Source organism: Pleurodeles waltl, chromosome 6 (assembly GCF_031143425.1).
Source record: "Pleurodeles waltl isolate 20211129_DDA chromosome 6, aPleWal1.hap1.20221129, whole genome shotgun sequence".
Lineage (NCBI taxonomy): Eukaryota > Metazoa > Chordata > Amphibia > Caudata > Salamandridae > Pleurodeles > Pleurodeles waltl.
The window spans coordinates 104,591,198-105,167,913 of NC_090445.1; the positions used below are offsets into that span (position 1 = coordinate 104,591,198).

Here is a 576,716-nt window from a genome sequence, read left to right on the forward strand (position 1 = left end):
TGCCCCAGACCTGACAAGGCGACTGATACCACAGAGGTGGACCCCACCATTGGTACCTTAAGAAGTTCACCAAATACCCTAAGAAGGGGTTAGACCGGGCATGGAAATCTAAGTTTGTTGCAACATATTCCAACCTGGCCAGGGCCTAGGGCTCTATTAAAAAAGTCCTCCGCCCACTTTTTAACAGGGCTGGACGCTATAGGGGGCAGAAATTCATCCCCTGCTACCAGCAAGGCCGGTAGAGAGACTATTATCAAAGAGGTAGAGGTGGCTACCAGGATCAATCCACCACCTTCTACCTTTCCAGGAACCGCAACACCAGAGGCCGCTTCAGAAAAGGGCAATTTAAGGGCAACCAGAGCTCCGTCTAAGATTCTAGTATGACAGGTATGAATTTTTCCTTTATCTGAAGTTTCTCTGGGGGGGAGAACGCAGATGTATATTCACAACTGGCGCAATATATCACAGGTCCCATGGGTTCTAGAGATAATACAAGGTTTCAAACTAGAATTTTACGAGACACCAGTGAAAACCCAGCTCCCTCACAGAATGTATTTTTCCCGTCTCAAGCAAAGCTTTATAAATTCAGAGATTCAGACGCTAGTAAAAAAAGAGGCCATACAGAGGTCTGTTTAACACCTCCTGGGTTTTACCAGTGCAGTTTTTCTAGTCGAGAAGAAAGGAGGAGGATCATGCTTAGTCCTCAATCTTCGAGATTTCAATGATTGGATACTGTGCCGTCATTTGAAGATCCACCTTTCAAGGGACATTCTCCAAGAAGGAGACCGGATGGTGCAGTTAGACCTGAAGGATGCTTATCTGGCCATTCCTATATTCCCTCCACACCGTTGTTTCCTTCAGTTTATGGAACAACGTGTGTTAGGAGTTCCGGGTCCTTCCCTTCGGTCTTTTTTCCGCTCCCTGGTGCTTCACGAAGATGATGAAACCAGTGGTGGAGTCTCTGAGGTCCTGAGGGGTTTGTCTCATCATTTACCTGAATGACAATATTATCATGTCCCGTGCCCTCAGAGGACTTTAACTCAGGTAGAATGGACAATTGTTCCACTTCAGGAACTAGGATTTATAGTCAATGACCAGAAATCGGTCTTGACACTGACCCAAAATCTAGAATTTCTAGGTTTTCAGATAGACTCCTATAGGAAGTTGGCTCTGTATATACTATGTCAAAGTAAGGAATAGTGTGCACAGAGTCCAAGGGTTCCCCTTAGAGGTAAGATAGTGGCAAAATTAGACAATTCTAATGCCCTGTTTTGTGGTAGTGTGGTCGAGCAATAGGCTTATCAGAGGGTAGTGTTAAGCATTTGTTGTACACACACAGGCAATAAATGAGGAACACGCACTCAAAGACTTACTCCAGGCCAATAGGTTTTTATATAGAAAAGTATATTTTCTTAGTTTATTTTAAGAACCACAAGTTCAAGATTTGAAGTAAATACATAAAATGCAAGGTACTCCACACAGGTAAGTTAGGAACTTTGAATTAGAGCAATATCATATACAGTCTTTGTTAAAATGGCAATAAGCTATTTTAAAAGTGGACACAGTGCAAAAATCAACAGTTCATGGGGGAGGTAAGTAAATGTTAGATTGTGAGGTAAGTAAGACACTTACATGTCTCAGTTCCTGGGCATAGGCAGCCCACCGTTGGGGGTTCAGGGCAACCCCAAAGTTACCACACGAGCAGCTCAGGGCCGGTCAGGTGCAGAGGTCAAAGAGGTGCCCAAAACACACAGGTGCCTATGGAGAACAGGGGTGTTCCAGTTCCAGGCTGCCAGCAGGTAAGTACCCGCGTCCTCGGGGGGTCATGCTAGGGGGGTTTTGTAGAACACTGGGGGGGGGGACACAAGTAGGCACACAAAACACACCCTCAGCGGCACAGGGGCGACCGGGTGCAGTGTGAAAAGCAGGCGTCGGGATTTAGATAGGAAACAATGGAGGGGCCCGGGGGTCACTCGAGCGGTGCAGGCAGGCACAGGGGCGGCTTCTCGGGACAGCCACCACCTGGGCTAGGCAGAGGGTCCCCTGGGGGTCACTCCTGCACTGAGGTTCGGTTCCTTCAGGTCCTGGGGGCTGCGGGTGCAGTGCTTGGTCCAGGCGTCGGGTCCCTTGTTACTGGCAGTCACGAACAGGGGGAGCCTCTGGATTCTCTCTGCAGGCGTCGCTGTGGGAGTCCAGGGGGGTCGTCTCGGGCTACTCACTGGGTCGCATTCGCCGGGGAGTCCTCCTTGTGCTGTTGGTTCTCTGGATCTCGAGCCAGGGACATCGGGTGCAGAGTGCGAAGTCTCACGCTTCTGGCGGGAAGAGTGAGTTGCACTTTGTTGCAAAGATGTTGCTGTTTTTGAGTAGAGCCGCTGCTCACAGGAGTTTCTTGGTCATGGGGGTCAGGGCAGTCCTCTGAGGCTTCAGAGGTCGCTGGTCCCTGTTGGATGCGTCGCTGGTTGCAGGTTTTCGACTCTGGAGACAGGTCGGTAGGGCTGGGGCCAAAGCAGTTGTCGTCATCTGTCGTCTCTGCAGGCTTGTAGGTCAGCAGTCCTTCTTTGTAGTTCAGGTTGCAGGAATCTGATTTCCTGGGTTCTGGGGTGCCCCTAAATACTAGATTTATGGGTGTGTTTAGGTCTGGGAGGGCAGTAGCCAATGGCTACTGTCCTGGAGGGTGGCTACACCCTCCTTGTGCCTCCTCCCTGAGGGGAGGGGGGCACATCCCTAATCCTATTGGGGGAATCCTCCAAAACTAAGATGGAGGATTTCTAAAGGCAGGGGTCACCTCAGCTCAGGACACCTTAGGGGCTGTCCTGACTGGTGGGTGACTCCTCCTTGTTTTCCTTATTATCTCCTACAGCCTTGCCGCCAAAAGTGGGGGCAGTGGCCAGAGGGGCGGGCATCTCCACCAGCTCGGATGCCCTGGGGCGTTGTAACAAAGGGGATGAGCCTTTGAGGCTCACCGCCAGGTGTTACAGTTCCTGCAGGGGGAAGTGTGAAGCACCTCCACCCAGTGCAGGCTTTATTCCTGGCCACAGAGTGACAAAGGCACTCTCCCCATGTGGCCAGCAACTCGTCTGGTTGTGGCAGGCTGGCAGAAACTGGTCATCCCCACACTAGAAGTCGGATTTGTATTCAGGGGGCATCTCTAAGATGCCCTCTGGGTGCATGTTACAATAAATTGCACACTGGCATCACTGTGCATTTATTGTGCTGAGACGTTTGATACCAAACTTCCCAGATTTCAGTGTAGCCATTATGGAACTGTGGAGTTCGTGTTTGACAAACTCCCAGACCATATACTCTTATGGCTACCCTGCACTTACAATGTCTAAGGTTTTGCTTAGACACTGTAGGGGTACAGTGCTCATGCACATATGCCCTCACCTGTGGTATAGAGCACCCTGCCTTAGGGCTGTAAGGCCTGCTAGAGGGGTGACTTGCCTATGTCACAGGCAGTGTGAGGTTGGCATGGCACTCTGAGGGGAGTGCCATTTCGACTTAGTCATTTTCTCCCCACAGCACACACAAGCTGTGAGGCAGTGTGCATGTGTTGAGTGAGGGGTCCCCAGGGTGGCATAAGGCATGATGCAGCCCTTAGAGACCTTCCCTGGCATCAGGGCCCTTGGTACCAGGGGTACCAGTTACAAGGGACTTCTCTGAGTGCCAGGTCTGTGCCAATTGTGGAAGTAAAGGTACAGTTTAGGGAAAGAACACTAGTGCTGGGGCCTGGTTAGCAAGGTCCCAGCACACTTTCAATCAAAACTTAGCATCAGCAATGGCAAAAAGTTATGGGGTAACCATGCCAAGGAGGCATTTCCTTACAACTCCCTCTCAACCCAGTTGATTCTTCCGCTGTGCAAGGTGAAGAACATCAAGGACGAATTGAGATCAGTTTTGTCCAAAGCGACCACATCAGTGAGGTCAATAGCCAGAGTAATAGGTCTCCTAGCATCATCAATGCAGGTGATTTTTACGGGACCTCTGCATTATTGGGTCCTTCAACGCCTGAAATGTCAACATCTGAAGAAGGGTCTTTCTTATTCCCAAAATATCTTTCTTTCGGAGGAGACCAAGACGGAGATCTCCTGGTGGCTGGATCACATGGAGGCCTGTAACAACTGAGACATTTTTGGCTCCTCCGATGAGATCGTTATAGAAGCGGATGCCAGTTGTGGGGGTTAGGGAGCCCGCTGATGTCAAATCTCCACAGGAGGTCGATGGTCCTTGAAGGACCTTGATCTCCACATCAACTACTGGAACTGTTGGCAGGTTTGTTTACAATTTGTTGCATTTTGCTCCGCATCGTCAATATTTGAGTGGTACGTTATGTGAACAAGCTGGGCGGCAACAGGTCCAAGCTTCTCACAGAGACAGCCAAGGATTTTTGCCATTTTTGTCTGCAGAATCGCATTTCAGTGACAGCAGAATACCTCCCAGGTCAACGCAATGTGATAGCAGAATGGCAATCTCGTCATCTCCGGGATTTCAGCAACTGGAGACTACACCCGAGAGCCTTTTGCGCTCTGATTTGCAGATGGGGTCTATGCGAGATAGGCCTTTTTGCATCTCGCCTGAATTGTTAACTTCTGTTTTTTTCAGTTGGCGCCCAGACCCAGAAGCTCGGGCCCCTGACGCATTTCTCCAAGATTGGAGCCCATTTTGAAATTATGTATTTCCTCCATTTATGATGATTCCCAGAGTGTTAGCTCAAATGAGGCTGCAGGGAGCGGAGATGATTCTAGTGACTCCGCTGTGAAGAGTTTAACCTTGGTTTATGAATGTGTTAGAACTAGCGGGTGCCCCCTCAACCCTCGGTTCTTCTACCATGGCGTTGGAATCTTTTGTTAGATCCGGGAGGCCTTCCACATCCATTGATCCAGACAGGTCATCTGTCCTTGGTGGCCTAGCTGGTTTCGGGGAAAGATGGAATATCCCAGGCCTTTTGCAAGAAGCTCAACAGTTCATTAGTCTTGCATGATCACCAGGTACCCACAAGAGATACGCTTCTGCATGGAGACGTTAGTGTCATTGGTGCACTTCACGAGGTGTATATCCCATCAGAGAAGATTGCCATATGATAGTGAATTTTCTTTCGTCACTAGCTGTGGCAGAAATGGCTTACTGGTCTGTGAACAACTCCGAATCAGCCATTTTAGCCAGCCACTTCTTTATAGACGGGAGCCCGGCAAGGCAGTTACCCATTATTTGTAAGTTGCTTAGGGGTATTCGGATGTTCAATCCCCCTCAACCAAAATATTCAGTTTAATGGGATGTTAACATAGTTCTCATATTTTCTATCTCTTGCAAGAGAGTTTCGGATGTGAGGGCCTTAGACTTAGCAGTTAGGCAATTTTCTCCAGAAGGAGTTTCTTTTCTAATATCTAGAAGGACAAAATGCAATTCCAGAGTGGTGTCATATCCAGCTTTTCCAAGCAAGTCTAAACCATGTGTAGTCCAATGTCTGATGGCATATGAGATCAGTACAGCAGAATTTCAAACTGATATGCAGGGTTAATTATTGATTGAGTTACAAAAACCTTTTTGTCCAGTAAAAGCAGCTATGCTAGCTAGATGGGTGAAATAGCTGCTTAATGAGGCAGGTATTGATACTTCAAAATTTGGTGCACATTCTACAAGGGGTGCTATGGCTTCCAAATAATTTTCTTTAGGGTCCCATTTAGAGGATATTTTATGTAAAAGCTGCAGATTGGTCCTCTGAGTCTACTTTTAAGAGTTTTTACTATAAACCAATATTAGATGTGGCTTCAATTCTTATGGATCAGTTTTAAACTAGCATAATCAGAGCCTCTGGTCCTGACATAGAATAAAAAATATTCTAGCATTCGTGACAAAGAATTTTCAATTCTATTGAGGACACGGAGGCGAGGATTTTCCCACCTAGTCAGTCACAAAAAGAGGGTAGCTGTTTTGTTTTCGTTTTCATTAAAATGTATGATGGTTATGCTTTCATATGCTACATTCTGTACCCTCCCTAATATTTGAAGTATGGTTCTTTCTCTCTGGTTCTACACACAGAGGACTGAATGTGAATATTATGGCCTTTTTGCTTCTTGCTTTTCCTTTTAGGACTGGATGACAAATGATCGCTGTTATGCCCCTGATGTCTGGGAGCAGTTGGAGTGCTTGGCACACTGGATACTTGTGAAAGCAGGAACAATCGGAGGCCAGTTTTTTCCTAGTTTTTTCTGCTGACCTCAAGTCCTTGGGAAGTGGTTATTTTCCCAGGTCGAGTTTGAGCCTTTGTTGAAAAGTTTCTTCGAATGTTATTGACTTGGATTGCAAAGAAAGAGGAGGAATTTAAAAAATTCTAGCATTCGTGTTAAGAATTTTTCAATTCTATTAAGGACACAGAGGCAAGGATTATGCTTCTCTTTCTATGCTTTTAATTTTTAGCAGCCAGTCAGAAAACAAAACAAAACATCACTTCCTGTGACACAATATCACAGGACTACTATAGAGCCTAGCCCTATAAAAACGCCTTAGGGATATAACTCCTCCTCTTTCCTAACGAAAGTCCAATAATAGTAAAAAGCCTCAAGAACAATCCCCAACAAGAGAAAGAAACTGCAAACCACACCGGACTACAATGTTCCACCGAAGATCCAACCAGCGAAGGTACCAACGGGTCGGATCCAAGACGGAGATCTCGGATAACCAGGAAGACCTCAACTCAGAAGAATCAAGAGTCACTTGTCTTCATTGTTCAAAAATTGAATAGGAATGAAATCCAACATCTATCTGAATCCTCAGAATAATGCGCTGGAAACACCAAAGAATCATTTGTCCTCAGCACCTGCAAAGAGATGAAAAACCAAGCCATAAAACTGAACCAGGATCAAATAATCCTATAGATAGTAACAGGGAGGGAAAAAGCACTGAAATACAGTAATCATTGCAAGGAAACAGTAATCACAATAATAAACAATAAGTCAAAAACAACTTTAACAGTGCGGGTGGGATAATCCTTGCCCCGGTGTCCTTATTAGAATTGAAAAATTCTTACCGCAAATGCTAGAATTTTTTTTATTCTATGTCAGGACCGGAGGCTCCGATTATGCTTGTTTAAAGCTGATCCACAACCATAGATTCAATATCCACAACAGGTTTATAATAAAACGATTTGAACGTAGATTCAGAAGACCAATCTGCAGCTCTTAAAATATTTTTTAATCGGGAACCCAAGGCAAAAGATTTTGAGGCCATGGCCCCTCTAGTGGAATGAGCACCAAATTTAGAAATATCAATGCCCGCTTTACCCAAGAGCCAGCGAACCCATCTGGCCAGAGCGGCAGACAAAACAGGGTGATAAGGTTTAACTAATGAAATCAATAACTGTCCCCCCATATCAGATCGAAATTCTTCTGTACTTACCTCATAAGCTCTCAGACATTGTGCTACACACAATTCAGGATTGTCTACAAAACTAGGATAGGAAACCGATTTCAAATTACACTTAGTACGACAGGAAATAGAAAAGGTTACTCCTTCAGGAAAAAAATAACCCTACCAGCCAAATCTAACACCCTAACATCAGAAACCCATTTGCAGGAGATTAAACATAATAACATAGTGAGTTTAGCCGAAAGCTGTTTCCTGGAAAGGAATCTATTAGCCGGCCACGACTCTAAAAATCTCAAGACTATATTCACATCCTAAAGGGTAGAATAACGTGGACGAGGGGGGTTAGCTAACCTTATGCCTTTCAAAAGCTTACAAACGATGGGTAATTTCCCCATAGGTTTACCATCTACTGGCAAATGACCCGCCAAAATGTGCGACCGATAATTATTAACCGATCTATAAGATGGATGAAGCTAGAGAGGACAAACAATTTAGGACCAGACTGCAATCCGCTGAAGCCGGATCAGCGTTCCGTGCACTGCACCAAGAACACCATTGTTTCCAAGCGGAAGCATATCTTTTGTGGGTACTAGAAGACCAGAATCCTGAAATGAAAGCGGAAGACTCCTGCAAAAGTCCTGGGAGAATCCATCTTTCCCTGAAAGACGCCACGCCACTAGGGCCAGGTGCCCTGAGAGAATTAGAGGATGAGGAAGGCCCTGGGGATCCAGAAGGAGGTTGGGTCGGAATGGAATCAATGTTAGGAGGTAGCAACTCAACTCCGGAGCTAGCAGAAACCAAGCCTGGGACCTCCAGAGAGAAGTAACTAGAATGAGATCCGCCTGCTGACGACGGATCTGAGCCAAAACCCTGAGAATCATCAAGAAGAGAGGAAACGCATAGCCCAGACCCAGAGACCAGTTCTGGAGAAAAGCATCTGTCGCTAGTGCCTCCGGATCTGGCCTTCAACTGAAAATGTCTTCATTTGCAGATTGAGGCGCGATGCAAACAGATCTACCGAGAAGGGACCCCACAGGGAGGGAAGAACTCAAAAGACCTTGGGCTGAAGTCTCCAGTTGCTGAAATCCAAACGGTAATGTGAGTGCCAATCCGCCACAGAGTTGCTGCTCCCTGGACGGTATTCCGCTACCACTGAAATCCGGTGTTGCAGACAAAAATGCCAAAAGTCCTTGGCAATCTCCGCTAGAATGCAAGACTTGGTCCCGCCCAATTTGTTGACATATCTCAATGCTGAGATATTGTCCATCCGAAGAAGGATACAACAATTCGTCTCGATAGGAGACAGGCTCTTAATTGCAAACAAGGCCGGTAGAAGCTCCAGACAATTGATATGGAGGTCCAGCTCCTCTTTGGACCAACGACCCCCTGTGGAAACTGACCCGCAACGAGCCCCCTAGTCCCAAAGACTGGTGTTGGACTCTATCACAATCACTGGGGAAGAACCAAAGATGGCCCTGCCATTCCAGCCTCCATGTCGTCTAACCACCAACACATCTCTGAGTGAGCCTCCTCCAAAAGGGGAATCTGGTCCACATATTTGAGACCCCTCGAAGATGAAAAACTTTCAATCTCTGCAGAGCCCTGTAGTGTAGAGGACCTGGAAATATCGCTTGAATGGAGGAAGAGAGCAGGCCCACCATGCGGGCAATCGCCCTCAATGATACAGTCTGTCTGGACAACAGTAACCTCAATTCTTTCTTGATCAGATGAATCTTCAGAGGGGGAAGGATCAACTGAGCCAGAGTAGAGTCGACCCGAAAACCCAGAAAATCCAACTTCTGAGACGGAATTAAGACGGACTTCTGAGCATTGATAATAAATCCTAGACTCTGGAGAGGAGAAATGGACCATTCCAGATGGTCGAGGACTAGATGGGGACATTGAGCCATAATGAGAATGTAATCAAGGTAAATTATAAGACGGACTCCTCAAGCACGGAGGAACTCTACCACCGGCTTTATCACCTTTGTGAAGCACAAAGGGGCAGATGAGAGGCCGAAAGGAAGGACCTTGTATTCGTAACAAAGACCATCCCACAGAAACTGGAGGAATCGACAGTGGGGAGGAAAAATAGGAATGGTCAAGGAAGGCATCCTTTAAATCTAAACGAACCATCTTGTCTCATTCCTAAAGATGATCCCTCAATAAGTGGATGCCCTCCATCTTGAAATGCTGATAAACAAAACAGCCGTTGAAATCTTTGAGGTTCAACACGAGGCGGGAGCCACCTCCCTTCTTGTCCACTATGAATACCGAACTGAGAAACCCCAACGGATGAGAGGAAGCCTCGACAATAGCGCCTTTTTTCAAAAGCGATGCAATTTCTGCGGACATGAAATTGTGATCCTGAAGGGACAAATATGCCGGACAGGGAAAAGATGTCTGAGATGAGGACTCGTAAAACTCTAGCATGAAGCCTTGAATATTTTCCAAGACCCAAGCGTCACAACTAATTTTTCTGCCATACTTGCAAAAAACACCCCATCCTGCCCCCTAAAACAACCTCTGAGCTTAAAATTAGGCTCACTTGTAGATCCTGCATCCTGGGAGTAGGATTGGGTGCTTCTAGATCTCCCTCTGTGGAATCTGGAGCGACCTGCCCTCGAGCGGGAAGGGTTGAAGGTGGACCCATCTTACCTACCTGGCTATAGTGGGAGCAGCAACTGCCTTATATGGCGTCCTGATGGTAATCAGTAACTATCTCTCCCCCGGAGGTCTAGATTCCTCCGTCATTTCCTCATACATTTAAGGCATCTTACCACACATAGTTTAGGATGCGAGTCAAAACTGGGATATGATACTGACCTTGTACTCGTTTTAGTTCTCCTGAAAATGGTAAATGTAACCCCTTCAAGGGTGAAGACCCTTGCCGAGAGATCCAAGGCACGTACATCTGAAGCCCTTTTGCAGGATATCAGGCACAACAGCATCGCCAATTTCGCCAAGATTTGTTTTCTGGACAGAAACTGATTATCCTGCCACAAAGAGATGAGGTTGAGTACCTTATTGACTTCCCATAAGCCCGAGGATCTGGGTTCTGGAGGTCTCGACAATCTAACTCCTTTGAGTAATTTACTCACCCAAGGATGTTCACTGACCGGCAAATTATTGATTTGGTTGTGGTGTGCAGAAATGTACGATTGGAAAGAATTGATTGCACAGTATGCCAAGCTGAAATTGTACAGGAAATTGACTACGAGAGTGACGGGAGCCCCCACGGGATTCACCTTCCTTTCCTCCACACATCAACGAGCCCATCGATTCCAGACTGATTTGTATTGCTTGATCGTGCCCGGAGCCTACGACTGTCTGATAAGTGCATTAGCGTCTTTTGAAATTTGCATGTCTTGCCAACATCCCCTGAAATCCTCCAAGCCATCAGGCTGAGATGACCCTCAGTCACTAACGGGTGTGGACGTCCAGCTGGATCCCGAAGGATTCCCATGGAAGTCGGACGTTCAAGGGGTGCCATTGATAATAGTCCCAGAAGTGTGAGGAACCACGATTGAGCTTTCCAAATCGGTGTGATCAAGAACAATGATGCTCTCTGTCATCTGACTTGAGCTACCACCATGGGGATCAACAGAAATGGAGGGAAAGCATATCCTTGAATTCCTGACCAATCCTGCAGAATAGCATCCACTAGCATCCGGTCTCCACCTGAAATACTTGGGAAGCTGAGTGTTCAGTCGTGATGCAAACAGATTCACCCCACAGGGTCCCCAACGATTCATCAGAGATTGAAAAATCACCGGATTCAGTTGCCAGTAACTAGAATCCCTGAGATAGTGGGAATTCCAGTCTGCCACCTTGTTCTGCGTTCCCAAGAGGTACTCCGCCGCCACTGAGATCTGTTTCTGCAGGCAATAATGCCAGAAGTCCTTTGCCAGTTCCACCAGGGCTCTGGAGCGAGTGGCCCCCAGCCTGTTGATGTATTGGACCACCAAAATATTGTCCAGTCTTAACAGGATACAGCAGGATACCTTCTCTAGTGTCAGCGATCAGATCGCAAACGAACCCGCTAGGAGTTCCAGGCAGTTGATGTGTAGGTTCAGCTCCACTGGAGTCCGGAGACCTCCCATGGATATTTGTCCACACCTGGCACCCCAGCCAGATGCTGGCATCTGACTCTATCACTAAGTCAGGAAGGGACCCAAAGGTAGCTCTCCCGTTCCATGCCTCCATGTGATCCAGCCACCACTGCATCTCAGATCTGGCTTCTGATGACAGCTCCACCAGTTCCGAGTACGTATGTCCTTTCCTGATGGGGTGATGCTTTCAATCGCTGGAGGGCCCTGTAATGTAGTGGGCCCAGGAAGATAGCCTGTATTGACGAAGACAGAAGGCTCACTATCCTGGCTATCTGCCGGAGGGAGATCCTGTCCCTCCTGAGCACTTTGGATAATTCTTTCTTGATCTTGGAGATCTTGTTCTCTGGAAGTTTCAGCGTTGTCGATGTAGTGTCCCAGGAAGGTTGTGGATTGTGACAGAAGGAGCATAGACTTCTCCCCGTTGATAACGAATCCGAGATCCTGAAGCAAGGCAATAGTCACATTCACGTATTCCAGCAGCTTAGTACATGATTCGTCCAGCAAAAGTATATTGTCGAGATAGATTATTAGTCTGACACCCTGAGTCCTCAGGTACTCCACCATCGGTTTCAACAACTTCGTGAAGCATCATGCTGCTGACGATAGGCCAAAGGGTAGACACCGGAATTCGTAAATTAGGTCCCGCCACTGAAATTGCAGGAAACGTTGGTGAGGCAGGAAGATCAGGACCATGAGGTAAGCATCCTTGAGGTCCAGACAGACCAGCCAGTCTCCTTGGCATAGAAGGTCCCTGAGAAGATGCATACCCTCCATCTTGAAGTGTTGGTAGACCACCCACTCGTTGAATTCCTTGAGGTTTATCACGGGTCTGAAGCCTTTGTCCTTCTTCTCGACCAAGAAGATATTGCTCAAGATACCCATTGGATGAAGGCTCGTTCGGATGATGGCCTCTTTGCCAAGAAGGTGTTGTATCTCCATGTCTATCATTTGAGATTACTGTAAATTGAATCGGATGGGGCGATGCCTCATGCGTTGCATTGGGGTCCCATAGAACTCTATGTGGGAACCTTTCACCGTTTCCAACACCCAAGGGTCGGATGTAATCTGTGCCCAGTTCTCTAAGTATAGGCTTATTCTCGCTCCCAGATTTTGAGGGGAAAAAAGAGGGGTCCTTACCGCCACATCCTCCTGGAGCATTGGAGCCTCCTCTGGTAAAGCAGGAGAGTCGGTTTCTACCGGAACCTCGGTTTGGGAAGAAGGCAACTTGTCTCCCATTGTTCCAGCCACTGTTGATGAGGGCCTGAGCTCTGGAGGGGCCTGGTGGCAGGGAGCGGCTGGAGGAGCGACCCCTGCCTCTTCCGGCCCCATGGAAAACCTTCTCCGGAAAAATCTTTTGCATGGAAGATTGCGCTTTGTCTAGAGCTGAGAAAGTTGCCACAAACTTCCCCAACTCTTTTACAAAAGGGTCCCCAAACAGATTGCCTTGTTCAATCGCACCTGCCTCAGAGCTGGAAACTCTCCCAACTTAGGATCCATTTTTATTAGGAGGGAGCGGTGTCTCTCCGTAGAGATGTTGCAATTCACATTCCTGAGCAGACAGACTGCCCGTTGTGCCTATCCTGCGACGACGTCAATTTGCATGGGTACTCCTGATTGTCTGGCTGACTCTGCCAGTTCAATTATTTTTGTCAATGGCCCAGGACGTCCAGAAGTTTATCCTGGCAAGCCCGCCAGAAGTGATCGATCCCTTTCGCATGTACTTAGAAAAGAAGGTGCATAATTTGGGGTCAAAAGACGGAGTGGCCATCACTTTGTCCTCCAGCGTGGGTCTGGGGCATTCCGCGCAAAGGCGGGCTCTAACCTCCTTCTCTAAAGGGTGCTGAATCGTCTTGTCCACATAAGCTGCTACTTTGGGGTCAGGGACACATTCTGAGGACCTTGGATGGTATATGTCCTCAGGGTCAAACATATCGGAATTGTCCGGCCCCTCCTCCTCTAGGCTAGAGGTGGTCGCTGATGGGCACCAAGGTCTGCCCAAAACGTGTGCCTCGTCCAATGAGCCCTCATCATCAGTTTCACCACTCCCGCCCCCACCTGGAACAGAGCGATCCCATGAAGGGATCCATCTCTAAAGCAGCTGCGCTGCCATGCTCTCTGGATGATGCATCCTTTTGTATGTTTGTGAGCGTCCACGCACTCTTAGGGAAGGTGTCTCAATTTGTTGAAACCTTCCAGGTGCCCTGTGTCACGCTTAGTTGGCCTAGAGAAGGAGAAGCTACTAGAGGCACTGGCCCTCGTACCTGAGTCCCCGAATATGCCAGGGGCGTTAGACACTTGGTCCATTAATCTGTCAACTCTATCCTGCAGGGGTGCTAAAGCCTTAGCTACCGCCTGCGAAAGGAGTTTGTCCACTCCTGTGGGTAATTGGCGTTGAGGGGGGCCACACTTCCTCAGCCACTAAGAAAGTAGCGTAGGAATGGTCCTCAAAGGACTCCATCGTAATCTGTCTCCGGCCATATGGACAGAAAATATACATATATATATATATATATATATATATATATATATATATATATATATAGTACTGCCTTAAGGGAATGTACATTTTTGTTGGGTTGAGAGCACCAGAATTCGCCCAAATACTAAATTATTTAAAGGCAGCTCCCTCGTTGTGCTCCCCAGTTAATTGGTGGCTGAGAAATTACACTATTGTGTTTCCACCAAGTAAAGATTTTAGCAGACCCAGCCTGCACCTACCGCGAGCGCAGTGCCAGCGAGGGTTGGAGGGGGTACTAATCCGCTCAGAAAACCCCGAGGGCAGGGTTTGAATGGTCCCCACACACGTCGGCAGCTCGCATACGCACTAACGAAGAGCTGAAGCGTGACCTGTCAAGCGTTCGCCAAAATGCGAAAACGGCACTGGCGCGCCCCTAGCAGCTCTGGTAGTCACTGCACTGTGCGCTTGGGCTGTAGCCTACTGCACGTCTCTCTTCCACAGAAGTATGCAAGTAATAGAAAACAGTAAATATACTCAGCACAATGCACGAAATAACACAAGGCAATCCCCGACAAAGTCTTGTAAAAGAATTAGAAGGAAGCGAGGACCTAACTAACAGGAGGCAGTGAAGAAAGAGGCAGGACTGCTCCCGTCTGACATTTATATGGACATTTGGATGGACACGATTGGTCTACTGGTTGTTATGGTTACGATCATGGGCATCATGGGAGTTGGATTTTCAAAAAGTTTTATTATTTAAACTTTGAACTTGCTGTATTAATAAAGTGAGGAAAGGATTGAATAATTCTCGCCTCCAGTCCTGACATAGAACTACATGTGACTGGAGTATTTATATGGGCCATCTCTATGGTTTACCATATGACTATTTTGTTTACTCTAAGGGTATTGGCTACTAAGATTAATACAGCATAAAAAGAGAAGCATAATCCTCGCCTCCGTGCCCTTAATAGAATTGAAAAATCTTTGTCGCCAACGATAGAAATGTTTTTATTTCACATCTCTTATTTCAGCAGCATGGAGTCGACATCCCCCGCGGGTTCATACTGCCAGCTGCATGGAAAGTTGCACTCTAGTTCTTTTTTTGGGGATCTTTGAGTCTCTCTTCTGTGCTTATGGTCTACGAATGTTCTTTAGTCCTACTTTTACGTTTAGGGTGAAACTCTCTAGCCTACTGGGAAAAGAACTGACCAACGTTGGAAGCCATGTCGGGATCAGGCATTGCGGGATCCCTTTTGTTCACTGTCAGAGGCACGTAGACACCCTGGCCCTCTGGAGGGTTAGCCTGATTGTTATGCCTGGCCCAAAGATGTCAGTTGTTAGCGACTTGGCTCCGCCTCGATGTGGGGCTGCACAGGCGCAGTGTACTGTGTATGCTGCCTGAGCCTCCGTCGGCCCCCCGCAGGCGGCTGTCAGCACAGGGGGATACGCTCCGCCAATCAGAAGGCGCCTTGTTGTGTTGCGACTCCGGTACAGGGAGCTCCGGGACCGAGGCCCGGGGTGACGGAAGGAGTCACAGTTCCGTGAAGGGAGGGGGGCAGAGTGAAGGTGGGGGAGAGCTGCGCACCCCGGGGAGGAGGGTGCTGCCGATCGGTGTGGTAGGGGGCATCAGTGGACAGCCCTGTGTCTCAGGAAGCTGAAACAAGGGAAAGCAGCCCTTCCGCCCCCGTACTGTGCAGGGGCCTCTGTCATCGGGGGGGCGTAAATAGCCTGAGGAGGGAGTCGACTACACTGACGGACCGAGGCATAGAGAGGGCCACCCGCTGGGGTTACACAGGACGCTCTGGGGCCCGGGGGGGAGAAAGGGCGCTCCGGAAAGTGGACTCACTGGTGTCCAGACAAGGTGTGTAGGACAGGAGGCCGCGCTGCCGGACCGCGGCACAGCGAGGGTGGACGACGCACCCCGAGCCCCGAGGTGGGCAGAGGTCCGTACCCCCGGACCTTGGTGCAGAGAGGCGGAAGAGCCGGGGGGCCACAGGAGACCGAAGCCGTTGCACACCGAAAGCCGGACCATGAGGAGAGAGATGAACGGGGTCACTAAGAGCAGGTTTGAGGTGAGTGTCGGGGTGCAACAGCGAGGTCGGGGGGTATCTGGTGCACGAACTCGTACACACGAACAGAGGCAGGCAGTGCACGAACCTATTGTTTTGCGCGTTAGGCATCTCTTGGTGGGATTGAGGTACGAACCATAGCCATGAATCTTATCAGGATCTGTTGTAGTGGTTGTGACTCTCATACGTGTTACCGTCTTCCAAATAACTGGTGTGTCACAATCTGCTTCTAAGCTTTGTGGCACGGCGCCTTGCAACTATCACGTTTCTTCGTCAGCGTTACTTGGGCACTCTGTTTATGTCACGGCCCCCTGGTCTACCCTCGTACCTGCCCCATCTGTGTTGCTGGGATTTTAAGGAGTGTCATTTTGGTTATACGCGTCTTGTAGTGTTGATTGTAGTACCCACACCTCTGCGGGTACCGGCTGTGGGTTGTTTAAGACTATATGTATCTCTTTTGGGAGCCAGGTTATCGCTTCCATCTCAATGTGGTGGTTACCATTTTATCCTGTCTCTTAGTTCATACATATTTTGGGTGGATGTGGATCTGTAAAGTTAATGCAGTATGTTTACTTGGAGAAATCCGATCCATTTGACTTTACCCATATGCTCTGCTTGCTCTCAATCACCCCCACCTAGGGTGACCAGCTTTTGAGGATCAAAAACCGGGACAGGTCAGACATAAAAGAAAGACTAAAGACATTACTCTCACTTTTATAACTGGCCTGTACCGTTTTTTTGGTAGCTTTGTGAGGTAGTGTGTGTGTGTTCGTATGTGTGTACACACACACACACACTTTCACACTTACAAGACTACATATATAAAATTAGCTATGGCTTGAACTCCCACCCTGCCCTCACTCACTTCTCTCTGCTCCCAACTCCAGCTCTCTGCTGGGAGCAGACAGGGGACTGTGTTGCCTGACAGTAACTGATAAAATAATTATTTCATACTTGGTAGGCCTTTTTAACTTATGCTTCCGTAGATGATCTGACCCTTGTCCCTAAAACCTGGACATTTATTTAATAAAATGACCTTTGTCCCAAAAACCGGGACATTTATTTAAAATTAAAAGAAGCTTTGGGACACCGGGACAGTTCTCTAAAAACAGGGACTGTCCTGGGATATCCGGGAGATCTGGTCATCCTACCTCCACCGATTCTTTGTGAGCAGGAGCCAACAATGTCACGTGAGCTATATAGACATTAGGCAGGGCTGTCTTTACTGTGCTGGTAGAACAGTGCTAACATTATGTGCTTATTTCTTAGTTTTTACGAAATATGTTTTTAATATACAAAGGGCTTCCTTCACAGACCTCCCTGGCTCAGGTGGTTGATAGGGGCCTGATACTGCCTCTTGTGAACAGATCTGTTTATGTACATAGGGGAAGTGTGGGGCCTGCGCTGTACGTGTAAACAGTACCCGGCGAGCCTGGGACAGGAAGGGATTAGGATTAAAGGCCGCATCAGGGAGGGGTTAGGGTGAATTGCTCACGCAGCTGTGAAGGGGTGAGCAACGAGACCACTGTGCTGCCAGTAGTGCAAGAGGAAGTCTGTATGCTGGGGGGAGGCTGCTTCAGTTCGTACATCATTCTAGAACGCCGAAGCGCTCATTACAGAGTTTCCTTGTGGCCAACGTACTTCTATTTATTTATTTTTGCTTTTTGATACTGCCCAAACCTTTCTAGAAGGACAGCTGAGTTGCTTACATAGAACGTTTCTATTGCGCCAGGAGCAGCAATAGAAGCGAGAGGAGTTTTACACAGAAGAGTAATTGACCAACGACTTTTTTTTTTTTAAGCATTAGACATTTTAAGAGTTGTCCTGTGTGGGTGTAACTGTATCGGATAACCCAATACGTATTGGAGTGTGATGAGAAAATGACTTTTGAACAGTGGTCATTTTTACGTCTCAGGTTACCTATGCTTATTTCCAGATTGAAGCACGCACAGATCATTATTTACGTAGAAGTATACAAGGTGTGTTCCATAGAGATGGATGGGATTATAACCCTGGTCTCTTGGAGGACAGACTTGTAACTAAAGCGGTAGACAAAACCTCCACCATATTTTGAAATAAATCGATTATTTTAAGTCGGCTCTGAGCCCCACAGAACCTAGAAAAATAAATGCATTTAGATCTCATCGCTGGGTGTACTCACTGAATCGGTGAGTTTGACACTGTGGTGCCAGCCATTATTGTGCTAGCTAGCGTAATGCGCCCTTAATGTGCCACGTCGCTGGGCGGTGTCAATATTGTGCCATGCTTGGGGTCATGCCAACATTATGTACTGTGTGATGAAAATGTATTATTTTTCTGCACAGCGAGGCTAGCATGTGCTTGTTGTACAGACAAGCAACTTTAACAGTGTTATATAAAGCTGCGTTCTGTGGCGGTGTTGTACCCAGTCGATATAGCCTGGCGGTGTGCTCCACCTAGAGACCGTGTAATTAATTGAAATCCGGATCCTGTGAAAACTATGGCAGCGTTAAATAACCATCGCTCCCACCAAAGGGGCTTAGAAACCCAACCTCGTGTGATAGTAAGAACTTCATAGCAGGGTTCCTGGTCTCCTGCAGCACCCCCTGGAAAATCAAAGGCAGAAGTGTGAAGTCTTCTGCCAGAAAGACATCTAATTAGAGAACCGAACATTAAACCTTGTGAAATATTACGGCATTGTTGGATCTTTTGGTGATTGTTAGTATGCTTGAGTAAAAATATGCAACTTTTATAGAATGGTGTGCCAGAAGCTAGATCCATGCAATATGTTAGGGTTTATATGGTCATGGTCGGGTAAAGGGAATAACAGTTAATACTTCTCCCAGGTATTAGCACTTTCTCTAGGACTGTGAGCCCCAGACACTCTGAACGTCAACGCATGATCTAGGGAACAGAAGGATGTATATTGTGGGGGCAACAATCGGGTCTCGCACTATCGGGCATATTTTGGTCATTTCTTCTGGGCAGTAATTGTGAGTTGGTTGAATAAATATCTTATCCAGCAGTCCTCTCGTTCAAATGGGAGTCCTCTTACTTCAAACATATTTTATAAGAATTACATTTTATATAATAGTACACCACAAAGTAAGATGACTCGGTATGCCAAATTATACTTATTCTTGCCTAACTAAATGTTGCATTTTTTCATATGTATACATCTTTATTACCATTTTGTTAAGTACATTTTTTTAACCAATGTGACATACCCGTAAGAGCACCTGTTGCTGCTGAGAAACCTCGACCAAATTACACATTTAAAGCTCATATGGGTCGTAACCTCCAGATCTGGAAAAACATAATTTCTTATCTGCTGTATCCGCCACAATTGGTGTCACCCTGCAAGCCACCGCTGTTACAGCTCCACCAGTACGTGGTTACGCAGCTAATTGAGGCCCAGTTATAACCTTTAGAAATGTATTATGAACCCCAACCCACTTTGTGCCTTTTCATATAACCAGCTTCTCTACATTTGCCATTCTTTCGGTAATGCTCTATCTAGCATCCTTCACATCCCAAAAATGTAGTCTGTTGTGTCACATTACTAGTTCCCCCCCACCCAAAAAGGCACATTAATGTTTTTTCACTGGTTCTAGTTCTTGTCCTATTTACGTTGAGTAGCTCACAGTAGGGAATCCTCATGCATAACTGTACTCGTCTTAACCTGACCGAAAATCAAGTCATGAGATCCTTCTTCTCCAAGTCGAGAGGTGATCACAGGTCCCCTTTGTAGTTCTTGTAATGTCTCTGACTTTGATTTGATGTGGTGGCGGTATCCAGTTTCTAGGCAGGAGCCTTCAAAAGCAATATCAGCAGCATTGCTCACTTATTTCAACGATGAAAGCCCTAGCTACCCAACATGGATTCAAAACTGGTGATCATGCCACTGGGCAAGTTCTCGACCCATTGAACTGTCTTAGTGTATTGTGAGCATACTTAAGAGCAGGGGGAATGCCATGTATGTACCAAGGTCCTCCTATCCCACCAAAGCAAAAGTTTGAACATCTTTCTAACCATCTATCTGTCCAGAGCACGAATGCAGCGCTATCCACGTGTATTGCGAGGTCTCCATAGCATGTACTTAATTCTAACCTTGTCTGCTAGTTAGAATTCCAAAGTATGTATGCAATGCTAACAGCAGCTTGCATTTATAGCTAAGCGTTTGTGCCGAGAAGAGCCCTTAAGCATGTATGTTGAACTAACCATGTATGTGCCCATGGAGTCAAGGAAGTATGTACTCCGTTTACCACAGTCTTCTCCCAAAGGATCAGCATGTGATTATCATTAACCAAGTATCTTTCATTAGTGTCACATGGCATGAATGCAGTATTAACCATGTAGGTTCCCCATGGCATATACGTAGTAGTAGGGAAGCATGTGCCTAAGGCGTGAACATACCATGGACGTGTCACTGTGTTTGCTCATGAGGTCTTCATACAGTGTATTGAGCCCTAAAAATATATGTCCCGAGAGGATCAACTTTGAACCAGCTCCATGTCGGTCTTGTGCGTGCTTAGATGGTTGTGTGCACACTGCGCTATTTATGTATGAAGCAGCACAGTTTATTTAATAAGATATGGGACAAAGGCGCAGGCACGTATGATTGATTGGGTTGAAGCTATCTTTTTGCTTTGTCTCCTAATATTACATCCATATAAAGACTACATTATTTAGATTGGAGTTTCTTTTCTTTACGTCTAAGTCCACTTCCTTTCTGGAATCTGATCAAATGTTTAAAGGTGATGTGTTTGACGCTAAGGTAGTTTAAAGAAGTGTGCTCCATAGCATGACCATGCCCCATGACTGGCTGGCTCGTGCGTGCAGCTAGTGGTTATACAAAGGGCCTGCTGGCCGGGCGCAGGCTTTATTGTTGCTGCGGTTAATGAGTCTGTATCCTTTTGTGGTTGCTGCCGTTTCTGGCGTCTCAATTAGCTAAAGAACCGGAGGGAGCAGGAATGAAACCACGAAAAGCTATTCCGACTGAGTGCTGTTGAAGGAGCAGACTTGAGTGCGTGCACAATGACAGACTGCCTTCTCTGTGTGAGCGCTCTCTGGAATGTGCACCATGTCAGACTGGGTTGTCTGCGTGAACAGTCTTGGCCGGGAGTGTGCACAATGGCAGACTGGCCGCTCTAGGAGGAACAGACTAACAAGCCCGCGCAGTGATTCCCCGCAACACCCTATTGGCCGGCTTCCTGCCTACCACCATACCATCTTACACACTTGCGAACTTCTACCTGTGAGCTGTTCCCAGTGACCAGCAGTCTTCTTACCAGTGGACATTAGGAGCCTCCCGTACGCCAGAGTTATTCAAGTGAATCTGAAGGTCTCCTAAAGCATAGATATTGAGTGACTCAAAGCCTGACTTTCCCTCTTCCAATCCCGGATGTCTAGGGTCTTCCTTTAGTTGATGCCCATCAGTACTGAATTTATTCTCATAGTCAACAGTATCATACAGGGCCACACCCAAGAGAGGTTACCCCTAAATTTAAGTGGACTGATTCACCTCCTTTCTCATCACCAATGTAAAAACCTGCCACTTCATCGTTGTCCTCTCATTTAAAAGCCACAATCCCAAGAAACAATCTGCTTGGAGTCAGCCGTCACTCCTGCTTAAACTTTAGAAGGTATGTCTAAGTCCTGTTTGTTTCCCACCTGGACAGCGGCAATGCCTTGTTCGACAGCATTGCTGCCAGCTTCCTGGTTGCATTGAAGCATTATCCAGGCTGCCGCCGGACTCCTAATAATTTTTACGAAGTGCAACACATAACTTTGATCCCAGAAGTACTCATCTGCTGGCCCCCATTGTTTTCTGAATGTGCTGTTTTGCTTGCGAGCCAGTATCTGTTCATACAGCACCGTAACTGATTAAGTATTTCTAAATGGCAGGAGGCCGACGCAACACAAGAAGTAATTATAGCACCCCTTGGAAAGCAGATGGCGCGAAAAGGGACATACTCGAAACACGCCCAAGCTATAGAGCAATGTCCTGCCACACATTAGTGTAGCTCCTCCATTTCAAAAAAAGAAATAAAACTCAATTTCTACTAATGCCATTGAGTAAAATGCCGTTGCTTGTTAGGTCTCTGGGCCAGACGATGAAAGAAAACATGTTAGCTATTGCCAGATTCAGAATGCAAGACTAAAGTAGTGCACACAGTGCAAGACTTGGTCCTGAGGTGAAAAGAGGCTTGAGAGCGAATGTGATATGAATTCTCTTTAAGACGACATCTCAGGCTGGCTGAACTCTGTGATGCCAGGCTTGGTAGTGAAAGCAATATATTTGACTTGGAAGTAGGGTCATTTCTGGCTAAAAGTGTCTGGTTTGGAAGGGACGCAGGTGGGATCATGGTGTCTGACATAAAATGAAGCCTTATGGGCTGACTGTGTCATTCAATAGGATGGATTTGGGCTCACAGTGTGGTACAGATGGGCACATCTGAGCGCTTGCTGTGTATGTAGCTTGGAATACGCAAGCTCTCATGGTGCGTGCAGCTTTGCACTTGCAGTCCCCTGCATTGTATGTATGGGACTTACACTTGCAACTCTTGCAGCATGTGTGTGCGGTTCAGCACCTTCAGAATCTCACTTGCGGCATATGTCTATGCAGACATGGAATGTATGTGCTGTTTAGCACCTTCAGGCTCTCACTTGTGGTTTATATCTGTGTACACATGGACTATCGCAGCATGTGCGTGCGGTTCAGCAACTTCAGGGTTTCTCTTGCGGTGTATGTCTGCATACATGGACTCTCACAATGTGTGTTGCTTGGCACATGCAACCCTTGTGGTGTTAGTGAATAACTCAGCATACACACACTCAATTGGTCTTTGTGGGCTGGGTGAGCTCTTGTGGTGCATGTGGTCTAGCAGAATGAGCACACTCTCAGGCAGTGTATGGTTTCTAGCATCTGCTTTGCAGTCAGGATGTTGTGGTGTATGCAATATTTTTTGTAGGTCAGTGTTGTTGACCTTGAAACAAAGGATCGGTTCGGAAGTGAGTAAATAGTGTCTGCTAATGGTGTGTCGAATCAAGGTTTGCGGTTCAGCAGGGTTTGCTTGCTGTCCTGCTTACAGTATGTGGCTTGAGTGTGCACATGGGCTCACATTGTCCGATTCGGGAGTAAACATCCACACAGTGATTAACCCTAGATGGTGTATGCTTCTTCTCATCAACTGTCAGGTTCCTCAGGACAGTGCACTCAGTGTTGGGCTCACCTAGCTCTCCTTCGTCCTCCACCTTGCTTTACCGAAAGCTTTACAGTTGTCAAAGTTATGCGCTTCAACATAAGAATATACTACTTAGATAAATGTTGTTTTCAGACAACAGTAAACATGTGAGACCTTTCCTTGCACGATTCTCTGCTTACTAGAGTGGCACGGCAGTTCACATCCTGGCAGTCACATTGGGGCCTGGTAGGTGCGTGGCGAAAGTTGCACACAGACACCAGGGACTACTCGTACTTCTCTTATTTACATGAGCTACATGTTTGGCTTGATGCATTCTTGTGTACACCAGATGTGTTCCCACATATGCATAACGCTGAATACTTGGCTTGCACAATCTCAGATCATAACCCAGTATTGTTATCGCTGAAGTGGGTCCTGCCCCTCCCCCGTATCTCCACATGGAAATTGAAACCAGAATCATTAGAGGATGCACAAAATCAGGGGGAAATGAAACCGCATATTACTCACTTTGTTGCGGATAACGAGGCCACAACCAGCAATCCTTTGATAGGATGGGACGCTTTTAAAGTGGTAATGAAGGGAAGGTGTATAGGAGGGAGCGATGGGGGTACGTAGAACACTACCTAGAGACTCCATGGAGGCGGAGGATAAACTGAGAGGCTGAAAAGAATAGGCTGGAGAATCCAAACTTCCAGCACACAATATTGGAGTTTAAATAAACAGCAGCGGAGTGCGTGGAACGTCTTCGCTGCTTCGACTACAGAAATGATATAACCAGACCCCACGGGGAGAGGGACAAGGCAGGCTGTATGCTGGCATGGGTGGTGTTGCCGACTCGGAGAGGCTCAACCATACTGGAAATAAAAACAGACCTGGGGGACTGCATCTATGGACAGGAAGAAATTAATGCACATTTCCTAACCTACTATGAGCGGTTATACAAAAGTACCCTCCAATGTGATAGGGAAACCACTGAGGCCTACTTGGCCCAGATGCAACTCACAGCACTTACACCTGACACAGCACGGCAGTTGGGAGGGGCCATCACCCAGCAGGAAATCAAGGGGGCCATCAAGGAGTTAGCCTGGGGAAAGACACCGGAGACGGATGGTTTCCCAGTTGAGTTTTATGCTGTATACATAGAACTGCTGGCTCCAAGGCTAGAGACCCTATGTAAGGCTGCCAGGTAGCAGGGAATACTGCCGGCCAAGACACGAGAGGCGATAGTGGTTCCTCTGCTAAAACCTGGTAAAAGTCCTACGGTGTGCAGCGCTTACAGACCTTTGTCCATGTTGAATTTGGACTACAAGATCCTCAGTAAGATCTTGGCCACAAGGCTCCTCCCTCACATGACAAAACTGATACACCCAGATCAGGCAGGTTTTGTCCCTGGTCGAAACACAGCAGATAATATATGCCGATTGTTAGCAGTCATGAGGGACCCCGCCCAAGATGACAAGACTGCCGGGGTGCTTGCTTTGGATATCGAGAAGGCCTTTGACAGCCTAGAGTGGGGGTTCCTTTATGCAGTGATGGCCAGGCTGGGCTTGGGACCTGACTATATTGCATGGGTGCAGTTACTGTATACCAAACCTATGGCCAGAGTGCGCACAGGACGGATAATATCAGAAAGCTATGCAGTGGAGTGGGGCACTGGACGGGGCTGCCCCCTGTTTCCGTTGCTGTTTGCGTTGGCAATGGAACCACTGGCAGCTGCAGCTTGAGGTGGGGAGGAAGGTCGGATAGTAAGAGCAGGAGGGGGAAGACACCGAATAGTCTTATATGCCGACGACCTACTGATTTTTTTTTGGGGGGGAGGGGGGGGATATGCATAAAGACCTGCCGTGAGCCCAGCTAATGCTCTCTTAGGGCCACATGTAGCAAAGGGTTTTTCCCATTCTGTGTCAATGGGAAAATGTGTTCGTACATATGGCCCGTAGTTTGGTACTTTTTCGGGACTGGGAGTAAACTGGGACAAAGCCAGGTTGTTCCAGCTGAGTCCTGCGGCAATGCCCCCTTTCCGGCTGGGTACGGTCATGTGGGAACCACGTTGTCTTATTTGGGGGTTAAGGTGTACCATGACCCATAGTACATCCTTGACGGCAATGTAGGAAGAACCCTGCAGTCCGTCAGGACCAGTATGACTTTTTGGCAAACCTTGCCATTGTCTGTAGCCGGTAGGGTAGCACTTCTAAAAATTATAGTTCTGCCTAGGCCACTATATTACTTTACCGTCTTACCGATATGGATACTCAGGGCAACCTTTAGGGAATTGGAGGCACTGGTCATAGCATTTCTGTGGGGCAGCGGACGAAGGAGAGTGGCATTAGCCAAACTCCAAAGGTAGTCCTCGGGTGGAGTTTTGGCGGTCCCCGACTTTGAAGCCTATTACTTGGCGGAACAGCTCCAATGGCGTACACAGTGGATAGCAAGCAGACAAGACCATGAGGCAATAGTGAAACTATTCACTCCTCCGTGGACGAGGTTAATGGAGGTGTTGGGGGTCGAGGCGGCAGGCCGGGGGACTCCCCTGAATTGAAAACCTTGATTCAATGCTGGACAAGCTGTTTACGTAAACTTAAGATAAAGACCCCATACTCCCCGGACCTTCCTCTGTTGTCCATAGTGGCATTACCGCCTAAGAGGACCTGGGAGGGGCTCCAAGCCTGGGTTGCAGTGGGGGTCCAGACTGTGGGAACCCTGTTTAAGGAAGGGACAATGACAACATTCAAAGACCTTAGAGTGGAGTTTGATTTACCGGGGGGGTCATTTTCTACTCCATGGCTCAATTACTGCTACTATTCAGCGGCACTGATAGGGAGGGATTGGGAGAGCCCCCAACACAGACAAATTGAACCTATCTGGAGACCTCCACCGGTAAGCTCAGAGCGGTGACATTTATATGGTAGAATACGGGCAGATAAGACCCTCCCATTGACCTAATTTAGACTAAAATGGGAGAGGGATCTGGGGACCGACATTCCTGACAAAGCATGGGATCAAATACCGGAGGGCTTCCCCAGGACGACTAGAAATGTTAGATTTAAGCCTCTTAACTTTTATGTGCTGCATCAAGCTTATTTAACCCCTGGTCAGATCAGCAAGCACTTTGGAACGGACTGAGCAAAATTTACTAGGTGTGGATTGCTTGGAGCAGAATTCAGGCACATGTTTTGGGATTTTCCAACTCTAGGGACGTTCTTGGGGGAGTTGACCCAATCAGTGGCAAGAGCGATAAACAAGATGATTCCCTGTAAAATGGGCCTTTGTTTATTTGGGTGGTTCCCACATACGTCCAAGACAAATGTCACTAGCAGATTTCAGGACCTGGCTTCCGTGTTGGCCAAGAGGGAAATTGCAATGACATGGAAAAATCTGACGGGCCTAAGGATATCTCAGTGGAAAAGGGAATTGAAAAAAATGGGCTAGATGCAAGGGCGATGTTCTTCTCAGAGAGGGCAAAAGAGTGATGAGACCACCAGAAATAGCACAGGGATGGGATGTTGTAATGGAAGCCATGGAAGAGGAGATCCCGACTGAGTTGGCCCCTTGACTGAATAACGGACTGACGGGGCTTAACCGCATCGCACCTGATAGCGGACATCTTTACTCAAAGGGAACCTGACAATACCGCACACAAGGAGAGGCAGCACGTATGTGACCAACACACAATGTTCATCCCGCACCACGAAATTTGGCTCACTAAGGGGGGAGGGAGAAGTTGCAGGGGGAGAGCCGGGTGAGTTCATAGGGTCCCAGTTTTATAGTGGACCCGGTATGTATGGACTGAGTAAGACCACTGTATTGACAACAAAAAATGGTTGAAAAAAGTTGTATCTCACCACGAGTTCATGATTGTTAGACAACTGAAATTGCAATAAAAATATGTTTACAAAAAAAAAATGTGAGACCTTCCCTTCCCCTCATACACAGAGCACAGCCCCGAAGCCATGTAGTTGTAAAAGCCATACTTCCCAACAGAACAACACATTCCTCGCATATACTCCCAGATACAGAAGAAAGCATGGTTAGAAAGTCCACATGCATCTTTCCGCCCCATACACATTCCTCAAATATACTTCTATATACAGCAGAAAGCATGGTTAGACAGTCCACGTGCACCCTTCTGCCCATACCCCGCATATACTCCCAGATACAAAGGAAAGCATGGTTAGACAGTCAACGTGCATCTTTCCACCGGAAACCCATAGTCCGTTATACTCCCAGATACAACAGAAAACATGAGACAGTCTACGTGCACCTTTCTGCCCCATACCCCGCACATACTCCCGGATACAAAGGAGAACATGGTTAGACAGTCCACGTGCATCTTTCCTCCTGAAACCGCATATACTCCCAGATACAAAGAGAAGCATGGTTAAACAGTCCACCTGCACCTGTCTGCCCGACACCCATACGCTACATGTACTCTCGGATACAAAGGAAACCTTTCTGCCCATACCCCGCATGTACTCCCAGATACAAAGGGAAGCATGGTTAAACAGACCACGTTCACCTTTCTGCCCGGCACCCAATCCCTGCATGTACTCTCGGATACAAAGGAATTCTTTCTGCCCCATACTCCGCATATACTCCCCAGATACAAAGAAAAGCATGGTTAGACTGTCCACGTGCGTACAGTACCAGAGCAACATATTTGGCCGTGGGATGCACTCTTGCAACAGCCCATCCTTATGGCAAATGGCTTCCTTGGGTGGTAAGAGAAACGGCATTCGTTTGCATCCGCAGTAGACAGCATGGTGTCTGCGCACAAACGCAGGCAGCAGTGTGTGAAAAACACACAGACAGCATAGTGTTTGCGAACACAGTTGGGTCACAAAGATCTCCATTAACCAATTAGAAACAGACCTGACCACAAAATAACTGATTACTAGCACGGTTGTCAGTCTGAGAGCTCGTGATCATGCTGAAAGGCTCCCTATGCAGCCAAGAATGGTAAGGGACTGTTTCTACAAATGACAGACGTATTTACAAGGGCGCTTATCACACAGTTGTGTTTGTTGTGGCGCTTGGCTTGGGATGACGCAAGTGTCAGGCTCCTTGCTTGGGAGGGTGCGCGCGTTGTTGGCCTTGAACTGTGCCCATCATGTCAAGCTATGGAGGACTGGAATTAATTCGTGAGCAATATCAGACCCGGGCCCGTGAGTGCGCACAGTGCTTTGTTGCTCGGCTGTCGGGAAGGATATTTCGCGAAGAGATTAAAAACCGTTCATTAATATAGCTGTTTCAAAGGGGTTTAACATAAAACAGTGTATATCGTGGTCACCTTTGTGCATAAGTGGGTGTCAGGTCTCACTCTCCAGTGACCATTTATTGTAGATAGATGCCATGTTGAGCCTAATAAGCTTTCTAGCTCCACATATTAAATTGCCAATCTGTGTATTGTAATTGCATTTATATAGCACTTACTAGCTCCTACAAGGCGTTGAAGCACCTTATGCCGGGTAGCACGATGCGCCGGAAAACCGAGGTTATTTCGGTTTTCGGGGTTAATCTTGTGGTCTCAAGGATACCATACCATACATTTACTTACTATTATTCTTAGTGAGTTATGTCCTAGGGGTTACGTATGATCATTACGGAGGGTATGCAAATTTATGCCGATGGTTGGTGGGATTAGTACATTTCATAGGCCAAATCCAGTGTTATTACTAACAAAGGAGTTTGTTGTGCTTTTTGAAATGGCGTGTGGGCAGTTTTCTGAAATGCAACAGAAGAGATGTAGGCAAACACAGGGGACAGACTAGGCTGTGTTCAGAGAGAACAAGAAAAAAGATGGAAAGAAAAAAGTATAATTCAAAGGAAAAAAGGAGAGGCAATAGAAGTTTTAAGTTAAAGTGTGTTTTATGAAGGGTTTTAGGAATATAGAGAAGGCTTTTTGACATAGCATACAATCCAAAGAAGCAACATTAAGAAAGAAACAACTTTTATTGTGCATGTGATGTATTAGGTGCTTTTGGTGAGCAGTGGATTTGGATGAAGTTTGCCCACAGCTCAACTACCACTAGACCTCCAGTGTCTCCAAGCTCCGCGTCGCACCTGTACCTGAGCTCCAGAGGAACTTTGGAATCGCTGTCTGCAGGGAATTTATACATCTCTTTTCTACTTGTATAGGACACTGTGTCTTTGCGGAAGGGGTAGAAATAGCTTCAGGTATTGATAAACAGTGAGCCCTGTTCTTGTCTGAAGCTGTGAATCTGGTTCAAGTAAACACTGTCCTTTCTTCATTCATATGTTAAAAGCAGCATGCACTCGCTTCACAGTATTGCTTAGTATGCAGCTCGAAACACACCTCCAGCGCACTGTGCACTCACCATCCAACCCCTTTACTTCTCTACAGAACATTCTGATTTCACTCCATGGACTACCTTGCACACATTGAGAGCCCTGCCAGCTTACTTCGTGGACCGTCTGCGCTAACTACACACCCTGTAGTATGTATTTGAGAGCATTATGGGCACACTATGGAATATCATACCCTCAAGAGCATTGCCAGTCCATAGTACTTATTTGAGAGCACTCTCCCTCACTGTGCATACCATAGTACATACGTTGGAAGTTTTGTACATTAACCGCACGTTACAAATGCATAGGTTGGAAGCACCATGCTCTTCTCACACAGTCCCTTGTAATACTTTGGTGTGTGTGTCATTGCTTTGTGCTCACTGTTCAGTAGAGAGTGCATATTTTGTATGTATGCTTACCTCATGGAACATAGCATGCACGTTGAAAGCACAGTGCACTTGTGGCATGCCACAGTACTTACTGTGAAAGAAAGCACTGCATGGTCATCTCACCGGACATTCATTGCATGTATGAACTGTGCACTAAAAATACTTAAAAGCTCTGTACACTTTTCCAATGAACAGTTGCACTTTGCTCACAACACAGGTCATAGCAGCATGCTGAAAGCACTGTGCTCTCAATGCTTAGGCGGGTACATGCTTAAAGCAAAGTGCGCCTACTTCACTGTTATAGAACTCACATTGAAAGTACTTAGCTTACCACATGAACCAGTGTATGTAAGTTGCTTCTTCCCCCTCCCACCCACCCGTCTGTGTTGCTTCTTCTTCCTCCCTCCCACCCGTCTGTTGCTTCTTCTCCCGCCCACTCACCCACCTGTCTGCGTTGCTTCTTCTCCCGCCCACTCACCCACCCGTCTGCGTTGCTTCTTCTCCCGCCCACTCACCCACCCGTCTGTGTTGCTTCCACCCCTCCCTCCCACCCATCTGTGTTGCTTCCACCCCTCCCTCCCACCCATCTGTGTTGCTTCCACCCCTCCCTCCCACCCATCTGCATTGCTTCCACCCCTCCCTCCCACCCATCTGCATTGCTTCCACCCGCCTGCGTTGCTTCTTCACCCACCCACCCGTGTTGCTTCTTCACCCACCCACCCACCCGTGTTGCTTCTTCACCCACCCACCCACCCGTGTTGCTTCTTCTCCCACCCACCCGTGTTGCTTCTTCTCCCACCCGTGTTGCTTCTTCACCCACCCGTGTTGCTTCTTCACCCACCCGTGTTGCTTCTTCCCCCACCCACCCGTGTTGCTTCTTCTTCCCCCACCCACCCACCCGTGTTGCTTCTTCTTCCCCCACCCACCCACCCGTGTTGCTTCTTCTTCCCCCACCCACCCGCGTTGCTTCTTCTACCCCCACCCACCCGCGTTGCTTCTTCCCCCACCCACCCGTCTGCGTTGCATCTTCCCCCACCCGTCTGCGTTGCGTCTTCCCAATCTGCGTTGCTTCTTCCACCCACCCACCTACCCATCTGCGTTGCTTCTTCCACCCACCTACCCATCTGTGTTGCTTCTTCCCCCTCCTTCCCACCTGTCTGCGTCGCGTCTTCCCATTCACCTGTCTGCGTCGCGTCTTCCCATCCACCTGTCTGCGTCGCGTCTTCCCATCCACCTGTCTGCGTCGCGTCTTCCCATCCACCTGTCTGCGTCGCGTCTTCCCATCCACCTGTCTGCGTCGCGTCTTCCCATCCACCTGTCTGCGTCGCGTCTTCCCATCCACCTGCCTGCGTCTTCCCATCCACCCATCTGCGTTGCGTCTTCCCAGTCTGTGTTGCTTCTTCCTCCTTCCCTCACCCGTCTGCGTCGCTTCTTCCCTCACCCGTCTGCGTCGCTTCTTCCCGCCCACCACCCGTCTGCGTCGCTTCTTCCCGCCCACCACCCGTCTGCGTCGCTTCTTCCCGCCCACCACCCGTCTGCGTCACTTCTTCCCGCCCACCACCCGTCTGCGTTGCTTCTTCCCCCACCCACCCGTCTGCGTTGCTTCACCCGTCTGCGTTGCTTCTTCCGTCCTCTCCCCACCCGTCTGCGTTGCTTCTTCCGTCCTCTCCCCACCAGTCTGCGTTGCTTCTTCCGTCCTCTCCCCACCAGTCTGCGTTGCTTCTTCCGTCCTCTCCCCACCAGTCTGCGTTGCTTCTTCCGTCCTCCCCTCCACCCGTCTGCGTTGCTTCTCCCCTCCACCCGTCTGCGTTGCTTCTCCCCTCCACCCGTCTGCGTTGCTTCTCCCCTCCACCCGTCTGCGTTGCTTCTTCCGTCCTCCCCTCCACCCGTCTGCGTTGCTTCTTCCGTCCTCCCCTCCACCCGTCTGCGTTGCTTCTCCCCTCCACCCGTCTGCGTTGCTTCTCCCCTCCACCCGTCTGCGTTGCTTCTCCCCTCCACCCGTCTGCGTTGCTTCTCCCCTCCACCCGTCTGCGTTGCTTCTCCCCTCCACCCGTCTGCGTTGCTTCTCCCCTCCACCCGTCTGCGTTGCTTCTCCCCTCCACCCGTCTGCGTTGCTTCTCCCCTCCACCCGTCTGCGTTGCTTCTCCCCTCCACCCGTCTGCGTTGCTTCTCCCCTTCACCCGTCTGCGTTGCTTCTCCCCTCCACCTGTCTGCGTTGCGTCTTTCCCCCACCCACCGTCTGCGTTGCGTCTTTCCCCCACCCACCGTCTGCGTTGCGTCTTTCCCCCACCCACCGTCTGCGTTGCGTCTTTCCCCCACCCACCGTCTGCGTTGCGTCTTCCCCCCCACCCACCGTCTGCGTTGCGTCTTTCCCCCCCCACCCACCGTCTGCGTTGCGTCTTTCCCCCCCACCCACCCGTCTGCGTTGCTTCTCCCCCCCCCACCCACCCGTCTGCGTTGCTTCTTCCCCCCCCACCCACCCGTCTGCGTTGCTTCTTCCCCCACCCACCCGTCTGCGTTGCTTCTTCCCCCACCCATCCATCTGCGTTGCTTCACCCGTCTGCGTTGCTTCTTCCCCCACCCATCCATCTGCGTTGCTTCTTCCTCCACCCACCCGTCTGCGTTGCTTCTTCTTCCCACCCACCTGTGTGCATTGCTTCTTCCTCCCACCCACCCGTCTTCTGCTTTGCTGCTTCTTCTCCCACCCACCAGTTTTCTGTTTCCTTGTCTTTGTTGCTTCTTTCCCCTCCCCACCCGTCTGCTTTGCTTCTACCCCCTCTCACCCACCCGTGTTGCTTCTGTCCCCCAGACCCACCCACTCATCCGTGTTGCTTCTGTCCCCCAGACCCACCCACCCGTCCGTGTTGCTTCTGTCCCCCAGACCCACCCACCCGTCCGTGTTGCTTCTGTCCCCCAGACCCACCCACCTGTCCGTGTTGCTTCTTTCCCCCAGACCCACCCACCTGTTCGTGTTGTTTCTTTCCCCCAGTCCCACCCACCCCTTCGTGTTGTTTCTTTCCCCCAGACCCACCCACCCGTTCGTGTTGTTTCTTTCCCCCAGACCCACCCACCCGTTCGTGTTGTTTCTTTCCCCCAGACCCACCCACCCGTTCGTGTTGTTTCTTTCCCCCAGACCCACCCACCCGTTCGTGTTGTTTCTTTCCCCCAGACCCACCCACCCGTTCGTGTTGTTTCTTTCCCCCAGACCCACCCACCCGTTCGTGTTGTTTCTTTCCCCCAGACCCACCCACCCGTTCGTGTTGTTTCTTTCCCCCAGACCCACCCACCCGTTCGTGTTGTTTCTTTCCCCCAGACCCACCCACCCGTTCGTGTTGTTTCTTTCCCCAGACCCACCCACCCGTCCGTGTTGCTTCTTTCCCCCAGACCCACCCAACCGTTCGTGTTGCTTCTTTCCCCCAGACCCACCCACCCGTCAGTGTTGCTCCTTTCCGCCAGACCCACCCACCCGTATTGCTCCTTCCCCCAGACCCACCCACCCACCCGTATTGCTCCTTCCCCCAGACCCACCCACCCGTATTGCTCCTTTTCCCCTCCCATCCACCCGTCCATGTAGCTTTGTTCCCCCTCCCACCTGTCAGTGTAGCTTCTTTCCCCCTGCCACCCACCCGTCAGTGTTGCTTCTTTCCCCTCCCACACACCTTTTTGTGTTGCTTCATCTGTCTTTGTTGCTTCTGACCCTCCCTCCCCTGTCTGTGTTGCTTCTGACCCTCCCTCCCCTGTCTGTGTTGCTTCTGACCCTTCCTCCCCTGTCTGTGTTGCTTCTCACTCTCCCACCCCCATCCGTTTTGCATCTTTCCTATCTCCCCCATCCATGTTGCTGCGTCTCCTTCCTCCGCTCCATCCATGTTGCTTCTTCCCTTCCCCCCTCAAACTGCTATAACGGAAAAAAGTGCTGTGACGTGGCCAGCTCTACCTGCTTCATTTCAGTTTTTTTATTTTACCATCCAAGTGACTATACTGTGCACCTCTCTCTGATTGGCAAAGTCAATAGTTTGCCCGTAGGCAAAGCCCATTAGTTTTGCCAATGCTTGTTTATTGTAAGTACTGTGCGTCCACTGCATGACCTATAGTATTTTCGTTGACAGCATTGTGCGAGCACTGGATTGTTATAGCTCAGAATGTACAAAATGCTCCTTGCTCAGGTTGTAGAATGACGTCAAAACGGTGAATGCTGTCTGTAATGGCCCACTGTGTACTTGTCAAAGTCCATTAGGGCAAAGGCATTAACAATCTTGTGTATATTTAAGGCACTCTCAAGCCACTGTACTATTCCTCTTTTCACAAGCTGATGTAAAGAGGGGTGGCTTTATTTGCTAAAAATGAAATCTGCTATTTTGAGATAAGAGAATACTACTTTTCCTTTAAAAAAAATTACACGCATTTGTAATTGAGCTTGTTTACCAAAAATTCTAAAAATGTTTTTTATAGCAAAGTGTGTTGTTTCCCAGACTCTGGCCTGCTGTTGTTTTGCCTTGCGTTTCCAAAATATATTTGAACCTGACGTTTAAATGTTAATTCATGCTGAGTTTATGGGGACATGCTTCTTTGCTTCTTGCCAGAGGCCATTTACTTTTATGGCCGTTATGTCATTATTCATGTGGAGGCATTTCATAATAGTTTTTGTGACATTACTATTTATATTCCTGCCTCCTGAAACGGTTCACTACTGATAATACAGCATGGAGTGGTCATTATTGTATTCTTGTTAGATGTGGTTTCCATTGTAACTGCGATATATATCTACAGCTTGTGGTTTTCATTATTCCGAAGTAGCTCTTGTTGCAGAAAAAGTGATTATCTGGTGACTGGTGGGTCATTCAAAAGAGTTCTTCACTCGGTCCTGATATGTGTCTTCACAATGGTGTGCACAACTTACTCTGACTAAGGCTTGTGTAATCAAACAGTAGTAGCAAGCCCCACAGAACGATTAAGGGTGGTTTTACAGCACATAGTTATCAGGCCGCATTACCCTAGGCCTCGATCTGCTTTGCACCCTGAAGAGTGACTGGCACCCAAAGTCTTCTGTCAGAGCCTGAAATGGGCAAATACCCAAAAAATGGTTCACCCAAACACTAAAGTTCCTGCTTTTGTTCCTCTTTAATCCCCCATGGGTTTGGAATGGCTTCCCCACAACCTTAAAACAGCTGGTTTGTATTTAGTGCTTCTTACTGCACCTTTGCTATTTCAAAGCAATGTCACTATAACCTACTTTAAAAGTAATCAGTTTACTGACGTCCGAAGGTTGGTCTTACTTGCATTGGAGCTGAAGACCTGTACATCATAGTGCATTGACGCAGGAAACATGAAGTCCCTGGCAGGCATTTCTTAAAGACGGCCTGAAGGCAGACGGAACTTAACCAGCACCCTAAAACCTACCCGACTGCCCCCAGGAAATGCACCTTCTCCCCAAAGCCTCCCTCTGCTTCTAAAAGTTACTCCCTAGGCATGTACTATTGGTCCTGCTCTCAATGGCATGTGAAGCGCATCATATCCTGCCTGATACCATACAGCAGATGCCTCTTGGCTTCTCACGTCCCTTTCTGCCCTGCACTAAACAAGGGAGCAGCTGGGAGAACTAGGTACCTGGCAGTCCCCAGAAAGTAGAAATGATAACTTATATCCATGACATCTGCTGTACTCACTTTATGTACCTATGTATGCAGTGCTTAATTTGAGCTGTGGTTTTCGGTGCAAGGCACCGGCTCTTATTTCTGAGGGCCGGCACTTATTTTTCTGCATCAGGCAGTTACGGCGAGCAAAAGACACATACTCGAAACGCGGAGGAAAAGAAAGACGAAAAAGCGCACAAAGGGATAAAGCTCCAAGAGTGAGCTGAAGGGGCAGGGGGTGTCTGCAAATGGATTAAAGAGGCCAGAGATGGCTTCAGTATTCCGCTGCCTCGGTATTCCTTGCTCGCACATTTAAATGTGGCAGCCGCATGTTTCAGAGGAAAGCTCTGAGCACCGGCATGTTTTTACATACAGATTAACCACTATATGTATGTATGTATTTATTTGTACACTGTTTGTACAGCACTAAGCGTTGGGTAAGACAGCAGAATCCTGTGCAAGGTCAAAGGAAAAGCTAAAACCAACAAGTGATTATATTTGTAGCTCTTCCCGGTATGCCTACGCTCCTGGGAAAGATCATGCTAAATTCAGGATTTTGATATCCTCCTAAGCTAGGGCTCTGATCTAGGAAATGTGTCTTGGGCACTCAGTGTGTGGTGTGCAGTGCAGAAAGTTAAAATGGATACGTTTTTGCCTACCAGTCATAGGTTGTTCTTTGCATTCCACAATACGTCTCTTAGTGCTCTACAAATTACTTTTCCCTTCCTGTGTGCAAGCCTCCCTAGCAGATAATTGAACCTTTGTTATAGAGGACCTGGAGTCCAACCTTCAGTTGTTAAGTGTCAGTATGATTTATGTTATGGGCGCATACTCTGCTGGCTTTTGTGGAAATTTCAGGATGCCTATGTGAAAAAGTTTCAGTCTATATACTATACAAACAAGTGCAGTAGCGTTGCTACCTGCGGTGTACCATGCTAGGGAAATATCTTTCCCATTCCTTGTATAACTATCCAGTACTATTCAGGTCACTTTTCTCTTCAGCCATTTTGTGACCGTCTCTCAGCAGTGGTGAACTGTGCCGGTTACATGGCATTGGAACTGCTTCGGACTACAGGCGGTCTACCTCTGCCATTAGGCTCGTCTTATGCCACACCTGGTACATGTTGTATATTGAATCAGTGCAGTTTGTCGTTCTGCACCCTTTAACTTCTAGCGTGGTCTGCAACGTAGAGTCCACCATTTGCCTCATCCCACCTACTGAATGTGGTAAGTGGTAGGGGAGTGGGTACTATTTTGTAGCGAAATGGACCTGCACAGCATAGAAATATGCTTCTTGTTCCTGGATCGCCTTAAGAGTAAAAGTCTCCCATCTTATTCCAGCCTGTTTACCTGTCCATATCAAGCCTATTGTAAGTGAGAGTAAGGGAGTCAAGAATGTTTGCATTAAAAGTATCAATATGGTAGCAGGTATTGACATTTCGATGGTACAGTCATTTTAATTACAGCTATTATGCACTGACGATGATAGCAGGAGTTAGAATCCATCGATCTACGTGGGCAAATAGATTATCTGTTGCAGGCCCATTGTTCTCCCTAATGATCATATCTTAATCTTTATTTAATTCTTCTTCTGAGATACTTAACCGTTTCTCTACACCATTGCAGTGGGTATCACAGATCTGTGGATCAGAGGAGCAGGTGTCAGTGGAAGTATTTTGGATTTCGCCCAGTTTATGTGTATACTGTAATAGCTACCGCAGGGGTGTGGAATTTATCAAAATATTTACTTGTCCATGGGACTGGTTGCTTCTTAAATCTACTTGTCCTGTAAAAAAAATCTACTTGTCCCTTTGGTGCCATGTAGTGTGGCGACAAATTATAGCAGCAAACTCATTATGTTAGAGCTCTGATAATAGCCTCTCTGATTATGCCAGGTCTACTACTATAGTAAGCTTGCACACTTGCAATTTCAATCACTACAATAGCAATTTGCTTATTTTGCCACCATTGCGCTGATCTACATACTGGGGCTGGAGGAAGCAATGAGCAGTAGTTCCAGGGCTGGAATGACTTTGAGTCTGCAAACCTAGTAGCATGTTTTAAGGACTTTCACCAGCTCTCCTCTAATCTTTTCCCATAATGAGAAAGGTTGGAAATTTACTCCTGACAGTGGCAGGAACAGAAGTTCTTCCAGGGTTGGGTAAAAAAGTGGTTTGAGGGAAAGTGAGCTTGTAAACGCTCAATAGATTTACACATGAGCAATTCTACGCATGCATATTTGCTCATGCTAAAATACAGTTCACAAATATTTTCTAGGAGTACGATTTTCTGGTCTACTTCTGTACGTTCTTGTGAATTCATGAAAGCCACTAAATCAAAGACCTATACCATGGGTGCACTTTTGTGACTTTCTTTAAGAATTGGGGCCCTTATCCGGTCTGGTGTTAACAAAGACATTTTGTTTTTATTAAACTTCTATTTCTCTCTCTATCGGCTTGCTTTACTGCAAGTGATCTCATTCTGCTCTTCTACAAGGAGCATATTGGCACACAGAGTAGTTTTGTTCAGTGCCAGGAACTATTATGGCAATCAGTGGCGTAAATTAATTGGAGGGGCCCCCTGCAAAGAACATGGAGGCCCTCCAGACTCACTCAGGGCAGGTGCTGTGCTAATGGGCACGTGGGGCCTTTGTTACACCGCTGGTGGCAATGTGTGCTTTTTGAGACCAAAACTTTTTTTTTCTTTTTGCCTGTGTTTGTTACAGTGGTGAGGGCCTGGCAGCTCCCACAACGGTAAAGTGTTACGAAAGCCATGTCAAAACAAGGCATGCATTGACGAAATAAGAAGAGACAACAAAATGTCAGATCAGTTGGCTTTGTCAGTGCTTGTTTATTTTCATGCTTCTCATAATCGTGTTGAAAATGGTTACAATGATTTACCATTACAAATATTTTTTGGAAATACTAACATGCATCAACACATTTTGCTAAATGACGCTTCAAAGAAATAGCACCTAAAATTTCATGGTAGTGAAACCTTTTTCCCCTACCTGCATTTTTTCCTGAACATTTTATTTTGAAAGCAAAGAATCACCACTCTTGCTTACAAGCTTCTGCAAACATTTGCATCTAATCAGAGAGCATTCTGAGAGAATGATACTTAGCCTCATCATTAAACTTTTCAAACGGTGTGTACACTTTTTGTTTTTTTTGTTTTTTTTGTTTTTTTTGTTTTTTTTGTTTTTTTGTTTTAAACTGGAACCACTGTCCGTAGTGCAGTGTGGCCTTAAAAGGTTTATTTACAGCACCCACACTAATAATGAAGGCCTCTCATTAATGAACCATAAATACAAGTTCTAACAGCATTAACATGTGGGCACACATGACCTAAACTGCAGGTAGTTCCCTTCTCTGTAAACTGGTAGCCAAAGGGTTTGTGCTGCTGGGGGTTTGGCCTACTTGTCTAAACATGAAAACTTGTTGCCCTTGACCCCAAACAAAATGTCCCGGGTGTTGGGCGATAGGAATTCCACATCCCTATACTGCATGTATTTTTGCTTATGATTGGACCAGTTTAGCTGTTGAATTTTTCACAAATAAAAGAATGTCATCAGTGTCCCTCTATACAAGTAGTTGACCACTGGTGAATGAGGCACCTTAATCCGAGATGTTATGGAAGGAAGCCATCACATCAGTGTTTCCATTGCAAAGGCGAAGAGTAGTGGGAGAGGGAGACCAGTGCGTAATTTGTTTAGGCAAAAAAGTGCAAGCCCCCAAATCGTTCTGGGGTGAGCAGTGAACTTTGCCATCTGACATTGCCCCTTTCTTCTATTTCTGGCACCACGTGCAAGCAAGCCTTCCTTGAAGTGCGTAACCCCTGTTTCACCCCTCCCCCCTCAGAAATCTGAGAAATAATGTGGCGGTCAGTGTATTTTATGCCGAATTTTCACTTAAAGTTGATAAAATGCCATGGGCTGTGAAAGGTACCCATGCAAAGAGGCCGGATTGAGTTTGCTCTTTCACACTGCCTGCACTAACTATGGCATAAACTTTTAAGTTGATGTGCTAAAGAGTGAGGTGGTTTTGTACATTAACTTTAGGAAATGTACTCTAAGAAAGGTTTGACTTCTCAATTGAATTTGCCAAACAAGTTTAAAAAGTCCTTCTTACACCTTGTACTGTATGTCTGCTTCTTTTTTTACAGCTGATGTAAGAGTCGTAAACGGGGTTGGAGTGATGCAACAGACTGGTAGCAGGTAGGCAGCACTGCATCAACGCATGGTGGGTGACTGCATGGTCTGCCTGCCAGCGTTTACTCCTAGGGATCCCTCTATCCTGGAGAGGACCTATCTGGGACCGTTCAAGAGCCAGTCCATAGACTGAATGCCTTGAAGAAGTAGCCCACTTGGACAGACAGTCCAAGTTAAGTGCACTTTCGCAGCCTGTGGCTTACCAGGTAATGGTGTTGCACCCGTATCCATGATGTTATGTCACCATTGTCACCTGCCATCTGTGAAAGGAAATGTCTGGGCACACCATGGACATAGCTGCACGCAGCACAGATAGACATTTGACCCTACTGCCCCTGCAGTGTTTTAAGCAGGCTGAGTGGACTTCTTTGTTGGCCATTGGAACTTCTGTCTGTTGGAGGGATAAAATAAGTGCTAGATCCTCCCAAAAAAGCTCTGGCGGGGTAACTGTCACTCTCAGGCACAATTTGGCGTATTGTAGTTTAATCCTATTTGAATCCTAGCGTGTAGCATTGCGATCAGTTAAAGCAATTTTCCCAAAGGTCTGCAGCGTAGTCTTCAAATATGGCCACTCCAGCAAATCAAATGTTTTACAGTGTCTTAAAACACTGAAACTGCCTCAAGGTTGGGCTTGAGTTGGTAAAGTAGTGCGACCATGGTACCTCCATATTGTGAAGTGGCCTTTTCAAGAATAATGCCTGCCTGATCCAGACTCGCCAATCCTTTCATCAGATGAGTTAATCTGTTAACTATCATCTTAGAAAAGATGTTCTTGTCCACGTTTATAAAAGATAGCAGACTGTATGATTAACATAGCATGTTAGCTGTATTGGGCTTTTCATATTCCCTGGTCATAGCTTCTCTTGCTGACCCAAATAGGACCCCCTTTTCTAAGCACTTCAGTGAATACATTTGTTAAGTCCAAGGCCAACAGTTCTTTAAATTTCTTATAGAAATCTGCTGTGAGGCCATCTGCCCCAGGTACTTTTCTGCTAGACAATCCTCTGTGTCCAACTTAATTTCTGCTGCCTAAACTGATGTGGATAGTACCTCCCTATGCTAGTCTTCAAAAATAATGGTTAGTTTGTGCCTTATCTGTTGTTAATTTGGAGTCCTGTATATTAGTGATATCTCAGTTCTAAGAGTGGAAGTGTACTATTAATTTCCAGTGATGTAATGCTCGGTAAAAAGGTGTGCCTTAAGCTCTTTCCTAAACTTGAACGGGGTTGGGGTAGTGCTGATAGAAACAGGAATGTTGCTCCAGGTCCTGGTTTGGAAGACTGTGAAGGCCATTTTTTTTAATTTTTATTATTATTATTTACCTCATCTCCGGTATCAATGGTGTCTTCTCCGCTTGTTTGCTGAGAACCGTGCTGTGGGTTGGCAAGGGGATTAAGTGGCATTCCATCAGTGTGTGGGTCCTATGGTCCTACTTCTTCAGGACCTTGATGAGGCATGCCTTGGTGCAAAGGATACCAGGGACCTGCTACGGCCTGGACCTGGCTGTGGCCTATCTGTGTTTGTGAAATGTTCCAGTTCAAATGCACCATTACTCACATCTGAAATTTGCTGTTCTCTTCTACGCTACTAATGGAGTAGATGTTCTCCTTGTGCCACCCCTGCTTCTGGAACACTTTACCATCAAACCTGTCTGCTAAAGTGTTGTAAGTTGGAACCATGTTTGCCTGCTGAGAAGTGGAGATAATGATTGCTAGATAGGTCCTTCTACAAGGCCAGTCAGGATGGGAGACGACTAACTCTGACATGTTTTTGACTTTGTTGTAGTAGCAGAATTGTTTCTGCTAAAGTCCGCTTTCGTCATGTCTGTATTCTTCCAAGCTGTGCTAACTTCTCCATTAGGCTGGCCCCACTCCCCTATATCCTGAGTAGATGTCTGGGTCAGGAGTGGAACAGATCTGTCGATGGCTTGAACTTCCACGTGAAATCGACTTATTTCGTAATTGAAAACTTCATTATATGAACAAGCCAGGCTGTGGTCTGGTCCCAGTACGGCTGAGCACCCACTGTGATGTCTCCACTAAGCAGATGGCGAGATCCTGCTTTGCCTGCTCATCGGAGCGATGAAGCCGCTCTGGAAGTGTTGGGCGTTTGCCCACAAGGGCAGCAGGCTTGGTGTGGGGACGGAGTGACGCAGAGTTAAAGCCCTTTCATACAGATCTAACCCGGGGATTAGACATGGCAGCTGCTTCTGAGCAGTGGCCAGGCGTTGACACGATTAAAGCATACTCCGCAGAGGGCTGTGGCAGTGCAGGGGTGAGATGGGCTTGTTGGTCTGAGAGCGTGTGTGTGTGTGATTCCGTCTTGGTGTACAACCCCCTCCCTCCTTCCTGAGGCTGTCTTTGCATGCGTGCCCCCAGAGTACCCGAAGGAGGGCGTCTTGTGTGTGCGCCTTCAGGAGTTTACACACTTCCTCGTCGAGCTGGACTGGGAGAGCACACACGCAGCAGCAACGGAGGGTCCTGCTAGGGATACACTTAGCAGGAAGGGTATGTACAGGAGACAGACCTGTGCATGGTTTACAGAGGAGTGATGTCACACGTGTCTTGCCGCCTTCCATGAGGCTCATGCCCCCTCTAACAGGGCGGTATAATCTTCGCCACCCTAGCAGCAGGCTGCGAGGGCTGGGCACCTGGGCGCGTCTAGGCCGCCGTAAGTGAGGGTGGGCCTTACTATCAGTCCTGATAGTATAATGTCCCGACCTGGGCTCCTGCCAGCCTAACGGGGCGGTTGTGGCACGGCATAGGCATGGCTTCCCCTTTGGCCGTACCTGGGAACACCCGTGCAGCCCAGCTCCCTGAGGTGCACGACCCTTCTTCCGCCGGGAGGGCAGCGGGGCGACCCCGGGGCGCGTGCACGGGCAGTTCTGCGGCAAGCAGTCATGCCCCCGCCAACTTGACCATGACAGGTACTATTGTAAAGGCCCCAAGCCACGGTTGATGTACAACTTTTGCTTATTTGTGCCAGAAATGTGCCTGTAAAATTTGGAATCCCTCGTGACTCCTCTTCATCCCCTCACTTATTTAAAATGCATATTTGACCTTTTTAGCAGTACGCGTGATGCTTTCTCAGCCGTTGCGTCTCAGCATAGAGACAATACTTCTGAAAGTAACGAAGAAGGCAAGTGGAGCAAAAAGCCTCAACTGGCTGAAGCTGACGCAGAGGAGTTAGACGAGGCCGTTGGCGGCTCTCCTGTCAAGGCACGCGCGCTTCCCAATGTGCCCTGCCCTCCCGCGGGTAGCCAGCCTTGTTCCTAGTTGTTTATTTATCTGGGCTTAGATGAACCCTGCAGCCCGTGTGGGTGCTTGGGTAACCAGCCTAAAGGGAAACATTTGTCTGGGACTAGGACACTCTGTGTTTACCCTCCTACAGAATTGCTTCACTTGGAACAAAGTCAGCGTTCCAGAAACTTAAGATGTGACATCCTAGTGGTCTGGGTTATCATTAAGTGTCAAGTACACATAGATTCTTCAAAATATTTGGGATGTAAATTGCACAAACAAAATGTAATAAAAAAAAAATGTAATTAGTGTTTCTTTAACATATGGCACTGTTTTCCCCTTTATATAAAATTAGACCTCAGATTGAACTGGGATCCAGTTACCTTTCGATACCTAGTGATTAATATCTACCATTCTCCCACTCATTTGCAGGATGAAAATCTTGGCAGAGTGTCAAGGGCCCTCTGAGCCCAGTTTGCTCTTTGGTCTTCTCTTCTGTAGTGATACATGTGGCACTAGTGAAGATGGTGTGCTACCCTGATTATAGTACTATTTTGCAAACCTTCCCCTGCCTGTCCTTCTTTCCTTCTTCAGACGTGCCACCAGTCGCGGCTCGCCATGGTTACAGGTGATGGAGTGGGGTAGCGTGCGGGGGTTGGGGGTGTAGCGGGGGTAAATAAATTTTAATTAAAAATAACAACAAAAGAAATAAACTTACCTCCACGCTGCTCCTCTCCTCAAGCAGCAGGCAGGCACTGGCTCCCAGCCTGCCCTGCGGCCAATCCTGATGCTGCACAAAGCAGTGTTAGGATTGGCTGGGAGCACCCTGGCTGGGTGCTCCCAGGCAGACTGCAGACTCTCTCTGCCTCTGCAGACTCTCTCCAGCCTGGCAACAGCATTGACAGGCTGGAGAGAGCCTACTGCGCATGTATGTTTGGCCGGCCGGAGACGGCGGAGGCGCCACCTCATGCAACACATCTGATTTGGTCACTGGGGTGCCATCGGGTAGCTCTTTCCACTCTAAAGCTACCCGTGACTGCAGGTGGATTAGGCCTTCTGGGCTTAGAACGCTATTTTTCAGCTGCGCCGGTCCAATGGGTGGCTGGCTGGCTGGCTTTCTGCCCGCTCCCCTGCATGAGATGAGGTTTATCCGTAAATACTTTTAGGGAGGGCTTGCTGCACTGCTCATTGTTTCCTACTGACCATTCTACGGATCCCCATGCGGGTTAACATGCACAGCTTTCTCTTGCCTTGCTAGAACCTGTAAACTCACTGACACAAAGAAACCCTGTGCTCCTGCACTACCTTTGCTAAGCCTTCCCTCTCGCACGGATGGCTGTGCTCAGAGTGACTCCATAAGTGGCATGCTGCAGGTGTATTCGAATTGGGGGATGTGTTTCTGGACAGCGAGCTACTAAATTTCCAAACCCTTGTGGCAGACTACCATCTTCACCCCAGTCAATTCCTTACTTACAACCACCTTAAACAATAATTAAATGGCCTGTTTCATGTCTGCCACCTAGCACTAACCCTACATGAGGTGTGCCAGAAGCTCTACACCATAGGGACTGGTGGCAAACTGATAGAATAGGTGTACAGACATTTCTTGCAGCATCGCGACCACTCCAGGTCTTCTTGTCATACTACCCGGTTGAGTGATGTGGCCAAACCTCTGCAAAATACGGACTGGACTTAAATACTGGACTTTCCCCACAAAGTATCCCACGGCTTCACTTTAAGTACATTCATAGAGCTTCCTTGGTGATGCATTCCGCCCCTTGCTTGCCATTAGCTTTGTGGTTTGTAACTCACATTTTGTTGCTTTCAATTTGCTGGCTTTATTTGTTTTAGGCTATGCAGCTTGAGTTCGTCCGTCCCTTCCCTTGCTCAAACCTTATTTTCAGTATCCTTCCAAATGCTCCCTTTCTGTAAACAGGCCAGTAAATCTTGTTCTTATCTCATCATGTTTGCTGGGCATTCAAAGAACAAGGTCAAACATCAGGCTCTGTCTTCGGTGGGAACTTTGTGTTTACTTTTCTTTCTCGGACTTCAAAGTGAGAGGATTTATGCAACAATCTTGCTGGATACTGGGGTTAGGAAAGAGTTATTTTTTTTTCTATCACATAACATTTAAATAAACTTCAGAATATATCAGAATTAGGAGTACAAATGAAGCACGGTTTTGTTAATTCTGAACTGTGCTGGAAACAAATACCTTTGTATGATTAAAACACATAATTGCATTAGGTGATGCAATTTCCACACATCATCGTCTGTCCACTGTATAGTTTTATTTGAAGATCTGTATGTCTGTGCAACATAATGGTAATTTTAATCAAAAACGTGTTGTCTGTAATGGCACTGTGTTACCACACCATGCATACTCCACTCTGCACCACTCCACGCCACTTTACCCTACTCTGCATCACTCCACTTTAAACCACTCCATGTTACTGCATTGTGGGACACTGCACTCTTCTCCACTGTATGCCACTGCACTCTCTGCTACTTCACACTACATCTCTCTACTCTGTACCACTCTGCCCTGTGCCAATGCACTTTACACTGCTATACACCACTGCTCAGTGCCCCTGCACGCTTTACCACTCCAGTCTAGGCAACACCAATCTAGGTCGCACAACTCCACTGTATGCCACACTGCAACACTGCACTGTACGCCACTGCACTGTATGTTAATACACTCTATGCCAGTGCACTTTACTCTGTAACACTTAACTCTGTGTCCCTGTACTCAACATCAATACACTGTATGTCCTTCTAATCTACTTTATGCCACTGCACTCTACCCTATACCTCTCCACTGTATGCAACTGCACTCTACAACAATATATTCTATGCCACTGCACTTTAAACAACTGCACTATACACCACTGCACTCTGACACTCTACTCTGTAACACTGCACTGGCCACCACTATACTCTACACCATTCTACTTTGTACTACTGCATTCTGCACCAATAGACTGTATTCTACTGCACTCTGTACGACTGTACTCTGCATAACTCCACTCTGTGTCAGTGCACTTTACAGCTCCATACTCTGCTGTGCACTACGCTACACTACTCCACTCTGCACCACTCTATGCGACTGCACTCTTCCACTCAAGTCTACTTTGCACTCCCTGCCACTGTACTCCACTCTATGCCACTCTACCCCATGCCACTTTACGCCAATGCACACTAAACAACTGCACTGTACACCACTGCCCTTTACTCTGCACCACTTTACTCTACGCTACTGCTCTCTGTACCACTCTATGCCACTTTCCACCACTGCACTGACTCTACTCTGCAACATTGCACTCTCCGCCACTGTACTCTACATCACTCTACTTTGTACTACTGCTCTCTATGCCACAGCACTCCACAGCGCTATACACTACTCTCCACTCTGCACTACTCCTTTTTGCACCACTCTACGCCACAGCACTCTATGCACATGTCTACTCTGCACTCTATGCCACTGCACCACTCTGCACTACTGCACTCTCTGCCACTCTATTGTATGCCACTCTACTCTGCCCCATGCCACTCTGTGCCACTGCACTGTACGCCACTGCCCTCTACTCTGTACCACTGTACTTCATGCCACTTTTCAGTGCCACTCTACACCACTGTACTGACATTCTACTCTGCAACATTGCACTCTCAGCCACTGTACTCTACACCACTCTACTCTGCATCACAGCACGCCACTGCACTCTACAGTACTATACTATACTCTGCACTGCACCACTCTACACTACTGCACTCTCTGCCACTCTAGTGTATGCCCCTCCACGCCACTCTACTGTGGCCTACGCCACTCTAAACCACAGCACTCTACTCTGCACCACTGTACTATACACCACTTCTCCTATGCCACTCTACTCCACTCTACACCACTATGCCACTAACTTTTACCCATGCTGAAGAGCAGCCACTCTGGTGTATAACATGGCAAAAACACATTGACAAAGCCAATAACTCTTGCGTAGACGAGGCCTATTGGCTTTGCCAATGTTTGTTAGTACTATGAAGTACTGAGGTCCCCGAAAGAACTGTGAATGTGTAAGTCCTTATTTTAAACTTGCATTACACACATCATAATGTAGGCTGCTACAAAATGCACAATTTCTGTTACATTAAAAAAAGGCCTTCTAAAATAGATTTGAATTATACACAGTTTATACCAAGTACTAAATTTTTTTATAACAGTCCAATAAAACCACACACCTCACAGCTTACCTTGGAACACCCTTACCGGACCTCTCTAAAAGAAAATATCTTCGTCATCAGAAAGCTTCAAGTGACTCCTTAGATTAAAGTCAAAGCAGGTTTCCAACCCCCTTTTTCATTTGCAGGTTTACCAGTTGAGCACATTTGCATTTCTTTAGGGAAGGAGACACACTGGCAAGGGTCGGTCTGCCCCTCCCTCCCTCAGAGCACAGGGGACTCCCTGCCTTTTAATCCAGCTGGGGAAACCGATCTGCCCTAATTACCTTTTTTCCTTTAGGTGAAAGGCTAAAATTACGGACAAATTCTGTCCGTTAAGCCTTTCATCATGTACAACGGACGGCAGGGCGAAATTACGGGCAGTCTGAAAATTATGGACGGGTGGTCACCCTAGGAAGCAGTACAGGGGAGAGAACAAGACAACACATGCGCTCTCATGGAGTGTTGGAAGAACGGGGAAAAAGTAGTTCCCAGAATGTGAGCAGTGGAAAGATACAGCTCATTAAGTCAAACTGATGGTAAAGAATCTGTGCTGCCGCAAATGGTGGAAAATGAATCTGGAGACCTTGTTAACAACACTCAGCATATGCTGAGCTCACCAGTAGATGACGCAGAAAGACCATTTACTTAATGGATTAGTTAAAGAAGCAGATAGTCTTTCTTCATCCCCTGGTGGTAAAGAGCACAATAACAAAAAGAACGGAATCGGCTCCCTATTTTTCCCTAGAATTAGTTGAACCCAAACTAATACTACTTTGAATGGCACTGGTGGAAGAATTATGATGAGATAAATAAGGTATGAAGGGGCATAGATGTAAATTGAAGGTAAAACTGCATGCTGCTGAAATGAGATTTCTGAATCCTCTTGCACTAAGAGGTTTTCAAAATTATGAATTAACTTTAATCGGCAGAAAGAGTTTAACAAATGTTTACATCCCTTGGAAGAAATTTGCAAAAAAAATAAAATAAATCGAACTACTGATGAAAAAGGTTGTCATGCAATTATGAACATTATTGCACTTGTTATCATAGAACCTTGACCATCTTTAATGTGTCACTCACACAAGGCATAGTTCCTAAACCTCCTAAAAATGCCATTGTAATTTAACTACTAAAGAAATATTGCTAGTGTGCTTCTGTTTTTAAAAACTATCGATCTATCTCCTTGCTACTTACGATGCTAAAACATTAGCAGCCCATGTTAGTCATGTTAAATGCACCTGTCTCCAGGTCTCTAACTCCCCTGATCCCCCTAAAACAGTCTTTCTTTCAGCTCATAATACAGACATAGTTAATATCAGTTATAGATGTCTAAGAACTGACATAGATAAGAGATTGGTGTCTGCAATCTCTCTAGCATGTTGGCCACCTTTGACGTGGTCAACCATGATATTTTGATAGGCCGTGTTGAGACGGCAGGCTTTAGTGGTCCCCATCTGAACTGGTTGAATAATTTCTAGAGGACTGGGAAAAAGTAGTACAACTTTTCTTTATTTTGCCAGCAAGTCTGCCTGTAAAATTTGGAATCCCTCGTGACTGATCTTCATCCCTTCACTTATTTAAAATAAATGTTTGACCTTTAATAAATGAACTAACTAGGAGAGGCGGTAGCCTATATAACTACACAGACTATTTGCAGGCCCTATTCTGGTTGGATGGGGAAAAGTCCTCACAATGGGACTTTAAAAACAAACGTAATGTGCATCATTTGATGTTGGATGCTAAATAACCACTTAAAACCAAATGCTGAAAAGACAGAGCTAGTAATCTTGAATAATATATTCTGCCTCTACCCTCATCAGTACTGGCCTTCGAAAATAGATTATCTTCCTATACACAGGGACTGAGTAAAAAGTGTGGCTGTGATAATAAACAGCAGCCTCTGAATGGAAACACAGACTGACTCTGTGGTCTCAAAAAGCATATTCCTTCTGGTAGTGATTAGGAAGTTTTTATCCTTTTATTTGTAGAATCTTAAAAATTTGTACTCATGGTTCTTTTGGGATCTAGCTTAGATTATGCAAACGCTACATACAAAATACAGCTATATGACTAATCTTTAAAGTGCTTAAGAGAGCTTACGTGACACCCTTGCTGAAGCTGCTTCTTCGGCTTCCAGTTAAGCAAAAGATGCAATTTAAAACATGACGCTTAATTTTCAAGGACCTAAACTACATGGAATGGCACCATTATTTGTGACTAAGCATATCATTCTGTATGTACTTACTTGTGCTTTACTGTTATTTTCACCAAACTACTTAATAATACCCAGATATGCCAAATTAAAATCATGCGGTCACAGGTTCTCTGTGTAAGAATTAGCACAATGCAACTCTCTCCCAAATCACCTACATGCTGAAACCAAATTTAAATATTTTAGAAAGAACCTAAAAACAAGCCTATCTGCTGAACCTCACTCTGCTTGGTAACCATCCCTCTGTACTAGCACCAAGAGAACAGTGGTGAATTGCACTCTACCAAGATTTCATAGCATAACATAATATGCTTCAGGCAAGGGACAAATTCAAGAGGAAGGAAAGCCGTAGAATAAGAAGCAAGCAAATCAGTATGATGACAAGAAAGCCCACCAATTATGAGCCATAAGCTTGCTCCAAGTCTACTGTAATTTTTTGAATGGTCCACAAGAAGGTCTTTCAGAGAGCTAAAAGTTGTCTTCTGTAAGCGAGCCAAGATATTAAAAATCATTTGGCAGTGCTTTTTTTTTATTTATTTTTTTACTAATTGGGCTTTTCCCATCCAGTCTTATTTCATACTCTCTTGAAAACTCCACTTCCTGTCTCGCAGGAAGCTGAGTTTGGAATGATTCCTGAAGCCCTTGTCCACCTCTGTACTGGTGCATTGTTTAGTTCATTGTGATTTCTTATAGGTAGCCTGTTTGATTCCATGTCAAATCCTTGTACTGTCACTGAGTTCAACATTTTCTGACTCTTTGGCAGGAAGGTACTGGATTCCATATCTACCCTAGATTTGGTGCAGAATTTTACCTCTTCTGACTCCAGAGTCTGTATACCCCATGTCCGTTGCTGAGCTGATGGTGAACCCAGCTCTCTCTGGTCCCTCTAAGTGATCTACTAGATCCTTTCTCTTCCTCCAGTCATGATGCAGAACCTATCCTTTTGGATTCTTGCAATTGACCTAGATGATTACATGTCTGCTTCCTGAACTACTGCTGAGCCCTCGTTTTCTGGCTCATTGTAAGGGTCCTTCAGGGTCCTTCTCTCCCACATACATTGATACAGAACTCGGTTCTGAACTTTGTGCGTCCCTTGCAAGGGGTCATGTAGGTATCATATTATCCACTTGAATTTCATCCAGTGGCTCCTTGTCAGCGATCCTCTCCAATAGTTCATGACTCAACGTCCACTTGTATTTCATCCCATGACTCGTTGTGAGTGATCCACTGCAATTGGTTCATGACTGAATCTGTATTCCCTTGTTAAGAATGCTCATCTAGCAGAACATTCCGACCTCCAGAGACCTGCCCTCACTGCTTTCAGGATTTTTGAAACCTGCTCAGTGTAAGTATTACCCGGATATGCAAGCTGTTTTGTTAATAATATTTGATATATGTTTTTGTGAACTGGATGTTTAAAAAAAAAATCCCAAATCTTATATCCATTTCAGACAATACGTTTGAGGTGATATTTCGGTATAGCTTGCCTCTTGGCATATAATACGTTAAGCACTGACTTGGTGAGACACAGACGTCCTTCCTCTGGACTGAAGAGCAGTGTTTGCAGACTGCACTCAATCTGAACTGCAGGCTTTTTTGGACAGGTTCATAGCTAGACACTTACTTTTGTTAACACTGTCAGCGTGTAAGCTCGGGTCTGGCAGTCTACAGTGGACGAGGCCCTTTCCTCCTGATATCTGTCCATCGTTCTTTCTTTCATATGCACTAGTCCACTGATTCCGCAGGCTCATTTGTCAAGGCGCCCTCCCTGTACATCCACCGCATGCTGTGTCTCACTGTGAAGTTGAATCCTCCTCCTTCCCCCTCCTTGTTCTCCTCAAAGAGACCCATGTGCAATCCGGGCATTCAGTAGTGTCAGACTGGTAACTGACCATGTTCTTATCCACTTTATAAAGTAGAAAGAGCTCAGCGGAAGGTGTTAGGAAAATAGAACTTCTAGAACTAAAATCTGTAAACAAATTCTATATTTACAATATAATAAATTGGTGGAAAATTGGTATCTTCGTCGACCAGATTAAGTGTTTATGCCTGTAAAAGGTCTACATTATGAAAAACCCTTCTCTTTAGTGGGACCAGACCCAAAACTGATCTTGAGAAGGGTTGAACATTGCACTTATCCACTTACAGTGAATATAGCCTATTCCATTTTTGTCGCTGATGTCAAATAAGTCCGCCCCAACCACCACAGATTGATCACATTTTCTCTAAATCATTAGTGAGGCTTTGGTGGCTTCTTTTCGAAGAACTCCGATTTGCCAATTCTAAGTACCGCAGATGGTGTTTGAGGACTTTCAAAGCTTCAGTATTTGGGTATTACAATGGGTCATTAACTCTGATCACCAAGTAACCAGCGCTCCTTAACGTAGCAATAACAGCAGTGCAACACCAAGTTCCGTTGGTACCCATCCTATACACTTCCTCAAAATGGTGGCTTTGTGGCTTAGGGAAGTGACTCTACTTGGCTAGTTGTATTAACCCCAGTGTCTTTCAGCCTTCCCCCCCTATTCGCCAAAGTGTAGGACACACAGTTCCAAACACCTCATATGCTTCCCGGCTATATGGGGCATTTTAGAAAGGCATGGCTTGGGGTCGCCAGCTCTGGTACAGCTCTTATTGCAGGAAAGCAGTTATGGTACAATTGTTTGTGGTACAGCCTGGCCATTGTCTGGTCCAGGCTGACTGCCTAATTGGTGGAACGTGCAGGGGTTGTAAGGATAAGCTTTTAGCTCAGGTGGCCAGCATGTGTAGTGTTGCTAGCACACAAAATGTCACCGGCTACTTCTTTACCATTCAGCGCAGCTGCCTGTTATTTCCTGAATAACATCGTAACCTCTTGTTGGCTAGGACTTACTCCATTTTGGTGAAAGAAATATTGTGGTGCTCGGGACTTCCAGTAATTCGTCTTTGCACAGGAGAAAATGTTGCAGTTAACAAATGAACAGGAGGAGATCTGGATGTTTGTGGGGCTCCCTGCGTCTCCTTGGTGAAGATTTTCAGAACCTAGACATCATTAAAATGCAACCAACTCGTTAAAAAAATATATTTAAAACGTGTACAATTATTATAATCAAACGTACTCTTAAGCCCACCTGTGTTGCTAAGATGAAACCTTGTGATCAAAGTGCGGCCCCCACTGAGAAGTGGAAGGTGCATTATGGTTACACTTTGTAAGACAGTGCTGTAGCCATGTGATGACCCTGAATTTAAAAAAAAATCACCATGGTTACAATCCCTTGTTCACGGGTAGAATAACCCAAGGGAACTCTAAAAAGTTGGGAACAGACCCACTTTGTACCGTGAAGGCTGCTTCTTGGCACATCTTCTTTGATAACTGCTGACATCATGGCAAAAAATAACCCTGGTTTACATCACCTTCCTCTAGCCATTTTCGTCTCTATACCTCATAGGATAGCAACTATTATGGGGCACCTTCCCAAATTGATAAGAGTACAGTTGGTTAGGGTGCTACCCCTAAAAAGTGTTTGTATCCCACTCTTTGGTTTGTGGCAAAGCGTATACTCGATCCGCTAGGACTGAGTTGGTTATCCTGGCATGCCAATTACCATGGCAATAGGCTTGATATGTTTATTATGAAATGCTGTGATAAAGGCAATAGGCTTGATGTATTTATTGTGAAAAACACGTTTGTGGGGACCCATTTAAGTGTGCCTTTTTTTTACTGTATATGAAAGCCCGTAGAAAAGCAATTTGTTACATGGAATCTCACAGATGATTTGCTCTGAGAGAATCCTTGTGTGACTAGGTCCTTTTAGTAGATATAGGACCTTGCTTAGCCAACTGTAATTTTGTATATGGTTTCAGTTTTATGACCGTGTGCCTGATGGTTATGTTGGGAGAAAGCTTGTGCTCAGAACAGTAGACCAGAGCTGGTTATAGACAAGCTGTAGGTTTGCTTGTTGCACTGGGAAAAGTTGTCTGATGACATAGTTCTGATTTGCTTAATATGGAAAGTTATGACAAAGGCAGTCTTTGTGAAACAAAATGCATTTGTTAAAGCCAGTAGGCCTTTAAAAGTGGTTTTATTCACATTGTGGTATAGACTACTGACAACTATTTATTTTACGTCTAATCGCACAGTTTACTGTAATAGGCAAGGGTTTTGGCATTGGCCTCCCACTCTGACAAACCTTGGGGGATTTCACTGTAAAGATTCTTCTTGGGCCATATTGAGAAGGGTTGTAGATTGTTTTGCAAACTGTACATATTTGTAATTTTATAACTGTGCATGATAATTGCCAGTTAATTTGCACTTGAGTAGGTCTTTGTTGGTTATGTTGTCAAGCCAGTGGTAAAGGCTATGGGCCTTATTGGTTCACTAGGAAATGTTATTCCAGATTCCATAGATTTTTTTTCTGTTTTTTTACAAATTGTTATGACAAAACTGGTAGCCGTAACTTACTTATTGGAAAATAACATATTAAAGGCAATGGGCTTTTAAGGGTGGATTGTTAATACGCTAAATTGGTGCTACTTACCTCCTCTTCCAAACTGCAGATATCAAATGTTTGACTGTGAGAATCCTTGTTAGACCCTTTTAGGAGAGATAGTATTTTGCTCTTCTGACAGTAATTTTGTGGCTCAGTGCCTGGAAGTTGCTTAGTGGGAAAGCTTATTCATTAGGTGCCACTTCGTGATGAATGAATAATAAAGACCTTAGACCTCATTGGTTTGCTAGTAAACTGTATTTCAGATGCCGAAGATATGATGATCTGTTGATAATAAAGTTACAACAAAGGCAGTTGGCCTGATTTATTTGGTATGTTACACATATGTTAACCCAGCAGGCCTTTTAACTGTGTCGGGTATTTTATTATGTGAATTTTCACAGACTACATTTGTAGGGAAGGATTTTGGTGTTGGTCACCCCCTTTGACAAACCCTATGGTTGAACGATTTGCTCTGTATTAATTCTTGTTAAAATCTCTTTGAAAGGCCTGTCAGGATTAGTTGTTTGCCAGGAGCTTGTAATAATATTGTAATTAATACATAAATGTAATCTCCATATAGATAGTGGGCCTTAGGAGTCTGCCTTTTGGTATGTGTGAGTGTCGTTTGCACTCTGATTCCATCCGGTACAGCCTTCTGCATGGGCTACATCAGACACTGGCCCTCTTGTTCAATAAATGGGTGGCATTTTCTGATAACATGTACATCCAACTGATAATGGGTGTACTTCATTGTTAGGACTGCTTGGCCTATTATTCAGTTAACATTTTTCTGCTACTATAGTTAGCCTTTCATTTCTCTGTTTCTTCTCTTTTTATTTTAGTCTTTCTTAAGAGGATACTACAGCTTCCCAGGCTGTGCTAATGAGCTGCTTGCTTGCTGTTCATTTCTTCTGGAGTGTGCTGCATCCCATGTGGCAACTCTGTACCACGCAACTATTATGGAATACTATCAGCCATTGTCAAATCATTGTTTTACCATTCAAAGATGGAGAACACATTGGGTTTAAATGTGGCAGCCCCATCCTTAATCTTTAATATAACGATAGACTATGTGCGATGCCACTTCAAGACCGACACCAGGTTCTATGTTTAGTTTCATTATTGGAAGCACATGCCTCCTGTGTTTAGGCAGCAGTGTATTTTCTTTTGTCTAATTGTCTATTTTGCATATATTGTTGAATTTGTGTGTATTTTATTATGTTGTGTTAGAGGGTGAATGCAAAAATAAGTAGATGGATGAATGGATGGATAAGTGCAAAAATGAGTGCATGTAAGATACAGCTACTGATTAGTTTCCTAACATCAGACAAACAGCTTGGGTCAATGTCTGTGACTCAGCATCTTCTGTAAAACGTGTTTAAGCAAGCTTTTTCTGCAGCGAGAGCCTCATACACCTGTTGTATAACTAAGGTAGCAATGAAAACCTTTAACACTTATATGGGAATTCAGATCCTCCAGATCTTTTCTGGGCATAAATTAGCATAGAGTGCCTCCAGGCCTACCTGGGAGTATCTTGACAGTGTGAGTCTCTTGCCCCCATCTGGAAGATGCGTGACAGTGTGGCATCTTATACATATCTGGCAGTATTGGGACATTGATAACCCTCAGCCCTTATTGGGAAGAACTGGTACAGTGAGAGCCTTTGATATCGATTCTAGAGTACATGGACAGTCCGTGCTGGGACAGTGGGAGTCTCCGATGCCTAATGGAGAGTATCTAGTCAGTGAGACCTCTAATCCCTGTCTGGTGTGCCTGGGTAGTGTGAGCCTCTAATAAGTGCATGTACAGTGAGAGCTACTGATGCCTGAGAGTGCTTAGTCAGTGTGAGTTTCAGATTCCCCGTAGGGAATGCTTGGGCAGTGAGTTCCTCTAATGTTGGTCCAAGAGTACAGGGACGGGAAGAGCCCCTGGGACTTGTCTGAAAGTACATGCAGAGTGAGCACCTCTGATGCTTGTGCAGGAGTGCATGGCCAGTGAGAGCCTCTTGTGCCTATCCAGAAATTCCGGGCAGTGAGAGACCCTCCCCATACCTATCTAAGGGAATCTGCACAGTGAGAGACTCCAGTACTATTTAGGGGTAACCTGGAAATAAGAACCTATGTTTGCCACCATGGAATACCTTAACAGTGAGTGACTTTCACATCTGTCTTGGAATACCAGTAAAGTCAGAGCCCCTGATGCCTATTTGAGAGTACCTAGACAGGATGTCCCAGGAATGGAACAATGGAGACCATAGACCGATCTTAGGAGCAATAGTTCAAGTGTTAGCCCTGTCTCACCTGGATGGAAGGCATTGCTCTTCTCACTGGCCTCTAGACACCTCTTTACCCCTTCTTCACCGCCAAAACCTATTCTGCTCACTGCAGCATGTGTTATCAGATGTCTTAAGACGTTTGATCACATAACTCTAACACAAGAGGAGTTACATTAACTATCCATCCACGCATGCAGTATGGTCTAGATCAGTTTCACCGTATATGACAGTACCAGTAACATGCAAGCATATATGTTTTATAGCGCAAACCTTTCCAAAGGCAGTGGAACGCTTTATAGGACAAAGACGTAGTCAACAAATTATTGAAAAGGTAGCTGGGTTCGGTGAGCAGAAGTAGACTGACACTTCTCTTTAAAGAGATGCATCTTCAGCTCATTCCTAAATTGGATCAGGGTTGGGGAAGCCCTGATTCAGGGATGTTGTTCTAGATCATGAATGAATAGATGGAGAAGGCATATTGCTTGTTTTTTCTTATTTACATTACTTTGCCTTTACCCTGATGGGGTCCTGGCTGTGAGTGTGCTGATAGCTGGTTGTGAAGGCTTTGTAAATGTTGCAGTTGGTTTCGAAGATGGTGTAGGCCAATATAGGGAGCCAGTGAAGTTCCATCAGAATGGACAGTGACATAACAGCAGAAGTCATTCCTTGGTTCTGGAACCCCAGTAACACCAAAACTGCTCTTCCTCCTTCAAATGTAAAAATGAACTAAACAAACTTGTTCAGAGAACAGTGCCTTTCAATAATATGGGGAAAAATGTGTCGCTAACGTTTCGGCTTATTGTACTCAGTCATGAATGTTCTTTTCAGTGCTGTATTGCTTCCAAGCTGTGCTCATTTTCTACATGTGCCATGATCTGCATACCTATATACAACGAACCCCTGGATCATTCTGCATGAGACTAATTTAATTATGTAGCCCTAGTGTCCTGGCTCCACTCTGCTGCTGCCCCGGCTCATCTTGTGCCCTGATTTCTCCTGCTACTGTGCTGCCTCATTCCAAACTTCTATGCCCCCTGTTCCTGCTCCCAAAGCTTCATGTCGCTTCTCACTCCCTGCTGCCATGTTTGTTCACCCTGCTGTTCTGATCCCCTCTTCCTTCGCACCCCGTCTCTGTTCTCCCTGCTGCCCGATTTTCAATTCCATCCAGTGTCTTCCCACTTCTCTCTCTGCTGTCCTTTCTCCTCTCCCTCTATCCTCTCCCTCTACGTCTCAGCTTCTCTCCCTCCTACTGTCCCATAACTTCTCCTTGTCTCTCCTGGTTCTTGTGCCTCCTTCTTCTTTCCTTGCTGTTTTTGATGCTTTCCCCATGTCTTCTGTCCCTGCCTCTTCACTTGATCTTCGTCACATGCATGTTTAGGTTCACGTTTCTTTGTTGGTTGGTTTCTATCATGCTAATTTGTTAGTGTTTTGGCACGTGTTCAGAGATTTCAGATGTGGTGTCTGCAAACGGTATTTTACATCTCACCCTTCTTTGATCGGATACTTACTTATGTCCATGGAAAATAGTTTGACTGCAGAGCCTCTCTGTTGCCTCTTCGAACCCTTTATTGGTAAACAAAACGACATTGTCATAGGTAATATGAAGACTTTGGACAGGCTGCCTCCCTGTTACCTTCAAAGCTCTTCCTGCCTCTTGGACTAGGGACACCAGCACCACTTATCTTTGACGTGGACCCTGAGTCTCAAACCTTGTGTTGAAATAATATCCTGGGTGTACGCGAATGTTCTTATTACAATATTAGGCAATTTGATCATTCTTGCATTGAATAGGTTTCGAACAGGTTCTTTGGGGGTCTCTGTGGTGCACCATCTGCCCGTTGGCTCCTGCAGATACACATCCACTTGTATCACTTCTCCATTAGTAGGCGCATGTGTAAAGGGCATCGAGCTCCAGCATCTCTTCCAACATGCTGTCAACCCAAGGGTCACCAGACCAGCTGCATGTCACAGGTGCAGTATTTATTTCATTAGGTACATTGTACTTTTGATTTGTTTCAATTCATTCAGTTGTTCTAACACTAATGAGGATTCTGATTACTTAAATGAAAGATCAGATCTAGAAAACCAAAGTCCTGGTGAAAAGCAAGTGCAAGGCTCCAACATTTTAATCAGGAGTCTGCCACTTGTGCTGCTCAATATCAACTACTGATTCTCCCTTGTCTTGATCCGCTACATGCCTCTTGCTTCCACCACATACCTTTCCTCTCTTTATCTTTCTCTCGGAGGTTGTTTTTCCCCTCTGATTTCTACTTTTGTCACTGTTTTCCTATATGATTCTACATTAACACTAACCTCAGACAGTGTAGTATCCCTACTCCGACTGTTCGTTCACTCCTTCTGCCATGGGAAAAACTAATGGATTTTAACAGGAGTGACTGTATTTTACTTGAGATTTGTGCTACGGAAAAACCCACTGATTAGTGGAAGAAAGTCAATAGACATTAAACTTAGTGACTGCATTATTTGGGTGGCAATCAGTAATACCTTTACATTTTGTTAACATATTTGTCCTCTTCATAGTTGGCAAAAGTAAGTTCAGTTGGGGAATCTGCCACACCTTGTCTCCAGACTAAGCAGTTCATCAATAGAAAGAAAGAGACACACTAGCATATGTTGTAAATGAAGATACCTCTATTGTAGTCAGGAAATCAGGTAGCCAGTCATGTAGTTAAAGATGTTGTTTTATTAAGTGGAAGTTTCTTAGGTTACACGTAATTAAGTAAATGGGTAAATACCCCACTAGGAGCATCCTATTGCCATACCACCACCACACACCACCATCATCATCAGGTTACAACACCACCACCACCAGGTTACAATAACACCACCACCACCATCATCAGGTTCCAACAACACCACCAGGTAACAACACCACCACAGCATCATCATCAGCCTCATCATCAGGTTACAACACCACCACATCATCATCAGGTTACAACACCACCACATCATCATCAGGTTACAACACCACCACCACAACATCAGGCCACAGTTACAACCACCACCACAACATCCGGTTACTACAACACCACCACCACAAACACATCAGATTACCACATCACCACCACCACAACCACATCCGGTTACACCACCACAACCACATCAGGTTACAACACCACCACCACAACATCAGGTTACAACACCACCACCACCACAACATCAGGTTACAACACCACCACCACCACAACATCAGGTTACAACACCACCCCCACCACAACATCAGGTTACAACACCACCCCCACCACAACATCAGGTTACAACACCACCCCCACAACATCAGGTTACAACACCACCACCACCCCCACAACATCAGGTTACAACACCACCACCACCCCCACAACATCAGGTTACAACACCACCACCACAACAACATCAGGTTACAACAACACAACTTGCCATCCAATATCAGGAATTCAGATGTGTCTTCCCACAGATTCCTCACCCAGTGAAGTTTCTTTCCAGGCTTCAGACCAGCCAGAAAAAACGTTTTTCCAGCTGTATTCCTCCAACGCTGCCGGATAGTGCCATGCAGCTTCATCTGTTCCTCTGCTTACAGACATTTCAACACTACAGTGTATTAGGTGAGAGTTGGTGCACTGATATCAGTTCCAGGTTTTCTGCGCTCCATTGATGTGGGTCTAGATCTCTCCCTTGGCGTGTCAATGATTTAATTCCTTACCATCTAGGTAATAACTAGGTCAAATGTCTCCTCCAGAATTTTCAGGTTTCAAGCCTTTTCTTGACTGCCACAGGATATCTTTTTTGTATCCATCTGCCTTTAGTATACAGGATTGGTGCACAATATCTATACTCCCATGCACCTGAAGTCACTGGAGAATAGAGAAATGCCTAAGCAGTATCTAAGTAATCTCTGCTTTACCCACAGGAATATCACCTGTTCAGGAACAATTTTACAAAAGATCTTACTATAAAAAACATTAAAAGCCCCATAGGAATGATAAGTCAGTTTCTTCCTCGAGGAAACAATCCTGCTTCCGGAACTGATTGGAGTCCCTGTGTTGTTTCCCAAAGCTGGCCTTTTCCTCATTGTATGAATAAAATCCTGACTTTGAAAAAAGCTGGAATTCCAGAATTCTTCAGTCTTTCCCGCACTGGTTGAGACCTTCACGCTTACCTTTCTGGACTTATTGAGAACGTCTCTAGCAGCCTGTGGGCTCTTTGGGGTGGGAGGGAGTAGGTTCCTGCAGGCCCTGTGGCTTTTGGCAGCTCCGATTGCTCGCCTCCATGGACTCTGGCCCATTGCTTAGTAAGAATTCAAAGCCTGCCGAGGTGCAGTGCCCCATTTAATTGGAACCGTCTTCAGCACAGCCTCTGCCCGCAAAGCATAGTGCCTCTTTTGAAAGCTTATTTTGTGACATTTAACGTCCCTTGGCAGAACTAAACCAGTCTTTTTCTGCTAGCTTGGCCATTGGCACTGCTAATGCCACCTGCCTTATGGGCTGATCTGTTCGTACCTTGTGGGAATTGGCAATCATACAGTGACCAGCTTGCCAAAGCACATGAAAAAGTTGATTTACAGATCTGGTAAATGACCTCTTAGATACATGAAAACAGATCTTGAATTGTGGCCAGGACGTTGCAACACTGTTGCTTGGCCTATGGGTATGCTTGGCATGCTGTTCCTACATGCTTGGATACGTTTCATTGGCTTCTTTGCAGATGTCTGAACCACACTAATAGGCATGCCCTTCGATGGTGAGTTGCTGTTCTGGCAGAAAGCAGACTTCTCCTTGGAGTACTTAAAAAACAGTAGAGATACAGCTCATGTGTTTGGTCTTGCCTTTCCAGCTTGATATTTCCACCAAGTACGTAGAACGTTTCATGGTTACTCCACGTCAGTAAAGTCAGTCTTATCAGCCTGTCCAGACACTCTGCTGCTCCTTTTGGGGAAGGTGTGGTTCTAGAGGATGCCATAACTAGAAGCAGAATTTGTCTCTTCCGTCCTCCACTGAGTCTGCTATCTCAAAATCTTGGACTTTCCCAGGGCCCAGCGGGTGAAAGGGAATTTTCCCATTATTTCCACCTACTGGGAGACAGTCAAGACAGAATGGTGTCATCCCACTAATCCACAAGGGCTGCACCCCTCCTGTCAGTCCCTCTGGACCACCCTTCTTACCCGTTGGAAGGTCTCTGACATACACTTCGAGTATTAAGGCAGATGTTCTTTCCCTGCTGAACAAAGTCACCATAGAGGTAGTGCCTTTGGAAAAAGGGGGGCCCAAGATTCTCTTCCATTTACTTTTTGGTCCCCAAAGCGGACAGGGGTCTAAGATCCATTCTGAATCTTCACCTTTGAACTTGTTTATTTGGCAGGAAAAGGTTTCAATGCTGTCCCTGAGCCAAGTCTTACTGGCACTGAATGCAAGAGATTTGTAGGTGTTCCTAGATCTTCAGGGCGTCTGATTCCATGTTCCATTCCTTCCCGCCCACAGGTTTAATTGTGGGATACCAGCACTTTCAGTTCATGGTTCTACCATTCGTACTGACACACTATGCGTCTTTATGAAAGTACTGGTGGTTGTGGCAGCTTCACTGCAACAGTGAGGACTCCATGTATTTACTGATTTGAATGACTGGCTAATAAAAGCGGAGATCTCCTCACCGCACACCCTCAGCTGTGGTCAGGCGATACCTTCAGCGGGTGATGGCTCTCCTTCACTACTTAAGCTTTACTTTCAATGCCCAAAAATATCACCTCTTATGCAGAGGGCTACCTTCACAGGGGCAATACTGGACACAACATGCATGTGAATGTTTTCTCCTCCTCCTAGGTCCCATTTATTTGAGACGATTCAAAGATTTCTGTCTCAGACTGATCACTGTTCTTCATCTACTTGCCTCATGGTCTTGTGCCTCCTGTCGGTGCCACAGATCAGATGACGGATGATGACTCTTCAGTGGTACCTGAGATTACAGTTGCTCTGGCATCGGCAGAGCTTCTTGACTGAGGTGATCTTCTGCACTGTTGGATGGGTCACCAACTTTTTGTTGTTATGTTTTTTTCAGACTTCCTTAGACTCAGACGTCTGTGCCCACCTGTGTGACATGACGGAGTTGGGCCTTTAAGGTTTGAATCTGTTGTATTGTTTCACAAGATAAGTCAGTGCCAGCAAAACCACTACCATCAAAGGCCCTGTCCCTACAGGTGCCAGCCATGCAAAGCCATTCTGAAAATCACAATGGTATCAACATAACTCAGTCCCCCTCCACCCTCATACTTATTCTTCGTTAGTGTGCTCAGGGTAGTTTTCATCCTCCAGTAATATCTAGCCCTGATCTAAGACGCACTCCCTGCTGTGCAAGTATCCTCGCCCATAGCCGTTGTGCACAGCAGTCGCAGATATCTAGGGTATGTAAGTTCATTACACTCCATGGAGAGTAACGCAGTGTATGGGGTCCAGAAATTTCGGTAGGCCTCAAGGTTTTGTTTCGTTGCCAGGGTCAGTTTCCTCTTTCCCAGAGTTCACCATATTCTGTGTAACCAAATCGTGTGAGTGGGGTCTTAATCCATATCCCAGTGGGAAAGTATTGCTTGGGTGCTGCTCCTAGTGCCAAACTAATGTGCCGATCGTGTCTGAACTTCAAGGGAAAGGTCAGGAGATTAGGAAGCCTGAGGACAAGATATGCTGAGAATGGGTATTTTTGTCTGTCAATACTGCATCCCAGAATCTGGTTAATTTTGGACATGTTTGTAAACTGTGCAACATTGTCCCTGTTGCTCCATGTCCTCGCCAGCAGTGCTTGGTACGATTGGGATTTCCCCCTTGTAGTCTAGCGGGATCACTATTTTAGCCGTTTCCACGCTTACTGTGTTGCGCGCTGTGGCGTGCCCTTCCCATTCTTTGTGTGAGGTTACACCCAACTCGTGTTATCATTGTCTCTGCCATGATGTTTTCTCCTCTGTATGAGGTTGTCAGGCGTGCATATAAATTGATGATGATATGCTTATCACTGTCCTTAGTCAGGAGTATATTTTCGTATGGCCTGAGCAGCCTCTGTTCACCACTTTGAATGTCCGGGTGTGTTACCCAGTGCAGAAGTTGGAGGTAATGGAACGTTCTGTTTCAAGAAGGCATAGTCTGTTTTCAGTTGTTCAAATGGAACGGGCCCATCAGCCTCAAAGTAGTGCCCTATTAACATACAGCCGGAGTGCTGCCATGTGGAAAAAGCTATTGGCTTGGAGGCACGGGGTGTAGTCTGGGTTACCCAATATAATTATCAGTGGCAAGGGGAAGGACATCAGTCGTTTCCGGGTGGCAACACTATCCCAAACCACCAGCATGGCCTTAGTGACCAGTGAAAAATATAGTCCCCATTCCCTTTGTTTCTGTTGTAGCCAGGGCACTTTCCAAAGGTAGTGTCCCGCTATTGCGTTATCCATAAAGCACCAATGCTTTTCAGTTTCTGGGTGATTCCATTCAATCTAGAAGTGAAGCTGTGCTACCCGATAGTAATGAGTGAGGCTTGGAACCCCGAACCTGTAGCTGTGGCGTGATGGATCTAATTACGGTGAATAGGTGTGCGTTCCCCCTCCCAGAGAATGAGATTTAGTTCCCTCTGAAGCAATTCGAACATACCCATGGGTCTGGGGGTTAGTGGTAGGGCCTGGAATAGAAGTGGTCATTTTTAAGGTTGCTATTCTCCCAAGCCAGCAGAGGCAGTATTGTCTCTAGGCGAGGTCTGCCTTGACCTGGAGGAGCAAGGCGTTATAGTTAACTGTCAGTGATGTTGATTTATAGAAGCAATCTGTATCCTGAGCTATCAAATGGAGGAGTCGGCCCACGTCAAATTGTGATGAGTGCGGCAAGCTATTCCTGTGTATGGGACATGGCTGACAGGTTAAGGGTCTTTGACTTTTGGAAATTGATTAGAAAGTCTGACGCCTTCCCAAAATCGCTCCAGTTCTTCTAGGAAGGGCAGTTGGCAACACAAGGGGTTGTCAAGCCCTACTAGCACATCATCTCTATATAGACATATGGTGTGCACGTCACCAGCTGAATATCACCCTAGTGACCTGCAGATTGTCATAGACTCTCTGCACCTTGGGCTCCATATATAGGGCAAACAGGTGATACAGTGAACACCTCAGTCGTTTTTCCCCCGTGTAGTGAGAAGTAGGCTGAAAGTTTCAGTTGACTCGCACAGCCGCCTTGGGTTCACTGTAGCTGCTTAGTATCCAGTTGTTTAATCTGTCCCCAAAGCCGAAGTGGCCCAAGGTTGTGTCCAGTTATAGCCAATGCACTGTCGAACACTTAAAAAAAAAAAGATTATGTCCAAGAGCATCATCTCCCATTGTAATCACTTGGCTTGGTCAACAAGAGGTAGACTTAATTTAGTGTTGTCTCCACACTGTCTATGGGGAATAAACTCAGACCGGACGGAGTCCAGCAGTCCTGGTATGAGGGGGCTGAGTTGAGCTGTCAAGATGGCAGTAAAGAGTTTGGCGTCCACGTTTATGAGCAAGATGAAGTGTTAAGAGCCACAGTGGCATGTATTTCCCAGGTTTGAGGATGACCAAGATCGATGCCTCCAGCATTAAGTGGCAATGGGTACCCGTGTCTGCAAATGAGTTATAGTCCGGTTAGAATTGGGGCAAGTGTCTGGCAAAAGGTTTTATAAAATAAGATGGAGAAAACCATAAAGGCCGTGGGACTTAAGCATCTTTAGTCATGGAATTGCTGAGATGACTTCCTCAGTTCAGATGAGTTTATCTAGGGAGTCTGCCTGTTGTGAGGTCAGTCAGGGAGTAAGTGCTCTCCGAAGGTACGTGAGCGAATCTGTAATTTGTAGTTCTTAACCCTCATAGAAAGATTTGTAGAATTTTCTGAAAGTTGTTGCTGTACAAGTGTCATCAGAGACCATAATGCCATCAGGAGTTAGGAGAGCATCAACCCCCTTAGCCTGTCACTTAGCGCCGAGCCTATGGGCCAGGAATGTGCCACATTTATCCCCCCCATTTAGAAGGTGTGTTGCAAGTAGAGCAGAACATATTCTGTCTTGTCCGTGTTTAGGCAAAGCCAGATTCATGGGACTCCAGTTCATTTGTGGACTGTCTCCAGTTTCCACACCTGTACCTCCAGCTTCCCTCTCATGTCTTTATGCAGCTTGTTTTCAGCTGCAGAGATGGTAATGAACTCCTTTCTCACCATTGCTTTTAATGTCTCACAGAGGGTAACAGTGGAGAAATCATCTGTGTTATTGGTAGTCAAGAACTCCTAGGTAGTACGTGTGACTTTATTGAATGTGTCTGGACGGTGCAGCAAGCTGTCTCATAGACTCCATGGGCTGTTCACCCGTTGTGGGAAGGCAACCCTCAGGGTGCGGGCCAGGGGAGTGTGATCAGACAGGGCCCTAGTCTCAATATCAATCTCCTTGATCTTGGTCTACAAGGTTGGTGTGCCTAGAAGCAGTCGATGCGGGCACAGATTATTGGCAATGGAGTAGTAGGTGTAATCCCTGGTGTGTGAGTGGGCTATCCTCCACAAGCCTTCTTGTCCCACCTCCCATAGCCACTCCATCCCTCTCACCTAGATAAAGCCCCAGCCTGTCCATAGCGCTATCCTGATCTATCAAGGTCATTGTACATCACAAGGTTAAAATTCCTTTTTCTCCCCTTTCCCCCAATCAGAATACCTTAGTCTGGGGATTCCAGGTTTTCTCACACTACCTGCTTCAGAAATTGCTCCTAGTTGCCATTAGGAGCGTATATGGAAGCAATGGTGAAGACCCCAACACATGTGGTGGCGGTACGCTACCAATCTCACTCTGTTTTTGGCTACTTTATTCCCAATCATCCCCCTAGAGAAGCGCACAAATGAATGGCTACCACTTAGTCTTAGTTGGGCTGGAGGAAAAGTATTGGTGTGGATAATAGCAGGATGTTAGCCAATGCCAAACTTGGGATTTCAAATAAGTCTCTTGGAGGAGACAAATGTGCCCCTGACTGTGATCCAGGAAGGACAGTACTGCCCTCCGCTTAACAGGCAGGGTTGTTGAGTCCTTGCACATTGAAGCAAAGTATCTTCAGATCAGTGTGGGCGGGTATGGGTGTGAGTGTGTTACTCCATGCCTTCTGGCCTGGGTTCAAGAGTCGTGGTCGGGGCTGAAAGTAGTTGTGTGCTAGCACGTAGGAGGGGCACTGGATGTGAGCCCCGGTGAACTTTCCTATGATAACGTGAATACTGTTCCCTCAGCACCGTATACCAAACAAAAAAATGTAAATAACTGAACTGTCCAGTGAATACTGTCTGTATCTCAGGTACACCCTTAGTTGCAGCACTGATTAGGGGTGGGAAGTTCACATCAAAGCTTGCAGTACAGAGTTACCAGCTCCCCTGCCCTATCCCCCCAACTGCAGTGCAGGAAGAGAGGAACACCAATGTTACAGGTCCACATAAACAGTGTCAGCCCTGGTCCAGGCTTAGCTTCTATCTTGATGAACCGGGTCTCCAGTTAGACTGTTTAACTCTGCTTTCATCTCCATGACAGTGGTTTGAGGGTCAGGGCAGAGGTCTTTAGACACCCTTGGAACTCATTGCCACTGGCTTGGTCTGTCCACATTGGTCGTGCAGGCCCTTTGTGACGATCTCTTGCCAGAGTCCTCTGGGACGTTCAGAAGTTGATATGCCTCTGCCAGAATTTTAACTTAGCGTAGTGTGTCGTCCCAAAGAAAGATTAGGTGGAACGGGTGGCTGCAGTTGTATGAGAACCCTTTATTCCTAAGGAATTCCTTCATGGGACGAAAGGTCTGACCCATCTGGAGTATCAAGGAAGAAAGATCTTGGAACAGGACCAGTGTGTAACCTGAGAATTGAACTAGCTGAGCGTCTCCCGCCTTATGCAAAATGGTTTCCTTGAGTTTGAAGTCGTGGATACATGCGAGGATGTCTCAAGAGTGCCTCTACTACCCAGTCGACCCACCCTGTGGACCCTGGCCAATTGTGTACTGGTCTCCGTCCTTGTGTCTTAGATATGGTGGAAGAACATATTCCGTTATGTCTGAGCCTTCAGCCACATTTGGCACACCACAGATATGGATATTGTTTCTGCTGGAGCGATTCTCTAGGTTTTCGGCATGAGCCTGTAAGTTTACTTGCTGCTCTTGTAGGCATAATACTTCTTGCTGCAGATGCTCGAGCTCTTAGCCCTATGCTATTTTGCTGTCTTCAAGCATGGATACTCTAATGCCTATCTCCGCTAAGTCTTGCTTGACCTCTCTCAGATCTTGTGACAGCTCTTGTTTTACTGATTGGATATCTTCGCTTAAGGAGGTGAATAGCACCCCCATGAATGTCCTTGTCAGTGAGGCATCCTCGTCGCCACCTCTCACCCCAGTCGCCAGGGACTTGTGGGGTTGCAGACTGGCCTCAGTCAGTGTGCTCGATGAATATGTCCTTTAGTGTGCTGTCCTTCTTTTCCTGTGCTGCTGCCATGCCGGATATCTACTTCCTGGACCAGTTAGCCAAAGATGTGTTGGAGGTTTGCTTAGAGAAAGGTCTGGTCAAAGTGATTCTCTCCTGCACGGGCACAGGACCCACTCCTGTTCCTGTCAGCATGCCACTCACCATGTGGAGGTCTGCCCAGGGGTGACCAGAGTAACCTTATGTTACAGGCTGTTGTGAGCACCACTGATGTGAGGTCTGGCCAATTCTGGTGATCTGTAGTGCTGGGGTGCATTGCCTTCCTTCCTCCCAGTCTCAGTGCCAGTCAAGAGGGCTGTAACGCGAAGTACACTCACCCCCCCGGGGGAGCAGCATGCTAGGTCTCGTCATAGGCACCCTTTACTGCTCACTTACTATGCAAGATGGGGCAATCCGTGTTCTCCCCAGTGGGCAACTGTTGCTTACAGGATTGAACCAGGACATTACCTGCAGCAGGACCCCACTATGATGCCTGGGCCACAGTCACTGCTGGGTATTGTTTGCAGTTCCGCATGGGCCTCCTCATGCCTGGGGGCCCCTTTCGCCGTGCTGATGTTGCACCTTGTTGGTGTTTGGGCACCTACTTTGGAGAGGCTGCATCAGCACCATTTTGCTGTTATTAATGGGGCCACCGGCAGCCTCCACCAGCGGACTGCCGTCGCTGCTAATCTTTGTCTCAGGGCACTTCCTGCTACATGGCCTAGATGTGGCTTTTAGGCTTTGTTTCGCTCCAGGCGTTGATCATTGCTCTGCGTTGACTCCCAAAGTGCTGCTTGCTGATGCAGTGGATCGGGTCTAGCGTGGAAAACCACACCAACACCTGTGATGCTACTGGTTATGGGGCAGCCCTTGTCGTCCCCTAGCGGGCTGCTGGTCCTTCAGAACTTAGGTCCGGGGCGTCAGCCGCTGCAGGACTTCCACTCGGCTTATGGGCCCCAGTTGCTGTCAGCTGCAGGTTCTCCTTGGCTTCAATAAATCAAAAAAGATTACACATGGTTCCACCTAGTGCTGTGGGTTTCTTTCAAGTAGATAGCTCGGTCAGCAGATGAGAACCAAAGCTTTTCGAAGCAAGAGCCCTCACTCACCATCCGGTGACATGCTTCATCATAGGGCCAGCTCCTCGTCAGGCCGGCACTGCAATGCCTGACGGGCCCCGCAAGGCGGCTCTTTGCCGGAGATCTTTTGAGAATTGCAAATAGCCGGTCAAAAACAGTGAAGTGAAGGATTGGTATATGGAAAAAACTTTTAAAAATGCCTAGAGGTAACAACTAATTATTTTTAATACTCGTGCTCGTACCTCTGACATGATTAAAAACCAGAAAACGGGGAGTTGGTGGAATAATGTCCACAAACCCCATAGAAATATAGGTAAGTATAGTAGTAATAGTAATGTCTCTAAGAGGAAATTAACATATAAGAGACAGAGCACACAGGGTCCCCTGTGTCACTCTATGTAGTTGGTCAACATGTTTCTCGCTTGTAACAGAAGAATTACCTTATGCGATTCATCAGGACCTAATAACAAACCTAATCCTTTAAATTGTGGAAACTTCCACAAATATGTAAATGAAAAACCTAGGGGAATGTAAAAACCGAGAAGAAACCACAATTAGCATCACATAATTCATATAGAAGACATATTCACAGAGAATTACGTTGTGCAACCCCAAATCGAAGTGCAAAATCACTCAGGTGCCACGTGGTATATGAACGTGTCTAGTGCAAGAAAAAATACAAGGCCAATTAGGCAGATAAACATCTACATTGCTTACCCTCCAAAATATTTGAGGTAGGGCCGCATCGGGGGAGTCCAGGCTAAAAAATCAACTCTGATCTATATATATACACACAAAAGAGGGAACATAAGTAAGACTGTCAATGTAAAGGTTGGTACGTCACTACTCTAGTTATGTAGCATATTATATATAATAGTGATAAAAGAGTAAAAATTCACGAAGAAGCTCTTATATCTCGACGGGACAAGATCCCGAAGTAGCAGAGAGCCAACAGTGAAAAATAGATGTAATCCATCACAGATATTCCAGTACCGTCAAATTCATAAATCAGTGCTACTAACTGTTGGTGCACGATCATGGAGAGAACATACTAGAAAAGGTGTGGAAAAGGAAGGGCCACACGGTAATGCCCACATGTTAACTTAGAGAGACAACAAGGGCGCGAGTTATTATAAGCGCGTGTGTTGATATTAGGAAATGAGTGGAGAGCGCGTGGTTGTACCCGCGTCACTCCCTCATGTGTCCGCGAATGTGAGCGGAAGAAGCGTATCAGTGCAGGGCGCCGCACTGGTGGCGCACGATGTTCGCGGTGAAAAAATAAACATTGTTAAGGGATCATAAAAGGGGGGGGGTGGGGGTGGGGGGGGGCCACCTAGGGAAAAGACGCCAAACATCCGAACTAGTTACAAGGAGGACGGTGTCACAAGGGTGCGAACATGTAGTAACGTATGGCAACGAGGGCACTTACTTCCGTTAATGAGGGTCACTGCCGGTCAACCTGCGCTGGATCAAACACCCCGGTATCCCTGGAGATACTGTTATCGCGGGGTTAAAGAAGGAAAAAGAAGTCAAAAATAGAGGGAGGACTCGTCAAACGAGAGGGCAGCAACGTGTCGGCCATTTTGAATGTTGCACATAGAAATAGGCAGAAATGTGTCGGCCATATTGGAGTGTGCACAAAGTCAAAACGTCAAATGTGAGTCCTGACATGACAGTCTATAAAAAGGGGGGGCCAAGGTTGTCACAGCCAGATATTGGTAAATGTTTAGGAGACATATTCAAAACCAGTATAGGTATGGATCATTGTATGTAAAAAATATATGACAAAATGTGTAATTGGCCATTATAAACAGAACGAAGGGGGTGTTATAGTTAATGGATAAAATTAGTCCATTGAATATCGTCATTCAGACCAACTACATGGGTCTTAAGTCTAAAGACCCACCGTTGTTCTTTTTCAAAGAGCTTCTTGGTACTGTCAATGTTATCTCTCATAGTTTCTAGAACAAGCCATTTGATATCATTAGGTGTATGCTGTTTCTCAATAAAGTGGTTAGTCAATTGCGTGGAGGATCTTTTACACCTGATGGTGCTACGATGTTCGTTAATACGAACTTTCACCATCCTGGTCGTCATACCAATGTACTTCAAATTGCACGGACAGATAATCATGTAAATACAATACAAACCATATATGATGCTACTGGTTATGGGGCAGCCCTTGTCGTCCCCTAGCGGGCTGCTGGTTCTTCAGAACTTAGTTCTGGGGCGTCAGCCGCTGCAGGACTTCCACTCGGCTTATGGGCTCCAGTTGCTGTCAGCTGCAGGTTCTCCTTGGCTTCCCCTGTGCACCTGATGTTCTTTGACTGAATGTCTTCAGGTTGTGCTCCGATCAAGCATGGCCGCCCAGCACATTCTGTGCCATTTTGGCTGCGCAGCTTGGTGCTGCTGGGGCTCTTATTTAGGGGTCTCTCGTCTGGCCCTGCCTCTGCGCTCCTTGCCCGGGGGTGTTCCTGTCTTCAATGACCGCTTCTGTGGTCGCCGTTACTGGCTCTGAAGTTTAATTAAGGTGATAGGTGAATAGAGGAACAGAGCGTTTTACTCGGCTGCCATTTTAACCACTGGAGTGGGGCCTTTAGAGCAGTGCCTGCTCTTAAGTGTGCTCAGGTTGCTGTTGGACAGACACGTAATGAAAGCATTTCTTTCCATCTTGAGGAAAAGTGTTCGCATTTTATCAGACAGTCCCATTACCATCTATTATATCGACAGACTCAGATGTTGGCTCATGAACCCTGTGTTTTGAGGTGATTCAGCTATGACGTATGGCGCAGTGATGGGTAATTTTCCCAGTAGTGGCTCATCCCCCAGGCTTCTTCAGTGTGATGGCAAATGTTTGGTAGCCTTTCCCATGAGGACACTGAGTGGTAGTTGTGTACCTTGGTGTAACTACGTGTCTTAGATCTCGTCGCCCTGGAAAGACCGGAAGGACTGGAAAGATTGTCCGTTTTATGCCATATACTTAACTCTGATTGGTTTCCTAGGGGATGACTTCAGGTTTAGCTGGCCTCAGGCTCTGCTTTACAGCTTTTCTTTCTAGAGTTCTGGGGTAAAATGAAGCACAGCTCTTCTTGGATTAGGCATGGCGGATCTACTATGCAGATCTGCTGATAGCATTTGGCCCTTCTTCATCTCACGTACAGAGCGGAACTGCTCGTTCTGCAGGATGATTAGGTCCTACATCCCAATCCACAAATTCTGTAGGTGCATACATGAAAATTGCATGCTGCCAGCTGAAGTCCTATCTACCATCTAGGACGTCCGCTAACGAATCCTGGGCTGTTAGTGCACTGTTTACTGCTGTTCTCGTTGCTTACTCGCCAGCACTGTTTCACAGATTGTAATAACTACTCTCCTTTTGAGCTGTTCCGCATTTTACTGTCCTTGCCTCCTTATGCATCGGCCTTTTCTTCCTGAGCATACTGCCATGCTCTGTGATTACCGTACTGTGATCGGTCACAGGAGGGTTAGAGGTAAGAGCGAGTTAATTTGTATCATTGGTCTTGCTCTGTATGGAAACTCATGGGGCCAAGTATTATTTGAAATCTGCTGCTTTATTTAGATAAAACAAAATTGCCGGTTCGAGCATTGAACCAGGTTTCATGAAAAGCCAACACGTCTTTCGCGCCTTCCCAATCTGACCCTAACCCTTCAGTGACTCCTATGCTCTAATGGAAAACGGGTTTCTCCCGCTCATTGAGGCCAATCGAGAATATTGGAAATTGGACCTAATAATAAAGGATTTGTGACCCCAGGGACAAAACGCCTCTTTTTCCAGAACACGTACTGTGATCTGTGCCTGCCTCTGGTAAAACAAAACAGTATCCTGTGATTACTCATGTGTCTTGAAGTACAGATGTCCTAGGATAACTCGCTTCCTCCTCAAGCTCATCGTCATTTTGTTAGGGTCCTTGCTGCCTTCATGAAGACTTGGCCGCCCTTCGTCCTGCGAGCATGCTCTGAATCTCTTGTCCCCATTCTGTGTCTTGCAGTCTTGCTTCCTTCTTGAGCACAATGTCTTCTGCTGTAGTCAGTTGATGACTCCTTGATTGTGTGATTCTGTCTGTTTTTGTTTCTCGGGGAATGTTGATTGTGGAGAACACCTTGCAATATCAAAACCAAAAGTGGATATTCCCAAAACTCGGCCAGTACTCTGGAAACCTTTCCTGTTTTTTTTTTTTTGTAAACACATTTTATTGTCCTTTTCATATACAGTACAGTAACTGTGGTAATTAGGAGAGCGTGAACATCAAACAATAAATACAGTACTGATGTTCTTAGGATATATACCCTTACCACAACAGTTGTTCTGTCCCAATGGAGGGCCGTTGATCTAGACTGACAACCAAAAACAACCCTCCCTCTCTCTAACTCCCTAGCCCCCCCACCCCCCCACCCATCCCTCCCACCCCCCCACCCATCCCTCCCAACCCTGGCTGGCAGGGGTGATGACGATTTAAGTGAAAGTGTAAAGGTAAGCTAGAAGGTGGGGCAGAGGACAAGCATGGTGTTCATGCAGGCCCACTGCACTATGGGTTCCAGTTGAGAGCCTGCTGCTTCTTCAGAGGTGAAGCGTGGCCATCTGCAGCATGCTGGAGGACCTCAGTCTGTAGCACTTGAGAGCATCCAGCGTGGTTGTGGTCCAACTATCTCCTCATCTCCCCCTGTGGCTGAGTCATCTTCTCAAGTGTCATCGCCTGTTCAAAGCTCCTTTAAAAGACCCTCCCATGCTCTGACCACGTCCACGGAGCCCTGGCCTCAGGACAGATGGCTGGGGTCCCTCGGGCTGCAATCTGCCTGGCCGGGACAGGCGGGGGAGGGTGGGAGGTGTCAGTTGGTGTGAAGGGGGTGCCCATGAAATTATAGTGGGCCTTGGATGATGGGTCCCGGAGCTAAAATCAGCCGGGTAGCACTTAATAACTAACCAGTAGAAAGTGCTGCAGTTGGATATACATTTTATTGGATAAATGAGCACATGAGCTTCCGTTCTGGCCATGGTGCTCATTTCACAGAAATTAAACATCAACAGGAAGCACTTACAATTATAAGTGTAGCAGGTGCCCTAGTTGAAGCTCCACTTCGGGAAAGGACAAATGATCCTAATTCCTGGCCTTGGCGAAGGCTAAGTGTAAGGAAATGCCTCCTTGGCATGGTTACCCCCTGACTTTTTGCCTTTGCTGATGCTAAGTTGTTATTTGAAAGTGTGCTGGGACCCTGCTAACCAAGCCCCCAGCACCAGTGTTCTTTCCCTAAACTGTACCTTTATCTCCACAATTGGCACAACCATGGCACTCAGGTAAGTCCCTTGTAACTGGTACCCCTGGTACCAAGGGCCCTGATGCCAGGGAAGGTCTCTAAGGGCTGCAGCATGTCTTATGCCACCCTAGGGACCCCTCACTCAGCACATACACACTGCCTCACAGCTTGTGTGTGCTGGTGGGGAGAAAATGACTAAGTCGACTTGGCACTCCCCTCAGAGTGCCATGCCAACCTCACACTGCCTGTGACATAGGTAAGTCACCCCTCTAGCAGGCCTTACAGCCCGAAGGCAGGGTGCACTATACCACAGGTGAGGGCATATGTGCATGAGCACTATGCCCCTACAGTGTCTAAGCAAAACCCTAGACATTGTAAGTGCAGGGTAGCCATAAGAGTATATGGTCTGGGAGTCTGTCAAACACGAACTCCACAGCACCATAATGGCTACACTGAAAACTGGGAAGTTTGGTATCAAACTTCTCAGCACAAATGCACACTGATGCCAGTGTGCACTTTATTGTAAAATACACCCAGAGGGAATCTTAGAGATGCCCCCTGAAAACATACCCGACTTCCAGTGTGGGCTGAATAATTTTTGCCAGCCTGCCACACACCAGACATGTTGCTGGCCACATGGGGAGAGTGCCTTTGTCACTCTGTGGCCAGGAACAAAGCCTGTACTGGGTGGAGGTGCTTCTCACCTCCCCCTGCAGGAACTGTAACACCTGGCGGTGAGCCTCAAAGGCTTACCCCCTTTGTTACAGCGCCACAGGGCATCCCAGCTAGTGGAGACGCCCGCCCCTCCGGCCACTGCCCGCACTTTTGGCAGCAATGCTGGAGGAGATAATGAGAAAACAAGGAGGAGTCACCCCCCAGTCAGGACAGCCCCTAAGGTGTCCTGAGCTGAGGTGACTCTTACTTTTAGAAATCCTCCATCTTGTAGAAGGAATCCCCCAATAGGATTAGGGATGTGCCCCCCTCCCCACAGGGAGGAGGCGCAAAGAGGGTGTAGCCACCCTCAAGGACAGTAGCCATTGGCTACTGCCGTCCCAGACCTAAACACACCCCTAAATTCAGTATTTAGGGGCCCCCAGAACCGAGGAAGATAGATTCCTGCAACCTAAAGAAGAAGAAGAAGAAGAAGAAGAAGGACTGCTGGCCTGAAGCCCTGCCGTGAAGACGGAGACGACAACTGATTTGGCCCCAGCCCCACCGGCCTGTCTCTCTACTTCGACGAAAACTGCAACAGCGACGCATCCAACAAGGTCCAGCGACCTCTGAAGCCTCAGAGGACTACGCTGCATCTAAAGGACCAAGAAGCTCCCGAGAACAGTGGCCCTGTTCAACAAACTGCAACTTTCTGCAACAAAGAAACCACTTTTAAAGACTACACGTTTCCCGCCGGAAGCGTGAGACTTTCCACTCTGCACCTGACGCCCCCGGCTCGACCTGCGGAAAACTAACACTACAGGGAGGACTCCCCGGCGACTGCGAGCCCGTGAGTAGCCAGAGTTGACCCCCCTGACCCCCTACAGTGACACCTGCAGAGGAAATCCAGAGTCTCCCCCTGACCGCGACTGCCTGTAACAAGGAACCAGACGCCTGGAACCAGCACTGCACCCACAGCCCCAGGACCTGAAGGAACCGAACTCCAGTGCAGGAGCGACCCCCAGGCGACCCTCTGCCTAGCCCAGGTGGTGGCTACCCCGAGGAGCCCCCCCTGTGCCTGCCTGCATCGTTGAAGAGATCCCCAGGTCTCCCCATTGATTCCTATCAGAAACCCGACTCCTGTTTGCACTCTGCACCCGGCCGCCTTTGTGCCGCTGAGGGTGTACTTTCTGTGCCCGCTTGTGTTCCCCCCCCTCCCCCGGTCTCCACAGCTCCATGATGGCTTCACTGAAGACTGGGAAGTTTGGTATCAAACATCTCAGCTCAATAAACCCACACTGATGCCGGTGGTGGATTTATTGTAAAATGCACACAGAGGGCATTTTAGAGATGCCCCCTGAAATTCACCCAACTTTCTAGTGTGTGGCTGACCGGTCTGTGTGAGACTACCACTACCAGACGAGTTTCTGACCCCATGGGGTGAGAGCCTTTGTGCTCTCAGGAATCAAGCCTGCTCTGGGTGGAGGTGCCCCCCCCTGCAGGAACAGCAATACTTGGCATTGAGTCTAAAATGCTCCTTCCTTTTGTTCTTCTGCCTCAGGGCACTCCAGCTAGTGGAGATGCCCTCCATCCATCCATCTCCATCTCCATCTATTGACTGGCTTTGCTGTGAGTGATAGCAATCTGCTCTTTCACAAGGAACGTATCAGCACACAAAGTAGTTTTGTTCATTGCCAGAAACTGCTGAGGCAGTGTGTGGTTTTTGAGATCAGAAAATATTTTTGTCAACATTTGTTACAATGGTGAGTGCCTGGCAGCTCTCACAACTATAAAGTTTTACAGAAGCCATGTCAAATTGAGACATGTATTGACAAAACAAAAAAAAAAAACTGGCCACCAGTGTTAGACCTATTGGCTTCTCCAGTGTTTGTTTATTTTTATGTTTCCCATAATCTTGTTGAAACTGGTTTCACTGATTTTTCCATTGTGGACATTTTTGGAAATACTAGCATGCATGAAAACATTTTATTGCATGACGCTTCAAAGAAATGGCACTTAAAATTTCAAAGTAATTTAGCAAAACTTTTTTCCCTTAGTTGCATTTTTTGTGAACATTTTATTTTGAAAGCAAAGAATCAGTGTTGCTTTCAAGCTTCTGCAAATATTTGCATCTAATCAGAGAGCATTCTGGGGCTATTACATGTTGCCACATATTGTTAAACTCTTTGAATGTGTTTACTGGACAACAGTCTTTAGATCGCTCACTCAAATAATAAAGGCTTTGCATTAATGAACCATGAATACAAGTTTGTGCAGCATTAGCATATGGACACAAATGTTCCCTCAACTGCTGACAATTCCCGTCCCTGCTGTGAACTGGCAGCCAAAGGGCGTGTGCTGCAGGGGGTTGGGCCTACTTGTCCTTAGTACAAAATAAACATGAAGACTTGTCCTTGACCCCAAACGGTGTGTCCTGGGCATTGGGCTATAGGAATTCCACACCCCTGGCTTAGCACCGCATGAATGATAGCTACAGAGGCGGGCTAGAGTCTGAATTATGCCAGGGACAGTTCTGTGTGACTTGTCTGATGCCTTTTGTCTGGGCCTGGGTTCTGAGACGGTCAGTGGTCAAAGGTCAGAAACATTTTCTTTTCTCTGTTAAAATTGTCAAAGGATCGCTTTACAGAGAATGTGTTTACAAGGGAGTAAATTTATAGCATACAAAAGATTAGGAGAAAAATATTAAGTGCTGCACTGTGCTTACACAGGGTGTCCCCCCTCCGGCAAGACAAAGCTCATCAAAAGGCCATAATTAGGATAAATAAGAGTCCTGTATGAAGGTATTCACCTTCTTCACATGGGCAGTGTGTTTTGCTGTATTTGTTAGGTTTGTCGCATTCATTTAGCAGTGACCTGTTCCCTTGGCAGCACACAGGGCATGTGTGTATTGCAATATATTCTGTGTTGCACCTAATTTGTCTCTTAAACTTTTAGGCATTTTGTTGTAGGATTTTTTTTTTTATCTATAAGTGAGTGACTAAGATTTAATATCGGAGAACCCATTTTCCCCGATGAAAGCCCTTGAAACTATCTTTAACACACAATAGGCTGAAACATGTCAGCACTAGTATGCATGATTGAGTCATAGTCCTCACATCCATCCACCTTCTCAGTTTTTTAATCATACCTTGGGTAGTCCCCCAATAAAAGATCTCAAACCTCCAATTCGCTCTGTGTAATGTAGCTCTAGACTTGGAGATGATGGACTTTAGCGGAGTTAAAGATACAGCAAGTTAGGAGCCTTAAGATGCGCTCCCAGGTTTCCAAACTTTCCCAAGCAGAGTAAAGAACTTTGGGCCATATGTACGAAAGCTTTTTACCATAAACGCAGAATGGGTAAAATCCTTTGGTACATCAGGCCCTTTGTCCCTCCACATCCCTCAGCTGAAGGGTAGCTCCAGTGATCTGCGTAACCTCAGATAAGTTCCTAGCTTAGGCTTGAGCCATTAAGAACTGCATCATGGGAAGAGGCTGTTGTCTGAGATTCTTGCTTTAGGATGGTGTAACCTGTTGTCAGCTGACGCCAGATATTGTTCACCTGAGGGGTAACTATGCAGTGGATCGCTCTACTCTTCAGAAGGGTCGGGAAAAGTCGCCTTGCAAAAGCATCGAGTGCCTCGGGGCCACGGAGTGGCTACCATTGGTTGTGTCTGGTTTAAGGATTAACTGACCTAATGCAGTTTCTAGGCTCCCATGGGACTACAGGGCTCGCTGGAAATCATTAACACCGTAGAAGTTAATTCGAGCGAATAAAGAGTAGCACAAACATCCATTTTTGTAAACATGTATAGACGCCATCTGTCTCCACAGCCCCAAGACTTTTGGCTTCCTCGATTAAAACATATGTTCAGTTTAATATACTGGATCTGTTGCCAAAAAATACATGTGCAACACAGCTCATAGTAGTGTTTTTGCTTTAATATTTTCTTTCTGAATTTACTCAAAATGTTTGGTGCTTGGGATGAATTTTACTGCGTATATTTATTACAGTGCATTGTAAAGCGCTGTTAATATTCAGTTATTTTTTATTTTTTGGAAGCATTAGCCTTAAGGAATCCCTACTGTATGTTAATTTGTCAGCAATAATTGCTAAATAATGCGAAAAAAAGACTTACTTTGACAGGATGAAAATATTTGTACACTATCAGACCTTGGCAAGGAAATGTTTGAAGGCCACTCACTGGTCAGTCCAAAGAGAAATACATTTCCAGGAAAACCCGAGTCTCGCCCAAGAAAGGCGGCACTGTACGTAAGAGGAAATGCCCGGATGCAGCGTCTTTGCTGCGCGTCATACAAATCGCGCTCACAAATCTGTTCCACAAAAAATTTCTTAATTGTTACATTTTGGCCCTAGGAAGACCGAGCTCGCTTGGTTTGGCTGCTCTTTGTCGGGCCCGACTTTGTGATTATGTAGTACTGATGAAGGCGCCAAAGGTCAGTCTGTTAGCTGCCTTCCCGTTGCATTTCTTTGTTCCTATAATTTGACACGTCATGGTTTGTGGTCTCTGACTCTGCTAGAACAAGAGGAGAACAGCTGTCTTGAATACAGGAGAGTGCAGACAGCAGCATGCGACTGCATATAGAACAATGATTTACTCACAGCTCGGTTGGCACACCTGTTGGAAACTTCGAACACAGCAGTTAGTGGGAGACGTACCTACAGGACGGGTCCCCCCCCTAAGAGCGGGTTGCAGTATAGGATTAGTAGATTTCTAGGACCTGAGAGATCCGTACACTTGACAAACAGTGGGTCAGGGTGTGCCCTTTGTATCTCGGGGCACGCGTTAATGGGCTCCTCTAGTCAGCGGTACTGGTCATTAGCTAGGCACACGCTGAAGGACTTGTGGAGATGGAACTGTTTCAATGCTCCGCGCTGGACACCGGGGCAGTGCTGGTTATTGGGACAGGGACAGGGCTATTTCCTTCATACATCATCAGCCTGTGACGGAGGCAGACGTAGAGCTTATTTTGTACATCTTCAGCCTGTGATGGAGGCATAGAGCTGCTTATTATGTACATCTTTAGCCTGTGATGGAGGTAGACATACTGCTGCATATTTTGTACATCTTCAGCCTGTGAAAGATGGGGCTGCATCTATGCTGCACCTTCAGCCTGCGTTGGAGACACACACAGTACTGCTTCCTTTCTCCATCTTCAGCCTGTGAAGCGATGGGGCTGCATCTATGCTGCACCTTCAGCCTGCGTTGGAGACACACACAGTACTGCTTCCTTTCTCCATCTTCAACCTGTGAGGGATGGGGCTGCTTCTCTGCTGCATCTTCAGCCTGTGATGCAGGCAGACACAGTACTGCTTCCTTTCTTCATCTTCAGCCTGTGAGGGATGGGGCTGCTTCTCTGCTGCATCTTCAGCCTGTGATGGAGGCAGATACAGTACTGCTTCCTTCCTTCATCTTCAGCCTGTGATGGAGGCAGATACAGTACTGATTCCTTTCTCCTTCTTCAGCCTGTGATGGAGGCAGATACAGTACTGCTTCCTTTCTCCATCTTCAGCCTGTGATGTCATCTTCAGCCTGTGAGATGAGGATGGGGCTGCTTCTCTGCTGCATCTTCAGTCTGTGATGGAGGCAGATACAGTACTGCTTCCTTTCTCCTTCAGCCTGTGATGGAGGCAGATACAGTACTGCTTCCTTTTTCCATCTTCAGCCTGTGAGGGATGGAGGCAGATACAGTACTGCTTCCTTTCTTCATCTTCAGCCTGTGAGGGTGGAGCTGCTTCTCTGTTGCATCTTCAGCCTTTGATGGAGGCAGACACAGTACTGCGTCCTTTCTCCATCTTCAGCCTGTGAGGGATGGAGCTACTTCTCTGCTGCATCTTCAGCCTGTGATGGAGGCAGATACAGTCCTGCTTCCTTTCTCCATCTTCAGCCTGTGAGGGATGGAGCTGCTTATCTGCTGCATCTTCAGCCTGTGATGGAGGCAAATACAGTCCTGCTTCCTTTCTCCATCTTCAACCTATGAGGGATGGGGCTGCTTCTCTGCTGCATCTTCAGCCTGTGATGGAGGCAGATACAGTCCTGCTTCCTTTCTCCTTCTTCAGCCTGTGATGGAGGCAGATACACTACTGCTTCCTTTCTCCATCTTCAGCTTGTGATGGAGGCAGATACACTACTGCTTCCTTTCTCCATCTTCAGCATGTGAGGGATGGAGGCAGATACAGTACTGCTTCCTTTCTCCATCTTCAGCCTGTGAGGGATGGAGGCAGATACAGTACTGCTTCCCTTCTTCATCTTCAGCCTGTGAGAGGTGGAGCTGCTTCTCTGCTGCATCTTCAGCCTTTGATGGAGGCAGACACAGTACTGCGTCCTTTCTCCATCTTCAGCCTGTGATGGAGGCAGATACAGTCCTGCTTCCTTTCTCCTTCTTCAGCCTGTGATGGAGGAAGATACAGTACTGCTTCCTTTCTCCATCTTCAGCCTGTGAGGGATGAAGGCAGATACAGTACTGCTTCCCTTCTTCATCTTAAGCCTGTGAGGGGTGGAGCTGCTTCTCTGCTGCATCTTCAGCCTTTGATGGAGGCAGACACAGTACTGCTTCCTTTCTCCATCTTCAGCCTGTGAGGGATGGAGCTGCTTCTCTGCTGCATCTTCAGCCTGTGATGGAGGCAGATACAGTCCTGCTTCCTTTCTCCATCTTCAACCTGTGATGGATGGGGTTGCTTCTATGCTAGACCGGCCTCTCATGCCAAAGTATTAGTCTTTTAGCCGTTTTCACCTTCCACTTATACCTGCAGGACCCTTCCCTGCCCTTCCACTTTGACAATAAAGCACTCCTTTGCAGTGAAACTCTCTGCCCAGTGCAGTATCATCTTATGCCTTGCTGTGACCCTTCCAAACCTAGACTTCATTTTAAGTCTTCGGAGGTATGTGCCTTGTGGCATGGCAAACGTTCCTTGGACCATAATGTAAACTACGAAAATGGGACCTTATCTTACCGTTGGTCCTCTGTGCCACTACACCTGAAAATTGTTTTTAGCTACACCTGTGTTTGTTCTCCTGTGCCTTTAGGGTCTTGTAGTTCAAGACTCAACCCACTGTAAATGGAGCATGGAAAATCAGCTGCCAGTCAGGACACTGAAACAGACCTGAGTGAAAACACTGTTGTGTGTGCACCTATGTTGTGGGCAGTGGATACGATGGGCATTGACTACATACATCTGTTACAAGTAGGTGGCACAGTACATTTGCACACATCATCTGTGACATGACACATAGAACAGTAGCATTTCACAAGAAAGCACCTGTTTAAGCAGAGTACAGCCCTGTCATGTAAGCACCAGATCAGCCACTCTATGGGCCCCCTCTGGCAAGACGTTGCATTGCAGTGCGTAAACCCTTCCTTTATCGTGCCAGGGCCTATCAACCTGCTTTCTTGGGGCTGCACAACAATGCTGGTGGAACAGGCAGAATTCCTTCTCTCTCATCCTTCCATCCAAAAAGCACGTCCTTATTTTGCTCCAGGCATCAGTGGTCGTTCGGACGACAGTCTCATTTCATTGTACATGGTGTGTGCCATTTTATCTCCATCCTGCATGATCTTTCTTACATGGTATGTTTCCATCCAGTGGACTCGAGCTCTTTGGCCAGAGTCCCACATGCCAGCTGATTGCTCTTAGTAGACTGAGGACACATCAAAGTGTGCCCTCAGTCCTAGTTTAGAGTTCCTGTTTGCCCTTCATCAGGTTATTCAAAGAATTGCTCATGGGAATGTCATGTAGTCTGTTGCATCCATAGTGGCTTGTTATCAAATTATCCCTAGATGAGGAACCTGTTAGACCTCATGGTAAAAAACAATCTGCATTTGATAACTAGCACTCATCACTTGCCTATCAGAACTGAGTCTACAGTGTTCTCTTTTTGAGGCAACTCTAGGTCTGGCGGCCTTTTATGACTCTGACTGTGCCACAACTTCGAGTTTTTATTGAAATAAGTGATGGTCAGTGTTCCTTGGATCCCTGATGAGTTTGCTGCTGCCTCAGTTCTCAAACATGGTGTCTGCCCTTTCTGTGTTCTTGGCCTGTTTGGGCTTGGGCTCCTAAAACATATGCCCAAGGCCTGCCCAGCAACGTTCTGTTTATATCACTGCTAAGCGCAGGACGTTCTAACTCTACCCTATCCTCAGTAAGTGAGGAGTGCCAGGAGAACTACTCAATTAGTATTCATTGTGTTGCAACCTGTTGAAAAGACCTGGGCCACCTCATTGGAATAACCACTCTTTAGGGTGGGGTTTTGAGATCTGTCCATCCTAGAACCCATTGGGCTAGACAAGTACCGTGGTCAAGGCTTTAGCACCAAAATGAAGGCAGCTCCTCGAGTCATGGGCCCTTTGTTAAACAAGTTAGCCATCACCTGTCACTTTTACCAATGGCATTGCCAGCTGTGGGCATATAGGTACATGATTTCTGTCGGTCATGCCTCATTCCTCCCATCGTGCCTCAACCCTTCTTCCCTGAATTCTACCACCTTTCCACTGCGGCCCACCCGCTGCGCTTTCTTACCTCTCACTTTCTTGCCCCAGCCCTTCTTCCCTAATTACTACCTCTCTTCCTCTGCTGCCCATTCAGTGCTCTCCCTTACCTTTCTTGCTCTCTTCTCATCCATCTGCCGGCCAGACTCGTAACCACGGCTACAAACAGTGCACAACTACTCCATGTGGTGAGATGCTGGCATTTTGAGGATGACACACGGTCTACAATGCTCCCCCCATCAGTCCCTCTAGCCGGTCCTCTAGTTCCCTTTCTCATAGTCCTGCTTCACCTCCTCTCCTTTCTGTCAGGCACTTTTTCAGGTGACTTCAGAGTGGTCGGAAGCAGTGGTTCTTAACCTTTTGACTACTGTGGGCCCCCCACTCAATGATCCCTGGAATTTGGGGACCTCCACTAAATCATGATTGGAATTCGGGGACCCCCACTGAGTCGTCATTGCGATCTGGGGGCCCAGCCTAAGCAATTTTGGTAGTCTGAACCACAAAACTGTACAGCAGCAAGCATTCAAACAAATACACACATGATTTACAGAAGGTTTTCACATTTTCATTTTTCTTTATTTATATACACTTTATTAATCTGTTAATATTATTGAATTTTATAAGCTGTTGGGGACCCCCTAAGTAGGCGTCTCAGACCCATAGGGGTTCCCAGATCACAGGACATGATCTACTGGTCTAAAGATCTATTAAAATGTTTAAAGTTTCTGATACATTCAGCCTGTTTCAGAGAAGGAATAGATTGCTTCAGTGCTTTGTGTCCAGCCTCCAGGTAGGAATGGCAGGACTTCTTCCATATTCTATGCTCGGCCTGTTGTAGAACATGCGCTGGCCTGCTTCCATGTTCAGCCTATTATAGGGCAGGATTGATGAGCCTTCATCTATACCTTTATGTTCAGGTTTTGTGTGGCTGCTGCAGTTCAGTGTGTTGTTCCAGGGCAGGGATTTGGCCTGGCTCCAGAGCATTGATTTGGCTTGGCTCCAGCGCATTGTTTCTCAACTGGATTAGTTTAGCCGAGTAGCCATGGGCATCAGGGCGTCCACCTGATGAGCAGGAAGAACCTGCGCCCTTCCAGTGCCGGCTCAGCCCGGCTTCAGGCTGCTCTGCTCATTCGCCTTAGTTTGCTGATATGTACTTCTTGCAGGTACCAGCTCATTCTGATTTCAGACGGCTCTGATTAGTCTCTTTTGGGTGCTCAGAAGAGTTTTTCATGCAGGTGCTGGCTCAGCCTTCCTTCAAGCGGCTCTGCAAACTCCTTCCTAAGCTCATGTTCATTCAGCCTAACTTCAGGCAGCCCTGCTCACTCTCCTTTGTGTGCTCATGCACACTTCTTTCATGTGTCTGCACAGCCTGGCATCAGGCGTTCCTGCACACTCCTGTGCACGTTTTTAATGTGTCAGCTCAGCCCGGCTTCAGACGTCCCTGCACACTCCTGTGTGTTCTTATGTGCACTTCTTTAAGGCGCCAGCTCAGCCTGGCTTCAGACGGCCCTGCAGGCTCCTGCGGGTGCTCATGTGCACTTTTTTCATGTGCCAGCTCATCCTGGCTTCAGATGTCCCTGCACACTCTCCTGTGTGTGCTTATGTGCACTTTTTTCATGTGCCAGCTCATCCTGGCTTCAGATGTCCCTGCACACTCTCCTGTGTGTGCTTATGTGCACTTCTTTCATGTGCCAGCTCAGCCCGGCTTTAGACGTCCCTGCACACTCTCCTGTGTGTGCTTATGTGCACTTCTTTCATGTGCCAGCTCAGCCCGGCTTTAGACGTCCCTGCACACTCTCCTGTGTGTGCTTATGTGCACTTCTTTCATGTGCCAGCTCAGCCTGGCTTTAGACGTCCCTGCACACTCTCCTGTGTGTGCTTATGTGCACTTCTTTCATGTGCCAGCTCAGCCCGGCTTTAGACGTCCCTGCACACTCTCCTGTGTGTGCTTATGTGCACTTCTTTCATGTGCCAGCTCAGCCTGGCTTTAGACGTCCCTGCACACTCTCCTGTGTGTGCTTATGTGCACTTCTTTCATGTGCCAGCTCAGCCCGGCTTTAGACGTCCCTGCACACTCTCCTGTGTGTGCTTATGTGCACTTCTTTCATGTGCCAGCTCAGCCTGGCTTCAGATGTCCCTGCACACTCTCCTGTGTGTGCTTATGTGCACTTCTTTCATGTGCCAGCTCAGCCTGGCTTCAGATGTCCCTGCACACTCTCCTGTGTGTGCTTATGTGCACTTCTTTCATGTGCCAGCTCAGCCTGGCTTCAGATGTCCCTGCACACTCTCCTGTGTGTGCTTATGTGCACTTTTTTCATGTGCCAGCTCAGCCTGGCTTCAGATGTCCCTGCACACTCTCCTGTGTGTGCTTATGTGCACTTCTTTCATGTGCCAGCTCAGCCTGGCTTTAGACGTCCCTGCACACTCTCCTGTGTGTGCTTATGTGCACTTCTTTCATGTGCCAGCTCAGCCCGGCTTTAGACGTCCCTGCATGCTCTCCTTTGTGTGCTCCATCTCCATTGCTTTGTACTAATATAAACCACTTACGTTCATACTTCAATTTACAGTTTTGTTGCAGAGCCCGTTCTGAGATGAAATTCTTTGCACAAGGGATTTTCTTGTTTGTGCTGGACTCTTTTGCTGTCATCAGCAATTGCGTGTGTCAGATACTTGAATGGCGTCAACCAGATAGTTTTTTTCTTCCGGGGAATGCTAGTCTGTTTTTGCTTTCAGAGGTGGGCATCAAGCAGGTAGTCGCAGTCTACGTTGTGAGTTTTTAAAATTTAGAACCACCGCGTTAGTGAGATCCTAAGGAGCGGGCGCACCGAGGCGTTCTTGAAAGATTAGGACACTTGTTATGTGTTGTAGTTTGACTGATTCCTAGGACACCGGAGACTTGCTGGTGGAGATATTATCTTCCTTCCAATTCTAAGGTCCGTTCCCAAAGTTGTAAATTGACCTAGCAGACTACACAAGCAAGAACACATTACTTAACTCGATTATGTAATGTTCTCCTATGCAATCGGTACTATTATTATCACCCCAAGTACATCCAAACACAGTTGTAGGGAGATTAAAAGATAGCAGGGGCCAAGGGGACATAAACAACTGTGCCTCTAAACTATATCTATGTTCGAAAACGACCTTGAAGTTAACGAAATAGAGACAAACCTAACAGGAATGCTGTAGATAGTATTATATGGTACATTACAACAAAGGCGGTTTGAAGGTCGATGTGAGAGAAGGATTGAGCAGAACAAACAACAAGGCCTGGCGATCTACGAAATGATATTGAATGGGGTGGAGTGGTTGAGGGCACTAAGGTGAGGGAGAATGTTGTAAGTAATGAATCTTCTGAATGTACCTTCCATAGGTTATTTGACAGCACGCTCATAAACAAAAGGCCATAAACCGGCAATTAAAATGCCATATCAGCAAAAGTAAATACCTGAAATAACTCAGTGTTCAGTTACAGTCTCACCAGTTTCCAAGACTACTTGTTGCCCCGTTACCAAAACCTAGTGAGAACTCAAACAAGACTGTGGAGCAATCCATGAAATGCCTTTGCCTTTATGCACAGCTCATCCAAACAGCATAGTACCCGAATAGCTAAAGAGGGCTGACCCAAAGAGCTAGCTTTATATACATATACATACATACATATATTTCTCTCTCTCTCTCGCTCTCTCTCTCTCTCAATTTCACAGGAACAAAACTGTTCTTTAAAGCAGGCTGTTACGTGACGTCTGATTTTATACTGATAGGCTGATGGACTTTGATCATCACATGTACTCATCAAACAAGGTTCCCAGGCTGCTGTTTCATGATGCCTTGTTTTGCATCACTTTCAAATACTACATTTTAGAATCTCCTCTTTTTAGAAGGGTGGTGTGATGAGAGCTCGGAGCTGTTGACTGCCCATAGCCTTGTAGATCCTTGAAAAGTAACTGTAAGACATGTAAACTGTCTTAATTTCTTGCTTTCTGTAGGCATCGCACTGGGGACCACTTTAGAGCTCCTGCTTGTTTAGCCAGTTGGTACTTTGCTCTCTGATCACTTGACATCTGACATTCAATCCACCAGACCCCTTCAGAGCAGCTCACAGGCTGGAGTTAATTTTTAAATAAACACAATGTCACATGTTTCCCTTTTAAAGTTAAGAGAAGGCTGTGTTTATTTTACATTATCTTCAGGCTGCTGATAGCTGGACCTGATAAGGAGCAGTGCTGGAGTCAGATCACAGAGGAGAAGAATTGAAGCGCTAAGGTATTTAACTCTTAAATAAAAGTCCTTGTCAAATCAGTATTGGAATTGAGAACAAGAATGTTTCTCAATGCTTTTAAATAGGAAAAAATGAAAATGAAAAAAGCTTATATTTAAGTTTTCATTTTAAAATTCTCAAAGAATTTTTCAAAGTGTTGCATTTGCAAACAGCAGGCCTCTTGCTCCCAATGGCCATTAGAACACTGCGGAATATTTATAACTGAAAAATACAATCATTTTTTAAATGGGAGAAATTTAAAGTGTAGAAAAAAAGTTCAACATTATGACCATTTTTGCACTTTAAATTCCTTCCTTTTAAAAACAAGGTTGTATGATTGTGTTATACATGTAACGGTGCCACATATGGCAAAACGTATGCCCTGTGCCACAAGTAGATACGACACCAGCTCTCAGTTACCTGCATACAAATGTCCCATTCATATGCATATATGTTTATACAGCCCCAAAGACCAAGCTCTCACTGACACACATGGCAACCCGTTCATAGTGCCCCTAGTCAAAGTATTTTGTTCAAACCATAGCATCTGGCTCTCTGAACATTAGGCTTAAAGTCCAGGAAGTTAGCTGTGAGGATGTCTTTTAATGATGCGAGAGTTGTTTAGCCTTCGGTAGCTCACAATGATTTTTACTGATCAGAAGTTGCTCTCGCTACTGAAAAGGTTGGAGACTGCTGCTCTGGTGAAATCTCCTGATGCTCTCATGTTTCCTTATGTCTTCTCTGCTGGAGATGGCAGAAAAATAAGTAAAGTTGCTCTCAATAGTAGCTCTGGCGCGCTTAGTGCACGCCTTCACAATAGCTGTGCCACCTGGACTCGTGTTTTACTTATGGGCCGGCCTTCTCTTAACAGCACTGAATACTTTGCTAGACTGTGGCTTCTGTTCCTGCCTTAGTCAGCATCTCTGTATAGCTTCCCAAATGTCAAGGAAGCCTTGCTGCCTCTACACAACATTGTTGCCTTAACGCAGAACATCTGGTATGATATGTCCGGGGTATGCTTCGTGCTTTTCCCTCGGAATGTACGCCCTGGAAAATTCCAGGGGTTCTGCCAGTTTTCCAGCACTGGCACACTGTGAATTTTTATTTGTTGGGTAAACGCAGACAGTTCTTGTTCGCTGATTATTGCTGGCATGGGTGATCAGTTGTCTCTCTTCTCTTTGAAGTTCCATACAAAGAGCATTTTTTCACAGTTTAACGCATACTCAGCCTCTAAAAATTAATCAACTGCTGGGTTTATTCAGTAAGGAATTTTCTTTCTTCGGCTTCTGAAAAACGTTTAAACTGGATCAGTCTTGATATATGTGCATCATAGTCCTTTCACAGCTGAGGCCGTTCGTGAGCGTACATTGGATGTGCTATCTTAGCATACAGCGCTCATACGCCATTGTACTGTACATGCTTATAAGTGTAGTTGGCCATGCCTTTGAGGTATTGCACATGGTGTAGGACTTTCATCAGGAATGTCTTCTCAGTGCTGTGCATTGCGTTGGTTGTATGTGAGAGGTCCCTTTTGACTGGCACGTACTGTTGAACTTTGTTTTAACATGAATTCTGCAGGCTATGCTTATTTTTTTAATAATTTTATTTTTAAAGGAAGAACAAACAACATCTCAAACGATGAACACATTATACATCATATCCATTATCAGTATGAGGCGGTCATGTGCAATAAGTCTGACTGGGAAACAGCCGCTTTCATGACATTATTCACAAGCAAGGAAGAATTTTATAGAATCAAGTACCTAACCCAGTAGTGCTGGACCCTTCCAACCCACAGTTCATTAGTTCCCTTCCAGGCACCTCAACATTGATGGCATCGAAGTTCTTTCAAATGAGTCCAACATTTCAGAGGGAGCAACACTTCACCGTCGCCAAACCGTATACCGGTCTCCATCACACCTATGTGGATTTCTGAGGACAAACCCTGCTACATACACCACTTTTTCAGTGCTCATGCACCTGTCCAACTCCATTGGTTTCTGATGGGCATCATCGGTGTTTGCCGTATTTGTGACATGCTTATCTGAGTGTTTGCACTGTGATGGATGTCGACTGGGTGGGCCTTGTTTGTAGCGCACGCTGTTCGACGTGCCTTCTGCTGAGCATTATGTTGGATCATTATTAATAAGGGAATCCTGAAATTTGAAGCATGCATGTAAAATACGCTCTGATTATTTTATATGCAGCTGAGAGTACTTTGGTGTGCCTTCTGATTTGTTGAAGGTTTTCTACACACCATCTGAGTGTCTTATGTGTTGTTAATTATACTTAATGATCCTACTAGTCTTTAAGTTGTGGCGTGTACATTGGATGCTTGTTTTTAGTAGTGCCATGCTATTGAAGCTGGCGTGTACTGTGCCCTCTGAATTTTGTGCGGGTCACTAAAAATACATTGGACGCACCACCAGATTGTGTGCATGATGTGGAGTACAGAATTTTAGCTGTGGTGTGGGTGTTCAAAAGAGGATCCATCCTTGAAGAATAAACAAACGAGGAGTTAATCCATCTAAAGGTGGCCACGAGCTCTCTTTTGAAGCATGGTGTAGAGCCAGGACAGGCCAGATCAATTGCCCCCATACAGTTCTCTGACTAACCAGGAATTTAGGACCTGCTTGTTACGGAGCCAGACAAAATAGTAAGTGGTATTTGTCCCTAAAGAAGCAAAGTCTGGAATCAATGAGTGATCCTTTTCCTTCTTCCTAGAATTTACTCACTACATAATGAAATATCTGGCAGCACATGACTGTCTGTTGGTTGCTCAAGTTATGGTGCCGTGGCCACTGTACACACACACGTGACTGTTTTCTGATTACAACGTTTGTGAGTGTGCTATTTCAAGGCAGTTTATCCCCTTCTTTATACTCCAGGAACCTACATGGTGAAGGGAGCCATGCTGTCTTTTGATGCTCTTCTTTTGTCACTCCTCTGTATATGTTCCTATGGAGCCTGTTGTCTTTTTGCAGCAGTTTTGTATGTCTGGTGGCACTTCTTCTCTTCTTCATCTCAACGGAAATGTCTCCCTGCTTCCCAAGCCTACAAATGGTTAAGATACAGAGCAGCATGTTTCCTTCCGACTGTAGCACTGGTTGATGGAATCACACATTCCCCCTGCCTGTACTTAAGAGGTTCTCATGTTCATTTTGTGTCATTGTCTAAGAATAGCTTCTGAGTCCTTGCCTGGCCTAGTCCTGCAAGTCCGTTCATTTTTCAGATGCACCATTGTCATTTCCTATGCCCGTCATCAGTTTTTAAGTGATGGTGTCCAACTTTGGTGTCTTATCAACTGTGCTCTTGCAGCGACCATCGTATAGTAGCTATGGATTTCCTTGCTGCATACGGGTAGAATTTTGGTGGAGAAGGGGGAGGTCCTCACTAGCCAGTGCTTAGTCCTTGGGTGTGGTGAAGGAGGGAAGTGTGAGGAATAGGCTTTCCATGCCTTGGTCCTACTCTAGGACGAGCAGTAAGGTAACAGTTGCCCCATGCCTCTATCCAGCTGTGATGAATGAGTTTACATGATCAGTGCCTCAGTTCTGCTCTTTTTGTGGTGCAGTTGTTCCATGTCCTGCTGCTGCTCTCACCAGCGTATGATGATCAGGCGACAAATGCCTTGGACTCGCTGCAAGAACGTGTGGGAGTAAGCAAGCACTGAGGTGGAACTGCTGTACAGTGTGAATGAGTAGAGCAAGTGCTTGATATCTTTGTCCAGTTCTAGCAGAGTGCATGGGGATCAGAAAGCGGATGCCTTGGTTCTACTCTAGGTATGTGTGCATGTGTATGCACGTACATACGTTAGTGGTGAAACAGGAGAATTTAAAGTGTACACACTCCATACCTTGGTCTTAAGGTGGGACCGTGTGATGAAAGCCTGTCTTCCTGTATCTTTGTGTGTGCATGGTGGAGGCGTTCCATTTCCTTGCCCTGCAATGTGATTATCAGAAGATGAACACTGTGGCCCTGTTTGCGTATGTAAGGAGCAGTCGTGCTGTGCCTTGGTACAGCTTAAAATTTGTATGAGGAGAGCAAACTCTAAACGTCTTTGTCCATCTGTGGGATGATCCATCTGTGGGGTGATGTATGATTGGTAGAAGGTGAATGCCTTGGTCCTTCTATAGGTAGGGATGTGTTTCCATTACTTGTTCCTTCTGTAAGAAGCAGAGTGAGGATGGAGAAGTGAATGCCTTGGTTCTACTGTATTGCTGCAAAAGGCTGTGTGGGGGCATGAGGTGTATACTACTCCTGTCTTTAGAGAGTGTATGAGGGAAGCGGGGTTCTGGTGACTTCACCCAGCCGTCTGAACAGGTATGAGGGGTGTAGGTGCTCCACCTCTTGCTCCTGATAAGACAGATGCATGAGGGGAGCAGGTGCTTCCGTGTCTCTGAAATGCCGTAAGAAGGCACGAAAAACAGGCCCTCTCTTCTTGTGTCCTGCTTTCAGAGAGGCTTTGAGGAGCATGGAGTCTGGCCAAGCGGTTGCATTGTCGTTTGATCCCTGGTAATAGAGTTGGCGGTCTGTCCCTAAGAAAGTCTGTGGAGTCTTCCCAAGGAATTTAATCTTACTAAATCAGATTTTAATCGTTAAAGTCACTGTGGTAAGCACTGACTCCTGGGCCGACCACAAGTAGGCTGTGTTGGCAACTCCTGGTGCCTGTCTGTCAGCATCCGGCTTTGGAGAGCAGCCACTGCCGGTTGAGGTCCAGAGCTGTGCCGGGTGTCTCAGCGAGATGCACGCATCTGCAGCTTTCAGGCTATTGGCAATCTCTGGGCAAGTGATGGGATCGTGATTTTCGGGCCACCTCTCTGTGATCATTAATAGCGCCTCGTGGTAAGTAGTATTTATTCATCGAGAAGCCATACCCAGACTGCACTGTGAAGCCTGGGTAATCTGCACGGATATGCATTCACAAAGATTGAAATCACTTTGTGTCCTTCAGTGTGCTGTAGAGGATGTGCCCAGTAACTGACCCGCCTGTGGCGTTTAGAGAACATGAGGAGGCTCTCCAGGGGACTGGGCCCCTGCCAAGTCCTCCAAGGCCTTCCTGCTTTGAAGGTGATCTGGCCGGGCCTACCCAGCCTGGGCCGACAAACGTGTGTATCCCAACATATGTCCGTATGCTCCACTGTCCCTTCCCTCCAATGTGAGAACTCGGCACGCAGTACAATGAGTTCCTTTCACCCTTCTGTGCCGATCTGAAAGGCCCTCTCTGTTCACAATAATGACACATCCTGTGCAGCCGGACTCAAAGCCACGCCCATGAAATGACGAGCAGCCGCCTTCCCACCGCTGTCCACAACTCCGAACTTCTTCCATGCAAAAGGTGTAACTGGTCGTGCAGGTGGGAACGGCCTGTGTATGCAGGGAGGTGACTGCCCGCCTGCAAGGCTAAACAACTGGTTTCTGCTTTTTGGTTCGCACCAAGTTCGCGAGAGTTCGCCCTAGGAGTGGAACGCGGGGAGAACATTAAGTACGTAATGAATGTCCAGATGCTCTCTACGGATTGCCAGAAAGGAGAATCTTTTCATCCTCTCTGCATAGTGAGAGAATAGTGTTTACGTCTCTGCTGCCTACAGATAGGTGTACAGAGGGTGACTCTTGATGTTGTAATTGCAGATTAAGTAGCTGGGCGTGCCCGAGGTGCCCTGGCAGAGAGCACACGAGTCTGCTCTGGAGTGCGGATCTAGGGGTGCCCCTAGAGATGGAGTGTCACACACGTCTGGGCTGTACAGAGGTGCGGCGGCAGAGTTGCTGGTGCGGTTTTATACATTGTCCTGCAGATGCAGTGTGTTTGTCTTGTTGCGTCCTGGTACAGACCAGCCCTGCCAAACGCAGTGAAACGTTATTCACTGTTCCTCACTGTGTGGCGGAGCAGATGTCCTCTGCAGGTGTATGGTTACATCTTTACTTTGTTAGCCTGGTGTCTGCCGTGTGTTATATGTTTGTGTGCAGATGAACACCGAGTGCGTCTCGTTCCTGAATGGGTTGCGTCGCGGCAGATGGACGGGCGGGGTGTCGGGGGTGTGGCGTGTGGGTGTTTTTGCCTTTGGGTGCACCTCTGTGGCCCGGTCTGCTTGGCACTCTTCCGTCAACCCTGGCAGAGGCATAACTAGTCGATTTAATCATGCCCAAAGACTTTTCCAGAGCAGTCTTTCAGTTAGCCGCTGTTAATGGTTATCCATCCGCTGTTTACAGTCATTTAATGTGTTACACGTAATAAAAGTAAGGTAGTGATGTGAAGTCAAACAGCCTTCAATCGCATAAAGATGGGGAAGATAGAAAACAGTTACATAACCCCATACATTTAAGAACAAACAAAATCAAGTATGACTGCAGCAGCAGAGAAACCCAATTATGGTTCTCTTTTCAGGCAACCCTCCTCTTGATCAGTTTTGCCTTTTCTGGCCACTGGTTGGTGGGGGGGGGGCTTTTATTTTATGGAAGAGGAAGCCTCACACCCTTAATAGTGTCATGCTTCATCATCGACTTCCTCTCCCCACCCTGGCAGGACAATGCCACCAGGGTGGACTCAACTACCTGATAACTCAGCGCAGAAGGGAGTTCTTAATAAGTAATTACTGGATAAAACCGGGATCCAGGCAACTAAGCTAAAAACACATTGTGTTGCCTCTGCATTTCACCTTTATTAGTGGGGAACACAGGCCAACATGTTTCTGCCCATTTTTATAAGCCCTAACTGGTCTTGGGCATTCATCAGGGCCATGGATCCCTACTTCACATTTGGTGTGTGTGTTCTTACAAGGCAAAATAATCCACAGTCTTGCAGTTAGTTTTGCTACCTATCATGTATAGCTATTTGCTACTGAGGATGATATGCATTAATATTGTACCCTGATGGAAAGGTGACCCAGGATAAAGTCGTTAGACTTGCTCCGGTCCAAATAATCAACATAATCTCCGTTTGTGAAATGCTAATCACTGTGCTAGTTGCAATTCACAATTTATGCATGGATTGGTTGCAGATGCTTCGGTAATCGGTGAACGGCCCCACGTAGAATATGTGTTAAAAGACAGCGTGCTCGCATTACAGCCAATTGTTAAGTAATTTCGCAGGTAGTAGCTTTTCAGAAGGTGCAGTGGCCCACTGCTGGCAGTCTGTTGTTTCCCTGCTCAGGTACATTACTGTTCACGCGTCCCTGATTGCCTATTGCATCCAGGAACAGGAAGCAACGCTTCTCACCTGCACCATATAGAGGTATTCCTAGCCCATCCTGGCCTGTCCTCGCTCCCAGTAACACAGTGGACAAGATGGCTGTTAGATTGGTGTGTCAGGCGGGTCCCTCTTATGAAGGGTTGCACTTAGCTTGCTTGAGGAATCTGTATGATGGGTTCTATTTTAATATTAAAAATCATTCTAATTTTATTGAATTGCTCTGAGGAGCTTCACTGAGAGATTTCTTGATTCAAGTGTTACGTCTGAACTGCTAATCCTTATTCCTCTTGCACATTCTCTGAAGTAGTGTTCTCTCTCGGTTCTGCAATAGAAGTAGACAAAATTCTCCGGGGATACTGCGTTTGCCTGGCTTGTAGCCAGTTTTGCACTTTGACTGGTAAATTTGTCCAACAGAGCAACACCGCTTCCTCCGCTACAGTTGTGTGTGCCTCCCTGCCCTGACCGGGATGACACTTTAAGACGTTTTGCCCGAAGCCTGACCTGGAGTACCTGCCTGCTTGTCTGAGCATTCAGTGGATGGATGCAACCCTAAATATAAAGGTTAACATAGATGCTCAGCCAGGACTAGGATGCCACTTCTACCAAGAGACCTCAAGGAATGATGCACCCTGTAATGGGAATTCCCTATTCAGGACCCTTGTACAAATCCAGAGTTTTCCTTCCACGCTGTAACATCTACAGTGATGGGTGATGGCTGAGGCTGCTGTGGAACTTAGCAGTTCATTTTAGAGGCATTTGTTCATACACATTTTGCCTTTAGCAGGCCTAGAAAAATCATAACAATGTTACTGGACCTGCAGGTCAAGGAACTTAAATAATCTACTCAACCTAACTGTAATGTACTTGACCTGTAAACAGTCTCAAATTGTGTGGTCCTCGGCAATAGTTTACAGTCGCCTTTTTCTTCATTCTCGCATGATTGCACCTTCAAATATGTGAGCTAGGCATTTCTGCAGTGCAAAAAAACCCCTTGCTTAAGTAGCCTAAAGTTTGTTTCATTAATCACAAGAGTCTAGCCCACATATGAGGGACACATGACTTGCTGTTAGTTTACTAACAGCATTGCCATCAGGCCAGGAGTGTTTCTCAGTTTGTTTAAACACTCACTTTTAATAACAATATTACTAAACCATTATGTGGTAGCATATTGTCATCTGCGCACTGTAAATTTCCAAGAATTGTCAAAAACCTTTTCCACTGACTTGCAGCTTTACTGATGAAACTATATAGTGTATTAACAATCGGTGAAAATTGGGTTTCTGAAAACATATCCTTTGCATATCAACACGTAAAGTATTCTGATTTGTTTTCATCCTATTAAAATATTTTTTCATTGCACAGAAATACAAAAAATTGTCTTTCACAACTACTGAAATATATTTTGAAATGTTTGTACAGTTGACTTAGTCATTTAAATGTTGTGTGTTAGGAAAAACCTGACATCCTATATCCATTTTATTTTACACTCTAAACAGCAGGTCACACAGTTCACCTTACAAATTCCTGGAACTCTGCAGTCAGAAGGAAAATTAATTATAACACATACTGACTTATGACTTCTGTTTGTGAGCACAAAGCAAAGGTGGCATAAGAATAAGATTTAAAGACCTCTTTTATTGCCTCTCCACTTTCTGACTGAACAGAACACCTGTTCTTTGTCAACTCGCCGGACAAGATGGGTAAGTAGGGGGTGGTCAAGTTGATTTTTCCAGCCATGTTTAGTATAGCCTCACAGCAACAATACAATGTATCCGATTCCATAAGTACTTTGGGACCTTCATGAATTATGTCTCACTGCCATGTTCCCAAAACTTAATCATCTAGCGCAGTGTTTCCCAAACTGTGGTTTTGCGAAAGCCCAAGCAATAAATAAAGGTGCCTTTAAATTTTGTATTTATCTTATCAGACTTGCCATGCTCAGGAGACAGAAGTCACATGTTGGGCTATGTCTTCTGACAAGTTGCTGCTTTTTTTCCAACATGGGGACTGGTGTTTACAAACTCCTCTCACTTTGCAGTCAGAGAAGGAAAAGTAAAGGGAATTAGGTGACAGTCATGCTGGGGTACAGGGAGGGTGAAAGGAAAGGCTGTAGGGTGTCATTTTTTTGTAACACCCAAAGTTTAAATACCTGTAGATTAACTACACATTATGCAGTAAGGAAAGCAAAAATTAAGTACATTTTCTGTAATTCTGACTTGTGATGGAAACCAAGATTTCAAAAGGGTTGAACAAATCAAGACACTTCTTGGTGATGCACAAATGATAAATATTCAGTGAAGCCTGATTTCCATGCATCCTTTGTGTGCAATATAGTTTTATCAATAAATCTATATTGTCTGTGCTGCAAATTTAGCGGCCATTTTAATGGAATATATGCTATCTGCAAATCAGTGCATTGCCGCAGGAATCTTTAGTTACATTAAAAAAGCACACCCCACATCATGTCTATTAGAGCTAGGCGTATTGCGAAAGCTTGACATGTTAAACATAGGGTCGTAGTTCTAAAAAAACTTGGGCAGCACTGGTCTAGAGGCAGCTCAAAACCTAGACTGTCAGTTGTTTCTTTTGTTGCCAAACATTACCTAACCAGCTGTACCTGCAGTGTGCAATTCAATATAATTTTCAGCTCTTAAGAGGACTCCTACATTTCCCTTATTCTCAAGACATCATTATCCTTGTAGTTTGATCCGGTTGACGCTTATATTTGCATTATTTTTCAAAATGCATTCTCAAATTCGAGTATAATCTATGAAACAGTCGAGCGGGGGTGGTGAGTGGGTGCTTGCCTCTTTACCGGTGTGCTGCACTCTGGTCATCCTTGCTATTAATAGCAGTATTACCGGCTCTTCAGTTCGTTTGCCACTCATTTCTTATAGGCACCTGCTACTCAAGGAGCCTTTAAATCGCAGATGTTTAAATTTAAGGTAGGAAGCTGACATGTTACTTAAAAAAGGCTACATACTGGCATGTAAAATGTTTTTGTTAAGACTTTGCATTAGTGACACTAATTCATGAATGAAGCGAGGGTTTAAAACACATTGTGCACCCTCACTGTTATCTGTGATTCATTCTTATGAGATGATCCCTCATAATTTAAAATTTCCAAGCAGAAAACCAACTTGTTGGGTCTAGAGAACCGAACACTGTACTATAGCACGGTTAGGTCTGTAACACGGCTCTCAGCCATGTTAGGTAGGACCGAAGCTGCCCTACTGCTCGTGGGTTTGTTGTGCACATATTAGGTCTCAGTGCTCTACTCTGTCTCCCCTCCAAACTGCTTCATTTGATTTATTGTCATTAATGTATTCCATGCTGATAATATGCATGACCCCTTGAATTTCAGCAAATAGGGTTTGAACTTGAACATGGCATGAATGCACTTTCAATTGGTGCCACTGTCCGAGTGAAATCTGGCCTTAATCTTTATTATCCGTTCTCCTCTTGAGCATTATTGGCGTTTGGAGCTACCTCCTATGTGCGTCTGCAGATATCTGTCGAGGTCACAGGAGCGCCTACTGGTGATGGGAGGCCCCTGCAGAGACCCAGGGGTAACCATGCGTGCGCAGTGTGACGCGGGGCCTGCACATTGTGTGCGCCATACACCAGCACGTGCTCTCGCGGGCTGCAGAGGTCCAGGGCCTGTGTCCACACCCGTGAGCAGGAAAGCTCGTAGCTGGTCCATCGTATGTACATCTGATGGTCCTTTTAATTAGCAGACGTGTGTCAGAGACCAACGCGGCATTCACAGAAGGCAATTGGTGCCAACAAGCACCTGCACAAAACTTTTTGCGTAGGATATATTTGCATGGATTTTAGGAGAACGTCGTGGGAGAACAGGGTTTGCATCAACAATACTGCTCCCTGACCATTAATTCCAGTGGAAGCCAGTCTCACTTTTTGGGACCTTGCTATCCACTTGAACACAGAGAGCACATGCACTGTAATTTTGAAAGGCTTATAGACGATTGTGTTGCTTGTGTGTAAAATGCCATTTATTCTCAAGTGTGGCTAGCGTTGTGAGGCTCTATTTAGGCTGATAGGGGTGGAGCCATGCCAACCACAGTAACTGGACAGGTGACTTATTGGCACCCTACTCAAAATGAGGCTACCGAGTCTGATGGCTGCTATTAAGAAATGTGCAAATCCTTTTAGCGAGATGTGATCATGGTAAATTGAGTCTTTTACATCATTAAATTTAAATAAAAAGTTCAGTGAGTCACCTACCTGCATCTGACTCTGCAATGACAGCCCCCCCTTAGAGCATTACTGCTTTGGTGCCGACTGTATCCATACAACTTCTAGAACAGCTTGAGTGGTCTCCAACCATGGTAGAAAAATGACCTCGGTTAACCAAAGCATCGTCCACCACCACCACAGCTTCAGAATACTCTTGTGGTGCAACCAGGTGACCCATCTGAAATGCATGCTACACTTACGCTGTCTCAGTGGAAGCAGGCCCTAAGAAATACATGGTGATCGGTTAATATTGTTGCACCGCAGGAACTCTGCAGACCAGATCAGAAACACCCCACTGAAGATTTTTCGCTTCTTATGGGGTTGAGCCATCACATTAATGTGGGTGTGGTTTGTGTGTTGGGGGTGGGGGATGGGGGGGCGGGGAAGGGTGTGTGTGTGTGTGTGGGGGTGATATTGTAATCTCTCTGTGGGTTTTTAACCACGCCCACTCTTGCTATTCATTCTTTGTTGTGCTTGTTTTAAATGCTTCATTTTTATTGGTGCATTTTGTGAAATGTCCTTCCTTTGTGTGCCGAGTTTTCTTCCAGGCGATTCCACTAAGTGAACATTTTTGTTGGCCATCACATTACTCTTCCTCCTGTTACAAGGTGTGATGGCCCCTCCTCCGGTTTGCCTTTCATCCCAGCCGCGATCCTTTCTAGACATTCACGCATGGAGCCAATAACTCTCACGCTCATGCCGGCGGCTGTGGCGCTTTGAATTGACTTGCTTCTGTCAACTGTTTTACTTTTCATTTTCAATTTATGTGGCAAGAAAAGTGTAGGTAGGATTTACACCGCTAATAGCTCTAACTCGAGCAAACACGAGACCCATTGCATTGCAAATGCTGGTTCTATTTGTAATTTTATTCATGTTTGTAATGTTATGCATAGCATTTAGTGGTGTGTGTATGAAAATACTTTCCAGATCTGTCCAGACATATTTAGCTATCAGCCAGGCTATGGTAATAAAACAAAATCAGAAAACTATTTGAAAAATAAACATCTATAGAGGGACTTTAAGTTTGCCCTCATTTCCCATTGGTCTATTTGAGCGTCATTCTCATTCTGGGCTTGTCTGTGCACTTGAAATTAAGGGTGCTGTTGTGTAATGTAGTTCTTACTTAGAATGTAGAGTTAGTGGAATGTTTGTAGTTGAAAGAATGGAATGGGGGGATGTGGAGAACTGGAGGAAGGGGCAGTTGGAGTTAACCAGGGTGGAGAACAGGCAGACACTGGTGTTGGCGTGCTTTCTTATTTGAATAAACTACAAGGAAACTCAATGCTGTTTGATGAGTTATACTACAAGAATTTTTTTCCAACTGTGGGGCTTTCACATTGAAATCAGATGCGATCATAAACCCCTAATCAAGGTGTTGACTACGGAAGGTTTCTTAAAGTCAACGGCAAGAATAGCTAGAATGTCCATAAGATTGTTGGATTTCAAATACTATTTGGTATATGTTCCAGGAGTTAAAAATAAGGTGGCGGACTGTTTGAGCAGATTGCTCTTACCACTTAAAGAATTAGTGGGTGATGACAAAGAGTTCATGGTCGCCTGGTCAGGGAGTTATGATTGGAAGGCCATTAGTTCTGAGGTTTGGAATGAATCTGTAGCAAATGACCCCATATTAACCACGCTTAAACAGTATATTCAAGAAGGTTGGCCAGGGAAAAATGGAATGCCAGCAGAATTCAGAGTTTTCTTTGAGTTACGAGATGAGTTATCTGTAGAACAGGATAAGGTATTGAGGGTGATAGGATAATTCCACCTGAGAAATTAAGGGACTCCATTATTAAAATAAATCATGAAGGACATCTTGGCATTGTCAAAACTAAAAAGAAAGTTAAGGAGAACTATTGGTGGCCTGGTATGGATGTCAATATTGAAAGAATTGTTAGGAGTTGTGATTTATGCGTGAATGCTGACAAATCGCTGGTGACCTTAAAACCTACTTTACATCCCGTGCCTTGCCCTGAGATGGCTTGGGAAGTTATAGGTCTGGATATAATGGGACCAATTGTAGAGGAGAATGTGCAGTGGTACATTATAGTAGCAGTAGACTACTTCTCAAAGTGGCCAGAGATTAAAATTGTTTCTAAAGCTAATTCAAAGAATGTTCTGATATTCTTGGATGAACTGTTTCAAAGGGAAGGGCTGCCTAGGAAGATAATAACTGATAATGGGGTGCAATTTAAGAGTGAGGAGGTTGAAGAATTTTTTGAGAGAAATGGCATAGAACACAAGTTAGTTTCTGTTTACCATCCTAGTGGAAATGGAGAAGTGGAAAGGTTTAATCGAGTTATTAAAGATTCTGTACAACTAGCTAAATTTAGAAATGTTGATTGGAAAACTAGTGTTAAGAAAATGATCTGGATGTACAGAACCACCCCAACGGTAACAGGCTATACCCCTTTTACAGTTATGAGGGGTAGCATTCCATTTACAAAGGATAATCAGGGTTGGTTAAGCAAATCTAGAGTAAAAGAATGGTCACCTGTTGAAATTAAGGAGAATATTCAGAAAGCACAGGAGTTGTATAAAACCTATGTGGATTTAAAAAAAGGGGCAAGAGACGTTAGTCTGAAGAAAGGTGATGTTGTTCGGGTTAAACTACCAGGTAAAGTTAAAAAAAGGTGATACTAAGTTTTCAGAGCCTAAAACAGTACTTGAAGTATACAAAAACTCTGCCAAATTAAGTGACGGTCGTGTGTGGCATATGAGTCGTTGTGCTAAGTTATTGGGTGATGCTGTTGGGGCGAATTCTGCTGTACCTATGAAGAATTATTTGTGGCTAGACCCTGTTTATGAAGACACTTTCTCTGGAGCTGCTAACATCCTAGAAGCTGATTCGGCGTCAGAAGATGTTATGGACAATTATGACATCCCGGCACAGGAAGTGGAAGTGTCCAAGGACCATCCGGACAATCTTGGAAGGAATGTAACCTACAGGAGCAGATTGGGTAGAATGATTAAGAAACATTTGCATTTAAAGGACTACATTGTAAATTAGGATCTGTATTGTAAATTAGTTTACTTTGTATCATTTTCCTTCCTTTCCTTCCTTGTGATTTATGTTTTACTTATTGTTTATTTCCCAAAGGGGGAAGATGTGTTGTGTAATGTAGTTCTTACTTAGAATGTAGAGTTAGTGGAATGTTTGTAGTTGAAAGAATGGAATGGGGAGGATGTGGAGAACTGGAGGAAGGGGCAGTTGGAGTTGACCAGGGTGGAGAACAGGCAAGACACTGGTGTTGGCGTGCTTTCTTATTTGAATAAACTACAAGGAAACTCAATGCTGTTTGATGAGTTATACTACAGGTGCATCAGTGCATTTTTTTCTTTTACAGATTCTCCCATTTTGTCCGTTTGGGAGTGCCTGGCAGTTTCTTAGACAGCGCAGCCAGACCCCCGGTTTAGTGCTCATTTCGCCTGCAGTTCACCGCATCCTAAGTGGCTACATATTTAACTGAGCAGCCATCTTGAAGGATCTAGTGTGTCTGTGTTTTACCTTTCCAAAAGGGCCGCCACATTCAGAAGCACCATGTCAAACGTCTTGGGCTGATGCAGCAGTTACTCACTATGCGCTTTATCACTCTCAGTGGCCGCTCGCTGATTGCCACTTCCTGCTAGGTTTAATTTTTTACTTTTAAATGCACTCGTATGCCTTCTGCGTTTATACTGCAACATGTTTGTTTTCCTGATTTTATTATTTTAAATTATTTTGCATTTGCTTGTCGAGCTTTTCTGTGCTTTAATGTGGGTGAATGTGAGAAGGCGCCAATAGGTGTATGAATGGATGCACGGTTGCAATGATGAGTGATAGAATGCATGTTTGGTGAAGTATTGAGACTCTGCTAACTGAAGATGCACGTAATACTCCTGCTCTGCTGGTATTGTCAGTGTTTTTTTTTTTCTACTTTGTCCTTGAAAACAATTATTTTTATACCTATGGTGTAGTTTGCGTCTCTGACTTACTGAGCCCCGGGTTTCTGGGCTGTTGCTGCTCTGTAGCAGCCTGCAGACTACGGAGAGCTCTGTCTTTCAAGTGTTGTTGGCGCCTAAGGTGGTGTCCCTAAAATAGAGGTAAGCCTTACTGTGGGGGGCCCCGCTGGGTGTTTGTTATGTCTAACTTAATGTCACAAGATGTACAGTAGTAGTCTGTGCCAGAGGTCAGTTCTTGCTTTGAGCGCTTATGTTTTGCTCTCAGTTTGATCAGCGGGTGCTAACAAAGCTCTAGGCCTGGCACCTGTAGAGGAAATGCCTCACTTGTGGCAGGCGGGTAGTTTTAAGCTAAATAAGAGTTGATAAGGTATTTCGGTCAGGACATGCGGACATATAGGATGGCATACTTTATTCGAGCCAGGCATGGACTATGTTCCATGACTTTATTATAGCTGGAGTATGTGTAAAGCGCTACTAAGCACCTAGATGTAGCCTCTACCCTTACATGCTGGAGTCTTCACCGGGGCAGGGATTCTCTGCAGCCCCAACCAAAACAAATCCAGATCCCAGAAAAACACGGACTGCTGTGAGACACGCATACTTCTAATATGCTCCTTCGCACAGCTCCCGGCCACACTTCTTTGCATCACAGATCATTCCTCCTCACCAGGAGTGCCTGCCTTTTTCACCCCGACTCCTTTGCTGTCCAGTCAGCCTCCTAGGTGCAAACTAGACCCCTAGAAACTCCAGCCGGGACAGAGCGCCTATGTTAACTGCACTAATCTCTCTTTCTAGCCACATTTCACTATCTCTCTCTCTCTCGCTGTCTTTCTCTCTTCCTCTTTCATTTTGTCTCCACCCTCCTCTTTTGTCTGTTATTCTACATTCTTTTCCCTCCCACGCCAAACCAGCAGGGTGTGGTGCATGACAGCTGTGCTGAGCATCATTCTGGATCGACCCCTCCTCCCCCTTTTGAGCTCCATTATTTCACCCATCTCTTCCTGGCATACTGGCCTTGAATACCTGCGGCTCCCTCCGCCCCTCGAGTGGTCGGCGGTGCCCAGCCCATTGCTGCTTTTCCCACCAGGAGCCTCGTGTTCCCTGATCCCTCGATGCCCCCTTTGTAGCTATGTCAAAGTCTGTATATTCTAAGCTGATGAGCCGTGCGAAGCCGCTTCTTGCTACCGTGATCAATTTATTCGCTGACAAGCCCCACATTTTTTATTTTGGAAGATAAATATTTTTACATGAACGTATGTGAAAGCGCCAGTTTTACATTATTGTACAACCCTCTCCTAATAATTAGCGGGGTGTATTTTGTTCCTTGCTGATTTGTAATCTACCCATGTCTGCTACTTTCATGGCCCAAAAATCAACACAAATACATGAACTGGTGTAACTCAACAGTAGTACGTGTTGTAGCAACAACAGCAATAGATGGGGGTAGCTTTGCTGGGTTATTGAGCAAAATAGGAGAAACCCTCCTCTTAGCACCTTGCATCCCGTCCCCTCCAAAGAGAAGCTGCTGGCTGTATTTCACTGACACATGCCCACTTCCATGTATACAAGCAACCTTGCGTTCTGTCCCTAGAGTGATGCAAATTGCAGAATGTTACTTCGCGGAGTCATGCGGAGTTGCATAAAACTCTCTGAGATTCTGCAGAGTTCTTCCAACTGGTGGAAAATGCACATCACGCTCCTCGCGCTCCGGTTTTAGCAACTGTAGCGCGTTACACGCTGATTTTTCAGCGCAAACAGCACCAGGCTATTTCCGAGTTGATTTTGCTGCCCCTGGAGTAGAAAATCTATTCTGTAAGTATCCCTCGGACTGTGACCGCTCAGGTTTGGAAAATAATGCTGGAGGTCCTCTTAGCGACCACAGTTTGCGGTAGGGGATGCCAAATCTTGCTCGCGCTCACCAGCTCGCATTCCAAAGCCGTTATCGCATTGCTTGAACAGGAAAACAAAACCCACTACGCTGCGAGTGATGGATTTTGGCGGGAGCTCTTTGTTACAAGAGTAACACGCAGTCGTCAAAATTCTTTAATTCTGCTCACAGAATTAAAATTCCGACCTGGCCTAATAGAGAGTTGTGCATACTGTTTTTTAAGCAACCCTTAGTTGGATATTCTCTCTAGTGTGCAGCCATTACTTTCCATTTCTTTCAGTTCTTTCAGTTCTTTCAGTTCTTTAAATACCTATTTCTAATGTACGGCAGCACCCCCAGATACCTTATGCAAACCTTCCCACCAGGGGCAGACTGGATCCCATAACTTTTGCTGCCGTAGCCTCTCATTTCCACAATGTGGTGTAGCAACACTTCACCAAAATCACGTTTTTGCCGTAATAGCATCTTATACAAGTATGCACAGTGCCTTTTTTATGAATGAGGACCTTTATGCCTCGGATGTGAAGTGTTCATGTATTGGTGGGAAACACCTCTTCACTATGCTGTAGAAGGTGGGGCTAGGTTCAGCATGACTGTGCGAGGAGGTGGGTCAGGTTTGGCACTAGGTAATAGAGGCTGGTCCTTTGGGCTATCAGCAGCTCATCTGTTGTGAAGACGAGGTTTAGTGCCGGATTCCCTCAACAGTATGTGCTGTAGAGTTCACAAATGGAAACTTCATTGGGAAGTAGTAGACCAACATTTTCATTGTTGTTCCATGGTGTTACTTGAAGTGGCATCTTTGGAGATACTGTAATATTGCCTTGGACATTTCTTCACCTTTGCTGCATGCCCACCGATTTCTAGAATGGTACAGTTGATTTATCGTTAAACACGAATGCTTCTTCTAGTGCATCAGATTGGGCTTGGACCCATAATATAGTCACTTATTGCACCTATCTTATAGATCTGTTATAGCTTCCAATAAGGAGGCACCTTCTGACTCTAGCGTGAGGGAAGTTGTTTTGTCCTAACTTGCAGAAGTGAAATCTAACAGCCTAGAATATGAGTGACTAGCTCTTTCTTCATATAATTTATCTGAGGAGGTGTTAGTAGTTTTATTGTTGACAATGCTTCCTTCTGTAAGGGCTGTGGATGGAGGAATAGATGAAGAGCTTTTGCATTGCGTCAGTTCTAGTGACCTGGTGTTGTCTCAATCTGTGCATACTCTTTAGTCTGCAGATTGTCTAGCACAAAAAGCGCTTCTTGTACCTACAGCGACATACTATATGTAGGCAATTTCTGCATGTATTTATTCCACTGGTCCAAAATTATTTATTTACGTTATGTTGGTTGCTAGATTTTTAAAACCATTTTCCCAAGAGCTTCACTCACCACCTTCTGGCTTGAATGTAATATTCTTTAAGGTTCGTTATGGGTCCTCCTTTTGAGCCCTTTTATTCATGTTAAGTTTTTATCATGGTAGACATGTTTTGTTTTACAAGAGCTTCTGAAAATATTGTCATGACAGTGGTTTAATCCTCTATCCTCTATTTTCATCCAATATTGTTTCTGGGTTTTATATGAGTTATGTTATTACTTTGCTGTCTTTTTATCTGCCTCATCCTTTTAAATAGTACATTTTGCCAAGCTGGATCCTAGAATTAGCCATTGCTTTCATAGAATGAGTAAGTTCAGAGTGGATGTTTGTTGCTTACACTTGTAATAAGCTGGTCAAGAGTGGGTGCAAGCACATCTTTTCTACGTTGATTTCTCTCGTAGTTACACATTTACTAACTTGCTAGTAACGTGCTTCCCAAATATTTCAGGGCTTACACAGCTTGTTAGACTGCTGCTACTTTGGCACTGTGGAGATATGTTCTGGTTCAAATAATTTGTCAGGGAACTACTTGTTCATCTGTGTTTTTCTTTATTAAGCACTATTACTTTGACATTGAAAGAAGAGCTGTGTCCCTCTTTGGTAGGACTGTTCTTCAAGCATTACTTGCGTGACTTGTTGCAGGATGCTTTGGGAATGGTTCACATAAGGTACATGCAGGACCTTCCAAGAAGCCTCAGAAGGACAAGTTACCGACCTTTGGTAATATGTCTGATCTGTAATCCAGCTCTTACAAGTTTCTTACAGCCCTCCTTGTGCCATGTTTCAGTTACTGTTTGTCAATTACATTTTTGTTTCCATAAAAACCTCAATATTGGCACAAATCAATTTGGAAGTGATGTCGCCAGTGCGGGGGTGCTCCATAGTCTGATATGACTTAATAATGGAAGTCCTTGAAGCTTTTAGAACAATGTGTCACCCCACTAGGAGATGCAGGCATATTTTCTCAATCTAGTCTGTGCTGAGGGGAGTCAAGTAAGGAATGAAATCTGTAGCAAATGGACCAGTCATAAAAAAGAACATTACAGATAGTAGCTAACTTGTTCTTTTCAAATAATGATAATGTGAGGAATGAAGTAGAAGCCAGAAGTACTGGACTTATGGGCTAATGTAGTGTGCACAGAAAAACCTATTACGGAACGTTGCACTGGATTTATGGACAGTGTTCAAAGATGCGATTCATCCCTAATTTTGATAGAGTTCTTGTTTTGTTCCCCACCCACAGGGTATTGGGGATAAATTAAAAAAAAAATAAGGGAATGGTGGGAAGAAATAGGGAAAGGAGTGAAGAAACAGGGAGGGAGTAGGTATAAGTAAATAAAGTTAGAAATAAACAAGCATTCACAATGCAATGGGTCTCCCATTTGCTCGCGTTAGAGCTATTAATGTTGAAAACTCCTGACCGGACTTTTCTTGCCACATAAAGTAAAACTGTTTCACGTAAGCGAGCCGATTCACAGCGACACACAAAAAGAGACGCACAAAAAGAAAAAGAAGTTCGCTCGCAGTCAAACTTATTGGCAAAAGTGCAATCAGCCATGTATAGGGTCAATGGCCAAGGTGGGTAACAAAACCTCCCCAAGGAGGGACAAACATAAGCCATTTACCAATGTCATAAAAGGATTTTTGAAGGGCAAGCCCATGAAAGAGTGGTAGTGATGGTCATGATGTGGGCGTTGTTAAAAGCCCAGATACATACCAACACGTCGGAAAAGCACACTTGTGCGCTGCTATGCTCGACCTAAAAAGGAGCTGTGATGCGCCAAGCATTGACCGCGTTATAACTCAGAAAAATAGTACCTATATTCCAATGCAAGCAGCAGATGGCCAGCGGAGGGTCAGTAATCAAAAGGAAATTAATCTGTACTTGGTCCATGCGGCAGGGCCAGCAACAGAAGTGACTTATGGTAAGCGCTGCCCAATAAGAAGGCAGCAAAGAAGAGTGACAATGGTTCCAACGGATGGTAAGCTATGGGCAGGTTCCAGGCCCCTCACTTGACAACAAGCGTCTCGCAAGCGAGAGCGCATGCTCTCGCAGGCTCGACCCAAAAAGGTTAAGAACCACAGCTCTCATCTGATCAGTGGACTACAGGAACATTAAACTCTCAGAGAGAAGTGGACTTGGGTGCTGCTGTGACAGCAGTCCTCTTCAGATAATAGGAGCCGGCTGTTGTGTACGAACATTCAGTACTAGAGGGAATTTTAACTTAGACTGCAACAGCCTGGGCGTATCTTAAAATAAAATGGCTACGGTTTCCTGCTTTAGCACCTATCTCTTTGTCTACGTGAAATGAGGAAAACCACCCTCCTCACAGTCACAGTAGGTTTGTGAGGAATAAGGCTAAGTAGTGCCTGACCCTTGCGTGTAGTAGGTAACATATATATATGTATACATTGCTGGGCATCGGAGACCCTCCAGGACAAGCAAGAGCTTACCACCCTTAAAGTGTTGAGCTGGAATCTATACCTACCTCACGAATACGCCGCAGAGCCTGTGATTTGTCTATTTTGAGCTTCAGTCCTCGGTGTGCTGCTTAAAACATCTGCCTGTTTTCCGATGGCAGCCAGAAGCACTGGTTATCCCAGGGGCATTGCTACACTTCTAAACCGGGCCTTTACTTCAGCTCAATTTTCCTCTCTCCTGTAAATAATTTCTCTGATCCTGTACTTGTAATTAGCTTGAGGCTGAGATGTGGTAACCTCCTCATCGAAGTGCCTGCTAGTTTAGATCCCGGCATTTGGCCCTTACCGCGCAAGGACGAGTGCTGGAAATTGAAGCACATACCCTTTGAGAAACTAAAATGAAACTTTGAATAGTTTGGGCAGTTCCGAGTTACAGTGTTAGCCATTATTAACCAATCAGAGGGAAGTGTACTCGGGGAGCTCAGGAGGAACTTATAAACTGGACTAAAGAGCACGAAGGGTGAGTCTCTGCCAACGCTCCACCTCTTGGAAGCTTACTCTCTTTCCCGAGCTTGGCATTAGATTTTGCCTTTAATATTTGAGCTTGTAATTGACTTTGTCGATATTTGCTGGATTGTGAATACAATGTGAGCCAAAGCATCCCAATATACCCTTTCATGCATGCAGATGCATGGGCATGACTGTCTTGGAAAGTTTGTTTTCAAAGTCCAAGAGAAAACGATAGTCACTGTGTATAATAATGCAGGAACACTTATCTGCACAGACGGCCATCTTGGAATGGTTTTTGTCGCACTGTAACACAAATCATTTCAATCTGGCCTCTGGTGCGTAGTCACGCATCCTCGTGTGAGGAAACAATGTTGGTAGTATTTTTTTGTCATACATTATTAATAATTTACCATTCCTAGATGGTCGGTGGATATGTGTGAACAGTATATTTTAAAAATAGTGTGTGTGGGGTATACAGTGCACATGGCACCAGTGAACTGTTTGGTAGCGGTGTGCAGCTGTGTGGTGGTCTGACAATTGACTGGGGCAGGAAACTGAAATAAAGACAGTGCGGGCCAGAAGAGGGAAGTTGGAGCAAGAAAACTATGAGCACTCCAAGGGAGAGCAAAAGTATCAGTGAAAAAAAAATAGTTTACTGGTATCAGCAGCGGAAGGATGCGTCCTATCCAAAGAAGACCATGGTATAAAAGCTATGTTACAGGGACATAACTAAAACAAAAATATAGAGAGACGCCTGTAAATCGGGAGCATCGAAAGGAGATAGCCTAGAAAGTCAAACCTGTGCTAGGGACTGACCCAAAGCCTACTTTATCTATGTTATCATTTCAGATAGATCTCAACAGCAATCAGCTAGCGCTGTCAGTAGGCAAGTCCTAAAAGTCAGCCTTGTATGCACTCTGCCCTGTCCTCAAACCACACCACGCGACTGGCTAAATTGCTACCATGTTCTGATTTTTGTTTTTGGGCATCAATCCATCATCAGTGGATGCTGGCTGTAGATTGTAATATCCTTCTAAGGTTTTGACTTCTTTTATTTAAAGCCATCTTTTTTTTTCCACTGGTAGTGCAAGAAACACAGGGCTGGGAAGATGGTTTGGTGAGTTACTGGCTTACTGTTGACATCTGTGTATAACCTGCCGGTAAAAGCATGAATCCTGGTGAGAATAGCCTTTCATCAGAAGTCGACAAATTGAGCACCCTTATATTGTTAATACCACCACCTCCAGTTTGTGTTGCTATGTGGGGGGAAAGCCATCAACAAATTCTATGTAAAGCAGTTGTATAATTTACTATAGGAAGAATTGTGCAATGCTAATGCCAGTTAGTATGGCCGCTGTAGAGGCCAGCTGGTATCAAGAATTCAAAGTATCTCCCAGTATGGTTTCAGCTGACTCATTCCTTTCTCTCAGATAAACCCATCATGAAACACCCATATGAGATTGATTGCGTTGAGATCATGGTAGTGATAAATTGTGTTTTTTCAGAGCAAGACCTTAAGCAAAACATTTTTCGTTAATCATGGAAGGTTACACTTGGGCGTGAAAATTCTGCTTCCACTGTGACTTTGGGGTTTAATGCTTCTATTAGAATTCAGAGTTTTCTGTGGCATAGTTGAACAGAAAGATTGGTTGGCTCTTTTGTACTGTACATATTTAGTTTATTTGATGTAACATCGTAATTGGTTACCTACCTTGGTAGAAAAAAGACCGTGCATATTTTTTTTGCATTTCCTGTTTTTTTGTGACGATTGATTTGTCTTGTATATCAGTCACCACACAATCAAAAAGGTGCACCAAGTATTTATTACAAGAAAACTGATTGAGAAACTCAGTCGTCCACTCATTGTGCTTTAATTGCGATTAAGATGAAAGTCTTTTAGATCTAACTTTTGCCGAGCAGGAGCTAAGTTGTGACATTTATGGGGTAACAGGTCTTGATCTTGCTCTTATTTAGGATCTGATAATCTGTTGAGGTCGTTTGAGGGTACCGTGCTCCTGCAGGCGAGATTGACTGCAGGATGAGAACAAGTTAGAGCAGGGCGTCCGTGATCTCCAGTAAAGGTTTTCCCAGTTCTGCTTGTGGATCAGGCCCTTTCTGAATATAGTTGATGGGGCAGTTGCAGGGTTTTTCTAAAATAAGCTTCTCTGCTTCCTTACTATAAAGGATGTGACCAGAAATAATTGTTGTATTATGTTGTTGAATTAATACAGTGCTGTTTAAGACTGAGTGCCCTGATGTGGATTGAGCTACTAGACGTGCTTTGGGAGAGCATAATTGATTGTTTGTTTTTTAAAGGTTTTTTAAAAGTTTGTTTCAGAATACTTTATTTAAAAAAAAATACTTTCTTACAGAAATATTGCATGTTACCCAATTTATTAATACAGTCACAAATATCATAAGATCATTATGCACAGCACACATTTAAATCAATTAAACCAACACATGACTTCCTCTTATAAGAATATTACAATATGACCATTTAAAATTTCTCCGCACCAAGACTCAAAAGGTCAGTAGTCCAAATTCCCACATATATTAAAAACATTTTAATTGATAAGTTGTGGGATGTTGCGCTTATATGGCAAGTGGTGAGTGAGGTGCCCAACAAGTCAAGCAAACTTGTAGCTCTCCATAAGCATGAGATGGGGCACACAGAGCAAGTATTGATACAGTTGCACATGCGGTGGGGGAGAGGGATCAATTTACCATTTTAAACACATCAATAGGTTATGCTTTCCACAGAGGCCATCTCAATACATTTAATTAACAGCACAATTAAAAGTAATACAAGTAAATTTAGAACAGGGAAGGGAAGGCAGTAGAAGTCGATTGCAGTGAGGAGGAGTTGGTGATGCGTAGAGCAGTCAGGGCTTGGCAAAGTTAAAAATCATTATGCCTTTTCTAGGTATACCAGCGCAGACCAGACGGAAAATAGGCAATGGTCTCATAGCCAAGCCGTTCATGCAAGCCGCCTACCTCTAATAGTTACATTTACTTTAGATCCCAGAAGAGGGAGTTAGAGAAGTAGAAATGGTGTAGTCTATTTTTTGTGCAAGTTCTTGGGGTTCTGGCAGCATACAGGCATCGGTGTGGTGTTATTACTCAAGCTCATGCCTGGGGTATCCTGGCTTGCTGTTCAGGTAAGGCCAGTATGGTCTTTGCTGAACAAAAGCTGTACCTGTGTTCTGCACATGTTCGGGTTAGATGAAGGATGTAGAATTTTGCCTGATGCACTCCTTTGTTTCTGGGACCACAGTAAGCAATCAGGAATGCAGTACCTGGGCCGTGCAGCTATTTAAAAAAAACTTTCATTATTGGCTTTTACATAATTTTGTCACAAAGAATTAAAAAAAAATGAAATCAAGAAGTATGGCCAGCATCAGTAAAGGGTTAGGTAATTTATCCTTCGAGTAAGTCGCTATTCAAATGTAGACCTTGCAACTAGTGGATAAACCTGCCTTTACAAAGTTAAATCATAGTGAGCATAGTACTTTATTTGCTATGACCTTAATGACAGACTTGACTACGTGTCTTCTGAGAGATATAGTTAAATGACATTTGTATACATTGCTTGTTGCATACTCTATTCTGTGAAATGCAGCTTTTCAATGTGTTGGTTCTCTTAGGATGTCTTACAGAAACACGCCATAACATAAAGTCACATACTTCATGCAGCTCTGTACAGCTTGAGACCCGATCACACATCTCACTTCCCAAAGACCCACACTTGTGCTGCCTGGACACCACCTTGCTTCTGCCTGCATGTCATCTTGTACCAGACGTGTCAAGGACCCTTCTTTAGTGCCATGTGCACATTATCCGAGTTCCAACTTCTGTTCCACTTCCTGAAGATAGCCATGACTTCTTGGCCTTGTCATCATTAATGGGAAAAATATACAAGGAGACATAACTTGATTATTTAGCTGGAGTTGCCGCAGTAATTTGGGTACTTAAACACACCAGTGTTAAATGGGAATCCTCACCATGGGGTATGCCTCGTGAACACAAAGTCCCTGAATCCCCGAGGAAAAGGTTCGCATTGATGGGCAGGCGGTGTGGATTTACCCTCCAGGTTTGTGGAGAGGCATAATTGAGTCCCTTTACCCTGGGAGTAGAGAGAGCTTCCTGGAAAGGCGCCTGTTAGGTGTCTAGCAAGGAATGCAGGGGAATTCCTGAGAATTAGGATTGCCAGATGCAGGCTCCTGAACAGGATTCTCCCCACCGGATGCCCCGGACCCCACAATTCCAGCTCACCTGTCCCTGCTGCTCTTTTGTCCCATTGCTTTACAGGAGCCATGTTGTGCACTCCAGTGTGAGATGCAGACAGATAAATACATGTTAATAGTAGTGGATTGGTTTTATGATCACTTTAAGTAAAGACCTTTACTGAGATTTGAACACACACTCTTTGGTGACGTTCGTAGAAGCATCGAATGTGGTTTCAAAGTCAAAGAATTTGTGACATACCGGCATTAAGTGCATCTTAGATCCTTTACAGAAGGTGTATCTTGTCAGATATTTTATTTAATATCTGATACAAAAATTGTCAGCCGCATCATGAATAGTATGTTACTTTGGTTCATGAAAAGCTTTGACCCTACGCTGTGGCTGCTTTCTTGTGGGGTTCAGATGTATGTATGTGATCAGCGGCGAGTGTTTATGTAGCTACAAGTAGGTGTAGGATGAGTTTCCCCACTTTCCCAAGCAATTGCAAGTCTGCCACCTGCCTAATATTTTGTGATATATTTTTCCAGTGTTTTGTGAAGTAATTGACAATCGAATATACATTGGATAGAAAACCGAATTTTTTAGGCCATAATCCGTTCTGTGAGGACCGGTTAGGTCCTGATGCGCTTGTCACCGTTTGGAGAAAAAAATGCTGGAGGCATCTGTGGAACAGACCAGCCTCATGGACTTCTAGCAGGGAGCATGAATGAAATGAACAGGACAACGAAAGGGAATGACTGCATGGTGAATAGCAAACTTTCAAAGGAGCTTTTAAAACGCAGCACTTTTCGTTTGAATCGATCACTAAATTAAATGCAAGGAAACGTAAATCAGTGCTCGTAATAAGAAAGCGCAAGTAACAGCAGACAAGAAACAGAGTTGTAAAGGTACCCAAAACCCTAGGCTGAAACACATACTGCAAGGCAGTAGTAAATGGACATACTGTTAAATTACAAACAGGACATTGTCACCCTTGCGAGTGAAAATGCATACACGCAAAGTCCAAACAGTATGAAAGCATGTCACAAGTGCCCACAAGTACCTGAGGTCATTGTGTTGCACCATACACGAACCCCTAACACACAACACTTCCATCTTTCTCTGCATAAGGTTTGTCTCTTATGAGCTGCACCCTCTTGCTGTGCTAAAGGACACACAACATGCCCCTCAGACTAAAGGTCCTTCCTAAAACTTTCTTTGGCTTACTGGATGGAAAAGGATACACTTCCCATTTGGCCCTGGTATGCATAAAGAGTAGGGGTGCTAGGCGTCCAAGATCATACAATGCTTAAAGGACAATAATTCTGGGTTTGTTGATCAGAATATCAAATCTAGTGGAGTCGAAAGCTGTTTGTTGAATAGTCCAAACCATAAATGGATTCTTTTTATTCTCGGTGCTCCTCTGTAGAAGAGACCATATAGTGGAGATGTGTTATCTGGAGGTGTTGCTGTGTCTTGGACCATCAACAACTCATTTAAGGGTTTGGAAAGCTGTGGTTTTATGCTATTCCTTCCAAGATGGTACTTTAACCCAGAAGGGGTGGACGCATTGGCTCTGCCACAAAACCCCAGTGTGATCTTTTGTTACCTTGATTAAACCGCTAGATACATGTTTGGAAACCACAGGTCTACAGCTGGCCACAGGGGACAAAAGCTTAGCATTGCTTCCTATGTCAGACTCTGCACACAATGCGTTCTTGGGTCTAAGTGGGTCTTAAGTTAGGCTAACTGATCCTGTCCCTGGTTCACTGTGCTCCAGAACCTTGTTATTGGCCCAAGGAGAGGCCTTGTAGTCAACATGTCCCCAGTTCTTCTACATACAGGTCTTGCCATGTGCTAAGGCCTGGGATCGTCACCAGGCCTCCATCTCTTTGCTGTTTGGTCTGGACGTTTGTGCAGCACATTTTCCTTACCGCTTCTCAGTGTTGCTGGAGCTGGCAAGCTTCAAGTTTCATAGTTAATTGTATTTTACTACATGCTAAAGTCAACATAGTCTGTCATCAGCTTTCCTGCTTTTGAATGGAACTTTTGTGCCCTGAAATAAACCGAGAAAACCTGAAACCAGCTCTATTCAGCAGTTATTATAAACGTCTGACGCGAAATTCAGAAGTTCCCCTTCTTCTGTTTTTTTAAGGGAAATGTCAATCTATTGTGCCCGGTTTATTTTTTTTATATTTTTTTAACATAACCATATGGCGTGTAGTACAAGGGTATGAGCCTTTTTAGATTACAGCGATATTACATCATGTTGAGAAATAGGCCATGACATACGTTTCAGTACAAAAGGTTAATTGTTGATTGTGTGTATTGTCTCATCTCTGTGTAGAGCGTTCTTTGCTCTCATGTCTTCTCTGTATTCCATTTGGTTCTTGCTGGTGTGTCTGTGATGTGCTGTGGCTCTTCGGCGTCCCCTTTCACTTGATAGCCTGTGGTATGTCATCCAGGCTCCCTGCATTTTATCAGACTTTTAGGAACATCCCCGTCCTGCATACACCACCCTCGCCGCTGCTACCTACCAACCCATACTCCTGCGCAATTCTGTGATCATGGATGGCTGAGGACTGCCTCATCATTGAGTTGTTAAGTTTTGTTGCTGTGAGGCCCTGCTTGATAAATATTTTCTAGTGTCTTGTAAAATCGTGTGACCCAGGTGCTCCCAGTATTGCAGTAGGAACATCTAGTTCCAAGTGAAGTCCAAGCGCCATCACCAGGCGAATCAGAAAAAAAAAAACTGTGACGTGGCTGCCGCATTAGGTTGTAGAAGTTTTTGCCATTCATGTGTACCTACAAAATGATATTAGTGCTTTTTAGGTCTTGCTTGACAGTGCAAGTGCTGTTATTTCAAAAAGTTTTGTTAGCTTACAGTGGGCCTAGAAGCCTGTCCATTGCTCATCCTTAGTTGGCTTCATCATCACTCATGTCTTTGCTTCTCTTTGGTCAGCATGTGCTGGTTTCAGTTCTTATTCATGTGCTTGTCTCTCCCTGGAGTGTGGCCTAATTACTTGTGTTCCTCCATTAGTCTGACTCTTTCAGAGATATTTTTTTCTTTTATTTGAAGCACTCCTTAAGATTGCATGTGCCATTTGCTTCTACCCCATCCCACTCTGTGGTGATGCTTGCCTCCTTCAACCCTCCCATCCTTTTCTGTGTTGTTGCTTGCTCCCTCTGTTCCTGCTCTCTGTTGTTGCTTGCCCCTCTTGTCCCTCTCCCTGTTGTCGCTTGTCTCCTCCCACCCTTCTGTCCCTCTTTTTATTGTTGCTTGCCCCCTCCCTCCTGTCTCTCTCTTCCATGCTTGCCCCTTCTCACCCTCTCGGTGTTGTTCTCACCCTCTCGGTGTTGTTCTCACCCTCTCGGTGTTGTTCTTACCCACTGCCACCCTTCTGCCCTTCTCCGTGTTGTTGCTTCCCTCCTCCCACGCTGCTCTGTCACGTTGCTTATCCTCTCCTGCCCTGTGTTGCTTGCCCTTCCCACCCTATTCTGCATTGTTGCTTGGTCCCACCCTCCCCATCCTGAGTAGTTTCTTGCCCTCCTACCCTTCATTGTTGCTTGCCCCCTCCTACTCTATCCTCCCACTCATAGCCAATTGAGAGCGGGGGCACCTGCATCCTCCATGTTGCACAACTTCACTCTGAGATGCCCCCACCAGCAATTAAAAATAAATAAAATTGCTATGACACTGCCAGCACAGTAACAGAAGCAATATGGGGCTGCAGGTGGGGAGAAGCAACAAGGAATGGAGAAAAGCAGACTTGCGAGAAAGAGCAACGTGGATCCAAGGGGAAGAAAAGTAAATGGGTGAAAGAGTGAGAGAGAGAGAGTAACGTTGAGCTGATGTGTAGAGAAACACAGGTGAGAAAGAAACCTGGGGAGAAGTGCGGGTGCAGCATGGAAGGGTGAAGGTGAGAGAGAGCAGCGCAGTAGGGAGACAAATGAAAAAAAAACATGCACTCTTGTGGAATGCCCAAGAAAAAAATAGTTCCATAGGTGAGCAGTGGAAGGACACAAGTAAATTGGTAATGCTGCAGGGGGATGGGCAGACTTAAGGTGGACAAGGCAAGTCATTGATTAAGAAGCAGGTAAATGAAAGTGAGAGTAAAGCCAACCAATGGCAAGTGGTGGGTAGGCTGCAAGCTCTTTTATGCTCACAATCTCTCTTTTACAAACAGACAGCTGTTCTATCTGGTAGACTCAATCTCATGACAGCACAAGTGCCGTATCTCCTGAACTCTAATTCAAGAAGTGTGGCATGCAGCACAGCTAATTTTGAATACTGGTGTGAAAAGCAGGGCATTTAAAATCGGTAGCAGTGGAAAACAGCCCACTTTGCATATATGATGCTTTAGATTTGACCCCAAACACCATGCTTAAGCTTAGAAATGTTAACGTAATTCCACATATCTCTGCAGTGAAGTTATTAGCCTATGTAGAATGATCGGTGATGTCCTTAACAGCTCGATTTTCTGTTGCTGGGTAACTCTGAGATTTCACAAATGTATCATTTCCAACCCATTCAATGAAGTGTTAGCAATTTGTTTTCCAGTATTCCTGTGTGTAGGTGAAGCCTTCAATAGGGAGGGGAGGTGCTGGGCTCCAGTTGGATATGATATGCCCACCCGGTTTTCAGCATATCGTCACACCCATAGCCATGCCATGCCCCCTTTGGGAGGTGGGCTTTTTTAACATGTTCCTTGAGAAACTCACGGGCTATTTTAACATGAAGGGAGCACGCCAGCAAACAGTGGTAGAGCCCATCTTCACCTGAACATCGCCAGGGGTTAGGACCCCTGGCCGTTTTGGGTCAGCCCCCATATACTACACCACACAGGAACTGTTTGACTACTCAGTGACCCTGTCTGATGCCTGCAGTCACTCACTAAACCTCTGCACTAAGGAGGTTTGGTGCAAGTTTTTGCAGCTTCTCGGTCCTGGCTTCCACGCCATTGTTAGGGGAGGTAAGTTTTTCTCCCTTGACTGCAGGACATTAGTAAAACATACACTTGAAGTTCAGGATTTTCTCGAGGAATACGTGTCGGACGCAGTATTCTGCAAGCCGTTCCTCAATATTACGGTGTTAAGATGGACAAGTTGGCACGGGCTGGGTGGGTGAATAGCTATAATTTATTTTTTTAAAGGACCTTGTTGCACCTTTTTCTAGCTTTCCATTGACAGTTGCAGAGCTTTCATTTTAGGTCGCAGCCTACCAGACAGCACAGCAGTCTGTTTTTCTAAAGAACTCCTAGGGATTTTTAGAAAGTTGACCTAGCAATGCATTCCACCCGTTGATTGATTACCACTGGCTTTGTGGTTTTCTGGCTTTACATTTGCTGGCTTTATTTGCTTTAGCCTCTCTAGGTTCATTTGGTCCCTCCCATTGGCTAAACTGTGTCTTCTGTATCTTTCCCCAAACTCCCTTTCTATAAATAGGCTGTTAAATCGTTTTCTTATCTTGCGTCATTTGCTGTGCATTTAAAGTTTGAGGCCAAATGTCAGGTGCTGTCTTCAAGGGCGATTGTTTAATTTTCTTTCTCTGACTTCATAGTGTAAGAGAATGTATGTAACAATCTTGCTGGATCCTGGGGGTAGGTAAGACGTTTTTACTAGCACCCAACAACGTTTAAATAAACTGTGTAAGTATTTCAGAATATATCGGAATTACCAATACAAATGAAGCACATTTTTGGTATTTCTGAAGTTAGAAACAAATACTTCAATATAATCAAAATGAACCATTAAACTAGGTGATTCAACTTCCACACATTTTTGTCTGTGCACTGTCTTGATTTATTAGTAAAACTGTATGTCTGTGCAAATGTAATGGTCATTTAAATTGAAAATATATTGTCTGTAATGGCAGTGTCCTACTACACCATGGGTACTCACAAACATTTTCCCAGGGGCCACAAATTTTGGTCTGTGGTGTGACCGAGGGCCGCACTGATGCTAGCAGCGTGGCGATCAAAGGGAGGAGGGGGCTCTGGATGAGGAAGGGTGTGGCGTTATGGTGGGTGTAGGGGGCAGCAAAGCATATAGATCTAGTGGCTGAATCGCTCAATGTGAAACCAGAAAACATTTTCTTCATTACTGTATGTAGGAGGACTTCACAATGCATGACTTCAGTATGTGCGCTGTGCGAAACCTTCTCCTGTGTTTGATTTATTAAACTATGAAGTTGTTCATGTATAATAGCAAATCAGGCCAATCAAAGAGTGCAGATAACTGACTTGCCTATTCATTCACTACTGACATTGTTATCAAGGTGGGGGTAAGAATTAGTGTTTCTGAACCTATGTTTGAAATCTATTGTTCTTTAAAAAAAATACTTCTCCATGCACTGATATAATCTGATGTAGTAAAATGAAATGTTCCTGCATGTAAATGAAATGCACTTTTTTGAATTTTTAAGAACCCTTATCATAGTTGCAGAGATTTGCTGTAAGGTTTATTAAAAAAGGAAAGTGTTCGTGCAGTTAAGCGGTTCAGGACAAATTCCTTACTTCCTTTCTTTATCTTCAATAGTGTTTAAATAAAGTATTGCCTGTTAAGTTGGGTAAACAGCAGCCTAGTGCTACTGCTGCACTTGGGGGCCGCATGTAAAGGTCGAAAGGGCCGCATGCGGCCCCCGGGCCGTACTTTGAGTATCACTGTACTACACCATGAATACTCCGCTCTAGGTCACTGCACTCTACTCTGCACCACTCCATGTTGCACCATTTCACGCCACTGCACTCTGCACCTCTCCACCCCACTGCACTCTACGCCCCTTCACGCTACACCTATCTACTCTACCCTGTACCACTCTATACCAGTGCACCCTTCGCTACTGAAGTCTTCGCCACACCAATCTACTCTTCACAGCTCCACTCTACCCCACTGTATTCTAGGCCACTATGCAACACTGCACTCTATGCCAATGCACTCTGCGCCAGCGCACTTTACTCTTTAACACTCACCTCTATGCCCCTGCACTCAATGCTAGTCCAGTGTACACCACTCTAATCTTCTCTGCACCACTGCACAACACTGCACTCTACACCACTTTACTCTACGCCATTACACTCTGCCACTCTATGCAACTGCACTCTACCTTGCGTCACTCCACTCTGAAACAATCTACTCTGCGCCTCTGCAGTCTACGCCACTCTAATCTTAACCTCTACACTCGATGCCAATAAACCACAGTTGCACTGTCACTGCACTCACGCATATGCATTTTACTCTGCATCACAGTGCTATACTCCACTACTCTCTACTCCAGTCTACTCCCTCTGATGGAGGCACGTTTAGGAAGGTTAAGCAGTAAATGCGCAGCTGCATTCTGGTCATGCTAAATTCTGCTCAGTTGTGAGAAGACATCACAGTAGTCCAGCCTAGATATAATCAGAGCTTGGACTACAGTTGTTTGAGGAGCACTGGCAAAAAGCACAGTATTTTCTTAGGTTTTTAACAACCCGAAGCATTTTCCCACAAATGCAGTCATTTGGTTATCAGAAGATAATGTATCATCAAACCAAATACCCAGATTTATGACCGTGGGCTTCGGGAGAGGTAGAGTTAGAGGCAGAGGGCTCAGGCTACTGGGGCACCAGGCAGGGGACCAGATATTGGGCTGTTTACTCAAGATCAGCACCTCAGTCTTCACTGCGTTAAATTTTAAACAACTGGAATCCATCCAGGTGGCAACTTCCGAGAGATCTAGGCATAGAGAAGAGTCCATGTGATTGCTGTTTTTGCGAAAGAGTAATGATCAGTTGAGTGTCATGTACATATGACATGATGGTAAACCCAAAGCATTTGATGACCTCAGCCCAAGGGCAGATGTAGATGATAAAGAGAGCTGGACTCGGTGAAGATCCCCAAAACACCCCTTGCAGCAGAGGTAACACCTTAGAGTGGAATGAACAAAGTAAACAAAGCAGAGCCTTATTGCCAATACCACAGTTCCACAGTCTTTCAGTCAAAATGTTGTGGGACACAGTGTCCAAAGCAGCACTGAGATCCAACATTAAGATCGCTGCAGAATTGCCAGAGTCCAAGATCTGGTGCACTGACTTTGGAGCTGGCAGCAGAGCGGATTCAGTGTTGCAGAAGGAGTTGGAAGTCCGACTGGGTCCTGTGTAACATGTCATTATCCTCGATAAAATTCTTTATTAACATGCCATTTGATCTTGGAAAAGAGTGGAAGAAACCAGATTGGGCTGCAGTTTTCAGGTTTAGATGCATCAAGCAGTGGCTTTTTTAATAGTGGCACCACCATTGCATTTTTCCAGCTATGGGGGACACAGCCGGACACCAGGGAGAGGTTTAACAGCTCTCGCAGAACAGGCTGCACTACTTAAAAAAACAGACTTCAGCAAAGTGCATAGCACAGCCAAGTCATCAAGTTTAACACAATTGAAATCCAGAACCTTGGAACTATCTTCCGCTGTATCAAACCATGCACTTAGGAGCGGAAAGTCTCTGGCCTTGACAGGGAAGGAGGCATATATGCTCACCACCTTCTCAGAAGAGAAGGAAGCTATAGCATTGCATTTCACTTACGACGCCAGGATAGATTATAAGACTTGGGGCAGTAAGGTAAGCAATTTCACAATAGAATTAAATACTTGTGATGTGGATTTAATTTTCTTAGCATAATAGTCACAACGAGATTGTTTAATGAACTGATAAATTTTTTGAGGCGCCAGCTAATCTGCTCTACATGCTGGACCATAGGTTCTGGGCCAGAGGTGCTCAAGTTGCTCACATTTCTTCAAGGTTCGTAGTTCATTAAACCAGCCGGCCGAAGGCTTTTGCCTCTGAGAGATCTGTTTCACAAGAGGAGCTATCTGATCTAATGTCCCACTTATCCAGTCATTCATTTGTACACTGGCCTTTTCCACGCATACATCTAAGATATGACAGCTCTTACCAAGTATTTAGCCAAACCTCATAGATTATTGTAGAACAATTGGAAACAGAGTTTTGGCTAAAGAGGTGGAAAATTGAGCAAAGGTCTTGGAGGGCGATATATCAAGATCCCTAACACGCAAAATAGACTTACTGGCTATGCAAGAGCTATTAGCTTTGCCAATGTGTTTTAGCCATGTACACCAGAGTCCAGTGGTATAGAGTGCAGTGGCATGGAGTGGTGCAGAGTATAGAGGCATAGAATGCAGTGGCTTAGAGTGGAGTAGCATAGAGTAGTGTAAAGTACAGTGGTGGCAGAGAGTGCAGTGTTGCAGAGTAGAGTGTTAGAGTGCAGTGTTTAATAAGGTGCACTGGCTCCCAGTGAGGCAAAGTTGCATTTAAAGTCCTCTGCTTTTTCTACAAGGTATTATATTAACAATGGCCTGCACTACCTTCAGTCGCTGGTTAAATGGAAAAGAGTCCGCTTCCAAGGCATTTCTTTCAGTTATCTGGTGCATAAAATATGGAATTCTCTTCCTTTGACAATTGGAAATTCTCCATCTGAAGGTCTTAGGAAAAAGCTAAAAGCTTGTCCTCTCTTGTCTGGTTGTTGAAAGGTACCACTCTGTGTGCTCTTCTCTCATGGGAACAGGATCCTAGCACTGGGGCACTTCATTTGAAGTAGCTGTGCACTCTATAAGCTGCATTATTATTCAATAAGTGCTGAACGAATAAGCGCTGAACGAAAATCCTAATTTTCATTGTATGTCTGCTCTTTGTCCTACTTTCTTCTGCAATTCTGTAGTGTTAGGTGTCGTTTGGGGGACCACTGGGCAGGTAGGGGCTACTTGGGCACAGCTCTAGGAGCTGGAATTGTTTGCTACTTTCCTCCCGGGGCCCTTTCTACTATGGCTCTGCAAACTGGGCCCAGTACAACACTTTCAGCACTTGACTCTCAGTGGTAGAGACAGCACGCAGTCAAACTTTTCAGGGAGGTTAGTATGGGAGTACTTAAACTCCGCATTCAAAACTACACCCATCAATCCAATAAGATGATTCTACAGCCCACTGCTTCCTTTTAGAAAAGTACTTTACTACACCAAAAAGCACAATACGACACGCAAAATTGTGTTAAATTTCCTACTTGTGGTTGGAAGTCCCATGCACTTCAAATTGGGGCCCTAATCTAGGCACTCTGTTCACCTCTCTGTCTGTCCCTGGAGTCTTAAAGTTCTTGAGGTGTAGTCTGTATTTAAGTGCAATGCCCCTCCTACATGTCTCTTAGCACTTAGTCTCTCTGTTGGGCCCACGGACCCTAATAGTTTCTTCTGGTGCGGCGCTGGTCCCACAGGCTCTAGCTTCACTGGCAGTGGATGGAACTTGCGTACATGACACACTGCAGTCCTGCAGCCGTTGTATTGCTACCGGCCACGTGGTGAGTCTCTGGAGGGCCGCAGCAGGAGTGGAACCTTTGGCGATTAGTCATCACAGGTGGGCCTTGTGGATTAGACAAGCCCAATTCGGGGAACCTAGTGAGCCTTTGTCAGTTGTGTTGAGGTCTTTTTGGATAGAGGCAGCCCTCAGCTCTAGGTGTGGAGCTCAAGGGGGATTGCACACTTATTGGTGCTAGGATCAGTCAAGTTGGGAGTGAACTGATCGTGCCCAGAGTTCTTCAGCTCCAAACCTGCCAGGTGCTAGCTTTTGGCACAGGTTTCCTCAAGGCTTCAGCCTTGCTCTTTGGTTTACCAGGGACCTCCTGAGGGTAGTGCGGGGTAAATCAAATCAAATCAAAAACATTTATAAAGCACGCTACTCACCCGTGAGGGTCTCAAGGCGCTAGGGGGGAGGGTGTTACTGCTGCTCGAAGTGCCAGGTCTTGAGTTGCCTCCGGAAAGCGAGGTGGTCCTGGGTGGTCCTGAGGTTGGTGGGGAGGGAATTCCATGTCTTGGCCGCCAGGTAGGTGAAGGATTTCCCACCTGCCGTGGTGCGGCGGATGTGAGGGACGGCGGCGAGTGCAAGGTTGACGGGTGGGCGTGTAGAAACTGAGGTGGCGGTTGAGGTATTCGGGTCCCTTGTTGTGGAGGACTTTGTGTGCGTGGGTGAGGAGCTGGAAGGTGATCCTTTTGTTGACGGGAAGCCAGTGCAGGTATCTCAGGTGGGCGGAGATGTGGCTGTTGCGGGGTATGTCGAGGACGAGGCGGGCGGAGGCGTTTTGTATTCGCTGCAGACATTTCTGGAGTTTAGCGGTGGTTCCTGCGTATAGAATGTTTCCGTAGTCCAGGCGGCTCGTGACGAGGGCGTGGGTCACAGTCTTTCTGGTGTTGACGGGGATCCAACAGAAGATCTTTCGGAGCATGCGGAGGGTGAGGAAGCAGGAAGATGATACGGCGTTGACTTGTTTGGTTAAGAAGTGAGAGGTGAGAAGTGGGTCCAGGATGAAACCGAGGTTGCGTGCGTGGTCTGAGGGGGGTTGGTGCGGTGCCAAGGGCCGTGGGCCACCAAGAGTCGTCCCAGGCGGAAGGGGTGTTTCCGAGGATGAGGACTTCCGTTTTGTCTGAGTTCAGTTTCAGACGGCTGAGTTTCATCCATTCTGCGACGTCTTTCATTCCATCTTGCAGGTTGGTCTTGGCGCTGGTGGGGTCCTTGGTGAGGGAGAGTATCAGCTGAGTGTCGTCGGCGTAGGAGGTGATGTTGATGTTGTGTTTGCGTACGATGTCGGCGAGGGGGCTCATGTAGACATTGAAGAGAGTCTGGCTGAGCGAGGAGCCTTGTGGGACGCCGCAGATTATCTCGGTGGGGTCTGAGTGGAACGGTGGGAGGTAGACTCTTTGGGAGCGATTGGAGAGGAAAGAGGTGATCCAGTCCAGGGCCTGTCCTTGGATACCGGTGGAGCGGAGGCGGGATATTAGGGTTCGGTGGCAGACGGTGTCGAAGGCAGCCGAGAGGTCGAGGAGGATGAGGGCGACTGTTTCTCCCTTGTCCATCAGAGTTCTGATGTCGTCTGTGACTGAGATGAGGGCGGTTTCTGTGCTGTGATTGGCTCGGAATCCGGACTGAGAGGGGTCGAGTAGGTTGTTGTCTTCAAGGAAGTTGGTAAGTTGCTTGTTGACGGCTTCTCTATGACTTTGGCAGGGAAGGGGAGGAGCGAGATGGGGCGGAAGTTCTTCAGGTCGCTGGGGTCCGCCGTAGGTTTCTTCAGTAGGGTGTTGACTTCTGCGTGTTTCCAGCTCTCGGGGAAGGTGGCAGAAGCAAACGAGCTGTTGATGGTCTGGAGATGCGGGGCGATGATGTCGTCAGCTTTGTTGAAGATGAAGTGTGGGCAGGGGTCCGAGGGGCACCGGAGTGGATGGAGTTCATGGTAGCTTTGGTCTCTTCCGTGCTGATGTGAGTCCAGGCGTTGAGGGTGATGGCTGGGGTTCTAGGTTCAGTGGTGGTTGGCTGGGTCTGGTGTCCGAAGCTGTCGTGTAGGTCGGTGATCTTACGATGGAAGAAGGTGGCGAAGGAGTTGCAGAGGTCTTGTGAGGGCGTGATGGCGTTGGCGTTAGGTTTGGAGAGCTCTTTGACAATGTTGAAGAGTTCTTTGCTGTTGTGAGTGTTCTTGTCCAGTCTGTCTGTGAAGGAAATTCTTTTGGTGGCGCGGATCAGTTGGTGGTGTTCGCGGGTGGCGTTTTTGAGGGCAGACATGTTTTCTGCGGTGTGGTCCTTGCGCCAGGCTTTCTCGAGGGTGCGGCAGGTTTTTTTAGACTCCTTGAGGGTGTCTGTGAACCAAAGAGGTTTCCTGGTGTTGGTTGGTCTTGGGAGGCGTCTGAGGGGTGCAAGGTTGTCCGCGCAGTTGGTGATCCAATGCGTGAGGCTGAGGGCTGCGTCGTTGGGGGTCGGTGGAGAAGGTGGGTTGGTTATCGCTGAGAGTGGAGAGAAGCTGTTCCGTGGGGATTTTGTTCCAATGTCTGCGTGGGATGGGTTGTGTGCGGAGGTGGAGAGTCTCGCGTTGGAAGGTGAAGTGGACACATCTGTGGTCGGTCCAGTGTATTACGGAGGAGTGGCTGAAGGATACGTTGTTGCTGGCGGAGAAGATGGGGTCGAGCGTGTGTCCGGCGATGTGGGTGGGGGTGTTCACCAGTTGCTTGAGACCGAGGTTGTCGAGCAGGGCGGTGGTGTTTGGGTCGTTGTTCTGTTCCAGGTGGAAGTTGAGGTCACCGAGGAGGATGTAGTCCGGCGAGGCAAGGGCGTGCGGGAGATGAAGTCGGTGATAGATTCGCTGAAGAGGGCCCGGGGTCCAGGGGGTCTGTAGAGGAGAGTTCCTCTGAGGGTGGTCCTGGGGTCGGTGTGGATCTGGAAGCGCAGGTGTTCGGCGGCGAGGGGGGTGTCTTCGGTGGAGGTGGTGACGTTGATGGAGTCCTTGAAGACAATGGCGATTCACTATTCACAAGGGATACCTTGGTGGGTACCTCAGGATTGCTATCTTTGCTTCAGCAGTTGGGGCTGCACGGCCAGGATAGTCACAGTCATGGTTTATGGGTCACTGACACACAGTGGGTGGTGCAGAGCAAGCTTCTATCCATGCTTCTGTCTTGGTGACCAATCGGACATGCTGAACATAAGTATGTTAGTGGTGACAACAAGCATAACACAACAAGGTTGCTTGGCAAGCTTTGAAAAATGCTGCAGCTCTTCCATCAGTTGCGAAGACGTATTTGCATACAACCACGCAGTCTCTTTTAAATGGAGCCGGTAGCTCCTCCTGCACGTTCAGGGCACTCATTCTCTCTTGATCAGGCCATTCACCTTCATTGCCCAAGACAGGTCAGCATTTCCTCCTCCAGGAATTGCGGCTGCGGCTTTCTCTCACCGCTGGGAAGCTGGCTGCTAGACTCTTCCCTGGTTGTGTAGTGGTACTTCTGGGAGCACCCCTCTGCTTAATACAACGTTTTAACTGGAACAATACGTGTGTCAGCAGCTCACACTTTTATACAGAGTTAGCAGACAGGAGAAATGGGTTTGCGTCCGTTCCCCTTTCATATGTCCTTCTCAGGCTGTGTTTCAGACTGTTTGTGATTCTGTTTACAACAGGGTTGTTACAAAAAGGTGTGATCAGTCTCCGCCTCAGCTATCACCAGCTGCACCTTACAGTTTTCAAGAAAAGAGACAAAGGGCTGCTCCTCTTAGAAGAAAGGGCACTTGACACCCTCACTCAGAAAGAGTCCCAACCTTAGCCCCTGCCAACGACCAAATGGCAGTCTCAGGAATTCTAATCAGCAGACTTGTGCTTGTGAAAGGACCTAATTGAATTTCTGAGGGAATGCCTGTCTCGTCTTTTCCCACTTTAGTTTGAATTCCCTCCCTATACTCCCAGGAACATCAGCAAAACACTTTCTCTGACTGGGACATTGATCACAGCTCCATCTTGTGCACATGAACAGGCCAGGGCTCCCAAAATGGAATCCAGCATCCAGTGACACTCTGGTTTACTTAGAGGAGTTAATGCACTGCTGGACTACCCATCATACATTCACATGCCCAGATGCCAGGATTCTAGTTATACCTTTAGCAGTGGAACTTTTGGTGACTGGGCCAGTAGGCACCCATTCGTATGGTGCAGGTAAAAAGGCAGAACTATAATTACTACAAAACACAGTATGCTGCTACCACCACCCTATACATGTGAAACCTGTGAAAGGGACATGAGTCCTTCTGTCACAATGAAGCCTTACGTGGCGTCCCCCTCCAAGTCCAGGACTAGTCCAGAACCCATTGTAAGTCTAGGGTAGGCTTAAGGCTGCACCTTTATAATAGTTTAATGAGGGGCAGGGCAAAATATCCATCACGTGCAGTGGGCTCTACGATGTGAAATAACCTTGGTTAAAACACGGGATCAGGTAGAAAACGTCACTAGTGCAGTAGAATACAGTTTACTGCACAGTATTAGAAATGTCATCCCTAGTTGTCTTTGTGCAGCGCTATTTATGGTACATTTGTTTTTTACCCTAAAGTACTTGTGCAGCATGTGCCAGGCTTTTGCTTGACTGCATTTTGCAAGCAGCATTACATTGATACGTGGTGAATCATGATGTGCTATCGCTTCTTATGGTTCACACACATTCTCTCGAAGTAGTTTAGAACTCCTTTTATGTTCATAAGTTTTTTTTTTTTTAGGAAGGCCCAGGTAACCATAAGTTACACTTGCATCTTGCTTTTAAAATAGAGCAGACCCAAGCATTCTAGACAGACCTCAGTTCTTCAAAATGTCTATGATTGGTTAGTAATTAACAAAATAAATATGATTTCACAAGGCTTTGACATTGAGGGTATATCATCAAGGCATTGCTATTCAAATATATTGTCACATTGAATTAACATGATGAAATAATGGAGCTCTTAGATTAAATGTACAAAACGGAGGATTCTGAAGAAGTGGAGTACATCTCTGCTGAGTGCACAGCTGGCCTTTTCCTCAGCGTAAGGATTGCAGATTGCAGGCGATCTGCCTCCTTTTAGGTGGAGCGCGCAAGCGCTTTGACCTGTTGTAAGTATTGTAGGCTTTTAATCACGCCCACCTCACGCCCATCACTTTCACTGGTTCGTGGGCTTGACTTTCAGAAATCCTTTCTGATCATTGGTAAATGCTTTCCTTTTGTCCCTCCTTGGGAAGGTTTTGTTACCGCCTTGCAGACTGACTCTCTTACATGGATAATTGCATAGTTGCCGATATGTTTGACTCTGAGCGAACTTCTTTTTCCTTTTGTCTCTTTCGCGCTCATGGCGGCAATGGCGCCTTGAATTGACACGCTTATGTCAACTGTTTTGCTTTTCAGTTTATGTGGCAAGAAAAGTACAGTTAGGAATTTACAACCCCAATATCTCTAAGTGGAGCAAATGCGAGACCAATTTCATTGCACTCCGCTCTTAATTCCACAAGGTTGTCTTGGGACATCGTACGGAAACTGAAGCCAAAAGATATGATAAGGAAAGAGTAAGAGAGGCTTAAATACCCATCAGCAGCTGTCTGACACACAGGAACATTTGTATGTAAGGTGTAAATGTTTATATTGGCTTATCTTGTATGAACCAATAAATCGTTATTTTTTTCGAGTTTTCCAGGGTCATTGTCCCAGCTTTTTAAAAATTGTAGTAATTCCCGAAAAGCCCTCAATACTGTAGAGCAGACTCCTCAATCATTGCTGTGTGGATGACTGTTTTGACATGCAGGTGTGTCTGCGTGTGATTGTACCTACCTGCTGGAAGATCCCGTACAGGGTGAAGGTAGTGAGAGATCATGAATTTAGCAAAGATGCACATGAAGGTGTATGCACCTGCATTACAAGCAGCCTTTTCTTCCAGACATAGTGCTCGGTGCCATGGGCACAATGCGAGGTAGTATACCTGGCGCACTACTCTGCCAGGGATTCCTGACCGGCAGCTCTGAGGATTTTCAGCATACTGCTGCTCTGCGACAAGTATCCATAGGATTGGAGTACAGAATTGTGCATGACAAGTATTCCGAGCATAGCACTGAAGTGCCACCGGCATTGCCCAAGCAGCCAATCAACGGGCTAGATAATTCTTTCAAAAGAATTTGCCATTAGTTTATAACTAATTTACTTTTGATGTACGACTATCACTTACTTGGTTTGATCCATGGTATAATGTGCTATGAGGTTTTAGGATCTCGCTTACTGCTTCAGCAAGGATTTTTAACTCCCTGGCAGACTGTGCATTCATTGGGAAATCCCAGTAGAGCGACTACCTGCTTGGTGGTGAAGTGCAAGCTTAAATGCCTATACTGAGACCCCCCTGCTTTCTGCATGGGCCGACTTGTTTCCCTCTCTGAGATGCTCCTACAGTCTCTAAAACCTCGCCATTCTCATTTTGCAGGCTAGTTGCAGTCTTAAATGTTATTTATTTATTTTATTTCCGTGGTTAGTTTTGTAAAGTGCAAGATTGTGATTAATTGCCAGTTTGTAGTACTGTTTCACTGTGTTGCAGCTGTAATAGTTAGCGGACACCCCCACAGGAACAGTCTGTGTGTTTTTTCATATAGTGTTAGTTGTACTCGGACGCAGGCTGAACCTCCTAATATTAGGCCAGGTCTTCATAGAAGTGGAAACAGTCATGTCTAGGGATCTGCATGCTACGAACTATGTCATGTAGGTAATGCAGTCCTGAGGCTTGAGGCCAGCCTGCAAACTTAGCATATATTATTTCTCCATCCCTTAGCGAAGTTGACTGATAGACAGTGTCACCTAGTTTACTTCAACATCGATCCGAGCTCTGGTAGTCAGAATGGCATACTAGTGCTAGTCCACTGGAGATCTTATTATCCCATCTGCTCTCCATTTGGAGAATCGCCTCTCGATGCCTAGGGATTATAATGGCACCACTATTCTATTTATTTCTAGTGCTCTAGTTACTACTCCCACACAAGCACCCTCTTATTTTCCAACTTCGGGAAATCAGCCATTTGAAGTTACCAGTGGGATACATATAATAGAGACTTTAGTAAGTTGCTTCTTATTTCAGGGAGCCTGGCCGGTTTAAGATCTAAACTAGTCCCGCCTGACTGGACTTCTTTCGTGGATGAGTACAATAAATGTCTCCTAGAAACTTGGTCTCTTGATCCAGTTCACAGATCTATTATTTGGATATTTTTCTCCCTGCTATCCCTAGATCTAGAGGTGTAGGGCATCTTGGGAGCCAGCTACGTGGGTCAGAGCCTCTTTGAACTGTTAAGTGACCCAATTGCCCAGTTCCTCCCCGGACATCCTTGCCATTGAAATAACGAATGCGTCTAGCTGAAGGCACATGGTCTATAAGGTCTATGTGATGCGGCTCAAGGGGAGGAGGAAGTTTGCGTATTTTGTACATTCTGGAAAAACAACTTGACCAGTGCCTTATCACTCAACACCTGATTGTAGGGGGGTGATTTTAACACTTCTTTCGAACCCCTTGATGGGGATGATGTCAGTTTATCATATAGCGAAGACCCGGTATAGGCTATTCCCCCATTGTCCATCCCACCAATTCGTACATAGACACAAGTTTCTATACTACTAAAGGGCCTCACAATAGAATATGGACTTAGGGTTGTTAATGTTAAGAGAATCTCTGACAGTAAAGATCACACACGTTCAATAAATTGTTTCATACCAGTTGGATTGATTACATTTTTGTTGATCTTAGGCTCTCCTCTTCTGTCCTTGACATGTCTGTGCTTGAGCGGATTTAAAGGGATCACAATCCCCTCTCCTTGACTCTTACTGCACTATTTGCATCTATGCCTTTAGTTCCTGGGCCGTCTCTTGCATCTAGGGAAGTTACAGTGACAACAAATAGTCGTCATTTAAAAGGGTGCCCGATGGCTAACCGCCTGGATTTTATAACTTTCCTCAATGTGGAGGTCACTAATATCCTGGAAGGCATTGAAAGAGGAGGGGCTGTTTAATCGGATGGCCTGATCAGTATCCATGAGGCTTATTTCAAGCTTATAGCAGGGCACTTCGTTGTTCTGGGCAAACCCAAAGCACATGGAGCTCGTAAAGGCAACCCTTGGTTTATCAAAGTCTGTAGGAAACTGCAGCGTTCCCTAGTTTGTGCTATTCGCTTGCAAGACTCTCTAAAAACTTCCTAGTAGTGACTGGGACTCACAGAGGTGGAGCACCCTTTATGACGCTTGCCCGGCTAAAGATTCCAATTTGTTTAGGCAACTTTTAGCTCGCAATGACGGTGTGGCTCCCCCGAATCTGCAAATAATGTTGCTGCTGCAAATAATGTTGCTGCTTAGGGTCACCTATTTTTCTGACCTTTACTCTGATGCTTCGACACAAAACAGCCCTGGCCCTTATGCTATCTCCGCCCTGTCTGCTTTCTACAATTCCACTTTTTGATATCTCAGATGTGATTAAATCTGTTTGAGCTATTGCACATGGCAGAGCAGCAGGGTTGAATGGTGTCCCAGCTGATGTTTTTTTATCCAACATAAACTTTTGGGTGCGTTATATCCTTATCACTAATTCTATAGCTGCAGGGTCAGAAGTTCCTAAATCATGGAAAAGCGCAGTTGTTATCCCTGTATACAAAAAAGAGGATAGATCTCTTCCCAGCAACTTTAGACTGATTAGTTTAAGCTACTGGATTCAAGAAGTGTTTTCCCAATGTCTGGCCAAGCCATAGTAATGGATGGCTGATGAAAATATTCTTAGCCCCTATTAAGTGGGCTTTCGGACTAAGGGCTCAACCATTGACCAGGTGTTTCGCTTTTGATTTTTTTTTTTTTTTTTTTTTGGTCATACTGTCAGTATTGGAAGGGTTCACTGTATTTGATGTGTTTTGGATCATAGATCTGCATTCGATTTGGTACCAAGGTCTACACTGGCAGGTTTTGAACAAGATGAAAATACCATTACATCTTTTGTCCTTAGACGCCTTCACAAGGGAAATTTTGCACGATTCGGGATCAACTGACGAGGAATTTCCAGTGCTGTGTAGTGTCAGCCACGGTTGTGTACTGGCCCCCCTGCTTTTTTCATTATGTATTAATGATGTTGTATCCTCTCTATTGTCAGTTGAAGCGGATGCCCCCTTGTTGGCTTGTTCCAAGATTCCTTTTCTGTTGTTTGCGGATGACAACTTGTTGACCTCCAAGACCCCGAGTGGGTTACAGAAACTCCTCCAATGTTTTGAGGAGTTCTGTCTCTCCTGGGAGCTGGAAATCAAGATGAACAAAACCAAGGTGATGTTCTTCAATACACACAGATCATTTAAGGAACGCATTACTATGGGGGTGGTCCTCCTTGAGATGGTGGATTGTTTTACTTAATCCTCCGGCCCTTCGCATTTACGAGGCCAAAGCTTTGTCCTATGCCCTATATGGGGCAGAATTGTGAGCCTGTTTTAATCTAGACACTCTTAGAAGTTTGGAGAACAAATGTATATGCAGCCTTGTTTCCCTCCCTTCTAGTACTCGTTTGCACCCGCTTCGGCATGACATGGGCATGAAGTCTTGTGGGGGAAGCTAGGCTACGACCTTTGTTTTGGTGGCATATATGGACGATCCCAGAACTAGCCTATTATGCATTAGCATTACAGGACATCATGGTGGCAGATCAATTTCATAAGGCCCCATGGTTTGTAAATATTAAAAATGTTCCTAAATCTTTTGGCTTAATAAACCTTTGGGACCACCTGGTGTTCTCTTCGTTCCTGCCCAAGAATGCTTTGAAAGGCACTTTACTGGGATACAGTACAGGCGTATGACTCCAGGAAGGCCGACTCATCTAGGCTGTCCTGTGACTTTCTTGACTTCAAGCCTGTGAGTGCTTAAGAGCTGTTCTGGGATCAGATAACCGTCCCTCTGGACCAGAAGTTATACTTCCAGTTCCCAATGGGCCCTTTACCTGTGAGATCCTTCACCGCAGGCTGGTCTGGAGGGCTAATGGGTGTATTCCCGCCCTGTTTTCTTTCCATGGAAACTGCCGCCCATGTCTTTATGTTTGTCCGTTGTATGCTCGCCCACATAGTCTATGGTTAGCTCCCATTTGCAGACGATTGTGCGTGGCAGCCACTCTGTGGCCCTTCGAGTCCTGAGATCAGATCCCTGTCCAGCACTCGCAGTCCCAGTGGCTAAATTTCTAGGTGCAATGTGAAAGCTCCGAAAATGTATGTGTTAATTTTATCTGTGAAGTGTTATGTGGCCTTTTGCTCATAATGTCACATAGCTGTGTTTTTTATTCTGTTTCTGTTACGTTATTCTATTTGAAATGTATACGTTTTAATTATTACGTTTCATTCTTGTAAATGTGCTTTAATGGCCTTTCTGCCGAAATAAATCTATTTTTATATATTTATTTTACATGAATCAAATAATGCTTCTATATCTCTGCGTTTATCAAGTCTTCCTCGGCAGTTATGAACGCCACCGCTCTGTCGTTCAGTTATTACCGTTAGGCAAGATCTTTTGTTTCTAATGAACATATTATATCTACTTACTTACAGGGTTTGTCAGCCAGTTTTCTTCATCCATTGGTCTGCTCTTGCGGCATTCACATTTTCTCTGTCTTTTAGAAACGTCCCCCACCCTCCGGTGCGCGCGCTCGCTTTTAGACAATGCATGTCTTCCTACATTACATATTTTCTTACAAAAGAGATTCACAAACCAAGCATTGGTAAAGCCAAGCGGCCAGCAACAAGTGCCCGACCTATTGGTTTTGCCAGTGCTAACTTTTTTTTTTGAGGACCGCAATATACGTTTCGCTTCGGGATATGTTGCCCCATCGAGCCTTCGGATTGCTGGCTTAGTTTGCGCAAACCAGGTGACCTAAGGGGCAGCTTGCTGGCGTAGTGCTAACCCTTCAGTGATTTATCATAATACAGCGGAGTCAGTATCACGGCTGTCGTGCCTTTAAATGGAAGTACTGGACCTGCAGTGAGGAGTATGCAGGCTAGATTGCCGTCTCACACACAGTAGTGTGTTCTACTGATTTTTGCGGACCTTCCTGGGAGGACCGTGTTTTCAGAACATCCGTTTTAAGACCCCAACTGCCCCGTTACTGATTCACCGAGGTAACATGATAAATCGTGTATCAGCCAAAGGCTCCGAGCACAAAATATAATAAATTGAACTCGGTGTGAACTACATGAAACCGAGCGGGACAGGAGGAGCCAGTCCGAGCGAGCTGAACTTAAAGTATGGTGTGAAGTAAACTAGCGAAGAATGGGGACAACGCACACGCGAGGTGAGGCGTTATAAACACATCAGAGCAAAGAAACAGGCAGCTTGCGGGAGAACTCACTGATTGACTTATCAAATAACAGCAAAAGTAAACTGGGAGAATGACTAAGCCAGACTGTAAACAGTGCAATCACTACCGCTCAGCCTGGAGCAGAGCCGTGCTTGCTGGAGATGGCATCCGGCACAGCGCGATGTAACCCGGTCATAAATCAAAGACACGGAAACTTGAAAGTGACCCAAAGAACCTGAACAAGCACCGTGTGACGCAAGCTGAGCCGTGGACTGCCAGCTGAAGGCAGACATAACCGAGGTACCTGCGGTGCTCCAGTCACAATACTGTTGGAAACAGGCACCGGAAAGGCTGTAAACAAATGGGCAGGGGTTGACAGTTAAACTGAAAGACGCGCAGACAGGATGTGTTATTATTTGCTGAATGTCTAGTTTTTGGGATGGTCCCTTGGCTGGAAAAAAGCATTTGCGATATGTGAATTTAAGCAGCTCTGATATCTTCTGTGAACTGCAACGCGCATTGCTACAAATATATCAGTGGAACGGTACTAAACTAATGAATGTTTTTTTTTGGGGCTTTGCAGATGTTCTCAAACAATGACGAAGCTCTCATTAACAAGAAACTGCCCAAGGAGCTGCTGCTCAGGTAAGATGCTGCCTCTGTGCGCGGCTGTGTTGACTGAATTTGTGACCCACTCTGCCAAGGGGGGATGTGTCGCGTGGGTGACGGATGACCCCTACTCAGATGTTCTTTAGACACCGCGTCCCCTCCGCGGTTTGCAGGTGTGTGGGGTGACCACCACTAGGCCACGCATTGTGGATAAGAGGCCATTTCCCTTGTGAAACACCCAACGTGGATGCAGAGCTTCTGAGGAGTGTGCTGCCCCCTTAAGGAGTGGGCAGGGATGACATGGAGGGAACAACTGAGAACGGTAGAAGCGATATGCAGAACACTTCGGTTGTGGAGAGTTTAGGAAATAATCCAGGCTTCTGTATGAGGTTGGAACAGTGTCTCGCTGTCAGGTGTATGGGCCTGAGATGCTGGGAGATCTCTACCAATCACTTACAAAGGGCTTGTTGAAGAGCTAATTATTTAGTTCCTTTATGTGTTGCATGAGTGATTTAATAAGACAGATTATGTGGAATGGGGTTGCGTGTTCCTAGAGAATGCTTTGCTCCAGCCCCCCCCCACCCTTTAAATTTCTCGACACTGAGTTCGTTGTCGAGGCCTTGGAGTTCGAGGCGCAGTCTCCTCCCTGCCTTGGACGTTAGCTGCTGTGGCGTGAAGTGGTTGCTTTGGTTCTTCGGACTTTCCATTGGCAGTCGCTGTAGAGTAGTCAAGTCTTGCCCAGAAGCTACGGTGTGAGGGCTGTTATTAGCTACGGTATAACTCGGGAGTTATCATTCTCAATAAAGAACAATGTGCTGCTTAGGGCATCTCTTTAAAAAGGAATCTGCCTTTCATGCTTCACATGGGTCAGTGTTATCCTGTGTGGCTATTTTTGAGGCAGTTATGGCAGAAGCTCTAAACATGGTTTCAAAAACTGTCATCCGATCTGCATGTGGTTTTTTTTCCTCCCTTTTCTGCCTTATTTTTCTCATGTGAACTTGGCAATCTATGAGTCCATTTGAACAAGATGTCTTCCACACAAGAGCTAAGGCTCAGCTGAAGGGGGTACGCCGAACATGCAAGCCACCTATGAAAAAGAGAGAAAAGCTATCAGGTGGATGGTGGCATCTGGTTATGGTTCAGGGATATTAGTCTGAGTCACGTGCATCATTGACTTCCCAGTAGGGAACCACATTATTAACCCAGGAAATCTGCATGCATGGAAAAACAAAGGTGCCCCAGTTTCACATGGGGAAGCAGGGTCTTTGAATAATACACACGAATGGTGGTTGTTAGACCTCACACCTGGGGTACAGGAAAAGACTGCATCTTGACTGCTATTCCACTTTGCACCAACCAAACTGTGCTCATTCTGCCAGCCAGAACCTTTACCCGGTAGCTGTCACGCATCATACCTCCCTATAGCGGTACATTAGAGCTAATACCTATATGATCTGAAATGTGGGTACTGTCAGAAAATGAGTTACTGATTTGGAAAGGATGTTCCCTGATTTGGGTAGGGTAAAAGACAGTTCTTGAGAAATTCTGCTCAGCCACTGGTAGCTGTATCATAAGTAGCAATTCCCCAAAGAAAGGCGTGTCTAGTTCAAGCAGTACCAACAGTTTTAAGGTTAAAGAATAAGAGACTCAAGTTCCCAAAACAATTTAGAAAATAAAGACACCTTAAGGAGTAAAATAAACACCATGGGTAAAATCAGATGAGGGGAACCAGCACGATGGAGTCTTAAAAGTTTTAAGTCAAAATGGTAAAAAATGCCCAAGGGTACAATTAAAATCTAAAGGGGTGCTTTTAGTCTAGATGTAATTGTCATTTATTATTGTTATAACTCATTGGTTTGTGTTAGCTTTCTGGGGTGGTTTGCGTTTTGTCTCCTAGGTAGGACAGTGCATTGGCTGTTACTGGTTCTATTCAGTAATGTGCATCTTAAATAGAATGCTAGCTGGAGGGACAGCCTGTGCAGGCCCAACAGAATACAAGGGATGCAGTCATGTTTGTAATTTGTCTAGCAGTGGTGGTAGCCTATTGGGTTCACCACATTGTGCCAGTGTGCCATATAGAAAGCTGAGGAGTAAAGTGTTTTTTTATTTTAAAAAGTAGCTCAGCTTGTATTCAAACCAGTCAATTATCAAGCCACTACAGCCATATTTTTCAGTTACTTCAAAGTGTTGGCATGCTGTGTTCTTGCTGTGTTATGAGGCTTATACAAATGTCTTTTCTGACATGGACTGACATCTAGCTAGTCGTGACAACGGAGGGAATGGTAGTAAACACGTTCTCATATCACAGTGGAAATTAGGGAATTGGATAAATTATTGTACATTGGCCCGAATGTTTTTATTTTTGTTGGAGGCACAGGGCCAGCCTACCCATTTGCTGGGCCAAAGTCCCTGCCAATGAAAAAGCCAGATTTTTTAGTTAGTGCTTGATCTTTTGTTAGATGAACAAGTACTGGAAGTACCTGGAGTGTTGGAGATTGCAGTCAGCCCAGCTTCATCTTGGCAATCCATTGCTGTGGCCACGTTACCCATTGTATCTTCTGGAAATCCCTTGTGGTGTAAGAGAATCCCTCAGCAAGGATTTTATCACTTCCTAGATTTCTAATGAGGCAGTCTCAAAGACCATCCTGCTCTGGGTCTGTGGCCTCAATTTAGAACACGCTTCAAGTCCAAAACCGCTCCTGATAAAAGTTCCTTCTGCAGAAAACTCAAGACCTATATTTACACAAGATATCTTAACTAAGAACTTTCAAGTTAATTTACTCCAACTAGGGGAACAAAGATCCCATAACACGTTATACATAGGTGAGCACTTCTCAAATTAGCTGACTTCAAAGGCGTAGTATGTTGCATTTTATATTAGTAATTCTTCACAAGATTTCCTCTCTCAAACTCCTGCCCACCCAAATCCCCCCTTTTGATCTCCCAGTTTGTGGAGTTTCAAATGTAGTTGTTGTTTTATCATGTATAAGTGTTTAATGTTAAATTAAAAGTGCTAAAATACCAACTGTTGAAGTGGTACTGTAGACAATGTAAAAAACTTTACCAAATGACTCCTCATGAATAAATGAATGAGAAGCCACTTGTAAAGCGCAAACAACTGCTTCCAAGGCAGTGTCCCAGCGCTAAACTACCTAGGTGAATGAAACTAGACTACTTCTCTCTAAAAAGAAAATTTTTGAGATTGGATTTGCAAGCATCTTTTGCTTCCGTTTCCCGTAGAATCTTAGGTAAAGAACTCCACAATCTAGCAGCCCACACCAAAAAAGATTTCACCCTCTCCCTGGTCCAGCTTTGCAAATCATAGGAATATGTACAAGTCTCTGACAGTGAAATGCCATACTGTGCACACAAGCTCCGACTCTTTTCTGTAATTAGATGGGACCTCTTTACTGTAGGGTTCTATGAGTAATTGTTAGGGCTTTACATTTTATTATTTGCCTGATCGGGAGCCAATGCCTTCAGACCCTCACTGACGGATTGCCTCATGGGTATTTTCAAAATAAGGCGTGCTGCTGCATTTTGCACCAGTTGAAACTTATTTAGCAGAGCCATAGGCACCCCAAGGTATAGAACACTGGCATAATCTAATCTAGCTGTGATCAAAGCACGAACAATGGTTTCTGCATATGTGGTGGGAGAAATTTGATAGTCTTAATGATTTCTGGATCAAAAATCAGGTGGCCGTAATCTTCTAATGTTCAGGGGGTCCGAATCGCCAAAGATCAAAACCTCTGACTTGTTTGAATTCAACTTCAGACAGCTACTGTGCATCTAGTTGGTGACTGCCTTACGACAGCCCTGAAAATTTGCTATTACAGAATCATCAAGCTGCTGAAAGACGAGCATCAATTGCTTGTCATCAACTAAGGACATGATATTAAAACCCAAAGGCTCAACTTCTCTAGTCATCTCTGCCATGTAAATATTGAACAGTGTGGGGCTTAAAGCCGAGCCCTGCTGTACACCACATCTCATTTTCCTATAACTCGGAGTGTAAGGGGGTATGTGGACTTGTTCTCCATCAGACAGGAAGGATTTAAGTCATAGCCATACTTTATCCACGGTTCCCACACCCTCAAGTCTCTCTAGTAGGACCTTATGATGTTGTCATCTTATATTGTTTAACCATAAGGCCCAAGGAACAAATTTCACCATGCAGACGAAACTCGCAAGCGAACTGGTACCAGCCTTTTTGTAGCATCATCTATGACCAGAGCTTACTTCGAAAGGTTGTTGTTCCTTTAATCGAAGAAGAGTTGCAAAATTTTTAGTTTTTTGGTATGACGTGTATAAGAAATTTAAAGAAATGTATTTGTTTCTTCAATAAACAATAAGATAGCTTTAATTAAATAAAATATTATAAACTACTGCACAGAAAGAGACATCGTGGTTGAAACCATAGGCAGTGCAACAGAAACCAGAATATAAAACCCTTCTGGTGAACTTAGACAAGCATTGCATTGTGTTTTAGTTTACCCTGTGGAGACTTTAACAGCGGATGTTCCTTCTGTTGTCTGTCACGGTTGGCATCTATGATGGCCCTTGTTTGGAAACAGCCTCTTAAAGCTCCTTTCCAGCAACGATCACCCTTTTACGGATTTCATATCCCTTTACGATGTGTAGCAAAGGTTGTGCATATGTGTATCAAAATGTTAAGATTATCTGTAGTCTTGTTCCCAAGAAGAATGGTAGTTTTAATTAAGTTTCCTCTAGGTCTTGCCTGGACTGCAATTGTCGTTCGCCTCCGCTTTGCAGATGGAACCTGGCTAAGTGATACCGCTCAGCCAGTTAAGGCATAGAGATATGGTGTCTTGTGCGTCGAGATTGAAAATCTGTGGTGCACTGGTCTAAGGGGTGCAGACCCTATACAACTCTCATCACAAAATATGTTGGCTTTTTAACAGCAGATTTTTTTGCCAGTTGTCAGTTGGAGAAAAGGTTTCATTGTTGCTGATCTTCGCCAGTAGAATAGACTAGCACCAGCCATTTTACTCAGAAGAACTTTTTTCAGTCCAACAGTGTCTCACCTTTATAGATGCATGAGGGGATCTCCACTTAATATCCATGTACATTATTATGTATCAGTTACACAGTGGCTGCTATCCTCCATTATATGTCACCCTGTTGTGCATGGTTAATTACAGCATTTCTTTTCTCAAAATTCCAAAAAAGTTAGTACAACAAAGGAAATGCCTCTTTTCTTTAACACCTTCTACAGTCCCCTGGGTGTGACATGCAATATGGGAAAGTACGAACTGCAGCAAAGGACAACAATACAAAATGCCTCACAAATTATTCTGTGGAATCTCAACTTAGTTTATAGGATTTGTAAAGTTCTGCATGCCGTTGTTCAGTCGTGTCCATGTGAAAGAAACAGAATTGCCCATGTGTTGAAGTTGTAGCTGTGAGAATCTGCTGAGTATTTACTCATTGCTATGTGGTGGGAGCATATACTAGCAATAGGGGTATGGCTGGCAGGATAAGGAGAGAGAAAGCATGAAGCATAATTGGGAGGAAGAATGGAACATGTACTTTTTTTTTTTTTGAATATATTTTTATTAACAATTCGCTGTTTTACATTTCACAAGTACATTAATGGGAACATCTTGTTCTTGTCATGCACCATGTTAAAAAGATACATCTTTATATGAGACGTCACACATACATTGTGTCATGATTTAATGTTCATCCTGACCTTCGTTTAATCTTCATTATCTGTTAGCACTAGTGTTCTAGCGTTCCTATCTGTGGGGGTCTTACTCACTGTTGTTCTGTGTTGCCCTTTCATTTTATATGTCCGCATAACAGCTTTAATTTAAGATTAAACTATGTACAAACTTGGTGGCTTTTGTGGGGGGTCCTTGTGTTGGTTAGGGGGGGGGTCTCTCACTGAGGTCTTTATTCTTAGGGGGACAACTATCCATTCTCATACATTTTCCTTCCGCTTTTTGCGATAGTATGTGACCAACTCCGCACTGCCCCCTGTATCATATTGTGGACTGCTGGTATTCTCGTCTGACTGCTTCACTGGTGTTTTTCCCTCTCCAAAAGGTGGTTCTATTGGGTGTATCCATTATCTCATTTCTATACCCACTCATGGCTCTGTTTCTGTTAGTACCACATTGTGAGTTATTGGTCCTTTCACTATATCGTCCCAGCTCATCATTAGGTCTTCCCATTCTGGGGCTATGGGAGTCTGTCGGATGCCTTTTGCTTCTTCAGCTTTCAGGACTTGTAATTCTGCCCTGGTCCATTTCGTGACGTCGCTTTTCCATTCAGCGAGCGAGGGGTGGCTAGGAGCTTTCCAACCCCTCGTGATCAGCCTTTTGTAGAGGGCCAGTGCGAGGTCTAGGAAGCGATTCCCAACCTTTCCTCGTAAAGTACCCATTTTTAGGCCCAGTAGACATATATCGGGGGTAAACGGCAGTTCTGTGACAAATAGCCTTGACATGATCGCTATCATTGCCCTCTAGCCAATCTGTAACACTGAGCATTTCCACATCATGTGGTCAAAGTCTGCCTCACCATCACCACACCTGGGGCATGTCCTAGGGGTCCCCCCATATATACGGAACAATCGGTGAGGAGTAAGGTACGTCCTGTGTAGGTACAAGTCTTGGACAAATCGTGTCCGACCGTTTTCTCCCACCTCGCCCTCAGCGAGTGCAGGGGATCCAGTGCAGCTTCTGTCTGGGCCCGACATATTTTCGCAATCAAGTGGGGTTCTTCACCCGATGTCAACAGGAGGTGTAAAACTCTGTGGACCTTGGGCTCTGCATTAATCGTGTCCCAGTGGTCTTTCAGAGCATGCACTAACTTCCTGAACAGCAAAAATTGGCCCTGGGGGACCCCCCTCCCTACCAGGTCAACTAAGTTCTTCAACACCCCTTTCTTGAAAAGCTCTCCCACTGTCCCTATTCCTGCTCCCGTCCATGGTCCCAGGCCCCTGGAACCGGTCACCTTCGGGTCTACAACTAAGACCGATAGTGGTAGCGCCGGAGAATAGGGCGGGCCAACTTCAACCCTCCTCGTACATCTCTTCCAGCATGCCGTCGCAACATTAGTCATTAGGTTGTCTCCAAGAGGGGCAACCCTCCTCCCTATCATACGTGCTATCATTCGGGCTGTGTCCAGCGGACCATGGGAAGTAAACAAGTCCAGTTGTCCTTTGCCCACCATCCAGCAGGCCACCCATTGCAGCTGAGAGGCCAAAAAGTATGCCTCGAAGTCAGGAGCCCCCAGTCCGCCCACACGCATCGGTCTGCATATAGTCGTCAGTGCTGTACGCCTGCGACCCTCGTCCCATATTAGTTCCCGGAGCAGAGCGTTCAATTCACGGAACCACGCCGGGGGGATCCATAACGGTAGGTTAGCAAAATAGTAGAGGAGGCGGGGAAGCATAACCATTTTAGACAATGCTACTCTGGCCATTGTTGTTAGCTTTAGTGATCGCCAGAACCCGACCAAGGAGCGCAGGGAGCGGAGCGTCCCACCCAAGTTGCCATCTCGGAGATCGCCCAGTTCATGGAATATTTGAATACCCAAATATTTAAAGGTCTGTGGGGCCCAGTTCACATCCCCTGGACATGTTTCAGGGCGCCTACAGTTTGACAGCATGGGGAATACAAATGTTTTGCCTCGGTTAAGGCGAAGTCCTGACAGTTCCCCGAAGTCCTCCAGAATCTTCAAAACCCACGGGAGACAACTGGTTCCATCTCTCAGATACACCAGAATATCGTCCGCGTATAGGGAAATAATATGCTCGTTTAGACCCCATTTAATTCCTTTACCGACTCCCTCTTGTCGCAGCCGGGCCGCCAGAGGTTCGATTGCCCGGGCAAATAGCAGTGGGGATAGGGGGCATCCCTGCCTAGTTCCCCGATATACCGGGTATATATTGGATATCGTTCTGCCCGTCTTCACCCTAGCTAGGGGGGAGGAGTACAGCAAGTCCACCCAGCTCTCCCTAATCCCATCTTTAACATCACAGCTCTGAGGTAGTCCCACCTAATCGAGTCGAAGGCCTTTTCGAAGTCCACCGCTAGCAAGACCCCCGTAGGAGGCTTCTCCACTTCTGGCATATATAAGATAGCAGAAATTCGCCTTAAATTCAGTGAGGTGCTGCGGCCAGGGACGAAACCATTCTGGTCTGCATGCACTAATGTGGTCATTAGGGGGAGCAACCTGCCAGCCATGATCTTACTGAGAATCTTAAAGTCGCTGTTCAGCATTGATAAAGGACGAAAGTCAGTCACTGGTGCTTCCCTGTTTTTTGTTTTAGGGAGCGGCACCACCAAAGCCTCTCGCAGCGTGCCCGGTAGCTCCCCTCGACGCAGGGCCTCCGCGTACACCTCCGCCAGCTGGGGCACTAACAATGTCCTATATTTTTTATAAAAGTCCATTGGGAGGCCATCTGTACCGGGAGTCTTCCCGGGAGCCAACCGCGATATGGCCTCGCTTATCTCCTCCGCTGTCACAGGACCCCCCAGGCTATCCCTCTCTTCCGGGTTCAGAGCTGGGAGAGTGATTCGCTGCAAGAAGTTCTCAAAGGCCTCCACCCCCAGGTCACCAGGTTTCCTGTACAGGTGCATGTAATATTCCTTAAATGCTTCATTAATTGGGCCTGGACTACGCCTGCAAAGTCCCTTTTTGTCTTGTATACTCGTGATGGGCTCTCCCCCCCCGCCTGGGCGCACCAGCCAAGCCAACAGTTTCCCTGACCTACCCTCCTCTAATTGTACTGATGCCAAGTATTTTTGTATGTTGTGACATCTAAGCTGCTCCTCGATCCGGGAATGCTCTCCACGGGCTCGGTTATATTCCTCGCTCTCCTGAGCTCCAGGATCCTGTCTCAATTCCCCTTCGTGTATTTTCTTCTCTAAGGAGGTCAATTCCATTTCAAGTGTGCGTTTCACCCCCACCGATTGACCCAGGCAGAAGCCCCTCGTCACCACCTTAAGTGTTTCCCATTCTGTGGCCCTCGATGTAGTGGATCCACTATTAATCTTGATATGTTCTGTCAGGTGGCAACGAAGGGTGTCTCTATACGTCTGATTTTCTAACACAGCGGGGGACAGTCTCCATGATGATATAGGGGGTCTGTCCTCTAAAACTCTTAGCCTCAGCAGCAAGGGATTATGATCTGACAGTGTGCGGCCAAGATACTCGGAGTGGGTCACATAACTCGCAAGGCCTGCCGTACATGTCATTCTATCAATTCTACTGTGCAGACGGTGGAGGCCTGAATAATACGAGTAGTCTCTGTCTTTTGGGTGTTGTTCCCGCCAAATATCCACCAGCCCCCAGGTGTCCAGCCATTCACAAAGCTTTTTGGCTATTCTAGTGGATACTGCACCCTGCAGTGGCGGGGTTGATCTGTCCATGTTAGTGTCTAATATTGCATTAAAGTCCCCCCCCCACTAGCAGTTCTCCTGTACATTGGCGGGTAAGGTGGCTCGATAACTTAGTTAGGAAGGGGATCTGGTCCTGATTGGGGGCATAAATGCAGCTCATGACAATTGAAATACCATGTAGTCTCCCCTCCAATATCACAAATCTGCCTTCCCGATCTATGTTAGATGAATCTATTATTTGCGGGACCCCAGCCCTGACCCATATCATCACCCCCCTCGCATAAGCTGAGTACTCCGTGGCAAATACCTGTTCCCTCCATCTGCGTCTCAGTTTCTCCACCTCCCCAGTTACTAAATGGGTCTCCTGCAGCATTGCCACCTGCACACCTCTTCTCTTTAAGTAGGAGAGGATTCTGTGTCTTTTGGCCGGCGATCCCATCCCCCTGACATTCCATGTTAAGAGATTGTAGTCTGCCATTTTAATATAGTAGTTTGATAATAGCGGCCCTGGTAACCCAGACTTCCGGCTTACCCCTACCCATGTTCAGACCTTTACTACCATCGTACATCGCCACCCACTTAGCCAAGTTAACTGGTAACTGTAAACCCCAACTCCCCCACCCCAGGGCGCCTACTAACCTGCAGGTAGCCCAGAAAATCACGCAACAGTGCAACTTGTTCAAACATATAGCTACAGTTCTCGCCAGTCTAACTGGACCAGCGAGGTACTGGTTCGGGGGGTGGCCAAGTCCGGAGGGGCCTCACTTTTTCTTGTTGTACCGCACCGCCGGGTCCTCCCGCGCCAAGTTTATCCGAGTTCGTCAGCAGTTTGCTGTGTCACCCTGGGAGTACGTGTCGAGCAGCCCGAGTCCCCAGCTGAGGACACCACTGTATCATCTGAGTCCTCCCCTGAGCCCTCCGGGGGTGGGGGGGGGGGACACACTCCACCACTCACTCGGGCCGCCGCTTCCAGAGCCGTGTTTGTGTTGGCGCCAGCCTCGGTCGATTCCCGGGCCCGGCGAGCCTGGCCCTCAGCCGCGCCCTCGCCAACGGACCGCCCCGCCTGGGGCCCCCGTTTCCCGAGCCATTCCCGTGCCTCTTCCGGGGTTTGGAGGAAAATGGTTTTCCTCTCCAATATCACTCTGTCTGGCCGGATACAACAACGAGTATTGAATCCCTTCTTCTCTGAGGGCCCTTTTGACTGCTAGAAATGAGGTTCGCTTGTTCTGAACATCCAAAGTGTAGTCCGGGAATAGTGTCACCTCTCCGTTTGCTACTTTAAATGGGCCCATCTCTCTAGCCTTCTGTATAAGAGTGTCTCTGTCCTTGTAATGCAGCAATTTGGCAATCACTACACGGGGTGGCCTGCCAGGGGCGAGAGGCCGCGATGGCATCCGGTGCGCTCGCTCCAGCGTGTAGAAGGGTGTCAGGCATCCGGGCGCTACGGTTGTACTAAACCATTTCCCCAGGAAGTCCACCATGTTGGCTTCTTCGGCCTCCTCGGGGAGGCCCACCATGCGCACATTGTTCCTCCTGTTTCTCCCCTCCGCATCCTCAGCTCTTTTTTCAAGTCGCGCCACTCTGGTAGCCAGGGAGGTCACCTCAGCTGCTAGATCTTTCTGTTTCGGCCCAATGACTGCCAATGTGGATTCCGTTTCTTTGACCCTGTCCGCCAGTTTATGGTGGTCTGCTCTCAGTAGGCCTACTTCGACCGCTACTTGGTTGATATCGTGTTATAGTGTTGTCTTTGTGTCTTCAATCGCCCCTAATATTTTGTCCAGGGTTTCCTGTACGTTGGATTGTGAGTGGGTCTGTTCTTCCATTTCTTTGCGCCCTGGCGGCGTCGCGGGGTCCATGATTTTCCTCTTATGTCGGGGCTTGGAGGGCATCGGCCAGAAAGGGTGGGGAGGGCCGCACCCCCAGGGTGCCGGCCCGAGTCTATTCACAAGCTCTCCTCCTTTCGGGTTCTCGTACCTCGGCAAGCGCAGGCCCGGTCACGGTCCTCAGATGGGCGCCGGGCAGGCCCGCTCCCACCCCACCAGCTATCCTCGGCTTTCAGTTACAGTGTTGGGGGATTCCGTGCCGTCAGCCCGTAGCTGATCCCTGTTCTCTATTGTTCTGGGCTTTTCCTTCGTTCCACAGTGCGCTTCGCTCCCAAGATCAGGTCTCGACTAGTTCCGCCATAGCGCCATCGGGTCGTTTTCCCAGCGGCCCCAGGTCGCCAACACCCTGTAAGCCCTGGGCTGGTCGTTCACTCTCACGGGGTCGCCTTCGCCTCCTCAGGGTGCACTCAACGGAGTTAGCTGTTTGTTTAGGAGCATCCGCTGCCGCCTTGTTTCCAGTCCTGTCAGTTGCACTACACTCAGTGCTACTCACTTTCAGGGTCAGTGGCGCTCCCAGGCTCCAGGGGCGAGCAGTAGATTACCTATGTCAGGCGGTCCGGCAATCGCGACCGCTGCCAGAGGGAGTCCCCTCCCAGTCGTCTGCACTGTCAGTTGCCCTACTTCCACTCCGGTTCGGGCCAGGAGGTCAGTCCTGTCCTGGCGTCGAGATCACCCACTAGGCTCGGCATCCGGCTGCTTCTACTTAGTGGGGGTTCTGCTTCGTCCCCCCTGTTTCAGCCACTCTGGTGATGGTCCTCAGGGGCCCGCAGCCTCAGGGCTGCCCGACTTGCTTGTGACTTTTGGACTTGGTCCCCTTGTTCCACAGGTACCCTAGATTGTTGCATTGTTGGTTTGTGTCTTTCCTGCATTATTCCTCTAACACGACTTCTTTGTCCTTAGGGGAACTTTAGTGCACTTTGCACTCACTTTTCAGGGTCTTGGGAGGGTTATTTTTCTAACTCTCATTATTTTCTAATAGTCCTATAGCAACCCTCTACAAGGTCACATAGGTTTGGGGTCCATTCGTGGTTCGCATTCCACTTTTGGAGTATATGGTTTGTGTTGCCCCTATCCCTATGTTTCCCCATTGCATCCTATTGTAACTATACATTGTTTGCACTGTTTTCTAAGACTATACTGCATATTTTTGCTATTGTGTATATATATCTTGTGTATATTTCCTTTCCTCTCACTGAGGGTACACTCTAAGATACTTTGGCATATTGCCATAAAAATAAAGTACCTTTATTTTTAGTATAACTGTGTATTGTGTTTTCTTATGATATTGTGCATATGACACTAAGTGGTACTGTAGTAGCTTCACACGTCTCCTAGTTCAGCCTAAGCTGCTCTGCTAAGCTACCATTATCTATCAGCCTAAGCTGCTAGACACCCTATACACTAATAAGGGATAACTGGGCCTGGTGCAAGGTGCAAGTACCCCTTGGTACTCACTACAAGCCAGTCCAGCCTCCTACAACGGCCCTCCAGGGGACCGGGCGCTGCCCGGCTTCACTCTTGCCTCCCCCCAGAGGCAGTTTTCAGGACCTGGCTCCGCTCACCGGGGGAGATCTGCTCGGGACCTCTCTTCCGGCTTCGGCCGAACGCCCGGCAGCGGCTCCCGGCCTCACTCGAGGTCCCGGCTCTGCGCAAAGGGACAGGCCGCGGACCCCCTCCGCAAACAAAGAGCTGGATCCGCGCCTCCGCACACCCCGGGGCCAGAGCGGGGGCCCAGTCGCCTCCAGGATCGGCTCCCAGTTCCCCACTCGCATTCAGGCACCAGATCGCCCGGAGACGGCACGCCTTGTAGTCTGAATTGAGTCAGCCCCTCCGGAGCGAGGGGACTAAGCGTGCGCCATCTCCAGGCAGTTGGCCACGCCCCCGAATGGAACATGTACTTTGCCACTGTTAAAACAAAGATCAGAAATTATTTGTATTCAAAAGCAAAACTCAAAATTAGTGTTAAATTAAAGGAAATTGCCCTTGAGACTGAGGTGGAAGAAACCGTGGTTGTAGGAGGGTCACCCACAAAATCCTCTGCAGTTGGGTAGCTGGTTTGAGATGTTAAGGCACAAAGACCTCAGTGATCTGGCTGGGGGGTGGGGGATAGATATGGCTTCCATTTATGTAAGTTGCAGCACAGCAGCTGTGGGTTGCTTTATATACTAAGCACTGGTTTTTGAACTGGGTTTTCTCTTTCACTGACAGACAGTGAAGGCCCATGAGGCCAATAGCCTCATTCTGGCCCTTCAAGAGGCAACCTCCGGTGATCTTGTTTCAAGTTTGCTGATGGGCAAGGTTGCATGATCCTGGATTCCTCAAAGCCTACAGTAATACTTTTTGTCATGTTTTTTTATGGAGAATATCCATATTCCAGTCTAGAGATCACAGTAACTACTAATGTGCATTTATGGCAGTTGATGGGTATTGCAGGAGAAGGAGGATTTCACAAATTTCTCTAAGGTGGTGAAATGTGCTTTAGGTAATGGCATTTACAGGCAGTGAAGTGGAGTATGATTTAAATATCCAAGATACTAACTTTTCAGAACTGCTGCTGGGATCTAGATGGCGCCATATCATCAGTCATCAACCATTGAAGACCGTATTTAACCTTGTGTTGGTAGCATACTTGACAGAGGTCCTCTTCAGTTGTGAGACGCATGCTTTAGCTTTGATTGTGGAACCCTGCACAGATCTGTATCTGACACGGGCAGGTCAGGTGATGCTACCTCCGGGTTTGAGGTCATGTAATCACCAAGTTTAATCCTGGTGACGTTGAGCTAATTTAATTTTATTTACGTAGCTATTTTGCCTGGGTACTGCTCAGAAACAATAGATAAATATAAATGACGGTACATAAAAATGAGCATGATAAGGGTGCCCGTAGGGCTTTTCAGCTGTGGCTGTGAGAACACTAGAAACTGTAAAGGAACGCCTCACAAAGGAGGTGTGATTTCAGAAAGGGATGAAAAAGATGGAGAGATAGGAGTGTACATAAGAAGGGAGCTCAACTGTTTAGAGGCACAAAAGACAGTAGGTTTTAATTAAGGGGGCAGATAATCATCATACATTTTGAGGCATAGCCGAAAGAGCAAGAAGGAAAATAGAGCTGAACGAGAGAAGTATGATAAGAGGGTGGTGGTATGGAAACATTCAGAGACTAGGCAAAAGATGCAGAATTGGAGATGGATAGAGAAAGGAAGCCAGTGAGGAAAGAGTCATGGAGTGGATGATGTTTATACCAAGATTCGAGCAGTGACAAGAAGCACCATATAAATATATTTACTTCCTTATGGCATCAGGTATTCTTTCAATGACGTATATGACTGGTCAATACTGTGGAAACTAGAGTCCCTGGTTATTGGCAGAATTCTGCTCTTAAACCCCCTCTTAACCATCTCTGTTGGGCAAACCACTCAATGTATTCAAACAGTGTCACAGTCCGTGCAATAGGTAATCAAACAGTGTCCCTGTCTGTGCAATTCTCCTTTTTTCCTGGGAGTCAACTCCAATAAAGAGAAAGCTGAAGCAAACTTCACTAGGGAGAAATGACAATCATTGTTCCTATTGGTCTACATAAGTTTCTCATGGGACTGAACTGCACCAGGAAAAAGGGACAACACAATCTCCACTTGCTATTAATGTTAACCATAGCTTTGTTTACCTGACAGTGCCACACGGAGAAGGTTGTCATGAGCTCCTCCATGGAGAGACAACAAAACATGTTCGCCATTTGGCAGGCTACAGCCCTTGGCCTGTCGTAGAGATTTAGGGCTTGATATCTGCCTTGGAGCCATTTTGGTTTAAGTGTATATTTCAGATTTTCTAAATGCGCTTGTCTAAATTGCTCTTAAAATAACAGAATGAAAAATGTGTGAGTGTGTGTCCTGACTGGTTGAGGTGGGGCTTAGAAATGGCTTATTTCAGTGACTTGAACACACTTCAGGCTTAGGTGTGGTTCTGACAACTGGGATGTTCTAGTCTGGTTAGGCAGGGCTTTTCTGTAGGACGAATACCTTATGTCCTTATGCTAGGTGGCAGAGACAAAGTGCTCTTGCGTTCACCTTTGTAACCTGCGCCTTCACTCAAGTCAAAATGGCAGATTCTTTTTATTTTCATAATACTGTAGGAACAAGAAATATAATCCAATGAGTTGTTTAAAACCCCAAAATAAGTTGAAATTCATATGACGTTAAAGAACATGTTTACAACTGTACAAATTAAAAGAATTATTTATTTTTAAAAATTAGACCATCATATCAAAGAGGTAACCAGTAACCTGGAATATAATCCTGAGCAGAAAAAAACCCACATTAAGTCTGCAGAAATTATTCCCAGCACATGAGCGAGCCACACATCTGCTTAAGACCAACAAAAGTTAAGAAAATAAGAAGAGTTGACCGTGAGCTCCAGACCCATACCAGCAGAGTAATCTTATGGCAGGCATCTTTGCTCCATTCTTTGCAGAAGTCATAAATGCTTAATTTCTTCAGTTAACTGCTCCTGGTGACCTTACACTTTCATGGATAACTCCTCTGTTAAAGAAATGTCATTCAGATTCAAACGTCCAGTGATACTTTAACCTTTTGCCTTTTATTAACCAAGGTAAAGACCATTACATTCCAGCTGGTTGAGCGATAATGAAAAATGTCCTAGCTATCACAACGGAAAGTTTCAATACCATTAAGGATAGAAGATACTGCATTATGTGGTTTTCTGAGGACAATGAGCAGTTAACATTCTTCTGGAGCAAAGACATTTCGTCATATTCTTTAAGGCATTGTACAACACATATTTGGGAAAATCTGGAAAGGGAGGATAAGAAGTCACTCTAGTGTTACATTTTGTTCTCCTACTTACTGTGAAAGAAACCCCAGAAGGAGAAAGCACTCTACTGGAGATATCCAATGCACGAACATCTGAAACCCTTCTGTAAGATACCAGGCAGAGAAGCATAGCTAACTTAGCTGAAAGTTTTTTCCTTGACAAATATTGGTTTATTGCCAGGAGAACAATAAGTTTAATACTTGGTTAACATCCCAAAGGGCGGAGTAACGAGGTTCTGAAGGAAGGGACAGTCCGAGTCTTCGCAGAAGGAGACACACAAGAGGATGTCCACCTAAAGAAGAATCATTTAACATAGAATTTCCAGCTGAAATGGCTGATCTGAAAGTATTGACTGAGCGATAGGCTAATCCTTCAGTAGCTAGACTGGCTAAGAAATTGATGACATCTACTACATCGGCGTTCACGGGATTGCAATCCAATCGCAAACTCCAACGGGACCAGCAAGGCCATGCCGACTTGTAGCGTTTATAGGTGCTGGGAGCCCAGGCCTTGTAGAGGAGGTCCTCAGCTTGGAACGAAAAACCAGGGATCGACCATCGTCCCCTGAAATTCTCCACGCCATTAGAGCGAGAGAGATCCTTCTAGAACCATCTGCTGGGACATATAGTCCAAATTGAGGAGAATGGTCGGACATAAGGGGGAGTCGGATTGGAAAATCCCAAGAAAGTTCCAGAAGAACTGGAAACCAAACTTGAGACCTTCAAATTGGTGTAATCAGGACAATATTGTATTTTTGGTGACAAACGTGGGTGGATGTTCGAATGATCATTGAAAAGGGAGGGAAAGCATAACCGCTCTCTTGACTCCAGTCCTGGAGAAAAGCATTTGTGGCATCCACCAGGAGATCTGGTCTGCAGCTGAAGAATCAGTGAAGTTGATGGTCTAGTCTGGAGGAAACGAGATCTACAGTGAAAGGTCCCCAACGCTTCTGAAAATTGGAAAATATTTCTGGATGTAGTTTCCAAAAACTGGAATCTCTGAAGAGTCTGGATTGGAAATTTGCAACCTGTTTGTCTTAACTGGGAAGATAGTCTGCTGTCACAGAAATTTGTCGGTCCAGATAATGCCAAAAACTGGTTGCAACATCGGAAAGTGTCTTGGAACAAGTACCACCCAAGTTGATTGAGATAATGAACTGCTGACACATTGTCCATCATGAGGAGAATAGACGTTTGGTCCAACATTGGATTGCAAAAGAACCCGCCAAAAGCTCCAGACAATTTGTGTAACTTTTGTTCAGCAGGAGACCAAACTCCACAGATGGAAACATTTCCACACCGTGCGCCCCAACCTGACCTGCTGGCGTCTGTCTCGATGATGTCTGGTGCTGAGCCAAAAATTGCTCTGGCCATTCCAAGCATCCATATGAGAGAGCCACCAGCGAATATCTTCCCGAGCTTCCTCCGATATGGAGAACATGTTACAATATGATAGACCCATGCAAAGATGTGCCGCTTTTAGGCGTTGTAGAGCCCGATAATGAAGAAGGCCAGGGAATATTGCATGGATGGAGGAAGAGGGAGGACCTACCAAACCAGAAATTTGCTGAAGCGAAACGTAGTGCCTGGATGGAGTATATCTCCACTCTTGACAGATTTTTGAAATCTTTCATGAAGGCAGGCATAGGGTGGCTGAAACCACATCTATGATGAAACCTAGAAAGACCGCTTTTTGAGGAGGAACCAGCAGGGATTTTGACTTGTTCAGGATGAAACTGAATTGTTGAAGCAAGTTGACAGTAAGCTATAGATGGACCGACAACTTTCGAGTACATTGATCTACAATAAAAATATTGTGTTAGTAAATAAGGCAAATCCCCTGAGCTCTGAGATTTTCCACCACTTGTTTGAGAACCTTGATGAAACACCACAGAGCGGAGGATAGACTGAAAGGAAGGGTGGTAAACTCGTAACTTTGTTGATGCCAAACAAATTGGAGAAAACGCCTGTGAGGTGAAAAAATTGGAATTGTCAAATATGTGTCCTTTAAGCCGAGACGGGCCAGCCAATCTAGTGGTCGCAAAACATTGCGAAGAAAGTAGATAGACTAACCAGTCATTGAAGTTGCGAAGATTTATCACTGGTCGCTGACCCCCATCGGCTTTGTCGACTAAAAAGACATTGTTGATGAAATGATGAGGTTGAGTTGGACATATAGCACCCTTCTCTAATAATGCAGTGACCTCTGCGCCCACCAGAGTTGTGAGAGGTAAAAAGAATAGGACGAAGGGTAAGATGATGTGTGGGAGTGCCATGAAACTCTACGTGAAAACCTCTGATAGTTTGCAGCACTAATGCATCCCTTGTGATTGTTTCCCTTACCTGGGTAAAACTCACCACACGGCCTCCTACATTAGAAGAGAAGAAGGGAGAACCCTTACCTGTATGGGAGGAAGTGTTTGAGCCTCTGTCACCTTGACCCCTGATATGCCGGTAAAAGTTGGTGAAGCATGTGTGATCCTGGGTCTGTCCTGTTCGGGAGCCTTGTCCTCTTATGGAGTTTTGAGAGAGAAGGCGGCTGGTTCAGCAGCCCCTGCTTCAACCAGCCCCATGGAAAACACAGGAAGGAAAAACTTTTTAATGGTTGAGTGTGCCTTGTCTTAAGACGTGAAGGTATTAAAAAAAATTCCGAATTCCTTAATAAAAGGTTCGCCGAAGAGTTCCCACAGGGCCACTGGTCCTGCTTCAGAGTCTGCCAAGTCACCAAGTTTAGGGTCGACCTTAATTAGGAGGGAACGGCGTCGCTCTGTTGACAGAGCACAATCTGCATTTCCTAAAAAGATAGCAGCACATTGTGCCCAGCCTGATAGAACCTCTGGAGAGATTACAGAACCTGTAGATTTTGCGTCCTCAGCCATGTCTAACATTTTTATGAAGGGACCCAAAATATCAAGTAGTTTGTCCTGGCACACCCCCCAGGACCTATCGATACTCTTCTTAGGGTCTTTAATACATTTTTGAAGAAAGGTGGCCATTCTAGGGTCCAGATCTGGAGTTACGGCCACCTTGTCTGGTAATGATGGTTGGGGACATTCCGCTCTAAGTTACGCGATTCCTTCTCTAGTGGTTTCCGGATGCAGCCTGCCACATAACTGGCCACTTTGTCAAATGGGGCCCATTTGGAAGACTGGGGATGGAGAATATCATTAGGATCTAACATATCTGATGATTCAGGTGCAGAATCTGAAGGAGGCTGGAAGGATTCAATCCAAGGCCTAGAAGGACCAGGTTTCTCATCTGGATCAGTGTAGGAATCCAAATACTGTTCGCTGTTGGAAGAAGGGGAGGAGACACATAGCAGATCAGAGGTATCTGTAAGAAAAGACTGCTTGACACTGTCAAAAACGCTATGATCAACCCCTGATTTGTGGCGACGCTTCACAGGCGTTGCACCCTCAGCTGACATTTGAGTGTCAGAAGTTGAAGAAAATGGGGTGGAATAGGCTATTTTAGCACATTCATGTGCAATAGGCTGAGACAGCCCTTCTTCAAGACGACGACCCATAGCCTTCTAGGCTGCGCGTTAGGCAGATGCATCTACTGCATCAAAAAAACTCCTCTTCATCATTTAATTCCATTAAGGTAAAAATAAAAGTGCAAAATAATATGCACATATAAATTAGGAGTAAACGCTATAAATGGGGTTAGAACCCTTGGATAATTTTATGGGAAAACAATTCCTTTTATAATCGGGGGGGGCTGGGTATAAAAATATAAAAAGGATTAGGTAAATTAAAATAATGCAGACCCCCTAACAGGGACGTGAAAATATATATTTAAATTAAGAGTGAAAGAGTTCAAAGCTGAGCGCCTGATCAGTGCGAGCGCTAGTCAGACGCCATCTGGTGTCCGAATGACAGCTCTGACCACGCTGCAAATAAGTTGCGAAGGAGCAAATTAATGTTCCTGTGGCTAAATACAGTAGTGAATTGATAAATTGATAAATAAGGACAAAATGCCATAAATATACCATAATGTAATAAAGAATACCATATAATATTGCAATGTATAATGTAATGAAAAACCAAGGAATAGAAAACCACGACTTATCTTGGCTGCAAGCAGCGAAGAACCAGGAGGTGGAGACACTAACAATGGACTATATTTGGGACTGTTACTGCTGATTGGTTACTCTATATTGACTGCTGTTCATTGGACATTCTTTTCATTCCTTCACTGATGCCCAGAGCTTCATGGGATCAGTAGTTTTTTTTATTTTTAATCTCTCTTTTAATGTTGGCTGTTGTTTATAAAAGTGGAAAAAGTTTAGCATAATTCTCGCCTCTGGTCCAGACATAGAATTACGTTTGCATGGCTGTGAAAATTGCGACTCCCATCTTAAGTTGCTCGCAGGTATAGACAGAAAAGCAGTATTGATGCTTGTGATGAGTTACCAATCTTCTTGGACTGTGGCGCATTATCGGTGCAGATGATAAAACCTTAAAACGCTTTGCATGTTTTCGGCCAGTAGACGTTCAATTGTTTATTTTAGGGGGGGGCTCATTTGTTCCCAAATGCGTAGTCCCACAAAATGAGCCCATTTCAGCCCATTTGTTCACTATTTAAAACCTCAGGCTTGCGGATAGCACTATTTGCTTCAATAAACTTGTCCGCTTCATGCATCAGAACATTTTGAAGTGGATTACCAACAATAAATTGAGTGGTAAAAACATTCAGTTTTAACAGTAGTAAAATGGAATCCCTGCTGGTCAGTTACAAGTGGACCATAGTAAGAAAATGAGTACTGTTTAATACTACACTGTACATGGTTACTATCTGCAGATGCACCTGTGCCAATAGCATGCACAGTGAAAGAGCACGTTTCTCTGAGAACAGCATTTTTCTAATGTAGAGAAGGTAATTTCTGGTAAGGTGACCTCATCTTTACAGACTTTGGAAGTTGATTCCTTAATTTAACATTGAGAAGCAGGAAACAAGGACATCACTTCCAAGGTGCGTATGCTCGAAGCAGACCCTTTATCCAAGGACATTAAAAGGTGAATCATTTTCATGAAGGTGTTCAATAAATTGGCCTTTGAATGTATTTTTGAACTAAACCTAAACTCTCAAATTTAATTCCTACTCGTATTTAATCATGGTAGCTTGTATATGGTGGCTGTCCATCCCCTTGGTACATGAAAGATGACTTGGCCATCCCGCCATGTCATAAAGTTGTGGATGTAGCTTTGGAGTCCACACTGGCTGTGGAGCTACACCTCTCAGTTTTGGAGTGTGAGCATGTTGTAGATTCTTCTACTGCAACTTATTTAGCCATCTAATGGTTAGGAACAGAAATGTTTCTAGAAATAAGTAAAGTTTTTGGCGTCATCCATAGGAGGAGGTCATATGGCTAAGTGTGACATGGAGTGTAAGTACACAGTACCCTACTACATAGTGACCATCTTTAGATTTTATCTGGTCTGCCTGTTCGTTCAGAAGTAAAGAACTCAGCTCCAATATGAAGGTTGTATTTAGAGAAGATATGGCATGGCATTGAGCAACAATGCAACACAAAAAAAGCTGTTTTCTTTTTCTTCTCTGTTTGACCATAGGTCTGGTTCAGAGAATGAATATTTTAGTGCTTTTTGTTTTCTAACCTTTTGGTTTTCATGACAAATAGTTATAAAGAATAACTCATTTAAATTCTGTTCAAATTGACATTGTTTTAAAAAAAAAAAAAAAAACGCTCCATGGTGTATGTGATCTTTGTTTATCCTATAACTATAAATCAAGGGGTTGTGCTTCATGTCTTATGTACACCTAAAACTCTGAAATTCAAAAAAGTGCGATGGGCACAGCACTCAAAGGTACAACTTAAGCAACATGGTGTGAGAGAGATACCTTTCTTTCAGAATGAGGGTTTGAATAGCCTAGAGGGCATGAAGAACTTCTTGTTGAGTGTGATATTCAGTCTTTGACATCAAGAAATTTAGATGTCCCCAACCCCTGCCTAAGCAAATAAGTGCAGTGGCAAATAAGTGCAGTGCCTCTGGAAGGAAAAGAGCACTTCAGACTCCAAGACTACGCAAGCATCTCTCTTGTCGAAATCATTGATAGTCTAAAGAAGCATGGATAATAAGGATCCTGTTGGGGTAAAAGACAAGGAGACCAGTACGGAAAAGCTTAAAAGATATGAACCTACTTCTAAAGGTGATTGAGGTCTAAAAGCAGCTATGGGGAGGGATAGTCATACACATCTAGGCCATCAACTCCTGACAATTGACTGCTTATTCATATTCTATGCATTGGTGAAAAGAGCAGCTGAGACATCGCTGAAAAGCGCTTTGACGCCTCGTCAGGGGAAGTAAGCTCTGTATAAATACTATTACAATACAATATGAGGTTCATTTAGAAGAGGAGGCATGCATTCTATTAGATCCCATTGACTCCTTGATATAGAAGAAGTGGATTCCTTCTACTGTTGCTAACCATCCTACAAACTTGCAAGCCAATATGTTAAAATGTGGACCCATCCGAACTAGAGAAAGTAGAGGAATGCTTCTCAGGACCCTTTATATATTACAAATGATCTGCAGGTCGACTTTTATTGTTTCTATTGCAGTGTAGTAGTGGGCAAATAACTTGTAGTGTCTTTGATATCATGCGCTAGGACCTTTGCGGTCCTGGATGAACTCTAGACAGGAAGTACTTTATCTGATGGGAAGTGTTAAGGTGTTGTTATGAAAGTTATGACGCAGTGTGTGCAGAGTGTGCAAGTATGTTGAGGAATGAAGACGCCTGTTGCAAAGCTCTGTGTGTGTGGTCTATTCATTTGCATGCTTCTGGCCTGGGGAAGTGGCTACAACTAGGGGATATGTGCCCCGACGAAACAAAGCTGCTCTCTCCAAGAGTCTACAGCGGTGCAGCAAACTGCTTGTGCGTGCCACAAGCACCCCAAATTGATGCAAAACGATCTGCAAATCACGTATGTGGAGTCAAAGCCCTACTCCAGCTCATAGAGAGTGTAGGACGTTGGCTCTGTGTATACTATTTCAAAGTAAGAAATAGTGTGCACAGAGTCCAAGGGTTTCCCCTTAGAGGTAAGATAGTGGCAAAAAGAGATAATTCTAATGCTCTATTTTGTGGTAGTGTGGTCGACCAGTAAGCTTATCAGAGGGTAGTGTTAAGCATTTGTTGTACACACACAGGCAATAAATGAGGAACACACACTCAAAGACAATTCCAGGCCAATAGGTTTTTATATATAGAAAAATATATTTTCTTAGTTTATTTTAAGAGCCACAGGTTCAAGATTTACAAACAATACTTTAAATGAAAGGTATTTCACTCAGGTATTCTAGGAACTTTGAATAATCACAATAGCATGTACAGTTTTGACAAAAATGGCAATAAGCTATTTTAAAAGTGGACACTGCTAAAATCAACAGTTCCTGGGGGAGGTAGGTAAGTGTTAAGTTCACAGGTAAGTAAAACACTTACAGGGTTCAAAGTTGGGTCCAAGGTAGCCCACCGTTGGGGGTTCAAGGCAACCCCAAAGTTACCACACCAGCATCTCAGGGCGGGTCAGGTGCAGAGGTCAAAGTGGTGCCCAAAACACATAGGCTTCAATGGAAATAGGTGTGCCCCGGTTCCAGTCTGGCAGCAGGTAAGTACCTGCGACTTCGGAGGGCAGACCAGGGGAGTTTTGTAGGGCACCTGGGGGGACACAAGCAGACACAGAAAGTACACCCTCAGCGGCACAGGGGCAGCCGGGTGCAGAGTGCAAACAGGCGTCGGGTTTTCAATAGGAATCAAAGTGGAGACCAGGGGGGTCTCTTCAACGATGCAGGCAGGCACGGGGGGCTCCTCGTGGTAGCCACCACCTGGGCTAGGCAGAGGGTCGCCTGGGGGTCGCTCCTGCACTGGAGTTTGGTTCCTTCAGGTCCTGAGGGCTAGGGTGCAGTGTGGTTTCCAGGCGTCGGGTTCCTTGAAGCAGGCAGTCACGGTCAGGGGGAGCCTCTGGATTTCCTCTGCAGGTGTCGCTGTGGGAGGCTCAGGGGGGTCAACTCTGGCTACTCACGGGCTCACAGTCGCCGGGGAGTCCTCCCTGTAGTGTTAGTTTTCCGCAGGTCGAGCCGGGGGCGTCGGGTGCATAGTGGAAAGTCTCACGCTTCCGGCGGGAAACGTGTGGTTCAGAGCCACCCCAAAGTTACCACACCAGCAGCTCAGCGCCGGTCAGGTGCAGAGTTCAAAGTGGTGCCCAAAACGCATAGGCTTCAATGGAGAAGGGGGTGCCCCGGTTCCAGTCTGCCAGCAGGTAAGTACCCGCGTCTTCTGAGGGCGGACCAGGGGGTTTTTGTAGGGCACCGGGGGGGACACACGTTAGCACAGAAAGTACACCCTCAGCAGCAAGGGGGCGGCCGGGTGCAGTGTGCAAACACATGTCGGGTTTTCAATTGGAATCAATGGGAGACCAAGGGGTCTCTTCGGCGATGCAGGCAAGGTGGGGGCTCCTCGGGGTAGCCACCACCTGGGCAAGGGAGAGGGCCTCCTGGGGGTCACTCCTGCACTGGAGTTCCGATCCTTCAGGTCCTGGGGGCTGCGGGTGCAGGGTCTTTTCTAGGCGTCGGGATCTGAGGGTCAGGCAGTCGCGGTCAGGGGGAGCCTCGGGATTCCCTCTGCAGGCGTCGCTGTGGGGGCTCAGGGGGGACAACTTTGGTTACTCACAGTCTCGGAGTCGCCGGAGGGTCCTCCCTGAAGTGTTGTTTCTCCACCAGTCGAGTCGGGGTCGCCGGGTGCACGGTTGCAAGTCTCACATTTCTGGCGGGAAACGCTGTTGTCTTTAAGTTGCTTCTTTGTTTCCAAAAGTTGCAGTTTCTTGAACAGGGCTGCTGTTCTCGGAAGCTTCTTGGTCCTTTAGATGCAGGGTAGTCCTCTGAGGCTTCAGAGGTCGCTGGACCCTGTGGGATGCGTCGCTGTTGCAGTTTTCTTCGAAATAGGGTGACAGGCCGGTGGGGCTGGGGCCAAATCAGTTGTCGTCTCGGTCTTCACTGCAGGGCTTCAGGTCAGCAGTCCTTCTTCTTCTTTAGGTTGCAGGAATCTATCTTCCTCGGTTCTGGGAGCCCCTAAATACTCAATTTAGGGGGGTGTTTAGGTCTGGGAGGGCAGTAGCCAATGGTACTGGCCCTGAGGGTGGCTACACCCTCTTTGTGCCTCCTCCCTATGTGGGAGGGGGGGACATCCCTAATCCTATTGGGGGAATCCTCCATTTGCAAGATGGAGGATTTCTAAAAGTAAGAGTCACCTCAGCTCAGGACACCTTAGGGGCTGTCCTGACTGGGGGGTGACCCCTCCTTGTTTTTCTCATTATCTCCCCCAGCCTTGCCTCCAAAAGTGGGGGTAGTGGCCGGAGGGGCGGGCATCTCCACTAGCTGGGATGCCCTGTGGCGCTGTAACAAAGGGGGTGAGCCTTTGAGGCTCACCGGCAGGTGTTACAGTTCCTGCAGGGGGAGGTGAGAAGCACCTCCACCCAGTACAGGCTTTGTTCCTTGCCACAGAGTGACAAGGGCACTCTCCCCATGTGGCCAGCAAAATGTCTGGTGTGTGGCAGGCTGGCAAAAACTAGTCAGCCCACACTGGAAGTTGGGTATGTTTTCAGGGGGCATCTCTAAGATACCCTCTGGGTGTATTTCACAATAAAGTGTACACTGGCATCAGTGTGCATTTATGGTGCTGAGAAGTTTGATAGCAAACTTCCCAGATTTCAGTGTAGCCATTATGGTGCTATGGAGTTCGTGTCTGACAAACTCCCAGACCATGTACTCTTATGGCTACCCTGCACTTACAATGTCTAAGGTTTTGCTTAGACACTGCAGGGGCATAGTGCTCATGCACCTGTGCCCTCACCTGTGGTATAGTGCACCCTGCCTTAGGGCTGTAAGGCCTGCTAGAGGGGTGACTTATCTATACCATAGGCAGTGTGAGGTTGGCATGGCACTCTGAGGGGAGTGCCATGTCGACTTAGTCATTTTCTCCCCACCAGCACACACAAGCTGGCAAGCATTGTGTATGCGCTGAGTGAGGGGTCTCCAGGGTGGCATAAGACATGCTGCAGCCCTTAGAGACCTTCCCTGGCATCAAGGCCCTTGGTACCAGAGGTACCAGTTACAAGGGACTTACCTGTGTGCCAGGGTTGTGCCAATTGTGGAGACAAAGGTAAAGTTTAGGGAAAGAACACTGGTGCTGGGGCCTTGTTAGCAGGGTCCCAGCACACTTTCAAATCATAACTTGGCATCAGCAAAGGCAAAAAGTCAGGGGGTAACCATGCCAAGGAGGCATTTCCTTACAGAGAGCCATTGAAGAAGTTGAAGGCCCTGCAGAGGAGCACGTTTGAAAAGCCTGCTGAAACACGTTGGAAATACTGAAAGAAGAGATACTCCGCTGTGCCATAACACGGAGCCATTATCAGTACGAATCAAACGCTAAAGGCAGTGAAGACCAAGTATGAAAATAGAAACTTACTTACTGGCACATATGAGTGAAGTGCTATTCTACCTTGAAAATCAGACAAGGCTACCAGACCCAAGCAGCAGGGTGTTGCATGAAGCGGTTGACACTCCTGGTTTGCAAGAAGAACGCTGCCTGAACAGCGCATGCTCTCACTTGCGACAGAAGGGAGTGCAAATTATGATGCAGCTACATTCCTAAAGCCACCAACTACGTTTAATAAAGCACAGAAACAGAACATTGGTGCAAGGTGAACTGCATGGATTGAAATGTTTTGATGACTTCACAGATGCGTTAGTAGAAGACGGCGATAAGAAAATCATCAAATATTTGGAAAACCTTGCCGGTGATGGAGTGAAGGAAGTGCTGAAGAAATTCTCACAAGTGGGTGCAACATCATATCAATAGATAAAAGAAGCATTGGATGCCAAGTTCAATCCAGTGTCAAATGTTGACTACAAGAACTACATCTTCAGCCAAGCACGACAACAAGGTAGTGAAGCAGTGGATGAATCTGTTGAAAGACTTGATGCGCTTCTCAAACACTAAGTTCTGTAACTTTAATGATGAATAATCTATGCGCCTAAGAGTTATTGATGGCTGCCTTTCAGATTCCTTCCAAAGATGTGTGGAGCGAGCCACTCAGTTTAGAGAAAATGCTAATGGGTGCAATGTCAGAGGAATGAGAAGATCGTCAAGTTCGGATATGCAAGCGGGATAAGCGCGAAATGAATCAGCAATGATCATGAGAAGCACAACATAGATGCGCCCAAGTCGACGTCTCAGAAGAAGAAAAAGTTATGCTTCTGATGTGGATTTCCATTTCCCCATGAAAGTAGATGTCTAGCCACAGGGAAGACATGCAAAGGCTGCGGGAAAGAAAACTACTTCATAACAGTTAGTAAAAGGAAAGAGAAACCACATACACCACAGCGAGAAGAGAAGATGGATGCTAGAAGGTTTCCAGAAGCATTCTTGCCACGCCCTCAAGACCAAAAGGTAACATTAGTTATGACAAGTAGAAGCCAAGCCTAATCAATCATCATCATATTCAATGTCAAGCACTAGCGAAGAAGACGGATGACCGTTGATATCGACTACGGAACAACCTATACTATAGATAGTGGTGCGTCGATTAACATCATGCCCATAGAAAAGTTCAACAGCCTGTCCCCAGCGCCACTTTGTCAAACACAAAGGGTATACAGCTGGGCTGCTTCTCTAAGTTTACAAAATCAAGGGCCCTTTACAGCCACCTTGTATAAAAAACAATGTCGGTGCTAGCACCATTTCATGTCCTTCAGAGAACTTCATCTAGTGCATGTTTACTTAGCTTTGCCACTGCTGCTGACATGAGACTGATATCTCTCAACTACAACATTCATGCTCAGACTAATATTGTGAGTCAGTTCCAATAGCTATTTAATGTTTTAGGAAGACTCAAAAAAGATGAAAGTGCAACTTCATAATAAAGAGGACATTCGCCTTGTTGCCCAATGACACTGCAGAGTTGCTTTTCACTTACAAGCAGTCGTTGAGAAAGAACTAGAAACAATGTTGAAGCATGACATAGCCAAATCTTCCCCGGTCTTGACCTGAACAAAGGGTGCCATCAACTCAAGCTGGTGTATTACTACTTTTTGACTCGCGTTGGTTTGTTCCAATACAAAAGAATGTTTTTTGCTGTATCTTTGGCTGCAAAGATATTTCAGGATGTTATTCACCAAATTATTCATGCATGCTTTGAATTACAATGATGACATACTGGTATTGGGGGCAACACAAAAGGAGCATGACAAGACTGCTACACAAGTATGCCAATTACTTGCTGATGCAGGTCTCACACTGAATGCGGCAAAGTGTGAGTTTCACAAAAATAAACTTAAATTCTTTGGGCACATATTCTCCTATGGGGAAATGGGTCCTGACCCGGATAAGGTGCAAGCACTGTCATCTACCTGCTCCCTCACAAAATGTAACCATGCTATGATTCGTTTTAGGCATGAACAGCTATTGCTCAAGGTACATTAATGGCTTTTCTACAGTGAGTGCTCCATTGAGAGACTTAACAAAGCAGAATTTCCCATTCTAGTGGTCTCCAAAATGTGATCACAGTTTCAAAGAAATAATGGCCTATTTTGACCCCAAGTTACATACTGAGATTAAAGTAAATGCGAACCTGGTGGGGCTGGGGGGCAATCCTTGCTCAACACAATGGCCATCCGAATGCCCAGGCACACATTGTGACTTATGCCGGTAGAAGACTGCATGGAACAGAATGCGCCTACTCTGTCAGAGAAGGAGAGTCTGGCTATAGCGTGGGCCTGTGAACATTATCATGTGTTTTTATATGGAAACTTTTTCACTGTCATCACAGACCACCAGGCGTTGCTCACGATCTGTGGAAACCCAAAAGCTAATATGCCCCTCACCCCCCCCCCCCCCCCCCCCAATCGAGAGGTGGAGGTTGATTCTGCAAGAGTATGAAAGTGTGATTGTACACAAGCGAAAGAAAAACAAATCCCAGCAGATTACTTTTCACGAGGACGGCTATATCGTCACAGTTCGACTTACAAAGTCATGAAGAGTATCAACTACATTTTGAGGTCTAGCACGCCAGCAGCCCTATATATTTGACTGATTATTGCTGCGAGTCATGGAGATAAAGACATGCTCATCCGCAAAGACGTCATTACAACATTATCTTGGAATGCAAGTAGTCAACCTTCTACTGATAATGTTAAATTCCAAAAAATATAAAAAGTACAGGATGAGCTAGCCATCACCCTAGAGGGTATCATTTTTAGAGGTTCAAGAATTGTCATACTTGAGAGCCTGAGACAGTAAATAATTGAGTAGCCCATGAAGGACATGGTGGCATTGTAGCCACCAAAATAGCCCTATGGAGACAAAGCGTGGTTCCCTCAACTAGATGAATGAGTTCAGAGAGAGCTAAAAGCATGCTATCTTTGTAACCGTTTACCTCCCAAGGTGACGCAGCATCCCTTGATAATGTCTGACCTTCCTGCGCATGCCTGGGAGAGAGCTGCGGTTCATTTCTTTGGGTCTCTAGAAAATGGACATCATCTTATGGTAGTCTTTGATGAATACTTGTGTTTTCCTTTGATGGAAGACTTACCGTTGACAGCCATGATAGTCATTGAGCGGCTTGATGGCATATTTGTAGAGTGGGCCATCCTCTGCTATTTTCAATTCTGTTAATGGCCCACCTTTCAATAACAAAGAATTTAAAGGAGTTTCTTGGTTGACTCAATGTTGAGCATCAAAAGATTAAACCCCTCTCTGGCCCAAGCCAATAGTGTCGTTGAATAAGTTATGGGTACCCTCAAGAGGGTAATTCAACGAGCGTCGAAGGAGGGAATCAATCTAATCCAAGCCCTGTGCCCATCCCTATGTGCCTATTAATCAGCTCCTCACTTCACAACTGGTGAGAGCCCTGCCACCCTGCTATTTGAGAGAGCCATCAGAACCAAGCTACCAAAATTGACATCAGACCGAGAGATGAATGCCGATAAAGTTTGTGTTACAGATACTTCTCAAAAGTGCAAAATGAAAACATATGTTGATCAGCGCCAAAGAACACAGTCTTTGAGAAAGGGGAACTGGGTACTGGTCAAATAGATGTGGAAAACCGACACTCTGTTTGCTGTCGACCCTTTGAGGGTTGTGACGTGCAAAGGACACATGGTGAAGGCCATCGTCCTGGAAAATCCATCACATGGGACTCGTCACATTTTAAACACTTAACTCAATGTTCGTTAGCTTTCGAGATCACAAGCAAGGCGACCCCACCTAAATGTCCAGATCACACATCTCAGCCTATGTCATCTATACATAATGATCGTGCATTTATTTGTTATTTAACAAAGGGGACAATGTAGTGTCTTTGATATCATGTGTGCTAGGACCTGCACAGTACTGGGTGGACTCAAGACAGGTATTACATAATCTGGTGGGAGGTGTTAAAGTATGGTTATGAAAGTTATAATGCAGTGTGCGCAGAGAGTGAAAGTATGTTAAAGAAGAAAGACGTCTGTTACAGAGCTATGTGTGTGGCGCATTTATTTGCATACTCCCAGGCTCGGTAAGATGCTACATAACCGATCCTTTGTAGACCCACCATGCGCCAAAGACAGACGCGGCAAGATGGAGGAAGACAAATGGTTGAAAGAGTGGGAGGTGCAATGAAAAATAATCCTAATGCCTTGCTTAGTAGATATTACCGTTAGTAATTGGACAATACCGCTTATGCCCTCCCAAAGGAATACACAAGGAGTGCAAAGAGTGGAATTCAAGGGCCAGACAGTATTGCAATTGCACGTCTTAAACCCTCCCTTGATTCAGTTTAGACATCAAGGAATCGGATTTCTACCAGCACACTATTAACCAGGCATGCAGGGCTGAGAATCTCTAGTTTCTAAGCAGAAGTGGATCAAGCACAATTTATATGCCTTTCTCCGGTGGAGTCCTTTTGCCATTTCACTGGACACGCCCTAGAAAAATTAGAACAAAAAAAAGCGCATAACACAATAAGGAAATGGACGGAAAATGGAAGGAAATTCCCAGTTATATTTCGGGTTTGCAAAGCACAACACAAGGGCAGCAGCACAGGCAAGTAAGGCAGTTCTTTCATGGAAGAAGCCTAGGGAGACAAAATAAACCACTAGAGGCAGTGCCCAAACCTCGAGCTGCTGTCTGGTCTTCTCAGAACATCTAACACCAGTAGGGGGCAGACTGGGCGAGTCGTGGCCACAAGAGCAAGCGATAGTGTCTTTGAATCCGTCCAGGTTGATGTTGTCGTGTTTGGGGTTGCTGGTCCTTATCATTGCTGAGCTTCATGTGACCTTTACTTTTGATAGGGTTCGAATGAACTCGAAGCTATGCTTAAATGAATATTGCTGCCAGTAACCCAGCAAGTGGTGAGATGGATATTAAATTGCATCTGACAATTCCTTGCAGGCATTTTTTATTTTTTTATTTTAATCACCATCACGATGAGACCCGAAACCCCGCTCTGATGAGTGGCAGAACTATGAAGGGTGTCGCAGGTTTCCATTACTGACTGAAAACCTTTTGAACTAGTTAAGCAATGGAACGAGGACTAAACTTTACTGTTAAAGTGAATGAACTCGTGGGTTAACCCTATTTCATTGTGTGTGGGTTGAAAGGCCTCGGCTGGCAGCTGGTTCTCGCTTTACAACTGACTCAGGCTTTCCAGGGTCCCGATTGTCCCATATATATGTGCCTTCAATCTCTGTAAATGTGCGGTGCTGCTTAACAACCAGGGCCCAGCTGCTTTGGAGTGCAGTAAGAGGCGCCTACGACAGCTTGCAAGGTTAATGAATAGATTAGCCTTTAGATCCGATTACCCTGGACAATCCTGCAGGTGGAGATTGGATTGTGCTGACGGAAAGCTGCCTGTCCCAGTGCTGGAATAGTCAGGGGTGCAGCTGCAGGTCAGGACCGAGGTGCATTGACTGAGCAATCTTTCGAGGCCGCCGAGGAGTATGTGCAGGGCATGTTTCATTTCATGAATGTGGTGCGTTGACAAACTGTCTCGCCGGGTCTCTCACGACTGCGGTACATCTAAAGAGCTGTGTCTGACTCTTCTTACCAAAATAACAAAGTGCTTTGAATTTCAGGATTGAGGTACTTGGATGAGAATGAGTGTGGGTTCCAGTGGGGAAGCAGAGAGGCTGTGCAGTAGAGAGAAATGGCGCATTGTCAGCATGGTGTCAGTGGCAGGGCTGCAAAAAATGAGGGTAACTGCAGGGAATGATTCAGATGCATCCATGAAGCGGTCTCTGGAGCTGTGCAGGGGGGTCGAAGGGGCCGCTGCTCTTCGGGATTGAGGTGCACTGGCAATGATTTGTCTTGTCTGCCGTGCCAGAATGAGTGATGCAGTCAGGATTAAAGTGTATTGAGTAAATTGAGTGGTTTACAGTACTGAAATAGTGGTGTGTGCTATAGGTCAGGATATGCTGCAGTGACAGCTATTTGTGGGTATTTCTTCTGGAAAAGCAGAGGCTGCTGTAGGTTTGGTTATGGTGGTTGACCTAGTGGTGTGTGTGCTTCAGCAGCACAAGATATAGTGCAAAACAAGCACTGGCAAAGCCAGCAGGTCTGACTTTAACGTTCCAACATAAATCCTGTTTACATATCTTCCGTGCACAAATGATATGGATTTTGCCCCAATGCCTTTGCCAATTCTGAGGAACATAATAGAGAAAAAAACATGTTTTCTGTATAGAATAAACAATAGAAGATAAATGTGAAAAATAACGTGATGTTTGAGTGTGCTTTTCAGATGGAAAATAGTTCCTCTTCATTCCAATAGAAGTAATTTTGAAAGGCTGAACGATAGGCCAAGTATTCAGTGGTATGACATGAGAAAGTAACACTCTTCTGGGTGGAGCCAAAGTCCACTCTTTATAAGGTATCAATATTGGTAACAGGTCATCTGGCAGACAACTTTGCTGTCAAGCCACACATTACTAGACTCTGAAAAGATAACACCCCACTGTACCCACTCCCTCCACCTAACCTCTGCCTCTGTCGTGAGACTCTCGCTAAAATAACAAGAGTGCTGAGTTTTGGATGGCAGCACCACCAAGCCTTGGGGACCGAGTCTGATCCAAACCGTGTGGCAGTTGTCGGCCCACCCCTTTCGGCTAGCTAGCAGCACATCACAGATACCATAGGTAAAAGTGATTTGTGGCAGCCCATTGCATGACACTCTTAGACCCCTCGGGGAAGTCCTGGTAGAAACAGATCATGCCCTGTTCTCTAAGTTACAAAAGTCTCATACATGTACTGAGAAGCAGAAGCATATTGTGGATCAATAGGATTTATTGAAGCAAGTGCGTCTCACGTAAAAAAGGCATGAAGTACATTTATAAGGATGATGAAACCAGACACTATTACAACGGTGACCATGATAGGAAACATCGAAACAGTCCCACCAAATTTTTCACAATAGTATTACCAATATTCCTACACATACTACTAGAATTCCTTACATGAGAGCAAGTGGTAATCCTGGGAAAGAAGCATGAGCCCCATACCTGTGTTGTAGGTAAAGGAGAGGTCAGTTAGTCTGCTGAAAGTCCTCCTCCACAACAGATAAGGAAGTGCCAAGTTTCTGCTGAAACTGCAAAGGCGACGGGGAGCATAAGATGGTGATCTGACTGGAATGCCCCTTTAAGGCTACTAAGGCAGCCTGCCATTACATAATACATTTTGTGTTATCCTAGTAACTGCCGTGATGTGACATGTCCCTTTCTGTATAAGGAAGACACTGTACTCTGAGCCGGCAAAACCTGAGAGCACAGAATGAAATGTCGTGCAAAGCAATGAATAACAAAATTCTGCAGAGAAGGACAATAGATAAGAATAATAAAACATCACCTCTAAAATGATGCTTCGCTAAAATAATAAAAGGAATAAAATGCCAAGTGACTTTGTGAAGGGTCACAAGCCTCCGACCTAAGCTAAAATAGCAAAAATAAGTCTGAATATGTATCTAACAAGTAACCTGATGACACCCTCCCCATTGCCGGTTCAGGAGTGTTATGTGGTCTAAAATCCTACCGTTAATGTTGCTGCAAACTGTGCAAAAACATGCTAAACATATGTGTAAGGAAATGCCTCCTTAGCATGGTTGCCCCCTGACTTTTTGCCTTTGCTGATGCTATGTTTACAATTGAAAGTGTGCTGAGGCCTGCTAACCAGGCCCCAGCACCAGTGTTCTTTCCCTAACCTGTACTTTTGTATCCACAATTGGCAGACCCTGGCATCCAGATAAGTCCCTTGTAACTGGTACTTCTAGTACCAAGGGCCCTGATGCCAAGGAAGGTCTCTAAGGGCTGCCGCATGTCTTATGCCACCCTGGAGACCTCTCACTCAGCACAGACACACTGCTTGCCAGCTTGTGTGTGCTAGTGAGAACAAAACGAGTAAGTCGACATGGCACTCCCCTCAGGGTGCCATGCCAGCCTCTCACTGCCTATGCAGTATAGGTAAGACACCCCTCTAGAAGGCCTTACAGCCCTAAGGCAGGGTGCACTATACCATAGGTGAGGGTACCAGTGCATGAGCATGGTACCCCTACAATGTCTAAACAAAACCTTGGACATTGTAAGTGCAGGGTAGCCATAAGAGTATATGGTCTGGGAGTTTGTCAAACACGAACTCCACAGCACCATAATGGCTACACTGAAAACTGGGAAGTTTGGTATCAAACTTCTCAGCACAATAAATGCACACTGATGCCAGTGTACATTTTATTGCAAAATACACCCCAGAGGGCACCTTAGAGGTGCCCCCTGAAACTTAACCGACTGTCTGTGTAGGCTGACTAGTTCCAGCAGCCTGCCACACTAGAGACATGTTGCTGGCCCCATGGGGAGAGTGCCTTTGTCACTCTGAGGCCAGTAACAAAGCCTGCACTGGGTGGAGATGCTAACACCTCCCCCAGGCAGGAGCTGTAACACCTGGCGGTGAGCCTCAAAGGCTCACCCCTTTGTCACAGCCCAGCAGGGCACTCCAGCTTAGTGGAGTTGCCCGCCCCCTTCGGCCACGGCCCCCACTTTTGGCGGCAAGGCTGGAGGGAACAAAGAAAGCAACAAGGAGGAGTCACTGGCCAGTCAGGACAGCCCCTAAGGTGTCCTGAGCTGAGGTGACTCTAACTTTTAGAAATCCTCCATCTTGCAGATGGAGGATTCCCCCAATAGGGTTAGGATTGTGACCCCCTCCCCTTGGGAGGAGGCACAAAGAGGGTGTACCCACCCTCAGGGCTAGTAGCCATTGGCTACTAACCCCCCAGACCTAAACACGCCCTTAAATTTAGTATTTAAGGGCTACCCTGAACCCTAGAAAATCAGATTCCTGCAACAATAAGAAGAAGGACTGCCTAGCTGAAAACCCCTGCAGAGGAAGACCAGAAGACAACAACTGCCTTGGCTCCAGAAACTCACCGGCCTGTCTCCTGCCTTCCAAAGAACTCTGCTCCAGCGACGCCTTCCAAAGGGACCAGCGACCTCTGAATCCTCTGAGGACTGCCCTGCTTCGACGACGACAAGAAACTCCCGAGGACAGCGGACCTGCTCCAAAAAGACTGCAACTTTGTTTCAAGAAGCAGCTTTAAAGAACCCTGCAACTCCCCGCAAGAAGCGTGAGACTTGCAACACTGCACCCGGCGACCCCGACTCGGCTGGTGGAGAACCAACACCTTAGGGAGGACCCCCGGACTACTCTACGACTGTGAGTACCAAAACCTGTCCCCCCTGAGCCCCCACAGCGCCGCCTGCAGAGGGAATCCCGAGGCTTCCCCTGACCGCGACTCTCTGAAACCCAAGTCCCGACGCTTGGAAAAGACCCTGCACCCGCAGCCCCCAGGACCTGAAGGACCGGACTTTCACTGCAGAAGTGACCCCCAGGAGTCCCTCTCCCTTGCCCAAGTGGAGGTTTCCCCGAGGAAGCCCCCCTTGCCTGCCTGCAGCGCTGAAGAGATCCCTTGATCTCTCATTGACTTACATTGCGAACCCGACGCTTGTTCTAACACTGCACCCGGCCGCCCCCGCGCCGCTGAGGGTGAAATTTCTGTGTGGGCTTGTGTCCCCCCCGGTGCCCTACAAAACCCCCCTGGTCTGCCCTCCGAAGACGCGGGTACTTACCTGCAAGCAGACCGGAACCGGGGCACCCCCTTCTCTCCATTATAGCCTATGCGTTTTGGGCACCACTTTGAACTCTGCACCTGACCGGCCCTGAGCTGCTGGTGTGGTAACTTTGGGGTTGCTCTGAACCCCCAACGGTGGGCTACCTTGGACCAAGAACTGAACCCTGTAAGTGTCGTACTTACCTGGTAAAACTAACAAAAACTTACCTCCCCCAGGAACTGTGAAAATTGCACTGTCCACTTTTGAAATAGCTATGTGTGAATAACTTGAAAAGTATACATGCAATTGAAATGATTCAAAGTTCCTAATGTACTTACCTGCAATACCTTTCAAACAAGATATTACATGTTAAATTTGAACCTGTGGTTCTTAAAATAAACTAAGAAAAGATATTTTTCTATAACAAAACCTATTGGCTGGATTTGTCTCTGAGTGTGTGTACCTCATTTATTGTCTATGTGTATGTGCAACAAATGCTTAACACTACTCCTTGGATAAGCCTACTGCTCGACCACACTACCACAAAATAGAGCATTAGTATTATCTATTTTTACCACTATTTTACCTCTAAGGGGAACCCTTGGACTCTGTGCATGCTATTCCTTACTTTGAAATAGCACATACAGAGCCAACTTCCTACAATATGCATGAATGGAGATAAAAATGTCTACTCTGACAAGCCAGGCTTACTAAGAGCAAACCAAATCATGTAAAAGGACAATTAAAACTATGGAATTAATGCAGAAAAGCCATCATAAACGGAAAGCCAAATATAAGATAATTGACAATTATAGACCTGTTAAAAAAAAAGAAAATCTCCATGTCATCAAATATAAATGAATTGAGGGAGGACTCCACTTCAGCAGATGACAAGTTAACCAGTCCGGTCAGAAAGAAGGCGAGGGAGCAGTCATGTTTTTCTGCTTCAGCCAGTAGTCCGGCCAAAGTGGTAGCATCCTGTGAAATGCCAGGTGCAATAGCATCTTGAGCCACTTGATCCACAAATGTCGGCTCATAGGAAGCTTCTCAAAGCAATTGAAAGCTCAGTGTGCACTATTGTGATGAGCCCTCATCAAGAACCAACAGATCAGTGTTCAAAGAAGGTGCATGCTGTATAACAAGACAGACTTCCTGTCCATGTTAGAATTGGCACCATTGGCAATGAAAAACGGGCTGCACACAGTTCACAACCGGTCTGAATGACAAAGACCAGTGGGACTCCAGTTTTTCCAGGAATGGTGCTCCGAAATACTACATCATGCGGTCACTACACAGTTAGGCAGGTGGAAGCGCCATCAGTCCTTCTTGTTGTGATGGGGCAGCCGTTGCGAAGAAAAATTAGCAGCAGCAATATACAATCAATCAAAGCCAAAGTCACAGGAAATCCCCAAAACACTCAAAAATATGGAGTGTATGGCTGAAGGTATGATGCCAAATATAGTTTGAAAGGTGCTGACAAACCTAGAACCAGCAGCCTTAAAGAAGTGTTCAATCCCTGCGGTGTTAGAAGCATTAAATATGCGACCAATCAATTCGCCAAAATGTTTAGGAAAATTTGTATTTAATAGGGACTGTATCTGCGCTGATGACCTTGCCACTGGAAAATCATAGTTCTCGCGGACAGAAGTCAGCGCCACGTGTTTTTGGAAGAAAAGAGCTTTCAGTCCGCTTAGCTTGTCAAAATTTACATGTGAAGTTGCAATGTGAGGCCACCTTTCTGGAACTTTTATCTCTTGCGTTCTGGAGGAAAATGACGTTACAGCAACAATTCACAATTTGGGAGACCTAAACGGTATAGGCAATTCTGGCTCACATTCATAACAGTTCTCCCCATTCAGGAGGACATAGGTGTCGTTGATAGCACCCGGAAAGCAGGGTGAATCAAAGGGAAATGAACTCCCTTCGGATAACAGGCTGAGTTTGTAGCTGAAGCATTGCATGCTCCAGGAAAAGACAGCTGTTTACAAATCATTGAATGGCTTACAGAAGTCTTGCATTTGCTGCTGCTAAGAAAGACCTCACTCATTCCATTGAACTATTTGTGCTTGAAAGGCAGCTTCCACACCTCAAGGATGTAACTGTCTCCTAATTTTTTTTATCTGCCTACGAGAATGTTAAACACGAGGTGAATTGTAGTGTTGAAATGGGCAAATTGATAACCCTGTGTATTAACCAAACCGCAGATGGTATTTCCGCCACAGTAAAAGGCCACTTTTCTAACTTCTCGATGTTTAACATTACATAAGTAGCTTCTTTCTTTTGCTGTTGCCGCATTATATGAAATGCTGCAAACAGGTCACGCGAGCTGATATACTGCCAGGGTCCGCGACCACTTTTCAGAACCTGTAACGTTCAACCTAACTACATAATGGACCGAAGTCGGCTCTGTCCATGTTGTAAGAAAGACTTATCAGATTGCATGATGTCTATTGCAGAAAAAACAATGTTATTTGAGGTGTAAATACGGTTGGACAAAGTGTTCATACCATTATCTACAACAGGTAGAGCTTTCCAGATATTTTCCTGGTATATTTGCCTTAACCGGGCAGCAGCTTCCATTTGTGATGATTTTCAAATGTCATTATATATTGCATACAGGAGGCATATGGTGCATCACTTATGGGGCCCTAACAAAAAATCCTGTAAATCTGTGTTTTCAGATAGGAGACTAAGATGTTCTTTGACAGCTGCTAGTGTGGATGTTTTCAATCATTGTTGGCAGAATTTCCCCACGCTGTAAGTGGTAGCAATACCGGAGTGTTCATGAGGCATGTAACAAGGGTCAGGTCTACTTGTACTAAAACCCCCTGCAGAATAAACAAAAAATGAGTGACAACCATTTGTGTCAACGGGCCACAATTACCACCCGTTTGGACCTGAAAGTGTTGAATTAAATGTTCCATTCTGGACCCACTCATTGATCATTTTTTTCAGGGACATTTAAAATCTTTTGCCATTCATCAAATTTTGCTGGGGACGGGATACTGGACAGATTAATTTCCTTAATTTTTGCTAAGCCTAAACAACTTGTTTGTTGCACTGTTTTATTTTAAAAAATAATTTGTAATGGAATGAGGCATGCTCTAAAGAAAGATTCCCACCCCTGTATTTGGCAATTTCTTCTTCCCCATACACTCAAAGTCTGTGGGCTTCAACCAATATTTGTGGCCTTTAATAGCCAACTGGGAAACAAATGAATGCGAGTAAATCAATTTGGTGTCAGTTAACATGATACTCTGTAACTTCATAGGAGAAAACTTATAATAATATGATAGTAAAATATGCAAACTTTTCTAAATAAGTTTTAGAGCTCCCAATCGGTGGAGTTGGACAGTGTTCCTGTTAAAAAACAGTTCTAGAGGCGCTAACTATATGTATAAAGTGATGTCCGTAATGATGGTAACAGAACATTTCACCATAGTTGGCAGTTCTTTGGTGAACATCTTTACTTTCAAATACAGTATTATAGTCAAGCTCATAAAGCATAGAATCAACTGTTTTCACATCCCAATCACCAGAAACAATCCCTAGTGTTATTACATCATTAATTGAAACTTTAAACATATATGGAGTTTGAATCACTTCTGTGGGCCCGTACATATTAAAAGGTACTTTATTCCAGACAATACCATCAGGAATCGTAATAGCTGAAATGTTCACTAGGGACAAGTCTCTTTGGACCTTATGAGAAGACAGGTAAGGTTTTAATACCTCCTCCAGGATTTCGACAGCAGAACATTCAGGAATATAGTGACCATGTATCAATAAAAAGAAAACCATGATGATACCCATCCAAAGAAGGAAGGCAAGCAAGGTTAGCAATATCCACAGATAATTCCATGGGCGGATCAAATCGTTAGGTTTAAGCCAATTGACTTGCTTACGTGATCTTGATACAAGTTTAGCAAAAGGTGCTGAAAAGTTTTAAAAATGAGTTGTTGATGTCCGAAAAATATCCAGAAGCATTCTGTGCAAAAACTGGAGCCAGTGCTGGTGAAACAGAGCCGATAGATGTATCTCTTGGTGGTTCATAGTAGATGATTCCATCCGTTTGTGTGGAATTGGAGAAAAATTACATGGAACTCTTGACATTACTTGTTGATGTTATTGAGATAAGTACTAGTGAGAGAGATCGTTTTCGACCCTCCGCAGGCTCATCGATGTTGCTTAAATCTTGTAGATTTACATCCTGGCTGAAGGTGATAGGGGTCGGGGGAACTGCTCAGGATTCCTCATGGTCTATACTGTGTAGGGCTGGCCACATGGTGTAACTTGAAATTGTCAATGTATACAAAGCAGTTTTCTCTGGAACCGGACAGCGGTGGTAGTATGACTGTTCTGATACTGTGTATTCCCAGGACTGGAACTAGTGCTCTATATGATTGGGCAAATTCTTTCTTCACAGTGATTTTTTCACACACCAGATCCCCAACTTTTGGAATCCAGGCTGTTGCTGTTTTTGGTGTGTCCCTCATTGCCAAAGTGGCTGTACATGCAGATGAATTTTCATCACAGAACTTTTTTAATTGCTGCAAGACATTGACACATTCATTTATGTCAAAAGGTGTGTCTGCTGCTACAGTGTCAGGGCCATGAAGATCTGGGACATACATAGGTAACCCAAACCGGACCTCATATGGGATATACCCTCCCAGCGACCTTCTGAGCAGATTATTCGGTGCTGTCTGGACTACATACAAGTGCTTAAGCCAACTACGGCCCGTAACTGGTACTTTTGCTGTTAAGGACTGCTTTAAGTAACAGTTTTTCCGGTCCACTATTGAGTTTCCCTCTGGATGACAGGGTGACGAGAAATGGAGTTGGACCCCCATCGTAGCCCTGGAGTCCCTGAATGCCCTTGAGGCGAAGGCAGGGCCCTAGTCCAGCTGGAACGCCGCAACTGCATATGTACTGATGAAATCTTGCAAGTCTTCAAAAACAGTTCGAGCATCAGCTGATTGTTGTGGCTATACCCATAGGAATCTAGAGCAAGAATCCACAACGATTTATGCACTATCGTGTTAAGGGAACGTAATGGTCCAGGTTTACACACTGTAAAGGTTTGTTGGAAATTAGGAGGGGGTTCTGCAGTGGGCGTTTTGCGGTGGATCCTCTTATTTGTTGGCAGTTGTCACTGCAAAGGACATACTGTCTGGTCTGTTTGTATAGACCCGGCCACCAATAATGTTTTTGCAGTATTGAAATGGGAGCCGCTACACCTGCATGGGGAGATGCAACCCCCTCATGTGCTGCTTTAATTCATTCTTGTCTTTGGTCTTGGTTGGGGATTACCCACACCCTGGTATGCTGACAAAAGCATGGTCTGTACAACATAGGTATTTGATAGCGTCTCTTTTGGATTTGCTACCCTCTGCCCCCCCCCCCCCCCCCCCAAACCCCATTCCTCCCAACACACACACACACACACACACACAGGAGCCTGTGTTTAATGGTTTTCTCTTTTGAGTTTCTGAATCCATTCTGTTGCCAGTAATGTAGGTTTTCATTGATGTACTGGACACAGTAATACAAATCACACACTATGAGTGCCATCAGGACAGCCTTAAGCTTAGCCAGTTGTGCAGTGCAGTCCCCTAGGGTCTGTGTATATGTGTTGTGAGCGTGGAACTGGCCATCCTTCATTACACCACTTGCTGCTGTGCAGGCAGCAGAGTATTGGTGTTTTGTGCCTACTGCTGGATGGGCTGAACCATCAGTGTAAATGATCATCTGATATTGGTCAAGTGACAAAATGTTAGCAGGCATTGTGTGTTCTAGTTCTTATTGGAGGAGCTTTTGTGTCTGTAATTTAGGGTCAAAAACATAGTCGACATCAGTGGCTGTCAGAGAGGTGGCTCATTGTATCCAACGTGGGCGTAATGCTTTTTCATTTGGAACGCTGACTTTGGTAACAGCTTCAAGAGCTGGTATCAGGGTCACGACCACAGTACGTTTCTCCTGGGCCAAAGGTCTCTCTTTGATGACAGCCATCTGAACAGCACTTAAAATCTTTTCAGTGGGAGCAAAGCGTTGTTCAGCCATGAAATATAAGTTTGATTTGTATGCTATTGGGACAGTGGCATCTTCATTGAATGTTACATAGGTGAACCCGATGGCACCAACAATTACTCTGATGACCAAATTTGTTTTATTGTTCTGTGTGTTTAAGTGTTTTGCCTCCAGCATGTCTTGTTGTAAAGCTCTGAGAATGCGTGTATGTTCCACTGTCCAGAATTTACTTGTGAAATCTGTACGAGTCCGATCGTACAGTGGTTTTACGCGCCATGCATAATCTAGAATATAAATTCTGCCAAAATTTAAAAAGCCCAATAATGATTGCAGCTTTTATATTGTGTTTGGTGGTTGTAATTGCGCACACTTTTCTAAGAAGTGCGGTGCTAGGCTCTCTCCTTCATCTGATAACTCGTATCCAAAAGCAGGACACAGAGGAAGGCAATTTTTGTTTTCTTGAAATTGAATTTGTAGCCAAATTCTGCAAAACCAACCACTATACTGTCCATCCTTGTTAGGTATTGGACCAGGTCATCGTCCGTCAAGTAAATATCATCGACATAGGACAATGCCTCAGAGCCAGTGCCGTGCAATATAGAAGTTAAACATGCTGAAGACAACCCAGGACTGTTCTTATACCCTAATGGGAGTTGTGAAAATTTCCTTTGCGAGCCTAATGCGCTGAAGGCTGTCAAATTCATGCTTTTAGAAACTATATTTTGGCAGAAGAACTCATTAGAAATATCCATGATAATTTTGTACTTTTTGCGCACTAAATTATTGTTAGATGGTATGAGCATTATGTATTGCAAATGTGTATGCATGACTGTTTAAATGTCTGTAATCTAAGACTGCTGTATGAATGGTCTGGCTTTGGTACAGGGAATAAAGGGTTATTGATAGGAGACACATAGGGTTCTGTCACACGATGGTACTCAAGTTGTGTGAGTATTTCTCTCACAGTCAATTTAACTTCATGTGTAATTGTATATTGTGGTTGTGGTAATGGAGTAGATCTTGCCTGTATTATGTGGTAGGGGAATCCCTATCCCAAACTACATAGTTGCAATGCAGCGCGGAGGTTGTGCCAAAGCCTAATCTACAGCGTAGGCTTCTCCTAATTCTCAAGTAACGAGAGGTGAGAAAGAAAGCATAAACTTCCTCCCCAAACAGAAGATCGGGGTCAAATTCTGGTGGCCAATCATTTTCTGCCAGTAGGATATCATAGCACGGTGTCAATTTTTTGCAGAATATTAGTTTAATTGTGCGCTCTGTCGTCTTTGAGTTGCGATTTCAATTCGTAAATTCTGTCAGGGGAGAGGCATGCGTGTCTGCACTTTCGACTTCTAAATAGTCGTTAGTTGCTGTCACACCCAGAAGCTCTTGATTCCGGCGAACTATTGTGACCTCTGCCGTGCTGTCTAGAAGAGTCATTGCCCACATTCTATTCTTTATTAAAGCCCTCAACATACGTGGCATTTTGGCCAAAATAGCTGCCACCTTTTTCCTTTTAAACAGTGCTATCTGTTGGGGAGGTTTCTCTTCCTTTTTTATGTAAGTTTCAGCCCAGCGTTGTGAATCGATTCTTGGTTTCACGTACTCATTTCATTGTTCCGAACACCCACGTTTCTCACTTCGTTTGTCCGGTGAGTCCTGGAAGGAATAAGATTGGCATGTATCAATATATTGGTATCTATCAGGAGTTTTCAAATTTTCTCTATTTCTAAGATTATAGTGATTTTTAGAGGTCTCCGCCCGCGGAGATTTCCCTCGTTGTTTAACATTGGCTTTATTTTGTTTTTGTTTATGCCAGAGTTTCTTCGAACCCTCAGCCGCTTGCATGGTAGAATCCTTATTGGTTTTACCGTGTAGTTGGGATTTACTAGGTCTTGCCCCCAGATTATCCCGGCTTTATTTTGTTTTTGTTAATGCCAGAGTTTCTTAGAACCCTCAGCCGCTTGCATGGTAGAATCCTTATTGGTTTTACCTTGTGGTTGGGATTTACTAGGTCTTGCCCCCAGACTATCCCGACCTGTACTACTAAAGGTCTCGGCAATCATCTTTGGCAGCTCACATCCATGATCCTGTCCCGGAACATCCCGGAGCCGCTAGTGTACTGCCAGAGTAACTGCTTCTCCTTTAAGGTTGCTTTAAATTATTGAGAACACTATGGCAAAATTGCCTTTGAATTGCATCTCCAAATCGAGAGCCGCGGCAGCCCCGTACTCATCTTGAATTTGTTTCAACACTTCTTGTAAATTTGCAAGTGTTGGTGTACTGTGTGCAGTAGTACAGAGAGCAACAAATACTACCCCCATGTTGTGCACTTGTCTACTGAGGGAGCCATTCCAAACGGCAAGCACATTGTGAGGATTCAGTGTTTATCTTGGGGTCCATTATGAGGACACACTGCTTCCAAAGTGCTGATTTTCTTTGCTACCCAAAATGGAAGTTTGTCACGTTTAGAGGGTACTTTACCCATTATTGAGTGCACTGTTGTGGGGTTGATCCCTGCTGTTGCCAAATGTGGTTCCGCTGGGGCAGTTTTTAACATCTGCATTACGAGGTGAATTAAGCGTTGATATTTATCTGCTAAATTAGTGTGTAAGTGGCGTATTTCTGCCACAGCCATCGTATCTATCTGTGAGTGTGGTCTAAATGTGGACAACTCTTGCTATGTTGGTCCGTCCTTTCTTAATGGATGTAGTCTAACGTTCTGTTGGACTTGTGGTATGGCACCATAAAGCCAATTCTGGTGTTCTTGATAAGAAACAGGTGTTTCTAAATATGCATATGGTCTGTATACTGCAGGTGCGTTTGCTGCATTGTAATGATGAAATGTATGTGTTTTCCGATTTTCTGCTGGAAAGGTGACCCACGAATAAAAAATGTCAGTTCTGTAAGCTGAAGGTACCTCAACCTCAAACTTTACTTCTTCCCCCTTCTCTGTGAAGTCATGTTGCAAAAAGTGCATTGTGAGGGGGAGTCTCATATCACCTGCAATTGCGACCCTTTTGTGGTCTGTCATTATAACAAATGTAATACCTTGTTCAGAGACAGAAACACTAAGTGGGGAGAATCCTTTTAAAAGGTTCAAGCTTGAAGAACCTGCAGCCAAAACTATGTACTTACCTGCTTCACTGTTGAGGATGTCCCTAATACCAAGGATGTCTCTGTATATATGGTAATTAGGGTGATGTCAATACACATAGTAAGACAGAGATACTTGGGAGATCCACAAAATCAGTGCCTAACCAATGTTGGTGGTGCCATGTCATGAGACTCTCACTAAAATAACGAGACTGCTGAGTTTTGGGTGCAGCACAACCGAGCATGGGGATTGAGTGCGATCCCAAACCGTGTGACTGCTGTCGGAAGTACCCTTTCGGCTACTTAGCCGTCCCTCACAGATACCATAGGTAAAAGTGATCTGTGGCATCCCATCGCATGACACTCCTAGACCTCTAGGGGAGAAAGTGTTGAAAACCCCGTTCTCTCGGTTATACAAGTCCCATACACGTAATGACGAGCAGAAGCATATCTTGTTTGAACAGTATTTATTGAACCAAATGCATCCTACGTAAGAAGGCATGAATTGTGGTTATAAGGATGTTGAAACCAGACACTATTACAATGGTGACCAAGAAAGTGAAACAAACAGTCGCATCATGTTTGTCACAGTAGTATTACCAATATTCCTCAACACACTACCTACTAGAATTCCTACATGAGAACAAGTAGCAGTGATAGTCCTAATCACAGCCCATCTAGTCCCGGGAGTTTAGCACAAGCCCCATACCTGTGTTGTAGGTAACGGAGAGTTTGGTTAGTCTGCTGAAAGTCCTCCTCCCTGACAGAAGAGGAAGAGCGCCAAGTTTCTGCTGAAACTGCAAAGGCAATGGGCAGCATAAGATGGCGATCTGACTGGAATGTCCCTTCTAAGGATACTGAGGCAGCCTGATTTTTTTATAATAAACATTGTGTTATTCTAGGAACTACCCTGATGTGATAACGCATCCCTTTCTGTGTAAGGAAGACACTGTACTCTCTGAGCTGGCAAAATCTGGGAACCTATCATACGTAGCCTTGACGGTAGCACGGAATGAAATGTCGTGCAAAGCAATGAATAACAAAATTCTGCAAAGAAGGACAATAGATAAAAATAATAAAACATCACCACTAAAATGATGCCTCGTTAAAATAATAAAAGGAATAAAATAGTAAGTGACTTAGTGAAGGGTCACAAGCATCAGACCAAAGCTAAAATAGGCAAAAACAAGTGTGAATATAGTATAACGACAAACCTCATGACACCTCTCCCTTCCTTTTTGCCAGGTGTTTACCTGTTAATAGAAGTCGAGTAGACTGCACCACCTTAAGCAGAAATCACGAAGTCTGTCTTCATTGCACTGTAGCAGTGCTCTAGTCTGTCTCCCTACCCTAGCTCCCTCCCCAAGACTCTCAGAGGAGTCTGCTGTTGGATAGGGGATGCTTTAATGCCACGCTGTATTGGCTGCCCCCTATACTCGTGGTAAATGGATGCCAGGGGTTGCGTTCCTTTCATACTGCTCCCTTCCTGTCCTCCTCGTGCACTGGTGATCCTTGGGTCAGTGTGGGGTATGAATTTATTTTCCACTGGCACACTTGGTTCTTTGAGCTGGAATAAGGAGAAATGTTGATTTAACCATATGTGCTGCCAGCATTGCTTCCTGACCATGCTGCTTTACATTCATCTTGCAGCATAGATACGTATAATTTTGCTATAATGTTTTTAAATGTAATCAGTTGTGCTGCCTGCAGTATAGTTACCTATGTATGTTCTCTTTTTTTCCTTTACAGGATATTCTCATTCCTGGATGTCGTAACGCTCTGCCGCTGTGCCCAGGTGTCTCGGGTAAGGCACAGGACAGGTTGGGGACTACAGATGGCATTTCAGACTTTGTTTTTTGGGTGCGGTAAGGACGGAATGTGATTAAAACGTTGATCCTACCCAGCCCTGGGTATTCAGGAGCTTTGGCTGAGGTGTCTCCAAATCTCCACTAACTACTTGCAGATTTATTCATTAGATGCATTCTTTTGAGTCTAGTTTGTAATTGATGCTTTGGGTATTCCATGCCCCGGCACAAGATAGAACGAAGAACGTTATTTGCCAAAATGTGATTCTTGAAAAGTATAAATCAAGGGATCTCCCACTAATAGGCTTTGATCTCTGAAATGTTTGCACTTGAGCGGCTTTTTGATAATGACAAGAATGTAATGGATCAACTTGTTGGAATCTAGTGTGAATATTTGAAAGTGCATGATTAGTTATTGGAGAAACGTCTTAAAGTGATTAGGGCAGAAAAATTAATTCTGATCTGGGAGTACAGCGAGTGTATTGAAATGTCCTTTTTTGGTTTTCTCTGTAATGTACATATTGAGTGCAGGGTTGCACTGTAGCTTCTCGGGGAGTCCCTTTTTCTTCGGGTAATCGGGAAGGAAACTTTGCAGCCTCAAGTCCTTGACAAGGAGCAGCTTGTGTTCTCTTTGGAGCCTTCAGCCGGTAATCTGCGATGACCCCTTGAAGACTTGGAGTTTATGCTCAGTATGATGCTGAATATGGTGACTTCTAACAGAGGGGAAGCTTATGTTTGGTGTGATGATACCTTAACCTTCAGTGCATAATTAGAACCTATTACAAAATGAGAACCTGTCTTCATTATAATCCCTCTGTCCTGAAATGTACTATGTGCCCTTAGAGAGCCAAAGGTATTGTGCAGTAACATTGCCCTAACCTACAGGACGTGATGGCCTCTTAGAGGACTGCAGCGTGTGTTCTGTATGGCTGCTGGAGCTGGCTGTCCTGCTGTCTTGTCCCCTTTACCCTAAAAGATGTGCTTCGGACCCAGATAGTTTGTTCTCAGTCAGCGAATGTGGAGTACGGAAACTACCGGAGAATACATGAAGAAACCCTCTGGCAGCAGGAGGGACATTGGGGGTAGCTCTTTAGGGGTTCAGTGGAAGCTCAGCTGCCAGTGTCATTGTGGTGACCGGTTGTCCCCAGCTAATCTCCCCTTTCTCTTTTCTCTAAAGGCCTGGAACGTCCTTGCCCTCGATGGCAGCAACTGGCAGAGAATTGATTTGTTCGATTTCCAACGGGACATTGAGGTAGGAGCCCTAAAGTTTTTTCTTCATTGGGAAGTGAGGGCATGTTCAGTCTGCCACTCTCTAGCGTCTTTTGTCTATTTATGATACATTGTCACTCCCTATACTGGCCCTGATCTACATGTGTAATGAAAGCTTCTGCCAATGTGCACTGGTCTTTTCTGAGTGTGAAAATTAAGCTTGATTTGCTGCTGCTGTTTTGCATGTGGAGGGCTTCTGCCTGGCTGCTACCCTATTATAACTGTCCTCTGTGTCAGAAAAGGGCACTGCTTCATGTGTTGAGGACACAAACTAGGCTTACACTGCTGTTGCTGACTGTGTGTACCTTGCGCGTGTGTCGCAGCTGACTGTGTGTACCTTGCGCGGGTGTCGCAGCTGACTGTGTGTACCTTGCACGGGTGTCGCAGCTGACTGTGTGTACCTTGCACGGGTGTCGCAGCTGACTGTGGGTACCTTGCGCGTGTGTCGCAGCTGACTGTGTACCGTGCCCGTGTGTCGCAGCTGACTGTGTACCGTGCCCGTGTGTCGCAGCTGACTGTGTACCTTGCGCGTGTGTCGCAGCTGACTGTGTACCGTGCCCGTGTGTCGCAGCTGACTGTGTACCTTGCGCGTGTGTCGCAGCTGACTGTGTGTACCTTGCGCGTGTGTCGCAGCTGACTGTGTGTACCTTGCCCGTGTGTCGCAGCTGACTGTGTGTACCGTGCCCGTGTGTCGCAGCTGACTGTGTACCGTGCCCCGCAGCTGACTGTGTGTACCTTGCCCGTGTGTCGCAGCTGACTGTGTGTACCTTGCCCGTGTGTCGCAGCTGACTGTGTGTACCTTGCCCGTGTGTCGCAGCTGACTGTGTGTACCGTGCCCGTGTGTCGCAGCTGACTGTGTACCGTGCCCCGCAGCTGACTGTGTACCGTGCCCCGCAGCTGACTGTGTGTACCTTGCCCGTGTGTCGCAGCTGACTGTGTGTACCGTGCCCGTGTGTCGCAGCTGACTGTGTACCGTGCCCCGCAGCTGACTGTGTACCGTGCCCCGCAGCTGACTGTGTGTACCTTGCCCGTGTGTCGCAGCTGACTGTGTGTACCTTGCGCGTGTGTCGCAGCTGACTGTGTGTACCTTGCCCGTGTGTCGCAGCTGACTGTGTGTACCTTGCGCGTGTGTCGCAGCTGACTGTGTGTACCTTGCCCGTGTGTCGCAGCTGACTGTGTGTACCTTGCGCGTGTGTCGCAGCTGACTGTGTGTACCTTGCGCGTGTGTCGCACACTGACGCAGGCTGTGCTCTGGTCCGAAGTACAACTGTTGCTGGCCTGAACCCTTTCGGAGACCACAGCGCAGACTGGTGCTCAGCCACGGAGGTTGTTTGCTGCCGGTGTGTCATGGTCCATCCTAATGTGACTTTGTGAACTTGGGGAGGTACTTGTCTTTTTAATTACACAGCAGTATGAAATAGTGCACAGTTAATTTGCCAATAAAGGATGATAGACCTGATCAAGGCTCCCTTGTGGACACTACATCCATCCCGTCCGTGCTTTCTCCCACCAGCTGCCCCTAGCTATGATTGCCCCCAGCAAGCTTTGGAAGAAACACGAATAAGGCTCAGTTGCCGATCCCACCCGCCCCCCCAAACAAGTTAATTGTGCAACCTGTTCAGTGTTCACTCTTGTCTTTAGTACGAGCACTCGCCTCTGCATGTTTGTAGCAGCTCAGTCCTTCCACAGATGGCCTCAGCAGCGGTCGCGCAGCTTGTGTCCTCACTCGGCCCGGCCCTCCTGGGCTGTCTGATGGTGCTTGATGCTGCCGTGTGTCTGCCCTCCCCAGCTGTATCCTGCTTCTGGGCAGACGCGCACGCGCAGCAAGGCAAGTGGTGCCAGACCTGAACCAATACCATCACAGGCAGTTGTAGCCAGACGTGGATCGATACACATAGTAGTGTAGACGCAGCCCACCCCTAGCTGACGCACATGGCAGGCTGTTGCAGCCCTTACACAGGACACTGGTCAATACAGCCTACCGTAGGCCATCAAACAGCAGGCAGCTGTAGCGCTGATCCAGGCTGTTACACATACATGGCACGGAAGGAGCAGCCTGCCTCAAGCTGATGTGTGTAGTCGTTTGGGGTTCTCGGAAGGAACCACAGAGAGACCTGGAGACCCTCCTCAATCCTGGCTGCCCCCTCTGAGACCATCTGCTTTCTCTAGGTGTTGCTCAGACTAGAAACGTGTTGAGCTTCTCCTAGACAGTCAATCCTCCTGCAAGGCACTACAAATGCCTTCCCCCTGTCTGTAGGCAGGCTTTACACACTCGACGGACCGTCAGTATCATCCAACAGAAAGTGCAGACCTCAGTTCATGTCCCCTCAACTCTGGGAGGCTAGTTACCAGGCAGATACCAGCCCTGGTCACTCAACTTCCTTTGAGCACACTGCGAAGCATTCCTTTCCTTAGTCACAAAGACCTTGGAACTGAAATAAAGTGGTTTGTTTACGTCCCTCTTTTTTTTGTTGTTGTTGCATATTTACTAGATGGGGGGCTGTGGATCCACTGTCTGAACCTTCAGAACCGTTTTGGAATGGTTCTCTTTTAGGTGTCCTTCTCAGACTGCTTTGTGTAAAGTGATGCTCCTCATCACTGGAAACACTGCACCCACAGCATGGCACAACGAGGTGTGAGGTTTCTGCACCGGACTGTCATCAGTCTCTCTGAAGCATTAATCCGGGACAGGCAAAAGTAGGGGCCTGAGCTCGAAACTTCCTTACCTTTCCCTCCAGAAACTGCTCTCCCACCCCTTATCCTTAAAATCAACCTTAAGACGACGGTCCAGAAGAACTAACCAGCGGCCCCTTGTCCTCATGGAACAGTATCCCTGTTTCCACCCCTCTCACTTCTGTGTCTGGATCTCCACCGCCAGCCCCTGGAATGCAGACCGTACCCCCCTTTCACTCTCTGCAGTGGTGATCCTCATCCTGTGATGCTAAACCAAAGGCATCCAAAATGGATTCTACTGGCTTTATTACTCTGACTCATACACACACAGAGTCCTACTACCTTTTGTTCTGTGTGCATACTGTGTATGCACAGGCACACACAGTTGACATACACACAAGATGTCAGCCCAAGGTAACAGCAGAAATTCACATGGTAGGGGCCAGTAGGCCACGCTGTCAGTGGCACAGATTGAAGTGTCTGGAACTATGACATCACAAGTCATAGTATACTGCTACCATCACTTTCTGGGCTAATCCCTGGGCAGAGAGAGTAGTACTCTGTCTACCAGAATGGCACATTTTGTGCAGCCTTCCAGGTAACAGGAGAGGTTGTGGAACTCTCATACTTCTTTGCGCACAAGATACATGAGAGTGATGGCAGGGCCACAATAAGTCCGCTTACATGTGTAATCAGGCAGTCGGGGCAGGGATACATGTCTGTATTCCATCCAGGGGATAATCTTGTTCCAACACTGCCTGTGGAGTACATTGTCTGTGAATGTGATTAGATGGCACTGCTGCTTCATGTGCTGTACCTCTTCTGTGAGAAACCCGTTCTGTTGCATCTACATTTTTTCTGTGTCTTAGGAAAGACTGTGCTACATCTGTCTGGACTGTGCCTATTGTGAGTAAAGATAAGACTGGGATGGGAAAGGATGTGCATTGGGGAACGCTGCACTGCCGCTGTTGCACTGGTTCCATCTGTGAAGGCACTCCCTCACTGCTGCTTTGCGTAGTGTGTGCAAAGGGCACAGATGCTGCTCTTTCGGGGATCCTTGCACGGCCAGTGTTTGACCAGGGGATGCCCGGCTACTGTGCTGCTGCTTCGGTATCTAGGGAGAAGTGTGTGCTCTGAGTGTCTTCTGGTCGTGTAAGGTGAATGTGCACTGCCCTAAACTCTGCTTATGTGAGGAGGCCTACATTGCAGCCTGCCCTGGGCCTGCTACTATAGCAGATAACATGCTTCTTCCTCATCAATAAACGCTAGTTTTAATTTTCCAATGTTGTTAACTGGTACGAATCATCAGGTATTTATATTTTGCCCCTGCCGTGAGGTGGGGGGTGGGGAGCTCCTGAATCAGTAGACTGCCTGCTTGATCTTTGCCTTCTCCCCAAGGATGGTCGTGCTCTCCCAGAACTCAGGGCTCTTTGTATTTTACTGTGTTTTTTAATGAGCCTGAGGCAATACTCTGCTTCTAGGGTACTCACAAACATTTTCCTACTGGCCTAAAAGTTGTGTCTGTGATGTGACCGAGGGCTCCATCGATGCCAACAGGGTGGAGGTCAGGAGAGGGTATTCGAGGGAGCGGCGCCGGTGAGTGTAGGGGAAGCAAAGCGGATATATCTAGTGGCGGAGTTGCACAGTGTGAAACCAGAAAACATGGGCTTAATCCCAGCTCCCCCACTTCACCAAATTGTGTGATCCTAGGCAATTGTTTTAGTTCACGTTCTCTCCTTTTTCTTCATTATCACGTAAAAAAGGATGTCCGAACACATTACTTTAGGATGTGCATTTTACAAAACGTTCTCCCGTGTTTGATTCAGTAAACTATAAAATTGTTTATGTATATTAGGAACCGAGCCCAAAGAGTGCATAAGAACTGACTTGCATCTTATTTCATTATTGACGTTGTCAGGGTGGCGGGGTGGGGGAGAGGACGAGTGAATGTTTGTAAATTCACATTTTAAAACTATCACTTTTAAAAGCAATCATTAGCAAAGCCAATAGATCTCCCTGTACAAGAACAATTGGCAATGTGTTTTGCCATGTTGTACACCAGTGGTGCCTGTTCAGCATGGCTAAAATGTAGTGGTGTGGAGTGTCAGAATGAAGTGGGGGAGTAGAGTGGATTTGTTTGAATGTTGTAGAGTGGAGTAGAGTGTTGTATAGTTGAGTAGAGTTCAGTGGCACAGTGTTGATTGAAGTGGGGTGGGTTGAAATGGGGTGAGGTGGATGGGATTGGGGTGGATTTGAGTGGGGTGTATAAAATTAAATTGGGGTGGGTGGTTTGGATTGGAGTAATAGGGCTGGGGTAGATTGGGGTGGATTGAATTAGGGTGGGGTGGATTAGATTGAACTGGAGTGAGATGGATTGGTTTGGACTGGAGTGGGATGGCTTAGACTGGACTGGAGGTGGTGGATTGTATTGAGTGTGGTGGATTGGATTGTAGTGGGTTGCATGGATTGGATGGATTTGAGTGGGGGAAGACTTAACTGGGGTGGGGTGGATTGGATTGGGATATAGTGGGTGGATTAGAGTGGATTGGAGTGGGATGGGGTGTATTGAAATGTGGTGGGACTGCAGTGGGAAGGATTGGATTGGACTGGGGTGGGGTGGATTGCGTGGGGGTGGGGTGGATTGGAGTGTCTTGGATGGATTGGGGTGGATGAACTTGCATTGGATTGGGGTAGATTGGATTAGGGTAGGCTGGAAGGATTGGAGTGGGGTTGGCTGGATGTATTGGAGTGGGGTGGATTGGATTGGATTGGAGTGGGGTGGACTGAAATGGGTTGAGTGGATTGAAGTGGGGTGGAGTGGTTTGAAATGGTGAGGGGTGAATTGGGGTGGAGTGAAATGGATAGGTGAGGTGGGTAGAATGGTTTGGGTGGATTGGACTGGGGTGGATTTTCGTGAGGTGGATTGGTGTTGGGTGAATTGGACTGCAGTGGGGAGGACAGCAGTGGGTTGACTGCAGTGGGGTGGACTGTATTAGGTTGGATTGGAGTGAGGTGGATTGGATTATAGTGGATTGGATGGATTTGAGTGGGGCAGACTGAACTGGGGTGGGGTGGATTGGATTGGGATAGAGTGGGTGGACTAGACTAGAGTGGATTGGAGTGGGATGGGGTGGATTGAAATGTGGTGGGGCTGCAGTGGGAAGGATTGGACTGGGGTGGATTGGAGTGTCTTGGATGGATTGGGGTGGGGTGGATGAATTTGGGGTGGATTGGTTTGGGGTAGATTGGATTGGGGTATAGGCAGGAAGGATTGGAGTTGGGTTGGCTGGATGTATTGGATTGGAGTGGGTGGATTGGAGTGGGTGGATTGAAATGGGTTGGTGTTGAGTGGATTCAAGTGGGGTGGGTGGAGTGGTTTGAAATGGTGAGGGGTGAATTGGGGTGGAGTGAACTGGAGGGGGTGAGGTGGGTGGATTGGACTGGGATGGATTGGACTGGGGTGGATTTTATTGAGGTGAGGTGGATTGGCGTTGGGTGAATTGGACTGCAGTGGGGAGGACAGCAATGGGTTGACTGTATTAGGTTGGATTGGAGTGAGGTGGATTGGATTGGATTGACTGGATTGGATTGGATTGGATTGGATTGGATTGGATTGGATTGGGTGGGATGGGGGTAGGCCGGACTGGGGTGGGATGGATTGGATTGAATTGGAGTGCAGTGGACTGAACTGGGAGGGACTGGGGTGGGGTGGGGTGGGGTGGGTGGGGTGGAGTGGGGTGGGGTGGGGTGGAGTGGAGAGGTGGGCTGCAGAGGGGTGGTGTAGATTGGACTGGGGTGGGGTGGATTGGACTGGGGTGGGGTGTGTTGTATTGGGGTGGATTGCTTGGAGTTGGGGTGAATTGTAGATCAGTGGGGTGGATGGATTGGAGGGGGGTGGACTGAACTGTGGTGGGGTGGGGTGGATTGGAGTGGTGTGGTTTGGAGTAGGGTGGATTGGAGGTGGGGTAGGCTGGATGGATTGGAGTGCAGTCGACTGAACTGGGATGGGTTGCGGTGAGTTGGAGTGGAGTGGGGTGGAGTGGTGGGCTGCAATGGGATGGATTGGAGTGGGGTGGTGTAGATTGGGGTGGGGTGTGTTGGATTGGGGTGGATTGCATGGAGGTGGGGTGAATTGAATTGGAGTGCAGTGGGGTGGATGGATTGGTGTGGGATGGACCGAACTGGGGTAGGTGGATTGTAGTGAGGTGGATTGGAGTAGATTTGATTGGAGTAGAGTAGCGTAGAGTGGATTGGAGTGGGGTAGGCTTATTTGATTGGAGTGGGGTGGACCGAACCGGGCTATGTGGATTGTAGTGAGGTGGATTGGAGTGGAGTAGGCTGGATGGATTGGATTGGTTTGGAGTGCAGTGGACTGAACTGGATTGGGGTGGAGTGTGTAGATTGGAGTGAGATGGATTGGAATGGGGTGGGGTAGATTGGATTAAAGTGGGGTGAAATAGGGTGGGGTGGAGTGGATTGAAATGGGGTGGGGCGGATTGAAATGGGGTGGGGTAGATTTGAAATTGGGTTGGGGTTATTTGGGGTAGGGTGGAGTGGATTGAAATGGGGTAGGTTGAATTGGGGTGGGGTGGACTGAAATTGGGTAGGGTGAATTGGGGTGGGGTAAACTGGAGGTAGTGAGGTTGGGTGGATAGGGTAATGGTGGATTGGAGTGAGTTGGGGTGGAGTGGATTGGAGTAGGGTGGATTGAAATGTGGTTAGATTAGATTGGGGTGTAGTGGGAAGGATTGGGGTGGGCTCCGGTGGATGGATTGTATTGGAGTGGGGTGGACTGGACCAAACCGGGGTGAATTTGAGTGAGGTGGATAGGAGTGAAGTGGCATGGATTGGCTTGGAGTGGGGTAGGCTGGATGGAATTGAGTGTGGTGGACTGAACTGGGGTGGAGTGGATTGGGGTGGAGTTTGATGGATTAGGGTAGATTGGATTGAAATGGGGTGGGGTGAATTGGGGTGGAGTGAAATGGGATGTGGTGGAGTGCATTGAAATGGGGTGGGGTGATGTGGGGTGGATTGTACTGGGATGGATTGGACAAGGAAGGTTCGAACTAGGGTGTATTGTATTGAGTTGAGGTAGATTGGATTGGGGTGGGGTGAATTGAACTGCAGTGGGGAGGACTGGGGTGGATTGGATTGACGGGTTGATTGGATTTAGTCAGGTGGACTAGAGTGTGGTTGTGTGGGTTGGATTGAGTGTAGTGGATTGGATTGGCGCGGATTGAGTTTGGGTTGATAGGATTGGAGTTGATAGGACTGGATTGGGCTGGGATGGATTGGGTTGGGATGGATAGGATTGGGTTGGGGTAGATAGGATTGGGTTGGGGTGGATAGGATTGGGCAGGGTGGATACGATTGAGTTGGGGTGAATAGGGTTGAATTAAGATGGATTGAGTTACGGTGGATTGGATTGGAGTGGGGTCGATTGGATTGGCATGGGGTAAATTGGGGTGGGGTGGGTGAATTAATGTGGACTGCATTGAACTGGAGTGGATTAACGTGGATTGTATTGGAGTAGGGTGGGTTGCATTAAAGTGAGGTGGATTGGATTGGAGTGAGGTGAATTGGGTTGTGGTGGACTTGATTGGAGTGGGGTAGATGGCAGGGGGTTGGATGGGTGGGGAGGATTGGATTGTGGTGGATTGGATTGGATTGGAGTGGATTGGATTGGATTGGATTGGAGTGGGGTAGATTGGACTGGCCTGTATTGGGGTGGATTGGATTGGTGTGAGGTGGACTGGATTGTACCGAGCGGGTTGGAGTAGGGTGAATTGTAATGGAGTGGGTTGGATTGGTATGAGGTTGACTGAATTGGAGTGGGGCAGATTGTTTTGGAATGGAGTGGGGCAGATTGAAATGGATTGGAGTGGGACAGGTTGTGTTGGATTGTTGTGTGGTGGATTGGAGTTGGACAGCTGGAGTGGGGCAGATTGTTTTGGATTGGAGTGGGGCAGATTGTTTTGGATTGGAGTGGGGCAGATTGTTTTGGATTGGAGTGGGGCAGATTGTTTTGGATTGGAGTGGGGCAGATTGTTTTGGATTGGAGTGGGGCAGATTGGAGTGAGGCAGATTGTTTTGGATTGAAATGGGGCAGAATGGAGTGTGGTGGGACAGATTGTTTTGGATTGAAGTGGGCAGATTGGAGTGGGGTGGACTGAGGGGGACAGATTGTTTTTGTTTTCATTTGGAGCAGATTGGAGTGAGGTGGATTGGGGTGTGGCAGCTTGTTTTGGATTGGAATGCAGTAGATTGGAGTGCGGCAGATTGTTTTGGGGTGGGGTATATTAGATTGGGGATGGGTTGGGGGGATTGGCGTGGGGTGGGTTAAAGTGGATTGGATTGCTGTGGGGTGGGGCGGATTGGAGTGAGGGGATTGGGGTGTACTTCACGTCTTTGTTAAAGCATCATTTCAAGGATTACACATAATAAGCAATGTTGCTTTGCTATATTTCAAACAAATTAATTTAATTAAAAAGAACACGAGTAGAAAGTGACAAAAGATGACTTGGCAAAATAAAAGAAAGTTAGCTATAAAAAAATCAAACTTAGCAGTTTTGCTTGTCCTGCTGGCCACGTTTGCAGGGCACTAGAAGTTAAAAAGAACAAAATTGTATCTCACTCACGCTGGAAGCAGTGACTGCTTTGATTAAGTTGAATCAATCAGTGCTTGATTCCTGTTCCACACAGAGGTACGGAAATGATGCCAGGCGTGCCTTGACAAATTATGAGGCTGTAAAGAAGAGTGCCATGCAAACGGACAAATGCTGAGTGACAGGTGGGCTCCAAGCCCTTTACTGTAGACAGCAAACAAGACGCAAGATCGACCCTAAAAATACTTCTCAATGTAGTGATATGTGATGCACTAAGGTGTAACGGTTTTGCATCTTAATGAAATACTCTGCATTTTGAGGCGATCTTATATTTTACACTATTTGCTGCAAGATGTCTTTAAAAATAAAGGTGTTTCTAATGTTAAGCGGTCCAGGGTAACCTTGTTTCTTTCTTTCCTTCAATTAACTTTTAAAGAAAAGATTGCCTGTTTATTTAATTTCCTTCTCAGTGTTAATGTTGAGGGGGGGGGAAGCAATGCGTCCGTGGGCCGTACTTTGAGATTCATTGCTCTGCTTTCTGTGTAAAAGTGGAAGTGCCCCGAAAATCACGGGTTATCTTACTGTACTCAAGCGCCATCTGGTGTATAGTACGTAAAATGCAGGCTCTCCATTGGTAAACAGCTCCCATTACCTGACTACAGATCGTGTTGATTGTCTGATTAATACACTCCTCTCCGTCAAATATCCGAAGCGTAGTGACGTAACGCTCCCCCCCTCCCACGCAATAGAGACTAGTCCCCCATATAGCAAAGATTTTCATTGGACATGGGTTTACTGGGCCTTAACTGAAGGGTCGGGCCCGGCCCACCAGGCTTGAGGGGGAAGGGGACCCTCTCCGCGCAGAGGCTGCAGTCCCGCGTTACTCCCCTAAAAGTGGCGCTGTCTGAAAAATTACGCGTTAAGAGTATTTAATTCGATAGTTTCTATATAGTTTTACTTCTTGTTAACTAAATAATTGCGGTGAACCAGCCGATTCACATTGTCATCGAGCTGAAAAGCACAGATTTGGCTCGCAAGGTGCCCACGTTCGTGTTTGAAACAACTGGTGAGTGTACATCGTTGACACCAGACAATTGCTAAATTCCATGCTTAATATGTATGTTTGGCGCTAATTAATTAGCGCTAACCACCTACGTTGCAGCCTGCTAACCTATGAAAGTAAAACATTAGTCATTGGGAAGGAGATTTGGCCCAGTGGCTAGAACGATCACCGTTGAACATGGTGTCGGGTCGCAATAAACACGATGACACAATTTAATGTGGGGTAAGTGTGGCCTCTTTATTCTTAGCTCTCGGGGCCGCAGAGAATGACCTCTTTCCACTCTCATTATTTAAAACGTTTACTTCGTCACCCAGGGTCTGCTCATCGATCCCGGTTACACCAGGGGTGGGCTACAAACCCCCACGAGATACGGGCGAGATGGACCAGCCCTGGGTAAGACGTCAACACTACACATGGGAAAACCGCAGCTGACTGCGGCCCAGCGAGCAGCCCGTGATTCTGCGCAAATTGCTTAATATCCTTCTGCTTAAAAAAGGGAAAAATGTGTACCATAGTCTAGTTCTGTTTTAGAGAGCTCCAATACCCTTGACAAGGTTCCCATTATGAAACTGCAAAAAAAAAAAAGTCTTACGAAAAAATAAATTGCGAACTAATTAACCTAGTGATGCCATTGCATCATTGCAAGATCTGACACAAACATGTCGTACCATCCTTTTAATTCGTAGTTGGGGTACAAATCGCAGTGCGATCTAATAGTCATGAAGATGTGGTTTACATGTTTTTTGCCACGTTCACTACCCATGGGCGATGGAAGTTGGGGTTGCTGTAGTACTTCCTGCACTCCTAAGTAACCACGCAGAAGATCAGAAGGCGAATAAGTGATAGGCCTTTAAATTTTGGTCTTGTCTAGTCCCATTTTCTGTGTGTTTAAAGATGGAACTCAAAGGTCCGTCAAAGGCTTCTGACAAACGGCTGCTTATTTTTTCAAAAGGGAAATTGGTGTGTACTTTTCCTACACTGGCTAGAACGAAGGATTGTAGCAGACTTAGTGGGTACATGGAGTGTGAAAGGAAAGGCTGTAGGTGGTCAAATAGTTTGTAACACACAACCTGTAAACAAAGCGTACACGTTTCAAAATACATCAGCAAAAAGCAAAAGACAAATGAGTCACATTTCTTTTTTTTTTCCTAAGTCTGAAGTGCGAAGGAAACAATGATTTTTATTTTTTTAGGATCAAAGCAAATCAAGAGGCACTCTACTTGTATTTTTTTTAAACATTCTTTTTATTGAGGTTTTGTGCAAAAGGAAAAGAAAATGGTGAGTGTCTGACAGAATACAGTTACATATGTCTGGCACATGAGTAGTGCACGTTTCCTAAGAAAATAGGTAGTACGTCACTTGTGACACTCGGGTAAATCACACTTATCCATACAGACAGGGTGCCAAAAGTAATGTAAATAAATATAGATCTTAAACATTAACAATAACAGTTGTATAAACAGGGTCAGTCGGGGTTCAGGAATACCACAGTGGGATCAGGAAATACTATGGATTGGCACGGTATAGCGAGGAGGAGATAGGGGCGCGTGAGGTGTACCTAGGCATTGACAGGATAGAGTGTAACTCAAGGGCATAGCTAAGGAGCAGAGCAGCCCAATAGGACAATGTTAACTAGAGGCATGAGAACCCTGTAGGGTCATTGATTAAGAGGGGACTCGGAGGAGGTCATGTGGCCAGTTGGGTTATGTAGGGGGGTGTCTCAGGAGAGGACGGTCTGTTGTTATTGGGTGGCAAAAGTAAAAAGAACTGATGATGGATGGAATGCGAATCAAATCAACCATTCACCCCCCAGTCACAGATATGGGTTTAATGCATCAATTTGTTTCATTTTACCATGCCATTCCAGTTTGGACCCAGCCATATGCAAAAAAAAGTCTTGTCCCTGCTCCCCATGGGAACAGTCCTGTCCGAGCTGTCAGGTTAGGTCAGGACCTCCCTTGACCAGAAGAAAGCATCCAGTGACCGGTTTCGGGATATCACCCCTCATCAGCCAGGCTAGCTTGATTCTGGTGGCATAGCAAGCACAGCACCTACGTCTGGGCATACTCTTCCCACTTAGTGTGACAAATGCAAAAAGAACAGTTGATGGACAGAATGCAGAACAAATCAAACATTCACCCCGCTCACAGATCTGGATTGAATCCATCATTTTTTTGCTTACCATGCCATTCCTTTTGCATTTGTGATTGGGTGGAGCAGTAAGGTGACCACATTCCGTAAGCATAGAGTCCCATGCTGGAGATGTGGGGCTCTGGCGAATCCATCAATCTTCCTCATAGCAAAGGGCAGCACCCTCTGCCACTTCCACATTGCCCTGTGCCATGCCTCTAATGCGGGTGCTTCGGGGGGGTCTTCCATTGTAAAGTGGGTATGCGTTTAGTCAGACGCATGGCCAGGCTGGGGAAGTGAGTGCGGACAACTTGGTGCTTCTAGCGTTTACAAATGCCAGGTTTCAGTCCCCCCAAGAGTTGGTCAGTGAGTTCAGTGCCCTCACATAGGGTAGTGTGGACCCCATGCCAAAAGGCAGACAGTGCAGGGCGCGTCCACAACAAGTGGTGGAGATCAGCATCGCCTGAGCAACAGCAAGGGCAGGCCACGTTTGCCGTAGGAAAAAAACCTGTTTGGTTGCAATAGGGTTATTTATGCACGGTGGAGGATGTGGAATTGTATGTTCTTGAAGCGTGCGTTTCTAGTGCCCTAGCTCATTCCTTGTCATGAAAAGCCCTTCCCACCTCATCTTCCCATACGGCGTGGAGAGGAGAGAGTGATATGCCAGTATGATTGCAGAGCCCCTTGTAAAGCCACTTGATGAGACAGCACCCATTTTCTCACAGTGAGTTAGGTGTAGAGCACAGAGTCACAAGTACCCTACAACCGGAAACAGGTGTGGTGAAGTCGGTGACAAGTGAGGAACTGACCTGGAGGTGAAGCGAAATCTGTCTCGAGCTGGAGGAACAGAAGAAGATGACCATCTGAGAGCAGGTCCCCAACCATTGTAATCGAGCAGTTATGCCTGCGCTGCAGGGCGCAGATGGAGTAATGACCCGGGAAACTTGGGAGGCATACCAGGGGGAAGCTCAGAGTGTATGGGGGATATGCTTCTTGAGAGAGGCGGGTCAACGAAGGCATCCAAGAGCTACATTCGCTTGCGAGGAGCAAGGCGGTTCGGGTGTGGACCCTGGAAGGAGGAGACGTCTAATGGAGGCAAGGGGAAGAGGTGGAGAATGACGACGTGTTTCCCCAGATTACGGCTGGCAAGCCACCTGGCTTTCCACTGCAGTTGGGCAGCCAGAAAATATAGTTCAAAGGAGGGGGCTGTAGTAAGCTGGGTTTTGATTATAGTACCCCCCATTTGCTTTGTATGGTGTCAGTATGTCTTGGACTGTAGTGCACTGGGATCCTGTTAACCAGGGCGCCAGTGCTCTTTCCTCAATTTGGTTGCTTGGTTACTTTTTACACACACAATTGGCACAGTGGGGCATCCATGTAAGTCCCTAGTAAATGGTACTTGGGTACCCAGGGGATTGGCACACCAGGGTACTCACATGGGCTGCATCATGTATTGTGCCACCTGTAGGAGCCCATGCAAACTGTCTGCAGGCCTGCCATTGCAGCCTGCATAAAATGGTGCAGGCACCCTTTCACCACCAATCCTGGTCACTGCACTGAGACACTATGTCGCCCCTCTGGTAGGCCCTCCAGCCCAAGGGCATGGTGCATGTCCCTAAGTGTGAGGGTACTGCTGCAAGAGCAAGGTACCCTTACAGACCCCCAGGCCATTTCCTGGACTCTGTAAGTGCGGGGAAGCCACCTTAAGGTATGTAGTGGACACTGGTCAACATGAGTGGTCCAACTATATATAATGGCTTTTTCCAAAACTAGGCATGTTTCGTATCAGACATGTTGGAATCGTGCAACTACATTTATTCCTGTGCTAGTTGCATGATAGTGTGTATTCTGGGGGTTCCTTAGAGGATCCTCCAGTTCTGCCTGTGCAGCCGTATGGGGTCTAGCTGTCGGTCCATGCTGCTGCCGGTCCCAGATACTGTTCTGCCCTCCCGCTGGTGAGCCTGGCTCAGGCTGAAGAGGCAGAACAAAGGATTTCCTGAGAGGAAGAGATGTGACCACCTCCCCATGTATAAGGTGTCTAAGGCCTTCGTAGTGTGGCATCTGAGTCCCACCAAACTACTTTGAAGGGCACATTTGGTGCCCTCCTTGCATAATCCAGTTTATAACAGTTCATGTACCCTAGGTTCCAGCTCTGGGCAAAACTGCACAAAGGGCAGAGGAGTGACCACCCCTGTATCCAGCTCCTCCCATATGGAGGTGCACAGAGGTCTGCCAGGTGACCATTTGATTCTGCCATCTTGGAAATAGGATGGGCAGAGGCCCCTGGGAGCATCTGGCTGGTTAGGCCGGGTAGATGACGTCTCTGACCCCCTCTGATAGGTGGGTCACTTTAGAAAGTACCAATCCCCTTTTAAGGTTACTTAAGGGCTCCCTCGTGGGTGGGTCCTCAGATTCGTCGTGTAAGACTCAACAAGGAACTCTCTGCAAGGTATCTTCTGCTCCTGGCCCCAGAACTGCTGCTTGTCTTCTTTGGAACCGAAACACGTCTGCTCCTGGTGGGAATGCTGCCATTGCAACATTGTTTCTCCAGATCCTGCAAGAATTCTGCAACATCCAAAGTTGTGCATCCCCCATGGTCACAAGGAATCTGTTATCATCTAGAAACACAAAGGAATATCCCTTTGAGTGAAAGAGTCACTCCCCTGAAACCGCTGGCACCTTAAGACAGCGGCGACCGGCTGGTGGAGCCTGCTGTTACACGAACATCGAAAGGTTCTGCTTCACAGGTAATGAGCCTGTGGGTTCCTCTGGGTCCTTCTTGTCTTGTGACCAACTTGGGAGTCTGTGGGCCCCTGCTTCTACCACTGGACTGGAACCCCTGTGCACTGTGACTGGTTCACTTGCCAAGGCTTGTTGACTCTTCCTCCAGAGATCTTCAGGTGCCAAGAAGCCCCGGCCTCCAGCACTCTGCAACTCGAAGATCAGCCCCTGTCCTGCAACTCCTGTGAAGTGGGACTTCTGTTTTGTTGTGCTGGTGAGGCCTCCTTGTGACTCCCTGTGCCCATCGTCTCTGGGTCACTCGTGGGGGCTCCATCGACTGCTGCTGGCCTTCCTGCGTGCTGAGGGCCAGCTGTGACACACCCTCCAATTTAGAGTCCCCTAAACCTTGCTGGTCCCCAAAACTCTGCAAATACTTCTTCAGCTCCTGCTTGCACCTGGCAGGGCTGCTTGTTGACCTGGCTGGTCACTGACCCTCCTGGAATCCGGCGACTATCAGGAGACAACTCGTAGGCGACTCTTGGGATCTTCTGCAGCTCCTGAACCTTGCGGCTGGACTTCTTCTTCTACAGACTTGCAGGAACTTCATCTTTAGGAGGGTGGGCATTGCCAGCTGCACACCTGGGCACCACCAAGGGTGCTGGACTCTGACCTCTTCCTTTGCAGGTCCTCCGCATCTGGAATCAGTCCCTGGGTTCCACCAGCCTGGTCCACAGGTTGTGACCGCAGCTGCATAATCTGTGGCTTTCAGAGAGAGAGAGAGTCCCTTTTCCCCTCTGCATCCAGATTTCCTGGTGTAGGTACTCCGTCCTCTGGGTATCCTTGGGCAGGGGAACACTCTCCAACCTTCCTCTTGTCTGTTGGTTTCCTCGAGGTCCACTTGGTAGGGTCCTGAATCCCACAAGCTCCAACCACTACTCTCTGTGGTAGTCTATGGGACGACTTGCACCTGTTCGCTGGGGACACTTACCGTACTTACTGGTGTTTTCCTCTACCCACAGCCCCTAGCTAACTACCACACTTACCTTGGTTGGGTTCACTATTTCACATTCCACTTTTTTTAGTACATGGTTTGCCTCCCCACACCCCTTCCACTATGACCCTGTATATCTTTATGCTATTTCTATTGGTTAGTTTGTTTATATATTGTGTGTAGCTATCTCCATGGAGGCGAGATATACCAATGCTAGTCTAGTAGTAGTGCTGTAATAAAGAATCCTTTTTTTTTTTGCAACACTTGTGTTTTTTTCTTGTGAGTGACTTACTGTCTGACCACTGTGGTATTGCAAGTGCTTTACATTCCTCCTGGATGAGCTTTAGCTGCTCGACTCAGCTACCCCTAGAGAGCATTTGCTATCTTGACACCTATTCACTAACATTAAGGGTTGCCTGGCTCAGTATAGGGTGGCACACCATAGGTGTACATCATAAATTGAGCCAGCCTCCTACAGGGGTACCCAGTTAACCCTCCCCTGTCAGAAGCTACAGTTTCTGTAGTGCGACTCAGCGGTGCCCTCCGCCCCAGATAAGTTAGATAAGTAAGTAATGTAATTCCTTAAACAATCGAGGAGTAATTACCGGGAGGTTGGTAAAGAAATAGCAGCATTGCCATCTTTGAGAGTGTGATTTGACCCATGGTGGCCAGGGGTAGTTTGACCCAGAAGGAAATCCGGGATTTGAGCGAAGACAGCACAAGGGGTGCACGTTCCCCTCATAGAGGTCTGCTGGCAAATGGTATAAATGGACATCGAAGTAGCATAGTGTGGAAGCGAGCAGGGGAGGGAGATGCCGTCCATGCTCAGTTCGGTGTGGGTGAGGGCATTGTGTAGTAGGTAGACTGATGATTTACCCCAGTTTACCTGAAGGCTTGTTATCTCGACAAACAACATCAGGGCAGCTAGGATCAGAGTTTGGGGGGGTGAGGGTGTGGGGGGGTGGGTTTCATCCGGATGTCGCCCAGGTAAAGGAGGTCCTCCACGTAGAGCAACACTGTGTGTGTGTGTCATGTTCGATAGAGGTGCATCCCATTGCTAAGGGTTCCATGGCCACCACAAAAAGCAGTGGTGAGAGAGGGCAACCCTGTCACGTACCACACTCAATCTCAAACGTGTCTGATAAAAGGCTCCCCACCCACACCCTTGATAGCGGTGTTGTATATGAAGTTGCATGTAGGCAAGGAGGCGGGGGCCCATTCGTCTAAGAACACTGAAAAGGTAGGATCAATTTAAAGTGGTAAAAGCCACCAGGACCAGGCAGGCTCAGTAAGGGAATTGGTTATTTACCTTGTCCTGCACATGGAACAGCTGGCATAGGTTATGGGAGGTGCTGCAGCCCAGCACAAATCCATTCTGGTCTGGATGTATAAGGACCGGCAGGACTTGTGCACATCTGTCGGCTAAGATCTTCCTCAGGATTTTATAGTCTGTGCCTAAAATAGCAAAAGGGTGGTAGGATGACACGTTTGTGGGGTCCCAGCCGGGTTTGGGTATTGAAACTAGGTGGGATTCTCGGAGCAATGATGGTAGGTGGCTGAGCCAGAGGGCCTCATTGTACATATAAGGCAGGCGGGGCGCAAGGGTGTCAATAAATGTGCTCTAATAGTCTATTGGGAGACTGTCCAATCCAGGAGTTTTATTTCTGGATAAGTCCTAGATTGCCTGCTTAGCATCAGTGTCAGTAATGAGTGTATCTAGTGCCGTCTGAGTAGTTAGGTCAATGCGTGGCTGGGGGAGAGGGCCTAGGATTGAAGTGATTGCTGCCTAGGGCACCACTGCAAGCGATACATGGAGGAGGAGTAGGTCATACTCTACTTGTGTGCTGAGTAAATGATAACTATTTTTTTGAAATCTAGGTTCCACACATTGTTGTGCACCACATAGGTTTCTCAGTAAAACTGCATGTCTGGTGCAAATGAAGTGGCTGTTTCAAGATGCTATTTCAATGAAAATGATGGCCATGCCCTAAGTACATCATGCTTTAGCCCTGTATTTGTGACAGTGTTCCCAAAAATGCACCAGTGGACACATACCACCACTGTCTGAGCCCCTTCTGTACTAACAGTGCTTTCTTTTTCAGCCAGGTCTGACCAGGATAATCAGTGTGAAAAGTCCTGGCCGGACTCTGCCATAAGTTATTGGTGGGAGATAGGCTCTACAAGTCCTTATAAACTGGTGCTTGTAGTTGCTACATTATGTAAATATTACACAGTAAACAAAAGGATCTTCAGCTGACATGTGTTTCTCCTGCTGTGGCTACCTAGGACTTTCTCAAGGCTTTTGGAGGAAAATCAAAATACTTAGTGCCAGGATTGAGATTTATAGGGTGAAGTGTTTTCTTGCAGTAACTGGTCTCATTGAAACTGCAGTCCACCGATAGGGCACTGTAGACCGAAGTTGACTGCTTTGTTCATGAATACTCTGTAATGCGGAAATATGCATCAATCAGTGCAATAAAATACAGCAATATATCTATATGAAAGAATATGTTTTATGGGTTTGACCTTTTTAAAGTGGTTAGGATTATTGACTTTTCCTTTACTTTCTTCACAGTGTGTACTTTGTTCTCAAGCTTTTTCCCTGCTACTGAAATTGTGTATTCTTTCAAGAACCATAAAAAAAAAAAAAAATCTCCCTAAGTAAATGCAAGACACAGACATATAGGGGTTTGAAATGAGGCGAACATGCAGGAGTCTGCAATCTCGAGAAAGTAAGAGATGACCTTCAAAGGTAACAAGAACATAACTTTTTGGCTGAGCAGGGTAATTAACTTTTTCTTGTCTTAAGTACCACAATATGAAAAAGGTTAAATCGTTATAGTCTGGCACATTCACTTATACACAGCACGAATGAATGAAAAAATGGCTCTTGATTATAATTACACCAAGATGCAATTTTCATGGAGAATCCATTGCATGCTGAAAACATGTCATGCTTAAATATGGTTGGTACAAGTTGGAGTTGCGCAGGTGATCTTAATTGCATCTCAGAACATCTGTAGCAGATTTTGATGGTAAGGTATTGGGTCCCTGCCCACAAAGTGTGATGCATCACATGAACTGTTTTAAAAAGAATACTCTTGTACACAAATAGCAAGTGCAGCTGCTAGCTGTCCTAACATACAAAGAAATGTTTTTTTTAAACACGGAGGATCCTAACTGATGAACAATAGATTTCATGAGAAGGCCTAGATAAAGGGAATTGCTGAAACATTTGATTGAGCAAAAGGTATTTGTAGACAGTACTCTGTGAGTGAAGGGTAGAGAAACAGACTCTGCAAAACATCAACAATTGGTAGAAGCAGGCTTTGAAAGTATCAGCCAGTTGATTGAATGGCAGCAAGCCAGAGATTAGTAGAGTACCTACATTGCTTCCTTATTCTATTGGGTGCACATGATAGACACATGCCACAAATTAGTATCCCAGTTGTTAGGCCAGTTTCGGCTCAACATGATTGCCATCTTGGAAGGAATACAATTTGAAGAAAAAAAAATCTTTGCATTACTTCGCGGGTAGACAAGAGCAAATGATAACCTATCTTGTGCATAGGAATCAGAACAATGTGTGTTTGCTTACATAAACAGTTGGAGTTAGAATTGTCTAGCAGAGAATCCATAGATTATAAATGTAAATTGTATAACAGAAAAAATCGGACTAACCTGGATGAACATCCCAAAAGACTGGCCTAGGTTGAAATCTAGGTACTCCTTTTTTCTTTTGTTTCTGGAAAGGAAGACTAAATTCACTGAAGAGCCATATCTTGAAAAGAGAAGATGGTTACCTATGGATCAAAATGTTGGAGTCAATGATGTTGAACGCGGTTGAAGATCTAAAATAATCACATCAAGATTTTTTCCACTTTTAGCTTGCAAGTGTGCTGTTTACATTTATGGAACTTCTGTTTCATTGTTAAAGTTTTCAGCTTGGTATTGCAATCTAAAGATGTAACGGGAATATTAATTTGATTAACTTTATTAGAGAGATGTAGGAAGTTGGCTCTGTGTGCATACTATTCCTTACTTTGAAATAGTGCATAGAGTCCAAGGGTTCCCCTTGGAGGTAAGATAGTGGCAAAAAGAGATAATACTAATGCTCTATTTTGTGGTAGTGTGGTCGAGCAGTAGGCTTATCAAAAGAGTAGTGTTAAGCATTTGTTGTACACACACAGGCAATAAATGAGGAACACACAGAGACAATTCCAGGCCAATAGGTTTTTGTATAGAAAAATATATTTTCTTATTTTATTTTAAGAACCACAGGTTCAAATTTTACATGTAATATCTCAATTGAAAGGTATTGCAGGTACGTACTTTAGGAACTTTGAATAATCACAATAGCATATATACTTTTCAAATAAAACACATATAGCTATTTTAAAACTAGACAGTGCAATTTTCACAGTTCCTAGGGGAGGTAAGTAATTGTTAGTTCTTGCAGGTAAGTAAACCACCTACGGGGTTCAAGTTTGGGTCCAAGGTAGCCCACCGTTGGGGGTTCAGAGCAACCCCAAGGTTACCACACCAGCAGCTCATGGCCGGTCAGGTGCAGAGTTCAAAGTGGTGCCCAAAACGCATAGGCTTCAATGGAGAAGGGGGTGCCCCGGTTCCAGTCTGCCAGCAGGTAAGTACCCGCGTCTTCGGAGGGCAGACCAGGGGGGGTTTTGTAGGGCACCGGGGGGGACACAAGTTAGCACAGAAAGTACACCCTCAGCAGCACGGGGGCGGCCGGGTGCAGTGTGCAAACACACGTTGGGTTTTCATTTGGAATCAATGGGAGACCAAGGGGTCTCTTCAGCGATGCAGGCAGGCAAGGGGGGGGGCTCCTCGGGGTAGCCACCACCTGGGCAAGGGAGAGGGCCTCCTGGGGGTCACTCCTGCACTGGAGTTCCGATCTTTCAGGTCCTGGGGGCTGCGGGTGCAGAGTCTTTTCCAGGCGTCGGGATCTGGGAGTTAGGCAGTCGCGGTCAGGGGGAGCCTCGGGATTCCCTCTGCAGGCGTCGCTGTAGGGGATCGGGGGGCAACTCTGGCTACTCACGGTCTCGTAGTCGCCGGGGAGTCCTCCCTGAAGTGTTGTTTCTCCACAAGTCGAGCCGGGGGCGTCGGGTGCAGAGCTGCAAGTCTCACGCTTCTGGCGGGAAACGCAGTTGTCTTTAAGTTGCTCCTTTGGAAACAAAGTTGCATTCTTTGGTGAACAGGGCCGCTGTTCTCGGGAGTTTCTTGGTCCTTTTAGAGTAGGGCAGTCCTCTGAGGATTCAGAGGTCGCTGGTCCTGGGGAAAGCGTCGCTGGAGCAGTTTCTTCAGAAGGGGGGGGAGACAGGCCGGTAGGGCTGGGGCCAAAGCAGTTGGTGTCTCCGTCTTCTCTGCAGGGTTTTTCAGCTCAGCAGTCCTCTTCTTCTTAGGTTGCAGGAATCTGAGTTCCTAGGTTCAGGGGAGCCCCTAAATACAGAATTTAGGGGTGTGTTTAGGTCAGGGAGGGCAGTAGCCAATGGCTACTAGCCCTGAGGGTGGCTACACCCTCTTTGTGCCTCCTCCCAAGGGGAGGGGGTCACATTCCTATCCCTATTGGGGGGATCCTCCATCTGCAAGATGGAGGATTCCTAAAAGTCAGTCACTTCAGCTCAGGTTGCCTTAGGGGCTGTCCTGACTGGCCAGTGACTCCTCCTTGTTTTTCTCATTACCTCCTCTGGTCTTGCCGCCAAAAGTGTGGCCGTGGCCGGAGGGGGCGGGCAACTCCACTAGCTGGAATGCCCTGGGGTGCTGTAACAAAGGGGGTGAGCCTTTGAGGCTCACCGCTAGGTGTTACAGTCCTGTAAGGGGGAGGTGATAAGCATTTCCACCCAGTACAGGCTTTGTTACTAGCCACAGAGGGACAAAGGCACTCTCCCCATGTGGCCAGCAACATGTCTCGAGTGTGGCAGGCTGCTAAAACCAGTCAGCCTACACGGGTAGTTGGTTAAGGTTTCAGGGGGCACCTCTAAGGTGCCCTCTGGGGTGTATGTTACAATAAAATGTACACTGGCATCAGTGTGCATTTATTGTGCTGAGAAGTTTGATACCAAACTTCCCAGTTTTCAGTGTAGCCATTATGGTGCTGTGGAGTTCGTGTATGACAGACTCCCAGACCATATACTGTTATGGCTACCCTGCACTTACAATGTCTAAGGTTTTGCTTAGACACTGTAGGGGCACAGTGCTCATGCACTGGTGCCCTCACCTGTGGTATAGTGCACCCTGCCTTAAGGCTGTAAGGCCTGCTAGAGGGGTGACTTATCTATACTGCATAGGCAGTGTGAGGTTGGCATGGCACCCTGAGGGGAGTGCCATGTCGACTTACTCGTTTTGTCCTCACCAGCACACACAAGCTGGCAAGCAGTGTGTCTGTGCTGAGTGAGGGGTCCCCAGGGTGGCATAAGATATGCTGCAGCCCTTAGAGACCTTCCCTGGCATCAGGGCCCTTGGTACCAGGGGTACCAGTTACAAGGGACTTACCTGGATGCCAGGGTGTGCCAATTGTGTAAACAAAAGTACAGGTTAGGGAAAGAACACTGGTGCTGGGGCCTGGTTAGCAGGCCTCAGCACACTTTCAAATCAAAACATAGCATCAGCAAAGGCAAAAAGTTAGGGGGTAACCATGCCAAGGAGGCATTTCCTTACAAGAGAGTTCTGTTTTCCTTTATGAAAAGAAATGCTCAGTAGCATACTAGGGCTGTTTTGATGTTGTGTGTGTGTAGTTTAAGTTCTTTATGGATTTTAAACATTAAATGACTATTCGAAATACTAGTGAGAACATCTGCAGCACCATCTGAAATCCTGTACCAAAACAGGTAGAGTTCTAAGCCCTGTGTTCGCCACACAGTCCCCATATGTGAGCTGTGGGTGGACTCAAAGCACATGGTCAACATCATAGCTGCTGTTTAGTCAACCTAGATTGAGATCTTGAACAATGAATCTCAGATCTGGGTGAAATGATTTTAGATGCCTATTTGGGTCAGACTTTCCGGACCATGTGGAACGCTCCTCCTTGAACCTTTATGGATCTGTCCTCCCGTAAGCCTGAGCATATGGGGAAATGTGAGGCCCCCATTTCACCCTTTCCTAATAATTTCTCAGCAGTAGGCATAGCCACACTTGCCTATAAAGGAGAGGTTGCACGAGATGCCTTGCTGTTGACACTGTAAAAGGTAAAGGGGCCATCTCCTAAATCCCCAGGGCCACTACCTGCAATTTCTGCTCTGTTCTTCTTTTTTGACATCACTTTTCCCAATTCTCCCTTCTCAATAACTCCAGTGCTTAATCTCTCCCTATCTGATGGCCATACAAAACTGTTCCAATGGGGTATTTCTCTGCTTCGTGTTATAGTGGCATTTTGGGAGAGAGCACTCTATCCTAAAGGATCCATACTTGTTCTTCTCTTGGCCTGGCAATTCCACTCTCTTTGCCACTTGTTTGTATCTCAGCTGTTCCACCTTCAGCACCTAAAGGCAGTCTCATGGTGATATACAGTGCTGTTTAAGTAAGATACATACTAATGAATTATACTGAGTGTTGGGACTTCATAAGCTCAATATTCTAATACATAGACGTTTCAACACCAAAATAGGAGAATAGCCTCAAGAGAATTTGGATTCTCCCTAAATACAAAGATCAGCTTGAATTCCTATGCTTCTTTCACAACAAATCCTTGGCCAAAAAAGAGAAAATGATTTGTGAAAGTTTCAACCAGGATACTAATGGTTTCAGCCACCAAGATGTTTGAGTGAAGACCAACGAGTGGCAATGCCCTGTATTTGTTGTTCATTATCACTAATAGATTACCTTTTGATCCCAGTGTGCAAGGTGGTGATCTTTTCCAACACCGTCACTTGAAGAACTGAATATAATCTTAATCCAGTATCATTGGCCTTAAAAAGAGAAGGGACACTTATTTTGCGACTTCCACAGGTATCCACATTTATTACCCACTTTTGTTGGATATCCTAAGCTGCTCTTTTCTCTGCCTGAAATTCTATAAATGTGCAGACCATCTTTCAACTGTCTATTGAGTTCTAGAAGGACTAAATGTATATACCAGCACTTTTAGAGTGATTCAGTTATTAATTGCAAAATATTGGCTGGTACTAAAATGAAGCAAGAAAGTTACTTGCTGCTTCTGTTTCCCCTACTACGTTATCCTTAGTAAAAGTCACTTCTACAAACGATATAGCACTAGCACTGGTCCTCCTGATCCCAGTAAGGAAAGGGAAAATCTGTCTGTGTCATTTTAACACTGTTTCATAGCTTGAGCATTATGCTAGTGCCCCAATCTCATTTATCAATCGTCATGCCTAATTCTCGCAACAGATTAGTCATTTGTGCAGGAAGAGCATTATGACCCAGTTGCAGGAGCTTTTATAGGAACAAAATTAGATTATTGTAATACCCTATTGGCTGTTGTTACAGAAAGGCTGCTTAAGCTATAAGTGATGTTGAGTGTTCAGTAACATGATGTGTCCTGCTTGCTTTCTCTGGTTTTGAGATGCTTATACTTGAGTAAAGTTTAAGTTACTGGTGATATTACACAAGGTGGAGTAGGGATGTGCCCTATCGGTTTGAAATGCAACGTATGCTTCTGTCAAAACATCAGCAGTGCTTCAGTCTAGTAATACAAGTCTATTGACAATCTGTAACTTGACAAGACGCCTTATCTTTATAACGCTAGCTAGCCCTGAAGGCCCGGAACGTTTTTTCTGAAGGTATTGGAACACTGCATGAACGTTTGCCTCCTAAACATTTGCTGACCAGTCCTATTCCAGTAGTCTTGTTCTGAACACTTGCATGCCTAGTGAGGTTTAAAGTAATATCAGAGTTGAAGATGATGAAGTAGTATGAATTATAGTTGCAGATCGCAAGTATGCTCAGTTTTAATGACAAATTCCTAAACTGATGTCTGTCTGTGGTACAGCGGTGTTTAGTGTCCCCAGGTTCTGAGGCTACCATTGTTTACTGGGCAATATCCTTTCTGGACAGTATAGCTTACCAATAGTGTTTAATGCCGTTGACTGCTGTTGCTTTGTAAATGATTTCTTAAGGCTCCATATTGATTCTCCTAGAGTAGTACTGGAGAGCTGTTAAAGTCTACTCAAGTTAATGGTGTATGTTTGAGGACTCTGCTACTGTAGGGCACAGTAATCATATTCAGTAAAGGTCAGTGTGCACTCAGACCTATACCTTGACAATCAAAATAGGTCTGTAATTACAGCAAAGAACTATGAGGAAATTAAAAATAAGTATCTTCAAGGCATGCCAGAAAAGCCTAGCTACTTTTAGGGCTGAGATCTGTTCTTAAACAGTTAAATAGCTGTGTTTTACATTAGTCTGTGACCCACGCTGTCCTTTAACTGTGAGTCCGGATAGATTCAGAAGACTTCCAGACCTTTAGAATTATGTTTTAGTAAGGAATCACGTGTCAAGGAAGCGAATTCAAGACGTTGCTACTGATACAGTGAGACTTTGCCTGTTGGACCTTCTGTCCAGTTCCCATGCTTGCCAAGGGGATTGTAGCAGAAAGCTCAGAATGTTGAGTCACTGCTGTGGTATACCCAGAACACTAAAAGCTATCCTCCAAACTGGAAATGGGTGTCCATTCCAAAAGGGGTATTTAGCTAATACCTGTGTCCTGTTAGATGAATCAAAGTTGTGTTTTCTTTTGCCCTAGGGCTGTTTGACCCCTGAGTATGTGTAGCCATTTCACTTTTCCTCCATAAATTATAAAACATCTTCGTTCCTGTGCTCAGGATTAAGGAAAAACTTGACTAATTAGTTTATTGTTTTGAGACACTGGTCCTGGTATTTACAGTACAGGTTTTATTCTGCGTCCACGTTCTAGGGGTGCCCTGCTTCGAGCAGCTTACTGACACTCTAATGACATCCCTGAAGCAGGAAAAGATATACTTGCTTGTAATCCTAGTTCTTCAGTATTGGTATTTTCACTGAAGTCATAAAATAATATTTTTGTGTGCTCTGAGTTGTGTCAAACAGGCTTTGATGCCAGTGCTCTGACCCTCAACATGTGCATGTCTGATTGCTTTACATACAGTTGGCATAAGTTAACCTACTTCTAGGTCCTTAGCAATGTTTCCTCTAATTTATTTCCACTCTGTGCGGCAGTGTAAGGTCTCTGTGCACTGCAGTCAAGGATACGTGTGCCTAGAAATGGACCATTCACGCGAGTGCAGCGCATAACTACCAAGATCTTTGGCATTTGCCTCTCCATAGCTTTATTTTACCACTAAAGCAAAAAAAAGGGATATTTGTATAAACATTGCTCTATGTAATAAGGCGCTAAGGCAGTTTTGTGACCTGATGGCACACCCCAAGGACATGACCTGTTGAGTGCCACCTACACCCCAGTTAGAGAAAACTGGAATCAGGAGGTTGAACCATTAGGAAACTTTAATGAATACTCTGTGTGCTACAGAGGGCCATGCACATCAAATAAAGCAAGTTGTACAATTAGTTAACATTTACAATTTGATGAACACACTACTGATAAATGCCATGAGGTCCCTGCCAAGAGCTAGGCTGAGAAATGTTCTTACCCAACCCACACATGGACTGTAGGAGGAGCTGCAACAGAGTTTACACAAGTCAGGTGCCAACATTAGATGTGTGACATGTTTGTTTCTCTCGCTGGTCCTTGCCATTCTTCTAGTGCTGATAAACTCGGTCTAAATCAACCTTCCCATTTGAGAGGTAGGCCTTTGGCCTCATCAGCATATCTAGGTGACTCCTCGAGTCTGTTTCTTAATTTGGACTTGATTGCATTCATGAGGCTAAATCTTCGTTCACAGTCTGCACTTGAAGCCTGGAAAGTTGCACAGACATCAACAAGCTGAGATACAACACTATACTGTGCAGCATTCCGAAGAGTGAAATTCACCATGTCTTGAAAGGTCCTAAACAATCTACTTTTTATATATTCTGCCACCACATATTTATAATCTCTGTATTGCTGAACAACATTATCAGGGGTGTCACCATCTCCCAGTACCAAGATCTTATACTTTTCAGCTAGTCCTTGTACATTCTCAGTCCCAAAATCAAACTGTGATTGTGGTGTTACTGCATGGAAATCAAAGCTTGTCCATTCCTTCAATTCATCATCTGGGAACCTTCTTTCCATGTGCTCACAAAGAAGTTTAATGAAAGATACCATCGGCTCACTATCATACTCTCGGTCCTCTCTGTACAAAGCCATCAGATCTCTTACTGTGTTGCTCCAAAAGACAGAGTCGCCCAAGTACTGTTCCTGTATTTGGCCAGTTTTTGCTCTTGCATATTGTACAGCTTCAACAGTGGTCAAAGAGCTTTTCTGAAACAACTTGCACAAAGATGCAAGTTCACCCAGAATGCCATTCAGTGCTTCAAAGGAAATATGGTAGTTTGCGTCCGATAGTTTTTTGTAGCAATATTTAGCAATTGGGTCATTCTCCTCAACTCTTTCATGATCAAAGTATTTGAGAGCAACCTCATAATTACGCAAGAGAGCACCAACAGCAAAATGCCTTGAAAGCCACCGCACTTCATTGAGTGGTCGCAAGGAAACTGATTCACATTCAGTGACCAAAGCAATTTCGTTCAGCTTGGACTTCCTTACAGGTGAGCGGGAGAACAGTGTAGACAGTCCTCAGTAATGTTTCCATTTCCCTGATCATCTGCACTTTTTTCCAGGCATCATCAACTCCCAAATCTTCTCTGTGCGCAACACAGTGCTGCTCACCTAGATGGGGAATGGATTGTTTGAGGCGGGTAGCAACACCATTGTTCTTTCCCACCATCACTAATGCACCATCTGATGTAAACATGACCTTTTTCATAAGGTCCAGCTTATTGGCAGTGTAGAAGTCTTTTACAGCTATTGTGATAGCCTCTGCATTGCATGCACTCAAAGTTACAATTCCCCCAAACACTGTTTTGTGTTCTGTTGATGTTACAGATCGGAATTTGAAGTAGAGGATGAGCAATTTTGTAACTGAATTATCAGTGTGTGATAAGGAGCACTGCGCAGTTCTGCCATGAAGTCGGAGCGTATCATGCTGTTGATGGCCTCAAAAAACTCAAAGGCATAGTTCTTGCTCCTCCAGCTGTCTGGTATCTTCATATACAATGCGACATGGTCATGCATGTATTGAACAGATAACATTGAAGTGTTCATTTTGACTGCTAGCAACACATTGTTGATGAGAATCATTATCTCCTCAGGAAGGGATCTTTGCCGTTCAACCACTTCTAGTCTGTTTGCTTTGTCCCTGGCGGTTTCAGTCAGCATGGTGCGCACTCCAAAACTGAGCCTGGCAGCTGCACTTTTATTTTTTAGGGTCAGCAAAGCAGATTCATGAACTTTGCTACATAGATGGCGTTTCAAGTAGTCCAGCTTCCAGCCATCACTCCATTTCTTCCCAGTAGAAAAGTCCCCTGCGATCTTTGCTTCTGCACAAACTTTGCAAATCAGGCCTACTTCTGGATTGTATAGAAATAGTTCTCCCAGTTGTTCGCAAACCTTGCTTTTTGACTTCTGTGTCTCAGTCTCCACAATTTCATTCAGCCATTCTTTAAACACAAGACAGCATTTCTTCCTTTGTGGTGAAGCACTGCTCTCTGCAGAAGTCACAGCTTTGTACTTGAACATTTTGGTGGCAATCAGTCTGAGCCTACTATGCCGCACAGCCTGCAAAAGAAAAAGGAACATTTTTTAAAGTGATGAACATTATGTAAAGTTGGTTCTTATGCTATTGAATGCAGTCTACCAGACAAGTCAGAGCTATCTCTTGGAAAATGTAGCAAGTAATTACCTGGGCCTTTCTGTTTGTTCTAACACCTGCCTGTAGATGTAACACTGTTTGAGATGTCTGCAATAGAAGAAATAAATGATTACAGCACATGCTTATGTTCCAATGTTTCAGATGTACTACAAGGAAAAACTACTAAATAATTACCTGGTCTTTTTGCGTGTAGTCACTTCTGCCTTTTCTAATCTATGATTAGCACTGTCTAAGAAGCCTGCAAAAAAACAAAAAAAGGGTTGAAGAATGTTGTTCTATTATAATGTACTGGGTGGGTGCATCACAAGAGAAATCTACCAAATAATTACCTTGTCTTTCTGCTTCTACTCACATGTGCCACATGTGCCTTTTGTAATCTATGTGTAGTGCTGTCGGAGATGCCTGCAAGAGGAGAAAAGGTGATTAAAGTAGGTTGTATTCCACTGTACTAGGTGCAGCACAGGGAAAATCTGCTAAATTATTACCTTGTCTTTCTGCTTCTACTCACTTGTGCCTGTTCAAATTTATGTGTAGCATGGTCTAAGATGCCTGTAAAAGAGGAAAAGATTTTAAAGCACCTGGTCGTTGCAATGTCTCAGATGCACCATAAGAAAAAACGAGCAAATAACCTGCTCTTTCTGCTGCTACTCCGGTCTGCCCGTCCTCATCTATGACCAGTACTGTCTGAGATGCCTGCAACAAAAGAAAAGATGGTCAACAGTTGGTTACAGCATGTTGTCATATTATAATGTGCCAGGTGACCCAGATGGCGGGACCTACCAAATAATTACATGGTCCTTATGCTTCTATGCATGTCGGCCAATTCAAATCTATAACTTGCTCGGTCCGACAAACCTGTAATAGAAGCAAAGGTGTGGATCATGGACGTGATTCATCTAGAGACCCTTAATCCCACCTGGAACATCTACAGAATTACCTGGTCTTCCTTGGTACTCAAGCCTGCCCGTTCAAATCCAAATGTTGACTGCAATTGGAAGGAAGATATTTCGCACAGGTTATAGGAGTTACAAAAACATTATGCATGACAGTTCCAGGGCAATTGAATAGTTACCTGTGGTTTCAGTTTAGACAAACTCTGGTTCCATAGTATCATCCGTTTAAAAACCTTCATCATGCGTTATACCTTCGGTGATGCAGCCTTCACATGCCTCAAGTTATCTGCGCCCACTCGCTATGACTAATCAGATTTTATAAGGGTGGGCTACCGCGTCCCCTGGGTGCTCTCCTCACTAAGGCGGAAGAATCTGGTGAGACCATGAGCATTTACTTGTGTGGTCAACTTCACCACTCTTATTGCTTCTAAGTGTGTTAAAGTTATAGAAAAAACATTCTAAACTGGCCGCCATGCATGAGTGATTTGTGTTTCATTTTAAGAAAAATTCTAACAAGAAGGCTTCAGCGTCACGTAAGCACATGCACATCTAGCTAGATTGAAAAAAATTACAAATCCAATACATTTCATAGGTAAGACCTATTGTTTTTTTTCAATGTTTACGCATTTAGGTTCTGCCAATTATGTCCAGCAAATGCTAATAACAATTTGATGCTGAGTTAATTCAATGTGCGTGGGCGGTAGAAGGGTAAAAACACAAATCTGGTTTCATTAGGCCTGCCCACACAAGTGAGGTACCATTTTTATCGAGAGACTTGAGGGAACAACAGAATAGCAGAACAAGTGTTATTGCCCCTTGTCTACATTTTCCCCTTCCAAATGTAAGACAGTGTGTAAAAAAGACGTCTATTGGAGAAATGCCCTGTAATCCACATGCTAGTGTGGGGACCCTGGAATTCAGAGATGTGCAAATAACCACTGCTTCTCAGCACCTTATCTTATGCCCATTTTGGAAATACAAAGGTTTCCTTGATACCTATTTCCCACTCTTTATATTTCACCAATTGAATTGCTGTATACCCAGTATAGAAAGAAAACACATTGCAAGGTGCGGCTCCTTTATTGGCTCTGGGTACCTAGGGTTCCTGATGAACCTACAAGCCCTATATGCCCCCGCAGCCAGAAGAGTCCAGCAGACACAACTGTATATTTCTTTTAAAAATCTGCCATAGCTGAAAAAAGTTTGAGAAGGAAACGTGGACAGAAATGGCTCTTTTTTTTGCACCTCCATTCCAATATTTTTTTCATTTTAGCTGTTTCTGTAGGAATACCTTGAAGGATCCACACAAATGACCCCTTGCTGAATTCAGATTTTTGTCTACTTTTCAGAAATGTTTAGCTGTTTGGGACCCAGCATTGGTTTCACACTCATATCTGTCACTAACTGGAAGGAGGCTGAAAGCACAAAAAATAGTAAAAATGGGGTATGTCCCAGTAAAATGCCAAAAATGTGTTGAAAAATTGGGTTTTCTGATTCAAGTCTGCCTGTTCCTAAAAGGCTGAGAAGATGGTGATTTCAGCACTGCAAACCATTTGTTGATGCTGTTTTCAGGGAAAAACCACAAGCTTTCGTCTGCAGCCCTTTTTCCTTTTTTTTATTTGTTTTTTAAACAACTATTTTGCTGTAATTCGGCTCATTGACTTGGTTTCAGTTGTGAGCTCAGTCTTCATCTACCTCTCAGCATTGCTCAAAATGTCTAGCTGCTGTATAGTTTTACTGAGTCCATTAGTGTTTTGCCTCTCCTAATGCTTATGTTGTACTCTCAGGGCTTCTTTACCTGTAAATCAAGGTGGTAGCTTCAATTTGTGTAGCAAGGTGCAGTGGCACCGGCGCCCAGAGGTCTGAACCCTGATTATTGATGAATTTCCCAATCCAAACAGCACCCTGGGGGCAAGCTTCCTTCCTTGACCAAGGGCCCGTGACACAGTGGTTATACCACTTCTGAGAATGTCTGCACCAAAACAATTTTATTTTATTGTAAAGATGATGTACACAATTTCAGCACGGAATTTAAGTGCTGGCGTCTATAGTATTCAGGCCTCCAAGCTTCTTTGGGTAGAAGCTAAAAATGAAATGGGACCCTCCCTTCTACCTAGTTATTGTTTCTTTTTGAAGGTTATATGAGGCTTAGAACCCATACAAACTTCCTTTTGTCCTGTTTCTTTCAGGATCTCCCAGTCCCATAATCATACCTCTAAACTGCAGACCACTTCCACTATCTCACATTGGTATACAAAGTGTGTGTGTGTGTGGGAGGGGGGGGGAGGGGGGGAGAGGGGCAGGGGGGGGGGGGAGTGAACTTCAAAATGTATCTCTGACAGTTGTGCTCTGGAAAAGGTGCTGGAAATGCTGGATTTTCTACTAAGAAGTTGATATAGTTGAGGTACATCTTGTTCTCCCCTCTTTAAAATATAATTGGAGGATCTGGAGTTCTGTTGCTACTAATGGCATTTTCACACATCACTAAGCAACAACACCCACTGGGGCCTTATTGTACAATTGTGACAAATGTCAGATGGCTTGATGGCTGTCTGAAGTGCCCACATTTCTTCTGATGGCCTCTCCGTCCTCTGCCTCAGATAGTCTGACCCTAACCCTGCAGCTTGCTGCAGGGCCGGTGTTTTATTGCACTTGCTGCCTTTCCATAATTACATTTCAAAAAGTGTCCGAACGCCTCTTCCAAACTGAAACTTGGATGAAAGTGTGAATGCTCCTTCATCCAAAAACGTTTCTTGGGCAGTAGTGTTGATGCTGGTCTGCTGGAAGTGTTTCTCGTATGTTAAATGTTTTTACGCCCATCTGCCACCTGCTTGATCACAGTGATCAGTCTTATGAGGGATTTTCTGTCATTAGTTCACTTCCCTGCTGATGTCATTTTTATGGCATGCATGGCAGAGAGAGAGCACTGGGCCTGTCTAGTCTGAACACTTGCAAGCTGTGCACTTCAGGGTCCCCAAGAGGCAGTAGTCAACATTGCAAAGATTGAAACGTTGTTGCCTCTAAATAAAAACAATTATTTATCATTATTTCGCTGAAACTGATGAAACAAGGAGCGCTAAAACATTTGCAGTCCCATTCTTTCCTGGTATTTACTACGTTTAGCTCCTTCCTTCTTTCTTTAATTGGAAAATACTAGTAAGCTGGACCTGGGGTGCATATGTTATGTAAGTAAGGCAGCGCCCCTCAAGTTGTGCCCAAAGCTGGACCTGAGGTGCATATGTTATGTAAGTAAGGCAGCGCCCCTCAAGTTATGTGGCTCGAGCTGTCAAAAGTAAGCGAGGAAAATGATGAACATGACTTGGGTGAGATAATGCGCAGTAAGCAATGTGTCTTTTGCTCGACTTCAAATTTCTTGAAGAAATGTTCACCGTGTCGCACTGCACGCTAGTAATGAAATAGCTTGTTCCAATTTTTTTTTTAAAGAGGAGTCAGTAAAGCGCTTGCTTTTATGATGCGCCTCCCATGGCCTATCTGGCTAGTTGCCGGACTCAGTATTTCAGCCTCCACCCCCCCACCCGATGCACTCTAAACACACTTACTTGCTTTAGTTTGGTGCTCTCGTTGTGCAGGGGGTTCTCCTCTGGTCGCTGCACTGCCGTTTCTTCTCCTGCTCAGTCGCGAAGAGAGTGACCGTGTTTTCGCGCTGTTTCTTTTTTTTAAACGTAGCCCTGGCGTGCGGTTCACTCTCTCGCATGATAGAGGCAGCTACGTGTGATGCAGGCAGCGACGGGACGAACGTCTGCGCTTGCCAGAGAGGCCTGCGCAGTGGGGAAGTGAAGGACATCTTGCAGGGAACATTGCTCCTTAGTATATCGTACTGTGGGTACTCATTTGCGGTAAGTTGTCTCTCGCGGATTGCAGCCCCTATTGTGCCACCACGAGTGTGGCAAAGCATGACCCCCAGTCCACATTTGCAGGTTTGCCGAGCAGTTTTAAACTGCTTCCTCGTTTTTCCATTTAAACCACTGGCAAAGCCCAATCCTTCCCTTTTAAAATTTGTAAGTACCCTTAAAGTAGGCCTACTGAGCCCTAAAGTCAGGGTGCATTATATTGAAAAGGGCATGTTTTTTCAAAGCTTTACATGTACTAACAGTAAAAATAAAAAAAATAAAAAAAAACCTGCATTGTCATTACTGTGGAAAGGTTGGTAGACCTGTTGACAAGTATCGAGTTGCACATTGACAACTCTTCAGTGCTAACGTTTGAATGGGACCACTACATTTGATGCTTCAAGGCTATAAAATAATCATTGTATTAATCGTAGAAAGTTGCTCAAGTCAAACTTAACGTGGCTATTTGACAAATGGCACTTTTAGAAATTTGCCTGTTTGTTGCCCAAACGTTTCTACTAGGGTTTACAGTTGTGCACATAGGCTTCTGTCTTGGAGGCAACCTGCTGCTCTCCTGGGTAAAAGTGTGAATGATTCTCAGGAATAGAAGAAAAGGATTTGCCGAGGGAAGAGGTGTTACCGCCTCCTGGCAGGACTGCCAGAGTGGGTCTTAGCCCCAAAAGTGATCTTCAAAGGGCAGTTCTCCTTTGAAGGGCAAATGGTGATCCCAAGAAGGGGCTGCTCTTTTGTTTTAGTGGGCAGAGCGAGAGGTAAGGCCTTATCATACTGTTTTTTGTAAGGGGTGTATAGCCCTCCCGGTAACATCTCTGGGTCGGGGTGGGGGAGCTTCACACACTGAGAGAAGGGTTCTGCCATGTTGGGAGTGGGAGACTAGTGTATTCTGGACTAGCTAGATGCCACACTTCACAGGAAGTCATCATCAGGTGGGAGGAGACCATTGCTCGTTAGTTGCCACATGCCCCTACGCTCGTAGTGGTCGTAAAAGTGGCTGCCAGATCCCATGTAAAGTCTTCAGTGGAGAGATGACTGAAGGGCTGCCTTGCTGTTTCCTAGACCCAGCAAAGAGAGGCTGCACCCAAGACTGGACTACACCTGCTGGACCTCGGACTAGCAAAGAAAGGACTGCGCTTATGGTGTCCCACTCATGGAAAGTTGCCCACGAGCTCCAGACAGAGAAGGAGTTTCCAAGAGTCAGTTGACTGTCTGTCACAGCCACACAGCCCTGTTAGATCCATAGGGCCATGAAAGCTGAGAAGCATGCACCTTGAGAGTCCAGTACCGAGAAGCCTGACCAAAGCTCGATGCCGAGGTTCAGCATGGGGACCGAGTTTTGACCCCTCAAAAGTTGCACAGAATCTACTGGACCCGGTAGAGTCATCAGAGTGCAACTTAGTCGTCAACCACAAATGTTACTGCAAGTTAAAGGGAACCTCTGGTTTTCATAGCCCTTCCCCGTGCTTGTGGATGAAGTGGTGGTCACACGAAGACCCTTGACACTGGCTTAGCATCTTTGAGCATCCTGCATCCCTTGCATCAGGGCAGCTCCACTGACTTCTGTTGCCATTCACCCATAAGGTCTGGAACTGCACTGCAGACTGAGTAAGCTGACAAGTAACTGTCCAACTGGACCTGATTGGTCCCTGCGATTGGCTTCATAGCAGTGTGCCCATGTAGCTGTTTTCAACTTGCTTCCTATGGCTAACACTAAACTGCAAGTTTCAGTAGATTACAAAGATTTATTGCACTCCGTGAAGGCAGGTATTTTTTTTAATTCATATTTCTCATGGGTTTTTGTCATGGAGGTGTCTATTTAAAGGTAAAAATACAACTTATTTTCATAGATTGGTGTCGAAGTTTTGTTTTATGTTTTCTTCCTATTCAAATGTTTTGGTACTTCTTAATGTTGTACACCTCTTCCTTTGATAAAGCCTGACTTCTGTGAGTAAGAGCTACCCAGGACTGAGCTGTCTGGACCTGATGCAAAATTGTGTTTGTTACACAGTGAGGTTGCACAACCAAACCATATAATAAACCACCTTTCTCGCATTACATTTGTGCTCCACATCTCACACATGCAAAGAATATTTTGTGTTTTCCCAAATCAGTAAAATAAAGGATTCATGCTTAAAAAGCATGAAAGCAGACATCCTCCTAACAAGGCAGCACAGGATTAGGAAGTTCTGCTGAAGGCTGCAGAGTCATTTGGAATCTCTGAAGACAAGTTGAAGCTGCAGTGGGATGGAAGAGAACTTTCTTCAGTAGTTTGACTGCAACCACCATGCCTCCTGGGTCTGGTGACAACAGTAGGACAAACCTTTTCCTGGTTTTCTGAATGGGTGATCTCAGTTTTCACAGAAGAGGGAGAGACTTTGAGACAAAGAGCCCTCCCAGTGTTGAAAATATTCTATGATATCAACAAGTCCATATGCCTCAGTGCTGCATGTCTGTGTTGAACATCTGCTCCTTAACAGCAAACGCTCCAAAAAAATGGCATTACTAGCCAAAAGCTACTTTAACTCCCGAATGCTGAGGACATGCTGGAGCCGTCCAGCACAGAAGCGCTTGGGTGCTGAGAAGGGCTCCAGTACGTCCTTGCATTGGGGCAGGAAATTCCTCTGGAGTGAACACCAGACAAGAGCTTCCCCAGCACCGGAGGCAGTTTTTTTCTCTTCTCTTCTCTGAACTGATGATCTGCACTCATGGCGCAGAGAAACTGAAATTAACCAATCAACTCCTTTCACTTTCACTGCATCAGTGCTCGGTGGGGGGGGATGTATTCCCTGCCCCAATTCACATCACCGTCAGCTATCCCAAATAGCCAAAAAGCGCTTAGCATTTTAGAAGGAAAAGGCCTAGTAACGAAATGGTTAAATAAAACACAAATGTCTTCATGGAGCAGAAAAAACATGAATTGCCTAACTGATACTCTGCTGTGCATGAAACACCTTATTGCCGTCAGGTTTTTCTAGTGCCTTGTAATGAGAAATGGCAGATACAGGTACTCTGGAAGTTAAACAGTATCCACACAGTACTGGTGGATTTTGTGAAGTCCAGTGGAGCTGCACACCCTCTGGTAAAGACCCCAAACACTTTGCAACCTTATTAATGGCACTGTGTGGAAGATCTGTTCAACTGGAGATGCAGCTGAGCAAACTGATAAGGCATAGTCACTTCTCTTGTTACCTGGGTAAGCTCTTTTCGTTGGGTCAATCCTTCACGTATGTTGCAGTCCAGTTTGACCTTGGCTGTTGTGCTTCAGCTTTTCTCTCATTACTAGCAGTAATCCAGCTCATCTTCCTCTAGGCATGTTATAGAAGGTTTGATGGTTTGCTAAGGTCCAGGTGCTGGCCTCTTGGAGATCAGCAACAAAGCCTTATTCTTAGCATATTGAATCCCCCAAATTCACATACATTGATACCCATTACAAGCAGTGATTCAAGAGGTGTCCAGGGGACACTGAAATGGTAATTTAAAAATGTGCCATCTTCGTATTTCTGAAGACATGTTGTTGGGGTTCCCAAACTATGTATGTCTTTCAAATAGGTGCAGTTTCCGGTCAGAACCACTGCCCTTCACATATCTTTGGGCAGGGAATGGGACTCCTTGGGTGTTCATTTAAGGCAGATCTTTAAAGACTTTATTTAACACTTCAGTTTAAAACATTCCGTCAACGATAGCAATTAATAGTGCATCACATTATTATGATTATATCAATATCACATCTCTAATTATGAGGGTTTACTAAAGCAGAGCATAGTATTCATACCCACCGTTAAATCAGATGAACAACAATTGAGACTGAGCATATTAGCATACTGAAGTCTGATAATACTGTCTACTAATAACATTTCAGCTGGCATCACCCAACCTCATCCTCTTGATACCTGTACCTCTGTATTATTTCAGCATCCTGCATATCAACTTTTGGGACCTCAGACATGCCCCCACCCACAACAGATTTCTGTACCTCAGACATGCCTCGACCCACAATAGATTTCTGTTTCTTCAGATAACCCCAGAGAGGGCCCTATATAGCATCTGACCTACTCTGCACTGGTTGTAATATAGTGAAACAGTCAGCCGATGTGTTACAGTAAGTACTGCCTTAAATACATGGTTTAGTGGTGGGCAGAGGTCCCCATAGCCAGGCCATAGCAACTCTTCGCTTTGTTACCTGTAACGATAGTGCTGCAAGTCTTAGAACCAGATTTGGAACGTACGCTGCATAGCCCAGCAGTGCACTCAAGGAGAGTCATGTGAAGCTTGATCCCATTGATACGCTTCAGTATTTTGTTCACCTCATTCCACTAAGTAGAGGTGATCGGACACTGCTAGGCTGTATGTAAAGACCCTGTCAGACAAGTGGCACAACGGTGGGACTCCACCTTGATTGACATGTTAGATTTGTACATTATTGCTGGTGAATAGTATAGGCGATTACAAAGCCTAAAATGGAGGCTCCTATGCATATCGTTAATTGATATCACTTTCACTTGGGGGCAGCAATTATTCCAGCTATAGGATGCCCTAAATCAATTTCCCACAAATGCATAGCTAGTAGATGAGAGATTTTACATCTGAGCACATCATATAAAGTTTGAATACCCATCTCCTGAATGAGCTAAGTTATGTAGTTGTGTGAATTTGGGAAGCCCAAGGGGAAAATGTTGGAAATGCTTCCTTTGAAACCTCTCCAATGGGAAAGTATGTGAATACGTTTAGAGAGCCAATTGTAGCCCTTGACTTATAGTTGTCTAAAGTCAAGAATTGACCCTCTGGACACAGGCGGCCAAGTTGGATAATCTCTCTTGTAAGAAGCAAGGTCCTGACCCCTGATCCAACTGTTGGAGTCATCAAAGAAGTTTGGCTAAGGTGGCATGGCCAGGGCGTATAAGCCCTACTGCCCCGTGTCCATCACACCCACTGTGTGCCTCACACAGTGTGGAGTTCAGATGATGGCTGTGAGGATTGTGGTATATTATATGGTGTGGTTATGCAACCTCACTGTGTGATACACTCGCCAAAACTGTCTTGGGTCAAAGTCAGGCTTGTTGGTAAATCCTCTTGCTCCACTCATGGTAACTGTGGCTTCGAGCAGCAAGGCTTCAACTAAGGAACTGGTGTAAAGGATTTAAAAGCATTCAGAAGCACCAAACAGAATAAGAAAGTCACACACCACGAAAGAAATGCCAACATCATTTTATAAACATACATTATATTTTTATGTCTTTTTAGACACTAAGATGAGCAAAATCCACCAGAGGGTTCCAGAGATATAGATTTTTAAGTAAAAAGTCAATCTCAGCATTTTAGTCCCAGGTGCAAAGAAGCATTTGTAACTGGAGTCTGGAAATTGTTGAAAACCTTTTGAGTTGTTTGACTACTCTGGTCTGGGCTACTTATTCAGACCGGCAAAAGATCAGAGTGGCCAATAAGGAATATTTGGACAGTTACCTTGACACCAAAGCAGTCTCAAGTCCAGTTCCACACATTATGCAAGTACCGCCATATTCTTCAATGGCGTGGTCCAGATGCTGCTGATGCAGGATGCTCAAAGATGATGTGGGTGCTGTGTGGTCGACAGAGGCCCTTCCTGGGGTAATTCCTTGGTCCACAGGTGAAGTGGGGTGACTTGGTCCACACGGGTTGGTGTCTCGAAGTCCTCTTTGAGCCAGCAAAATAACTTGTCAGAGGCGGGGCAGCTAGTCTCTGGTCACGGCAGGTCCAGCGGTACCCTTTGGTGATGGCTAGTGTCTTGTTTGGTGACCATCCTGCACTCTGACTCTCCTGGGTCCGGCAGACTTGGATGCAACTTTTGAGTGCTGAGGAGTGGTTGTCTTGGCTGCACATCAGCAGATAACAGCAAGTTAGCAAAAGGGAATACCAAGCAGCCAGGACAGGCTACTTCAGCTTTTATGGCCTTGGAACAGGGAGCCTGCCAACTTACTCTTAGGGTTCATCTTTTTGGGCTTGGACTCTGAAATTACTTTGCCAGGAGCCAGGTACCACAGGCACAATCCTGTCTTTGCTAGCCTAAGGAGCAGCAGGTGCAGTCCAGATGTTGGTACAACCTCTCTTGCCAGGTTCAGGGAACAGCAGGGTTGTCCTCCTTCGGTCCACTCTCCCGTCCAGATGTGATCTGAGGTTCAGGGTGCCAGGGATGCCATATTTATGCCCAGAAAATGCTTCGGGAATGAAGCGCTTACTAGCCATTGGGTGAATAGCTTTCCTCCCGCGTTATGACCACTTCTGTATGACATCCTAGCAATCCCAGAGTGCACTGTTATGCCCACTGCCAAGATGGCTGAACCCCCTCTCACGGTGTGAGGAACCTATTAGCTCATGAAAAACAGTTTGGCAACTGGTGTGTCTTCTCTGTTCCGCCGCCAACCTGTCTACCTGAACAAAGGGGCAGGCCGTCTGAGTATAGTTGGCGTTCACCCACCAAAGGAAGCTCTCCTTTTGGGCTAACACCACGTGTGACTTCTTGTGAGGGGGAGATAACTTTTCCCTCTGCGGCAGTTCTCTACTGTTCTAAAGCTGGGGAGTCATTGACACAACTCCCCAGGAGGGCAGAAGGCCCCCAAGTGAGAATGGCCACCAGAAAGACTGTTCAACAGAGTTGCAACTTTCTAAACTTGCTTTTCCTTAAAAGTGTCATTAAAATCCACTTGAGCCTCAAGTCTAGTTTAATGCCACGATTAATGTGATCCCTTGAAGTGCCCATTTTGGTGGCACATTCAGAATTTAGCACAGCTGAAGGGCCAGTGTGTAACTCTGCATTAGCCAATGGGGCCACCAGGTTAATGTTCTGCTTTCCTGCTCTTATCTCATGACCGAGCTTACAGAACCTCTTTGGAATGCACTTCTGAGTTTAAAGAAGACATTTATTGTTGTTATTACTTCACCACGAGGTTCCTGAGAGACGAAATTAGTAAATTGGCAGCACACGTTCAAAAGTAGTCGCAGCAATGAAAGCAAAATATATCAAAGTACTTCTCAGTTGCAATGTACACAGCAAATACATGTGATTATATTATAGCATAACTTCAAAGCAAAGCATAAAAGTCAAAATTGCATCACCGTAGGGCAAGGCTGTAGGGCCTATAATAGCTTCATCTTTCTAGGGCTTCAAGTTGATGACTCCTTTTCAACTGCGAGAAAGAGATTTTCTACCCAAACGGGAGACAGGCAACTGACGTTTGGTTCCTGTCTGAAGTCAAGATAGTTTCAATCTAACTCTGTTGTCCAGAGCCATCCCTTAAAAGCAAACTCAGTGTGAGAACAGAAGAAACCTGGAGAGTGACCAATTCTCCAAGCCTCACTTGCTCTCAGACTGGTTTGAGAGGTAAATACAAAATCTACGCGCTCTTATCAGTTACGGTTTGGTGTGAAAAACGCAGCTTGGTCTATCTTGTGGAAAAACACAGCTTGGAAAAACACAGCTCATCTGCAATGTCTCAACTGCAATGTCTAACTCCACGTTAAAGTCAATAGGCAGCTAAACTGAATACAGAATGTAATGGCTAATGCCATGTCAAAGCCAATAGGCAGCTAAACCCAAATACAGAATGTAATGGCTAATGCCATGTTAAAGCCAATAGGCAGCTAAACTGAACACAACATGTAATATGCTACTGGTGAACATTGAGCAACTAATATGCGCAATGGCGAAACACAAAATCATTGGTCAAACACAATTAATAGCATCACAGTTAACTACAGTAAAAATAGCAGTTTAGACTTTTTACTGCTCCCCGCCTTAAGGCTCGATAGGTATTCCCTAGGGGAAACGTACATTCATTGTTAAGGGAAGTGTTGGAGCGTTGCCATTAGTTTATATGGCAAAGTCGAACTAGCAGTTTAAATCTACTCATCCACGCTGCATTGTCAGGGTGGGGGCCATTTTGTAGTTTAGCTTACAGGCCCTGGATACCTGGGTACGCTATACTAGGTGAGTTACCTTATATCACTTGGGGGTAGTCAATTCAAGTTACATTTTGTAAAGGGATAGACAGTGGTACTGAGGTCTTGTCAGCAGGCCTCAATGCGCTCTCCGAGACGAAAAACCAGCAGCATCATCCAAATTTTGGGGGGTGATCATGCAAAAAGAGGCATTTCATTACAATGGCTTAATCTCTCGCAGAGTTTGTAAAGATTTGTGCTAAACTTGATCCTTTTCAACCACTGAGTGTGGGTAGTTTGCAGAGGAACTAAACCATACTGCTGCCAAATAAACCTGAGCATCCTTTAAAAATACCTTGGAAAATATGGAACCCCAAATTCTCCCCTCACCAGTGGCTTAATAAGGACCTAGGCTGCTTACCCACCCCTCTCAACATAATTCCCACCATTTTTATGTATGAGTGCTATACGCCCAGCCATCGACAGAAGCAGGTTTATCCATTGCTCACTTTGCAAATGTATTCTTTCTATGCCTGGGCCATAATTACTGTAGATTACGGTGTCCCTATTGTGTTGCACTATTACCCACCACTTCAATGTGAACTCCACATCTGGCCTGACTATGCCCAGAGTAAGGGGGAGCAACTACATTTTCTCCCAGTAGGTAAACAGTCCAGAGTACCACACAAGATGGATTATCTCCCTTATCAGCAAGGGCAAATTTATGCTTGAATTTAAGAAAAAACAATATATCAGCAAAAAGCAATAGTAAAAATCCTTCTAGAAGGTAAAGATATCTTTTGGGAGTATCTCTGCCTCAGTTTACATACAAGCATCTCGGGTGCCAAACCAAACAAAAAAGGAGGCAGAGGCAGGCCTGCTGGGAAGCTCCTTCCAGTTGGGATGTATTGAGAAAGGATATTATTCACCTGCACTCTCCCTTGTGGATAAAGTGTATGACAGCCACATCAGACCAGTGAGATGTCTGCCTAGTCCCATATGTTCCTAGAGTGTGCTAAGAAACGTATGTCTAAGGGATTTACATGTCTTCTCTCCATCTAGAAAAGAAGATACGATCTTGACTTATGGATGACCCGGCTGCATCATTTCAAAGAAAGTGCAGAGGTTATGGGATGTGGCTTTTCCCAGTATAAATCCCAACTGCTCTTGCAGAACTATTTTGCCTATTGTAAGGTGTAGGAAGTTGGCTCTGTATGTGCTATTTCAAAGTAAGGAATAGCATGCACAGAGTCCAAGGGTTCCCCTTAGAGGTAAAATAGTGGTAAAAATAGATAATACTAATGCTCTATTTTGTGGTAGTGTGGTCGAGCAGTAGGCTTATCCAAGGAGTAGTGTTAAGCGTTTGTTGTACATACACATAGACAATAAATGAGGTACACACACTCAGAGACAAATCCAGCCAATAGGTTTTGTTATAGAAAAATATCTTTTCTTAGTTTATTTTAAGAACCACAGGTTCAAATTTAACATGTAATATCTTGTTTGAAAGGTATTGCAGGTAAGTACATTAGGAACTTTGAATCATTTCAATTGCATGTATACTTTTCAAGTTATTCACAAATAGTTATTTCAAAAGTGGACACTTAGTGCAATTTTCACAGTTCCTGGGGGAGGTAAGTTTTTGTTAGTTTTACCAGGTAAGTAAGACACTTACAGGGTTCAGTTCTTGGTCCAAGGTAGCCCACCGTTGGGGGTTCAGAGCAACCCCAAAGTCACCACACCAGCAGCTCAGGGCCGGTCAGGTGCAGAGTTCAAAGTGGTGCCCAAAACGCATAGGCTGCAATGGAGAGAAGGGGGTGCCCCGGTTCCGGTCTGCTTGCAGGTGAGTACCCGCGTCTTCGGAGGGCAGACCAGGGGGGTTTTGTAGGGCACCGGGGGGGACACAAGCCCACACAGAAATTTCACCCTCAGCGGCGCGGGGGCGGCCGGGTGCAGTGTTAGAACAAGCGTCGGGTTCGCAATGTAAGTCAATGAGAGATCAAGGGATCTCTTCAGCGCTGCAGGCAGGCAAGGGGGGGCTTCCTCGGGGAAACCTCCACTTCGGCAAGGGAGAGGGACTCCTGGGGGTCACTTCTGCAGTGAAAGTCCGGTCCTTCAGGTCCTGGGGGCTGCGGGTGCAGGGTCTTTTCCAGGCGTCAGGACTTAGGTTTCAGAGAGTCGCGGTCAGGGGAAGCCTCGGGATTCCCTCTGCAGGCGGCGCTGTGGGGGCTCAGGGGGGACAGGTTTTGGTACTCACAGTCGTAGAGTAGTCCGGGGGTCCTCCCTGAGGTGTTGGTTCTCCACCAGCCGAGTCGGGGTCGCCGGGTGCAGTGTTGCAAGTCTCACGCTTCTTGCGGGGAGTTGCAGGGTTCTTTAAAGCTGCTTCTTGAAACAAAGTTGCAGTCTTTTTGGAGCAGGTCCGCTGTCCTCGGGAGTTTCTTGTCGTCGTCGAAGCAGGGCAGTCCTCAGAGGATTCAGAGGTCGCTGGTCCCTTTGGAAGGCGTCGCTGGAGCAGAGTTCTTTGGAAGGCAGGAGACAGGCCGGTGAGTTTCTGGAGCCAAGGCAGTTGTTGTCTTCTGGTCTTCCTCTGCAGGGGTTTTCAGCTAGGCAGTCCTTCTTCTTGTTGTTGCAGGAATCTAAATTCTTAGGTTCAGGGGAGCCCTTAAATACTAAATTTAAGGGCGTGTTTAGGTCTGGGGGGTTAGTAGCCAATGGCTACTAGCCCTGAGGGTGAGTACACCCTCTTTGTGCCTCCTGCCAAGGGGAGGGGGTCACATCCCTAATCCTATTGGGGGAATCCTCCATCTGCAAGATGGAGGATTTCTAAAAGTTAGAGTCACCTCAGCTCAGGACACCTTAGGGGCTGTCCTGACTGGCCAGTGACTCCTCCTTGTTGCTTTCTTTGTTACCTCCAGCCTTGCCGCCAAAAGTGGGGGCCGTGGCCGGAGGGGGCGGGCAACTCCACTAAGCTGGAGTGCCCTGCTGGGCTGTGACAAAGGGGGGAGCCTTTGAGGCTCACCGCCAGGTGTTACAGCTCCTGCCTGGGGGAGGTGTTAGCATCTCCACCCAGTGCAGGCTTTGTTACTGGCCTCAGAGTGACAAAGGCACTCTCCCCATGGGGCCAGCAACATGTCTCTAGTGTGGCAGGCTGCTGGAACTAGTCAGCCTACACAGACAGTCGGTTAAGTTTCAGGGGGCACCTCTAAGGTGCCCTCTGGGGTGTATTTTGCAATAAAATGTACACTGGCATCAGTGTGCATTTATTGTGCTGAGAAGTTTGATACCAAACTTCCCAGTTTTCAGTGTAGCCATTATGGTGCTGTGGAGTTCGTGTTTGACAAACTCCCAGACCATATACTCTTATGGCTACCCTGCACTTACAATGTCTAAGGTTTTGTTTAGACACTGTAGGGGTACCATGCTCATGCACTGGTACCCTCACCTATGGTATAGTGCACCCTGCCTTAGGGCTGTAAGGCCTGCTAGAGGGGTGACTGACCTATACTTGCATAGGCAGTGAGAGGCTGGCATGGCACCCTGAGGGGAGTGCCATGTCGACTTACTCGTTTTGTTCTCACTAGCACACACAAGCTGGTAAGCAGTGTGTCTGTGCTGAGTGAGGGGTCTCCAGGGTGGCATAAGACATGCTGCAGCCCTTAGAGACCTTCCTTGGCATCAGGGCCCTTGGTACTAGAAGTACCAGTTACAAGGGACTTATCTGGATGCCAGGGTCTGCCAATTGTGGATACCAAAAGTACAGGTTAGGGAAAGAACACTGGTGCTGGGGCCTGGTTAGCAGGCCTCAGCACACTTTCAATTGTAAACATAGCATCAGCAAAGGCAAAAAGTCAGGGGGCAACCATGCCAAGGAGGCATTTCCTTACACAACCCCCCCCAAACGAAAGAGGATGAGACTAACCTTTCCCAAGAGAGTCTTCATTTTCTAAGTGGAAGAACCTGGAAAGGCCATCTGCATTGGCATGGGCAGTCCCAGGTCTGTGTTCCACTATAAAGTCCATTCCCAGTAGGGAGATGGACCACCTCAACAGTTTAGGATTTTCACCTTTCATTTGCATCAGCCATTTGAGAGGTCTGTGGTCAGTTTGAACTAGGAAGTGAGTCCCAAAGAGGTATGGTCTCAGCTTCTTCAGGGACCAAACCACAGCAAAGGCCTCCCTCTCAATGGCACTCCAACGCTGCTCCCTGGGGAGTAACCTCCTGCTAATGAAAGCAACAGGCTGGTCAAGGCCATCATCATTTGTTTGGGACAAAACTGCCCCTATCCCATGTTCAGAGGCATCTGTCTGCACAATGAACTGCTTAGAATAATCTGGAGCTTTTAGAACTGGTGCTGAGCACATTGCTTGTTTCAGGGTGTCAAAGGCCTGTTGGCATTCCACAGTCCAGTTCACTTTCTTGGGCATTTTCTTGGAGGTGAGTTCAGTGAGGGCTGTCACAATGGATCCATATCCCTTCACAAACCTCCTGTAATACCCAGTCAAGCCAAGGAATGCCCTGACTTGAGTCTGGGTTTTTGGAGCTACCCAGTCCAGAATAGTCTGGATCTTGGGTTGGAGTGGCTGAACTTGGCCTCCACCTACAAGGTGGCCCAAGTAAACCACAGTTCCCTGCCCTATCTGGCATTTGGATGCCTTGATAGAGAGGCCTGCAGATTGCAGAGCCTTCAAAACCTTCTTCAGGTGGACCAGGTGATCCTGCCAGGTGGAGCTAAAGACAGCAATATCATCAAGATAAGCTGTGCTAAAGGACTCCAAGCCAGCAAGGACTTGATTCACCAACCTTTGGAAGGTGGCAGGGGCATTCTTTAAACCAAAGGGCATAACAGTGAACTGATAATGCCCATCAGGTGTGGAGAATGCTGTTTTCTCTTTTGCTCCAGGTGCCATTTTTATTTGCCAGTACCCTGCTGTCAAGTCAAAGGTACTTAAGAATTTAGCAGCACCTAATTTGTCTATGAGCTCATCAGCTCTAGGAATTGGATGGGCGTCTGTCTTGGTGACAGAGTTGAGCCCTCTGTAGTCCACACAAAACCTCATCTCTTTCTTTCCATCTTTGGTGTGAGGTTTGGGGACTAAGACCACTGGGCTAGCCCAGGGGCTGTCAGAGCGCTCAATTACTCCCAATTCCAGCATCTTGTGGACTTCCACCTTGATGCTTTCCTTAACATGGTCAGACTGTCTAAAGATTTTGTTTTTGACAGGCATGCTGTCTCCTGTGTCCACATCATGGGTACACAGGTGTGTCTGACCAGGGGTTAGGGAGAAGAGTTCAGGAAACTGTTGTAGGACTCTCCTACAATCAGCTTGCTGTTGGCCAGAGAGGGTGTCTGAGTAGATCACTCCATCTACTGAGCCATCTTTTGGGTCTGATGACAGAAGATCAGGGAGAGGTTCTCTCTCTGCCTCCTGATCCTCATCTGTTACCATCAACAGATTTACATCAGCCCTGTCATGGAAGAGCTTAAGGCGGTTCACATGGATCACCCTCTTGGGGCTCCTGCTTGTGCCCAGGTCCACCAGGTAGGTGACCTGACTCTTCCTTTCTAGCACTGGGTAAGGGCCACTCCATTTGTCCTGGAGTGCCCTGGGAGCCACAGGCTCCAGAACCCAGACTTTCTGCCCTGGTTGGAACTCAACCATTGCAGCCTTTTGGTCATACCAAAACTTCTGGAGCTGTTGGCTGGCCTCAAGGTTTTTGGTTGCCTTTTCCATGTACTCTGCCATTCTAGAGCGAAGGCCAAGTACATAGTCCACTATGTCTTGTTTAGGCTCATGAAGAGGTCTCTCCCAGCCTTCTTTAACAAGAGCAAGTGGTCCCCTTACAGGGTGACCAAACAGAAGTTCAAAGGGTGAGAATCCTACTCCCTTCTGTGGCACCTCTCTGTAAGCAAAAAGCAGACATGGCAAGAGGACATCCCATCTCCTTTTGAGTTTTTCTGGGAGCCCCATGATCATGCCTTTTAATGTCTTGTTGAATCTCTCAACTAAGCCATTAGTTTGTGGATGGTATGGTGTAGTGAATTTGTAAGTCACTCCACACTCATTCCACATGTGTTTTAGGTATGCTGACATGAAGTTGGTACCTCTGTCAGACACCACCTCCTTAGGGAAACCCACTCTGGTAAAGATACCAATGAGGGCCTTGGCTACTGCAGGGGCAGTAGTCGACCTAAGGGGAATAGCTTCAGGATACCTAGTAGCATGATCCACTACTACTAGGATGTACATATTTCCTGAGGCTGTAGGAGGTTCCAGTGGACCAACTATGTCCACACCCACTCTTTCAAAGGGGACCCCCACCACTGGAAGTGGAATGAGGGGGGCCTTTGGGTGCCCACCTGTCTTACCACTGGATTGACAGGTGGGGCAGGAGAGGCAAAACTCCTTAACCTTCTGGGACATTTTGGGCCAGTAGAAGTGGTTGACTAACCTCTCCCACGTCTTGGTTTGTCCCAAATGCCCAGCAAGGGGAATATCATGGGCTAAGGTCAGAATAAACTCTCTGAACGACTGAGGCACTACCACTCTCCTAGTGGCACCAGGTTTGGGGTCTCTGGCCTCAGTGTACAGGAGTCCATCTTCCCAATAGACCCTATGTGTTCCATTTTTCTTGCCCTTGGACTCTTCAGCAGCTTGCTGCCTAAGGCCTTCAAGAGAGGGACAGGTTTCTTGTCCCTTACACAGCTCTTTCCTTGAGGGTCCCCCTGGGCCTAAGAGCTCAACCTGATAAGGTTCAAGCTCCAAAGGCTCAGTTCCCTCAGAGGGCAGAACTTCTTCCTGAGAAGAGAGGTTCTCTTTTTCTGACTGTGTTGCAGTTGGTTTCCCAACTGGCTTTCCTTTTCTCTTGGTAGGCTGGGCCTTTCTTCCAGACTCCAGCTCTACTTTTTCACCCTGTGCCTTGCACACACCAGTTCAGGGATACCCAGCATGGCTGCATGGGTTTTTAGTTCTACCTCAGCCCATGCTGAGGACTCCAGGTCATTTCCAAGCAGACAGTCTACTGGGATGTTTGAGGAGACCACCACCTGTTTCAGGCCATTGACCCCTCCCCATTCTAAAGTTACCATTGCCATGGGATGTGCTTTAGTCTGATTGTCAGCGTTGGTGACTGTATAAGTTTTTCCAGTCAGGTATTGGCCAGGGGAAACCAGTTTATCTGTCACCATGGTGACACTGGCACCTGTATCCCTCAGGCCCTCTACACTTGTCCCATTAATAAAGAGCTGCTGCCTGTATTTTTGCATGTTAGGCGGCCAGGCAGCTAGTGTGGCTAAATCCACCCCACCCTCAGAGACTAGAGTAGCTTCAGTGTGGACCCTGGTTTGCTCTGGGCACACTGTTGATCCCACTTGGAGACTAGCCATTCCAGTGTTACCTGGATTGGAGTTTGGAGTGGAACTTTTCTTGGGACAGGCCTTGTCTCCAGTTTGGTGTCCAGACTGACTACAGTTTCGACACCAGGCCTTTTTGGGATCAAAGTTTTTACCCTTGTACCCAGGATTGTTTTGTGAAGAGGCTCTGGGCCCACCCTCCTGTGCAGGTTTTTGGGGGCCTGTAGAAGACTCTTCACTATTTTTATTTTTGGCTGTCTCACCACCTTTCCCCTGGGGAGGTTTTGTGACCCCTTTCTTTTGGTCACCCCCTGTGGAAGTTTTGGACACCCTTGTCTTGACCCAATGGTCCGCCTTCTTTCCCAATTCTTGGGGAGAAATTGGTCCTAGGTCTACCAGATGCTGATGCAGTTTATCATTGAAACAATTACTTAACAGGTGTTCTTTCACAAATAAATTGTACAGCCCATCATAATTACTTACACCACTGCCTTGAATCCAACCATCTAGTGTTTTTACTGAGTAGTCTACAAAGTCAACCCAGGTCTGGCTTGAGGATTTTTGAGCCCCCCTGAATCTAATCCTATACTCCTCAGTGGAGAATCCAAAGCCCTCAATCAGGGTACCCTTCATGAGGTCATAAGATTCTGCATCTTTTCCAGAGAGTGTGAGGAGTCTATCCCTACACTTTCCTGTGAACATTTCCCAAAGGAGAGCACCCCAGTGAGATCTGTTCACTTTTCTGGTTACACAAGCCCTCTCAAAAGCTGTGAACCATTTGGTGATGTCATCACCATCTTCATATTTAGTTACAATCCCTTTAGGGATTTTCAACATGTCAGGAGAATCTCTGACCCTATTTATGTTGCTGCCACCATTGATGGGTCCTAGGCCCATCTCTTGTCTTTCCCTCTCTATGGCTAGGATCTGTCTTTCCAAAGCCAATCTTTTGGCCATCTTTTGGCCATCCTGGCTAACTGGATGTCCTCTTCACTGGAGTTATCCTCAGTGATTTCAGAGTTGTTGGTCCCTCCTGTGAGGGAACCAGCATCTCTGACTATTATTTGTGGAGTCAGGGCTTGAGAAGCCCTGCTCTCCCTAAGTAGGACTGGAGGGGGGGAATTTCCCTCCAAGTCACTATCTTCATCCTCTGAGTTGCCATCCTCAGAGGGGTTGGCCTTTTCAAACTCTGCCAAAAGCTCCTGGAGCTGTACTTTGGTAGGTTTGGGGCCCATTGCTATTTTCTTTAGGTTACAGAGTGACCTTAGCCATCTGTAGATGGAGGTAAGGTGTGGTGTCGAGTTCCACCACAGTCACATCTGTGCTAGACATTTTGCTTCTAAAAGTTGGAATACTTTTTAAGAATCTAAAACTGGTTCTAGAATCTAATTCAAACTTTTAACAAACTTTTAAACTCTAAAAGAAATGCTAACAGGGACTAACACAAGGCCCTAGCAGGACTTTAAAGAATTTAGAAAACTTTTCAGATTGCAAAAATCAATTTCTAATGACAATTTTGGAATTTGTCGTGTGATCAGGTATTGGCTGAGTAGTCCAGCAAATGCAAAGTCTTGTATCCCACCGCTGCCACCAATGTAGGAAGTTGGCTCTGTATGTGCTATTTCAAAGTAAGGAATAGCATGCACAGAGTCCAAGGGTTCCCCTTAGAGGTAAAATAGTGGTAAAAATAGATAATACTAATGCTCTATTTTGTGGTAGTGTGGTCGAGCAGTAGGCTTATCCAAGGAGTAGTGTTAAGCATTTGTTGTACATACACATAGACAATAAATGAGGTACACACACTCAGAGACAAATCCAGCCAATAGGTTTTGTTATAGAAAAATATCTTTTCTTAGTTTATTTTAAGAACCACAGGTTCAAATTTAACATGTAATATCTTGTTTGAAAGGTATTGCAGGTAAGTACATTAGGAACTTTGAATCATTTCAATTGCATGTATACTTTTCAAGTTATTCACAAATAGTTATTTCAAAAGTGGACACTTAGTGCAATTTTCACAGTTCCTGGCGGAGGTAAGTTTTTGTTAGTTTTACCAGGTAAGTAAGACACTTACAGGGTTCAGTTCTTGGTCCAAGGTAGCCCACCGTTGGGGGTTCAGAGCAACCCCAAAGTCACCACACCAGCAGCTCAGGGCCGGTCAGGTGCAGAGTTCAAAGTGGTGCCCAAAACGCATAGGCTGCAATGGAGAGAAGGGGGTGCCCCGGTTCCGGTCTGCTTGCAGGTGAGTACCCGCGTCTTCGGAGGGCAGACCAGGGGGGTTTTGTAGGGCACCGGGGGGGACACAAGCCCACACAGAAATTTCACCCTCAGCGGCGCGGGGGCGGCCGGGTGCAGTGTTAGAACAAGCGTTGGGTTCGCAATGTAAGTCAATGAGAGATCAAGGGATCTCTTCAGCGCTGCAGGTAGGCAAGGGGGGGCTTCCTCGGGGAAACCTCCACTTGGGCAAGGGAGAGGGACTCCTGGGGGTCACTTCTGCAGTGAAAGTCCGGTCCTTCAGGTCCTGGGGGCTGCGGGTGCAGGGTCTTTTCCAGGCTTCGGGACTTAGGTTTCAGAGAGTCGCGGTCAGGGGAAGCCTCGGGATTCACTCTGCAGGCGGCGCTGTGGGGGCTCAGGGGGGACAGGTTTTGGTACTCACAGTCGTAGAGTAGTCCGGGGGTCCTCCCTGAGGTGTTGGTTCTCCACCAGCCGAGTCGGGGTCGCCGGGTGCAGTGTTGCAAGTCTCACGCTTCTTGCGGGGAGTTGCAGGGTTCTTTAAAGCTGCTTCTTGAAACAAAGTTGCAGTCTTTTTGGAGCAGGTCCGCTGTCCTCGGGAGTTTCTTGTCGTCGTCGAAGCAGGGCAGTCCTCAGAGGATTCAGAGGTCGCTGGTCCCTTTGGAAGGCGTCGCTGAAGCAGAGTTCTTTGGAAGGCAGGAGACAGGCCGGTGAGTTTCTGGAGCCAAGGCAGTTGTTGTCTTCTGGTCTTCCTCTGCAGGGGTTTTCAGCTAGGCAGTCCTTCTTGTTGTTGTTGCAGGAATCTAAATTCTTAGGTTCAGGGGAGCCCTTAAATACTAAATTTAAGGGCGTGTTTAGGTCTGGGGGGTTAGTAGCCAATGGCTACTAGCCCTGAGGGTGAGTACACCCTCTTTGTGCCTCCTCCCAAGGGGAGGGGGTCACATCCCTAATCCTATTGGGGGAATCCTCCATCTGCAAGATGGAGGATTTCTAAAAGTTAGAGTCACCTCAGCTCAGGACACCTTAGGGGCTGTCCTGACTGGCCAGTGACTCCTCCTTGTTGCTTTCTTTGTTCCCTCCAGCCTTGCCGCCAAAAGTGGGGGCCGTGGCCGGAGGGGGCGGGCAACTCCACTAAGCTGGAGTGCCCTGCTGGGCTGTGACAAAGGGGGGAGCCTTTGAGGCTCACCGCCAGGTGTTACAGCTCCTGCCTGGGGGAGGTGTTAGCATCTCCACCCAGTGCAGGCTTTGTTACTGGCCTCAGAGTGACAAAGGCACTCTCCCCATGGGGCCAGCAACATGTCTCTAGTGTGGCAGGCTGCTGGAACTAGTCAGCCTACACAGACAGTCGGTTAAGTTTCAGGGGGCACCTCCAAGGTGCCCTCTGGGGTGTATTTTGCAATAAAATGTACACTGGCATCAGTGTGCATTTATTGTGCTGAGAAGTTTGATACCAAACTTCCCAGTTTTCAGTGTAGCCATTATGGTGCTGTGGAGTTCGTGTTTGACAAACTCCCAGACCATATACTCTTATGGCTACCCTGCACTTACAATGTCTAAGGTTTTGTTTAGACACTGTAGGGGTACCATGCTCATGCACTGGTACCCTCACCTATGGTATAGTGCACCCTGCCTTAGGGCTGTAAGGCCTGCTAGAGGGGTGACTGACCTATACTTGCATAGGCAGTGAGAGGCTGGCATGGCACCCTGAGGGGAGTGCCATGTCGACTTACTCGTTTTGTTCTCACTAGCACACACAAGCTGGTAAGCAGTGTGTCTGTGCTGAGTGAGGGGTCTCCAGGGTGGCATAAGACATGCTGCAGCCCTTAGAGACCTTCCTTGGCATCAGGGCCCTTGGTACTAGAAGTACCAGTTACAAGGGACTTATCTGGATGCCAGGGTCTGCCAATTGTGGATACCAAAAGTACAGGTTAGGGAAAGAACACTGGTGCTGGGGCCTGGTTAGCAGGCCTCAGCACACTTTCAATTGTAAACATAGCATCAGCAAAGGCAAAAAGTCAGGGGGCAACCATGCCAAGGAGGCATTTCCTTACATAAGGGGCCAGACTGGAAGCAACAATGTTATCAAAAAGTTTACTATCAATATTAGGAGGTGAAAGGGGCCAAATAAGACTGACCGTTGACCGATCCTTACCATGTTTAGGAAGGATAGTTATCATAGCTTCTCTAGAGGACTGTGATCACCAGTAGACAAAATGAATAAACTGTTCCTAATAAAGGGAAGGAGAAAGGGAAACCCTGTGGTTCAGGAGCAAGAGCCCTCACACATCCATTCGGATGTCATGCTTCATCATTGGGGTGCTCCTCGTCAGCAATGTCTAACGGGCTCCCCGTAAGGGGGCTCTTTGCCACAGATCTTTTATAGAAGAGCTGCCGTGGTAGACTAAAACCTACAGGCAGATAGTGATTCAAGAGCAGGAGAGGATAAAATTGATTCTCTATCCTAACAAGCAATTCTCATTCAATGAACAGAAAGAGGATAGGACCAAGATTAAAAACAGATTGATAGTGAAATTGAGATGATGCTCAAACACTTTCTAAAAGTAATGGGGGCGAGAAATTATCTTGAAGCCACCCAAACAACGGTCAACATGTTTTGCGTCTTCTGGTCTAACAGATCCACTGACGCTTCTTCAGGACCATACATCAAAAAGATACTTCTCCTGTATCTCAATAATTAAATGTAAAAAAAAGTCTCAGAAACCAAGGCAAACTTCGCAGTCACTTACAATAAAGCGTACTGTCTGTCCAGTCATCTAAACATATTAGGGTCGCCCTAAAAAAATATTAGTGGATAAAAACAAAATAAGTAATAGTGGTGTAATCGTGACCAGTGCTGGATTGGTGCGCACACTGAGTGATAAACCGCAAAGCACAATGTGAAATTGAAAAAGAGCTTACCATCCCTTATTCTAGGAAGGGCTCCATAGGAGGAACAAGCTTAAGGTTGTCACTACTGGACAAAAAATGGAATAAGTTAACACAAAAGCATATACTCCTAGCAAGTTTCAAAGGGGTCATTTAAAGTCATATAACAACCTTAGATCAAGTCAAAGGTGTAATACATCGTTGTTCTCATATGCAACAAATTGTTGAAAACCTAACTCAGACATTGTTTATAATTATACCCAATATGTAACACAACATTATATATGCAGGTACGGTGATGTATCACAACATTATCTATGCAGGTACGGTGATGTATGTGGCCAAATGAACCAGTAACATAACCGGCGCTTCAAGTATCAGCGATGCAAGTATTCGCTGCTGCTAAGTAAACAAACGGACCAAGTGCGAAGTAGGCACAAATTTACAGAAGCCTAAATAATGTCAAAAAGAGATTTGGCTAAATGATAAATGCACGCTCCGTCCTACAACATATAGGGCGGAGCAACAAGGTACTCACAATTTGTGCAGACAATCCTTTTTCCATCACCTACCCCAGCGCGTCCTCCTGGAATACTGCATGCTGCTGGTAGGTGTGGTTTTATGAAGCCGGAGAACGTGGAAGTAGAGCGTTTCTCCGGCTGCCGTCATAAACATAAAGGAAGGACAAAACAGTGCAGTCGATTCACTGACACTGTTGAAGGACTAAGAAATGATCGCATTGGGGGGCCATGATGGAAAGGCACTCGTAAAGGAATACAAGGGAGAATTGAAATTAGAGGTACTCAAAAGAGAGCATATAAGCCACAAACAAGGACAATACACATTTAAAGTATCCAAATGACGATGGCTCGAATGATTAGAGCAAATTCAAAACATTAGTCTTTAAAATGATTAAAGAAATGAAAAAAAGGAACAAATAGTAGAAGTCAACTATCACAGCCATGTAATGCTAAAGAGAAGGAAATAACCAAATTACTTTGGATCAATAAGTCAAAATGGCAGGGGTGGCAGTAGTAGAATCTATTTCTGAGACAGACTAACCCAGGGTATATCATCATTAAGACCTGTGACATGTGTCCGGAGTCTGTATACCCAACGTTGTTCAAGTCTGAACAAAGAATTTGTCATATTACCATGATAATTGGGAGCGTCGAGGACCACCCATTTCAAATCGTCTGGGTCATGGGGCGATTCAAGAAAATGAGCGCAGAGGTTCGTGGTAATGCGCCTACACCTGATGTTACTGCGGTGTTTGTTTATTCTTAACTTCACGGGTCTCGTCGTCATGCCTACGTAACGTAGGCCACAAGGACACGTGATCATGCAGATACACTGTCTAGTGTTGCAATTAGTGTGTTTTGTGAGGCGCCAGTGGCCAAAAGGTTCTAAGTCAAGGGTCTTGATAGCATTGGTCAAAGGGCATACATTACTCTGCCCGCACGGATAATGGCCAGTCACTGGAGGGAGATTCCAAAGTGTTGATTGTGAATTGTCCCTACAATTGTTTCGTGGTCGGGTATGTACCACTAAGTCCTTGATGTTCTGTGTCCTCTTAAAGGCAAAGAGGGGTCTAGTGATAGTTTCTCCTCCACTAGTAAGAATTGCCCACCTCTTGTTGATTAATTTCTTAACAACGTTAGATGATGGAGTAACGGTTGTGACACAAGTGAGACATGGAGTACGCTCCTTTTTCTCATTGCATAAAAGAGCTTCACGGTTATTGTTTCGAGTTCTCTTGCGAGCTCGTTTCACAATATGTGTTGGGTACTGCCGAGCATGGAGTTTTCCCTGTAGGTCATCTGCTTGAACCTCATAAGTAATCGATTACCTAAATGACCCCTTTGAAACTTGCTAGGAGTATATGCTTTTGTGTTAACTTATTCCATTTTTTGTCCAGTAGTGACAACCTTAAGCTTATTCCTCCTATGGAGCCCTTCCTAGAATAAGGGATGGTAAGCTCTTTTTCAATTTCACATTGTGCTTTGCGGTTTATCACTCAGTGTGCGCACTAATCCAGCACTGGTCACGATTACACCACTATTACTTATTTTGTTTTTATCCACTCTAATATGTTTTTAGGGCGACCCTAATATGTTTAGATGACTGGACGGACAGTACACTTTATTGTAAGTGATTGCGAAGTTTGCCTTGGTTTATGAGACTTTTTTTTACATTTAATTATTGTGATACAGGAGAAGTATCTTTTTGATGTATGGTCCTGAAGAAGCGTAAGTGGATCTGTTAGACCGGAAGACGTGAAACATGTTGACCGTTGTTTGGGTGGCTTCAAGATAATTTCTCGCCCCCATTACTCTTAGAAAGTGTTTGAGCATCATCTCAATTTCACTTTCAATCAGTTTTTAATCTTGGTCCTATCCTCTTTCAGTTCATTAAATGAGAATTGCTTGTTAGGATAGAGAACCAATTTTATCCTCTCCTGCTCTTGAATCACTATCTGCCTGTAGGTTTTAGTCCACCACTGCAGCTCTTCTATAAAAGATCTCCGGCAAAGAGCCCCCTTACGGGGAGCCCATCAGACCTTGCAGCGCCAGTCTGACGAGGAGCACCCCAATGATGAAGAATGACATCCGAATGGATGTGTGAGGGCTCTTGCTCCTGAACCTCAGGGTTTCCCTTTCTCCTTCCCTTTATTAGGAACAGTGTATTAATTTTGTCTACTGTTACTTGGGGAGACCATACACTGGACCTTCAATCCTCCCTGTCCCTCTCTTTGATGTTGACTGTGATCACCAGCCTAGCTCAAGTGCCTCGTTGAACACATTCAGCAGCTGAAATACAAGACTATGGGCCAGATGTATCAACGACCCCTTTTGCATTTCTTAAATAGCAATTTTAAGAAATCGCTTTTTGAGAAATGCAAAATGGGATGTAAGAAAATTGTGAATCCCTAATAGCGATTTCTTAAAATTCGCAATTGTTATTAGGGAATGGGGCTCCATTCATCCCTATGGGCCTGAAGGCCCATCAGTGCGTATGGTTTTGCGTTTCCTAATTTGCGGATTCTTGTTAGGAATTCACAACTTAGGTAATGCAAATCCAAGGGTGCTGGGGGCGTAGGGCCCCTTTGATGCACACCCCCAAAAAAATTGTGCACATGTGTGCGCTACATGGCACTTTTAAAAATGCATTTTTAATGCACTTTGAAAAAATTGCACATGGTTACCACCAAATTTGAATTTGTGGTAATTGCATTTAAATGCCCAGTTTGCATTTAGGAAATGCACGATACATCTGCATAGGTAATCACAAATAGGTATTCCCTATTTGCTATTCCCTATTTAGGGAATCGCAATTTGCAGTTTGCTAAATAGAGTCACAATTTTAGGGAAACTGTATTTTAGCGATTCCTTAAAATTGCACTGCAAATGCCTTTCATAAATCCTGAAATGCTATTTTGCATTCACAAACTATGGAATTTTGCAATTCACACCGTTTCCGAATGCTAAATTGTTTGATACATCTGGCCCTATTTCTAGAAACGTTATAAAATTTGGCCTTGAGCCCATCTGACCCGGGTACCTTCGCACCAGGGAAGCTGTCTATTGCATTAATTTGTTTCCACAATGTCTATCAGAGCCACCAGACGTCAATCCCAAGCAAGGGCAACCCCATCCAAGTAGGTGATAGGTTTCTCAGGTCCTGTATTAAATCTAGCTGTATATAGGTCAGTATAACAAGATGCAGATTCCTACAGTTGCCTCTCTCTTCGTAACTCTTTCCCTCTCTCCTTGTGAGGAGCTGTGCCAAAGTTCTGCAAGGTCTTTTTCTCACACTAAAACTATCAGCCAGGGTGTATTTGCCAGAGAATGTTAGCCTCTATCTACCTCCTTCCTGTACTCTAGCAGGAGTCTGTAAATCCATCTCAGTATTTCATACTTAGGTTTTCTGTGTTATATATACAGAAGGGATTGATTCACCTCATGCAATTGTAGCTGGTGCGTATATTTTAACACCTGGAGTGTTGAGCAGTTGATATCCTGTGTTTGTATACCTTAAAGGTCTCTCACATGGGAGCATATTGTGGAACGGATCCCAAATTGTTCTTTAAAAAGCTCAACAATCACAGTCTTAATTTCCTCACAAAAAACATAAAATGCCAGATCTTTAAATGGTCCTCCCGCAGGCAGGCCTGAACCTCTTGGTATATCCAGTGGGAGGTGGATTCAATCTGTCAAGTGAAGGGTCTACAGTCAAATTAAACTCATCCTCACATATCAATTTGGAGTCTTCATAATTCTGCAGAATGGCATCTACCTGATCAAAGAATTGAGGTGTTTCGATATTAGGGGCGTATATGTTTAAGATAGTACATCTACTGCTGTAATAGATCTTCGGGCCTCAATCACTGTCCATGTAAAATCAAGAAAACAAGGAGATCCTAGCCCCCTATAATTCAATTGTGTTTCTCTCTGGCAAGTCGTTGAATGAGGTTTCTGAAATTGAGGAGCCAGAGTACTATTGTATTTGCAGGGACAGCCTTTGAAAGCCTCTGGTACAGGACCCTGTGTGCACTCCCCTCCATAAAGCACTGTACAGATTTTTCTCTGCCAAAGACTTCCAACAGTAGCGTTTCCATAAAATCAGTCGGCTCAGCAATACCCAATATTCGTATATTATTGGAGCATGTAGCCACCAGCTTTTCCAGCCTCACCATTGTGTTACTCAACGTCTTCCTGCTGTGTGACAGATAAGAGATTTACTATTCAGCATCGTCAAGTCTAGTGGTCTGCCTGTCAAGGTGCTCTTTTATTTGGTACAAGTGCAATGCCATTATGCCTATTTTCTGATCACTCGCTTCGTTCTTTTCTTTCAGTTCAAGCAGGATATTTTTAATGTCATTCAGAGCTGTATTTGATTGAACAGATAGCGACAGGCCAGTTTCAGGCAGATTTGACTTGCAGGAATGTGAATTCAACATCTGTTCTAAACCACTACAGGACACCTCTGGCATAGTTCCATGGGGCTGTTTCAGGGACGAGGCACCCAGACTGACCTTATCCCTTGTTTACTGAACATCCTTCTGGTGCTTCAGAGAGGACACCATGAAGGAGCTTGGACATTCCGAACAGCACTGAACGCAGCATGGGTATGTTGCAGCATCAGCCATGGGAGGCTGAATTAATTTACCCAGTTGCTAGATTTCTTTTGGAGGATTGAATGTGAAACAGATGTATACCTTAAACTATCCAAGGTCTCACAACATCATCCATCTCTCCTTAGCCTAGTTAAAGAACAATAATCCGCTCCTTTCTGTCTGGAAGATCTCTGTCAGTTACCACGATCAAGTAGTTGTTGGTATTCTGCTGTGGAGAAAACAAAAAATCTGAGGTCATCTCAAAAATATTGAGGGAAAAAAAATGGAGGACTTGAAATCTAAAAAAGGGTAGGCAGGCACAACTGTTTGCACACCGTGGGGGTTTTTGTCCTCAGTGGAAATTGGAAATAATTTATGAAGTGCAGACAGCTGCCGAGAGGGCATCCTAGTGCTGTAGAAAGTTTTCTCAAATTAACTGAGGAGTCAAGGTTTTAATTCATTGCAGAATTATACAAAATGTTCCTTTGCCCATAAGCTAACAGGCGAAGCATTTCATAACTTGGGGACCAGAGGAGAAACAGCTATGCCCCCCAGTTTAGAATAATAAATGCGTGTCACTACCAGCAACCTAGCATTAGTGAAGCACTGCACATCATTCGGATGGTCTCTAATCAGTCTTTATTGAATAAATACTGGGCCTTTCTCATAGAAACCCCATACGCAAAGAGCAGTGAAACGTAGCCGTTTTTGATTGGGTAGCCAATGTAGCATTTTAATTTAGTTAAATGCACTACAATATGGGTCAAGTTTCATTGTGCAACAGTATTATCAATCTTTTGTTTGCTTTGTATAGCTTCCCTTGGAAACCCTAATTGTAGATAGTCGGCAATAGTCTGTGGGAACTGACAATGCAAGGCAACACATTGTTGACATTTCAAGGCAACAATGGTAGCACTTTCCAAAGCATCCAGAGATAACTGAATCATGTGGACTTAGTGTAATTGGTTTGTTTCATGTAGGACCATCCAAAATCCACCACCATGCCTACATTTCTTTCTGCTTCCTTTGGCATGTGTGCAATGTCTAGCTCATATGGCCATCAGTAGGAGGACCATGTGATTGAAACCCCTCCAAATACCCTAATCTCACTGTCCTCGTCATTCATCCAGACACCAGGGATATATATATATATATATATTTGTTTAGTTTTTTTTTTTTTTTTTACATGTGGGGAGCGACCTCTTAGGCAAGGGTCGCTCCCTTGGGGCAAATTGTTTTTAGGCCATTTCTGCCCCCAAGGCGGTAGATCGGCCTATTTTTCTTATGCCAATGTGCCCCCAAGAGGGGACAGAAACCACTAGTCACCAGGGTTTTTTTTTTGCCAGTTTCATGCAAGGGGAGCGACCCCTTAGGCAAGGGTTGCTCCACTGGGGGGCAAATTTATTTTAGGCCATTTCTGCTCCCCTTGGGGGCAGATCGACCTATTTTAATTAGGCCAATCTGCCCCAAGGGGGGCAGAAACCACTTGGGCTCCAGGGATTTGTATGTGTGTGTTTTGTTTGGGGTAGCAGCCCCTTGGGCAAGGGTCGTTCCCCATGGGGGCACATTACTGTTTCCCCTTGGGGGTAGATCGGCCTATTTTTGTAAAGCCCACCTGCCCCCAAGAGCAGCCTTACAATCTCTGTCCAGTGACATTCTAATATAACATGTCAACACTAACAAAGACCCTTTGGTCCCATGAAACTGGTAGAATCCTGCTTGAGTTACATCTAGTAAGTGGTTAGTTTGCAAAACATGGATAATTGAGTGTTTACCCCCTTTTCCCAAAAAATGTATGTGTACGGTATTGGGATACTGGGCAGTAATTGCTTAGTACTTCTGTGTCAGCTGTTCGCTTTTTCAATAATCCAATGCTTCCTCTCAGTATTTATGTACCATACCAAGCTCCAGGGACAGATTACCTGGGTCCTCAACCTGGGGAGCAATTAGCCATTTAGTTAAATTAAAGAGAGCTGCTGGACCTTGGCCCTTAGGTGACCCTGATTTAACACTGCTTAGAAAGCCTTTTACGTCCTCTGTGCTGTATGTTTGAAATCTACAAGCTAGTTTATCACTACTTATTTCCTGACTAGCACTCTGAGGGCCTTCTTCCTCAGTAAATGCAGTCTTTGTGCACAGGTTCAGAGATGGAAAAAGCCTTTTCACCACTGCAACAACCTCTTTAGCTGAGTTTTAGGCGGGTTATATAGCCTGAGCATAGAACACAATGTTGGCTTTTTTGCACAGCTGTTTATAAAGTTTTAGTTCAGAACAGTAAGCTTTGTTTTGAATCCTCACTGTAATTCCATCTCCACTGCCTTTCTAAAGTCTTTCAGCCCTGTGTACCTATTCTCTGATGAATACCAATGCTGGAGACTCCCTTTTAGGGCAGACATCTTTGATAGGAGCCACCAAATCCAATACTGAAGTAATCCATTTCTCAAACTGATTAGTTTTGGTCTCTGTATTATTAGCCATATTTTCATCCTGTAATTGTGTGCTCAAAACTGCATTCAAATATTCTTCTTTTATCGACAGTGGCAAAATGTGATTTTTCCTTTTTGTCTTGTTTGTACTTTTATCAGTGCACCCTGCATGTTAAAGGGAATCTCGAAATGATCAGTCCAAAGCAAAAGCAATTTGGATATCGGTAATAACTGGGTCAGATACTGAAAAATACCTTCTAACCTGTAACCCACACAGTATGTAAGCCCCTGGACTAATTGTTCAAACTCCATTAAGCTTAGGTCATTAAAAAGCTCATCATAAAACTTTGGTCTCCAAACAATCGTCTCTCTCGATGCTGAGGTTAAAACCCCCTAATATTAGGAAATCCTTCTTTTTGTGTTTCCTTAGAAGCCGGTATATTTACAGACATACACACAACCAAAACATCAACAGTTGTAAAAGCATTGATACATTTCTAGATGTATTTTTATATATCAATGCTTGCGTTTAAAAGCTGAGATGATGATTGTTTTTGTTTATTATTTTAATTTAATTAGAACTTGGAAAACACAAACCAAACTAAATGCGAAGAGACTGGGGAAAATGATGAAAAACCGGCATAACCACCAATTCTCAAGCCCAATGGCATAACATCATTATAACACAAAACTGAAAACAGGATGTAGACAACTATTTTAAGAGAATGCACCTCTGAAAATGGTTATGGGGTGAGGAATTAAAAGCATAACCATAATCTGACAACCTACAGACACTTTCAAGACCCTCAAGGTAGCAAAAGGGTCAAAAGGCAGTCATCTGACGGAGACCCAGATTAGGATTAACATCCCACACAAGTTGATATATATAGAAGTGCAGTCAAAAAATATATTAGTGGACAGTCTGGCCTTAAAGACCTTTCAAGCATGATGCCTCATTTCTTGGTGAATGAGTCAGCCATAGCTGCAGATACTTCCTCCTCATGCTGCAACCCCACTTTGTTCATGAGAACCCTCCCAGTGTCCCTCTCCCAACTCCCCTGCCATTATCTTCTACTCTACACCATCTGTTTTTTTACGCAGTCTATTCATTGTTGACTACAGAGCTCTCTCTCGTTCCAAGAAGCCAGACATGGGGTTGCCTATGCCCAAGTCGTTTCGTCCTGAGATTGGAGATGAAAATGAAAGTAATTGGTTAGGGGAATCTTGAATCTGGCTTTCTTTGTAGGAAATGTCTTCGTTGTGCACCGCAGATCTCTCTGCAGTTTGCCCCTTTTCTTACACTACATTGTATGTGTCTGGCTCTTTTTTTCCCTCCTTCATCTTCTGGTTTTAAGACTGTTGGTCAGACAAGATCGAGGTAAAGCCTGCTGGGTCCACTTAACACGGTGAGCACATGTCAGTCACCCTTCAGTGGTTGAGGTGGGGTAGAAACTAGAAATCTCTTCCCTCAATGTGAGAACATCTTGTGAAACTAACGGAGTGCACATAGTCACCCTCCTACTCTACATAGAAACATAGGGTCTGATGGTGGTCTGACCAATTTTTGCCCATATTTTCATCGTGGAACATGACCTTGCACTATTTTAGTGTGTCAGAGCCTTATTTCCCTGTTCCTTTACCTAACTATCATCCTCGCTGCAAGATTAATTATGCTTCCCGTGTATTTTGTGTCACTGTTAAAACTCTTCAGAGGACCACAGAGCCAAAACTTTGCACTTGCTTATATTATGGGCAGGGGGAAGTTTATGGCGCAACAAATGTGACTAACTTCAAAATTACCATTTGTGTTCGAACTTCAATTTCAAGGACTCCAGTGTTGTTAATGTGTTCCTAATATAACCTCATTTTCTCAATTTTGCCTATTCAGCACCTGTTTAAATTAAATTTTCTATTTACTTTTTTTGGAGTGCTTGTTTTAAAATGACGCAACTTGTTTTACAGTGACGACCTATTAAATAGTGTTCTGGATTGTGTTAATATACAGTGTATACTATGACTGCATGCAGCATTCATGAGCAACCAATTCTTTGATTAAAAATATATTTTTACAGTTCTTGAAGTTTGCACTCTCACATTACAATTGGCAGTTTGCTTCCTTAGGCTGTGGGGATATTGCTGACAAATCAGTGCGCATTTGCTTGCTAAAATGAATCTGAGAAGGGTCTGGTGGGATCAACTTTGGAATCCTTACTAGATTGTGTTCCTCTCTGCACAGGGCCGCGTGGTGGAGAACATCTCGAAGCGGTGCGGTGGCTTTCTGAGGAAACTGAGCCTGCGCGGTTGCCTTGGCGTCGGAGACAATGCACTGAGGTACAGCTACACTCCCAGAGAAATATGGCACACATGAGTATCAAGTCACTGGGGCTATATCTATAGAGGTCAGAGTGCTAGAAAGATGGTTCTGCGTAAGACTGGTGTTTCCTCTACTAAGCCTTGAAAATTCCTCTAGGTAGCACTGGAAAACATCTTTCTTTACTGTTGGTAGGGTACAAGAATGATTATTGCCCCAGAACATTTCCTGAGTTTCTGGGACATTCTTGACTTCATGCTAAAATGTACTGCAGACCACTGTAACAGGTTACATAATTTTTATTAGGGTAGTCATAACTAGGGTTTACTGGCAGGGGTCAAGCTCTGTTCTAGAAGATATCTTAGGCATGAGAGAGACCTATAGATAGAAGCTGTTATTTCTGTGCTTCAATTGTGCAGTGCCATCATGTTGTGCTGTCAGACAGACTTACACTTGTTTATTTGCAATGAGTTTACTGCTTTTAGTTTCTGGGCACATGAACATTTTTTCCGCAGTTTGTAGTGAAAAATGAATTTCCCTTAACCCACACGAGCGTTACTCTGTTTTGGTTTATCTAGCCTGATTGGCTGGTTGCTTATTATTAAGTGCACGTGTAAGGTTGCTTCTCCTGAGTACTGGATGGAGTTGAGGATTACAGGGGATTTTGATACCTCACTTAAGAAGTAGAAATGTGTCTGGATGTTTTTGGGGATGAGACGTTATAGTTACCCAACATTTGGGAAGAAACCTTTTGCATGTTATTTTGTGTGTTTTTAACATGAGAAGTGAAATCGGAGTCTTTTTGTGTAGTGAGGTGCAGATAGGGTGGGTGAATGTTTTGTGGTTCCCCTTTAACCATCCTACTCTCGATTATTTTCCTTTCTTTAAGGACCTTCGCACAGAATTGCAGGAATATTGAATTGTTGAACTTGAATGGCTGCACCAAAATCACAGATGCGTAAGTTACTGTACTCTTTTCAGAACTGATGATGTATTTGTATTGTAGGGATGATTAGAGGCAGTAATCATTTTGGGATGTGGGAGGCACTCATACCAAGGTTTCCTTGAGATTGGAGGGGTGCTGATAACCATGGACCTTATCACCGGCTCAATCGCCTCTGTACATAGACCATCTAGGGGGTACGTTCATGTCACCCTTTCAAATCTGTATGTGGATAAATCCGACATATAAAAAGTGGGATATGCCAGAAAAAACAAAATCAGCTATCTTATACATTTGCAGTGATAACCTAAATTAATCACCGGGAGGCCAAACCTATGCCAAAACAAAAAAGTATATGTATATTCATTTAGCAAACAAAGGGGAGATGTTCGTAGTATGCTCACAGCCCCTGAGTGTATCTCTTCATTAAAATATTTATGCAGCCCAAGCTAACATAATATCAGTTAAAACACACACCACACCAGACCAGACCACTAATACAGTCTTGACATTAGCACCTTTCCTCTATTGACTTATTCATGGCTGTGCTTTCTTTCCAATAGCCAGTCGATTATAAAGAGGTAGTCGTAAGATGGCACTGAGTTGTGGGGCACTTCGCCTATGGTTGTTGTTGGCTGTAACCATCTAACAGATTTCCATATCTTTCACAAATACTACTCAGACTCCTCCAAACATGGATGTTGACGCGTTTCGGCCCCTACTTCTTTAAGCCTCTTCCGGACAATTAGGGAAGGGAACTTAATAGTTAAAAACCTCAAATGTACATAATTTAAAATCTCACAACCAACATACGGTTGTGTTCTCCCAGGTGATTTCGTGTGCAACCAAAAATAAAAATTGGTGCTTGAATCCTGTATGCCACATGTGCACGTCCCTTGTATTGCCACAACATAAGTGTGTCAAGTTCCAGGTTAAATGCACCATCCTCATGCAGTATCTTAATTACTGGCTTGGGCCCAAATCACCTAGCCAAAACAATGCTCCAGGTACCTGCACACCAGAGGCTTACTTTCTGGTCTCCTGGTGGATTTTTTTCTGCTACAGTTAGTTGATCCCTATAGTGTATTATTTTATTAGTGCATTGGTCTAAAACAGAGGACCCTTAAACTCTGCGTCCCTGACAACACCACTGCTACTTACAAGTACAAATTCAACCAGAATAAATCTGACAATGGGAAATCACAGGAAAACTGGTAACCAACATTCCATCAGTAAACATATTATACATAAGCTTCCAGTAAGCTATGTCTGAGGTCTCTTGCTTTATCTGGGAGCCCCTTACCTTTGGTCATAACTGCTGTTATCTTGAGTGTGTGCAGTTAGGAGATTGAGACTGCGTTTACTTGGCTGATCACAGATAATCCATGATCATCCAAGTGTTGCTGTGGCGGCAATGAGGGCAGTCCCTGAATTGTGGTTGGGGCTGAATCCGGGTTGAGTGGTGTTGTGGAGATGGTTGTCAGTGAGGTGGGTGGCTAGGCATTTGTTATCATCTTTCCCATGACTTTTGCCTGGTAGGGTAGCAGGGAGATAGGCCAGTAGGAGGCTAGCTTCTGCAGGTCTGCTATGAATTTCTTGAAGAGAGAGAGAGTACTGTGGCATGTCTCCAGGTCATTCAGGAGTGGGGGGTGAATGCTGTGCTTATGGGGTCCAGTCCTTTGAAGACATGGTGAGTGCAGGGCTCAGGGGTACTCTGGAGTATATGTACTGCATGGGCATTGCAGTTGCTTGAGTGCTTATGGTGGGCCAGGTGGTCCTTTGAGTGATAGTAGATATGGGCAAGGAGGACTGTGAATTAGGAAGGGTCCATTTGGGGCTTGAAGTTTTAGTAGATGCTGATGATCTTGTTTCTTAAGAATAAGGACAAGTGGTGCAGAGGTCCTGAGAGGGGGTTAATTTGGTTGAGCTTGATATTGTAGGGGTGGAGTCCTTCACTATAACAAAAATTTCCTTGGCACAGTTGGTGCTGCTTTAAATGCAAGTTGCTGACTGTGGAGCATTTGGTGGCTCTGCTTCGCTGATGGTTATGTCTGGGAGCAGATTTGTAGGGGCTCCTGTCGGTGTTGTTCTTACTTTGTCTCCATGAGAGTTCAAGCCATTTTCAGCGAAATTTGATGAGCCTCAGCTCACCAGCTTGCATTCTGGTTCTCATGGCTTTGTTGACTTTGAGAAGAGCCAGGCTAATTGTGCAGGCGGTGATCCAGACATTTAGGTTGGAGATGGATTTGGGGAGGTGGTTGTTGTCAAGGTTAGTGGTGAAGGAATTTGGAAGATCAGGATGCTTCTGAAATCTTGTTTCAGTCCTGTCAGGAAGATTTAGTAATAGTGTTCCTGCGGTGGTGTGGAATATATGTATACTGAAATTGATGAAGGTGTGGTCGAACCAGGGGATTGGTGTGGATTTGTCTACTGTAATTTTGCTGAAGTTAGTGAAGCTAGGAGTGCATTGGGTGTCTGGCAGCGTGTGTGGGGCCTTCCACTTGCTGAGAGAGTCAGAGTTTGAACAGATCCTCAAAGAGGCTGGTCAGTTGGTATCAGTGAGATTCTCCAGGTGGTAGTTGAGGTATCTGAGGAGGATGAGGGTGCTTGAGACCAGCATCAGGGGAGCGATGAAGTCCTCAGTGGTGCTGCTGAAGTTTACATGTGGTCCGGGAGGGAGGCGGACGAGGGAGCAGAACAGATTTAGTTGGCAGTGATGAGCTATTTGAAGGTCACATGTTCCATGTTGCTGGAGGTGCTTCCCGAGGTGATGGAGCATCGGATGGATTCTTTGAAAATGATATTCATTGTGCCTCCGGCACTGTTTGTCCTGTCTTGTGATCTTGTATCGGGGTATGGGAGGAAGCAGCCAGGTTTCGGTCAGGAATAGACGGTCCTGTGAGTAGTTGTGTAGCAGCTTCCAAATTTCAGTGGTGTTTAGTGAGGGCGCTAGTTTTTAGGAGTATGCAGGACACAAAAAGGAACTGTGTAGTTTTGGTTGGGGGGGGGGTGTGTGTGTGTGTGAGTGTGTGTGTGTGTGTGTGTGTGTTGGGTGTGGGAGGGTGCATGTGAAATGGCAGGAGAACGCACATTGAGTTTTGGGTGGTGAGGTGTTGCAGTTCTGGAGATGTGACGATTTCAGGGCTTGGAGTGTTGCAGTGAAGGGAATGATGAGGAGAGGTGGGCAGGAGTAGGACCAGGGGTCCTAGTGCTAGGCGAGCCGCAGACAGGCACAGAATTGCTTGTCTTTGGTGTGCCTGCTGCGCATCCATGCTGCAGCCTTCATTAAGTGAAGACTGTTTTGACAGGAAGTCAGTGATGTGATGTAATTTCCTGTGCTGATGGATTATGGGAAATCCAGTGATACTACTTCCTCTGCAGATGGATCATTAGAGAAAAACAAGCAATGCAGATGGTCTCTCATTTGCTCGAGTTAGCGCAATTAGCATTGTAAACTCCTAACCGGACTTTTCTTGCCACATAAATTGAAAATGAAAAGTAATACAGTTTCACATAAGCAAGCCGGTTCAAAGCGCCACAGCATCAGTGTGAAGCAGCACACGAAAAGAAACGAAGTTCACTCGCAGTCAAACGTATCGGCAAAAGTGCAATTAGCCATGTATCAGGGGTGATGTCCAAGGCGGTAACTAATCTGTTCCAAGGAGGGACAAACGTAAAGCATTTACCAACGAAAATAAAGGATTTTTGAAGGGCAAGCCCATGAACGAGTGATAGTAATGGGCGTGCGGTGGGCGTGGTTAAAAGCCCAGATACATACCAACACGTCGGAAAAGCAGAGCTTGCGCGCTGCTATGATCTACCTAATAATTGAATTTGTGGGACAAAAGATTTAAGTCACCATGAAGGTGGCAAATACTTCAGTGATGGGTGCCTTTGGAAATCTATACAGATGTTTACTGAAACTCTACTCAAGAATAGAATGGAAAATGAGCATTCTAAGCAACTTCGGTTGAAAGAATCTTAATGCTATGACTTCATCAGTGATGTAATGACCTCTTCTATATAATCTCTATTATAAGATCCTCCTGGTAAACGTTGTCAGGTTTGAAGTCTAAGTTCCAACATATGGGCATCAGCCATCCAGGTAACATTCCCTCTACTTCAGATATTCATGAGGTGTTGCATATGTTTTCTGTTTATAGGTGATAGTCATATGTTCAGTATCTCACCAAATGGAAGGTTATTAGGTCCAGTTACATAGTTGTTGACAATAGAGTCATAGAACCAAAGTTCCAATGCCAGCTAATTTGCCGGACTGAAATTGAGGATCCTGGCAAATCACATCTTCTCCCAGTCAGATTTTGGGGAAACTGATTCTGATGCCATGACAGGGCTTTGGTTTATTGAACCTCAACCTGTGTGTGTACCTGACCCGTGTAGCAGGGGTTTCAAGACTTATTTAGTCCTCCTGGGAATTGGGATGTGCCAGACAGTCAAACCAAGGAAATGCCACTCTTGATACATTCCCAGACAAGGCGCATAATGCTTAACTCTTTAACAGTACTTAACCAGGACAGATTGGTTTGATACTGCTTGCTTTCTATTTGAAATATTTAAGAGCTGTGGGGCGTACCCCATATTGAAGAAACGTGTTGCTCAAATCATAATGGGATATTGGAGTTTTAACTAGACTTTGGTTTTATTATTTAAAGCAAGGCAGTTCCTCTTTTCCTTTGTATTTCTTTGTTTTTTAATTTGTGTTGACTAAAACATTGCTTGTTTATGAGGCCAGCCACCAACCTTTTTCTTTTAGGAATAGTGGAAACTGCTTATTTTCTTGAGTGATCTGCCAACTCCATTGACACAAGATAGTAAATTTATGTAATGAAATGATTGGATATTTGTTGTAAAATCCTTATGTCTTTGTTACTGCCCTTTGATAATTCACAAGCACCCAAGCTTTATTTCTCATTTTCAGAAATCTTTTTTTTTAAATTGCAAATTGTACTTTACATGGTTAGTATTTCAACAGTTCAGGAAATTGCTTTCGATAAGATGTAATGGTTATTAGAGAGACAAGGAAAGAATAAAGGGGCCCCATGGTCCTGTATGTACATGCTTCCAAGCAGATCTGTAAGTTGTGGGTTTCTGCTAGATGTGTTAATAAGGGGCAGTTATGGGAGAGTTTTTGCTAGCATGAGATGGTGGTGCATGCTCTCTGTGGAAGAGTTATAGGGGCTTGAAATGTTTGTGGGAGCAAGTCTGTTCCTTTCTCCTCAACGCTTTTAGATCACTGCAGTGCCTACTGTAATGGACGTGCCTACAGTATGGTTCCCTCATTAAATTGGTGGTGATTTTTTTTTTTAGTTGAAACAACGTATATCTTGTCACATAATACCAGCACAATGATCTTTCCACATTACATATCGGAGTATTAGTCATGAGATACACAGTTAGAATTTCATATCAGTGGTAGAGCAGACCCCTATATTCCTCTGTTGAATTATTACATCTTATGATCACCTTTTCATTCAAGTATCATTTGGTCTGGACGGCATATAGGTTGTGAACAGGTCTTTTATTTCTTTTCGCCTCAATGCTTTTGAGAGTTCTTCTGCATGCAGTTCGAGTTGTACTTGTCATTTTTTTAGATCACAAACCCAATCGTTCATCGTGGGTACAGTTCTTGCCCCCCAATGTATACCAACCCTTCGTTTCGCAAGCAGTAGCACCACTGCTACAAGTTTCCTGTATACTGGCCAAATATCCGTTATAAGGCCTAGGAGACTGAACTGAAGGAGCATTCTACTTCGTCCATTACCATTTCGGCCGAAGCAGTAGTCACTGTCCCCCAATATCGTCTAACCTAAGCACAGTTCCAAGGCAGGGGTATGTAATCCGGAACCTCTCTCCCACAATGCACACAGGTGGTGTCCGCTCGTAAACCCATAACTAAACAGTTGTTCAGGAGTGTAATATAGTTGGTGCAGGTATTTAAAATGAATAATCCTCAGGTTACAGTTAGAGGTAAGTCTGTCCTGGGGAGCACATCGCCAACCCCAATCTTTTTGCTAAACGGGACATCTAGTACCGCATTCCACCTCTTTAAGGCAGCACGTTTCGTGCTTTGACCATCCAGTTGAGACGTCCTATAGAGGTTAGTGATGAATTGTTTACGTGTGGTTCTAGTAAGCAATATCTGTAATGCCCCAAGGGTTAGGGGTTCAGAAGGGAATTGGGGGTAAAGCTCCGGCACCGCTGGCCGCAACCTCAAATACGTGAATTTGTCATTGCGCCCCTTGCCAAGTCAATCAACTCCACAAATGTACTTGCCGGGTAGATGCCACCCATAGTCTTCAACCCCAACTCACCCATTATGTTCAGTGTAAGTTTTTCTTGTGTTACTGAAATGGCCAGATGATTATGCAGTGGGTGTGCTGGGGCAAACAGTGGCATCCTTGCCTCTCTGGCACTTAGCATCCTCACACTCTGAGGGTACAACTTACAGGATTGATTTCACTCCTTAGTCCCTCTGACCTTTTGTGAGGTAGTAACGTAACAAGGGATGTGGGATGTGCATCATCACTTTCTATTGCCAGGTGTGGTAGATAGGCAGTGGGGTGGTACCAATAGTGTGCAAATTGTGCCTGGGCACATAAATAATACAGATGGAGATCTGGCACTCTAAATTTGCCCTTATATGGTGGGATGAGTATGTCCCAGTTAACCCACGGTGTATTGTCGGCCCAAGCCAATGTCACCAGTAATCAACGAATGTGTTTGAAGAAGTGTTGTGCCTGGAGAATTGGTATATTAGTAAACAAATATAGAAATTTAGGTACTATGATCATTTTCATGACTGCTATTCGGTCAGCTAATGACAGTGGGAGGTGTATCTATCTGGAGATCTAGTTTTCCAGTTTAACAAGTGTCCTTCCATATTTATACCATACCACTAAGACTGGGTCTCTAGATACTTGACCAGATCTGTGCTCCACTCTAGTGGGAAATCCAATGGATATGGAAGTGTGGCTAGGGTCAAGGGAAGGACAGAGGACTTCACCCAATTAATACTGAGGCCGGAGTATTGTTAATATCTGATGTAATTACGTATAACCTGTGTCAGGAATTGGTGTGGGTCCCTTACATAGAGGACCATATTGTCAGCATATGGCTAAGGGGCGGCGACGGAATCGCAGGGCTGCAGACGCATGTTTCTGATGAATCCCAGAAAGTCAAGGGTTCTAGCGCCAGTGAAAATAAGACTGACAATAATGGACACCCCTGGCACGTGCCCTTATTTATGTGCAGTAGGTCAGATGTGCTCCCATTCACACACACTCTTGCCGTTGGATTAATATACAGCAGCCGTATCCATCAAAGGAAGGCCAGAGACATCCCTATGTGATGTAGATTTGTATATCTCCACACTATATAATCGAACGCTTTAGCAGCATTTGATAACACCACAAAGGCATGTATGGCAGGATCTAAGTAATGTAGGAGTGCAAGTAGTGTGTGTAAATTGTGTTCTGTCGATCTAGTGGTGACAAATCCCGATTGATCCAGTAGGATCATACTGGGAAGCAGTGTTTAATCATATTTGCTAGTATTTTAGCCAGTATCTTGGCATCTATATTAATGAACGATATCGATCATGGATTTGTAAAGCGCGGCTAATCACCCATAGGGTCTCAAGGCGCTGAATGTTGGCGTGCTGCTCAGTCGAAGAGCCAGGTCTTAAGGTCCTTCCCAAACTGCTTCAGTGAAGGGATCTGCCAGTGCTTGAGGGGAAGTGTGTTCCTTGTCCGGGCTGCTTGGTAGGAGAAGGATTTTCCTCCTGCTGTACGTTTCCGGTTCTTGGGGACGGCTGCGAGGGAGAGCTGAGAGGAAGGGAGACGTTTGTTGCGTACGTAGAAGGTGAGGCGGTGGTTGAGGTATGCTGTTCTATGTTGTGCAGTGCCTTGAAGGTGTGGATCAGGAGTTTGTATGTGATGCGCTTGTTTACTGGGAGCCAGTGTAGGTCTCTGAGGTGGGAGGAGATTCAGCTGTGTAGGGATGTCCAGGATAAGTATGGCTGCTGCATTCTGGACTCTTTGTAGTCTTGACTGAAGTTTCTTGGTGATGCCGGCAAAGAGTGTGTTGCCGTAGTCCAGTTTGCAGGTGATGAGTGCGTGGGTGACTGTCTTCCTCGCGTCAGGGGGAATCCATTTGAAAATGTCTGCAGGAGACAGAGGGTGTGGAAGCTTGATGATGAGACTGCGTTAACTTGGGGGGGTCCTCAATAGACATGGGTGCATGATGATGCCGAGGTTGCGTGCGTGGTCAGTGGGGGCAGGGGCGTTACCCAGAGCGGTGGGCCACCAGGAGTCGTTCGAGGCAGAAGGGGTAGAGCTGATCACGAGGATCTCTGTCATGTCTGAGTTGAGCTTGAGGCAGCTGGCCTCCATCCAGGCGGCGACTTCTCTCATCCCATTGTGGAAATTCCTCTTGGCTTGCTCAGATTCCTCAGACAGGGAGAGGATCAGTTGGGTGTCGTCGGCGTAGGAGACTATGTTTAGCTTATATTTGGTGATCGTAGTGAGCGGGACCATGTAGACCTTGAAAAGCATCAGGCTAAGTGAGGATCCTTTCGGGCACTCCACAGCAAGTGTCTTTAGGTTCTGATGTGAACGGTGGTAGTCTGACCCTTTGTGCTCTTCCAGTGAGGAAGGATCTGACCCAGTTCAGGGTTTTGTCTTGGATGTCGGTGTCGTGCCGTCTGTCACAGATGGTGGAGTCGGAGACAGTGTCAAAGGAGCAGAAAGGTCGAGGAGGATGAGTGCTGCAGTGCCTCCGTGGTACAGTATAATGCGTATGCCGTCGGTGGCAGCCAAGAGTGCGCTTTCGGTGCTGTGATTGCTTCTGAATCCAAACTGAGAAGGGTCTAGGATATGGTGTGTGTTGAGGAACTCGGTGAGTTGCTGGTTGACTGCTTTCTCCATTACTTTGGCTGGGAAAGGGAGCAGAGAGATAGGTCTGTAGTTCTTCAGATCCCTAGGGTCGGCGGTGGGTTTCTTGAGTAACAGTCTGATTTCATTGTGTTTCCAATCTGAGGGGAATGTGGCAGTCTTGAAGAATATGTTGATAGTTCGGCAGTGCTCCGGAGCTATGGAGGTGCTGGCCAAGTTGAGGATGTGATGAGGGCATGGATCTGAGGGTGCTCCTGACTGTAAGGAGTTTATCAGTCTTTGGGTGACCTCTAAGCTGATGGGGGTCAAGGAGTTCAATATCTGTTAGGGTGCCAGGACCGTGGTGGTGATCTGTGCTGGTGGGCTATGGTTCCTATAGCCTTCATAAATGTCCTGGATCTTATGGTGAAAGAAGGTGGCGAGGGAGGGGAGGGATGGATTAAGTGTCTGCCCCGGGGTTTGTGAACTCTTTGACGATGGTGAAGAGCTCTTTGCTGTTGTGACTGCTGGTGTTGAGGCGTGCTTGAAAGGCGGCTTTTTGGCAGCTCTGATATTCTGATGATGCATGGTGGTTTCATTTTTATAGGCTGTGCGTTCTTCGGTGGATTTGTTGAGCCTCCATTTACGTTTCCCATCAATCTTGTGGCTTATCCGGTTTCAGGAGGATTACTGTTAGGGCTTTGCATAGGGACTGTGGTAGGGTCTGCCTGTTATATGCTTCAACATATACTGAGTGTAGGTGTGATGTAAGTATATCAGCAAACTCTTTAAAGAATTCAATGGGTAGGCCATCCATTCCTGGGGATTTACTAATCGGAAGTGCTCGGATAGCATCTTTCACATCCTCAACAGGGTTGATGGTGAATTTTGTAAGTGCAGTTTGAATCCTAACCAATTTGCAATGCTTGCCAGGTTGTAAATCATGATTCTCTACCACAGTCTTCTCTAACCTTGAGCATGGCTGTGTTACGAAGAGTTGCTGTTAATAAGATTTGTGTTCAAGGCCTCCCTGTATTTCTAATACCATTCATCCTTGCTTATATTTTACCATTCCATAGCATTTCCTTGACCATCTTTATTTGTGATCTGCGATTGCATTACTATTCCCTACTCATGACAATCAACCTTTGCATGATAGAGAAGAAAAAGCTACTTGTATTCACCAGGGCAGGAATGTTCTTTGAAGATATAAATGCGCGGTCTACTTCCCTGGCGTATACTACGACTTGTAAACCGGTTAATGATCCGCATCCTGATACCCTGTCAGAATACTGCATTGTGAGGTAGTGGACCTTCTGGCTTAATAGCCTTAGATTACTTTTATTTCCTTTTTTAATAAGGGCCGTTTTTCAGGCAAGTGTATTTTTCCAAGTGGAGTACTTTTTTATTTTTATTTTTTATAATTGTAATGAAATGTGACTTTTTTTTTTTTAAATCAAAGAAGATAGTTTATAGAAAACCATTTTCTCTTTGGTATTCGACACTTGAGCTATGATACTCAATGTTCACAACTTCAGTCAAGGTATCTAAAACTAGAATGACAAGCAAGTTGTCTATAGTTCGTTTTTATAGGAAACACAGTATAAATGGTATAGAAGTGAACCAAATGCATATATGACTGATGCCACTGAGGGTTATCACGTTTTTATGGTGCTGCATGCAATATTACTATTCTTGATGCTAAAAACTGTATCCTTTCCCTATTTAAGGAATTTCCTTAGGTGTAGTAGAGATTGTCTAGGAGCTATGAAAGTGCAGTGGCCATCAAGCTGTGCTTGTCCAAAATAAAGCATTAATTGTTCACACATGCAGTTCTCTGATATGCCCATGTCAGTATCTGCTTCCTAACATATCACTTGCTCTCTTCCAGAACATGTGCGAGTCTTAGCAAGTTCTGCTCCAAGCTGAGACAGCTGGACCTGGCGTCCTGCACTTCTGTGTCCAACATGTCTTTGAAAGCGCTGAGGTACGGTTTGCAGCTCTTCTGTATCCACGTTCACCCGAAAGAGACTGAGTAAGGCTTGCTGTCACCTCTGTACCCCAAATATACATGAAAGTACGGAGGTAGGGCTTACTCCACCTCTGTGCCTAAAATTGGCGTGGCAGTATTGAATAAAAGCTTGCTGCAATGCTGTATCTAAACTGTGTCTGAATAATCCTTAAATTATATGGTAAGGCTTGCTTGCTTCGGGGCATCCTTATGCTGTCTGCTTGTAAGCTACCCTTCCTCAAAAGTAGACTGCACAAGGATGCTGCTTACGTGGGACTAGACTAAGCCTGCCTCTTAACTGAAATCCTTGGGACTTACTGTTACCATCAGTCATATGTAGATCTCCATTCTGTGTCTGCTGTATGTTTGCTGTTGTAAGGTGACACAATAATGAATCAGAAGTTTAGTTTTAAGTCACTGGACAAAGTCTGTTCTCTGTCGACAAAATCTCTAGGATTTAGCACACTTAACTCACCAAGGCAAGTCTTAAAAATGCTCCAGACATAGTAGGTATATAGTGGATAAACATATGTTGGTTTTAGTAAAACAAAAAATCTAGCCAGAGGCAAGGCAAAGCAAATAAATCCTCTTCAAAGGTGAATGGACCTTTAAGAATGAATTATGTCACTGAAGTCAATGATTAACGTTACATAAACATTTAATGAATGTGTAATTGGACTTAAGTTTGCACTTAAAAACATTAGAGCTTATACATGAAACGCTAATGTATTTTTGTTGTTGATGAAGTAAGTTTATAAAAAAAAACATTTTTGTGCCTTGCACATACTGTCAATTAACATGCCTTTGAAATTCTGAGGTAAGGAGTTGCTCATCTCTATGAACGAACATGTTTCTGAAAGGTTTAAGGTAAGGATGACTGCTGTACCAATTTATTCGTAATATCTATGAATTTTCTCGGATGAGTTATTTTCCGGAACATTTTGTCCAGCAGCCAGTAAACAGGGGTACATCAGTATCTATGCCTCTCAAAGCATTCCGTTAAGAATCAGTGGAATCAGCTGTTTAAAAGTTCAAAAGATCATTTCCTGTTGCATTGTACTGTCCTCGGTCAGGATGGCCAGATCCTTGTGTCTTCCGGTACCGCTATCAAATATCTGGTCCTTGTTTTATCCAGTGCTGGTTCTACAGCACCAGCCTTCTTGGTTGCCATCCTTAACCAGTTCTAGAGCATGATGCCCCCCCCCTGGAGTCTGGACTGCACAGCATCCTCTGAGGTGGTAAAGCATCATTCTCTTGCAGCATTCTATAGCTGTTTTAAGGTATCAAGCACCAAGGTTGAGAATAATGTTTGAAAGTAAAAAAAACATTTTGACGGTTGAGAGGTTTCCTGCTATGTCTGGATTTGTAAATTGCTTTTAATTGTCTTGTTTTCTTCCTTCATTTAGTGAGGGGTGCCCGCTGCTGGAACAGCTAAACATCTCCTGGTGTGATCAGGTGAATAAGGATGGCATCCAGGCACTGGTCAAAGGCTGCGGGGGGCTGAAAGCTCTGTTTCTAAAAGGGTGCACACAGGTAAGCGGAGTCGTTTTAAGGATTTTAAAGCTACTAGGAAACTCCCTCTTGGGATATTTAGATGTTTTCAGTGTTAGAAATTACACCAGCATCACAGGCTAGAATGCCATTACTCATACAAAGAAGCGGACTAGAGTGAAATATATGTATGAGTCGTATGTTTGATAAAAGTTTTAGGATACATTGGAGCTCATTGAGGAACCTGATATGTTTATTACATATTTTCTAAATATTCTGAAAGCTCAGTCTGCCAGGTAGATGTTGTTAGAAGTATACAGCTGAACAGAACTCCTTGCCGGTGACACGGGAGGAGAGGCACCTTGTTTCTGTCGGTGGTCTTCGGTGCTGTATCTGCTTGCTTTCATTTGACTTGACCTGCAGCTTAACACATATCTAAAAATACATATACTCCCTCACTCAAGATGGTATTCAAACTCTCCATGTTCTCTATGTCAGTTGGTATTAACCTTTTTACTTCTGTGCACCCCCACTTAATCATTCCTGGAATCCTGATTAATCCCCCCCCTTGGATCATTCCTCAGTCTAAGCATTTTTTACCATTTAAAAAACATAAATACTGAAATAACCAAACATCAAAAAAACATACAGATGGTTAAATATTTTATTTAATTCACAAATATAAATGTTTTTTTTTAATGTGAAAGTTGGATTTTTTCTGAATTCAATTGAGTCCACTCATCCCCCTACTCATTTTTTTGATGCACTTGCACTACTCCCATGAATCAATCTGAGGATCTAACGTAACTTTTATCTTTCAATTTCCTTCACATTTACAGCATGTTTAAACATATTCTTAATTGTAGATTTTGCTTATTTATGTACAGTCTATTAATTTGCTAAGATCTTTTAATTCTCCAAACAGTCGTGAAGCTACAGGAGGGGGTCTCTGGACCACAGGTTAAGAACCACTGATCTTAATTATACCCCCATGGTCCACAGTAGCAGGTTCTACCGTCCATTAAAGGCCTGCTCCAGCGTTGCGGCCCGAGCCAAAGACGAGGGACTTTAACAAGGGAGAAGGCCTTCAATGGCCAGTATAGCCCAGCTACAGCTGGCTATAAGGCTATTGAAACATCCCGCGCCAGAGGGCAAAATGTTCTAATTAATAAAACAGAGGCCTCACGGAGGCCGATGGGTTTAAAATCCCCTTGGGCTTCGTGAGGCCTTTGTTCACAGTAACAGTTGTGGACGACAAACATTGGAATGTTTGGCGCTCTGGGCTTTTACCAGCCATTAGAAGCCCAGAGCATTCCATTGTCTCCAATGTGGCTCCCAGTATTCCAGTGTTCTAAAATTATTTAGACTCTACGTTGGAGTTAAGACAGTGAGTTTATGACAGATATACATACAGATGTGGGTTTGAATGTTTTGTAGCTGTGGAATGTATAGTAGTGGCCTGAGTCTGGTGCCTGTTCTCAGTTCACAGCTATGGGTGGTGGACTTAAGTGGTTATGAGTGGAAAGGTGTAGTTAGTGTTGTGCTCAAAATCTAGAGAACAAATCTTTTTCAGTAATTATACAAATTATACAGATTTAAGTTGCAAGTGGGAATTTTTCAAGGTTTACAAGTACGAGCTGTGCTCGAACACATGCATATCTTTCTGTCTCAGGCAACAGTCATTCAGGATGCTAAGATTTTATAGGCACACCATTCGACGCTTGACTCTGGGTTACAGACATTTTACAGGCTGCAGTGGTGCACAGTCCTCCCAAGCGTTTCTACTGCTATTTTAAAATTCTGTGCAGAGGCAGTAGATGCATGAGTGGTGTTAGGAAGTTCCAGTGCACTGGGCATAGATGATCGAAAGATTGGAATTTGGAACCAGTGCACTGCGTGGCAGACGTGGTCCAAGGAGGCATTTACCATCCGGAATGTTGGTCTCGCAGACAGTGGGGAGGGACATTTATCAGGAGACGGGTTTAAACTGGAGGATCCTAGCCATTTCTTCAATTTGAGTTGACAAGAGTCCTTGTACGTTCTACTTTTGGAAGCAAAGCGTGTATTTACATTGCCTGAGTTTTTTTTTTTTTTTTTTTTTTTTCCCTTGATTCATTGCCCTTTATCTGTTGCCAGCTGGAAGACGAAGCATTGAAACACATTGGCGCTCACTGCCCTGAACTTGTGACGTTAAACCTGCAGACCTGCTCTGTAAGTGCTAATGCTTCATGTCAGTCTGTCTCTACAGCGCATAGACTTCATGTTCAGTCATTGTTTGCCATTGGCGGCGCCTTTCATTATGATCAGGCACCTGTACTGATTGGCCTGTGTAGCTCAGATGTGCCGTATTGTGTCGGGATGTTGTCTCTTCTGCCAGTGTTCAGCAGGGGTTTACTTTGTGTAACCTTTAATATTATTGCATTTTCTGCATTTTTCAATCGAACACTTTACTAGGTGCACATATTTGCATGGAATCATCATCATTGCTGGATAGTCCCACCCATCCACCGGATAGTGAAGCACTTAAAATAATATATTAATATACATTCAAGATGCCAAAACGCATACACACCTTATATCTCACTCCATAGGAAGTTCTGTTTCTATTCCCCTAATAACTTTGTCCCAACTTGTGCAAAACATTGGATAGAAACCTTTCAAAACTCAAGCATTCAGCACAGCGAATTTGGTGCAGATCGGTCAAATGTTTCGAAAGTTAGAAAGAAGGCAGTGAAGAGTTCCTAAACTTGTTTCTTTTCAAATTGTTATTCATTTTTTATATAGAAAGGTTTAATTATGCAGAATTCGAAACTACTGGATTTTTACTAGCACAATAGGTGTTCCATCGTCCCCTGCTCTTTGTTTTTGTTGTGGGAATTTCCGGCTAGCCATTCTGGAGATGGAGGCCAACATTTGATAAATGATTAAAAAAAAGGGCTTTAGAACTCCTGCCAAGCCAGGACCAACAGTGTTACTTACCAGTCTGTTGGACTCGAAGTTAAAGCATCATGTCCCCCACGTAGCCCAAGAGCAGGGTAAGGAGAGGAGTGTTTTATTTCTTCCATCTTTGGCCTTGCCTAGAAGTGAATTGTAGGGAGCTGGCTCTGTATATACGATACCAAAATAAGGTATGGTGTGTACAGAGGCCAGGGCTTTCCCAGAGGCTTCACTGAGACTAAAGTAGATAATACTGTTGATCTCTTTTGTGGTAGTGTGGTCGAGCAGTTAGGCTTATCAGAGGGTAGTGCAAAGTATTTGTTATACATACACAGTCAAGAAATGAGGCACACACGCAATGACTAACTTCAGGCATAATCTAGTGTTTTTATATAGCAAAAATATATTTTCCTATTTTATTTTGAGAACCAAAATATCTTTGTTGCAGGTAAATACAATTGCTGGTAAGTATGAAGCATATGTATCAAATGTACTTTGGGTTTTGCAGATAAAGCAGTTTACTAGTTAGTAACACCTTCCAGTTTTAAAAGTTGACACTTAGTGACATTTTTCATAGGAGTCAATAGAGTCCTGGGGGGAAAAGTGTTAGCACATTTAACAGTTAAGTGCACAACTTACGTTTGATCTTTGGGGTTTAGGATCAGTGGCGGCCGGCACCTTTAGGAGGGAGGGGGGTGGGCGGGGCACACACACACACACACACACACTCATTCTTTCACACACAGAGACGCACGCACATCCATTAAGAACACTCATACCATTCAAACATGCACGCACACACCCAAAATTCATTTTAAAACATCACACAGTCATTCTTTCACACAAACACGCAAATCCATTAACAACATTCCTACCATTCAAACATGCACGTATGCACCAAACAGTCATTTTAAAGATCGCACACACTCATTCTTTCACACGCACGCACATCCATTAACAACACTCATAACACTCATACATGCACGCGTGCACCAAACATTCAATTTAAAACATCACATACACACACACTTACACTTACCTTCAGCCTCCAGGTCCCAGGAGGGTTGGGACTGCTGCCTTCCCTCATTGGCTGACCTGAGGTCAGCCAATGAGGGAAGGCAGCAGTCCCAGCCTCGTCACAGAGTGGGATGGGGTCAGTAAGACTGCTGACCCCACCCCACTCTGTGACGAAGTGTCACTGATTGACACTCGCCCTGGGCGCTTCAGGGCTTAAACCTGAAGCGCCCAGGGCGAGTGTCAATGGATGAAGCATTCCTCGTCACCCAGGGGAGGGCCTCAAGGCACCTTTGCTGAGCTGAGGCTGTCAAGCCCATAGGAGCTGTGACCTCCTCGCCCAGCAAAATTCAGCTCAGGCAGTCAGGAGTCTGGTCAAATCGCGCATGGATCACTCCTGGCTGTCTGAGCTGAAAATGAAGAGTGTCTGTCAGGCTGGCCTTTGTTCAGCCTGACAGACACTCTTCATGAGGGGCAGAAGGTTGGGGGGGGGGAGGGCGTGGGCCCTCCGCCCTAAAGGACGGGCCGCCACTGCTTAGGATGTCCACAGGTCAAAGTTCAAGTTGACCCCAAGAGTGCAGCACTTGGCCGGCTGGATATAGAGGTGAAAGTTGATGTTGGGTTTTCAGTGGAGTCCTATGAGGACTAGGGGAACTTGGTAGAAAGCAGATTACAGGTAAGTACCAGTGGTTACAGTATACAGGCCTGGGGGGTTTAGGTCAGCACTGGGGGGCCACATGTCAGCACCAAACACACACCTCAGCGTCACAGGGGCTGCCTGGTGAATAGAGTTCAAGCACAGAGCTGGGCGCCACTTGCTTTTCAGTGGGAGGATTCCGGGGGTCACAAAAGATGCTGCAGGCTGGGTCCAGGGGTTTGGTCCCAGGAAACCAAAGGATGGACAAGCAGGAGAAGTGTCTGCTGGAGGGTGCTGGACCGTTGGTCGGATTCACCAAGGACAGGGAGCTGCGGGTGCAGCTGTCTCCATGGCCTTTGGGAATCTTCGTTGAATCCGGTCACGGTTGGTGGGGGGGGGAGGTCCTCTGGATTTAGGCTGGAGGTGTCGTCATGTTGGCCAGGAGGGGCAACCCAGGGTGGACTCGAGGTCAGAAACGCCTGGGGACCTTCTCTGGGCCGGTGGGTCACCTGGACTTGGGCTATGGGCGTTGGGGGCAGAGTGAGCAGGGCTCACGGATCCTGGGCAGTTCTGTCGTTTTTAGGAGTGTTCTTCTGGGCAGGGCCGCTGTCCTTAGGAGTTCTTGGTCCTCTGCTGGGCAGACTGCCCTCTAGGGGTTTGTAGAGGTCACAGGTCCTTCAGGATGAGTCGCCTTTTTGGAGCAGGAGTCTTGAAGCTGTAGATAGGCCGGTAGGGCTGGGGAAAAGTCAGTTGTCGTCAAGAGTCATCACTGCTGGGGTCAGCTTAGTAGTCCTTCCTCTTTCTTCTCAAGGTCGCCAGGAATCTGGTGAGCAAGGTTCAGGGGAGCCTCTAAATACTAGATTTAGGGGCATTGCAGGGACCAGAGAGCAGTAGCCAATGGCTACTGTACCTGAGGGTAGCTACACCCTTCCTGTGCCCACTCCCTTTGAGGAGGGGGGCACATTCTTATCCCTATTGATCCCTCTCCTCCAAAACAAGATGGAGGGTTCTGCAAGGAGGGGGTCACTTCGGCTCTGGCCACCTTAGGGGTGGTCCTAGCTGCACTGGTCACCAATCCTTGTTTTACCTAATTTCCCCGCAGGACCGGCTGCCAAAAGTGGGGCTTGGTCCGGTGGGTGGGCATCTCCAGTAGCTGGAGTGCTCTGAGGCACTGTAACATGAGGCCTGACCCTTTGAGGCTCTCCGCTAAGTGTTGCAGTTACTGCAGGGGGGAGGTGTGACGCACCTCCACCCAGAGCAGGCTTTGTTTCTGACCCAAGAGAACATAAAGGCTCTTACCCAATGGGGCCATAAACTTGTCTGTTAGTGGTAGGCTGGCACAGACTGGTCAGTTCTGAACTAAAGAGTTGGGTAAAATACAGAGGGCATCTCTAAGGTGCAGTCTTTGTGCATTTTACAATAAATCCAATACTGGCATCATTGTGGTTTTATTGTGCTGAGAAACTTGATACCAAACTTCCCAGTCTTCGGTGAAGCCATCATGAAGCTGTGGAGTTTGTAATGACAAACTCTCAGCCCATGAACTTAATATGGCCACACTGCACTTAAAATGTCTTAGAATTGACTTAGACACTGTAGGGGCATATTGCTCATGCAGTTATGGCCTCATCTGTGGTATAGTGCACCCTGCCTTAGGGCTGTAAGGCCTGCTACAGGGGTGACTTAAATATGCCACAGACAGTGGTTTATGGGCATGGCACCCTGTGAGGGATGCTTTGTCGACTTTACCTTTTTCTCTCTACCAACACATACAGTCTGCAATGGCAATGTGTATGTGTATGTGTTTGGTGAGGGGTTCCTTACAGTAGCACAATACATGCTGCAGCCCTTAGGGACCCTCCATGGTCACAGAGCCCTTGGTACCACTGGTACCTTTTACAAGGTACTTAGCTGTGTGCCAGGGGTGTGGCAATTGTGGAAACAATGGTACAGTTTAGGGAAAGAACACTGGTGCTGGGGCCTGGTTAGCAGGATCCCAGCAAATACTCAGCCAAGTCAGCATCAATATCAGCCAAAACCACAGCAAAAGGGGCACCTTCCTACATGAATATCCTGAATGCACCCTACTGCTTTGCCCCTTAAGAAGCAGATTACTTTTTTTTTTTTCTCCAGACATTCATTCTTACCCAAGGGCGATGAGGAGTATCCGCCTCCTAGACACTCGATCATCATATTTTCTAGCTGCAGAGGTGCATGCATTTCTGAAGAGTGGGTGCAATCTAGTCTCGCCAGGCAGATGTGAAGTTTCAAACTACCCCTCCGGGCACAATTGTGATGTATAAGAAGAGCAATGGCAGCTCAAGGCTGTCCCATTTGCTGCTTTGCAAATAGGAAGGTAGAGCCTTAGGACCCAAATGCTTTCCCTACTTTTTGGAAAAGTGTAGAGGCGTTGGGAGAGACTAAAAATTAACCCCTCATATCCTTGGTGAAGGGCAGGGTACTGTATCATATAAAATGATACAACCTCCTTCTCTTGTTCAAGGTGAAGGGGTTGTTGCTACATATTATTAGCTGTGCTCTTAGGTAAGGTGAGGGGAGAAGGAGCGGTCATACAACCCCCATCCTTTGGCAAGGTGAGGATTGTTTCTCTGCAACATCCCCCTACCCATGGGCAAGGTGATGTTGTGTTATGACCCTAATGCTCCCTTTGGGTTGTGAAGAGTAAATAATACCTACCTCTCATGTTATTTTAAATTTCAACCAATGCTTGTGAACATCTGAGAGACCTTTTACTTTGTGAAGGCATATACAACTTCCCGCCTTTGGGCAAACATATAATAACTGCCATGAACATACTCAATATTTTTTCGTTCGCATCTTGTTTCCAGTTGTACAAGTGATGGTGGGGTGGGAGTTAAAGTTGAAATAATATAGTGGGGATGTGAGATAAATTAGGTGAAGGTGTAACTTTCATTTTTATGTAACTTTGTTGTTGGTGAACGTAAAGGTCAAGTGATTATTTTTACGTTGATAGATAAGAGTGTGTACCTTAAATTTTGTATTTTATGCAATTTTAGGTTTTATACTGTAATCACTGACAATGTATTAGTCAAGCATAATTTTATTATAACTTTTTAAGTAATGTAACATTTTCAGTGAAAAGGCTACCCTTTTAAAACAGTCGTAAGCCACCTCCGACAGCCAACCTCATTTAGGCGGTCATTCTGACCACGGCGGGCGGCAGTAGCCGCCCGCCATGCGGTCACCGCCATTTGGCCGCTCCGCGGTCAAAAGACCGCGGCGGCCATTCTGGCTTTTCCTGCTGGGCCGGCGGGTGCCCGCCAAAGGAGTGCCCGCCGGCCCAGCGGGAAAGGCCCTGCAACACAGAGGCCGGCTCCGAATGGTGTTGCAGGGGTGCGACGGGTGCAGTTGTACCCGTCGCGATTTTCACTGTCTGCTATGCAGACAGTGAAAATCCTGCTGGGGCCCTGTTAGGGGGCCCCTGCACTGCCAATGCCAGTGGCATGGGCAGTGCAGGGGCCCCCAGGGGCCCCACGACACCCGTTCCCGCCATCCTGTTCCTGGCGGTAAAAACCGCCAGAAACAGGATGGCGGGAAGGGGCTCGGAATCCCCATGGCGGCGCTGAGGTTCAGCCCTGCCAGGGGTATTCCGGCGGGAAACCGCCGGATCCCCTTTTCTGACCGCGGCAGTCAGAATGGGCACTGAAGCACCGCCAGCCTGTTGGCGGTGCTTCCGTTGCCCGCGGCCCTGGCGGTTTAGGACCGCCAGGGTCAGAATGAGGCCCTTAGTGTCTTAAGCAACGTGCCAAAGCCACACCTGACTTCTTCAAAGAAGCTTCCTTTCATCGGTGTTGACCTGAATATGGTGTTTTTCCGAGCTATTGCTCCACCTCAACGAGTCCAGGGACATTCGGGCTATGATTCAGATGTTTCACCCATTCACCTGGTTCTCGGTAAGAGTGGATCTGAGGCTTCTTGGCCTCTTGCCCTCCTGCGTCCTGCATGTGGACAACACTGGGTGGCATATGCGAGTCTCATTGGGCTCAGTACCAAAGCAATCGGACTCCATCCAGGTGTCAAAAGAGTCTGTGAAAGACCTGCTCTGGTGGCTGCTCGACTGCAATTAAACCTCCCTGCCCTACCCAGAATTAATGGTTGTGACTGTTGCATCTGTTACTGGGTTGGGGAGGTCATCTAGCAGAGGTGGAGATCAAAGGATTCTGTAATCCATCAGAAGCTTGCCTCAATATCAACCAGCATTACTTGCAAACGATTTACTTGGCACTGAAGGTATTCCTCCTGAACATCAAGGGGGAACTGGTACAGGTTCTCACGGACAACTCGACTGTCATGTGGTGGCAAAGTCCCTAAGATCCGACTCCGTTCGTGTCAGCCCCTCAAGTCCATCTTTGACCTCACTCCTTCCGAATTCTTTCATATCTATTATAAACAATAATGCCATGAATGTCATCTGCCTTTATCATTTATTAAAGTGAGAAAGTGTCAAGTTTTTCTGATAATGACCCGATATAATACTTGATGAAACACCCAGTCTGGAACAAGTGTTCTCTGATCAGTATGTCAAGACCATCAAGAAACATCCCTAGATAAAGAGGTGTAGTTCAGATTGATATCTCCTCGCCTCCCATCTCCTGAAAGATGTCTAGGACCCCTTCTCTTTCGCCGGTGATCTATACTCCACATTTCTAAAACTATGTCAAAGGTTTTCATCCCTGATGAAAGTTAGTATTTAAGTGCTACCACTCGACCCTTTGGAGAGAGAGTTCCTTTACACCAGATTGTCCTGCAAGATGCCGTCCAAAGATGAGCTTGGTTGTTGCAGTCATTTATTTAGATAAGCATCCTGCCTGAAGCTGATAGGAGCCGAGCACCCACAGAGAACTGATACTGCAGTGCATGTTTGCCTTTTGCTGGCAACACTTCCTCCACATCTCTTCTGATAAAGATGAGCCCGAGCTGTCAATAAAGTATGCAGTGCACCGCTTCTTCCCAAGAGAATCTAGTACACAAGTTGCTACATTCTGGCCTGCGCTAGTGCATAGAAGTAGGTTTAGGATTTTAGGCTTTTAGATGACATAATAACCATGTTAGAAATGTTCATTTTATTCTTTGTTTGCAGCATGCCGTCTTTCTCTTTTAATGATATGCTGTGTGATAATTCTAGATGTGCTAAGAAACAGGTTCACCCTGAGGTAATAAATGCCTTTAGTTACAAGTGTCTGTTCTTCTTAGTGTTGTGTGTGTGTGTGTGATAACTGTGAAAATCCAAATACGTTCACTGTTACCATGTCAGGGATTGTTTGTTACCCAAATCAGTGACTTCACTTTATTTATGTATTGAGTGTGGTTCTGCGGGACTGCAAATACCGGTCTTTCACATTCAGGACTGATGCATTGAAGTAGGTTCACCTGGGTTACCCGTGGGTGGGAAAGGAAACCTTGTAGAGCTACACCACAGTCATCGTTTTTGTAGCAGTGGTACAGCAACAAACGGGGCAGGGGGGGTAGATGGCCTTGAGGTAGGAGGCTTTACGCCTTTGAAACTGGCTGAACACTCAAGACATTTTCCTGGTGGCCCTCACCTGGCAGGATCTTTAAGCAAACTGGGCAGACAAACTCAGCTGACTTGCGGTGTCAACATTTTGCGTGTTGGACTTCCCAAGGCAGTCCTCCCTTGTAGACTCCTTCCACCAGCATGCGGGTTGGTCCTTTCCACCCCCACCTATCCTACTCAGAGTACTCAAGATCAAGAGAGACCAGGCCCAGGTCAACACAGTGGTGCGGCACTGGGGGGAGGAGTGTGTGGCACCCAGAACTTCTGGCCATGAGCCTATGTCCTCCTATCAGGCTGCCCTTTCGAGAGGACTAGCAGCAGGGTTGAGTCTTGCACCTGAACCTGCACAACCTACACCTCCTGGCATGGATATTGAGCCCTGACAATTGATGACTTTCGATTACCGCCCACTCCCCCTTTGCCTGTTCTCTCCTGCAGGATTTCTGGGCTCTGGCATTCCACAGACCCACCAGTGGAGGGAGGTCTAGATCTATTGTTTAGATATTTATTCACATGTTGAGGAAACTTCAATTTGAAGTGTCTGGCAGACTAACCGATTACTCACCTTCGGTAACACCTTTTCTGCTAGAGACACTAACTGCAGATTCTTCATCGACCCGACCCACCCCACCCCCAGTCTGTGTTATAGGCTCATACAGCCCATTAATAAGATGCCAATCTAAAATATGTGCACACTGATTTCAATGGCTTCACGTCTGAAGAAGCAGATGGAGGTCAGAAAAAAACCCATGTCAAAACATGCAGATGGCATATATCTGGAGACCCCAACGTCTTATTCGGAGTGGATAGAACCAATACGATGCCATGCAACACCATCTGTTGACACACAAGGGCATTACTTAAAAGTTTCCTAATCAACTTTGGCGCCTGGGGAAATTGACAAGGTAAGGAAGAACTTGTTCTTTCAATCCAGTTAACTGTTCAGCTTTTTGTACATTCCTACAGTCTAGTTACATTATGTTAAATTATTTCTACAATTTATATGGTCTTTTAGCGCCCTCAGAATCTGTTTTGGTCTCAGAATTCCTATTGACTAGAGTTGTGGTGGCCAGGTAAAGTTTTTGTCAGTTAAAACTGTAGTTTCCAGCGGAGGTTTCTACATAGAGGCATGGGGGCCATTACTTACCTGCAGGGATGCATACATACAAACCGTATGTATGCCACCACATGGAGCTGCCTCTTCCAACAGACAGTAGACCTGGCTTTTTTGCTACTGGCAGCTAGGGCTGTTTGACTAAACTGTGCATGGCAGGTTGCCCAATATTTTGCTTATGGCCATCCCAACATGCACAGTGTTCGATCGGATGTTTGGCTGTAGATACACATGCTCTGCATACTCCTGCCATCTGGTGTTGGTTCAGATGTGTGCAAGTTGGTTTTCTTCAAAGAAGCTTCTGGAGTCACGAGGTAAAATGACCCTTGCTCCTGGTGATGCTGCACATGGACATCAACTCCATTGTTAGGTTCTTTTCTTTACTCCATCAGGTTCGGACATGTTCTTTGGTGCTCTGATTCAAGACTGTTTTCTGGCTCCTTTTGGGCGGTTGTTAACCTCTATACTCAGTATTGTTTTCATTTGCGTTCTACTTTAGACCTTTAAAATCAGAAGAAAATCGTCTGGCATCAGTTCAACTCTTTCCACTTGTGGCCTTCAGGCTTTGCCCATTCGGGCCTTTGTTTCCCATCTCATCAAATTTGAGGGTTAATTCACTGTTAATGGAATGGACTCCATTTCGTTCTGTCCCAGCTGTCCCGTTTTGTAACCTGTGTTCCTCTCCCGACCACGATGAGGATAGTTGTCAGGCCCATCGTTTTTTTTTTTTTTTTTTTTTTTTTTTTTGGTTGAAGAAAATATTGCAGGATTGTCAAGCACGTTGGAAAGAAGTGCAGCACAAAGAATTGGGAGAAACGCCAGACATCTTTTGTCAACATGATGTCGAACAGGAGGAAGAACTACACAAGGCCTCAGCAGCAGAGGAAGAGGCTGTTCCATACTGGACTCTAAATCAGAAACCAAGCTCAGCATGCAGATACACGATCTCCTTTCAGGACAGCGTGCAGTGAGTACACATGCCCCTGTTCAGCCCACCTAAAGACATTTGGTACCAACTGAAAATATGGCTTCTGGGCCACCACTGCCGACAGGCCATGGTAGGCTTGGACCATTTGCTAAGGATGCCCCGTCCTCGGGCCCGGCACCGAAAAGCCAAGCTGAAACCTCCCGTTGCTGTTCCGAGCCGATCACTCTTGGTGCCGAGCCGACCATCTGCGTCCTCGGCTCTGAGCACCCTGGCTCCGACCACTTGGGTGCTGAAACAAAAGTCTACTTTGGCACCGAAACCTTCCACTTCGGTTCCGGAACCAATCCAAGAGACTATGATCAAAAGGCTCGATCCAAAGCAAAAGAAAATCCACATTCAGCCTGTTACCGGTTGAATTCTGGCAAAGGCAGTGAAGTTGACGCCTACTCCATCAAAGTGACAGCTTTCATTTGAGGAGGCCATTGATTTGCTTCCACCTTCTAAAAAGAGGAAGAAGGACATTGCCACCAGTTCAATTCAGCCTCCTTTGCCTGCTTCTTCTCCACCACCTCCGCTACCTCCCTCACCACCACATCACTCCCTCACTGAAATAACTGATGTTACCCCATAAGGCTCCACACAATCTTATATAGGGGATCAAGAAGGGGGAGATAATCTAGATCAGCCATCTACAGATGTCTGGAACATTTGTGATATTGACCCCTTCACAACCCCCCTCTCCCTCCACCCCCCCCCCCTCTCTGACCCCCCCCCCAGAGATACCGATACCGACTCAGACCTCTACCCAGCTAAACCATCACCCCCTGTTGATGCCACATTATTCCAGGAAGTCATAGCTAGGGCAGCTGCATATCATAAGGTTTCCTTAAACAAAGACCCTATAGAGGATGCTTTCCTCTTTGAGACGCTTTCATCCACGACTAAGGCATGCCAATACCTGCCCATGTTAAAATAGATGACCCACCATGCAGGTGAAATCTTTAAAGTTCCGGTACACATCCGTATTATTTTACCAAGGGTGGGTAAAAATGCAAAGCAGCACCTTCAGATCCTCGGTACATTAGGGGTCACCTCCCTACAGACTCCCTAGTCGTATCTAATGCTTGCAAGAGGGCTGCAGCAGTCTAAACGTATTGAGGCATCAGGTAAAAGGTTAGCAGTACAGGCAGCCAACCATTGGCCAATTGCCAACACTCGAGAGCTTTTGGCAAGATATGACAAAACCCACTGGGATGAAATGGAGGAGCTCCTCCAACATCTCTCTGAGAAATACAAGAAAAAAGGTCACCAAATCATTCAAGAGGACAAACTGATCTCCAACAACTCAATCAGATCTGCTGTTGGTGCAGCAGACACAGCCGCCAGGAGCATTTATATGACTGCGCATATCTGGTTTTAAGCCAGAAGTACAGCAGACAATTTTAAATGCCCCTTTTGACCAGCAGCATCTCTTTGGTCCCCAGGCGGACCGAATTTTAGAGAAAATGAAAATCCCACTCCCTGTGGCTCCTTTTGGTGACCCACATACAAACAGGGCACCAAAACAACATCACCAGATTCCCCTACCTCCTATAGGCAACAACATCAGACCTCCTCTTCAAGGGGCTATTACTGTAGTTCATATAGGGGAACCAACTCCAAGGATTGTGGAAAGGGTGCTTCCACTCACGCCCACCCCTTCCACCTCCAAACAGTGACTCTCTTCTCATTCCCCATCTAACACCTGTTGAGGTACGTCTACGGCATTTCTTTTCACTTGGAAAACCATAACAACAGACCACTGGGTGCTGGACATTATCCAACATGGTTATTGTTAAGAGTGCATCAGAACACATCCCACATCCCACACCCCACATCGCAAACACATACTTTCCATAGAACATTTAAATTTGCTAAATCAAGAAGTACAAGCTCTCCTTCACAAAGGAGCTATAGGGCTGGACCTTATTCATCAGAAAGGCACAGGAGACTCCCTTTACTTCGTAATTCCCAAAAAAAGACAGATAGCTTCATCCTATTTTAGACCTTAGGCCACTAAATTGTTGCATACTATCAGAACACTTTCATATGGTATCTCTCCAGGATGTGATCCCTCTGCTACAGCAGGGCGACTTTGTCTCCACTAGATTTAAAGGATGCTTACATTAACATCCCAATCCATCCAGGTCACCGCAAATACCTCAGGCTTATTATTCAGGGAAAACAACAACTTTCATCAACTGGGGTTTACCATCAGCATACAGCAATCACACCTCCAACTTTCACAGATACAGCCATATCTAGGGGCTATCCTCAACACACAACTAGGGCTAACCTACCGAAAAGCAATCAGGATTCAGAACATCATAACCCCACTGCAGCAAGTTCACCCCAATCAACGCATAACACTCAGAACAGTTCAATGCATCTTAGGCTTGATGGCGTCCTGCTTTGCAATAGTACCACATGCGCCCGCCGCACTGCATTAATGTCTGGTGAGTCAATGGTCTCAGTCACAGGGTCAATTACAAGATCTAGTGTTGGTAGGCAGGTGCACTCATCACTCTCTGCAGAGGTGGAATACGCAAAGCCTATCAAAAGGGCAGCCGTTTCTCAACCCTGTCCTACACATCATTCTCACAGTGGACATGTCCCTCACAGAATGGGGTGCTCACATCCAGCACCATACATAAAGTCCTACACATCAATTACCTAGAGCATCAAGCCATTCATCTGGCGCTCAAAGCCTTCTTAGTTCATTTAGGAAGCAGGCTCTAGATATACTATATAAAAATGAGATAATGTCCACAGAGTCCAGGGGTTCGCCAGCGGCCTAACAGAGGCTAAAGTAGATAATACTAATGCTCTCTTTGGTGGTAGTGTGGTTGAGCAGTTAGGCTTGTCAGAGGGTAGTGCAAAGCATTTGTTGTACACACACAGTCAGTAAATGAGGTACACACTCAATGACTAACTTCAGGCCAATTGTATTTATATAGCAAAAATATATTTTCTAGAACCAAAAGGATCTTGTTGCTGGTAAGTACATTTACAAGTAAGGATCAAGCATTTGTATCAAAAACACTTTGTTTAGATTTGGCAAAGAAAAGGATTTACAGGCAAATAATAATGTTTGCTTTAAAAAGTTGATAGTACAATTTTCAGTACAGTCCTAGGGGAAGAAAAGCGTTAGTGCAGTTTTGCAGTAAGTACTCGACTTACAGTTCCAGTCTCCTGGGGTTAGGATGTGCACTGGTCGTGGTTAAAGTTGACCCCAAACATATAAAACCAGCAACACTGGGCCGGCCGGGTGCAGAGGTCAAAGTTGGTGTTGTATTTAGAATGGGAATCCTACAGAGACTGGGGACACTCGGAAATAGATCTGTCAGCAAGCAGGAAAGTACTCGCAACTTCGGAGGGCAGACCTGGGGGTTTTAGGTGAGCACTGGGGAGAGGCACAGGTCAGCACCAAACACACATCCTCAGCGGTAAAAGTGCGGCAGGGTGCAAACACGGCGTCAGGCTCCCAGTGCTTTTCAATAGGGGGGGCCCGGGGTCACAAATGTGCTGCAGGCTGGGTCCAGGCTTGACAAGGACGAGGGCCGCCTGCTGAATGTTGCTGGCCCGGTGGTCGGATTCCCCACGACCAGGGGGCTGCGGGTGCAGGGGTACCTTGAGGCATTTGGAATCTTCGTCTGATTCTCTCGCGGTCAGTGTGGTCCTCTGAATGTAGGCTGCAGCCATCATCGTGTTGGCCAGGAGGGAGTCAACCCAGGGATGGACACAAGGTTGGAATCTCCTGGGGACCTGTTCTTGGCCGGTGGGCCACCTTGACACAGGCAGTGGGTGTCGGGCACACAGTGAGCAGGACTTGCGGATCCGAGGTGGTTCTGGAGACCTTTTGGAGCTTCTAGTGGACAGGGCCGCTGTCCTCAGGAGTTCTTGGTCCTCTGGGGGGCAGGCAGTCTTCTGGGGGCTTGGAGAGGTCTCTGGTCCTGCAGGATGTGTCGCCATTTTGTAGCAGGGCTTCTGAAGCTGCAGACAGGCCGGTAGGGCTGGGGCCAAGTCAGTAGGTGTTTGGAGTCTTCTCTTCTGGGGGGGTCGGCTTAGCAGTCCTTCCTTCCTTCCTTTCTTTTTGACTTGAGGTCACCAGGAATCTGACAAGCTAGGTTCAGGGGAGCCCTTAAATCCTAGATTTAGGGGTTGTTACGGGGGTCAGAGGGCAGTAGCCAATAGCTACTCTCTCGGAGAGTGGCTGGACCCTTCCGGTGTCCACTCCCTTTGGGGAGGTGAACACAGACCTAACCCTATTGGTCCCTGTGCTCCAAACCAAGATGGAGGATTCTGGAGGGAGTGGGTCACTTCAGCTCTGTACACCTTATGGGTGGTTCCAGCTGGTGTGTTTTATCTAATTTACCTGCTGGACTTGCCTCCAAAGTGGGCCTTTGTCTGGTAGGGCCTGGGCCTCTCTACTAGCTGGAGTGCCGTGGGGCACTGTAACAGGAGGCTTGAGCCATTGAGGCTCACCGCCAAGTTTTACAGTTCCTGCAGGGGGGAGATGTGAATCATCTCCACCCAGAGCAGCCTTTGTTTCTGGCCTCAGAGAGCACAAAGGCTTTCACCCCATGAGGTCAGAAACCTGTTTGTTAGTGGCAGGAAGGCACAGACTGGTCAGTCTTGTACTAAAGGGTTGGTTAAAATACAGGGGGCATCTCTAATATGCCCTATGGGTGCATTTTACAATACATCAAACACTGGCATCAGTGTGGGTTTATTGTGCTGAGAAGTTTGATACCAAACTTCCCAGACTTAAGTGAAGGCATCATGGAACTGTGGAGTTCGTAATGACAAACTCCCAGCCCATGTACTCAGTATGGTTACACTGCACTTACAATGTCTAAGAATGGTCTTTGATACTGTAGGGGCATATTGCTCATGCAGGTATGCCCTCACCCGTGGTATAGTGCACCCTACCTTAGTGCTGTAAGGCCTGCTATGGGGGTGACTTACCTTTGCGACAGGCCGTGGTTTGTGGGAATGGCACCCTTAGAGGGATGCCATGTCGACTTTACATTTTTCTCCCCACCAATACAGACAAGCTGCAATGGCAGTGAGCATGTGTTTGGTGTGGGGTCCCTTTAGGCGGCACAATACATGTTGCGGCCCTTGGGAACTCTCCCTGGCCACAGAGCCATTGGTACCATGGGTACCTTTTATATGGGACTTAGCTGTGTGTCAGGGGTGTGCCAATTGTGGAAACAATTATACAGTTTTGGAAAAGAACACTAGTGCTGGATCCTGGCTAGCAGGATCCCAGCACACTTTGTCAAATCAGCACCAATATCAGGCAAGAAGTGTGGGGGAAGATCGGGGGGAGTGGGTGGTAACCATCCCAAAAGGGGCACTTTCCTACAGTTCACTTGACAGGCAAAGTTGTCTTAGTCTGGACAGACAACGCAACAGCTATGTTTTATCTACAGAAACAGGGGTGGATGGGCACTCTCTACAGCTCTCAAGCCTATCTCAGATGATTGGGCATTGTACAATACACCACCACATTCACCTGTTAGTAGAACACCTACCAGGGATGGACAACGATTTTGCAGGACGCAGCAACAAGTGCACAATTGGGAACTCCAACTCGAGTCCTCTTTCCATGCTTTCACTCGTGTGGGTTTCCACACATAAATCTGTTCACAGCCGCAGACAACAGAAAATGCAGAGACTTCGCCTCCAGGCTCCCACACCCACTATCCAGAGGCTTTACGGGTTGAATTGGTCAGGGATATCCCTTTTCTTCCATTTGTGGTTCGGAAGCTCAGGCAGACGTCTCTTATCCTTATTCTAGTAGCTCCCACTTGGGCACAACAACCATGGTTCATCACATTACTTGAGCTTCTGGTAGTGCTACACGAGAAGCTTCCCCTCCACCTGGATCTTCTCAGTCAAAACAATGGAGAAGTCAGACATCCAAATCCAAAGGAACTCAACCTTGCGATTTGGCTCTTGAAGTCAAAGAATTTGGATACTTGAATAGTCCCCCTCCCCGCCAAATGCATGACCATTTTGAAGGAGACACGTATACCTACAACCAGAGCATGTGATGCCGCTAAGTGGAAAAGATTTGTTACCGCTCTAGCACGAAACTGCATAAAGGACAGGTAAGTGACCCCCTCCTCCCGGTCTAGCTCCTCCTTTAGGGAGGTGCACAGAGCTCTGCCAGGTGGCCAGTTGATTCTGCCATCTTGGAAGCGAGATGGGCAGAGGACCCTGGGAGCATCTGACTCGTTTAGCCAGGTAGGTGACGTCCCTGACCCCCTCTGATAGGCGAGTCACAGTGTGGGTCCTCAGGTTCGTTGAGCTAGACTCTACAAGGAACTCTCTGCAAGACATGTTCTGCTCCAGACCTCAGGAACCGCTGCTGGTCTGCTTTGGAACCAAAACATGTCCGCTTCTAGTGAGAAGGCTCCCATTGCAACATTGTTTCTCCGGATGCTGGAAGAATTCCCCAACATCCAAGGCTATGCATCCTCCAGGGTCACAAGGACTCTGTTTGCACCTGGAAGCACAAAGGAATCTTCCTTGGAGTGAAGGAGTCACTCCCCTACATCCGCAGGCACCTCAAGACAACGTTGACCGGCTGGTGGGGTCGGCTGTCCCTTGGACATTAAAAGACTCTGCATCACAGGTGGTGGGTCTGTGGCCTCCTCTTGGTCCTGCCTGTCTTCTGATCAACTTGGTAGACTGTTGCCCCCTGCTCCTGCCACTAGACCAGCACCCCTATGCACTGCGACTGTTGCTGTTGCCAAGGCTTGTTGACTCTTCCTCCAGTAGATCTTCAGGCGCCAAGAAGCCCTGTCCTCCAGCACTGTGCAGCTCAAAGATCAACCCTTGTCCTGCTACTGCTGCGATGTGGGACTTCTGTTTGTTGTGCTGCCGAGGCCTCCTTGTGACTCCCTCTGTTCATTGCCTGTGGGTCACTCGTGGGGGCTTCAATGACTTCTGCTGACCTTCCTGTGTGCTGAGGGCCAGCCCTGACTCCCATTCAAGGGTAGAGTCTCCTGGGCCTTGCTGGTCCCCAAAACTTTGCAAATACGTCTTCAGCTCCTGCTTGCATTTATGTGTACTAGTTGGTGACCTGGCTGGTCACGGACACTCCTACAATCCAGTGACCATCGAGGGACAGCTCTCTCCTATGAAAGAAGCCAGATCTACATATCAAGAGCGGTGGGCTTCTGTGAAGCCCTGTGCCTTAGAATGCAGATTTACCGGTCATCCTGTTGGGCGGGGTGTACTAACACCCCTGCAAGAGCAGGCTTTGTTTCTGTCCGCCCGAGAGCAAGGGCTCTCTCCTCTGGGGGTCAGAAACATTTCTGGTGGTGGCAGACTAGTTAAAACTAGTCGGCTAGCACACAGGTAAATGGTACATTTTTCAGGGGGCACCTCTAAGTTGCCCTCTGGGTGCATGTAGTAATACATCCATCACTGACATGCGTGAGGCTTATTTTCAGTGAAGCCATCATGTAGGTGGGAAGCTTGTTTTGACCAATGTCCAGCACTCGTACTTAAAATGGCTTCCCTGTCCACTCACTTTGTATAGGACACTGGCTATCTATATAGTGAGCTAAAATGGAGTACACTGTGCAGAGAGTCCAGTTTATCCCCAAAGATAGAAATAGATAGGTCTAGAGCTCTTTGTGGTAGTGTGGGCTAACCGCTAGGATTATCAAGGAGTCGAGTTAAGCATTTGTTGTGCTCACAAAGGCAATAACTGAGACACACGCACAAAGAATACATCCAAGACCAAGTTCGAAAAATAACAGTTGCTTTCATATATGATTTGAACCAAAGAACTTTATGATTAGGTAAGCAATTTTCAAATGAAAAATATTTTGCTGTTTCAAAAATCGGCAGTGCAATTTTCAGAGTCTTCAATGTTGACATATGGAGGGAAACAATGATGCTGTTTTGCAGGTAAGTACACAACTTACTGTCCTCGTCTTCAGGAGTTTAGACTAGCACCTGGCAAGGTTCAAGTTGGTATCCAAGGTGCGCGTACAGCGGCATGGGGGCAGCTCTGTGCAGAGGATGTAGTTGAGGTTGGTGCACAGGGTAAGTCAATGCAGACTGGGGGAAAAGTTTGAAGTGCTGCTCACAGGTAGGTACCAGAAGTGGCAGAGGTTGGTCTCCGTGCGTTAAGGTGAGCACTGGGGGAGCCACAAGAACATACACCCTCAGCATCACAGTGGTGGCCGGGCGCAGAGTGCCAACATGGTGTGGCCGGCCAATGCTTTCCGATGGAGACAGGGGGTAATTGCTGCAGGTCGCTATGATCAGGATGGTCGTCTTCAGAGTGCAGGTTTCTTTGAAGGTTGCAGGCAGGCCGGTAGGGCTGGGGCCAAATAAGTAGGTGTCTTCAGTCTTCTCTGCTGGCGACAGGTCCGGCTCTTCTAAGGTTGCAGGGATCTGAATACTGAATATAGGGGCATTACAGGGAGTGCCAGGGGATTGCCAGTGGGCTACTTACCTTTAGGGGGACTACACCTTTTCTATGACCACATCCTTTGAAAAGTGGCATAGCCCTAACCCTATTGGCCTAATTCCTTTCATGCAACATGGAGGAATTTAAAAAGTTGTCCTCTTCAGCTCATCCACCTTAGGTGTGTGGCTGTCATGAAGTAAGCACTCCTTCTAATTTACTTAATTTTCCCGCTTGTTCTGCTGCCAAAATTGGGGTGTGGAACTAGGGGCCAACCTCCTCCGCCATCTGGAGAGACCTGGGTTGCATTTCAAATGCAGCAAGGCCTTTCAAGCTCCTTCCCTGGAATGTCCCTCCTGCCTGGGAGAGAAGGTCACATCTCTGGCCATAGCAGGCCGTGGTTCTGAGCTTTCGAGAGCACTGGCTCTCACGTCAGGGGGCCATAACTTTGTCTAAGGTGGCTCTACTGGTTTTGACCAGTCAGTGCCCTTGGTAGGTTATGTATGATGCACCTCTAAGGTGCCCTCTGAGTGCATGTATTAGTAAATCCATCACTGGATAAAGTGAGGTTATATTAACACAAGATGTATCTTCAGTGAAGCCATCATGTAGCTAGGGAACTCTTAATGACCACGGTCCAGCACATGTACTTAAAATGGCTTCACTGTTCACTAACTATGTCTGAGAATTGACAAAGACATAGCTGGGGCACATCTGCTCATGCGGGTATGCACTCACAGGTAATATAATGCACCCTGCCTTTAGGGCTGTAATGCCTGCCAGAGAGACGTGCATATATTGCCAGAGAGACTTAGATATATTGCTGTAGTGTAACTGGACAGGGCACACGGGCTGTGTGCCATGATGTGTTTTCATTTTGGATCTGCACCAAGACACTCGGTCTTCAGAGGCAGCACTGGGTGCACCTAGGTGAGAGGGTCCCTGAGGGTGGCACAATCTGTGCTGCAGTCCTTAGGGGCCTTCCTTTAGTACCTCATGCCCTATGTACCAGGGGTACCATTTACTAGGGACTTAGTGACAACTTAAGGTTTGCCAATTGTGACAAATGACTGTGCAGTTTTAGGAAACAAGATCTGGCACTGGGGACCTGTTTAGCAGGGACCTAGTGCACTTTCAGTCGAAATTACACCAGACATCAGACGAAAAAGTGTGTATGGGGGGGGACTGGGGCGACCATGTCAAAAGAGGCACTTTCCTACGCTGTCTGAGAATCGACAAAGACATAGCAGGGGCATATCTACTCTTGCAGATATGTTCTCACATTTAATATAATGCACTCTGCCTTAGGGCTGTAAGGCCTGCTGTAGGGATGACTTGCTTATCTTGCATCCAGTATTTAGGGGACATGGCACACACACAGGGTGCCAAGTCATGTTTTCACTTTTAGCTGCACCACAACACTTAGCCTGCAATGGCTCTTGGAGGGTTGGGCCATTCTTCCAGGCTCCAACACCTCTTTTTCACCCTGAGCCTTGCACTGTGCCCTTGTCTTGACACACACCAGTTCAGGGATACCCAGCATGGCTGCATGGGTTTTGAGTTCTACCTCAGCCCATGCTGAGGACTCCAGGTAATTTCCAAGCAAACAGTCTACTGGGATAGCAGAAGAGACTACCACCTGTTTCAGGCCAGTGACCCCTCCCCACTCTTAAGTTACCATAGCCATGGGATGTACTTTAGTCTGATTGTCAGCGTTGGTGACTGGATAAGTTTGTCCAGTCAGGTATTGTCCTGGGGAAACCAGTTTGTCTGTCACCATTGTGACACTGGCACCTGCATCCCTCAGGGCTTCTACACTAGTCCCATTAATCTAGAGGTGCTGCCTGTATTTTTGCATATTAGGGGGCCAGGCAGCTAGTGTGGCTAAGTTCACCCCACCCTCAAAAACTAATGTAGCTTCAGTGTGAACCCTGATTTGCTCTGGGCAACACTGTTGATCCCACCTGGAGACTGGCTATTCCAGTGCTAACTGGAGTAGTAGTAGTAGAAGTGGAACCTTTCTTGGGACAGGCCTTGTCTCCAGTTTGGTGTCCCTGCTGATTACAGCTACGACACCAGGCCTTTTTGGGATCAAAGTTTTTACCCTTTTACCCAAATGAGAATTGTGAAGAGGCTTTGAACCCTCCCTCCTGGGCAGGCTTTTGGGGCCCTGTAGAAGACTCTTTACTTTTACCCTTGGATGTCTCAACACTCTTCCTGTGGGGAGTCTTTGTGACCCCTTTCTTTTGGTCACCCCCTGTGGAAGTCTTGGTCACCCTAGTCTTGACCCAATGGTCTGCCTTCTTTCCCAATTCTTGGGGAGAAATTGGACCTAGGTCTACCAGATGCTGATGCAGTTTATCATAGAAACAATTACTTAAAAGGTGTTCTTTCATAAACAGATTGTACAGCCCATCATAATCATTTACACCACTGCCATTAATCCAACCATCCAGTGTTTTGACTGAGAAGTCAACAAAATCAACCCAGGTCTGGCTCGAGGAGTTTTGAGCCCCCCTGAACCTAATCCTGTACTCCTCAGTTGAGAATCCAAAGTCCTCAATCAGGGTAGCCTTCATGAGGCCATAGGATTCTGCATCTTTTCCAGAGAGTGTGAGGAGTCTATCCCTACACTTTCCAGTGAACATTTCCCAAAGGAGAGCACCCCAGTGAGATTTGTTTACTTTTCTGGTTGCACAAGCCCCCTCAAAAGCTGTGAACCATTTGGTGATGTCATCACCATCTTCATATGTTGTTACAATCCCTTTGGGGATTTTTAGCATGTCAGTAGTATTTCTGACCCTATTTAAGTTGCTGCCACCATTGATGGGAGCTAAACCCATATCTTGCCTTTCCCTTTCTATGGCTAGGAGCTGTCTCTCCAAAGCCAATCTTTTGGCCATCCTGGCTAACAGGAGGTCATCTTCATTGAGGCTGCCCTCAATGCTTCCAGAGCTGTTGGACTCCCCTGTGGGAGAAGCAACATCTCTGACTATCACTTGTGGAGTCAGGGTTGGAGGAACCCTGGTCTCCCTAGAATTGGAGGTGGGAAGTTCTCCTCCACATCACTAGCTTCCCCATCTGTAAGGGTATCTTCAGAGGGGTTGTCTCTAGCAAACTCTGCCAAGAGCTCCTGGAGCTGTACGTTGGTAGGGTTTGATCCAGTTTTTATTTTCTTAATTCTGCAGACAGTCCTTAACTCTGACATCCTAAGATGTAGGTAAGGTGTGAGGTTGAGCTCCAACACTGTCTCTTCTGCAGTAGACATTATTTCTCTAAAAGTTGGGATACTTTTAAGAATCTAAAACTATCTCTAGAACTTAATCCAAACTTTTACAAAACATTTAAACTCTAAAAGAAGTGCTAACAGGGACTAACACAAGGCCTTAGCAGGACTATTAAAAATTTAGAAAAATAGCTCAAATTTCAAAAATCTGTTTCTAATGACACTTTTTGGAATTTAGTCGTGTGATCAGGTATTGGCTGAGTAGTCCAGCAAATGCAAAGTCTTGTACCCCACCGCTGATCCACCAATGTAGGAAGTTGGCTCTGTATATACTATTTCAAAGTAAGAAATAGTGTGCACAGAGTCCAAGGGTTCCCCTTAGAGGTAAGATAGTGGAAAAAAGAGATCATTATAATGCTCTATTTTGTGGTAGTGTGGTCGAGCAGTAGGCTTATCAGAAGGTAGTGTTAAGCATTTGTTGTACACACATAGGCAATAAATGAGGAACACACACTCAAAGACATACTCCAGGCCAATAGGTTTTTATATAGAAAAATATATTTTCTTAGTTTATTTTAAGAACCACAGGTTCAAGATTTACAAGTTGAAAGATATTTCACTCAGGTATTCTAGGAACTTTGAATAATCACAATAGCATGTACAGTTTTGGCAAAAATGGCAATAAGCTATTTTAAAAGTGGACACAGTGCAAAAATCAACAGTTCCTGGGGGAGGTAAGTATTTGTTAAGTTCACAGGTAAGTATAACACTTATAGGGTTCAAAGTTGGGTCCAAGGTAGCCCTCCGTTGGGGGTTCAAGGCAACCCCAAAGTTACCACACCAGCAGCTCAGGGCCGGTCAGGTGCAGAGGTCAAAGTGGTGCCCAAAACGCATAGGCTTCAATGGAAATAGGGGTGCCCCGGTTCCAGTTTGCCAGCAGGTAAGTACCCACGTCTTCGGAGGGCAGGCCAGTGGGGTTTTGTAGGGCACTGGGGGGGGGAGACAAGCAGGCACAGAAAGTACACCCTCAGCGGCACAGGGGCGGCCGGGCGCAGAGTGCAAACAGGAATCAATGGGTAGACCCGGGGGCCTCTTCAACGATGCAGGCAGGCACAGGGGGGTGCTCCTTGGGGTAGCCACCACCTGGGCTAGGCAGAGGGTCGCCTGGGGGTCGCTCCTGCACTGGAGTTCGGTTCCTTCAGGTCCTGGGGGCTGCGGGTGCAGTGCTGGTTCCAGGCGTCGGGTTCCTTGAAGCAGGCAGTCGTGGTCAGGGGGAGCCTCTGGATTTCCTCTGCAGGTGTTGCTGGGGGGGTCAACTCTGGCTACTCACGGGCTCGCAGTAGCCGGGGAGTCCTCCCTGTAGTGTTAGTTTTCCGCAGGTCGAGCTGGGTGCTTCGGGTGCAGAGTGGAAAGTCTCACGCTTCCGGCGGGAAACGTGTGGTCTTTAAAAGTTGCTTCTTTGTTGCAGAAAGTTGCAGTTTCTTGAACAGGGCCGCTGTTCTCGGGAGCTTCTTGGTCCTTTAGATGCAGGGTAGTCCTCTGAGGCTTCAGAGGTCGCTGGACCTTGTTGGATGCGTCGCTGTTGCAGTTTTCTTCGAAGTAGGGAGACAGGCCGGTGGGGCTGGGGCCAAATCAGTTGTCATCTCCGGCTTCACTGCAGTGCTTCAGGTCAGCAGCCCTTCTTCTTTAGGTTGCAGGAATCTATCTTCCTCGGTTCTGGGAGCCCCTAAATACTGAATTTAGGGGTGTGCTTAGGTCTGGGAGTGCAGTAGCCAATGGCTACTGGCCCTGAGGGTGGCTACACCCTCTTTGTGCCTCCTCCCTGTGGGGAGGGGGGCACATCCCTAATCCTATTGGGGGAATAGATGGAGGATTTCTAAAAGTAAGAGTCACCTCAGCTCAGGACACCTTAGGGGCTGTCCTGACTGGGGAGTGACTCCTCCTTGTTTTCCTCATTATCTCCTCCAGCTTTGCCGCCAAAAGTGGGGGCAGTGGCCGGAGGGGCGGGCATCTCCACTAGCTGGGATGCCCTGTGGCGCTGTAACAAAGGGGGTGAGCCTTTGAGGCTCACCGCCAGGTGTTAAAGTTCCTGCAGGGGGAGGTGAGAAGCACCTCCACCCAGTACAGGCTTTGTTCCTGGTCACAGAGTGACAAAGGCACTCTCCCCATGTGGCAGGCTGGCAAAAACTAGTCAGCCCACACTGGAAGTCGCGTATGTTTTCAGGGGGCATCTCTAAGATGCCCTCTGGGTGTATTTTACAATAAAGTGCACACTGGCATCAGTGTGCATTTATTGTGCTGAGAAGTTTGATACCAAACTTCCCAGTTTTCAGTGTAGCCATTATGGTGCTGTGGAGTTTGTGTTTGACAGACTCCCAGACCATCTACTCTTATGTCTACCCTGCACTTACAATAGCTAAGGTTTTGCTTAGATACTGTAGGGCCATAGTGCTCATGCACATATGCCCTCACCTGTGGTATAGTGCACCCTGCCTTAGGGGTGTAAGGCCTGCTACAGGGGTGACTTACCTATGCCACAGGCAGTGTGAGGTGGGCATGGCACTCTGAGGGGTCTCTAGGGTGGCATAAGACATGCCGCAGCCCTTAGAGACCTTCCCTGGCATCAGGGCCCTTGGAACCAGGGGTACCAGTTACAAGGGACTTACCTGGGTGCCAGGGTTGTGCCAGTTTTGGAGACAAAGGTACAGTTTAGGGAAAGAACACTGGTGCTGGGGCATGGTTAGCAGGGTCCCAGCACACTTTCAAATCATAACTTGGCATCAGCAAAGGCAAAAAGTCAGGGGGTAACCATGCCAAGGAGGCATTTCCTTACACTGACCCAGACAGACAATCCACAAACAGGCATTTTCTTGCTTATACCATTCTGTGAAACTGCCTATTTTCTAAAAGTGGTATTTTCAAACAGACAATTTAAAAACCAACTTCACTAAAAGATGTATTTTTAAATTGTGAGTTCAGAGACCCTAAAATCCACATTTTTATCTACTCTCAAGGGGAATCTGCGCTTTAAGGATATTTAAAGGCAGCCCCCATGTTAACCTATGAGAGAGATAGGCCTTGCACAGTGAAAACCGAATTTGGCAGTATTTCACTGTTAGGACATATACAACTCACTAGTATATGTCCTACCTTAAACATACACTGCACCCTGCCCATAGGGCTACCTAGGGCATGCCTTACATGTAGTAAAGGGGAAGATTGAGGCCTGGCAAGTGGGTACACTTGCCAAGTCGAATTGGCAGTTTAAAACTGCACACACAGACACTGCAATGGCAGGTCTGAGTCATGTTTACAGGGCTACTAATATGGGAGGCACAACCAGTGCTGCAGGCCCACTTTTAGCATTTGATTTACAGGCCCTGGGCACTCCAGTGCACTTTAGTAGTAAATCAAATATGCCAATCATGGATAAACCAATCAACAGTACAATCTCTATAGGGAGCACTTGCACTTTAGCACTGATTAGCAGTGGTAAAGTGCGCAGAGACAATAAACCAGCAAAAACAGACCTAACAAAATAGGAGGAAGAAGGCAAAAGGTTTTGGGATAACCCTGCAAAAAGGGCCATTTCCAACAAGGGCTATTAGAGGGCCCTTTCACAATACAATGATGCTTCAGTGAGAAATGTGTTTAATGTACTCTTAAGGGTCATCAGGGGCACTTTCGTGTGATACCACCCAAAATACCACCTTTTATTTTTGCAATGACAACTATGGAATTATTTTAAATACAGGGAGTGCAGAATTATTAGGCAAATGAGTATTTTGACCACATCATCCTCTTTATGCATGTTGTCTTACTCCAAGCTGTATAGGCTTGAAAGCCTACTACCAATTAAGCATATTAGGTGATGTGCATCTCTGTAATGAGAAGGGGTGTGGTCTAATGACATCAACACCCTATATCAGGTGTGCATAATTATTAGGCAACTTCCTTTCCTTTGGCAAAATGGGTCAAAAGAAGGACTTGACAGCCTCCGAAAAGTCAAAAATAGTGAGATATCTTGCAGAGGGATGCAGCACTCTTAAAATTGCAAAGCTTCTGAAGCGTGATCATCGAACAATCAAGCGTTTCATTCAAAATAGTCAACAGGGTCGCAAGAAGCGTGTGGAAAAACCAAGGCGCAAAATAACTGCCCATGAACTGAGAAAAGTCAAGCGTGCAGCTGCCACGATGCCACTTGCCACCAGTTTGGCCATATTTCAGAGCTGCAACATCACTGGAGTGCCCAAAAGCACAAGGTGTGCAATACTCAGAGACATGGCCAAGGTAAGAAAGGCTGAAAGACGACCACCACTGAACAAGACACACAAGCTGAAACGTCAAGACTGGGCCAAGAAATATCTCAAGACTGATTTTTCTAAGGTTTTATGGACTGATGAAATGAGAGTGAGTCTTGATGGGCCAGATGGATGGGCCCGTGGCTGGATTGGTAAAGGGCAGAGAGCTCCAGTCCGACTCAGACGCCAGCAAGGTGGAGGTGGAGTACTGGTTTGGGCTGGTATCATCAAAGATGAGCTTGTGGGGCCTTTTCGGGTTGAGGATGGAGTCAAGCTCAACTCCCAGTCCTACTGCCAGTTCCTGGAAGACACCTTCTTCAAGCAGTGGTACAGGAAGAAGTCTGCATCCTTCAAGAAAAACATGATTTTCATGCAGGACAATGCTCCATCACACGCGTCCAAGTACTCCACAGCGTGGCTGGCAAGAAAGGGTATAAAAGAAGGAAATCTAATGACATGGCCTCCTTGTTCACCTGATCTGAACCCCATTGAGAACCTGTGGTCCATCATCAAATGTGAGATTTACAAGGAGGGAAAACAGTACACCTCTCTGAACAGTGTCTGGGAGGCTGTGGTTGCTGCTGCACGCAATGTTGATGGTGAACAGATCAAAACACTGACAGAATCCATGGATGGCAGGCTTTTGAGTGTCCTTGCAAAGAAAGGTGGCTATATTGGTCACTGATTTGTTTTTGAATTTCAGAAATGTATATTTGTGAATGTTGAGATGTTATATTGGTTTCACTGGTAATAATAAATAATTGAAATGGGTATATATATTTTTTTTTTTAAGTTGCCTAATAATTATGCACAGTAATAGTCACCTGCACACACAGATATCCCCCTAACATAGCTAAAACTAAAAACAAACTAAAAACTACTTCCAAAAATATTCAGCTTTGATATTAATGAGTTTTTTGGGTTCATTGAGAACATGGTTGTTGTTCAATAATAAAATTAATCCTCAAAAATACAACTTGCCTAATAATTCTGCACTCCCTGTATTATGTTGTGTATACCTTGGGATCTTGCAAAGATAGTCATTTATGCGCCTGCGCTTGATATCATAGTGTGTGTCTCATTGCGATCTGGAACCCTACCTCTGCAGTTATCAGTCTTTTGCATTTCACTCAGTTTTTTTTGTTTACAGCAAATCACAGATGATGGTTTGATCACTATATGCCGTGGTTGTCACAAGCTGCAGTCGCTGTGTGCCTCAGGCTGCTCCAATATCACAGATGCTATTCTGAATGCACTGGGACAGAACTGCGCAAGACTAAGGTTAGTTAGTCCTGTTGTGCTATGGATGAAAGAGGGGTGTGTATTGTGCTACGTGCGCATTTCAGGATACACTGACTGTATAAGAGAGTTATAACTTGAATGAATGCTACGAAGAAGCATGCTTGAGTGCTAATAATGTTTGTATCGTGTGTAGTTGTATATCACATGCTTGACACACTCCTGCCAATTTAGTGTTGGGTGTGGTGTTACAAGGTGTTTCTCTTCCAAGTATTAGTTTTGGTTGTGAGGTTAACCCTCATAGTAACCCACAGTGCACCAGGCCAAAAACTTGATCTCCACGGGTTCGGGCTTTCTTCTCATGCTTCAGGACCGTCTTGCTGCAGTCATCCTGTGTTCGACTTCAGTGACTGGAATCACCTTATACAGCACCGGAAGAACTTCTATAACCAACAAAGCTTTGAATTCGACTGGGACTGGAGGGTTTCAGTACCAGTTCTTGAATTCCTGTGCAGGGGTTGTGGAGAACACAACCTTCCAGCTTTGCCCCAAGAACAACTCTGTTGAGTTCTTTGGTTGGATTATCACCTGGTTTGCAATATTTGATTACTTTTGGATCAGGAGAAATCGAGCTGTTCATCTTGTCGTGCTTCAAAACATTAACACTGTTCACTAAAGATGAAAATTTCAGTGGACACATTATAAGATGGAGTGTAAGAAACGTACAGGGCCAGCACCAATCTTTTGATCATAAGAAATTGAGGGAGCATACATGGAAGCAGAAGGCTATTCATATTCAGCTGGGTAAACCACATAAGGCTCCCAAAATACTCTTCGTAGAGGATTCGGACTACCAGGAAGAACAGTCTTTGGAGGCCCCAGTGAAAAATGTGTCTAGGGAACAGATTACACTGAAGACATAGACACCTCAAACACTTTTTGACGACTGATCGTTTGATTTTCAGCATTGACAAGAGTCTTGAGCCTTGGCTCAGCACTGCTCTGGAGGGAGTTGGTTTTCCAGCCTCGAGCCTATTGGGCACAGAAAGCTCCAGAAAAAGTCAAGGACTTTGAGCTTTGAAGCCTAGCCACACATTTTTGACCAGAGGCATTGAGGCGCCACCATCAGTGCTGAAGTGGACACTGAAGTCAAAAGTTGACTCGAAATGGATCTCGAGGCTAACCTCAGTGCTGACTGACACAACACCGGCTGTTGAGCTCTCCGAGCAATATGATGTTGGGCTAAGAAAAATCTATATGCTAGCTCGGTCTCCACAACAGGAGGCAGATCCAAAGCATCTTACGGAAAGGAAACACATTTGAAGCAACGTTTACTGAGAAGCTGCAGTCGTTTTATATACCAAAGAACAATGCAAGTTTGATGGCATATGTGGCTGTAGATACACATGCTCTGCATTCTCCTGCTATTTAGTGTTGGGTCCAGAGTGTTACAAGTTGTTTATATTTGAAGAAGCTGTTTTTGAGTCATGGGTTCGAGTGACTCCTCCTTCTCAGTGATACTGCTCCTGGTCATCGGGTCTTTTGTTAGATTATTTTCTCTCGCCGTCTGGTTCGGATGTATAATTTTTTGCTCAGTCTTCGACTTGCTCCAACCTGAGACTTTCTCACCGTCATTTCTATATTTGACGATATTGTACTTTGGATCATGGTTTCTGTTCGCACATCGATCTTTCTGTCTCGTCCGGGCCTGTTTGGGCTGCACATCCTTACTCACATACTCGTGGTGGCGAAAAGAATGTAATCCTGATGGAACAGACACTGTTTCGATTCTGTCCCTGGTGCCACTCGAAGTACCCTTATGCCAGCCATCGGGTGTGCAACCTGTGCCTCTCACCGGATCTTCAAGAGGCTACTTGTGAGGCATGTTGATTGTTTCGATCCAATAAAACTCTTCGAGACCTACAAGCTCGCAGGTTGGAGATTGCACTTGGATTTCCATAAGGCACCCCGGATAATTTCAGGGAAGAACATGTACAGGCGGAGCCAGAACAGGAAAAAGCCATCTCCATCCAAGATTCGGATTCCGAAATGCAACCCGAAAAAAGTCCCTACTGAGGTCACAGGACCACCACTGCAATCAAGCCACGGTCGGTCTCGGAAATACGGTTTGGCTGCCCCACCTACCGGCCGTGCCCTGAAAATTATGAAGACTGCTACTGTATCTTCAGCATCAACCTCATCCACTTTGGTCTGACCTTCTATCGGTAAACAGTCGGCACAGACTGCACCTGCTTCGTGCCGAGACTCTTTGGGACCAAGTTCAGCGCTGAAAAAGGTCCATTGACCGAAAACTTCAGCTCCAAAATATAAAGACCATATTACTTCAAAGCCTTTGGACTCATGCCACTCTTCCTCCATGCCCTCACCTTTTCAGCCCGTACTTGAGACTATGGGCGCTAGACCGCACAGGCTATACATTCAAAAAGGCACAGGCCAAATTGTAGCTTCCTCTATTGTGACTTTTGAAAGGAAGCTAACTTTTCTGGAGGCAGTGGACACCACGTCGCCTTCTTAAAAGATTTCTAAGGAGAAGTCACTGTTTTGCGCCAGAGCAAAAGCCGGCGGTTCCTGATTGGTGCAAACTAGATTATGCAAGGAGGGCACCAAATGTGCCCTTCAAAGCAGTCTGGTGGTGCTCAGATGCCTCTGGACCCCTGGACTCTGTGCACACTGTAGCTCATTTTGGTATAGTATATACAGAGCAAAGCTTCCTGCAGTACACACCAAACAATTACTTGACTTACTAAAGATTTTTTTAGGCAAAGGGGGCTACAAGGTGTGGGATTCACATGTTATCCACATTGATAGGCATTTTCTGAGTGCTTGATCTGGAAAAGTACAAACTCAGGATTCATAACACAGTGGTCAGCGTTGACTTTAATAACACAAATGTATTTCTACACCAACAAGCCTTTTTTTTATAGCAGCATCAGAGTAATGAAAGATAGGGGGGAAAACATAACTTTTTTAACTTGTACCATGCAGTTTACATGCATATTTTTGATGGCAGTTTATAGCTCACTGTGCTAGATTACGATTGTAACTTATGTACTGCACATTAACAAAAGAATGTTTGTGGTAAAAGCAGTAACCCACTGTGCTATGCACCTAAAATACTGTTCTCTCGTAGGGGATTTCCATGTATAGTCATAAGCACTGAATAGTTCCGCGCGCCTGCGGGGACCCCGGAGCACTGGTGTGAAGTATATTCTTAAGTGCAAATACCAACCCTTTGAAAAAAGGTTTGTCAAAAAACACTTAAGAATAACACTGTGCAGCCTATGTGAACAGCTACACGGGCCAAATTGTTAAAAGAAAAAACAGTTATAGTGTAAATTCACGTTTAAACATCTATTTATTTTATAAATATATTAACAAATACATTCTCATATTTTATTTACACCTCTCATGAGAATAAAACAATGCAGGGCAGTGTAGCCCATAGGCTGCCATTATACAGAATGAAAATAGAGCTGTGCCTTTAAGAAAGTAAAGTCTTCCTGTTTCCCATCATGCACAGCAAAAGGCAGTTGCCTCAGTTCTTTTTTCCGGCTCCTGACAGGACCCTGAAGCATTGAGCTCTACCTCACAAAGTTTTTTGTGACAGAAATTCATTTAAAATCTTTTTGAATTTCAATTTCACTCGACGTTTTTAACATTGAGTGATCATTTCCTACTAGTTTCTGTTAAATTCTGACAGAATTTTGAGGTTTTTCTAGTTTAGAAATGCCTTCACTTTTTGACAAATGTCCTTCTTGTGGCAGAAAAAAGGCTAAAACAGATCCACATAGGGTCTGCATAATTTGTCTTCCATCCAGCCACAAACCAGAGTCGTGTGACATCTGTAAAACCTTCTCCAGAAGAACTCTTCGTGATAGGGAGAAAATCCGACTTCAGGCGAGAGAGGACAGAAGAAAAAGTGGCCATTCCACCACAGAGCGAGGAGAAGGTCAGGCTTCTACGAGGGCTCAATCTGTTTCCTCTATAACTCCTACCAGACCTGCTGAAAATCGGCACAGGTCTCCGACGAGGTCGAAACAGGGAACGGCGCCAACATGTTCGCCGTCGAAGAGTGGTTCGCCAGCGAGAAAAAGACATTGTTCGCCGTCGACAACCATTTCGCCGTCGAGACGACGGGGATACACTACGTCGAAAGGATCTGGGTCGCCGTCGACACGGCGAAGACATTCCACGTCGAGGAGATCTGAGTCAGGCTCGCCGTCGACAAGGCGAGGACGATCGACGTCGAGAGAGAGTACTCGCCGTCGGAGACGTTCGCCGTCACCACAACGACGTCGAGGGTCGTCGTCGAGGGGGTTCTCCACGGCGAGAGGAATCGACGTCCAGAGGTCGCCGTCACCGTTCTTCGACGTCGAGGAGTGTGTCAACGTCGAGACGACAATCAAAGAGGCCTAGAAGGGTTTGAACAACATCGGAATCCTCGGCCTCACTTATCCTGCTTCCAGCGTCTCCACAGCTCTCGCCTCAGCAGTCGCCGTTGCCGCAGACACCGGTAACACCTACGGCTCCTCTTCCGGCTCCTCCTTCAGAGTCTGTTCCGAGGACTCCAACGCGATCTGTAAGGCGTTCCGGACATTCTTCTAGACGTTCTTCTTCCTCTCGGCACCATCGTCATGAATCACGACAGAGATCTCAGCATTCACAACATAGACCTTCTTCTTCGTCTACACGGGACTACTCTCCAACCCTATCGGACTCACTGTCCCCGAGAGTGTCCCCCATAGACGATGTGAATACATTCCAGGAGGTCTTGGTGCGAGGGGCAACTAAACTGAATATCCCGCTGGCGGTGCCGGCTCCATCGACGTCAGTAATCTTCGAGACCTTGCATCACAGGACATCTTCAAGACCTTTGCTTCCACTGGTTCTAGGTCTTATTGAACCGGCAATGGACATTTTTCTTACACCGGCTGCAACAAAGTCTGCTCCTTCCAGACTTATTAAAAAATACCTTCCACCAGAACAAGATCCTCTATTCTTGAGGTCGGACCCAGTACCGGACTCGGTGGTTATAGTGGCAGCAAAGAAATTGCATTCTACGTCACCGTCTTCCTCTTCACCTCCAGATAAAGAGAGCAGAAAGATCGATGCTGCAGGAAGAAAAGTATGCTCTACTGCATCCATCACCATGAAAGCAGCCAGTGCCACTGCTCTATTAGGGAGATATGATCGAGCCCTCTGGGACTCTGTACTGCACTTTGCGGAGCATCTTCCTAAGGACAAAAGGGAAGATTTCCTGGAGGTCGTGGGCGAAGGAGCTATGGTTTCTAACCAAGTTATAAGTGCTGCGGCGGATTCTTCGATACTATCCGCACATAACTATCCTCACGGAATAGCGCTCAGGAGACATGCATGGCTGCAACTTACATCGCTTAAACCTGAAGCACAGCAGAGAATAAAAAATTTACCTTTCTCAGGCTCCACTTTGTTCGGCTCTCATGCCGATGACGACATGGCCAGAATGAAGTCTGAGCTGGATACCCTGAAAGCAGTAGGCATGGAACGACCGAAAGAACAGCGAAGGGTATTCCGCCCATATCAACGAACACTGTTCACCCACAGGTATCAGACTCCACATTGGATGTCTTCACGTCCCCAGCAACAGCAACAGCAGCAGCATCATAGGGGGTTCTCCACACAGCGAAGGTCGACAAGGGGTCGTTCAACACCTCAAACTCAGGCAACTCGACAGGCCTCCGCGTCGAAGCCCTGAATCTTCGCTTCCCCCTCCTCCGTTATCCACTCCGGTAGGGGGAAGTATCTCAAATCATCTGGACGAGTGGCTACGCATCACAACAGACGCCTGGGTATTGAATATTGTGAGACATGGTTACGTTCTCAGATTCACCAGTCCTCCACCATCTGTTCCACCCAAAACAACCAGCCGACACCTCGAAGCTCTTCAGTTAGAAGTCACCATTCTATTACAAAAAAGAGCCATAGAACCCGTCCCGATCAGCCAACAAGGGAAGGGGATTTATTCTAGGTATTTCCTTGTGCCCAAAAAAGACAAGCAAGAGTTTCGTCCCATTTTAGATCTAAGGACAGCAAACAAGTGGATTCGCAAAGAGAAATTCAGGATGCTATCCTTGCACCAAATTTAGTCGTCAGGGCGTCTGGCTCTGTGCAATAGACCTTTGCGACGCTTACTTTCATATTCCGGTGACCAAGAAACATCGAAAATTCCTAAGGTTCACCGTCGGAAAACATCATTACCAATTTGCGGTTCTGCCCTTCGGCCTCAAATCAGCGCTGAGGACTTTTCCAAATGCATGGCGGTGGTAGCCGCCCACTTGAGGAAACATCGAATATTTGTCTACCCCTATCTAGACGATTGGCTCATAAAGGCCTCCAGTTATCTAGAGGCACAACAACATTTCAAATGGACTCTACAGCTGTTGCAGAAGCTAGGTCTTCAAGTAAATCTCCTGAAATCCACAGCAACACCTGTTCAGAGGTTGCATTACTTAGGGGCCATTATAGAGACCAATCTAGGAAAGGTGTTTCCTTCGGAGGAACGACGATTATCGATTCTCCAAAAGTGCAAACAACTGCAAGAGACTCCACAGACCACTGCAAGAGTAATAGCTTCTCCACTGGGCTCGATGGCGTCTTGTATCCATCTCGTTCCCAATGCTCGCCTCCATATGAGACCATTACAGGAAAACCTGGAGGATCAATGGAGTCAACTAATGAACGAATGGGAAAGCAAAGTCCTCCTTTCTCCCCACGCCCTACAGTCCCTCAAGTGGTGGTGTCTACCCGACAATCTCTTGGTGGGGATTCCGTTCCAACATCGGCCTCCAGCTCAAACCATCGTAACAGATGCGTCACTGCTCGGATGGGGAGCGCACATGGAACATCTTCGAGTCCAAGGCAAGTGGTCACAGAAAGAGAGTCTCTATCATATCAACCTGCTGGAGCTTCGCGCAGTCCACCTTGCGCTCAAAGCTTTCCTTCCCTCTCTGAGAGCGGAAACTCTCCTTCTCCAGACGGACAACGTGGCCACTATGTACTACGTAAACAAACAAGGAGGCACCAGGTCCAGGATTTTATCCAGAGAGGCTCAGACAATCTGGCATTGGCTTCTAGCCAGGAACATGTCGCTAGTAGCAACTCACCTGCCAGGCATCCAGAATGTTCAAGCGGATGCTCTCAGCCGCGTAATGGACGAGAACCACGAGTGGGTTCTACACGACGACGTCGTTCATTCCATTTTCGCACTATGGGGTACCCCCTCTATAGATCTATTCGCAACCCCAGAAAACAAAAAATGCCAAAACTTCGCCTCCAGATATTACCATCCAGGGACACTGGGGAATGCCCTGTGGATAAGCTGGTCAGGAGCATTTCTTTACGCCTTTCCGCCGCTTCCCCTGATTCCGGCGGTCCTCCAGAAGTTATCCAATGCTCAGTCCAAAATGATCCTGATTGCTCCAGAATGGCCACGCCAATGGTGGTTCCCAGACCTTCTTCACCGGTCACTCAAACCACACATCAGGCTCCCTTATCGCCCGGACCTGCTCACGAAGTTCAGAGGGCAGATGTCCCATCCCAACCTCTCATCGTTGAGTTTGGCAGCATGGCTCCTGAGCTAGTGCAATATGGACACTTGAACTTACCTCAGGATTGTATGGAAATCCTGAAAGAAGCAAAGCGCCCTTCCACACGATCCACTTATGCAAGCAAGTGGAAGAGATTCTGCGTGTGGTGCTTAGACAACAACATTGACCCGATATCCTGCGGAGAGGAGTCCATTCTGCCACACTTGTTAAGTTTGGCAAAATCGGGCTTACAATTGTCATCAATAAAGGTACATTTGGCGGCTCTAACAGCATACAGAAAGAGCCCCTCACAAACTTCCTTTTTTCGAATCCCAGTTATTAAGGACTTCCTGGAGGGTTTAAAAAAGGTTTTTCCTCCCATTAGAAGACCATCTCCTCCATGGGAACTGAATGTTGTCCTATCGCGTCTGATGCTACCTCCATTCGAGCCAATACATAAGGCATCACTTCAGCATCTCACATGGAAAACTGCTTTTCTAGTGGCAATCACTTCAGCGCGTAGGGTCAGCGAAATCCAGGCCCTTTGCGCTCAAGAACCCTACACGGTTTTTCATTCTGCGAAAGTGGTAATGAGAACTCATCCAAATTTTTTACCTAAGGTAGTCTCCGACTTCCATGTGAACCCAACAATTTCATTACCGACTTTCTTTCAAAATCCAGCTACTCCTGCTGAGAGAACTCTGCACTCTCTGGATGTAAAGAGAGTCTTGAAATTTTACTTGGACAGGACAAAAAGCTTACGGAAATCACAACAGCTTTTTATTAACTATGGCCCAGTTAGAACAGGGTTGGGCACGTCTAAACAATCTTTATCCAGGTGGATTGTTTCATGTATAATGTTATGTTATCAGTTAGCAAACAAATCCCTTGGTGGTAGGCCAAAAGCCCACTCTACTAGAGGGAAGGCAGCTACTGCAGCCTTGATGAGAAATGTCCCTTTGGCAAAAATATGCAAGGCTGCCACTTGGAAGTCGGTCCATACCTTTACTAAGCATTACTGCCTTGACACAGACGCTAGGGCAGATGCGCAGGTTGGACAGGCCTTGCTCAAGAATTTATTTGCATGATTCATGTTTTCTCAGTATTCTTCTGTCTACTCCACCGCGGTTATGGGGATGGGCTTGCTACTCTATTCAGTGCTTATGACTATACATGGAAATCCCCTACGAGAGAAGGAATGGTTTCTTACCTGTAACTCCAGTTCTCTCGTAGGGGTATTTCCATGATAGTCATAAGCAACCCTCCCTCCTCCCCGGTGGAGTTGACATAGAACATGAATATTATCGAGGTTGGTACTCCAACAAATGTTTTGTTTCTTCATGTCAGGTTACAAGCCTCCAAAAAAGAACTGAGGCAACTGCCTTTTGCTGTGCATGATGGGAAACAGGAAGACTTTACTTTCTTAAAGGCACAGCTCTATTTTCATTCTGTATAATGGCAGCCTATGGGCTACACTGCCCTGCATTGTTTTATTCTCATGAGAGGTGTAAATAAAATATGAGAATGTATTTGTTAATATATTTATAAAATAAATAGATGTTTAAACGTGAATTTACACTATAACTGTTTGGCCTGTGTAGCTGTTCACATAGGCTGCACAGTGTTATTCTTAAGTGTTTTTTGACAAACCTTTTTTTCAAAGGGTTGGTATTTGCACTTAAGAATATACTTCACACCAGTGCTCTGGGGTCCCCGCAGGCACGCGGAACTATTCAGTGCTTATGACTATCATGGAAATACCCCTACGAGAGAACTGGAGTTACAGGTAAGAAACCATTCCTTCTTTGACATGCATACTACACGTTCTTTGCAGCAGGCATAATAACTATCTGTTCTACTTTAGACGAGACAAAACTGCCACTAGAGAAAACACCCATCTCTATCCAGCATGTACGTTAATTACCAGAGTTATCTTGATACTTTTATTTTTGTCTGAAAACTGCTGAATACACAAATAACTTGCAATGCTTTTAAAACTTCTCACAAATGAAGTAACAAATATAAAAGCACAGGCCCAGCTAGAGAAGTGCCTTCCTGCCAAACCAGGCCTTGAGATGCCTGCGGACCCCCTGGCAATTTGTCATGGACCCCTGCAGGTCAGTGGACCACAGTTTGGGAACCGCTGTGCGAGGGTTTTCAGCGCACGATGAAACTGTTAAAAGCAATACTACAAGCCCCACAGTGCACATTGGCATTGGTTGAAGATAACAAATATAGATAATGGTATCCTCTGTCCTACTGCCAAAGTGCAGAGTTGTGAAATGCAAAATAAAAGTTAGTTTCTGTCTTTGTTTTTTCTTGCAGGCAATGAATAGTTAAACAGCCATTTGGGGTGAGAGGGTAATGATGCCTTTCAGATGCAATTGCAAGCATCTCACTGTAAATCGGCAAATATTAACACTTCCTAGAAAACTTTCAGTGTGTGTCATTTACCAGAGCAATGCAGGCAGCAACAGTAAGACGTGACTAAAGACACTTAGACAATGTCCTGTCGTTCTAGAATGTAGTGTGATTTAGGAGTGCTACACCACTACTGTGAAGCACCCTGCTTGAACCAGTACAGCAGAGGCTACATGTGCTGCCCTGCGAGGGCCGCCAGTGAAACACAGCATTCCCTCTAAGCTCAGTTGGAGACAACAGAGAACCTATGAGGCCTGCTATCTACAAGATTGTGTAAGACATATGCCTTTGGCAACCCTGTTCTGGAACACAGGTAATTCGTCAGAACAGGCGAGGGAGAGACCAAATAGTGCCAGCAGCAAACACCAGAGAAGGAGCTGCAAGGGCTACATTAGGCCTGAGCAACAGTATATCAGGACAAACCAGACTTTATATATGCAGATCAGACTGGCACAGTCCTATGAAATTTAAGTCTAAAATGGGAAGGAGCTCATAAACCTTACAACTAGAATAAGGAAATAAGCTAATCATGTATATATGTATGTGTATTTTTTGCTCTATTGCAAACCTAGCCAAAAGGCAGCAGAACTCCGTACATGGTAACAGACTAGCATAAAGTCAGTGAGTAATATGAGAGCTAGCTGATTTGTGGAATGTTAATACCCTGTTATGTAGTGTCCTTTAAAGAGGTGCATCTTCAACTATTTTTTATTGGAGTAGTCCTAATGGGTACAGGGATATTTTTCCAGATTCTGGGTGCATAGATGGAAAAGGCCTGCTGCCTTGTTTATTTTTGTATTTTTTTTTTATTTTTACAATTTGTAGTCTGATAGTGTCCTAGCTGTAGATGTGCTGAGAACCACTATAGATGGTGAGCTTGCCTGCAAGATAAACAGGGGTGCTTTTGGGTGCTGTTCATTATGGCTTTTTTAAATGGTGCTGCTAGATTTGAAGATGGTGCGGCTGTCAAGGGGAGCCAATGAAGTTCCATCAGGATGGGGTGATGTGATCATATTCCTTCAGGCCCCAGAAGAGACATGCTGTGCATTTAAGATGCCCTTGAAGGCTTGCCAGTGTTGAGTGTAGGAGGCCACAGTGTAGGGTTTTATTGTTATGTGAAAATAGAACAGCTTAAACAGCTGTTCTGAAGTCGCTTTCTGGAAGAGACTGTATCACATTTAAAAAAAAAAATTATTGGAGTTTGCACCAAGCCGTTTTTATTAAGTTTCGCCTGTACAGAGCTTGTCAGGTCCCCCAGGCACTAACGTTTCCTTTTGCTTAGAATTGGCTGGCTCCCACCTGGCCCCTGCATCACTCTTTTCGATGCTTACTATTGGTCAGCACCTCCTCCTCGCCTCCATCTTCCTCCTGGCTTTGTGTCTTTGTGCTGTCCTGCAGTGGAGCCTGGACCAAGTACGACTTCTGTTGCCCAGTGTCCTTACACGTATGCTTTTCGACATGCATTGCATGTCACTGCAGTCTCTCTCCTTCACTCCAGCTGAAAAAAAAGTGCTGTGACGCGGCCAGTATTAAGTACATCATAGTACTTTTTTATTTTTACAGTACTGTATTTTAATCTCATTTCATGTGCCGAAACCAGGATCATTTAAGAGGAACCTCACCTCAGGCACACTTTATCTTTTCATGCAGTTTGATCGATACTGGAGTAGAAAGGCGAGTGTTGCCTTTGACAGGTGAAAATACACTTTCTAACCCCATTTTCCACCTGATTTTTGAAAAGCGTGCTTAATATTCCTTAATGTTTAGCCAACAGCATCGAAACACTGCATTCCTCCTGAAGTCAGCAGTGCTCTTCTAGACCTGGCAGCTTTTGCATCTTTTTCATTTCTTCTCTCATTGCCAATATGTTTAGACATGGAGAGGGAAAAATAATGTGGCAGACCACGGTTCATTTAAACATGGACGAGGGGTACACTGTGCAGACTTAACTTAACTTGAAATGGTTTGTTCTATAGACAGTAGAAAGTGTATAGTCACACTAAAATGTGTAACTAGAGCAATTGAACTTTAGTGATTCAGCTTTGCAGAGTAGTTGGCTTACTTATGGGTTTTCATCCCCTTGCCACATATATTATTATACAATCTGTTGCGTAAGCTGCAGATTTCAACCAAAAATGGGCTGTAACTCAAACGGATCAAAAGCTACAAAATAAAATAAAACTCGTGCTCCAAAACAGCGACCGTCACTGCAAAAGTTAACTGGTCACCTTTCGATGAATGGTTCCCGTATTTAGGTATTCAGGTATTCTTCTGTCACTAAAGAGGTGAAACATTTACCAAGACTGTCTTCATAGTCCTCATTGAAGAACTGCAGAATCACTTTTTTCCCAGCGAGAAAGAATCATTATATATTTAACTGGCATTCCAACAAGCTGGAAATAGTGATTTCTTCTTTGTCATGAACTTTTTCATTATTTGTGGAAATTCATGTTATCTTGCAGGCACAATACTCAGTGCACAGGTTTTATGATGAAAGCAAGCAGAGTACAGAAAAATCCCAAACATTTGACTTCTCATTTTTAGGTTTCGTCTGTACAGCGCTTGCGCACTGCATGTTGGGTTTTGCCCGTTCAATGCTCGTTAGGTTTTGCAAGCATAGTGCTTGCTATGTGCTTGAGAAATCTGTTGTATCTGGGGAAAAAAAATCTTAAAAGGGGCTGACCATTACTTACCTTAACTTACCATTGTTTGGATCCCACGTCACTCTTGTTTCCTTTGACATAACATTGGTTGGCTCCCACGTAACTCCTACATCACTCTTGCTTTCATACTTAATACTGGTCAGCACCTCCTCCGTCTTTCTCCTGGGCTTTGGGTCTTTGTGCCTTCCTGCAGTGGAGCCTTGACCAAGTACTACTTCCAGTACCCAGTGTCCTTACACGGCAGGCTCCTGCCGTGCAGGTTCTCCTTTTTAATTTTTTGACATGCACTCTTTGAGTGCATATCCCTGCAGCCACTCTCCTTTATCTCTGTAACGTAAACAAAAAAAAACAAGCGCTATGACCTATGTTCCCTTTAGAATACGTGCATGCTTGGGGTTGCACCGCCTTGCTCCTTCCAGCTCTCTCCGGGAGCTCACTTGCTGCTCCAAGGCAAAATCAGGTAACAAAAGCAATGTTCTGTTAACGCCATCACCTTGTATTTAAAAGAAGAGAAAGGCGTGAAATCCCCTCTTTTTCTTCTCGTGTGTGGCAGGCGCTGCTGGAGATTGTTGATTCCAACATTTATATGCCTCACCTGAATGGTTGAGCATTTCTAGTGCTGCTGCCTCAAAGAAAGTTAAATGTACACATCTGGCTAATCTGCAACTGTAAAGTCTGCTTGGATAGTGGTATTGCCATTAATTGATGAGATCACTTGAAGAATATTCTTTTTGAGTGCTATTGTAAATTAACCTCATGTGCTTTTAATGGACAGTTATAAAAAAAAAAATATTTGAGCAACGTACAGACTGCATATTACTCAGAACTATATTGGAAGTACTTTTTAAATCTTTAACCTGAATTTGGTTGTGCACTTTGTGGCAGTCTATCTATACTGTGTGTAATGCAAGTTTAAAATAATGATGTGCACATTCACAGTGCTTTCTGTCACAGGCTGAGACCTTTTAACATTAAAAACACATGTCACTATTCCGCACAACCCCAACCAGACTTCAATTATCTGGCTGTCTGGTAACACACACATACGCTGTGATCACAGTAATCAAAATCGGTTTCACAACATAAAATAGCGAATGTCTCACTGGTTGGTTTAGCCTGCATTTATGTTTCATTCCAGGTGTGTGTTATTTTATAGGCAGTTACTTGAAGGTGACAAACCAGCAAAATAGTTACAGAATATTTTGTTCTTTTTGGCCACACCTTTGATTTTGCTCCCACGCTCACTGACCCCCGCTGTTTGTGGCCAGTTTTATGGTCTACTGGGACGGTGTTTACTGTTGAATTCCCTGATATTGAAACAAATATTGCTTTCAGCAAGCATAAAACCATGCAGTCTTCCATACCTTTCAAAACTTTTATAAGTTTTCTCTTTACAAGTTCAGAAGTGCCACAATTTGCGGACATGGACCACTTTTTAAAGTTTTCTTTGTCAGCAAAAGTTATGTAAAACAGGCTTAGAGCTCTCCCATTACTTACCAGTACTTACCATTCGTTGGCTTCCACTTCACTCTCGTTTCCTTGCTTCTTACTGGTCACACCTCCTGCGACCTGTCAGCTTCTCGCCTCCTCCTCATTCTTTGTGGGGCTGCTGTCTCAGCCGTGGAGCATGGACCTAGCACAGCTTCCCGTTTGCAGCCAGCAGTGCCCTTCCATTGGCCACGTCTTGCTACAGGTAATTTTAAAAAAAATGTTTTAATTGCCTTGCATTTGATAAGAGTGCATGGTAGTGTACAGTCTCCACCCTGATCCTGCTGTCTGTTGTTGCTTCTCCCTCAACCAAAGCATACTTATGGCACCCCACCCTCTTTACGATGTTTGTTTTGTTCCCCTCTAACCTCACCCTCTTCCTGCTATTTTATTCCCCACCAACCCTGCCCCCCTTCCCACTGTTCTTTTCATTCCCCACTCACACCCTCCTCCGCCTGCTGTTTGTTTAGTTTCCCCAGTCCCTACCCGCTGTCAGTTTCGAAACATTGACAAAGCCAACAGTTATCTCATAGGCGAAACCTGTTGTCTTTGTCAGTGCTTGTTTTTTTTTTTAAATGTGTTCCTTGAGGTTAAGATTGGGGTACAGAGATTGGACGTCTTTTTTACCACGCCCACCCTATCAACCACAATGAATGTGATTGGCAGGTATCCCACCCTTGCCATGAGAGATCGAGAGGGATGCGAAAACATGGGAAAAATACGAAAAGATGACACCAATAAATTTAAAACTCACAGATAGGAAGAATAAAGACTTAATGCAATTAGGACAGAAATTCATTTAGTGTAACGGAATTCAGCTCATGAGAAAACAAAACAAAACTTGAAGATACTAAAGCAAGCACTTTTAAACTAATTTTCAATGATCTCGGTAATGTTTCTCCAATGTAAATAAATGAGAATGGTCAAAGCTTGTGAACTTGTTAAATAAAGTTGTAAAAAATGCTGCAAGAGACTCTGCATGCAGTCTCATAGGAGCAATAGAGAAAGTGCTGTAGAATCAAGGGAAGAAAGGCTTGTATCCCTTGTACAGTCCTGTAAGACAGCTGAAGCCTGGAGCCCTTATCTAGATTTGTGGAAGCTTATCAAATACCTCAGAAAGCACACCTGCTGAGTGGTAACCCCCACCTCAATGTTCTTTGACTGCTGAAGGACAAATGTCCACCGTGGACCTACTTTGTGCCTAATTTTGCACCGCTGATGTCCAAAGCACCACACAAAAACCATGTTTCAAAGTTAATAGTTCAAGGTTCTGCCTTTAAGGAGGTGATCCCCTTGACTGCGTAGAAGGCAAAGAAACTTTTCCCACACCCTGAGAACAGTTTTCTGAAGCTACATATACCAACCGCCAGCTTCACGAAGGAGGACTCATGACCTGTCTGCTTACACAGAGCTCACCTTGTCCTGCCTCCATCTATACTGCCTCCTTTATATCAGACTGATCCAGCAAAAACTGGACAAATGATGGAGGTAGACGGCACACAGGAAGGTATGTCTTAACAAATCTAAAGGAAGCTATGGGCTGCTGGTGGCGACACGTGGCCTGCTTGTTGGCCCCTCTTTTACCTACTTCATAATCCACTTGCCGCCCAGTTCAAAATTGATTCCACAGATAAAGTAAGCAAAATATCTCACCCACCAAGAAAACATCGTAATAGTAATATTTATTAACACTTGCGATCACGCTGGCTGTTAATATTGTAATCTGAGCTACGTCATGAAAGGCTTCCATAATACTGTACACAGCTGGGGCTCGTACATTCGAGAAAGGCTTAGTAGACAAAACGCCTTATAGATTCCACATGGAATAAAGCAAGAAAGACTCTTAGAGAATCCCCTGAGCAGACTCGGGACGGGGCACTTGTCAGGATACTCAGCAGGTCAAAGAACTGCCAGAGGTCGATTGGATTGCGCCAGCTGAGTGTGATGTTCTGCTATGGGGTGAGACCAAGTTGAATCTATTAGGGTCTCAGGTGATCAAGAGGTAAAGGCAGCAAATACTGGCACTGTGAATGCAGAGAGCATTCCTTACAATGAGCGTTTGCTAGATACCTGGCTTTTGCTTTTCTGTCATTTCTGATGGTGCTCAGAAAAAGAACAAGCATTTACAATGCAATGGGTCTCGCATTTTCTCGAGTTAAGAGTTATTAGCGCTATTAACTCCTAACCGGACTTCTCTTGCCACATAAACTGAAAATTAAAAGTAAAACAGTTTTGCATTAGCGAGCCAATTCACAGCTCCACGGCCTCCATGAGCATCAGTGTGAAGAGACGGACAAAAGGAAAAAGAAGGTTCGATGGCATCTGTCGCTGTAGATACGCATGTTCTGCAATAGCTCGCCATCTGGTGTTGGGCCGGAGTGTTACAAGTTGTTTTTCTTCGAAGAAGTCTTTCGAGTCACGGGACCGAGTGACTCCTCCTTTTGTCTCCATTGCGCATGGGCGTCGACTCCATCCTCGATTGTTTTTTTTCCGCCATCGGGTTCGGACGTGTTCCTGTCGCTCCGAGTTTCGGAACAGAAAAAATAGTTAATTTCGGAAGATTTTCGTCGGTATTGTTGCGTTCGGGATCGGCATACTTAGATTCAACACCGCATCGAAGATCGAAGAGCTCCGGTGCCCTTCGGGGTAGTTTTTCGATCCTCCGTCGGGGCCTGGTCGGCCCGACCGCGTGCTGAAGAACGCCGATGGAACGGACCCCGTTCCGTTTCTGCCCCAAATGCCACAATAAATACCCCTACACAGACCAACACTTGGTCTGCAACCTGTGCCTGTCACCTGAGCACAGCGAAGACACCTGCGAGGCCTGTCGTGCGTTCCGGTCCCGAAAAACACTCCGAGACCGTCGAGCCAGAAGACTTCAAATGGCGTCCGCACCGACAGCCCGACGGGAGTTCGAGGAACAGGAAGAGGAAGGTACCTTCTCGATCCAAGACTCAGACTCCGAAGGATTCGACGATACACAAACCGTGAGTAAGACGTCGAAAACCACACAAAGAAACATTTACAAGGCCCAGGGGACGCCACTGCCACCAGGCCATGGCTCAACCCATAAAATCGGTGACCGACCGTCGGCACCGAAAAAGGCCCAAACGGTGCCGAGATCGTCCGACTCCGGTCGAGACACCGGCACGCAGCCTTCTCGGGACCGAGAAAGTGCTGGAGACAAGCCTCGACACCGAGATGCCGGTGTGGACACGGCTCGACGCCGAGACAGCGGCACCGAAACAGATCGACGCCGAGAGGTTTCGGCCCCGAAAAGGAAAAAAGTCACCTCGGAGCCGAAAAAACACGCAGACAAAGTTTCGATGCCGAAACAAACTGCAAGCGACCCAGCTTCAGGCTCTTATACAGAAGAGCACTCGCTAACCTCCCAAATGCAGAAGCATAGGTTTGAGGAAGAGCTACAAGCAACTGATGCGGACCATACGCAAAAACGTATTTTCATTCAGCAGGGGACAGGAAAAATAAGCACCCTTCCCCCCATTAGGAGAAAGAGAAGGTTGGAGTTCCAGACGGAACAAGCACCACAACCAAAAGTGGTGAAAAGAGTTACACCACCACCCTCTCCTCCGCCCGTGATTAACGTTTCACCAGCACAAACGCCATCACACTCCCCAGCTCACACCACCATGAGCCAGGGTGACCAAGACCAGGACGCATGGGACCTATACGACGCCCCAGTGTCAGATAACAGCCCAGAGGCATACCCTACAAAACCATCTCCACCAGAAGACAGCACCGCGTACTCTCAGGTGGTGGCTAGAGCAGCACAATTTCACAACGTAAGCCTCCACTCAGAACAGGTCGAGGATGATTTCTTGTTCAACACACTCTCCTCCACCCACAGCTCCTACCAAAGCCTGCCTATGCTCCCTGGTATGCTCCGGCACGCAAAAGACATATTTAAGGACCCGGTCAAAAGTAGGGCAATCACACCAAGGGTGGAAAAAAAGTACAAGGCGCCTCCTACGGACCCAGCTTTCATCACAACACAGCTGCCACCAGACTCTGTTGTTGTAGGAGCAGCTAGGAAAAGGGCCAACTCTCACACATCTGGAGATGCACCACCCCCAGATAAAGAAAGCCGCAAGTTTGATGCAGCTGGTAAGAGAGTCGCAGCACAAGCTGCAAACCAGTGGCGCATCGCGAACTCCCAGGCACTACTTGCGCGCTATGACAGAGCCCACTGGGACGAGATGCAACATCTCATCGAACATCTGCCCAAAGACTTCCAAAATAGGGCAAAACAAGTGGTTGAGGAGGGACAAGCCATCTCCAACAACCAGATCCGCTCCTCCATGGACGCTGCAGATACAGCTGCACGGACAATTAATACATCTGTAACTATCAGAAGGCATGCATGGCTCCGAACGTCTGGATTTAAACCAGAGATTCAACAAGCAGTTCTCAATATGCCTTTTAATGAAAAAGAACTGTTCGGTCCAGAAGTGGACACAGCGATTGAGAAACTCAAAAAAGATACGGACACTGCCAAAGCCATGGGCGCACTCTACTCCCCGCAGAGCAGAGGGAATTACAGCTCATTCCGTAAAACGCCCTTTCGAGGGGGGTTTCGGGGTCAAAGCACACAAGCCAGCACCTCACAAGCCACACCGTCCAGTTACCAAGGACAGTATAGAGGAGGTTTTCGGGGACAATATAGAGGAGGGCAATTCCCTAGAAATAGAGGAAGATTCCAAAGCCCCAAAACCCCTACTACTAAACAGTGACTCACATGTCACTCACCCCCTCCACACAACACCAGTGGGGGGACGAATAGGTCATTATTACAGAGCATGGGAGAAAATCACTACAGACACTTGGGTTCTAGCAATTATCCAACATGGTTACTGCATAGAATTTCTACAGTTCCCTCCAAACATACCACCAAAAGCACAAAATTTAACAACACACCATTCCAATCTCCTAGAGATAGAAGTGCAGGTACTATTGCAAAAGAATGCAATCGAATTAGTGCCAAACACACAAATAAACACAGGAGTTTACTCACTGTACTTTCTGATACCAAAGAAGGACAAAACACTGAGACCAATCCTAGACCTCAGAGTAGTCAACACTTTCATCAAATCAGACCACTTCCACATGGTCACACTACAAGAAGTATTGCCATTGCTAAAGCTGCACGACTACATGGCAACTTTAGACCTCAAGGATGCTTATTTCCATATACCAATTCACCCATCGCACAGGAAATACCTAAGGTTTGTATTCAAAGGAATACATTACCAATTCAAGGTACTGCCTTTCGGATTAACAACCGCACCAAGAGTCTTTACCAAATGTCTAGCGGTAGTCGCTGCACACATCAGAAGGCAGCAAATACATGTGTTCCCATATCTAGACGACTGGCTAATCAAGGCCCATTCGTTAATAGAGTGCTCAAATCACACAAATCATATCATACAAACCCTCTTCAAACTAGGGTTCACCGTCAATTTCACAAAATCCAAAATTCGGCCACGCAAGGTACAACAATACCTGGGAGCCATAATAGACACATCAAAAGGAGTAGCCACTCCAAGTCCACAAAGAATTCAAAATTTCAACACCATCATACAACGCATGTATCCAACACAAAAGATACAAGCAAAGATGGTATTACAACTCCTAGGCATGATGTCATCATGCATAGCCATTGTCCCAAACGCAAGACTGCACATGAGGCCCTTACAACAATGCCTAGCATCACAGTGGTCTCAAGCACAGGGTCACCTTCTATATCTGGTGTTAATAGACCGCCAAACTTACCTCTCGCTTCTGTGGTGGAACAACATAAATTTAAACAAGGGGCGGCCTTTCCAAGACCCAGTGCCACAATACGTAATAACAACAGATGCTTCCATGACAGGGTGGGGAGCACACCTCGATCAATACAGCATACAAGGACAATGGAACGTACATCAAACAAAACTGCATATCAATCACCTAGAACTTCTTGCAGTTTTTCAAGCACTAAAAGCTTTCCAACCAATAATAGTTCAAAAATACATTCTCGTCAAAACAGACAACATGACAACAATGTATTATCTAAACAAGCAGGGAGGGACGCACTCCACGCAGTTAAGCCTATTAGCACAAAAAATTTGGCATTGGGCAATTCACAACCAAATTCGCCTAATTGCACAGTTTATACCAGGGATACAAAATCAACTCGCAGACAATCTCTCTCGAGATCACCAACAGGTCCACGAATGGGAAATTCACCCCCAAATACTGAACACTTATTTCAAACTCTGGGGAACACCTCAGATAGACTTGTTTGCGACAAGGGAGAACGCAAAATGCCAAAACTTCGCATCCAGATACCCACACAAGCAATCCCAAGGCAATGCCCTATGGATGAACTGGTCAGGGATATTTGCTTACGCTTTTCCTCCTCTCCCTCTCCTTCCTTACCTGGTAAACAAACTCAGTCAAAGCAAACTCAAACTCATATTGATAGCACCAACTTGGGCAAGGCAACCCTGGTACACAACGCTGCTAGACCTATCAGTGGTACCCTGCATCAAATTGCCCAACAGGCCAGATCTGTTGACACAGCACAACCAAAAGATCAGACACCCAGATCCAGCATCGCTGAATCTAGCAATCTGGCTCCTGAAATCCTAGAATTCGGGCACTTACAACTTACCCAAGAATGTATGGAAGTCATAAAACAAGCAAAAAGGCCATCCACCAGGCACTGCTATGCAAGTAAATGGAAGAGGTTTGTTTGCTACTGCCATATTAATCAAATACAACCATTACACACAACTCCAGAACATGTAGTGGGTTACTTGCTTCACTTACAAAAATCTAACCTAGCTTTCTCTTCCATTAAGATTCACCTTGCAGCAATATCTGCATACCTGCAGACTACCTATTCAACTTCCCTATATAAAATACCAGTCATTAAAGCATTCATGGAGGGCCTTAGGAGAATTATACCACCAAGAACACTACCTGTTCCTTCATGGAACCTAAATGTTGTCCTAACTAGACTTATGGGTCCACCTTTTGAACCCATGCACTCCTGCGACATACAGTTCCTAACCTGGAAGGTGGCATTTCTCATCGCCATTACTTCCCTGAGAAGAGTAAGCGAGATTCAGGCGTTTACTATACAGGAACCTTTTATACAACTACACAAAAATAAAGTCGTCCTAAGGACCAATCCTAAATTTTTGCCAAAGGTTATTTCACCGTTCCATCTAAATCAAACAGTGGAACTTCCGGTGTTCTTTCCACAGCCAGATACCGTAGCTGAAAGGGCACTACATACATTAGATGTCAAAAGAGCATTAATGTATTACATCGACAGAACAAAGAACATCAGAAAGACTAAACAACTCTTTATTGCATTTCAAAAACCTCATGCAGGAAACCCAATTTCAAAACAAGGTATAGCCAGATGGATAGTTAAATGCATCCAAATCTGCTACCTTAAAGCTAAACGACAGCTGCCCATTACACCAAGGGCACACTCAACCAGAAAGAAAGGTGCTACCATGGCCTTTCTAGGAAACATCCCAATGCAAGAAATATGTAAGGCAGCCACATGGTCTACGCCTCACACATTCACCAAGCACTACTGTGTAGACGTGTTATCCGCACAACAAGCCACAGTAGGTCAAGCTGTATTAAGGACATTATTTCAGACTACTTCCACTCCTACAGGCTGATCCACCGCTTTTGGGGAAATAACTGCTTACTAGTCTATTGCAGAACATGCGTATCTACAGCGACAGATGCCATCGAACTGAAAATGTCACTTACCCAGTGTACATCTGTTCGTGGCATCAGTCGCAGTAGATTCGCATGTGCCCACCCGCCTCCCCGGGAGCCTGTAGCAGTTTGGAAGTTACCTTCAATTATTTATATATGTATCATCTCAACCTTAAATAAGTGCATACTTAGTCACTCCATTGCATGGGCACTATTACTACAATTCAACTCCTACCTCACCCTCTGCGGGGAAAAACAATCGAGGATGGAGTCGACGCCCATGCGCAATGGAGACAAAAGGAGGAGTCACTCGGTCCCGTGACTCGAAAGACTTCTTCGAAGAAAAACAACTTGTAACACTCCGGCCCAACACCAGATGGCGAGCTATTGCAGAACATGCGAATCTACTGCGACTGATGCCACGAACAGATGTACACTGGGTAAGTGACATTTTCATTCGCTCGCAGTCAGACTTATCTGCAAAAGTGCAATTACCTATGTAACGAGGCAATGGCCAAGGCGGAAACAAAGGCAGGGCAAATGTAAAGCATTTACCAATGTCATCAAAGGTTTTTTGAAGGGCAAGCCCGTTAACGAGTGATAGTGATGGGCGTGAGGTGGGCGTGGTTAAAAGCCCAGATACAAACCAACATGTCGGGAAAGCAGCGCTTGACCTGGAAAGGGGGAAACAATACATCCCAAGTCACATAGCTCCTGGTTGGACAGTGGTTCTGCTTCTGCCATGTACCAGTCTTCCTGTCACACTCCTGGGTGTGCCCAACTTGCTCCCTCGGGCAGAACGTCATGTACAATCAATCCTGGTTCCCTCCATTTGGAGGCATAGATCCTGAGTGCTTGGAAATGTAACTGCTTAACTGCGGGAGGGTTCCTGCTAGTCCCTGTCAACCAGTTAAAGTTTAACACTGAAGTGGAAACCTGTTTGCCGCTCATGAATCTACACCAGTATCAAGAGTCAGAAGAACCTACAACACTTCATCACTTTAAATAACAAAGGGCCTGATTACGACTTTGGAGGAGGTGTTAATCCGTCCCAAATGTGACGGATATACCACCAGCCGTATTACGAGTTCCATAGGATATAATGGACTCGTAATACGGCTGGTGGTATATCCGTCACTTTACCGTCACTTTTGGGACGGATTAACACCTCCTCCAAAGTTGTAATCAGGCCCAAAGAGTTTAGGGTGAGACTATTTTACATATTTCCTACAGTTAAGAAGCATCACATGCCTTCAGAATGCGGAGCCTAGAAGAGTCCTGAAGTTGTTTCTTGGTAAGCTGCTTTATTGCTAGTCACGCTTCCCGATGAGCAGAAGGGATTCATGCTTTCACAGAAAGGAACCTTTTTTTACCTACCGTTTCTTTTTTGGGAGAAAGTGACACTAATCATGTGAAAAGTTCATGCAAACTTTCATCTCAATAAATGCCTCATTTTACATTTTTGTTTCCAAACCAGTTGAGCCGAAACATCATTTTATTGTCTGGTTTTAGTTGCCTTATGGCATTGCAGTTGCTTTTATCAAGTCACCCGTTCGTTGCCCTTGCCAGAATAATAAAGTTTAGACTTTATCAAAATGGGTTACAGCCACGTGGGTCTCGGTCTCCTGCACTCAAAGCCAATTGTCCCATTGCCCTGCAGTGCTCCTCCCTCTGCGTAGTCGTTCCATTGCAAAAATATTGCAAAACGGCCATTTTGAAAAGCTGGCACACGTCAAAACGCACCGATGCATTGACATGCGTTCTAGGATGGGCAATAGAGTAGGCAAGTTGTTCGTGAAAACCTGTTCAAGTGAGGTAGGCCTATGCCAACTATTTCTGTTTACAAGTCTACTGTACTTACAGTTGATTTAAGAATGTGAATCTGTGAAATGCCCGGTGCTGGTGATGTTACTTTCTGTAACACTACTTGTTCATCATTGGCATCCGTCGTAGAGTCACATGCAGACCACCTTCCTCCCAGTTCTAAATCCACATTTTCATGTTTTTTTTTTCTTTTTTTCTTTCTTTTATTTTTTATTAACATTTTACACTTTCTACCATGAATCCCGAAGGCCCATTCCCACTAATGTAGGGTTTAACCACCTATGTATTGTCATGCAGGTATGTTAATACGATTTACTGCCGTGATATTATTGACACAGCCTGATAACATCGATTGATTCAAGCATATGAATCTAAGAAAGAAACCAGTGCTGGAGAAATCTAATTACAAGTATGTATTTTTTAAAGTCTCTTTCCTTTGTTTTGATGAGTGGCGTGCCCTTCCTACTGTAAGACATGCTCCAATGTCTGAACCGCGGATAGTATTTGCAGTTTGTTTTGTTCTTTTTTTTTTCTTTTTTTTTTTTTTGGTATTTCTTCTATTTTTGTACATTAATGATCATATTTGTAATATGACATCCATGAACTGGCACTGGAATAACATTTGGCATTTGCTCATGTGTTCGCTGCACTCTCAAGTTTGTGTTTCTATCGTTTGTGATCTTTACTAGATAAAGCACCTCTCTCTAAGGGGCGCATTGCCAGTTGTGTTTGTCAAACGAAATCGGCCTTTTATTTTCATATTCCTAACTTTAGGAAGCTGTAATGGGACATACAATGTGTATGTCTGATGCTTTGATGTTGTATGCCCATTGAACACCTTGTGTTTCTGCAGAATACTGGAGGTGGCACGCTGCTCTCAGCTGACAGACGTGGGCTTTACTACGCTTGCCAGAGTAAGTCTCCACTGGCCATGTGGTTTTCACCTTTAACAGTGAGGAAGAAATATTCAAGAGTAGTTTTGAAAATGTAATTGTGATATCCTTTGGTACATATTCATAAATTCCAAGCCCAATATTGTGTCTTTACAATGCTGTATCTCTCCAGTGGTCCGAGTTCTACAACACTGTTCGGTAGACTTCGCATTAGACTGAGCATTTTATTTTCTCTATATCTTTAAATGGCTGGTGTGGTTCACATTTACTCCGGCATACTGCATAATTCATCTAGTATCTCTGGGCTTTCTTTTCCTCTGATGGGCCATCCCACCCTGTGGCAGGGAGCGGGTGGAGCAGGGGTGGTCTGTCCTCTGACTGACTGCCCTCAACCCTGACATACTGCATTACGTCATCAGCATTTAGAACAAAAATAACTATTGCTTCACATCCATTACCAGCATAGGAATTCTGTGTTACTACCAGGGTAGGAAATTAGATGTTCAAGTATGTGACTTAGCATCAAAGGGCAGGGACTTATGCTATCCAAACTTCTAAGAAGGAATCACCCATGTACTCTGGCTTATACTCCCCAGGAATCTGTCAGTTTAAAAAAAAGAAATATATTTTTTATTTTCTAAAGGCATCCCGATATATTTTTGATTTTTTGTGGGGGTAAGAGAATTTGTTTAGAAAATTCTCCACTTTATATTTATTAAAACAAGGTTTTTTATTGATTTATAAAACATTAAGGAAAATAAAAGGGACTATTCGACAACAGGCAGTTGTGTAAGGTCCAAATAGTATGAAATTCATTAATTTAGATTTGTTTACGGTGGTCAGTAAACTCTGCCGTTAACCAGACCTTTTCTCTGAGAAGTAAACCCCATGTTTCTAGTCATGTCTGTCAGGTTCTTTCTGGTCAGACTCCCGAATTCGTCATACATCTCCCTATAAAGCATCAAGTTTTCCAGCTTCCGGTACCCATTTGTTCCATAAATCGTAGTTTGAAGCTTGAATCTTGTATATATTTACATCCTTTGCTTGATTCTGCCGTTTGGTGGTTTGATACAGATTAGTTATGCACATTTTTAAAAACAGCTTGTGGGGTCTGTAAACAGCCATTGGTATGTTGATTAGAATTTCAGAATCCACTTGGATTCTGTGCGACTGCTACATTTCTTTGGTCTTTTTTGTGTTTATATTTATTTTCGATTTGTTTTTTTAATGAACATTAATGGTATGCAGAGTTGTAGGCAAAAATTACACATTTTGTTTGTTTGTGCACCTTCTGCTGGATATCTCTGTGCCAGACATGGAGGGGAATGGCTTATGACTTTTGCTCATTTCAGATGGCAAGTAGTGGCAACTAATAACTAGTTCAATAGACAGTAGTAGCAACTATAATTAGTGCACATGTATTGGATGGTAGCCCTAATACCCTAATTTCAGAAAGGTGTCAGCGATGGTAGCTAGGATTAGATTGTTGTGCTACAGTAAGCAGAAGTATTTTCTACTTCATTCAGTGTCCACCTCAAGAAGACTCCCCACTTTTTAATACCTTTTTTCTTTTTGAAGAGATTCACCTCAAAACCTCAAAAAACGTTGATGCAACTACTGACAGCAGCTCAGTCCATTTAAACCTGGACTGCCAATCAAATTTTACGCAAACTATCCCATCATAAATGTTGATGATTTTCAATGTCTAAATATTGATTTATTTTGCACTTCTTAGCTCCAGCCATTTACTTCTAGGTGAAATGGTAGCTTCTAAAAGTTTAGAGCGTAAGCCTCAAAACAATATAGAATTCAGCTGGCCAAAGAGCTGTCTGAGACAGACTATTCCTTCTTCTATAACCCATGCACCATTGTACAGTTTCTAAGAAGTATTTGTCTTATGTGCACATTTCTAGGTTGGTCCCCCAAGTCAGAAAATAGTGCAGCAGGCGATCACTCTGCTCCAGGACACATCCCAAGCCAGGTTGCATAATTGTGACAATAGACAGAACATAACCTCATAGCCTTTGTGCCACCTAGAAAGGGTGGTGAAATGTCAGTGTTGTTTTGTTGTAACACAACCGGAGAGTTAAAGGGAGATAAGAAACATGTATTTGGTGGAAATCAGCCCATACTAGCTCCATACTTCTAAAACTAGTCAACACAGAAAAGTATGGGGTTCACCAATGATATGGAGCTACAGTCATGAGAAATTATTCGTGGGCTCCTAGACCTCGCTGGGTGTAAAGAATGGGCAGTGTGAGTGCTGTGTAGGGTGAGTGAGGGAAGGGGGTATTTCCTTTACAGAATAGGTGGTCTCACACACTATATAGTGTCATGCTTCATCATTTGACCACGTAGCCCCACCCAGGTAGGACAGTGCCACCTGGGCGGACTCAACCTCACCGTTAAAAGAACGGGAGGGAGTGCGTAAATATATTTTAATCTGGTGATAGTGGGATCCAGCTAAGCTACGGGAATATAAAAACACCTAGGCAGTTACCTGTGTGTGATCTACACTTTTAATAGTGGTGTCTGCTGGTGTATTAAAAACAAGGATGGGACACCTCGTGAGAATGAGGACTCACTTGGTCGCCTATCTAAAAAACGTCCGACATGTTTCTGCCCACTACTATGAGCCATGGAAGGTCTGGGGGCATTCTTCAGGGCCTAGGATCCCTAAACATCATGCAGAGTGCAGATAGATAAGCCTCCCCTAATACAGGGGGGGGGGGAAAAGGAAATAATTAGAACAAATGAGGGGGCCTACCTGTAGCAAGGAACTACCTCGCGGAGGCCTGAAGGAGTAAAAAACGTGGGTGACGTTAACTCAACAGCACATCACAGCAAAACACACAATAATAAGGGGTGCCACAGCAAGCCAAAGTCATGCAGTGAAAGCAGATATCTACTGATGAAATAATAGCTTACCCTAATATCTAAGGCCACTGGCCTCAGATTCCAGGAGGGGGAGTGTCCCCTTATAGTCACACTCTGGGGAGGGAGAGAAATAGAGACATAGACAGCGTTGGTGGTTATTTATCAGAAAATAAAATCTCAGTCCGAGGGGAGAACCCCTTAGGCAGAGATTAATGCAGTTCAGAATGCCTGGGGGAAAACAATTAGTGCCCTCCTAGCTCAAAAGGGTACAGTGGGTAGCGGAATCCTGACCCTGTGGGAAGCTGGGGTCAGAGGTTAGTATCTACGGTAAAATACATGAAGGAAATGAACTGCAGGGAAGAGGAATAAAGGCAACCTGGTTGCAGGAGAGAACAACAATTGCCAGAAAATGCAAAAAAGCACAAATGCACATATTATTGTGCAACACACACACTCTCAGTTCCAGTCAACCAAACAGTCTTATCTGTAGCGTGGCTGGAGGTCAAGTGGAAGTCCACCAGAAAGAATGGCCGCAAAGTAAGTGCTCCTGCACTTACTACGTCAAAGGAGGCGCTCGCTGTGCACCTAGACCGACCACTCGCTGGACCGCTTGAGGTATGTGGTCCAGCGCGGGCGGCATAAGTAGTGTGGCTCTAATTGAACGCACCTGTGTGTCCTTTGCCGAACCGGCTCCAGCTGTGCTTTTGAGTGGCATTACTCTTGTTGTTGATGGGAAACTGAACCTTGCTGAAAGTCAAAATTAAAACAGATCCTTTTTAGCATTGGACATCTTGCATGCAAGTACAAAGAACTTGCAGTTGACAGCAATAGACTCAATGGTTGTCTTCGAGCCAAAATAATACCTTTATCCCTTTTCCTACCAGCTGCTTACAACAAAGAAGTGAGAATGAGAGGCTGTTGGTACAGACGTCTGCTGCATGATTTTTTGAAGATGTTCTATGCAGTCCTGCTCATTTTTGTGACACACTTTGTTTTTACTTGAGTAAACGTAAGTCCATGAAACAAGTGTAGGTACTCCTCCTTTTAGCAAGAAACACAGGACAGTATAGCTTAGCCTTACTGAAAAGATGCACACCCAAAATGTACTTCCTATTGGAGTAAGAGTACCTGGAGCAGGTAACAAAGATACTTCTTACCCTTCCTATTCTATCTTCTGGATCTGACTCTTACACTGCAATACTTCACGGAGGATCACTTGTCAATACTCCATGAAGAGATTCAGGCTCTCTTGGTCAACAGAGTCTGTCTTATAAGATTCCATGGAGATTGGCAGGAGACTAAAGTTCACTGGTAAAGGACTTTTTACCTGCACTTCTGGTAGGGAGACTGCATAGCAACTGCCCCCTCTAAACACCCGAACAGTCTCTCACACCTTGTGGTCCTCGCCTTCTTTCTATGGGTGTGCATGTTTCACTCATGTTTGACCTAGATGGTTAGTGTCAGTTTGGAACATTATGTCCATTTGTTCAGAAGTTAGCAGTTTCTCTGCAAGCTGTTCCTTGTCCTTGATCGACATGACAGGTTCCCAATCCATTTATCTATGGATATATCTGATACTGTAGTTACCTGGTGGTTGGAGACAAGAATCCTGGTCCCTTTTTTTTTGTTTTTTGGAGGAGCGGATTTCCCATGAGAGCAATAAAATGCCTTCCTGTCAATTTACTTTACTCCTGATTGTCCCTTAACAACCCAGCCTTTTTTTTCTGATCAAGACTTCTAACCCCAGATTCCTCACCTTGTAAATTTCTCCAGGCACCAGACTGGAACTGAAAACTTCTCAGCAATCCCCTTGTACATCAACATGTGACATTATGCGATTCCATGTCAAATCCGTTCAACTCCAGATATGATGTTGAGTCACATGTATATGCATAACCTCTTCATGCTGACACCAGTTCCTTACTTTCTGTGCTTTCCTGGGCGAATCCGGAAATAACAGTGCTGCCTCTAACAGACTTATTCCCATTCTGCAAATTTTATTTTCTCCAAAAACATTTTGCAGTGTGTAGGTATGGGGCCTAAGCCTACAGGTTGTATGCCATGCAATGACTGTAACCAACAGAAGCCAGTGACAGACACAAAGTCTGCCACTTGTGCCTCTGCACCTTAGCTGACTCTAAAATATGCCATAGCTGTGTGAAGAGGAATAGCAAAGCCTACTGCGAAGCCAAGTTAGCCGTCATAGAATTCCACAGGAAGAAACTGTCAAGGTTGAGGGCATGGATGCACTCTTATTTCCGACTCCGCTCGCATTATGGTTCCAAATGGAAGGTATAGAGCTGAGGGTAAGTCATGGAAATCCCATAAAAAGCATAAGTCGAAGCATGGGTCTCAGTCTTCCGCCGCTCACACCATTTGGAGTTGCGACATCATGGGTACTTCCAGGCCACAGAGCTGTTCTGCAGAACAGACCCTGGCACTGTTCCTGCTCTGACTCTCTATCGAGCGGAGTACTACAGTGGCTGCACTTCTTAGTGAGACTGAGGTGAAAATATTTGGTACCCCTCTGGATCCCGCTGGAGAACCTTTGGACCTCAAGGATTCCTGCAATGGTTGCCGGTTGGAATCTTGTCCGCTGATCCGTCCCAGTACTGACTACGCCACTCAACCTTCATCCAAGTTCAGCCCCTTCCTCAGGCACAGCTCCCCTGATTCCAGCCTCAGTGCAGCATTTGATGCCATTCACAGCACCATGACAGACACCGCTAGCCTGAGCTTTAACACTGGCACCCATGTCACCAACACCAACTACATATCTGATAGTTTTATTGGATACAGAAGCTAGGCCCCTATCCATTGGTCCCGCAACAATGTGCGCATTCCAAACCAGAAATGACAATGGTGACTATGGAGGTGATTTTGTTTGTGATGAGATGGGCATATTTGAAGACCTTCAAGATGCCAGTGGTCTGGACACCACACCAGACGCTGGGTTATCCTCCCCAATCCAAGCTATAGAAAACTCCAACTTCTTTGCCACTGTCATCTTGATCTTAATTCCCCTATGCAGGAAGTAAAGACAAATGCCTTAACTGATGTTCTCAATTCAGCATGGTCCAGTCAGGAACCCTTACTACTTTTTAACAAGGTCTTCATTAATGTTCTGATGGGCACCTGGGTGAAAGCAGGATCTAGCCTTCCAGTAAATAGACTAGCAGTGAGAAAATGTAGGCCTGCTACTGGAAACCCTGAATTTCAGCCCCATCACCCTAATCCAAAGAACTTTGTGGTACAGGCATCCTCCATCCAGCTAAACACGAATTCTTTCCCTACCACCCCACAGGGAGTCCAAACAAATGGATACATTTGCAAAACTGGTGTACTCGAGTACCAGTCCCGCCCTAAAGCCCATAAATACTTCATGCCTCCTAGGAAGGTACTTGCACTCAGTATGGGACAGAGAGGCAAACATCTTGCAGGCAGTCCTGGAAGAGATTAGACCGACCCTTCAATGGCTAATCTGCGGCAAAGTAAATAATCCTCTCAGGTCTGTACATGACCGTCTGTCTGCGTAGGGTAGTCTGAGCCCCTGTGGTGGTTTGGTGCCACGTCTGGTTTTGCTCCACAGACTTCATCGAATGTGCAACAGTCCCTTATGGACATTCCATTTGATTGCTTAAAGTTATTTGGAGCAAAGGCAGACTCAGCCCTGGAAAGATTTTAAAGAGATCAAGGTAACCTCCTACTCTGCAGGCCTAGTTTGGCAGTTCCCCCAACAACAATGGGCCGTTCGAGGCTTCATTAGGGAATATCAGCAGAGGCAGTGCCTAATGCATGCCTTAGCAGCAACAGTCATCCCAGTCCTTTTGACAGTGAGGCTTGGGGAGCAGAATGACAGCATCTAGGCCCTCAGGGGCATTTTGCTACCCAAACCCCACCCACATAGCTGCTGCAATATCGCTTCAAATTGTCCTTGGTGACATGTGGTTGCCCTGTGGGAAGTGGAGTAACTTTTTACCTTCCTGGATGTAGGAGCATTAGATCAGACTGATAGGTGCTCCAGATCGTGGAACACAAATACACCCTACCCTTCCTATCCTATTCTCTACACTGCAAGTCCCCTCGGAGGACCACTTGTCAATGCTCTGCAGGGAAGTTAAGTCTTTCTTGGCCAACTGAGCATGGAGGGGGTGCAGAAATCAGAGGTCTGGACTGGTTGCTACTACTACTTTCTAGTGTCAAAGAAGTATAAAGACATTTACCCCACCCTAGACCTTCGCCATCTGAACACCTCCGGGTGGACATGGTCAAGATGCTCACTCTGGCCCAAGTTCTAACTACCCTAAACATAGGAGACTGGATGGTAGGACTTGACTTACAGGACGCATATGTTCGCATTTCCGTCCTCCAGTTCCAGAGACGTTAACTGCGGTTTCAGGTAGGCTAGGGTGCTTTGTTCTCTGTACTCCCCTTGGGACTTTCCAGTACACTTTAGGTGTTCACCATGATAATGCAGTGGTTGCAGCCCATCTGGGGAGTCTGGGATTAACAGTCTTCCCATACCTTGACAACAGGCTACAGAAGACTGACTCACCTCAAACAGTCATAGACCACCTCCAGACGATGGCCTGTCTGTTGACATTGTTGGACTTTCCCATCACCGTGCTGAAGTTACAACTATTGACAATGCCCACCTCAGGATCTGTTTTCCCAGTGAATAATTTGATCATGCAGCTAGGAATGCCTGGCAGCCACTAGCCGCAAGCATGGCCTCATTTAGGGTTTAGCAGATTGGGGTGGATGGGAGGCCCACCACTCCTCCAACCCTGCTATTCCTGTGCCCTTTTTAGTATCAGTGGAAGCACCAGGATTACACCACCATATCCTATTATTGCTCCACAAGTGTGAATCTCTGACATTATGGTCTGTCAGTTAAGGGGCTTTCAAGTCATAGTAACAGTCACCCAACTCTGTTAAGGCATGGTGCAGCATGGTGAACAACTGCAGGAAAAATGCAGAGTGATCCCATGAATTTGGGAAATTTCACATGTATTGTGGCCATTTATATTTTATTTACTGAAAACAAACCTCCTTTGGAAGTTTGTTTCCCGGGGAAAAAAAACGTTTGCCCAAGCGGAAGCTTCAACATGGTGCCCCCAGCAGACAGGTAGCGATCAAGCGGAGGTTCCCCGAGAGGCAGGTGTTTTAATTAGGGTGGTTGGTCCTTCAGAAGGGTGGATGAGGATATGTTCTCCCCCACTCCTGTCGGACTGCCATGGTCTTAATATGGCCGTACGTCATGACACCTGACACTGGTGTAATTTCCTTATTAGTGGAATTCTCAGAACCTAGTTCCTGGGGCAGAACCTTTAGGAAAGATGTCCAGATCTTACAAGACTGACGTGCATATCTTACAAGGCTGGAGTGCACATGGGCAACCTCCACATGCAAAGCAAGCAGGCAATGCCTGAGACAAAGCTTCATTTTAAGCATCTACAGTTTGTAGGCATCACTGTTGGTCTACAGTTCTTCCATATGTGATCAAGAATTATGCAGTGTTAAAAAATATTACAATATTGTAGTTTAATAATGCACTGTATTATAATGTGCTGTAAACAAGAATGACATGACCCCTCAAAAGAAATTTAGATTCGTTGGTATTGTGCTCTTCAAGATTAAGTACTGTGAATAGGAATATAAATGCTGTGGACTATGCATACTACCATTTAGATGAGCAACACATGTATAAGGTACCATAATTTTAATATTTTCTGTCGAGACTGGGCTTTATTTGCAAATATTTGTGGGGAGGGAGACTTGAAGAGGTCTCCGTTAAATATTCAGTTGGTCAGCAGTATCACTCTATTTGTCCTCAGGCAGCCTATTTGTGATTCAGGTCCTGACAGTTGTCGTTCTCAGACCTTAATAGAATGGCTTCATACTCATTCAGGAAGCTGTTGCTGGGGCTGCAATTGGTATTCACAATGAAATGAAATATTCCTATTTGCAATTCCAAGGAATTCAGCACAGCAGTACGTCTTCTGAGTTCTTAGAATTTGTTCTTTACAGTTACAGAATACATAAGTTGTGATACAAAATGGAAGATCCGCCACTAGTTAGTGTTATACTTTTCAGGTAGACAGATTGTATTTCCTGGCTGTCAACGAGCTTTTCAGTTTTGCTTTGTCACATTTCTGAAATGTTACCTTATGTACTCCATCAAACTTGCATGCTATTAGTGCTCCGTTGTCCTGCTCACACTTATCCCAAAAAAAGAAGTTGGTTGCACTGTAAGCAGAACAGGTAAACATTAAAGGATTCATTTGTGACCAAAGTACCAATCATAGAACATGCCATCCTAACTACACTTCATGGTATGTTTAAACCCAGTTCCTGTAATTAGGATGCTGGAGAATGGCTTCTTCCAGGGTCTCACCTTATCTGGGCAATGCCCCTTCTAAATGTATTCACAAGTAGGCCAGGCACAGAAGCCAATACAGTGATGGCAATAGCATATCAATATGCTTCTGATACTGATACAAGCTTCAGGTTATTCCATAAATAAGCACTCTACAGCCCCTGTACCATCGTTGTTTTTTTATCGTTGACAATATCTCACAGTTCCTTACATGAGTATTCAAATGCCTACTCAGTTCCTTTGCCAGACTATAAGAGTTCCCTGGCAGACTCAGCTGAACATCTCCTCCTGTATATCTACCACCTCATGTATTTTTGACGGTTTTCCGAGTTCCCAAACCTATAGTGTTTCATTTTCACACCGGAGCACCGTGACTTTGACACCTCTCGATCTGAAGGACGCTTATTTCCACATACCAATACATCTGGCACATCATCACAATCTCAGGTTTGTGGTCAGCAAAAAACACTCAGAAAAAAGGCTGCACAGCTCCAAAGGAAATGTATCAATATAGATCATCCCCTAATCAAGGGGAGATCTAAAACGGTCCCTGAGGATAACCTGTAGCCCTCACTCACCAATTGGTGACATGTTTCATCATTGGGCTTTGCTCCTCGTTAGACCGGTGCTGCAATGTCTGACGGGCCCCTCATAGGGGCTCTTTACTGGAGATCTTTTGAAGAGAATTGCCGTCGGTGAATGTAATAGTGTGGGATTGATGAGATGGACTGTTAAAATTGACTAGAAGAACCCTATAGCGAAGTATTTTATTGAAAGAATGGGCCTCTGTCGAGATTAAAAACAAAATGGGTAAGGGAAAGAAAGTATGTCTATTTTACCCTATTCTCAGTGTAGTGTCTAATGTTTGTGAACCCTCTAATCTAGGGATCAAGTACGTGTATGGCAGAGCTGGAAATATGTACACTGCCTAAATTGAGAAGGTCAACATGTTTCAACATGTTTCTCGCTAAATTAAGTCTATAAAAAATCTTAGTGCGATTCATCAGGACCTCAAACAAATATCATACCTAATCCTCACAATTCTGATAAATAAGATGAAGGTTATGGTACAGGAACCTTAAAGAAGAAAAAAATGTTAAGAACACAATATCCTAATAGTGTTTAGTGCCAGATAAGCATGCCAGTGTCACTCAAAAACACTAGTGAAAATCCCTAGCAGTGCTTTGGTGACATGTGAATGAACACCTCTAAATAGAAAAATGCTGAGGTTCTTACCTTCCTCATATTAAAGGATGGACCCCAAGGGGAGTAGTGGACAGCCTACGTGATCCAGCCAGTGTAATAATCAGCATGTCTGGGACACAGGGAAGAATAAATAGTTATTGTATATCCATAATGTAATCTCCTGGTATTATTGGGCTCAAAACATTTGTATAAAAATAACCTGAATTATCAGAAAACAGACCTCTAGTCTAGTATTAAGTCCTATATCATGTTATCCTTAACTCATGTAATAGGCTACAAGTGGTGTCCTTTGTCTTCATAGTACAATCAGTTATCACATAGATAATACTCATCCACAGGGCTCATGGGACTTATTGCCCTCATTGTGAAGACAGTGTTGCCTGTACTAAAATAATGTTTATGTATATCACTGGTGTATTTTTGTTATTAAGCGAATGACAGCTCCCACCAAGATGCAAAAAATCTGGGATGAATCCATTGCGTTGAAAATTATGTTACCCCTCATACGATCGGTAACAGCTCCCACCAAGGAGGCGAGTGCATTGTGTGTATAAATCAGTCCCATCATCAGAGTTATAAATCAATAGCCAGACCTGGTGATTGTTTTATGAGGGGGCCCCGGCGTCTTAGCTAAGTAGGGCTCGGGTTAGAGGCGCTGACATAAATCATACATACACTTCATCTTCATAAAGTAGTAACTGAGGCGAGTCCAATGTCTAATAAATACTTGACAGCTCCCAAAAAGGTGCAGATGCCTCATAGATGTATAGAAAACATTCATATTGAACCTCGAACACACCGAACAGACTAAACACACAATGATGGTTCTGTATGTACGCTCAGGTGCCGTAGTCAAACACGATCTAGATTAGCAGCACCGAATTACAGGCATTAGCATAAATAGAAAAGGTATCCCATGGCAGCCCTGATTGGGTGCCAAACACAGATATAAATCCACATGCACACCCTGTTCCTGAGAACCGAGTTAATATTCAGTTTGGTCCGAAGTACTTACTAGGGCAGTGGTTCCCAACCTGTGGTTCGGGGACCCTGGGGGTCCGTGAAGCCTTCTCATGGTGGACCGCTAAAGCCTAGAAAATTAAAAAATATTAACAAATATTGACAAATTAGGTCCCCAGCTTCCAGCAATGACTCAGGAGGGGGTCCCCGGATTCCCATGATGATTCAGTGGGGCTCCCTGGGTTCCATTAATGTTAAAGTGGGGGTCCACAGAAATCAAAAGGTTGGGATCCACTGTACTAGGGTATCCGACCAGACTTCCTTGAGCACCTACCCCTGACCTGCGTATCCGGTATTGACACTGGTGCGAGGAGCCCAGATTTTAAAGGGGGAAGTAGCACAAGGACATAGAAATGGGACTGGCGTGATTCCTTAGTGATATCGGTCGCCATTTTGGCATCAAAACAGTGTGTCTAGACGATAGGCTTTATGAGGTGCAGCATGAAAATAGAGAAGGGACTGTCATTGCTAGTCAAAAGTGGACTCTGCCCACTCTTCTTAGAGCCCACTCCACTCGAAAGAAGAGAGCTTTTATGACCTTTCTGGGGAACATCCCAAAACTGACATATGCAAAGCAGCCATCTGGCCTACATTTCACTCTTTCACAAAACATTATTCTGTGGATGTACTAGCTTGCCAACAAGCTAATGTTGATCAGGCATTACTTCATACCCTTTTTCAATTTATTACAACATCCACAAGCTAGCCACCTCTTTTAGTAGGGCTGCTTTACAGCCTCTGCACAGCATGTGTATCTACAGCCACACATGCCTCGAATGAAAAATGTTAATTGTCCTGTAAGCATCTATTCATGGCATGTACAGCTGTAGATTCACATGTGCCCTCTCTTTCACGGACACCTGTGGCTGTTTGTAATCTCAGTTACTATCTTTTTTTCCCTCTTATTGCATGCATATGTCTCTATACCTCACTTTGCACACATTCTATCCTCACCTGCCGTATGGGAAAACAGTTGAACAGTGGAGTCTATGACCATGCACATTACCAGCAAGAGGAGTTGTCACTAATATGGCCCAAAATACTTCTTTGAAGAAAAACAACTTGCACACATCCAGGCTCAACACTAGATGGCAGGAGTATGTACAGGATGTGAATCTACAGCACTACATGCCACAAACAGATGCTTAAATGGTAAGTAACATTTTCCTTCTGCATACTACTCCTTTTTGCAGACCTCTCCAAAAGTTCAAGTACACCAAATACTTGGCTAGGTTCGACTAGTTTCTGGAGCAGCCTCTATTACCAGGTCTCCTGATATTTCAAGGGGGACTGATATTTCCTTAGAGCTTTAGAGCCTAGTCCCTAACAAGGTAGCATATTCACAACTAGGTTTGTCAGAAACCAATATTAATATGATCTGTACTCCCAGGAGGATCTCTGATGGACATTTTATTTTATCTGATGGTGCCCTGTATGAATCCAATGCCTAAACGATTTCAGGGCTTTTAGGTGATGCACATGCCTTTAAATACACACCCCTCTCAACCATAAGTTCCAATAAAGAATTTTAATATGAAGGGGACACATGCAGTATAGGTTGCTGGCCAAGCAGAAGAAGTCATGTGCTGGTCCAACTAAAGTCTGTTAATTCCATATGCTGGGACAATAACATAAAAAATTTACTTTAGTCCATTTGAGATAAGAATGCTGAATTAACTCTGTTACTTGCAAGAAAGTAGGAAACAAGCAAAATAAGTTTTTTATATGTTTGATAAAAAATGACAAGAATCCTAAACTGTGATAGCAGAGATCAGGGATAATAATTGTCTGACGAGATGGGAATTGCACCTTTGACTGTCATAATTCGTTTTAATCAAATTTTGCTTAATCCAGTTCTGAATTTTACAAAAGGAAATGAATACACACAAGAGTTGAGTTTAGAAACCAGCTCGTAACCATTCTCCCCAAATCAGACACAAATAGGGAAGTCATCGACATATAGAGGTTGAAACCAACTGAATGGAGCTTGATAATGACCTTGGCATTTAAAATAGGAGAGCGAAAATGTGTCTGTCCCTCTCCTATTTTAAATGCCAAGGTCATATTGCTCACTGTGATACTCCATTTATTTGGTTTCGACCTCTATACGTATGACGATGACTACCAGATTTATGTCTGATTTTAGAAGAATTAGTATGCATCTGTATGTGGTGTGGAGAAAACCTTTGTAGTTCACTTTTGTTTTGATTCCAATGTTTACCAAGATGTTCAGGTAGACTAGGTGTTATTACAGGGTATTTTTCGATTCTGCCACCTTCTCTTTATTCTCTTTGCTTGCCCCTCTTGAAATCATCTGAATCAAATTTTCATGCTGTGAAATGTTACTTTTGGTATATTTTTTGCAACTTTATAGCTTCCCTTTAGAAGTGATGAGGTGACTTAATCTCAGGATGTGGTAGAATCCAATGGTTCTGGCAAGCTGTCAAAATCATCAGGGTTTTATTATAGGCCTGCCAACGGGTGCTGTCCTGGGGCATTTGAACTTTAACATTTGTTAGGATTAAAGCTCGGAGACAGCTGCAAACTTGTCAGTCTACAACAGGAAAAGTTATTAAAGGTAAGTAACTTTGCTGTGGCTCAGTTGGGCTTTAAGCACTTGTCAATGGGGTCAAGTTTTATCTTAGTTTAAGAGATAGGAAAGATGTACAGGATGGTGTTTTAGAAGAAGGTTCACTGCCATGAAAGACTTTGCATTGTGCCTTGAAGCCTCAGATTCTCACTGCTGAATACCTCTTTTTCCTCCATAGAATTGCCATGAACTGGAGAAGATGGATCTGGAGGAGTGCGTGCAAGTAAGAGGGTGTTGAGGTTGGATTAGGGAGGTCTCTTTAAAATCAACCAATCTTAATCTGGAAGTGCGGTTTGTTTGAAGGGATAGACTCCACAGGTTGTTTTAGATAATTTCTATGTGTGTAAATAATACATGAGACCCTAAATGCCACAGACTTGCACGGTATGGTGTGCATATATTTCTGTGCTGTTACCAAAGTCTAGATGCCTCTGTTTCTTTTATTCTTCTGTCCAAGAGTCCAATAGCTTGAATCTACCCTTCTACCAAAATAGGCACTAAAATATGAACTTCCTTACTCTCCCCTAAGGCGCTTCTTAGGGCTGATTGCAGATATCACTGCTGGTGCCACCTCCTTCTTTGATATTCTAATAGTAGATTTAATTGCCAACCCCTCTTCTTTTTAATATGGACCATGGGAAGAGACAGGTCACTTTTGTACTCCTAACCCCATGTTATTTTTTACTGGGACAGATAGAGCGCGGAAGGCATTGTTGTAGGTTCCCTGTTTATTTTTTCCACAGTTCACAAGACTTCCCATGTAATTATAATCTCCACAACCTGTGTGGCAAGTTTGCATGAGGTACATGCAATTTGTGTTTATTTTTGCTTCCTTCGTACTTGGCCACTTGTACCTTTTTGTCTGGTTACAGAAATAGTTATCACATTGTTTATTTTACTGGGGTCACTGGAAGTCTTGGATCAGAGCTGTAAAAGTTCTCCTTTTTTTAGCAGGGTCACTGCAGTTTGAAAGCCATTGTGGTTCTCATCTTGCAGCTTTTATTGTGGTCACAGCAGCTCACAGGTTTTATGGCAGTCCTTTTTTGTATTTCCCTTTTTCTAGTTTACTTCTGTTCTTTTGGTCTGCAAATATACATAATAAAGTTGCTATATTGCTATATCTGTCTTCATGACAATGTGTTTTCTTGCACAGATCACAGACAGCACATTACTACAACTGTCAATACACTGCCCACGGCTGCAGGTTCTGGTGAGTTGAATATATGCACACTGAAAGAAGGGGCACAGAAATGAAATGTTTGCCTCTGTTTCTAATCTTCCTCCCTGTTTGGTGACAGAGCTTATCACACTGTGAACTCATAACGGATGATGGCATTAGACACCTTGGCAATGGCACTTGCGCCCATGACCGTCTGGAGGTGGTGGAGCTGGACAACTGCCCACTGATCACAGACGCTTCGCTGGAGCACCTCAAGAGCTGCCACAGCCTGGAGAGGATCGAACTGTATGATTGTCAACAGATCACACGTGCGGGGATCAAGAGACTCAGGGTAAGACCATCTAGGATGTGCAAACAAAACCAGATATAGGAACACTCTAGTTTGAGTGGTAATGTGTGGAAGATTGTGGGAAGTGTGTGTGTGTGTGTGTGTGTAAGCTGAGCTGTAGTAGGTATTTTCTCTGTCTTGAAATAGGTGAGTGATGAATGGAAATTATTGTACTCACCTACTGGTATTTCAATGCATCACAGTTTCTACAGAGAGCTACCATTTGCAAATCAGTCTTAGCCCTGCTTTGAAAAGGTGATCACTCTGCATGGCATTGCGTGTAGGACGACCTTGTGAAGAGAGTAGAGACAGCTTTGGCTTTGCAGGGGAGAATCTTCTTCACTTCCTTACCAGGACAAATGGTGTGTTAGAGGAGTGGAGGCAATGTGTTCTTTCTTACAACATTCTCTCTAAAACTATAAACTGTAGAACATCCCTGTACATGTGCAGAATCCCTGGAACAATTTTTGTTGAATACATTTTCATGTTAATGTACAAAAAGCAATATAATTTAAGAAAACATGCCAAGAGGAGAAGAACAGATGTCTTACCATTTTGTATATTAAAAAATACATCTAAATAGCCAGATTAGTCACCCAGTACATGTTGGCTGACAACCACAACTTTTTGGCAATTTTTTAATTAAAAAACTAAAAGAAAATGTAGCCTCTGAATAGGCATTACTTATTCTCCTACATAAACAGTGCTGAGGCAATTTCATCAAACTGGTAGTGTTCCTTTCATGGCGTGCATGGACACTGTTTGTTCTTTTTCACCTTTCAAACAAGTGCCCCCAAACAGTGTTCGTTCTTCATGGTTATCTTTTTTTTTTAGGTTGAAAAACTCAATGTTCGTCATGGTTGTGTGACTTCACTTGACATCTTTGACATTCCCTTCGTTTTTCATGCCTTTTTTTTTTTTTTAATAGGTCTCTTATTCTTAATTTGTACTTGGAAGGCAGATGACATTGTCATTTACTTCCAAATTATGTCAAGAAGTTTAAAATCTCCCTGGAGATGCCTTACAGGAAGCCCATCTACTGGGAGGACATACTCCTTAGAGCTGAACAGGGAGATAAAAGGACCAGTTGTTTCTTTGCCCACCAGCACCAATAGAACACTCACGGCTCTTACTCGTGCCATCGTGTCGGACCAGTGGGTCATACAAATTATAGAAGCGTGCAGCCCTGTTGCAGGAAGTGGTGGTGAATTTGGTCTCAGGGCAGGAGTTTGGGCAAGGATGTTATTGCTGATATTTGCTGGTTCCCAGGAACCATGGGAGGCTGCTTCTGATGCTGTGCCTCCGGTGTCTTGTGCTGTTTCCTCTGCAAGTATAAGTTGATGCCATCTCTTGCTCAGGTGCAGTTGGTGCTGGTCTAGAAGACTGGGTGTTGCCCCTCAACTTGTCTTCCGTGTACCGATACCACAGTTACACGAGGTACCTGTGTTTTGTGGTAGGCTCCATCCACTACTAGTTTCCAGTCTTCCCTTGTGGATTAACATCAGCACCCAGAGTCTTCAGCAAGGTGTTGGCAGGGTCATGACACATCTGCACAGGTAGAGGACATCCATATTCTGGTACCCAGATGGCTGGCTGCTCATAGTGCGTTCTTCACAGCTGGTGTCAAGCCACCTGAACACTACAGCTTCTTTGCTGTCAGCTTAGTTTCTCAAACAACCAACTCATACCTGGACCCTCTCAGCACTTCCTGTTCATAGGAACAGTACTGGACACAACATATCTGAGCCTTCCTTCTTAGCTAGAGGATTTGAGACAATCAGTATATAATTCTGATAGTTCAAGAGAGAGGTGGGATTCTAGCCCTGTAAGTTATCCACCTGTTGGGTCTGTTGGTTTCCTACATATTGGTGGTCTCTCACACATGGTGGTGCATGAGTGCCCTCCAGTGAGTCCTTATTCAAAGGGGTAATCATCAAACTCCCTTCACTGTCCCCACACGGACACAGCAAAGAATCTCTAGTGGTGGTCAGTAGCTTGGAACATGTTCTTTGGGAAGTCCTTTTGCGCACCATTAGCACTGGCCCCAGTGGTGGTTTCCGGAGGAGCGAGGATTAGATATTGGCATTTTTGAGCTGTGGACAATTTGACTGATGTTCTCCCTGCCCTCCCTTCATGGTCTGTCTGTCCAGGTCCTCATTGACAACACAGCAGCGATGTGGTATGTGAGCAAGCAGGACAAGGTAGCTACTCCTCTTCCCTTTGGGAAATCACTGAGGCTGAGGGCCTGGACTCAGGTGTATGAGATCTGGCTAGTTGCCAACCATTCGGCAGGCTCCTTGAACACAAGAGCCAGCAGACTGAATCAGTGTACTTTTGCTGACCATGAGTTTTGTCTCCATCCGTAAGTGGTTCAGAGTGCCTTCGTCAAAACTTTCCCTGTGGATCTCTTCACCACACACTGAAATGTTCATTACCTGGTGTTCTGTGCCTCACAGTTCTGTTGCAGGGAGCTTTGGAGAATGCTTTACGTTAACATGGATTTTTCCACTACAATATGCATCTATCCCGTAACCTTATTTTCTTGACTGCTAAGGAAGCTGCACCAAGACCGGGCTCAAGCCATTCTTGTTACACTGGACTGCCTCCTAAGGGTTGTGATATGCAGACCTGTGACTGTCTCTATTCGCCCCCTCCCTCCTAAATCTGGTCGTGCTGAGACTGAGCTTCCTATTGCAGATGAAGGAGCAGGTGGTGCATCCTAAGCTCCAAAATCTACATCGAGTCCTACAGTTTGAGCTTGACATCTGAATTAGTTTCATCTAGTGCTGGAGGTGGTCTTCATCATCTGTTTGATGTGTTATCTTTCCACGGTGTCTGTTTATGCCTAACTGTTTTTTTGGAGCGTAGAGGAGAGCATTGACTCCCTGAGGATGCATCTATCTGATTTTTTGAGGTTTACTCTTAACTTGTCTGAGCAGGGTTGTGCTGTGGGCACAATTAAAGGCTATGTTGGAGCCTTATTGTTGTTCATTTTGTATACCAGTTCAAACCCCTCTGTTCGTTATGAGGATTTTTAAGGGGCTATCATATGTCCTCCTTTATTATGTCTCAGCGAGACTTTAACCTGGTTCTCGTCATGATGGTGGCTGTGTTTGAGCCTATGTATAACTGCCAGTTGAAGCTTTTAACTTTAAAACTGTGTTTTTGGTGGCCATCAAATCTGCTTGGCATGCCAGTGAATTTAAAACTCTGTTTCTGACCTCCATTCTACATCTTTCTTTCCAGGCGAGCTGGTTTTGATAACTAAGGTGGCTTTCCTTCTGAAGAAAGCTAACCATTTCCTGTGGGCCACTCCATTGCTCTTGCCACATTTTTCCCTCCACCCTATCCGACAAAAGAGGAGGGGAGTCTGCATAGGCTAGGCCAGCGGTTCTTAACCTGTAGTCCGGGGACTGCTGGAGGCTGTGAAACCTGCTCAGGGGGTCTGCAACAGCTTAGAAAATGAATACTATTTACAGGTTCATGAAGTGTATACAAGTAAAGAGGAACATTGAACATTTTAAAACAGTGCATCAAACAGAATATAATATGAACGATGGGTTGCCTTACTTGAATTTAGGAAGCTCCAACCTTCCCATTCAAATTAAAATAATGCCTTTGTTTTACATTTGTTTGCAAATCAGATAAACAAAATTTGTCATTTATGTATTTTTTTGTGGTTCAAATTGTCAGGCGCTTAGGCCGGGTTCCCCGGTTTCTAGGAATGATTTAGTGGGGTCCCTGGATTCCAGTAATTTTTCAGTAGGGGTCCCTGGATACCAGTAATGATTAAGTGGGGGTCCGCAGAAATCAAAACATTAAGAACCACTGGACTAGACACTTGCAATGTGGTTAACTAGTATGTTGACAGGACCAAAGAACTTTGATTCAGTGATCAGCATTTTATTGGATACGTAGGAAAAAGGAAGAGCAACAGCACTCCAGAAGAAGACTGTCTGGGTGGGTTGTGCTGGTTTTATAATGTCGTGCCCTTGCCAAAAAGGAACCATCAGAAAGTATCAGGGTTCACTCTGCTATAGCTATGGTGACAGGCTTTTCCTGCATTGTTCCAGGAGGTGCAATATGTGGTGTGGTGATGTGTGCTGCAATTCACATGTTAGCCATGCATTATAGCTTGGATTTGTAGTTAGAAGAGATGGCTTTTTTCACTTATTCTAGACTCTAGAGCTTTCTAGTGTGGCTTTCAAGTTGCAGTTTAAAAAGTGTTGTAGAAGTCAACAATGCTTCCATATACTTAATTGGTAGAGACAACAGTGAAATGAAGTGGGGATGCCAACACTTGGAATTCACTTTTTTGTGCTGATTATCTTTGCATCATTTATGATATGAAACGTGAACCAACTAAATTCAAGACCAGAGGTTACAGTATTTATATACATTTTTTATAAATCCTTTATGCTTCAGTACAGCTGGAGTTCATCAGTTTATAGATGGATCAATGGTAGCAGTCTCCTATAGGTAATTACAGAAATACATTAATCAGAGTAGTTGTTAAAGTTCTTGTGCATTCTGTATTGAAACCCTTTGTAGTTCTTCATGGTTAAGAGCTCAGTCAACATGTGTTTTTGTTTCCTGTGGGCTCACAGACCTGGGGCTTTTTCAGGGCTGAAATTAGTTTTGTTGTTCTTTGCTTGATTTCAATGTTATTTTGACTAATATAGTTACCATCTTAGTTAGTGACCTCAGGGGTGCCACAGCAGACTATATAGAAATTATAGAACTGTTGTTTAGTGACATGCATGAATAAGTGAGAAGAAAGTAGATTGGGTCGGAAGAAAAGGGAAAGTGATGAAAAATACTAGAAAATCGAGCGCCAAGCTGAGACGAATTGGAAAAGGTTATGCAAGTGAGAGGATCTGCCATTTGCATATATGATTAATGTTGTTTCCATGACAGTTAAAGTTTAGGTATGAAGGTAGTCCAAAATGGGACTATTACCAAGGGTGAACTACCCTATTTTGATTGGTTAGACATTTGCCAAGTCCCAATATGAAAAGGCCGTTATTGGGTAGATCAGCTCCCCTACCCAAATTGAGTGTTATTTAGAAAAGCCTACCAGTAAAACATGTATGCAGGAAAGGACTAAAGGAGAATGATTTGGTAGATGTATTCAAAAAAAGATTGGTTGCTATGTTCAGAAATAAATGAGATGATAGGATTTTAAGTCAGTAATGGTTACCTCAAAAGTGGAATATCTGTTGAAGTGATATTAATCATCCAGTAATGTCCACCTTCTCTCTACTGCCCAAGATACATAAAAAGGGATTCCCGCCCCCAGGAAGGCCAATAATTTTGGTTATTGATTCCATTTGCTCCTTTAGGGGAATTAATTATCGACCAGCTACAACTATTTGTTAAGAACTTAACATCATACGCATCTAATAACCATGAAGTAATACACGTGTTTTCAGTATGGCACACACAAGAACTTTAACAACTACTTGGATGAATGTATTTCTGTAATTAACAATAGAGTGTTGCTACCATAGATCCATTCATGTACCAATGAACTTTAGATATACTAAAGCACATATAAATTAATTCAAAAGGATTTATATAAAAACTGTGGTCTCTGGTCTTGTATTAAATTGGTTCACATGTTCGATATCCTATATGACACAATTCACTTTTTCAATGTTGGTTATTTTTGGAAGTGTTGGCACCCCCACTTTGTTTCTCTGTTATTTATTCTCTTGGTTAGAGGGTATGCCTAATATGGGGGAACCTTAAATTCACTACCAAATTAAGTCCCTCCCTCCCCTCACCCCACCAACAACTCTTCCTCCCTCCCCCCCCCTTCAGTTTGGCATTGAGTTAACTCATCTGCTGCTTGCAAGTGCGTTGCATGCTAGTAGTAGGCCAAAGACGAAAGGGCATTTGAACCATCCATATTTGGACTGGCTGGTAAAAAGCCAACTCAGTGCAAAAAATTCAGCTGGACCTGCAGTCAATGGGTCCTCTTCTTTCTGACCTGTGCCTATTGATAATCTCTTCCATCTCAGTCCTTCAATCAGTTCAGAGCATACATAGCACATCTGGTTACAGTGTCTCTTTCAGAAGAAAGACTGTCATCTATACCATAAAAGATGATGTCTCTGAAGAAGACTGCAGCTCCATTGGTCAGTCACGTCTTTTGCCATCTGTATGACATGGCCTCCTGCATCATCTTAGTAACCCACACTTGGCTGCTAATGTGTCCCCTTCAGGAGTGAAGAGGACCAATGATCTAAGAAAGCTGTTTGGGTGGTGTGGGTTATATGTACACTAGTGCCATCTAGTTCATCCTTGTGGTGGTGCAAAGAATCTAGCATGCAGGAGGCTTCCTTGCAGGACGGATTTTTTTCACCAGGATGTAGGAAAATATCCTCCATCCGATTCCGCCATTGAGGAGCTAGACTTGCCAGCTCTGGAGTACCTGTAATATAGTTACCTGAACCTGTGAAGTGACTGCAGGTGTCGAGAGTATGTAGTGCACCGGTCAGAGCGACCGCCTCGGGAGCTAGAGTGTTCGATCCTCAGCGTTGGGACAATGTCCTGTGATTCTGGACAAATCACTTAATCTCCCTCACAGGTGATAAGCCACGATATATATTTTTAAAAAAATCTACATCTACTGCATGAACATCCTAAGGAACTTCAGATGGCCTTCCACTGGTCATCATATCAAGTATAATTTGTTCTACATCTACGATCTCCAGCAAGAGGTGGACATAAGAACCTGCCTGGTAAAGATGTTATTGCCTCATCTAATTTATTTGGTTAGATCTGACCTTCGATTTACATCTAAAAAAGTTCATATGGCTGCCATCATTGCTTATAGGGAAAAGTCTAACTCGGTCATCCTTAATATGGTTCCTATGATTCATTCTAGACATTTGTGAAATAGCAACGTTTAGGTCTGTTCATACATTGATAAACAAGGGTGGGCGGAGCTCGCGGAGTTCTACTCAGCGGAATTCTGCGACATTATATAAAAACTCATTGAAATTCCATGAAGTTACGTGTGCTGTGGAATTCCGACTGGTCCTAGCTTGCCCTACTTCACAAACTTACTACGATGGCCAAGCACACCCCCTGTCTTACAGTAGCCTTGCTTCTTTTGCACTTGCACACAGCCTGAGACTTTCCTTTCTTTAGGGCCAGCACTACATTCTGCTACCACCCCCTAGCCCACTAATTTATGGGATGCCTTAGTAATGTTTTTTTTTTGTTTCCACCGCGACTCACATGCACGTGCCCTGCAGTGGGAGCCCAGGGTGGCAGAGTACCTGTGTATATCTTCCCCACTTATCATCCGAGTACCAGGCCAGTCGTCGCAATAAAGCATACCGCAATCACTGTTGTATAGAAGAGCGGGGAATATTCATAGAGCATCACTAAAAAGACAGAAGCCATTAGTACCGGCTTCTGTGTCACTGGCGCATAAATATATCCTTTTAGGCATTCCGTACTCCAGCATTTTTTTAACATTTCTGGGTAGGTAATGTTGTTGTTCGCTCTGCCCTGATTACTAAGGCAATTGGGACTTAATACTTCAGCGCAAGTGACATCTCCATAACCGCACATGGAGTAAGTTTCATATCAGCAAGCAGCAAACCAGCTCAATCCCAGCAGTCTGCCATTTTCATAAAGTGCGTAGTCTTGCTTCCCACTGGGCTCTAAGGTGCACTCTCAGGCCCCACTCATCTCTGTCTGGCGGGGGCTGCCTGACTTCCACTCAGCAGCTGATGCTTACCGGGTCTCCAACTCTCCCTGCTGGCCTCAGCACCCTACTTCATAACACCACTTCCTTTCTCAGGGACTCTGGCGAGGCAGGTTCTTTTCCGTGGAGCTCTGACTGGAAGTTTCCTTTTCTCCAAGCACACATCCCCCTCATATATAAATAATGTCCATGTCCAGTGCACGGCCCTGTGTGCACATAGAAGAGACACCGAGACGAGGGTCTGAATGCTGTCTAGGTCCAGGGTCCCTGTTTCCAGCAGCCTGGCTGTCTGCGTACCTCTGCCTCCTCCTCCCAGGTTTCGGAGGACAGTGTAAGGAGGGAGGCCTGGAACCAGAGATGGCTTCTGTGCAGCTTCTCAGCAGTAGTGTTCAACATCAGCTCAATGCCAACCACCGGCATAGAGCAAAGTCCAGTTACGACGATGATAACGTCAAGGGAGCAGAGTTGGCCCATGGAGGATCGAATGTTGAAATCCTCAAAGGAGGCACCAAAAGAAAGCAAGCATTGAAAAGTGTGGCGAGAGATGCTGAAAAGAAATTGGAAAAGGTAAGAAGATCACTGAAAGGTTCAGAGTCTAAGATCTCTGGCAAAAAGCGCACAAGATAGCCTCGATGTCTGAGAAAACAATGATTAAAAGTCAACCTTGAACCAAAGAGGCTCACGGATCCCTGTCTCGTTATACCGATGAGGGGAAGACGTCAAACACTGAAAAACACAACAGGTTGAGAGGCCCTGAAGGAAACACCAAGACCTTCAGAGGAAGAAATACCAACGCCAAAAAAGAGATCATTCTCAAAGCTAGGCGTCAAAAGGGCTCAAGAGGTGGAGAAGAAGAAACCAAGGTTCTAGGTCGAAATGGTGGCTCTCCTTCAATGCAAGGAGGAGTTTGACGCGTTGAAGGAATTTCGTTTTCCAAGTAAACCATCAACGTCTCTCGATGCCGAAGAGGAAGCAGCCTTAGAAGCCCCAGTGACAACAGAACCCTCAGGAGGAGGCGGCCTAGGAGGAATTGTGTGATTCCGAAAGGCAGGAGGCAGCAGGAGGCTTCGAGGGTGAGTTGAATGACCTCGACACAGAAAGCTCAGAGGAAGAGGTAGATAACTATCCCTCTAGGCCATCGCCACCCAATGACATCACACTATACAACACTGGTCAGAAGGGCAGCTTAGACCTTAATGGATACCACCATAAGAAGAGAAAGGGGACTTCTGCTTTCTCTTCCAGACCTTGATGCCATCAAGCAAGGGGAGTCTATATCTCCTAATGCTGCCCAACATATTAGACCAAGGCAAGGTGGCCTTCAAGGAAACTGCTACAGCCAAGGGAGTTGTCCTCAGGGTAGAGAAGAAATAGAAACCCTCATCCAAGGACTCCAAATATATCCAGAGTAACACAGCAGCAGAGTCTATCATTGTCACAACTGCCAGAAAGAGTAGTAACGCACACACCTCCATTGGTCCACCTACAGAAAGGGAAAGCAAGTGACTTGACATAATGGGGAGGAAAATGGAAAGAGAAGCAGCAACGCAATGGTGAATTGCAAACTCCGTTGCTCTCCTCAATAGGTACTGCCACCAGCAATATGACGAGATCGAAGAGCTTATGAAAAAGCTCCCAGAGGAGAACAAAAAGAGAGCCACGGCTACTATACAAAAGGGTAAGAACATCGCCAACATTGGGCTGGTGAGCCCTACATGCAGTAAATACGGCCAGCAGATAGGGGTGCACAGGCACAACTTTAAGGAAACATGTTTGGCTCAGGATATCAGGCTTTAAGCAAGAAGTTCAAGCTTCAGTTATCAACAAACCCTTTACAGGGGCAGCGCTGTTTGGCTAAGCGGTGGATGAGTCCTTGCAAGAAATCAAAAAGGACAATGAAACAGCTAAGGCAGTGGGAGCCTTGCAGTACAGAGGTACATTCAGGAGGGGTGGAAGTGCAATTAGAAGGTCCACAGGCAGAGGATCCTTCTCAACAGGGCAGCACAAACAGCAACAGACCTAAAGCAGCTCTCAACAGGGTACCCATCAATCGCAACATCCCGCAAGACAGCCCTTTTGTGGTAGAGGAAAGGGCAGAGAACAGATCTCCGGAGGGGGAGGTGCGCCCCAGATGATGAGACAACAGACCCAGGCCCCCACAAAACACCTGTGGGAGGCAGAATAGGGAATTGCTCACAGCAGTGGACAAAACTCGCCACAGACAATTGGATTTTGAACATGATACGTCACAGTTACTACATAAAACTTACCAAGATTCCTCCACCAAAGACAAAAAGGTACCAAGAGGTGGAACTTTTACAACTCAGGGAAGAGGTCAAAGAACTCCTTAAAAAACAAGCAATAGAATGGGTTCCAACAAAAGAATTAAACAAGGGGAACTATTCACCATACTTCTTGGTGCCAAAACAAAAACTCACCCTAAGACCAATTGTGGACTTCAGGTTCATAAATAAATTGATCAGCGCACAGCATTTCAAAATTGCAACACTACAAGAAGTAATTCCACTCCTACAAAGAGGGAACTACATGTCAGCAGTAGACCTAAAGGATACCTACCTACACATACCCATGAATCAAGCACGCAAAAAAGCATCTCAGGTTCATACTTGAGAATACATTATCAATTCACAGTTTACCATTCGGCATTACGTCAGCACCAAGGGTCTTTACAAAATGAGTTGCAGCCTTTTTGAGAAGGAAAGGGATACATGTATACCCATATCTGACGAGTGGTTGGTAAAAGCAAAAACAAAGCAAAAATGCCAAAGGGACATTCAAACAGTGATCATAACCTTGGAACGCCTAGGTTTTTCCATAAATCACAAGAAGCCCTCCCCACAGCCGAAGCAGGGAAAGGTCTTCCTAGGAGCAAAAGAGGGTAAAGGCAATTGTAAAGCAAACTCACCTATACCAGAGGTGGCAGTTTCTGACAGTGAGGACAGTCATGAAGCTGATGGGCGTAATGGCATCATGCATCCTGTTTGTAACACATGCAAGGCTTCACATGCGCCCATGCCCAGGAATGATTATGCACAACTGGTCAAAAACCACAGGGAGTTGGGACGATTTAGTGTTTGTAACAGCAAAGGTACAGAAGTAATTACAATGGTGATCATCAAAGAACATAACATTGGGGAGACCATTCAAGATGCCAACTCCAATGGTGACCATCAAAGCATATGCATCCAACAAGGCGTTGGGAGCACACACTGGCAACCTAAAGATTCGAGGCCACTGGAACAGAGAAGATGCAATAAAGCACATCAACTTCTTACAGATGAAATCAGTGTTTCGAGCACTGAAGGCCTTTCAGACACACATAATGGAGAAAATCATACGGATACAAACAGACAATATGACAGCTGTGTTTTACTTGAACAAACGGGGAGGCACAAAGTAATTCACTCTGAGCAAACTAACCCAAGAAATATGGCAATGGAAGATACCAAGGCATATCAACTTACAAACGGTGCACCTACTGGGTAAGGAGAACACAGAGGTAGACAAACTGAGCAGACAGGAAAGCAGTTCACACGAATGGGAAACAAAACAAGAAACTCTTAATAAAAAATACAAAAAAGTCACCAGAGCCTGGGGCAGACCAACAATCAATCTATTCACGACAGCAGAGAAAAAAAAAAATTGTCTCCAGGTTTCAACACCACCACAGAAGGGAATGCCCTGTCAGTAAACTGTACAAAAAAGGTTCCTGGAGGAATAATTCAAAATTCACAACAGTACAAGTGTATAATATGCAAACAAATGCCTCAGTCAACAGTACAATTTCAGTAAATCAATAAGTAGCTTATTTGTTTTGAATTTTTTTTTTTTTTATATGTACAGAAATTTGTTTTGTTTGTACAAAAACAACTCATAATCACATTAATCATACAACTTGTCTATGCACTTGGTTCTGATTATTCACACTTGTACCCCCTACAGCCCCCATCATAACATCCACTGAGGATTAATAGAAGTACACCATTGTCCTGACCAACACAGTATCCTTCTTAGAGTCCCATATATTTTTTCTTTTATAATTGCATTCTTTAATAGGGAAATACAGTAACTAATACAATGGAATATGTCAGAGAGGACATATTATCAGCGTTTCGGTCTCTAACGGCCAAACAGGTCCACAAGGCTATTCTCAGGACCCAGTGTCGAAAAGGGAGCCAATACTAGTGTGCAGGCTTTAGAGAGTGAGAATCACACTCCTTTTTCTGCAGTAAGCCAGCAGTCAAAATGAGGGACTCGATTATCTCCGTACACAGGCAATCAGCTTAACCTGCGGGAGCCTTGAGTCAATCCCAAAAATCCACAGTGTGTAGTCTGTCACTAAACTGGTCAGGGAGATTTGCTTACGTCTTTCCACCGAATTCTCCTACTCCAAAGGTACTGGAGAAGACCAAGCAGCCAGGGACAGACTTCATCCTGATAGCTCCACAATGGGCCAGACACACTTGATACTCTAGCCTACTCGAGCTGTCCAGGGTACAAATGATCAGAATCTAGGAGGAGCGGGACCTTTTTACAATGCAGAAAGGGAAGGTTTTTCATCTGGGGCCAACAACAGTCAACCTAGTGGTTTGGCGCCTGAATACATAGAATTCAGTCACCTATGTTTACCACCTAGAACCATGGAAATATTAAGAGACAAGAAAGCTTAGCACAGGACAATGCTATGGAGACAGTACCTCCACTGGTGCTCTAAAAACAAGTCAATGAATACAATAACAAAACAAGAAACTGTACTTAAATACCTCACCCATCTGCCCCTCACCCAGTGGGATAAGCTATTCATCACTTGAGGTGCATTTGGGGGCCGTTGTAGCATACACCAGAGGAGCCTCATGCAAACATCTTCACCTCACCAGTGTTAAAGATTTCAAGAGGTTTCCAAAAGAATTAAACCACCAAGATGTACCAACACCTATGTGGAGCCTAAACACAGTATTAGCACAATTGATGACAAAATAATTTGAGCTCATACACAGAGAAGAACCCCAACAGATCACACTTAAAACTGCAGTTTTAATTGGAATTGCGTCACTACAGAGAGTGAGCAACCTTCAAGCATCAGCAGTACAGGAACCATACATGCAAATACTTAAGGATAAAGTGGTTCTCAGGACAAAACCCTCAGTTCCTACCCAAGGTAGTGAGCAACTTCCATGTCAACCAAAGTATCCGGTTACTGGTGTTTTTAAAAACCCACAGACACAACTAGAAAAAGCCCTGCATAAGGGGAAGTTTAATGTATTAAACAGTTTTGCAAGGGAAACCGCAATTGTTCGTCTCGTATGCAAAAGTGACTAAGGGTGCCCCTATTACAAAGGGAACAGTTGCACAATGGATTGTGGAAACAATGCAGATATGCTACTCTACAGCAGGGAAGACTCTTCTTTCACGCCCTAAAGCTCACTTAACAAGGAAAAAGGGCACAATTCTAGCGTCCTTAGCAAACACCCCCATAGACCCAATCTGTGCAGCAGTGACATGGGTCTCGCCACACTCATTTACAAAACATTACTGTGTGAACATTGAAATGAACAAGGAAAACAGACAATTCCGGACCCAACCACTAGATAGCGGATTGGTGCACAGCACGTGAATTCAGAAAACTTTTCAAGCTGCAAAACTACTCCTACTGATAAGTAACCATTTCATTACTTCCCTGTTTGCTTTTGAGTCTCCTCTCCAATCAAGGTTTTCTACAGCTGATATCAAACATACTCACGACTGAAACGATAAAGTTACTTACCTGTAATCGTGGTTCTCTATTATGAGTATTCTCTCTCAAACCATGTAAAATCCTCCCAAAGCATTCTCTGCTGCGTTAAGGATGTGCTACCATCAAAATTTACTCAATTGACCCTGAAATGTATGCTGGGAAGGTAGGTGAATATGTAAAGGAGCAGTGTCACTTTTAGTGAGATCCCTTAGCAAGATCAAGAGGACAGGTTGGTAAAAGCACCGAACTGTGTGTGGAATTTTGTTTGCTCGTATACGAATAGTTTTTGGTAGGATCCACGCGAACAGTGCTCATTGATCCTGTCACGTGACATTTTGCAGCAATTGGGTTGTGCAGCAAGCACAGAGGAACATCTAATAATATTAATACTTCTGTTATTGACTTCAAAAGAGGACATGAAGAAAAAGTACAAGACCTCTTATATGTAGAACTCATTTAATTGCAGATCTCTACTGTGTGAAATGAACTTAAAAAAATTCGCTTCCACCATATCTCCCACATATACCTACAACTACCTCTGTCTTGTTGATTTTTTACATCTCAGCTATAGATTCTTTCAGAGCTACTGCTGGTACAGTGGTGAAGCTGTTAGACAAAGATAAGTTCTTTCTCCGCCTCTACACGAAGAGTGATAGCTCCTTTGGTCTGTCCTAGGTTTGACATTGATGTTGTCTGAAAAATGCTGATCCCTGTACCATGGAAAGAACCTTTGGCAGTGGTGCTTAAAATGCTGCAGTCAAGAGTGTCTATTGCACCAACTGTGAAAATCCCAATTCAAAGCTTAGATGGGCACACAGCTCCTTCTCTCTATGCTGTCTGGGAAACAGAAGTTGCTAGCTGATGCTCCACCTGAAGAACACAGTGGTAACTGGCGCTAATCCCCAGTTGTGTTATCAATTTTCTTGACTGTGCCTGGGTCTGCACAATCAGTCCTATGTATAACAGAAGTGGTGGTTTAAATGGCAAAGAATGGCAAGATTGTACCACAGATGTTGTTGTCTTTTTGCAGTTGAACATGATTGTTTGGGAGGTAGTAAGAGTTTCCTGGCATTCCTGCGAGTTTTGGCTGTTGATGCCAGACCCATTCAACAACATTGAAACAACCATTGTCAATGTCGTCGGTATAGAGTTATTTTGACAGTTTGGTGGAAAGGTGGCGTCGAAGTGAAATCCATCAGATCCCAAGATGTCTTCTTGAATGATATTGGCAGCTTTTGCCAATATGGCTGCATCTCCATCATAATCTGTAAAAGCATGTTTTCAGCATTTGCTTCATGCCTTCGTCATAGATAAGCACAACATGCTTTCCATCATTCTGCACTTGGCCCTGTTGAAATTAGCCAAAAACCTTTTCCTTAAAGCAACATTTGTTGACTTCTCCTGAACTCCCAAGTGCCACAAGATGATCTACACACTGTAGATGCAACTCTGGCAGCTTGAAACAGAAAACATCTTCTATTGAGTTTTCTATGAAGTTGATAAGTTGAATGAAAGCCTGCACATCTGTCTTCTTTTCTTCCATCTGACCTCCATGAGCGTTTTTTCTTTTTCTCAGAAGTGATTGATGACTATTCCGGAATACAGTGAGGCAATTCAGATGGTCCATGCCATCTATTAATAGCACAACATCTCCAGCAGCTGTGCTTGCTACAACAGCAGTATCCTGTAGGTCAGTGGCCATGTGTCTGATATTCTTATCAGCATCAAGTGTCATGAACTCCTGAAGGTCACATCTTGCTGCGCAGCAGAGGCAATTCTTATTTGTCTGTGACAGGCAATTCCCTCGTCACTTTCCTTCTGCTCCTTCATTGGATGCTCCTACTTTTTTCAAGTCTCTTTTTTTCTGAGCTCTTACCAACTTGCACTTGTTGAATTTTCTGTGACATGAACTATTCCGACTAGCTTGATGCTTGAAAAAATCTTCAGCAGATGTGGCATCTTCGAAGTAGAGGGACAGTGAGTCTGTTCACTTTGCAAAATTCACTGACTGTATTTAGAAAGTTCTCATATGTCTGAGATTTATCTCCAGCTCCTACTGCATTCAAGGGACATTTCAACCCTTCAGTAGTTTTTTGCTGGCAAAAAACGCAGGCTTGCCAGTCCATGTCTTCATCTATAGAAGACCAAACCTGAAACATACAGAATGTAAAGACAACATTAGTTTTCTAGAAAACCGCTGGAGGAGCAACGGTGACACCCTCCCCACCCCACCCACAGGTAGTTATGAATAAGACTTAGTTTCTTTATAAAAAGTTTTTTTTTTTTTTTGCCTATACCTTCGGTGCCGCTTGACGAATCTCCACAAACTTTCCCAAAAAAGTTGCCAGTCCAGTCAGGTGCTGCCTGGCAAGTTTTGGAGTGTGTGTGTGTGTGGGGGGTGGGGGGGGATGAGGGTGGACGAAAAAGGAGGGTCCCAAAACATGTTGTCCCCCTTTCTTTTTTTCATATGGATTTTAAACAGCAATAGCGCAAAAACTACTTGACCGAATTACACCAGGTTTGGCAGGAAGGTAGGTCCTGGTCCAGAAAGAGTGTTTTTTTGTTTTGGTGTAATTCATTTCAGTAGTTTTAGATAAATTAAAGAAAATGTTGTATATCACGTGGGCCCCCTCGAGGAGCCTCTGATGGCCCAGGGGACCGCCACCCCTAGTGCCAGCTCCTGCTATGTCCCGGGGTGCCCACCATCGCGGCCCCGCCCCCATCCTCTCCCATTCGCCACCCGCCTCCCAGCTGCTGCTCCTCCCTCCCTCCACCCTTCTTAATGCAGGCCGCTGCGCGGCGAGGGTGCGAACCTTGACCTGTTCTCAGGCCAGGTCCGCTCCCCCGCCGCGCTAGCGTTCCCTGCTAGTGCTCTGCCTGCTGCCTGCTCGCCGCTGTTGCTGATCGAAGTTCGAGGCCCTCCTCCACCCGCAGGCTCCCGCCTGCGCCTCATCCCTGGTGGCCCAGTGGTGGGCGTTAAGTATCACATCTGACCTCTTCCTCTGTCCGTCTTTCTCTCTCCCGATCTCCCTCCTCCTGCTTGTCTGCTGCCCTTAATTGTACTCTGCCTTTAGCCTCTGCTTGTTTCTCTCTCTGCCCTTAGCCTGCGTGTTTTGCTCTTATTGTATTCATTGTTTCTTGCCTTTAGCCTCGGCTCGTTTTAATCTCTTTCTGCCTTTAGCTTTCTGCCTCTAGCTTGCCCGTTTTGCTCTCGCTGTTGGTTTCTTTCAGTGCCCTTCTCCCCCCACCCGCCCCCCGCTCTCCTTTCCCGCCGCTGCCTCCCCTGCGGCCCCGCCCCCATCCTCTCCCATTCGCCACCCGCCTCCCAGCTGCTGCTCCTCCCTCCCTCCACCCTTCTTAATGCAGGCCGCTGTGCGGCCGCGCCGCCGGCGCGCCAGAGGCAAGCCCGTCTGTGCCTGTCCGCGCCTGGACCGCGCCCAACGCCAGGACCCCTGGCCCTCGACGTTGCCGGCCCACACGACGGACTTACGACGCCACCACCCTCAACGCACTCAAACCCGACGTGAACCCCGCCTGCTACCGAGCCACCCCGAGGCGCACCCACGGACCCTTCACCTGCCAAGCCTGCAATTTCACCTGCCTCCGGACCTGCACCGCACCTGAAAGGCCAAGCACCAGCAACAACCACCTCAAGTGCATCCTGCTCAGCACCCGCTCCGTCCACAGACACGCCGTCGAACTCTGGAATTTGCTCGACACAACATCACCAGACGTCGCCTTCCTCACGGAAACCTGGATGAACGCCTCCTCAGCCCCCGGCATCGCCATAGCCATCCCGGACGGATTCAAGATCACCCGGAGGGACCGCGTCAACAAGACCGGAGGAGGCATCGCCATCGTCCACAGGAACACCATCCGCATCACGACCAACTCCGATGACACCCTCACCGCCGCCGAGCACCTTCACTTCCAGATACACACCGACCCCAAGACCACCCTCAGAGGCACTCTCATCTACAGACCCCCGGGACCACGCACACAATTCAGCGAAGCCATCGCAGACTTCATCAGCCCGCACGCCCTCACCTCCCCTGACTACATCCTCCTAGGGAACCTCAACTTCCACCTGGAGAACAACACTGACAGCAACACCACCACCCTGCTGGACAACCTCACCAACCTCGGACTCAAGCAACTGGTGAACACCCCCACCCACTACGCCGGCCATACGCTTGACCCCGTCTTCTCCTCCAGCAAGCACATCTCCTTCAGCCACTCCACCGGACTTCATTGGACTGATCAGAGCTGCGTCCACTTCAACTTCAGGAGAACCACGACCCACCACCACCCGCAACAGGCTCCCCGCAGGAGCTGGAGCAACATCACTGCCGACCAGCTCACCACCTCCCTCAGCCAAAACAAGATCGCTGACATACACAACAGCTTTGGCGCACAGACCACGCACCCAACCACCGAACCAACGCCCCCCACCACCACCCTCTGCAACTGGACCCCGGTCAGCACCGAAGACACCACCCGCACGATGAACACCATCCACTCCGGATCCCCTGCCGACTCATGCCCCCACCACGTCTTCAACAAGGCCGACTCCATCATCGCACCCCAACTCCGAGACATCATCAACATCTCCTTCACCACCACCACCACCTTCCCGGAGAGCTGGAAGCACGCCGAGCTCAACGCCCTCCTGAAGAAACCGACAGCGGACCCCACCGACCTCAAGAACTTCCGCCCCATCTCGCTCCTCCCTTTTCCTGCCAAAGTCCTCGAGAAGACCGTCAACAAACAGCTCTCCGCCTTCCTCGAGACCAACGGATCCCTTGACCCCTCACAGTCCGGTTTCCGAGCCAACCACAGCACCGAGACCGCCCTCATCGCAGCCACCGACGACATCAGATCCCTGCTCGACAACGGGGAAACAGCTGCCCTCATCCTCCTGGACCTCTTTGCAGCGTTCGACACAGTCTGCCACCGCACACTGATACAGCGCCTCAGCAACACCGGAATCCAAGAAAAGGCATTGGAATGGATCATCTCGTTCCTCGACGGAAGAACCCAGAGAGTCCGCCTCCCCCTGTTCCGCTCCGCAGCCACCGAAGTCATCTGCGGCGTACCTCAAGGATCCTCGCTCAGCCCCACCCTCTTCAACGTCTACATGAGCCCCCTCGCGGCCATCGCACGCCAACACAACCTCAACATCATTTCCTACGCCGACGACACCCAGCTGATCCTCTCCCTCACCAACGACCCCGCCACCGCCAGAGCCAGCCTACACGAAGGAATGAAAGACGTCGCCGAGTGGATGAAGAGCAGCCGTCTGAAACTGAACTCACACAAAAAGGAAGTCCTCATCCTGGGATCATCTCCCTCCGCCTGGGACGATTCCTGGTGGCCCCCTGCCCTGGGCACCACCACCAAGCCAACGGACCACGCACAAAACCTGGGCTTCATCCTGGACTCCTCCCTCTCGATGACCAAACAAGTCAACGCCGTCTCGTCATCCTGTTTCAACACCCTGCGCATGCTCCGAAAGATCTTTCGTTGGATCCCCACCGAAACCAGGAAAACGGTCACCCAGGCGCTCGTCACCAGCCGACTGGACTACGGGAACGCCCTCTACGCAGGAACCACAGCCAAGCTTCAGAAAGGACTCCAGCGCATACAGAATGCCTCCGCACGACTCGTCTTGGACATCCCCCGCCACGCCCACATCTCCGCCCACCTGAGAGACCTGCACTGGCTCCCCGTCAACAAGAGAATCACGTTCAGACTCCTCACCCACGCACACAAGGCTCTCCACGACCTGGGCCCCAAGTACCTCAACAACCGCCTCACCTTCTACACGCCCACCCGCCAGCTGCGATCGACCAGCCTCGCCCTCGCCGCCGTACCACGCATTCGCAGAACCAGCGCCGGAGGAAGATCCTTCTCCTACCTGGCGGCTAAGACATGGAACTCCCTCCCCATCCACCTACGGCAGACCCAGGACCATCTCTCCTTCAGGAAGCAACTCAAGACCTGGCTTTTCGAGCAGTAATGGACCCCCACGCCCCTACCCAGCGCCTTGAGACCCTTGCGGGTGAGTAGCGCGCTATATAAATTGTTGATTGATCGGGACATAGCAGCCAATCCACAGCAAGCATGCACTGCTAATTACCCCACAAACTACTGCAGTCATGCCATCTTTAATAACATCATTGATAATATCAATGTAATATTTGCAGTAAAAAAAATTACGAAAAAACTGCGTGGCGAGGGCATGAGTTATAGTTACCTGAGGGCATGAGTTACAGTTACCTGAAGTAACTCTAATTGGTGAATTTCTGTGGTTTGCTACGGTTAAAGTGTTATCCTAACTATAATGTCCCTTTAAGTGAGAGTATATATATATATATATATATATACACACCCAATTGACATCCCTGGTATGCACTTTACTTAATTAGCAAATAAATAACACTTACATTGAAGTAGTCTGTGGTGATCTAGGTATTGTTATTTGTAATACCTGCACTATCCGACAGCTGTACGCTCTGTTCGCTGACACGTTCACTTGGAATATAAGTCATGATCCATTGTCTTGATCATGTGGATCCTACCAAAAATCTAAAGTGTTAGCAGTACAGATCACATAAATGAAATATGGTGCTTTTGTCCAACCTGTCCCCATCCAATTAAATTATCGGTTTAACAGACTGTACTATTTAGTGTGGTGGTCTTACAGGAGTATTATGTAATGCCTTTTCTGGGCCTGTTTTTCTTTTATTTGTAAGTGTAAAAACTGACTTTTCAGCCAAACACACACACACACACACTTTTTGGCTAATATGGTTATTTGAATCATTTGTTTAAAAAATACTTTACAAGATGTCACCTTTAGAAATGTTTTTATAGTATTTTCACATGCAAATGTATTCTATAAAGGAGTCCCACACGTGTGCAAAGGTATTTTACTGTTTATGGATGCATAGCAAACAAATGACCAAAAACAGTTACATGCAAGCAACTGTGCATAGGGCACAGGTGTGAGAGGGAGGGAGTAGTGGGGTGGTTTTTGGAAGAGTATGTGGAGGATTGCAGAACGCTGTGGCATCTCCCTCACTACAGCATATAACATGAGTTAAGTGTGGGGTAGCTTGTTGGTCTTATTTCTCTCCTAAACACAGCAAATAGAGGGATGCCACATCTGGGATTATTGCTTTGGAGTCAGGCAAATTAGAATATCAGGATCTTGTTTGGAAAAGCACGGTTTCAGGTAAAAATATGCTCAACCCCTGGCAGCAATGGCTCAGAGCAACTATTTGTTCCACATAAAATCTGTTAAGTGTTTAAGAATCACAAAACAACATTGAAGTCAGGAAACCACAAGGAAAAAATCCTTAAAAAGGAAAAAGCAACAGGGAAAATAAATATAAAAATTATTTACTGGGAAATAAACAATAAGATTATTTTTGTTGAAGTCAAAATCACCCAGGAACCGTAAAGCTATAATGTAAGTCTAAGTGAATTGTCCAAAGCAGCCACCAGAGGCCACTCTCAAAATTAAAAGCAGTACCAACAAATTGTTCTGCCTCACATAGGCCAGACGGGGAAGGGCAAATGCTACCTTGCATACTGGTAACCTCATATGTTTCCAAACTTCTCTGGCTGCTTTATATCTTTCCATTATTCACCCCCAAAACATCCAGAACTTCAGGGTAGGCTTTAAGGTACCAGGCCACAGACAGCAGTATAAGACAAACTCAACCACTCACTCGAGCAAGGGTGACATTTAAACTCCCAGAGCAAGTGGTCAGAAGGTTGTTCATCCAGGATGTCCCCTTTGCCTTTTCTGTACCAGAGAATACAAAGAAGTGATGGATGGAATGCTTTAATTAATCTCAGCTACGGGTAATAACTCTGGGCTGCATCCAAGTCTGTCTTTTTTTTGGGCCACCATGCCACCCCAGATTATACCCAGCCATATGCAAATCCACCAATAGGAACAGTCTAGCCTTTACTGCCTAGCCAGGTCTTCTCTGAACCTGTACCTGAAGTTGTAGGAGTGCGACTTGTCTGATCCTAAAGAATCACCTGGGTACAACTCAGCAAAAGGACAGGCCTCAAATCTCCCCTCAGTCTTACACAGCTGGGCCTTCAACTTTTGTTGAGTGTTTTTTTCTGAGAAGCTGGTATTGTGAAACATGCATTAGAGTGGCCACTGGCCAGTGATTTATATTTACTCTTCATCCAATGTAACAAAACTCCCCATGTCCTCACAATCCTCTTTTACAGTATTTCCTATTGCTTTAGTGCAAATTCATTGCAGAATTCGCCATTTTAGGGCTCTTTCAAAATGGCAGAATGTTTATCCCTTTGTGTAGGGTTTTCTCTGCTCTCATGTAGTTAGGCCTATTAAAATGAGAACTCTCCCTCTTCGTTTCCATGGAAAAACTAACCGTGACTGGTACTGTATCCAGATCCACTTACGCAATCAGGAGAGAGAGCCACAGGGCATCTTCAGGAGCACCCTTAACACCACAGCACAGTTTAGTGTCAACATGCTTGTTCTCTTTGCTTCTCTGCCAGAGACCCTCCCAGCGGATCCAGTTCTTGTGTTTTTCCTCCCAGGAGAGTATTTCATGTCTCTTCAAAAAGCTAATCATTGTCACTGGAGAAGGATAAGCCTGGCCTAATGAAATGTTTTAGGCCGAAGGCAAAGTTAAAGCATTTATCAAAATCACCAAAGCAGTATATTTAAGAAAAAGTTATAGTCACTATTTCATTGGACTTTATTCATCCACCAGTCTGTATCATCCTTGAAGCTTCTCCATAAGCAGACTTGTGGAATTATGACGTTAAATCTCGTGCAGGTGTTTTTCAGTAGAGAGAGAGGTTGTACACTCAGACAATACCTTTGTTATGTACAATTCACATGCACTAATGCGATACCTTGAGGCCTGGCCAGTATTGATAAAGGCAATGCGGAAACGTGTTTACTGGCATTAAAGGGTTGTTGAGAACTTATCCTGCGAGTGCTCCGCGTTTTGTCTTTTTTGGCATTTAAATGCATATATCGTGGGTTTGTGTATATATATATATATATATATATATATATATATATATATATATATATATATATATTTCCTTTTCAGGAGAAGTCGATTTCTGAGGTATCTTTATCTTGTGCCGTTGACAAGTAGATATTTTATAAAATTCAACATCCCTGTAATAGCAAACAATTTTACATTGACAAGTAAAAAGGAGTAACGGACGTTTTTCATGATTGAGTGACAACTTGAGCTTTCCCCTCAGTGACGCGCAGTGTCAGTGACAATATCTATGTACATTTCTATATTTTCTGATCACTGTAGGTGCATACCAAGTTCAGGTCTTACTTTTATACATAACACTTTAACATCTCTTGGGTTTCAGGGTACTACTACGTAGGGGGTGACTTAGATAATGTAAAAATGTTTTCTGACTCTGTGGGCTCAAATGTGCAAACTAGCTGAGCGCTCTCCCCATCCAAGGCACAGCCTGTGAGATGAGTGCTCTTCTCTCTCTAAGGCATAGTTTGTGAGTGTGTGCTGTGTACGTTGTGTAAAACCAGTAAGCACATTTTCTAATGCGTTGGCAATCCTGGTGGAGCCACCTAGTGGACACCTCCTCCCTAGGGAATTAAGAAAAGGAGTTTAGGAGATAGCAGTAGAACTAGCTAGAGGAACTACTTTAACAGGCATAGCATGGGAAGCGTGAGTAGAAATAGCAAGCAGGAAGTTGTGACATGGTCCAAGTTGTCGGAACCATGTTAGCACCTTATATTACAGCTCATGGTAGTGAAATGACAAGCTCTTGGAGTCATGACGTGGTTCTGTAGCTCATGGAATGTGATGCCTGTTTTTGGTATCTTGAGGAATGCAGATTATCTTGTGTGAATTGCTGTTCTTGAATTCCTTAAGTGGGACAGCAGCACGTATTGTGTGTTGACCAGTGGGTGTGTGTGTTGTCGTTGGATTCTGGCTTTTGTTAGTTTAATGTGGTGCTCTTGGGTTCTGAGAAGTACCTGATTACGTCCCAGGAGGTCTTTGGCTTGATGTGTATTTTGACAGTCTGATGGCCCGTTATTCGGGTACTGAGGCAGAAGTGCAGCATGCATTGTGGCATTGCCAGTCTTGGGATTCTTGGTGAAAGTTTGGATCATATGGTGGTGTGATTGCCTGTCCTTTGGTGTCCAAGACATTGACTGCCAACCTATTTTTTGTCATGTTAATGCTGTCACATGTTCACTGATATTACCTCTTTCTTTCTTTCAGACCCATTTGCCCAACATCAAAGTGCATGCCTATTTTGCCCCAGTGACTCCTCCGCCCTCAGTTGGTGGTAGCAGACAACGCTTCTGCAGATGTTGCATCATCCTATGACCCAGGACAACATCTGCATCACGAGCCAAGGGTGTGGTCCCACTATTGGACACTGCCAACCTCTTTTGCAGCCAGGACAGTCTGCAAGCATCAGTGACATGGAGGGAGGGTGATGAACTGACCCTTCCTCTTGGGCACCCGTTCACCGCCATGCCTCACTCCAGCACATCAGGACGCTCCTCCTCCCTGGTGTGGATCAACCAGATGTACGCTGACACTGGAAGTTAGAAACACACTGCTTTGATCTGTTGTTTCTTGAAAACCAGTTGGGATGAACCATTCCTGCTGGGGCTGCTCAGAGGACGTCCGCCAGCAAGGACAGTTGCAGGTGAAGGCTCACTCCGTTGGAGTCGATGAAAAACTGTGAAGCCTGCTGCCTGGGGACAGCAAAAGCAAATAATGCAGCTCTCCATTTCAGCAAATGACGCCTAGAATGGAGGAAGGCAGCCAGTAACCTGTCAGACAGCTGGAGTCATTGGCTGCACTTGCAGCACGCTCATTCCTATTCCCAGCCATGCTCATAGGCTTCCTGCATTCTTGTGCTGATGTAGTTTGTATCTAGTTTTTTTATTGGTACTCATCCTTTCTGCAGATTTCTTATTTGGGTACTTCAAATTAGGTCACATTTATGAAGAATTTGCAGAAATGTGTTTTCTCCAGGAAGAAATGAGTCTTCTGATTTTGCACATGGCATTGTGCCGATTGTCTGGGGAAGTCATTGGAGCCATTACACCAGCTCCCAATCCCCTTCCAATTTTCCCCAGTCAAATTTTCCTGCTAGCACTACCAAAGCCCCGAGAAGCTGTGTACCTCTGAAGAATCGTCTCTATGTAGATGTGTGCATGTCACAGAAGGAAATCCCAGCCTGCGGTGACACAAATCTGAGTCGGGGTTCTTATTGAAGCAAGGTACAACTCCAGCATGGTCTCCTAGAGAGGGCACTGTGAGCTGCAGCAGAGGGATGTAGGCTGACCTTGAGGCAGGGCTTTGTTGCTGCATGAGTGTTGAACGTGTGGTTGCATGTCAAAACCGTGACTTGAACCCATGAGAGATACTTAATCCTGCCTGTCTGATTGAACATAAAGCAAAGATCTAGCCATGGTCTTTTTCCTTTGGTAGTATTGCTCCTTGGTGTTTGCAAAGAAGGTTCTTCTTGCCCTGATTCCTCATAGAGGTGAATCCTGTGGGTTGTCATTGTGTTCCTGCCAAGTGCTATGCATTTTGGGCTCCTGCGAAGCAAGTTTGTTCTTGTTTTATTCATCAGAGAGCAGGAGTCTGTGCATTGTAGGTTGGTACTATACATCCTAAACTCGTGGGAAGAAAACTTCCTCTGGCAGATTCTTCACTGCATAGGCACCTGTAGATGGTCTTCTACCTAATTAAATCTCTGAAGAGCGGTTTTTCCTTTTGGATTCATTATACTGCGGGAGCACGATGTTTCTCATTTAGTTTGCAACTCCTAAACCCTGAGACCTAGGCTACATTTGCATGGGACCAGACAAATTAGTTAGTGATTAGCCTGGCACGGCTTTGCCTTTCTGACCTATGATAAGTAGACTTCCTGTGATGGCATTGCTACTCTAGTAGGACATATGAGTTGTTTGTCCATGGGTGGTGGTATGCCTCCACAGACTCTTTAAAAATAAGCCCATATTTACTGATACGTCATAGAGCAAGGAACCTCTTGGTGGTCTTTGTCCTTTTCGGTTTACACTTGCAGCCCTGATATGCAGGCTCTGTTTAGCTTGATTCTTCATCGAGCAGGACACTGTGAGTTGTATTTGCAACTTAATGATGATATTCCTCTTAAATACCTAAAAAGCAGGTTTCCTTCAACTCGCTTTCTCATAGTTTAGCAAGCTGGTTACTGATGGAAGAGGCCTTCTCAGTTGTTTGGACTCCAGTATTTCTCTTTGGACGGTCTGGAAGGGTTCTGATTGGCCTGATTCCTTGTAGGACATATACCTTTGGTAGTGATTGACTTTAAGGTGGTGTGCCTTTTGGATTTCTTGGACACAGAATATCTCCTCTTTTATTCAAAAAGCAGGAATATACAAGTGCTTGTTTTCCTTTGCTAGTTTGTCTGTAGAAACCTGGGAGTAGTCTCCATTGGGCCATATGCCTCATACAGTAAGACCCTTGAGTTCCTTTTGTCCCTGGATGATGGCATCCCTCCTGGTTCTTATGGAGGAGCAGACTCCTCTAACTGGTGCATTATAGAGCAAGTTCTTAAGGGCTTGTGTTTGCTTTCTGAGTGTGTATCCCTTTCATTGGGTTCTGTTCAGTGACTTGTGGGGAATATGACGGGGTTATTTTGTATCCCACCTCTTTCAACTCCTTTTGCCATATTTGGCTTAGCTGCCCTCCGACCTCGCTGCACTGCGCACATTCTCCAGTACCGAGATACTCAGTGACCAAGAACTGAAATGGCTTTAGTTGATTCAAGGCAACACCTCAATCTCCCTTTTATGATTCCCTTCTTTGATGTTTACTAGTGTTTTTCTGCTAGTGTGCAATGTGATCTGCTTCTGCACATAAGAGGTGCAGTAGTTGTTCCCACTTCTCTTTGCTTTGCATTCGTACAGGAGTGGTAGTCTCAGCAGTGCATAACTGTATTTGCTTACAGATGTTTCATGTGCATTGATCTGCCCCACACGTTAGGATCTTGAAACCTTCCTGTTTTTGACAGATGTGTGATGGTATTAGCATCTGTTTACTCTACGACCCCTGATTTCGTTATGTCTCACAAACCCTAAGGTGACCATCTCTTTTATTTGCTTATGCAGGTCATTTGACCAAGTCTTTTACGTTTGGCAAAGTTGCCATACTTTTTAGTCTTCTCTTTATTTCCTCTCTGCTGTAAGGGAACTTTTTAAATGAATAATTTCTCTTGTGGTTTAAAGCTAGATTTTTTCATTTTTTCCAGATATGTCACTTATGATTTCATATTTTTTCCCCATATACTTTTCGAAGTAAGTATTTTTTCCTGAGTCACGTGCACAAGAATCTTTAAACATTGTACTGTTTGTGCCATGAAATTGGTGGTCTTCGGCACACAAGGTGTCTCTTTTCTCACACTCACAGATCATGAATTACAGCTGCATGTATTATATGAAGTTTGTGGGTTTTATTTTAACTCTTGGAGACGCTTTCTATATGATTGTAAAAGTAGGACATTACTAAGTTAGGATTATCTTTCAATTCATTACGAAATGAGACAGACAGTATTTGGGACAGTGCTGTCCACTATGACCTTTCTATCGCCTTAGCACAAATTGCTTTACATAAACTATGGTCTCTAAATGCCACCCCCATCTTAGTCACCTTTGCTTGCTGGGTCTCCAGCAGACCTGATCCTGAAGTGACTATCAAGTTTTATAGTCTGCTACCACCGTATTATTATGTCCCTGCAACAGTTTGTGCCGCCACTAACATCCATGACAAAGGACCAAAGACATAAATGAAATACAACCACGCCCAGTAAATAATCAACTTCGAGATCTGTCAAACACCAAGACAGCTTAACAAATGGGGTTTGCTTGAGACAAACTGATCTTAATTTTTCAATACAATTCTGAATGGTCACATTTTTCACTCATAGTTTCTACCTATCCTTCTGCTATATGCTCTGCATCAGAGTATATTTAGTTTTTTGTTGTCTCCTTAAGACGGAAGCTTAAGAATTCCACATTCACTGTTCGAATACTCTGCCACCTATATTTTCTCTGATTGGCATTTTTCTCATGCATTGCAGTTTATTTCAGCTCTCATCCCCTTCAACTCATACCATATTGGCAAAAGAAAACGTGAAAGGTCCAGAAACCTGCCTTTGTGGAAGTTCACCTGTTGTCAGACTTAGGCAAAGCATCAGGGCAAAAGTATGGACAAAGTTTTATATGATACTGCCCTTCCTAGACATTTAGTAAACACTGTTTTAGAATAAATTGTACTCTGATTCCAACACAGTTAGAATTTTAAGAACTTTAGTTTCCCAAAGTTATCATCAACAACATTGTAGATACAAGTCTCCAAGCCACATCATGATCTTTGAAACCAGCTACAAAGTCATCAATGGCAAAACATTACCCCCTTTATCAAGTCAGAACTGTAATTAAGGATTGTAATAAAGAAAACCCTGTGACAAGGAAAGAGACCAGGATAATCTAAACTCCTTTGCTCATCCTTCAACCAGGGATAATTTCTCCTTCAGAAAGGAGCCATCATTTGCGATAACTAGCAAGCACTAGGAGAGCTGCTTGTGTTTCATAGTTGTAAGGAGGGATTTTCTTAGATTCTATATGCTGCCATCAGAAAATCTGCAAAGGATGAACATTCAAGTGAATCCTGCAAATGTTTCTCCCATGCTTAGAAGAGGGGGATGCTATTTTGTCCTGCTTTCCGATGATGGCTAGATTTGGGAGCTGCTGTCTCCAAAGAAGAGTATGGCAACAGTCGGGTGCAGCAACGCGTTTATGAATGAAGAGCAGTGATGGCAATATACATGTGCATTTTCCTCTTTCAGAATTCCCTAGATCTCCAAAATTCCTCTTGTGAAATATGTCTAAGTAGCACAGTACTGACCCCATACTCCTATAAAGAGCTTCTGTGTACCAGTTCCTGTTTGAATGCCTTTTGCAAAATGCTCCGCATTGATGGTGCCTGGCCTTTACCAAACAATTATTTATTTCAGGCTACCCGATACTGGTATGACTGGTTATAAGAAGTTCCCTCATAGTATTTAGCTGCATGAGAATCTTTTAGAATCTCTCAGCTGTTTAACAAGGTGGGACAGTATCTGTAAAAATTGACTGTTTTGTACTCTTGTGCTATTCAATTTCTGGTATTGTGATTTGGCACTGGAGTGGTTTGTCTGTGCCCACTAGAATCCAGGTTTCAATATCTTAGGTAAAGGATCTTTCAACTTCTGATGAATAGTGCTTACTGCAGGAAGATCTTTGAAAGAGAGTTTGAATGTTCTTTCAACATACATCCTGAAAAGGATAGTCTTGGTCAGTCTCTTCTTGGAGATCTAAATCCTTGCCACTAAAATATTTTGGAAAACCTACTAATATGGTTTCCTTGTGTAAAATGGATTCATAATGTCAATGGACTTACAGGCCACACGGATATTAGGTAGGATGCTCACTTGTGAGCTTTCATGGAGAGTCTGGAGGATTACAGCATGGAGAATACATGTATATTCACTGTGAACAACGCAGGCTAGAGTACCAAGATTTTCTCTCTTTACTTATTGGGGCTAGAATTGACATTATCCAAGGAAGTTCGTCATCTCTTTATTGGAACCTTACATAGTGAATTAGAACGTGCTTCTACTCCTGTATTGAGCTGCAGAATTGTTTGGGTGAATGCTGTCAGAATATAGGTACAAATATCATTATTAGGAGTTGAACTGGTCAATTGATGGAAAATCTTGTTGCACATTCGGTGAATTTGAATAGTAAACATTTTTCAGCAACAGAAGTATGTCCATGGTGTCTAAATATGGTTTCAGGTTCCCTAGTTGATGTATCCCTGCCTCAACTGCGAATCTTTAAGGTGATATTTAAATTCAGAACGTCCTCCTTGAGGTCCTCATAATAGCAATAGTGGCCGGGGGAGCGGCAGAACCACCATTTACTTAATTTTATTTTACTCTCCAGTGGACGTCCTTGGCATGGACTCGGCTGCTCTGCTACTCTGCTTCACATTTTCTGATCTTCCCACTTTCAGCTTCACAGCACACTGAAAATGCTGTCCATTGTGAATGGTAAATACCACTGATACAGTTTCTAAGTCTTGCTAAAATTACTAGCCTTTGCGGTGTAACCATTAATATTTGAAAAGCAACAACGTATCAAGGACAATTCTGTGGCCGACATCCTTGTTAAAGGTTACTGTTATCTTTGGCTTCCTTCTGGTATTTAAATTGAAGTGCACTGGCCGCTAAGCCATATCGGAGACACCTTAGTGTACTGAGGTACTATGGACTTTGCGCACATGAACATTAAGTGCGAGGTTTTTCTGCCATTGCTGGTCAAGTCATTTACTGTTTTTAAGTGTGTCGGTGACTCTGGTTTTCGTTTCAGTTGATCAGTTGCCTCCCTACCTTTTCTTTATCTTTTGCACCAGTAAAGCTGACCTTTTGCACTCTGGCTGTCACTCATTTTTCTTGTTCTAAGAGGATCTAGTTATTTGTAATGCTAAGAACATGCTACTGAATTGAGCAGTTCACGTTGGATAGTCTAGTGCTTCATATCCTGGTTTAAAAAATATCTTTATTTGGGCCCATGGCCACAGAAGGGTTAGCTTCTATGGCAGCACCTTTGAACATACTTCTTTTGCTGAGGTTTACAAATTAGCTAGTAGTAAGTCAGTCTGCACTTTCTGTGAACTCTTCTTTTTAGATTCATGTAGATGGAAGCCTAGGTAGTCCTTGCTGTGTTCAGAACCATATGTACTTAAATTATTCTTCCTTTGTGACTTTCCTCCCATAGCTGCTTTCCTTCCTGGCATTCTTCCTAAACTCATGCAGCTCTATGAGGTTCACTTGTCTTGCTGGCCGTGCCACATAGAGTTGCATATGACCTTCCATCTTGCACACAGAATGAGAGATCGTACCCCACTCTAAAAAGACAGTATTGCCCTGATGGTGATAGCACAAACATTCTAATTGCATACAACTGTGCAGGGTGCCCATTCTGGAGACCAGTGTTAGAGATAGGCAATCGTTTCTGGTCTCCTGAGGCAAAAAAACATCCTTTGTCATGCTTACAGAGATATTAGATGGCATTGGCTTCGCATTTGCATTCAATGCTATTCAGTCTACAGCAAGTCATCAGACTTTTTAGGATAATGTTATTCCTATCCGTACATTTGCCAGCAGAGGCTTCTTTCTGCCTTGGAGCACTTGCATTTACTGATCAAGGGCTTTGGCCAACAGGTGCATGGTATGGTGTTTATGCCCACGCGTCTGAACGGAGATGGCTGAAGCTGTTGGCTCCTTGTTTCTGAGCCTCCTAGTGGAAATGTCTGACTCAAATGCCAGCATCAGACAAGTAAACAGTAGTCTTATTAAAGGGAACCGCCACCAATAGTGTATTTTCATTATTGCAAAACAAATCCAACCTAAGTGGAGCACTTCAGGAAGTAAACTGTGCTTTACCAGAAGTGGCACCCGGAAACACGCCTGACATTCAATTTAGTTTAGTATAATTACCCAACAGCGGAAAAAATAATCTCAAGATAGCAAGTATGTCCAAGGTTTTCTGGGGCGTACGTCAATTTTACCAAATGGTTAAAGTCTCTTGTAATGCCCACAACAAAAAAGCAAAAAGAAGATAAAAAGGACTAAATGAACCAGCTTCCGATCCAACCGCTTGATGGCAGGGTTGAGCACAATATGTGATTCCTGAAAATTGTTCAAGCTACAAAACTGGTTGGGCAGGTAAGTAACCATTTTGTTTTACTCCGTCCATCGGAGCATCTGCCATCTCATGGTGAGGATAGACCTGGTACCTGACATTGTCAAGACAGTGACTTTGAAAACCCACCCCCCTTGCAGGTTTCCTTTAGTAGAGTGGACATGTCTTTTGCTCGCTGTTGTGAGGCTCCTAATATGTTGCCATGTATACTTTTATTGTCTCAAAGCACATCCTGGTTCCGCTGAAGATTCAGGAACGCTGTGAGAAAAGGAGTTTTTGACAGACCCTCAAGCCACAGAAGACCCTTTTAGAAGAGAAGTGTGTATGTGTGTCACTTGTATAAAATGTAATGTACAGGGACATCTCATTCAAAGACCCTTTCCAGGCATCCCCAGTGTACTTGAGACTGGGGAACTGGTGGATAGATATTTTTCTGCTTAGAGCCTTTGATTATGTATTCATTTCTTTCGATTTGAGTATTAAGTAAAAACTTGCCCAAACTCCATCAGGGAGGGACTACATACATCCTGTTGTCAGCTGTGCTTGCCAAGAGCAGTGTTGGGGATAAAGGGTTGTTCTCATGGATAGAAGGGCAGTTTTCAGCCCTTTCCTTTTTCATGTTATAGTGTTGTCATTGCTACCCAATTTTATGGCCCTCGAGTTTGGAAATGTGCCCTTGTTTTGCTACAACTTCCATGTTACATGTACACATGGTCTCCGGAGTAGTGTGACATCTCGCCACCCACTCTCTTCATGAATTCCACAGTGTAGATGCTTAAAATGAGACCACTTGACATCCAGGCTACAGGGACTGCACATGTGGTGCTGTCACAAACCTCTGTTGGAATGAGTTCCAGCCCTTGCCCTTAATGAGACTCGTGTTTGTTTTGGTCTCTCGCTTTGTGATCGGTCAGACTGGAGAGGAGAAGTGCAGGGTGTTACTACCATAATGAAATTGAAAAATGCTCAGCCACTGTGGCAGCTTCCAGAGGGACCCAGGGGATTGCAGTACTGTTGCAATCAACTTTCTAAACAAAACAGTCTATTTTCTAAACATCATTGTATTCTTTTACTGTCATGTTATTCTTCGTGTGCTGTGTCATGGCTGGCCCATGTGTAATATTTTCTTTGTTTGTTTTTTTGTGTGTGTGTGTGTGTGTGTGTGTGTGTGTGCGCGCGCGTGTGTGAATACCGGTTGGGTGGGTTGGGGAACTGGTTTGAGGCGGACTGATCACAGGAAAGTTTGTATGACAAGGTTCCGTCTTCACAGTTGCTGTGAGGTGACAGCCAGGGGCGTTTAGTGTATCCCTTTTGCATAACCTTTGATGGCCATGAGGATTTGGCCCACTGTTCCTTGCCAATATTCGAAGATGGTGAGGCTCTGTCTACCTAAGCCATAACAGACACTCTGGTTGTCCTTAGCATTGTTCAAGTTACCCTCTAAGATTATGGGGTAATTTATTATTTTTTGAACACGTACCTAGATGTTTTTCTACAGAATAATTGGATTTATTGGTTGACCTTGCTCATTAGCCCTAAGCCCAAGTAAGAGCCGAGATGTCCTGCCGCTATGAGTGAGAACGTACATACCATCATCTTTATAGCTTGTAATGTAGGTTACAGAGGCATTCTGCAGAATCTCCTGGCTAAACCCCCTTTACCCTACATTGCCATCTTGTCCACCTTACCTTGCTTTCAGATCTCTAGTTGGTTTTCTAAAGCAGCCATCTCGGAATGGGTGAACCTGCAGTTCAATCTGCATGCACAAACATCCATAATGGTAGGGATTAAAGTGCCCTTTTTTAATGTTTATTTTCCATCTCAAACCACACATTATAGCTGGAACCTAGTCTTATGTATTGCTTCAGATGTGACACCCAGACATACCAGAAGGCTTGATTTCTGTGTGTCTCATTCATTTACACTTGGCTGCAATGAGGTGGCTGTCATTCAGATGTCAGTTTCAACATATGTGTAACATTTCATTTGTTAATTCTGCAGTCAGACAGCGAGACTGAAGAAAGGAATGTTTATTTAAGAGCATAATAAGGTCCTTAAATGTTTATATGGCAATGTTTCGTTGTGTAAAATTGAATGCCTACCAGTGCAAAATTAGGTTCAGAACTTGTTCATTGTCCAGTATATCCCTACAAAATGTTTTGTTTTCTAGCACCTCCTATTAGGTTAGAGGAGCAAACAGGAGAGGATGGGGAACGGAGTGTTTGCTGGGATATTGATTTGTTATTTAATGTCTAGTCCATCAGACGGGGCCTTACTCTGAACTGCACCTTATCCCAAATGTTTTCTGTTTATTCCTTCACATGCAAGCCATTTGTATTGGGTTGACCATTCCATATTCCAAAGGGCCAGCAAGTTCAATCCTGCTGGCTGTGAAGCATTGATATTTAATGGTAATTTATTATTATTTAATTGTACCCCTAACAAAGAAAGAACTTGACATGTAAGTGTTTGTCTCGAAATATCTCAGAACTGTGCTTAACTATTCAAGGAAATCTTTATAATAAAAACACTTTTCTCTTGTCTGTATCCATAATGGTTAACACTTATGCAGAACATAGCAATTAGGTCTTTGTTGTGCCGTTGTGGGCATGATGGGGCTTTAGTTAGTCAACTGAAGCGTTACCCCCGTGTCATATGTGTTTCTTAATCTTTTTTTAAGCAACAGACGGCCTTGTCTGAGCCAATTCACCTCGGCAATTTTTTATTACAAGTTAGAGCTAAGGTTTAAAATTCACTCTGAACATTTTTTGATACATACATTGGGGATTCTATCTTTCTGTCTGTATGACGGTGGGATCTTCCTGATTCCCCAATCCCCCACCCCAGCACTGTCCCTGATGATTGGGCAGAAGGCAGTGTGGTTAGTCCTTGGCTCCAGCTTCCATCATACCTCAAACTGGGACTAGAGGAGTCTACTGTGGCTTTTTTCCGTGCCACGTTTTACTCCAGATGGTTCTCGATACGCTTGAATTAACTGAAGTGATGCTGGTAACTAGTGTGGCCTCCCAGTGTTTATTTCTTGCTAGACATCCTCTTTATCTGATGGCACAAGCTGCAGTTCGCATTCTAACCCTACCAATGCCCTTTAAATGGGAAGAATGCCCTCCATAACAGGGACAGCCCCTACTCACTCGCAGGTGCGTGCTGACCGAACAAGCACGACCCATTTTCTTTTTCGGTTCTTCTCCTGCTAGTGTCTGTTCATATTCCTCGGATGCGTTTTATTGCACTTTAAATCATGAGTATCTACACGCCTAAAACAAATGTCCACAGTCCACTAGAGGAAGGAATGGAACCTTGTCATGCTCTTCCCTAAAACAAAATATATATTATATATATATATATATAGACCTGTAAAATATAATTTTAATGATATTGTAATCTGTGCTTTCCCTTTCCTGAAATCTAAGTGTGGATATAATAATGCCAATTAACATGAAAGTAAAAAAAAAAGTAAAATAAATCTGTGTCGTTTGTCTGAGGCTTTTTTTGTGCATTGTGTTCCTGTGTGTGTCATATGTGATGGCTTTCTTGGTGGTTCTCAAGAAACAAGAGTCGCAGTTTTTTGTTAACTAAGCCTTGGGTTTGAAACCAGGCTTGACATGGTGCACCGTTTAAATTCTGCAAGGGGCAAGTACATTGTGGAGTGCTACATAGCAAATGCTTCGTGACAATACAAGGTATCTTTGAGCACATGGGATGTGACAGTTCAACCTTTCCTTTTTTTAATAGTGGAGCTCATGAATCCAAGTTTTCCTTTTGTAACTTAAACGCTGACATACATCATGAAGTAGAACGCAAAAAGCTTTCCATCTGATAGAGACTTCTAGTTGCAGATTCCTTACCTTTTGAATATTTGCCGAGGCATCAGTCTGAATTCAGAGATTTTTCATGAGCAATACCCCTGCGCTCCGTAAGGTGGCATTGATGGGCTCCACATCTGTATTTGGCATCATCTGTGCCAGAAATTACATCAAGGGTCCTATACAGGTGCCTCCCCGGCGCGATGATTTTGGTTATTTTCTTTCCACGCCAGCCAGCGCTGATCCGAAGAGAGCTACTCCTCGGTCTTTTTTGACTGGCCTTTTTTCAACTTTTTATGTAAATCTTTTCACTTCTGGTGCATCAAGGATGTCCTGTAGGAAGACTGGATTCAAGTCCTGCGGGTCCTGTCATCAGACGATGTCTGTGACAGATCTGCACCTCATGTGCCTTTGGTGTCTGGAACACATCCACAACCTAAAGTCGTGCACCGAGTGCCAGGCCATTAATGCAAAGGCTTTGTGAAGCGGTCCCTAAAGCTGATGGCGACCTGGCGCTGTGCCCCGCATAAGTCCCGATCTCGGTCAAGAGGAACGTCTCGGGATCGGTCGTGGAGCTTCCCATCTTCTTGGTCTCACTCCATGACCTTGGGAAATTTAGGTAAATCAAGGCATAAGAAGGCGGCGAAACGTTCTTCAACTTAACCTCATCCATCGGCCGACGAGACGAAGGAGGAACATTGTCGATGGAGGCCTCCATCTGCGGAGCCTGCTTCTGGGCCGACTGCGCGCTTCCCTGAGTTTCTGAGAGCCAGAGCGACCGCTGCCCAACTCAAGGAGTTTTATGATGCCATGCGCCTCATTTTTGGGCAGTCTGTCTCTGCTGACGTGCCTCCATGCCCTGGGGAGTCAAAAAGGGCCCCTTTGTGTTCCACGCCATTGGCTTCGGCCTCGCCTCCACGGGGCACCCATGAATCCTGTTCCTGGATCTGAACCAGCGCCGGTTGTACCAACTAGACCTTCCCTGGCGCATGTTCCAACGTCAATGTTCCCGGCGCCCGCCTGTGTCAGCGAGCAGTGCTGTCCCCATCCTCATTGCTGACTCCAACACGGAGCTGGGTGGGCATTGCCCACCGCCAACTCCAGCACTGACAGGGGCCTTGTCCCCTATATCTGATCCTGAGACCCTTTCTCTTGGGCTAGGTTACGGTGCGGAAGGGGAGGGGTTGCTGGACCCTTTAGATTACAAGCTGCAAGACCCCATGGACTAGTGTACTGACTTGGGGGAAGGCAGTGTACTGGATACTTCCCCAGATACTAGCAGGCTCTTTTCCACTACCGTGGCTACAGAGCAGGGTGCTTCATATTCAGTGGTGGTGCGGAGTGCAGCCAGGTCCTGGTCTTGGAGCTGCCTTCAGTGGCAGTCAGGACTGACCTGACAGAGGTGCTTCAGCCTGTGGTTTCATCCTCTGAACCCCTGCTCCCTTTTAAAGAAGCCCTTACGGATGCCCTTCTGGGTACTTGGTCTGAACCCAGCACATGGGCTCCTGTGAACAGGACTATTGCCTGCCGCCATCGCCATGCACCAGATGACCCAGGTTTCCGAACTCAACACCCCACCTCTGGGAGCTTGGTAAGCCAAGCCTCTACTTCCATGGGTGTGTTACAGTCTGCACCCCTGGATAGGGACTCCAAGAGGCTGGACAATCTTTGGAAGATGTTTTCTTCTGCCAGCCTGGCAGTGCCTTTTGGGCTGTTATTCCCACACGCTGTGGGATACGGTTGCGCAAGTGCTGCCACAGGTTCCAGATGTGGTCCGGGCTGTGCTTTCCCAAGAAGTTGCTGATGGCAAACACGCAGCATTGTTCACGGTCAGATGTGGACTGGACATGACCAACTAACTGGGCAGAGCAGTTGCATCAACAGTGACCCTTAGGCACCATGCCTGGTTGAGGACATCCGGCTTTAGGGTCATGTCCAAGCTAACCTTATGGACATACCCTTTGAAGACACCCGTCTCTTCGGATGGAAAGCAGACTCTGCGCTCAAGCGTTTCAAGGATTTTCGTGCTATGACCAGGTGCTTGGGCCTCACGGTGGCCCCTCGTTCCCCCTCTGTGTGCTTTTTGCCCTTTTCCTGGCTAAGGAAGGGGTTCCCAGCAACATCTGTTTCCCACCAGCCACCTTGCTGTGCATGCTGCCCAGCTACTGCGTGGCCAGGGATGTGGGATCCACTCTCCTCATGGATCAATGAGCCAGTGGTCTGGCCAATCTGCACTTCCCACCCCTCCGCAGCTGCCTCCAAACCTTCCTACTCTGACGATTCCCCACCAGGGACCAGTCGGAGGCAGGATCCGCCATCCTCTGCTCCGCTGGCATTCCATCATATCAGGTGGGTTTTGCAGATAGTCTGCAGGGGCAACTCCCTCCCATTCTACTCTACCCCTCCATTCATGCTACCATCCTACGATCGGAAGACAGAGAATCACTTGGCACTTCTCCAAGAGGAAGCTTTGACTATCTTGGCCAAGGTAACCATAGAGAAGCATCCCTGTGCCAGCAGTATGTTGTGGTTGTTATTGCCGCTACTTTCTGGTGCTCAAAAAGGACAAAGGCCTTCACCCTATCCTAGTCCTTTGGTCCCTCAATCTCTTCCTCAAGAAGAAGTTCAAAATTCTCATTCTGGCTCAGGTTTTTTCTGCCCTGGACCCAGGAGACTAGGTGGTAGCGTTGGACTAACAGGACGCTTACTTTCACATCCTCGTCCTGCCTGCCTACAAACGTTACTTGCTGTTCGCGGTGGGCCACAAGCACTTTCAGTTCACTGTGCTCCCCTTTGGCCTTACCAGTGCCCCTTGGGTGATCACCACGGTTGTGATGCTAGTCACAGCTCATCTGCACAGGCCAGGAGTTTCAGTATTCGCCTACCTCGACAACTGGCAGCGGAAGGTGGGCTCGCCCCAGGCTGTCATCTCCCACCTCCAGACTACGGTGGACCTTCTGCATTCACTGGGGTTCACTATAAACATGCCTTAGTCATACCTGACTCTCTCTCAGACGCTCCCTTTCCTTGGAGATGTTGTGGACACAGTTCAGTTTTATCTTCCCATTTGGTGAGTCCAGGATATTCCGACTAAGATACTGATGTTTCAGCCTGTATGCTGGATTTCACTGAGTATGACTCCGATGCTGCTGGGCCTCATGGCTTCTTGCATCCTGCTGGTGACACATGCCAAATGACACATGCAGGCTGTGCATTTGGACCTGACCTTCCAGTGGGCACAGCACCAGGGGAATCTCTCCGACATGGACCAGATCTCAGAGGAAACTGAGCAAGATCTGCAGTGGTGGCTAACAAACTGCGATTGGGCCAGAGGCAGACCCCTCTCCCTTCACTCAACCAGGTCTAACTGTAATGACAGATGCCTCCCTCCTGAAATGGGAGGGCCACCTGGGAGAGGTGGAGGTCAGAGGCGTCTGGTCTCTGATGAGTCGAGACTCCACATCAACCTCTTGGAGTTCTGGGTTATCAGACTAGCATTGAAAGCATTTCTTCCCTCTATCAAAGGGAAGGAAGTGCAGGTGTTCACAGACAACACCACCCCCATGTGGTACTGCAACAAGCAGGGCGGAGTGGGGCTGTGGCCCCTTTGTCACAAGACTCTGGGCTTCTGGATGTGGGTGGAACACCAGAACATGTTCCTGCTGGTTTAACAGCAGACAGGCTCTCTGAACGTCAGAGCAGACTAACTCAGCCAACAATGCTTAGTTGATCACAAATGACATCTCCATCTGGAGATGGCACAAGGTCTGTTTTAGCAGTGGAAAGAGCCTTCGATAGATCTGTTCGTCTCCCCAGAGAATGCAAAATGTCACCCGTATTGCGCGTTGGAGTTTCCAAGGCGGCATTCACTTGCCAATGCTTTTCGTTTCGAGTGGAACTCAGGCCTCCTTTACGCCTTACACCCATACCACTTCTGCCCAGAGTTCTCAAGAAGATCTTGAATGACCGGGACCAAGTAATCTTTGTGGCTCTGGACAGGGCACAGAGTCTGGTACCACGAGCTATTCAGCATGGCCATTGATCCTCCAATCAGACTGCATCTTTGGGAGGATCTTCTGTCGCAGCAGTAGGGTAGGGTTCTTGAAGGAAGCTGGCTCTCTATATAGTGCACTAAAATGAAGTACACTGTGCAGAGTCCAGTGGATCCCCAAAGATTTGCAGAGGCAGAGATATATAGGTCTAGTGCTCTTTTTGTGGTAGTGTGGGCTAGCAGTTAGGCTTATCAAGGAGTTGTGTTAAGCATTTGTTGTACTCACTGAGGCAATAAATGAGAAACACACCCACAGAATCCATCCAAGACCAATTTTGAAAAATAATAGTTGCTTTTGTATATGCTTTGAACCAAAGAACTTTGTTACAAGCTAAGCAGTTTTTATATTAAAAATACTTCACTGTTTCAGAAATCGACAGTGCAATTTTCAGTCTTCAATGTTAACCTGTGGGAGGAAAACAAGAATGCAGTTTTACAGGTTAGTACACAACTTTCAATCCCAGTCTTCAGGGTTTTAGACTAGCACTGGACAAAGTTCAGATTGGTACCAAGAGTGCACCTACAACGGCACGGGGCGGCTGGGTGCAGAGGTCAATTTCGGAGTTGGTTCCTTGATGTTAATCAGCGACGTGCTGGTCTCAGGTAAGTGCAAGCGTTGCCAGAGGGTGGTCTCCACTGGTTGAGGCGAGCACCGGGGAGGGGGCCACAAGGCAGCACCAAACTTACACCCTCAGCAGCACCGGGGTGGCTGGGTGCAGAGTGCCAACACAGCGTTGTGCGCCCTGTGCTATTCAATGGAGATGGGAGGTATATGCTGAAGCACTGCTTACAAATGAGTAAAGTGAGGTCAGGGGTTGAGCTCCTGGAGCTGAGGTAAGTAAAAGGGGGGCCAGAAGGCAGCACCAAACGTACCCCATCAGCAGCATGGGGTCAGCCGGGTACAGAGTGCCAACACAGAGTCAGGCACCCAATCTTATTCAATGGAGGAGATGACTTTCAGAAACAGGCTGCAGGCTCTGGCCAGGAGAGGTCAGCCCACAGTGGACTCTTAATCAGAAGTGCTGGTGAACCGTCACTGGCCTGGTGGGCCACTTGGACTCGGGTGGGGGGTGTTGGGTGCCGAGGTGGTTCCAGGCGGCGGTTTTGCGATTACTCGTGCAGACTTCTTAATTCGAGATGGTTTCTTTTGGACAGGTCCGCTGTCCAAGGAAGTTCTTGGTCTTTATTGAAGGCAGACAGTTCTCCCAAGGCTTTGAAGGTTGCTGGGATGCAGGACAGTCGTCTTCTGTGTGCAGGTTTCTTCGAAGGCTGGGGCCAAGGCAGTTGGTGTCTTCAGTCTTCTCTGCTTGGGTGACTTCTGTTTTGTCTGGCTCTTCTTAGGTTGACAGGAATCTGATTCTAAGGTTCAGAAGTGCCACCTAAATAATGAATTTAGGAGCGTTACTGGGAGAGCCAGCTGGTAGCCAATGGGCTACTCACCTTTAGGGTGACTACACCCTTCCCATGACCACTTCCTTTGGGAAGTGGCAAAGCCTTAACCATATTGACCTAATTCCTTCCATGCAAGATGAAGGAATTTAAAGAGTAGTGTCCACTTCAGCTCATCCACCCTAGGGGTGGGAGTGGCATGAAGTGGGCACTTCTCTAATTTACCTAATTTTCCCACTAGTCCCACCGCCAAAAGTGTGGTCAGGATCTGAGTGTTGGCCTCCTACACCATTTGGAGAGGCCTGGGTCACATTTCAAAGGAAGCAAGGCCTTTGAAGCTCCCTGCCCTGGAATGTCCATCCTGCCTGGGAGAGGAGGTCACTCTTCTGCCCTGAGCAGTCCTTTGTTCTGAGCCCTCAAGAGCATTGGCTCTCACCTCAGGGGGACAGAACTCTGTCTTAGGTGGCTGTACGTACAGGTTTTAACCAGTCAGTGCCGACGCTAGGAGTTACTGAGTGCATGTTTTAATAAATCCATCACTGGATTCAGTGAGGATTTATTAATACAAGATCCCTATTGTCAGTGGGACCGTCATGTAGCTGGGGAACTCGTAATGAAGAGTGTCGAGCGCATGTAGTTAAAATGGCTTCACTGTTCGCTTACTACGTCTGAGAATCGACAAAGACATAGCAGGGGTATATCTGCTCATGCAGGTATGCCCTCATACATAATATAATGCTATAATGCACCCTGCCTTTGAGGCTGGAAGGCCTGCTGAAGGTGTGTCTTACGTATATTGCATATAGTGTAAAGGGAACAGGGCACACAGCCTGTGTGCCATGTTGTGTTTTCATTTTAGTTCTGCACCAAGACACAAAGCAGCATTGTGTGCACTTAGTGTGCACCCTGAGGGTGGTACTGTTCGTGCTGCAGTCCTCCGGGGCCTTCCTTGAGTAACCTGTGCCCTAGGTACCAGGGGTACATTTACTAGGGACTTATAGGGCAGCTAAAGGTTTGCCAATTGGGAAAAACAACTGTGTAGTTTGAGAAAGAGCTCTGGTACTGGGGATCTGGTTAGCAGAGACCCGGTGCACTTTCAGTCGAAATTGCAACAGAAACCAGGCAAAAAGTAGGGGGTGTCCATGTCAAAAGAGACACTCTCCTACAGTTCTCTACCTGAACCTATTCAGTCTCCGCCTTCTTGCGTGGAGATTGAGCGGCAGCAGTTGACAGCTTTTGACCTTCCGCTCAAAATCTGTAATGTTACCTTGTCAGCCAGGTGTTCCTCCATCAAAATGGTATATGCCTTTCAGAAGAAATTTGTGGCATGGTGCAAAGACAAGTCTGACCCCCTTGCTCCCCATTTTTCTGAACTTCTCTTGTTTATACTTTCTTTGACCCAGCGGGCTCTGCTTAGGGCACTCTCAAAGGTTACTTATCTGCAATCTCTGCATTTTGTAGGTTTCCTGATCAACCATCCTTGTTTAAGTCTTCAATTGTAAATAGGTTCCCTAAAGGCCTTACTCATATGTTTCCTCCATCTCCGTTCATTATGCCCCAAAAGGAAGTTGAATTTACTTTTGACATTTGTTTTGTGCTCCCTTTGAGCTTCTCCACAATTGTCCTCTCAGGCGTCTCACTTTGAAAACAGCCTTCCTTGTGGCCATTACTGCTGCCTGCAGGGTGAGTGAGCTGGAGGTGCTGTCATCTCAAGCCACCCTACCTTTCCATCTATCCTGACAAAGTGGTTGCAGGATGCCGGCTCTCTATATTGTGCACTAAAATGAAATACTGTGCAGAATCCAGTGGATCCCCAAAAGGTTTGCAGAGGCAGAAATAGATGGGCCTAATGCTTTATTTGTGGTAGTGTGGGCGAGCAGTTAGGTTTAGCAAGGAGTTGTGCTAAGCATTTGTTATAGTCACAGAGGCAATAAATGAGACACGCACTCAAAGAATAAATCCTAGACCAAATTTGAAAACTACAGTTTACTTTTATATATGCTTTGAACCAAAGAACTTCATTATAAGGTATGGCGTTTTAAAATAAATAATACTTTTCAACTTTAAAAGTCGACACAGTGCAATTCAATGTTAATTTATGGGAGGAAAACAAGAATACAGTTTTGCAGGTAAGTACTCGACTTACAAATCCAGTCTCTGGGGTGTTAGGTCAACACCAGGCAAGGTTCAAATCAGCACCAAGAGTGCTCCCGATCCACACAGGAGCAGCCAGGTGCACAGGTCTAATTCGGGATCGGGTGTCCAATGTTAATCAGTGGAGACTGCGGTGAAGGAAGATGCTCTGCTCACAGGTGAGTAAAGCGGTGTCTGAGGTCGATATCTGGGGGTTGAGTAAGTACAAGGGGGGGGGGGCACAAGCCAGCACCAAACTTACACCCGCAGCAGCACAGGTGCAGTCAGGTGCAGAGTGCCAACGCAGCGTCAGGGACCCAATGTTAAATATTGGAAATTAGGGTGAGCATAGATACGCTGCTCACAGGTGGGTAAAGTGGCATCAGGGCTTGACCTCCTGCAGGTGAGGCAAGCATGGGGGGGGGGTGCACAAGGTAGCACCAAACATACACCCCCAGCGGCTCAGGGGCGGCTGGGTGCAGAGTGCCAACACAGCATCTGGTGCCCAAGGCAAGTCAATGGAGGAGGCCGGTTTTGGACAAAGGCTGCAGGATAGGGCCAGGAGATTGAATGAAGAAAACCCTCAGCTGCCCAGGTAAGTTCAGATGAAGGACTCTGGGACACTGTCAGTCCAGCTCCCTAAGGTACATGGGCTCAGGATGCAGGGGTGTCCTTTTGATGTCGAAAAACAGGGCGGTCAGTGGTAGTCTTTCGATTGACGCTGCAGGCTTCGAGGCAGAGTCCGGCAGGGGTCAACCCATGATTCTGGCTCAGAATCGCTGAGGAACCTTCACAGGACCAGTAGGTCACTTAGACTTGGACTGTGGGCGTCGGGTGTAGAGGTGGGTCTGGGTGTGGTATCGCGGCTCCGCAAGGTGAAGTTCTTTTTCTTTAAAGTTGGTTTCTTCTGGAAAGATCCACTGTCCATGGGAGATGTTGGTCTTTGTCCTCCCAGGACTTTGGAGGTTGCTGGGCTGCAGGACGGGTTGTCTTTAGTCATTGAGTGCTGCAGACAGGCGGGTAGGTCTGGGAACAAGTCAGTTGGTGGCTGCAGTCTTCTCTGCTGGTCCGACGCTGTAGTGTATGGCTCTTCTTAGGAATCTGAATTCTAGTGTTCAGGGGTGCCACCTAAATACTCAACCTAGGGTTGTTACAGGGAGTGCCAGGTGGCAAACAGTGAGCTGACCACCTTCAGGGTAACTCACCCTTCTTATGATCACTACCGCGGGGAAGTGGGCCTTGTCACCCTTGTAGCCTAATTCCTTCCAAACAACATGGAGCTATTTAAAAAGTAGTGCCCACTTAAGCTCGTCTACATTAGGGGTGAGACTGGCATGAAGTGGGCACTCCTCATAATTTAACTAATTCTCCCGCCTGTGCTGCCGCTAGATGTGGGGTCAGGACATGGGGGGGGTTGGTCATCTCCACCATCTGGAGAAACTTCCGTCACATTACGAAGGCAGCAAGGCCTTGGAAGCTCCACGCCCTGGAATGTCCATCCTGCCTGGGAGAGGAGGTAACACCTCTACCAAGTGCAGGCTTTTGTCTCTGGGCCTCAAGAGCACTGGCTCTCACTCTGGGGGTCCAGAAACGCATCTGTGGTGGCTGTACTGGTGAGGTCTAGTAAATCAACACACGAGTAGCTGATAGGTTTTCAGGGGGCACCTGTAAGGTGCCCCCGTGTGCATTTTTTAACAAATCCATCACTGGGGTCAATGAGGGTTTATTATTCTGAGATGTTTGATACCAAACAACCCAGGGTTCAGGGAAGCCATCACGTAGCTGAAAAACTCATAGTGACTGTAGGAAGCTGGCTCTGTGTATACTATACCAAAGTAAGGTATAGTGTGCACAGAGTCCAGGGAATTCCCAGAGGCTTTATAGAGGCTCTAGGCGATAATACTAATGCTCTCTTTTCTGGTAGTGTGGTCGAGCAGTTAGGCTTCTTAGAGGGTAGTGCTAAGCGTTAGTTGTGCACAAACAATGTCAAGAAATGAGGCACAACCTCAAAAACTAACTCCAGGCTAATGTTTTATGTATCAAAAATATACTTAGTTGTTTTATTTCTAGAACCAAAAGGATCTTTGTTGCAGGTAAGTACAGTTTCAAGAATGTATCGCTTTCAAGTACCAATTGCACTTTGTTTAGAATTCACAGGTAAAACAGTTTACAGTAAGTAATCCCCTTCAATTTCAAAAGTGGACACTGCAATTTCTCATAGAAAGCAATGCAGTCCTAGGGGAGGAAAAATTACAACACAATTTGCAGGTAAGTACTCGACTTATGCCATTCTTTGGGGGTTAAGGTGTCCACAGGGCAAAGTTTAGGAAGACACCAAGGGTGCACCACCAGCAACACCGGGCCGGCCAGGTGAGGCGGTCAAAGTTTGTGTTGGGCGCCCAGTGGAATCTTAAGGAGGCAGAGGGCATTTAGAAGAAAACAGCTTGCAGGTAAGTACTTGTGAATTCAGGGCACAGACCTGTGGGGAATTTAGATCAGCACTGGAGAGGCCACAGGTCAGCACTAAGCACATACCCTCGGTGGCACAGGGGCAGCCAGATGCAGGGTGCACACACAGCATCAGGCTCTCAATGGGTTTCAGTGAGGGAATCCCAGGGGTCATGAAGTTGTTACAGACTTGGTCCAGGAAGCTGGCTGAAGAAAACCAATGGCTGAACGGGTGATTAGAGAGTCCACTGGATGTTGATGGACCATTGGTTGGGTTTGCCAGGGGGCTGCAGGTGCAGGGGTACTTTTAGGTGGTGGGAAATCTTAACCGGATCTGGTCGCGGAGGGGGAGTTCCTCTGGATTTAGGCTGCAGGCGTTGTCATGTTTGTCAGGAGGGATCAACCCAGGGTGGACTTTAGGTCGGAATCGCCTGGGGACTCTGGTCCAGTGGGCCACCCGGACTCGGGCCATGGGCATTGGGTGCAGAGTGGGCAGGACTCGTGGATCCGGGGTGGTTCCGGAGTCCTTCTTGGAGATTTCTTTGTTGTCAGGCTAGCTGTCCTCCGGAGATCTTGGTCCTTGGGTAGACAGGCAGTCCTCTGGGAGTTTGTAGAGGTTGCTTGTCCAGTAGGATGAGCCGTCTTCTTGTAGCTGGAGTCTTAAAGCTACAGAAAGGCGAGTGGGGCTGGGGCGAAGGCTAAGTCAGTTGTCTTCTGGAGTCTTCTCAGATGGTGCAGCTCTCCTGTCCTTCTTTTCAGGTTGGCAGAAATATGAAGCGCAAGGTTCAGGGGTGCCTCTAAATACTAGATTTAGAGGTATTACAGGGGTTAGAGGGTAGAAGCTAATGGTTACTCTCCCTGAGGGTGGCTACATCCTTCCTGTGCCCACTCCCTTTGGGGAGAGGGTGACATTTGTAACCCTATTGGCTATCACCCTCCAAAACAAGATGAAGGATTCTGCCGGGGGGTGGGGGGTTTGACATCAGCTCTGGGTACCCTAGGGGTGGTCCCAACTTGTATGGACACTCCTCCTGGTGTTTATTAATTTTCCCACCGGACCTGCTACTAAAAGTGGGGCTTGGTCTCAGCGGTGGGCATCTCCACTAGATGGAGTGCTGAGGGGCAGTGTAACACGAGGCAGGAGCCTTTGAGGCTCACTGCCAAGTGTTGCAGTTTCTGCAGGGGTGGGGGGTGAAGCACCTCCCTGTAGAGCAGGCTTTGTCCCTGACCCCAGAGAGCACAAAGGCTCTCATCCCATGGGGTTAGAAACTTGTTTATTAGTGGCAGGCTGACACAGACAGGTCTGCCTCGCACTTGAGCGTTCAGTGAAATACAGTGGGCATCTCTAAGATGCCCTCTCTGTGCATTTTTCAATAAATGTAACACTTGCATCAGTGTGGGTTAACTGAGCTGAGAAGTTTGATACCAAACTTCCCAGTCTTCAGTGAAGCCATCATCGACCTGTGGAGTTCATAATGACAAACTCCTAGCCCATGTACTCATTATGGCAACACGGCACTTACAATGTCTAAGAATGGAGTTAGACACTTTAGGGGCCTAGTGCTCATGCAGCTATGCCCTCACTTGTGGTGCAGTGCACCCTGCCTTAGGGCTGTAAGGCCTGCCAGAGAGTGACTTCTATTCCACAGGCAGTGGTTTGTGGGTTTGGCACCCAAAGAGGTATGCCATGTCCATTTTACCCTTTTCTCCCCACCAACACACACAGACCCTCTTTGCGACTTTGGCGGTCTTCCTTGAAGGCCGCCAAAGCCGTGGGTGCCAGATTACCACCAGTGTTGCCGGTCTTCCGCCCACCATATCACGGGTACTGCTGGATTTCCGCCACACTTTGGGTGGAATTCCACCACTGGCTTTGCCCTGCCAGTAGGACACCGCCCACCGTATTATGGGCCATAATACGGCCTGGCGGTGTCCTGCTGGCGGGGTGCTGCCGCCGGTGGAAGCACCCCTTCCCATTACCTGCCGGACAACCACCTCCTCCCCTGACTAGGTAAGTTGATCGTCCTACAGGGGAGGAGTGTAGGGTGTGTGCGTTTGAGTGTGTGGGGTATGCGTGTGTGCATGAATGTGTATGCATGGTTGTATGCGTGTCTGAATGCTGAAGTGAGTGCATGTCTGCATGTAAGTGTGTGTGTATGCGAGTGTGAGTGTTGAGGTTAATGCGTGTTTGCATGCATGTTTGGATGGGTGTGAGTATGCGTACTTGAATGCCTGTATGAATGTTGAAGTGAATGCATGTATGGATCGTGTGAGTGAATGCATGTATGGATCGTGTGAGTGAATGCATGTATGAATGTTGTGAATGCGTGTTTGTATATGTGTGTGTAGGTGAATGGGTGTATGTGTGGTGCATGTGGGTGTCTGTGTGCATGTATGCCGGGGGACTGTCTCTGAAAGGGGTGTGGGGGTGGGGATAGGGGGCTCTATGGCTGAAGGGGTGAGGGGTGTTGGGATGGGCGCTGTGGCTGACAATGGGTGGGGGGCACTGTGGGTGAAGGGGGGTCTAGTGCTTGCTGGAGGGGGGGGGGGGGCGGGTCGTCTACCAGTGACAGGCAGGAAAGAAATTTCCTGTCACCGGTAGCATTTTCGCCATGGTTTTCGTGGCAGTGCTACTGCCACGGAAACCATGGCAGAAAGCCGGCGGTCTTCGGTGGACCGTCAGAGATGCTCATCTCTGGCCCGGCGTTTCCGACCACCATGGCGGTAAGAGTGGAAATGTGGCGGGTTGCCAGAGGCCAACCCGCCACACTCATAATGTGGCAGTCTGCTCCGCCAGCCTGTTGGCGGTGGGACTGCTACATTTACCCTGGCGGTCAAAAGACCGCTGGTTCAAAATGAGGACCACAGTCTTCAATAGCAGTGTGCATGTGTTTGGTGAGGGGTCCCTCAGGGTGGCACAATACATGCTGCGCCCTTATGGACCGTCCCTGGTCACAGGGCCCTTGGTACCACTAGTACCTTTTACAAGGGATTTAGCTGTTTACCTGGGGTGTGCCAATTGTGGAAGCAATTATACAGTTTAGAGAAAAAACACAGGTGCTGGGGCATGTTTAGCCGGATCCCAGCACACACTCAGTCAAGTTAGCACAAAATATCAAGCAAAATGTGTGTGTTTGGGGGTGGGGGTAACCATGCCAAAAGGGGCACTTTCCCACACAACCCCCTCCCAAACAAAAGAGGATGAGATTAACCTTTCCCAAGAGACTCTTCATTGTCTACGTGGGAAAACCTGGAAAGTCCATCTCCCCTGTAGGGAGATGGACCACCTCAAAAGTTTAGGGTTTTCATCTTTCATTTGCATAAGCCATCTGAGAGGTCTGTGGTCAGTTTGACCAATGAAGTGAGTACCAAAGAAGTATAGTCTCAACTTCTTCATGGACCAAACCACAGCAAAGCACTCTTTCTCATTGGCACTCCAACGCTTTTCCTTGGGGAGTAACCTCCTGTTAATAAAAGCAACAGAGTGGTCAGGGCCATCATCGTTGGTTTGGGATAGGACTGCTCCTATCCCATGTTCAGAGGCATCTGTCTGCACAATGAACTGCTTAGAGCAGTCTGGAGCTTTGAGAACTGGTGCTGAGCACATTGCCTCCTTCAAGGTGTCAAAGGCCTTTTGACAACTAACTGTCCAGTTAACTTTCTTGGGCATCTTATTAGAGGTAAGTTCTCTGAGGGGGGTCACAATGGATCCATGCCCCTTTACAAACCTCGTACAATATGCAGTCAAGCCGAGGAATGCCCTGACTTCAGTCTGGGTAGTAGGAGCTTCTCAGTCCAGAATTGTCTGGATCTTGGGCTGTAAGGGTTGCACCTGGCCTCCACCTACAAGGTGGCCAAAGTATACACAGTGCAACAGTGCCCTGCCCTATCTTGCATTTGAATGCCTTAATAGTGAAGCCGGCAGATTGCAGGACCTACAAAACCCCTCCAAGGGGGACCAGGTGATCCTGGCTGGTGGAACTAAAGACAGCAATATCATCTAGATATGCCACACTAAAAGTCTACAAACCAGCAAGGACTGGATTCACCAACCTTTGGAAGGTGGCAAGAATATTCTTTAGACCAAAGGGCATAATAGTGAAATGATAATGTCCATCAGGTGCTGTATTTTTGGCTCCTGGTGCCATGTGAATTTGCCAGTACCCTGCAGTCAAGTCAAAGGTATTGAGGAATTTAGCTGCACCTAATTTGACTATCAACTCATCAGCCCTAGGTATGGGGTGAGCATCTGTCTTGGTGACAGAATTGAGACCTCTGTAGTCCACACAAAACCTCATTTCTTTATTTCCACCCTGAGGTTGAGGCTTGGGGACTAAGACCACTGGGCTAGCCCAGGGGTTGTCAGAGGGTTCAATAACCACTAAATCCAGCATCTTGTTGACTTTAACTTTGATGCTCTCCTTAACTTGGTCAGACTGCCAATAGAGCTTAGATTTGACAGGAAAGCTGTCTTCGGAGTCCACATCATTGTATTGTATTGTAATAGTATTTATATAGCGCTTACTACCCCTGACTAGGCATCAAAGCGCTTTTTGGAGAGTAGCACGCCACCCCGGAACCCAAAAGGAATTAGTGGTGGATTCGTATAGGGAAATGAGTACAGTTTTAGTATTATTATGAGTTAATTTGAGCCGCGGATATGTGAGTTTGTTAGTTGGATTGACTGGAGTAATGGAGGGGTGGAGGAGGGAAGAATCCAGAAGTGTTAATTGGGAATTTATGGTAATAGAATTTAGGCTTGGGATGAGTAAAGGGGGATGAAAGAGGGAAGAGTCTGTAGAAAGGGTTAGGGAGATCATAGTAGCAGGAGGGGTTTTGGATGAGTTAACGGTGAAATAAATGAGGGAGAATTTAGTAGGGTTGTTTGGGAGATCATGGTAGTAAAGTGAGGTTTGGGTGAGTTAGATGTGGAAGAGAGGGGAAGAGCTTAGGCAGGGTTATTTAGGAGATGAAAGTAGTAGAATGGATTTGGGGTGAATCAGAGTGGGATTGGAGGATAGATTGATAGAGACATGACATATGGTGATGGGTAGACAACTTATCTAGGAGCTCTGCAATGACCTATGAACATGTTAAGCATAGCATAATATATATATACATAGCTGCAGATACACATGATGTGCATTAGTCCGCCATCTAGTGTTGGGCTCGGAGTGTTACAAGTTGTTTTTCTTCAAAGAAGTCTTTTTTCGAGTCACGGGATCGAGTGACTCCTCCTCTTCGGTTCCATTGCACATGGGCATCGACTCCATTGTTAGATGGTTTTCTTTCCGCCATCGGGTTCGGACGTGTTTCCTTCTCGCTCCGAGATTTCGATTCGGAAAACTTTAAAAACTTTCATTTTGACGATATCGTATCAATCGGGTTAATAATCTTCCATCGACACAGCAGTACCGCGGGAAACAACGTTGTTCGCCCTTTGGGGCGCACGTGCCCAACTTGGGCTTAGTCGGGCCGACCGCGTGGTGAGCCTCATGGATCGGACTCCATTCCAATTTTGCCCTCTGTGCCAGGCGAAATACCCATATACAGACCAGCATTTGGTTTGCAACCTCTGCCTTTGTCCAGACCATCGGGAGGAAAATTGTGAGGCCTGTCGATCCTTCCGATCGAAAAAGACTTTAAGAGACAGAAGAGTAAGAAGGCTCGAAATGGCGCTGAAAAGCGGAGAACATTTCGACATAGAAGAGGAAGAATTAATGCAGACAGCAGACAGCAGTCTCAGTCCGAGATTCGGAGTCGGAGCAGGAATTGGAGAAAGACAGACCAGTCACAGCCGGACAACATGTGGGTACGTCTACCCCTGCACCCTCACAAAAGAAAAAACAAAAGGCCGTGGGTACGCCACTGCCGGAAGGCCATGGCTTGGCCCCAAAAAAGACTGTCAGTGACCGACCCCCTAGTTCGGCACTGAAAAAGGCCACTCCTCCGAAAACCTCTGAAACAACAAAAGGCTCAGTTTCAGACTCCGGTAAACACCAATTTTTGGAGTCAAAAATAAGAAAATCCATTTCGGAGCCGAAACCTTCCTCGTCCTCATCTTTTTCGATCCCCAAAAAACCTGCTTCAGAGCCGAAAAAGCCAACATATACAGAGGCACATGGACTTTTGAAAGGACTTCAAGCCACAAAACCTCTGAAGAGGAGTTAGAGGTACAATCAATCCTGGAAATTATGGATGAAAGGCAATCCAGGATCCACATCCATAAAGAAACAGGGAGAATTCTCACAGCACCTCCTTTAAAAACAGAGGAAGCTAGCATTTCAGGAGGAATTGGACACTATGCAGCCTCAAGCTAAAGTGCCAAAACAGAAGGAGAAAGCACCTCCTCCTCATTCTCCACACCTACCTACCTTTCCTCCCACCAGCCCTACACCAATGCATTCGCCAACTCATTCATATGATTCACAACAAGACGATATGGATCCATGGGATCTTTATGACCCTGATCCCATCCCAAGCAATGATCCAGACAGCTACCCTTCTAAACCATCAACACCCGAGGACAGTACTGTATATAACCAAGTCATAGCTAGGGCTGCTTCCTATCATGGAGTTACCATGCATACAGAGCCACTAGAAGAGGAGTTTTTATTCAACACTTTATCCTCAACTCATTCTAGGTACCAATGCCTCCCAATGCTCCCAGGCATGGTAAAACATGCAGAATAGATTTTTAAGGAACCAGTAAAGGCACGCATTATAACACCTAGAATAGAAAAGAAATACAAACCTGCACCATCTGAACCTGATTCTCTAGTAGTTAGTGCTGCCAGGAAGAGGGCAAATAGTCAGTCCTCAGGGGATGCACCCCCTCCTGATAAGGAGAGCAGGAAATTCGATGCTACAGGGAAGAGTTGCATCCCAAGCAGCAAACCAGTGGAGGATAGCCAACTCACAAGCACCACTAGCTCGTTATAACAGAGCCCATTGGGACGAGATGCAAGATATAATACAGCATCTCCCCAAAGAGCACAAAAAAGGGCTCAATATGTAGTGGGGGAAGGGAAAGCCATCACAAACAACCAACTGAGATCTGCCCTAGATGCAGCAGACACCACTGCTAGGAGTGTCAACACAGCAGTCACTATACATAGACATGCATGGCTCCTGTCTTCTGGATTCAAACCGGAAATACAGCAGGCTGTGTTAAATATGCCTTTCGACAAAAAACATATTTTTGGTCCAGAAGTAGACACAGTAATTGAGAAACTACGAAAAGACTCTGACACAGCAAAAGCAATGGGTGCACTCTGTTAGGGGGTAATTTCGTAAGCCTCAGTTTCGAGGTGGTTTCAGACCACAGACGTCAGAGGCATCAACCTCTCAAACAAAACCAGCCTACCAAACACAGTACCAACGAGGTGGTTTTAGGGGCACATATAGAGGACAATATTCCAGAAATAGAAGAAAATTCCAGACCTCTAAGCAGCCTGCAACACACCCAAAACAGTGACTTCCCTCACTCCCTTCCACTCCACACCTCTCCTGTGGGGGGAAGACTATAGCAGTTCCACACACATTGGCAAAATATTATCACAGACAACTGGGTGCTATCAATTATCCGCTATGGTTATTGCCTAGAATTGATAAACACCCCTCCAACTATTCCACCAAGGTTTCACAAACTAACCACAGAACATACAATTCTGTTAAAAGAAGAGGTCAAATCTCTACTACTCAAACAAGCAATAGAGTTAGTTCCACAGTCTCAGATAGGAACAGGAGTTTATTCACTATACTTTCTAATTCCCCAAAAAGATGGCACCCTCAGGCCAATATTAGACTTCAGGCCCCTCAATCTTTACATCCTGTCAGAACATTTTCACATGGTAACTCTACAGGATGTCATCACACTCCTACAAAAACAAGATTTCATGACAGCCTTAGACCTCAAGGATGCGTATTTTCACCTACCCATCCATCCTGCCCACAGAAAATACCTCAGGTTTGTCATTCAGGGAAAACACTACCAATTCAAAGTGTTACCCTTTGGAATAACAACAGCGCCAAGGATACTCACAAAGTGCTTAGCAGTAGTGGCGGCCTACCTAGGAATACAACATATACATGTCTTTCCATATCTAGACGACTGGCTAATAAAATGAAGCAGTCGTACACAATGCCAAAATCATACACGTTATGTAATACAAACCTTACACACGCTAGGTTTCTCAATAAACTACCAAAAATCACACCTTCAACCAGCACAAATACAACCGTATCTAGGTGCAATACTAAATACTGAAAAAAGCTCTAGCATATCCAAATACACAAAGGATACAAGCTTTCCAAAATCTGATTCCACAAATACAACAAAATCAACAATACACTGTAAGATTTGTCATGAAAATTCTAGGAATGATGGCATCATGTATTGCAATTGTTACACATGCAAGACTAAACATGTGGCCCTTACAACAGTGCCTTGCACAACAATGGTCACAGGCACACGGTCAACTCCAAGATCTAATGTTGATAGACTGCCAAACATATATGTCCCTTCCGTGGTGGAATTCTACCAATCTAAGCAAGGGGCGGTCATTTCAAGACCCCGTGCTTCAGACCATAATTACAACAAATGTATCAATGATTGGTTGGGGAGCTCACCTAGACAGTCACAACATTCAAGGACAATGGGATGTCAAACAGATACAGCCACACATAAACCACTTGGAGTTATTAGCTGTCTTTCTAGCACTCAAATCTTTTCAACCTCTTCTCACACAGAAGATTGTTCTTATCAAAACAGACAACATGACAACCATGTATTATCTCAACAAACAGGGGGACACACATTCATCCCAACTGTCCCTTCTAGCCCCATAAATTTGGAAATGGGCAATCCACAACCAAATTAATCTATTAGCACAGTACATCCCAGGGATAGACAATCAGTTGGCAGATATTCTCAGCAGAAATCACCAACAAACTCATGAATGGGAGATACATCCTCAAGTACTTCAAAACTACTTTCAACAGTAGGGAACACCAAACATAGACCTGTTTGCAACAAGCGAAAACACAAAATGCCAAAACCGCATCCAGACACCCACATCCCCTATCTAAAGGCAATGCTCTATGGATCAATTGGTCAGGGATATTTGCATATGCTTTTCCCCCTATCCTGCTCCTTCCATTTCTAGTCAACAAGTTGCGTCAGACTTCTCAGCATGATACTCCTAGCACCAACATGGGCACGTCATCCGTGGTGCACAACATTACCTGATCTATCAGTAGTACCACATTCCAAACTCCCATGCAGACCAGATCTGTTGACACAAAACAAAGGTCAAATCAGACATCCAAATCCCAAAGCACTCAATCTAGCAATTTGGCTCCTGAGGTCATAGAGTTAGGATATTTACAACTCCCGTCAGAATGTATGGAAGTTATTAAACAAGCAAGAAAACCCACTACTTGACAGTGCTATGCAAACAAATGGAAAAGATTTGTATATTACTGTCATTCTAAAAATATAGACCCTCTTACAGCATCAATACAAGATATTGTATGTTATTTACTTCATTTACAAAAATCAAATTTAGCATTTTCATCATTAAAAAAAATACATCTTACTGCAATTTCTGCATATTTACAAAATATACAGCATAGCTCTTTATTTAGAGTTCCTGTCATTAAAGCTTTCATGGAAGGCTTGAAACGCATCATTCCACCCAGAACACCACCAGTTCTATCTTGGAATCTAAATATAGTGCTTACAAGAGTTATGGGACCACAATTTCAGCCAATGCACTTGTGTCAAATTCAATTTCTAACATGGAAAGTTGCTTTCCTTGTAGCAATTACTTCTCTAAGAAGAGTAAGTGAAATCCAAGCCTTTACTCTTGAAGAACCTTTCTTCCAGGTACACAAACATAAAGTTGTACTAAGAACAAATCCAAAATTTCTACCAAAAGTTGTATCACCTTTTCATATTAATCAAGCAGTGGAACTGCCAATCTTCTTTCCACAGCCAGATTCTGTAGCAGAAAGAGCTCTACATACATTAGATTTCAAAAAAGCTTTAATGTACTATATAGACAGAACTAAACCATTTAGAATGACTAAACAACTATTTGTAGCTTTCCAAAAACCACATACAGGCAAATGTATATCAAAACAAAGTTTAGCACGATGGATTGTAAGGTGCATACAAACATGCTATATCAAAGCAAAAAAACAGTTTTTAGTTACTCCCAAAGCACATTCTACACGAAAGAAAGTTGCAACAATGGCATTTTTAGGGAATATACCAATGGCTGAAATATGTAAAGTAGTTACATGGTCAACAACCACATACATTCACTAAACACTACTGTGTAGACGTATTGTAACAACTTCAACTCCTACAGGCTAGCCACCGCTATTTTTGGGAGGGCAAACTGCTTTGTAGTCTATGCACAGCATGTGTATCTGCAGCTACACATGCCATCGAATGGAAAATGTCACTTACCCAGAGTACATCTGTTCGTGGCATGTTCTGCTGCAGATTCACATGCACCCTCCCTCCTTCCCAGAAGCCTGTAGTTGTTTAAGTTATCACATTTGTATATACATTTACATTTGCATGGGCATCTCTTACTTTATACCTATATACTCTATCACTTCTTCCTTTACCTTCTGCGTGAAAACAATCTAACAATTAAGTCGATGCCCATGTGCAATGGAACCGAAGAGGAGGAGTCACTCGATCCTGTGACTCGAAAAAAGACTTCTTTGAAAAACAACTTGTAACATTCTGAGCCCAACACTAGATGGCGGACTAATGCACAGCATGTGAATCTGCAGCAGAACATGCCACAAACAGATGTACACTGGGTAAGTGACATTTTCTATATAGATATATATATATATACACGCATACATGCACACATGAATATGCACACATATATGTACATACATATACATATTTAAACCATGAGTAAATATACATTAGTTAAACAGGTTTAAAGAGTATGTGTGTAGTTTATTGTTATGACATAGTAGCAATACATATTTTCTAAAGAACTATATATAATTAGACTATGCACATAATCAGATAAATATTTATCAACATAGGCATATGCAGTCCATAGCTGTTTGAATATGGGGGTTATGAAGGAAAGAGCCAACTCTTGAGTATTTTTCTGAAGACAAGATAGTTATCTGTGGCTCTTATAGTTGGAGGTAATGAATTCCATAGTTTGGCTGCTTGAACGGAGAAGGATGTACCACCTATAGTCTTTTTCTTGTATGGTGGTGCTCTAAGGCGGGGTGCCAATCTTGAGCGGAGGTTTCTTTGTTATTTGGTTATTTTGTTTCTGATAAAAAGCGGTCCTGTTCTATGTATAGCTTTGTGGGTGATACAAAACAGCTTGAAGGTGCATCTTCTGGCAACAGGTAACCAGTGTAGTGCTCTCAAGGCAGGGGAGATGTGGGCTTGTGGCTTTACATGTAATAGTAGTCTGGCTGTGATGTTCTGAATACGTTGTAGTTTTCTCATAATAGATCGAGATGATCCATGGTAGAAGCCATGTAGCATGTGAGATGAAAATCATTGATAAGTTCATCATGTACATCATAAGTACACAGGTATGTCTGTTCAGGGGTGAACGAGAAGAGCTCTGCATACTTCTGTAGGACTTGCCTGCAGTCAGCCTGCTGTTGGGCAGAGAGAGTGTCTGAGTAGACAACTCCATCAACTGACCCATCTTTAGGATTGTGAGAGAAGGGGTCATAGAAAGATTCACTCTCTGCTTCCTGATTCTCATCAGTAACCATCAGCATGATTACATAAGTCCTGTCACGGAAAAGCTTGCGGCAATTCACATGGATCACCATCTTAGGGGTCTTGCCATTGCCCAGGTCTACCAAGTAGATGACCTCACTTTTCTTTTCAAGAATGGGGTAAGGACCACTCCATCCGTCTTGAAGTGCCCTGGTTTTACCTCCACCAGTGCAGCTTTTTGGTCATACCACTGCTTCTGGAGCTGTTGCCTGACCTAAAGGTTTTTGGGTGCTTTCTCCGCTTTCTCCATGTACTTTGCCACCCTAGAACGTAGGATGGCAAATCCACCACATCTTGCTTAGGTTGGTGGAAAGGTCTCTCCCAAACCTCCTTCACAAAAGGAAGTGGTCCCCTGACAGGATAGCCAAACAGAAGTTGAAAAAATGAAAGCCCTACTACCTTCTGAGGCAGCTCTCTATAGGCAAAAAGCAGACATGGCAGAATGACATCCCAGCTCCTTTTGAGCTTTTCAAGGAGCCCCATGATCATGCCCTTCGATGTCTTGTTGAACCTTTCAACAAGTCCTTTGGTTCATGGATGGTATGGTGTGGTGAACTTATAAGTCATCCCACACTCATTCCACATGTGTTGCAGGTAAGCTGAAATGAAGTTGACATCTCTGTCACAAACCACCTCCTTAGGAAACCCTACCCTGGTAAAGATACGAATGAGGGCCTTTGCTACTGCAGGGGCTGTAGGGAAATTGCTTCAGGATACCTGGTAGGATGATTCACTACTGTTGTATAGCTATTTTAGCCATCTTTTTAGATCCTTTATTTTAGCAAATAGGCCTCTGACGTTTGTGCACTTTAGCCCAGTTACATTTTTTTCTGCTTCATTTTATTTTTCTAGTATAGGCCACATTTGCGGTACTGTTTTGTTTTCTTTATCTAATTGTTCTTTCGCCTAGGAAAGCATTACTTTCCTAGCAAGACATTCTTTTCACTTTGTGCTTTCCTCAAGGCTGCAGCCAGATAGAGTTGCCGACAGAGTGGTACGCTGTGCCTCCAACATTCACAGAAACATGCACATCCTTACGTGGGCACATGTTCTCAGAAAATCAGTTGTTTTATTATAAAAACACTTCTCTGACCCATACACGTTAAAAGGAAATTCCAGCCAGATGACCATGACCGCATGCTGATTGCTTTCGCTACAGCTGCTTGCTGAAACTATGGGATCCCTGGCCTACATGAATATGGTGTCTTTCTAGGCAACAGGCTTCCTTGCTCAGGTATGGGGTATATCATCATCCCAGAGGGGAAACGTGAAGGGCGGATTAGTGCTTGTCACTCTGTGCTCTAACATAGCGTAACTAGGAACCAGATATATTACACCTAGTGACAGTATGGTGGGACTTTTCTTGTGTTTCACTCTTCTTGTCACCATTTTGCTTCTAGCATGTTTTATCATCCTAGTTATTGCAATTCGTGCCATTTTATCTAGGATGCAGTTAGCTCAATAAACCTTATTGAACCATTCTCTGCCTCTGTTTGTCTTTGAGGAGTCACTTCTGTCATGGGCCCGGTTGCCGCAGTCGTCCCTGCTCTTGGGCAGAGACGAGGCGCTGCTAGTTAGCTGGAAAACCCGGATTAGGCCCACAGCTGTCACATGGTGTGGGATTGGACTCAGTTCCCTACAATTCAGGTGATTCTGCTGCGTGAATCTAGTAGCCTCATTAGCATAACGAGAGCCTATGCAACACTTCTACCATTATATATTGGTTTCTTGAGGCTGGCTCAAGTTGACCCACTATGTCCGCACCAACCCTTTCAAAGGGAATCCCTACCACTGGTAGTGGAATTAGGGTGGCCTTTGGGTGGCCCCCTGCCTTACCACTGGCTTGGCAGGTGACACAGGAGCTACAAAACTCCTTCACCTTTTGTGACATGTTTGGTCAATAGAAATGGCTGACTAGCCTATTGCAAGTTTTGGTCTGGCCCAGATGTCCAGGTAGGGGGATGTCATGGGCTAGTGTGAGGATGAATTCCACGAACGGTTGAGGCACTACCACTTGCCCAGTGGCACCAGGTTTGCGGTCTCTGGCCTTCATGTACAAGAGTACCTCCTCCCAATAGACCCTGTGGCAACCACTGATCTCTCCCTTGTCCGGTCCAGCAGCTTGCTGTCACAGGCCTTCAAGAGTGGGAGAGGTCCTCTGTCCCTAGCACAACTGGTCCTTAGAGAGTACCCCTGGGCCCAAGAGCTCATCCTGGTAAGGTTTAAGTTCCATGGGCTCAGTTCTCTCTGGGATCAGTAGGACTTCTTCCTTAGAAGAGGAGTCTTCTGCTTTTTGCTGTTCAAATGTTCATCCCCCAGTCTTCTTGCCTTTCCTCTTGGAAGGTTGAGCCATTATTCCAGGCTTTAACACTTCTTTTTCACACTCTGCTCGGCTTTGTGCTCTAGTCTTTACCTACACCATCTCAGGGATTCCCAATATGGCTGCATGGGTTTTGAGTTCTACCTCAGCCCATGCTGAGGACACCAGGTCATTCCCTAGCAGACATTCAACTAGGATTGCAGAAGAGACCACTACTTTCAGGCCTGTAACTCCTCCCTATAGCCATGAGATGGACCTTAGTCACATTGTTAGCATTGGTAAATGGATGTGTTTGTCCAGCCAAGTACTGTCCTTGGGAAACCATGTTTCTGTCACCATGGTGACACTGGCACCTCTATCCCTCAGGGCTTCTAATCTAGTCAAGCAATGCAGTCTGTATTTGTTCATATTAGGGGGGCAGACAGCAAGAGTGGCAACATCTACCCCACCCTCAGAGAATGAATAGTTTCAGTGTGAACACTGATTTGCTCTGGGCACACTGTAGATCCCACTCAGAGACTGTCTATACCAATGCTAGCTGGTGCAGTGCTAGGGGGATTCTTTTTGGGACAGGCCAAGTCTCCAGTTCGTTGTCCATTCTGTCTACAGTTGAAACACCAGGCCTTATTGGGATCAAAGTTTTTACATCTGTACCCATGAGTGGATGGTGAAGAGATTCAGGGCCCACCCTCCTGAATAGATTTTTGGGGGGCCTTTGGACACTTTACTTTTATCCTTCGGTGTCTCACCACCCTTCCCCTGGGGAGGCTAATAACCCTTTTCTTTTGGTTACCCCTAGTCGAAGTCTTGGTCACCCCAGTCTTAACTCAGTGTCTGCCTTATTTCCCAATTCTTGGGGAGAAACTGGACCTAGGTCTAGCTGATGTTGATTCAACTTTTCACTAGTACAATTACTTAAGATGTACTCTTTCATAAACAAATGATAAAACCCGTCATAATTGTGTATTTCAATTCCGACTAACCAACCCTAGTGTTTTCACTGAGTGGTCTATGAAGTCAACCCAGGACTGGCTTGAGTTTTTGTGAGCCCCCCTGAACCTAATTCTGTACTTCTCAGTGGTGAGTCCAAATCCCTCAATCTAGTTTGCCTTCATGGGGTCATAAGACTAAGCATCTGCTCAAGTGAGTGGGAAGAGTCTATCCCTACACTTACCAGGGAACAGTTCCCAAAGGAGAGCTCGGGTTGAGACTTTTTCACTGTCCTCATTTTACAAGCCCTCTGAAAGGCTGTGAACAATTTGGTAATGTTATCACCATCCTCGTTCTTGGGGACAATCCTTTAGGGGATTTTAGGCTCATAAGATTTCTCTCTGTCCCTAGGTATTACGTTGCTGCCACCATTTTTGGGTACTATGCCCATTTCCTGTCTCTCCCTCTCTATAGCTAGGAGCTGTCTCTCCAAAGCTAGTCTTCTGTCCTTCCGTGCTAAAAGGAGGTCCTCTTCACTGAGGCTGCCCTCAGTGTTCCCAGAGGAACCAGACCCCCCTGTGGGAGACCCAGGTCATGTGAGTACAATCCATGGAGTCTGGGGCACAGAGGCCCTGTACTCCCTAGTTAGGTTAGGAGGGGGAGGTCGTCCTCATGATCCCTAACTTCTTCCCCATCTGGGGGTCTTCATCCTCAGCACGGTATTCCTTTGCATACTCTTTCAAAGGCTCCTGGAGCTGAATCTTGGTAGAGGTGGAACCAGTTTTAATCTTTTTGAGACTGCAGAGAGACCTTAAATCTTTCATCTTCAGATGTAGATAAGAGGTCAGATCGAGACAATCATGTCCTCTGAGCTGCTCATTATGTTACAAAGGTTGGGGATTTCTTTTAGGAGCTAAAACTACTTTTAGTTGCTTAACCCTAAGGGAAATAACTGTTTAAACTTAAAAAGAAATGCTAAAGGGGACTTAACGAAGACCCCAGCAAAACATTTACATTTTTTTTTTAATTTTCAATTAAAAAACCAATTGAGTCTAAAGGAATTTTGGAACTTAGTCATGTGATCAGATGTAGGCTGAGTTGTCCAGCAAATGCAAAGTTGTAGACCCCACTACTGATTCACCAGTGTAGGAAGCTGGCTCTGTATATACTGTACCAAAGTAAGGTATAAGGTGCACAGTCGAGTGGATCGCAGAGGCTTTACAGAGGCTAAAATAGATAATACTAATGCTCTCTTTTGGGGGTAGTGTGGTCAAGCAGTTAGGCTTATCAGAGGGTAGTGCTAAGCATTTGTTGTACACACACAGTCAAGAAATGAGGCACACACTCAATGACTAGCTCCAGGCCAATGTTTTATGTATCAAAAATATACTTGGTTACTTTATTTCTAGAACCAAAATGATCTTTGTTGCAGGTAAGTACAGTTTCAAAGATGTATCACTTTCAAGTATCAAATGCACTTTGTGTAGAAGTCCCAGGTATAACAGTTTACAGGTAAGTAATACTTTTCAATTTAATAAGTAGACACAGTGCAATTTCTCATAGAAAGCAATGCAGTCCTAGGGAAGGAGAGGTAAATACACAATTCGCAGGTAAGTACTCGACGTACAGTCTGTCTTTGGGGGTTAGGGTGTCCACAGGGCAAAGTTTAGGAAGACACCAAGGGTGCTCCACCAGCAACACAGAGCCGGCTAGGTGCAGAGGTCGAAGTTGGTGTTGGGCGCCCAATGTAATCCTATGGAGACAGGGGCACTTAGAAGAAAACAGCTTGCAGGTAAGTACCTGTGACTTCAGGGCACAGACTTGGGGAGTTTAGATCAGCAAAGGGGGGGACCACAGGTCAGCACCAAACACACCCTCAGCAACACAGGGGCAGCAGGGTGCAAACTCAGCATCGGTCGCCCACTGCTTTTCAACGAGGGAACCTCAGGGGTCACAAAGATGCTGCCAGCTTGGTCCAGGGAGTCAGCTGAAGAAAACCAATGGCTGGACAAGTGAGTAGAGAACCCACTGGACATTGATGGACCGTCAGTTGGGTTCCCCAGGACCAGGGGGCTGCGGATGCAGGGGTATCTTTAGGCGTCAGAAAATCTTCACAGGATTTGGTCATGGTCAGGGGTGTTCTTTGGATTTAGGCTGCGGGCATTGTCGTATTTGTCAGGGGGGGTCAACCCAGGCTGGGCTCAAGGTCGGGATCGCCTAGTTAGTTTCTGGTCTGGTGGGCCACCTGGACTCAGGCCATGGACGTCAGATGCAGAGTGGGCAGGACTTGCGGTTCCAGGGTGGTTCTGGAGTCCTCCTTGGAGATTTCTTTGTGGACAGGGCCGCTGTCTTCTGGAGGCCTTGGTCCTTGGGTAGGCAGGCAGTCCTCTGGGGGTTTGTAGAGGTCACTGGTCCGGCTGGACGAGTTGTCTTTTTGTAGCAGGAGCCTTGAAGCTGCAGACAGGCCGGTAGGGCTGGAGCCAAGTCAGTTGTCGTCTGCAGTCTTCTCTGCTGGGGCGGTTCTTCAGTCCTTCTTCTTTTCAGGTCACTAGGAATCTGAAGAACAAGGTTCAGGGGTGCTCCTAAATACTAGATTTAGGGGCATTACAGGGTCAGAAGGCAGTAGCCAATGGCTATTGCCCCAGAGGGTGGCTACACCCTTCCTGTGCCCACTCTTGTTGGGGATGGGGGGCACATTCCAAAACCCTATTGGCTATCATTCTCCAAAACGAGATGGAGGATTCTGCCAGGAGGGGTTCACATCAGCTCTGGGCATCCCAGGGGTGGTCCTGCTGCCAAAAGTGGGGCCTGGTCCGGGGGGTGTGCATCTCCACTAGTTGGAGTACCCTGGGGCAGTGTAACACAAGGCAGGGGCCTTTGAGGCTCCCTGTCAAGTGTTGCAGTTCCTGCAGGGGGAGGTGTGAAGCACATCCACCCAGAGCAGGCTTTGTCCCTGACTGCAGAGAGCACAAAGGCTCTCACCCCCATGGGGTCAGAAACTTGTCTGTTAGTGGCTGGCTGGCACAGACTGGTCAGCCTCACACTAGAGGGTTAGGTAAAATACAGTGTGCATTTTTCAATAAATCCAACACTGGCATCAGTGTGGGTTTACTGAGGTGAGATGTTTGATACCAAACTTCACAGCCTTCAGTGGTGCCATCATAGAGCTGTGGAGTTGGTAATGACAAACTTTCAGCCACCACACTGCACATACAGTGTCTAAGAATAGACTCAAACACTGTTGGGGCATATTGCACTTACAGCTGTGCCCTCACCTGTGCTATAGTGCACCCTGCATTAGGGCTGGATGGCGTGCCAGTGGGGTGGCTTACCTATGCCACAGGCAGTGGTTTGTGGGCATGGCACCCAAAGAGGGATGCCATTTCGGCTTTACCTTTTTCTTCCCACCAACACACACAATCTGCAATGTCAGTGTGCATGTGTTTGGTGAGGGGTTCTTTAGGGTGGCATAATACATGATGCAACCCTTATGGACCCTCCCTGGTACAGGACCCTTTGTACCACTGGTACCTTTAACAAGGGACTTAACTGTGTGCCAGGGGTGTGCCAATTGTGGAAGCAATTTCACAGTTTAGGGAAAGAACACAGATGCAGGAGCTTGGTTAGCAGGATCCCAACACACACTCAGTAAAGTTAGCATCAAATATCAGGCAAAAGGTGTGTGTGTGTGTGTGTGTGGGGGGGGGGGGGGGGTTTAACCATGCCAAAAAGGGCGCTTTCCTACAGTGGCCAGTGGCCAGCACATGCATTTAAAATGGCTTCCCTGTACACTTACTATGTCTGAGAATCAACAAAGGCATAGCAAAGGCATATCTGGTCTTGCTGATATGCCCTCACATGTAATATAATACACTGAGTGTTAGGGCTGCAAGGCCTGCTAGAGGGGTGATTTACATACATTGCATGCAGAGTTTAGGGGACATGGCACACAGGCTGTGTGCCATGTCATGTTTTTAATTTTGGAAGCACCTTGTCATGCAGCCTTCAATGGCTGTCTGCATAAGTTTGGTGCTGGGTTCCTCAGCGTGGCTCAAGTTATGCTGCAACTCTTCAGTACCAATGCCCTATGTACCAGGGGTACCATTTACTAGGGACTTATAGGGGGCTGGAGGGCCTGGCCACTTGGGGATCAAGTGACCAGGTATTTTGTTTTTAGGGAAAGAACACTGGCGATGGGTACCTGGTTAGAAGGAACCCAGTGCACTTCAGCCAAAGTTGCATCTAAAAACCTGGCAAAGGGGGGAGGGTCTGTAACCAGAACCCAACTTCCTACAGTGGAGCTTCACACTAGGGCTCTCTTTTTGCCAGAAGAGGTCACGCCCTTTCATGTAGGCCAATCCATCACCTTGGCTACTTTTTACGCATCTCCACTTCCTTCTAAGGAACAGGAGAGACTCCACTGCCTGGACCCAGAAAGAGCATTGGCGTTCTACATTGATTGAACAAAAGAGTTCCGGTGGATGATCAATTCTTTGTCTGTTATGTGGGTGCAAAGAAAGGTCGGGGAGTGCAGAAGCGAACCATCTCCTGATGGGTCTTACTCTGCATTAAAATCTGCTACACACTGGCTAACTAATAACCAACTGAAGGTTTGCTTGCTCATTTTGCTAGAGCAACAGATGTGACCACTGCATAAGCACGCAGAGTTCCAGCATGCAGAGTTCCAGCAATGTGGGCATCCTTACATATGTTCACCAAACACTACTGCATGGACAGTCAGGTCTGTAGGGACAGGAACTTTGCCTGTTTGGTCCTGCAGGACTTTCTAGTTTGATCTTGGTTTGCAGACCCACCTCCCGGGATGGTTTTGCTTGGGTATCTACTCACAAGGTAAGGAATCTGCCACTAGAAGTCTCTATCCGATGACCAAGTTACTTACTTTCGGTAACTCCTTATCTGGTAGCAACATATTCTAGTTACATATTCCTTACTAACCCACCTATCCTCCCTTCAATGTGAACTCATTTCTAGGGACATGGACTCCCCTTTCATGGCCTTGGTTTTGATGCACCAGTGGTCAATGTTCTTCATGGTTCTGCTCTCCTGGTGTGGATAGTCATAAAAAGAAACAATGCCAGCCCGCTGTTGTGGCGCCTTTATATAGGGCCTGTGATGTCCTATCCAGCGCGGACCCCACCATCGATGGACGCTGAGCAGATTGCCCCCACCTAATGGTGTGCAGGGGTACTGCTTACAAAAAATCTCTGGATCCAGACTGACGCCTGGGGAAAATTCACAAGGTAAGGAATCTGCAACTAGATAATGTCTGTACTAGATAAGGTGTTACCAAAGGTAAGTAACTTGTTCTTTTATGCTTCAGTGTGGGACATACCAGCTTATCGTTGTACACCATGGAACCTAACAACAAAAGCTTTCCGTTGTACGTCATGGAACCTGACAGCAGAAGCTTCTGTTCCGCATGCTAGGTCTTCAAGATAGAAGCTTTCCTTTATCATCATGGAGCATGAAGATACAAACTGTCCTTGTGTATTTCAGATTATGAGAAGGCAAAATTCTTATCTATATAGTAGAAAGTGACAATACAACTTTGATTGCACATCACAGACTGTGAAAATACAAGCTTGCCTCGCACATCATGGATGTCACTATTTAAGCTAACCGTGTACATCATGCAGTATGAAGTCTGAAGTATTCCAGTTACGGTGCAAACAAAACAGTGCTAATAAAAGCCTCACTTGTGCATTCTGGAATATAACAGTACATGTTTCTGTGGTGCTTCAGGGAGCGTGACAATGCAGGCTTTCCTTGCACATTGTGCAGTATGTTTCAAGCTCCTTGAACATTATGTACATAATTGTACATAATTCATATGTTTGAGGCCTGTGTGGTTGTAGATACACATGCTTTGCATACACCTGCCAACTAGTGTTGGGTCTGGATGTGTGCAAGTTGTTTTTCTTTGAAGAACTCTTTCAAGTCACAAGGCAGAGTGACTCCTCTTGTTGATAATGCACATGGGCATCAACTCCATTGTTAGATTGTTTTATTTCTGCCGTCTGGTTCAAACGTGTGTCCCTGCACTCCATTTCAACACTTTCACGGTTCTCCTGTCGGCTCCTGCAACACTATTCCCCTCGTCAGTATTGTTTCGGTTCCATTTTCCATTCTGCATATTTTTATTTCTCGATCTCTCGTCGACTCGCTTTGACCACGGCCCCTATAGGGCCTCGCCCTTTGGGGCCTCTCTTTGGTCTCCATCACTTTCTTTAGAGAATGCTTTGCTGGTGATGGAGCGGATGCCCTTCCATTACTCCCCATGCTGCCACACGAAGTATCCCTGGACCAATCCACACCTGGGCTGTAATCTGTGTTTGTCGCCAGAGCACAGGTGAGTGGATTGTGACGCATGTCGCTCCTTCTGCTCGTACAAAACCCTTCAAGACTGCTAAAAAAATTGGCTCGAAATGTCACGGAGGAGTTTCAAGGATACTCCAGACACCTTCTGTCATGAAGACGTTGAAGGAGGGGAAGAATGCCCTCAGCATTCGGATGCGGAGGAAGAGGTGTTATCTATTGAGGGCAGTTTCGCTCCAATCTTGAGGTCGACTTGTAGATGGAGAAAGTTACACTGGCTCAACAATTTGTGTGTATGGTAACTCCTGTCTCAATGCTGTGTCGATCCCTCCAAAAGACATTTGGCCTCTGTGTAACAATATACTGAGGCCCTCTGTTCATCACTGCTTTCTGGCCATGGTCGGCACCCAGCAAGTGATTTGGATGCCCCACCCTCTGGTTCAGTGCCAAACACCAATCAAAGCCGAAACCTTCAGCATCAAGAACTTACGTCTGCGAATGCTACTCTGCGCCTACCAGACCCTCGATGCTGAGCCAAACATCATCGTCCACATCTGCTGCTTCAACAATGAGCAGAGCGTTGGTGCTGAAACCTGGGTCGGACCAGAAAACTTCAAAGCTGACTTCCAAGCAAGGTCAGTGGAGCCCATTCTCTACAAGAGTAACTGGATGCCAAGCAGAAGCAAGTACACATCCAGCCGCACACGGGCATATCATTGCCAGATCTTTGGCTCTGATTCCTCCTCCACCCAAAAGACGTTTGTGTTTCCAGGAGGCTCTGGACATACCAGTACCACCAAAACACTGAAAAATTCTGACAAGGCCACCGAGCACATCACAAATATCTCAGGTTTGTGGTGGGTGGCAAACAGTATGAGTTAAAAGTCCTCCTTTTTGGGGTGACTGTTGCACCTCAGGCAGTTACCAAGTGCCTAGCGGCGGTGGTAGCCCAACTACGCAGAAAAAGTCCACGTATTTCCATATCTGGATGATTGGCTTATCAAAGCCAACACTCATCACCACTAATCAACAGTCAACAGCACAATAGATCTGCTCCATTGCTTAAGGGTCACCTTTAATGTCATCAAGTCTCACCTTCAACCTCTGCAGGTCCAACCCTATCGAGCGGCTATTCTGATCACACAAATTGGATTAACCTATCCCGATACTGCCAGAATCCCCAAGTGCTATTATCTCTATTCTAGGCAAATCAACAACTCACAGTGAGGACAATCGGATGTCTCTTAAGTATGATGGCTTCCTGCATTGCCATAGTGCTGCATGCCTGACTACACATGCTTCTGTTCTAGGAATGCCTAGCTCAACAGTGGTCTCAGTGACAGGGTCAGTTATAAGATCTAGTTTTGATAGACTGCCACACATCACTCTCTGCAAAAGTAAAAATAAAAACCTATTAAAAGGGCAGTCTTTCCTTGACTCTGTCCCCCACGTCGCTGTCACAACAGATGCATCACTCACAGGTGGGGTAGACACTTGCAAGATCTCACAGTACATGGTCTCTGCGACACCAAACACCTGGATCTCCACATCAGCTACCTAGAGCTTCAAGCTGTTTTCCTAGCATTGAAAGCATTCCTACCTCACCCGATTTGCTAGGTTTTTCTAATCTGGACAGACAATAGGAAAAAAAAAGAGTGGCCACGTTATCCTCAATTATCTCACCTATCTCAGACCATTTGGAGATGGTTTCTCCATAACATCATTCACTTGTTAGCAGAATACCTCCCGTAAACAGACAACGATTTTGCAGTCCTCCTCACCAGGATGCAGCAACAAGTTCATGAGTGAGAACAACCCCATTTGCCCCCCACCCCCAAGTCCTCCTTCCATACTTCCACAGATGGGGGGGTCCCTCAAATATCTGTTGACAACTGCAGACAACTCCAAATGACCACATTTTGTGTCAGGGTTCTAAGGGTAATGCACTGTGGATGAGTTGGTCAGGATAGGCTTTTCTCCCTCTCCTTCTTCCATTTCTGGTTCGGAAGTTCAGGTAAACATCTCTCACACTAATACTATTGACTTCCACATGCTCCAGTCAGTCCTGGTTCACAACATTATTGGACTTGTCTTTAGCTCCCCAACGGGCCAGACCTTCTCATTCAGAACCATGGAGTAATCAAGCGCCCAGATCCCAGGGCTCTCAACCTGGTGATTTGGCTCCTGAGGTCATATAATTTGAACCTTAATCTACCACCTGAATGTATGACCATTACGTAGGAAGCCCATAGGCCTACCACTCGAGCTAAATGGAAGAGGTTTGTTTTTGATTGTCATTCTAAACATACTTATGCTTTCAATGCCATTATACAGAACATTGTTACCTGCTTCATTTACAAATCTCTGGGCTATCCTTCACCTCCATAAGGTTACATTTCACTGAACTAGCTACCTATTTACAAAATAGGCAACACACATCTTTATTCAAAATACAAGTCGTTAAAGCCTTCATGGAGGGACTTAGCAGAGTAATTCCACCACAGGTTCCACCTGCACGTTCATGGGGTTTTAACATTGTTCTTACATGACTTGTGGGTCTTCATTTTGAGCCCCTGCATACCTGTCCCCTTCAATATCTCTCTTGGGAGGTGGCATTTTTAATTGCTGTTACCTCACTTAGATGTGTTAGTGAGCTCCACACTTTACCCGTGAAAGAAACTTTCTTCTAGCTCCACAGAGACCGGGTGGACCTCCGCACCAACCCTGAATTCCTCCCAAAAGTTGTCTCTCACTTTCACCTCTGTCGAGTTGCCGTTTTTGTTCCCTCAACCAGAATCAGTTGCGGAGACGGCTGTCCACAACACAATAGATGTCAAAAAAGAGCTATTATGTTCTACATTGATAGAACTAAAACTTTTAGAAAAATTAAACAACTATTTGTTGCTTTTTCACAACCTCATAAAGGAAAGCCTATATCCAGATCAGGTATTGCCAGAAGGATAGTTAAGTGCATTCAAACATGTTATACTAAAGCCGGTAAAACGCTACCTGCATCTCCTAGAGCACACTCTAATTGGAAGAAAGGATCTTCCATGGCTTTCTGAGGAAACATTCGAATATGTGACATATGCAAAGCAGCTACATGGTCTACACCATACACATTCACTAAACATTATTGTGTGGCTATTCTAGGATGTCAGCAAGCTAATGTAGGTCAGGCAGTGTTACATATACTTTTCCAAACAACTGCAGCACTCACAGGTTAGCCATCACTTCTGCGATGGACTGCTTTAGAGTCCATGCATAGCATGTATATCCACAGCCACACGCCTCGGACAGAATGTTACTTACCCTGTAAACATCTGTTTGTAGCATGTAGTGCTGTAGATTCACATGCGTCCACCCTCCTCTCCGTACACCTGTGGCAGTTGCAGTTTACTTCGTATAGACGTGGACAGCTCATTACACTCCATTCCCACCCACCTGCGGGAAAACAATCTAACAGTGGAGTTCACATCAATGCACTTTATCACCAAGAGGAGTAGTCGCTGAAACATTACTTGAAAGACTTCTTCGGAAAAAAAACAGCTTGCACACATCCAGACCCTATACTAGATGGCAAGAGTATGCAAAGCATGTGAATTTACAGCACTACATGCCACGAACAGATGCTTACAGGGTAAGTACCATATTCCTTACATCATGGAGCATGACAATTAGACCTTTCCTTGTACTTTGTGGTGCACAACATTCAAGCGACATTTGTTCATCTTGGAGCATGATCATTCAAACTTCCCTTGCACCTTTTTTTATGACCTCCTTTGTACATCCCAAAGTATGCTAGTACACCCTTCTTTTTTGTGGCATGAAATATGACAGTTCAATCTTCCCTTGTACTGTAACAATTTGCGTTGTGTTGCTATGCACTCCATCAATAGTGGACTTCACAATAGCAAAACTTGTTTTTATTATGTCTTTCTTTATTTTAGTTTCGAGTATGCATAGAATGCTTTGTCATCATGGTCGTTGCGATTACACCTCGGGACACAGAACCCACATTAGATTGGGTTTGAAGCTGTTTTGCTGAGCACCTTGGAGAAGCTGTGCAATAAGTGTGAAAGCTCAACATCGGGAGACATCGGTGACACATCAGCAGAGAAAGAAAATGTTATTAATCTTTTATGAAAAATAAATAAGAAAGGTTTCTTCACTTTTGACAGCCCCTGGTTTGTGGCATTTGAGGTCTAAAGTTATATGAGAAAGTTTCCAAGTGGGGTTGGAAATTTGGAAAATACAATATGTCCTTTGTGCTGTCGTAGTTTGGACTCTTGCTCTGAACAAGACTGCTGGTTTAAGGATAACAGTACTTTTGTTTGTAGGCAACTGAGTCTTTCCTACAACAAGTCGCAACTGTTGTCCCAGCCTTAGGGGCTCACTAGCAGCACCTCACCAGTAACACAATAGTAAAAGGTGATTTATGGCAGTCGCTTACGCATGGACTCAAAGTAAGATATCTCAGGGTTGTCGTGGTTAAACGGAGATTACCCTTTTCTCACAGATATATTATGTCTCATACAAACACAGGCAATGACACAGATGCAGTAAAGTTATAATAGCTTTTTATTTAACATAACTGCAATTTGCGATAAGTTGCATGGACTGCAATGATTAGGATAATGAATATAGCACGTAACAGTATTGTGAAGAAGAGAGTCATTGTTATGAAGACCCCCACCATTTTGCAATATATGAAAGAAATATATATATGTATATATAAAAGATGGAATATGCCCTAATACCCTAATGAGAATAGGCCTAACCTCCTACCTAAAGGAGAGCTGGGTTTGCTAAACCTAATCTGCCAAAGCCGTGTCCATGAGAGGAGCCCCCAACCCTCGTTACCTTGGAATAAGGTCTCTATCTCAGACTCCGCAGGGACACGAAGACTGGGTCAGCGTCAAGATGACTACAGCATCGGTATCAGCGATGGTGGCGATGCCCTCTGGTCGGAATCCCTCTGTTTATCTGTCCAAAGTGTGATGTATTTATACAGATCTACAAGGTCCCCTGACGTAGGTGTATTCCAAAACAATAGATAACAGGCATGCTTGGGACGGCAATTAATATCAACAATCCCTCGAAAGTATAGAGAGGGAAAATCCCTAAGTGTGAACACCTACTGTTTGTTTGTCTTTTGTGCTTGATCTTGACGCCTTGGCGCAGTGACACTGATAATAAAACTCATAACAAGTGGCCTAACTATAAACAAGGCAGCCATCTTAGAGGAAATAAATAATTCAATGGGCTAAAACAGAGCAAGCTAAGTAGGTTAAAAGTCACTAGGTTACGGGGGCATGAGTCTACAAGCCAACGGCTAAGCTAACTCCTGCTATCCCATTAAAACGAACTAGGATTCACTACAGTGCCAGTCTAAGACATCAGGGAGCACAAGGCAAAAATGTTGCTAAGCACAAGGAGACACTGTGTCGGAACCTCTGTAAGTCCAGCGCTCAATCCTAGTTCTTCTGCCATTCACAGAGATGGCATAGCTGCTCTAGAGTCCAGTCTTCATTGCACTTCAAGTCCTCCGGTAAGCATTGAAAAACACAAGTAGTCAAAATGGAGTTATGCTCCTTAGTGCTATTCCCACTCCCCTGATGACTTGCCCCCGTTCTCAAAGTTGGCAGACTTCAGAGCCGATTCTACAGCTGGTTCTGGCATAATCTGAGTTTCTGGGGGCATTCAGCCATTCTGCACCTGATCGTAGAGTTCTGCATAGCTATACACCAGCTCTTCAGATCTCTAACAACTCCCTCCAGTGTGCCTTTGGGACCCAGAAAAGCCGAGAGGCGCTCCACCTGGACTATCAACTGTGGGTTTGCCCTCTGCACCAGCTGGACCCTCTGAGCCGCATCCTCCCTCGGCTGCAGTTCAGACGCCACCTCCAATGCCCAAACCCACGTCAGACCTGCATATTTTGATGCTGACCTCATCCCCTGAGGAGGCTGCTGCAATTGTTCTCTGCGATGCCAAATCGACTGTGATCTGACTTTGTGTGACTAGCAACGTTTATTGTATACTCTCTTCGGCATTAATTCTGACAAGGAGTATGACCAACCCTAAACTGAGGACAGTTGATATGAGGACTTGCAGGGAGTAGTGGGCTAGAAATCTACCCGGAGAATGCTTTTTCTGCCCCCCGCTCCACTACCGAAGAATCAGTCTCTGACACTATAGTTCTGCTAATGGGCAACAGAAGTCCTTGACCTCCACCTTCCCCCCATGGAGGTGAATACTAACGTGGTTGCTGAGGTCCTGTAACTGGGCCAGACTACTTCTGAGTCCCACCTTCCTTTGAATCAGGCCCTGACTGATACCCTTCTAGGAACTTGTGCCAAGCCTTATACTGGCCCTCTAGTTAACAGACAGATTGCCTAGTGTCATCGGCCTGCTTCACCAGCCTTTTTGACACAGCACCCTTCTCCACCATCTGAAACAACCCCTACAATTTTCTTACCACTCCCCCTGGCAGGGCATTAAAGAGAGTGGAGACCTTTGGTGAATGTCTCCACTCATCAGCCATTTTGGTCCTGTGATTGACTGTCTCCTATTTGTTGGGCTGTTACACTCATGCCCTTTGCGACTTGGAGGCACAAGTCCTCCCTGGTGTCCCTGAAGACCTTCGCCCGGTCCTTTTGTAGGTGATCCAAGATGGTTGTGATGCGGCCAAGTTCAGAAATTGTTGTGGCTTGGACACCTTCAACTCTGATGGCCATGCTATAGGCACCAGCGTTGCCATTCATCGCTGCAATTCGGTTCTCAGCTAAAGCCCAGTCTTTCCCAGTGGACAAGCCGCTCGATGGCACAAGACTGACTCAGTCCTTGAACGGTTCAAGGAGAGTGGGGCTACCACTCGCTCTCTTGGCCTCTCTGCCCAGACTTTGCCAGCTGCAACAATTCCACTGTTAATTTCGTGGCTTTGGCTGAGGCATACCTTATCTCCAATCTGTCGTGCCCCAACCGGGAAGCAGCCCTCACCACTCCCACGACCAAGGTCAGTGTGCCGTCTAGTCCACTGCAACCCCACCTGCCAATCCACTTCGGTGTACCCTTATACGGTCCCAGCTATCCAGTAGGGAGCAGAATCCACTGATTCTTTCTGGGTTGGCAAATGATCATGTTCGAGAGGGTGAAGTCACTGGACTACCAAAGGATCTTCTTTGTGGTAAACCATTTGTCAGGCTCGATGAATGCCAGGGTGGATGAACTCGGCCATCATGAGCACCAGATACCACCGTTATTGGCACAAGGTCTCTTCTGCAAATGGCAGGACCTTGGCTTGATCTGTTTGCCATCACTGAGAATGAGCAAGGTTAGCACTTCTGCATGTTGGCATTTCCAAGGTGCCTCTTGCTCGGGTGGCACTGGGGACTCTGGTACGCTTTTCTGCCGATATCACTCCTGTATTGGGTTCTCAGGAAGATCAGAACTGACAGGGTCCACGTCACTATAGCGGCTCCAGACTGGGGATGGAGAGTATGGTATCCAGAAGTCCTGCGCTTGAACATCTGCCCTCAGATTGGGCTGCCCCTCCATGAGGATCTGCTGTTATAGCAGCAGGACCGGGTTCTCCACCCCGACCTTCACAATCTCCACCTTCTTGCATGGAGACTGAGCAATGCCAGCTGAATGCCTTTGATCTCTCTTTGTAGGTAGATGATGTCATCTTGGCAGACAGGTTTCCCTCTCCAAAGACTGCTTACACCTGTCACTGTGACATGTTTTTGGTTTGGTGCGCCGCACGCCTCGACCTCCAGGCCCAAATGTCTGATGTCTTGTTTCTTGTTCTGTCCCTTCCCCAGTAAGGCCTTGCTTTGGGTACTATTAAAGGTTCCCTTTCGTCTTTCTTGTGATGGCCTGATCAACCTTCCTTATTTAAATCACCTAAAGTGATGAGGTTTGTGAAAGGATTCAAACATCTGTTTCCCCTTTCTCTTTTTGTGATGTCCCAATGGGATCCCAATCTTATTCTTACTTATTTGATGTCTTCTATTTTAACTGCTCCACAGTTGTTCCCTATGGCTCCTCATCATCAAAATATGTTGTTAGTTGCCATTACCTAAGGCACAGCATAAGTGAGCTTCAGGCTCTGCATTCATCCACCATACACCACATTTTTCTGCGAAAATCTGGTTCTGCTAACTAGGGTATCCTTTTTCCCCGAAGTTGTGCCACTGTTCCACGTGGATCAGACCATCACCCTGCCAGCGGTCTATACGCTACCTTGCCTTTTTATGGAGGAGGAGCGACGCCATCGCTTGGACTCTAAAAGGGCACTCAGTTTCAACATTGATTGTACCAAAGGCCACCGGGTGGACAACCAGCTCTTTGTGGGATTCGCAGGAGTGATAAAAGAAAAGGTTTTACAGAAGTTTACCATCTTGCGCTGGATTTGCTTTGCATTAAGATCTACTACGCATTGGCTTAGAAGTAGCCTCCGGAAGGAATGCATACTCATTCTACTAGGGCCAAAGCTGTAACCACTGCGCCAGCATACTTAGTCACTAACCTAGACGTATTCCAGGCTGCCACGTGGGCATCCCTCCATATATTCACAAAGCACTATTGACTAGACGGCCAAGTCCACAGCGAAAAGCATTTTGCCCACTCGGTCCTGCATGACTTTCTGGTTTGAGTCTATTCATAGCCAACCTCCTAGTAGGTCCTGCTTCGATATATGTATTAAAAATTTGAGGAGTCTGCGGCAAGAAGTCTCTGTCTGGCGAACAAGCTGCTTAACTTCAGTAACGTTCTTTCAAGTAGAGAATCTGTCTTGCCTCTTGCCACTGACCCTCCCATCCTCCCTGCTCTGTGATTGGACTCTACCCTTTAATAAGATTCCAAGTCTCGGAACATGTACAGTGGTTTATCAATTTCCTTTTAGGGCTCCGCTTCTGGGAGCATGGTGAGACTCAAAAGCAACTCACATTAGCGCTGGAGTGACACCAATAGAGGCCCCACATATCACTTCCTGGGTGGGCCTGTGTCAGTGTGGAGCCACATAGCACCACCTACTGGTGCGTTGATGTTCTATAAAAGTTTCCAAATCGAGTCTGGTGCCTGGGGAATATTCAAAAGGTGAGGGATCTTCAGCAATATAGTCTGTCTACCAGACAGAGCTTTATCAAAGGTAAGTAACTTGTTCATCTAGTCTTGTCAAACACAGCAGCAGCATCAGTATCAGACAGACACTTTGTGGGAACATAAGAGAAACGGTCATGTGACGTTAATTGAACGTTTCCTTTGATTTGAAGCAGTGAATTCCTTCATAATCACCCTGGACAACTAGCAACATTATGGGAAAGACTAGAGAAACGAAGATCTAGTCATGTTGTTACTTAGAGTAAGGCACCTGTTACATTGGTGGAACATGAAAAATATGTTAGTGAGCAGACCATTTGTTGACTTTAAGCTGCAGATCATAGGTACAACAGACTCCTCAAAGAAAGGTGGGTATGTGGGCTCATGTCAAGACTTGTGCCCTTAGAATATCCCACAACATCAAACTGGAGCAGGAGAGTGCTCCAATATGCCACTAGGTGGTGTCATGTAGATCCACCTTGTGTGATAAAATTTGTACTTCCATCATCTTTCTTTTTATGAGATTTAGTATTCCTCCTTATCTGCATTGTTACTTTATATTGCTTCCGTAAAGAAGGGCGGTGTGTGGTATCCTCATTTATATGCCATGCATTTTCTCCCTAGGTTTATGTCCCCTGCTGGTCAGCCAGTGCGACTGTGAGGTAATGGAATGCTGCTGTGTGCATTGTTTGAGTGAGGTCAGTTGGAATGCGTGGGCTGAGCGGCAAGGATGCAGTCCCTTTCTGCTACCTTCATAACATCTTCCACCTGTAACCTGGGATTCCTACCTTGTGAATAACTCTTATCCTGTTTCTCCTAGACCCTGCACCTTCATTTACCACGGTGGTGACGAGCAGAAAAAGTACCTAGCGTGAAAGCAACAGCACTACTGCAGGAACATGAGAGGAGATTAAAACTGAAGAGTACATGAAATTATGCAAGAAACCTAATACTAAAACTGAACTTATACTATGCAACCTGAAAGAACTGAAACGCCCTAAAGGCTGCACGGGTCTCCTTAACAGCTGACAGCTTGCAGTCTAGGGCGTACAGGCTTCTTTTCATCAATTTCATCCGAAGCCTTCTGACCTCTTTATCAAAGCAGGAAATGGACAGCCTATTTGACAGCCTACAGTCTACTCAAGTTAGAAGTGTGTGCCTGCTTGCCTGAATGGACCCGTTTCTACTGAGTGCTGTATTTACATTTAAGGGTCGGCAAGCACCAAAGAATTGGCCTGCTGAACTTTATTTGAACACAGTTCAGCCCCTAAGCAATCTGCACCGCTGCTGATGAATCACCCAGCAGTGTTTCCAGTCAATTTATTTAAGACTTAACTTTTATTCATTCTGAATGAGCGCTGAACCTTTGACAAATGAGCGGTTGACCTGTTTTATTCATGCCTATCCTCACTGTTCAGACTCCTACTTCATCTCTTGCTGTGCTACACTCATCAACAGTAGGAAAGGACTTCAGTACCTCCACAACATACCACTGAAAGTGAAGTAGAATGTTTTCTCCAGCATTTGCAACATCAAAGGAATATTCTCTATAGTTCAAAAGGATCTTTATTATTCCTGATGTTCTGTGATTCTGTGGGGTGTCTCCATGTATCTTACACTTCAAAACAATTTTGGGTGTGAGATCGCTCATAAGGAACTTTTATTATTATTGCTAAATATGGTTCTTTATTTTCTACCTGTTGATTCATACTGTGCTTAATTTTCTGTCCTTTTGTATGATCTGTGCTGGTCTGCATTTACTGTGTACTGCATTTACTGACTTAGTGTCTGATAACTTTGTTTAGCTGTGGTCTGAGTTTACCATTTTTACTTCGCAACTCTGTACTCTAAGAAGTAAACCCCTGTGTGCTGTTTGTGTGTTAGGCCATATGTTTCTTACTTTTACTTGATCTTACATTTTCTGGTGATGGGGCAGGGATCCTGCAACCCAAACCATACTTAAATTCATGTTGCTGGTGATGGGCATTTGCATTGCACCCAAACCATACTTGCTTTTACTTGTACTGGGTTCACCAGAAATTAGTTACTGGTGATGGGGCACCTGTGTTGCGCCCAATCCATAATAATTGTTACATGTCTTGGGTCATAGTAAATGCACCCAGATGTTACTGACTGTTGCTGATGATGGGGCACGTGTGTTGCGTCCATACCATATTTTCTGTTGCGTGTGTGGGAGCATAGTATTTGCACCTAGACATTGCTTTGAGATGGGCTTGTTAGTTCCAACCCAAACAATACTTACATTTCTACTACTTACTATTGTTGGTGATTGGGGCATTTTCTTTGCGCTCAAACCCTTTCTTTGGGGCATATTTGTTTCACCTGCTAGGGCCTGTTCTTGCACTTTATTGTGTCTACCTATGTGGTTGATTGATGGGGCTGGTGTATTGCACCCTTGTGCTACATTATAGAGTCTATGGGGGTTATTACGAGTTCAGCGGTCTCATGACCGCCATGATGGTGGTTGTGCAGCCAAATTATGACCATTGCAGTATTCCCAACAGAATATATCCAATCCACTGCCAGTGTGGTCAGGCCGCCACGGACGACGGTAGCCACCTGGAGGCCAGCGGAGACCATGTTCCCACCAGACAGATGGAAACCCTGGCGGAAACAAACTCTATAAAAGGAGACACTCATATTCAGGAAACATATCCATCTGGAGCCACCATGGAACCTGAACTACACGTCTTCCCCCTGCTCCTGCTCGCCCAATGACTCTGGAACCAGCAACGATGACAGCAACCGTAAGTACATACACTTACCTGTCACTGTTGCAACATGCCAGTGTGCCTATGCACACACAACATACACATCCGGAATGAGTGGCAAGGGGCGACACACACATGTAAGCTCACACTGACGCACCCTCACACACAGCCACATACACACCCACACATACATTGTACACACACTACAGCCATCATATGTGCCAAAGACACACAGCAACCCCTAGATACACAACACCACCAAATGACACAACAGCACCACAACCGCAACACCTCAAAAGCACAGTTAAACATCCACAATACACACCTCCACTTGACAATTCATACATACAGCATAACGTAACAACACAAGAGAATGAACACCACACAACACACATCCATGCAATGAGGCACACGTCATACCCCGCACACATCACAATGAATCTGACATACCAATCATCAAACACTCATGCACACCGTACAACTGCACAAAGGCACACAACACTGCAAATAACACAAGTCAACACATGCCCATCACACAGTACAGACCCATCACTGTGGGACAAATGCAATGCACACACCAACACATGCTGCCCAGAAACAACAGGTAGCACAACCACCACACACACACACAAAATTATTCACACACAAACAAAAGCAGCCAAGACCAAAACAGCCCTAAGAAAAAGGCAGGACAAAGATGTAACCTTATAACCAACAACAGGTTGGGCCAGATATATGTAAAAAAAAAAAAAAAGAAAATCAATAAATATACATACATAAATATGTACATAGATTAAGGCCATAGGTCAATCCAAACACATGTGTGCAACATGCACATATGGCACTTCCAAGTGCCCCAACTTGATTCCTGACTGCCATGTAACCTCCACAAGCAGGGGCATCAAGGGGGCAGACAGGCACCTCTGGGATTGGGGTGGGGGGCTGCATTGGGGGGCTTAGGTTTGGGAGGCGTAATCTTGGGAGGCGTAATCTTTGGAATTGGGAGGAGGGGGTATGAACTCTTAGGAAGGAGTCCACTTCTGGGGGGGGGGGGCATGGGTACTTGCAGGGGAGAGGCCGGGGAGGTCTTGGAAGTGGAAGGGCTGGAGGGATACAGAGCATTTTGGGGTATCACGAGGTGGGAGAGGAGTAGGGAAAAGAGAAAACTCAGAGAGGAAAGCCTTCTAAGGCACACATGGACGGTTATGGCAAAAGGGTTTGGGAGTGAAGGGAGAGGGGGTGGTTGTAAGAGGTATGTTGGTGGATGTCTTGGGTGCATGTGTGTGCGAGGTATGCTTATGGGTGCTGGGTGTCTGTTAGGTGGGTGAGTGTGGACATTTATGTGTCTTGGGAGGAGGTGGGGTGGAGGTGCTGGGAGATGCCATGGTGGATGGGTGACTGTTGGGGTAGAGACTGCATGCATGGGTGGATGTGTTGCATGTAGGGGTGTCTGCAAATGTGGTGACTGGGCTGGATGTCGGAGGTCTGCTATTGTGCTGACTGTGGGTAGGATAGGAGTTGTGGCTTGCTCGGTGAATGTTGGTGTGGTGTCTACAGGTGCGGCTGGTGTTGTCTGTGAAGCTAGGTGTGGTAGGGGAGTCAGTGCAGGTAGTGACTGTTGGTGTATCTGCAGGTGGGTGTTGTTTGTGTGCATGCCTTCGGTGGGTCTTGTGGTGCTGTGTTTATAAGCTGTTTCCTTGGATGTTGAAGTGGATGTATGTTTGTGTGCTTTAGCTGGTTCGGGGAAGAGGGGTTTGGGATTGGGAAGAGGAAGGCAGAGAGGGGGACTAAAGACAAAGGGTGACTGGCTGCCGTCATTGTGGAGGCCAGTGCCTGAAAGGATCTCTGTAGGCCAGCCAGTGCACCGTGAATGCCCACCAGGAACACACTACTCTGCTGGATGTGAGTTGCCAGTCTCTGGATGGCATTCACAATGGTCTACTGACCCACAGAGATCGACCTCAAGAGTTCAATAGCCTCCTCACTGAGGGCAGCAGGGCTGGTAGGGGCAGAGGTGTCTGCGGCGAAGGAGACACCCACTCTTCTTGGTGAGCGGGCACGGATGACTGGGTGGAGAGCTACGGGGAGCGTGGTGGTAGTCAGGGGTGGCAGACAAAGATGGTGCTGGAGTGGTCCCAGATGGGTCCGCCACTGCCAAGGAGTGTCCTCTGGAGGAGGATTCCGAGGATGATCCTGTCTCCCCCGTGGCACTCCCCTCCCCCTCTGGACCACTGGGTCCCTCGCTGTTGTGGTATCAGCACTCCAGTTCCAGTGCCCAGCAGCAAACCCACTTGCCTGTGCCCTGTCTCCTTTGCTTGCCGATGTTGATGCACACAGAGAGAGAGGGACGGAGAGATAGAGGGGGAGAGAAAGGGTCATCACATTCTTCACATATACACATTACAACATGCACAACTGTAGGCATACATCTACTGGCTAGATAATCCCATTTAGAAAACCACATATCCTACATCATGTCACAACATGTTACTTATATCCACCTCTTCATGACTTCTCTCTCACTGACATCATAATCCATGTAAGTTAGCACAACTGGACCATTCCAGCAATTCACCTCTAAAGCTGTGTCAGCATGCTCTAAATTTGTGTTTGTATTTGTAAAGCGCATTCCTGCCGTAGCATCAAAGCGCTGACGTGAAAAACTGTAAGTGTCCAGAAGCAAGGAGCGGGCAAGGAAGGAACGGTTATCGAGGAAAAACCCAGGTTTTAACCAACTTCCTAAAGGTCAAGAAATTGTGCTCCCTCCTTATAACCAGAGGAAGCGAATTCCAGTGTTTAGCTGCAGCTGTCGTAAAAGCCTTATCTCCCCACCTAGCTCTACCAGTACAACAAACTTGGATCAAGTAAGCTTCTTTTGATCTGAGTTGCCGACTCGGCCTCTACCAGCGTAACCTCGAAGCCAAATAGTCAGCTCTGCCTCCATGTACAGACTTAAAAGTAAGACATAGCCCTGGCTAAAGCTGAAATTCCGTCCTAATCCTGGTCATAACTCTTCATACTTCTATCACCTTTAGGAAAAGCAGTTGATTGATCACACCATATCATGCATGATCTGATTCAACACCTGATCACTCCATATCCATAAGCCATGTCCCATGCAAGTAAAGACAACTCTATTCACAGGCGGCACAGCACATGCCATTCCAATCACATGCCTAGCTAAATCCTCTGTACATAAATGCCATAATGGATACAAACTCTGATGAAGACTCAACATGTGGCAGTCCCATACAGGTGCCATCTGATGTTTAGAATCCATGTCTGGAGAACAGCCATGTCAGAACATGTACCAAATTCCAGAGAAATATCTGTCACTCTACACAGATACACCGCATCACATCATACATGCATGCACAGCTACAGTGGCCTACATAGCACACATGAGACATCCATTGACACTCACAGAGAGCAGTGTAAGAACGACTAAACCAAGGCCAGCAAACTAAATCCTAATAGGGCACATAACATTCCAGCTGACATGCAGATACAGTGTCACGGCATAACAACATGAGTAAACCAACATGTCTCACTCCATTCCTGAAATATGATTACCTGTACTTAAGTCTAGACAACACACATATCCCACTGAAAAGAAATGGATACATGATGTACAGATAGTCCTACATGACTGCAGTTGCACTTACAACATATCCAATAAGACCGTCTGTATGACAAAAAGTAATTCAGCCAAACCATAACATCTCGAAGTAAGAAGTGACCCAAAACCATTTCCTGCCCAACCTGTCCACATCAGCTAGGCGTAAGGTTAGCAATGAGTGTTCCACTCAACAACATCTGCCCCCCAAGTAACCGTTGTGACATGATGTACGCAGATAATACCATATGTTGCACTTGTATTGGTATCCTAATGGCACTTATAGCATGGACACTGCACATTGACAGAGGGTAGGTCAACCTAATCACTTACCCCCTCTAAAACAGGTGCATTGGGATAATAGTGAATCACCTACAGTCCAATGGCATGGAAATGCATGGTAAGGCCAAATATTAATAATCACAAAGCCATAGGCGGATGTCCTTTTGTTATAACCTTAACAAAACCCACTGTATAAATATGAAGGGACAATGGGGACACCTCCACAAACCCATATGCTCAGTCCTATACTGTCCATATCTGTTGACTGATTGAGATGCCAGCCTCACATTGAGTCAATACCTGTACCAGGACAAAAGGTAACTAGGCCCTGTACCAAAGGTGTCATACGCTCAGTAGCAAATACAGGTGATCTACACAGATGGGAGTGGTCTGACACCTTAGAGCTACATATTCACATATTCAGATGTATGGACCTAGAAATACTAGATGGGTAGGATGATGCAGCAGCTTACATACATATATATGACTGGGTGGAGTCACACATGAGGCAGTGTCAATTGTGCATCGCCACATGCAGTCATAGATATACCTTGACACAGGTGATCTAAGCGTACACATTGCCAACCCTAATGCTATATCTTCATCTATTAGTCAGGCAATGTGAGTATTATGTATTCCCACTAGTCTACATACATATAGTACCTACTAGATTGTCACAGCTGCTAAAGTGTGACATCAAACACCATACTAACAGAGCCAAGTACAAGGATACACTCAGTACTTACCCCCTTGTGGCTGCTATGCTGCCCTTAAATGCCCATCTACCTCAAGGTAGGCCACCGCCAAAATGCAGGCCATTGGGGGAGGGAGGGGGTCAGGGTCCGACGGGCACCCCTCCCTCTTTGGGAGAACATCCCCAGCTGGGCCTCAGCGGTCTTCCGGGCCCAGCGTCTCAAGTCCTCCCACTGCTTTCTACAATGGGTGCTCTGCTGGTAGTGGACCCCCCAGGGTCTGCACTTGCTTGGCGATGGCATGCCAAATCCCCCTCTTCTGATGGGTGTTGATCTGCACGGATGACACAGACATGCACCATACCAATAGGAATGGTCAGTACACATCAGTCACAGCAAGTAGGCACACATACCCATCCTCTCTGCTCACACGCCTTCACACTATGCCATCTGCATGCATCTACCCCCTCACAAGCACACATGCCCGATTCAACATCGCACACAACACCTATCACACATGGCTAGAGCATTGGACTCACCAGCTCCTCTGGTGCCCCCTATAGCTGGTCATACAGGGGTAGGACCTCCTCCACTATCCTCTCAAGCTCTTATGGGGTGAAGGCTGGGGCCCTATCACCTGCAGGACGTGGCATGATGGCTCCCAGAGGCAGTACACAACAGCTCACGTCGTGGAGGTCTTGCTGGCAACAGTGTCAGGAGTCAAGTGAGCAATACTGCAGAAAAAGGCAGTTACGGCTGCCACATACAGGACCGTTACCTCCGGCGGTCCTGGCCATTTTCCCAAGACCGCCAAAAGCAGCAATGTTAACCAATGGCAAGTTGCATGACGGTTGCAACCGCCTACCGCTATGAAGATTTCCGCTGGCGAACTTAGGTCACTTTCACCTGTCCACTGGAGTAGATCAGGCGACTGTCATTTTGGTCATGTCATTGAAGGATGTGCTTACTTATCTGGGTATATCACTTACTCCCCCAAAATGCTGTTTATCTGTATGTAGTGCCATCAAAGTAATGCAACATATTGTGCCAAAATTAACAAAATGACGTGTTGAGGGAGTATATATGGTGAGAACTATGTAAAGCTACTCTGAGGTACATAGGCCATGGGTAGATATTGGTATTATCAAAACAAATGTGTGATTAGTGCAGGACAGCTAAGTCTTACACAAACGTACACTAAAATTAATTTCATATGTACAATCCCATGTACATGTTAGCCAATGTGCAGCAATGAGGGTGAAATAGGTGCATATCTATGGCCTGTACTGTATATGTCAAAAGTGCTATGCATCCTCTATAGATTTTAGGTGTTGGGTAATACACAGTGTGCTAATGATGTGTGCATTCTACATTACTCATAGTATATTATTTTCTCTCAACATAGTTATCCTGCCACGAGGAGAGTGAGACAACCAGCAGTGTACCGTCCACTAGTTGACCTGGAAACCATGGAGGAAAGACATGTCATCCATACTTATTGTCTGAATCATCATACCATCATGGATCTTTGTACTCAGGTAGAGCCAGATCTGATGCCTGCCATTCACAGTCCCTATGGCATACCTCCCTTCGTTCAAGTCTTGTCAGTGCTATACTTCCTAGCCACAGGGTCCTTTCAGAATACTGTTGCCTTAACAGCAGGGATGCAGCCCATTTTCAGTCTGGTGTTGAATGAAGTACTGTGTGCATTGTTGAAACTCCTAGACAGCTACATCAAGTTTCCCCAGCAAGCTGATTTGGCCTATGTGAAGGAAGACTTTTATGAGATGCGCCACATTCCCCATGTGGTAGGAGTTATTGATGGCACCCATGTAGCCCTGTTTCGTTCCAGTGCCAATGAACAGGTCTATAGGAACAGGAAGAACTACAACTCAGTCAACATACAGGTGGTGTGTCTGGCAGACCATTACATCTCACAGGTCACAGCCAAGTTTCCAGGATCTGTGCATGATTCCAACATCATGCAGAAAATCAATGTCCCACATCTTATGGCCCGACTACAAACAGAGAGGGCCTGGCTGCTTGGTAAGTTTGCATTGTAGTGTGTGTTTGAGTGTTATGTCTCCTGTCCGCACAATATAGCTAGTCACAGGAACTATTTATGAGTTATTCTACCCTTGTGTTAACAGGTGACTCAGGCTATCCAGGCTATCAGTCCATGGCTGTTGACACCAGTGAGGTACCCAGCCACGCCAGGGGAACTCCGTTACAATGAGGCCCACAGGAGGGCATGGAATGTAATTGAGTGAACATTTGGGCTCCTGAAGGCAAAATTCAGGTGCCTGGACCTATTTGGAGGAGCCCTACTCTACTCACCCCACAAGGTATGCCAAATAATTGTTGCCTTCTGCATGCTCCACAATCTAGCCCTGAGACGTCAAATACCATTGATAGCAGATGAGGAGGAGCCAGCTGGACCAGTGGATGGAAATGCTGACATGGCAAGTGATGAAGAGGCAGAGGAAGAAGGAGCAGGTGACTCTAGGACAGATTAAATCAAGTCAGTACTTCCACTGACATACAGGTATGTGAAGTGGACCTTTTGATGTGTTGATGTGCACACCTTGAAGTAGATGGCTGCCATTACACCTCCTGACTTGATTCATCCGTGGGGGTGTCATGCGCTCCAATGCCTATGTGTGAGTTGAGGATGCAGACTGATAGACTGCAAAGTGTACAGTACAATATGGTCTGCTATGTCATGTATTGTTACATCAGATCCTACCATGCACTTGTGTAATGGACTACTCAACATTGAGGTTTGTTTCTTGCATTCTCCTATCCTCTTTTCCTTCCACTCACTGAAATTGCTATTTCATGTTTGGCTCTGCAACCTAGGCTTGAGGAATTCATTGTCAGTAGCCATTATTTTCTTTTCTGGTCCATTTATTTTATGTGTTGTGCAATTGAATTGGTAATTCCATCATCTGTCTTCTTTTTATGAGGTTTAGTATTCCTCCTTATCTGTATCATTATCTTAAATTGTTTCCCTAAAGAAGGGAGGTGTGTGGTATCCTCATTTCCATATCATGCATTTTCTCCCTAGTAATACGTCCCCTGTTGCTCAGCCAGTATGGCTGTGAGGTAGTAGAATGCTGCTACGTGCATCATTTGAGTGAGGTCAGTTGGAATGCATGGGCTGAGCGGCAAGGATGCTGCTCCCGGTTGGGCCTTTCTGCTACCTTCATTACATCTTCCACCTGTAACCCAAGACTCCTACCTTGTGAATAAATCTTATCCTGTTTCAAATATACTACTGTTTATACTGCATCATCATTTATAAGTTCGGTTTTAGTATTAGGTCTCTTGTATAGTTTCAGGTAATCTCCAGTTTTAATCTCCTCTCATGTTCCTGCAGTAGCGCTGTAGTTTTCACGCTTGCTCCTTTTTCCGCTCGGCGCCATTGTGGTGAATGATGATGCAGGGTAAACAATAGTATATGTGTTTGTGTGTCCTTTTAGCCTTTCTCATTTGCCGGAACAACTGTCCTTGTTCAACTCACCTGCTATAATGAGATTTATTACAGGGCTTGACTAACGTTTCCTCCCGAGCAGGTTGTGATGCTACAGTATGACCTTAACGTTAGTTGTGACTTTCCTCATTTGTACGCCCTTCAAGCCTATGCCTAGCTGCTTGTTGCATCGCCTCACCTTGAAGACTGTCTTCCTCATTGTGATTGAGTCAGCTTGTTGTGTGAGTGAACTGTAGGCACTGTCAGTGCAATAACACTACCTCACATATTTTCCAGAGACAATTGGTGGTGAGGACTTGGGTGTCCTTCTTACCGAATGTCATGACTCCCACTTTGGGCAATCCACAACTTTATCAATGTTTTTTGCTTCCACTCACCCTTTGAAAGAAGAGGAGAGACTCTACTGATTGAACTCCAAAAGAGTTGTAAGCCTTTACTTAGATCGTAGCAAGGATCATCAAGTGGACAATATGTTTTTTGTGGGGTTTCCTGGAGCAAACAAAGGGAAGGCTGAGTAAAGGACCTTGTCGAGGTATATAGTCCTCTCAATTACAATCTGCAACAAAGTGGCCAAGAAGCAGCCCTCAGAAGGTCTGAGGGCCCCCTCCACCAGAGCTAAAGCTGCTATCAGTGCATTGGGATGGGGTTGTCTATCCTTGGTAGCTGTCATGATGGAGCCTGGGCATCAGTATATACATTTGAGAGCCACATCTGACTTGACAAGAAGGCCTAGCGGGAAGGCCATTTCACTCACTCAGTTCTGCCAAACGTTTTGGTCTCAGCCCACTCCACAGAACATCCTTCTTGGGGGAGGCAGAGGTACTACTTTGGTATCTGTTTTAAGGTGAGGAATATGTGGTTAGGCACATTGTAAGCAATAATTGTTCAAACTCTGAAAGGAAATGACAGAGTGAAGTCCAAACGCACTGTTTGCTCTTATATGTAGCTCTACTCTGGAGTGATATGGAGCCACTGCAGAGCCACACGATGCCACCTGGTGGCAAGTTGGAGCACTGCTACAAAATTCTCTAGATCCTGTCGAGTGGCTGGGGGATACTTTAAGGTGAAGAACCTGCGGTTACAGTAACCACCATAAAGAGCTTTTCAAAAAGTAGGTAACTTGTTTTTCAGGGTACATGGACCCCCACCAAGGTGGAAAATTACATCAGTGTACTGGAAATCAAACCAGTGTTTCTACTGCTCAAACCAAATTGAGACATCTACACAACAAGGTTGTCGTAATATGCACAGAGGGTAAGAGTTTATTATGCAGAAACAGAAAGGTGCTGTCAACCTACAACTGTCAAACTTAGCACTGCAAATTTAGCATTGGACTCAATGCCATTGCATTCATCTTCTTGCAAAACACCTACTGGGGCAGGCAGAGAGTCCGTAAATATCTTTGGCAGATGTAATCAAGGTAGACAAATGGGAGAGAAAGGGGAAGATGTTGTAAGCGCTTTTGTGTGTGTCTTTTTATTTTTTTTGTTGCAGGTGAGACACCGTACACATTTAAGCTGTAAACAAAAAATACCAAAATTACGCATCCAAGGATCCAGACCTCAGTTTCTAGAAATTGGTTTATGGATGAAGATACAATGATATTTATCTAAGCTTTCCCCTCTTTATGTGGTGAGGAAAATGTGCTGAAAATCAGTGCTACCGATTCTAGTCCTATCCTATGTGGAATGCCACACTTGTTGCTGTTAACTAGAAATGCCAATGCAGCCATGTTTCAAACTCCTGCCCTTTCAGACTACTTAAGCCACTACAAAGATCTTGTGTTACACCCGAACCTCTAACCTGAGTTTGCCTTTGGAAATCTTTGAATGCTGTCACCACAAGAATGTATGAACATTATGAAGCAGGTATTGGTCCTATAACAAGTGACTACAGTGCAACAAAATGAATTTTTTTTTTTTTTTAATCGATTGAAAGTTCACCCAAGTTGATCCATAAAGAGGTTTCATGCAGGATGTTACCAATTTTTCTATTACAAAAGTCGTTTCCTTATATGTTTATACTTTTATTATTGCTGCATGTTTACGGACAGTCAACACGTCACACTTGAAAATTCCACTACATGCCTGAATATTGTAATCCCATCAATCTAAAGTACAAGCAACTTCTTGGGATTTCATGATTGTCCTTGCTTATTTTGAAACGTCTTTTTATTGGTTTTACAAACAATAAAGATCACCACAACAAATGGCAGCTTAGTCCTAACAGATAAGCGCTGTAAATCTCATATTCAAAGAATAGAGTGGTCTCACTTGTAATCCTGGCAGGCGAGGGAGTCTCCATTTGAAACCTTCATCTACAGTGTGTATCGCTGCATCTTTTTCATACCCTACTATCTGCTGCTTCCTTAGCGCCCTCTAACATTCACAGAGTAACAGTAGAAATCCCAGACCAAATTAGAAAACTGGAGTACATTAGAATATTTAATGTAAAAGTGAAATAAAATCCACTAAGGGGAACTGGAGATACAACGTTTAAAGTTTTGATTTGAAATAGCAGCAAGAAAAAGTAAAGTGCCAGTGATAGCCTTATGGTCTTAGTAGACTGGCTCCTGGGTACAATTTGAGGCCAGCCAAGATGGAGATCGGATACACCAACCAGGTTCATCTTGGTCAAAGATTTTACCGCCTGGCTTAGGCTTTTAAGTCTCACCCAACCATAGGTTAGAGATACACCTGGTATCAGGCAGAGCCCAGCAGCAGGGTCCGATTCCAGGTCCCACTGGTCAGCCGGGTACTTCCAGGAGAAGGCGTCTTACACCATGTTGTTTGCCAGTAGACACACAGGAGGTCAGCCATCTGACAAATGGAGTTCCCTTCTTTGCCCTGGGAACAAGAGAGTGCAGATCCAGCCCTTCTGGTCTTCTCCCAGGTTGCAGACAGTAGATCCAGAGATGTTCTGAAGTAGGTGCCTGGAGATGTCACAATTATGCCTGACACCAGCTATTAGGTGGAAATGACTTATGGTTTCTACCAATGAAGTAAAACTTTCCATGCACTGACCTGCCTACTTTAGCCGTTGTTCTTGTTTGTCTTATGGCAGACAGGCCCAAAATGCAATGTATCAGGGCAAATCCAATACCGCAAAGGTTTTTGGCCACAATAAGCTTGACTTTGAAGTTGGAGGCGTGAGTGAGAATGTCCTGCGGTAATTCTGATGTTCTTCACATCTGACACCAAAATCCAGTGTGGAGCTGGCACCACACCCTCACCAAACCCAGAAATAGACATCTGGTGGAGCAAAAGAAGAGTCCTTCAGTAACCGGAAAGGTGAAACTCAAGTCTTGGCATACTGTTCTCTCCCTTTCATGTGTACCCCCAAGTGTTACATGTGGATCAGCAGATCTGTCAAGCAGACTTGGACACTGTGCTGTCAAAAGGAGGCACACGGCCGCCACTGTGCATATTCTGCTCCACTGTGGAAGTCATCTTTGTCCATTCAGTTCAGTCTAATGTTTTCTCTGGGGAGGCATCTCACACCTTTTTCCACACACATATTCAGTTCTAAGAAGTGGCTGGTAGAAGCTGTAGAGCCTATGCGAATTAGGAACTTCAGCAGGGAAAAGACAGTTTTCTAAATGTTACTTTTCATTAATATGTATTACAAATTCTGAATTCAGCATTGAATTGAATGTTTAATAACCATTCAAAATAGTTGTTTATTTTTCCAGCTGGTCCCATTCCGGAGATTAAATTTGTACGATATGCCAGGGACTTGTAGGCACGTTAAATATGCCAATTGTGAGTAGGCCAATTCAACAATGTTTAAAGGGGGAGCACAGGCACTTTACCTGTTAGAAGGGATCATGTGCACAGAGTCAGAGTTTTGAAGGCAGCAAAATAGGGCAAAAATGTGTGGTACATGACACCAAAGATTGTTTTTTTCTGAAGATATCCAGATTCCTCTGCCCCTTGCAAGATGCATTACCTATCCTGGCCTCCGCTTTGAGCTTTAAAATAGTACGAAACCAGATTAAGAGATTTCTGGGTGGACACAGAGTCAAACACAGACCCTTAGAGACAATAACAATAGAGCTTACAATGAGTCTAAATCATTAGTATGCTCAATGGTGGTATATGTCACTTGCTTCATTGCCATCATTTTCCATATATGGGCCTGCCATAGTTTGATAGAAAAAGGATAGTTTTCCGCCACTATGCAGCTACGGTCACTTTTGACGCCCCACAGCAGCATGTTATCGGCTATTTTTCAATACTTTAGGTGTGAGGAATACATGTCTACAATGAGTATGGTTATGTGTTCTGGAATTGAGTAGCCTAATAGTTTCTTTATCTCTACTAATAATCTTTTGCAGAAACATTTCATCCATGTGCAGTCCCACCAGATGTGCTGCGAGTCTCCTAATGCTCCACTCCTCCCCACCCCCAAACAAAAGGCGCTTAATAAAAAGGCAGAATTTATGTACTTTTGTCACTTTTGTTTGATATAAATAATGATAAAATCTAACTTTATACTGATCTTCCCTCCCTACCACACAATATATATATATATATATATATATATATATATATATATATATATATATATATATATATATATATATATATATATATATAATTAATTTTATAGATCCTGTATTAAGCCTCTAAAGCATTTTATTTCCAATGGAGGAAAGCTAACAAGTTCTTGCCAGTTTAATATGTGGATGCAGTATCCTATTCTTTATTTGGGTGTTGTGCAATTTCTCGGTTTCACCTATAGCAGTCTTTTTTTATACTGCTCAAACTATTCAATTTTCACAGAGAACATATCTGAGCTCATAATACAATTGCTCTCCTACTAGGTGTCAAAAAGACTGGGTTAACGCTGAAGAGAAATTCGGGTTAAAATGTATAGGGGTATATAACGATGAGAATGTAGATTGTAGTTTCAAGTTCAGTGTACCCCGTACTTTAGCATAGGCTTTGTGTGAGGAATCAAGTATGCATTCAGTGGTCTATCCAGCCTAGCTTTCCATAGAAGATCCCAAAGGAGCTTACCCACAACCATGCTATCTGTGTGTGCCCAAATATTTTCTGATATGGCTGCTCTCCATTTGGTAATGCCGGACCCCTGATTCTTAATTTTTTAAAGGTTGTTCTTTTTGAACTTTACATTTCTATACATTGCAGGCACTTACCTGGAAAGTGGTTTTCTTGGTAACCATTAGTTCATTGCTCAAAGTAGTGAATTGCAGGATTTGTCGGTGACTGAGCTGTATTTTCACATCCACAAGGATGTGATGGTCCTGCTAAGGCTCCATGGTCCAGATGTATCAAAGTACCGTTTAGCATTTCCTAAATAGCAAATTTTAAGAAATCGCTATTTGAGAAATGCAAAATGATAAGTAAGAAAATAGCAATTCCCTAATAATGATTTTTTTAAATTTGCAATTGCTATTAGGGAATGTGACTCCATTCATCCGTGTAGGCCTGAAGGCCCATAGGTGAGAATGTTTTGCATTTCCTAATTTGTGAATTCCTTTTAGGAATTTGCAACTTAGTTAATGCAAATCCTAAGGTGCTGGGGGCCTAAGGCCACCTTTGATTCACCCCCCTCAAAAAAATGTGAACATGTAAAGAGCACATGTCCTACAATGCATTTTATTTTATATTGCACATGGTTATCACCAACTTGGGGTTGGTGATAATTGCATTACACCGAGTTCGCATTTAGGAAATGCATGATACATGTGGATAGGTAATCACAAATAGATATTCCCTATTTGCGATTTCCTTTTTAGGGAGTTGCAAATTGCGATTCCCTATTTGGAGTCGCAATTTTAGGGAATCGCTAAAAATTGTGATTCCCTAAAATTGCACTGCGATGCCTTTCATACATTTTGAAAGGTGATTTTGCATTCACAAATGGTGGAATCTTGCGATTTGCACCATTTGTGAATGCAAAATGTCTTGATACGTCTGGCCCCAAGGATGGGATTCTTTTTTTAGGTCACATCCGTCTGATTTGCGGAAGAAATCTTCGGGAGTCTAGGGAAAGTTGATCTGGGAATCTATTCTGCCCGTTGCTTGCCATTGGCTTTGTGTTTTGTGACTCACATATTCTTGCTTTCCATTTTGCTGGCTTAGGCTCTTCAGGTTCACTTTGTCCCTCGCATGCCAAAACCTTATTCACCAGTATCCTTCCAAGAGCTCCCTTTCGGTAAACAAGCCTGTAAATTGTGCTCTTATTTTGTCACATTTGCTGTGCATTCAAAGACAGAGGTCAAATGTCAAGCTGTGTCTTTCAGGGAGTGAAAGTGTTTATAGGAAAGAGTAATGGAGATGACCCTCTGCATGGAGCCACTAGTGCCCCTCCTATACTTTTTTTTAGACACCAAGAGATTTGTTTCTTTTCTTCTTTTACTTGTTTTACCTCTTTTAATCTGCTTTCCTTTATATCACAGTAATGTTCTTGTTTAGTTTTCACTACTTCGCCTCTTTCATGATTATTTTTGCCATGCCATTTTCCTCATCTCTCGCCTCACCTTTTACTTAGTTTCGTTCTAAGATCTGACTCCTTCTGGCCTCTCACTGTTTCTGTCCTTCAGTTGCCAGCAGTGCCTGCACGTTCGTTTGTCTTCCCTCTTCACCACTTTATGCTTTCTATCTTAAAATCGAAACAATGGCAAGATCCGTAAGATGAAAATACCTAAATTTGCACATCTTTGTGCCTCAGTTGTGCAATATTTTGTCAAAAAATGTTTTCATGACTGGAAACTTTTGTAGTGTAGCTTTACTTCAGTTTCTTGTAAACAAATTTAACAGATTATTTTTGTTATTTTCTCACAATATGAACGATCATGATCTTTAAAAGGTGATGTAATAACTTTCAACTCTGGAGTGTGTTAGGTTTCTCGTTTTCTATGCAAAGCTGTCAAAGTAATTCAGAGCTGGATTGTCTGCCAGAACATACAACAGTGAATAAACCCAGGCACCCAATAGAATTTATTAAAAAAGAGGTCATTAATTTAGATGCCTATTGGTGTCTGATTTTTGCATCACATAAAAGTTAAGTATTATGTTGCCCACGTGAGTTGTTCTTTTGGTGCGGAGTGATGTGTGACACGTAACGGAGTCGGACGCGGACGTGGACAAGACCGTGGTGAACACTGGCGCGGGCTGCTTGATTATTTGCAGGCTCTGCTTTTCTTGCCTCCCCGTCCTGCCAGGTCCTGTCCTGCCAGCTTCTTCTTTTGACCCATTGTCCTCCGTCCCTGCTGTTTCCTCGCTGCACCAGATGCAGTTCCAGTGGGAGCGGGTGAGCGTGCTGGGAAGAGTGCAGAGAGGCCTAAGAAGTGGCCCAAGTAGCGGAGGGCCCCAGTGGACGGTGTAGTCCCACTCAGCACTGTTCAGCACGATGCAGCGCCTTGGCCTGGATCTCCGGCAGCTGGAGCGGCCACAGCACTTGGTGCTCTCGGTGCTGGACGACGCTGTAGGCACTGCATTTCGACACTTGGAGGAGTCCCACGGATGGGCCCCCATTCCCGAAGGAGGCAAGGTGAGGAGGCTTAGGGGCATATTTATACTCTGTGCCGAATCTGCGTCACAAATTTTGACGCACATTCAGCGCAAACACTGCCCCATATTTAAACTTTGACGCCGACCCCGCGGACGTCAAAATTCCACCATGTGCGTCATTTTTTGGAAGCGGGAAACTGCCTTGCGTTAATGATATGCAAGGTAGGTGTTCCCTTCCAAAAAATGACTTTAAGGCCTGTGCGTCTGATTTATACCCCAGCGTCATTTTGACGCACAGGAGGGGGGTGGGCCTTAAAAAACGGCTCACAGCCTGTTGTGCGGTGTTTTTTAACGCCTGGGTCAGGGCAGGCGTTAAGGGATCTGTGGGCTCGGAAGGAGTCCAGAGGTGCCCTCCCCTGCCCCCAGGGACACCCCCTGCCACCCTCGCCCACCCCTGGAGGACACCCATGGATGGGGGGGACCCATCCCAGGGAAGTAAAGGTAAGTCCAGGTAAGTATTTTTTATCGTTTTTTTTTAAGTGGCATGGGGGGCCTAATTTGGGCCCCCCTACATGCCACTATGCCCAATAACCATGCCCAGGAGACAGAAGTCCCCTGGGCATGGCCATTGGGCAAGGGGGCATGACTCCTGTCTTTGCTAAGACAGGAGTCATGTCAATGGGGATTGTGCGTCAAAAAAAATGGTGCAAGTCCGGTTTGAGGTCTGATTTTTGCCTCAGACCTGACTTGCACCATTTTTTGACGCACATCCCCCATTTTCCCCTACGCCGGTGATGCCTGGTGTGAGTCGTTTTTTTTTTTTTTACTCAGACCAGTCCTCAGCGCCGGCTATCGTCATTCCAAAAATAAGGCGCCCGCATGGTGCGTTGGAATGGCGTTAGCCAGAGGTAACATTTTTTAGCACAACTGCGTGGGCGCAGTTGTGCGTCAAAAAGTATAAATATGGCCCTTAGAGCCTAGGATCTCCCTTGGAGAGGGCGGAAGCGGGCAGCAGAAGGTTGGTGCGGCTTGCCCCATGGGGGTGGGGTCTTGCCTTTCCTTGATGTCCACCTGCCCCACTTTTACATCAACCGCCAGTGTGCCAGACAGCCTTTCTCTTGAGGCAGCCCGCATCCTTACCAGCTGCACAGTACGACAGCATTACAACAGCTTAACTTTGCAGCACAGCCTTGCAGGTTTTTTGCAGGCTTTGTGCATTGTACTGTGCCGGCACAGCCGACTCATCATTAATTCAACACCGCCAAAAGTGCACTTCTAACCACTGTTTGGAAATCCTCATTCAGCCAACAACTGACAGCCCAGGAACCCTGTGCACGGAGAGCTATGTTCTATGTCCTATGCCTAATCGTGCCCCCCATTCCAGGCCGTGGGCCCCAATAAAGAATAGGAAGGTGGGCATGGCGGCTCAAACCTAGGAACGGGTGTGCACTGTGGAGTGTAACTGGCTGGTTGACGGGGTGTCTACATGCTTGTGCCCTCCCATCCGCGACAAGGGAAAGGAAGGTGGGTGTGGCGGCACTAAACCAGGGAAAGAAGTGGCACGATCAGCTCACCCTGCCAGTTTCAGCCAGAAGCAAGGGGCTTGAAACCAAGAGGGAAGAACTTAAAGGCTCCTTAGAAGGAAGAAGGGGGTCTAGAAGAAATACTTGCGGGTGTACTAACACCTCCTGCGTGCTTGTGCCCCCCTCAGTGTAGCCACCCGTGAGGGGAGAGGCGGCGCACCCAATTTTATTACTCTGGTTGACACCAGTGGGGATCTCAACAGGATGAGATCTGGAAACCCCAGAGGGCTGGTGGTGAACCTAAAAAGAAGGAAATAAATGCAGCAACCATGACCTCCACAGACTTGATTTCACCGCTAACGCCAACCATGGCTATTTCATCACCATCACAGGGTCTGGATGCCACCTCACAGGGCCCAGCAGGGGAGACTAGCCTTCAGGGGGTGGAAGCTAAAGGACCAGGCGGTCGCACTTTAAAGCTAGCCCAGTCTAAAATTACTTCAAAATGTAACTATTTAAAAGATGCTGGAGCTGCCATTTTCTCTTCTGACGACAACATTAAGGAGTTGCCTGTCCCCCTAGACCCTATTGGGATCATTAATAAAAGGACTCAGTGGCCCTCAGGAGCCACAGAGGGTTTGAACAGCTGTGCTATTCTCCGTACTGGGTACACCCTCTTGAGCTCCAGGCGCCAGCCCTCTCAAATCAAGGCACAGCACTTAGATGACTCCCCGCTTGTCACTCCATCTGCAAGCACTTACAGGAGTTCTGTCTTTAATGCTCTGTATGAAAGAGACCCTGCTCAGTTTGAACACACTCCCAGGGGAACATTGGGCTTTCGATCACAACTCTGCAGATGGGGTGTTCTGAATTCAGCCACACCTTCCCTTACTTCTTCCTTAGGAGGCAAAGAGCTGTCCCAGTTACTACCACAGCTAGACGCAGAGGAATATAAGAAAGCCCCATCCAGTTCAGATGGACCTCCCATGCGCCATGAAGGTGTGGGGGGACAGGTACAATATGTACAAAGCGCCCCAATGGCTCCATCTTTAGGCCCTGAGGAAAAGGGCAGCAGCAAACCTAAAAAAGTAGAGGAATCTGGTTTAAGTAAACAGGACTGTGATGAGGCCCTATCAACAACTGGTAAAGATCTTTCATACCTACACTCCAAGAAATGAGAGAACATGCTGGCTTCTTAAACCACTGACTCTGCAAAGAACTCTAGTATTTTCAGAATGGGAACTGCCGATCCCCAGTGTGTCTAAGGAATCCTTTTGGGTTAGTTTATTCTGGATTTTCCAGAACTCAGTGGAGGCCATGAACTTTCATGCTAATAAAATGGATATACAGATTAGCCCGCTGAACATTTTAGCCATGTATGTTCCATGTATTGCCAAACAAAATCTTAAACCTGAACAACCTGATAAACAGGGCCCAGTCCAATGCATACCGGACTGTTCAGAGATGTAACTGCTCCCTGATCTTAGACAAAGTAAGTATGCTACTAGAACTAATGACAAGGCTAGTTTGTGACCTGAAAGAAGTGGCCATTGTCAAACCCCAAAAAGCCCATTGGGTCCCCTGGAAACAGAAGAAACATCAGTTTCCGGAACCCAGGATGGCTTGGCCACTGATCCCCCCCCCCCCCCTCCCCAATACTGATGGACCGGGAATGTGTAGGGGCTCTTCTCCTGTCAATCTTTCCAGTCAACTGAGGCCTCCGAAGGGCTGCAATCTTCGCCCCCCTTAACCCTCTGTGCAGGCATCAGTTGCAGAGGGCCCTACTCCCGAGACAGAGCAACACACGAAGAGATCTAAGGAAAGGGCATAATAAGTGTAGCCCGGGCTCAAAACCTGTCAATTTATCCATCTTTCAAACCTTAACAAGCACACACCACCAGGGTTCAAGCTGTGGGGATTCTCCAAGGGACCCCGGGGTGGCCCATATCGGTCTGAATCGATCCCTGTGGACAGCCTCAGGCCCCCAGATGAGGTTCATGGTGGGTTCCAGGAAGATCCTAAAACTGTCTGCACTGTACCAGACACAAGTGGGGTATCATTGAGAGGTCAACGAATCTCTAAATTTGCCACTCATATGGGTAAAAATCGGGCACGAAGCTCCGCACTGCCGTCCATTATGGTCAGAGAGCCCTCTGCTTCGCCAACAAAAGTGACGCTGGAGAGGCCTTGCTCGTCGGGCCAGTTAAATGTGGCTGGTGTGCTTACTTGTGGGTAAACGAATTGAAATAATATCATGGACCCTGCTTTGGAAACCACTCTAGTCACTGGCATAGCGCCGGTGTCTCTGGCCATCACCCAGCTTGGGGGTAACGCAGCTCCTCCAACTACCCATTCAACCAACCAGATTGTGGGAGAAACGCAGATGCCTCAGGTGACACCAAACATAGTGGAGGATTAACCTCTACCCACACAATCTTGAGAAATTGTCAGGCCCCTGGGTCTGGCAAGGGGTCCCAAAAAATGTCATGAGCGGGCTCAGCTTGCACGCTTCTCTACCCAGAGTATTCGACTAGAGGCTTGTTTGACATTTTGAATTGCAGAAACATCCTCACGCTGGTGCACTCCACTAATCAATTGAGAGACTTACCATCGCAGGATATTGCCTCTGTAGAATTTATTGCTCCTGGTTCAAGCCAGTTGAATGAAAAAACTAAGGTTATCTGGAGCTCCATGGAATGAGCTTGGAAGGTCCTGGACTGTGCCTAGACTTTCATGAAGTGCGGTATCATTTTATCTCCCTTCAGGGAACGTGGTCACCCACATGTCTTAGAGCACGAGCGGAAGCAGCCTGCTACACCAAGGCGAAACAAATTTGTGTACTCAGTCTTAAGAAACACCTTAAGTAAAATGCCTAACCTGACCTCTCAGCTGAACCACACCCAAGGGTAGGAGTAGAGGTCGGGCTTTCTGGCTAGAGATGCCTGGGACTGGCTGCCAGGGGCCCTTAACACCACTAGACTGCTGCGCGGACCAAAATCAAACCAAGCAGCCTCCACAGGTTAGCCTCTGAAGATCTGCTTCTGGAACATCAAAGAGCTGGCAAGTAAGTTAGGAGATTCAGGCACCATAGGCTACCTCCGTTCTTTTCACATCATCCTTTTACAAGAGACGTGGTCACAGGAGGCCCAGCACCTGGATGACTATACAATCCATTTTATTCCAGCGATTAAAACACAAAAATACAGCCATCGCACAGTCAGCCTCACTACTTAAGTCTCAATCTCAAGTCAAATTAGGTCAGGAGGGAGATCGGTCGAGTCCAGCCTTCAAGTAGTGGACGTGACTGTCAACTCCCTGAATGGATGTGAAAAGGAATTCACTCTGGCTAATGTCTACATACACCCAATGGCCTCAGCTAAAACGGCACAAATGAAAAAGCTGATTGACATTGCAACAGATTTATTGTTGGAAGGCTCCAAGGGTGAACTTGTTATCTTGTGTGATTTCCACATGTGGCTGATGCCCGACTTCGGAAAGCAAGATTATGGAGGCTCAAGATAGCCTGTGGATGACGCCACCACAGGAACTGCCAGGGCGGAGTTAGTGTGATAACAAAGGTTGTGTTCCACAGGGCGCCCGGAACACCTTAGCCTCAGGGCACTTAATGGCCGATTTGCCCCTGATAAACCACCAGGACGTTCCTATTTAATGACAACGAAGGCTTCTTTAATTGATTGCACTTTTGCTAGCCTTTCTCTACTGCATCCAATGACTTCCTTTGGGTTTGGTGAATGTCTGGACAGTGATCATCACCCCCAGGAGATCTCCATTAACAGTAGGGGGGAGTATTTTGAAAGGACAGCACACTTAGGGGGTGATTCTGACCCTGGTGGTAAAAACCGCCAGGGCCGGGGTCCGCGGGAGCACCGCCAACAGGCTGGCGGTGCTCCTTTTGCGGCCAGAAACGGAAAGTCGGCGGTGTACCGCTGACTTTCCGCTGCCCATGGGAATCCTCCATGGCGGCGCAGCTTGCTGCGCCGCCATGGGGATTCCGACCCCCATACCGCCATCCTGTTCCTGGCAGTTTTGGCCGCCAGGAACAGGATGGCGGTATGGGGTGTCGTGGGGCCCCTGGGGGCCCCTGCAGTGCCCATGCCCCCGTAAGAGGGCCCCACTTTGAATTTCAGTGTCTGCCTAGCAGACACTGAAATTCGCGACAGGTGCTACTGCACCCGTCGCACCCCTTCCACTCCGCCGGCTCCATTCGGAGCCGGCTTCATCGTGGAAGGGTGTTTCCCACTGGGCTGGCGGGCGGCCTTTTGGCGGTCGCCCGCCTGCCCAGTGGGAAACCCAGAATGACCGCCGCGGTCTTTTGACCGCGGTACGGTCTTCTGGCGGTTCCCGCTTGGCGGGTGGCTCCCGCCGCCCGCCAATGCTGGAATGACCCCCTTAGGGTTAAATGAGAACACAGTCGCTCTGAAGCATATTAGGTGCACTTCAGTATCCTTGCATTCTCTGGCTGCAAAGGCAAAACTCTACTTCTCCTCCAACCACCTGGCTATTGGCGACCCTCTGCTGGAATGGGTATCATTTTCGGATGGTGTTTCAAAGCAGCACGCTAAGCACAGCCACTCAATGAAGCTGCAGACCTCAAAGATCACAGCCTCCTCTGTTGGCGTGGCTAGCAACTGCTGGGTGAAATTGGCAAAAAAGAGGGCTAACTCACTTTGGAGAGCATTAAAGAAATCCCCTATGGATATTAGAGTTTTGTACCTTCTGTGGACGGCCAGAAGAGATCTGAAAACCAGGAAAAAGAGCCTCCGTGCAGTAAGTTTGAACCCATTCTGAGCCAAATTACTGTACTACAGCACTCTGCAAACTTTTGGTGGACAATCAATGGCCTTGGAAGAGCTACTCCCACTCCTCAAACATTTCTGTAGCAACTTGGTATTGCTTCCTTAAAGACCACTTTAATACCGAGTCCCATCCCGAGATGTGCAGCGTGGATAGGGACAGTCACAGGACGTATGTATGGGAAAACAAGCGGTAACACAAGGCCACATTACCCCTAGTCAAGTTCAGAAACAGATAGCCAAAGGGCATAATGAAGGAGCCCTAGGTCCGAACGGCATACCACCAGCCATCCACAATGAGTATCCAATATTCTGTCCCAACCATCTGGCCCCATTGTTTACCTCCATTCTTCAGCTGAACTGCATCTCGCCTTCATGGCATAGCCCGATGCTAGTCTCAATTTACAAGAGAAGCGATAGGGGTGCCCTGGGGAACTATTGCTTGGTAGCCCTCATAGATAACGATGCAAAATATTTTGCTGGAGTATTAATGGAGGAGCTACAGGAATGTGGTGAGGCAAACTACATCATCAAGTTAAATCAAGCAGGATTAACGAAGAGCTTCGGAAGCTTAGTTAATGTTATGGCTCTTTCTTTATTATTGGACCAGGCAAGGGTAAATAGCCACAGAATTTATCTGGGGTTCATCATCTTCAAAGCAGCGTTTGATAAAGTCGATAGAGGGAAGCTATGGCTTAAATTAGCCAATTTCAGTAACCCGGCTAACTTTCTTAGAGCTTTGGAGCCATTACACAAGGACACATGGGTCTGAGTTAAAATCAGTGATGGCTCTTGATTATCTAGACTCATTAAAACTAATCACGGCCTTAAGCAGGGTTGTGCTCTAGCCCCCACCCTATTTCATCTGTTTCTATCGGACTTAACTCCGGCTTTGAATGCAATAAATTCTTACCACTCAAGCTGGGGGGGGAATGGGTTCTGACTCTCAAGCTTGTTATATGCTGATGACTTGGTGCTAGTAAGCCGCACGAAGGATGGCCTGCAACGCCTTTTTGATGCAACGTGGGCTTACTTGACTAAGAATGGCCTGGTAATAAACAAAACAAAGATCCTGGTTCTCAAAGGCAACCACTCAAAACGGCCAACATGGTTCCTGGAGAAAGAGAGGCTTGAATCCACCACCAGATAAAAATATTTGGGTGTCTATTTAAATGTGAATGAAACTGCACAGATCAGTTGGGAGACATCAGAAGGAAGGGAAACGCTCTATGTTTTGGTCTCAGATCTCTCACCACCAGGCTTAAAGGCCCTACCCTGTACCCTATCCTACAGGTAGCTCAGGCAAAGGTTTTGCCTATGCTGGCTTATGGAAGTGAGGTACTTAAGGGGAAAAGACTGAATTATTGGACAAGATGCTAATTAAGATCTACTGAGCAATCTTCCAGCTCCCCTCGTATGTGTCTTCTGCTCAGATCACACTTGAGTTTGGGATCACTAAGCAAGCTTTAGCACAGATGGGGGCGTTTCCATTGCAATGCCACAAATTATGGTCTGCTATAGAAGAATCTCTGGCCCTCCACATATGGGTTGAACTGAATTCCACACACAGTCCCCAAGCAGGCTCTTTATAGAATCAAGAAGCTAAGGGCCAGATGTAGCAAGCAGTTTTGCCCATTCTGTGTCTATGGGAAAATGTGTTCGTACATATGGCCCTAAATTCCTTATGGTCCAACTCTCTTGTTCTGAAATGCCTGTTCAAGTTGAATGTTGGTTATCACATTGGGTGTGGACCATTTTGCCCCATTAAAAGTCTAAAGATTAAGGAAAGAAGCGTAACCCACGATGTATTTTCATGTGAGATTCCAAATTTGTAGATATGTAGTGATATATTTCACGTTGAGTCAAAAAAGGGTGCTTCAAGGAAGTTTTAATTGTGGTTTTGAGCAATGACACGTGAATATAGAATCTGAGAGCTGACACGTGTTTTGCCCCCCTGGGGCAGTTCTGCCTTGGGCTTTTTCAGTGATTTATACATCACTCTACTCTGCAACATCCTATGCCACTGCATTCTATGACAATGCACTCTACACCACTGCACTCTAAGACACTATTCTGTAACACTGCACTCTCTGCCATTGAACTCTGCACTCTATGCCACTGCACTCTACCACTCATCTTTACACCAGTGCACTTAACAGCACTTCACTCTGCACGACTCTAATCTACTCTGCACCATGGAACTCTATGAGACTCTATACCATTGCGCTGTATGCCACCCTTTTCTACACCTCTGCACTCTGCTCTACATCCCTCTGCACCACTTCACTCTAATCTGAAATAATCTACTTTACGCCACTGTACTCTATGCTACTGTTTGCCACCTTACGCCACCCCACTGTACACCATTGTAGTCTATGCCACTGCAATCTATGCTGCACCACCCCACTCTACTCTGCCCCAAGCTACTCTGCACCACTGCACTTTATGTCACTGCACTCTACAGCACTTTACTCAAAACCAATGCACTCCAAACCACTGCTCTCTATGCCAGTCTGCTCTGCATCACTGTACTTTACATCACTTCACTTTAGGCCACTTTATACTCCACTCTATGAGACTCTACTCCACTAAACTCTGCTCCACTTTAACACTTCACTCAACAAAACTATCTGCCACGCTAGAAGACTACTCCACTCTAAGATGTTCAACGCACCTCCCTCTATGCCACTTTACTCCACTCTATGACACGCTACTCCACTCTACATCGCTGCAGTACTCCACTCTATGCAACTCCACTCCATGCCACTCCACTCTGGAACTCTATTGCACTCCACTCTACTACAGTCTACTCCACTCTACTACAGTCTGCTCCACTCTACGCCACTCTAAGCCATTCCACTCTACTACACTCTACTCCACTGTACACAACACCCTCTAAGCCACTCCACTCTACACCACTTTAAAACTTTCTTCTCAACTCTACAACACTCTATGCTCCACTCTCCGACGCACTACTTCCTCCATGACACTCCACAACACTATGTAACTCCACTCTACGCCACTCGATGACTCTCCACGTCATTCCATAACACCCCACTACTCCTTGACACTCTGCTTTACAACACTCCACGCTACTCCCCTTTACTCCACTAACTTTTAGCCGTGCTGAACATCTGCCAAGTTGGTATACAACATGGCTAAAACATATTGGCAAAGCCAATAGTTCTTGTATAGGCGAGACCTATTGGCTTTGCCAATGCTTCTTATATGAATGAGGCCATTGAATTATCACTATTTTGTCCGCACTCCACAAAGACTCACAGAAAGAGCTTTTCGTTATTGTTGGTATTAATTACATTTTCGGTTAACATTCTTTTCCCAAACATTTGTAAAGCCACATCTACTATCAAATTGTAATTGATTTGAAAAGCTTCCCTTTTACGTCATGGAGTGTAATAAAAAGCTTCCATTGTTCAAGCTTCAGTTGCACCTCCTGGAGTGTGATGTTACATGCTTGGTGCATTGTAATGTAAGCTTTACTTGTACATTGTGGAAAGTAATAATGCAATCAAAGATGTCCCGGTTCCGCCACATTTTCATCCTGAGAGATTCGACTATCAAAAAGCTCTTTGTCAGATCACTGTACAAGTTTCGTTATTGTACCTTCTCAAAGAATATCACCCTGCTCACTTGCTTGGTGGAAGAGATACCCTTTTCTCAATAAGTTACTAAATGAAGGAGTCAGTATTCACTTGGATGACCTACCTCGTAGCCATTGGGCTTACAGGAACATTCTGGGATTATTCCGTTTTTTATCAAGGGAGGTCATCAAATGAAATCTGGCAACCAAATCCACCCATCGCCTCTGCTCAGGCTCCCCATGATCTCTTTGCTGAGGTTTTTATTGGTCATATTGATGCAGTAAGCCTCTTGACCTCCTGTTACTTGAAGCTTCCCAACTGGAAGCCTTCCTGCTTAGTTGCTGCACCTTTGGTCAGACATTGACCATAGGTATTAATGTGATTCCGGCCCTAAGTGCCTCTGTTATTAAACCACATCTCATCAGGGACACAGTAGTCATAATGACGTCTCCCACTTTTATCTCTCAATAGTCATTTTTTTCTCCCCATCTGTTTTTTCGCTTGCATACCTCTTGTCTAAGAAGATACAGCACAACCTCAGTGTTGGCTGTGTCTTACCTAATCCACCATAGCCACGCGGATCACATGCTGCATCTGCTGTACTCTGCGTGGAGCAGACTCTCCATTCAGTGCTAGAGCACACTCTTGTCAGAGCTAATATATCTGTGAATGTCCAAGAACACACTCATTCTGCAGGTGCTGCACTCTCGAGACTTGCAGAACGATGCTCAGTGCAGAGATGTTTTATGGAGCCTTTTTGCTGATGCATAAGCTGCGTGATGCATCCTGCTCTGATCCCTGTCCTGGCGAGTCTACCTTGAGGTTTAGAATGGGAGAGCAGTGATGTAGGAGAAGGATAGACTTACCTTTAAATTTACTCCATTACTTTTAACCAATAGGCTCACTCGCATAAATAATACTCTTCCGACTGCCCCTCAGCCAGTTGAAAACATGTCCCAGTTCCTTTTACCAGGTAGCTGGCAAGAGTGCTTAACTGCACAGAGGAAGTGGACTTGTCCCATGGTGTACACCCTTGTGTTGGGGGCTGATGTGCAAACTTTTGTTAACAAATGGTTTAAATACTTTTTGGTACCATCGATGGCAGTATCCAGAGACTGAATATGGGAAAGGGTCTACGGAGTTGTGTATTGTATTGGTATTTGTAGAAGTGACGAAGTTCCTGAGTAGGAATTTTGTCTGTTTTTTTCTGCACATGGAGCAGATTTAGGGCTGATCTACTGCTTTACGGGCACGGGAAAAACTCAAAGAGCACAGCCACTTTTATGGAACACCGGAGAGACCGGGCAGTGAATGTACTTTAATGCTAACTGCATTAAGTAAATAGGATACCTGGTACTCTGACAGTACACTTCAAAGTAACTTCCTCACCAGGACGTCTGTTTGCCATGCCTTCCTGCAGATCTGTGTGCCATGCTTGCCTGCAGATCTGTGTGCCATGCTTGCCTGCAGATCTGTGTGCCATGCTTGCCTGCAGATCTGTGTGCCATGCCTTCCTGCAGATCTGCGTGCCATGCCTTCCTGCAGATCTGCGAGCCATGCCTTCCTGCAGATCTGCGAGCCATGCCTTTCTGCAGACCTGTGTGCCATGCCTGCCTGCAGATGTGTGCCATGCCTTCCTGCAGATCTCTATGCCATGCTTGCCTGCAGATCTGTGTGCCATGCCTTCCTGCAGATCTGCGTGCCATGCCTTCCTGCAGATCTGCGTGCCTTGCCTTCCTGCAGATCTGTGTGCCATGCATGCCTGCAGAGTCCTGCTAGCAGGCAGGTGCCTCACACAGTTCCCCTCTTGGGAAAGTTGATTTAAAGAGCACTGCCAAAAACCTGCCAATGTAATCAACTTAATATAATTACCATTAGGTTAATCATACTGATCAGGCCCTGAGAGTGCTAGGTGTAATCAGAGTTCCTCGTCCTGTACATCCCTCAGTGCGTGGAATGAGGAATTCTCATTTTGCAGAGCATTTCACTTGCACCCCCCCCTTTTTCCACTATGGAACAGTAGGTTTCTGAGACGGTGGAATTGCCTGCAGTTTTGTATCTGATTACAACGGTATAAAACAAAGGACTTTGCCCACCTGTGGTTATTTGAGCTGCCTTCACTTACTGTTTGCAAGGCCCAGAGTGCGTTCTGGGTGGTTAAATAAGCATATACTTTGTATCTTTCATATATTGTCGAGGAAGTTGCGAGCGCCCCAGTTTGCATCTGTGTCCTGAGCACCCCATTTGAAGTGGATGGCAGAAAGGGTGTTTGTTGTAGTTTTAACCACATATGATGCGCGGAGTGGTGTGTACTGGGTGAGGTGTTTGAAGTCTGAACATGTAGCGTGAGCATGTTGTGTCTAGTATTACTGTGCATAAGCCTGGGCAGGAGGAGGGTCATGAGACAAGTGTAGCTAAAGGACCGTGGGGTAGGCACACAGCTTGCACATACAGATCACTGGTCCTGCTGGGTTTATTAATTTGTTGTCATGCTTTAGGAAACAGCCATGTCCTTTCAGACATTCTAAACTCAAGGTGGTTTGTTGATCATTTTTATTTTGTGTGGCAGAATGTTGCAGTGCTTCCAAGTCTGTCGAGAGAAGGGCCACCTATCTGATTTTTTTATTATAAGTGATGATGATCAGTGTTAGTGCCATGCTGGATCTGAGCGCCCTTTTTTGACAAGAGTCCAAGCTTTGCGTGAAGATGGGTCCTCTTCCATGGATCGCCTGGTTGGCCTTGCATAGATGATATTCCTCTCTGCATCTGTGCAAAGCCTTGGTGGTGGAGATGACGAAGCATTTTGGATCTGTTGTGATCTGCTATTTGCACCGCAGGAGCTCACTATAAAGCCCACTGGCATACTCAATGTGTGACAGCACTAGTATTCTAGAGGCCAGAATCAAATGAGGGAAGACCTTGTGTAAGTTTCTCATGGTGAGGAATACATTTTTGATCAGTTGGTTGACGTATTGTTGGAGTTCATGATCACATAGATGATCTTTACTTGTGTAGAGGTGTTAAAGGGTGTTTCAGTTTACTTAGGGGGAGGGACTATTTTTGCCATGCTCTGATAAAATGAATCTTTAAGCATCAGGTGATTGTTATAACCCAAGTGTTTGTTGCATTGTCAGAGTCCTGGTGTCCAGGTCTGAAGGATTTCGAATGTGTGAATGATTTTTGTGTCATCAGCATAGTTGTAACGGGAGCTAGAAATGCCAACTATTTCTGGGAATATGGATTGGTTAACAAGCAAGTGGACGTCTGATGAGACTTGGGGAGCACAGACCTGGATATTAAAAGTTAGTGCGCAGAATGGAGAAATTGGGATAATTTGAAAACTCTGTAAACTAAGTCTTAAACCAAGTAAGCTTGGCGCCTTGCAGTCCAGTGCCATTCAACCTGTGGAGCAACAGCTGATGGTTCAAAAGGCCAAACGCTGATGGTAGATCAAGAAGGGGGTTCACAGCCATGTTATTATAACATTCGCTATTTTTTTTAGATCATCTCTGATTGCCATTAATGCCAATTTAGTGCCCATTCTGGGGTGGAAACCAATCACAGTATCAAAGTGAAGGGTGGATTGTTTTTCCATCAAGTTTCCCTGGGAATGACCAGCAGTTTATTGGGTCGTGTTCATCAAGTTCTTGTTTCTTAATTGTTAGAGTAATGTAGAAATGCTTTAGTAGTTTGGAGAACTTTCCAGTTGATAGCGATGACTTAATGATCACTTTGGCCAGAGTGAAAGTAGGCAAAGCACTAGGATGTTTTGAGTATATTTGTGGGTGGATCGTAGATATCGATTCAGGGGATGGTGGATGGCCCTTGAGAAGTGAGAAAGAACTGATTCTTCTGTGACTTACCTTGCAGCAAAGTGGATGTGTGAAGTATTGGACTAAATGTAGTATATTGCAACTTGTTGGGTAGAGATAAATGGAGATACTCAGGAATAGAGAAAAGGAACAAAAAGTAGTGAAGGCAGTAGGGAAGAGTGAGATGAAACATTTGAGGATAGAGTAAAATACTTTTCTGCATGAAAGGGAACAGAAGCTTATAGGATGCGACAGCAGAGAAATAGTTTGGGGCAGGCAATGGTGACAGGCGGTAGAAGAGGGACAAGTGGGTGGGTAGGCTTCATAGATAATTAGAGTTGCTAGAGAAAAGTTCATGGTCTCCTTCGAAGACCAACCTCTTGCCGAGACTCTTTCAGAAACTCATATTTTCTCCAATGGAAGAACTGGTAGTCTTGGATTCGGGTTCTCTGGACATGCCAAATCTGGATTTTAGGCACACAGTGGAAAATATTATGGAGCTGAAAATCTCCCTATCAGATACTCAGCTGCTCTTGGACCTTCAAAATACAAATGGTCTTGATAAATCTCCAGAAGGTGGTATCCCATATCCTCCCGGACATCTTTCAGAAATTGCGTGTTCATTTACACTCTTATACATAAAGCAACAGAAGCACTTGAATTATTCCTGCAGTCTGCGGGAACTAAATCAAACGCCCTGAAGTAAATTATATAGCCATCCTCAGCAGCTCTGGAACCCCTTTTGCCATTTAACAAGGCTGCATAGGAAAAACCCTTTATGAGCCTTACAATCCACAGTCAGAACGCTTGGTGCCATAGACCTGTGCCATCAGATCTAAAGTTCTTTTTGGCATACCCTTCTCCAGAGAGTTTGGTGGTTCATGATTTTTCTGCTTAACTTGACCCCAGTGTTTGCCACACTGCACCAATGGACTGTGTGTCCAAACGGCTTGACCCCATCCCCGGTGGGTGAGCTGCACAATGTCACTTGTCGGTGCTGGAGAGCAGTTGTCTAAAGAAAAATAATTTTGGATCCATTCTGGCACCTCAAGATATTTCTAACATGAGGTCTGTAGGAATAATAACCATACCCAACAGGCGAAGTTGTGGAGAGAAATGGCACCTTTCACAGCTGCTGCTTGCTACTGTAGTGGCCCATGTTGGTTTGTGCTTCTACCACTGCCAGGTTGTTATGATGCCAACTGTTGCATAATACCTGGATGAAATCATTATGAAGTAGAAGTTAGTTTCAGTACACCTAAACTGAGTTCATTGACTGACCTCCTATAGAAAAATTCCCATAGTCCTCTGTCTTCCCGGAGATCTGTCAACATGACAGAGCTAAGAAATTTGAAGTGGTCTGGGATGCTTCTGAGTTTAATGTTTTTTTAATAAAAACTTTTATATAGCATTCAATTAAGTGCATTACATCAATCAAGTTTGTCAAAAAAGGAAAGAACTTCGCAGCAGCGACATACAAGGCTATTCATTATGCGGCAAGGTGTAGTGTTAGGGATGGCTCCCAGCTACAAGACGAGGGTACGCATGTGTTATCGCCTCACAGGGAGGCAGCTCTACCTCCAAAGGGCTGTACGGATACCCCCCCCCAAGTCTCAGGACTCCCCCCAAGTGTGCCTACATGGTGTGTGGGATTCACCTGTGCACCATTTTGCATGCTTCCATGTCTGCTCAGTCTCCTCCTCGCCCTCCCCTCATACCTCACCCTCCTGAGCAGTGTGGTCTTTGCAGAAGGCCACTAGGGAGCCCATCTCGGCCCAACAAGGTGGGGTCGCTTTCGTCCGGTGGGGCGTTCAGCTGGTTTACCATCTTCACCTATCTTTGTAAGTCGCGTTTTGTGTTCTCATCTATTCTGACCATGCATAGCCTCTTTTTCTCCGCTAGGTCCCATTTCTGCAGATCCTCTATTTGAACACCTGTGGTGGTGTGGTTACAGTCCAGGGTATCGCTATGCACCTCCTAGCTAAGAGGAGTCCCAGGGTGGCAAAGTGGGTGCAGATTCTTGTGCCGGCTTTTGGGGCTGGAATCAGTCTGAGCAGACAATGTTTGGGTGTGACCTCAGATTAAATTGTGGTTATGCCTCCAAGCGTCTCCACTACTGTGGGCCAATGATCTCCCAGTGCTGGGCAGCTCCATATGCAGAAAGGTTGCTGAGTTAGTGTTGCCTCTCTGGCATTCCTCGAATGGTGTGGGGAGGAGTGTGCAGTCTCTGGGGAATGAGGTATGTGCGGTGCAGGAATGGATCAATTTGAATCTGGCATTGCTTGCTGTTGGAAGCGGCCTGTTTTGGGTGGTTGTGGCGGTGACCCAGCCAGGCTGAACCTAGCACTCCTGTCTGGGGTGGGTGATTACACTCACCGCATAACCTGCCCCCTGGCACCTTTATGTTGTGCGTAACATTGTCAACCCTAGGCCCACCCTGGCAGTTATAATGCAATACCACACAGTTTAGGGTGTACCCCAGATTACAACAATATCAGAAATGTGTACACACAGCTACTGACCACACTTTTAAGCAGCACCGTGGGCCAAGGCCGCACGGGTAAAAGCAATGTCAAACGTAGTATTCTGTCGGCAAAAAATCAATGTGTAAAGCAACACCGCTGGGCAATGTAATTGCTAACAGGCGGACCTCATGCAGTCACTCCTACATGTATGCATTCACTCAGCACCATGTGGGGCCCCGGATATCAGGCAGGTTCGTAGGGAACACACTCGCACACAGCACTATAATGCAGTGAAACTGATATCCAGCAGGTCAATTGATAGCACAATGCAGACCCCATGGCCCAAGCCCTCTTCCACCCTCCAGCTCACCTCGACTACCCCACACCCAGGGATTGGAGAGAAATCACCCCGCTCCCCTTATACTAGGCCGATTGCGGCCGGAGTCACACTTAGTCAGGATCCCAGGGGATAAGGTGGGAGTTAAGTAGCAGGACTGATTAGGAGGCAGTTGGCAAATGAGGGGTTTGGCCACCACTCAGGAAGTTCACCCCAGGATTTGGAGCAGAAGCGGCTGAGGCCAATAGTTTGTGCAGCCAAAGGATTCTGTAATGTGCCTTCTGGCACCAGCCCAGTTCTGTGAAGCATCGGGGTAGGAGGTCACGCAGTCTCTGTTCGCTCTCGAATGCTTTTCTTCAGCCCAGTCAATTACTCTCACCATTCAGGCCCAGTCTACTACCTGGCAACACAATGTCATTGGGGGCTGGGTGAGAAGAGAACAGTTGGTTCGCTGCCAGGAGGGCCCAAGAGGAACTAACAATGAAGGGGGATGTAGCAGGGGAGCCTCTTGGAAGAGAGAGGCACCCTGTCAGCTACATGTTGATCATAGTCCCAGCCATGCAATCCAGAAACAACACCTAATGCGCGTTGATATGGTTTGCACCAGACAGTTCCGATCGCAGACAACAAAAACTTTTAAATTGCGTGCCTCCCTGGAAATTGGGCACAATGCATGGTGCGTGTTGATACGAGTCACACCAGACAGTTCTGATACCACACAACGAAGAGATGCAAAGTCCGTGCCTCCCTGAAAATGAGGCACAACGCCTGGTGGGTGTTAATAAAGGTCGCACCAGACCATTCTGATAACACACAACAAAGAGATGCAAATTCTGTGCCTCCCTGGAAATGAGGCACAATGCCTGGTGCAGGTTGATACGTGTTGCATCGGAGAGTTCTGGTCACACTCACAAGCATAAGTTCAGCAGTGCAGCAGGAGGTAGAATGAGGCACTACTATGAGTGCACCTTCTCCTCAGACACCACACACAATGAGCATGCAGTCAACGTGTTGCACGAGAGAGATGCAGCAAAATTGACAGAGCGGACCACACAGGATCCCACAAACGGTGAATCCGCTCACCACCAACAAGACGCTTTTGCGTATTAAGGACCCACAATGCGGGGGCTACACTCCTTCGATGCAGGCAATGCTCTCGGGGCTCCACACCACGCAATTCGGTCTCCAGGTACAGTTCTTAGTTCTACGCTCACCCTGCATACCAGTTGGGATTCAGCAGATGATGTGGGCACTTATGAGGGCACCACTCTTCAAGTGTCACAAGTAGTCAGTGTGGGTTCCTCGTGGGAGGACTTTGATATCCCTAACACCTCCACAAGAGAACAGGGGGCAAGCCAACAAGCCCATTGAGAGCATACTTCATGGTGTCACACAGCAGCTGGTAGTCTATTCCCTTCCAATGGCAGTAATCTTCCTTGTTAACAACAGATTCCACTGGCAGTGTGCCCTGCGCAGACCAGGTTCTCAGGTCCCACGTCCCCACAGGTGTGTCTCTGCCCTGCTGAAGTATTGCACCAGTACTTATACTGTGGTGTGTCTTTGAAGTTGGGGGTGGTTCAGAGGTTTGAACCACAGATGTCTCCCCTAAATTCAGTGCTTAATTTGTAAAAACCACTGCAGCATGCACCACCCATTGCCCCCGCCAACGCTGCCAATGACAGTACCAACATTACTAATAATCGTCACACTCCTACACGTGTGAGAATTCAGACTTTGATATACATGAAAAATGACTAATAACGACCACCCAAGCTATGCTAATAGCATAGGGAAGCAGATTTTAGTCATTTTAATGTATATGGAATTATTAAGCAACTGTTGTTGTCCTCATTACAAAATCATTCAAACAATGCCATCATGTGCCAGCCTGTCAGAAGTTCCGGTGTTGACAATAAAGTGTAGGTGCTGAGCACCAGAAACCACCAACACAAATTAGGCATTGCCTACATTGCAGTTCTGACTGCCATGGGGCCGTAAAATGCAGATATTAATCTTTAGTGGGGCCATGATCTGCTTTCCCAGAGGCCAAGTGTCAAAACCTCTCCCTCCAGTTTATCCAGCCAGGCCCTTAAATGGCAGAGGTGTGTTGTTCTAGTTTCATGCCCTGTTTCAGTGGCAACTGGCAGTTTTTTGGAGGGAGGGGGTGGGCGGGAAGCACACTCACACTTACACACACACACACACGCAAATCCATTAATAACACTCAACATTCAAACATACACGCACGCACCAAACATTCATTTAAAAAGATCACACACGCACACACACCCCAACCCACCCCCCACCCCACCTTCAGCCTCGGAGGTCCTGTGAGGATTGGGACTGCTGCCTTCCCTCACTGGCTGACCTTAGGTCAGCCAGTGAGGGAAGACCGCAGTCCCAGCCTCGTCACAGAGTGAGATGGGGGTCAGTGAGACTGCTGGCCACACCCCACTCTGTGGCGAGGTGTCACTGCTTGACACTTGCCCTGGGCGCTTCAGGGTTTAAACCTGAAGCGCCCAGGTCGAAGTCAATGGGTGACGCTTTCCTCGTCACCCGGGGGAGGGCCTCGAGGCACCTTTGCTGAGCGGAGGAGTTCACGCTCATAGGAGCTGTGACCTCTTCAGCCCAGCAAAGTTCAGCTCAAGCAGCCAGGAGTTTGCGCAAATCGCACATGTCTGCTCCTGGCTGCCTGACCTGAACATGAAGAGTGTCTGTCAGGCTGACCTTTGCTCAGCCTGACAGACACTCTTCATGAGGGGCAAAAGGTGGGGGGGGCGTGGCCCCTCCCCCCTAAAGGACGGGCCGCGCCTGCACTGTTTATAGCTGTGGCTGGGGACTGCTCAGATTTGCTCGCCCAGCCTCCTGTGTGGATTAGAGCCAAGCAGAAAGGCACACAACAAATTTTAGAGCAGAGAAATGGGAACTTTCCAGAATTTGCATTTCTAAGCTGGTAACGAAAAAGCTACCTTTACCACAGGAAGGGGCTTGACATTGCGAATCCAATGATAGGAAACATTATGAGACTGCTTTTTGGAGATGGCACGTTCTGGTTGGCTGAGGCAAGGTCCTAGCAAGGCAGAATCTACCACTCCCATCAGGGGGGGTCGGTGATTACCCTCAATGTATAACCTGCACGCATCCTTTGTAGCTTGGCATTGAGCAGTCAGGCCTATCTCAGAGGCAATGTATAAAGCACTGGCACAGCATGACCAGACAAGTACACTGAGCATCACAAATGAGACTTCATTCAGCAAATAATGTTTGTATTCAACACACACATGAATTAACACCACATGAACCTCTGTGCATAAACCACATTCAGAAATATCACTAATAGTACGAGGCCCAACAGTTTTAATATAAAATCAGCGGTGTTTAGACGTGAGAAAAATACTGCTTTCCTTCCCTGCACCCACATACGGTACTACCGCATTGGCAGCACGAGACCCACCCCAACGATCACCCCAATTCAATATAAAACAGTTGCAGGTTGCATCCTGATTCCCAAACGATAGCAGCAATGTATACATACAGAGACTACAGCATTTTTGAAGTAGCTCCGTGGCATAGGCCACTCCAGTAAACTTCAATGTCAACCACGATAGTAAGAAATGTGCACGGCAGTGCGGCCATGTGGTGAAATCAAGCCCAGACTCTTACTCCCACACACTCACTCCACACCACTTGACGGATGTCAGCCACCCTCACCTACACGCACTTGCACACACTCTCTTCCAGCATCCTAAAGTGGTGCTCTGACATCTGGCAGGTAAAGTGTGAATAAGTTTGCAGACCCCTCTTGGACCCAAACCTTCCTCCACCCTCCAACCAGTTCCCACCCCCTCAGAGTTACAAATGAAGCAACTTTTCCCCGGATAATAGGCCGTTCACAGTCAGTGGTTACACTTAGTCAAGATTCCGCTGCAAAGGTACTGGGGAGGAAAGAGAGAATGGGTGATCAGGCAACAGTCGGCAAATAGAGGTTTGGTCCCCACTTGGGAAGTTCACTTAGGGGTCTCTACACCGACCTCCCGGCACAGGCCCCGGTCTGTAATGCACAGGGGTAGGGTAGCCTTGGGACACACTGTTCACTGTGGTGCCCATCCAAGACAGGCACTCCACTCACAGATAATTACCAATTTGGCACCTCCCAGGACCGGAGGCATCACGTCTGGGGTGCAATGACTAGGACCTCCCCAGGCATCCTGGTTGCACACAAAGAGTTTACCAGATTCCGTGCCTTCCTGGTATGGGCACATGGTCTGATGCGCGATGACCTGAACCACACCACACACTTCCGAACGCAGATGCAAAGTGCACAATGCAGGGCCTCCCTTGGATGAGGCCCAACATCTGGTGCGCGATGACTTGACTCACACCAGACAATCCCACTTGCCCACGACAAGTTCTGAATGCATTGCCTCCCTGAAATGAGGTGCAACGTCTGGTGCACGATTACTTGAGTCACACCCGACAATCCCACTACTTACGAAAAGTTACCCATAAAGTGCCTCCCTGGAATGAGACGCCATGCCTGGTGCACAATGACTTGAGTCGCCCCAAGGACTTCTGAACACACAGTCTGTTCCCGTTCCGTACCTCCCTGGAATGAGGCACAACGTCTGGTGTGCGGTGACTTGAGCTGAACCAGACTAATCCAGTCAGACACACAGAGACGCCAGTTCAGCGGTACCACACGAGGTAGAATGAAGCACGCTATGGGTACTCCCCCCACCTCCGAGGGTCGCAACCAGTGACGAGGACACCACATGAAATGAGCAGTATCCCTTTATAATCAACCAAACGGTTATTCATGAAGCGGCCCCATGATGAAGGGCCACATTCCTTGAATGTGGGCTGTACTTTGCAGGTCCCGCACCAGGCAAATCCGGTCTCCAAGTCCAGTGCTTAGTTCAATTCTCACACCGCTGCTACTAGGTGGAATCCAGCAGACGATGTAGATGAGTAGGAGGCCACCACTCCCCTGATGACATGGTACACGTGTAGGTCCCTCACAGTAGGTCTTTGATCTCGCTGAGACCTCCATGTAGAACATGGGGCAAGCCAACAAGCCATTGGACACACACTTCAGAGCAGCAAGCAGTGTGCCCAGGCCAGCCACAATGCAGGAAGGGGTGCACAGTCCCTTCCCAAGACAGTAAATACTCCTGTGCACAAGATTCCTCTGGCAGTGTGCAACACCCAGTACGGGGACTCCAGCCTGTGCTTTTGCAAGTGTATCTCTGAATTGCTGAAATGTTGTCCCCCTAGTTATACGGAAGTAGGCCTTTTAAGTTGAGGGTGGTTCAAAGGGTTCCCCCTTGAACCACAGCTGTCTCCCTTAAATTTTAGTCCGGTCTGCCATGGGGCCATGATCTGACTCCGAGAGGCCAAGTGTCAAAACCTCTCCCTTTAGTCTATCCAGCCAGGACCTCAAATGGCAAAGGTCTATTGTTCCACTTGCCCAAGTTTTATAGCTGTTGCTGGGGAATGCACAGATGTGATTTCCCCCAACCTCCAGTAGAATGAAGTTTGAATTAAAAAGGCACACAAAAGGGAGTTTAGAACATGGACATGCCCACTTTCTAGAAGCGGAATTGCCAAGGTATTACCGACAAAACCACTTTTACTATTGGAAAGGGTTTATCTTTAGGACTCTAATAATAGTAAACATTATGAGGCTGCTTCACTGCAATCCACTATTGCAGCTAGGATTAATTATGGACTTTCCCCCATATTAACCTATAGACATAGCAGTTTGGGTTGTTGAGGCCTTCTGGGTGAATGTTAAGGTCTCCCAGGAGAATGAAAGTACTGGCATTGATGATGGGTGTGACAAAATTAGTGCGATTGTCTTGGTGGTCTGTTTACGGGGGTTCCACCTAGGGAGAATTTGACTGTGATGCACATCCTGAACGTGAGTTGTTACGTGTAGCTATTGGGGGCGGTGGCCCTGTAAGTGCTGCAGCTGATGGTATCTTTAAATATGATGCCTACTCCACCTACAGGCTTGTGCTGATGGTCTTGCCTGACAATCTAGTAGCCGGCGAGGATGGCTGTAGCGATTGGGTTGCAGCGGTTGGGTTTAGCAAAGTTTTCATGAGGAAGAGCAGGTCGTGAACGTTGTCTTGCTGTAAGTTGCATGCCTTCATGGCTTGTTTGGTGAGTGAGTGGCTGTTGAAGAGCATGCATGAGAGTGTGGCGTGTTGTGTGGGCAGTGTTTGGTCTGTGTGTATTTCAGCAGGTGGCTGGTTTGTGTGAGTGTGAGCAAGTAGGGTGCTGGATAATGTTTGCATGGGAGAGGTGGGTTTGTGGTGTGAGAGAGTGCATGAGAACTTGCAGGAGGCACATGTGAATGTTCCTTCCATGTTGTGTGGTGTGGGATGGCAGCAGTGCAGTGAGCTAGGCCAAAGGTGAGAGCATAAAGGAGCATGGCAGTGTTGCTGTGAGTAGGGAGAGGACCATGGTTCCTGGTACTGTTTGAGGTCCAGGTGCGATTGGCGCAGACGGGATTGCCTCGGGTGCCGTCACCATGCCAGCGGTGAGCCCATTGTGCATCCATGTCGCAGCTGCCATTAAGTACGCCCTGGAAAGGGGTAGGAGCACACAATGCTATGGGCAGGAACCATTGATTCACTTCCTATGCACAGGGATGATGGGAGATCCCATGATGCCACTTCTTGTGCTTTTAGGTGGTGGAAAATGAAGTCCTATTGCTTAGCTTCTTCTTTTAAAGACAGATTTGGTGAGAAACCAGTGATGCCTTTTCGTATGCAGATGGATGATAGGGAATTCAGCGATGTCACTTCAAGGGTAGGGGTGGGTGGAACTTGCAGAGCTTTACTGTGCGACGTTCCATAGAGTTACATAAAAACTCCACAAGATTCTGCAAAGTTCCGCCAACCCCTAGTAGTAACGCACGTGTGGCTGACAGTGTAATCTTAAATCCACAGGCTCAAGGTGCAGCTGGTTGGCTCAGCCTTTCCTTCCTCAGTCAGAAAAGAATTGATGCTTGCAACATCTGTTGTTTTCATCCTGAAAACTACAGGGCGGAGATAGTAAGGTGAGTGTAGAAATGGTTTATTGAGTGACAACTGTTTCGAGGAACCCTTAAGTGCCCTTATTTTTCTTCTTATCTCAATATATAAATTAGAATGCTCAGCTGGAGATTGCAAATAATAATGCATTCATAATTAAAGGCAGATGTGTTGGTAGTACAAGACACAAACTAGTGATTTGTTATGGAAATATTATTTATTTTGGGAAAATCAAAAAGAATTCTTGGCATTTCATGGCGGAAATACCTTCATTTTAAAAGTAACATATTTAATTCATTACCACTGTAAGATTGTTTTAATGTAGATCTTGTTGTCATTGTTTTTTTATAAAGTGCTACATTAACACGCATTGCATCGTATTTTTATAAAAAGGTAAACTAACCTGAGTCGGGCTTTGCTATACTTAACAGTGGCGGTACAGTGTTTACCTACCACGCAAACAATTCATCAACATCGTCCATCTCATTTCTCTCTCACCTCAATGATAATTTTGTTCATTTCAAGAAACTATAACTTCATCAGACATGAGGCACCATCGGCTATGTAAGTACATATGCCTTTAAATACAGCATGGAAAGAAACTTTTCAAGAACTGCGGTCACATGTGAAAGAGATGAAAGAAACGGCAGCCTCATGGCGAGGTGTCGGTATTTCACTTTATTTATTCAAAGACATATTTTGCTTGCACCACTGATGCTCCCGGGGAAGGCAGCCTCCACTCTGCTCATGCATACCAAATGCACAGGGGTGCCCCAGTGCACCGTGGGAGGGGTCCTGCGCCAGGTGCAGGATGCTCTTGCTCACTTGAAAGGGCATTGTTCTCAACTCACGTCCGACTTCGCAGTCGGCACATGACCACAGCTGCACACAAAGAGACTGTAACCTGGAATCAGGCTTTGTCTGGAAGTAAGTAAAAAAAGTGCAGCATGCAATAAAAATAGTCCGAAATTAAGACAACCCAGATGAAGATAGAGATGGGAAACACAATATAACGTTCTAGCTGTATTATTTCAATAGAATATAATAGTTCATAATAAAGGGGCCGGTAAACTCTGCCATGCTGTGGTAGGCATAGTTTTACCTGTACTCCACACTCCAGGTCGATCATGGAGTGGTATAATTCTGCGACCTCTGCCGGTGGAGCGGGGTTTACCGCCCACCCCTACTATTGACCATCTACATCTGTCTGTTGAACCTCCATAACTTTTTTTAACAATATAACATTTCATAGTCAACCATCTCCTCTGAACAGTTTAGGAATTTCACCAAGTTTCCCTTGTTATTCTGTTACATACCCTTGACCATCATCAGCACTAACCACTTCTACTTGATCTAGAAAATTATAGTTTGAGGACATGGTAACAAAAAGGTCCTAGCAGGATGAGCTTTGGTAGCTGGTCTGTGTTAGTGGGCTTTGTTTTATTTATAAGGCCAGAAACATACAAAAGATTACCATGCATCGGTACATGAAGTGAATCTGCACAACTGGTAATCAATCTCCTGCCCCGAAAACAACAGTTTGCCCTGTAGGAACCTTGTAAATTAGCCTCCTCTTTGTATTAAAGGGACATGATCCTAGATGACTGTTGCAATTATAGGTTCCTTGGCACACCCAACATGTTATTTGTGCTGAATAGAAGAAGTGCAACCTATTGGCTCTCCTCAAGCTGTTCAAGAGATTAATTTGAATTGAAGCACCATGTACCCTGTCCTCCAGGAGTGGTGAGGCCCTATCGTGGTGGTGATGGTAGGACTACATTAAGCTGTTCCTGAGGATAGCATGCCTCTATTCTGCAGGGAGGCAGCCTGAGTGTTGGTACTTTGGCTGGGACTTCTTTATAAAGACACATTGAAGGAAAAGGAGGGGGTCTGAAGAATCTTAACTACAACTGTTGGACTTTTTGCCTTACGCAGGGTCATCCCCAGTCTTTTTTGCCTCCTTCCTCATGGTTTTTCTGACCTCTCGCTGTTGGCTCTAGGACTCTGAGCACTTTATCACTGCTGACCAGTGCTAAAGTGCAGGTGCTCTCCCATCTAAAGTTGGTATGATTGGCTTATACCTAATTGGCATATTTAATTGACCTATAAGTCCCTTGTACAGTGGTATCTCTACACCCAGGGCCTGTAAATTAAATACTACTAGTGGGCATGCAGCGCTGCTTGCGCCACCCACTGAAGTAGACTTTCAAACCTGTCTCAGGCCTGCTAGCGCAGGGCCTGTGTGCGCAGTTTTCTGCCACAGGGACCTGGCATCCAAAAATACTTGCCAGGCCCAGAACTCCCCTTTTACTACATGTAAGTCACCCCTAAGGTACACCCTAGCTAGCCCTATGGGCAGGGTGCCATGTATGTAGAAAGGCAGGACATGTGCCATATTGCATGGCCTGCCCTGGTAGTGACAAACAGCCTAACCTGGTGTCTCACTGCTGTGAGTGCTGCCTTCTCATAGGATTGCATTAAAAATGCCCTGCCTTATGTGTAAGGGGTATTGTCTGATTTATGAGGGGTAGTGTAGGCGTGTTTGGTATGGTTGTGATGGTGATAATAAATACTGCTTACTGGTGTGGGTGTATTTTTTATTACTATCACAGAAATGCCACTTCTAGAAAGCGCACATTTATCTGTACTTATCCACGTCTGGGCAGAGTGACAGTTGGGGCTTTGTGCATACTTTTACTTGTGCATACTTTTCAGACAGCCTGTACACAGGGAGGGTGGAGGTGTCACAGAGGTGCATCTGCATACTGAATAGTCTTCCTGGGCTGAGAGAAGGGAGAGGCGGGGCACACCTGTATTTGTAAAGACTGTGCCCTTGCCTCACACAATAGTGTTGTTAACCCCCCACTGATGTTCGGAGCCTGTGCTGAAAGGAGAGAGGGGACACTTCCAGAACCAGTTGTAACTGGCTGGAACCTCCTCTCCCTACCATTGTAAAGCACTGTAAGAACTGACTATAAGTACAGGGGAATTTTCCCCACAATTTGAACATTCTTGGAACTTGAAACTGGACACAGAACGCTGATGAATGGACTCACCAGGAAACCACCTTGGACTGCTGCTGCTGTGCTGACCTGTGACCTGCCTGGTCACTAGGAGGAACTGCCACCATCTGCACCCCTTGTGCTGGCCTGTAGCTGGGCCCACCAGCCCTGTACCTTTTCCTTGCTTTATTGTTCCCAGGGGCAGGGTGCTGTGGCCCCTGACCCCTGTAAACGATCTCTACAACTTTGTCCAAGAGGCGCTCTTCTAATTGCTGAGGAAGAATCACCTCCGCAGCCCAGGCTGCAGATCTTGCCTTAGCGCTGTGAAAAGCGCTTTATTTGGAGCCCCTGGATCACCGCCGCAGCCGGGTTTTGTAAATTACACGAAGCGCGGGGATCGCGCTTCTCCCAGTGCCCCCGGGGCGCACAAACAAAGGCACCGGAGCAAGTGTGCTCCTCTTGGCGCTCCCGAGGCACTTCCCACTCCTGGGAGCGCCCCCCGGCGCACCAGCTGCCGCCAGCTCTTCGCAGAGCCTCCCGGCAGCCCAGGAGCAGCTCCATGTACTCGTGCACCGCTTTGGGTGCGGGTGAGTATTTCCTCGGACCCCCGGAGGGGTCCGAGTGCCTTTCATCATTGAAGCAGAACTCGGGGAAGGCGCGGGGAGCGCCCCCTTCCCCGGTCGCTGCACTTGGAGTGGGAAGCTCCTGTTTTTGGGCATCTTTCTGCGATCACGTGCCCCTGGAGGGGCCCGCAACAAAGTTGGAGGGAGTGCATGACGCCCCCCTTCTCCCGCCTTATTGCCAGGACGTTGGCCCCCCCTCGTGAGGGTCGGTTGAGGCCAGGGGGGGGCCCTAGTAGCCACGGATCCCCAGAGGGGCCCGCGCACAAAGGAGAGAAGGGGCGTGCAGCCCTCCTCGGGTCTGAAAAATAGAGGAGGCCCCCGTTTTGCGCACAGGAGTGCCGGGGGCCCCATTTTTCACCTGTTCCGTTCCTCAGGCACTGGAGGTGCCTTTACCACCCAAACAGGTACTCCCCCAAAAGGGGTCCACATATGTAATCTAAAGTTCTTACTAGAGACCTCTTCTGATTTATATGTTGCCAACCTGTTTTTGATGCTTTTACACATATGTGCAAATGTTCCTTTTATGGGCATGACTTGCTAATATGTTTCCCTAACTTGCCATTTGTTTTCTAATGTTCCTACTATGGGCGTTTTATGATATTCTTATGACAAGTGTTCTAATGTGATAACGTGTGTCCTGACTACTGCTTATGTTGCAGAATACTGAGTAACCTGTGTGTTATATGTGACTACTGCTAGTTTGCAGAGTAACTAATCTGTAACGTTCTGACAACTGCTAAGGTAGCAGGATAGTACTGATATGTGATGTTTGGTCTGATAATTACGTTGTGTACAATGTAGTATATTTTCATATAATCTGGTGTTGTTTTTCCTTTGTGGTGGGGATATTGCGTCACATGTGTGTGTGTGTTGTGCAAACGCTTTACACATTGCTTCCGGGTTAAGCCTGACTGCTCGTGCCAAGCTACCAAGGGGGTGAGCTGGGGTTATCTTGGATGTGTAACTCCCTTGCCCAGACTAGAGTGGGTAAGTTCTGCCTGGCTGAGGTGCATACCCTAGCCCAGTGTTCCCCAACCCCCGGGCCGCAGACCGGTGCCGATCTGTGGATCAGTCGGCACCGGGCCGCCCCACTGTGGCGGGCGGTAAATGTTTGATCATTTTTCCGTGGCCCGCTTGTCACACAATGGGACAAGCGGGCCACGGAAAAATGATCAAACATTTACCAGTCCGCGGCGATAAAAAGGTTGGACAACACTGCCCTAGCCAACCAGAAATCCCATTTCTAACAACAACCCACATAGTTCAACAGAAATACAGTGTGACACTGCTCTCTTCACACCAAAATATTGCTGCCTCCTGAGTGTTGGTATTCCACCAGCAAGACATGGAGACAGGCTAGTGACAGCCATGCCACAGGGCAAGAACAATGACCATGTAACTACAAACAAGACATAACAGATCTCCAGCCTTGTACGCTTTAAAACAATGAAAAGGTGAAAGAAATAGCTTGGCAACACAGACTAAGGAACTCAAGTAAACACATTGACAAAAGTATAGAGAGATGAAGAAAAGATAAGCCACAACTCTTGGCAGCCACCTTACACACACATTAATGTATAATTTATCAACTGACTGGGACTTTGCTTGATTTGACTGCCGTGGGACTAGTCTCTGAAACCTGACATCAGGAGACACCCCTAAAGGAGTACCAGTGTTTACAGAGTTATCATTGGCATGCTCACTCTTACCTATCTCATTTACTTTTCTTCCTTGGTCCACACAATGTGAGCATCACCCTTTTCCACCATTTACCAGTAGACACATGTGTAACTTATCTAGAATCCTCAATCACACCAGCTTACCCAAACTTTAAATCTTCCTTATTAACTCCAAGTACCAACTTAATCTTAACTCTATCTCCACAGTTAAAATATATAACGAATCTTACCCTAAAGAGGTTTGCACTTGCTTTTTTTTCACCCCGTTGTCCATCTTTATTCCTACATCATTCACATGCCATATTGTTGGAGTGGGATTTAAGCCACTTGATTCACCTTTAAGGGGGAAGTACTCCAGTGGCAGAGTGAGGAGTGTTTATTATATGCTCACAGTATTTCTTGCAGAACGTGTTCTAAGGAATACTTCCTGCCAGTGCTATGCTAATGCAGCTGCCAATCATTCTATTAGCTCTTTCTGCAGGACCATTACCCTGAGTATGATACAAGTATGTTTTCCAGTGCTGAATGCCTGTTTCCTCCAATTTTATCACTTCTTCTGCAGTGAATTGGGTCCCATTGTCAGTAACAAGGGTGGAGTGAAGACCCTCCGTTGAAAAACCATCCTCAAAAAGAACTAATGACCAACTGAATGCCTTGCCAAACTAAAATCTATCCATGTAGAGTGGTAGTTTATTATAACAAGACATACCTATTGCCACTCATCCAAACTTCATCCAAACTTCATGAAAACTTCCTAAAAAGTTCAATGCCATTTTGTCCCATGCACTTTTAGGCAAATGTTCCGGGGCCATAAAGAGGTCCCAGTAATAAGATGCTGGTTAGCAAACTTCTTAATGCAACACCCATGGACTTTGAGTTCAATATCCATTTTGATCCACCAATAATATTCACACATTTTTTTCTTGTTGTTGAGGGTCATACCTAAATGACCCATCTGAGCAAGATTCACAATTTTGCTTCTTAATATAAACAGCGAAGTAACTTGTCCCCTCTATAACAATGCCAACTTCTGTTGACAAACTTGAACTGATCTTAGCAAATCTCTGCCTCTAAACATCTCACTTTGGGTCTTCCCTCAATATTAAACTTCAAAATAACTGGCTCAGAACACATTGCCTCATACCATCATTCTTCAGTAATAGATGTCTGGCCTACAAAGTCAGTAGAAGTAAATAAATACTCTAGGTCCTCCAACTCTTCTTCCTGCTCACACTCATTTGGCACTGGGAGATGAGAAAAAAAAAAAGATTTGCCATGACACTTTCCCTGAATGTGTTCAACCTCAAAAGAAAACCAAACTTGCCAAATGGGCAGTCATCCTGTTTGAAGTGGTACCTGGTCTAAGCTGGCTGAGATTAATTCAAACATTCACTCCATCTCTATTTTGTAACCTTCATTTTGATGCTCAAGTGAAACACGCATGCCCAGCCACAGGCATCATGTTCCCTATGTCACTGGAGCCAAGCTGCAACCAACTGATGAGGCCCAAAGTGGTCAAAATTGGTCTTAAGTAGCTTGTGTTTTGGTTCAGAGAGGACCAGGGTTGGCTGCCCAGAATGAGATGGTCCTATTGGAACAGGATAAAAACTGATTTGCGTATGACTGGGTCTCACCTTAGATTATATGTTGGGCAAAAAAGATTAACTAAGATGTGGCATACTTGAGAAACCTCAAGTGGAAAGTGCCATACCAGTTGAAAGGACGTTGCCAGATATGATAAAATGAAAGAAGGGAAAGGCCTGACGACTGAATTTCCTCTTCTACACACCCTGAATCAGGAACATTAAACCCATCTTTATCAGTATAGAATCAACCCTCCTGGAAGTCAGAAATACATTCAAGGCACATCTCTTCATAGATCACTACCACTGTATATGATTGGAGCCAACTTTTTATCCTCCTTGTTGGAAACAATCTTGAACTGTATCTTCACTGGCTGTTCAGCTCTTTGTCCTCTCCGACGATGGGTGTAAAAGTTTCTATATAAAGATTCATTTAAATAAATTAGACGTTTTTGTTAAACAGCGAAACTTGGTATGCTTGGCATTATACTCTGTCCATCCCTAGAACTATATCAAGCCATACATGTTTCCTAGAGCAACAACCTGTTTTACTATCTATACAATTTTCCCTTTTTGTTTCATACCAAAATTTCTTACTCCTTGATGGAGGAGAAGGTAAAGTTACACTTGAAAGGTTCGATTGTCAACCTCATCTCTCTCTAGATGCCTGAATACGCGCAGGCATCCTACCATGTCCCGCTGTACATGTGCCCATTACCAATATATCATCTTGGAAGTACAACAATCTCTTTTTGGGCAGACGAATTTCCAATAACACTGGAGGTAAACCCAAATGGCATTCTTTTCCATAGAAAACAATAGGAAGGACTTAGGAAATCTGCTAAGAATCTGGGCTGATGCAAGGATATCTGATATGGTATGCAGACATCAGGCTGATGGTCCTTAAAACACTTGCATAGCCCACCTAAGCCAACATTGTTTCCTTGTTGTGAGGCAGGTAACAGTTCAATGAAATAATATCTGTCTTATCACTTATGTCCAAACTTCGACCAATCCGTTTTCACTGTCAATTCAATTGCATTCGATCTAAACAGACTTTTATGTACAAAAACTAACAATAATTTATACAAACAATATATAAGATTAGACTATCGCTATGAATATTGTGAGGGGAAAATATGTGGAACAGGAAAATGATTTTTTTTTTCAACAGTGCTTAGCTCAGGGACAAAACATCGGTCTTAGATCCCCTGGTGCACACCCTGTACTGACTAACTTAAAAAAAATTAATGCGTCTGAATACAAATGCAATCTCCATGAATGTAACAAGTAAAATGTTGACCTTCTTTGTTCACTGTGAGGAGCTTTCCTCCCTTTGTATTTTCTTGGCTTCTCTATGTGAGTTTTCAACTTCCATGCTGATCAGTCTTGTTCAGGGAGCTTTGTTAGATGACTTTTGCCCACCATTAATCACCTTTTGCTCAGACCTTGGGACCAGAGCAAGGGGTGTGCTAAGCCAAGAAGTGCAGGTGGGATGGGATAGAAGGAAAGGGAAAACACTGAAATCATGCAGCTTCATTTCCTCCTTTTCCCTAGCACTTGCAGGCTTTGTCTCTCCAAGCTGACATCTGCATCTGGACCTTGTTACTAGGAAGGAGAGGCATCATGGAACTGTGTATATTTGCTGGCTTTAGCGTCTGAAGTCATTCCTTTGTTAATTCCGCCTTTGGAGGCCATATTCCAGGATATCTGATCTTTGTTTCGTCTCCTTCATCAACAGCTTTAAGTATTGCCCCTCTTTGGCGGAGAGATAATTTGACACATTACATAGGGGAATGCTGTAATTTTTCTATACTTCTGAATCCTCACAGGTTTTCTAAAGGATCTTTTTCCTCAGTTGCTGCACCCCTTACATAAGAAGAGGACATGGTACAAATATTTCTCTTGGTTGCAGTTCCAGCCCCGTAAGTTTGATTGCTCTCTGTTCCAGCAGCTTGTTTGGCCCCTGAAGTCAAGTATATTAAGTCTTCCCACAAAGCACAATCGTCTATTCTCGTATATCATTCCACCTGCACTTATTAATGCGCCATTGTGGGTGCACATTTGAGGCATTGAGGGGCCCAGTAGCAGTGTGCATAGTTGATGGACCCTAACAAAAGTAATAGAATTTTAAATTGTTTTTTAAAACTTAATGAAGAGAGTGGACTGAAGGATTCTGAGGGTGCTAAAGGGATAAGTCAGGGTTACCAAGTGGGGATGAGAGAGAAAATTACAAAACATGAACTTTTAAATAGTGTAATAAAGCTATTCCACAAGTTCTGGCTTTAATGTGTTAGCACATGCAATCATAGGCATGAATAAATGCATATTAATGATTGAAAAAAAGTTACTAAATAAAAATAGTTTTACCCATTGGGCCAGTCACAGCTTCCCAGCAGCTCCCGGGCCCTCCTGCCTGCTGCTGATCGCTCTGCCCGCATTCCTGAGCCTAATTGCGACAGCTCCACCTGCATTCCTGGGGCTGATTGCATCTGCTGACGCCCATCCCAATGCCTCCTTCACACCACCGCCGCTCCTGCCTTTCCTTCTCCCACCCCAACCCTTCCCACCTCCCAGAACATATGATAGAGACCGTAGCGAGGGCGCACCGCCATCGCACCAAAGGTAATCCCATCTGTGCCCGTCCACGCCCAGTGGCAGGCGCTCTGGTCCTCTTATCCCCCACAGCTACACCACCAAGGAGCACCACACCTTGAATGTCAGACACCCCATCAACAGCTGCTTCACGGCCTCCCCACGCTCAACCAAAGGACCCTTCACCAGCCTACACTGCCGTTTCTCCTGCAACACAGGCCCACTTGTGCACACTAACACCTGCACTGCACCCACACAGAAGACTACGAACAACCAAGCACCAGTGCATCCAACGAAACATTCGCTCCTTATGCAAACACACCATGGAAATCTGGGACACCATCACCACCCACATCCTGGACGTCACCTTGATCACCGAAACATGTCTAACACCCTCCTCAAACCCCAACATCACCACGGCCACCCCTGATGGCTTCAAGATGATACACCAAGACTGCACCAACAAACATGGCAGGGACATCGACATCATCTTCAAGGAAACCATCCAATGCACCATCACCGGCAATGACCCAACACCCCTCAATGAGCACCCCAACTTCCGACTTCCAGACCGATGCCAGCACCATGATGTGAGGCAACCTCGCATACCGACCCCCGGGATCAAGCCCAGCCTTCTGCAATGCTATCACCAGCCTCATCGCCCCCCTCGACCATTTACTCCCTCCACTATGTCCTTCTCAGCGATCTCAATTTCCACCTTAACAACCCCAATGACCCCCAACTCCACTTCCCTTATAGAGAACCTCAGCAACATCGACCTCACCCAACTGGTCACCAAACCCACACCCAAAACCGGGGACACATTGGACACCATCTTCACTTCTAGCGACAGAATCAGTTTCACCCATGTGACTGAAGTCACCTGGACTGACCATTTCATTGTCGTCTTTACCATCTCCAATTCCCAGCACACCACCTCCAAGCACCTCAGTACCCCCCACTGAAGCTGGGGCAAGGTAACCGATACCCTATGGGCACAGGCTATAGGTATTGCACAACCCAAGACCAAGGCAGACCTCGACCTCAACCAGACCATCCAAAACTTCACCACCTGGATCACCAAATCTGTGGACACAGTTGCCCCGCTCAAACCAGGTAAAACCAACAAAACCGTCGAGCTCAGAAACTTCAAAGGCGACGGCCACCGACTCGAGAAACAATGGTGTGTGACCAAGGACCCCTCCGACAGAGCCACCTACAAGGCACTACAACAACTACCACCACCACATCAAGGCAGAAAAAAGTGCAGCAATCAGTGCCCCCATTGGCACCACAGCCAACCACACAAAAGAACTCTTCAGAATCATCAAGTAATTCTCTAACGCGATAGCCACAGAGAACACCATCCACCTATCCCAGGAACTCTGTGACACCCTCTCAGATAACCTCCTGGTCTCCGATTACCACACAGACCACCACAGCCATCATGTCATCCATCCAGTCCAAGGCACCTACCGACCCTTGCCCCACCAGCTTTTTAACCTCAGAGCCAACACTATTAACGCAAGACTAACCCGCATCCTCAATCAAGTAGAGGTCAGACCCTTCTTAAAGAAACCCTCCGCCGACCCCCAGCGACCTCAAAAACTGCATACCGATCTCCCTACTTCCCTTCCCTGCCAAAGTGCTTGAGAAAGCCATCAACCAACAGCTCACCGATTACCTTGAACTAAACCACCTTCTCAACACCTCACAATCAGGATTCCGGGCCAACCACTGCACGGAGAATGCGCTGATCACTGCCACGGACGACATCAGGACCCTCCTTGACCAAGGAGAGTCAGCAGCTCTGATACTTCTGGACCTCTCTACAGCGTTCAATACAGTCTCCCACCACACTCTTCTTAACAGACTCCACAACATAGGCATTCAACAGAACGCCCTTAAGTGGGTCGCCTTTTTCCTCTCAGGCCACACGCAGAGCATCCGCCTTCCTTCCTTCACGTCTGCACCCAAGACCATCACCTGCGGCGTACCCCAAGGATTCTCCCTCAGCTCAGCCCTGTTCAACATCTCCATGATCCCCCTCATAGACATTGTCAGACGCTACATACTCAATATAGTCTCCTATGCCGACAAAACTCAACTAATCCTCTCACTCACCAAAGACCCCCACAATGTCAAAGCTAACCTCTACAACACCATGACCAACATAGCAACATGGATAAACAGTTGCCTCAAACTAAACATGGACAAAACGGAAGTCCTGATCTTCAGGAAGAACATCTCTCATGGGACCACAGCTGGTGGCCATCAGAACTTGGACCAACGTCCTCTCCATCATACCAAACACAAAACCTTGACATCATCATTGACTGCCAACTATCCATGAATCGACCATTAAACTCAGTTGCCTCCTCTTGCTTCTACATCCTCCATATGCTCTGCCAAATCTTCAAATGGATCCCTACCAACACCAGAAAGACAGTCACGCACACCCTGTTTGCCAGCCGTTTGACTGGCAATGCTGTCTACACTGGAGTGTCCTCCTAGCTACTTTCAAAGACTCCAGACTCTACAGAACACCACAGCCAGACTCATCCTCAACCTCCCCAAGTGCTCAGGAATCATCCCACACCTGAAGAACCCCCACTCGCTCCCCGTCCAGAAGAGATGGCAATTCAAAATCCTCACACTCAGATGCAAGACTCTCCACAACTTAGGGCCGGTCCTACATCAACCATCGACTGAGCTTCTATGTCCCAGCAAGACAACTACGCTCTGCCTCGCTAAACCTTGCCCCACTGGCATCCATCGCAGCCACAGCTGAGGCCGCTCTTTCTCCTTCACAGCAGCCAAGTCCTGGAACAGCCTGCCCCTCCATGCCTTATTATGCAGTAAAACACAGAAGATAAATAATTGTTCTTCTTCAATGACTGAGTATGAAGAGTACAAGTTAAAGACATGGGCCCTCATTACAACCCTGGCGGTAAATGCTGTCTACCACCATGCCGATGGCCGCCAAGATACCCGGTGGTAATCTGCCACGGGTATTATGACCCACACATAGAAATCCTCCACAATACAGACACCCACACAAGTCCGCCACACCAAAGGTCAGTGATAAACTGGCGATAGCAAAACCCACACCGTTACGCCAACAGGAATACGCCCACAGTATCACGACCCATGAATCATTGCAGCGGTCTTCCAACCGCGGTAAACCATTGGCGGTACACACCCCGCGCTCAAAATGCACACACACTTGCAAAACCACACCACATTAGACAATTCAAAACACACACACCTGACACACATACACACACCACACCCCACACCCTCACACTCATTCTGCTATAAAACACACACACACATTACCCACAACCCCTTACAATGAAAAAAAAGATAGCCAACTGAGAGAGACAAGCCAGGAGCACCCACTCAATTAGAGGCACATAACACCATCACCCATACACCATCCACGCACATCACAGTATACACCCCAACACATCACCCCCCCACATCACATCACACCACATCCATGGCACCCCAAAGACACCCCAGGTTTTCAGAGGAGGAGCTAAGGGTCATGGTGGAGGAAATCATGCGGGTAGAGCCACAGCTATTCGGATCACAGGTGCAGCAGACGTCCATTGCAAGGAAGATGCAGCTATGGCAGAGAATCGTGGACAGGGTCAACGCCGTGGGACAGCACCCAAGAACCAGGGATGACATCAGGAAGAGGTGGAACGACCTACGGGGGAAAGTACGTTCTGTGGTTTCGAGACACCAGATTGCTGTACGGAGGACTGGCGGTGGACCCCCACCTCCTCCCCCACAACTAACAACATGGGAGGAGGAAGTCTTGGCGATCCTGCATCCTGAGGGCCTTGCAGGAGAACGGGACTCTGGTAAGTCAAATCTTAACTATTATATCTCCCACCCTACCTGCATAACATCACAAACTCCTACCCCTACCCTCACCCCCATCACTCCAACACCTCACATATACCCCACCATCACATCTAACCCATCCCAATACCAAGCCCTGCATGCAACAACAATGCATAGACCCCCATCACAGACCTGCATGGACACCCATCATCCCAGCATGCCCAATAGAGAGACTCACCCAGCCCACAAAATCACCACTCAAACAAGGCCAAGCCGACAGGGAAAGCACAATCATACAGGGAAACACACCCATTGCACAAGATGGCACACATAAATACATTAACAATGCATTTGCATCCCAACAGGACCCCTACCTAACGTCATCAGAGAGGAGGTGCCAGCTACATCCAGCCCCCCTCTAAGAAGAGGCCCACAGTGATGACAGCAGCTCTGCACGCCTGGATCACGATGACCAACCTGGCCCATCAGGGACCTCTGGACAGTCGGTTACCTTGTCACAGTTCCAACCCACCACAGAGCCTCCCCCTCAGGAAACACCAGCACAGCATCCACCCAGCGAGCCCATGCCACTGTCCCCAGGACACGTCAATCAGCAGTGTGTCCACCACTACAGGGACCCGAGGCAACCCCACAAACACAGGACGATTAGGGACCTGGGGTCAGTGGCAGTGGGCACACGGTTCAGGGGACAGAGGCACAGGACAACAGGGAAGCTGGGAGGACTGCTGTGCGACGGGGAGGACAAGCCCAGAGAACTGACTCTCCACAAGGCACTCTCCAACATCCTGGGAGCATGCCACCATTCCCAGGAGACCATGGGCCAGGTACTGACCAAGTTACAGGAGACCCAGCGGCTGCAGGAGGGATAGTACCTGAGGATCAGGGAGGACCTAACTAAAATATACACCATCCTGGTCACCATTGCAGGGGTGCTGGCTGACATGGTCAAGACCATGAGGAAGGCAGTGGCACAACAAAGGGCCCCTGACACTAGCCAAACTGAGGAACAGCCTTCTACCTCTGCCAGCGCTAGTGGACAGGAGGCCCCGCCACAGGACCAACAGGCCACCAGCACCCCACCCCCTTCAGAAGGAGAACCACCCCACAAATGGTCCTTGCGATCCAGGCAAAAGAAAGAGAACATTGCCAAGACCCCTGCCAGGAAATAAGACTCTCCTGATTGTCACCCTTCTGTCCCACTATGTCACCCTGTCCACCTTGAACTGCCATTGCTCCACTCTCAATGTCTCATTGGACAATGCACCTGTGATACCAATAGACTGGACTCTAACTGGACATTCCTCCACCATCACCCCAGCCCCTTGCACTTACCCCCATACTATTTTGCACAGAAAATAAACACCCTTGAAACAGAAACCATACTGGAGTCAGTGTAATGATTATAAAGATGTATTATTACAACATTATCAAAGCATTACAACGTCTATGTTCAGTGAAATATACCACAGGATGACCTTTGGTGGGCAGCAGTACATATAGCAGTAGCCAGAATGGGGTAAACAGATCTAAAAATAGTGGTTCCAAAGGGAACAGTCAGTGTCCATAGACAGAGGGTAAGAGGATGCCATGTACAATGTCCAAAAGTTTACTGTAATGTAAATTTGGGTTACAGTCTCTTACCTGTGTGTCACTGGAAGTACTGCTGTATAGTGTTTGTTCTGTTGTGCACATCTTCTTCATCTGCCTCCTCTTCCTCACTGTCCACAGGCTCCACCACTGCCACAAGACCATCTCCAGGCTCATCCTCCTTCAGAAAAGGCACCTGGCATCTCAAGGCCAGGTTGCGCAACATACAGCATGCCACAATGATCTGGCACACCTTCTTGGGTGAGTAGTACAGGGATCCAACAGTCAGATGGAGGCACCGGAATCTGGCCTTCAGGAGACCGAAGGTTCTCTCAATAATCCTCCTTGTACGCCCATGTGCCTCATTGTAACGTTCCTCTGCCCTTGTCCTGGGATTCCTCACTGGGGTCAGTAGCCATGAGAGGTTGGGGTAACCAGAGTCACCTGTAAATATCGAGGGACAACTGTTAGACACACACTAACCCTTAGGGACAACCCCATACCCAGACACCTTCTTATAGTGGGTGGGCACCTTGGGCTCACCTATTAGACACACCTGGTGCCTCTGGAGTTGGCCCATCACATAAGGGATGCTGCTATTCCTCAAGATATAGGTGTCATGCACAGAGCCAGGATATTTGGCATTCACATGGGAGATGTACTGGTCCGCCAAACATATCATCTGCACATTCATCGAGTGATAGCTTTTTCTATTCCTGTAAACCTGTTCATTTCTCCGAGTGGGGGAACAAATGCCACATGTGTACCATCAGTGGCACCAATGATGTTGGGGATATGTCCCAGGGCATAGAAGTCAGCTTTCAGTATGGCCAAATCCTCCACCTGGGGGAAAAGGATGTAGCTGCGCATGTGTTTCAGCAGGAGAGACAACATTCTGGTCAACACGTTGGAGAACATTGGCTGAGACATTCCTGATGCCATGGCCACTGTATTTTTAAATGAACCCCTTGCCAGGAAATGAAGCACTGACAGAACCTGCACTAGAGGGGGGATTCCTGTGGGCTGGCGGATAGCTGACATCAGGTCTGGCTCCAATTGGGCACACAACTCTTGAATTGTGGCACCATCAAGTCTGTATGTGATGATAATGTGTATGTCCTCCATTGTCGACAGTCACCCAGGGGTCTGTACACCGGAGGATGGCGCCATCTCCTCATTTGCCTCAGCGGTTGTAGCCTATAGAGGAGAACGGTGAGCAGAAGGTCATATTTCCACATAGAATGCACAACTGTTGCTGAAGTGGTCACAGAAGCAGTATGTGAAGTCAAGAGTCAGTTGATGGGCCAATGTCTGCTGTGACGCAGTTAGGTGCCATGCCATGTGCCCCCCCTGAAATGGCAGCTGCCTGACCTGTGAGGAAGGACAAGTGGAAATGAGGTAAGTGCGCTGGCATTGTGCACTGTCGCTGTAGGCGGTCGATGACCGATGCGCAGCTTCGCATTGGTTATCATTGGGCCCTATGGGTTCCAGGAGCCAATGGCGATGTACGCCGGCGGTGACGGTACGCACTGCCGCGGACGTGACAGCCATTTTCTAACAACTCACTCACTTGCTACCTGACCGTCAACAGGAGAGGACCTACACTGCAAGTGCTTCTGTGACCTGAGCCTGGAAGCGACAATGGCTACAGTGTCTGGGGAAAGGGCCCCTTCCTTCACTGCGGAGGGGTTGGAGAAACTGGTGGATGGGGTCCTACCTCAGTACACGTCACTCTACAGTCCTCCAGACAAACAGGTGAGGACACTGAGTGCATGATGTGTGAGCAATGCATGTTTTGAGTGGTGTGGATGTAACCCACATGTTGGGGGGTGCTGATGCGTCCTGGCCTTAGTGCTGCATGAGAGGTGGGCAATGTATGTGCGTCAGGGCATGGGTGGGAACTGTGGGGTCAATGAGTATGCCGGTCCGGATGGGTGAGAAATTTCCTTTCCTCCTGTCTTTTCCTTATAGATCAGCGCCCACCAGAAAAAGGGTATTTGGCGTGCCATCGCCAAGGAGGTGCGGACCCTGGGGTCTATCACAAGCGGAGCACCCACTGCTGCAAGAGATGGGAGGACCTGCGCTGCTGGACCAAGAAAATGGCAGAGGCCCAGCTGGGGCTGGCCTCCCAATGTGGAAGGGGTGCCCGTCGCACCATGACCCCCCTGATGTTCCGCATCCTGGCGAGGGCCTATCCGGAGTTGGATGGGCTCTTGAGGGCATCACAGCAGCCACAAGGGGGTGAGTACAGATTCTGATTCCTGACTTTGCATGTTTTAGGAGGTAGCTGGGTTGGGTATGTGGGCTGTGGGTGACCCTAGGCCAGGACGATCATGGCAGGGTAGGTCCCTTGTGTGCAGGCTCTGAAGCACTCCAAACCCAATGGTGTAAGTGGGCATATACTACTGGGCAGGGTCCTGTGGGTGTCAGGTGTGCAGATGCTGGCGTTAGCCATTGTACCCCATGAGCTTGTGACTACCTTAGTGACTGGTTGGGCATGGCTTAGTGCATAGGGCTGATCCCTGTGTGTTGTGTATGCCAACGGTAGTGGTGTTGCTAGCACTGACCAAGTGTATCCTCTGTCTTTCCCCCCACTTTTTGTTTTGTCACCCTGTCCTTCTGTGCATTAGCATCATCAGGCAGAGGAGTAGAGGCACAGGCGACGGAGGGAGCTGCATCCCACATGGCCCATGAGGGCGAATCCACTGAGGGTGAAGGCACCAGTGGGACGGAGGGCAAGGGGAGCACCATGACAGGGACAGGAGGGGAGACCAGTGACAGCGACTCCTCCTCCGATGTAAGCTCCCTGGCGGCGGCGGACACCTCTGTGCCCACCCCAAAAACAGGTACAGCCGCCACCCCCTACCAGCACCTCCCTCTCAGCAGCCCCTCAGCATTTCCCGTGCCCGCTCACCCAGGAGGATGGCCATCTCCTTCGCCCCAGGCACCTCAGTCCCTACCCCAGTCAGCCCTGCTGCCCTCAGTGAGGAGGCTATTGACCTCCTTAGATCCCTCACTGTTGGGCAGTCAACCATTCTGAATGCCATCCAGGGTGTCGAGAGGCATTTGCAACAAACAAATGCATACCTGGAGGGCATTCACTCTGGCGTGGCGGCCCAACAGAGAGCATTTCAGGCTCTGGCCTCAGCACTGATGGCAGCCATTGTCCCTGTGTCTAGCCTCCCCCCTCCAACTTCCTCTACCCAGTCCCAATCCGCTCAACCTATCCCAAGCACACCTTAAGACCAGCATTCACCCAAATCAACACACAAAAGTGGCTCAGGCAAACATAAGCACCACACCTCATCTCACAGGCACTCACACAAGCACCATGCCCATGCAGACACAGCAACATCCACTGCCTCCACTGTGTCCCCCTCCTCCTCTTCGTCCACCCCCCTCCCAGTTTCATCTCCACTCACACCTGCATGCACTACATTCTCATCCACTACCTCCATCACCAGTACGCCCATCACATCACGAGCAGTCACCCCCCCCCACAACCATGCACACACCCCCTGTGTCCTCTCCCAGTGTGTCCGTAACCCCTCCTCCCAAAGTACACAAATGCAAGCACCCACCCACCCAACAGCCATCCACCTCACAACAGCATCCAGCCCATGCACCTTCACCCAAACTCAACAGAAAGACACCTCCTACAACCACTCCCACTTCCTCCACTCCCAAACCCTCTCCCTCTTCCCGTCCCAGTGTGTCTAAAAAACTTTTCCTGGCTAACTTTGACCTCTTCCCTACGCCTCCCCCCCCCGTCCTTCCCCTCGGGCCAGGGTGTCAAGATCCCAGGCCAGCACCTCAGCCACCAAGTCAGCGTCCACGGTGGTACCTGCAAGTCCCAGGGGATCAAAGGGGGCACCCGTCAGGGCTGCCAGTGTGCCAGCGACCCATGCAAAGAACCAACCCATTCCGCCACCTGCCAAGGTGAAGAGGGTGCCAGCAAGCAGCACGGCCAAAAAGCAGCACCCAACCAGCAAGGCCTCCTCCAAAACTGCATCTGTCAGTGCCAAGGTCCCAGCAGCATCTGGCAAGGTGGGGAAGGGCAAGAAAACCCAAGGCAAGGCACTTCAGGCCTCGGACCCTCCAGGTGAGGGACTGGTGCCCACCATAAGTACTGACAGCCCAGCAACCTGTACTGCGGAAGGCACCACCACCTGCACCGCCATCTACCCCGACACCTGCACCGCCGCTGCCACAACAACAGTCAACAGCATCATCCCCAGTGGGCAGCCGTCCGAGGCTGCAGGAGACGGCCAGGTGTCTCCCTCCACTACTACCAGCACCTGCACCACGGCCTGCACCGCAGCATCTCCGCTGCAGACACCGCTGCAAGCACTGGCACCTGCGCTGCCATCTGCACTGCCACATGCCCAGCCAGTGCCACTACATCTGTCATCAGCAGCATCCCCAGTGGGCAGGCGTCCGGGGATGCAGGAGGTGGCCTGGACCCACCACTTGAAGCACCACCACCATCACCGGCACTACCAGCAGTTTGCAGCCTAAGTCGCTGCAGGATGGAGTGTGGCTCTGCCTCCATGGAGTATCATGCTACCTGTTCCCTGCACATCTTGTGGCTCAGACACCCAGGTGAGGGAATGGGAACTGCCACACCCCAGGTGCAGCATCACTGGGCACAAGGCCCCCCTCCAGAGCTAGTGAAGATATGCATCCACTATCACTTTCTTTGGCAGGATTAAGCACACTGGGCACAAGGCCCCCTCCAGAACCAGTGGAGATATGCATCTACTATCACTTTCCTTGGCATGATGAAGCACACTGGTCACAAAGCCCCCTCCAGGCCCAGTGGAGATATGCATCCACTATCACTTTCCTTGGCAGGATGAAGCACACTGGGCACAAAGCCCCCTCCAGGCCCAGTGGAGATATGCATCCACTATCACTTTCCTTGGCAGGATGAAGCACACTGGGCACAAAGCCCCCTCCAGAACCAGTGGAAATATGCATCCACTATCACTTTCCTTGGCAGGATGAAGCACACTGGGCACTAAGCCCCCTCCAGAACTAGTGGAACATGTCACCCACTTGAGAGACTGTGGCCTTGCACTCCCCAGTACCATGCAGTGGACAAACCACCCACTTTAGAGACTGTGGCCTTGCACTCCCCAGGACCAAGCAGTGGGCAAACCACCCACTTGAGAGACTGTGGCTTTTCACTCCCCAGGACCAAGCAGTGGGCAAACCACCCACTTGAGAGACTGTGGTCTTGCACTCCCAGGAACAAGCAGTGGGCAAACCACTCACTTGAGAGACTGTGGCCTTGCACTCCCCAGGACCAAGCAGTGGGCATGTTGCCCCCTCCAGGAGCAGTGGTGTAGTACCATCTTCCGGCTGAGGTGCCCCCTCCCCCTTCCCCCTGAGTTGCCTGTGTGTTTTCGACCTGATGCCACTGCAGTGTTCTATCCGTTTTGAGGCAGGAGTCAAGTGTGGGCTTCGCCCCAGTTTTTTTGGCCCACTGGTCCATGGACATTTGCAAAGGACAGTGTACATATTGTAAATATTTGTGTATACTGTTGTTTACAATCGTTAACTTTATCTGCATTTTCTAAATATCACTGATCTAAGTCAGTTCCTTTTGTCCTTGCGTTCTTCCAGGGGTTCTACGGTGGGTACGTGTAATGTTGCTGCATGTGTTTGTGTGTATGGTGTTGTGGGTGAGGGTGGTGGTGTGTGTTGCGTGTGTGTGTCACCTTCTCCCCCCGTGTGCTAGGTGCAGTACTCACCGTGGTTGCCGCCGCCACCTTCTTTGATGTTCCTGGTTTATTAGCAGATACACCAGCATCGGCAGGACCTGTAGTTCGGGCTCCATGGCGTCCTGGTTCTTCGTTGAGTGTCGAAAGGTGAGTGGTTTCCCTTCCAAAGACCGTTTCCGCCGTGCTTTTGATGTTGTTGGTACCGCCCCGGAAAAGCTGGCGGGTTGGTGCCTTGTAATACTGTGGGCGGTACATTGTTTTCTGCCTGTCTTTTGGCAGTGACCACTGCGGTGTTTGTTGCTACGGCCGTGGTGGTCGGAGTATTAAAGTGTCTGTCTGTATTGGTGGTTTCCGCCGTGGTCGTGATCCCATTTTTTTTACTGCCGCCCTGTTGGCGGTATTACTGCCACTTTAACACTGACCGCCGGGGTTGTAATGAGGGCATGGTGTCAATACAGACCGTATTGCATACTACCACTAATGGCATATTTTCATAAGATTCTAGAAGCGTATGTCTTTAGCTAATACCATATGCGCTCATCATACTGTTGCCATACATCACATTAAATAAAAACTGTCCAGTGGGTGACAACATTGTTTTGAAAGTAACAAGGTTTATTTAAATAAAATGTAGAGTGTAGGTACTGTCATCATATTTTTTCCAAGTGACAGTTATCGATGGTATCAAAAGCAGCAGAATATAGCAAAAATGGCACTTTGCAATACAAATTGTCAGAGAGTAGACTCAAGTGGAAATGTAGAAACGCTGCAGCGTCATGTACGTGTGCAAGCATGGTAATGTTGTGCAGCCATTTTAGCTATAGCTTTACACTGGTTGTTTTAGCAAACTAGGCCTGCCGTTGTGCATCTCAACTTAGATATGTTTTATTCTAGCTTTGTTATATTATTTTAATCATAGCCACATTTGTGGCCTTGTTTTATTTTTCTCTATCTAATTGCTCCTCGCCTAGGTCAGCACTGCGTTCTTAAATAAAGACATTTCTTTCACTCTGTGCTTTCTCAAGGCTGCAGTGAGATAGGTTCCCGGCAAAAGTGGTACGCTTTGTCTCCAATGTTTATAGAAACATACACACTCTTACATGGGGATCCTTTCTTGGAACATCAGCTGTTTTATTAGAAAAACACTACTTTGACCCATTTACGTTAGAGGGAGATTCCAGCCAGATGACCACGACTGTATGCTGATTGCTGAGTGCTTCGCTGCAGCTGCTTATGTAGACTACAGGCCTCTTGCTCAGGTATGAGTGATGATGTCTTCCCAGGGTGGAACCTGAGGGGCAGAATTAAAGCTTAACATGCTGTGTTCCAACATAGCCTAAGTAGGAACTATCTTTACAAACTGTAGTGACAACATGGTAGTGTTATTTTTGTGTTTTACTCTCCTTATCACGATTTTAATCCTGTTGTGCTTCATCGTCCTAGTTATTGCAATATATGCTTTATTATCTAAGATGCAGTTACTTCAATAAAACCTTATTGAACTTTATCCTTCCTCCTGCTTGTCCTTGCATATGTGAGACTAATGTAACTGAGAGAAACGGATGAGATCTGAGTGACACAATTCCACTGAGGAGTCATTCATGTCATGCGCTCGGTTGCCCAAATCATCCCTGCTCTTGGGTGGAGATGAGGCACTGCTAGTTAGCCGGAACAAACCCGGATTAGGCTGACAGGCGTCACCTGGAGCAGGTTCAGACTCAGTCCCCCACAGTTTAGGTGATTCTGCCACCCAAATCCAGTAGTCGCATTAGGATAATGAGAGCCTACGCAACAGTAACAAATGTATGCTTACACATCTACTTGTTGGGGCCAGCCATTAAGTAAAAATGACACATTTGGTGGCACAGCCACATGTATGCATCATCACATGTGGACCAGCCATTTTTGTTTCTGTTTGTTTTTGCCAATGCTGTTTATCACTGACAATAACCTTTTCTCTTTTTTCTTCTTTTTGCTGATGCTATTTAGCACTGACACAAACCTTTTCTCTTTTTTCTTCTTTTTGCTGATGCTGTTTAGCACTGACACAAACCTTTTCCATTTTTCTTCTTGCAGATGCCGTTCAGCCTTGAACACAACCTTTTCTCTTTTTTTCTTCTTTTTACCAATGCCGTTTAGCATTGACAACAACCATTACTCTTTTTTTCTTTTTTTTATTGATGCTGTTCAGCACTGGCAAAAACCTTTCTCTTTTTACTGATTCGGTTCAAAATTGCTAATGCGTGTTCAGCCAGGTAGAGAAGTGCAGTTCATGGAATTGAGCTCTTTATCTATTTTCCATCAACAAAATCTTGAACTTGAGAATGCGTCCTGCTGTATAGGGTTCCACTGTAGTGGCTCACCGTTTCTTGAATTGACTGATTTACTAGACTTCATGCTTTTACATGATGAGTTGGTAACTAGGGTGACCAGGCCATGGACGTCAATTCACCAAAATGCCATGGGTAGTGGAAGTGACCTCCCACGCCTTTTGACCTCCTTTTTCACTCACACGCACACTTACACATAAGTACATACACACACACTCATTTAAGCACACTCCCACCTGCAAGCACGCACACAACATACATTTAAAAGCATTTTTTTTACTTGCCTCAGATGCCGTGGAAGGGCATATTCCAGCTAACTTTATTCTAATTGTATTACACTAATAGTGAATAATATATTAATATGCACTATAAGTGTGATTGAAAAAAAAATAATACAGAAAAGATAGAGAGTGGAGCCCCAACTGATGTCCATAAGGAGGAGCTGCCACTGGGTTCCTGGCACAGATTTTGCTACCTCTGAGGCCAGAGGTCGCAAAGGCAGTGCCAGGGGTAGCTACACTACTGCACTCTCTGCCACTCTATTGTATGCCACTCTACTCCACTTGACTCTATGCCACTCTACTCTGCCCCAATGCACTTTATGCCAATGCACTCTAAACCACTGCACTATATGCCAATGCACTCTAAACAACTGCACTGTATCCCACTGCACTCTACTGTGCACCACTGTATTGTACACCACTGCTCCTATGCCACTCTACTCTACACCACTGCACTGACACACTACTCTGCACCATTGCACTGTCTGCCACTGTACTCTACACCACTTTACTCTGTACTACTGCATTCTACACAATACACTCTGCATCACTCCACTCTATGCCACTGCACTCTACAGCACTATACTCTACTCTGCAGCACTCTATGCCACTCTACTCTGCACCACTCTACACCACTGCTCTCAATGCCACTCAAGTCTATGCTGCACTCTATGCTACTGCACACTCTGCTACTCTATTTTACGCCACTCTACTCTATGCCGCTGCACTCTATGCCACTCAACTCTGCACCACCCCACTCTACTATGCAGCACTCTAATCTATGACTCTGCATTCTATGATAGTGCATTATACACCACTGAATTCTATGCCGCTGCATTCAATTCCACGTCACTCTACACAACTATACTCTGCAAAACTCTAAAGCAATGCACTCTCCATCAGTCAACTCCACTGCATACCACCCCACTATACGCAACTCCACAGTATGCCATTCCTAAACGCTACACACTCTGTCACTCCACTCTACAACACTCTACTCCACTTTTTGCCATTCCAATCTGTAACACTTCCCGCCACTCTCCTCCATACCATTAACTTTTTGCCCTGCTGAACAGCAGCCACTCTGGTGTATAACATGGCTAAAACACATTGGCAAAGCCAATAACTCTTACATAGACCTTTTTTTCCAACATAATAGGGATTCTAGAGGTTCCCAGACTTTGTGGGCTCCCCTGAAGGAGACCAAGAAATTAGCCAAAATACTGTGAAAATGTTCTTTTTTTCAAAAAAATGGGAAAAAAAGGGCTGCAGAAGGCAGCTCGTGTTTTTTTTCCCCTGAAAATGGCATCAACAAAGGATTTGCGGTGGCAAAATTACCATCTTCCCAGCGTTCAGGAACAGGCAGACTTGAATTGGAAAACCCAATTTTTCAATACAATTTTGACATTTTACTGGGACATACCTAATTTTTACTATTTTTGTGCATTCAGCCTCCTTCCAGTTAGTGACCAAAATGGTTGAGAAACCAATGCTGGATCCCAGAAAGCTAAACATTTCTGAAACGTAGACAAAATTCTGAATTCAGCAAGGGGTCATTTGTGTAGATCCTACAAGTGTTTCCTACAGAAAATAACAACTGAAATAATAAAATATTGAAATTGAGGTGAAAAAAACAGCCATTTTTCTCCACGTTTTACTCTGTAACTTTTTCCTGCAATGTCAGATTTTTGAAAGCAATATACTGTTACGTCAGCTGGACTCTTCTGGTTGCGGGGATATATAGGGCTTGTAGGTTCATCAAGAACCCTAGGTCCCCAGAGCCAATAAATGAGCTGCACCTTACAATTGGTTTTTATTCTATACCGGGTATACAGCAATTCATTTGCTGAAATATAAAAAGTGAAAAATAGGTATCAAGAAAACCTTTGTATTTCCAAAATGGCCACAAGATAAGGTGTTGAGAAGCAATGGTTATGTGCACATCTCTGAATTCCCTGGGTGCCCATACTAGCATGTGAATTGCAGGGCATTTCTCAAATAGATGTCTTTTTTACACACATTTGTACATTTGGAAGGAAAAAATGTAGAGAAAGACAAGGGGCGCAATAACACTTGTTTTGCTATTCTGTGTTCCCCCACGTCTCCCGATAAAAATGGTACCTCACTTGTGTGGGTAGGCCTAGCGCCCACGAAAGGAAATGGCCCAAAACACAACGTGGACACATCACATTTTTCCACAGAAAACAGAGGTGTTTTTTACAAAGTGCCTACCTGTGGATTTTGGCCTCTAGCTCACCTGGGGAAACATAGCAAACCAGCGCATTTTTGAAAACTAGACACCTAGGGGAATCCAAAATGGGGTGACTTGTGGGGCTCTGACCAGGTTATGTTACCCAGAATCCTTTGCAAACCTCAAAATATGGCCAAAAAAACACTTTTTCCTCTCCTTTCGGTGACAGAAAGTTCTGGAATCTGAGAGGAGCCACAAATTTCCTTCCACCCAGCGTTGGGAAATGCCCCAAAACACTATCTGCACACATCAAAATGATCAAATACAAAACTACCTGTTTTTGCGGGGGCACCTGCGTTTTTGGTCCTGGGCTCAGCAGCCTTCTAGGGAAACCTACCAAACCCAGACATTTCTGAAAACTAGACACCCGAGGGAGTCCAGTGAGGTGTGACTTGCGTTGATCCCCCAATGTTTTCTTACCCAGAATCCCACAAACCTCAAATTTAGCTAAAAAATCAAACCTTTCCCACATTTCTGTGTGGGATCACCGCACTGGGACACATTTCATACTACCCAATGTTCCCCTCAGTCTCCCGGTAAAAATGATACCTCATTTGTGTAGGTGGGCCAAGTGCTTGTGAAAGGGAAGAGCCAAAAACATGTCAATATTGAGGGGGAACCAAAGAGAGTCCAAAAGGGCAGTTTGCAAAAAAAACATTTTTAGGCTGACAAATGCCTCAGAATTTTTATCGGTATAGATGAGACAATGCTGGGTGGTAGGCATTTTGTGGATTCCTGCAGATTCCGGAAGGTTCCATCACAAAAACGTGGGAAAAATGTGTGATTTCCAGCAAAGTTGGAGGTTTGCAGGGGATTGTGGGTACAAAAATGGTGCGGGTGCATGTGAAACACACCACCCTGGAATCACCCAGATGTTTAATTTTCAGAAGGTCTTGTGGATTTTTCTACATGGCAGCGTCCCAAAGTCCATAAAGTGCAGCCCTCACCATTCCAAGTGGGACGATTTTGAGAGTAAGCCAAGCTCTCATGGCCCAAATTTAAAACTAAAACCCAAAATAATCAAATGTCTTCTTGCTTGCTGTGGGATCAAATGTTTTAGAGTGCGGGGGAGACCTGAAAGACTGTGACCCCCTTCAGTTGAGGTGTGGGCGTAACCAGGCCCATACTGGTTGGTAGCCACCACCCTATTGGCACAAAAAAAAGATCCCCGGTGCCGAGTGGTTTCTGCCCCCCTTGGGGGCAGATTGACCTAAAATTTGCCGATCTGCCCCCAAGGGGGGCAGAAATGGTCTAAATACAATTTGCCCCACAGGGGAGTGACCCTTGACTAAGGGGTCGCTCCCCACCTCTAAAAAAACAAAACAAAAAAAACAACAGTTTTTTTATCCCTGGCGCCTAGAAGTTTCTGCCACACCTGGGGGCAGATCGGTCTAATAACAATAGGCGGATCTGCCCCCAGGGGGGCAAAAAAGGCCTAAAATAAATTTACCCCTGCCTCCCCTGGGGAGCGACCCTTGCCTAAGGGGGTCGCTCCCCACGTCTAAAAAACAAAAAATAAATGTATCCCTGGCGCCTAGAGGCTTCTGCCCCCCCCCCCCGGGGGCAGATCGGCCTAATAGCAATAGGCCGATCTGCCCCCGGGGGGGGTGGAAAAAGCCTAAAATAAATTTGCCTAAGGGGTCGCTCCCCTTGCGTGACATTGGCGCAAAAAAAAAGATCCCCGGTGCCTAGTGGTTTCTGCCCCCCTTGGGGGCAGATTGACTTAAAATCGGCCGATCTGCCCCCAAGGTGGGGCAGAAATGGTCTAAATACAATTTGCCAATGGGTCGCTCCCCATCTCTAAAAAAAATAAATAAAAAAAATAATAATAATTGCCCCGGCGCCTTGTGGTTTCTGCCCCCCTTGGGGGCAGATTGGCCTAATTAAAATAGGCTGATCTGTCCCCAGGGGGGCAGAAATAGCGACCCTTGCCAAAGGGGTCGCTCCCCTTGCGTGAAATTCACAAAAAAACTCCCTGGTGTCTAGTGGTTTCTGTCCCTCTTGGGGGCAGATTGGCCTCATAAAAATAGGCCAATCTGCCCCCAAGGGGGCAGAAATGGCCTAAATATAATTAGCCCCCTAGGGGAGCGACCCTTGCCTAAGGGGTCGCTCCCCACCTCTAAAAAAATGTAAAAAAATTGATCCCTGGTGCCTAGAGGTTTCTGCCCCCGGGGGCAGATCGGCCTAATAATAGGCTGATCTGCCCCCATGGGGGGAAGAAAAGGCCTTAAAAATAATGCCCCCCTGGGGAGCGACCCTTGCCCAAGGGGTCGCTCCCCTTATGCCAATTTCATAAATAAAATAAATCCCTGGTGTCAAGGGGGCATTTTAGCAGCCGGATTGTCCTTCCCTTTGAAGTCTCTCAGGCCTCCTCCACGTGATCGGAAGAGAAATGCTGAGCATTTCTCTTCCGATCGCATTGGAAGCTGAGCTTCCAGCGCGATGGGAGGAGGCCTCTGTGATAGTACTGACGTCATGGGGGTGGTGGGGTCGGGGCTGTTGGGGGGGTAAGGGGAAGGGCTTCCCCTTCCATCCTTGCCTTCGGGGTGGGAGGAAAGAACACAGAGGGAGCGCTAGCGCTCCCTCTGGGCTCTGTGCCCACGATGTAATGGTTACGTCCTGGGCACACGAGCACTGTGCCACAGGACGTAACCATTACGTCCGTGGCACAGAAGGGGTTAAAACCACCACTCCACAGCTCACCTTGGAACACCCTTACAGTACCTCTCTAAAAGAAAATATCTTTGCCACCTGAAAGCTTCAAGTGACTCCTTTGATTAAAGTCAATACAGGCTTCCAAGCCCCTTCGTGTTTGTAGATTTGCCAGTTGGGTACATTTGCATTTCTTTAGGGAAGGAGACACCCTGGCAAGAAGGCCTGTTTCTTTTCTGTCTGCCCCTCCCTCTCTCAGGGCATAGGAGACTTCCTGCCTTTTAATCCAGCTGGGGAAACTGAGCTGTCCTAATTACACTTTGTCCTTTAGCTAAAAGGCTAAAATTAGGGACAAATGCTGTCCGTTAAGCCTTTCATCACAGATAACGAATGCTAGGGCTAAATTACGGGCAGTCCGTGAAAATTACGGACGTGTGGTGACCCTACGCCCTGATTTTGCCAGGACATCCTGGCAAATTTCACTGATTTCAGCTCATGCCCTGGTTTTTAAGGAGTGGCAAGTGAACAAAGAGGGAGGCATGCTTTCATGTGTTCCAATGCACAATTAGTGTGAAGCCTTTTCAGAAATCAATTTAACACATGTAATTCTCTGTGTAAATATTGCATTTAATGTATACTCATAGTATAGTGTCTCTTTGTCTGTATTTTCTGTCGGCGAGCTCTGTCTTAAGTCATTCTGTGGCCCTCAGTCAGTTCAAAAGTTGTAGTCCTACTTCTATGTTTATGAAATGTCCATTGTATTTGGTTTTCACAATCTGGTGACCCTACTGGTAACCCTATCAGAAAAAAACAAATACTGATATTTCACATGACATCAGCCAGCTTTAATACTTCATCCGTGAAGATTCATATACAGGCCACTGGATGGCATTAGTTCTTCAAAAGTAATGTTTGGTGTGTATTTTTGCTCGGTCTCTGATATGAAGGAAACCTGGGGCACAAGCTACTGTCGAATTATGCTAGCTGTGATATTAACTTCATCCGAGATGACGCGTTGTGAAGTGTTCGCTTGTGCAACGTAGGCTCGCGTATGGGTAGGTTAGCCATGTTTCTTAGACAAAAATACTAGACATTTGTTCAGTCTAAATAAAGTGCCAAGTGCTGGCACTTGAAAATGGTTTGTGTAAAATCCCCTGCGTTCTTCCTTAGCTTTGCGCTTTAGACACGTTAGCGCTATAGTAACTTACCATCTACACACACATACAATTAGGAATAGTATAGATAGGTATAAAATGCATTTGATGTGCTCTCTAGATGTATTTCCTGTATCAGTTGTACATTTCAAAGGGGTAAAGTACCAGATTTCGTATTTTAGGTCGAGTGCACAAGCGTTCTGATGTGTTGTAATCTATCTGTGGGCTTTTAACCACGCCCATCATTATCACTCCTTTGTTATGACTGGTAAATGCTTTAAATTTGTCCCTCCTTGGGGCAGTTTTTTTACCGCCTTGGCCATGGACCCTGTTACATGGATAATTGCACGATTCCCAATACGTTTGACTGCAAGCAAACTTCTTTTTCCTTTTGTGTCTCTCCTTCACATTCACGCTCATGGCGGCTGTGACGCTTTGACTTGACTTGCTTAGGTCAACTGTTTTACTTTTCATTTTCAATTTATGTGGCAAGAAAAGTCCAGTTAGGAAATCACAACGCTAGCAGCTCTAACTCAAGCAAACGCGAGACCCATTGCATTGCAAATGCTTGTTCTCTATTGTTTTTACCAGCGTTGATATTAAATACTGTCTGTATGTTAAGTATTGACCAGGTAGCAATCCTGTGTACTGGCTGGATGGTGTGGTTCGATAAATGCTGGCAGGGGAGAGGATGTGGCATTATGGCCAGAGTTGCCAGCTTTGGCACTGGGGAACTTGGCTCTAATCCGGGTGGTGGCTCAATATTCTGTGATTCAAATCACTCAATCTCCCCAGGACTGAAAAAACATGAATCTGACCTCGTGTTGTGTAACTGGAGATCATGTTGCTGCCATATAAACTGCAAAATACAAAAAACTATGCATTACATTTTCTCAAAGAAATCCGCTTCTTCTGTGTTGCAGAATTTCCAGTCCACATGCTTTAACAGGGCATGAGGCCTGTGTAATCCAGATGGTAAATGCCCTTTTTAGGGTCAAGCCTACTAGCACATGCTTCTCACTTATGAGACTCTGTTGTGTACATTAAAGGGCTTGGAGCCCGCCCGTCACTCATCATTTGTTGGCTTGCGTGACACTCTTCTTTACAGCCTCGTAATTCGTCACTGCAGGCCTGGCATAATTTCTGTTCTTCTCTGTGGAGCACAGACCAAGTGCTGATTTATTCAACTTAATCAGTGCCTGTCTGCTGCACCCCATGTGATCGAGGAACTATTTTGTTCTTTTTAACGTCTAATGCCCTGCCAAAAGAAAGCTTGTGACTGGCAAAAACTTGCCCAGCAGGACAAACAAAATTGCAAAGTTTTATTTTTTTATAGCTAACTTTCTTTTATTTGGCCAAGTTGTCTTTTCTCACTTTCCACTCATCTGTTCTTTTGTTTTTGCTCGAGTGCTCTCTTCTCAAAAGATGACGATTATCTTGTTTGAAATATTGAAAAACAACTCTGTTTCTTTATTATGTGTAATTTCTGAAATGAGGCTTTAACACATAATTGTGCAGTACGCCCCAATCCAATTCACCCCACACCAATCCATCCCAATCCACCTCACCTTACCCCCTCACCAATCCACCGCACTCACCCCAATCCAACCCACCCCACTTCAAGCCACCCAACCCACCCTCATCTGATCTACCCCACTCCAATTCACCCCACTCTATTCCAAAACAATCTGCCCTATTGTAATCCACAATATGCCCTACTCTCATCTACCCCACTCCAGTTCAAAACAATCTACCCCACTACAGTCCAAAACCATCTGTCCAACTCCACCCCAAATCAATCTGCCCCACTGCAATCTGCCCAACTCCATTCCACAGCAATCTGCCCCACTCCAGTCCACCTCACTCCAATCTGCCCCACTTCTATCCAATACAATCTGCCCCACTCCAATCCAATACAATCCACCTCCCCAATCCAATACACCCTCCTCCATCCCAATTCACCCTACTTCAATCCACCCCACTCCCATCCAATCCAACCCACCCACCCGATCCACCCTAATACAATCTGCCCCATTCCAATCCAAAACAATCCGCCCCTCTCCAGTCGACCCCACTCAAATCCAAAGCAATCTGTCCCACTCCAAACTGCCCCACTTCAATCCAAAACAATGTGCCCCACTACAATCCAAAACAATATATCAAGTTAGTATGTGCACTGTGCAGCATGTGTGTGGTTGCATGCACACACTGAGTGTATATGTGCCTGTAACTGGCACAATACATGGAAGACTCAGGGTTCCATTTTAGGAGACCCAGGGCTGAATAGAGGAGCATGAGGAGGAAGAGGATTCCCCCAGACAGATTTGTGGTTTGCTGCATTCCCGAGTGCTGGGTGGGACACACACTAGAGGAAGGAAAAGCCAGGCTCGGCGGTACGCGTTAGAGGGTGCTCTTCAATTCTGAGAGAGGTCACTGGAAATGGGGCTGGGTACTTCTTAGGTAGGAGATGGGGCTTATAAGGGCATCATATAGGGTGGGGCCAAGACCCTCAGGTAACTTTTAATGCACATATCAGGGTCACTGACATGTAGGTGTGAATCCTTTAGTCCCTCCCCTGGCCTGTGTTGTGTGGCTATCAAATTTGGAGTTGCTCTTGCTGTGACAAACTGCTTTCTATAGGAAGAGAGGGCAGAGGAGTGGGCATTTCAAAAGGAAGTAGATCCTCAAAAGGAAACAGACCCACAACACAAACTTCAAAGGTTCAGACACTAAGGGCCAGATGTATCATCATGGCCCTTTGCGATTCGGTGCCATGTATCACATTTGCGAATCGGTAATAGCGATTTCTTAAAAATCGCAAATGCTATTACCGAATCGCAAATTGCGATACCGGCCTATTGGCCCATAGCTGCAAATTTTTTGCATTTCCAAAATTGCAATTTCTGAACCAGAAATCGCAATTTTGGAAATGCAAATCCCCAGGGTGCTGGGGGCCTATGGCCCCCTCTGCTGCACCCCAAAAATGTTTTGGGGGACATGTAAGGTGCACACATGCCAAAAGGGCATGTGTGCTTTACATGTTCAATTTAAAAATGCATTTTGAATGCATTTTTTAATTTTGCACCAGGTTACCACCTGGTTGCAGTCCATGGTATTTTGCATGTGCAAAATGCCATTCTGTGAAAAATTGCAATTTGCGATTTTTTGCAGCATTGCCTTGCGATGTGGATTTGGCGAATCGCAAATTGCGATTCTCAAAACACAGGTCGCAACACAAGAAATCGCTATTTTAGTGATTTCTGCTTTGTGGTCTGCGAATGCCTTTCATGCATTGCAGACCACTGTTTTGCACTCGCAAACGGACGAATTTTGCGATTCGCACCGTTTGCGAGTGCAAAACATTTTCATACATCTGGCCCTAAATCACATCCCTTAACTATCAACTGCCAACTGCCAAGCAGCCAGTCGGGCTGCATGAGGAGGAGAAGCTCTGCAATAGTTCTTCCTGTGACCAGGACTGGGGGCTAAAGTCTATCAGTTTGCCAGGTGGGAAAGGGACAATCACTCGGGGAAAATCAAGACCTCCTCTCCTGGAGCACAAGCACCTGCCTGCTTGCAAGACCAGTGTGCTCAGTAGGAGATTCTGGCAAGTGAATCCCCGAAGTAGGGTGTGAGGAAGTAGCTGCTCTATCAATTGAGCCACCGCCCAGGTGCAGGATAAAGTCAGCAACACTTATACCAGAGGAGACCGGCGTGAAAATTGCATTACTGGCATGCAGATCAGGCCATCACCTGAGTGTGGACTACAGTTGGTGACCTCGTATTCTAGAGGGGCACGTCTGAAACTAGCCGCTATTGCATCGATTGGACATTTGCCAGTCCAAGGTAAAGTCTGATAACGAGTATGCCAGAGAGGGCTACCTTGAAGCGTGCATTACTGCTGTGCCGATCAGGTTGTCACCTCTGTGGAGAAAAGCCATTGACCCCGTATGCCAGTACGGGCTGCCATGAAGAACAAGGATTGTCACCTGGTTGTCACCGACATCAAGAGGAGAGGACACCATGGTGCCCTGTGTGTGTCTGAGCCCTAAATGAAGGCTTGGAACTGGAGTGATTGTCTCCCTACCTTCAAGAAGGATCAGAGGAACTTACTGTAACATTGGAGTAAGCGTCATGGACAACCAGGTGTTGACCCTGCAAAGCCGAGAGTGCTATTCACCGTCAGCAACTGCTGCAGCCATCTGCGATGTCAGTGTGGAGTGCTCCAGGGGACTCCAGTAGTGCAACCCCTGCAACAGGATCCGCTAAGACTGACCACAGGGCCCAGGGGAACTTGTTCTGCCTCATAGCGCTTCAGGCCCTGGAACACTTTTGACTTTGGAAGAGTCAGACTGGGATTCCTGAGACCTGGACTTCTAGAGGGGCCTAACCTGAATTTCACCTTTCTGGAACGGGGAATCACCACTGCAGCTAGCGAAAGGAAAGTGGGGCTCTGGAACCTTCTTTTTATACACTACACTACTGACCTCATGGGACTGTGTATATCATTTGTGTATGCCATATTTTACTTTGTGTTCATAAATAAATACTCATTTTTTCATAAAAGCAAGTATCTCAGTGGACAATCATGTATTGCTGCTATTAAACAAATTTTGAGTTGCGAGCCTGTGTTCACCTCCGCATCTACAAGAAGCCTTGGGCTGCTCGACCGGTGATGCTATTGAGAGTCAAGTGGTGAAGGGGTACCTGGCCCAGTTGCTCAGGACCCATAGCAAATCAGGCCCCAGGGCATTGGGATGCGAAGGCCTTGACCCCCACGTTGGGCCCAGATGCTCCTGCTTGCCCAGTGGCCCTCTGAAAAGAGTTCTGATAGAATTATTCATCGCTTAAATGGGGAAAAGTAGGATAATGATGTGAGGAAATGTTTCATTTAACACACATTTGGGCAGTTACAATGGCCAGAAATTATGGCCACCATAGTCTAATAGGACAGTGTTTCCCTCACATAGTGACTTTGTGATGAGAACTGCGGATGCCCACAAGAGTGACGGTACTCTTAAGACCACTGGATGGGTGGTTAAAGGTGTGTGAAACTGTTGTTTAGAGATTTAGACTTTCAGCACATACAACAGGGACTACAAGCAAGTAGCAAATCAGAGGCACGTGAGAATACTTTGCAATGCCTTCGCCTTTCCTTTTATGTATTCGGTATTCATAGCCCTGAAAACAGCTGAGATCAGTGTGCTTTTAGACTCCTTACAGGCCACAGTTCATCTCCTGATCCAGAGTTTATATGCTTCCCAGTTCTAAAAGTAAGTTATGAATCCAGTCAAGTGTTGCTTTGCATGCCGGGGATTGTAGTCCTTTTTTCAACCCCCTTATAAAAAAAAACAAAAAAAACAGGTCGCAGAATACAAGAAAAAACCTGAACAGGTTGAGCTGCTCACGCTTGCACTTGGGAGCTCTGCAGGCAAAAGGTGCCAAAAGGATTAGCAGTCTTGCTTACATTCGCTAGCAAAACAGAGTGGGGCAGAGAGTCTCTATCTGGTGTCAAGTGTTGTGACCTTAAATCCACTCTCCCAGTTCACCTCATGTTCCCTTCAACCTTTCACTTGAATCTTCATCCCCTTCCAGCACCCCCAGCTAAGCTGCTGCTTTAACATCCTTCATTCACTCCAGCTTCACACTCCCTCTTTCACCCCAATTTTTTTTCAACCTTCTCCCTTTTCTGTCCACGCTCTCAGTGCTTGTGGTTGTGGTTTTCAGTGCTCGACACTGGCACTTAAGTGCCACAGTGACAGGGGCGTAGGAGACACAACATTTCTGGGGGGGACAGGGACAACCTTGAGGTGGGCCTCCTGCACAAAGCTTGCACCCAGAAGGGTTGCCGTGGGGGGGTAGGCGGTCGCTTCCAGTCGAGTCCTGTGAGACCGGCAATTCTCTGTCTGCTGGGCCCTTGGCTGCCTATTAGGCAGCGACAAGCTCTGTGCTGCAGTTCGCCTGTGTAAAGTCCGAAGAGGCCTGTACTGCCTGCTGGGCGCAGTGCTTCCTGCCGATTCCTGTGCTGCCTGCCATGCACTGTGCTGCCTGTTGGGAGCTTTCTTTCTAGTCAGGCTGTGTCAGTCTCTGCCCCCCCGCCTGCCTGTGAAGGCCAGTAAGGCCTATGATTGCTGCTAGGTCCTTGTCTGACTGTCAAGTGGCAGTCTCTGTGCTGCCCCCTTCCTGTGAACTGCTGTGCTGTCTGACGGGGCCGGCCTTAGCGCTGGTGGCGCCCTGTGCGACATTGTTTGTTGGTGTCCCCCAGTGACCACCTCCACCACGGATTCCCTCACTACTATCCATCACCACTCTCTCTCTCAGATGCAGTTCATTAGTTTTATACCACCACTCATACTGGGAAATATCCCTTCCAACGCAATCAATGCAATGCATTGACCATGCTGCCATTACCACAAATATGGGGCTAGCATGGATGCCTTTACCACACATGTCTTTACCATGCACATGCGTGGTTACAGCATAGAGAGCGGTCTAGCTGTCCGGGTGGAACAGGAAGAAGCAGAGGAGAGAGAGGTAAGTAGGGCTGTGGCTGGGTTTAGGGTGGGAGGTCGGGTTCATTTTTAGGACAGGGTAGGGTCGGGATAGTTTTTAGGACATGGTGGGGTAGGTTTTAGGGTTCTGGGGGGCAGGGGCATCAAGGTAGTTTTTAGCGCAGTTCAGGGTAGGTTTTAGGGTTCAGAGTGGGGGCGGGTAGTTTTTAGGACAGGGCAGGGTTACTTTTAGGGCTCAGGGCGGGGGCAGTTTTAACTGATTGGGCAGGGTGGAGTATGGTATCAGGTGTAAGGGGGCAGGGCGGGGAGAATTTACCACGCATGTTTCATTACCAAACATTCTTTTACAGCGAAATTCGTTGTAAAGGCATGAGTAGTAAAGGCACGGTCGTTGCTGAGACCGTGATGTTAAGGCATGCATGATATACACATGTGTTATTCCATCATTCAGCTCTCACACCAGTCTAGGGTGTCAAAGCACTTTACATCACACAGATATTACGCAGGGACAATCATCATATATGTGTAAATCAGTGTATATGAAATGTTACATAAGACAGAGGACGACAAGGTGTAGGTGTCATAGGTCATCCATACTGGTAGCAGGTATAGTTTAAGAGTGGTTTATCTGGAGAAGCGCAAACTCAGAATTTAAAACATAACACCATGGTTGGGGACTTTCTTTAATAATAAGAATTGATTTGCGCTCAAATTAACTTGTTTTGCAACATTAAGTTAATGAAAAAGTGGGGGGAAATCATAACGCTCTAATCTATACCTTGATGTTTGCATGCAGCTCTTTGATGAGTTCATTGCTCACTGTTCTATATTCAGTTTTAATTTATAAATTGCAGGGGACAAAAAAGTAGCTCTCTGATGTAGGAAGCTGACCTGGTGTGTGGTGAGTACCTATGGTATTATCACCTTATACCAGGTCCAGGTATCCCCTTATTAGTGAGGTGTAGGCAGTGTCTAGAAGCCAGGGCTCTCTAGAGGTAGCTGCGGATGAGCAGCCAAGACTTACCTAGGAGACATGCAAAGCTCATGCAATACCACTGTAGTCACACAGCACTTACACACATGAAAGAAACACGTGTTATGAAAATAAAGGTTCCTTATTACAGTAACACAAACACGAAAACACTAGAAGGCAATACTCCCAATAGGATGTAAGTAGCATACTATCATATGTACAGCAGCAATCAGAAGTTGGCATAAAAAGCTATAGAAAATAGTGAAAAGCAATAGGCAATACTGAAGGCCTAGGGGGGACCAGACCATATACTAAAAAAGTGGAATGCGAAAGCTGGGTCCCCACGCAAGGAAGTGGAATCTGTAGAGGGGAGCTGCAGGAACTAGGAAACCCCAAAGGTAAGTACCAGAGTGCCCCCAGTGACCAGGAGAAAAGAGGTAAGTCACTGGTTTTTCCCCAACCCACCAAAAGGACTTCAGAGAAGGATATTGCAAAACGCAGGCAAGACTGTAAGAAGCTAGAGGTGGATCCTGGAAGAGGAAGACTTGGAAAAGAAGGGGACCAAGTCCAGTTTACGTAGGAGTGTCCGGTCGTGGCAGGAGCCACTACCCACCCATCTGTGGATGCAGGAGTTGCTCGGCCGGGAGATGAAGACGGTCAGCAGTGCAGTACTGGAGCAGATGAAGCATTCCTAGGTGATGCAGTCGACGTCCCATGCGGGATGAAGAATTGCAGTCAGTCTGTGGTGTGGAAAACCAACCAGCAAGCCTTGGCAAAGGCAAATGTCGCAGTAGGACAAAAGTGGAGCTGCCGGGGACCAGCAAGGTCCAGGGGGACTTAACCCCTGGAGGGGAGTCCCAGGTGACCCTCAGCAAGGCAGAGAGTCTGGAGAAGGAGAGGCAGCTCCCACAGAAGACCTACAGGCAAGGAGCCCAGGAGTTGCAGAGAGGCCCACGCAGCACACCTGAAGAGAGGTCCCATGTCGCAAGTGAAGCACGTTGAGGGCTGTGCTTCACAGAGAAGAGTGCTGGGGACTGGGGCTACATGGAGCCTGAAGATCCCTTGGAGGAGATAACAACAGGCCTTGGTAGCTGCAAGAGACGCGGTGCATGGGGGTACTGTCCTGCATGGGAAGGCAAGGACCTAAATACTCCAAAGTTGGACAGCTGGTAGACAGGACTAAGGAGACCACTCCAGACTATCACCCCCTGATGCAGGATTCACGCAGCTCAGGAGCAGAGGAGATCCACGCAGCCGGTCGTTGTTGCAGTTGGTGCCTGCAGATGCAGGTAAGTGACTCCTTCACTCCAAGGAATTTTCCTTCTTTCTTCTCATGCAGACTGAAGACTCGCTGCCCTCAGAGGAAGCGCAGCCGGGCTAATGTTGCAGTTGCTGGAAGGAGCCGGAGAAACAATGCTGCAGGGTGAAGTCGCTGCTGGTGCTGCAGATTGTAGGTTCCTGTGAAGTCCAGTTGCGGTTCCAGTGGCCAGAAGTCAAAGTAAACGTTGCAGAGGAGTCCTGCTGGAATCTTGCACATTGAATCTGAGGACCCACCCAAGAGGCAAACCCTAAATAGCCCAGAAAGGGGGATTGGTCACCTAGCAGGGTGACCACCTAGGAGGGGGCTGTGATGTCACCTGCCTGACCTAGCCACTCAGATGCTCACAGAGGCCTCTGCCCACCTTGGATTCAAGATGGCAGAATCAAGTGGCCACCTGGAGGAGCTCCAGGCACCACCCCTGGGGTGGTGATGGACAGGGGAGTGGTTACACCCATTTCCATTGTCCAGTTTCGCACCAGAGTAGGGGCTGAGGTCCCTGAACTGGTACAGACTGGTTTATGCAAGGAGGGCCCTTCAGAGCATACCATTAGCTTGGCGAGGGTACCCCTCCCAACCCTTGTAACACCTATTTCCAAATGGAGAGGGTGTTGCCTCCCTCTTCCAAAGGAAATCCTTTGTTCTGCCTTCCTGGGCATGAGCTGCTCAAGCAGCAGAAGGAGGGCAGAAATCTGTCTGAGGGGTGGCAGCAGCATGGGCTGCCCGGAAAACCCTAGAAAGCTGATAGGAGCAATGATGGGGATCCTCTAAGGAGCCCCCAGAGTGCATGGAATCATACAAACAATACTGACAATAGGATTGGGGTATGATTCTGACATGTTTGTTACCAAACATGCCCAGGTTCTGAGTTGCCATTATGTAGCTGGACAGAGGGAGTGACCTATGTCCAGTACACTCGTAAAATGGCGTCCCCGCACTCACGAGGTCCAGGAAAATGTAGCTGGAGTTCGTGGGGGCACCTCTGCTCCTCCAGAGGTGCCCTCACACACAGGTACTTGCACCCTGCCCTCTGGCCAGGAGGGCCTGCCATAGAGGTGACTTAGAGTGACCTGGTGCAGTGACCTGAAGTGAAAGGGTGCATGCACCTTTTCACGCAGGCTGCAATGGCAGGCCTCCAGACATGGTTTACATGGGCTCCTATGGGTGGCATAATACATGCTGCAGCCCATGGGGAACCCCTGATCCCCCAATGCCCTGGGTACCATATACTAGGGACTTATAAGGGGCACCAGTACGCCAAATGTGGGGTGTGTGTGGTCCAAACAACCAAATTTAATGGGAGAGAGCACTGGGGTCCTGTTAGCAGGATCCCAGCGAACACAGTCAAAAGTGGGGTAACCATGCCAAAAAGAGGGTACTTTCCTGCATCTGACAAAAGCAGTAACCCACTGACCTATTCACATTATATAGACTTTGTGATCTGCATGTAGACGTTCTTTGTAGCAGGCATAGTAACCCTGTACGTTATGATGAGTCAATACTCCGACTAGACAAAACTTCAATCTCTCTTCAGGAAGACCATTAATCACCGGAATTATCTTGAGATTTTTATTGTTGCCTGAAAACTGTTGATGGCAAGGAACACCCAGCAGGTGCTTTTAAAGTCAGAATATACTTGCAATCACAGCACCCCCATCCTAAGTCAGCACCTGGTGCAGCGGCACCGGTTGCATCGCCCTAGAGCCGGCCCTGCTGCCTTACCTAGCCCTGTCCATCTCTCAGGCCATCTGGTTCTTCCTGGGACCCGTGCTGTGTGCTAGTCTCTCTGCCGTCTATCCAGCAGTGCCAGGCTCTGTACCACCACAGCCTGTGAAGTCCTGCAAAGCCTGTGAGCTGCCCCAGTGCGGGCTTCCATCCACAGGCCATTGGCAGGAAATGAGATTTACAGACAGCTCTTGGCCTTTAGAGCGGGCTTTCACAAATACCAGGAAGGCTGAGGGAGAGACAGGGGACCGAAATGTTGGGGAGGCAGGATGTCAACTTAGGGGACAATAATTAGCTCTGGGGCAGGCAAGCTGGAGACAGAGGAGAGAAGAGAAGAGAGTGAGAGAGAGGTGACAGAAACAGGTGCCCTAACAAACATTGCTGCACAGGGTGCCACCAGCACGCTAAAGCCTGCCCGGCTTATATCTCACAGTAACTCAACAACACTGTTTTTAGAAAGGGAGATACTCTGCAACACAGCACTGGATTTAAAAAGAAAGGGAGTTACTTGGCAATACTTTATTTAATTACCCAAACCTCTTTACCTTCTCAAATCTTGCTTCTGTCTTCAGGGTTCGATTTTCAAGGGAAGGGTAGGGCTCAGGAGGGACGGGATGCAGACAGCAATCAACAAAGGGCCTCTCTTCTCCCTTTGTTCTCAGAAGTGCAGTCTGCAGGCAGCTGTGGTGGCAAGGTGAGAAGGAATCCCTTGTGTGCTGCAGCACAACAAAAGGGCAGAGGGCAGAGGGCAAGTGTCCTGGAGGCAGGTCACAGGTCAAGTGCAGGGCCAGTATAGGTAACGCTTTCACGCTGCGCTAATGGCCCTGCGAATTACAGAACAGAAGGGAAAATTCTTCTGTCCCCTCGTCCCCCCCACCCTTGTCCCCCGTGTCCCCCCCACTCCAAAATCTGGGGGGGACATATCCCCCGCATCCCCCACTCTTCCTACGCCCATGCACAGTGACATTTATCACAGTCTGCCACATGGTAGGTGTGTTGGTACTTTGGCCGTGCTGGCAGGGCCAATGGAAGCTGCAGTGGCCTTCTGATGAGGGCCATGGCGCTTCTTTTTTTTTTTTTTTTACAACTTAAGCACTGCATGCTACCCTTTACCTCTGTTTCGCACGCCCTATTCTCGTCACCTGCCTCATCTTTTTTGCTACATGAAAACAGCTCCCTCCCTCACCTGAGCTCACCTCTATTCTTTAACCCAGTTTTCTTTCCATCTTCACTTTCAGCTATTGTTCTCCTTCCCCTCCTTTTCTGCAGTTCCTCTAGTTCCAAATTAGTTTTATTCTCTTCCTTTAACTAGTTACTATCTCCCTCCTTCAGCCTAGCACTTCTTTCCATCATCAACCACAGCTTCCCTGCCGCGCCTACAGCCCACCTTCTCCCCCTTCTTCCAAGGCAGGGCTCACCTTTCCTCCAGCCCCTCCCACTGCATCTGGCGCTGCTCAGAGCGAATCATGGATTTTGAGTTTTGAAGAACGTGCAAATAAATACCTGTGATTGTCCTGGTGCTGCAGACTGAAAGTAGAGAAAACTGACATAAAAGGCAGGGATGGCTCCTTCATTTTAGCAGAGGAGTGTCACCCCCCCTGCTCAGTCAGTCAGACAGCGGCAAATAAAATGATAATAAAACAATGTTATTATCATTTTATTTGCTGCTGTCTGTCTGACTGCTTGGACTGTAGGGTGGGTGGGCCATAGGAAGGAGCGGTGGGCACTGTAAAGTGTGCATGTCTGTTTGGCCGGCGGAATCAGGCCGGCCAAACAGATAAGCGCACTTACATTTCTCCAATCTGGCTGTATTGCCCAGCCAGGTTGGAGAAATGGCACAGGCTCCCTGTGCCTGAGCGAACATCAGACCAGCCCGCTCAGGCCAATCCTGGTGCTGCTCTCATGCTAGCTTTAGCATGAGAGCAGTGTGTGGATTGGGAGCCTGTGGTGGCTGCTGGGAACAGAGGATGCGACCGGCAGCAGGATCGGGAGCAGCATGGGACGGAGCAGGAGCGGCATGTAAGTTTAAATTTTTATCCCACACCCCACCACTCTTTATTGACGGTACATAGAGGCAAAATCATGTATTGGTAACCAATAAAATTAATCTTAACTGCGGGTGGAAATGATTACTTTGTGAGTGTGCAGACATGAATGTGGGTGACATTCCAAATATGTGAGTCGGTTGGCTGCTTTGTGAATGATAGTAACTCATTTTACCTCAATATTGGAAAAAGTGGAATGTTGGGAGCTTCGTTGAAGACAATAGAGTGACAGAGTGACACTACTGGGTAGTATGGACCTTCCGCTCTCACGTCTCAATGTTCATCTTTCTGTTTATGTTTACTTTAGAACATTCGCCTTCAGTGTATGGACTGTTCTGATAGCATTGTAACCCTTATGCCTTAGGTCACACTAGCCCTTTAAGACCCTTTTGTTTGTTATGGGTTCTTTAATAATCTATACAGACCTGGGTGTTGGGCTGACATGCTATATTAATATTTAACTGAGGCACACAACCATTGCAAAGGATACCACTAGCCACTGCACACCAGGCACAATAGCTACTTATCCATAGCCCCCTCCAAAATAAAGCATTTAGGTGGTCATTATGACATTGGCTGTGACTGTTAAAGTGGCAGTAATACTGTCAACAGGCTGGTGGTAATTACCGCCAAATTATGACCATGGCAGTGATCCCTCCCATAGACAGTCAATTTACCACACTAACCGCCAGGGCGTTAACACTACTGACCACAGTGGTAGCTATCAGCATCCAGGCGGAAGACAAGGTACCGCCCACCATATTATGACACAGCAAACCACCAGGATTTCTGGGGCGGTACCAATGCCATCAAATCAAAAGCCTGGAGTACAAGGCCACAGTCTCTGAAGTGGGGAACTTGCCCACTTGTTCTGGAGGGGGCTCCATGCCCATCTGTCTTTGGTGGGGAAGTGCAAGGCCCCAGTCTCTGAAGTGGGGAACTTGCCCACTGGTTCTGGAGGGGGCTCCTTGTACATCAGTCCCTTTAGGGTGGTCTACATGCCCTCTGCTGGAGGTGAGGGCTGCTGTGCCTGTGCTGGAGGTGAGGGCTGCTGTGCCTGTGCTGGAGGTGAAGGCTCCTGTGCCTGTGCTGGAGGTAAAGGCTCCTGTGCCTCACCTGGAGGTGATTAGCTGGAGGTGAGGACTTATGTGCCTGTGCTGGTGATGAGGGCTTCTGTGCCTGTGCTGGAGGTGAGGACTTATGTGCCTGTGCTGGTGATGAGGGGTTCTGTGCCTGTGCTGGAGGTGGGGGCTTCTGTGTCTGTGCTGGAGGTGGGGGCTCCTTGCTCTCTGATGGTGGAGTGGGCTCCTTCCCTTTCATTGGTGGTTGAGTGGGAACCTTCTTTTTCTTTGCTCGGGGAGGGGGATCTTTAGCAATCTTTGGTGGTGGAGAGGGATCCATGTGTCCCCTCTTGTGACAGGTCTCCTTGGCCTTTGACATGTCACTTGTGTCCTTGCCTCCAGGACTCGGAGTTGCCTCCACTGTCCCTGGCTTTTCACCACCCTAGTCCTCCCTTTCTGAGCCAGAGGTGTGTTCGCAGTAGGGGTGGCAGCCGTCACACTTTTGGGCCCCTTGTGCCAGCAGCTGATGATTTGATGGGAGCAGTGGCAGACTGTTTGGCTGAGGTACTGTGCTGGGTTGTTGCGACCCTGCTCTTATGGGCAGGAAGGGGGGGTGGTGGAGGGGGAAGGTGGAGGTCAAGACATGCAAGGAAAAGCTTATTAGGGGCATTGGGGTGGGATGGGAGTGAAGGTTGACGGAGCGGTTGTCGGAGGTGTGGGTCTGCTGGACTTGGGTGCAGGTGCATGGACAGTTTACTTGTGTGAGGTGGATGGCTGTTGGGTGTCTGAGTGCGTGCGTTTGTAACCCTTATAAGGGGGGGGCAGACAGGGTGGGAGAGAAAGAAGAGGATGCATGGATGGGTGTTGTGGAGGTGTCTGCAAGTAAGGTGTGTGCTGCTTGATGTTGTGATGGGGTAGTGGCTGTTGATGCAGTGCATGAAGGTGTGAGTGCAGATGTGACTGTGAGGGAGTGGGCACGGGCAACTTGGTGGGGAGCTACTGGGAGGGCGGTGCTGGTTCAGGGGTGGGTGGCTGTACCTGTAGCTGAGGTGGTACCAGGGGTGTCCGCCACCACCAGGGAGCTTCCATCGGAGGAGGAATCAGTCAGTGTTGTCACCTCCTGTCTCCGCCGTGGTGCTCCCCTCGCCCTCCATCCCACTGGTCCCCTCGGCGGCGTCCTGTGGGATGCAGCTCCATCAGTCACTGGTGCCCCTACTCCTCCACCAGATGATGCTAATGCACTCATGGGCAGTATGACAGAAGAAGATAGGAGGGAGAGAGGGAAAGGGAGTGCTGGGTCAATTACAGCACCAACACCACAGTTGGTATACACATTACCATCACACACAAGGATCAGGATTGTGCACTATGCATCACACTGGCATTCCATTGGCTAGGTGCCACAGCAAGATGAGAGCCAACCACCGCCAACTGCACCCCTCCGAGACCCACTAAGCCCTGTCTGACATGGAATGCAACCTAGCTACTAGATTTTGCTATACAACCATTTACCTTGAGCTGGATCAGGCAGCAATGGCTGAGCTGGCATTAAGGGGCACCCACTAACTGAAACCCACCACCAGGATCCCATGCCACCCAACAATAATTGTTGTCACGCTCACTGTACTCACCCCCTTGTGGCTGCTGTGCTGCCCTCAAGTGCCCATCCAGCTCTGGGTTGGCCACCACCAGTATGTGGGCCATCAGGGGGGTCTGGTTTTGATGAGCACCCTGCCCTTGTTGGGAGGCCATCCCCTATGGCCCAGAAATACCATTTCCATTGGCACACACATCACCCGGTGCCCACCATGTACACTACCACCAGACATACACCCCACCCACCTGACACCCAACTAGCACACACATCTCTCTGCAACCTTGTCACATGCATCGTGCCCATGGTGTACTCACTTGTTGGTCTGGAGGCCCATAGAGCTGTCCATAGAGGGGTAGAAACCCATCCACCAAGCGCTCTAACTCCTCCGAAGTGAAGGCAGGGGCCCTGTCCCCCGCTCACACGGGCCATGGCAGGATCCAGATACAGGTCACAGCAGCACATGCAGTGGAGGTGTTGTCCTGTAGAAAGTTAGGAATCAAGTGAGGTCTTAGACAGAAAATGGCAGTCACGTCCACGGCGGTGTACACCGTCACCACCAGCGGTGATCCCCATTGGCCACTGTACTCCATAGAGCCCCATTCATTGAGGAATAGCACGGCATTGCAAGACTGCCTTGTGCCATGATGCCCAGCGCCGGCGGAGTTACCTCACCTGTCCATACTTGCAGGACAGGCGGTCGCCATTTTATGGTGGTGGACAACATTCAGAAATTAGAAACTGCGTCATTGCTGTAAATTGCACATACATTGCCATTCTCATTGTCCCATCACATAAATGCTCTATGTACATTGAGGTGTGGGTTCCATTGTTCAATTTTTGACACCCTACTAACTCTTGTGTCTCTTAGATACCTACCACTGTGGAGGAATAGGAGGAGGAGAAGACAAGACCCCATGTACAGACCCCTTATGGACTTGGCTACACTGGAGGACAGGCACATAATACTCACCTATAGGCTGGACAGGGCAACAATCACAGAGCTGTGTGCACAATTGGAGCCTGATCTGATATCAGGTATCCGTCATCCCACTGGGCTCCTCCTCTTGTGAAAGTTCTATCAGTGCTCCATTTCCTGGCAACTGGTTCATTCCAAGTGACAGTGGGCTTGGCAGCAGGAATGTCACAGCCAATGTTCTCAATCGTGCTGGCTAGGGTTTTGTCTGCCTTGGTCAAACACATGTGCAGCTACCTTGCTTTCCCCCGTATTGTGTTTCACCCCACCACCCCCCACAGCACAATGAACAGGTGTTCAGGAAGAGTTTCCAATCACTCAATGTGCAAATGGTGTGCCTGGTGGACCAGTACATCTCCCACATCACTGCCAAGTATCCTGGGTCTGTGCATGACGCCGTCGTCCTGCGGAATAGCAGCATCCCAAATGTGATGGCACAACTACAGAGGCACAGGGTGTGGCTAATAGGTGAGCCAGAGTCCCCACCCAATGTGTGTCAGTGTATGTCTTCAGGAGTTATGACCGCATACCATTGTGTAAGGCTAATGTTTGTCCCTCAATACTTGCAGGTGATTCTGGCTAACCAAACGTTTCGTGGCTCCTGACCCCTGTGAGGAATGCCAGGACAGGGGCTGAGAATCGGTATAATGATGCACATGAGCGAACCAGGTTGATCATAGAACTTACTTTCGGGCCTCCTGAAGGCCAGGTTCAGATGCCTCCATCTGACAGGAGGATCCCTGTGCTACTCCCCTGAGAAGGTGTGCCAGATAGTTGTAGCATGCTGCATGTTGCACAACCTGGCCCTCAGACCACATGTGCCTTATCTGCAGGAGGAAGAGATTGGAAATGCCCCTGTGGCAGCAGTGGACCCTGAGGACAGTGAGGATGAGGATGTGGACAACAGAACATCAGTTATATGTCAGTACTTCCAAGGACACAGAGGTGAGACAGTGAAACTGACCATTCCTCAGATTACTTATGTTTTCAGTGTGGCTGTAGCAGGATGGCATTCATTTCCTTTGCATCTCAAATGAATGTCACCTACGCCTTCTCATTTTGCACTGATTTTGTGTACTGATGTCATGACAATGGACAGCTACAGGTCATTATTTGTATGCTATCACAGTGTTCAGGTCATTTGCACAAGATGTAACTGTTACCATAATTGCACATTTTCATCACATAAAGCACTATCACTCAAGTTGTGTTCAAGGGTGTTTGTTGTAGTGAAATTTATAGACGGAATAGTGTAATGGAATGGGGTTATGGTAGAGGTAAGTCCAGGGTACTGATCCAGTCTGTTTGTAGCACAGGTCCAGTGTCCAAGGGGCCATAGGAAGGGGAGCAAAGGCAGTTCAAAGTTGACAAAGTGACAGGGTGGGACACAAGAGGGACATTGAGGAGGGTCTCATTTCCTGGCGGTGGTCTTGGTCTTTGCAAGTGTCCCTGTCCCCTTTGTTTGTGTATGGTGATGGATTTTGGGATTGTTAGTTCTCCATGCTGTGCATGCATAGGTGGTGGGTGTACATGCAGGGCTGGGAGGGCTGTACATGTAGTGGGTATGGCATGCAGGGCTTGGTATTGGGGTTAGTCATATGTTTATGTGCACTGTGTGGGATGGAGTGGAGTTTTGTGAGTCAGGGAAAGGGGGTGAGATGGCATGCAGGTATGGGGGGGGGTGACAGGTAGTAAATCTTGACTCACCAGTGTCCAGTCCTCTGGCAACTCCAGTGAGTCCCCCAGGATGCAGTACTGCCAAGACTTGCTCCTCCCATGCTGTCAGCTGTGGGGGAGGAGTGGGGGGTCCACCGCCAGTCCTCTGGATGGCGAGCTGGTGCCTTTCTACCATGTAATGTACCTTCCCCCGTAGGTCGTTCCACCTCTTCCTGATGTTGTCCCTTGTTCGTGGATGCTGTCTCACAGCGTTCACCCGGTCCACAATTCTCCACCATTGCTCCAACTTCCTTGCTATGGATATTTGCTGTACCTGTGCTCCAAACAGCTGTGGCTCTACCCTGACTATTTCCTCTACCATGACCTGCAACTCCTCATCAGTGAGACGGGGTGCCTTTGTGGGGACATGGGTGTTCTGTGGTGTGTGTTGTGCAGTGGGTGTTGACTAATGTGGTGGGGTGTATGACAGATGGCTGGGTGTTAGTGGTGTGTGTAGTTGTGTCATTGATTTGCGTGTCTGTCTCTTGGCTATTTTTCGTGTTTGTAAAGGGTTGTGGGTAATGTGGGTGTGTGTGTTTTATAGTGCTGTAGGGGTGTGTGTATGAGTGTCAGGTGTGTGTTTTTGGTATTGGCCATTGTTGTGTTGTATTGTTTTTGGGTGGCCAGTCTGACCACCCTGGTGTGTACCGCCAATGGTTTACCGCTGTTGAATGTCCGCTGTGGTGATCTGTGGGTCATAGTGTGGAGGGCGTTGTTTTGTTGGCGTGACGGTGTGGATGTTCGTACTGACACTTTACCACTTACCTTTGATCTGGCGGATTTGTGTTTGTGGCAGTGTTCTGTCGGTTTAGTGTGTGTGTGATAATTTGGCTAACAGATGTTTGCCTCTGCAACGGTATGTTGGCAGCCGTCACCGCGGCAGTAAGCGACATTTACCGCCAATGTCATACTGAGGGCCTTAGCATTTAAAGTTCATTTCTGCCTTGAAAGCTCATGTGTTCCTTTTCCTTATAAATTATTTTCCTATACATCTGGTAGAGCTTTGCGTAGGTTGAGATTTCCAGAGTCGTGTCCTCCTGTCAGGCATCCCTCTAAAGGCATGACCTTAATCTTACATCACCTGAACTTGTGCCATGCCTTGTTGTGTGGTTACTTGGTTCCTTGCACTACACTGCAGGAATCCACACCAAACAGGCATCATGCAGCAGGAGGAAGCTAGTGCTAGCTTTCTTATCCCAAGACCTGCACCGTGTCCTATAAGGGCTCATACAGGCCAGCCAGGGGCGTGGCTTGGTCAATACCATTAGGGGGGTAAAAAAACAAGAATTGCAGCAAGCTCATAGACAACGCACTATCCCTAATAATACCCAATTATAAATAACAAGTAAGGAACAATAGTTCTGTTATTCGGTTACAATAAGCGTGCAACTACACCATAGTTCCTGCTGCAAACAAGGAACTAAACAGGGCTGTAACAGCCCCACAGGTAAATGCTCTACAAGGTGGTGCACCGCAGTCTACGCAAAGCAATTTATTTCATAAAGAGGAAAAAAGAAAAATCAATGTTCCGACAGTACAAATGAACGGTCTTGTCCTTTTAATGTTTCATAACAAGTCCAAAGGATTGATTCTGCACAGTCCCATAAGTAAAATAAATGAAAATCAAGAAAGGTGGAGTAAGGTAGCCATGTGTTCTTGCAATTCACTGGACAATTGAGATGTGCAGGATAAACAGCCAACGCGTTTCGCCCAACAAAAGGGCTTCTTCAGGGCTGTAACATAACCAGAAAAACATATATATTTATACCATACTGTCCATTACACAAAAAATTTAACTATATTGGTAAGTATAAAGATACAAATCATGAAAATAAGTCAAGAGAGAACAGAGCCGTGTACCAACACATTAATGAAGTAATAGGCCAGTGCAACACATGTGCAAAAACATGCAAACACAGAATTGTATTGTGAGTTTGTATAAGACAAGTGATCCGGCATGAGTTGAGTATCAGTACAGTTGAGAAATTATTATGAAAAATATATATATATGTATATATCTCAGTTGTTATATAATTGTGATGAAAGGTGAGATCCCAAAGAAGGAAGGGGGGTGGGGAGGCATCCAAGCGTCAAGTGACGCAAGTAAAGAAAACTGATAAGAGACAATGAAAAAACATACCATGGGTAGTATCCAGTCAGTAATAGTAGTAACAAGTAATATTGATAAATCAAGAACCTGAAAAACGAGACCGAGGAATAAAGAAGAAATTGGAATCAAGAACCGGAAAAAAGTACCATGAAGAAAATAATTCACATGTGAAGTAAGTGCTATAAATTATCCAAGTCAAAACCATGCGTGTACATAGACACAGATGAGTGGCAATATAATGAAGGCGTCCATCCAACTGACGTTACAGAGCTACAGTGAAAAGAGAGAGCTAGTCCACAACCCCTAATGGTTCACCCCAAAAGAGAAAAAAAGAGAGATTATATTAAATTAAATTGTAAATGGGAGCCGTTGAATCGCCCCATAAATCAAGTGCATAACCAAAGTGACAAAAAATAATAAGACCAAACCTAATAAGTACCATCATAGTAACTTGAAATCACAAAAAAGTGGATGATGATAATATGGAAGAATGATAGGTAAATATAAGCTCACCGCTCGTGAGTTGATGCGGCGTATCAACATTTGCAGAAACTTCAAAAACGCGGTCAAAACGAGCACGAAGAGTTACAACGCGGCCAGCCCAGTTAGGAAGCTGGCTCCCACGGGAGCAGTCCTAGGAGCGCGAAGAGTTACAACACGGCCAGCCCAGTTAGGAAGCTGGCTGCCACGGGAGCAGTCCTAGGAGAAAGACTCCGGTCCAGGTGAGTAAACAGTAAACGCCCGGGAGCTGGAAGCTAAAAGATAAAGCCTCCCATGACCAGAAATAAAGAAAGGACACAATCGGCCACCATATTGGGGCTGGTTGTGTAGAAAACGGGAATACCAATAGATCATAAAAATAGAAATAGGACCAATGAAACCAGCCATATTGGGGTAATATAAAAGACGAAATATAAGAACAACTAAATGTAAGAGACAATAAAAATAAGAACAAAACAAGTGAAAACCACCATGTTCAGAGTAAGTTTCTAAAAGTGAAAACAAAGAGAAAAAAAAAAGTAAATAAAAAAAATATATAATAAAGATAAATTATAAGGTGAATTCACAAGGAACGCAAAATAAAGAAGATATAAACTATATTTAACTGACTGGGTACCCCATAAAAGATTAATTAAAATAAAAATAAAAACAAAGTGTATAATGAAAAGAGATAAACCATAAAATATTGACCATGACCAATAAAAGTAATAATAATTAGTATATCATGGAAGGGTAAAAAATAAGAAAGTAAAGGGAAGGGAGTGAATAAAGTAAGAAAAACAGATAAGCCCGATGAGTGATGTGATAAGAACCAATCTGGTTAGTGTGAGAAGGGACAGATATATGTGGATAAGAACGATGTAAATACATTATGAAAAATGCATATGACGACAAATCCAACCAATTGACACATATTATTAAAACAACGAAATGTACACAATAAGGTAAGATGAAAACAAGATTCTGGAAAAAGCGAAAAAAATATATACATCAAGACAAGCGACGCACATAATATAATTATATTACAAACAGATTAGAAGATATTAACCACCCCCCAACAAATCAACAGTCATGGCAGAGGGCACATAATAATGCAACTCATACAAACATATTACAGAAAATAATGGAACTCGTGATCCTTATTATGGCCCAGATCTACCGCTTGGAGGCGGCAGATCCAGGCTGCCTCTTTCTGGCACAAGGTCCTCTCTCTATTACCCCCTCTGGAGTGAATCGGAACATATTTGATGCCATGAAACCAAATAGTTGCATCATTGGGATGAACAGATATCATGTGTGTTGCAAGTGGATAAGCAAAATCATGTTTTATTATGGGTCGTGGATGTTCCTGTATTCTATGTTTTAAGGGGCGTATTGTGCTGCCCACACAGACCTTGTTGCATGCGCAGCCCAAGATATAAACAACAAATTTGGTATTACAATTAATAAAATTATGAATAGTAAATCTCTTCGTATTGTGATAACAGAAGTCTTTGATCTTGTCACGACAGAAGATACAAATGTTGCAATCATGACAAATATAGAAACCCTTAGGTTTCACTGGAAGCCATGTGGCAGGACTGGGAGAAGAGATATAGCTTGGACATAAATGGTCTCTGAGAGTAAGTTCTCTGCGATAAGTAATCCTAGGTTTGTTAGATATGTTTCCCTTAAGGTCCGGAACGTCGGTCAATAAGGGCCAGTAACGTTTAAGAATTTTAAAGATACCCTGGCTGTGGGCCGTGCATCGAGTCACAAAGGATAAAAAGTCCTTCCGAATCTTGTTGTTCCTATGTGTTTTAACTATCAGAGTGTCTCTTCTCGGAGTCTTCATAATGCGATGGACTTCCTGTGCTAGACCTTTCTCGTCATAGCCCCTATTGCTGGAACGATGTTGTGTGTGCTGGATCTGTGTACAAAAAATATCATTGGTACTACAATTACGCCTGACGCGTACCATTTCTCCATATGGGATGTTTTGAATAACTGAAGCAGGGTGGGCACTAGTAGCGTGAAGAACACTATTACATACAGTGGATTTCCTAAAAAAGTGCACTATGTATGCTGTTATTTTCTATGAAAAATCGGATATCCAAAAAACCTATAGTATCTTTATTATACTGTAAGCTGAGTTGTACATTATAAGGATTGTTGTTAAGAAAAGCATGATACTGAGTAAGTTGGTCAATAGTCCCATTCCAAATAATGATATCGTCAATATATCGCCCCCAAAAGACAATGAAATCAGTCCAGGGCGAGGCAAGTTTGCCCCAGGCGTGTATTTTTTCGTACCAGCCCATGAACAAACAGGCATATGATGGGGCAAATTTTGAACCCATCGCCGTACCCTGTGTCTGTTGGTACCACTCGTTATTATGCAAGATAAAGTTTTTGGACAGGATAATATCAATCATCTGAAGAAGCATTTGATTATGTGCAAAGCAGTCAGCAGTCCTAGAATTGAGAAACATGGCAACTGCTTGAATCCCAAAAGGTTTACGTATACGTCTATACAGGCTATGCACATCCATAGTTACAAAAGTAAGATCCTCAGACCAGGTGAAATCATCAAATTTATTGAGGATATCTTTGCTATCCTGTATAAAAGAGGGCAAATTACAGACAAATTTCTGTAGGTAAAAATCAACGTATTCAGATATTTTTTCCGTGGGGGAGTCTATCCCAGAGATGATAGGTCTTCCAGGGGGAAAACTACCACCCTTATGTACCTTAGGGAGTGTGTAGATACAAGGAAATTTAGGATTGTAAACAGATAGGTATTTGAATTCGTCCTCAGAAAGTAAGTCTTGTTCGTACCAACCCCACAACTTGTTATTAATATATTCAATCAGACCACCAATAGGATTGTGTGTGAGGTGTTTGTAACAGGTAGTGTCAGCTAGTTGTCTATTTATTTCCTCCATGTAGTCCCTGTGGTTCATGACTACCACATTGCCTCCATTGTCGGCTTCACATATTACAATCGATTGGTCATTTTTGAGGCTCCGGAGAGCCTCCCTTTCTGTAACCGACAAATTATCAAGATGATGCCAATTGTGTATGCGAGTATTTAAAGTGTGATATAAATCCGAAGAGACTCTTTTGGCAAATAACTCAATATTGCTGTGGGTGCAGGCCGGTGTGAATTTTGATCGGGGTTTAAATCTGGTAGTTCTTTCAATTTTCTCAGAGATCCCCAGGTCCGTCCAAATGTCTTCTATTGCCCTACAGTCATCTTCTAAAGACATAAGTAACTGCACATCATGAAGATCAGAGACCGACTGAGTAACAGAATAGGTGTCAGGAGTAGAAGTGACTTTGTCAATGGTCTCTGATCCAAGTCTGTCTCTGTCCCTGTCCCTGTCTGGCACGGAAGAGAAATAATTTCTAAGTTTAAGGAGACGTGTGAATTTGAATAGATCAACAAAAACCTCAACAGGGTCATTGGTCTGGGTAGGACAAAAACCTAAACCTTTACTCAAAGGTTTAGATCCAGTAGTGCTCAAAGTACGGTCGGCCAAATTATTAATGGTCAAATCATCGTCAGTCTTATCCACAATAGGTAAGAAAGATATTAATCCTTTTTGGACCTGGTTCTGACCCCCGATTTTCCTATATCTCTGTTTCCATTGTTTCCCACCCCTTCTGGTCTTATGTCTTTGCGAATGATTTTTCTGCCCTGATGTAACTGTTCCATTTCTACTAAAAAATTGCTCTTGGAAGTATCGTGAGAGGTCTGTATAGATGAACCACTTTCTTTAGACGTACAGCTGTCAATTGAGGAGATATGCCCAGTGGGGGGTTCTATCTGTATCAACAGTATCGCGTGCCCTATTGTTGAAGACTCAGAAAGTTTCACATTATCATATTTTCACGCAAAGGTGTAAATTCTGCCCAATTTGTAATCTAAATCATCACGTTTAATTTTCCGTTGTTTTTTGTCCCTTAGATACATTTGGTAATCTTCAATTATTTTATCCAAGATCTCATAATTTTTCTTCCCCTAAATCTTTTTGAATAACATCATCAATCTCCCTTTCTAGTGCCTCAATGTCACCCTGAAGTTTGGTGACTTTTTTGTCAGTATGCCGAATTAGTATACGCATCATGTTAAAGGATGCGTTCTGCACATTAACCTCCCACTCTTTTAATGAATCCTCGTCAAGATCCTCATATGTAGGAAAAATCAAGATTCTAAGGCCCCTGGGTATCTTGTTGTTGTCCAGGTATTTCTGTAAAGTAATCCCGTCCCACCATCTGGCTAGTTCTTGTTTCTTAAGCCTCTCCAACTTTTGAAATTTAGCTTTCAAACTATGGGGGTTATTACAACTTTGGAGGAGGTGTTAATCCGTCCCAAAAGTGACGGTAAAGTGACGGATATACCACCAGCCGTATTACGAGTCCATTAAATCCTATGGAACTTGTAATACGGCTGGTGGTATATCCGTCACTTTTGGGACGGATTAACACCTCCTCCAAAGTTGTAATAACCCCCTATGTGTCTTGAGTGTTGGTACATCAGAGGGATTAGGATTGGGTGAAGAACTAAATAGTTCCCTGGCTAGTTCTTTCCGTTTGTCTTTGAAACGTGACATGATATCAGGAGTAGGGAGTGCGTACGAGCCGTGTAACACAAAGCAAACAAAACAAGAATTGCACAAGCTCATAGACAACGCACTATCCCTAATAATACCCAATCATAAATAACAAGTAAGGAACAATAGTACTGTTATTAGGTTACGATAAGCGTGCAACTACACCACAGTTCCTGCTGCAAGCAAGGAACTAAACAGGGCTGTAACAGCCCCACAGGTAAATGCTCTACAAGGTGGTGCACCGCAGTCTACGCAAAGCAATTTATTTCATAAAGAGGAAAAAAGAAAATCAATGTTCCGACAGTACAAATGAACGGTCTTGTCCTTTTAATGTTTCATAACAAGTCCAAAGGATTGATTCTGCACAGTCCCATAAGTAAAATAAATGAAAATCAAGAAAGGTGGAGTAAGGTAGCCATGTGTTCTTGCAATTCACTGGACAATTGAGATGTGCAGGATAAACAGCCAACGCGTTTCGCCCAACAAAAGGGCTTCTTCAGGGCTGTAACATAACCAGAAAAACATATATATACACCATACTGTCCATTACACGACAAATGTAACTAATTAGGTAAGTATAAAGATACAAATCATGAAAAGAAGTCAAGAGAGAACAGAGCTGTGTACCAACACATTAAGTAATAGGCCAGTGCAGGACAGTGGGACTGTGCAGAATCAATCCTTGAACTTGTCATGAAACATTAAAAGGACAAGACCGTTCATTTGTACTGTCGGAACATTGAAATAATTTTTTCCTCTTTATGAAATAAATAACATTAGGGGGGTGTTTGTTTCAGATTTTCCAAGAATCAAATTGGCATATAATGTATAAATACAGTATACAACAAGCAGGGCACATGAGTGGGGCCTAAGGGGTAGTGGCAAGGGAAAGGAATGTGGATTTGTGTGAGTAATAAGAGCGAAAACACAATATTTTGTAAAATAACCAATATTTTTTAGGACTTTCAAAGCACAGCGTGAGTGTTTTTGTCTGGGTTTATGTAAAAATTCCTGCTGAAACCCAACTGACAATTCACAATACCTGACTGCACTTGCACCCAACTAGTTATCAGAAAATACATTTATTAGGGGGATCTAACACCTCAAACGACCCCCACCCTCTGACGCTACATCCGTGAGGCCAGCATTGCTGATAGACTCCACACACCAGCTATTGGAGGAGTACTGTGGTAAGTTCAGATAGCTGTATTCATTTTATTTCTCACCTGTGCTGTACAGGCAGTGATTTGCTGCTGTATGTCGCCTCACTGCATATATACATCCGCAAAAACCTTGAATATTGTAATTGCATTTATATAGTGCTTTTTATCCCGACTAGGGGGGTGTCATTAAAGGAAAGTATATCATGTGGCAATGTGATGCAGCATCTGCTTTGCCCATGTTAGTGGAAACAAATGGTCTTTTTTTGTTAAGGATTCCTACAAAGAACTTCCATCTGGATCTGGAGCTCGATGTCTAAGTGAAGGAGTCAGGAGAGGTCCTATGTTGCAGAGTTGGGGGCTTTTCAGGGAATGAATACATATTTTCACATTGGTGAAGGGGTTTGCCAACCAGGCAGTGACTACCACAGGGAAGTTCTGTTGCACTTTTATGATTGTAACTTTGAAGCCTAGTGTGGTATCTGCTTTCAGTCACTTGTCCTAACTTCATCTACAACATCTGCGTTCTATAGAAGGTTTGCAGGCAAGAGGGACTGATCCTGGAGATGCTACTGACTTATTCTGGGGAAGCCTCTGTTCTGCAGACCAATGCCCACCAGGAATCCAAAATAGGATCTATTTTGCAGCTTGAGATTTATGGGAATGAGCCACTTGAGGTTCTGAATCCAGGTAACATCATCACAGGTCCTGCAGGTGCAAGTTGGAGCTGCAGGTCATCTATTAACTAGTTCAACATAGTGCTAGTATAGGTTTTGTTTTGGGGTATCTGGATACAGGGTTACCTCCAAATCAGCACAAGCTTGCTTTAAACTTCTGGCAGCCTGCCATCATTAGAACATGTTGCTGTGAGAAGCTAAACCGTGTATTCGTAGGTGCTGTGTCAGGGTATGTACAGGTAGTCAAATACACAAGGAACCCACCTAAAGTAGGGACCAGGACTAGTAATTGACCTGTGTGGGACATACAAATACACACAGACCACCACCCATCACTAATACCCCACAAAACACAAGTAGATGGGGCATAAAAGCTGGAACTAGGAGTGACTAGGTGAGTTTTGCACAGATCACACATACATACAGCCCAAGATGCAAATAGTTATGCCAATGAAATTGCAGGTGAATAGCCCTGCAGTAGTGACTGTGACTACCTTGATATGTTTGCATCCTGACACAGTTGTCAACCTGGACTTCAAGCTCAGGTCTGACATTTCATATGGTGGGCTGTGAGAGTGTCTAAGGAGCTTATGGCTTTGTGAAAACCTCTGCATGGCATGCTGTTGATGGTCCAATGTCAGTGGCTGCATTGGACCTTGAACTACATGTTTTCTTGGTCTCCCTGAAATATTTTCAAAGTTCCTTTACCTCTGCAGTAAGTAATGTCCAATCAGTGAACCCTGAAATGTTATCTTCTAATGTTCCGCCAGTAGTCCTAAAACTAACAACGGGGAAGTCTAGGGCTGGTGTGTAATGAAACATCCTGACTGTGTCTGGTCAATTCTGAGATACAGGCCATTTAATTTGACCTGGTATTATGGCTTCAAGGTCACTAGAAAAAGTTAATCACAACTTTTAGTAGCCCAGCACTAAACCTAGTCTCCTTGTCATTGGTCTTGAAAGTGAGGGTCAGGCCCAGGCAGCATTGGTAGTCCTGTGGATGTGTGTGAAAAAGGTGTGAAGAGAGTGGACAGTATAGACCCCTCTACCACCTCAGGCAAAAACAACATTTGCTCGAGGTAGACTATATGACAAGGTACCCTGAGGGAATCCCCAAAAGATGTTCTGAAAGGGAAAAACGTCTAAACCATTTGCAAGATCTCCTTTTACTACCTTTAGACCAACAGACTAGTTAAGCAGTTCAATAAAAAGAACGTCAAAAGCCCTTTGAGGGCTAAGTTGGACATCCTCTGCACATGCTTACTTTTGGATTACACAGAAGTGCAGCAGCAAAGTGGGTTATGTGAAGGAAAGATGGAAGAAGATTAATCAGCTTTCACTGGCGACATCGTTGACTAGGTGTGCAGCCTTTAAAAGAACATAGCCCAGGGCATGCAAAAAAGCTAAAGGCAATGTACAAACAAGCCAGAAATAAATCAAGGAGTGATACAAATGGAAGGCCATTCCAAATGAGTACATGGATGAAGCAGACAACATTTGTGAATCCCAAGACAGTAAAGTGATCTAAATTTAAAAAAAACAATTATTTAACTAATACAGTACAATACACAGTTTATACCCCCCAGAAACATATTGAGCTTTCCTCACTGTCCAAGAAAATCCTTTTAGTCTCAAATGAGAACAAGGAAAATGAGGCCTTTGACATTCTAAAAAAAAAAAAAAATTAAAAAGGATGGACCAGTGTAGAAAGTACAGCTCTCCCTCATTACATCCCACAGCATGGGCAGGATTAGAGCTTGTTTGCCAAAGCTACCGTATGTTGGATCAGGTCTAGGAATACATCAGCTTGGAGATCACCAAAAAAGCTGGACCTTTTGCTATTAAGCTAAATGATTCAAATGACTAAATTGGTTGGGAGGGGGAGGACTTCTCGTGTGCGGTTTCAGAGGATTCAATGTCATCATCAAAAACAGTGTCCATCCTATATGCAGCGCTAACATATTTATTGATGAATTTGAGGGTGCTCATTTTTTGAATACCTTTGGCCAATGGCATGGTTTTGCCCTTGCACCTGGTATGACACAAAAAACTCGGTTGTCAATCCTATGAGAGCAGTTCCATTTTTGAGTCATGCCTTTTGGGATAAAAAAATCTATTTCCCACCTTCCAGCGCATGATGGATGATGTCCTAAGTGATATGCAAGCCATTGTTGAAGTTTACTTAGACAGCATATGGGCAAACCACTGAAGGTGTTTACAGGCATTATTAAGAGATAAGCTAATAATCATGGTAACTAAGTGCAAGACGGGCAGTGCTCAGCTGTGAATCTTGGGCATAAGGTAGGTGACAGAAAGGCAAATATCCATGTGACCATAGATTAGGTAACCTTCACCACCGTGACCTATGTACAGACACTTGTGGGCATCGTTTGCTATTATCAGACCTTTGAGAAGCAAATTTGGAATTGGCTTTGAAGGTGCTGGACTTTGCTCAGCCCTTCATTGTTCAGACTGATGTCTCTGTTAGTGGGATTAATACCATACTAGCTCTAATTAAAGAGTTTGAGAATATTTTTCAAGGCCTTTCAATAGCCTCATGTTGCAGCTCAAGGAGAAAATGCAGTCTGTGTCTGCAACCATAAAGGATGTTCTCAAAATGGTCTGGCATTGAAGATGGTCCATCCATGTTTGTTTTAGACAGCCTTTATCACCCAGACTGATGCCAAACCGCGACATGACTGATGGCCATCAAAGAGGACCATCCGAAGTTGCCCTTATCATCCAGTTACATTCAGGGGTCTGGGGTTCGCTGTAGCAAACAAGGTTGGAATTTTCTAAGGAATGCACATGGAATGGTTAGTCAAGTGAGACCTTTGGTAGAGGGTAGTTCTTTATTCATAGCCTACCTGGGAGGCATTTCTACAGCTGACTGGTGTTAGTAGTGAACACATTGGATACTGCTAGATGGTCCCTCAAAATGTAAGGATTTGGGAAAAGGACAATCAAATAATGTTTGATCTCTTTGCCAGCTCGTTATTAAAGGAGGTCTGCAGGCCAAAATGAAGTTATTTCCCAGAGCTGTACCTCTGGCTGCATACTTGAAAAGCATTACCCAGTTATACAGAACAGAAAGTGTCTTAATTCTACCTCAAATTGTATGATTTGTATTCATTTATTTATGCCAAAAGGTAATGAAACTGCAGTACATATAAAAAGGAAGTATCAATTTGTTCCACTTGTGCTCTACAGCAAGTCTAAGTTTGTTCATTTGGTTTACAAACGAGTGTGCCAACAGTGTAGAAAGAAGTAAAAAAAATGTGCAATTACCTTGAATATTACAAGAAAGGCTATAATGCATCTTCCTGGTCAGCTGCGATTAAAAATATCACATTGATGCCCACTGCTGTATACAGGGGCGCGCGAGGCTAATATATTACATTTATCAGTTGCCATATTCAGGTCAATTCCCATATCTCCTGCTTTCAACCAAAAGAGAAATAATATGCAATTCTCAAGTGTTCTATTAAGTGAACATTGGCAGATGCTCTCACTGGGACCTCCTCTCCCTCACGGCCAACAACTAACTGCTACCCACTCCAGCACACCTCTGCCCGACCCTGACCTGAGTGGCAAGTCCTTGCATCTTTAGAAGAGGTTTGCGTACTGACACACTAGTCCTTGACTATCAAACAGTGTGTAGGAGAGGTCCCGAGGAGTGCTAGAATGGAAAAGGTGCTGCCTGAAGGCCAGGGAAGGCACAGGGAAACAGTCCTGCTGTCCCCAGAGTCCAATAATAGCGTATTCTACCCCCTCTGCCCACAAGCCTCCATTGCACCATCAGGGCTTCCTGGGGCTAGTTCAACAAAGTGCCCTTGCTGGAATGCTGAACACCGGCAGGAATCGGGTTTTCTTCAGAGAAGGTCTCCCACTCCTTGCTTCTTTTCTGTGTCTCTCGTTGGCTGACCACTCTCTTCTCTAAGTGCCAGTTTGTTGGTGTTTGAAGGCCGTGGAATAGTTATCGCAGAATGAGGTGGAATCCCTCTGGGTTTTGCACTGTGAAGAAACAAACGTAAATTTGGTTACTGCTGGGTTCATGCTAAGAGGTCCTTAGAAAGTGATGCAAATGAGACTTGCCAGCCTGGCCTATTCATCTACAGACAAGGGCCACCAGGCACATCCTGTCTCCTCACATCTATACAGATAAATACTACCAAACCCACCCTATTTGCTCCGTTGAATACAAAAAATGACAGAGGCCCATTTCCATACAGAAAATTACCACATTTGCCCATGTCCATACATATGATGATGTAGATTGACATCAAACCTGTCAACGGTGCTCGTTTCGCTAGAGATACTAGCCGCAGAGCTAGTCTCTTCTGTCTTCTTTTATGGCACTAACAACCAGTGGGCCCATTCGGTCTTTCCCCTTCCATGCATTAACCAATCAGCAAGTTCACACTGTTGGCCTCGTCCCATACAGAAACAACTCATCAAGTCCATCTTGTCTGCCCAGTGCCATATAGAAAATGACTTCTGGGGCCATCTATTCTGCCTATTTTCATACAGAAAAAACACCCACCAAGCCCATCCATTCTGCCTATTTCCTTGCCCCCCACTACTGCAACAGTGTAGGCTCTACCTGGTCTTCACTCAGAGTTACTTATCTAAATAGTTTATTTTACAAACACTGCCATCTTAATCACACCTAGATCTGTGCTCGAATCCGATAATAAAGGGTATTTGGTCCCCCAGACTGCTGTTAAATGAAAAGAAGGGTTGAGGGTCTTCCTAATGAGAACGAGTTAATGCTGTGCATGTGTTGTGGTAGTTCTGACAAGATTTTAGATGGTCAGAGTGGTGATCTGTAATCTGGATACGGTGAGTGAAAGATTTAAGTGGTGTCGCCTACATTTAGCAGCAGCAGATTGTGCTCGGTATGCCAAGTGGTGGCGAATTGCCTGGCACGAATCCAACCTAAGATGATGTATTTTTTCTTGACCAGCTGCATCCTGGTCCTTTGTAACTGTTTTTTAAATTTATGGAAAAACATAGGTGAACCATTGATGACTGACTTAAGCTTCTCTTTGACCACACATTGGACTGAGGAGGATATGGTGGTGGAGGGAGATGCCTGCAGGTGCATGAAGGCTGGGGCAATGCTCCTAAGGAAGCTTCTAAGATAATAATGACGGATGTAGGCTACTTCATTGGCTGTTTATTTGGAATTCCCTTCTTATCACTCAAGGTGGAGGCTAAGTTCTAAATTTTGCTGCAGATGCTGGTGGGGTTCCAGGGATGTACTATGACTGTGTTGGTGGGTGGGGGAAATGGCATCATCTGCGGCGTCTTTGGAGGACATAGTGGTGTTATGCAGCACTGCATCCATAAAAATTGTGACACAAAATAACAATATGTCTCTCCTTAGTAAATTTTGTCAGAGATAAATGCCCAAATATTCTATGAATATTGTATTTTAAGATGAGCTTTTATGACGTCATTATATCATGCCATGAATACACTCACGAGTCTTCGGATTATTATGGTGGACAACATGCAAATATATTTGTTGATTATTTTCAGTTACTATGTCCTTGGGTAATTGTATCAGATGATTTGCCCAATCATCATCAGAATAGAGTGCCGCATATTACACTCTCATAATGTAAGGTTGTTCTCCTCAAACTATGTTTATTTGACCTGGTTGCCACAAAATATTGTTGCCAGTACTTCTCACTTCTGAATATTTTCTTGACTCAGCTTTATTCCTTTGCATCCTGATTTATTAAGCTTAGGGTGCTTTGTAGTGCTCTAGTTATCTGCAAACTGCGACTCATGCATGGGTCCTCTCATTTTGTTATCTACTCCGTGCTTAGCAATTTTTTCAATATGTCTGATTTTTATTTTCAATTTACTACTTATGGCAAAATTTCTAGCTTATGTGAAGGTGAGTCTTGGTGACTGTTTGCCCTGGATGTAAAGGCTGTATTTCTCTGGTCTGTTGTGATTTGCTTTCTAGCTATGATCCAGCTAAGATCTTGATTGCTTTATACTACCCTGGTTAATTAAAAGGCGCCATATCTTCGAGATAGATGTACTATCTGTTTTGCTTCGATGTTTGAGTCTTCTTCATTCTGGCAGTGCTTGTTTTGTTTTGACTTATTTGCATGCACTTGTTTTTTAAAGAGGCTTTGAACATTGACAGTGCCTTGGATGTACCTTCCTTTATACCGTATTGTTAAATGCTATCATGGTGTATATTCCTTTCACGTGTGGGCTCTGGCTGATGCACTGCTGGTCCTACATTTCATATTAGAGATACTGGTAGATTTCTGTTTGATATCACATGGTGGTGAATTGATCTCCTTCGCCACTCTGGTGGTGGAAAATCTGCATTTAGAATTCCCTTTCATGGTGGTGGAGGCTTTAACACAAGAAAGATAGTCTCAGCCACGGAAGAAGCCACTTTGTGGGGACACGTCTGGTGGAAAATCCACCTGGGTGTACTGCAGTGTACCATTTTTATAGCACTTTTCTAACTCTTTGAGGCCACAGAGCAAGATGGTCAGATGAGTAGAATACTGCTTCACTAGTGCATGGATGGATGACGAGTGCCACGTGGTGGCACTTCCAGTGGGCACTGGAAATGTGCACTGAGGGATACACTGTTATTGTTCCCATATTTGGTCTCTTTAACTTGCTTGGGGTGTTTTCATGCCTGTTGAGTACACAAAACACAAGTTCTATTAAAAATTAACTACCTCTTCTCCGGTGGACTGTCAAGGAGGTAATCCCTGCACAAACTGTGGCGCATAAGCCTCTCTAGATAACTATTTTTGGCAGAGTTAATGATCAACCTTGGATAAACTGATGACAGAGTTAGAGATGCTTGTATTGGTTTTATGGTCACCATACAGGGTAATCCAAGTAGGGTAGTAGAACCATAGGAGGTACAGTCAGGGAATTAGCTTTTTTGGTGGATTTCCTATTACTACTCTTCTCTAGATTAACCCATTGGTCTCCTTCTCCACTATAACTGTACTCCCTGGTGCAAACCTCATCAATTTCTTTACCATTATCCATTCTAGTTTATTGTTTCTGGTTTTGTTTAATTTGCCTTACCCTGTCTCTCTTCGGAGGTAGAACCCTGGTGACAGGCACAGTCTCATGGCCAAAGGGGCAACTAAATTGTTTGCTGCCACCATAGTTCCAATCTTCTGCCTTGATGTATTACCCAGCACCCTCTCCTCCACTAAACACAGAGTCCCATTGCTGTATGCGTTGTTTTGGAGCAGACACATACCTTTCTGAACAGCGACCTGAAAAGACGATTCATCCGGTAGATTTCGGATCATCTGTAGGCAATAAAAATGGTGTCAAACTATTGATTCTAAGTAAAGAAATTAGAGAAAAAAGCACTGCTTGACCTCAAAACATTCTGACGTTCTAGGGTTTAAGACTCCAGCTTGAAGTAGAGCAGTAGTATTTCAGAAAACAGATAGAAGTCTTTCTGAACCAGCATCAGAAGGCACAAAAATCTCCAAGAAACACAAAGAAAGGGAAAGCACAACAGTTCCAGCAGAAGACCAACCAAAAGTTTAGTGTTTTGCTTTCTGGAAACACCCAAAGAATGGAAAGTGTGAATGTTTTTTGGAATATCCTCAAAGAAAGGTTTAAAGCCTTTGCAGAAAATTGCAGAGTTGGAAAGTTGGACCAATTTGCAATTTTCCAAGAAAAGAAGGGGGGTGGGAGATGTGCAGGAATTTGGCAAAGCAGGAGAAATGTGTTGTGCCCAGAGAAACGATCAAGGAAGCAAGGTGCAGATGAAGATTCTGTAGAAAACATTGAAAGAAAGCGACAAAGTGATAAAGTTTCCTTAGAGTGATAATTCTGGAGCAAAGGAATGGTCCAAGGAGCCGTGTATCTGGATAAGGGCATCAACGAAGGGAGGACATTGAAAGAGCATGTTTATAGGATGAAGCGTAGAACAGATTCAGAGCAGACGATGCGTTTGTTGTGTATGTACCAGGTCGGTGACGAGGATGCGTATCCCAGTCGGTCCCTGCTTGCACAGCCGATGCACCTGACCAGTCGGAATGGTGAAAAGTTCAGCCAGTCTATGGGTTAGTTCAGTGGTTGTAAGCTCCTCTAGATACAACTCTTGGTAGACTGTGGGAGACAAAGCATCTATGGTTAGAGTTAAGAAATCAGTGGGTACCCAGCAGCTGACAGGAGATCCTGTTACTTTGACTCCCTCTTCACTCTCAACCAGCAAGGAACATAGATATAACTTTGACAGCAGTGTTGCAAAACTGTTTGTAGGCACAGGCTGGCAGTATAAAAGACAAAACAAGCTGAGAGTAAACAAAACAATGAAAGAAATGGGAGCAACACATGGGCCTGAGCTTTGAATAGGCTGGTGCTCCGTAATATATCAAAACACCAGCGCAGAAACTGACACTGACATTTTGAGGGTGCCATCTCCCCATGGTGTGGCACCGGCATACGTTGAGAATACCCTGCCAATGGCACTGTGCCTTCTGGAACTATGTGCAGATGCAGATACAGATGAGCCTTTTCAGCAAAAGCCTGTTTGCCCCGACTCACCTGAAATGTCATCGATATCACCCAAAGTGTGCTGTCTGAACCCTAAGTCCACTTGCAGTGTTCTCTGCTCTGAGTCTTAAGCTCAACTTGATTTCCTTTACTGGCTCCTCCATTGCTCTTTGACTCATCAGTGGAGGCCCCAGGTGTCTGCTGATACTTTAAGCGGAGAAACACTTAGTACTCCTGGGGGTATATTAAACAGAATACCCAGGGAGCACAACTGGTGTGTGCGCCTGATTTTTGTGCCCCTGTATGATGGATGCAGGTGCAGAGGCAAACAGGTCCTTAAGAGGCGCAATGTCAGTGTGCCACAGAAAGGTGGCACACTGTCAGTGCAACACCCGAAGCCTAGCCTACTGTTGGTGGGGACAGGGATTCTCATGGACCCCCAGAAATCCCCCTGCAGGCAGGTTCAGTCACTCACTGCACCTGCCTGCTAGGGGATCTCTATCCACTCTTTAAGTGCACACATCATGCCACCTACGCTGTGAAACATGGAGTGGCTTGTAAACACCTGCTCTGTATTTCACTGCCCCCAAGTCAGGTGCGGAATCACCGACACACCTGTTGAAAATTGCATCAAGGCACAAACAAGGACAGTGCACCCTATCTTTACTATTGGCTCATGCCTTCTGCAGTGCCTAATTTGTAAATAAAATTAAAAAAATACACACACACACACACACACACACACACACACACACACACACACACACACACACACCCCCCCCCCCCTCCCCCCTCCCCTCCCCCCTCCCCTCCCCCCCCACCCTCAAATGTTTCTCTTGGGAGCCTACTGTCTGCCCTAATGGATGTTGGTTCTGGGCAATGCCAGTGCTGCCAATTTATGATTCCACCCCAACAGGAAACCATTATAAAAAGAGCTATTGATGGGGCAAGGCACACCACTCTGCTCTGAAAGGAGCCCCTTAGCCTGCAGTTTACCTGGGAATTGCCAGAGTGCCAGAACGGCCAGACTGCTCCTGTCCAACTCATGCCTCTTTCTCCCATCACCGTACACTTCTTGTTCCTTAAAGTAACTCTCGCAGGTTCATACATAATTTCTCACCATATCATTATTTTCTTATCTTTCTCTTCCTTTCTCTCATTCCTGCCTCTCTTTCTTGGATGTCGGATTCTGATGATGACACATAAGTCCTGGTCCTCAAACTTTAATGCCAGTGCTCACCACCTGCAACCACCTTCACAAATTAAGCACTGGTCTACTGACCCAGAACTTCCTACCTGGGGGTGGGGCCTCTTCTTGCTTCTCCACCGCCTCCTCTGTTGGCTCCCTGGCGATGTACAGTGTGAGGCGCGGCTGGACACTTCTGTAGTAAAAAAAAAAAAAGGCAAAATTATTGCTTGTGGTGGATGCAGTCAAACTCTTACAGATGAGATGCAGGGGAGGTCAGATGTGAGACATCCTCTGTAGCCAAAAGACCCTAAAATCAGGAAAGTCAGTAGTTTTTTAGTGAGGGTTTTATAGCACAGTACTGAGTGTAAATATAAGTCTCCAAACTAAGGAGAAACCTGCAGGGAGTTGCTCAGTGGATGAATTTTACAGGAACTTGCAATCGGTTCTATACGACTAAAATCACAGTCAGTGGTAATACTGGCTGATTGATATCCCTGCATGCTTGGCATGTTGGTGTGCAATATTGCAAAATTACACAAAATTAAGAAAGACCAGGCCTCTCAAAATATCTTGTGGCATAGCTGCAGGAGTCTGGTTCTCGCAGAAAGTCTCTCTCAGCAAGACATCTTATGCTCTAACTACTCATTCATGCAAACATTACAGAATATCACAATTTCAATAATGAAGGAATTTCACATATTGCATGCATGTAATTAATTCCCACCAGGGCGTGTCCTGCATTAGGTTGCTATTTAGTTTCTGATCTACGGCACCACAGTGTTGGCCACAAAGCAATGTACAGCCCCTGTCCTGTTTTTCACAAGCCTTCCTTGCATGCAGTATTGGTGCAATGTTTGCTTATAGTGTGGTCTATGTGGAAAGTGTTGCGTGTTTGTGAGAGCTGTATGGCTGTTCCAATTCTTTGGCTGAGGACTTGATGCCTCCTCAGTGCTTTCATTTGTGTTGGGGGTTTGCTGGTTCTCAGTATTGGCTCTTATTTTTAGACACCATCGCTTGTCTTTGAGTATACCACATGGTGGCACTCCCAGTCTATTTTTTGAGCAGAGAATAAGTACTTACAGTAGTCCCAGGCCCTCCCTACAGCTTAAGGTGACCTACAATAGTCCAAAATGTCATGTTTTTTTAAGTGTGATGGTTATAGGGTAATGCTAGTATTTCCATTTGGCAGAAGTGGAAGTGGTTGTGGGGGATACCAGCTGCAGGGGAACAGCTTTGGCCCTAGCACTTATATTTTTACAAATTAAGCACTATCATGTAAGCATGGCTGTCAATCAATGACCTTTATTACAATTGACCTAGTAGCAGCGGTGGCTCCTCCGCTATGATGGAAGAGCGTTGACCCCCCTCCCCCCCACCAGCAGCGTCTGCAAAACCTTAACAAAAGGATTATAAACTTAGTTTATTATCCTTTTGTTTTTAAAGGGGCGGGGCCAATGGGGCCTAGGGGAGTGAACTGTGCACTCCCCTCAAGTGCGTATGTGTGTTCGGCCAGCTTGGAGCAGGCCAGACACACATGCGCACTGTGCTCTCTCCAGCCCGGCACTCTGTTGCCTGGCTGGAGAGAGCAGGCACAGGCTCCCAGTCTGCCTGGGAGTGCCCTGGGTGAGCCCTCCAGCCAATCCTAACGCTGCTCTGAGCAGCGTCCGCATTGGCCTCAAGTGCCTGCCTGCAGTGACCAGAAAAGAGGAGCGGCTCAGTGGAGCAGTAAATTTTAATTTAATGTTTTTGTGAGGATAAAGTAGGCACATGTTGGGGTGCATGTGTACACACCTTGCTTTTAACGCATTCCAGAGTCGAATACCGTCAGCGGCACCGCAGATCTGGACGAGGTCATTCCGTGAAAGTTTCATTAAGTCTGAGCCTGGAATTGGAGAAAAATTTAGAAAACATAGGTTAATAACCAATCCCACTGCATCTAGTGGCATAGGCTGTCACATGATCCAAAAACCGGAAACAGGCATTTACTCAATCCTATTGCATGAATGATGGAACCTGCGACTGAGTTTGCTGAGCAGGATGCTCCAGAAGATATGGATGCAAGGCGTGAGTTTTACCTACTTCACTCTTCACATTACAAGCATGTCTACATACAGAGACCATCCATACTAATCTGGCCCCCCCTCGGAGCCTCCCTTCCACACTTAGCGCTTTGCTCACAAACAGTTTCGATATAAAAGAACATTTTCTAAAGTTTGCATTAGCAAAAAAATTTTTTTTAAGTATTGTTTTGATACCTAAAACATGTTGGCCCTCATTTTAACCCTGGCGGTCTTTTGCCCGCCAGGGTTAATGCGGTGGTATTACCGCCAACCGGCTGGCGGTGTATACCGCCACATTAGGAGTGTGGGGGGTTGGCTGTAGCCAACTCGTCACATCACCACTCAAACTGCCATGGCGGTATGAACCAATGGGCCGGAGATGTGCATCTCTGACAAGCCTGGTCCACACATGACCGCCAGCAGTATAATGAGCTGGCCTACCACCATGGTTTTTGCAGCAGTATCACTGCCACGAAAACCATGGTGGTCAGGCTACCGGTGACCGGGAATTCCTTCCCTGTCACCGGAAGAAGGCTCCACCACCCCCTAGCAATCACCCCCCACCCCACCTAGAATCGTACCGCCCCCCCCCCACCTCTAGAATCACTCCACCCCCGCAATCATATACATACACACACGCATGCACCACCACATCCATACACTCACTCACACTCACCCATACACTCATTCACTCACACATTCTCTCACGCATACACACTGACATGCACTCACTGTAACATTCATACACGCATTCACTCACATGCATACAACCACGCATACACCACAGCACTCAGATGCATACACACACGCCACAACCCCGGAGGCTGAAATCCTGCAGTAGCCATATTATGGCGGGAGGAAGACCGCCAGCACTGGCGGTCTTCTGGCGCCTTTGGCATTGGTGATTTCCTGAGGAAGCCTCTGATGTCATAATGAGGGCCTTTATCACAAAAAGTGGCTTTGCCTCCATTGTCTTCCCCAAAAGAGCATTTTCCTTCTGTTTTGCTACATTCAGCAATTTACTTATAGGTCATTTCATTTTATTGTACATAGAAGACATTTTGTTTTTGGCTATAACACGCAGAAACGCTCACAGCCAACATGGTCATGCTAGTCTAGCAGAAAGTTACTTGAGGAACACTCAACTTTAGAGGTTTGAATAGCATTGTCTAGAACACGAGACCATGGAGCAGAAAACATGGCTGTCCTCTATATTGAACAGTACATTGGATGTGGTGTTTTGCAGTATTCATAGTAGGCCCAGGTTGCAGGTTACCTTGTGGCCAGGGACTTCTTAAGGATTGTTGGGTCCCTGGGTCGAACATATTTTAGGGGTCCCTGTTCGGAACAGCTTTGAACTTAAGAGCCAGTTTCAGCTCCTCCATGCCCTCTTTGGCCAGGTCACTCACATTCACAGGCAGACTCGTCCAAATCTAAATGTGTTTGAAGCTAATATTCAGGGATAGTGACTGTTTTCAATATTGTAACACGGCAGCAGCTGAATAACATTACTACGAGTAATCTCTCTGGCATCCTCCCATTTCTCATATGTATGGTCCTGCTTTAAAGAAACACTTTTTTTTATGGATGTTGCATGAAACACATTTCTCTGCAAAATGTCTAGACTGTCTGACACATTAACAAAACTTTAAAGGAAAATGGCATTTAAAACAACCTGTTTAAGAATTATTCAAGGTCATCACAGCAAGGCTCTCTGCAGAAAAGACTTGCCTCTATCATGCCCCCCCCCCCCTTGAATGGCGGGGGGCCTAGGCCAGAGCCTACTTTGCTCATACCTTAAAACATCTCTGCTTGTGGCAGCCTCTGTGCCCCTGGATCAGCCGTGCACAGCACAGGTCAACCCTGTACCACCAAAGAATGAACCGTCCTAGTGGAATATGTGAGCACAGCCTGGCCTGAAGCAAGGACCTGCACTGGCTCCCATGGTACTGAACCAGCGGTGTGCCATTCTACTATGCACTGCAGCCTCTAGGCACAAAACTTGGTCTATGGCCCAACCCTGAGCCAGCCTTAGGCTCTAGTTCTTCCTGGGCATGGTCTTTGCAACGTATAGATGGACTGTGAATTATTATGTTTTTTAAACTTTTTGCAGGCCTTGAATAAACAAATATAGTGGAGTTTTTCAAAACGTGTGGATCGACCCACTAATCTGTGGATCCAAGGACCTGAGATAGGGATTTGCAAATTATGAAAGACGAATTGTGGTACGTTTCACTTATGGGAGCCTCTTCCACCTCGGATTCATGTAAATTCTCCCTGGGGTGCGGGATGTGCCCCCATCTATATTGTCCCCTGCATCATTCTTTTGTGGATGCGGCTGTGGTGCCTGGCATCTTGATTGGCAGCCTCAAGCATTTTCAGTTGCTGCCAGCTAATCAGATTGCCTAGATCCTCAAATCCTCTGATATCCTGTGGATTGTGCGTTGAACAATGGGGAAAATGCTTTTTTCCCCACTTCTACTCATTAATTTCGTAGAGGATTCAAGGATTGGCATCCTCAAAGCATCTGTGATTTACCAGTAAAGACATACCAAAGCTTCCCTCTCATTAACTCTTTGAAATCTGTCCAAACTCTTTGTAATGTGGTGTTCTCAAAAACTACTGAATGGAGTTACGCCAAACCAATTAAATGCCCTCTTCTGAGTAAAGTTCTAGGTTCACAGCAAATTTGGTGTTACTCTGCTCAGTGTCTTTGCTGCAAGCAAGTTTTCCTTTGTGAGTAAACACTGAAAGTATAACTACCTCCAGGGAACCCATCCCTTGGGAAATCTTTAACATTGGTTCCCTTGAGTAGGACTAAAAACCAGTGCGCATGGATCGTTACCCGGTACACCCAGCAGTCTTTCCCCGTGGCACCCAGTGAACTTTACCTGTGAAGTTGGTGAACAACCTGCAGTAGCTGGAGAAACGGTTCCGAATGAGCCACTGTTGCGTGTCGGAGATGGAGGAGGACAGACTCAGGACCTGCAGGAGAGAGCAGTAGAGTGAAGATCTGAGTTATTCGGAGAAGCTGCATATTCTGCTTAGGAGGATGAAGAACTGGCAGATGGCGATGGAGGTTTAAAGCTTACAAGACTGCTTCAGTGGACTATACATTTCTTGCACAGGGTCATGTGCACTCATGGGCTCTGCTGAGGGCTATGAGTGAGTTCCTTAGTGAGAAAATGTGCTGGGTGTTTGTGCTAAGGAAGATTTCTCTAACTATCCCATTCATGCACTGTTTGTACATATGTACGTATGTTTGCATGTGGTATTTGTGTAGCACAAATTGAGCTCTATACAAGGTCAAAGCAAAGTCAACATGGGTTCAGAGGGGCAGTAGGGCTATTCTGCAATTGCTGGGTTTGTTTTAAAATTGCAAAGAGGGGGGACTTCTGTTACCTGCATGCATTGCTTTGAAAGGAGACAGACCAGAGCAGGGTTCAGCTTGAAAACTTCTGACTCCAACAACTGAGACACGCGAGGTAAGAATCACCATATCCACTGTCCATCTCAATGTAAGCTCAGACACGGTGTGTACGCAGTCCACCTCAAAGCAAGATCAGACACGGTGTGTACGCAGTCCACCTCAAAGCAAGTTCAGACATGGTGTGTACACAGACCACCTCAAAGCAAGATCTGACATGGTGTGTACACCATTCACCCTAAAGTAAGATCAGACATGGTGTGTACACAATCCACCGTAAAGTAAGACAAGGTTTGTTTCCCTTAAGTTATTATAGGATGAGTCAGGTATCCACCTCCATATAAGGGATGGCATATCCGCTGTCCACCTCAACATGATGCAGCCACTGTTGACGAATAGGGTCCTGCGGTCCATCTAGAGGTGAGGAACAGCACATCTATTGCACACCTCGAGCGCAGAAATACTGCAGGATAACAGATGGCTTGATGTAGTAGAGGTGATGCCATAGCTACCTTAAGGTAAACTGCTTGACATGTGCTGCACATTGTCAATTATCTTGCTCACTTCAGATCAAGGAGCACATCTGCTGCCCTTTGAACAAGGGATGGCATGTCCACAGTCCACCTCAAGGTAAGACAAGGCGAGACCAGTCCTGGGGTGGGTGGGTTCCTCTCGGTGGGGTCTGTGGTATGTCCTTTTCTAGGGATCTCTGCATTGAACTCGCTGATCTACCATATAATATATCTGATGGGTGCCCAGCACCAGGCACTGCTCCTCACTCAGAAAATATTAGGGATTCAGCTAAATATTTCTTGCCAAAGATTTGTTTACCCTTATCCACTTGCATCAAGCAAGTCTACTGTGTGTGGTACTTACCTCTCCTGCACCCTCCGTGGAGCTGTCTGATTGGCAGGTTGGAGAAGAGCAGACTCTGAAATCCGAAAAAACATGAGCGGATTAATGGCATTGCCAACTAAAAACTGGATATGGAGACATATATAACCCCACACGTTATGCAAATTACTTCCATATGTGTGTGTGTATATATATATATATATATATATATATATATATATATATAGAGTCAAGCGCTGTTAACATTCCTAGACATATTTTACAACAGAGGCTGCGTGTCCTACGTCATTGGAAAGCGAAGCCTTCGTGATTGTGTTGTGTCCATCAATAGTGTGGGGACATGTGAGCGTGGAGAGTGCCCTCAGCCATACGGTGCTTAGTGGTTTCATCCGGTATTGGGTCTTGTACATAAAAGACCAGGGAGGTGGCTTGTACACACTTAACTTAGTGTGTCATTTGTCCCCTAGGTGGCACATGCTGCCCCAAGGGAGAGAACAAGATAAGCACAAAATGTAAAGGCATCTTCAGCACTCATTCATCCGAACTATAGCATGGTTACTTTTCATGGGGTGCTGCAACACCCCTACTTCCAGCGCCTACAAGATGGACAAAACGGTGGCAAAGTAGAGCACTGCTGTGGGATTTTTAACTGATGACGTTTGAGTGATGGCGGTTTTAAGGTCCCCATAGCAGACGGATCAGTGAGGCTTCTATTGCGTGTAAGTCCTGATGCTGTAGAAAGCCTGGTCCACCCACACACTGCTGCAGATCCTTATGGTTACCAGCTAGCCCTATGCCATCAAGGATCCCATGTGCCACTCCGGGGCATTCGTTGAACACTACAATACATGAGACTTGCAATCCTAGTTCAACTGCACAATTTGGACTGAAGACCTAGATAACATTTAGCAGAAGGAAAAACTGGACACAAATATAGCCCCAGAGTCTCAGGGCCTTTCACCCCTTTAAACTGAAAAGGTCCCCAGCCCTCAGGAGGTCCCATGCTTGCAGTAAGTGGACCAGCATCAGTCCTAGTATGTTTGATCCCACACCTGAGGTGCTCACATCGTGATGTGCATATGTGTTTCGCTGCCTTTACTTGTTTTAATGGCATATTGTGGTATCGGTCTTTGCACAGTGAATGTCTGCCATTACATTGGTCCTGGGCATAGACAGGGCGCCCTCATACACCGATTCTAAATGGGCTACTCTGTCCTCCATGGGGGTCATCTTGTAACCTTATTCTTCAACTCTGGCGAGAACTTTAATGACCAAAAGAGTAAAGGGGGATGTTGCCGGCCTTGTGAGACACCTGGCAAAGAAGGTGCTTTTGTTTGAAGTCACACCAGGAGCTCACGAGGCCGTGACAGCTACGTACAGATTTCTTAAATGTTGATCTGATTTTCTGCTTTGTGGGCAGGTTTTGGTGTAGTGCCCTTCGAAGTTTCTTTATCTGGTGAAATGGTTCAGCAAGGTAGCCACTCACTTTATTATAATGGAGCGCTTCTTTCAAATGACAGATTAGCATCATGGCAGGGCTGACTCGGCCTTTCATATTTCTGAGGTTGATAAATTGAATAGCATTCAATGGGGTAATAAGGAAGTTTGTTACTTACAGTGCTACAAAAGGTAGTAAATATCTGCGATGGAAAGAGCTGCGATAGGCTGTTTCATGAGCATCTGGTGGGAAGAGCCACATTGCTTACTCACCGTTCAGGGCTCGATAGCTTGAAGTTGCGAGGGAAGGAGAATCCAGGAGTGCTGCCGGGGCTGTAGGGGCTGGTGCACACTTCTGAATCCGGCCATGGGACGCACTGGGGAGAAGAAGCAAAGAACAAACTTGTGATCCTGTTGAAGAGGAGACAGTGCAAAGGTGCCTTTCTTATGGTTACTAACCTTTCGCCTATCACACCTTCAGAAGGACCGTGGTGTCCCTCAAGACCCTAGATCTTCTTCCACTCTCTGGTTACCCTGTGTGATCTCATCATTTGCTTCTCGCACCTACATCAGGAAGATGGTGTCCCTCAAGACCCTATATCTTCTTCCACTCTCTGGTTACCCTGTGTGATCTCATCATTTGCTTCTCGCACCTACATCAGGAAGATGGTGTCCCTCAAGACCCAAATGGCTTTCTTCCACTCCCTCACGTAGCCCACAGACGCGGCCCTTCGTATTCTTGCATAGGACAGTGGTCCACGAGACCCCAATGTCCATGCTGCAATCCCTGATTTTACGTGTGCACCCCCAAATCATACTTCTCTTCCATATGGCTGGCAGTGCCTTGTTGTCCCAACTGCCTGGTTTTCCTGTGCTTCCCAATCATGCCATGTCCCCTCTCATAACTCTGTAGAAAAGGGGTCCTCTCTTAACTCTCCAGAGAAGGGGCTCTACAATGGCCTTGATTTGTACTTCTCACGCTTCCTCGTTCTTCTGGGCCCCTCATCCATTTCACCTAGCGCCTCCACAGAGACCTCTCTGAAGACTGCAGGATGTTTTTTTATTTAAATTTTCCACGTCACTTTTTTAGTTTCCGAGCAAGGGAATCACATGGAGCACACCAGAAGAGTAAATGATCAAAACAGTGGTATTCAACAGTCCACAATTAGAAGAGTGGATCAAGTTCCAAATAATTCCAGTCTTGAAAAGATCAAATTTCCAGTTCCACAAATATCCACAGAGGAGGCACATACAATGAAGTCTTTATGGTGAGAGGACTAGCAATGCCATAGAATATAAGCAGACAATGATACAGTAGTTGTTGACAACGACTACAGTGGACACACATTTTGTCTCGTAGACTTTTTCAAGGGTTTTGTTTGTCAGAAGAAGCTGATCAAGGGGGAATTCGTTATTGATGATTCAAATATTGCAAAGCACTTTGTGTCTCTGATAAGGTAAATTGATAAATTATAAGGTTGTTGCAATCCATAAAAATACTCGTCAGCTGTATTATGTAGTTGGATGATGAAGTTGCAGTTACAAGGTCTTGAACATTAAGGTCACAGAGTCTGTGCCAGTAGCTCCTGCTTCTGACAAACAGAAGCCTTGTTAAAGTATTTAAGATGAAAAATGTGTCGGCTATATGCATTGTTGCCAAAGAAGTATTCGGTAACGATCGTATCAATTTCTGGTAATATTTTATGACATTGCTGGCTCTGTCATTATAAGGACTTCATTGTATATGTCTCTACAGCAGAAGCTAACATTTTTTACCTGGAAATACGATCCTGTCAAGACTGGAATAAATTGTAACTTGATCCCCTCCCCAAGTTATGGACTGTTGATTACATTCTTTGTGCCAATATTCTGGTCATTAACTCTTAGGGTGTGCGCCAGGCAATTTTCGTGTTTTATTGAGTGTGGCACTCCACCGCTCTCTATTTGCACTCTTTATGTAGTAAAGGTGTGTGTTACGCAGCACCACGATATATAAATTTCTCCATTATTGTATTTTATACATTCCTTGCTACAGCCTGAATATCAGTTGGATCTGCATGTAAATATACCCATTGCTACTAACTGGAGAGTAGTTTCTTGGAGCACCTCAATCTTCTTGCCTGAAAACCCTGTAGTGTAGCCATTTTTAATATAGCTTCATGCACATTAGTTTTACATACTAGGCCACTGTGCACTTTGCCCTAGATATATTTTATTCCGCGTTGCACTGTTATTTTACAATAACCAGTTTTTACGGTCTTGTTTTAATTTCTTCTATCACACTGTTTAGCTTAGTTCAGCACTGTATTCTCAAATAATGCATTCTTGATCGCCCTGTGCTTTAGTCAAGGCTACAGTCTGGTACATTGCCGGTAAACGTGGTAGAAGTTTAGTCTCCAGCATTCATAGAAAGTACACATCCTTACGTTGGGACATTTTCTTAGAACATCTGCGTGTTAGTTATAAAAACACTTTCTAGTCCTAGTACACTTCAAGAGGGAGTTCCAGCCAGGGACCCACAACTGTATGCTGAATGCCCCATTGCAGTTTACAGGCCTTTGCTCAGGTATGAGGGTCGATGTCATCCCGGGGGAACCTGAAAGGCAGGCTTAGAGCTTAAGATGCTGTGCTCGAAAATATAACTTGAGAGGCTAATCTAGCGCCACTATTCTATTCTTGTGCTTCACTCTCATCGTCACTATTTTAATATTACTGTGTTGTGTTGTTCTGGTTATTGCAGCTCACGCTTTGCTATCTAAAATGCAGTTGTTTTATTAAACCAATCTTTAAAACTTATACTGCTTCTATTGTCATTTATATATGAGATTGCACTGTGTATGAGAGAACCGGTTGTGACCTGAGTGACCACGACTTCCCTGGGAAGTATCAATAGGTCATGCGCTTGGCTGCCCAATTGTCTCTACCATTTGGGAGAGATTAGGCACTGCTAGTTAGCCGGAGCAAAACCCGGATTTAGAGTGACAAGTGTCATTCACTGTGAGTCAGACTCAGTCCCCCACACTGTGAATGATCTTGCCGCTCAAAATCCAGTAGTCTCATTAGGATAATGAGAGCCTACGCGACAACCCCACCACCACCATTCCATCTGGTAGAACAAGGTCTTTCAGGCTCAAATGTGTCTCCAGCCCTTTGGCTTTCAATCATGACAGCGTCTTTCATAACTCCAGTGGATCTCCTACCCCGTTTGGCACTCAATCATGAATGCGATTTTCATAACTCCAGTGGATCTCCTACCCCGTTTGGCACTCAATCATGAATGCGACTTTCATGACTCGAGTGGATCTTCTACCATCTTTGCCTCCCAATCATGACAGTATCTTTCATATCTCCAATAGATCTAATGCCCTCTTTGGCTCACCATCATCTCACCTACCCTCAGCATACTTCTGGGAATGGTGGAGTCTTTAGGACTTGAAAACCCATCCTTGGATCCCCTTTTCTCCCAACCATCATGGCTATACCCAGGCTTCTCTGAATGACTCGAATGGCACTCTGGCCCTTCTTCATTGTCCTGCGCCCCCAACCTTGTTGCCTATTCACAAGCCAAAATGGAATCACCTACGTCATTTGATGGATAATGTTTCACGTAGGTTCATAAAACAGCAACAAAAAACCTTTTTAAACGGAAAATGAGGGCACGATTCAGAGTTTACCTCTGAAAATGATGGTCTCATTTACGTCTTGTGTACCCCGATCTTTGACTCCTGTGTGCTGCCAACCATGTTGCCTACCAGCTCATAGTAGAACGGTATGATATGTAATTACTGCAGTGTTCCTCCCTCCATCCTCGGTTCCCAATACTCTATGGCCTTGTCACTTTGCCCCCCAACAAACCTCTGTGAGGACGGTAGTATCATAAGATGGCTGATATTTGTCTCGATCTTGAATTGACCGCTTCTCAATCTTCTCTCTGTCAGTTTTTTGCTTTCTGTCAGCTCCTTTGGGCTAAAAAAAAAAAAAAAAAAAAAAAAAAAAAAAGAGCGAAATTACATTTCCAGACACTTCTGTTTTCCCAGATGTGGAGAAAGTCTCCATATTTTAACCACCAACTCATTCCGATGGGTACCTCAAGATTCAAGAAATGATCATAGGTCTCCATATGGTCCCCCATAACCTTTAACCTCTCAATGGGACTCCTTAGAACCATAATTACTGACCGCAGCATCAAGATTCATCGGCACACCAATGGCACAAAACTCTGCCTGAAAATTTCTACTTATCACTGCATCCACTGACTCAAGAGCTGCCTCGAGTGCATTCAGAACCGGAAATCAGGTACCAATCTAAAATTCAAACCCACCAACACAGAACTCCCCCTGTTTGCCTATAGCACCAAACAATGACAGACTCAAACCTGGCTTTCTGAAATGAACTTAGAAAGGTTCAACACCCAGCTGACACTGAATGTATAGTCACTTGGTCTCTCCCTTGACACTGGCCTCTCTTTCAGGAAACACATTGCCAAAAAAAAAAAAAAAAAAAAACACTTGGTTGGTTGATTCCTCCTCCACCAAGCCTGCCTCTTTTTTTTTTGTTTTTAAATAAAATGGCATTGGACCTTCTATGTAACCTTCTGTGTCTGCCTATACCTACCATGGTACCTGAACTCTTACAAAGTGTAATGCTTTCAATGCACTTCACTCATCATCATCTGCATCCATGCACCTCCAGAATAAACACTTACAGATGCACACATCTCTCTGAATGCACCTTAATCTGGTTGCACCCCAAAGCATCCACAATCTGCACAGCGCTCCATGTGCACCTCAGTCATCGCCGATTGCATCCTCAACTCATTTAGGATCCATACTGCGCGATATGCCAATGCACCCTAATCCTATCCAACTGAACCCCATCTCTTCTAAAACCCACACATACAACCTACAGTGCACGTCAGTCATAACATATTGCACCCTGCACATACGACTTCCAAAGCACCCCAGTTTCGCAAATGTAACCCTACTCCTCCAGGTCCCTATGCATCCCAAATGTAGATAATTGCACCATAACCCTTTGGATACACCTCGGACTACCCTGCCACAGCCTCAATAGCTCACACTGCTCTGCCCTCCACCATGAACCCTGACCTCCAGTGCCTGGTTACAAGTACTGAACCCCACAGAGACCCCAATCCGGCCTGTATTGCTCTAGAACGTCTTGCTTTTGCAGTGGCAATGCCCCCTAATGCACCCAGAGCACCTCAGTCCTGGCTTGCAGCCCCACATGTCTGTACAGTACTTGAATCACGGCTCAAGCTCACTGCTGACGTCCACCATCTTCTGGTGCCCCAGGGCCTGATCCACACACAGCTCGTGCAAATCTGTCTCAGTTCTGAATGTTTACCTGCAGCAGCCCCTGCTCCGTCAGTACTGGAGTCACACATCTGATGGCTCCCTTAATGTGTTCACGTTCTAATAATTACTGATGTAGCCAGTTTGTATTGTAAATGTGTTCAACATTATTGCTTGTGTGATTTAATTGGTTGTTTGTATGCTTTTACAAACTGTCTTTAAATAATAACGATAATTACAAATAAATAAAAGATCGCATACACAACTCTTTTGAGACACTTTGATCCTGGACTAAAGTATTCCTGGCTAGTTTAATCCTGTGATCACCCTCCAGCTCTGCAGGACTGATGTCCAGCTACAGTTCGTCTAATGATCCTGTCCTGTACAGCAGCACCTCACATGAATACAGCACTCAGACCAGCACACAGCTCTGCTGCTAGCTGCTGACCCGGAAATGGACCCACTGACAGGCCCTTCACTGCCCCTCAGTCCTAACCCGTGCCATTTACTGCCTGTAACTTGCTACTGCTTTATATATATTTATATTACTAATGCAGTTAAAACTTAGTTGGGGTTGGTATATGATCCGAGATTGTTTACATCAAGGGAAGATTCTGAGCTTAAAACCACAGCCCCTAGGATTAAAAGTCAGCAATTTAGCCAATTTCTGCATCTCCTCCCACGCCTCTCATTCAGCACCCTCTGATGCCCATCACCTCGCATTCCTAGTGGAGGACACTCACCTTGAATACCTTCACCTGGCAGCTGGCAGAATGCAGGTGTTCTGTGTACGCCCCATGCTCGTTCTGCCTGAAGGTGTCCACCTGGACGCGGAAGGGCACCCCCTTCTCTCCTCCGTTCTTCCGCAGCGTGAACTCTGTGCTGATGCAGTGAACCTTGGGGAGACAATTACACTAGTGTCAGGGGGTGGGGTCTTCTCACGCTGTCCAACTGAAGTTCATCAGAATCTGATAAGTCCCAGATCAGATCCGATATCACAGAATCCACTTAGCTCATCAGAACCTGATGTGCTTCACATCAGATCCAATACCACTGAACCCACTTTCAGCTCACCACAATCTGATACGGCTCCCCAGTATCACTGAATCCACTTTTAGTTCACCACAATCTGATACAACTCCCGAGATCAGAGACAGTATCACAGAATCCACTTTCAGTTCACCACAATCTGATACAACTCCCCAGATCAGATCCAGTATCACAGAATCCACTTTCAGTTCACCACAATCTGATACAACTCCCGAGATCAGATCCAGTATCACAGAATCTACTTAGTTCACCACAATCTGACACCTCCCCAGGTAAGAACCAGTATCACGGAAACCCTGTCAAGCGGTATATTGATGTTTGGGTATTGGGGAAGGGGCAGGCCAGGAGGTTATGCGGAGAAGATCTCTGCATAGGCAAAGGGGCATATTCTGCCTCATGATCAGGGCAGGTCTGACTATGAATAGACAAAATCTGCATCAGAGACGAACTGCGCAAACACAAATTACCAAGTTATCCAGGTTTTATAGTTTCTTGCAGATTTTGGACAATTTGCAAATGTTTACAGAATGGGTTTTTTCTAATTCAAGTAGAAGCAGATTTTCTGGCTTTGTCTGAATTTCCTAGCAAAGTGAAAGCGCATAGAAACAGACAGGAAAGAAGAATGACCGGGGTCAATGAAAAGGAAGAGGAGCTTCAGTGGCAGCTACTAACAGGGACCAGAAATGTCGACCTTCCTGATTTATGTGGATGATTCACAATCCATTAACCACAAATTGGTGTTATTTTACCTTTCTCCCTCATAACATGGTCCCCATTACAAGGCAAGTTAATTGGAGATTAGATTCCTGCATGGTTTGTCGTAATCTGGCTCTTGGGTTTTACTAATGGTTGACATGTATGATAGACTAGGAACACTGCAGAAACTGACTAAAGTGTTTATTATTATAGCAGAGTTGCAGGCAGTCAGAGCAGTGGCCAGCTACACAGTAACTCTTTGCAGGGAATTCGCCCACTACAAATCACCCAGTGGGTACTTTTCCCTGACATTGAGTGGAAGGAGCCAGTATGTGTGCACCGCTCGGTACACAAACAGGCAAAGTGAAGCCTAAGGAAAGTGTATGAGGGTGCACCAAAAGGCTGCTGAGATGTGTTTGGGATGGTACATGTGTGAGGAAGATGAAAACTTCGACATCCGAACTCACACATTTGAGCAGAAGAAAGGGGATTGCCTGGGGGACCCAACATATTTCAATTATCATTTTTTCTAAGTATTCGACAGTCCTGATAATATAGTTAGTCCACTTTGATGTACTTTTTTCATACTTTTCACAGCTAGCTTTAGAAAAATTTGTAAGATTTTGCAGCACTATGGGTTCCAGGTTGGCTACTTCTTCCCATCCAAGAGGGGCCGCCATCTACTAATGGTCTTTCTGTGTGGTCTACCCTTTGTCCAAAAAAAATGAAATCAATATTTGTCCTCAATGGTGGGGAGGAAGGTACAGGAATCTAACTTACCTGGACAAAGACTGATGTCCTCTTCATGGGGTCCCAGAGAAAGTCGACTGTGTTCAGCATTGAGGGATGTGCATGTGGCTCCATCACCCCCACTGACAATGGGATATCTGCAAACAGGATTAGGAATGAGGAGCTTGACTTAAACTAGAAAGAGCCTGGCATCAACCAGCCAGAGAACCATCAGAGCTTTGACACAATCACCCTTGGTTACGTTACTCCCAAACATGTCCTTACTCCACTTAACAATTCAAAGCTTAGCCAACTAAAAGTCCATGAAGGACCACTCCCAAACCAACCATCAGACGTCATATGGCCAACCAACCATGGAAATCTCTACCTTATCCAACAGTGAGGACCCATGGCATGAATTAATGTGTTTCTGATCTGTATCACCTCTCAGCACCCAGGAGGATTGATGCAAGTGGCACTTACCAAGATCTAGAATCCGATCTCCAGGACGACTCCACTTCCAGCCCTCCAGCTGCTGTCGCACTGTGTACTGTAGCCGCCGGTCGTGGAAGACCACTCGGACCACACTCTGTGAGAGAAAGCCACCAGCATGAGGTCAGTGTGAGCAGCATCAATGCATAAGGCAAACTAAGTGATCACACAGACAGAGGCTAATTAGAAATTCACATTGCTCTGCACTAGAGATACCTTTTAATCACTATACAAACAGTGCCTCATGTTGGAGAGTCTTCAATGAGGATGAGGGCCATTAATCTGATGACTTTAGTCCATTCTGCAGTAGTTCATCAAAAACACTATTGTGTGAAATTAAAATCTGTGGGACCATATAGCAGACCCTAAGTTAGGCCGTCATCCAAATGGAGGGGCTGTCTTCCCTTAAGAGAGTATATGCATGTCTGGAGGTAAGGTCTCTGTTATATATGACTGAGGATTGAATGGCTCCTGAAAGCCCTCAGAGGATGCCACAGTTAGTGTACCCTGAAAGAGGGTTGGCTTGAGCATCAATGACGTCACTATCAAACCATCTCATTGTGATGGGGTAGTGAATCAATGACGATATTACCAACCCCACAAAAGAGTAGTAGTTTTTATTTGCTCACCTTTACCAACCTCTTGCACTCCGGAACCTCGCTGCTAACCTTAGCATTGCTCAACATTCGTATCTCATAGGACTGGCCTGCAACGAAACAAAAGGTGTCAGCTCCTAGAAGTCAATGGTAAAGAATGAGTCACACCCTAGAAGTAAGATCTTAGAAAGGAGCAACCACAGGCATGAGTACAAAGAACAATTGAACCCATCACTAAAAGTATCCCAAGAAGCAAAACATATGTAAATATGTGCCATTGAAACAATGTCAGAGGAAGAAGAAACCTACTGCTAGAACCAACTTACGAACATGGGAAAAGACTTGAACGCCAATAAGTTTCAGAAAAAGGAAGGGCTACCAGTGTCTGTCTCTCTCTCCCCCCGTCCAACCCCCCCCCCCCAAAAGGAAGGAAAAACTGAACAACCAACTCAGTCATCACTGAAGGTTCAACCATCCCCTAGAACCATTCCAAGTAGCGGAACACAAGAAGAGGATTGCTAGCCCCAACGCCTAAAACAAGCAAGCACCAAATCATAAGAGAGCACTGTCCTCTAGAGCCAACCTAAGCACACGAACATGGAGATGATAAACAGGTGATGTTTTAACAGTCTACCCAGAAAAACGTGGTTAGAGAGAACCATTGAGTATAGGAGACGATATCCTAGTACTAACCCAAACCTCTTGAGAAGAGTAGACCGAAGCAGCTCTTCTCACCTAACGAAATCACCATAACATGTGAGAACCAGTTTCCAGGGTCCACTCAGGATAGAGCATAGTGAAGAGGGAGAACCAGCTCGGGCATTTGTACATGGGAAAGGAGGTGCACCTTATTGAACTAACCAAAGAACCAAAATGTGGGAAGGAAGTACTGGGCTTTAGAACTAATCTAAAAACACAACAGAGGAAAACTGGCCCAAACTAAGTCACCAGAACTGCAGGTGGGGGGGGGTAGTGGTTGGAATCAACCCATGAACACAGCAGCAGCAGTGCATGCAAACACCACGAATCAGCACAGGCATCTGAGCACTGACAGCAAGAACTGCCCCCTAGAATCAACACAAGCACTAGCAATTTGGAAGAACAAATAGAGTACCAAAGCACAAAAAGTTTGAACCACCCAAAAGAGAAGACCAATTACTATCACATTTGTGCATGCCACCTAGCCAAATATTGATTTTGCCCCAGCAGTGATCTTGTTCATGTTGTCACCTTGGTTCAGGTATGTTAGTGTCTCATCCTGGATCTTGACGGCGGGTGAGGTGGCTGCACAGAGGATGTACTGAAAGGCTGGACAGTGCAGCTCAGGTGTTGAATGAAGGGGCTGGTCCTCCTGCTTCAGGAATGGCAAAGCCAGGGACTCCCTGCAAGAGACAGGCACATGTGAGTTCCTTCACAGGGTACCACACCTTTGAACCTCATTGGTCTGACAGGCACTTAGACCTGCCTCCGAACTGTTCACTGCATGCTGTGGCACTGCTGAATATGAAGACATCTTTCAGAATGTTTGATATTATAGCAAAAGTTTAACCTTGATGCAGGATAAAAGATGATTATCGGATAAATAGCACAATAAAATAACTGCTGGTGGATTGAGCCAATGTCTAGGAATTTGACACCCTGCCAGGTGCACCCACCACCCTGCTGTATTTAGAAACCCCCACTTGCCGAGCAAGATCTCCCTGCTATAAAGGGGGCTGCCACCATGCCTTGTGTTCAGGATCAGGGGTATAGCTTAGTCAGTGAGATTCGGGGGTGTAAATCTCAAATTTTGCAATTAAAAAAGCAGTGGGCTGCAGGGTGGGGGAAGTGAGATGACCAAGGTTTTGGGCGGAATTTGTCCACGAGGAGCAGGTTCAGTAGTGATTTGCATTAGGTGGTCCTCTGTCTACAGGGTGAAAAACAATGGGTTGGAATGCTACCCCGAGTGATTGCCACTGGTTAAACTATCTGCAGGTTTTCATTCCATCACCTCTTGGGTGTTTGACTGCCAGTTGTATGCCTGGAAACTGGAGACTGGTGCAGCTTTCTACTACTGCCAATATTTGTGAATTTCAAAAAGTAGTAAATCTGCACCCATACAAGAAGCACTTTTATTGGTGCAGACTTACAACTTTTTTGGTATACCAATCACTATATATAGGTTTAAGTTTCTGCTCCAAAAAATGAACAAGTTAATTGTTTAGGGAAACGAGAATGATGAGAAAACCGACAGACAAAGCAGACATGACTCAGGGCCCCCAAACCAAGCCTAGAATGTATTTGAGGGTGTCATACCCCAAACACTCAATGAAGCTATGCCCTTGCCTGTTCTACCTAGCCCTAGTAGTTCTCCTTTGGCATTTAAGACTTTGGTCACAGACATCACAATGGCCTGGAGTCTACGCCACGAGAACTCTCATTTTAAATGTATTTTCCCTGCATGCATTCTTCTCTGTCTCTGCTCTGAGAAGACCTGATGATATCCACATGAGCACGTAGGCTGGACTCCATGTTTACAGTCCTCGTCTTTTAAAAATAATTTTATCAAGTGACAGCCCTGCGTACTAAGCCAGAGTTGCAAATAGAGGTGGGCACGCCAGCAAATTAGTAGGACAAGCCGAGTCAGAGGCAATGGACTGGCTTGGCTCTAGGAGTCCGTGCATGAGCGAAGCAATGAAAATGTTTGGTATGTATATCGTGCAACAATCATAATGTAAAAATACGAAAGTCTTAAAAATTCAAGTGTATTTCTTTAAATTGCGTTTCACTTTAGTGCATCAGATTACATATATAGACAGGCATTGACCCACCTTAAAGATATATATACAGTATTGTCATGGTACATATAAGTGTAGTTAAGATTAGTAAATCTGTATTTGCCGTTATATACTTACCTTCAAGATATTTTGGTAGTCGATATTCTGGCTGTGATATCCTTGCATCACAGTATTTAAAGCACAATATTCTGGTATTAATACCCGATGGGCACATATCTATGTCACTGACTCAGCTGGACTATTTTGATTGGTTGTTCTTGTGTCACTATGTATGAAATGGTTTAGGTAACATGGATTTGCTTCTTGCCCTAGTGTTTTTGGATGCATAGTTTGGTATGGAACAGCAGTGTGTGGTATCTGTTCCTTCTTCATTGGCTTTAACCCACCATTGTTCTTATAAAATTTGAGAGCAGTGTTCATCTTGCTCCCCAGAGCTACAAAACAGTATTGTTTTGATAAAAAGGTACATTTTAGCGGATTGAGTTGGCATCCAGTCATAGCACTCGGGTTCAAGTCAAACACAGGCGGTTCATCAGATTTGCTAATCATTTCTGTAGGTTGGCATGGGGGGGGACCAATGGAGAGCAGGAAAAGCCTGAAGAGGCCAACAGTCATGTTACGGTATGTGATGGAGACTTCAAAGACACTGGCCTGGCGCTAGATTGGTACCGGGTGCTTTAGGATTAGCTCCAGGGGAATTTTTATGGAAACAGAATTCAAACCAACAACTTTAGAAATACAAGTTGGAGTTGGGGGGGGGGGGGCAGACTATCATACTCAATGATCGGTACCTATCCAAGATTACGCACCGTAACACACTACAGAGAATCAAACAAGTTCCTCTACCGGTGTATATCAGAATATTATATATGGGATTAAGTACACCATGCCGTGGATTATAAGGATATTGCAAGTCACTGAGCAGTTCCATGACCATACAGGACCATATAGAGGATTGAAACAGAAGGTGGAGTTTCTTTATTAGGGATTGAAACTCCAGAGACTGACAATATCCTTAAAATGTACGGCAGAGGAGAATTTTTTGCCTTATATTGTCACACCATCTTCCTCCTTGGAAACCATTTGAATCCCTGCTGTTTTACTGCTTCATAAGACAGAGGTAGCATGGTTGCAAACATTAAAGATAAAAGTGGACTCTAATGTGAAATTAAACACATCCAAAAGCAATTAGCAAATTGTTGCAAAAATATGTTAGAGTAAGTTTGTTGTAACAAATTAAAAAGGTGCTGAGACTCAGAATGCGTAGAAAAAGGCAGAGAGAATGTATTTTTCCTGCAGTGGCATTTAGCGTGCCTAAAACAAACGTGTTGCACTAAATATAACATTTCTGCTCCTGACTGTCTTAGAAGCACAGGGAGTAAGACTGAAAAACCAGTTTCCATTTTTTTTGCGTTGTTTAAACTGCAGCTGCAGTTATGCTCTGTGACCTGTCTTTCCCCTTGGATGCTGGCAGCAGCCATTATGACATCACAGCTCGGCTATCACAATTTCTTACAGCAGCAACATCATTTCATTGTTATAGATGACTAGAGATGCCACAAGCCACCTATAATATAGAAATTAGAGAATGATTTTATTCAGCGTTTACCTCTATTTATTATTTGCAAAAATATAGTCTGACATAAATATTGTTGACAAAATATCATCTCATTGAGCTATATTTTCATGGACGATATTTAGGATACAAAATGTATTTGAGATGCTATTCTGACAATGGTATTCTTGGCATCACACTCACCCTGCTGTCAGTGTTTTTTGTTGTGGATAGTTCGAATATTGACTCATTATACGCGTGCCACTGGAATTATGTGATTCTTCCACTACGGCGATTTTTGCATAAATTATGGTTTGGCTGCGTTTGCCACATAATCCGTCATCTACAAATTACCCTGGGCACTCAAATTTGTTACAGAAATAAAACCATCCAAATTCAATAATCTTTATGCAATTGTGTTCGTCTCTTTATTAGATCCACAGGCTCCATATGACCATTAAGCCCACGCTTCTTGACATCAGTAAACATTGACACAGCCAATAAATCACGTTTTCTTGTCATCAACACAGCGAACACGTGTGCTGTCATTATGGGTTATTGCCTCCGACATCATCAGGGCTTGAAATATAGAAAGCGATATCCGTGTAGCCGCTTCACATCTAATTGGACATCCTGAGAACGCCAGATGCACACAAGGTGAGAAGGAGCTCTCTCCTCGCTGAACCATGTGCTGGGAAACTTTCCACTGCACTATATGTGAAACGTGAATTGAAGTTTACAGGTTATATGATTGGATGTGATGTGGCTACAAGGATATCACTTTTTGACAGTCTTTCGGGATGCAATTCATTTAATGGTGTTGCTCATACATTATTCAGAAGAGGAGCATCCCCCATTCCCAAAGATGGATGTGGGGGGGGGGGTCAATTTAGTACTGGGGTTTGCCTGCCGTCCACAAGCTGTCCCTCCACTAACCAGCAGCAGGCAACTCTCCAAATTTAGAATTTGCCATTCCCTTGGCTGCCATTTTCCTCACCAAAAGTCACAAGAGAAAGCTTTCTTCAGAGCATCCAAAACTGACATCCACCAGGCGTTGGGAGGTTTCTCCTGGTAGGTGGTAGGCATGTGTAGCATTTTTCTCTCCAGGACCGCCTTAAAATTATGGACTTCCCTACCTGCAAATCTTAGAGCCACTGAAAATCATCAGGAGTTAGAAGAATAGTAATAGTTTATTATTACTAGTGTGATAAGCAGAGAATCAGTATTAGCTTCTTCACTTAAATAACCATTATTGCCAATTCTGGCTTTACTGTCTACAAACCAATTCCCCTAGAACAATAAAGGGAGAGCCGGATGAGACCAGTCTCTGTGCAAACATCCCCCTTCTAAGTTCTAGGAAGTCCAAGTTGAGTGATATACAGGTCTGGGTGTACGGATTTGTCTACATAATCTTTACGGCTCTCAGTGTAGCAAGCTATCTGTGTGTAACCGCACTTGGGCACCAAGCATTGGGGTGGTAAACTCTACACAAATACTACAGTGCAACCCCCTATATTGCATGTAAACAGTGTTGCTTCTTTCTAAAGTTTTACATACTTTTTATGTCCCCCCCCCCCCCAAAAAAAAAGGCTCTTCTGTGTTCCTAAAGCAATGCATGATAAAGTGACCGTGCCTTCAAACTAGAGACTATACTTTCTGCGTACTTCCTATCCCCTCTCGCTACCTTCCATCCTCTATATGCATTACTGTCTCTCTGTGTAGCGTACTCTAAGCGGCAGGTCTGTGTGCATTCTCTGTTATTGTATTTCTGCAATTTGTCCACACCTCACAGATCACAACTCTAGTATTACTATAATCTACCAAAAAGGAACTGAAGTAAATGCATGAATTGTTTTTCTTGGCAGCACAGGATTAATCCCAATAACAAATAAAAATAAATACTAGCCACAAATCAATAATGGACCAATAACCACTGCATTTAACATTAACCTGGGGTTCTGGAGGAGCGTACTACGTGCCGTAAAGTGCTTCAGTGTCTTTACAAGGAGTAGTAAACACTACATCAATGACGTTACAATTGCCACAATGGTCAACGTCAGGAAGAACACTGGTGGAAATGACATTGGGCAGGCCGGCCTTGTATCTGCGGTTGGGTCTGCCTGGGGTTCTTAACAGCAGCGGCCAGCAGTGACCCTGCCATTTAGCAAAAAAACTGCATTTGCAAAACCCTGAGTATCGGAACCGAGAGGAAGGTGGGTGAGATCAGAGCTACAGAGAGAGCCTGTAGGGACATATTTGTTCATAGGAGGAAGCACTTTGGCATACGGACGCACATTGAGTTTTGATTTGTGTTTCTTTGCTGGAAAATTTATTTTATTTACTGACATAAGTGCAGTGGTCAAAGTGCATTTAAAAAAGTATGGAAACTGCGATGCGGTGCGCAAAGGGGGCAGGGTGAGTGGGCATGGGGCGGGGTCAAAGGTTGGCTAAGGAAACAAAATATTCTGCACCTTTTTTGGGTATTTAACCTTCACCTATGTATAAAATAAGGCACAGCTTCAATGAAAAATAAACGCAAGTTAAGTTATTCAGTGGGAAATGCAATATCGTATGTTATAAAACCTCTATTAGTTAATGCACTGCTAAGGTCTGTGTATAATTAGAGAGCCACAGAAGTGAATCCTGGTTGCTGCAGTGGAGAATAGTTACTTGGGTATGTTTAGTGCTACGAGGTCCCAGTCTGTGACAGAAAACACTGAATATGTAAGTCAATATTTTAAACTTGCATTACACGCAGTATAAGATAGGCTGCAATAAAATATGCAAAAAGGTTTAAGGTAAAAGTGCTTCCCAAATATATATTTCAGTAATACCCGTACTGGACAGAATGCATTTTTAGGTCACAGCCTACCAAACAGCACAGCTGTCTGTTTTGCTAAAGACATCTTGGGACTTTCAGAAAGTTGACCTAGCTATGCATTCTGCTCATTGACTTTGTGGTTTGTAACTCATACTTTCTGGCTTTATTTTCTTCAGGCTCTCCAAGCTCAGTTCGTCCCGACCGTTGCCTAAACCGTGTTTTCTGTATCCTTCCATGAACAACCTCTAAATCTTGTTCTTATCTTGTCACGTTTGCTGCGCATTCAAAGACCATGGTCAAATGTCAGGCTCTGCCTTACAAAGGTGCTTGTTTACTTTTCTTTCTCGGACTTAGAAGTGAGAGGATTAATGTGACAATATTACTGGATGGGTGGGCGGGGGGGGAAGGTTTTGCTAGCAAACGAAAACATTTAAATGAAATGTGCAAGCATTTTAGATTATATCAGAATTATGAACGCACAAATCAAGTACATTTTGTTATTTCTGATGTGTGTTGGAAACATACTTTAATATGATCAAAATGAATCATTAAACTAGGTGATGCAATTTCCTCACATTTTCATAGTTTTATTAGTAAAACTGTATGTCTCTGCAGATGTAATGGTCATTTCAATTGAAAATGTGTTGTCTGTATTGGCAGCATGCTACCGCGCCATGAATACTCCACTGTATACCACTCCACTCTACTCTATTCTGCATCACTACAAACCACTGCAATCCACTCAGCACTGCTCCACTATACACCGCTTCACGCTATGCCTCTCTACTCTACCCTGTACCACTCTACGCCAATGCACTCTTTGCCACTTTACTCTACACAACTGCATTCTGTCACTGTATTCTACACCACTGCTCTCTATGCCACTCTATACCACTGCACCATGACACTCTACTCGGCAATACTGCACTCTCCGCCACTGAACTCTGTGCCGCTCTATTCTGCAGTACTCCACTCCACATCACTCTACACCACTGCACTCTACGCCACTCCACTTTGCGATGCACCACTCTAATCAATGACACTGCATTCTACAATGCTGCTTTGCATGTTGCTGAATTCAATGCCACTGCACTTCACCACGATTCTCTGTGCCAATGCACTCTACTCCAGTCCACTCTATGCCACTCCAGTGTATGCCACCATATGCAACTCCAATACACAAACCTTTCTGCCACTCAACAACATACTACTCTACTCTTCGCCACCCCACTCTACAACACTCCTAGCTACTTTACAACATGCTACTCTACTCTTCGCCACCCCACTCTACAACACTCCTAGCTACTCTCCTCCTTGCCGCTAACTCTTCGCCCTTCTAATCAGCACACTGATGAATAACATGACTAAAACGCATTGGCAAAGCCAATAGTTCTTGCTGAGGTGAGAACTATTGGCTTTGCCAATGCTTGTTTCATGACTGTCCTTTAAAAGCACACACTTCACAGCTCAGCTGTGTCATCAGGCAGCTTCAAGTGATTCCATCAATTAAAAGCATTACCCTTCCAAGCACCCTTTACATTTGCAGTTGAACCAGCTGTGCACACTTAGGCCCATATTTATAATTTTTTGCGCCGCAAAGTCAAAAAATGACGCAAATGCGGCGCAAAAAAAGTATAAATATGGACCTTAGTTTCCTTCAGGCAAGCACTCTGGCAATAAAGCTTGTTTAGCTGCCTTCCCCTCCCTCCGTTTCATAGCATAAGAGACGTCCTGCTTTACACTACAGCTGAAGCATTTCAACTCTCAGAATTAAGGAATTATCACTCCTGGGAAGATGGTCTTTCCAAAAAACATATGGGCACGCTGTGCCCCACTGATCCCGCCCACTTCGACCGCTGCATACCTTCCCATTTATGTGTCCACAGGCACTCGAGCTTCTGTGAACATATAGAAGACCTCGACCTTTGGCCTCGTTCCTCTATATGGCCACAGAATTCCTCGGTGACTTAGAATATCCAGATAATGTAAGTTGATGCTCCTTTATCCCAGATCTACTGGTCAGAAGTTAGAAAATAATAGCGAATTCTAGGACCCATGGTAAACTGTGGAAGAGAATCAAGCTCAGCTCATTTCTATGCCACATTGGTATGTACAGCTCTCTGCTGCCCTCTAGAGACAAGGCTATCACTTGCAAGTAACACTCAAACATACTAAAATACCTGGTCTGCGCTATAAAAAACACTGACTACGATCATTAACCATAGGTTAAGAAGACGTAAACGTGTTTCAGCCCAAATTCCGGCACAAGAACACTTATGAACTACTTTCAATCTATTGAGAGCAAATGCGAAGAAAAATAATATCATATTCTTAGACCGGTCTGGTAGCCTAGTGGTCTAAAGAGGCCACTATAGAGGCCTAGTTGGACCTCAGAGTAACAGGTTCAAGTGGGTCCACGCAGACTGGCATCCTTCTGAGGTCGATAAAACGAGTACCATTGATTTTGAGTAACAATAAAAATCTGCTATTGCACGCCAAGATACCCTTCTGAGTGAACGTGCGCTTTACACATGCTATGTTTGTATTAAAAAGCACCTTTACCATTAGAATAAACATGACTGAGACAAGGTGGAGAGCAAAAGAGTCGTTTCTCTAATACTTTCAGAGATGCTTAACAATGTCAGTCAAATCTCAAGACGGTTCAACAATCACATACAGCATTGAAATCTCACGTGTTAGGCAATCACAAACAGACATAATCTCCTTGACGCCCCAAAACCAGGGACAGTCTGAAATATACTCTAGCTTTAGTCCCTCGCTGTGTTAAGTGAAACCCAGTGCCCCTCGCCCCCAACGACAGCGCCTGGAGGCCCTCGTTAGGGCCTAGCGTCTTAGCCACCACCGTGCCATCGTCCCATCCAGCTGTAGTGCCGCTCAACACAACACCAGCTACGACGCCAACATGGTCGCCCACCCCACGCCAGCGCGCAGGCGCTCACCTGAAGATGCTGCTGGAGGGGCACTGGTAGTGCTCGGCCGGGCCGGGCCAGTAGTGTTCGGGTTGGCTGTGCCAGAACAGCATGGTGCTCCGTGCAGCGGGCTTCACCGAGCAGGGCTGCTGCCGCGCTGGCGGGGCTGGTGCGGTGCGGTGCGCCGGAGTGAAATGCAGTGTGATGGGTGGAGTGGCTGCCTAGCGAGCTGATGTGCAGAACCGATGGGGGCAATGGGGTGTATAGTATACTACACAGGGGGCAGAGCGGTGGGAGCCAGGGGGGTGCCGAGGGCAGTGAGGTCCAGAGGGGCGCGTGCTAGAGTGGTGCGCAGTGCAGCCAGGTCCACACAGGTGCAGCGCGGTACAGTGATGACGGTCCAAGGGCGGGTCCTCTCCTCCCTTTGAACACTGACTGGCGAAGCCGCCTTTATTCGTTCAGGCTCACCTGCCGGCAGGTGGATGGCGCTGGGCGGCTTCTAATTGGTTGCCTGCGGGAGGAGGGCTGTAAATGGCTGGCTGCACCTTAAAAAATCATAACGGAGATACATTCATCTGATAGAGAGAATTGGAGGGGAGGGGTAGGGCCAAAAGGGAAGCGGGGCCGAGGGAAGGGGTGGATGAATAAAGAACTTTAGTGGGTAAGAACAGTCTAGGAGGGAGAAGGGAGGGGTGTTGGCTCTTAAGGAATAGTGACAATCATTCATCCATTCACAGGAAAGACGGGGCAGAGGAAGGGGAACTAAATGCATCGGAAACAAGAGGCAGAGAGGAGAGAAATGATTTGGAGGGAGAGATGGAACTAAGACGACAGAGGAAAAAGAGAGAGAGTGGAGAACGATGGACGTGGAGCCTATGTGAGGACATAAACAAGGCAGAAAAATGAGGGAATTGGAGACTAGGAAAGGAGAGAATGCACATGAGGAAGACAAAAGAGAGTTTATGAGAGAGAAGAGGATAGGTAGGAATGTAGAATACCAGGAAAATGAGGAACAAAAAGAGGGAAATACGAGTGTTGGGGAACGAACAAGAGGAAACAAATGCGAGGAAAGATGGTTAAAAAAGTTTGGGCAAAAGACAAGTGAAAAAGAGGGGAGAGAACAGAAGGAAAAGGAGTGTTGGAGAGGACAGAAATGAGATAAAAAGAGAAGAAAGGGTGGTGAAAAGGCCCAGGGGGGGTTATGAAATCGGGAGAGAAGAGAAAAAATTAGGAAAATAGGGAGAACTGAAAGGGGGAGTCGAGCACAAAAAGGAAATGAATATAGAAGATCAGAGAAACGAGAGAGGGATGCGTTGAAGAGAAAGCAGAATAATGGGAACAGCTGAGCACAGAAAGTAGGAAGAGGCAGGACAGAGGGTAGAGAGGAAGAAGGGACAAAGGGATTTATAAGGAAGTTGAAGAAAGAAGAGAAAAGTCAGACGAGGAAGGCAGGTCGGGAGAACCGGTGCGAGGGAACTATCAGAGAGAAGAACTCTGATTAATGAAAGAACGGAGATTGAGAAATGAAAAGAACAAGCAAAAGAGGAGGCTGGGGATGGAGAGAAAGGACGGACAGCGAAATGGAGGGAATTAGAGAAAGGGAGGGGGAAGTGTGGGGGTGTTTTTTGGGGGGGTGTTGAGGAAGGGCCGAGCGCCAGAGTGACGTCATGCCGGTGGGAACGCCGATCCGGGCGAGGCCCTGGTGCCAACCAGCCTCAAGTGGTGAGGGTCCCTTTAATGAATCTACTGGTGCCAGCCTGCCTTTGAGCCTGGGGGTGGGGAGGGGGAAGGTGATCCCTCTGTCTTTAGTGGTGAGGATCCCTTTGTAAGTTTGCTGGTGCCAACTTGTCTTTGGGGCAGGGGTTGGAGGGGTCCCTGTGTGAGCCCCCTTGAGCCAACCGTGTCTTTGGTGGTGGGGGTCCCTTGGTGAATCGCCTGGTGTCAGCCTGTCTTTGGAGGTGGAGGTCCCTTGGTGAGTTTCCTGGTGCCAGTCTGTCTTTAGTGGTGAGGGTCCCTTTGTGAGTTTGCTGGTGCCAACTTGTCTTTGGGGCAGGGGTTGGAGGGGTCCCTGTGTGAGCCCCCTTGAGCCAACCGTGTCTTTGGTGGTGAGGGTCCCTTGGTGAATCGCCTGGTGTCAGTCTGTCTTTGGAGGTGGAGGTCCTTTGGTGAGTTTCCTGGTGCCAGTCTGTCTTTCGGACAGGGGTCCCTGTACGAACCTACATTTGGTGCGGGGCCCCTCTTAGAGTCCCCTGGCCCCATCTTGTCTTTGGAGGCGGGGGGTCCCCTTGTGAATTTCTTGGTGGCACCCAGTGTTTGGGGCGGACTCCCTCTGCGAGTCCTCTGATGCCAGCTCGCCTTTGGGCACGGGGTGCCTTTGTGAGTAGTCTAATGCCATCTTGTCTTTGGAGGTGCGGGTCCCTTTGTGATTTTCCTGGTAAGGTGTCGGGTGCCCGCCTTAGTGGGCTCTGGGTGAGGCCCTTGTGGGGGTGGGGGGAGTGCCACCCAAGGTCCTTGGTGCCAACCTGCCACAGCAACGATGCACACACTAAAATTGCCCTGGTGCCCAGGTAGCAGTGCCCAGCCCTGTTGTGCACACACCTCCAGGGCTCTGCTTTCTATTGAAACATTTCTAGAAACCTCAGCGTATTTGTTGTGAAAACAAATAAAACGGCTGAGAGGTGCCATCTCACAGAGGAACCGGGCTGGAGGGGTTGGGGGCGGGGAGGGGGGGCTTAGGAGCCCATCAAATGTGCTCCTCTCATGTACTGGAAACCTGACCCCCTGCCTGTGGGTGCAGACTCCTGGTCGCTGACATCGCTGAAGAAAGGGACAGGCATGTTTAAGATCAGAAGGCCATTGGTGGACATCTTCCAACACAAAGGCAGAGCTTCGGGTTTCCCAGCAATCACTCTGGCGTATCTTGTTTACATACATTATCTGGGAAGCAGGACATGAGGGGGGCTTAGGGGGCAGTGGAAAGGGAGAGCAGTACGGATTATCAGTGGTACTTAAAACAAAATATTTTGTAAAATAACCAACATTTTTAAGAATTTCAAAACAAAGATTAGTGTGCATGTGTGTTTTAGTCTGTGTGCAAGTAAGAGTCCTTGGTGAAATTCAACAGACTTCTCATTATACTCGACTGAAAGTCCCTGTTCATAACTATTTACTATATAATACATTTATCAGTGTGTGGGGGTGTGTAAGACCCCAAACATCACCCCCCCCCTCCAAAGCTTCACCTCTGGGTAAGGCTGCCACCGTAGGCATCAATGGTGTTGGCTTGATGGTGAGATGCAGGTGATATCACAGAACACGGGGAGTGGGCGTGTGTTGAGTTGTTGAGTGTACAGGACCCAAGGTGATGTCATGTCACTCGATAAGCATAGGGCAAAGCTGCTGTGCCCACAGTATTTTCTCACCCAGGAATCACCTGCCGTACCATCATAGGAGCACCTCTTTAGTGCACAACACTGAAATGTTTCTGCAGAGGCCACAATGCAAACCCATGCCCACGTAATATGTGTAGGTGACAACTAATGAAGTCAGGGGCGTTGCTTCCATTGGTGCAGCAGGTGCAGTGGCACCAGGACCCAGAGCCCTGAGGGTCACACTGAACACTGTTTATTGATGTGTTTTATAATTCAAACACCAGCTATTTCCTTCCTTGCACTAGGGCTAGTTACACACTGGCTAACCTGTCTATTCTAGCAGATCTCTCTGTTTTCTTCTCTCCCTAATTTACAAGGCCTTTCAGAATCCGTAAGCCAAATGCTGCAGTCAGCACAAGAAATGAGATACAAAAAAATCATAAATAGAACGCCGAAGCTGCAGAGTAAACCATAACTGCCAACTTACTACTAAGACACCGTTGTGCATTTGTCTGTCACATTTGTTCCCCCTTCACCTTGTTTGGTGATGTGTACCAAGGCAAAATAACCTCTCTGGTCACTCATGTGCAACAGCAAAACACTTCCCACATAGACTCAGATCAACAAATAAAACACCTTTCCAACCGTGCACTTTTCCACGTTGTAGCCTGCTACCAGGCCAAGAAAGTGCTTTGTTACCCCATAATAGTGCATGAAGCAACCCTCTCTGTTTATACTGCACAACACCAAAACGCGTCCCACAGGCCACCAGTGTTTAATTTATAAAAAAACACATGTGCAAGGGCCCACCGTTTGTTTAAGGAGCTCACTGCTGAGCTGTTGAATGCAGGGTTTGCCGAACAGCAAGGCTGCCTAGGCTTGATTCCACCTCATGCCTCCTTGTTCCACCACCACACACTTCCTGTTTCCCTACCTCACTGTTGGATTTTCTTTTCACCCCTTCTTTCCCAATTTGAAACTGCATTCCTATCTTTCTCTTCCACCCATTCTGCCTTTCTCTCTCTTGTTCAGGGTCAAACTTTGATGATGAAATATAAGCCACTGTCCCAAAACATGAGTGCCAGTAACCACCACCTGCCCAAAATAAGTGTATACTTATGCGGTATGTATAAGCACTCTACCTCTCACTCCACTTTGTTCTAACCCACTGTTAGCATGCTACATGGCGCATGCTAAGAACACCCCTGTCAACACGTGTCACACAAAAAAGCACTTACCATGTAGGCTACACAATAAACTACACTCTTCCAACCCAGCAGCACCTCCAGGGCAGCGAGCTACCAATCCTCTTAAATACATTCTAGGACTTCATTTTTTCTGCAACAAGCACAACCATGTACAACAACTTCGCCACACAACTGGACCCCTTAAAGCTTGCCAGAAGTCTTCCAGTGTGTGACAAAGACAGAAAAATAACCGCATGGGACACTTTCAGCACAAGTGAACCTATAGCAATAAATGAAGACCATCCACTCCAGGGCCCTGTTGGACCCTTGCCCCATCACACCTTCAACAAAGGATCTATCTTCATCCACAAGGCCCTTTCCACCAGCCTCAACACCTCCATCAACACAGCCAGCTTTCTTTAATCCTGGAAGCACACTGTTGTCAACCCCCTTCTGAATAAGCCCTCAGCCAACCCAACCAAACTCGCAAACTACAGACAAATATCTCTCCTTCAAACCCAGCCAAAATCTTGGAGAAAGCCATTAACAGACCCCTGTCTGACCACCTCACCAACAACTAGCTTATTGATGCCACAGTATCAGGCTTCAGACTGACCAACTCACTGAGACTGTCCTCATTGCAGCAACAGATGACATCCGTATGGCCCTTAACAGACCTCTCCGCGACCTTTGACACCAACTCCCATCCCATTCTGATCAGGCGACTCCATGACTCGGGCTTTCAAGGATGCGCCCTCTAGTAGACTTGCATGTTTCCCACCAGAAGCACCCAAACTATCAACATGCTGCCATACTCCTTTAAAGAACAGTAGCTAATTTGCAGAGTTCCAAAGAGCTCCTCGCTCAGCCTTACCCCCTTCAACATATACATGACCCCACTGGTAGACATCATCTGGCTCACAACATCAGCATCCTCATTTATGCAGACAACCGCAACTGTTTCTGTCCCTCTCATACAAAACAACCAGCACCAGGAACAAGTTTACTGCATGCATGACTGTAGTAGCTACCTGGATGAAGTCCAATTGTCTGAAGCTGAACAAAGCAAGACAAAAGTGGTGATTTTTGGGAGAGATGCCTCAAAATGGGACATCACTGGTGACCAACAGATCTCAGACCCACACCCAGCACACAAGCAAGAAACATTGGAATCATTGTAGATAGCAAACCGGACATGTCCACTCAAGTCAATGCTGTTGCGTCATTCTGCTTCAACACTCTGAAGATACAGAAGAAAATCTTCATGTGGTGACTCAATAACAGGAAAAAAGCCACCCAAACCCTCATCACCAGGAGACTGGTCTATGGGAACATGTTATATGCAAGCATAACCAATCAACTTACATAAAGGCTCACGATCTTCCAAAACACAGCAGCTTAGACTAATCCTCAATCTCCCACACTGGACCCGCATCACACCGCACCTAAGGGAAAGCCACTGACTCCCAATACACACGCGTGCACAATTCAAGTTGCTCACTCATACATCTAAAGGCAGGCCCGGCCTACTTCAACAACAGTGCGCAATTCCACCATCCCTCCATGTACCTCCGATCTGCTTGACGCTCACTAGCACACACTTCACGCATACACACAAGCAGATCAGGAGGTTGTGCCTTCTCATACCTTGCTCCTAAAGCTTGGAACAACTGCCTACAACACATCGGAGCCTCCCTCTCCCTTTATGAATTATGCAAGAAGATTCTTTAAGTAAACACCCCAGAGGCCAGCCTCACACAGCTGCTACAGTGCCAGGAGTCCCTCATGGGTGACAGCCACTGTGAAAATACAGTCATCATAACATCAGGGATATGTGGTTAAATAAAAAATTAACTACAATACAAAACTACACTGGGTTTGGCAAAACCACGGGGAGCATCTCTGGTTGCCAGGTGTTGGTTGAAGTGGGACCTATGGTGTGGCATATCCCGTGATGTGTGTATTAGTCCTATGTGTATCACAAACAGAGTCACTGTGCACTGTATGCGACAGTAACAGTGAGCAACTGCACTGGATGATAGTTGCAGACAGAGAACAAGACATTCAGCAGCTTGAGAGGGTAAGGGGTGTTCTGTTTAACATACTCAAGAGATAGTAAGAAGGATAGATAGATGGAGAGATAGAAGATAGGAAAAAGGACTGAAAGATGGATTGACTGAGAGAAAGAAGGATGAATGGATGGATAAAAAGGAAAAGATATCAAAGAAGAGCGAAGAGAAGCAAAAAAAGAAGGATGGGTGGCTGGATGATTGGATAAAATAACAAAAGGAAGAATGAGAGACAGGAATGATGGAAGAGAATGAAGAAAAGGAGGAGAAAAGAAAGATGGAAATAGAGAAACGATAGAAGAAAAGATAAGGAACAGAGTACACTGAGGGAAGGAAAGATTGGAAAGAGTAAGAAGGATGAATAGAAGGAAAGAAATGAAAGCACGATGGAAAAGAAAAGGAAAAAATCATAGACAGGAATGAAGTAAAGAAAGAATGAGGTAAATAAGAAAGATAATGGGAACATGGACAAATAAATTATACAAAGCAGACACAGACGAAGAAAATGAAGATGGCAAGAAGGAAAGCTGGGAAAAAGATGGAAAGATAAAAAGAATAGACAAATGTTGAAGTCATAGGGAGTTAGAAAGTTAAGATAGAAAGAAAGATTGAAAAACAGAAACAAAAAATATGGAAATAACAAAAGGAAATAAAGAACGATGTAAAATGAAAGCTGGAGCGCAGGAAACAATAAATGAAAGACAGAAGAAAGGAAGGAATGCCAATGGGAAGAAGGAAAGGCATATGGAAAGAAAGATGAAAAAAGATGAAAAAATATGGAAAGAGGGAAAAATACATTAGGGTAATTTCCCTACCATCAATATCCCTGGTGTGGTATGTCATGTTTTGCAGACTGTAAATGTATTGCAGTATTTCCTTACTGCCCCGTCACAACAACCTTTAAAAAACTACAGTTTCTGTAGCTGATTTATTTGAATTTTTTTATTTTCAGGCAACTCCCTTGGCACCGATCTGTGGATATCAAGGATTCCATGTCACAAATGCCTGTTGTAATGCATGGTGAAACCCAAAGTATCAGGCACCATATGGAATTGCAGGAATACTTAGTAAGATCGGAATAGATAACTAAAGAGTGCACCTGTCGGTAAGTTAGCGGAAACCCGGCTGGATCTCCAAGCCAGATGAGTCCTACAGTGTTGGGTGCTCGGACGTCCACCCAGGACTGGGTGCCTCCATTCATGCTTAGGTGCTATGTTTCTGAAAAAGTTTGGGAAAAGGTTGAGTAGAGCAAACCTTCTGCTACCTCTTATCGACCACACGCGAAGGCACAGGACAAGACACGTTTTAAGTGCCTTCCTGAAAGCGCATGGTCTTCATGCCGCACAAACTGTTTACCATAAAGGTCCAAGTATTAGTTTTCTTTATGCCAGTGGTTCCTAACATTTTGACTTCTGTGGACCCCCACTTTATCATTATTGGAACCTGGGGACCCCCACTGAATCTTTATTGGAATCCATGGACCCCTCCACTGAGTCATTACTGAAAGTTGGGGACCTAATCTGTTAATATAACTTAATTTTCTAAGCAGTCGTGGACCCCCTGAGGAGGCTTCATGGACCCCCAGGGGTCCCCGGACAACAGGTTGGGAACCACTGCTCTACGCTAAAAGTAGTTGCCAAATGGCACAAAGTTATTTATTTTGATTGTTTTATTTAAGCCCAAGCAAGACCTCAGATGGTGCCAGAGAGTTTCACAGTGCTTAGATCTTCTTGGTACATTGGTTTAGGAGCTAACATCATCACTTGGATAACTAATCATGAGCGTACACCCAAATTGAAGCTAGACATACAAGACATAGACCCTGGAGACGAGTTCGGAGTAAATATTTGTGGAGATTCTGGGTGGCAGAATTACCGTTTCAGATGAGTATCTCTACAGCCATTTACTCCTATCATAAGTTGAACCCCACTGAATGGGGAATAACTGAGCACCCAGATTTAGGTTATATTCTGCATGCTTTTCCTTTTTCATCCATTGAGGTGGGGGGATACAGTGGAGGGGAAAGAAAGGAAGGAATGGGAGAAGGTTGACTGCCACGAGGAGCATGTACATTTTCCCCAACCTTGAAACGCGGACAGGAGTGGGCCATGGAATGGACATGGTTGTAATGCCGCTCTTCCCAAGGTGATTTTACTAACTGGATTTTCTGGATGGTAAAATCAGGTCTGTTGTTTCCAAATCCATTGAATCTGGGTGCAGAACAATGGTCCACTTGTAAATAAACCTTTGTTCAAATTGAGCACACCTCTTGGCTGTGCCCACTTTCTTGAAATACCTTGGACACCACCCACGTGAACCCTGTTCTTCGAATGCTAGGTGATAACACACTCCTAGCTTTAATCTGACCTTGTATCTGAAAAAGTTTAATTTTATTAGAGGACATGATTTTACAGTTCAGCGTATTTATTAGAACATATAAGCTAGTCTTATTCGTCAGAAAACGGATGCAAGGCAAAATATATTCAAATATCAGCTCCTCATCTATTGTGTCATTTGATGATGGTAATCTTTTAATCCCTCCTTCAAGTCTTGTTGAAACTAACAATATTTGCAAACCCTTGTTTGCTACAGTGGCCGATTATGCGTTTCACGTCCTGGCAAAAGCCACTGATCTGACTTGGCTTAATTGACTGGTTGAAACATGTCGACTAGAGTAGGCTGTTGGGATGATTGCGTCCCTATTCCATCCACAAACCTTTTTTTAATCTTGTCCAAGGAGCCTTAATAAATAACAAACGCAATGCATCAACATCATGACGACAACTGGAAGTAGGATGCAGACAGTATAAATCCCTGGCATCTCAGTAACCTCCATGTGCCAGCAGGGAGAGGGAGGCTGAGATGCAGAGGTGACAGCTGTCCCTTGATTAAATAAGTTGGGGAGTGGTGCCCAATGTCATGTAGTGTTCATCAATACTGCAGAATTTGAATTTGATATTGCGATTACCACGCCAAAGCGAGCAGAGGAATGAGATCCACAAACAATATAGGGCATTACCAAGAAAGGGGTACTTTGATGCCAACGACAACTGCTTAAACCTTACTATGACACCTGTGGGAGTCAGTAGATATATTAAAAAAATCTTTGACCATGCATGTACAAAACCATCACAGATTAATGGTAATTGATTTTATTATGTGTTTTCTGTTTCAGTGTGTAACTACAGTGAGAGGTCTCCCTCCCATTTCCTATGGGGAAATTAGTCTCCAATGCTAGGAGTGCTGTTTGGTGTGGTAACATAAGAGTATTATGACTTACAAATTACGACATGGGCACGTTTTTCAAACGAGGATAACACATGTCCACCATTTACAGTGTACCACAGGGTGTTTTCTCACATGCTCAAAATTAACCTATAGAGAAAAGCTTGTATCTTACCACTGAATATTGTTATCTTCCATGTATCACTACAAGACATTTGTGCACTCCAGATAAGAGCGAGTATTAATGTATACTTAAAAGGTGTACTTGGTTTATATTGTGTTTTCATGAATAACACAAACACATACATGTGGATACTTATTAGGTGGGAAATTGACATCCTGATGAAAGCTACTGACCTGATTTGGCTTAACTGACTGGCTGAAACATGTCAACAAGAACAAGATGTTGTGGTGATTTAATTTCTATAACATGAACATTTTTTTTAATCATGTACGAGGAAAAAAATATTGGGTTATTCCCCTAGGCAATTTTAATATTCCTTGCATATAATATCAAGAGACCCCTTTTAGATGTTAAGCGCACCCTGGAAGGATATTGCGAAGGTGAGATGATGAAGGATGCCACGAAGACAAGACTTCTTTCTCCTTATGAGACACAAACCTTGAGTCCCAGTGGGGTTCATTAGTCTTGTCTCTTATTTTTGTGATATAAATGGGGAGGATACTGTAGCGGACAACTCCGTTTCTCTTGTTCCCTAAGATGTGTGAAATACATATTAGGAATGCTTAAGCTCCTGGTTAAAGCCCATTAGACATTTTTGTCAGGGACAGACAAGGAACCAAAAGCAGCACTGACAAAAATATTCAAATCAGCTATGCTCCCTTCCTCTCTCTTTTAATTCATTGTCTCTTTCTCTTTCACTCGTGAGGTCAGCTGTCTCGGCTTCCGTAACCCCAAAAGAGCTGTAGACCGAGGCATCGACTGTCGAACTTCCAGGCCCAACTCCAATGGCTTCAGCCACCAGGGGAATGCCTAGTGGAATAAAGGTTCAGTGTGGCCCTGATGACTGCTAGGACATCCTAGAGTATCTGTAGGAAGCATTCTGGTGCTCCTACGCTAGTGGACAGAGAGAAGAGAGGCCTGCATTCGGTTTTAAAGCCGGTGACAGCTCTTGGCGTCAAGATCGACGCATAGGGTGGGTCAGAGGCACCTTGGGGAGATGCTGAGTCAACAGAAGTGTTAGCACGGAGCAGGGTCTCAGGTTTTCATGTTCAGGTTAAGATGCTTCACCGCCACCCAGTCCCTGGCTTCAGGGGGCCAACCTAGACTGCTTGCATCGTGAGTTCGCCTGTTGATTGTTCAAATGCTTTTGGTGGCAACAGCATATTGGGAGAAAGTCATGAAAGGGACCAGCTTAGGGAGGTGAGGGATAGGCTTAAGGTCAGATATTAAGGGCAGGTCCCTTGGGATCTGGAAGGAGAAAGGTGGGAATGGGAGGACTAATGAGACAGGAATGCTGAGATCTATCAGTGGCAGAGCAGGAGATCCACTCAAGGGCCAAGCCTTGAACTCCCAGCTCTTCTAGTCTACCATGAAGATTGAAGGTGCACTGTGTCAAGGACAGCACAGAGGTCACGGAGGGCCAGGTGGCCCTTCCTTTAGAGCAAGCATTCCACCAGATTACGATGTGGACCGAGTCTATCTGGTTTCTACCCCGACTAAACTCACCTGCACAATCTAGGTAGGTTGCTCGCTTCAATCCCATCAGGGAGCTGATGGTAGACTCCCTGCTCATGAAGCTTTGCAAAGTAAAATCCTTGGATTCGGCTCTGTAATGACTGGTGTTTGAAGGGTCCAAGGAGGGATTCTTTAATAGGACGGATTTAGAGTTTAGGTAAAGGATCACAGCCGCAGAAGAGGTACTCCGTATAGTAGGGCCAAAGTCAGTACGGGTTAAGTCTGAGTCAGCATCGGCTACTCCAGAGATGTAGGGACAAAGCTAGAATCAGTATGGAGCACCGGTATCAGTATAGAGTAGGGAATAGTCAGTAGAGAGGTTCCCAATTATATGCAGGGGCATATTTACAAGAAAGTGGCACATCAACTATGATTAGCCACTTTTCTTGTGCCCTCCTGCACCGGCGCACCTTGGCACACGTTAGCACAGTAGCAGCAAAAATTTTGATGAAAAATTTTGCTGCTATTATGGCACATTGCCCGACTAGCGCCAAAAATGATGGTGCTAGTCCAGCAATACGCGGGGAGGCCCATTGGAAACAATGGGAGCGTCACTTTAATGCCTGCCTTGGGCAGGCGTTAAAAAGGATGGGAAAAATAGTGCAGTGAAATCTCGCAAATTTCCCTGCACCATCTTTCTGGGCCTCCTAATAGGGGGTCGCCCTCCTTGCATACATTATACCTTGCGCAGGCATAATGTGGTGCAAGAGGTTGCAGAGTGGCACAATGCTTGCATTGCACCACTTTGTAAATTTGGTGTGGGAGAAAGGCCTAATTGATGCCACCTTAGCGTCAAAAAAATGATGCTAGGGACGCAAGGAGGCGCTAGGGGCTTGTGAACATGCCCCAAAGTGTGATAGAGTCAGTACAGATCACAGCGTTGGTAAGGAGCCTGTCAATCAGTGTGGAGCAAGCCAGAGTCAGTGCCAGGTGAGCCAAAGCCAGAAAGAAGCAAGCCCGAGTCAGTGAGGAGTGAGTTAGAGGCGGGGTGGAGCATAGCGAAGTCAGTATGGAGTCAGCTAAAGTCACTGTGAAGTGAGCAAGCCAGTATGGAGTGAGCCAGAGTTCGTATGGAGTGTGTTAGAGGCATAATGGAGCATACTGAAGTCAGTATGGACTCAGCTAAAGTCCGTGAAGAGTGAGCAGGTCAGTATGGTGTGAGCCAGAGCCAGTATGGAGTGAGCAAGCCAGTATGGAGTGAGACAGGGTCAGTATGAAGAGAGCAAGCCAGTATAGAGTGAACTAGAGTCTGTATGGAGTGAACCAGAGTCAGAATGGAGCGAGAACGCCAGTATGGAGTGAGCCAGAGTCAGTATGGACAGAGCCAGAGTATGGAATGATTCAGACTGTTTACAGTGATTCAGTCAGTTTGGGGGCAATCCAGGGTCAGTGTGGAGCACGCCGGAGTCAGTGTGCATCGAGCCAGAGCCAGCATGGAGTGAGCAAGAATCAATATAGTTTGATCTGGAGTCAGAATAGAGTAGCAAGCTAGTATGGAGTGAGCCGGAGCCAGTATGGAGTGAGCCAAAGTCAGCATGGAGTGAGCCGGAGCCAGTATGGAGTGAGCCGGAGCCAGTATGGTGTGAGCCAGAGCCAGCATGGAGTGAGCCATAGTAAGTATGGAGTGAGCCAGAGCCAGTATGGAGTGAGCCACAGTCAGCATGGAGTGAGCCAGAGTCTTTACGGAAGTGATCCAGTGTGAAGCTAGTCGGAGCCAGTATTGAGTGAGCCATATCAGCATGGAGTGAGCCGGAGCCAGTATGGAGTGAGCCATAGTAAGTATGGAGTGAGCCATAGTCAGTATGGTATGAGCCAGAGCCAGTATGGAGGGAGCCAAAATCAGCATGGAGTGAGCCGGAGCCAGTATGGAGTGAGCCATAGTAAGTATGGAGTGAGCCATAATCAGCATGGAGTGAGCCGGAGCCAGTATGGAGTGAGCCAGAGTCAGCATGGAGTGATCCATTGAGAAGCTGGTCGGAGCCAGTATGAAGTGAACTGGAGTGTGCCAGGGTGTGAGTTGAAACCGGACTGGAGTAAGCCAGAGTCATTATAGAGTGATCCATCCAGAGATAACATAGAACCAGCCAGAGTCAATATGGAGCGCGTCAAAATCAGTATGAACCGAGTCCGAATCAGTATGGAGTGATTCAGTCAGTATGCAGTGATGGATGGAGTGAACTTGAGTGATTGTTATTGAGGGAGCCAAGGTTGGGGTGGAGTCAGACAGAGCGATCCAGAGACAGTATGGAGTGAGCCAGGGTCAACATGTAGGGAGCTGGAAGGTTAGGAGAGAAAGGGATTCAGTCTGTTGCAAGCCAGAGTCAATATTATAATTGTAGTTGTAATAGTATTTACATAGCGCTTACTACCCCTGATGAGGCATTGAAGCGCTTTTCGGCGAGTAGCACGCTACTCCGGTACCCAACAAGAATTAGTGATGAATTAGTATCGGGAAATATGAGTACAGTTTTAGTACTATTATGAGTTAATTTGAACCGCGAATATGAGAGTTTGTAATATGGAATGAGCCAGAATCAGTATGTAGCCCGCTAGGCAGTGTGGAGTGAGCCAGTCAGTGAGGAGGGTGCGACAATCAATATGGAGGGAGCCAGTGAATATGGAGCCAGCCAGTCATTATGGAGTGATGTACAGAGTATGCACCAATCCAGAGAGTATGAGCCAGTCAGTGTGTTGCGAGCCAGGGCAGGCATGGAGTAAACCTGTCTGTGTGGAGGGAGACAGGCTCATTAAGAAGTGAGCCAGTCCGCATGGCGTGAACCAGAGTTAGTTTGCAGCCATCCAGAGTCACTATGGAGATGGCCAGGGACAGCATAGAGCACACAAGAGTCAGTATGTAGTGAGTTGTGTGTGTGGGGGAGGGGGACTGAGTCAGTATGGCGTTAACTAGAGTCAGATGGACCAAACCAGATCTGTTATAGAGGTAACCAGAGTTAGAATCAGGGGAGCCAAAATCAGAAAGGAAAGAGTGAGCCAATCAGTCGGAATAAGCGAAGCCAGAGACAGACTGGAGCACGCTAGATTCAGAATGAAGTCACCAGTTACCGGGACTGAGCCAGAGTCAGACTGAAATGAGCAGTTACTGGGAGTGAGCTAGAGACAGAATGAAGCGAGCAGTTACTGGGAGTGAGCCGGAGATAGAACGAAGTGAGCAGTTAGTATGGAATGAGTCAGAGTCAGAATGAAGCCAGCAGTTAATGTGGAGTGAGCAAGAGACAAAATGAAGCGAGCAGTTAGCATGCAGTGAGCTAGAGTCAGAATGAAGCAGTTGCAGGGAGTCAGCAGGAGAAAGAATGAAGTGAACAGTTAGCCTGGTGTGAGCCAGAGACAGAATGAAGCAAGCAGTTAATGTGGAGTGAGCCAGAGTCAGAATGTAGTGAGCAGGTGCTGGGAGTGAACCCGAGACAGAATGAAGTGATAGGTTAGCATAGAGTAAGCCAGAGACAGAATGAAGCGAGCAGTTACTGGGAGTGAGTCATAGGCAGAATGGAAAAGGCAGTTGGCGTGGAGTGAGCCAGAGACTGAATGAAGCAAGCAGTTATTGGGAGTGAGCCGGACACAGAATGAAGCGGGCAGTTAGCATGGAGTGAGCCAGAGAAAGAATGAAGCGAGCAGTTAGCTTGAAGTGAGCCAAAGAGAAAATGAAGGGAGCAGTTAGCGTGGAGTGAACCAGAGACACAATGAAGCGAGCAGTTACTAGGAGTGAGACGGAGATAGAATGAAGTGAACAGTTAGTATGGAGTGAGCCAGAGTCAGAATGAAGTGAGCAATTAGCAGGTTGTGAGCCACAGACAGAATGAAGTGAGCAGTTAGCAGGGAGTGAGCCAGAGACATATTGAAGCAAGCAGTTAATGAGGAGTGAGCCAGAGTCAGAATGAAGCGAGCAGTTACCGGGAGTGGGCCGGAGATAGAATGATGTGAGCAGTTAGTATGGATTGAGCCAGAGTGAGAATGAAGTCAGCAGTTAATGAGGAGTGAGACAGAGACAGAATGAAGGGAGCAGTTACCGAAGGTGAGCCAGCGACAGAATGAAGCGAGCAGTTAGCATATAGTGAGCCAGAGAGCGAGTGAAGTGAGCAGTTAGCGTGGAGTGAGCCAGAGTCAGAATGAAGCAAGCAGTTAGCATATAGTGAGCCAGAGAGCGAGTGAAGTGAGCAGTTAGCGTGGAGTGAGCCAGAGTCAGAATGAAGCAAGCAGTTAGCATATAGTGAGCCAGAGAGCGAGTGAAGTGAGCAGTTAGCGTGGAGTGAACCAGAGACACAATGAAGCGAGCAGTTACTAGGAGTGAGACGGAGATAGAATGAAGTGAACAGTTAGTATGGAGTGAGCCAGAGTCAGAATGAAGTGAGCAATTAGCGGGTTGTGAGCCACAGACAGAATGAAGTGAGCAGTTAGCAGGGAGTGAGCCAGAGACATATTGAAGCAAGCAGTTAATGAGGAGTGAGCCAGAGTCAGAATGAAGCGAGCAGTTACCGGGAGTGGGCCAGAGGCAGAATGAAGCGAGCAGTTAATGAGGAGTGAGCCAGAGGCAGAATGAAGCGAGCAGTTAGCGTGGAGTGAGCGAGAGCCAGAATGCATCATGCAGCGAGCCAGAGTGGCAGCTGGGGGCAGACAAAAGAAATTCCCTGATGAGAACAGGGAGGCTCGGTCTTTCATGGAGCTGACCTTCCCGCTTCAGGACAACAGTTCCTTGAACTTGGAAGAGGAGTGGGAGGCATGTGGGCTGGATAATGGATGGGACAGGTGGAAAAGAAGTGACAATATAGAGAGGACACCTTGCTGGGTAGTTTGGTCACAATCCTGTTGTCATAATATTATTTTCGGGCCTAACACACCATTTTACCCTGTAGCATGTGAACCACTGTATCTAAGGTGCTTTTGCCATCGGCGCACCATAGCATGGTTGACGGTTTGGAGTGTGCTAAGCGCTTCAGAGCGTGTTTGATGGTGTGGGTGTACTATGCGCTCCAGAACGTGGTCGATGGTGTGGAGTTTACTAAGCGCTCCAGAGCGTGGTCGATGGTGTGGCGTGTACTAAGCACTCTGTGGCTGATGGTGTGGAGTGTACTATGGGTTCCAGAGCGTGGTCGATGGTGTGGGTGTACTAAGCGCTCCAGAACGTGGTCGATGGTGTGGGTGTACTATGCGCTCCAGAACGTGGTCGATGGTGTGGAGTTTACTAAGCGCTCCAGAGCGTGGTCGATGGTGTGGCGTGTACTAAGCACTCTGTGGCTGATGGTGTGGAGTGTACTATGGGTTCCAGAGCGTGGTCGATGGTGTGGGTGTACTAAGCGCTCCAGAACGTGGTCGATGGTGTGGGTGTACTAAGCGCTCCAGAACGTGGTCGATGGTGTGGAGTGAACTAAGCGCTCCAAAGCGTGGTCGATGGTGTGGCGTGTACTAAGCGCTCCGTGGCTGATGGTGTGGAGTGTACTAAGGGCTCCAGAGCGTGGTTGATGGTGTGGAGTGTACTAAGCGCTCCAGAGCGTGGTTGATGGTGTGGCGTGTACTAACCGCTCCGTGGCTGATGGTGTGGAGTGTACTAAGGGTTCCAGAGCGTGGTTGATGGTGTGGAGTGTAGTAAGGGCTCCAGAGCGTGGTTGATGGTGTGGAGTGTACTAAGGGCTCCAGAGCGTGGTTGATGGTGTGGAGTGTACTAAGGGCTCCAGAGTGTGGTTGATGGTGTGGAGTGTACTAAGCGCTCCAGAGCGTGGTCAATGGTGTGGAGTGTACTAAGGGCTCCAGAGTGTGGTTGATGTTGTGGAGTGTACTAAGCACTCCAGATTGCGGTTGATGGTTAGGAGTGTGCATAGAACTTAGGAGTCCAAAGTGTGGTTTATGGTTTGGAATATGTATAAGCACTAAGAAGTCCAGAGCGTGTTTGATGGTTTGAAGTGCATATAAGCACTAAGTGCTCATGAGTGTGGTTGATGGTTTAGAGTGTGCCAAGCACTTCAGAGTGTGGGTGAAGGTATGGATTGAACTAACTGCTCCAGAGCGTGGAGCGTGGTTGATAGCCTGGAGTGCTCAAAACGCCTCAAAGTGTGGTTGATGGTTTGTAGTGTGCTTGGCACTCCAGAGCGTGGTTGACAATGTGGAGTGTACTAAGAGTCACAGAGAGTGGTAAATGGTTTGGATTTACATAAGCACTGCAAAGCGTTGTTTGATGGTCTGAACTATACATAAGCACTAAGCCCTTCAGAGAGTGGTCAATGGTGTGGAGTGTACTAACAATTCTAGTGCAAGGGTGATGGTTTGAAGTGCAGATAAGCATTTAGTGCTCCAGAGCGTGGTGATGGCGTAGAGTGTACTATGCATGTCACAGTCTGGCTGATGATTTCAAGCGTTTTAAGGGTCTGGGTGGTACTAAGCACGCCAGAATGCGGCTGATGGCTTGGAGCATACTAAGCCCTCCAGAGCGTGGTTGATGGTTTGGCATGTACCAAGCTCTTCAGAGCTTAGTTGTTGATAATGCTCCAGAGCATTTTTGATGGCTTAAAGTGTCATAAATGCTCTAAAGTGTGGTTGTTGGTTTGGGGTGTAGTAGGCGTTCCTTGGCATGGGTGATAGTGTGAATTGTCCTAAGTGCTCCACAGTATGGTTTAGTTTAGTGTGTACTAAGCTCTCCAGTGACTGGAGGATGGCTTGGAGTGTATTAAGTATACTCCAGAGCATGGTTGATGGCTTGGAGCGTATTAAGCACTCCAGGTTGAGGTTGAAAGTTTGAAGTGCACTAAGAGCTCTAGAGCGTGGTTGATGGTTTGGGGTGTACTTAGCGCACCAGACTTGGTTGACTGTTTGGAGTGCCCTAGATCATGGTTGAGGGCTTGGAATGCACTACGCGATCCAGATTGTGTTTGAGTGTTTGGAGCCTACTAAAAGCTCCCAAGCATGGTTGATGGTTTGCTGGTGGAGTGTACTAAGTACCTCAAAGTTTGGTTGGCGGTGTTGAGTGTACTAAGTCACCTAGAGTAGGTTTATTGCTGGGTGTAGATTGGGTGTAGACTACCTGATGGAAGCCCTGTGTCTTGGTCCTACAGAATGGTGATAGATATGACTTGGGGGACATTACCAGACCCAACTGGTCCAAACCGGGGGTAATTAGCAGCATGTATCCACTCCACTGCACACCCTGCATTGAAACAACTGCAGGATTTCTGACTTGCAGGTTTCTGGGCCAGCTCCAAGGACATGGAAGCTTGAGAGACACAGGGTGGCGCCATCTTTAGTGATGTACAACGTGTCTTCATAGAAGCCGCTGTTGCTGTCAATCTGTCACATGAGCAGACCTATGCAGCTCTCTCTCCCGGGAAGTGAAGGACCAAGTTATGGCAAATGAACATACATACAGTGATGGCCCCCTCTGTGAAGAGTACTGGGTGAACGTCATGTGTCCATCAGTCAGCAGTCACCAGCCTGTCTTCCCACGGTGCCCGGTGGGCAGTCACAAGCCCACTAAGGGAAAAAAAACAGAACTAGAAAGTGAAAAAGAAGAGGATGGCAGATTTAAGGAGGAGGGAACCGGCTCCTGAGAATAATTCCACCCAGAACGAACTGCTGCGGAGTGAGCTTCCGTCACATCTGGGGCCCAGGAGAGACTGCCCCAACATGTAAGTTACTTTTTCTTCTGTTTCTTCTCCCCTGTGCCTATCCTCTCCTTCTCGATGTTTGCTGTGCCCACAGATTGATACTGTTGTGTGTCTGACCCAAAACATCACAGTCTATTCTACGTGAGATTCTCCTGTTTTCTTTACCATAGAAGGGTTGGGTTTACTCTACGGGGACAGGTTTGTTATCTGAAGTCATATTATCAAGTGCAGCTCAACTGTTGCACTCTCTGTTCTATTCTTGAAATAAACCCCTCAGTCCAACGCTGCGAGCATGCTGTTTTGATGGCTTAGTGGGTTAATGCAATTGCTGCACCAATATGTCTCTAGCATTAAAGCGCCGTGTTTGAAATCCAGTGGGCAGCTTAGTATTTGTTGTGATGTTGATAACATTTTTTTGCCAAACCATCGAAATCAGGGTCATCTGATGAAGGTTGGAGGTAAAGAAGATCCGGGTATGGGGCCGGAGGTGGTTATCGGTTCTACTGATATGGTGCTGGGTGCTCCCAGTGAGAGGAAAGGGTGTATACACTACTTAAGAGACATGTTCCACATCTGTATGCTGTAATATCATATAGAGTTGCATTCTTTCTGTAACTTCACATACGGCTGCAATCTGCATCTTGATATACAGTTGCATCCTTTAACATCATATACATCTGCATTCTGTCAGCTCATATACAGCTGCACTATGTAACTTTATATACAGCTGTATGTAATATCACATATAGCTGAATTCTTTAACTGTTACTTCATATACAGCTGCATGCTGTCTCATCATATACAGCTACATTCAGTAACATCATATACATCTGCATTCCGTAACTTCATATACAGCTGTATGCTGTCACATCATATACATCTGCATTCTGTCACTTCATATACAGCTGCACTATGTAACTATATACAGCTGTATGTAATATCATATATAGCTGAATTATTTAACTATAACTTCATATACAGCTGTGTGCTGTCTCATCATATACAGCTGCATTCTGTAACATCATATACATCTTCATTCTGTAACTTCATATACAGCTGTATGCTGTCATATCATATACATCTCCATTCTGTAACTTCATATACAGCTGCATTCTGTAACATCATATACATCTGCATTCCGTAACTTCAAATACTGATGCATTCTGTTTCTTTATATGCAGCTGTATCATGTGACATCATGTACAACTTTATTCTGCAACATCATGTGCAGCAGCATTCTGCAACTTTGTATACAGCAACACTATGTAACATATACAGCTGCACAGTGCAACTTCATGTAGTGCTGCAGTTTGAAATGTCATATTCAGCTGTATTCTTTACCATAATACACAGCTGTGTGCTGTAACTTTATATACAGCTGCATTCTGTAACTTCATATAGAGGTATATGCTGTCACATTATATACAGCTGCATTCTGTAACTTCACATACAGCTGCATTCTCTTCATATACAGCTGTATTCTGTGACATCATGTACAGCTGTATTCTGTAACATCAAGTACAGCCACATTATATAACATTGTGTACAGCCGCGTTCTGTAATTTCATATACAGCCGCAGTTTGTAACACCATGTGCAGCCACATTCTGTAACACTGTAGACAGCAAAATTCTGTAACATCAAATACAGCTGCATTCTATAGCACCGTGTGAGCTGCATTCTGTCACATCATGTACACTTGCATTGTGTACTTCATGTTTTCTGTAATTTTAAATACAGCGGTGTTCTGTAACATCATATACAGTCGCATTTTGTAACATCATTTACACCTGTATTCTGTAACTTCACAATCACCTGCATTCTATTACTTTATATACATTTGTATTCTGTAACATTATGTACAGCTGCACTGTTTAACTTCATACACAGCTGCAATGCTTAATTTCTTATACAACTGTATTCTGTAATATGACACACAACAGCTTTTTCATATACAGCTGTACACGGTAACATCACATACAGCTACACTCTGTAACTTTATACACATCTGTGTTCTATTTCTTTACACATAGCTGCATTCCGTAACGTCATATTCAGCTGCATTCTTTACAATTGTGTAAAGCTGCATTCTGTAACATCATATGCAGCTACATTCTGTAACTTCCTATACAGCTACAGTGTGTAATTTCATGTACAGCTGTATGCTGTAATATCATATACACCTGCATTCTGTAACTGTTGGACCTGGCTTTTTGACAGGGACATCCCCAAACTTTTTGCCTCCTTCCTCCTATTTTTTCTGACCTGTTGTTGTTGGCTTTTGACCTCTGAGCACTTTACCACTGCTAACCAGTGCTAAAGTGCATATGCTCTCTGTGTAAATTGTACTATTGATTGGTTTATCCATGATTGACTATTTAATTTACCTGTAAGTCCCTATTAGAGTGCACTACATGTGCCTAGGGCATGTAGATTAAATGCTACTAGTGGGCCTGCAGCACTGGTTGTGCCACCCACCTCAGTAGCCCCTTAACCTTGTCTCAGGCCTGCCATTGCAAGGCCTGTGTGTGCAGTTTCACTGCCACTTCGACTTGGCATTTAAAAGTACTTGCCAAGCCTAGAACTCCCCTTTTTCTACATATAAGTCATCCCTAATGTGTGCCCTAGGTAACCCCTAGAGCAGGGTGCTGTGTAGGTAAAAGGCAGGACATGTACCTGTGTAGTTATATGTCCTGGTAGTGTAAAACTCCTAAATTCGTTTTTACACTACTGTGAGGCCTGCTCCCTTCATAGGCTAACATTGGGGCTGCCCTCATACACTGTTGAAGTGGCAGCTGCTGATCTGAAAGGAGCAGGAAGGTCATATTTAGTATGGCCAGAATGGTAATCTAAAATCCTGCTGACTGGTGAAGTCGGATTTAATATTACTATTCTAGAAATGCCACTTTTAGAAAGTGAGCATTTCTTTGCACTAAAAACTTGTTGTGCCCTTCAATCCACGTCTGGCTAGGTTTAGTTGACAGCTCCTTGTGCATTCACTCAGACACACCCCAAACACAGGGTACTCAGCCTCACTTGCATACATCTGCATTTTGAATGGGTCTTCCTGGGCTGGGAGGGTGGAGGGCCTGCCCTCACACAAAGGACTGCCACACCCCCTACTGGGACTCTGGCAGACAGGATTGAGCTGAAAGGGAACTTGGCGCATTTCTTAGAGACTCTTTGAAATCACCCCCACTTCAAAGGCACAACTTAGTATAAAACAGGGCCTCTGCCCTACCTCATCAGACACTTGCTGGAGAAGAAACCGGAACCAGAAACTACATCCTGCCAAGAAGAACTGCCTGGCTGCTCAAAGGACTCACCTGTCTGCTTTCTCCAAAGGACTGCTGTCTTGCTGTTGCCCTGCTGCCTTGCTGAACTCTTGTCTGGCTGTGAAAGTGCTCTCCAAGGGCTTGGATAGAGCTTGCCTCCTGTTCCTTGAAGTCTCAGGACCAAAAAGACTTCTGCCTTTCACGTGGACGCTCCGTGCGCCGAAAATTTCGACGCACAGCTTGTTTCGCGGCGAGAAAAACGCCGCACACCGACGCTGATCAACGCGACGCCCTCGGGACGATCGAGACTTCGACGCACAACCTCGCAAGGACAAAGCCGCCCGACTTCCAAGGAGAAATCGACGCGACGCCTACCGTGAGTGCGAAACTTTGACGCACGGCCTCGCAAGGACAACGCCGCCCGACTTCCAAGGAGAAATCAACGCGACGCCTGCCGTGAGACCAAAATTTCGACGCACGGCCTCGCAAGGACAACGCCGCCCGACTTCCAAGGAGAAATCGACGCGACGCCTACCGTGAGATCGAAACTTCGACGCGCAGCCCCGCAGAACGACGCGCAGCCGAAAAATAAGCAGGAGAATCCACGCACAGACCCGGGACATCTGGTAATCCCCGCGATCCACAAAAAGAGACTGTCTGCGCGCCGGAAAACGACGCCCGACTTCCCCGCGTGGAAAAGAACGACGCAAGTCTGTGTGTGCTGAGCGGAAAACGACGCACACACCCCTTTTTCCACGCATCTCTTCTCCTGTGGCCCTCTGAGGAGATTTCCCACCAGAAACCAGGTACTCTGTGCTTGAAAGACACTTTATTGCTTTTTAAAGACCTAAAGACTCTTAATATCACTTTTCAGTGATATCTTTACAAATTCGTATTGCAACTTTGATCGTTTTGACCTACAATTATCCAGATAAATATTCTATATTTTTCTAAACACTGTGTGGTGTATTTTTGTGGTGTTATACTATGGTGTTGTATGATTTATTGCACAAATGCTTTACACATTGCCTTCTAAGTTAAGCCTGACTGCTCGTGCCAAGCTACCGGAGGGTGAGCACAGGCTGATTTTGGATTGTGTGTGACTTACCCTGACTAGAGTGAGGGTTCTTGCTTGGACAGAGGGCAACCTATCTGCCAACCAAAAACCCCATTTCTAACATTGGTGATCAGCGGTGAGGATAGGACTTGTGTTTGTGCAGTGACATACAGTAGCTAAGTATTTCACTACCTACCCACAGTTGAAGGTCAACTTGATTTTTTATCTCTTTTTTGACTTTTGGTCTCTGATGTCCTCCTGGATATACTATTGATATTTTGGACTTTGGATTTTGGTTTTTGCTGGTAAGATCCTATCAGAATGGGATCGCTTACCTACTTATTCTTTTTGCCTACTGACCACCTCACTAAGGCTGACCTAAGGAAGCTTTGCAGAGAATGTGGCCTTCCTGTAGCAAAGAGATCTACTAAAGCAGAGATGCTACATGCCTACATAGTCTGGGAGGAAGACAGATGGGCAGAGAGAGAGGCAGCAAGAAACCAAATGACTAAGTACCCCTCAGAGGAGGAGGAGGACGACTCAGATGAGGAAAGAGACCCAGTGAAAAAAGAATGGCTCATGGCTCTAGAGCGGTGTTTTGAAGAGCTAGATGAGCAGCTTGAAAGGGCTGAGGCAGCAAGTCTCTTAGCCCTGGAAGAAGAAAAGATTGCAGCTCAAGAGCTGAGCTGTAAAGAGCTGAAACTGGAGGCCGGAAGGGCTGAGTCCAGTTCAGATGGTGGCAGCAAAAATCTTGCATCTAGTACTGCTGAAGAAGGGCACAAGCCCAGAGATGTGGTACCCAACTTGAAGAAGAGAGTTGACACACCCCAGGCGGTTCAAGGGTATGAGGTAGTTCCCGTTATGCACAGGGTCCCTGAGAAGGATTGGGGAACTGGCACAGGGAGTCATATTCCTACTGGGGGGAGGGACACTTTACTGACTCTAGCAGAGAGTGACAGAGAAAAGGGTTCCCCCCTGGTGGACGTCCTGGATATAGAGTGTCGAGACATCCCAGAAGAGTTTGGGTTGAGTGTCAGGGACAGACAGAAACTGTCTCACCAGTCTCAAGAGGGTGATATAGAGTGCTTTTCCAAGGCTGAGTTACTAGGTGGTTGGGTGAAGGGTACTGTGGTTAATACATGTGAAGGGCAGAGTGATGTAATTGCTGGAGAGCATATGTCTGGTCCTTATTTTCCAGAGCTACGCCAACACCAGGTGGAGTGTGAGTTCTCTGACCCCAGGGAACTTACAGTGGAGGCAGACTTTTGGGTGAGTACCAGAGAGTCTGAAGAGGCATTTGGGGGTGCTCCTGAAGGGAGTGGTCTAGGTGATTCCCGACCAAGTGAGGTGGGAGAGGATTGTAGTGTCCCAGGTAGGTCTCAGAGCCTAACCTGTACCGTAGGGCCACCTTTTGAGGGAAGCCCCGCAGTGTCAGAAGAACTTGGGGGGATGACTGTAGACAGCATCCCAACAGTTCTGGTGTCTGGCAGTACCACTCCTAGTGGGGGGGTGCAGAAGTCCAGACATAGGGTTGAGAGGGGGTGGCAGACCCCAGTGGAGGATCTTGAAAGTCAGGGGTCAGCTCTGAGAGCAGAGCCCCCCAGGAATGACCCAGGTGAGACCGTTTCTGGTTTGGGGGAAACCCAGACTCTGCCGGATGGGCAGAGGTCGGGAGACCTGCGCCAACCAGACTCTTGTGTGGCCCTTGGGGACGGCGTGTCCCTTGTGGGGGGTGAGAGTGCCCCCCAGGAAGTCCTGGCATGCCAGGCAAAGATTCAACCTCAGGGTGGTGACTCTGGGTTGGATAACCGGGTTCAGAGGTTAAACTTTGACCTGGTGGGGGGTAGATGTGCCCCCCAGAAAGTCCTGGGATGCCAGGCAATGGCTCAACCTCAGGGTGGTGACTCTGGGTTGGCTTACCAGGTGAAGAGGTCAAACTCTGACCTGGTGGGGGGTAGGTGTGCCCCCCAGAAAGTCCTGGCGTGCCAGGCAGTTGTCCAACCTCAGGGTGTCGACTCTGGGTTGGATGGCCAGGTTCAGAGGTTAAACTCTGACCTGGTGGGAGGTAGGTGTGCCTCCCAGAAAGTCCTGGGGTGCCAGGCAATTGCCCAACCTCAGGGTGGTGACTCTGGGTTGGCTAACCCGGTTCAGAGGTCAAACTCTGACCTGGTGGGGGGGTAGGTGTGCCCCCCAGAAAGTCCTGGTATACCAGGCAATGGTTCAACCTCAGGGTGGTGACCCTGGGTTGGAGAACCAGGCTCAGAGGTTAAACTCTGACCTGGTGGGAGGTAGGTGTGCCTCCCTGAAAGTCCTGGCCTGCCAGGCAATGGTTCAACCTCAGGGTGGTGACTCTGGGTTGGATATCCAGGTTCAGAGGTTAACCTCTGACCTGGTGGGGGGTAGGTGTGCCCCCCAGAAAGCCCTGGTGTGCCAGGCAGTTGTCCAACCTCAGGATGGTGACCCTAGGTTGGAGAACCAGGTTCCGAGGTTAAACTCTGACCTGGTGGAGGGTCAGTGTGCCCTCCAGGAAGTCCTGGCGTGCCAGGCGATTGTTCTACTTCAGGGTGGTAACTCTGAGTTGAATGGCCCAGTTCAGAGGTTAAACTCTGACCTGGTGGAGGGTCAGTGTGCCCTCCAGAAAGTCCTGGCGTGCCAGGCAATTGTTCAACCTCAGAGTGCTGACTCTGGGTTGGATACCCAGGTTCAGAGGTTAAACTCTGACCTGGTGGGAGGTAGGTGTGCCTCCCAAGAAGCCCTGCTGTGCCAGGCAATTGTCCAACCTCAGGGTGTTGACTCTGGGTTGGATGACCAGGTTCAGAGGTTAAACTCTGACCTGGTGAGGGGTAGGTGTGCCCCCCAGAAAGTCCTGGCGTGCCAGGCAATTGCCCAACCTCAGGGTGGTGACCCTGGGTTGGGGAACCAGGCGCAGAGGTTAAACTCTGACCTGGTGGGAGGTAGGTGTGCCTCCCAGAAAGTCCTGGTGCGCCAGGCAATTGTCCAACCTCAGGGTGTTGACTCTGGGTTGGATGACCAGGTTCAGAGGTTAAACTCTGACCTGGTGAGGGGTAGGTGTGCCCCCCAGAAAGTCCTGGCGTGCCAGGCAATTGCCCAACCTCAGGGTGGTGACCCTGGGTTGGGGAACCAGGCGCAGAGGTTAAACTCTGACCTGGTGGGAGGTAGGTGTGCCTCCCAGAAAGTCCTGGTGCGCCAGGCAATTGTTCAACTTCAGGGTGGTGACTCTGAGTTGAACGGTCAGGTGCAGAGGCTAAGCTCTGACCTGGTGGAGGGTCAGTGTGCCCTCCAGGAAGTCCTGGCGTGCCAGGCAATTGTTCAACTTCAGGGTGGTGACTCTGAGTTGAATGGGCAGGTGCAGAGGTTAAACTCTGACCTGGTGGGGGGTAGGTGTGCCTCCCAGGAAGTCCTGGTTTGCCAGGCGGTGATCCAGTCTGAGGGTACAGACCCTGGGCTGGAAGACCAGGTTCAGGGTGTCCCCCCGGACCTGGAGGGAGGGGCTACTGACAACAGTGCCCCTACCATGTTGTCTTCTGAGGAGGCCACTCCTAGTTGGAGGGTGCTGGACCCCAGAAGGGAGGGCAGGGGGAGGGAAGCCTCACCCCGGGCCCTAGTCCAACCTGAAGGTACAGACCCCAGGTTGGAGGGCCAGTGGCAGGTTAACAGCCCTGCACTGGTGGAGGAATGGGACAGGGCGACTTCTGTAAGCCCCCTGGCCATGTTGGACTCTGGGGGTACCGCTCCAGGAGGGAGGGTACAAAGCCCCAGAGGGGAGGACCAGGTTCAGGCTGTCATCCCTGACCTGGTGGAAGGGAGAGTGGTTAAAGGGTGCCCAGCACCTGGGGCTACCGCCCCCCACTCTCCACAGCCACAGTGGTTGGAGAGCTTTGAGAGGCCTGGGGCCTGGCTCTCATCCCTGGCAGCTGTCAGTAATCACTGTGGCTTGCTGTCCGGGTGGACAGAGTTATCCCTGGGGAGGGGACAAGTGTCACACCCCAGGGGTAGAGTGGGCAACACCACTATGTTGGTCATGGGGGTACTATCCTGCTCCTGGGATACATCTGTGAGCAAAGTAAGGTTAGGTGCTGCACAGATGGGATCCGCAGGAAAGGAGAAAGGTTCCCCATGGATGGGCTTAGTGGGCCCTGAGAGTATGGACAGAGGGATCCAATGGGAGTCAGGAAGGCGAAGAACTGGAGCATGCCCCTGCTGTTGTGGGCCTGGGTCCTTGTTCTGTCGCCTCAAACAGGGAAGTACATCAGGATAGTGATTGTTCTCCCCTGGCTTTAGGCTGGTGGGGGGTCATGTTGGACCTGGCTTTTTGACAGGGACATCCCCAAACTTTTTGCCTCCTTCCTCCTATTTTTTCTGACCTGTTGTTGTTGGCTTTTGACCTCTGAGCACTTTACCACTGCTAACCAGTGCTAAAGTGCATATGCTCTCTGTGTAAATTGTACTATTGATTGGTTTATCCATGATTGACTATTTAATTTACCTGTAAGTCCCTATTAGAGTGCACTACATGTGCCTAGGGCATGTAGATTAAATGCTACTAGTGGGCCTGCAGCACTGGTTGTGCCACCCACCTCAGTAGCCCCTTAACCTTGTCTCAGGCCTGCCATTGCAAGGCCTGTGTGTGCAGTTTCACTGCCACTTCGACTTGGCATTTAAAAGTACTTGCCAAGCCTAGAACTCCCCTTTTTCTACATATAAGTCATCCCTAATGTGTGCCCTAGGTAACCCCTAGAGCAGGGTGCTGTGTAGGTAAAAGGCAGGACATGTACCTGTGTAGTTATATGTCCTGGTAGTGTAAAACTCCTAAATTCGTTTTTACACTACTGTGAGGCCTGCTCCCTTCATAGGCTAACATTGGGGCTGCCCTCATACACTGTTGAAGTGGCAGCTGCTGATCTGAAAGGAGCAGGAAGGTCATATTTAGTATGGCCAGAATGGTAATCTAAAATCCTGCTGACTGGTGAAGTCGGATTTAATATTACTATTCTAGAAATGCCACTTTTAGAAAGTGAGCATTTCTTTGCACTAAAAACTTGTTGTGCCCTTCAATCCACGTCTGGCTAGGTTTAGTTGACAGCTCCTTGTGCATTCACTCAGACACACCCCAAACACAGGGTACTCAGCCTCACTTGCATACATCTGCATTTTGAATGGGTCTTCCTGGGCTGGGAGGGTGGAGGGCCTGCCCTCACACAAAGGACTGCCACACCCCCTACTGGGACTCTGGCAGACAGGATTGAGCTGAAAGGGAACTTGGCGCATTTCTTAGAGACTCTTTGAAATCACCCCCACTTCAAAGGCACAACTTAGTATAAAACAGGGCCTCTGCCCTACCTCATCAGACACTTGCTGGAGAAGAAACCGGAACCAGAAACTACATCCTGCCAAGAAGAACTGCCTGGCTGCTCAAAGGACTCACCTGTCTGCTTTCTCCAAAGGACTGCTGTCTTGCTGTTGCCCTGCTGCCTTGCTGAACTCTTGTCTGGCTGTGAAAGTGCTCTCCAAGGGCTTGGATAGAGCTTGCCTCCTGTTCCTTGAAGTCTCAGGACCAAAAAGACTTCTGCCTTTCACGTGGACGCTCCGTGCGCCGAAAATTTCGCCGCACAGCTTGTTTCGCGGCGAGAAAAACGCCGCACACCGACGCTGATCAACGCGACGCCCTCGGGACGATCGAGACTTCGACGCACAACCTCGCAAGGACAAAGCCGCCCGACTTCCAAGGAGAAATCGACGCGACGCCTACCGTGAGTGCGAAACTTTGACGCACGGCCTCGCAAGGACAACGCCGCCCGACTTCCAAGGAGAAATCAACGCGACGCCTGCCGTGAGACCAAAATTTCGACGCACGGCCTCGCAAGGACAACGCCGCCCGACTTCCAAGGAGAAATCGACGCGACGCCTACCGTGAGATCGAAACTTCGACGCGCAGCCCCGCAGAACGACGCGCAGCCGAAAAATAAGCAGGAGAATCCACGCACAGACCCGGGACATCTGGTAATCCCCGCGATCCACAAAAAGAGACTGTCTGCGCGCCGGAAAACGACGCCCGACTTCCCCGCGTGGAAAAGAACGACGCAAGTCTGTGTGTGCTGAGCGGAAAACGACGCACACACCCCTTTTTCCACGCATCTCTTCTCCTGTGGCCCTCTGAGGAGATTTCCCACCAGAAACCAGGTACTCTGTGCTTGAAAGACACTTTATTGCTTTTTAAAGACCTAAAGACTCTTAATATCACTTTTCAGTGATATCTTTACAAATTCGTATTGCAACTTTGATCGTTTTGACCTACAATTATCCAGATAAATATTCTATATTTTTCTAAACACTGTGTGGTGTATTTTTGTGGTGTTATACTATGGTGTTGTATGATTTATTGCACAAATGCTTTACACATTGCCTTCTAAGTTAAGCCTGACTGCTCGTGCCAAGCTACCGGAGGGTGAGCACAGGCTGATTTTGGATTGTGTGTGACTTACCCTGACTAGAGTGAGGGTTCTTGCTTGGACAGAGGGCAACCTATCTGCCAACCAAAAACCCCATTTCTAACAGTAACCTTATATACAGCTGCATTCTGTAACATCGTATGCAGCTGCATTGTGTAACATCATATACAGCTGTATGCTGTAACTTCATATACAGCTTCATTCTGTAACATCATATACAACTGCATTTTGTTACTTTATAAACTGCTGTATTTTGGGGCATCATGTACAAATGTATCCTGTAACATGACACACAGCTGTAACATCATATACAGCTGCATTCTGTAACATAATGTGGGCTGCATTCTGTAACATCATGTACAGCTGCACTGTGGAACATCATGTAGTGCTGCATTCTGAAACTTCATATAGAGCTGGAGTCTATACTTCATATACAACTGCATTCTGTTACTTTCCATACACCTGTATTCTGTGTTGCTAAAGTTGCCCTTAGTAGGAAGGGTATGCCCAGACGTGGGTCCCGTGCTCACTGTGCCACTGGATTCAAGCTAGCTTGGCTAATGAAAGGTGATACCCTGAAACCGGTCCCAGGAGGCTTGTTTCTGGTCCAGGGAGGACCTGGCCTGGCAGTTCGGGCTGGACTGTTCCCATGAGGAACAGGATCAAGACTGATTTGCATATGGCTGGGTCCAAGCTGGGGTGGCATGGTGAGCAAAAGAACAATGGATTAAACCCAGATCTGTGACTGGGGGTGAGTGTTTGCATTGTTCAGCACTCCATCCATCATCCTTTTGTGTTGCCAAACGTGCCCTAAGTGGCAAGGGTATGCCCAGACGTGGGTCCTGTGCTCACTGTGCCACTGGATTCAAGGTAGCCTGACTGATGAAGGGTGATACCCTGAAACCGGTCCCAGGATGCTTGTTTCCGGTCCCGGGAGGACCTGGCTTGGCAGTCCGGGCAGGACTGTTCCCATGAGGAATAGGGTCAAGACTGATTTGCATATGGCTGGGTCCAAACTGGGGTGGCATGTTGAGCAAAAGAACGATGGATTAAACCCAGATCTGTGACATTGTTCAGCACTCTGTCCATCATCCTTTTGTGTTGCTAAAGTTACACCTGTAATCTGTAACATCATGTGCAGCCACATTCTGTAACATTGTACGCAGCAGACATCTGTCACATCATATACAGCTGCACGCTGTAACACCATATGAGTTGCATTCTGTAACAACATGTATAGCTGCACTGTGGCACATCATGCAGTGCTGCATTCTGAAACTTCACATACAGCTGTATACAGTAACATGATATACATGATCGACTCTGCCTTTGTGTAAACTGATGCTTTCTCACAGGAGGAAGCACTGGCACATTCTCCAATCTGGAACACCTACAAGATCCCTACATCTGTCTGTCATCAGCCTTCCTGTAGCAGCAATCAAGACACAAACCGTCAAGCCCTGCCTAGAATCTTCCTCATGCTGAACAATAGAAGCAGCAATCCCAGACCTCGCAGAGACCATCTATCAAACCTGGGGTGAGAGTGGTCCATGTTTGCAAATTGGGACAGTTTTGAACTTGCAAAGGCATGCGCTATGAATGTTTTGCAAGGTATGTAAGAGTGCATGGATGTGATCTTGCTGCAGGCAGAGTGTGTTTTAATATCAGGGAAATTAACAGTAAAAACAGGCCCAGCAGACCATAAAACAGGCCCACAGCCAGCCCAAACCCCGCCCTACACACTGACCTGTCAGACCAGCCCATCAGGCACTGTCTGATTGAAATACAGATTCATCTGACCCAACTCTCTCCTTCCTTTCCACTCTCTGCATGTCTCCCCTCTCGGACCATAGTGTACTCGAAGTCCCGTGCATGGTTGCCTTCATCTCTATTATTGTATTTCTGCACATTACCCACATCTCAGATCAAGATCACAACCTCTGTTTGTTTGAAAGTCATACTGCTGTAACCTAACAATATTTACAGCCTGATTTAGAGTTTGGCAAAAAGGTTATGCACATAATCCCTCTCCTCACTAATGATCACACTTAACTACAATTAACTACTGAAAACTTGGAAGAATGTGTGGAGTGGTTTCTTTGCAAGCACAAGACTAATCCCAATAACCAACAATAACCAATCATCACTAGTTTAACCACTAATTTGGGGGTTCCAGGGCAGTGTGCTGCTTCACAGAAAGAGCTTCTGCTACTTGGAAGAGGTAGTAAACACTATATAAATGCTATTTAAATACAATACAATGTTCGATTACAGCCTGTGGCTGAATTTAACAGAATCCAGGTGGAGGTGAAAACACAGACTACTCAAGAAGGTTATGTTACAGAATACAGAATGCAGCTGGATGCAACGTTACAGACTATTGCTGGATGTGGTTTTATAGAATACAAAAGGATGTAACATTACAGAATAAAGTTGAAGATTATGTTATGTAATACAGCTGGCTGTGATATTACCTAATGCAACTGGGTATGATGTCCCAAAATGCAGTTGGATGAGAAATTACAAAGTGGTTGTATGTGAAGTTACAGATTAGAGCAAGATATAACTCCACAGAATAATGATGAGAAATAGAATACAGCTCGATTGGGTGTTACAAAATATAGGCACATTTGATCTTACAGGATACAGCTAGATGTGACATTAAATAATACAGGTATGGCTTATATTATATGATACAGCTGATGTGACTGTGGTGCAAAGGAGAACAGCTGATGTCACAGGTTACTACTAGGCATGATACTATTGAGTACAACAGGGCATGATATAACAAATACCAGTGAGGTTTATGATATAGGATATTGCTGTATGTGGTGTTACAGAAATCAGCTGGATGTACTGTTATTGAATGCAGGTTAGTGCAATATTACAGACTACAGATGGATATGATTTAATACGATACATGTAAAACGGAGGGCAATGTTATATTACAAAATGTAGTTCGATTTAAAATTATAGGAGGCAGAAGGGTGTCATACAATACAGTAAAGTAAAGATTTACATCATCGAATACAGTATATGTGGTGTCACAGAATACAATGATATGTGACGTTACAGAATACAGCTGGATATGAAATTAGAAACTACAGATGCATATGTGCATTGTTACAAGAAACAGCTGGATATACTATTACAGAATACAGTTACATGTGTATTTAAACAACAACGTAGCGAAACAATACTTCCATAGAATGTGCTGCTCTATGCCACATAATTTGCATTTTGTTGATGCATAATTCAGTTGACTCTACTGCTTAATTTGGCACTCCATTGCGCATATTTCCAGTGACCTTGCTTACAGCAGAGAATACAGCTAGACATTACATAACATGTGATTGGTTGCAATGTCACTGCACAGACATGTTGATAAAGAGTGCAGCCGTGGAGGGCAGGAGCGAAGCTATTAATAGTGTAGCAGGTGCGGTGGCCCTGGGGTTCAGCAATGATAGGGGCCCAAAGCGCAAAAATCATGGCTGCATTTTACTATCCAGACAGCAGATGTTGGGCCACTTGACCTTACATGCACCATGGCAGATGGCACCATTGCTACATCACTGGTATATTGTGTTAAGAATGCAGCTGTAAATGATGTTACCAAATGCAGCTGTATTAAAGTTAAAGAATGCAGATGTATATGTTACAGAATACCGCTGTTCATGATGTCACAGAACACAGCTGCATATAAAGTAATAGAATGCAGTTGTATATGATGTGTCTGCATACAGCTGTATGTGAAGTTACAAAATGCAGATGTATATGTTACTGCACACAGCTGTATATGAGTTACACAATGCAGATACATATGATGTTACAAAACACAGCTGCACGTGATGTTACAGAATGCAGGCTGCGCATGATGTCACAGAATAGAGCTGTATTTAAAGCAACAGAATGCAGTTGTAGATGAAGTTACAGAATGCAGCACCACATGGGGTCATACAGTGCAGCTGTACATGATGTTACAAAATGTCGCTCACACGATGATACAGAATGCAGCTGTATATGATGTTACTGAACTCTGCTGTATACAATGTTACAGAAAGCGGCTGCACATTGTGTTACAGAATACAGCTGTACATGATGTCACAGCTGCATATAAAGAAACAGAATGTAGTTGTATATGAAGTTACAGAATGCAGCTGTATGTGATGTTATAGCATAGAGCTGTATAGGAAGTTACAGAATGCAGCTGTATATGATGTGACAGAATACAGATGTACATGGGTTTACCGAATACAGCTGTATAAAAAGTAAAAGAATGGACTTGTGTATGAAGTTACAGCATACAGCTGCATATGATGTTTTAGAATACAGCTGTGTATCATGTTACAGAATACAGCCGTATATGAAGTTTTTGGATGCAGCTGAAGTTGTATGTGATGCTACAGAATGCAGCTGATTATGATGTTACAGTACTCTGCTGTATACAATGTTACCGAACGCGGCTGCACACGATATTACTGAATACAGCTGTACATGATGTTACCGTATCCACCTGTATATGAAGTAGTAGGAATGAGTTGTATATGAATGCAACTGCATATGATGTTACAGAATAGAACTTTTGTATTGTATTGTATTACAGTTTAGAACTGTTTAAGATGTATCATTTTACAGAATGCCGTATGTGACCTTACAGAATACAGCTCTGTGTGAAGTTAACCACTGTACAGCTGTGCGTGATGTCACAGAATGCATACAGCTCACTAGCTGTTACAGAATGAAGCTGTATATGATGTTACAGCATAGAGCTGTATACAGTGTTGCAGCATAAAACTCTGTATCATGTTACAGAATACCGCTGTCTATGAAGTTACAGTATACAGCTCTATATGAAGTTACTGAGTGCAGCTGTACATTATGTCACAGGATGTATACAGCTCACAGGATGTTACCGAATGCAGTCGTATATGATGTTACATCATAGAGCTGTATCTAATGTTACGGCATACAGCTGTGTATCATTTTACACAATACAGCGGTCTATGAAGTTACAGAAGACAGGTCTACATGAAGTTACACAGTGCAGCTGTACGTGATGTCACAGGATGCATACGGCTCTCAAGATGTTACCGAATGCAGCTGTATACAGTGTTGCAGCATAAAAGTCTGTATCATGTTACAGAATACAGCTGTATATGGAGTTACAGTACACGGCGCTATATGAAGTTACACAGTGCAGCTGGACATGATGCCACAGGATGCATACAGCTCACAAGATGTTACCAAATGCAGATGTAAATGATGTTACAGCATACAGCTGTATCATGTTACACAATACAGCTGTCTATGAAGTTACAGAATACAGCTCTGTATGAACTTACAGAGTGCAGCTGGACATGATGTCACAGGATGCATACAGCTCACTAGATGTTACAGAATGAAGTTGTATATGATGTTACAGCATAGAGCTGTATACAGTGTTGCAGCATAAAAGTCTGTATCATGTTACAGAATACAGCTGTATATGGAGTTACAGTACACGGCGCTATATGAAGTTACACAGTGCAGGTGGACATGATGCCACAGGATGCATACAGCTCACAAGATGTTACCAAATGCAGATGTAAATGATGTTACAGCATACAGCTGTGTATCATGTTACACAATACAGCTGTCTATGAAGTTACAGAATACAGCTCTGTATGAACTTACAGAGTGCAGCTGGACATGATGTCACAGGATGCATACAGCTCACTAGA

The 576,716-nt window shown here is 45.9% G+C and overlaps 2 protein-coding genes across 4 annotated transcripts; one reads left to right on the top strand and one right to left on the bottom strand.

Annotated features, from left to right (window-relative positions):
- The first annotated feature begins 15,390 nt into the window (after positions 1-15,390).
- On the top strand, positions 15,391-407,356 carry FBXL20 (F-box and leucine rich repeat protein 20). 3 transcript variants are annotated; one of them, XM_069237456.1, is made up of 15 exons: positions 15,391-16,007; positions 135,384-135,445; positions 182,509-182,563; positions 183,742-183,816; positions 247,755-247,849; positions 248,719-248,787; positions 259,555-259,650; positions 261,081-261,207; positions 263,302-263,376; positions 290,506-290,636; positions 315,176-315,236; positions 329,466-329,510; positions 330,441-330,497; positions 330,586-330,798; positions 354,551-357,772. In XM_069237456.1, the coding sequence occupies exons 1-15, from the start codon at positions 15,966-15,968 to the stop codon at positions 354,656-354,658; spliced, it is 1,311 nt and encodes a 436-aa protein (XP_069093557.1). In that variant the 5' UTR covers positions 15,391-15,965; the 3' UTR covers positions 354,659-357,772. The 3 variants fall into 3 exon arrangements, with proteins under 3 accessions (XP_069093557.1, XP_069093559.1, XP_069093558.1); XM_069237458.1 differs by lacking the exon at positions 354,551-357,772 and adding an exon at positions 407,224-407,356 and having other exon boundaries at positions 15,818-16,007; XM_069237457.1 differs by lacking the exon at positions 354,551-357,772 and adding an exon at positions 401,252-401,472 and having other exon boundaries at positions 15,818-16,007.
- Positions 407,357-507,311: 99,955 nt separating this feature from the next.
- Positions 507,312-542,275, bottom strand: LOC138299295 (transcription factor CP2-like protein 1). Its single transcript, XM_069237459.1, has 15 exons — positions 541,068-542,275; positions 532,185-532,336; positions 530,988-531,064; positions 530,350-530,455; positions 529,918-530,024; positions 528,135-528,287; positions 525,935-526,045; positions 522,353-522,456; positions 520,664-520,718; positions 519,252-519,345; positions 516,092-516,182; positions 514,408-514,493; positions 512,582-512,724; positions 511,859-511,910; positions 507,312-508,608 (listed from the first exon to the last, which is right to left on the bottom strand). The coding sequence occupies exons 1-15, from the start codon at positions 541,148-541,150 to the stop codon at positions 508,571-508,573; spliced, it is 1,452 nt and encodes a 483-aa protein (XP_069093560.1). The 5' UTR covers positions 541,151-542,275; the 3' UTR covers positions 507,312-508,570.
- Positions 542,276-576,716: the final 34,441 nt, after the last annotated feature.

Excerpts from the sequence above, each read along its gene's own strand:
- FBXL20 (XM_069237456.1), top strand. The coding sequence starts at position 15,966 with ATGAGGAGAGAGATGAACGGGGTCACTAAGAGCAGGTTTGAG. Across the intron at positions 263,377-290,505 it reads TAAACCTGCAGACCTGCTCT|CAAATCACAGATGATGGTTT; the intron begins GTAAGTGCTAAT and ends TTTTGTTTACAG. Across the intron at positions 329,511-330,440 it reads ATCTGGAGGAGTGCGTGCAA|ATCACAGACAGCACATTACT; the intron begins GTAAGAGGGTGT and ends TTTCTTGCACAG.
- LOC138299295 (XM_069237459.1), bottom strand. The coding sequence starts at position 541,150 with ATGCTGTTCTGGCACAGCCAACCCGAACACTACTGGCCCGGCCCGGCC. Across the intron at positions 530,025-530,349 it reads AGATCGGATTCTAGATCTTG|ATATCCCATTGTCAGTGGGG; the intron begins GTAAGTGCCACT and ends TCCTGTTTGCAG. Across the intron at positions 516,183-519,251 it reads GTTGTTCACCAACTTCACAG|GCTCAGACTTAATGAAACTT; the intron begins GTAAAGTTCACT and ends CTCCAATTCCAG.